Raw genomic sequence first — 487,587 nt, 5'->3', positions numbered from 1 at the left:
CAAAATCCTCAACAGAGGCGACTTGAGGCAAGAAAGATTCATTTCGGCTCATGGTTTGAGGGTGTAGCCTATGGTGGTGGGTAAGGCATGATAGCTGAGTATAGCCTATCATAGTGGGTAAGGCATGGTAGCCGAGTGCAGCTACCATCATGAGTAAGGCATGGCAGCTGGGCACAGTCTATCATCATGGGTAAGGAATGGCCTCTGGGTGCAGCCTATCATGGTGGGTAAGGCATGGCAGCTGGGCACAGCCTATCATCATGGGTAAGGCATGGCCACTAGGTGCAGCCTATCATGGCCGTTAAGGCATGGTAGTTGGGTCTTCTCATGGATGTGGTGGCAGGAGTCTGTGGTTGTTCAAAACTGCATCTTAGGAAACAGAGAAGGAGCCCTCTCCAGTGGGAAACAGGGCCAACCTACAAGCCATAAGAACAACCAATGCCCCACTTCCTCTAGAAAGGCCCCACTTTCTAAAAGTTCTACAATCTCTCAAAACAGCCCAAACAACTGGGGGCCAAATGTTCAGGCACAGGAGCCCACGCAGGACATGTCACACTCAAACCATAACATTCTGAGGTACTGTGACGAAGACTTTAATATATGAATTAGAAGACACAATTCAGTTCACAACAGAACCCATCCATTTTCTTTTTCACTGATATCACTTTAATATCATTATTAGTATTGGAGTGGCTGAGAGAGGTCTCTTACACCCTGGAGCCAGAGGATGTGGCAGGATATTGGAGAGCCTGAGGGGATGTATTTATCTCCCATAAAGGCTGACCCAGCTTTCAGCAACTGCAGCCCTTGCTGAGGAGGAGTACAGTGTCTTCACACTGTAACCACAGCCTTGATACTTTAGAACACAAGAAATGGGAGATTTCAGTCAGCAATGCCCCTGGTTTATTTAGCATCATTGCTTCTATACACCTGCTTTGATTTAAAATAACACGGATGTAAACAAGTGCCATTACATATCACATCAGCGATTGGAAATAATCTCAAAGGCCAACAAGAGGTTTTGGTATAATAGGATTTTATGTATACTTTGGAAACTGCTGTAGACAAATTGGTAATGTGAGAAAATACACATGATGGATGAAGTCAAAACAAAAGCACTTTACAAAGAAATATCTATTGTTTTGTCCTGAGCTTTTAGAAAGTTTATTATGTGTACATTTATCTTCACACTTATATATTCATCTAAATCATATACTCCAAAATATTTTAAGTTACTGATTTCTCAGTAAAACTACATACTTTGATTTTTTTCTTCTGTTTTTCTGGTTTCTAACTCTTGCAGTAAAGGGAAAAATTAAGATAAAAATCTGGGCACACAGTCTGTAGAGAATGTTCTTTACCTTAGTATCTGTCACAAGGAATTGCTTTACTCTCATGGTGATGGCAACTGTAAAATTCAATCTGGACTAGGGAGATAGCTCAGTGGGAGAACTGTTTGCCAAAGCCTGAAGACCTGAGTTCAAGTCCCTGAACACATGTGTCTTAGTTACTGTTTAGTTGCTGTGAAGAGACACCATGACCAAGGCAACTTATAAAAGAAAACATTTAATTGGGGACTTGCTTACAGTTTCAGAGGCTTAGTCCATGATAACCAGAGCAGGAAGCATGGTAACAGGCAGGCAGGCAGGCATGGTGCTGGAGTAGTAGCTGAGAGTTCACACCTTATCTGCAATTTGGAGGCAGAAAGAGCAAGGCTGGGCCTGGCATGAGCTTTTGAAACCTCAAAGCCTACCTGCAGTGACACACTTCCCCCAACAATGCCACACCCCCTCCAACAATCTTTCCTAAAAAGTCCAACAACTGGGAACCAAACATTCAAATATAGGAGCTTATGAGGGCCATTCTCATTCAAGCTACCACACCTTGTAAAGCCAGACACAATAGCATATGTCTGTAATCTAGCACTTCTATGGTGAGTTTGAAGACCAAGACAAGACAATCCCTTGAAACTTATAGATCAACCAGCGCAGTGCACACATTGGCAAGACCCTGTCACAAGCATTGTGGAAGGCAAAGACCAACTCATGAGGCTGTCCACCCATGTAGCTGGAGAGCTTCTCTCCAGGTCCCACTAAGCCCCCATAGTCCCACAACCCACGTATAAAATAATCACTCAGATGCTTATATTACTTATAAACTGTATGGCCATGGCAGGCTTCTTGTAATCTACATTTCTATCTTAAATTAACCCATTTCTATTAATCTATATGTTGCCATGTGGCTCATGGCTTACCGGTATCTTACATCTCTCTTGTCATGGTGGCAGCTCGCCAGTCTCTCTCTCTGTCTTTCTGTTTTCTCAATTCTCCTCTCTTAGTCCCACCTATACTTCCTGCCTGGCTACTGGCCAATCAGTATTTTATTTATTAACCAATCAGAGCAACACATTTGCCATACAGAACATCCCACAGCATACTCACACATTTGCAGTGGCATACATGCACACACAAACACACTCATAAAAGACACAATTTTAAAGAAGTTTAACTTATTGTTTCCCCAATAGAATTTCTAGCATCACTACCTGTATTCTAGAAGTTTCTTTGTGTAGTAGGTCTGAGAAGCACTTCTCTCCTTTTTCTTTTCCTGTGGTCCTCAAGTTTCCTTAAAGGGGTTATGGAGTTAACTTGGAGAAAAGGCCCTATCCCACAGATCTGGAAAAAGAGTAATAAAAATAAACAAATGGACTAGTTTAGTGTGTCCAAAATACCATCCAAGCTGACCTAAAAAGAGGAGGCAGGATGTTGCTTCTCTTTCTCTTTCTCCGAGGCCTCCTTTAGGCACACATCTTTTTAGAGAAGGCTTTGATTGGTTAAATGACTCTACAATGCATTATTCTACAAGGGAGGTTCATGAGGAGTGTGCTGTCAGGGCTGGTAGGGGCAGCTCCAGGCATCTTGGTTTATAGAACCTCAGCATCCCCTGCAGAGCTATTGTGAAGGTCAGGGCTCCGCAGCATCCCAGAACTAGAAGGGGTCTGGGTTGGGATCCTGTGTATGAAGAACTCTTTCTACACGGTTCATGCCCATTCCCCTTAATGTTCCACTAGGTGGTTACTGAATACGAGTCTCTCTCTCTGGTTTCCTCAGAGCTACCTTAAAGTTTTATTTATTTAGTTTATTAATGCGTATATGTGTGTGCCCAAATGTAAATGTGCAGGAACCCATGGAAATCCTAAGAGGGCAACATATCCCCAGGAACTGAAGTTCCAAGAGGTTGTAAGCTGCCTAGTATGGGTGCTGGGAACCCAGGTTCTCTGCATTAGTAAGCACTCTTAACTGCTGACCCATCTCTCCAGTCCATCTTTTTTTTTTTGTTTGTTTTGTTTTTGTTTTTGTTTTTGTTTTTGTTTTTTGTTTTTCGAGACAGGGTTTCTCTGCGTAGCTTTGCGCCTTTCCTGGAGCTCACTTGGTAGCCCAGGTTGGCCTTGAACTCACAGAGATCCACCTGGCTCTGCCTCCCGAGTGCTGGGATTAAAGGCGTGCACCACCACTGCCCGGCCCATCTTTTTTTTAAATGTAAGTTTTATTTGAGAATTTCATACATGAGTATTTACCTCATTTGCCCCCTCCCTCCACCAACACCTCCCATGTCCACCCTCATCTATCTCAAATCCATATCTTCTTCAGTTACTATTGTTATACACGCATACAACCTATTCTAAGCATAGGCATTATACACACATGCATATCTATCCTATTGAGTTCATTTAGTGTTGTTCCGATGTAGATGTGCTTGACCACTTGGGATTGATAATCTATCAGACAGCTTGTCCCTGAAGGAAATTCATGCTCCCTCTTTCAGTAGCCATTAACTGCCTGTAGCTCTTTGTCTAAGGGTGGTACCTTGTAAGAGTTCCTCCATCCACATTGGTACAACTGGTGGTATCATTACGCAGGTCTTGTTCAGACAACTATATGGTTGAGATTTTGTGGGTGCAGCATCCTTATTGTATCTAGATACACATCATCTAACATGTGATTCTGGTCCTCTGGCTCTTACAATCTTTCTGTACCCTCTACCAAAACTTCCTCTGAGTCTTAGGTGTAGAGGCTGGGTTGTAGATATAGCAACTGTGGCTGGGCATCTACAGTCATATAATCTCTGCATTTTGACTGGCTATGGATCTATATAGTAGTTCCCTGCCGCTGAAAAAAAATTCTTTGATGGGGGGTGAGATCTACACTTCTCTGTGGGTATAAGGAGAAGTATTTAGAATGCAGTTAGCAATTATATTGATATTGGAAAGTGACAGCAATAGGGTCTCCCCCAGTTTGTGGCCTTTCCTGATGGGGGTGACTGGCTAGGTTTGCAGTTCTAGGCATGGACTTCCATCTGTTGAGTCAGTCTGAGGTTCCATTAGACAGCTGTTGGCTACTCTCAAGATAAAAATGCCACAATTGCACCAATGGACATATCTTGTCAGGTCAGTCAGGGTTGTGGTTTGCAGGCTTTTCAGCTGGGTAGAAGTGCTTTTTCTTCTTAGCAACTTGCATAATACCTCATCAGGCAGGGGACTTCCAGGTCAGTTCCAGCTTGATTCCTCCTATGTCTAATGTGTGTGGTGTCTCAGCAATAGGGTCTTACCTTCAGTTCCTGGGAGGCAACCACGGGCAACAGTCTATATTGTTTCAGGAGTGTCTTGGAACTCCCTAGTCAACAACTCCAAGGAAAGTTTTCCATGTCTGGCACTGGCATTTTTGCTAGATAGTCTTTGGTTGGTGGGGGAAGCATTATCACTGCATGCAGGATAACTCCATTAAATATTATATATATTTATATTCTATATAATAAAAAATTATTTATACAGACAATGCCCACCTGCCCAAGGATGGTACCACCATGGTGGGCTGGACCAACCTATATTAATTAGCAATTAAGAAAATGTCTCATAGACATGACTATGGGCCAATCTGATCTAGACCATTTTTCACTTGGGATTCTCTCATCACAGGTGACTATGTCTGTGTCAAATTGACAGCTGAAGCTATGACACCTGTGTAGACATGGACAATTGCCTATTTCAGGAGCTATCCTGTTTTACTGTTAGAAAGCAATGACTATTGTAATTCTCTTCTTGTATATAATTTGGATTCCTTCACCAGTTGAAATGTTAGACATGGGGTCACTTTGCTCGCGTAACTCAAATAAATCCCAAGACCCCGTATGGTCAAATGTCTGTATTGAGTCATATCTTCTAGATTGCAATGGAAACTTGACATATAGCTTTGGAAGAATGATACGCAGCATCCAATTTGTAACCTTCATAGAATTTCTCAAGACCATTTTACATTTCCTTCCTGAGCCTTTCAGAGCATCTCACCCACTGCCCTCACCCCAGACCTCTCTAAGAACAGCCCACAGGGCTTTTTATTTCATTATCTCTCACCTGCATTCACTTTCAGCAACACGACTTTTTTTTCTCTCTCTCTCTTCCTGCCTGTTCTTCATTTGGGCTCCTTCTCTACCATCCCTATTACCCACACTTTCTACAACAGAGGAGAGCCCACGAGATGCTTAACAAACGAAATCTTGCCCCTGCTCTTCTGTTCTAACAGGGCTTGTTTCTCTGCATGCAACATCCTGACTTTGTGACATGTTTTAAAAGATGGGAAGCAAACAGAAATGAGGCTGGTGTCACAGACAAATTTCCCTTTTTATCAGACTAGGGAGGGATAAGAGTAGCTGCTGGCCAAATTAAGAAGCCTTGTGCTCATCCCAATATTGACTTCTCCGAGATCTGCCCCGACGGCCCACAGGCCTCTCCACAGTGTGTCTTCCTCAGGTGGTTTTAACACACAGGTATTTCAAACAAAACCCATCGACTCCCAGCCACTGTCTATATACTTTTTTATTCAGCCTCGGCTCTTGTTTCCACCCTCTGGGAATATCTCCAGCTGAGTTACTCCCTGATTACCATGCTGGGGAATATTAAACAATACTGTGTTGTACACCGGTGGCTTAGAGTGAAATACATACCACTGCACTCGAGATCCTGCTCTGCTCATGAACTAACGTTGGCTTTTGATCGCAGCTCTGTCTGCTGCGTGACACCGAGTCACTCAGCCTCACCTCAATGTCCCCCTTCTGTACGTGGAGAACCACAGAATCAGACTCCAAGTGTCATGAGAATTAAGTTTAATTAACTCACATAGAGTGGTTTTCACAGTGAAAAAAACTAATTCCATACATACTCCAATATTTCCATTTTTATTTTTACCACTCTTCTGTAGGGAATCAGAAGAGAAGGATGATTTTGCCAGGCGAGTGAATCAGCCAGGGTTTTCTAGAGGAACAGAACCTATAATAATATGTAAATATTTATTTATACATGTGTATGGGGGTTACTAAACTGGATTACATGACTGGAGGTTGGAGAGTCCTGTTACAATGGGGTGTGCACACTGGAGGGGCAGAGAACCCAGCAATTGCTTAGTCTAGGATGAAAGCCTCAGAAAAAGAGGACCAGTGAGGAGGTCCCAGTGCGAGGCTGACAGTCTGGATGCTTCATGGAGACTTTCTGGAATGCATCCCCATGGAAAGGATCCAGAAAGACCACAGGCTACGGCAGCAGCCATAGATGTTCTCTGGAGGAGCAGATCTCACAGGTGGGCTTTCTCTCCCTCTGCTTTACTCCATTCTGGTCACCACTGTATTGGACAGTGATGCCCATGTTCCAGGACGGTCTTTCCCCTCAGTTGCTAATCCATATGTCCGTCCTCTCTAGGAACACCCTCACAGACCCAGGCAGGAGTGCATTTCACTAATTCCCTAGACACCTCCTAATCCAGTCAAGTTGATGACCGAGATGAATCATCGCAGACAGGAAAGAGACCTGGGAAACAACTTAGAGCAGTTGTGCCCAGGAGCCAAATTCAGCCCACCACCTGTTTCTGTAAAGCTTCAATGAAGCATAGTCACACTTACTCAGTGATGGCTGCCTTTGCAGAGCTGAGTCGTGATTTAAAGAAAAAAAAATACCCAACTGTATGACCCACAGAGCCTAAAATATTTCTTCATCTGGCCCTTTACCAAAAAAAAAAAAAAAAAAAAAAAAAAAAAAGAAAGAAAGAAAGAAAGAAAGAAAGAAAAAAAAAAGAAAAGTCTTGTCATTGCTTGGCTTAGAATATAAAAACAAAATAAATTTTCTATAGACCCACAATGGTGAGAAGCCTAACCTTACTTTTCTCTCAAATAAAGTTGTTGACCATTGTGTAGGCATTCCTGTAACTAATGGCTAACCTCCATTAATGTTTGAAGTCTTTATTTTTCCAGCAAAAGGTAACATCCATGAGGCTCAATCAAGAATGAGGTTAAGAGGGCTTGGGATGCAGGTCTGTGGTACAGTACTTGCACAATATGTACAAAGCTTTATGGTCAGTTGGTTCCCAGCAATACGTGTATCAGCACACACTAGGATGAATTACTGTCCCTTAGAAGCTTGGCTAGTTCTATTAGGATTGTGGCAGGTGGAGTCTGAAACAACATCGCCCTTCTGCCCAGGCTACTGTGGTAGTGATGCCAAGCCTGTGCTTATATTGCCTAAGCACAGATTAAACATTTTTCCTCCAGTAATATAAGCCATGACTCAAGTTTTTGAAAATGACATTAATGGCTGAATACTTCTGACACTCTTCGCTAGCCCTCCCTAGTCTCTTCTTCCATGCCTATAGGTTAGTGTGGTGGTTTGAAAGAAAATGGCCCCCAAAGGGAGTGGCACTATTAGAAGGTGTGGCCTTGTTGGAGGAAGTGTATTACTGTGGGAGCGGGCTTTGAGATCTCTTTTGCTCAAACTTCCCTCAGTGTGACTGTCCGTCAACTTCCTGTTGCCTGTAAGGACTCTCAGCTACTCCAACACCACCTCTGCCTGCACGCTATAGTGCTCCCCAGCATGACGACAATGGACTGAACCTCTGAAACTGTAAGCGAGCCACCCCAATTGAATGTTTCCTTTGTAAGAATTGCTGTGGTTATGGTGTCTCTTCACAGCAATAAAACCTAACTAAAACAGAAGTTGGTACCAGGGACTAAGGTATAGCTGTGATAGGCATAATCATGTGTTTGTTTGGAGGAATTTGGACTTTGGTACTTTGGGTTAGGAAAGCTGTGGGATGCTTTAAACACTGCTTAATGGGGGCATACTAGTAGGAACATGGAAGACAATGGTGCTGGTAATTATTTGTAATGTCAGGAGCTGGCTCAAGAGGTTTCAGAGAAGAATTTTAGTATGTTGCCTAGCAGAAGAAATCTCAAAACAGGCTAGTATATAGACTCTGTCATGTGGTTTTTAGTGGTAACTCTAATGAAGATTTACAGTGAAAAGGAGCAAGCTGAGGAGGGCAAATTACAAAATATAAATTTTGAAGAGAAAAAGAGCACCAGGAAGTGGAATGGAGCTAACTAAATCCTATGTTCAAGGAGATAAAGAGATTAAGAAATGGAATAAAGACAGTGGTAACCTCAGGACAAGATCCCACCCTGCTAAGCTTCCTACTTGGGGAACGGAATTAAAGAAAAGTTTAGAGCCAGGTGTGATGGTACACACCTTTAATCCCAGCACTGGAAAGGCAGAGGCTGGGGGATCTCTGAGTTTGAGGCCAGCCTGGTCTAAAGAACAAGTCCAAGGACAGCCAAGCTTAGGCTGTAAAGGAAAACAGTAAGCTGGTGAGATGTAATTAAACAAGGGGGCCATGTTCCAGCCCCAGAAAGCAGCAGAACTTGGCAGCTTTGACCACGTGTTTCTAGCTTTAGAGTTAAGGATAGAAAAAAGGAGTTATGGAATAAAGCTGATGAGGCCAGGCATGTGTCAGGAGTGTGCCTGAATGGAGGCCTACTAGAGAGGCCATTGTGTGAAACTGTGAAGGTGAATCTTGGATCTCCTTGGAGAACCCAAGATGTTAGAGATGTCAGAGTTGTGGGATAACTGCTGAAGAGAGCTGCTAACAGGGAGTGGAATCAGCCCAAGAGAAAGAAGTGTGTTGCAGTCAACAAAGCTGAACAGAATTAGAGAGGTAGATGTGGAGTTTGGAGTTTGCCTGGCTAGTTTTCAGTCTTGCTTTGGTCCAGTATATCCTTGTTTTGCTCCCTTTCTTGTGTTTTGGAATGGTAATGTATATCCTGTGCCATTATATGTTGGAAATATGTAATCTGCTTTTTGATTTTGATTTTTACAGGTGATTACAGCTAAGAGATTACCATGAGTCTCAGAAGAAATTTTGGACTTTGAAACAAGTTTCAGACTGTTATACAGACTATAGGGACTTTTGAAGTTGGACTGAATGCATTTTTGCATTATGGTATGGCTATAAGCCTTTGGGGGCAGGGAGTAGAATGTGGTGGTTTGAAAGAAAACCGCCCCCAAAGGGAGTGGCACTATTAGGAGGTGTGGCCTTGTTGGAGGAAGTGTGCCACTCTGGGGGTGGGCTTTGAGGTCTTTTTTTGCAAGCTTCACTCAGTGTGACAGTCAGTTGATTTCCTGTTGCCTGCAAGATGTAGGACTCTCAGCTCCAGCACCATGTCTGCCTGCATGCTGCCATGTTCCTCACCATGATGATAATGGACTAAATAATGGAAACTGTAAGTGAGCCACCCCAATTAAATGTTTTCCTTATAAGAGTTGCTGTGGTTATGATGTCTCTTCACAGCAGTGAAAACCCTAAAACAGGTTCATACCATCCAGTGGAGAACTCTAGTGTTTAGAGCAAGCAGTCTAACAGAACTTTCTGGAATAATGGAAAGTTTCTATTTTGAGTTGTGTTGTCTAGTAACATTTAGTTACATGTAGCTAGTGTGATTGAGGAAGTGAATTTTTACTTTTAGTTCACGTAACTGAATAGTCACATGTGACCAGCGACTACCATATTGGACAGTGAAGTCCTGGGTGATGCACATGTAGCCACTAGAAAGTCACAGGCCTGACTGTCTGGGTAGAGCTGAGCACTACCTCCCACCTCCCCATTTCCTCCCACCCTCTCTTCCACTACCTCCTACCCCTCTCCACCTGCTTCATTGTTACAGACATAAAAACAAACCATTCTTTTGGTAGTTCTGTGGAATTTAGTTTTCTTGGAATAGCCAGCAGCCTGCCTTGCCCTAATACAGACCCAAATCCTTGCAACAGGTCAGCCTACTACTCATCCATTTCACCAGCCCAGGAGCCATTGTTTGGGTCTCATTTCCAACTTAGTCAATGGCACTTATTATCTTGATGAAAAGGCCAAGTGGACACTGAGCAATTGGCCTACTGACTCCGACTGTGAGCTATGAATGAAGGTTTTGTTTCTTTCAAAATCAAGTTCTATGATTTTTTTTTAAACAACCACTTTAAATTGCAGATGCCCCATCCATGATAGAGAGAGAACCATCTGGTTTGGTGATTTATGTACGGTGTGGAAGAAGAGCACATGAAAAACAAAAGCAGACACTTCATACCCAGAAGATGAGAGTCCGTGCTGGAAAGGAAGTGAGTTCATCTCCAGGAACCACTGAGCAGCCAGGCTGCACTCTCGGGGGCAGTTCCCAATGGGCCATGAACATTAGCATAACATTTTTCTTGGTCACTTCCAAAGTGTAACGTTTAGCTTGCCCCTGGAGCAAGACCTCTGGGGGCTCCTATTCATTTCCCTGCACTTCCCCTCTCTCGTAGCAACTCAGAAAAGTCCTTCAAGTTCCTGTCCAAAGCAACAAGAGTTGGTATCACCAAAAACAAAAACAAACAAACAAACAAAAAATCTTTGAATCAAAGAGATCTCCATCAAATCCTGAATCTGTCACATACTAACAGGAACAAAGTCACTTCACTTTTCTCAGCCTTACTTTCTTTCAATAGAGAATAAACCTCCCTCACAAAATCAGTAGTAAGGATGCAGAAACACTTAAGCAGGTCGATAGTGATAGTATACGACTTTAATCTCAGCACTTGGAAGGCAGAGGCAGGAAGATCTCTGTGAGTTTGAGGCCAGCCTGATCTACATAGAGAATTTTAGGACAGGCAATGATATACAGTGAGACTCTGTCTCAAATAAAACAAATACACGTGTGTGTGTGTGTGTGTGTGTGTGTGTGTGTGCTGATAATAAAAAAAAAAACATTTAAAGTACGATTTTGTAGAGTCCGTATCTTGGAAAAACTAAGTGTTTTCACCATGGCCTTCCAAGCCCCATGAATCATGGAGGTGCTTCTGGGTGTCCCTGCATTGAAGATGTGGGCTTACACCATTGTCAGAACAGTCCTTCTCAAACTGTAACATGTTCTCCTATTGCTGAGAGATCCTGTTACATGCAGATTCTGAGAGATTAGATTAAACAAGGTCAGGGAGCACTTGAATGACTCTAAACTAAGGTTGCTAGGTCTTTGATATCACAGTTGAGGGGCAAGGAATTAAAAGAACCTCATCTGATCTGCTTCTCTCTTCCGTCAGCTACATAAAGGGGAGGAGGGCACAGTCTGCTGTGAGTAGTGAAGGCAAGAAGACTTGTAAAAGGATAATGTGGAATAGAACAGCACACACAAGCGTAGTCTGGGCAGATGAGTCCAGAAAGCCTGGGAAAAAGAAAGATCTTTCAGCTGTGGCCAGACTTTCACTCACCTGGAGAACTTTAAAAATGATCATTGTCTGGTCCCAACTCAGGATGCTAGTTTAATTCATTTGGATGGGGCCAGCTGTGACATGTTAAATAAAACAGCTCCCCAGCTGATTCGAGTGTGTAGTTTGAGAACTGCTGGGCTAAAGAGGCAACTTTCCCAGCTGCAAAGAATCAGGGAAGGGTCTGGTCATAAACAGATACTATGTCAAAGTTGTATGGTTTTTTTGTTTGTTTTGTTTTATCGTTTTCTGCTTTTGTTTGTTTTTTTTTAGGGGGTGGGGGAGTTCTAGCTACATAAGAAAAAAAATCACAGTAATTGCAAGTAGGACAAGCCAATTGGTTGAAATCTTAAACAATCAGATTCATTTGGTCAGATTTTTAGAAAATACACTAAGTCTCCAATTCACCTGAAATCATAGAAACTTAGCTCTATACCTTTAAAACTGACTTGTCTGTTGAGAAGCCAAGAGTGAATAGGAGGGATGAAATCTATAATATTTATTAAAACTGGACTAGCTTCTTTCATTAGATTGTAGATTTGGTTATGCTCTGTGCCTGTTGAAACTGGGGAATGATTTTAATTAGGATATATAAGCTACTCTATTTTGGGAATCTTTGAGGGCAGTTCCCCCAGGGGCAGTGAACATTAGCGTGCCATTTCTCTCAGTCACTTCAAAAGTGAGACATTTCGATTGCCCCTGGAGCAAGACCTCCGGGGGCTCCTGCTTTCACTCCCACAGTAACTCAGGAAAAGTTCTTTAAGCTTCAGTTAAAGCAAGACAAGCTGCTGTCACACTAGATGCTGACCTACTGTCTGTGACTGCTTCTGGCTAAAGAGATCCAAAATCTGATTTCTCATAAAGGAAACCGACATTGGAAACAAACAGATCTCCATCAAAATCCTGAATCTGTCATGTACCAGTATGGACAAAATCACTTTATTTTTTCTCAGACTTTTATGTTTTAAGATAATACAATTCTGTCATTTTCCTCTTCCCTTTCCTACCCCCAAACCTTACCTGAGAAATTCTTAAAATGTGCATGGCTGGGTCATGACTCTCACCCCAAATTCAGGTTTAATTGACCTGGGGTATGGACTGGGCTTTATGATTTTTTTTTTAAACTTCTCTATGCTCTTCCAAGAGACACTGTTCTGAGCTGCTTAGGTGTACTGTTCAAAGGGAAAAAAGAACCACAGTTGATGTTTGTCTTAGTTAGGGTTCTATTGGTGTGAAGAGATACCATGACCATGCAATGCTTATAAAGGAAATCTGACTTACAGATTCAGAGGTTTAGTCCATTATCATCATGGCAAGAAGCATGACAGTGTGCAGCCAGACAGGGTGCTGGAGAAGGAGCTGAGAATTCTATATCTTGATCTGCAGGCAGCAGGAGACTGTGTACTGTTGTTTTTTTTTTTTTTCTCTTTTGGGGGTGCCACCACCCAGCTCCCAAATAAACTACATACGGAGGCTTATTCTTACTTATGAATGCCCGGCCTTAGCTTGGCTTAGTTTCTAGCCAGCTATCCTTAACTTGAATTATCCCATCTATCTTTGGCCTTGGGGCTTTTTTGGTTCTCTTACTTCTGTAAATCTTACTATTACTCAGTGGCTTGCTATGTAGTTGGGTGGCTGGCCCCTGAAGTCCTCCTCCTTCCTTGGCTGCTTCTCTTTTTCTTTTCCAGATTTCTCCTTCTATACAGTCTCTCTGCCTGCCAGCCTTTCCTCTCCTTTCTCCTGCTTTGTTATTGGCCGCTCAGCTCTTTATTAGACCATCGGGTGTTTTACACAGGCATAGCAACACAGCTTCACAGAGTTAAATAAATGTAACATAAACAAAAGCAACACCCCTTAAAATAATATTCTACTACAGTGTGCTACACTAAGCCTAGTTTAAGCACCTATGGTTTCAAAGCCCACCCCCACAGTGACACACATTCTCCAACAAAGCCACACCAACTCCAACAAGACCACACGGCCTAAAGTGCCATTCCCTATGGACCGAGCATTGAAACACATGAGTCTTTGGGGGCCATACCATTTCAAACCACCACAGTGCTCATGTTGTAATAGTCACGTCCCGATAGTTGACCTACATAGGTTTTGTTTGGAAGCTTTTAATCCATTAGCTGGGATTGAATTCAGTTAAATCCCCAATTCTACCATCAGAAGCACAGAAAGGTGGAGAACCACTCTGTAATTCTAAATTCTTTTTTAAGATTTATTTATTTTATTTTAATGTTTATGACTGTTTTTGCCTACATGTATGTATGTGTGTATCTATATCTATATCTATATCTCTATATCTATCTATCTATCTATATCTATCTATCTATCTATATCCATCTATCTATCTAACTATACACACACACACACACACACATATATATATATATATATATATATATCATGTGCATACCTGGTGCCCTCTGAGATCTGGGGAGGGCATTAGACCCTCCTGAAACTGGAATTATGGTTTGTTGTGAGCTGCCACAAACCTGTGTCCTGCAAAGAGCAACAAGTGTGCTTACCCATCTCTCCAGCCCCTAATTCTGAACCTTGTTGAGACAAAGAGTTCTGGTGTGTGTGTGTGTGTGTGTGTGTGTGTGTGTGTGTGTGTATGGGGGCAGGAAGTGTGAGATGGGGAGATTAACAGGGAGAACTAATTTTTAACTAGGATTAAGAAGACATACCAGCTTTCTGTGTCAAAACCCTAGCCTTCATTTCTTGGTGCCTCTCAAGGATGGATTAGGAAGGTTGTGGTAATGTGGTGTGTGAAAGCATTCTTCTTCCTTTTCATGGCTCCTTCCCATCTATCTGAAGCCATGACCAACCTGAGCACCACAGAGGACCAGTACAGCACTGGGGAAGAACTGGACAAAAGGTTAGGACTTACCAGGAAACAAACCTGGAGAGACAGTGAATGTCTACTCTCCCCACCACCCCCATAACATGCTGCCCTCCCTAGGGCATGCTGGCTCCTTTAGAACACTTCTGGGTGAATTAGAAGGCACTACCCTTTTCTGGATGCATCTGGATCTCATATCAGGAAGCTGAACAATCCTTGGGAGGAGGGTGAATGAGATTTTCATATGAAGTTAATCCCTGAGACACTAAAGGGTCAATCCACTTGAGTTTCATCCCTTCTGAAGCCACCTCTCACCCTAGGACTGGCTGCTGGGCAACTCACACTCTTACCTGCTTTTCCCCGATCTAATCTGAGGCTCTAATATGAACACCGAGGAATGTGCTCTACTGCAGTAGGCTGGGACATAAGTAAGAAGACATGACTGAAAAGTTAACTTTGGATCAGCATGATTTTAGAGAAATTTTAGCAAACACACACACACACACACACACACACACACACACACACACGTGCACACACACACACCTTGTAAAGTCTGACGAGAAGACGTCCAAGACATAGTTTTCTGTTATTACAAAAAACAAATAATATTCACAAGAATAATAACCCAAAAGTATAGAAAATTGCAAAGAGGAAAGATCTGAAATATCTTCATCAAAATCCCTAATATTTGTCTCATATGACAATTATCTGTGTGTATTTAAAATGTATATTTTCAGCTTAAAAGTGAACCTTAATTTTGGTATAAATTGAAAATAAACACATAAGTTTAAAAATCCACTGTTTTATAGCCAACGATACCGTGAGGGCTACAGCACTCAAAACTCAAAGGAACTAAGAATTAATTTAATATCTTCAGCTTTACCCATTACAAAAAGAAATGTAAGCTAATTGTATAAATTACGTCTCTCACTGCTGTGACAGAATACCCGAGGAAAGCCACTTAAGGCACAGGGTTAATAGTGGCTCAGAGTTTGAGAATATAGTTCATCACAGTGGCGAAGGCATGGCGAACAGAGCGTGAGACAGCTGGTCACACCATCTGCAGCTAGGAAGCCGAGAAGGATGAATGCTGGTGCTCAGCTCACTTTCTCCTTTTTATTTAGTCCATGACTCCAGCCTGTGGGATGGTTCCACTCACATTCAGGGTAGGTCTTCTCTGCGCTGTAAGTCTTTCTGGAAACATTCTCATAATCACCCTCATAGGTGTGTTTTCCATGGTGATTCTAAATCTAGCCAAGTAGACAGTGGTGGTTTGAATAGGAATGGCCCTCATAGACTCATGTGTTAGAATGCTTGGTCCATAGGGAGTGGCACTATTAGGAGGTGTGGCCTTGTTGGAGAAAATGTGTCACTGTGAGGCAGGCTTTGAGGTCTCAGAAGCTCAAGCTTGCCTTAGTGGCTCACAGTCTCCTTCTCCTGCCTGTGGATCAAGATACAGAACTCTCAGCTCCTTCTCCAGCGCCATGTCTGCCTACATGTCGCCATGCTTCTTGCCATGATGATAATGGACTAAATCTCTGAAACTGTAAGCTAGCTCCAATTAAATATTTTCCTTTGTGAAAATTGACATGGTCATGGTGTCTCTTCATAGCAATAAAACCCTAAGACATAGAATGTGAAGATTAATAATAATCATAAGAGTAAGCCATTCAATCATTTGAAAGTCAAACTTATTATCTAAACTAGTATACTGTTTATTGTCATTTCTGGGATTTTCTTTCTTTCTGTTATTTATTTACAAATGCATGTGTTTTATCTTTTATTATAGTGGGTACCCTAGATCTTTGATATGTGTGTTTTAATTACTATTTTGTAAACTGCTTTTCAAATGGAATAATACTCAGGAAAAATGTCCCATATTCCACATTTTCAATGAAAGAAGAGTGCCATTCAAAGGACAAGATGTTATATGCTTGGTTATTTAGTATTTTCTATTGTTTGGTAAGCCTTCTGAACTTAGATGTTCAGGTAACTGGGGACTTTTTTGTCTTAGAAACAACACTCTGGACTATTCGTTTAGCCACATATTTGTACTTCTTTCTATTTACCATTTAGGATGAGCTGGACCAGTGTTTCTACAGAGTTCTAAGGCTTTTCAAAGAGAAGTATGTATCAGTTAGTTCTTTTTTTTTACCTTTCAGAAATGTTTTCTTTAAATGCATTAGAATACATTTATAGGTTCCAGATTATTTAATGCTTTGCAAAGTACTTAGCCTAAGTTCTCTGTTCTCTATTTCAGTTCTTTCCTATTTAATTTGTTTACTGAATATATATATATATATATAGCCACATATATAAATGATCCATGTTATATATCTATATCTATACCTATATCTATCTATCTATCTATCTATCTATCTATCTATCTATATATCTATATATATCTTATATATAAAATGATGTGTGTGTGTGTGTGTGTGTGTGTGTGTGTGTGTGTGTGTGTGTGTGGTCTATGTTCAGGCTGGAAAATTTGTTGAGTACAGAAAAATGACTGGTTGGAAAGAAGAAGAAAAATCTGTATATTCTATCCCTAGGAGAGAATTCTAAGTCTCCCTGGTCCTCAATTTCCCCAGCACTCTAAGTCTAAAAACCTCTTTTGCAGAATACCACTTGTAGATTCTCGATTCCCAAGGACATCCTGATGGTACTTGTAAGTGCAGGCTGCTGTTCAGGGTTATTTTATCCCTTTTACAGCATCCACATTTGTCTCTAGTACATACCACAAATAAATGTACCCCTGGTGAGGCTGCACTTACACACTCTGTTCCTCATTCCTGTTATAGGAAGCTCTTTATGAACACATCTTTGAGGTTTTCTGCAGGTATGCTGGCACAGCAGGAGAGAAGCTTGGCTAAAAAAACCCACAGATTTATATAAGAGAAAAATAGAAAGCCAAACTAAATAATATAGGGACCTTTATATAGGTTAAGGTGAGGGGAGACACATAGAGTTTGCTATACCTGGTCCAGATTTGATGTTTAAAAAAAAACCCTCAAGCATCAAGGGCATATTTTTCTGATTATAGAATGAACATATGTTCATTACAGGAAATATAGTTCAGAAGCAGAAAGGAGAAAAATGTTATAATCTTACACCAACCCCTTCTAAGGTGTGGTGTGTGTCTCTCTTAACCAAAGCTACTCTGACTTGGTTTTGGTTTTCCACTATATGTTTCTGCAAAGACCCCCATGCTAACAAATGAAAAAAGAAAGATTTCTTCATGCTCCATTAGTAGTCACATTGCCTGAAGAGACTAGGAGGGAACACAGATCAAAGAATGCAAATGTAAAGATACAGCAAACAAAGTTGCCTGATATTTGCATACAGCTGATGGGAAGGGTCTTAGTTCTTTCCTCCCTTACTACACTTCATCTTCCTAAGCAATTGAAAGTGACTGATGAGTAGATGGGGAAGATCTTATAAGCCACAGGACACCTGCCTGGTGGAAACGCATCAGTAGGGACCTGGTCCATGAGAAGGAGCTCTTATAAAAATATGCCTGGAGAAAGGACTTCTTCAGCCTAACTTGTAGGGTGGGCTAAGGCCTTGTGCTGGTGTGTTGTGTGATACTATTCCTGGGGAGGTGTGGACAAATGTCTACTCACCTTAGATGGGGAACCAATGACAGACCAAAGCATGGATATCATCACAGTCCAATTTGGTGAACAAGTAAGTTCTATTGGGTTTACATTGAGGGATATGGGTGAGAGGTTACTTCCAGGAACAGAAATGACTCAAATACAGCTGCATCACCAAAAGCCCACCCACAGTGGGTGACAGCTCATGACTCCTGGAAATCTGGAGTGCACTCATAGCCTGCAGGCAACTTAACAGGTTAGAGTATCCTTGCTAGGTCTGAGCCTCTTTCAGGCAGCTCAGCTCTCTAAGTATGCTCCCCGCCCCAGCAGTCTTTACTGTTTATATATGCCTGGGGAGGGAGGAGCCTAGTGAATCTGGTCAGTTTCAGGGACTTCCTAAAGTTTTTGAGTTGTTTACTTCCTTAGCTTCCCTGCAAGATAGTGTGTGTCATCTCCATTTAGAACAGCCTATGTTTCATGTTTCGCCTCCTTGCTAACATCTTAATATTAATTCCCTCCAAGCTGGAAGGTTTTAATCTTGAAGAAACTACTACATAACAATGTGGTTTATTCTGATAACTCATGAACTTCACTCACATTGTTCTCGCATCTCCTCTTTGTCCAAACAACAAAAGTTTCATAGAATCATATTCCCAAGGATGCCATAATTGCCTTATTCTTTACCAGCCACACCTATCCAGGAGAAAGACCTGGGACTGGGCACCTGCCAGTAGCTCCCATATCTCCTTTTGTGGAACCAGAGGAAGGTTTAATTTCCTTAGGACACCTGCCATCCATCTCCTGGAAACTTACACAGCACTGATGTTCTTACTGTGCCGTCCTAAATAGTTTTGCAATTAAAATACATATAGATAGCATCCATAATTACAGTCCTAATGCTGCTCCTCATAACTTTTCCTACAGGGCAGAGATGGGTATGCAGTAACTCTGCCAAGGAGGTCCAGTGAGCGTCTTGCCCTGAGAAGTTTCCATTATTAACCTCTCCTGACTTCCCCCTGACAAAACACCGGAAGCTACTGCCTTATACTTGATCAACAAAATATATTTTTATTAATTCTTTGATAATTTGATATGTATTTTGACCCCATTTACCCTCACCCTCCCATTCTGTGTCCCCTATATACTCCTCAGTGTGGGACTATCCACTGGGTCCTGGTAGACCTACCAAAGGACATACCCTTAAAGAAAACTGACTTTCGCTCCCCTAGAAGCCATCCAATGCCAGTAGCTCACCAGAAAGGGGTGGGAGATCATGCAGCCCTCTCTTCTCCACATTGGTTATTGACTGGCTTGATCTTGTGACAATTTCACTCCATACGCCATGGCTTACTCTCTACAACTGCCACCAAATATGATGGTAGATAGTCACCACTTAGACTGACGAAATAGAAGACAGTCATTCTTCTGTGTCTGAATTTCAGAACATTATGCGTGAACATGTGTACATGTTCAAGTGTGTGCAGGTGCTCTGCCATCTTCTCTTAAACATGATCATCTTTGTTTTTTGAGGGCCTTTCGTTGGCTGGGAGCTCAGCAAATAGTCTAGGCTGGCTGGACATCGAACTCTAAAGTTCTTCCTGCCTCCACATCCCCGGCTGAGTTTACATGTGTGTTCCACCATGCCTAGTTTTGGTTTTGTTTTAGCTTTTAAATGTGTGTTCTGAGGATCGAACTCAGGTCCTTATACTTGCTGAACAAGCACTTTACCAACTCAGCTCTCGAGTGGTCCTCTAAGTTTCAAAGCATTTGTATCAGGACCAGGATGAGTGTCAGGTAGGTGAGGCAGAGCAAAATAAAGCAGTATTCTGTGGACATTTTTTGATATTGATTTTGATTCTTTGGTTATGGGACAGATATATTTGTCTCAATTACTGAATATGTTCTCTGTAAATTTTGCTCCCAAGGCAAAAAGACCTTACATGACTTCCCTTGGTTATGGCTCAGAAACCAAACTAAACTTTACTGTCTTGTTGGGGAAGATGGATGGCTAGTTCTGATGGAGGAGGGTGTCTGAGTGTTGTCCTGCTAGTCCTTTGACTTTGATCAATAGGTACACTGGTTTTGCCCCCCAGCCCCCACTTGCTGTGTTATCCCAGGCAGAGATGGCTTTTTTTCATTCAACATCCATGTCCCATATATAAAATGCTAAGCCAGACTCGTCTCTTTTTCAAAAATGACAAGATGTCTTCTTTCGACTTCCAGTAGTATCTAGAGTGTGCAAGCACTGAGTGAGTGCTAACGCAAAGAAGACAATGGCCCTTCTGCCATTTTGGTTTGGTTAAGAACAGATCGTTTCAGTGCATGCTTTGTATGACATGAATTTGTAAGGGATGGAATAGTAGGTGGTGGAAAGAGTTCAAGGGAAGTGTTATTTGAGCTGAAACATCAATGGCTAGTGGACACCATAGCTTATGCCTCTTAGAATGACATCCTTGTTTTTAATCCCTAATCTTCAAGGAGCCCTGAGTTTGTGTCTGTCACATGTCCTGTTACATTTTTTTTAAACAAGTATTGATAGAAGGGCAGAGCATAGTGGTACATGACTTTAATCCCATCTCTTGTGTCTGAGTTAGGGTTTCTATTGCTGTGAAGAGACACTATGACCATGGCAACTCTTATAAAGGAAAACATTTAATTGGGGTAGCTGACAGTTTCAGAGGTTCAGTCCATTATCATCATGACAGGACATGGTGGCATGCAGGCAGATGTGGTGTTGGAGAAGGATCTGAGAGTCCTGCATCTTGATCTGCAGGCAATAGGAGGAGAAGTGAGACATTTGGCATATCTCGAGCCTAGGAGACCTCAAAGCCCACCCTCACAGTGTGACACTTTCTCCAACAAGGCCACACCTACTCCAACAAAGCCACACCTGCTAGAATTGCCACTCCCAGTGAGCTTATGGGGGCCAGTTACGTTCAAACTACCACAACTCAGGAGGCAGAGGCAGGCCAACATTTGTGAGTTAAAAGCCAGTGTCTTCTACACAGGCCAGCCAGCACTATATGATACCTGTATAGAGATATACATAGATGCATTTTTATATATGCATTTATATTAGATACACATATATTGATAAGACATACAAGTCTAACAAATGTCAAGAGATCACCAATACACAGTGGAAGAGGAGGTGGAATTAAGGTATGTGGTGTGACACTCTACATAATACAATTGACAAGCTTCCAATGAACACTTACTATGTTCCAGGCTCTGTACATTTGGAGGCACAACCCATCCTCTCTCCATCTCTTCTTTCTCTAAGCCATCTACCAACCTTAATGAATGCTAATTAGATTTTGAGGAAAGCTTTAAGGGGACATGAGACTATTCTGTGTCACGATTGTGGTGATGGTTGCTGTGAATATGAATTTGTCAAAAAGGCCAGAGCTATGCCCTAAATAGGTTAACTTTTACTCCATGTCATTTAAATCTTAGCGCAAAAATCTCTCATCTTTGCATCTCCACCCGACATCTGTGAAGCGCCCCCTGCCCCCTAACTTCAGGGACCAGGGTGAGCGGAAGAGCTTTTAGGGGCTGGGCCAGCCAAAGAGTTCTCCCCAGAGGGCAAGGAAGCAGGAGAAAGGAGAAAGTGGCCTCAGCTGGTGCCAGAGAGGATGGGACTGGCTGGGGGAGGGCGGGGAACACGCGGAGAGGGGAGGGACCAGCAGGCGGGGAGCGAGCTGCAGAGGGAAGGGAGGAGGGGAGACGTGCTCTCCCGATCCAGCCGGGACAGCTAGGCGGAGACCGCCCGGCTGAAGACCGTGCCGGCCCAGGCCACCCGCCCTCCCGGCGGCTGCGGCGCGGACATATCCAACCGACAGCGCCGTGTGCGGGAAGCGTCCGGCCATGTTCAGCCGGAGCTCACGGAAAAGACTGTCCCGCCGCTCGGTGAGTGTCCTCCACCCGAGCGGGGCCGCCCTCCCGGTCCCCACCGCCGGCAGCCAGCGCCCGGGCCCAGCCCCTCTCCGCCCCGCGGCCGCGCACCTGTGGCCCCAGGTAAGCTGGCCCCGCGGGCGCGCGAGGGGCTGGGTCCTACTCCAGGCCAGGCGACAGTGCCACCAGGGACCTGGACCCTAAATGCCATAGTTCGGGGGCGCCGGGGGTGAACCTTCTTCTTTGCCCCTTCCCTTAAGGAAAATGGGAACCCCAACGCCCAGACCGGACCTAGGGTTGCCTTTTGGGGCGTCCCCGCTACCCTTTTCCTAGGAGCCCCAGCTTAGTCCAGGGCAGCCACCAGGTGGTCCCCGCAACTCCAGGGAACCGAAAGGTCTTGCTTTTGTTTCTTAGAAACCGGTGACCAAGGTGTCTGGGGGAGACAAAGCTCCAGCCAAGCCATTTCTTGGTTTGGTGCCCATGCTCTATAGACAGCCCACCTGGAACCACACACCCTTCTCCAGGTGGGAAAATCTGGCCCCAAGTCCCCAACATCAGAAAACAGTTGAGTCCAATCACTGAGGCAGGGTGGGAGGGGCAGGCCTCCCTGCCTAGGATACAAGTGGGGCTTTGAAGGAAGAAGCCCCGCTGGTGGACATGCTTGTGTTGTCTTTTTGTTTTGAAGTTGACCGGACTGGGTCGGATTGAGAGAGGCCAGCCATGTAACGCCTGTGGTGACCAGTGCCCTGGGTTCGCCTTGCATAAATGGAGGTAGGATGGTCTTAAAGTGCACTGCAGGGAGAGAAATAAATACACTTTCCCCTCCTTTTAAGTCTATCCTGCAAGTCACATGGAAAGAATGCAAACACTGTTCCTTTAAGAGCCCAGCTACATCTGCTACAAATATTGAAGGTGGAAGTGGTGGCCAGACACTGGAGGATGCAGGAGATGCATTTTCCTGATGCCAGAGCTTTAAGTGGGAAGTGTCTAGGTAACTCAGCCCCAAACAGTTCAAACCTGGAGCATGCCGGTGTTGCCAGGCACCATGGTACAGCTCGGGTGGGTGGAGGATTGCCTAGGCTAACTGGTGTTTTCCAATTGTGCTTTCAGTTCAGCTCTCGTAACTCTGGGTCCCAACCACAAATCCACCACTGCCTGCCTGTGCTCTGTCAACCCTCTTCCCGTGGCCAGATGTTTCTTATTAATGTGCCTTGAATGTTGATTTTCAGGCAGCCTCAGCTGGCTTGCAGTGATTTTTGTTTGGGAGTGGAGGGATCTGGGTACCTTCCCACTGCATCTGATGGGTAGGGTTGGGGTTGGGAAAAGTTGGGGTGTGGGTTTACAGACTCCACTTGGTGATAGCAAGGTGAGTCCTCTTCCCTGGCATCTTCATGAAAAGGAAAAAGTGGGGACAGTGGATGGTTGACTAGTGTCATTCTTGGGTTAAAGCGTCTTCCCACCACTCACAGGCTCCTGTGAAGAAGACTGTTTTGGATACAAAGGAGTAAAGTTATCTTGTGACCCTGGCTGCCTTCACACATTTCTACTTTCCTTCTTCAGCTATGGCACATGCTGGGCACCTGTGTTAAGGAAACTCCTGGCTGGTTTCTCAGGGATGAAATGCTTTTGTTCCCACCTCAGATGAGTCTGGCAGGCTCTCTGCCTTTGTTTCAGGGCACTGAGCACAGACTTGGGGCTTTCAAGCATTTAATGAGGAGCGTAGCACAGTCAGGCAGGCGATCTTATACAAAGGTGATTGGCGACATAGGCATCTGTCAATAGTGCCTGTGCTGTTCTCAATAGGTGTGGCACCTGTGGACTGGCCCTGTGGAGTCTCGGGTATGAAAGGGGGTTACACATGGGCAGGGGTATCGAAACCTTATTTCGTAAAATTCAGTATGACAGAGACTAGCTCGTGGCCTCTCTGGATCCACTGGCGATGTAATGGAAGTGATGAGCAGGGCAGGTGATTTGCAGCTTCCCTGTCTTCCTTTGCCTGCGGGTCACTTTCTGACCGGAGACCACTTGACAAATGGTTCTGGGAGTGTATATGGCTTGAACCTTGTTCTCCTCGGCCATGTGACCTCTGTATGTTCAGTCCCTACAGGTCCACCGTTCCCCATCTCTCTACCTGTTAAGATGGGAATGACAAGGATGCTCTCCAGGGATTGCATGAGACGTTGAAGATATTGTTTGTTTATTCCCAGAGTAAATGTGTACTAATGTCATTGTTTCCAGCTTCCTGCCGAGGGCTGCTCAGGGGGAGATGTAACTCATTTATTTGAGGATGTTGGATGACCGGGGTCACTCTGACCTTCATGATCACAGCTTCTTAGAACTTTACATCCTTTTAACCCAGCTGATTTTGTGATGGGAAAACAAGGGTTTTATTTTCAGCCCATGAAGGAAAAGAGACCTTTTCATCAAACTGAGGGATTTTCACATGGAAGCAATTTCCCCCTAGCACCAGTGAAAAGACGTCCCTTTGTGCCATGAATAGGGTTTTTATGGTGTTTCCTCCTGTCCTGGACAGGAAGCCGCTTAGCTGACCTTCTGCCTGATCAGTTTTGGGTTCTAGTAATCTTTGTAGTCTTCCCTTAAACGGTGTTGTTACCACCCTCTTTTACTGGGTAGCCCTAGGCCGATGGTGGACACTGAGGCCCATGTAGGAAGAAGGGCTGGAGAGTCAGGCACCGGGAACTTGCTTTTGTTCTGACACAAGAGCACACATCCCCTTTCCCCAGATCTACATCTTATTGCTATGACAGACTGCATGACAACAGTGACTTAAGGAAGGAACACTTTTTGGGTAGCCTAGCCTGATGGAAAGGACCTGAAAGCAGAAGCTTGAGTCAGCTAGTCACATTCTAGCCATAATCAGGAAGCGGAGAAAGGTGAATACTGGCACTCTGGCCCGTGGGATGGTGTCTTCCATAATTCAGCATGGATCCTTCCTCCTCAATTATGCTTCTCAGGGAACGGTCTTGTAGACATACTTAGAGATACATTGCCTAGGTGACTCTAAGTTCAACCAATTTGACAATGAGGATTATTAACCATTACAACTGGTCTGTGTGCATCCAGCTTGATCCTCCTCCATCCCATTGCCCACACAGGCATCTCTTCAGAATAAGATGGAAGGTATTGCCATCTTATTCTCAAACTCAAAGAGCCATGAGTTCTAGGAAGGAAGCACAGGGTGGGGAAAAAGCTGCTTTCTTCTGGCACCGTGCTCAGACCTGGAGCTTTGTAGTACACCCAAAACTTAGCTGGCATTTATTTATTCTGTGGTTAGCTCTGTGACCTTGGACAAAAGACTTGGACTCCCTTTCCTGTCACGCTGGAAGACTCTACAGAACAAATATTTGAATGGCTATCCTATGCCAGGTGCTCTGGTGGTGGTGGCCACTCAGCAAGAGACAGACAATTAGGATTCTAGCCCCATTCCACAAAGAATTAAACCCTAGATAGGGCGGCTCATGCAAAGATTCTTAGGAGATGACAGCTGGGAGGAGACTCCTGGCTGATTGGAGCTGGTCAGGAAACCAACATTCCAGCTCCTGGAAGCTTGTTAGGAATGTACACTCTGGATCCCATCCCTGGGTCCCCTGAGTCTATCTTGAACGGGAGCAGGGTACCTGGTTGACTTGCATGTACGTTAACGTTAAGAGACACTGAGCTAATATGCCTCGCCCAGTGAATGGCAAAATTGTTCTCACTGGGTTTGCCACAGAGGAGGAAAGATGACTGTAAAAGACTGTGGGTCTTGACAAAACTATTGTATTTTATTACAAGGACTTTGCTAAGCAATGCTACACTCCCATTTTTAGTGTTCCATTTTCCTTTGGGCAGCAAATGTGGCTTTTTTTTTAATTTCTAATAAAAATAGGTGGTTATGTGGGTTTTTGGGAAACAAGACCTACAATTCTTGCACTTTGCGTGGAGCAATTGGAAGCATCGGTGGCCACTGCTCCCTACAGGTGACCTAGTGAGGAGAAAGCATTGTCTCGCGGTAGCTTAGTGGAAACTCCCACAGCCTTCAGGCTGCAGAGAAGGGTGATCCTGAGGAGGAGGACGGAAGGCAGCTTCATGGACTATGGCTAGGGACTTAGTACTCTGCTCCAGGAGGGCTATTGGGAGCCAATTGTGTGTGCATGTGTGCATCTAGTCTTGGGGTGGGGCATGGGGATTTGCACGTGAAAGTTTGAGCTCTGCATGCCCAGATCCTAATGGATAACAGTCACAACAATGCCAGATCTCCATCGCGGAACACCTGCAATAACATGACAGGCTGACTGGTGGGTATCAGCTTCCCGCATATAACACATCTTTTTATACAAGCTTACCAAAGCTTGTGAGGTAGATGGAATTATTTTATTGGTAAGGAAATCAAAGCTCCCAGCTGTTATCACTTAGCTATGGCCACCGGGCCACCGAGAATCATGCTCATCCCCTGTGACTCACTTGCCTCTTGTGATTTAGTCTAAAGCAGTGGTCACATCCCAAAGGCTCAACTTATCTAGCAGTTAGTGGGTTCTGTTTGCTGGGATTGGCATAGTCAATGAATAGCCCCCCCCCCAATATTAAATTCAACTTTCTGGCTTTTCTAGAAAAGAAAAATCTAACTATTTGGTACTGTCAGGCCAGCTTTCCTACATGACATTAACTGGTGGCTCTTGAATAGTTTCCCTTTAGATGGGACTGGCGCTGATTTCCCTTAGTCGCCAATGTTCTGGCTAGTTCTAGAACCTCTTTGAAAATCCAGGTTGCCTGTCTAGTACTGGAAATCCCAAGGGACTGCTCTCATCTTTGCAGATAAGGTTTGGAAAAAAGCAACCTTCTCGAAAACTAGCCCCCTGGGGAAAACAGTAACACTGCCAGACAAATGCTCTTCGTCCTTTTCTCAGGCACGGTGAGTCTTGAATGTGGGTGGGACTATTCACCTCTCCTTGTGGGAGGGAAACTGAGTCTCAGAGAGGTTTAGGAGATGATCTTCCAAATCTGACTATGAACCTCTTTCTTCAGGAGCAAGGCATCTCAGATTTGACCTGCATATAAATTGCTTAGCGGTTTTGTTCAAGCTCAGGTTCCGTTCTCTTGGTTTAAGGGAGGACCCGATAGTCTGCCCTCCTGAGAAGTTCCAAAATGCTGCTTGTCTGCTTCAGGGTCCACAAATATCTAGGCCATGGCCTGCAAACTATGACCTTTTGGCCAAATCTAAGCCTTGGGTCTTTTGTATGGTCATGAATCAAAACTGGATTTTACAATTTTAAAGAGGGGGGGGGGATTAAGAGAATAATAATCCACAATTTAGGGAAATAATCTGAAATTCCAATTTCTATGTTTGTATATGAATTTAACTGAACAAAACCTAGCTCATCTGTTGACATTTCATCTTTTTTATTGTTTTGTGACAGCAGTGGGGTTGAGTAGTTGCGGATGAGACCATAGCCCACAGAACCCAAACTATTTAGTATCTGACAGCCTCCGGAGAATGGGTGCTGGCCTCTTGTCTGGATTACTAGTTGGAGTGCATGCATACTTCATTTAGAAACAAGGCGTCTGGGAATCTTTGGAGTCATGGCCATAAAGAAACATTTCCCTCCAAGCTGGCTGAGAAGAGAGGTGAAATGAAAGCAGCCAGAGAAGCAGGGCCCAGACCACAGCTCTTTCGAAAGGGCCGTGGCCAGGGTTTGCAAGGCCAAATCAATGACCCTCCAGGGGCTTCTAAGCCCCTTGTAATCTCTTTAACATTGCAACTTTATGGATACATGTAGGTTCAATTTGAGCAGGAAGAGGTAGACTTTTACAACAGCCTCCTGGAGTCCCATTTTCATGAGCCAGCTGACAGGGGCAGCCCACAGCGGGGCTGGCTTGGCGAGGCCATTATAATTATGTAGAGCAGTTAGTCTCTGGATAAGGGAGGCTTTTCCAGGCACATGCTTTGGCTGGACCATGGTTGCTCCAGAGGCATTGCCCTGGGGGGAGGAGGGGAGCCATGCCTGTGCCTTGAAAAGCATCCTTTCTTAGTTGCCTTGGCGACTCTGGGCTGCTAACTACAGCCATAATTTGGGGTGATGCTGGCCTGGTTTCCTTTAGTGGATTGTGATTTGGCTATGGAATAGTTTTCCACCTATTGTGCTGTCTCAGTCAATGAATTTGCCAAGAAAAGGGAATGTGTGTCTGGGTATGAGAGAGAGAGAGAAAAGGAGAGAGGGGAAGAGAGGGAGAGGGAGAGGGAGGCAGGCTGGCTTAGACACTTATGTCTGGGATCATCTAGGCAGGACTAAGAAAGTTGATAGTTGTATGATTTGCACTTGATAAATTATATGATAGAATTTGAGTCCTTTAATAGGGGTTTCTCATGAAAAAAATCCAGTCCATCTCAATATATTTGGTATATCTTCTTTGGAAATAGGTATTGATGTTATGAAAGGAAATAAAATCTCTCTTACACAAATGTACACATGTGCACCAGACCACAGAGGAAGAGGACCACAGTTGTGGAACAAAGCCTGCTACCTGTTTTGTGTCTACTAGCCTGGATGGTTTGCATACTTTTAAATGGTTGTGTTTTGAGATTACTTTAAAAAAATCAAAAGAAAACAAACATTTTGCGGCACATACAATTATATGAAAATCCTATTTTTGAAGCCTGTAAATATTGGCAGCCAGCCCCACCCATTCTTTTGGTGACATCAGAGGCTAATAGTGAGTTACACCAAGACAGGCCTTACATCCTATAGAATTGAAAGTGCTTACCTCCTGGATCTGTTCAGAAGTAGTTTCTCAACTGCTAAGCTAGAGATATATATTAATTAAGGTTTAGTATCTATTTCTCAGATTCAGTCATGTCATTTTTATTAACATTTATACAGAAAATAAACATTCTTCATATTATCATTTAGCACTTGCCTTTTTCATACTTAGAAATAATCTGTGGATATTTTCCATATTATTAGTCACTATGGGGCATAAAGGTCTAATGCATTTCTTACCTTCCAGTATCCATTGTATATGGGGCATATAGAGCACAGATTTCATGCTCATGTTTGTTTTCACGGTCTTACTGAATGCTCTCACACCATCACCGTTCCCGAGCCCGTGTTTGTCCAGTTCATTATTTCTGTCACATAACTGGAACTGCTAGGTCAGAGGACATGGACGTGAAAAAATTTAAAAACACTTGTCGACTTGTCCTGCCAATTTCCACCCTAACTCTTTTAAAAACCCAAGAGTGTTTGTGTGCTCTTTGGGCTGTGACGTTGAGACATCTCAGCTTGTACAGCAACTTGATAATTAATCCTTGCTTAATTGCCCCAAGTGACAGTGTGTGTCTGACGAACAGTGAGAAAACACAGGCCATCAATGTCAGTCATCTACTTTCCACAGTGTATTTTAATTTGTCTTTGATCTGGCATGGGATGCCCACATGCTGTTGAGCAGCCTCTCTTACCCCAGCGCCTCTGTGGTTTAAGTCAGCAGGAGGAAGGAGGACGGAATACATTCGCTATTTTATTGTCTTTTGGTTTTAAAGGCTCAGAGGTTAGCCTTTAACCTTGCCATGAATGAGTACCTCCGAGGGATGTCCCTGTGGAGAGAGGGAACGTTGCCTACTGGGAATCATTCCCACATCCCTCAGCTTCTTGAGATCAAAGGTTTTCTACCTACTGCACATGGGACAGGAATAGGTGCAGTCTCTGGGGGCAAACACCTGCTTCTGGCCACTGTCATAACTGTTTCTTGGAGGCTCGTAAAGACTTATCTGGGAGCATTAAAATGGAGTGGCTAAAGGGGTAGGCTTTAAAAGCTGGTTGGTGGAATGCTGTCTTCATGTGTGTGCATGTGTGTGGAGCCAGCCCTCAGACTCAGATGACATTTCACAGGAGCCATCCCTTTATTTTTTGAGACAATCTGTCACTCACTGGGACTTGGAGCTTCCTGCTTTCATTGGGCTGGGTGTGAATCCCAGGGGACTCCCCTGCTTCTGCCTTCCCAGAGCAGACTACAGACACTGTGTGTGTGTGTGTGTGTGTGCGCTTTTTCCTTGGGTTCTGTGGATGCCACTCAGGTTCTCATGCTTTTCCAGCGAGCACTTCCCAGCCCCTCTTTTGGCTCGGCTTCTGAGGCTGCCCAGCACTGAGCAAGTGGCGTAACCTTTCCGAGCCCAGTTTTCTCAGTGAAATGGAAATATTGTGGTTTGTCTGGCAAGGTGGTTGTAGGATTAATGGGATGAGACATACATACTTCCTCCTGTGCCTCTGATGGAGCCTGGGTTGCATGAATGCATTGGTTTTGAGAATATTCAGTGGCAACAGGGCTGTATGATGAGCGAGAAGATCTGGGTTCAAGGCTCGTGAAACTATAGGTTATAAACTAGATTAAAAAGCCACTTTCCCCAGGAACTGGAACCTGTCAATCTCAGTGGGAGTGCTGAATCTCCTCTTAAAATCAGAGAGACAGAGTAAGTGCTCCCTCTTACCTTAAATGAAATCTCACAGAATGGTAGATTTAGATCCTTACTGTATGTGGACTCTCAATGACAGATTTATACGCACCAGGTGTAGTGGCTTTTGTTAGAACTGTACTATACCCTCCTAACCTCCACCTGAGTGAAGTGTGCATAAGATGTTCATAAAAACAGTTTGCAAAGTCTAAGAGGAAGGTGACTTTCCAACTCGGCCTCTAGGGGCCCCTTGTGAGCATCTTACCTCACCAGCTGCACTATGGAAACTCAGGTTCTCGATGAGAACTACACATTGTGGAACACACAGTCGATTTCTCCTTGGCCTGCTTAATAACAGTCGAGGAGTCTGTGACTCTCCTGCCTTGCTAAGTGCTTCCATTTACATGGGCACTAGTCTTTAATCCAAAGATTCCTGTTACATGGCATGAAAAAGGAGAACATTTATTCAATATCTAAACGTGAGATCACATCCTGGAACCTCTTAAAACAAGATCTATATTTATATCTCTTTAGCACTATATAAGATTTAAATCTTGAGTTGGTTGACATTTGATAATGGGGACAAAAATACAATTTTGGTTTTTTTTTTGCTCTCTTAGGATAACTGAAAATATATGGCAACCCTTGTCTTACAGTTCTTTCCTTTTAGATGGAACGTGTGTGTCTGGTGGGCACCACTTCTACCCTTCCCTGTACTCTTATTATACTTGCTCTGCCTTGCTGATTCACACTGATGGCTAGTCCCAGTACACAGCTGGTTTTGTAGCTACAGATTTGAAAGAAACCATGACTAGAAGGATGCTAGGCATGTTAAGTCACTGCTTGGCAAGGACAGCCATGCAAAACAAGATGTCTAGGCAACAAAATCCTCCCTGCCTGGGAGGTGCTGTGGGGTAGAACTAATGTTATGGAGACCTTATGTGTGCCTGGTGTCTTACGTGCGTCATTTCACGTCCTATTTCAGTCTTCTGAGGTGTGCCTTTGACTTTTCATTTTTCACATATAAGGAAACAGGGAGGTGATGTGGCCAGATAGCAGAATCTAGTTCACACCGACAGCAATTCACAGGTCTTTGGGGCTCAAAATATCAAGCTGTTCAACTAAGACATGTTTTGATTTTCAGTATCAATATGAAACTGTACCATGGCGTAAGTGAGTCTTCTGCTTTCGATATCTTGGGGATGGAATCTGCTTCATGTCCATAGATAAACACAGCATCTGAAGAACTCTGGATTAGCTGCTGCATGTGAGACTGAGGCCATTCATGTAAAACTCCTATCAAATTCAGGGGATGGCAATTGCTTGATAGGGCTTCTGAAGGATGCCTCCTAGATTCCCTGCTCTGGAGAAGGGGAACTGTAGCTTGACCAGATCTGTGAGTATTAAAGGGGCTTCATCCAGGTTGTTAATAGCTTGGGGTTTAGTTGGGCAGACTAGAGAGTCGGAGGAGGAAGAGTCTTTAGGAAGATCCTCATAAGGGCTTGGGGAGATAGCTCAGTGAATAAAGGACTTGCCATATAAGCCTGAAGATCCCTAGAAACCGTATAAAAGTTGGAGGTAGTAGCTAGGACCCATAATCCCAGCACACCTACAGTGAGATAAGAGATTAGAGACTCAGGTTCCAGCTCAGGTTCCACAGATGTGAACAAGAGACCCTGCAAGCCCAAACCAGGGGGAAGACAGAGACCCGCAATCACAGGTTGTCCCTTTGACCACCACATGCATATGTGGCATGTGCTCACCCACATTTACACATGAACACACACACACATACACTACCAAAACTAGACACATGAAAACCAAGAAAGATCATGATCATTTGCATAATATGTTCCCTGATGAAATCCCCACCAAAAGGTCCAGTCAAGAGAGAGTTCCTGGTATGCTTTCGGCAACCAGTTTGAATCTAGCATAGCAATGTGTCATGTGACCATTTTTCAGTCTTTGGACTTGGGCCTTTGAATGTGTGTCTTGACACTTTGGAGATCTGGGTGTCTCGGTGGCAAAACAAATGCAATTACATGGTGGACCGTGAGAGGCTTTAATGTGGGCATTATGAGATGTTATGTTTATTAAAGTCTGGGGCGATACAGAAATGGCTTGCCCAGGCTTAGGCATTGACTCATGTGCACATATAACATGGGAATGCACGCTCCAACTTCAAATGCTAAGGAGTTAGGCCTCGAGGGAGCTTATTAAAAGAATGCAAGTGTTTTTTTTTTTTTCTCTCTCTTTCAGTGGCTCCATGACATTGCCTTGATGACATAATTTTCAAAACCGTCCACTTTACAATCAGGCACCCAGGATTTTATTTCTCATTTATCTTTGATGACTTGGCTTTTGAAGTTGACCCAGCAACCTGTTGAGCTGTTTACAAATCGCCATACCTGGCTTCTTTTAATCTTCATGAATCCCAAGGTTAGAGGCAGTGAATGAACTGGAGAATGCCCGGGCATGCTTTCTCTTGGGCTTGGAATATTAGTAGCCTTGGAAAGGAAATGATGGTTTTTCTTGGATTCTAGAGGTGGAAGAACAAAATGGATGTGTCCTGAGAGTTGGAGTTACTGTTACAGTCTAACTGTGAAAACATTCCCTAGTTAAGGTGCTACTTGGGGAGGTTGTAGAACCCTGGGATGTAGGGTCTAGGCATGGGCCTGGAGAAGCCTCAGCCCTATTTTTTTGGTCTGGTCTTTATCTATCAAGATATTAACAAGCACCACCATGAACTTCTCCAGCCACAGACAGACCCTTCCCTGACACGATAGATGCCCTGTGTAAATGGAGCAAACAAACTCCTCTCTTTAAATTGCTTCTGTTGGTTTTTGTCACAGTGACAAGAAAAGTAACTAATACAGTATTTAATTTTTAATATAGTAGATAACAGCATTTTAAGGTAGAGTCATCTCTTATTTTAATTATGGCCGCATTGCTGGATAGCTAGTGTGTAGTTCAGACAATTTTGAAGATTCAGCAAATTAAGTGAATTATGAATAAAAAAGAATTATTATAACTCTATCACCTAGAAATGCATAGTCTTAGCAGTAAGATGTGATTTTCTTCTGGTCTATTTCCTTTATGTATAGTTTCACTGTAAGGCTTCCCTAGAGCTACTGAAACACATTCCTAACTGACTGCCTGAAAGCAACAGAGACTCCTAAGTCTTTTGAAGTTAGAGAAGTCCAGAAGCAGGGTATCAGCAGAGTATGTTCTCCCTGGAAACCTGTGGGCAAATCTGGTTCATGCCTCTTCTAGTTTTTGGTGGCCCTCAATCACCCTTAGTGTTCTTGGTGTGTGAATTCTCCATTCCCAACTGCACTCCATTATCATATGGCTTTCTTCCTGCCTGATGTGTCCTCTAAGGATTTATCTTTGGATAGAGAACTACCTTAATCCAGAATGATCTCATCTCAATTCTTAATTATATCTGCAAAGACTATATATATATATATGTATACATACACACACACACACACACACACACACACACACACACACACATATATATATATATATATATATATATATATATATATATATGAGTAAAGGCACCCCATCAAGGTCATCCTGATAGGTGCATCTTTTAGGGACCTTGTATTGATGCCAATATAATAGCCATAGGGGGAAAAAGAAACCTTGTGATTCCCTTTTTTATATATAAAATTTTAATAAGCTATTTAAATAAATTTAGGAGTATAATTGCCTAGAATCAATAAAAGTGACAAAACAATTTTCAGCATTGTTGCATTATTTTTATTTTATTTTCACTCATATATTACATCCTGACAACTGCAGTTTCCCCTCCCTCTACTCCTCCCTTTCCCTCCTCTTACCTTCCCTCTCTCCCAAATCAACTCTCCTCTGTTACCCTTCAAAAATAAACGAAGAGGAAGCCTCCTAGGGATATTCACCTAACATGGCCTAACTAGTTACAATGGACTAGACACAAACCCTCATATCAAGGCAACCCAATAGGAGGAAAAGGGCCCTAAGCACAGGCAAAAGAGTAAGAGACACCCCCCACTCCCACTGTTGGAGTCCCATAAGAACATCAAGCTACACAACCGTAAGCTACATGCAGAGAACCTAAGTCAGACCCACGCAGGACCCCTGATTGTCGCTCCAGTCTCTGTGAGCCCCTATGAGCCCTACTTAGTTGATTCTGTGGGCTGTGTTCTCATGGTGTCCTCAACCCCTCTAGCTCCTACAGTCCTTCCTCCTCCTCTTCTGTGGGCTTCCCCTGGCTCCTCCTAATGTTTGGCTGTGGCTTTGCATCTGCTCCCATCAGTTGCCGGATGATGCCTCTCTGATGACAATTGGGCTAGGCACCAATATGAGCATAGCATAATATCTTTAGGGATCATTTCATTGGCTTTTTTTTTTTTTAACCAGTTGTGTTTGATTCTATCCTGGGTCTCTGGGCTGTCCAACCTCTGGTTCCTGACCATCCAGGCAGTGTCATGGGTGGGCTCCCTCTTGTGATGTGGGCCTCAAGCTGGAACAGTCATTGGTTGGCCACTCCCACAAGTTCTATACCACCATTACCCCAGCACATCTTGCAGGCAGGGCAGGACAAATGGTAGGTTGAAGATTTTGTGTCTAGGTTGATGCCCCAGTCCCACTGCTAAGAGCCTTGCCTGGTTATAGAAGATGGCTCTGTATCACCCACTATTAGGAGATTTCAGTGACATCAATTTGGGCTCCATATCCACCATTACTCAGAGATTCTATTGATTCCCTCCTTAAGTATCCTGTTCAATATTGGCTTTCTTAAAAATATATTTTACATATATGGGTCTTTTGCCTGAATGTATATATGCATACCACATATGTGCCTAATGCCGTTGTGGTGGTTTGAAAGAAAATGGCCCCCCAAAGGGAGTGGCACTATTAGGTATGGCATTGTTGGAGTAGGTGTGGCCTTGTTGGAGGAAGTTTGTCACTATGGAGGTGGGCTTTGAGGTCTCATATATGTTCAAGCCATGCCCAGTAAGATAGTTTACTTCCTGTTGCTTGTGCAGGATATAGAACTCTCAGCTACCTCTCCAGTACCATGTCTGCTTGCAGCCACCATGTCCCACCATGACTATAATGGACTGAACCTCTGAAACTGTAAGCCACAGAAACCCTAACTAAGAGAGCCATGGAACCAGAAGATGGTGTTGGAATCCCTGGAACTGGAGTTAAGGATAGTTATGAGCCACTGTGTGGATGCTGTGTACCAAACAAGGGTCCTCTGTAATGGTAACCAGTGCTCTTAACCATTGAGCCATCTCTCTGGTCTCCAGTAATGGCTTTCTAACTGTGTCATTTGTAAAACCATGTGGCTGCATATAAGAGCTGGGCCTTGACTTAGGGCAATTTTGTGAGGAACCCACTTGACCTTTTTTAAGGCACAATTGAAGGCTTGCAACAGGAAAGTATTGTTGAAGCCGCTACACCAGTGGATGGAATTCTGCGATGGAATTTACAGCCCATATTGATGAGGTCTGAATCATTTGACGCCCCCTGGGTCACCCTCCAGAGTCCATGCTGCTTCTTTTAATTTTCTCTTAAGCCTTGCCAGGAAAATGCATAGGAAATGAACTAGCAGTGTGTGGAGAGTTATTTGTGGAAAGAGCATTTGACCTTTTGGCCTTTTAATTAAGGTCATATAATGGATTCACATTCAAAGGGGAGAAAATAGTCTGTCTTAGAAAAAAAGGAAATTCTTAGTAATCCTAGAAATGAATACCATTCTTCCAAATCCTGCAGGAGCCAGATTAGTCCCCACAAACTGCACTTCATAAAGAGACCCAGCAGAGGTAGAGCATCATTGCTTCTTTCCATTTGTCTCATTTCAAGCCTGCTAAGGGATCGAGACTGACAGGAATAACTCAAGTAAAATGAAAACAGTGGTTTCTTCTTTGTTAGGATCATTATCTTATTGATGACATTAATTGAACATTTACAACATGCCAGCAGCACTATAGGAAGCCCATTCTTGAAGTCTCTTATATAGTTATAATAACTATTATTTTTATTCGAGACAGGTTTTCCCTTGTAGCCTAGGCTGACTTTGAACTCGAAGTCTTCCCAGTGGCTTCCCAAGTTCTGAGATTGGAGGTGTCACCACCAAGCCCAGCCTCTTAAATTATGCTTGAAACCACTTACAAGATGGACACCATGGTCACTGTTTCCCACAGAAACTGAAATGCTGCAGGCCTTGGTCATAGAGCAAGTTGATATCAACATTGATATTACATGTCTTTCGGCTCTGATTCAAGTCTTGGACCCTTGATCTGTATGCTCCCCTCAGGCTCTGGAGGGCTGGTGTAGACTTTAAAACACTAGACTATCCTAGGGGCTGCCCATCAATCTCAGTGTCCATTTACATGATTTCACGTGGGACTTTATTGGAAAGTTCTCAGGAACTGGTGGTCAGGAAATATGGTTGGAAATTTGTGGGTCTCAGATGTAGCCCAGCCTTCCAGGATATGATAGCCATGTCAAGGACACCAGAAAAACATATGAACACATGTGCATAGCTTAAATAATTTAAACATCAATTTAGTCCAGCTGCCCAATACCTTGTTTTTTCATAGACTTCAACTGTCTGTTAAAGGAATTGGGGGTGCGTGGCGAGGATATTAAACTAGGAGGAGTCCTTCCCTCCCTTCCTCCCCTCCCACCCCCACACCTTAGACAGGGTTTCCCTGTGTAGCCCAGCTGGCCTCCTGAGTGCAGGGATAACAGACATTACCATACCTGGCCCTGAGTTTTCTTGAACTGGAGTTTATTCTCATCATCATCTTTCCTATCATTTGCAATTTATGGAGTTTAACACAGTGCTCTTTAGGATCCTGGGTCAGATGCAGGCTTGAACAAACCTAGGTATGGTATCTCTGTGAAAATGGTCAAACATGAATGAGACAGTCCACTGCAGTGGTTCCCAACCTGGGGCTCACAGCCCCTTTGGGAGTCAAAGGGTCCCTTCACTGGGGTTGCCTAAGACCATCGGAAAACAAAGATATTAACGTTACAATTAATAACAGTAGCAAAATTACAGTTATGAAATAGCAACGAAAATAATCTTATGGTTGGGGGTCCCCACACATGAGGAAGGGTCCCTTGTATTAAAGGGTCCCAGCATTAGGAAGGAAGAGAACCACTGGCCTACTGGGTAGTAAAATGAACATCCTTAGAAATCAAAATATTATAGATCTGGGCAGGAACAGAGAGCCCTGTGACAGAGCAGAACATCTTGAAAACTAAATCCAAGTCACTGGGAACTATTGAAGTTAGGTGGGTTTTTCAAAGCAGTGGAGCGATGATTCAGTTGATTGGATCAATGTTACCAGGAAAAACACCCAGCTTTCCCTCTGGCTTGGCATAAAAAGAGATTAATCTAAAGCTTTTTTTTAAAAAAAAGCCACACTTTTAGTATGGTTAGCTCTTACAAACTTGGAAGCAAAAGGCACATCTAAATGTAGACATTTTATCTTCCTTCTTCCCTCCCTACCCTGGAGCCACACACACAAGGCAGTAGGTGCATTCGGGCCTCAGGAGTTTGCACATCCTGGCACTGCCTGGGTGTGTTTCTGTGGCTTGGTCCTCTCCTGCCCACCAGGTCATCTGCTTGTTCCTTCTCTAGAATAGTCTCCCAACGGATCTAATTTAAACTCCAGTCCCTAAGCCCCCCTTTCTCCTTCATGTTTCCATAGCGTGGGCCCCACCTGAAATTATATGTTAATGAAGTATGTGCTTTTCGTTTGTCCCCAGGAATAGTTTAGCTTATGTAAGCATGGCATGCCACACAGTTATTTTATTGCTTATTTCTTTTGTTCAATCCCTGACACCTGGAGCGGTACCTGGAGCCTAGCAAGAATTCACTTCCGATGCACTGACTGACTGAATAAGCAGGTGCATGGCGTGAAACTCAGAAGGCATAAAGGAAGATGGATTATTTTGACATTAATAATTTACAGATTTTTTAAAAGGCAGGAGAAAATTTGAAACAAATTACCTGATCACATTTAATATGCAGAGACAGTGCCTTTTTTTTTTTAATGAAAAAACATTTCTTACTAATGACAGAAATAAGTATGAAACAACTCATTTTGAAATTGGGCAATGGGTGGATATGTGAGAAAACCTTACTTGTTTTCTCAGTGGATATGTGACTGTTTCTGTTGTTTCTGTTAATTTGCAAATCCAATACAAGAACAACTCTGTGTTCCTGTCTCATGGTGAACTAGTGAATTCTACCACCTCTTTCTGTAGAAATTGTTAGAATAGTATGCATCATATGATGTGCTTGAGGTTAAGCTTGACTGATTTCTGTCAAGATTTTAAAACCTCTTCTGGTACTAAAGGATTTAGAATTGTCCATAAGTGTAACAAGATTAATAGTTATGATTTTGTGATCTAAGGTATAGCAAGAAAGTAATGATATTAGTTGAAATATTAAGGCAACTCCACGTAGTTAAAGGGGAGGTTTACTTTGTGGGGTAACTTACAAGTGAAGGGATAGGTTACAGGGTCCGGGAAAGGTGTAGCGCAGTCCAGCAGTGTTTTCTGGGAACTCTGCTCCGTCTACCTCCAGCATCCAGGACCCAGGAACCAAGCCTGCACATCCAGATCTCAGGTCTTCAGGACTCCTCTCTCAGCTCCGCCTTGTAGGCGTGACAGTTACCGAAGCCTCAATGAGGGTAGTACTTCCAGGTCAAAGCTGGAACAGCTACCCACTACAATAGAACTACATTTCCAGTCCTCAAAACATCACCTTTGCATTTAGAGACCCATAGATTTGTGTGTGTGTGTGTGTGTGTGCGCGCGCGCGCGCGCGCGCGCGCGCGCGCATGCATGTATGTGTCTGTCTTTTTCTTTTTTCCTCATCTTGATACTTAGAAATGGGGCACCTGGCATTTAGTAGACTGGGGCCAGGCATATTAAGCATCATGGAGTCAGTGAAAAAGCACCAATATAATGGAGGTGGTCCTGTTCCAAACGATGAAGGGTGGGACAGAGTTGGAATAAGCAGATGCCCATGGAAGAATACACACTACCTACACTTCTGAGGCTACCAAACCTGATCACTGCTCTGAGCCATGGTCGTCTGCATCTATAACTAGAAGAGATTGTAGAACTGGGAAGGGTCCTGTCATCATGAACACTCTGTAGAGCACCAAGTTCAGAAGTCCCTCTCCAGGGTTCTCTTTAAAGCTTCCTGTTGTATATTGTATGAGTGTGTTGTGTATTGTATGGGTGTGTTGTGTGTCTTCCTAAAGTCAAGTGTGCTCGGACTGCTTGCTGCTGTGTTCCCAGTCACCTTTGGAAACCCAGGAAACACAGGAATAATGGGAGCGAAACTAGCTATTCCTGGAGAAACTGAGCCAGTGCTTGGGAATAGCTAAAAAAAAAAAGGATGTTAAAAACAGTGAAGTTAACATTTTGGAAACATAAAAGATCGGTAATGAAGCAGACTGTGAAAGGATTTTTTTTTTGACTATGACTTTAAATTCAGACACTGTTCTTTAGAAAGAACTAAACAAACTCTGAACTGAAAATTAAAAGAATTTGTATTATAGGTATCCAAGAAATAGAAGCTATTTGAACCTGTAAAAGCCATGTGCAAAGTTCTTTCCCTGATTAAAATGAGTCCATAGTTGGGTATTTCAAGAAAAAGGTGAAGATTGAAGACTTATGTCCATGTGTTTTGTTTTATTTTGGGGGGTACAGGGAGGTGTGTGTGTGTGTGTGTGTGTGTGTGTGTGTGTGTGTGTGTGTGTGTGTGCATTCGTGTGTGTTCCTTAACATGACAATTATTGCTAGTTATCCCTACTTCCATAATTCCATCCTTTGAATTCTATTCTTCCAAAAGAAAAATAAACAAAACAAAAAACAAAGATAACCTCCCAAGAACCAAGACTACATTTCCTAGTCATCATTTCCCCTTGGACTTGCCCTTTAGTTAGGTTCTAGCCAAAGGGTTAGAAGTGAAAGTTCCAGATACAGCGTCTGGGACGCATGTGTCACAGAAGGCAAGCAGCCTTTTCTTTCCCTGCTCCCACCCACCAGAACTTGGGTGAGATCGCTGAAGCTTGAGTAGCTGCAAAGAGGTAGAAGCCCAGGGTTGAGAAAAGCAGAAAAAGATAGTGTTTGTGAGGACCAGAAAGATGCCGTACTAGCCTTGGGCTGCATAACTCTAGTCTATATTTACTTGGGGGAGAAATGAATTTCCATTTTGTTGAAGTCACTATGATTTTTGGTTTTACTTGTTTATAGCTAAATTTCATTCCAGCTGGATTCTTAAAAATTAACAAACCAACTGCAGATGCCGATTATGTTAGACAAAGACTCCCTTATAGCAGATACTGCCCCAGGGTTAAGAATTAAATTCGATTGCTTCAGCAGACTTGCCAGAACTGTCTCTCCTTAAAAAAAAAAAAAAAAAATTTACTTCTATTTTCCATGAGTGTTTTGCCTGCATGTGTTTCTGCAATATATGTGTGCAGTGCCCACCGAGGTCAGGAGGAGGCATCAGAGCTTCTTGAAACTTACATTACAGAGAGTTGCTAGCTGCCATGTAGGTGCTGGGAATTGAATCCAGGCCCTCTGGAAGAGCAGTAAGTGCTCTTCACCACTGAGCCATCTCTGCAGTCTAGAACTGTCTTTCTAACTATATCTTCTGTGTTCTTAGTGCTTGGAAATCTAAAGCCAACCTTTTATTTTATTTTTTAGACATTTAAATTTTTTTTTTTTTTTAAGCTGGGCGGTGGTGGCGCACGCCTTTAATCCCAGCACTTGGGAGGCAGAGCCAGGCGAATCTCTGTGAGTTCAAGGCCAGCCTGGTCTACAGAGAGAGATCCAGGACAGGCACCAAAACTACACAGAGTAACCCTGGCTTGAAAAAACCGGAAAAAATAAATAAAATATATTTTAACTAAAATAAAATTACATGCCCCCCCTTCCTTTCCCTCCTTCTGCCCCCCTCCCAGATAGTCACCTTACAGCCGCTCCCATGCCCCCCCCCCAAGTTGACAGCACCTTTTCCTTCGGTTATTATAGTAACGTTTTATAGTAACGTGTATGTGTTCTCATGAATATACATGCATAAATACATAACTTTTTACCTTGGCTGAGGACAAATGTGCTCTCACAGATAATGCTTAGGTTCAGATGACATCATCAGAAACCTCGGCTTTCATCAGTTGCTAGAGGATATTTAATGAATTTGGATGTAGTAGGTATTAAAAAAACGACTTATTCTCATACTCAGTTTCTCTGTGACTAAGTGCACTTATCGATCACAGAATAACCTGAACCATCTTAGGAATGTCATCCTGTTACACAGACTTCCATCATCTGAGGAAGTACATGTGCTGTCTTAGAAGGCATTTGGGACTGCTTATTTTAGGATTACAGGGTAGAGACTGAATGAGCACCATGAATGCCTCTGATCGCCCCTATTGAGTTACCAGCCAGCCAAGCAGAGGGATCAAGTTCAGGTTACATATTCGGAGAAGAATGCCGGAGAGCTACTGGGTGAGCGTGTGTGAGGGGTGAAACCCTATCGCCTTGTGTGTGTGCAACAGGGTGTGTGCTTTTTAACCTCTTAATTCAATAATCACCGCCCAGAAAATGTCCTTGCTGGGAAGTCAGCTTTCTTGCTTGTGACCCAAGATAATTTGGTGTGAAGTCTTTAAACTTTATCTTTCTGGTGGTCATTACCAGCCAGCTTCCTCTAAGAAGAGCATCAAATTGGTAATAAAAGCTTGAGAAAATGGGGCTAGAGAGACGGCTCAGGGTAAAAGCCCTCTCCCAGAGGGTTTGAGTCCTAGCACCCACATGGATACTCAAACAGTTTGTAACTCCGGTTCCCAGGGGTCCAGTACCTTCTTCTGACCTCCAAAAAGGTACCAGGTACATATATGGTACATGTACATACATGCAGTCGAAACACCCAAAAACATAAAATAAAAATTTAAAGCTAGAATATTGGCTTACAAGGAACTTGGTTAAAGAAATTTTTTGTGTGTTGCCCCTAGCCTCATATGCCATGAAATATGATGAAAATACTATAAATTTCTGTGTTTAAATGTAGTTGCATATCTTTCCTGTGTGTGTGTGTGTGTGTGTGTGTGTGTGTGTGTGTGTGTGTGTGTGTGTGTGTCTCCATACTAAGGTCAATGTGACTGTGTCTATGTTTATGTATGTGTATATGCTTTTTTTAAATAAAAATAATGTTAAATCATAGACTATTTAGCAGTAGGTCTTATAATCATTTTGACATCTGTAAACATAACAAAATATTAAAATTTCTAAAAGACTGTATAATACCATTACACCATATTTTTACCAGTTCTCCAATGATGATCATTGTGAATGTTTTCAATGTCTACTTATTCTGAATGGTGTTTCAGAAATCATTTTGCTCTGTATAACATCACTGCTCTGATAACTGAAAAGTGTCAACAGGATAAATTCCTACAAGGAAAGGGATTGGTTCAAGAAGCACATAACATTTTCACTGAGTGTCTATTACCAAAAGGAGAAAACAAAATCCTGTTATTCCAAACATGTATAGACCTGTCAAATTGTAGGAGGGAGAATGCTAGCCAACTCTAGATGCCTAAAAAGCCCCTGACCGCGAAACTTTGGAACTCCATTAGAAAAAGCTTATTAAATAGCTACTGTTGAATGTTATCCCGATAGTCTCTGTGAGAACACAATTTATGGTCCTAATGAAGACATGAGCCAATGTGTGAACAGTCATCTGTAGCTCATACACGTGGTTATGGAACTCAGATGGGTCAGAAGATGCCCTTGTTTCCTCATAACATTTGGGGGAGTGAAGCAGATGGCTAGGATCTGAGTCCATTCTGCCTCCCCCTTTTTATCCTTTTCAGCCCTGGATCTGGCTTTACACATATGTGAATGTCAAGGGGTTAAATGAATTAGAGAATAAGACCTTTTTCCTTCATCCTTTCCATCAGGCCTTCTAGAACTATTTCTTCACAGTAAATCTTGAACCTACTTTGAAAAGTCACAGGTTCAAAACCAGGTCTGGTTTACTCCCAGCACTCAGTAGATAGAGGCAGGATGAACTCTGAGTTTGAGGCTAGCCTGATCTACACAGTGAATCAGCCAGGCCTGTATAGTGGGACCCTGCCTCAAACACACAAACAAATAGCGCGCCCCCCCAATAACAGCAAAAACCAACTCCCACATACATCCCCAACAAAAAAAAACCAATCATAGGTTCTTGTGTCTGGTAGGGCGTCCTCTCCAGCCCCTGTGTATCCGTACCTGCATCCAGACAAGCATGGATTCTTGCCTGCAAACTTTTGTTCACCTTGTATCTGTCCTCTCCCTTCTCCCTTGAATCCATTTTCCACCCGATAGTCAAATACAAAGAAATAGTTCCATAAAATATTGAGCAGATGCAAAAATGTTGATAAAATATGTATAACACACAGACAGTAGACCTAAGTGAGCCTCCCACTTGGCTTCAGGGAAACGAGCCTTGTCATTCTGTTTTCTGTTTACACTATTGTCTCCCCATCAAGGTACCACTCTCTTCAATTAAGTTTTTATGATCTTTGCTTAATGCTTCTGTCAAAAATATGTTTCTCCGATCATCCGTTTCTTTGCGTTCTTCGGAGACTCAGACACAAGAGTGTCTCTGGAGTACATAGCCAGCAGCAGGCCTGTGAAGTCATGGGATATGAGCCTGTAGTTTTGCTAGATAAAGATGCATTCTTTTCCAAAGACATTTATTCGTTTGTGCTCCCCTTAGCAGCTAAGATCCTATTTGCTCCTTATCTTTCTCCGTGTTTAACCTTGTCCCATCTTTAGGTCCTCCTTTTACATGTAGTTTCCTCCTCCTCGAATGTCCTTCCCCCACTTTTTCTCTGTGGGCCTCTCATCTCAGCCTCCAGGTTTGGGGCATAGGGTTAAATATCACCTACTTTCCTTGCCCCAAGACTCTAAGCTGAGGGAGGGCTGTGCCCATGTCCACTTGGGTCTCCACTCTATTCTCCCAGCAGAGCGCTGCACCTAGACATGGCAGGTGCTTGGAATGTAGTTGGCAAAGCGAGAAGTCCTCTCCAATCCATAGCTCTCTCTTCAGTAACTGGATAAGGAGGTGAGAAAGTTAATGGAGACTTGCTTCATGGGGTCTCTGGCTTTGGGGCCATCCTATGATGAAGTCATCTGAAACCTGCTTCAAAGGACCATAGAAGCTAAAGTACGCTGGTGGAATAGAACATCCCAGCCCTGGACACTACAAGGGATGTCCAGATGAAATAAACAAGCACATAGAAGTCATTTGTCTCTAAAGATAAAGGAGGTCAGTGGGGAGGCTTTGGGTGTGTGTTAACCTATGAACTGACCAGTGAGACATTGAAAATACAAATAAAGTTAAGTGAGTTCAGATGGGCAGCCTGGAAAGGTTTTCTCGGAGTCCAGGTTCTCCTGGTAGCCGTCCAGATTTGTTTATGGGCAATTTTTGTTTTGCTGCATGTGCTTCTGGGGATTAGAGTCCTTCAGGCCTCACGGTTGCGAAGTGCCCGTGAGCTGCGTGTGCCAAGCTGTTCAGTGCAGCCGAGTGCCAGGCATCCAGGAAGGAGATGTCATGCTATCACTAAAAACAGGGGCAAGTAGCTCTGTACAAGGTGTAGGTCCTATTATAGAGTCCCTTACGATCAGAAGAGCTTCTCCATACATCAATTCATCAAACTGAAGGTGGGAAAACTGACAGGTGCTCAATATTCCTAGCAGGAGAGGTACCACCCATGAGGTCTGTAATAGGCTCAGTCAGGAGTCTCAGCTTGCTCATTGTGTAGCCTTTACACTCTCAGGCAGGTCACTTACCATGTGCTTCGGTTTCTTCATCCATTAAATGGAAATGTCAAACCTAGACAACTTACCACTAGGGAACAGTGATACAGGAAAGGTAAATGCTTTGCATAGTACTCGGCACATAGAAAGTTCTCAGATACCTTTTCTCTGTCATTGGATTGTAGTCCACATTTTAGATATCATGGAGTAGGTTGGCTAATTGGAGCGATAGAATTGAAACTGTGTCCAGAAGCCACAGCCCAGAGATTCTTACTCTACTATTCTTCTGGCAATTTCTACTGAGACAACAACTTGAAGCCCTCAAGCTTTCCAATTAACTCTGCAAAAGGGTGCTTTTAACTTTTTTTTTTTACTTTCTTGCATATAATTTAGTTCTACTCTCATATTTACAAACAATAAAAGTTTGTCGAGTCGGAGTTAGAAGACAGAGCTAAGCAATAAAGAAGGGATATACTTTTTAGTACTCAGTGATCATGAAAAAAAAAATCTCAGGATTCAGAGAAGCAGAATGAAACTACAATTCCTACTCTGTCCAGCTGTGGATCAGTAAATATGAAGTCACCATGAAGGTTCAAGAGGAAGACCTGACCCCAGAAGGCATACTCAAACTTCCTGAGAACTGTGTGTGAAGGCCCCAGCTGCAGAGATGACCCATTGCAAAGCTCCTGACAGAGGACTCTTGAACAATCTGGCTATATTCATCACGTGCATAAGGACATAAGATTTAAAGTGAATGATACATGGATAGTGTCATTTCTTTTCAGTGTTTTGGTACTGACTAAGCAAATATAGTGACCAGTCATCTGAAAATATCCTCCTGCTCTGGGATGGACTATACTCAACATAGTTCAGGAGACTTGAGGCTGGCTGGTTCCATAACTGTGGCAAGGGGAAGATAATAGTGCTGCCGAAGAAATCCTCTGCTGTCTAAGTTGTTAGGGAGCATGGGAGGGTAATGGGTCCTAGAAGCTGCTTTTGCTGGAGGGCATTGGCTTCTAGTGCAAATGGAAATTCTGAAAACTTCTGGAGGAATCGCCACATGTTACTGTGGAAATCATCAGAGTCCCCTCTGGGGGTTCTGTCTTAATTACTGTTCTGTTGCTGTGAAGAGACACCATGACCAAGGCAACTTATAAAGAAAGCATTTCATTGGGAGCTTGATTAAAGCTTCAGAGGGTTAGTCTATGGCCATGATGATGGAAAATAAAGTGGAAGGCAGGCATGATGCTGGAGCAATAGCTTAGCACTCACAGCTGATCTGTAAATTGCAGGCAGAGAGGGAGAATGGGCCTGGTCTGAGATTTTGAAACTCAAAACCCACTCCAAGTGACACACATCCTCCAGCAAGGGTCCAACAAGGCCACACCTCTTAATCTTTTCTAAACAGCCCATAAACTGAGAACAAAATATTCAGATATATGAGCATATGAGGGCTGTTCTCATTCAAGCTGCCACCGGTTCTTAATATCATTAATAAAAAAAGAAAAGACGCAAAAGGAAGCTTGGGACGATTTTATTAGTGTTTAGAAGAAAAACCCAAGGGTAGCAGGCTGTAAATCTCAGCAGCTACTCAGAGGAGGAAGTGGAGAAGAAAAAGAGAAAAAGCCTCCCATTTGAGTTAGGCTGGCATGGGAGGGAGGGAGAGGGAGGGAGTTTTAGAACCAGGAAAACCATATGTAGGCTCTGGCCAGCATCAGAAGGACAGATGAGAAGAAAAAGAAGTTAGCCTTTCAGAGTCAGGATTTCCCCCTCAATTCTCTTTCTAGGCACCAACCAAGGCTTTCTTTTCTCTTTACACCTGCTGTTAAACAAACAGAACTATCTATATACTTTTAGGGACATTAAATAACCCTATGGGAGGGGTATTCCCGCTGCTACACTTGATAGCTCCACTTCAGTCTCAGAAAGGCAGGTAGACCCAGCAGAGCCTCCAGATAACTCTGTAGCAATTGCACATAGGGCAGGAATTCTGAGAAGGGAAAAGTACATTATCTCATTAAAGGGATATTTATTCCTCCTGTCTCTGTAGCATGACGGAAGGGGGATACACTTTCCTGAAGGGTGGTGATTCCTTAGCCGGGTGATTGACCAACCTGGAAAACTTTTAAGGGTGGAGACAATGGGCATATCTCTATCCAGAGGTAGTTTCCACTTTTTACTATTAACATTTCCCCCTCTGAAAAGATAACCCTAAAGTCATACAGGAAATGGGCTGAAATTAGGTAATAGACACAACCCATTTTTTGCTATGAAAATCTAGAGACTAGGTGTCAAAACTCTTCACCAAAAGGGAGTTGTTTGGAGACCAGTCTCATTCTCACATTCAGCCTTTAGGCAGGGTGTTCATTAGGAGAAGGTAAGGAACCTCTGGCACCCCTGGAAGAACCAAGGAAGTTTCTGGAACTGCTTCTTTTTGGGCCTCTGCACTCAGCTGCCTGCCTAGTTTCTGTCTCCTGTTCCCATCATCCCCAGCTACCAGAGAAACTTCCATTTAGGGGATCGATCTCTTAGGCTGCTTTTGAGATGAGTGGAATTGGCATGTATAGCAATTGGGGGTACCCCTCCAATGTTATCTAGGGTCCCCCAAAAGTGTATCAAGAATTTCTTTTATGTAATAGCCACATATAGGGAGGAAAGGAAGTCCTTGTCTGGTGTAGGAAACAGACTTGAGAGAGAAAAGGCAGCGTTTCTAGCATCACAAGCCCTCGTCAAAGAGCCTGGAACAGGCAGGACAATGGACAATTTTTAAATGTCTGCATTAAAGTCCATTAGATCTCTTCATAGCTTCACAGAGACATCTGTTCGTTGGATCTTTTTCTGCTTTTGTTGTTTTTATTTGTTTTTGTCTCTAAGGCTGGACTTGGGTTCACTTTCAGAGACTCTGACAGCTTTTAAAAGGGCTAGAATCAGGGCTGGAGAGATGGCTCAGTAGTTAAGAGCAATGGCTGCTCTTGCAGAGGACCAAGGTTTGATTCCCAGGCACCCACATGGTGGCTCACAACCACCTGTGACTCCAGTTCCAGGGAATCTGATGCCCTCTTCTGACCTCCATGGGTACCAGGCACATATGTGGCAAACCAATATACACTCAGGCAAAACATTCATATACAAAAAAAAAATAATTAAAAATATTTAAAAAGGGCTAGGATCTCAGTGTAGGTTCTTCTTGGATGGCTTCTAGAGCGGGAACGAGGGAAGAAATTTAATCATCCTATGATTTTCAAGTTAGAATAATATTGGGCCTGTGCCTCTGCACTAGAGGTCCTTTGTAGGTGTGGGAGTGGTGTTAAAATTGAGTCGTCTCATAACTTGACAATATTTGTTCTTAGTAATAAAGTCATTAGTGATGAATAGTTGTCTGGATAACGTCTCATGGATACCAGCCTAATGTCCAGAGAGTGTTTTCTAGAAAGCACAACAATATTAGCTTTTGGTTATACTTTCCTAATGAGTGTTTAAGGCCATCCAGGCAGCCAAATTAACGATTTTTCTTTTTTATTGTCAAGACCAGTTGAGGATCTGGTTCTCTGGGGTTATTTGGGCTGGGGAGGTGACTCCTTTAGCTTTTTATTTTTTTAGCTAGTTTTTCCATCTGTTGCGAATGAGTCGGAGGTCTGGCTGGAATGTAGCCCCACTTGGCAGCACTGAAGATAGTTTCCTCTTTGCTGATTTCCCTCTTTGAAGAGTGCATACTGGTTAGAGTCTGCCTGGTGGACTCTCCATAGCCTCTCTGACCAAAAGGCCATGTGACTTGCCAGAGCTGTAGGCCATTTTGAGAGATGCCTCATAGTTCCCTGGGACCTGGTTGATCTCAGAAGGAAAGAGTCAAAATAGCATCCCTTTTAGTCCCTCTAATTATATTAGTACAGGTATTGAACATCCTGAAATTCAGTTATACCAGCCTGGTACTTTTAACTTTTGTATATAATTAGAGAAAACATGAGTAAAAGCCAAACAATTTTAAATAAACCCTAATTAGTCATACAGTTTGGATTTTTAAGGCACCACTAGTAAGTGTGACTGAGAGCAGGCTAATGACTTAAGAGAATGCCTTTGGTTAAGTAAAGGTTTGACATCTGTGGTTTTTGTTGACTTGACAGTAGAGTCATTTGGGAAGAGGGAATGTCAATGGAGAAGATGCCTCCATTAGATTGGCCTGTAACCAAGTCTTTGGTGCATTTTCTTGACTAATTATTGATGTGGGAGGGCCTAGCCCACTGTGAGTGGTACTACCCCTGGGCAGGTGGTCCTGGGTTGTATAAGAAAGGTAGCTAAACAAACCAGGAGTAGTAAGCCAGCAAGCAGTGGTCCTCAGGGCTTCTGCTTCAGCTCCTGTCTCCAGCTTTGGCTTCCCTTAACAATGGACTGTAATCTGTTTCTTCCCAAGTTGCTTTTATCTTTATCGCAGCAACAGAAAGCAGAGGAGAGCAGAAATTGGGACCAGGAACATGAGGCATTGCTCTGACAGATCTGACCACACTGTTTTAGGGAAGGATTGTGGAAAGATTTTGGAGTTTGAGGCTAGAAAAACCCATGAAATGCTCAGAGCTTAATGAACTGTTATGGGAAGTTGAAAGACAAGAAGGTTGAGAGGAATGCAAATAGTAGAAGGCCGGCTGCTGAAGTTTCAGAGGGAAGCAGGGCCTGAAGAGTCAGCTGTGATTACCAAGAGACCAGCAGCACTGAAAAAAAAAAAAAAAACCCAAAAACCTCTGTTTTACTGGGGACAATTGATGCTGGTTGCCTAGAGCTGAAAAATCATTGGTGATTCATAAGAATCCAAAGTCCTCAAGGCAAGTTCTTCTGAGAAGTGTTTCCTCGGGGGTCAACACGCAGAAGCTGTGATCCAGAGGGGACTGAGATTGCATTTCAAGCTGATAGCTGAACTTGGTAATAGCCTCCCATGTGGCACTGGCTTTGAAGGTACGAAGATGGTGTCAGAGAGAGAGCGGGAGCTTGGCACTGTGAGAAGCCATTGATGAAAATGCAGCCTCAGTTGCACTGGAGGCGCCAGTACAGCAGGAAGGCCATCGAAGACAGTGGCCAGTGTGGGGTCAGGCTGACCTGAGTCTAGGAGACGAGCTGGGTATCTTGTGACAGAGCCAGAGAAGTCGGAGTGCCTAAGTGAAGCCCAGGAGTTTGTGAGCGAGTCTCCAGATGCTGAACACTGAGTAGTTTGTATTATTAGATTTTGGCTTTGCTTTGATCTGATTGTAACTGGGTCATGGTTCTTTCCTTTGGAATAGAACTATGTGTTATATTTCAGATTTTTCCATGAGCCTACAGTTAAATGACTTTTGATTTTTAAGTTATCAAAATATTTTAAATGACTGTGGGACTTTTAAAAATTGGACTGGACCAAAGCACCTGCTCTAACCCCACAGCCTGGGGTGGCAGGTGCCACTACAATGAACAAGTATGTGGTGGAGAGATGGGGGCATTTTCTTGATCCATGATCAATAAGGGAGAACCTAGACCACTGTGCATGGTGCCACCCTGGGCAGGTAGTCCTGTTTTGTATTAAAAAAAGCAAGCAGAGTGGGCCATGGAGAGTATCCCAATAAGCAGCATTCCTCCATGGCCTCCACTCCAGTTCTTGCTTGCAGGCTTCTACCTCGAGCTCCTGCCTTGGCTTCCTTCAGGGATGTGGAAGTAAATAAACCCTTTCCACCTCAAGCTGTCTTTGGTCCAAGTGTTTTATCACAGCAACAGAGAAATGATACCGCAGAAGTGACATCAATATATTGAACGTTGACCTCTGGAAGTTTAATATCATTTGTAGACAATTTACTGTCTTCTTCAGTTTTACAGAGGAGCACATGCCTTTTGTGGATAATTAGGTTGGCAAACTGCCATGTGCTGTTTGAGCTCACTGAGAAGGTGGCTCTGAGGATGGGATTTTGACCTTTCTACTTTAGACCCAAGCATGTTTTTCTCAAAGTATCTTTCAAAACCACCTGTCCTGAGTCAGTCTGACTCCTTGACTGTAACAGAGCGAAAGGAGAACAACGGAACTGCCTAAGAGCACAGGCATTGCACCCTTACACGGGTCTCATGGTCAGGAGTGGTTGACCAACCTACAATGGACTCTGTGGGTTTTTTATGTGTGCTTCCATTTATTTATTTATTTATTTATTTATTTATTTATTTATTTATTTATTTATTTATTTTGTGGGGGCAGTATTTTGTTTTCTTGGTTTTGTTGTATTGGGTTTTTGTTTGTTTTTTGAGAAAGAACTTCAATTTGGGTGAGTAGGGATAGGGAGGGGATCTAGAAGGACTTGGGGAGGGGAAGAAGATGGTCAAAATATATTTAATTTTAAAAGTTGTTTTAAATAATAATAATATGTTTCTAGAAAGGACTGCTAAGGGGTAAGCTGCTCCTAACAGGGGTCACTGTTTATAAAGATGCTGCAGTAGAGACAGCTGATGAAATCTGCGGAGAGGACTCTCTGCCTAGAAAGCCTCAATCTGTAACCCCAGTGTTACAGTTTTAACAGGGTGGCTCTAGTTGATTTCTGTTGGATGTTGTAAACAACATCAATGTGATGATTTTGCTATTTATCAGCAGATTTAAAAAAAAAAAAACTTCAACTTACACTCACTCATTCAATAGCATAGCTATGGCAGCTCATTCTCTGACTGTACAGAACACACATAAAACTTTTGACTGTCATATGTTTTCTGTAAGATTTTCCTGGGAACTTATAAAGCCTAACAGTCTTATAGTGTATCTGCAGGTCATCTTAATTTATTGCATTATGCTGTGTATGTTGTTTGGATTCAGCTATCTTTTAATTAGATGGAAATTTTATTTGCTAGTGATACAATGCCTTATGGTATTAAACATGAAATAAAATAAGAAACCATTAAGTAGGAGAGAGAAATGTCAAAAGGATGTAAACATAAAATTTTGTAATAAAGAAATATTTCTGTGTGATAAGACATTGTCCAATGATGGCTGGATGTTTCCAAAATGAAAAGGGTAAAAAATAAAATTGTAAGGCCTAAATGCCATTAAAAGTCTGAGTAAATTACATAAGGTATGTAAAAGATGTTATTTAGGCTGATATATATATATATATATATATATATATACATATATATATATATCATATACATACACACATATGCTATTCGGTTTTTAAAAGTCTCACAGACCTCTTTGTCTCAATACATTCTTAGTTACCACAAAGTAAAGCTGGAAGGATTAAAACTGAACAATTGAGGGATGTAGGCTGGAGTGTGAGTAGCTTTGAAGACTTGTTAAGTTGAAGCAGGAAGTGTAAGGATGATGTGAGGAACTCCAGCCCCTCAGCTGTCTTTGGATGACCAGGAAGGGGAGAGACTTGGGAAATGCTCTATGGCCCTTGCTTGCTAATGAGTACAGGCTTCTTTGAAGCCTGCAGCTGAGAGGCAGTACTTTTGTCAGAAGTCACAGTGTGGCAAGAACTGGCATGCAGGTGTGATAAATAGCGACTCTGGAGTATACCCTCCAAGGTGACATGCACCTACCAGCCTCTAATCCTTCTTTTTCAGCCCTGAGATTTCTGGATTTATTTTTCCAGAATACTTACTAACTTCAAGCCTACTCCTAGGATTCAGAACACCCCCCCTCCCCAAAACTTGGGTGGGAAAATTTTGTCTTTGCTCCTAGTAACCCCTATTTGAACTGTAGCATTTCCCTCAATTAAGAGTTAATCATAGTCATTGTATTAGGAATACCTGTGGCTTTGTTGTCAGTAAAATTCCAGATGTTTTCAAATCACCTAACAGTTGTGGCAGTCATATTGAAATATGGCTGGCTTATGCTCACCACTGCCTAGAAATGATAGCAGCCATTAGACTTGCTGCTGGGCTTTGTGTATCATTTTAATAAACACATTAATACTGCATACACTAAATTATGAGATACATGTATGGTGTTGTATATGTATAGTGTTGTACAAGGTATATTGTATGTGTGTGTATTCCATGTATACATCTATATGACAGATATATGTGCTGTCTACCTAATAAATACTCTAAACTGTTATAAATATGTAATACATCTTATGTGTATATACATATGTTCTGTGTATTAACCTGAGAGAAATGTAAATTATGCCATCAAAGCTTAAAAAACATTTTAATAACAGTTTTAATGTAATTTCTTTCCTTTACATTTTGGCGCATTTTAGTTTGCTCATTTTTCTTTGATAGGGAGTGCATTAATGTCCCTGGAGACTGCCAGGGTGTGTGAGACACAGAGTTATAGCCCCTTGGCCTGCTGTGGGAGGCAGGAAGTGTTTGTTCTAGGAGGAGCATTTGCACCCAGCTGTTCATGGGGTATCCTGTGCCCCGAGTCTCTTAGGACAGAGACAGAAAGAATATTCAGGGAAGAATTGGAGCTTTTTGAAGGACCTTGGTGGCTCTGCCTTTCCACTCCCAGGTCTGCTCTTCATAGTCACTGACACCCCACAGAACATGCCATGACTCTCTCTCTTCCTCCCTCCTCGGTGGGTGATGAACCCTTTTCCCCTCCCTCTCCTGGCCTGAGCTTGGAGAGGAAGGGGAAACTACATTTGCTGAGATCCACTGGCGAAGGGACAAGACCTGGCAGCCCTGGCTTTTCCTCCAAGGCACTGCAACTGGCTTTTTCTCTGCCCCCTCCGTAACTTCTGTCACATCTTAGGACCTTCCCTGTCACTGAGAGATACTTCTGTGTCATGGTTCTGTTTGGGAGCCCTCGTATGTGAGCATGTGTCTGACTCTGCTTACTCACCACATGTTAAACTTCACAGATCTCGGCGACCATTTCCTGGTCTATGAATCTGCGACTGGAATAGTGCTTACTTGGGGGGTTGCTATGAGGGTAAAGTGAGTCGCCACATCTAGTGTTGAGAGCAGCAAGTGAATTAATAACAATCACTTCATCATTGGCTATCAAAACTAGTGATTATAACTTATCATGTTCCTTAAAATTGGCTTATGAAAATCAACATGGTATAACTTGGACAGGAAACAAGTAAAGAAGAGAGTAGCGTGTGTGTAATGGGGGAAGAACTTTAAGGAAGAAAAGGTAGAATTCTTGAGTGAGGTAGCCCAGGCTTGGGAGAGCAAGGAGGGGTGGGCATAGCATGGGCCTGGGAGAGGAGGGAGGTATGGGCACAGCACAGGCCTCAGGGAGCAAGAGTGTGATGGATACAGCATAGACTTGGGGGAACAAGTCAGGCGATGGGCACAGAATGGGCATCAGGGAGCAAGGGGATGGTAAGTGTAATAGAAGGCTGGCAGGGCTGACCTGGGCATGACTGCTCATCTGGATTTGAGTCAAGTTGGATTTGAGATAAGAATGGAGATAAGGGACAGAGCTGGCATCTGAACTGATGCCTGTTGCTAGGATGAAGGGTCATGGGATGTGTGAGCCTGTGGCAGGAAGGAGAAGGGGCAATATGGGGCACAAGGCCAGCTTGACAGACAAGGGCTAGAGCAATGGGAGGTTGGAAGGAGTAGGGGCTGACACTAAGGGGGCCTGTGGTAGAAGAAATGCTATTTGAACTGGGCTATGGGTGTCCAAAGGTTTGTGATGATCTTTCCAGAGATGTGCAAGCATAGGGTGCTCCACTTTAAAGCACCGTGTTGAAGTAGAACACATATAGATGTACACAAATCTTAAGTATGCAATTTGAACTTTCCCCCCTAAACAGAAGAGGGGGTGTTTGCGTTAAGAAACAAGAGGGGGGGTGGAGAGATGGTTCCCTCGGTCAAGTACTTGCCTCCCAAGTGTGGACCTGACTGTGTTTCCCCAGAGCTCCCATAAAAGCTGGGTACAGTAGTGCCGTTTGTTGTGGTAGCAATGGGGAAAGAGGGGGACCAGTTCATCTGCAGAGGTCACTGGCCAGCTAGCCTAGACTACTGGTGAAATTCCAGGTCAAGGAGGGACCCTGTCTGAAAAAACAGAGCACGCTTGTAGAAAGACATGGGAGGTTGTCCTCTGTCTTCCACACGCTCATGCCCTGTGCACACTTGTACCCATGCAAAAGAAACAATGTACATGCCTTCTTCTACAAGTGGAGCTCTCATGGTTGGTGTGTGCGTCAGTCCTCTGGAGGCTCTTGGAAGTGTAAGTCTGTGGCATGACTACCACAGCAGGACTTTGCTGCTTTAGCTGGACCCACAGGCTTGGGTTCACATCTCTCTCTCTGCTCAGCAGTGTATGAGGAAAACACCATATCCCAGCATTTGCCCACGAAGCAAAGCAATAAACATAGTTAACCAAAGAGAAGAAGATAACTAGCCGGGTGGTGGTGCCTTTAATCTCAACACTCAGGAGCCTAAGGCAGGGGGATCTCTTTGAGTTCGAGAACAGCCAGGGCTGTTACAAAGAGAAACCCTGTCTCGGGAAAACAAAAAACAAAACACACAAAAAAGAAGATAACTGTGTTGGCTAGGTTCCTACTTGAAAATGATGATATCATTCTCAAAATAATTTTGATTGGGTTTAGCCTTGGGGGAAGGATTTTGTGAAGTTCATGGTTTTGTGGGGATTAAATGAACTAATATATTACTATTTAGACAGTGTCTGATATGTATTAAGTTCTTTCTCAACTATGAATTACTATAGTGATACAGTAGAGGTATTTAATAAGTGTCGTCTTCTCCTGGTGTCAAGCGTGCTTGTTCGGCAGCGTTTGTTCAGTCTCATTATTGAACATGTGTCTTTAATGTTAGCCGGTAATGGCTAGTCCTTGGGGCTAGAGCATCTAATCACAGAGAGATTCCCCTTAATGGTGATGCCTAATGGGACCCAAACCTCTTTTATCCATTGACTCTTTCCCCTGAGGAAGCATTCAATTTCAATTTTTGTTTTCTGCCACAGTGGATACAGGCTCTGTGAAGAGGTCTGCGTGTTCTCTCTCTCTTAAAGGATGAGGATTTATTTTCTTGTCCTGGTCTTGACACCAGTCCTTACCATTAACAATTAAAAGAAAAAAGAAGGAGGTCTTTGAAAAAATACCACTTCCACTTAGAAAGAGGAGGGAAATTTTGTGCTAGGCTACCCACTTTCAAATATAATGAAAGATAGCCTCTGGAAAGTGAAATGTATTTGCATGCAAAGTTTAAAGGCATAGACCACTCACTGCTCTGAAATACCAGCAGAGATTTCTTATTCAGGGTTTTTTTGTTTTGGTTTGGTTTTGGTTTTGCTTTTGTTATTGTTGTTGTTGTTTTGTTTTTTGTTTTTTGTTTTTTGATCCTCAAACTTTCTCAGGCTACAGTGGAAAAGGTCAGAATAGTTCGTGAAGAAAAGTGATACAGGTTTGATTTTTCTCATTTTGTAATCATATTTCTTCTTCTTTTTTAATCTTTATCTCTTCCCAAGTACCAATCTTCTAAAAATAGCTTTGTGTTGGTTTGTGAGCTTCCTCAGTCTGGCCCAGGATGATTTCTTTTTTTAAAAGAGATGTTATCACAGTGTTTGGCTTCCACTGATAATTTACATGGCCACAGAATTCCCCAAGCAAACTCTTGTAAGGTCACCCTGGGCAAATGTTTAACATTTGGCCAAATTGTCTCCGTGTTTGTTTAGCATCTCTTGGCTTTTGAAGCTGCCCATAAATAGTTATGAAGTTATCATAGAGCAGACCAGCAGAGATGGATTGATGTTATTCCCAAATGCACATCGAGTACCAGAGGCTGGCTGGTATTTCTAGAGGGTGGCGGTGGGAGCGATGTTAACTGTGTCGTGGAAAGCCCTTCCTCATGGCCTCGCTGTGAGCTGCACCATTCACGGCCCTCTCTGTGGCCAACCCTGCGGGACCTTGGAGTTTTTACTGTATCCCAGTGGGATGTGAGTAAGAATTAGGAAATTAAAAAATCTGTATTTTTCAACCGCAGTTTGATGAATGTTTCCATTTGGGAGGAATTACGAGGTGACCCCCAACTACTGCCTCCAGCACAAATATACTGTCAAATCGGCCACCAAGTAGTTGAAGAGCCCACAATAGAAACATATACCAGGAAAGATAAATATATCAGCCTCAGTGACCTGGATAACGGGACTAATGACCTTTTTTATTGGATGGTGGAAGCCTTTTGTTGAGAAACGTGGCAGCCGTCTTCTACTGTCTGAAAGTCCTGCCTGAGGCACCAGCTCCAGAATATGATGATCTCAGAGCTCTTGATGGAACACAGAGTATGGGGACACACCTTTGCCGGAACCTGGACCCCCCTAACCTGATGTAAGTGCTTAATTCCACTGTTGCACTGCTCTTCCCTGTCACCCTTCCAGGCTGGCACTGAGAGAACCATTGTACAGGGAGGAAAGTTGAGGCACAGGAGGATGAAGTTGCCTGCCAAGTGCTCCAATGCTAATGGAGCCATATTCTGTATCCTCTGCTGATGGTTCGAACACAGCCTTCTATCTTCTGTGCAGTCCCCAACCTTGTTACATTGTTCTCTCATACCACTCCATTTTCTGAGTTGGGATCAATTCTTCCCCATTTATGGTAAAGTAGTACTTACATTTTTATATATTAAAAATTAACCTAGCATTTACAGTCCTAAGAATTTGCATTAGGGGGTATCTTCTTTTGTTTGTTCTTTAGTGCTGCTGCTGCTGCTGCTGCTAGGGTGTGTGTGTGTGTGTGTGTGTGTGTGTGTGTGTGTGTGTGTGTGTGCACGTGCGCGCGTGCACTTGTTTTATCAGTACTAGGATGGGGATTGAATCAAGGACATCATACTTGGGAGTTACAGCCCCAGTGCAGGAATCTGGATTTTAACAGGTTCCTTTCTTCTTCTTTTTTTTTTTTTTTTAATTTTTGAGATAATTTAATTACATTTTTCCTGTCTCTTTCCTGCCTCCAAACCTTCCCATTGGCCCCTCCCTGCAGCCCTTCAAATTTGGGGCCTCTTTTTTCACTAATTAACAGGTTCATTTTATATGAGAAATGACATGTCCAAATTGGTACGTCTCTAATAATGGAAGTAGGAAGCTTTTGAGGTAGAAGGAGAATTTTACTGTGAGAAAGTTGATCTTGCTCATGATATCATGGGGGTGCGGTTCTCTGGAAAGACAAAGGGAAGCTGTAGTGATATAACTAAGTGTGGCCATTGGTAGCTGCTCTACTCAAGGTATTTATCCCCAGTGCAAACACAGCAGGGCATCTTACACGGTGAGTTTCTTTGTTTTTTTTTTTGTTGTTTGTTTGTTTGTTTTGTTTTTGTTTTTTTTTCCCTTAATTTTGAGGCAAGATCTCCTAATGCTCATGGCAGCCCCACACTCACTTTGTAGCAAAAGATTACCTTGACGGTCTTACCCTTCCTCTGCCTCCCTCATGCTGGGGTTATAAGCATGCTTCACTACACCTGCTTTATGTGATACGGAGATCGAACCCAGAGCTTTGTGCGTGCTGGGCAAGCATTCCAACAACCAAACCCTATCCCGTTGCTCAGCTATCACTTGTGAGAAGTACATGAGGAAACAGATGTGAAGAAGGAGGAAAGATTTAATTAGCTTGGTATGGTCAGAGATTTCGGTTCATGATCGGCTGGCTGCATTGCTTTTCAGCCAGTGACAAGGGAGAACATCATGGCGGGACATGGGTGGTGGAGCCAGAGTCTCACTTCATGGTGGCTAGAAGCAGAAGGAGAAAGGAAGGACCAGGGACAAACTGTGCCCTTCAAGAGCACGCCTCCAATGACCTGCTTCCTCCTGGGCTCTCCTTTAGGACCCGCTTCGAAAAGTTTTCAGCGTCTCTCAAAAAAGCAATCCATTGATGAAGTCAGAGCCTTCATGATCTGGTCACCTCCCCCAAACCTCACCCTCAGACACTGCTGCATTGCAGACTGATCCTTGAACACATGAGCGTTAGCAACACTTAGGATCTGCATCATAGCAGGAGAAACAGATCCCCCGACTCTTGCTGGACTTGTTTCTGAAAGCCTCTGACAGTGCAGGCTGCCTATCACACTGTGTAAGAGGAGAACTCCTAACGACACGTGCCTTTTAATGCACTGTGTTCTTTTAACTCCAGCCAGTGACTCTGCAGTGTTTAGGAGCAGCAGTGTATCTGTACTATCATTGGAGGAAAACGGCCAGTGTGCGCTAGAAGAGGTGGTCATTGTCTAAGATGACTTGCGTTTTCACAAAACCCGTTTCTAAAGGACCACGATTCCTTGCAGCAGGGTTTCTGAACCTCAGTGCTATTAACAATTTAAAGCCAGATTTTCCTTTGCTGGGCGGCTTTCCTGGACATTGTAGGTCAGTTAGCAGCAGCATAGGTCTCTGTTGCTAGACATCCATCGTGACAATCAATAGTATATCTAGACATTGCTACATGTCCCCTGCAGAACAAATTTGCCCATGTGAAGAATTACTGCTGTCCTTGAGCTGACCTTGTATGCTGACTGGGAAACCTGAGTCCTACCTAACTTGAGGCTTCTGTTTATGAGACTCCTTGAAAGTGGCCATGAATGTGAATTCCTAGGCGTGTAGAGATGGGTGACTCTCCTCACCCTTAAATCATTTTCTGACCAATCATTTACTGAGCCCATATGCCGGGCACTGATCTGAAGACCTCAGAACTGCAGCTCGAAGCTCCAGCTGTCAGGAAGGTTAGCTGCTGCTGCTTTGGTGCTCACTAAGTATGAAACATCAAATAAAATAGCAGGTGCCCTGCGGGAAACACGTGGCTTGACAGAGCGAGGACACCCAGAAAAGATGTCACTGAGTTTGAAAATCGGAAGATGCCTGTGTAGAAGGCAAGTGGGGGGAATAGTGTCTCTGGTCCTTGTGGGAAGCCCCTAAACAGAATGCAGCTTCACACATTTTACGGGCTTCAGGCCAGACTACTTAATATGTAGGAAAGAAGGCAGATTCAGACAGATGCGCCAGACCAGGAATGCCCAGGCCAGACTGTCATGGAGATTAACGATTTTATCCTACGAACAGTGGGAAGCCACTGAACAATTTTATACAGGGGGTGACGGGACATGATTCGATTGGCACTTTGAAAAGATCAATCTGTTCCTGGCTGGGTCCAGAAAGTGTGAGTTCCCCTCTAGGCCATGAGGGTTCATCTTGCGCCCTGCTGGGCCACTTGGATATGGAGTCTTTTGACGTTGCTGCTGCCTTTGGTGCCCGGACCCATCCTCCAAGCACCCCGATTGGGAACCTCTTTAATCTTCAAATAAAAAAGCCATTCCTGTCCGTGTTCTACCTTTGTTCTCCTTTAAACTGGGATTGAAGTCAGGCTCCAGATCTTTTGAAAGCCCCAGAGAAGAAAATGATTTCCATGGTAGCTGTAACCATGGGAAACCTTCCGGCTAACTCCCACCCCTGTATTCCGCAGTGCCCCTTTCCCTCTCCATTGGTTGATGAGAAACAAGGGCTTGTGTTCGGGCCTTTTCATCCTAGTGCATGTAGATGAGAGGACCGCTCCTACCTCCAGCCTGTCATTATTTGGGGAGAAGGAAAAAGTGCTGCTCGAACACCTTCCTTTGTTCAGAGCTAAAGAAACTCGATTGATGTAGAGCATACCATACGGGTTTCTTTCCCTGCCCTGTGCCACTTCTCACGGGTGTGACAACTCCCGGACAACATGCATCTTCACTGAAGTACGTGAAGATGGAATTGTTTTTCTCATGAGACATTGAAAGTAGCTTTTATCAGTTTTTCTTCCATGGTGTTCTCTTAGTGATGAAACATCTCTTAGTCATCCAGTCTTTTGACAATGTGACTTGGTACTGTCATCCACAGATGTGTTTTGGGGCTAAATTCATAACTGTCTAAGATGCATGTGGACCACGGTCCACAGGTTGGAAACAGCTATAATTAAAAAGATCCTCAAAATACTTCTAGGAATATGTAATTCCCTTTTGGAAATCTTATGTCATCAAGATCAGGGCTTCAGGATGCAGTTTATAGTCCAGTGCCTCTACTGAGGATGGGATGGGTACAAGGCAGAAATGGGAGGGCCAGTCCCCCCCCCTCCCTCTCCCCCTTCTCCCTTTCCTTCCCTCTCCCTCCCTCCCCCTCTGTCTCTCTCTGTCTCTTGCTCAATTTTCTTGAGACAGTGTTTCTCTGTGTAACAACTCTGGCTGTCCTGGAACTCAGGCTGGCCTCAAACTCACAGAGCTCTGCCTGCCTCTGCCTCCTGAGTGCTGGGCTTAAAAGAGTGTGCCACCGCTGCCCGGCTCCAGTGTTTCTCTTGGTGACTGTATTCTAAGGACTGCATCAGAAGCTGCTGCAGAAGTGACTGAAGAGATAGGAAGAAAGGACAGTAGTGTGTGCCTTTGGAGAGACTTCAGAGGAGAGCTTGTAAAGAGTTCAAAAGAAGATGAAACATTCTCATTTCCAAAATGTTTGAAAAATACATTGTAAATGTATTGCCCAAGTTCAGCCAGCTGAGGGCAATTTTTATATTCAGCGCTTTTCTAGATTACTAGATAGCCAGATTACTTTTCCATCATCTCTCTGTATGATAGAAAGCAGGGACAATTTCGATTTCCTCATATGTAGCAGCCTCCTCCCGATATGGTGGTACCTCGTGGGCTCCAGGGCGCCCTTCTAAAAATAATGAGCAAGTATTGTTGAGCTGGACTTATCTTCTGTTATTGTTTGTTTGGGTTTATGTTCTCAAACAAGGTCCTCTGAGGCAATCAGTCAGAATCTCCATGCTGATAGTTAGAGGTTTGCACCGGAAGTTGGGCCTGCCCTTCCAGGGCTTTTTGTTGTTGTTGTTTGTTTTTTCCATTGCCATCTGTGTGTCTGATGGGAGTATGCTTGTAAAAGTTAAGTAAGATGACCCATGGTACAGCAACCCAGCCCAATAAATGTCAGCTCCTGGATCTTGTTAAGCTTTTGTGAAGCTGATCTGGAGGGACAACAGTGGAGTCTGGTTGGGAGAGCGCTGCTTGATGGGGCTGTGGTGAGAGATGCTCCCTCAGCTCTCTTCCAGGAGGCCTGTGACGTGAAGGCAGACCAAGAGACAAGGAGTGTTTCTCAATTTCTACTCTCAGTGAAGACAATTAGCTGGAAAGTAAGCCCTTCTCTAAAAGCAGTCCCCAAGAGTGTGGCATGGGACAGCTTGACTTGCTAGTGTGTGACAGCCACTCTGAACCCTTCCTTCAGTCTCCCACCCCGACACTGGCTACTCACAGCTTCTGTGGCTGGCACCCGACGCTCCCAATTTCTTTAAGTTGGCCTTGAGAAAAATGTTCTTCCTCTTAAATCATTAGCATTTAAATAACAACCACCTCTGAACCTTTACAGTGTAATTGGGCTCATTATTTTTTTCAGTGTGTGTCTGCCCTTAGTAGTTTGAGAAATTTCTCCATGGAAAACTTTGTCTTCACAGACCCTGTTTTTCAAATGCTTAAAGAATAGAAGCCTTTTTACTCAAGATTTTCCTTAATCTCAACATAAACTTCCTTCCCTTTATTTTCCCTAAAGTGTCTTAGACAAGGACAATGTGTGACATGGCTTACCTCTTGTATCCAATTGAGACAAGTGATGTATAAGTGAGTGACTCTAAGAGAATCTATTTGGTGGTAGAGCTGAGGCCAGATCCTGGGTGCTGTGTGGTAGTTTTCAAACTAAGTTCTGTAACTGTTAAAATTAAAACAGAAATAAAATAGTTACTCTTGAATATAAAACTCCAGTCTTGTCATGGCTGATTTATAACTGATAGATGTTTTAATTGCTTATGATTTAAGTTGGCTTAAGATTTTTTTCAACTAGGGTCCTAGTTCATGGAGCTTGGCAGGTGGGAGTGAGCATGCTGAGCTGGTGAAGGAACTGTTACACCTTCATAATCTACAGTTTCCTCTACAAAGGTGGGTTTTAGGTGTAAGGCATGTGAAGTGTCAGAAGATTCTGGAATTATTCTGGATAATATCTGGAGTGTTTTGTGTGGGTTTAGTTTCTCGTATTTCCAAATTTTGTTGCTTGTAATCAAGATATCTACTGAACTAAAGCCCCGTTCCTTCACACCATGATGAAGTTCATGATGCTTATTCACAAGGCTACTATAGAGATTAAATGATGGCTACCACAGTCTATGATTAGTATTCAAGGATTGTTCTTTCAAACACCATGTGGATTACAAATTCCGAGATGCTCAAGTCCTTTGCATCAATTAGCATAACATTTGCCTATAACCTGTACTGGAGCTCCTGTATACATTCAGGCATGTTCACCTACAGCCTGAGGGATACATGTGCTCCAAGATAGCTAACAATATGACCCAACACAAAATTGTAAAATTAAAAACATTATGAATTTTTTTGTGATTTTATTTTGTAACAATTATGCAGTCCTCAAGCATGAACTTTGTAGAATGTCATACCACAATGTCAATAGCTTAGGCATATCTACATCACTTATAAAACATAAATGGATAAACATGGTGATGCATGCGTTCTTAGTACTCAAGCCAGCTAGGTTATATAATAAGACCCTGTCTCAAAAACAAAAAACTCCGTAATATAATATAAATGCTATGTCTATAATCAGTGTTGTATTGCTTAGGGGATGACGACAAGGGACAAAACTCAGTGCAATAAAGATGGAATTTTTCTCCTGTGAATATGTTGTTTGAATCCAGGAACGTGGAACTCTCAGACATGGAAAGCTAACTGCATATAAAGTCTGTAGCACAGATCCTGACATTGGCTGAAAGCTGTTATTAGATGCTATGATCAATCCCTAATTTCCACTCTTGACCTTGAGTCCATGACAACAAGGAGGCCTCACCCAACTTTCCTGTAAGAAGTTTTTCTAACCAGCTGATTGCTTCTTTTTTGCTAGCTCCCTTAGCCTGACAGAATAACACTAAGTAAGAAAAGATGGTATTTGTCAATTGAATGTTAACCATTTTCCTTTTAAAAGTTTCCTATATCCATATTCAGATGCATCCTCTGATTTGAGGCTATTTATTACCAGGGTCCTGATAGACCCATTTTATCTACATATTTTGTTTCCAACCCTTTCACTTATCCTTGGGAATCTGGGTCCCCACAGCAGGGATACAAAGGTTCTATTTAAAACTACATAACAATAGAAAAAAAAACCCAGGAAATCTTTCAGGTCAATGCAGAAATGTATTATATATCACATTTTCTCACACATGGAACTAATTGTGACATCCTGGAGCCGGTTCCTGCACACAGATCCCAGGGCTCACTGTAAAGATGATTGGAATCCCACCTCTGCTGATACCCAGTTGGAGAGCCTGCAGGATCAGCCCAGAGCTGTGCAGGGATAATAAAGCCGAACCATTTGTTTGAAAGCTGACCCACATGTTTAATACATTTCAGTATGGGAACTGAAGTCAGGCTTGATCATAAGCCGTATAGTAACTTCAGTTAGACGGTGCTCTTGGTTCTTAGGGAAGAAGTCTTTTGAGCTGGGTTCTCTCCCTGGAAGCTGGATTCTTCATGCCTCTGTTTACCCCTTCTGTCCTAACACAATGTGAGGTTACTTTGAATCTTGCATTCCTACTCTCTGAGGTCCTAGGCTATGATTTCATGAACACTACTTCCTTAGACTAAAAACAACATGAGTCATCATATTAGAGATAATAGAACGTTATGCTTCCCACACTCTTGAAAAACTTCTTTAAATTGAAATTACATTTTTTGATTGCCTAGTTCTCAGTAAATGGATCCCGTTGAAGTTCATATGCTTTTTAACCTCTGGAGCATCAATCTTTATGACTGATCCGTTATTAAATACTGTTAAGTTCACTTTCTCTTGTTACACACCATTAAACAGGAGTGCCCTTGAATATATCACTCTGGTATCTTGAAGAGTCTCTTTATTTGCATGTTTTAAAAAGGTGTTTTGCCTCTTACTATTATCAGAGAGTGTTGTTGTTTACTGTTTTGTAGAGGGTGAAGGCTTCTGTTTTGTAGAAGGCGACAGGGCTTGTGATATAACCGAGTCAGGTGAAACTTGAGCCCTTGTCTGTGTCCCGTGAGGCATCCACAATCCTCAAATGAAGCTCATACTGGAGATAGCAGAACGCTGAGTTTCCCACCCTCTTGTAAAAATCCCTTTAGATAGAATACTGACCCACAGGCCAACACAGGCTCTATGAGCATCTTCCATAGCTGAGTGATATAGACACGAGTTCTAATCAGTACAACCCTCCGAGGTAAGTGGGTGGGAAGCCCATTTTACAGATGAGAAAACAGGCTCATAAAGTTGTGCCTTGTGCAAGTTTCAAAGTTATTAAGGTGTCAGCTGGGTGGGGCGTCAGTGGAGCACACCTTTAATCCCAGCACTCAGGAGGCAGAGGCAGGCGGATCTCTGTGAGTTTGAGGCCAGCAGAGGGAGATCCAGGACAGTCAGGGCTGTTACACAGAGAAACCCTGTCTTGAAAAAGAAAGGAAGGAAGGAAATAGGAAGGGAAAGGAATAGGAAGAGAGAGACAGAGAGAAAGGAAAGTAAAAAAGGAAGGAAGGAAGGAAGAAAAGGAAGAAAGGAAGGAAGGAAGGAAGGAAGGAAGGAAGGAAGGAAGGAAGGAAGGAAGGAAGGAAGGAAAGAAGGAATGGAAAGCTCTTAAGTTGCAGAGCTACAGAATGCGCATCACTAGTCTACCCTGACCACTGGAGTCTTCTCCCTTTTGCTGCTTCCTCAGGGTCAGCACCTGGTACTGGGTAACAATTCACTGTGCACTTGAGTCTTAGGATGCTCGAGAAGTTGCCTGGCCTTTGTTTCTGTGGGCCTTTCCCTGGCCTCAAGGCTGAGTCATCGGGGTGTGAGTAGTTCTGTTCTAACAGCATCCTCTGGTCAGGATGCTTCCCAAACGTCCCTTCCTTTGCTTACAAACACTGTGGGGTTCTTGTTCCATTTGGAGGGCAGAGGGCAGAGTTGAATAGGTCAGTGTCCTCTACTGGCACAAGTCCCAGGATTCCTGGGCTTGAAAAATCCAAACATCCAAACTTCCTGCAGTAATGAAAACCCACAGCAGAGGGCAGCCTCCCACACATGGCAAGGTGTCCTTGGCCCTGAGCTTATTTAATTGAAAAATCTACGGAAAAGTAATTAGCCTGGCTTCATAAGAGGGGCAATTCCCTTGCTGCCCCTCAGCCCATCTTTTGTTTGAAGAAGACCATTTGTTCTTGAAGTGGAGATGCTCCCCCCCTCACGCTCCTTCCCCTCTTGCCCCCCCCCCCCCCCCCGCCGCTGTTAGGTATCATTTCTATAACTCAAAGATAGGGGATAGTTTTAGAGAAGCAATCCCCCCATTTTGCTTTGTTCTCTATGCAGAATGGGAAGGTCATTAGAACATGGCACCGCCAGGCTTGAGGTCTGTCAGACTTTCTCGGTCCTCCTGTTGAGAAGACAAGCCTGGAAAGGGGGTATTGAATCCCAAGCATGCGTTTTGCTCTCTCCCGCCAGGCACTCCCCGAAGGCTGTCTCACCAACCTGAGCACAGGTTCCCCTGAAGCAGATCCGTGTACTGCAGCCACTTACACATTCGAGGAGATGGAGACCCTGAAATTGACAGGTGTGCTGAGTGTCTCTCTGAGCTTTTCCTTGCTCACAGGTTTTTAAAACAGGGAGGAGCACCTGATAGAAAAGCTTTTGAAAGCCCCCATTTCCTCTCCATTAGGGACAAGAGCCTGGGAGCCAGATTCACAGGGAAAACGGGTGTGTCCAAGGGTGGAGGTGCTGCGGTTGTTGACAAAGAGCTTTTGTTACTGTTTTCCTGAGCGAGCCTCTGCCTCATCAGCCGCTCCATGCTGGCTCGGCTTATCCATCAGTGCTAGGCTGAACCTGGTCCAATTTTAGCAGTAACCTGCTTCAGCTCTGTAGGAATGTTGCAATGGGAGCTGCAGCCCTGGTTCTGCAAGCCTGGCCAGCTCCAATAGGCTTCTGCTTATCCTCAGAATACAGAAATCAAACTCACATACCATTCCTTAGGAGTGGCCCAGCTTGGTTTTTTAAGTCACTCATTGGAACCTGGGGCTAACTGAGAAGGACAGGTGGACTGGCCAGTGAGCCCAAGGGATCGGCCTGCTTCCAACACTGGGATCACAAGTGCGTGTCACACACTCAGCTTTTTTTTTTTTAAACCAAATGGAAGTTTTCTTCTCTGAGGCATCAGTCAGCCATCAGATTTATTCTGAGTGTTTCCAGTCAATACTTCATATCAGGCCATATATCTCTAACCCAGCACCAGGAGCTGGGAGCTACTTAGCAGAAGTGAGGCAGATGCTGGAGTGGAAAAGCCACACTCTAAAAGCCTCTAAAGAAAATATAGGCATACCTTGGTCACTGGCCTGGTTAGCCTTAGTGGTCAACCTGACCTAGAGTTGCCTGAGAGGAAAGCTTCAGTTGAGGAATTGCCTAAATTAGATTGGCCCATGGGCTCTCTAGAGAGTGCCTTGATTATTAATTGGTGTAGGAAAGCCCACTGTGGGCAGAACCATCCCTAGCCAGGTGGCCTGGACTATATAAGAAAAAGAGGTAAATACCAAGCAGTGAGCCAACCAGCAGATAGTGTCCCTCCATGGCACCTGTCTCAAGCTACCATGTGAGTCCCTGCCTTGACGTCTCTTAATGATGGACAATGACCTGTGTAAGTCAGATGCATCCCTTCTTGCCCTGAGTTGCTCTTTGTCAGGATGTTTTGTCAAGACAACAGAAAGAAAAGCAGAACAGTCACCTTGCAGCTGGTTCACAAAGGTTATAAATGGCAATAGATACAGATTTAATGGGTTTTCTGGGTTTACACATCATGTGACCAGAAGGCATCTTTTTTTTTTTTTTAAAGAGAGAAAAAGCTGATGGTAGGAGTGAGAATTTTTTTCTTAAAAAAAATAAAACTGGTTGCTATATTAAGCTGTACCATATGAAATCGCTGTTTGCTAGGGAAGATCTGGGCTGGGAAACATCAATTTGGGAAGCACAGGCATATTGATGGTATTTAAATCTGTGAATGAGATCACTTAAGGAGAAAGTGGAGGTGGGACTGAGAGCCCACTGCAGCAGCCTGAGGCCCTGCAGCCTTCAGAAGATTCACAGAAGAACAACAAACCCTCTAAGGAGTTATGACAGAGGGAGACGTGTCCCGAGAAAAACATCCATCCTAGCCAGGAGCTTGACTGTACGTGTGTGTGTGTGTATGTGTGTGTGTGTGTGTGTGTGTGTGTGTGTGTGTGTGTGTGTGTGTGTGTGTGTGTGGTTGCACGAGGTTAGAAGTCCTGGTTCTGGGGTTGCTTTTCACATACAGCTTCCCTGCTGGATAACCTCGCTTGGGGAAGATGCGGATGCAGGCGAAGGAGTGCCAGGGGCTGAGGCTGAGCTGATGACTCATTATCTGTTAATGGTTTCTCCCCGTGGTTTCCCTCTATTCCTCCTAGCCCACACCTGCTTTTAGTGAAATTGTCTCCATGCTATCTAGAAAACCTGTCTGGGTAAAAATCTCCAAGATTTTTAAACCCGCTGGGCTGCTCACAACAAATCGTTTTGTGTATCAACTTGACTGTGGCATGAGACACACAGACGCTTGATCTTACAGTGTTCTAGGGGTTTCTGTGATGGTATTCTTGGAGGAAGAAAACATTTAAATATAAATGTTCTCCATTGACTTCAGTAAAGCAGGCTTTAGTAAAGGCTTCAGTAAAGCAGATTGTTCTTTAAAATATGGGTGAGTGTCACGCAGCCAGCTGAAGACCAACACAAAATGATATCAAGACTGAACCTCCTCCCACAGTGTGGGTGAGATCCCCAGCCTCCCCACTTCATGCTCAACAGCAGCTCTCTTAGCCTGGTGGTCTTTCAATGGGAACAGTGCATGTCTTAGTTAGGGTTCCTATTGCTGAGAAGAGACACCATGGTCACAGCAACTCTTAGAAGAAAAACACTTAATTGGGGTGGCTTACAGTTTCAGAGGTTTAGTTCATTATCATCATGGCAGGAAAGCATGGTGACATGCAGGCAGACATGGCGCTAGAGAGGGGCTGAGAGTACATCTTGATCCCCAGGCAGCAGGAAGTGAACTGAGACACACTTCCTTCACCAAAGCTGTGCCTACTCCAACAAGGCCACACCTCCTAATAATGCCACTCCTATGGGCCTATGGGGGCCATTTTCTTTCAAACCACCATAGTGCATCTTCCGGGATCTTTTGCACACCAGCCCACTCTAGGGTTTGGCTTTCTCAGCCTCTGTGGCTGTGGGAGCTGATTTCTTACCATCAGTTCCTGTGCTGCCCCACTTCCTCTGTCTGGCTGTGTGTCTATCTCTTGTTGGGTTTCTCTTTCGAAGAGAACCCTGACTAAGAGAGTCCTTGTTTGGAGTCTCTTTGTAACATAAGCTTCCAAGGCATTGGCTTGGGTAGGCTCCGGCTGTCACACGAGTGATGCTGTGGGGACATGCTCAACAGGGTGAGGGTCTTGGTGCTGTCACATCCAGTGAAAACCTTGACTGCACAGCCCTTCACGTTGGGGGTGCTGCTATTAGATGTTCCTAAGGCCTATGTGGACCATGAAGCACTGTTTTGGACCTTCTCCTGTAACTGCTTGATTCTGCCTAATCATAGTTATGTGCTGACAGAGTCGCCCTTTTTTAAATTTATTTTTTGCTTTTTTCAAACACTCTTTGCAGGCTGTTTTCTTGGAATTCGTGTGCAGAAAGCAAGAGAGAATGCAGGAACAACACTTCCGTTTTCTTTGCTATACCACGTACAATTCAGTGGCTCCAAAAGGTGTCCCCAAAACACATTTTAAGCAATATTTACTGTTTGTTTTGAAAGACATCTTCTCGTGAATTAATTAAACGGCACAGGAGTCCCTGGAGGGTATAAAAATAAGTATTTCTTAGGGATGGAATTTAGTCTCAGGGCCCCAGCACACCTAGCTGTGCTGTGTTTAAGGTGCTGATGGACAACAATACCGAAGCTGTGGGTGGGGACAGCGGTCTGAAAGAGCAGGTAGCAGCCTGAGGACGTGGCTAAGGCACAGCATTGTCTAGTCCATAGCACGGGGTGGGACTTTGGAAAAGGAGTAAGGGTAGGAGGTGTGCGTGACATGGATAGCTGAGGCCAAGGTTGGCTGCCTACATTTAGGTCACGTGGAAGGAACTGATAACTGCTCACTAGCCAATGACATCTGGATTCCTTCTCATTACAACAAGGTGCCTGAGGCTGGGACCCCGGTGCCTGTGATGGACCGTCTTTGGAATGACTGGATATGTTTCCCTGCGTCAACCATTATTTAGACAGGGACATCATTTGCTAGTAAGGACTTCACCACTCAGAAGATTATGCCAGCAAGTCCCCAAACCAACAAACGACTTGGGAAATGGTTTGATCCATAATATGTGGTGCAGTGGATATCACAAAGCAATGTTGTCAACAGCCTGCTTTTCTGCATAGATAAGTGTGCTCCAACCTTGTGACATGTGGTTTTTTTAGATCAATGTGCATTTAGTTTATTATTTTGAATATAACAGGTAATTGTTTCATTTTGTGGAAAAGTAAAGAAGATTGTCTGGCACCAAGTGCTGGGCTAATTTTCTCTCTTCAGTACTCCTTGGAGCCTGTGGTGGTTTGAACGAGAATGGCCCTGAGATGCCACCAGCTCTTGGTTCTAACTTCTATGTTAGTTACTTTTCTATTGCTGTGAAGAGACACCGTGGCAAAGGCAACTTCTAAAGGAGAACATTTAATTGGGGGCTTGTTTATTATTTCAGAGAGGGAGTCTATGGCCAACATGGCAGGGAGCATGGCCGCAGGCAGACAGGATGGATGGATGGATGGATGGATGGATGGGTGGGTGGGTGGGTGGATGGATGGATGGATGGATGGATGGATGGATGGATGGATGGATGGATGGATGGATGGATGGTGCTGGAGCAGTAGCTAACAGCTTACATCTTGTCTGAAAGTTGGAAGTACAAAGAGACTGATCCTGGCATGGCCTTTTGAAACTTGAAACCCCTAGTGACATGTCTTACTTCCTCCAACAAGGCTACCTTTCCTAGTCCTTCCTGAAACAGTTCCACTAACCAGGGATGATGATTTCAAATATATACTAAGGGTCATTCTCATTCAAACCACCACAGAACTTTGCTGATTTCCCCTGAGCGTGATTTTCATTAATCAGTTTACAGTAACCAATCAGACCTCCTATCCCATTTGCTCCCTGGAAACATTCTTAGTTAATGTACAAAAGGACAAAATGTTAAGTCGGACTAGAAAGCACTGAATGAAATATAAAATGAGTTTTCCAACTTTTTATAGAATAGGCTTTCTTCCTGTGACTGAGAGAGATTCTGAAGCTCTGAGGATTACTTGTAAATAATAGAGGGAAGCATGACAAGCCCAGTGAGGCTCAGGGAAAAGAGAGAGAGGTTACATCGTGAAACCAGACACACCCAGGTTCAAGTCCCGACTCTTCCTTTTGCTGTGGATTCTTTGTCCATTTGCCTCACTCTTGGCATCCGCTTCTCAGCTGTAAAATGGGCTTGCTCAGAGTATGTGTCTGCACGCAGGCTTCTGTGAAGCCTTAAAAGTGCTTTGCATGCAATGGTGCCTAGGACATGGTTGTTGTTAACTAAGGGCTTGAAGTTGTTGCTGTTTGGATTGTGAAGCCCTCTCGGGCAGCAAACATACTCTATTCCAGATGTGTCACCAGTGTCCCTGTTTTCATATTTCCCTTTGTTGGTAACAACCATCCTGGTTTCCAGGACAGTCCCAATCCATGAAATTTTCTTCCAGGTGATTGATATGATATGTTACATGTAATTCCACTAAAATTCTCTGAAATGTCTCAGTTTTGCCATCAGACTACTCTTCTCCGACAACTCTCTCTCCATTGGAAGAGAAAACAAAAGCAAAAACAAACAAAATCATGACCCAAATTGATACGGGATTCAGAAAATGATTACAGTCTCTGCAAGTGCCCTGGAGCACTGTGGTTTTGAATGACAAGTATGGATTGATTTCCGCCCCCCCCCCTTGTTTTTTCTATCTGTGGTGTCCCTTTATTCTGACTGTGAGCTCAGCCATGGGCCTGCTGGGCCAGTGAGCTGTCAGTCAACCTAAGGCAAACAGAGACTGGGAGAAGGTACATGTGGTCTGCCGCTGCCGTCTTCCACTTTGCCATTGCCACGAGAAAAAAAATTACCTGGCTCTTAGCTGTCAGAGAATGAACAGCATGGAAGGGAGCAGAGTAGATACCAGTGCCCCAAGACTGCCAGCCTAGCTGCAAAAGGAAGTCCTGTAGACAGACTTGAGAGCAATGACTCACAGATCTTAAAATTCAACATTGTTGTTGTAATAGGTAACTGATCTACCCAGGCTTGGAGGAAAGTGTATATTCTAGTAGTCAAGTTTTCCATAGGGAAAATGTTGCTTTTTTGCCGTTTAAAATTTTTATTTCCCAAATACGTTTGATACCTCAAAGGTATTGTAGCTTCAAGCTGACTTGTCCTCGGCAGTGCCAACCAGATTTTCAGCCCGTGGCAGGACATCGTTATTTAAAGTCTGTGGGGAAATAAAACCTGTGTACTCATTTGAAGCCGCTTGTAAGTGTCATGAACAATCATCTGTAAAAATAAGGAAAGGGACTGTATTTCTCTGCAGAATTCCACTGATAAGTGCTCAGGATAGTAAGAGTCTAGGTCCTCACATTGCTACCGAGCAAAATCTCTCAGATGCACTCATAATTGCCCTGGTCCATACTGATGCAGACTTCCTGTGTGTTCTGTTGCCAAGGGTGCAGGATTGTGATGAAGGACAAGTCACCTTTGCTTTGAGTGTTGTAAAGGCTGGGGTGTTTGTCAGAGGCTCTATAGCTAGGGACTTTGGCAATGAAACTGCTCATGAACCCGTGTATCTACCATCTTTTGGATACATGATCTGTTTAATGAGCATTTCATTTTCTTCTTAGTATCTGTCTGATGTGTGGGCATCTTACACTTGATTATGATTTCTCTATGGGCAGCAAGTGGGGCTTATTCTTTCACTTATGAAGTATTTATCGTACACTGGAAACTCACAGGGAGGGAGGGAAGAAAGTAAGGAAATAAGTCATTAAATATTGACAAGTTGCTGCTTTGTCTTACATGGACTGTGTACTTTGAAGACCATAGAAAGAGAAAGAGGTCTGTGTAATGCTAGACATGTTATGTAATCCCTCCCATCTTGTTTTCCCGTAAGAAGCAACATGAATAGGACTTGTTTCCCAGGCCTGGGATCCTCGAGGATTGTTGAATCAGGCCCAGGGGATTTAGTACAGTGCCTGGAGTACTTACATACAGAGCTGACACTAAACTGTTGGTGGAGCTGATGATGCCCATGGAATTTATAGCTTGATAATATTCAGTATACTTAAAGACATACACTCCTCCTCCAAGAGGATCCACATGGAAATACTTAAATAGAGCCAACACCATGAGAAAAATGGTCCCAATAGGAATCATGGCAAGGACACAGCTGCCAGGGGCATCCTACTGCATACAGGACAGGCTGAGGGGGCCACAGAAGCATGGATGGGACAGAGATCTGAGGATGGCTGACAATTGAAGGCTGGTGAGACCTAGCTTATGTGATGTAGACTAGGTCTTCATGGGATTCTGAGAAGGTTCGGGTCTGCCAGGGCTAGTGGATCTGGAGGAGCTTGGTGAGGAAACAGCACTTTGCACTGGGAGTGACGTAAGGGACAGCCTGGGCTGGCTTCTTGGACATTGTTTGATTTTACTCTCAGGTTCTGGATAGATAGACTGCAACTCAGAACACCATTAGTTGTGGCTACTGCTTTGTCTTTCCATTTCTTTTTTTCTATCTTCCATTCTTTCCATCAGTCCATAAAATATCATGAATGTGGATTTGGAGAGATCTGAGGTTTAGGTTCGGATACTGCTGCTTGCTTATTTATCTATTTACTTATTGATTTGCTTATTTATTCAAAAAGCATAATTTTGCTTTGTATGTGTTTGTTCCCCATAAGCTCATAGAGAGTGGCACTATTAGGAAGTGTGGTCTTGTTGGAGGAGGTTGGATGACACACACCTTTAATCCGGACCTTGCTCCTAGAGGGCACACCTTTAATCTGGGCCACACCTTCTGTTGGAAGTGTGTCACTGTGGGGGTGGGCTTTGAGGTTTCATATACTCAGGTTACTGCCCAGGGTGTCAGTTGACTTCCTGTGGCCTGCAAGATGTAGGACACTCGGCTCTTTCTCCAGCACCATGCCTGCTTGCATGCCCCCTGCTCATCTTCATGATCATAATGGACTGAACCTCTGAACTGTAAGCAAGCCACCACAATTAAAGGTTTCCTTTATAAGAGTTGTCACAGTCACAGTGTCTCTTCACAGCAATAGTAAACCCTAATTAAGACATGCTTTTTTTTTTCTGCAATCTTTTTTTCTCATCTGTGAAATGGAAAAAGAATTCCTACTTGAGAAAGTTCTTGGGAAGGCAACAAAGGGTGATGTGAAATCAGGGCTGGGTTCTGACTCGATAGGAGTCGATACCCCTCCCTTTTCATTCCTTCCACTATCCAGGTAAAGGGAGCCTTTACACCTGATTGAGGCCACTTTGACCGCCAGTTTAGATCCAAAAGTTCTAAGTGGCCTCTCCTTCCTCAGGAATGGACATGACTTGGTACTCACGGAGGCTATATGGAGAAATACCAAAAAGTTTCCTAAACATTTCTAGATATTTCCTAATGGGGGAGTGATCTTGGAGTGTGCATAGTGATGTCCTTGGTAGAGAATCCTGTGATTAGCCAAGGAAAACTATTGAGTAATTCATTCTCTCTCTCTCTCCCCCCTCTCTTTCTCCTTCTCTCTCTCTCTCTCTCTCTCTCTTTCTCTCTTTCTCCCCTTCTCTCCCTCTCCCCCCAGTGTGTGTGTGTGTGTGTGTGTGTGTGTGTGTGTAAATTTTACTACCAAGTACTACATAAGAAAAACAGCCCTTGAATACTTGCCACTCAGTTCTTTAGCCCATGCTTTGCAGAATTGGCAGGTTACAGGTCTCTGTTGCTCCAGTAGCCCCCCCCCACAAGCAATCCTATGGCTCTAGGGGTTGGCTTGGTGCTGGGGGCACTTTTGTGAATCAGATGTCTTCTTCCCCTGCAGGGGCTCACAGGCCCTGCAGGGTGTATTAATCCTTTTGCTCCTGGGTTAGGCAGCAGACACCTTGGAAGAGAAGGTCTGTTGACCTTCTGCAGTAGTTATTCCTCTCATCCGCATCACAAACTTGCAAAGGACAAGGAGGAACAGTGTTGACCTTGGCTCACAGTTTGAAGGTGCAGCCCGCTGTGGCTGGGAAGTCATGACAACTGGAGCCTGAGGCAGCTGGGCACCCTGCACCCAGATTCATGAAGCAGAGAGAAAGTCAATGCTGGTGGCCTCAGCTCACTTTCTCCTGATCCTGTCCAGGGCCCCAGCCCAAGGTTTAGTGCCACTGACAGCTAATCCAATGTAGAAACTTCCTCACATGGACATGCCCTGAGATTTGTCTCTGCGATGATTCTAGATCCTGCCAAGTTGAAGGTCGATATTAATCACTGTGCTTTCCTATTCCATTCTAGAAATAATGAAACTTTTATCTCATTTATCTGGGATTTCATAAAGCAATATGTATCCCTATGGGATCTCAGCTGATAGATTTATTCTCTTTTTACCTTTGGTATAAGATAAGTGGCATTTGTAGTCATTTCATGGTTGTATAAATATTCAAGATGTTTAATAACACTGGCATCGATGCCCAGTGCTGACAACCTGTGGGGCAGTGGCCCTGGAAGTGAGTCTTGGAGGACCCTCCTGAGTCACAGCTAATCTTTTTGTGTAGTGAGGGTGTCTTTTGGAAGGTACAGACAGATTGTGGCAACAGGTAGGGGTGTGAATGCTGACCACCAGAAAGTCATCCTTGCAAGTCAAGTATGGGTGGTGACCTCCTCTTCCACACATGGAAGGCTTCCCAGGTCACTAAGTGCTAAGTCCTGTGTGAAATCTCCTTGCCTCTGGGTAGCTAGTCATTTCACCCTGCAGCTGGGTTTCCTCAGTGAGTGACACTCAGATTCCTTTTTTGCTGCCTTTGTAAATGTGTCCAATTATTCAGGACAAACAATGGACAGAGTGATCAAGAATGTGATATGTTCTGAAGCCAGTGATGTCTCTCCCATTGCAAACCAGTTCTGCTCATCTTTTTTTTTTGGGGGGGTGGAGTATTAAGAATAACCTTTTATCAAAATTGAAATTCAAACTAATATCTGAAATATAAAAAAAAAAAAAACAACCACCGTGATGAACAGAGAACAATAAAGACATAGAGACCCAAGGAATACACTCATCTATTGTGTATATTATCTCTAATGCAAAATATACACATGATCAAATGTTTATTTTTTTAAAGTACAGATCAGAGATACTTGTTTACTGCAGTAACAGGTTACTTTATCAGAAATCTGTTCCGGATTAACTTGTTAGTAAAGATAAGAAGGCAAATAGGTACCTGCTAGGCTTTGCTTGTTTCTTTCTTAAGAGCATTCTGTAAAATTGAGATTATTTCACAATACACATATATACTTAAGGTTAACTCCTACAAAATGTTTCTCAACAGTATGAAGTTTCATAACCTGAAATAACTTCTAAGATATACTATGAAGCTGCTGTCTCCAGAGGTAGAGATGTGTTACTCCCAAGGGTTTGCAATTGCACTGCTACAGGCCTGACCTGGAGACACAGGTGTAGGCTCAGGAAGTTTCCCATGTATCCTAGGGGTTATCACCGATACTCGTTTGTGAAGAGGAAAAACACTGCAAATGAGGACTGTTTATGTCCTTTCGACCCCTCCTCCTACCCCCCAACACATTCCATCTCCTTTCTCCTTCTCAAATTTGTGACTTTATTGTTACACACACACACACACACACACACACACACACACCACCACCACCACCACCACCACCACCACCACCACCACTACCACCACCACCACACACCATGCTGAGTCCATTTAGTGTTGCTCGTATGTACATATGTTTAAGGCTGACCACTTAGGATTGGATAATCTATCAGGGAGTTCATCCCTAAAGAGGACTGCTTCTCCCTCTCTGGGCAGCCATTGGAGGCCTGGACCTCTTCAACTAGGGCTGGCGATTCGTGAGATTTCCCCATCCATGCTGGCATGTCAACCAGTGTTGTCATTGTGCCAGTCTCGTTTAGGTGACCGTGTTGTTAAGCTTCTGTAGATATAGCTCTCTGTAATATATGGAAGACACCATTCTGCATCAAGCCTACTAGTCCTCCAGCTCTTACACCCCCCCCACCTCTTTCTCAATGTTCCCCAAGCCTTGAAGGGGTTGTGTTGTGTATCTATCCGTTGGAGTCGGACATCCCACAGTCATGAATGCTCTGCATTTTGACCAGTTGTGAATCTCTGGGGGAGTCCCCAGCTGCTGAAAGAGAAGCCTCTTTGATGAGCGGTGAGGACTATATTTACAAGAGTAAGCATTTAGAATGCAATTAGAAATGACACTGATTTAGGAAACAGCAGTAGTGGGTTCTCCTCTAGGGTCCATGACCTCACCAGCCATGTGTAGTTTAGATGTCCAAGTTTACAGTACCGAGTATAAATTCCCTCCCACTTAGTAGACCCTAAGCCCAACTTGACAGCTGTTGTTGCCATTAAGATATAAGTGCCATTGTTACACCCTTAGGGGATAGTTTGCTGTATTGGTCATTGTTATGGTTTTGGGGATTTACAGGGGTAGGACTGTGGATTGCTTTTCTCCCTTGGCAGCTTGCATAGCCCCTTACAATACTATGAGAGATAGTCCTCTGGCATCCAGGTCAAAACATTTTTAAGAATGTTTTTTACAATTTATGTATATGTCTGTGCATGCATGTTGTGCATATATGGATGCCTACAGAGGTCAGAAGAAGGCATCAGATCTCCTGAGCTGGAGTTACATGTCTTTGTGAGCCTTTTCACATGGGTGCTGGGAACTGAACTTGGGTCTTCTGGAAGAGCAGTAAGAGCTTGAGTCATCTCTCCAGCCTTCATTTTCCACAAGCTCGGTTGGTCGTCTTTCTAAAGTGACCCTCCCTCCCTTCCTTCAGTCCCTTACAGTGTGGTGTGGGCTGCTCTATGCTCTATCTGCACCCAGCATCTGCACTTAGTGGTTACTTCAGTGGTTTCAAAACAGACCCTGCATTTGTCCAGTGTAGCATTTTGTGGTCACATACATGCTCGGACAGAACTTTCTGAAGTTAATTGACGTTCTTCTTTTACAAATTGCTACCTCTGGAGATCAGTTTTCTTTGGCAAATTCACTCTGTCCTGAGAATCTTGGCAGCATCAGATGTCTGTTTGACTTTTGTGTGTTTAATGTTATACTTCAGTGGTTCTCAACATGTGGGTTGAGACCCCTTTGACAAACTTCTATCTCTAAAAATATTTACATTAAGATTCATAACAGTAAAATTGTAGTTATGAAATAGCAATGAAAAAACTTTATGGTTGAGGGTCACCACAACATGAGGTCACAGCATCAGGAAGGTTGAGAACCACTGGACTCCATTTGATATCTGCTCTTCCAACTTGGTGGGACTATGTTTGCCCAGGGCCTTCTGTGTATACAAAGAATACTGTAAATCTATAATTGCCTTTGATTTCTGTTCACTAGCATATTTTAATAGGCTCTTTAGGACCTCAGGGCAGAATGGGTGCTGTTGAATCTAGTTGATAATCACCAACAGCCCAAGTGAGAACATGAAAAGTGATACTTATCGTAATCATAACTCAGAAATGTGAATTAGCATTTGAAAGAAAAATGTATATGAGTTGGTAGAACTTCACGGCAGACTGTTTAGCAAATACTCCTGAAGCTGTGAGTCATTACGTCATCCTTGTTGCTGGCTTTAGGTGAAAGGACTTAATTTGTCAACGACCTTACCAAAAAGAAACCTCTGCCTCAATAGAGGACTTAGTGATTTTAGGAAATTATTTCTTTATTTGCTTGTACTGTTGAAAATGTTCAGGGTTAATTTTTTTAATTTTAATTTTATTTTATGTATATGGATGTTTTGCCTAAATGCATGTCTATGTGCCCTGTGTGTTCTTAGTGCTCATGGTGGGGGTGGGGGGGCAGAGGAAGGCACTGGATCCCTTGGAGCTGGAGTTAAAGGTAGTTGTGGCCCCCCGTGTGGGTGCTGGCAGTCACACCTGGGTCCTCTGGATGAACAGTAAGTACTCTTAAACACTGAACCATCTCTATGGCCCAAACTTTTAAAACATTACATTTTAATTAATTCCTCAAGAATTTCATGGATTTACACAATGCCTTTTGATCTCATTTACCCCTAGATCTTCCACTCAACTCTTCCCAGATCTACCCCCTCATCCCCCTACTCTTTCCAAACTTCATGCATTCTTTTTGTTTTTGTTTTTGTTTTTTTGAGACAGGGTTTCTCTGTGTAGCTTTGTGCCTTTCCTGGAACTTACTTGGTAGGCCAGGCTGGCCTCGAACTCACAGAGATCCGCTTGGCTCTGCCTCCCGCGTGCTGGGATTAACGGCGTGCGCCACCACTGCCCAGTTCATTCTTTTTTAAAAATAAATTGATAACTTACTATGCTGGTTAGTTTTTTTGTCAATTTGCTATAAACTAGGGTCATCTGGGAAGAGGGACCATTAATTCAGAAAATGCCTGTGTCAGATTGACCAGGAGGAGCATCCATGGGAGCATTTTCTTGATGAGTGATTGATATGAGATAGCGCAGCAAACTGTGGGCAATGCCACACTTGAGCAAGTGGTCCTGGGAAGTATAAGAAAGATGACCAAGCATTAGACTGAGGAGCAACCCAGGAAACATCATTCCTGTCCAACCTCCGCATCATTTCCTGCCTTGAGTTCCCTACCCTAACTTTCCTCCAGGAGGAACTCTAGCTTGTAAGGTCAAACCCTTTCATTCCCAAGTTGCCTGTGGTCATGGTGTTTACCACAGAAGTAAAAGTACAACACTCATCCAGTCCAGTCCTTGTGCTGCTAAAATACTCATGCGTGTTGGACCATCCCCCGAAGCATGGTCAGCTTACTGGAGGCCATATTCTTTAAGAAAACTGACTTTCCTCGCCCAGAAGTCATCAGTTGTCAATATCTTCTCGGCTAGGGTTGGGGGTTTGTGAGCCCCTGCCCCCTCTGGGCTGGGAGTGTTTACTGGCTTGATCTTGTATAATCTTGTGGAGACAACCACAGCCACTGGGAGTTCAGGAGTGCAGTGGTCCGTAGTGTAAATGTAACACTGTTTCCCTTTCATCCTCCCTGGACTCTGATTCTTACAACCTTTCTGCCCCTCTAATGGTCCCTGAGCCTTGGGCTGAGGGGATACAATATAGACGTACCATTGGTGGCTGAGCTTGTGAGTTTCTGTGTTAAGTGTCATCCATGGCACAAAGAACATTCTCCAAGGAGGTCTTCAAGCCACACTACTCTATGAGTAGAAAGATGCATTTGAAAGGGATGCTTAGTACTGTGTCCATTTAGCAAAATCATAGTATGTTTACCCTCGGGGCCTATGAAACTATGGTTTCTTTGTCAGATTTACAGTATCAGACATGCATTCTTTCCCATGGATGGTGCCTTGAATCCAGTCAGAAACAAGGGATTAGTTTTAAGCAGATAACTCTTTGACTAAATCAACACTCTATGTAAGCTGTCACCGAGTGAAATAGGGAGCAGTCCCTGTGATGCCTGATGTGGCTTAGTGTGTTCCTCTGGAAGCACCAGAAATGCCCATGTTTGTCCCTTTCTCTTCCTTTTGTGGTCCCGCACCATCACTTGCTTTCTGTTTCCAAAGCCCCTGTGGGAAGCTCCAGAGGATGAGTGAGGCCAGCAGGGAGAGGCCACCAGAGGCCTGGGGAGAGGGCAACGGTAGTGGGTGGGAAAGAAGAAAGGACTAAGTGAGAGAATGGGGAAGTCATGAAGTTAGACCAGCCCTCTGCCTGGCTGGAGTTCTAGGGACAGCTCCAAGTGTAGCGTACCTGGTGCCTAGCACACACTTCTGAATTATGATGAAATGCGGTAGAAATTTACAAACCAGGAATAGGAGAAATGGCACTTAGCGGTGACTGGGGCAGCTCCTCGCCATTTAACGTGCTAAGAGCTTTGATTCCGTTGTCCCATAGCCTCAGGAGACTGAAATTTATGATCTTTATCTTCTTGTGGGAGAAACTCTAACAAATAATGTTAAATTGGAAAAGGGAGATTGTTAATCCAAATATTGGATATCCACAATAGTTCAGCATCTAAATTATCTTCAGCATCAGCATGAGGCTATGGATGGGAAATTCCAATACCTGACTTTGTGACATGTCAAAATGTAGAAAATTACTTCAGTTTATGTGTATAAGGTGTCTGAGAATCATACATGATGATTTCGTGTTTAGATGTGGATCTCATCACCCAAGTTCCTCATTATTTATATGTAAATATCCCCCACCCCATAGCACTGGGATTATAAACACATACTTCTATGCCTGGCTTTGTTTTGTTTTTTTTTTTTGAGACAAAGTTTCTCTGTGTAGCAGTCCTGGCTGTCCAGGAACTCACTCTTGTAGACTAGGCTGGCCTTGAACTCACAGAGATCCACCTGCCTCCTGAGTGCTGTGATTAAAGGCGTGCACCACCACTGCCTGGCTTATGCCTGGCTTTTTACCATGGGTTCTGGGGAAGAACTTCAGGGTCTCATGTTGGAAGGAAAGCCCTCTCCTGACTCTCTCTCCAGTCCCAGGATTTAGAGCTTTTAATATTAATATTTGCCACCGAGTTTTTAGAGGTGCAACTAGTTTATATTTTTCTAAATTAACTTGGATGCAGAACCTCCTACCACTGTGTGTGTGTGTGTGTGTGTGTGTGTGTGTGTGTGTGTGTGTGTGTTTTAAAAGAAATAGCTATTATCAAATTTAGGTAAAGCTTCTTTTGGGAATTCTGGATAAAAATGTTGGATGTGAGACCAGCATGCACGTGATACTAACAGAGATATGTTACCAGAAATGGTTAAACTAGATGAAAACCGTTCCATTGCCTTCATTAAACAGTTGTGACGACATTTGGGTGTGAAATCTTTTCATTTCAAAATAAATACATCTTACCATTCTATAGTTGTGGCCCCACAAAGGAGAGCATTTGAAGTTCCTTTATTTCCTACAAGTTCAATCATCCGAGCTATAGAGGGCAGTTGCTGCCACATTCACCGACAGAGACAGGGAGATCTCCATGAGTTTGAGGCCAACCAGATCTACATATTGAAAGATCCTGTGTCCAAAACAACAAAACAACAATAAAAATCTCTTGTTTTTCTTAGTGGCTGGAGATCTAGAAAGAACATTTTTTTTTTTTTTTAAAGAATGATTGAGTTGGTTGAATCCTGACACACAGTAGTGGATATTGACTCTTTTACCATCATTGGCTGGAAAGTACTCGGTCTGCTGGGACTGAGAACCTTAAATTTGGGGAGCTGGAAGATGACCCAATGGATAAGAGTGCTTGTGAGCCAGCATGAGGACTTAAGCTTGAATCCCCAGAACAACCATAAAAAGCCAGGCATGACTACATGTCTGTAACTCCATACTGTGTCAGGGGAGGCAGAGACAGGGAGGGACCCTGGGGCTTGCCGGCTGTAAGCCTAGCTCCAGATGCAGTGAAAGAACCTGTCTCAGGAGAAGGCTAGAGTAGAACACCTGATGAACACACACACACACACACACACACACACACACACACACACACACACACACACACACACCACAAAGGTCCCTAATTCAGAGGGGAGTCCTTCTAAGATGTGCTATTGTTCTTCTGATTTAGTGTTGGTGATGAGATACAACGAGAAGGCAAGCCACCAGATCAGTCCAATCTCTCATTTGTGTAGTTGAAGAAGAACAGACACCACCTCCCAAAATTCCATGGGCCAATAAATCACGAACTAAATAAGGCGTCCAACAGAGCAAGGCAGCATATGGCAGAAACCTGTCCTTGAAGGCTGTATGGGTTTGTCTTCCCTCTGTCCCTCTGTCCCTCTCTCCCTCCCTCCATCCCTCCCTCCCTGTCTCTCTTTCTCTTTCCCTTTGTTGTATCAGCACTTGAACTAGTAGAAAGATATTGTTTGACACCAAGAGGGAAAATGCAGTTGAGCCATAAAAGGTGGACTGTTGGGAGGAACGGATCTGCGGGGTACATGCTCTTTGCTTCGAGGATCCATATGCTGCAGCGCTTCGACCATGCCGAACCCCCCAAACACCAGAGAAACCTGGTTCCTCTGTCGGAACTTCGAACCGTGCAGAAGGCCACTGCAGCCCAACGTCTGCCCTGATGACAGCCTTCGGTGCAGTTCTAGCTAGAATATAAAACATCTCCCCTCCCAGAGTGCCATGGTGGTGGTGGGTTTTATTTTTACTTTTCCGTCTTTCAAACTTCATTGACAATTCTGCTCATGCTTTAAAATACTCTGGGCCCAGAGTGAGGCCTTCATGGTGCTGATTTTGATTGCGCGCACACACTGTATTTATTTACCGTTTTAAATCATCTTTGTCTGGAGCCGGTCCCTCGTCTGCGGCATCTGATTCCTGCTGTTGTTAATGAAGGAGAAGGGAAGGGAGGCAGGTCCCCTCAGAGCAGCCTATTGTGTCCGAGGACCCCACGGGGGAAGGGGAGAGAATATGAAATGTAGCAGGACCAAGAACGGGTTGGCTGTTGTTGGAGAGGCTTTGTCTGGGTTGGTGTCTCTCCCTGGTCCGAAGATTGATGGATGGATGAGCCTCCAGGACCGCTCTAATCATGAGAAATATACAACAACCATTGTTTGCCTCCCTCTTGGCCTTCCATTCAATTGTTCTGGTACTTTTCTTGGACTCTGGCCTCTTTTGTCATGCCTCAGGGTGATGTCAGGTGCTGGGTGACCAAGAGCTGCTGCCTGTTTCTCATAAGTATGAAGACCTGGAGTTGGGAATATCTTCCCACTCTCCCACTCCCCTCCCTCCTGCTCCCTCCCACCCCCGCCCCAGGCAGAAGAGTGAAAATCAGGTGCTTGAATAAACTAATCTTAAGTAATGACTGATTGAACAGAGGTGGGGCTTTAGAGGAAAATAAGGCTGGCAGCTTAACCCCATTTCTTAAGATTTTTTGCTATTTTCTTCATTATCAACTTCTTTTTGTATTAATTTACTAGGAATTAAACCTGAAGTCCCCTGGATGCCAGGAAAGTACTCTGCTGCTAACCTGCATGACCAGTCATTGCTCTTTTAACAATACCGTATGAAGTTATTTTCCTTAATCCTTGAACTCTTCAGTGCACCTAAAATTTTGTGTCTAAGATATCTCCCCTGCTTCCCCTGATCCCTGTAATCCCTAGTAATAAGTTTGATGTGAATGTTTTATAAATGATTGGGGGTGGGTGCTGGAGAGATGGTTGAGCTGTCAAAATTGTGCCCTGATCTTCTAAAGGATCTGAGTTCAATTCTCAGAACCTACACTGGGCAGCTCACAACTGCCTGTAACTCCAGCTCCAGGGGAATCTGATGCCTCTGGCCCTCTAACCTTCACAGGTACTTGCACTTAGGTGCAGGTACACACACAGGGAGGGGGGGTGGGGGGAGGGGGAAGAATTAAAAGTAAAATAAATCTTGAAGACTCTTTTTACATGTATTCAGGGGTGTGTCTGTGTGTGTGCGTGCATGTGCGTGTGTGCGTGTGTGCGTGCGTGCGTGCGTGCGTGTGTGTGTGTGTGTGTGTGTGTGTGTGTGTGTTAGTATGTGTCTCTCAGAGAACAACTTGCAGGAGGGTCTGTTCTCTCCTATTACCTGGGATCTGGGGATTGAACTCGGCTCATCAGGCTTGGCAGCAAGTGTCCTTGTGTACGGAGCCATCTTACCAGCTCCCATAAATACTTTCAATAACATTATTCTTGTAACATTGCTTATGCTATGTGCTGTCTTTTGAACTCCTGTTCTAGACATGTGGGGTATATTGGCAGCCCTGAGTCATTGACTCCTGCCAGAAAGAGATACAGTGACTAGGCCTATAGGAAGGAAACAGCAGAGGCACCAGGAATTGCTTGACTCGAGTTAGCACCCAAGCAAGGAAAGTGGAAGCAGGAGGCGAGACCTCCCCCGTGGGTCTGGTTCTAATTCTCTTCTGACCTAGTGTCTCAGGAGAGTGATTCCCACCCTGTCCTCTGGAGATGGATGTCCTGGTTTTCCCAGTTAGCAGCTGGAACTTGTCCACACAAGGCACTAGAGTGCCTTCATTTCAGTTCAGGTGATGCCCATCAAGTTCAAGCGGAGCCTGAATGCAAGATCTGAAGGGTGTATGTGGAAGTTCTCAGCTGTATCCATCCCTGCAGAGCGGCTAGAGGTGTGCCAGTCTGGAGTCTTCCCACTCATAAGGACAGTGACTGACAGAGTAATTGTTTATATAGGGTTCTTGCACAATGTAATATGGAAAAATTGTTTCTTCAATGACATTATATTTCTTTGCTTTTACTTGTTTTTCCTCCCTTGAACACATTCATCTTGAATTTTTAGAAACTGAAATATTATTACCCTCATTCCATGCATTGCCCACTGTGGTAGCTATCTACCACATTTGGCCAAAAAGCACTTGAAATATAGTTAATCCTAATTTAATGTGTTATCTATGCCAGTTCACATTGAAGTTTGATCTTTTGGTCTTTTAAAAAAAACACAGAACCATAAATGTCTTTATTTTATCAATGTATTTTTTAATTAAAATAATTCTTTTTTTTTTTTTTTTTTTTTTTTTTTGCTGGGCATGTTGCGTACACTTTTAATCCCAGCACTCAGGAAGCAGAGGCAGGTGGGCCTCTGTGAGTTCAAGGCCAACCTGGTTGGTCTACATAGAGAGGTCCAGGACAACTATGACTACATGGACTTTGTAAAATATCAAAGTCAAAACCAACCAAACAACAACAAAATTCCTGTTTTAAGATGAACATGGCGGGGTACACCTTTAACCCAGCACTCAGGAGGCAGAGGCAGGGGGATGTCTGAATTCGAGGCCAGCCTGGTCTACAGAGTGAGTTCTAGGACAGCCAGAGTTACACCAAGAAGCCCTATCTCAAAACACCAAAAGAAAAATATTGTTTTTCAATTTTTATTCAATTTCTTTTGTGCATTGTAGTTTGATTATATTCTTCCCCTCCCCCAGTTCCTCCAGGCTCCTCCCCACCTCTCCATCCACCCAACTTCCTGTTCTTTCTTTCTCACTAAAGAAGAAGAAGAAGAAGAAGAAGAAGAAGAAGAAGAAGAAGAAGAAGAAGAAGAAGAAGAAGAAGAAGCAGCAGCAGCAGCAGCAGCAGCAGCAGCAGCAGCAGCAGCAGCAGCAGCAGCATACACATACACACAAAACACAGGGTCTGTTCTGTGATGGTTGCCTGTTCCTGGGCATAGCACTGGCCCTGAAGCGTGGCTGGCATCCTCAGTGGTCCTCCATTAGAGAGAACTGATTTCTCTTTCCCAGCAGGCAGCAATTACAAATAGCTTCTGGGTTGGGGTGAGACCTTGTGTCCACTCCCCTTCTCAGTGCTGGGGTTTTGTCTGTTATGAAATGGTGCAGGTCTTGGCAGTCTCTGTGAGTTCGCAATTGTGTCCATTTTGAAGGGTCCAGAGACGCAAGTGCATCGCTCCGTGCCCTCTCCCTAGAGCCTCGTTATGTTTGTTTGTTTGTCTGTCTGTTTTATAGAACTTTTATTTCACATGCTTCAACGAGTGATTTTTTTTTGTTTTGCTTCTACAATGTCTACTAGATCACCTTATGTTTAATTAAAGGTTAGGACTCAATAAGCCTACACGGTTTGGCATAAGTCTCCTCAGAAAATTCTAGAGCAGGAGCTATGACTGGCCACCAGGGCAAGGTTAGGCTTCGCAGCGATGCAGGAGCCTCTGCATGGCCCTCTGAGATCCAGTGTCTCCTAGCAGTGGTTCTCAACCTGTGGGTCACAACCCCTTTGGGAGTCATATATCAGATTCCTGCATATCAGCTATTTACATGACAATTCATAGCAGTAACAAAATTACAGTTATCTTCACTGGGGGTCACCACACCGTGAGGAACTGTATTAAAGAGTCACAGCATTAGGAAGGTTGAGAACCACTGTGTGATAGCTCAGGGCATGCAGTTGTAAGAGTTTTTATGTCATAGCTCCCTAGTATACATCTGGAGCTTTCTCTTTTCAGAAGCAGCTTAGTTCTGAAGACGTTTTCTAACCCCAAACACAGCAAAGCTCTCTAACAATTCGGCAGATGCCCAACATCTTAGCTTTTACAAGGGCTGGGTGAGTAACTGAAGTCACCTGAGAAGATGTAGCACTTTTTCCTTGAACTGCTTAGGAAGTACCTAAAAATATACAAAGACCAAATGAAAAAACACTTAGTTTTCATTTCCCTGATAGTGACGCTGAACATTTTTCCTATGTTTATCAGACATTTGCGGTTCATCTTTTTGAGACCTGTGTGTTTGATTCCCCTCCCCTCAGGGTGAGAGATGAGAATCTAGTTTCAGTCTCTACGTTTGAATATCCAGATTTTTCAGCATCATGAAAAGGCTGTCATTATTTATTTATTTAGGCAAAAAGTCAAGTGGCTATAGCTACAAGGGTTTATATGAGCCCTGGTGTTCTATAGCTCTCTGCCTCTGTTTTTACTCCGGTGCCAGGCTGTTCTCGTTACTATGGCTCTGTAGTGTAACTTGAGATGCAGTGGTCTTCTTTTTATTCGGTGTTTTTGGCATTATTTGGTGTGGGTCATTCAGTGAAACTGCAGACCACTGTAGACCCAGGAATGTGTCTCAAAATCTGACTCTTTTTTTTGTAAAAAGAAAGTAATATCCATCTTCATTGGTAAACAGTGTATGCATATATCAGCCTTTATGTCTGTGATTTTCCTAGCTGCCTAGGAAAGGACTTTTCATGGGAAAAGAGATTGGAGTTGGGGGTGGGGAAGTCAGACACATGGCCCAGACAAGGGGCTTTTGGTGACCATTGCCCAGCAGACTTTTATTTATATAAAAAAAGGAAAGCTTTTGCCCATGCATTTTCTCCCTGTCTTCCTGTAATTTATGTTATCACCCCATTGTTCAGCCCCTATCTTTTCCTGTACATCCATATGGAATTTAAACTCTAATAGTTTAGCCCTTCTTTTGAGTATCCCATGTTCACCTCTATTCATGACTCCTGTGTTTCCTTGTGTTAATTATTGTATATTTTTTCCAATATCGATAATTTATCTATTGGCAGTTTATTTTCTAGGCCAAAAAAATGATGAGATTGTCTTAAGGAAAAGGTTATATTGAAAAATTTCTCCAAGCTGTGACATCTAAGTGAGATAAAATCCAGCAGATTCCTAGTCTGGTGAAGAGCTGCTCTCCACTTCAGAGGGACAGCCACTTTGCTGCAGATGGCTTGCCAGAGAGGGTACCCACTGCCCTTCAGTTCTCTTTCTTATAAAGGCAATCATCCCATTTGAGAGGGAAGAGTCCTCAGGACTTAATCAATTCTTCATAGACCCCACCTATTAGTACTTTAGCATTAGTGTTTAACGTATGGATTTTGAGAGGATCAACATAGATCCTACCAGCTCCCAAACATAAGTTGGGACTTTTTTTTTTTTTTTTTTTTTTTGGTGTACACAATGAAGGTGCAGATTGCTAGGGCCTTCACATGGAATAACTGTTTTAGCGTCTCTGGGTCAAGCGTATCCTCTGAGTTATTTGAAATGATACTTTCTACCACCTCCCCTCACCTGTGGGGTTTTCCCCCTCCCTCCCTTCCTCCCTCCCTCACTCCCTCTCTCCCTTTCTGTTTTGTTTTGGGTCATTTTGTTTTAGTTTTTGAGATAGGGTCTCATGTGGTCCCGGGTAGCTTTGAACTTGCTGTGTAGCTGAGGCTAACCTTGAGCTGATCCTTTAGTTTCTACCTCCAAGTACTAAGATGACAGGCATGCACCACCAAACCTGACTTCCCTGGGCCAAGGTACAAGCATAGATAGGTAAATAGCTCTGGATATAGTTATAGATATAAGTGTAGGCAAGGCCTATGAAAAGGACTCCAATTGCTCAGCAACTAATGTCAACAGCTGGCAAATGGGATCTTATGAAATTAAAAGTGTCCTGAACAGCAATGGAAATAGTCAAGTGAAGAGAGAGAAAGCCCACAGAATGGGAGAAAATTTTTGCTGTGTTAGGCTTTTCTTCACTGTCTTGGGAATATCTTTTTTGTTTCTTTGTTTTCGGTTTTTGGTTTGGTTGTTGTTTGTTTTGTTTTCTGGGAAGCATTTGCTAGTGATCTAATCAGTTTCCCTTTATCACTCCTTTACATATGTTGTGGGGTAGAATTTACTTCCAGCTAGATATTAGTCACTCTCAGCTATCAAAAATGTCCTTCAAGTATGTGGAGGTCAGGAGACAAGGGAGAAGAGGAGGTCCCTACTTTTTTCCTCTTACTTAGGGTTCAGAACAGAGCTTGAAAGATATCTGAACATTCCTCAGATGTACATGGGATTGATTTTTTTTCAGCATATGTTAGCCTCAATCCTTGGCACATATAGTTCTCACTCAATACCTATTGATGGAGTGAATATTTCCTGTTGGTATTCCTTGGAATTTTATTGCACTTTCCTAGTCCTTAGGAGACTTTACCCTTCAATGCATTCAGGCTGTATTTGCATTGTTTATTGTATATTGAATAGTTTATCTATATTTTGTAGATATTTATATATAATATAAATGCATATATTTATAAGCATTAATTTTAGATAAACTCAGAGAGGTTAAATGGAGTTTTTCTGCTATACCAGACTGTGAACTTCTAATTTATTGAAGGGAAAGGCCAGCCAAGAGTAACTGAATAGACTTTCCTCTCTCCCTATTTTTCTTCACTATTTTTAGCCCACTCTATGTGTTGGTAGTCCATTCTTTCTTATCATGGGACTATGTTTGTTTGGACTGTTGATAGCCAATGACAGAAGACAGGTATCTCAGGAGCTGAAGTAAGTGATGGAGAGATGAGAGAGATGGAGGAGGAGAAGGAGGAGGAGGAGGAGGAGGAGGAGGAGGAGGAGGAGGGAGAAAGAGGAAATGAATATGAGTTTAATTCCTTGTTGAGATTACTCAAGTGCATAGACACAGTGCATCCAAAAGCTCATGACTTGACAACTTAGCGCCACCAGGCCGCGGCTTTCTTTACTTTGCTCTTTCCACTTTCTCTTAGATGACTGGCCATTCATTGCTAAGCCTCTTGTCAGCATTCTCAAGGGTCAATTCAAGGTCAGCTGGAGGCTGACATATGGAATCAGCAAAATCCATGTTAAAGACCATGAAAGTGTACAAAGGAATCATTCTTATGTTTCTCCATGATATTGAATTTTACTAGAAAAATACAGGTCCTGTCCTCCCCACCTCCAAAGCATTTCTCTGTGAGCTCTCCACCTTCATGAAGCGGTTAGCACACCATATTGACTCGTAGATATAATATATATATACATCATGCAGAACAGGGTTTGGTTGTTGTTTGGGCGTTGTATGTACAGCGCCCAGAGGTCTACCCTGGATGTATGTCCTCAGGATGTTGCATACCTTGTTAGGACAGTCTCTCTCTTTTACTTGGAACTCACCAGTTTGGCTCTGCTGGTTGACCAGTAGCCCCAGGGAGCTTCCTGTCTCTACCTTCTCAGCACTATGATGACAAGCTCATGGCACCACATCCTGCCTTTGACACGGTTCCAGGATCAAATTGAGCTCCTCATGTTTGCACGGCCAGCACTGTACTGACTGAGTACCTCTCTGGCCCCAACACAACATTTAAAAAATAACTATTCTAATTAATATGTCATCATGTGCCCTGCATGCTGAGCGTTGAGACAATGAAAATGGAATTTCCAATCTGTCTCTCTTGTTTACTAATTCCTGTAGATTCTGGTAAGCTTCCAGGCCCTCTAGGTCTCAGTTTTCTCATTTATAAAATAAGGCTAGTGTGGCGCCTCCCATATTAAGCAAGTGTCAGGAATCGATGAGGTGCTGTGTATGGAGTGCTCAGCACAGCAGTGGGCTGATAGAACGGAACTAAGTAACCAATGGTTATGGACAAAAATGTGCTCATTCACTCAGTTCATATTTTACTTTGCTTCATGCTAGGCCCCTGACTCAGTTTTGGTTCTAAAGGACTTCCTTGCTTCTTGGTGGAGGTACCTTGTAAACAGATAATCCAAGGCTTGTAATCCATGGCTCATGTGGCTCAGTCCCAGAGTTGTGTGCATACAAATGGCATTTTGAACTAATTCAGACTTGTAAGAACTCTACCAGTGAACCCTAATTTAGAGTTCTAGAATACTATGGAAGAGAAGCGAACACTCCTCCAGGACTGGCTGTTTCCTTCTTTCTCTTTTATCAACATTCTTAGCCCACTGAGGCCTACAAGTCACTTCGTGTCATGGAACTCTTTAGAGTTTGCTGGCTGACCTCTACAATATCCTGCTGCCAAGACCCCCCAGGGGGGCTATTATTCCCTTGCCTCTAATTCTCCACATGGCATTCGCTCTGCTCCAAGTCCGTCTCCATTGCTGTTACCCAGGTTACACCTGGTTTTTCCTCCAAGCTTAGCTCACTTATCACCTTCCATGATGGCCTTGTGAATGGCCTCGCACTATGTCACTCTTCTCCAGCATCCAGGGCAGGCTACCCTGAGCTCTTTAACCCTTTGATGATCTAACTGTTGACAGCTTCCCTGCCTTCCTGACTGGCAACTATTCCTGTGACAGGTTGATCTCCTGAAGGGACACAGGACTCCTAGAATCCATTGGCATTCTGGTGCCTTGTAGGATGGAGGAATGAGAGGAGGAAAGTGACCCTTCTTATAAATAACTCATAACATTTAAGTGTGACAGTCTTCTTTGGAGAGGATTTCTAGCATGATCTCCATATGTAAATGACATTTTCAGGCATAGCTTATGAAATGAAAACAAAAGTAGGTTAGTGTACTCTACTATGGTTTCCAACTCATCGATCTCCTTATGGCGAAATGGACATGATAAGAGAGCTTGTCTTAAGGTTTCTGTGGGTTCAGGAGATGATGCAGGAAAAAACTTGACACCTGGAAAAGTCCCCAGTGACAGGAAATGCTATTACTGAAAGTGAAAAAGAATGTTTCAGAGATCTCCAATGTTGTTTCTAAGATGAACTACCACCAATAGTTTTCTTCAAGGAGCCAGCTTGATTTTTAAAAACAATAATAATTAGGAAGAGAAAAGCAAACACCATATTGGTTGCAAAGAGGGAAAGGTATTTTGTTTTGGTTGGTTTTTGCTTTTGTTTTTCACACCTGCTTTCTCAAAGGAGTGGAACTCTGTGTCTCCACAAAACTTGGCAACAAATAAAATACATGGTTTAAAGTCGTCAGCAGTCATAGCAAATGTGAAACCAAATCTCTCATTTGCTTTGGAGGGTCTGGACAGCAAGGACAGCTGGAGTGTTGCTATTTTTTATTTCAAATAAAAGAGTCAGCTATTCGTTACCATAGAAACCACCAACCTAATTATAAGGAGTTTTGCTCACTGGATAAAAGTCATCATTTCTCTTTCCTTCCCATGCTCACCCAGATCTCCAAAATATTGCCATGGATTCGGTCTTGGATGAAGGGATTTGCTCCCCTTTTCAAGGTGATTAGAATGTATTGACAGCTAATCCAGGAGAGAAAAGCAAGAGACTTGGAGAAAGTATATTCACATTCACAACTTGTCTTCTACTTTGAAGGAGAGAAAGAAAGAAAAAAAGACTAAATAAAATTCACAAGCAGCTACCAAGAACAAATTAATCTCCAAAATAAAATCCAAAGGAGCTGATCATTCCAAATCTGCCTCATCCCCCAACCCCACACACGTTAGACTTTCTCAGTCTTGGTAAGGGCAGAAGAGTGATTTCTATTCTAAGTCTAGTTCTGGGGTCTTTCTGCTCTGGAATCTTAGGTTAACACTGTATGATCAGTCATATTATACAACAGCGCAGTTTGGAGGAGTACTACCTATACCCGAGAATGGACAGGTTGATGGGAGCACATTTAGGGATAGTCATACTTACCATCCAGGACAGCAGTTCTCAACATGTGGGTCATGACCATCAGAAAACACATATTTTCTATCGTCTCAGGAACTGAGACACTGCTCAGTAGCAAAATTACATTTATGAAGTAGTTACGAAAATAATTTTATGGCTGGGGGTTACCACAACATGAGGAACTGTATTAAAAGGTCACAGCATTAGGAGGGTTGAGAACCATTGATCTAAGGTAACTCGGGGAACATGATGCCTTCTTTAATACACCTGTCTTTGAACTTTCTGTCTGTCTGTTTACTGATCCTTATATTAATCCATGTTGATATGGATTTTTTTTTTTGCCTGACCTTAAATAAATAGTCTCCCAATAGTCAGCAGACAGAAAATTAACTGGCATTGAGGAGCAAGCATCATGGATATATTTTGGATATAAGATTCCTCAGGGATTAGAGATTTGCATCTCCAGTTAGTGTATTTTGAGGGGATTCCATTTATAGAACATAGCAGCTGTAAGCTAATGCTAGTGTTGGGCACTTTGCTTACATTTTGTTGACCTAAAATGCTCAGTTGAGCTGTGACTGTTTCATACATTTTAGGAGTTCTGAGACATCCTTCAGGCTATTTGGGATTGGAGGAGGGATCATACTTCAAAGGACAGACAAACATCTGTGAAGACGAGGTCTTTGTGGAAACTGAAAGCACTACAGTAAACACATAAGTGTGTTGGAGGCAGTTGACAAAGCGTGTGTTAGAAATGGAATAGTTTTCACAATTTATGTAACATTCTGTGATGAGAGAGGCTTATTTTGTAATGCCCAGAGCAGATTGCTTGATCTGGTTGGAAATTGTCTTCCTTATACTCTTGGGTGGTTTTCCTCTGTTCTTCCTGCCCTTCCTCCTCCCCATCCCTCTTCTCCCTCTTCCTATGTGTATGGGAAAGTGCAGGTGTGTACATGTGGAGGCCAGAGTAAGGACATCAATTACCTTCATCTGTCATCTCCTGAGATTTTACTTTGAGATGGTCACTCACTGGACTGGAAGCTCACCCTCCCAGCTAGGCTGGCTGTCTAGAGGCCTCTTGGGATCTGCCTATCTCAATGCTGCATTTATAAGCACCCACAGCCATGCCCACGAGATCATTTAAGATGCTCTTTTTAGTTCTTCGAAAACACGGTATATGTTGTTCTTAGCCAGTCAACCTACTGGGCAGTAGAACACCAGAACATGTACCCATGTACCTGACACTGCCTCCAGGGAGTAGCATCTCTCCTCCCAGGCACCCTTCCTCCAGCTCTGTTATCCACCATTATATTCTCTCCTTCTCCATCCATGCCCCCCCCACTCTGCTATCAACTATTCTATTCTTCCTGAGCTCTACTTATGTGCATATAAGGGCCATCCTATGACTCTGACATTTGTGTCTCTACATCTGCTATTTTTCACTTAGGTAATATAATCTGAGCTTATCCATAGTGTTACAAATGACAGAATTTTCTGCCTTTTTTTTTTTAAGGATTAAAAGTGTTTACTTCGAATTTAAAATCCATTTTAAGTGGCCCAGTTGCATTTTCTTTTTGGCTGTTGCGAAGAATGCTGCAATGAACATTGAGTGTGGATATCTCTTGAGAATAGTGTTTTCAGTTCCTTTGTGTCTGTGCCTAATTGTGGGATCACTGGGATATGTGATAATTCTTTTCTAGTCTTCTGAGGATCCTGAGCACTATTTTCCAAAATGATTGTGCTAATTTACACAGTCTTACCAGGAGTGTCCAGGAATTCCTTTCTTTCCACATCCTTGTCAACACATATATTCTTCATCATCTAACAGGTGTAAGTTGATCTCTTACAGTGGTTTTAATGATGAACATTTTTCCCCCATGTGTCTCTTGGCCGTTTATACCACCAATCTATTCTGCTGTTCTTTGGGGAAATGTCTAGTCAGCGCTATTGAATTTTGTAATGAGATGATTTTTCAGTTGTTGGAAAGTTGGAGTTTCTTCTTCATTTTAGGTGTTAGTCCCTTGTGTGATGTGTGATTTTCAGCTACTCTGTCTTGCCCTGTAGGCTGTCTCTCTGTCCTTTCACTTCATTCTTTGTTGTAAATTTCCTTCTCATTTGATGCAGAAGCTATTCATCTACTTTGGCTTTTGTTGCCTATGATTTAAGAGTCATAACCATTAGATTAATATCATGTTGCTTTCCCAAGAAGTATTTCAGTTTCTAGTCTTACATTTGAATCTTTAAAATGTTTTTTTTTTTTTTAGTTTTGAGAATTTCATGCATGAGTACAATGAAATATGATTGTGCCCCATCCTATGCAACTCTACCCATATCCATACCTTCTCAAACATACCCTACTGGTTAAGAACCTCATAGCTTTAGAAAAAACTAACCCACTAAGTACAGCTAGAGCTGTCCACGTGTGCCTGTGTGTGATTCTCTTAAGAATCAATTAACTACCAGTGTTGTGGGTTTATTTGGGACTATCAATCTATTTCATTGATCAAGATGTTTTTATGGATACTATTGTGTTAGGTGATAGATCTTGATTTCCAGTGGTGTGACCCTCCCCCAGCCTTGTTCTTTTTGCTTCTGATTATTTGGGCTTTTCATAGTCTTTCGGGGTTCTATATGAAATTTGGGGTTTTGGGTTTTTTTTTCCATTTCTCTGAAGAATGACTTGGGAGTTTTGAGGATTATCTAGCTCTCTTGGCATTATGGATACTTTAACAATATTAATTTTTCTAATCCATAAAAATGGGATATACTTTTATTTGTGTCATTATCAATTTCTTTATTTGGTGTTTTATATAAATAGGTTATTTCAGTTCTATGGTTAGTTTCATTTAGATGGAATTTTCTTGATTTCTTTTTGGATAGTTTACTATTAATATATAGAAATGTAACCTAATTCTTATTCCATTTAATAGAATCAAAGTTTTCTACATACAAGATCATGTATCTACAAACAGACAATTTTACTTCCTCTAGTCCAATTTGAATGCCTTATATATCTTCCCCCTACCCTAATTACTGTGGGTGGTTTTTAATGTACGGATCTTTAACCTCCATGGTTTAATTTACACCTAAGTTTTTATTTTTGTTTTATTGTTTGTCTTGATGCCATTATAAACAGTATTATTTCCTTATTTAATTTCTTTTCAATATCTTCTGCCACTTAGATTTTTTAAAATGTGTATGGAGTTTTGCCTGCATATATTTCTGTGTTCCATGTATGTGCCTGGTGCCCTCAGAGGCCAGAAGAGAGCCTCAGATCCCCTGGGACTGGTGTTAAGGAGGGTTGTGAGCTGCCATGTGGGTGCTGGGAATGGAATCCGGGTGCTCTGGAAGAGCAGCCACTGATCTTCACTGATGATTCAACTCCTCAGCCTCTGCCTCTTACTAGCTCCTCAGCCATTGCCTCTCATCTTATTATGGGATCTTCATATGGATCTCTTCTCAAACTTGACTTTCTCAAAGAGAACTCCACTTTCTTGGCTATCTTGGTTTTTATAGCAGCCGTCAATTACCCATCCCTCACCTATCTATCCCATTTAGCTGTTCAGTTTTTCTTACAGAATTTCAGAACACTATTTAATCCTGTTATAAAGTCTGACAATATATGTGGCAGGGAAGCTTAGTTTTCTAGAATATAAACTCAAAAGGAATATCCTCTAAGTTATTTACTTCTATTTACTTATAATTTAGGATACTGCTTGCCTCATGCTAAGAATCCATAAACACAGGTTAAGACGATTAACCAGTGAGAAGTTGGTATAACAAAGTGAATCCTAAGAGTTATAGTGTCGTCTTCATTTTCAGACAAAGAAACTGAGCTTAATTTTGTAGAGATAATTGTGATGTCCTATGCATCCTTAGAGAAAAGGTAAGTACTTGACTTTCCTAAGAAACTGTATGCTTCTTGAATTCATAACTCCCTAAATTGTTATTCAATGATACAGCCCTGCCAAGCCTAATATATTTCCTCGATTATACAAACCTTATTGATTGTATTTGAGATGTTTTATTCATAAGACACTGTCTTAGTCTGTTTGTAACTCTCTCTTATAATACCTGAGACTGAATATAGTGAACAAAAATGTGCTGGCTCATAGTTCTGGAAGCTAGGAAGTCCAGTACTGGGGGCTGGTGTCTGACATCTACTGCCTTTATCGTCCCGTGACAGAAGATAAAAGTGGGAAAGAACATAAAAAGGAAGAGGAAGGGGATCTAAACTCTGCCTTTTATCATGGACACACTCCTGAGATGACGTCACCATCGCTCCCCTCCATCCTCATCACCACCTCCCATTCTCATCCATCCCAACTCTTTTGCATTGGAGATGGCTTTTTCAAAGTGTGGTGGGTTTTTTGGGGGGGGCAGAAGGGAACTTCAAGCCATAGCAATTTCTTCTAAGTCACTATGTGAATTCACTTTTGTTAAATTTTAGCAATGCTGTTACAGATTGTTCTATTAATATTCATATATAATTGACCAGCTTAAATGATATAAACTTTCGTGTTTAAATTTATCTGCAGAGTTGTTCAACTGACTCAACAGTTCACTTCAAAAGCTGAGTGTCACCACCCCTAATAATGTATACACATTATGGGTCACTTCCCATCATCCCCTAACGTCTTCTACCCTAATCTAGTCTAGATGCCTACTAATCAGCTTTGTTTTGTAGATGTGCTTTTGCTGGTCATTTTAATGGAGCCATAAAATATGTGGCCTTTTGAGTCTGACTTCTGTTACTTTGGCATTAATTATATTATTAAGATTGTTCTGTACTGCAAGGGGCATCAGTGCTCTATTCCTTGCCTCAATATACTGAATTTTGTTTATTGATTTATCCTTTGATGGACATTTGGGTTGTTTTTATTTTAAGGCTGTTATGAATCATGCTGCTGTATTTATGCATATGTTTTTATGTGGATAGGCATTTTCAATTGGGTGGGGGTAAGTCTTTTGAGGATTTCCACTAACTAATTTTACATTGAGAAGAAGACTTTCTATTAATTATGAAAGCTCAGCCGATAGCTTAGGCTTGTTCTAGCTAGCCTCTTATGACTTAAATTAACCTGTTTCTATTAATTGACATCTGCCATGAGGCTCGTGGCTTGTTACCTCATCTCCTACATGTCACGCTTCCTTGGCAGGTCCTCATGACTCCACCCTGCTTCTCCCAGTGTCCTCTCTGCCCCGAAAATCCTGCCTAGCTATTGGACATTCAGCTTTTTATTAAACCTGTCATAGTGACACATGTTCACAGTGTACAAAAAGACTATTCCACACCACGAAGTGACTGCCCTCCCACTAACAGTATTCGAGGCTCACCATTTCTTCACACTTGTTCATTGTCTTTTTAGTTTTTGTTTATAGACTCTTAAAATTTCTTAGTGTATACAAATGGGAATTCACTGTTGCCTTTTTTTGTTTCTGTCAGAGAAAGTAAACCCTGAGAACTGTCATCTGGAAAATGATATGGTCTGAGTAAAATTTTGCCTTTACATGTGGTTTTGTTAAAAATTAAACAACCACCTTCCTTTTATTTATCTTTAGTAGTGAAGTAATTATATTGACTCTTAAAAAAAATAGCTTCAGTGAGATGTAATTTACATCCCACACAATTCACCCTTCAGATAGTAGAATTTGGTGACTATTAGTAATGTTCAGAGAATTATGCATTTGCCCTGAAAATTTTCAAATATTTTATTACCTTAGGAGGGAACCTGATAATCCCAAGCTGTCATTCTTCTAGATACCTCTGCCCAACCCATCTGTAAGCACCACTAATACGCATTTTCTCGGGTAATTTACATTCTTCAAGCGTTTTCTATCTTTTTGAAACAGTGGTTACTTTCTACTTCAGAATTTATTGGGTTTTCTCAGGAATTTAAAGTTTCCTTTTAAATAAAATAGAAATAAAAACCCTAGTCAGCTTCGATGTCACATAACAATAGTAACAGTGATGTGTGCAGACAAGGTTGAGGTCGCCACAGAGACTGTGGTGTCCATTGAACAGGAGACATCTACCTGGTTGAATGGAAAGAGCCATTGTGTTAGAAATGGTGGCCAACACTTGTTTTTTTACTAGAATTGTCCAAAAGAATATGGCATCTTTGGAGTAAAACTTACAGGTGCACATATCCTCAAAGGGTGCCTGTGTGCCTCTAGGGAACTAAGTGACTCCAGCATTCTATTTTATTAATGGGTCATAAGAGCTTCATATTGTGATTTCAGTAAGGATAAGGAAATTGACAGAGGAAAAAGCATGACCCAAACTGCTAGCCACTTTCAACAACAGTGACAAGGGAGCTCTGATCGTCCCCATCCTCCATGCTCCTCCAGTTTTTGTTTTCCTTGAGACAAAGTCTTATGCAGCCCACGAGGGCCTTGAACTCACTAAGTAGCTGAGGATGACCTTGAACTTCTATGCTCCTGCTGCAACCTACCAAGTACTAGGATTACCTCTGAATTCTGAGTTGTGTGGTAGAACCCATGGCTTCATGCATGCTCCCTAAGTACTCTACTACACTCCTAAATTTCATCACTCAGCTGCCTCCTTACTGGCCATGTGCTCACCTCCCAGGCAGGTACAAAAGTATTCACTTCTAAGCAAAGAAAAGCTTTGCTCAGCTGAGGGTATTTGAGTAGCTGTGTTTTTCTGCTCAAACATCCCAGACTGCTTTCAAGTTTCAAGCACACTGCCCTTAACCATGTTGACAAAACCACAAGTTACCTCTTTATGTTTTTGCAAATTGTATCCAATCAAATCCTGCAAGCCACGTTCTGTGGTGGGCAGAATGCTTCCTTATGGGTTTATAAAGTGACCCTAAGGCATGTACACACATCCATACCTCAACATTTGGAATGCATCAGCAAACCAGAAACATGCTAAATGATTTCTTTTAAAAACATTTTACAAGTGAAGTGGGATTTTAAAAATGCGCTTAACATGTTTTGCTTTGGTTGGATCAACCATATGTTACAGCAAGCTTCACCTATGGCAACAGTTTTCATCTGAGGCTTATTATAGCATAATAAAACAGTGTGGGGGTGGAAAGCGGAACTTTGTGCAGATCTGTGAGGAGAAGTGAGACCAGTGCCTTTTGTCTTTTGGCCTCATTGACCTACAGATGGCTTGGTTTTTCACCTTGGTTGGGGATGGGTAAAGCTAAGTCACTGTTACTAAGGACCTTTCTTTAGTCAGCATGAGCCACACTTGGGGTCTCATTTCCCTAGCCCCAGTCCTGACGTGCCCACACACAGTATGATGGGAAGCCACAGTGAAGGCTACCAGCTGGATCTGGAGAAGCCCTGGGAAGCTCGCCAGCCCTTGCCCTCAGAAAGACTTCACATTGACGCTGGCAGCATCTTCTGTTCAGAAAGAGTTCTGGTTTTGGTGTTCATTTCCCTGGTTTATGGCTGGGCACTTTGGGGTTGTGAGAAACAAACCAAACTCAATATCAGGCCATGTGCCTAAACAGTGGCTGTAGCTGTGGAACATGGGATGTAATGATTTGTTCAGTGGTCTACCTGCCCCAGTCTGTCTGTCTCTTTGCTTTCTTTTGTTCCTTCTGTCTCTTTCCCTCTTCCCCTCTGTTCTGCTCCTTGGTGTGTTCTTTGAAAGACAGGCCTCTCCTTGTGATAGAAGGAGGCCCACACATCTGGGATAATATTCTGTTCAAATGGTACTCAGTGAAAGAGAGATCCTCTTTCCAGATTATCCCTGTAAGCCCCCTGACATATCCCTGCACTGGGGTGGGGGATATGCCCATCTCTGAGTTCTCTGACCAATCATGGCTTCTTAGCGTACTAGACTAGAGGGAGAGACGCCTCTTTGTCTAGCTCATGAACCAAAGGTGGTGGGTCCTGCACAAAACAAACTCAGGAGATGAAACCACAGTGGGGATGGATCTTGATGCAACTGGAGACTAAGAATCTGCTGGAACACATAGTTCCCTTTCAATGTGATATAATTGCTCTGATGAGAGTAAGCAAGATGACCTACGTGAGGTCATCATCAGAGCGATTATTAAGGCCTTTGCAGAGAGGGGAGGGGAGCAGAGAAGAGCTGCACAGCAGGAAGACAGATTGGCAGCAAGGCCTAGCCTTCACAGGTACCCGCCCCCTTAGTGTCTGTTTAAAAGTCTTCAGAAAAAAGAGAATTGATTGCATCTAATTGCTTATAAAAAATACTGCAGAGATATTTATCACAAAGCATAGAAAGGTAAACACCTACAAGATGAGTCCACTCACCCAGAGTCAGAAGCAGAAGGGGAAACTTGTCACTTTTGCATTTATTTAGGATTTAGCAGCAACACTGAAACTAAGAGGAGGTTCTTAACTCGGGACTGATAGCTCTCGAGACTGGCCACACATGGAGACTGGTGGTCCCCAGGTCCAGGGTCAAGCAGCACAGGCTTGCTTTGTATCTGTATAGGACTGGTACCACAAGATTCTAGGATGTTGTAACTTGGGACTGAAGCTGCAGAGTTATTTTTGACGAGGTAGATACTGTAGTCAATCCTGGTAATTCTGATAAGTTTTCATAGCAGGGCCCTGTCATTTCTCTCCTATTTTGAAGTGCATCTGTTCACTGTTACCCTCATAAGTCTCTGTGTGAGGGGGAAAATGTGTTTTAGCTGAGGGAAGGAGGACTCAGTGGGGGAGAGTGCTTGCTTGAGGACCCAAATTCAGATCACTAGCACCATGTCAAAGCTGGTCCTGGCTATAGACACCTCTCATGACAGTGTAAGGCAGTACAGAGACGAACGGATCCCAGGAGCTCACTGATTAGCCAGCCTAGCCCACTACTGGGTGAATTTCTATTAGAACCAACACTTCAGCATTGATACCCATCCCTTTGAAAGTCCAAGGATGTTTCTACCAGGCTTCATGGGGTGTCTTATAGGCTGTCATGAAGCCTTGCGCTTTTTTCATAGACCATCAGTGCAGGCATTAAAAGTAACCTGCCCCTTTATCTCTCCTTGGAGGTGCCAGGTGCCCTCCTCAGGTATCCTTGACCCAGTTCTTTCATCTCTAAAGCATACTGCACATTGACCTAATGTGGGAGTGAAGAAACTAGTAAAACTTGCCTTCATATTCATTAATCTGAAAAGCTTACAAAAGAATTTAGATGTATAGAAAGTTGTGCTGAGAGCTCTTGTCTGCCTTCTCTTAGCAAAAATCATTGTGCAATAAGCAAAATTAGGAAATTGACATTGCTATGGCGCTTCCAACTACAGACCCTCTGCATCATTTCATGGCTTCTCCAGCTGAGCTCCTTTTTCTGGTTCTGGATTCCATCCAGGACCTCCTGCCACATTGTTTGTCCCAGTTGTTAATGGTCTCCCCCTCCATCACTGATGTTTCCTTAGTCTCTCTCATGACTGACATGTGTAGAGAGAAGCGGTCAGTGGTTTAACAGGGTTTCCTGTGATTGGAGCTTTTCTGCTATGATTGAACTGAAGGATGCAGTCAATAAGCAAGCCATAGAAGCCACGCTGTGCCCTTCTCAGGGCAACAGCCAGGGGCGAGGGATGTGCCTGTGGCTTATTGTTGGTGATGTAAGTTTTGAGTACTTATTTAGATGGCTGGCTGCCAGCTTCCTCCAAAGTGAAAGTATGTTTTCTGCCTTGCCATTCATTGACAACTGTGGGGAGACACTTCTGAGATTCTGTAAGTACCCTGTTTTTTCAACATGCGTTCTCTCCCTGTTGTTTGCAATAATTATTACTGTGCCATCTCTGCAACAACCTTGATGAAAATTTAAGATACATCCATTCAGTTACTCAGATTCCATGTTATATATGTGGTCTTATGCCAGATATGATTTCCATTTTTTTCCTGTTTTTGTTAATTGCACATATATATTCACTCACTTATAATAATGTCTCACAAATAATTTTACAAATGCATATTTTAAAAGAACACATAGATAATTTTTTGAAAGCATGTCACTGTCATAATTAACAGACTGGAGGCTTGAGCTCCATGGGTGAAGGAAGACAGACCCATGGAAACAGAGTGAGCGCTCTTTTGTTCGGTGCCCTGTAGAGTCAGGATTAACACTCTCTTGTCACTCAGTACCATATCTCAAGCTTTTCCTCCTAGTTCCAGGATTCTTAGTGCTACTTTAAAAAAAGATTTAATTTATTTATTTATGAGTGTGTGTGTGTGTGTGTGTGTGTGTGTGTGTACATGTGCCACAGAGACCAGAAAGAGGCATTGGATCCCCCGAAGATAGAGTTAGAAGCAGTTGTGGGTTGCCTGATGTACTGGCAATCAAACCTGGTCCTCGGTAAAAACAAGTGCTGCAATGCCCTGAGCTCTCTCTCCAGTCCTATTTGCCACTTTACAAGTCTGCATAATATCTTGCGTGCTTTAGATGAATGCTTAAGGTCATAGCCCTTTCAGTAGATTGAGGATAGCTGCACACGGCGGTCATCTGAAGAGTTTTAAAGTTCTGGCCCTTGGACCCCATCCCCAGAGCTGTGACCTGGGCATGGAGAGTTTTAAAATGCCTCCAAAGATCCTGCTGCTGCCACTTTCCTAAAGCGAGTCGTTCCTGACTGTGTTCTAAACACTCATCCTTGTGTCCACAGATAAGCAGAGCTTTCACCCCTCAGCAAAAGGTGGAGACCATCACAGAAGCCCACGGCAGGTCAAAATGCAGGAAACAGCTGATCGGGGGTACCCAGCCTCAGTGGACACATCTACAACACAGCTCCTGCACTGACAGCTTAGGGAACGTCATGGAAGGTGGGGAAGGAGGACTGTATGAGCCAGAGGACCAGGAAATTGGATGTGAGAGTGTGTCTCCTAGGAATAACCGGGAAGCTTCATCCATAATACATCAATAATATGGCGAGGTAGACAAGACCCGCACAAGGACAGCGCCAAAAGACATGAAAAAAGGGAAGGGCGAAATCTCACGGGGCCTGCCACTAGACAAGAACTATAGGCAACTAAGGACTGCTAAAATAAGAGTTCGTCTTCCCCAGGACTGAGTTATCCAATATCAACTGGTCAACCCTGACACAGGCAACCCAAACAGACTCAGCTAATTGTATTTATGTATTTGTGTGTGTGTGTGTGTGTGTGTGTGTGTGTGTGTGTGTGTGTGTGTGTGTAATAAGAATGAAAGAAAAAGAGGTCATGAATTTGAGAGGGACCATAGAAAGGGTTAGAGGAGGAGAGGAAAGGACAAAACAATGTAATTATATTTTAGTTTTTAAATAATTGCAAAAATATTCATTAAAAAAACCCCGAGTATAAGTAACCTAGTTGAGAACTGGTCTAGAGACTTCTATCATATGAAAGCAAATGCATTCTGGTACATGGAGAATATGTGTATTCATTATTTTTTATTTGTTTTGTGTGTGTATGTGTGTGGTATGGGTGCATGAATGTGTTTGGCTGCTTATCGGCCCATGTACACTGAGGCAGAGGAAGGTGTTGATTGGCCTACTCTTAGTTTCATTTCCTGTTGCCATGGTAAAATAATTATCTGAAAAAGCAATTTAAGACAGAACGGGTTTATTTTAGCTTAAAATTCCAGATTACAGTTCAACATAGCAAGGAAGCCAAGTATTCCTGAATTTGAAGAAGCTAATCACTCATATCCACAGTCAAGAGCAGAGAGGAAAACATTATGTTTACTAGTGATCAGCTTGCTTTCTCAGGTTTTAGAGAGTTCCAAATCCTCTGGCTAGGGAATGATGCCACTCACAGTGGTCTTCCCACCTCAGTTATCACAATGATAATAATAAGCCCCCAAGGCAGACATGCTCACAGGCCAACCTGATTATATAATCCCTCAATGAGACTCCTGCCCTAGATACAATTCTAAATTGTATCAATATCAATTTAAACTAACTCTCAAGAGCTCTACCTTATTCTTTTGAGATAGAACCTCTCACTAAACTTGGCGATTGGCTGTTGGCCACAGCAAGCCTTTGGGATTCTCTTGTCTCTACCTCCTACAGCCCCAGAGTTACTGGCACCTGTGTAGCCACACCCAGCTTTTTACATGTGCACTAGGGTTTTGAAATCAGGTCCTAATGCTTGCACAGCAAGTGCTCTTACCTGCTGATCCAACTTCCCAGCCTTGGGATATTTCCTGTTGTCCATGGAAACTCCTGTCATTTTTCCATCATATAGACTCAAGAATCTAGACCTAGATAGACAAGCATTCTCATTCAGAGTTGGTCACAACATGGTCACATCCTAAGACTGTTTTATGGTACAAGATGAACAACCTTAAATGAAAATCCAAAATCCAGAATACTTTAAAACCAAGAAGGGTATGAGCACTAATATGATTCTATAAGGGGAAGATTCCACATCACAGTACTTTGTTTCATATATAAAATTAGTAATGGTATCACAAAAATCACATAAAATTACCTTCAACCTGTATTGCTAAAGAGGTATATGAAGTCTGGGTGTATTTCTTCTTGGATCATCCCCAGGATATCTCTGTGTATGTATCACTATTCTAAAATCTGAAATCCAGAACTTCCAGTCCCACATATTTTGGGTATGGGATAGTCAACCTATTTTTGCCACATTCTGATTATAAGGATACAGAAGAATGTTTTACTCCCAGTTTTTATCACCTATGAAGTATAGACATAGATTAGCTTCCCCCTCTGATCTTCATGCATGATTAAAACATTGAAATGGGGCCAGTGAGATGGCACAGCAGGTTCAGGCCCCGGCTGCCAAGCCTGCCAACCCAAATTCAATCCCCAAAATGCACACAGTGGAAGGAGACAGCCAGTTCCTCCCCATTGTCCTCTGACTTCCACATGTGTGCCACGCTGCATGCATACACAAAGAAACAAATGCGTAAATAAAACGTAGCAATAAAAATCTCGAAATGCTCTTCACACAAAGCTGTTTCCCGTGACAATTTTGGAGAAGGATCAGTCAATATCTGATTTAACAGAAGATGTCTCAGGTTGAGAAACCACCGTAGTAATTCTCTAGGGCTGGCTCTTAGAAGCTGTGGGGCCATTGTGGGGATGTCTCTGCAATGCCGGGCTTGCTAGAAACCACAGAAGAATATGAGCCTTCTCTTTTCCCTGGGAGCTGATCCCTTCTGCTGTGGCAATCCTAGCATGTTGTAGGTTAGTGTACTGATACTCTTTGAATTATATATGCAACATCCCATAGGCGCATGCTCACAAATGCCACATTGTCTAGTGGAAGTTGGAATGAGGTGATATTCCAGAGTTAGTGAGAGCCAGAGAGCCAGAAATAGAACTGAGTTATCCTAATAGTGTATGCATGGCTTTGTAAATTTCAAATCTCTTCATTAATTACAAACAATGGCTGTTCTTATTGAGAAGTCACTATTTACCGGGTATTATACTGAGATTTTTACAGGTCTTATTTAATTCTCATAATTTAGTCCTTGAATGGTAGCCTGGGTAGAAACAAATATTGATTTTACAGATGAGGTGTAGTGGTAACAGCAATTTATTCAATTCTTACCATGCTCCAGGTACTGTCAAAATAATCTATTTTATTTGAACTCATTTTCTGTTAATAGATTTGCTCAAAGTATTTTATTTTGCCCACTGTCTTACAACTTATAAACACAAAACTTAAGCCAGTTGGATGTGAAGGCTGTATGTCCATGTTGCGTTTAAGTGTTTTGGCTGAAAGCTGGTGTTTGGTCAGCCCTGCATCCATGTGTAGAAGCCAGGTGGTGGTTTGTGCCAGGTCAGGCTCCAGTGCCAATGTGCTTAGCATGTTGTTAGGCACAGCAGCACCTCAGTAGAAAGGGACAGTAGAGGCATTGGTGATACTCGTGGTCCTGATCTAATAGTTGTCTGTCCCTTTAGGCTGGATTGCCTGAAAAGCATGGTATGCTCAGTGTTGTGGGAAGTTGGGTTTATGAAGTAGAAGGCCAAACAGAACAGCCTCTCATTAGCTGTCTCTCAGGTTGGTCACATTAGGTCCTTGCAGTCAAGGTGACTTTGACTTGGTTGTCCCAGAGGTTCTGTACGTCAGTCACATTTGCCATTGTTGGAAAATGTTCACTGACTTCTGTCATTTACAGTGAGACCACTTCTTGCAGGGAGATGTGACTAGATAGCTTTTGTAAATGCTTCTCCAGGTCTCAAATTGAACTGCTCTTTTTAATGCTACAGTCTTTTTGCTTTGCCTCTGGAGCGCCCATCTTTCTGTAGCTTGGGGGAACCCAGGCGCTTGGTATATGCTGCCCTCATTTCCAGATGAGGCATGGGGTCAGCTCCCCCAAAACATGTGTCCTTCCAGAGTTAACGGTTTTCTGTATATCGCATATGTGTAAGAAACACATACAGAGAATTACAATATGAAGCAGAAGGTGGGAAGGCATGAGAGGGCTGCAGCCAACACGTCAGAGACAAAGCAGGAAGGTAAGCTGCCTCCCAGAAGAGAGAAGTGAAACAGATAATTATAGGATCAAACAGCGTAGTCTAATAAATCCTGTGTGGCTTTTATGGTCATAAAAAAAAGTTTTGAATGCTCAAATCTGCTGGGGGGGGAGGGGTCCTTTACTGAGCCGTTTCCTTGGCTTCTGGGTTCCTCTGAACTGGGTTTGCCTCCTGTTCCATGACAGCTCCCTGGGTATCCTGCATGGCGGGCCTGTCAGCATGGTGGAGGCAGCATCCTGTGGCCCAGTCTCCAGGCATCTCAGACAGATGAAGGCCACCATGAGCTTTGACAGATCTCCAATTTTCCTTCTAATTACAAGCTATCGTTGGAGGCGGTCCTCATGGGGGCTCTCTTGCGGGACTGGTGCCCCTCCCGCTCTGAGTCCAGCAGCTTTCTTCTCTGAGTGGTGCTTGTGAACTCTGGGTTAAAAATGATACAAAGAATGACATATGTAGGACACGGGTGCCAACAATCATTGCTCTGCCCTGGGGACATATAGGACAATCTCTTATCAGAATGGATTAGCTGACATTCATGACCTTTGCCAGCACCAGGCCAGCAATGAGAAGACAATTTAAAACAAGAAAGAGTAGAGCGCAGAGGCAGCACCCGTTCTGGGCTTTTATAAATGCTCACTGCTTTGAAAGTGCCTTCCAAGTGGGCAAAGCCCAGGAAGTGGGAAGTTCCGGAGAAGGCAAATTCACAAGGCAGGTGGAAATTTCAAAAGTTCTGTGTACCAGCACACAAACAGTACAAATGAAAATGAGGGGGGAAATGCCATTGTGCCTATTCGATTGCAAAGGTGTTTTTGGAGTATGGAGGGGATTGGTTGCATGTTCCTGGTGTTCAATGTGGATGAAGGGTTGGGTGATTGACACTCATATAGTGTTAGGGCACACATTGGTTCAAAATCTGACCCTGTGTTCCCAGAAAGCCAAGAAAAGTGTGCTCATTTTTGACTCAATAAATAATGTCATTTCCAGGAGTCTTGTTTAGGAAATAATCAGAAATGGGGAGAAAAAGAAGTGTTTATGCCAATGTTATTTTTATAGTTGCAAATTGGAAACAATGTAACTCCGTAGCCTTAAGGTATGAAACATTCTTGCAATAGGCATGGGAATATTAATGCTGAAATAATGTAGCTATTAAAGTGACACTCTCAGAACACTTTTCTGATGTAGGGAAAGCTTATTCAATTGCATTTATTTATTGTGTGTATGCACACGTGTGTGCTATGGCCCAGGTGTGGAAGTCAAAGGACATCTTGCAGGAGGAGCTGGCCCTCTCCTTCATCATGTGAAATCGAGGGATGGAGTTCGGGTCCTCCAGCTTGGGCGGGGCGAGGTGTACCCTTACCTGTCATCTTGCCACCCAGGAAGGCTAATTCCATATTAAAGATGAATGCCTTATAGTTTGCTCCCCAGTATATATTTTTTTTAATGTAGAAAGAAATGTATCAAAATGTTAATAATGATTGTTTCAGAGTGGAACATTTTCCTTTAAATTCTTCTCCTCCCCCTTTTAATAAAGTTTTTATGCCTGATTATTTTTGTTTAATTCTCTTCAGCATTTATTCAAAGAATGAATATCGACCAGTGGCTGATTACATATCGGCACTGATTGATGAGTGCCGGGGTTGTGGTGGAGCCTTTTGTGTTCCTGTGTGTCCATGCATGGAGGACGACCCTGCCAGTGGCTCTCTTCTGCCTGTCAGGTGGTGGTCAAGCCCTAGATGGTGAGGTGGCCTCCTTTGTTGGCCTCCTTTTGAAGATGCTGTCAATCTCCCCTCCATTCTCCGGTGCTGTGACTTCCTAGTTTCATAGATACTCACTCGATATCTGGAACACGGCCTTAAGAAATGGTGCCGGGGAGGTTAGAGTGATGGCTCAGTGTCTCAGAGCTCTTGCAGAAGGCCCAAGCTCAGCTCCCAGCACCCATGTCAGGTGGCTTACCACTGCCTGCTGTGAGCTCCAGCTCCAGGGGAATCTGAGGCAGCTGGCCTAAGTGGGAACCTGCAGGCACTCACACACCTTCCTCCCACCCCATAAATAAGGGAAAACAACTTTGAAGCTCTTTGGGAAAAGAATCAGTGCTAAAGGTGCCATGAAAATGTCAAATCCATATGTAATAGATGCTGAAAGCGCAGAATTTACAAGAAAATGCTCATAAGAACATAGTCAAGGAAACAAAACCCAAACCGGCAGATTCACCACCACCCCACCCCCACATCAGAAGGTGCCACAGGCATCACCAGGGCTGAAATGGATTTGCCACCACCCCACCTCCACGTCAGAAGGTACCGCAATCATCAATCATCACCAAGGCTGAAAGGATTAGGCAATAACTGTGTAGAAAAGTGGATGGTAGATGTGAAAAAAAAAATGTGTTGAAATGACATGATTTGAGGGCAATTTGAATGCATGTGGCAGGTTTGTAAGTATATTGAGGCAGGCTATGTCCAAAAACTCTAGGCTAGAATGATCTGTTTTAGCTAATCCTTTTGTTCCCAGGAATACATTGTCTTACATATGGTAAGAAAGAGAGCCGGATGCAGTGGTGTGCTTTTGTTTAATTGATTTCTATGTGTATGGGTGTGATGCTTGCAGGGATGGCTGTGAACCACATCCATGCAGTGCCACTGGAGTTAAGAGAGGGCATTGGATTCTCTAGGACTAGGACTGGAGTTACATCATGTGGGCTCTGGGAATGGAATCTAGGTCCTCTGGAAGAGCAGCCATTGCTCTTAATTACTCAGTCATCTCTCCAGCCCCGGTGGTACATATTTGTAATCGTTTCACTCCTGCCGGAAATGGGAGGCAGACGTGAGGGATGGACGGGAGGCAGACATGGGGGATGGGAGGCAGACATGGGAGAATCACCCAAAATCCTTGAGCCAGTTTGCTTGGATTACGCAGAGCAGCTGAAACTGAAAGGAGAGGCTTGGCTTCCACAAGGAGGGAGGAGAACCAGCTCCCAAAAGTCGTCGTCTATCCTCCGTACTTGGACATGGCACTCGTGGCCCCATGCTCACACATACATACACTAAGAAGTTAAAAATACATTGACTTCCCATCACTTCAGTCAAATCAAGTGTTGTCAGGGAAACTGAAAGTCAGCTGTTGTCCAGCATGTCAGGGAGTGGGGGGGGGGCGGGGCGGAGAACCCTTATGCATTGATGGTGGGTGTGTAAATTAGTCTGTCTTCTATGGAAATGATTGTGGAGGGTTTCCAAAACATTAAAAATAGAGCTGCCACTCTTGGGTATATGCTCCCATGGACCACCGTGTGCACACAATGGAGGTACCTGCCCAGCTACAGTTAACTGCAGTGCCATCCCAATTGCCAAGTTAAAGAGCTGGTCTAGGCTGGGGGGGGGGGGGGTGTCTGCGTGCTTATATTTAAACACAGAATGGAATTTTATTCAGCTCCTGGAAAGAATAAAAGTATGTCCTATACAAGAAAATGGATGGTACCAGAGATTAACATGTTGACTAAAATAAGCCAGTCTCAGAGACAAGCATGCTTTGTCTCATATGCTGAAGGTAATTGGGGGTGGGGGTATAAAATTAAAAAGGTAAATTTTAGGGATATAGAGAGAAGGGGGAGGAGATAAGAAAGTGCAATAGAGGGAAATTGTGATCAAAGTACAATATGTGGATGTGTAGACATGCCAGGAAACCCACTGACTTGTGCAATTAATATATACTGATAAAATGTTTTTTTAAAAACTAGGTGGTGACAAGTTAGGCACATAATACTTTGAGGTGGGTGACGCTTGACGACTGCTGCCCTTTTACAGGGAAATGTGTACGACTTGCTGTCTAACAGCCCCTTACATTAGTTCTCAGGTTGAAAGAAGAACTTCATCTTTCGGGTGTTGTAAAAATGGGACAGCCGGTTCCTGAATGATTGTGCTGCAGGCCCAGAGACGAGAGACTGGGAAACACTACAAATGTGCATGCCCACCCCCGCCCGCCCTCTTCTCCCTCCCAGAGTCACTGAATGCCACGTCTGAAAATGTACAAAACATTCTCAGGTACACACTGTGCAAGAGAAGCCTGATGTTTACAGAAGGCTTTATCAGAACATTGCCTAAGATGATGAGCTCACTCAAATTATGGTTCTTTTATGTAGGCTTTGAATTTAGAGCAACTTCTTAGAAATGCCTGACAGACTGAGTGGTCCTCCTGTGTTTAAGTAGTATTTGCTGTTCATGGTGCCTGCTCTGTTTAATGGGACAGTTGATTCTCAACTGTTGGCTCGTATATGGCTAGTGAGGCATATTTACAAATTTTTATGCTCTAAGACTGTTTCACTTTTTTAAAAAATAGAGTTATTTGAGGATTAAAGTGCCTGTGTGCATACAAAAAACTCATTATTGTATATAGAACTTAAACATGGTGCCAGGCATGTGGGAATGAATGACCTCCCTTATTACAGCTATTGCTTTTTTTCCCTGCGTGGTAATCCCCCAAAAACTTTTGTTGAAATTCCTCTCATTCCTGACCTCACTACTTTCCAATATTTCTTGGAAATCCTCATGTCATCTGAGAGGCGAGTGCCCCACTTCAGACAGCATTTTCCTTCTGATGTAAGCAAGGATAGGGGGTTTAGTCAAAGGCACTGTTTGTGAGCATTTCCTAATGGCTGTGTTCGGAAATCACACAACTCTGCGAGTGGCTTGAATGTGAAGCCCGTGCCTGAGGTGAACAGATGTTGGTTTAGGTCAGCATCTGGGCATTGGCTGCTCTGAGAGAGACCCTCCAGAAATGAGCACTCTCTCTGAGTGGTCATCCCAGGAACTCTTGAACCCCACTTCGGTGCCAGGCCTGGGGTAGATGCCAAGTGAGAGGACTGGCCAGGCCCTGGGGCCTCATTCTGTGTCCTCTCTTCCCCTCTCTGTTCCTCCACTCTTTGCATTTTGCTGCCCTGAGAGCAGAGGGTTCTGGCTGCTGACGGAGGAGTGCTTGTGGGGTCGGGAAGAAATGCCTGTGTTCTTCTGATTTCTCGGGACAGAACATGAAGATTTACTCCCCACCCTCTCAGACACACACAGCCTGGTCTGTTTTCCTCCAGTACCCCTTTTGCCTGTCTCTTATTTAGAAACTGAGGATGAAGAGGTACCACTGATGAGAGCAGTCTCCTTTGCAGCTGAGCGGATCATGCCCCTCCTTTAGGGCCAGCCCTTATGTGGAAATCCGGAGTCACAAAGCACTCCTCCTCTTTCTCCCTAGTGGATGGAATGTGACTGAGGTGGTTTGGATGAGAATGACCCTCATAGGCTCCTAGATTTGAAAACTTGGTGTCCCCAGTTGGTGGAACTGTTTGGGAAGAACTAAGAGGTATGGCCTTGTTGGAGATGTGTTACCGGGAGTGGGTTTTGAGGCTTCAGAACTCTTGAGTCATTTCCAGTGTGTTTTTCTCTGCCTCCTGCTTATGCATCAAGATGTGAATTCTCAGCTGTTCTGCCTCCATGCCTTCATCCCCCCATCATGCACGCAGAAGCCCAGTTAAACTCTTTCTTCTATAAACTGCCTTGGTCATGGAGTTTTATCACAGCAACAGAAAAGTAACCAAGATAGTGTCAGTGGGAAGGACAAGCCATCTCTGCCCTGTGATGATGCTTAACAGATAAGGGTGTCACCAGGAAGGAGTCTGGGCCCCTGGTACCATGCAGTCTCTGCATCAGCCCTGTACATACTCAGACTGTTGCACAGACAGAAAGTTATGTTCTCTTCAGAAGCACCACTGCCTTGAACTGTGATGACTGACCACATATACACACACACATGAGCACACACATGTCCTATGGCCCAGAGTTATGACTTGTGTACCCAGAAGTTTCTGTAGATGTGTTCTCGGGGCTTTGGGGTATCTGTGGCTTGCTTCCTAAGATACTTAGGAGATAGAATTTGGAGTTAGAGAAATCTGGATTTGAATTTTGGCTCTGCTACTCATCATCTGTGTGTCTTTGAGTAATCTAACCTCAGTGATGGGGGAATGAAGGCATGGAGGCAGAACAGCTGAGAATTCACATCTTGATGCAAAAACAGGAGGCAAAGGAAAACACTAGAAATGGCTCAAGAGTTCTGAAGCCTCAAAACCCACTTCCAGTAACACATCTCCTCCAAGAAGGCCGCACCTCCTAATCCTTCCCATACAGTTCCACCAACTGGGAACACTGAGCCTTGAGATCCTAATGCCTCCCTCAGAGAGTATTTCTGAAAAGCATTTTAACTAATTTTGAGCATATATCATCTAATGGGGAGCTGGTTTCTTTAGGGCCAAATCAACAGGTATTGGAAGGTGTTGGTTTGGTTAAAATAATAGTTCATTTTAGCTTGAGCCACACAGGTAAGGAGCTTTGGGGACTCTACAAGTGGCCTTCCCTCTTCTCTGTTCTTCCTCCTTTCATGGTCCAGTATCTGCTTCTTATAGCAAGAGTTCATCAAATTTCCAGTTGTTGTCCATATCCATTGGGTGATGTCAAAAGCCGTCTGTTGTACTGCAACTTCAGATGGAATGATTTGAGAACAAAATGAACACTAACATATTTAATATTTATCTCATTTGTCCCATGTCCTATTTGGTTAAATACCTGTACTTTCAGGGAGAAACATGTCTCCCAATGTGCTCCTCATTATCTCGTAAGTGGTGGTATGGACTTTGTCATGAGTTCTGACATGTTGGGATTACGGTACAATTGTTTGGATCAGCATGTACCTGCCGATATATGCTTTTCAGTTCTGTGTATCTGTCTTGTGTTGGCAGGAAAAGGGGGCTTTGAGTCTAATTTCTGAAGTTAGATTCTTTTTATTCACATCAGTGTGTGTGTGTGTGTGTGTGTGTGTGTGTGTGTGTGTGTGTGTGTGTATGTGTGTATTTAACTTCATGGCCACAGCAAGTTTCCTAGCTCTCTGGGTCTTGGTTTTTACGATTATAAAATGGAGGAACTAATTTATGTCTTCAGAGATTGTTGTGAGGTGAAAATCACGGTCACGCCTCTCTCTTACACCATTTCAGTCTCTGCAGTCCTTGACTGCCAGTGTGTACCAGGACCTGCAAATGTCACTGGCCTTAGCTGGTTTGTTCCTGAAGTTCAACAATTAAATGAAAGATACATTTTAGAAAAAATTAGATATACCAGCATTATTGGTAAGTATTCAGGACCCACTGGCCTAAGGGCACATCCTGATGATTTTTGTCAGTTCCACAAGGAAATGCTTTTATGTTTGTGATGGTTAGAATAAACCAGTACAATGCAGTGTGACATGGAGAATAATCTGAGCCTCGGATTTTAGTGTCAGCAAATGCACAGATGAGGTTCGCTCACACCATCCATTTCTCTTTGTTTCTCTCTTGCTGCAGCTGCAGTTGTACCACCAGTGACAGAAATAGTCGGGCCCACAGACCCTCAAACACTTTCCCTCTGGCTCTTCCCCGGGAAAGCTTGCTGACTCTGACTCTTGGTAAATTAAAGACAGGGTTTGGTACAGTAACATGAGTCTGTTCATCGCTTTACCACCAAACTAGCTTATTTCCTTAGCTGGGTTACTTTACCCCTTAATCCCAGTTTTCTAATCTATATATGTCATAGGATTGTTTTAAAGACTGAAAGAAACTATGTGGATGGCTGTATATGGAAAAGACTAAAAATACCTTCCATGATAAAAGCTGCTATCTGAAACCATTTTACCATGTTTCTGGAAAAATTATTGTGTGTATATCATACATAAATATGGGAATATATATGTGTGAACATATGTATGTCTGGGAATATATGTGGAGAATATATGGTGATATGCATGGTTATATACATATATGTTTCTAGTGTGTATACACACACACAAAGTGTATCCCTAGTAACATATATACAGAGGTTTATATTTAAACCATATGTATACATATACACACATATTTAAACTAGTATCTTAAAGGTGATTCTGAGTGGTAGAATTATAAATGATTTTTTTAATGTTATAAATCTGTGCCTTTGGGGATTTTTACATTTTTTATTTTTAATTTTATACACTAAGCAAATAATTTATGAGGTATTTTAAACAAATAAAATAGTAAGAGCATCAATAAGGTTGGAGGGAGCAGAAACAACCCAGTCTAATTGTGTTTAGGGCCAGTGTTGTGCTGAAAATAAAGAAGTTTACATGCCAGTGTGTTTCATGCAACCTCTTCCACTGCTTTGGGCGCCACCTGGAAACAAAGACAACCTGTTCTTTCCATACTGTTCTTGGCATCACCGAGAAGCCTGGCATCACCTGGATCCTCTGAAGATTACATGTAGGATTTGTGACTTTAGAGAACCCCACAGAACCTCCAGCTGCTGTGAGAGCTGCATGTTCAGGGGGAGCAGCTGACTCACTAGTGCCCCTGGTCAGATTGCCCACAGCCAGTTCAACTTTTTCAGATTGTACATCTAGGACTTGTAGGCAGGCTCCCCTGTCCACACCGCCTTTGGCTTGGAGCTTCAGATGCCCACCCTTGGATGACTTGTAGAGTAAGCTGCTTACAGGAGTTATCAAAAGAAGAAAGGTCTCTGCAAAGGGCTAGAGGTGGGTTTTTAGGACACAGCATACCAGATAGCGACCTCCTTATTCAGCCCTGGACTTGGCACTTGTGGACCAGGAGCACCTTGCCATCAGAAGCCACCCTTTATATGACCCTGTTATTGTAGAGCCTCTAAGATTATGATGATAATACAGGCCATCCTTTGTTCTCCAGAGCCTGGGCACACCAAATGGGCTCCAGAAGGCATCTCAACAGGTGTCCTTAAAAGCACATGCTTTATTTAGGTTTCCTCAAGCTATAGCACTCGGTGGAAAGACTAGATGGAAAATACAAGTCCCCACAAAAAAACAGAGATTAAAGAACTGTGTGTGTTCCATCAGAGGGAAACTAATTCATCATTGTTTTTCATGGGCATACACTGGGCTTTTGTTTCCAACGTGGAGGAGACAGAAGCAAGTTCACACCAATAACAGACAATAATAACACAAAAGAGGAGTGTCTAGTTCTTAATTCAAATTGGGCCATTTTATCTATTTGATCTCAGAAAATCCATGAAATTTAAACTTCCTATAACCATTTTATAGATTAGGTAAAAGAGGTCCCAGTGGGTCTAAGTTGCCCAAGGCTATCATGGTAGAGTTGGGATTTAAACTCAACCCATCTAGAGCTAGACCTCTGTCTGCCTCATCACCATGGGTATGAACGATTCAGACAGTGTTTCTGGTTGAACCCAGCTGCCCCTTTTTTTACTTGTTTGTTCTCTGGAGACAAAGTCTCACTATGTAGCCCAGGCTTACCTCCAGCTCAGGGTTCTCCTTGCTTTGGTCTCTCAAGTGCTGAGATCACAGTCGTGTGTCCCTTCTGGCAGCTGAGACCGCTCCTAGAAGGACTAGCGGGTACAAGAGAAGTACATTCAGAGCAAGGCTTCAGGCCGGCCTTGGAAGAAATGAATCCTCTAGGCTTTGAAATCTTTTAGTTTGGGATTTCACTAAATCTGGGAAATGCCAGATCCAAAAGAATCAACTATATCTTGTGAAAGTGTGAACTCTGCAGGTGGTTCAGTATAATAATTAGGCAGGTTATTGAGTTGAGAATACATTTCTCCACTTAAACCTTTTGCTTCTATTTCTCGGTGTGGCAAAAATGAAAGCATCCACTAGACTGTTTTCCAAGGCCAGGCTTCTCCACTTGGGTGTTTTGGACATTTGGAGGTCTACCCTGTGTGCTGTAGAGTGTCACACAGCATCATTTGAACTAGAGTTGACTCTAGGCATGCTTTTACCAACTTTCCTGATGCAATGACCAAAAATACCTCTGTAGTTCCCAAATGTCCCCTGGGATGGGAAATCACTCCCAGCTGAGAGGCGCCACCACTAGCCACTGTGCTTCTGAATGTGTCTTAGGGCCGAGGGCTGTCACTTCCATTGTCATAGACATAGTCTCTCAGCTCTAGTTTCTTCCTCTACCTTTAAAAGGAAAAGGGAATCCCCGACCCTGTGACCGCTTAGTGGATGGAGTGAGAAAAGCAAAGGATGTAAATGTGTGGCCCTACCATACTCTGCTGGCTAGTCTGTGACATGAACTAGAGTTGCCTGGGAAGGAGTCTTCCCAACTCTGCACACTCGAATCTCATCCATCACATGGGCCTACCGGCCAGTCTGGGGGACATGTTCCTGATTACTGATTGATGTGGGAGGACCCAGCCCTCCGTGAGTGGTACCACTTCTGGTCAGGTGATCCTGGACTGTATAGCAAAGCAGGCGGAGCCCCATGACGGACAAGCCAATAAACAGTGTTCCTGCATGGTCTCTGCTTCAGTTCCTACCTATACATCAAATACACTCTTTCCTCCCCATGTTGTTTCTGCCAGCATTGTATCCCAGCAACAGAAAGCAAGCTAAGGCAATACTGTGTCTGGTTTTTTGTTTGTTTGTTTGTTTGTTTGTTTGTTTGTTTAACCATTCTTTTCCTTCATCGTCCCAAATCCAACAAATCTAATCATAATTAGAATTCTGAGTTTTAGTCCATATATGTGCAATAAAACAATTATATGTCTGTGGAAAGCAACTCTTTGGAACGAGAATGTTGAGATTTCTCTTCATTATCTCCCTCCCTCCGCACTCCGAGTTGATATATTCCTTTTCTTTTTCAAAGGCCACAGGAAAGTCTTTGATGCTACTATTCAATGTGAAGGATTACTTCATAGTCAATCAAGGCCAACTCTTTTGAAAGCCTCTGAGAAGTTGAGAAGGAAATGAGCTTAAACAACAGCTCCTGGGACTTGTTAGATAAAAGGAGGAACTTTTGGGCAAAGCTAGCAAAGCTAGCAAACAGTGGGAGTTCACTGCCAGGCCAGGGGCAGAGTGGCCTTTCTTGGGGAATGGCAAACCTAGAAAGGCACTGATCTGGAACAGTCTGGAGTAAGGCTGCTTTGGGAAGCATTCCAGACCTTGTGCTTTCACCCTTGAATACCCCGCCTGCCTCCCTCTGAATCCGCACTCCTAAGAATGGTTCTGGGACGATCCGAGAGCTTTATCCTTCGCCTCCTGTTGGCTCTACCTGTGACCCTTTCTCCCTGTCATCAATCACATCCTACAGAAAGAACCTGAGAGTAGTTGCTGAATTTTGACCCTCAAGACCTTGGCAAGTGCAAAAAGAAAAGAGAAATCGCCCATTTTGCCAGCTTTGACATTGTACGCTTTCAATGTGACTTCATTACTGAAGACAGAACCAAGCTGGGGTCACGGGTCTGCAGCTGCTGGACCACACTGCATTGTATGGGGAGGCCTGGGGGCTTCCTAGAAATAATGAATGCTGGCCCAGGATCTTGCAAGTCTGAGAGGTGCCCAGAAAGCCTTATTTTACACACACACACACACACACACACACACACACACACACACACACACGCACACACGCACACACGCACACACGCACACACGCACACACATACACATACACACACACACACACACACACACACACACACACACACACGAGAGGGGGGAGGGAGAGGAGGAGAGAGACATAGAGAATGAATGAATGAATGAATGAATGAATGAATGAATGAATATGAATGGACAAAAACAACTCCTGATCCAATTCTGAGCGTGCATTCTCTCTTGATACCTCTCCTTCAATGGAAGGCAAGGATCCTAACATAATCCTTGAAATGACGGCCTGAGACCTTCCAAACTTGGGCTTAGCACAGTGCCCAACAGAGCTAGTCTGTTTGTAAGTTGGTGTTGACACTGTGACCACTGTCCTCCCTGCCACCTCGGACCTGGAAACCTCAGGCTCTCCTCTTTGTCCATTTCCAGCCTGCTCACTAATTCCGGATAACTCCAAGGGTTTTTAAAATTTATTTCTAACAGCTCCCTCCCCGTTTCTCGTTTTGGCCTTCCAGTTTGTTCCAGCCACAGCATCTTCAGTGATCTGGTTCCCCACTCTCTGCCCTTCCTCCAAGGTGCACCTGGAGCGAGCTATCTTCAGATGTGCCCCGTGTGCCATTTCCCCGTTTAAAACCCTTTCTTCACTCGGGATAAAAAGGACTCTCTGCCCTCGTGCACACAACCCTGCTCTGTCTACAATGACAGGCATTGTCCAGTGCCGCTTACTGCCCGCCTACTGTGTTTGAGTTGCAGGCATCCCTGGTCCCTCTGAGGCGGATTTTTCTCTTCCTTGGAACCTTTGCAAAAGGCTCCTTCTATTAATTTCAGGCTCTCCTGGGGTCTGCTGCTTCTCACTTTGGGCTTCAGCTAAGTGTCACTTCTTCAAGGAGGCCTGAGCTGTAGGGACCCATAGGAAGTCTTTATCTTCTTCTATGTCAAATTGATTGATAACGTGATGCATTTTGTGGTGGCTTTATTTGTTGGTTCCCTTGTGTTCTGTCATGTTCTCTTACTGTCACATGAGGAACCATCTTTGGTTCATTCACCAGCCTGTCCCATAGCTCCCGCTTCAGTGCTTTTTGTACCCTTGATGCTTAGGAAATATTCATGGCTTAAAAGGCTAGATAAAGGATACGTGAACAGGTATCCTTTCCTTTTCCTCTTGTCCACAGATTCTTAGTAAATAACTGCGATGGACAGGACCTAGCAGAGTCCCCAAAGAGGAGCAGGAACAGAGTGATAATTACCATACATAGAAGTATTTTAATTTTTCCAGAAATACTGGACGGATTTTACTTTTTAGACACAGTTCTGTAATTGTATAATTTTTTTTCCACGTTGACTGCTACAAAATTAGAGCCAAATTTGTGGCCCATACGTCTTTTGGGTAGGCAGTTCAGCCCCGTTCTTGGATCTGTTTCACGTTCCTGTCCTCATTTTTCCTCTCCTTTTGTTCCTGTTTTAAATTTATGCCATCTTATATTTCATATGTCCTCATAGCTGCCTTAAGTTCCCTCTAAAGCAAGACAAAGTGTCAATCAAGCAGTATGTGAAAATGTGAAGAGAAAAGCCCCTGGAGTGTAAAGCGAGTGTCTCCTGCCTCACAGAGGGACCTGTGCAGAGGGAGCAGTACCCACATGAGTTCTGGAGGCCCGGGGGAGCGGGGGGCGGGGGGGTAAGAGACATCTCCAGGGAGGCCAAGACTCCTCAGGCACAGGAAATGTGCCTTCCACTGAGATCATTTAGGAAGAGCTTAATTTTGGTAACTGGTTGTTTTGCTTGTTTGGGCTGCGTACTGGGGCTCCAGATGTCACGCTGGGTTTCCCTGTTATCTTCGTCCCCTAGAAGCACTGTGTAATTTTCGAACTAACCAGGAGTCACCCATTCTGCTGTCTGACATATACCCATACATTCTAACTGCAAGCCTTCATCCCCAGCACTAACTGGGAGGAGAAGAATCTTTGTTTTGTGTGGTGATGTAGCCCCCGGGGCCTAGAACACAAGTTCCCCGTTATCTTCGTTGAATTAATGAATGAGGCCATTTGTCTTCTCACAGGAGAATGACTTTCATTTCTTACCGTCATTTAGCCTGGTGTCCTGTCTGGTTTTATAAAATATTCTGTAAGGTGGTAATTACACTGATAAAACTGGGACCGGTTCCTCCAAAGTCAGTTGTTTGTGACTGCACAGTTTTCTCCGTCATAAACCCAGCACAGCTCTTGAGTAACCTCTCTCCTTGAGCCTCCTAGATCCATCTGGAAGTCATTCTAACAAACATCCCTTCTATAAAATAGATGACTATTTTCCTTTTCAATAGGACTCTGGGTCCCCAGAGCCCGCAGTCAGCATTGAGATGGATTCCTTATCTCTGTTGCTTCATTAAGAATGTGCACATATTTGGTTGCCAATGCTACAATCCTCCACAGTGCAGCTTGTTGCAACAAAAGAAAGTGTTTGCCAAATGACTTGTCAGCATATGTTCTAGAACTGCACAGGCATACTGTATGTAACTGGAAAATACTGATCCCAGTTAGTGAAAGATTAAAGACCGAGAAAGAAAGACTACAGCGTTATTTAAAGGCACTCAGAAGTCTCAGATAAAAATGCAAGGGTTGGGTGGGATGAAAAGAGAAAGGTGGGGGAGAGAATAGAAAATAAGCAGGTTGTAGGTAGCACAATAAAATTCTGGGACCAAGGGAGCAGGATTCAGCTCACAGGTGCTGATGATGCATCTTGCCCATTCCCAGCATCCTTCCACGTAATAACCTTTGCAAGCCCACTGGTGGTCTGTGCCATCTCTATGGAACAGAAGCATCCTTGGACTTTCTGAGGTGGTCATGGCTACAGCCAACAATCCTCCTGCCTGCTGAGCCCCCAGATAGGCTGGGGAGTCAGAGACACTGGTGCTTGGCAAGGAAGTCTGAGTCCTGAGGTTGTCAGCCACGTGTGCACTCAGCAGCTGGCCATTCCGGCAGCCTCTGGGGAGAGTGTGTTAGTAAGCCTGGCCCCTTCTCTGCAGCAGAGGAGCATCTGACTTCTTAATGTTCTCCAGACAGTTTCCTAATTAGGAAACTCTGGCAGATCTCAAAGAACAAACCAAACATGACTCTGTAGTACAGGCAGAGCTCTCGTCTTTATGTTCAGTGCTGAAGTCCACAGTGCCAAGGCAGTCAGTGACATGGGGATGGACACCTCTTAGACTCACCGCTAATGAAAACAAGGAATAGTGAGCGGCATGCAAGTTTGTGTTCATTAAAAGGGCAATTTCTCATAGTAAAACCATATACTGATCTAGTCAAAGGTTTGCTTCATCTTGCGTTCCTTGGGTGATGTCAACAAGTCAGTGTAAGCATTTACAGGACAGACAGGTGTATCTTCTCAGGAGAGGAGGTCTCTGACAACCACGATTCATGTGGCCCTGGCAAATGCATCTTACTGTGTGCTGCATTCCTATGGAGTACCCCAGACATAACCCCATATTTGCTCTTCTAAAGGTCCTTGGACTGTTTCTAATTGAGTAAACTCAAGAATTTGCAGTTGGGAGATCATGGCAGGGTTTTACAGTTTTATGGTTGTGGCTATGAGAATATCTGTCTGAGAATGGAGATGTGTGCATCCCAGAGAAAAGAGGGAACTAAAGCGCTTCTCCTGTCACATGGGAGGCTGCTGACTTCAGCTGTCTCTGCTTTACATTATGACTGAGCTAACAGTTTTCTCTGGATGGGAAGCAGCTTCTCCCCCGACCCTGCCCCCACTCATGTCAACAGGAAGAGATTTTACATTAAAAAGAGATTCCTCAGGAAATGAAGAGAATGTGGAGTTTGGATGAAAAATTCCAAATGCTTTTTTGAGTCAAGTGATTTTTGTCTTTCTGTCTGGTGGGCAAGGTGACCTCCCCTACAGCCCTATTCAAGCAGAGAGGAAGTCCATGCTGAGGACATGCAAGGCAGAAGGCAGCAACGGGGGCAGGAGAAAAGCCATGGGGAGTGTGAAATGTGGTTCGTTATCAACCCAGGTTACATCTCGGGCAATTGGCTGTGCAGTTCTAACAGATGAGGGATGAGAAGCAATCTCTTCGCCATGCTTAGTGTCACAGCTATCTTTGGCTAGCATTTGATTGCAGCACTGTATGTTCTTTTAAAGGGTCCTTAAAAAAACATAAGCTCGGAGGAAATGGAGTGCTAGTTCTCATGCTGTCTACAGATTATGTTTTAATCATGTTGCGTGGAAGGATGTGATGCTTTCTGAGAAAAAGCTGTGAAAACTAATAAGGCAATTTTCCAACCTGTAGCAACTTCTTCCCTTAGGGAATTCATGTAATTACTGGGGACAACTCAGATCTCCTCTGGGTTTTCATGTTTTCTTTCTCCATCCCCTTCAAGTCCTACTTGGCCTACATATGCCTGTGATCTCAGTATTCAAAAGGCTAATGCAAGAGGGATGCTTTGAATTTGAGGACAGCCTGGACTATATAGCGAGACACTGTCTCCATACAACAAACAAGCCTGCTCAGAATAAACTCCGGCACCAAGTTATCCTTTCCAGTGTAGTCCTGTGGGTATGTGAGTAAATGCGGCATCATCTCTTCCGGGGATGAAAACATTATTGTTTTGGTAGGTAGATGTGTTTCAATAGAAGAAGACTGGATACAATAGTCTACAGGGTGTCATGCACTAAGGATCTAGGAATCAGAGTTGGATGTGATGTAAATAAGACCTTCATGGGCTTCTTGGGGCTGTAAAGATGCTAAGCCTGGATTTAGAGGACTCTCAGGGACAAAAAACTCAGGTCCTACACAGACGACTATATAATATCACTCCAAAGCAAAGCAAGACTCATCAACCCATGGTATGGAGCTAACTCCAACCCATGCATGTGTGTGTGTGTGTGTGTGTGTGTGTGTGTGTGTGTGTGTGTGTGTGTGTGTGTAAGTAAATAACATCCACATGTGCATGTGTATAGAGGTCAAAGGTCAATTTCAGATGTTGTTTCTCAGGAACCATCTGCGCTGTTTTTTAAGGCTATGCTAGCTGGCCAATGAGTATCTGTTTCCACTGGGATTATAAGTGTGGACCACTAAGCCTGAATTTTTTTCACGTGGGTTCTGGCGAATCAAACGTTGGTCCTCATGTATACAATGCAAATGCTTTGTTGACTGAGCTATCTACCAAGTCCCTCACTGGTGCCTGTTTTTTTCTAAATAAAATTTTATTGGAATATTTCAAATGGTTCTGCTGCTTCTGTGTTGTAGCAGTAAAGTTGAGTAGTTATAACAAAGACCATATGACCTCCAAAGCCAAAAAAAAAAAACAAAAAACAAAAAACAAACAAACAAACAAAACTACTGCTAGGCCTTTTGTAGACTTTCCAAAGCTTGGTCTAAAGCAGTGGTTCTCAACCTGTGGTTCAAGACCACTTTGACAAACCTCTATCTCCAAAAATATTTACTTTATGATTCATAACAGTAGTTGCAAAATTACAGTTATAAAGTAGCAACGAAAATAATTGTATGATTGGCGTTCACCAAAACATGAGGAACTGTATTAAAGGGTCACAGCATTAAGAAGGTTGAGAACCACTGATCTAAAGGAATGATGTTCAACTTGCCACAGTTTTCCAGGAACATCCACTGATGGCCTTTAGTCATATGAGTTCACTGAAGTTACATGCAGACTATTTGTGTGTGTGTATGTGCATACATGCATGAGATTTTCTAGAGAGGATCGTGGATTGTAGAAGTCCTTGCAGGGTGTCTGTGATCCTAAGACAAAGACGGTTCCCTTGAAAAGATAAGCAGATTTTATTCCCAATTACACTCCTGATCCCTGCTTTCTGTTATTGTCTTTTTGTATCCTAAACATTTTTAGTATTCGGTTAAGTAATTGGTTGGAAAAATTGTATCTCAAGTCTACCATGAAAGTGTTTTGGTGAGCCATCAAATGGGGGTTAGGGTAGGGTGGGTGAGGCTGTGTGGCCAGGATGCTGTTGACTGAAGACACTTAGAGCTTTTGGATCCCACTTAAGAGACAGTGGTCTTTTTGACCGAAGACAAGACATAAAGCCATGACAACACTTTTCCTTCAGCAGTGTGATCAGGATGTTGTGTGAAGCATCCCAGAGAACAGATGTCTTTATTGTTGGAACAGTGGCTGGTGCGCAGTGCACACAGGATAATTTTGAGTGGTTGTCCTTGTTCCTTGGCCTCACCAGCTCCACCTGTCACTAGGGGAAATTGAAGATTTGTCTGAGCTACCCTAGCTCCTGACTAGCAGAGGAAGAACTCAGATTTCGGTCTGCCAGTTTCAGAAGCCAAGATTATTCACTTCTAAGACTTGGCTTAAAAAAAAAATTCTATTCTGGCCAACTTCACATTCCCTAGGATGTGGATTCTCTTTCCGAAAGTACTCAGAAAGAATCCTGTAATGGTGTCAAGCAATGTGTCACTCCCACACTTCCCCTTCTTCTCACTTCCTGCAATCCCTTCCGTTGCCAGTGGTCCTCAGTCCTGGCCATCACAGACGTCAATCATCTCGGACACATCTCTAAATGCAGATTTCCAGTGACCAAGCTAGGCCCTGCTGTATCCAGACTTCTTCGAGAGTGTACCCAGGGAATCTGTTTATTTTATTAATCTATGTAAGCAGCTGTGCCCTGGTCAGCCAAGCATGGGGACAGCTATTCCAGGTAGCAAGAACTCTAACCATGTAAGGTGGCCATTGTGAGTAAGGGCTATGTACTGTGGCTGGGAGAGCTGACTGCTTTAACTTAAGTGACCTGCCCATTTTCAGAAAACAGGCAACATGTTCTTTATGTGCTCCGGGTTTTCCTGTCCACAGGGAGCCAACTGTTTGTGGGTGGTCCCAGGCTCACAGGAGGGCTCCCTTCTGCCACAGCCCTGGGAACAGGCTGAGATGCATTTGGTTCTTAGGAAGAGCAGGGTGGGGGTGGTTAGCCCAGAAGCAGGGGAATTAGGAAGTCGTTTGAAACACCAAGCAGAGTGGGAGGAAGAATTACCTTTCCCCTGCCCCCAAGTAGGCCTCATTATAAAGTCTTTACTAATATTTTCATTTAACTCACAAAAGCCATGAAACTTTAGCATGATAAAAAAAAATATGACCTTTTGTTTCATAGTTTATGGACAGTGGCTCTGGTGTTCAAACAAATGACCTCCTCCAGATCCTGTGCTATTACACATTGTCAGCTGTAGTTTAGATCTTTGTGAGTCAAAACCACAAACCCGCTGTAGCTACAAGGGGATGGCTGCAGGGCTCGAGTGCTACAGAAGAAAGCATTTGCAGACACTTGATGAGAAAGCTATACACAACTGAAATGAGATCAAGGTGCTGTGTCTGTTTATGTGTGTACACATTTACTGGTCTGCCCTGGGACGTTTGCCTGAGGGAGGCGGTGGGTGTTGGAGCAACTGACCTGATTTTTTCTTTTAACTAGAAGTTTGGAAAGAACTTGCAACATTTAAAGTTTAGAAAGTGCACGAGGAACAGATGTATTTATGTTAAACTCGGTATTTGAAGGTTTTCTCCCCCACTACCCCCCGACTCCACCCAATGCAAACACAGCTAGCTCTCACCTTAAAGGGACTAAGAGAGTTTATTCTGGAGCCAAATATTAGTGGCCATGCCCTGGAACATAGATTCAAATGACCCCAAATACCATGTTCACTATGGAAGTGTTTACATGAGACTTTATTAATTACAGAAAAAAGAAAGTCATAAATCAAGACATTCACCAATTACATTCATGAAGACCACATGCTGTATGTTGACATTCTTAGCTTTGGAATTAATTCAGTTTAGAGCTGGAGAGATGGCTCAGTAATTAAAAGCACTTGCTGCTCTTCCAGAGGACCTGAGTTCAGCTCCTAGCACCCACATGGTAGCTCACAGCCTTCTGTAACTCTTGTTCCAGGGGATCCAATGCCCTCTTTCTGGCCTCTCTGGGCACTAGGCACCAATGTGATGCATACACACACACACACACACACACACACACACACACACACACACACACACACGAAGGCAAAACACCCATACACATAAAAAAAAGTCAAAGAATGCATTTTAAAGGATTTGATGTTTTAATAGTCACAAGGATATTAGGGTGGGCAATAACTGGCTTTCAGGGGGGCTAAAAAGAGCTCAAGGCAATTTGACTCTAGTTTCTAACATTTTAACTCTCCGTGATCATGAAGTTGAGTCATTTGTTGAGAATATTTAATACAGGCATGCATCCTCCCCACTCCCCACCGCCAGGAGAACTTCAGTTTATACTCCAAGGCAACATGAGTCCTACATGTAGTTTTCTGCCCGGCTTTTGCTGGTAAATTGTGATGCCCTCAAAATCTTCAGGGTACATGGAAATGTTATTTTTAGCATTTTGCTAAAGTACTTGACTCCTAGGTTAACTCATGCAGGAGGGGCGTAATAAATGAGATGTAAATTACCCATAGCATCTCAGCTAATTGAATTTTTAATTGGACAAGCCCCTCTCACATTCAAACTTCTCTGAATTCTTCACTGCTTGAACCCACCCGGCAAGTTTGGATCCTGATGCAATCGTGTGTTCTGTTAGTATGTGGATTTAAGAAGGTGGCAGATGGAGGTAGACTAATTAAAATGAAAGATCTAATTAGTTGTGGAGAAAGAGAACAATTCAGTGGTGTACTTGCACCCCACCAACAGTCATTTCTTTCTCCGCCATCTTCCTTTGACTAAGTTATTTTTTAAAGACTGAGACCCGAAATCGTTCCCCCTGTGAGTATTTCCATCTCCTCAGAGAGGACTCTCAAGGCAGACACTACTCCATGGAGAGTTTGGAAAAGACAAAGCAAAGCTCGTTTGTAAGCTGGTAGCTCTGTGCCTCATGAACTTCCTGGAGGGACATCACTGTCATGTGGCCATCAGCCTACTCATTCCTGCGAAACAAAGCAAACCCCGTATTTCACTCTGCAGTGGGAGACACATACAAGTGGGACGGGGACAAAAATGAACCCCCCAAACTTTGGCTTGAGTCACCATAACTGCCCTCAAAGTAGGGAGATTATGGGAGGGGGTCCTCAGCACCTTTATTGAGATGGAATTCACAGACTTTAAAAGTCATCATTGTACAGGGGACAGTTCATTGACTTTTAGCAGGATCATTTAAGTATCGTCACTGTTTGGGGGGCTTTCTCTTCATCTATAGAAAGGTGAAAAGGGATCCTTCATCCCTTGGTAACCACCATCTCCCTTCCCCTCCCGCCATCCTCTGGGCTCTTGGTGATCCCTGGTCTGTTTTCTGCCTTTGTGTATTTGACTGTCCTGGACATTTTGTATAAATGGAATAGTACTTGGTCGATTTCACTGGCTTCTTTCAAAATGTAGCATCGTTTTCAGGGTTCATTCATATGTGTGCTAGATAGTTTTTTGTAAGCTTGAGACAAAGTCCCCTAGGAAGAGGAACCTCAGCTAAGGAATTGCCTTCATCAGATTTGCCTGTGGGGGGTATATATTTTTGACCAATGATTGAGGTGTTTGCTTTCTTATATAACAGAAGACCAACTACACAGAGGTTGTGTGTGTGTGTGTGTGTGTGTGTGTGTGTGTGTGTGTGTGTGTGTGTGTGATCAGAGAACATCCTTACAAGGTCTCTTGATGTTCGGTGCTGTATATACCAGCTAGCAGGCCCTTAAGCTTCTGGAGCTCTCCTGTCCCTGCCTCCCATCCTGCCATGGGAACATGAGGATTACAGACATATGCTACTGTGTCTGGCTTTACATAGCAGGGCATCCAAACTCAGCCTCTGATGCTCCCCTGGTACAGTCCCTCCATACACTTTTTTTTTCTTAAAAATGAGTATTTATTTTATGTTCATGAGTGTTTTGCATGCATGTATGTGCTCTGTGTGAGTGCCTGGTGCACATGGAGATCAGAAGAGAGTATTACATTCCTGGAACTGAAGTTATAGGTGGTTGTGAGCCACCTTGTGGGTGTTGGGAACCAAACCCAGGAGCACTGCAAGAACCACAAATGCTCTTAACTGCTGAGCGGTCTCCCCAGCCCCTCCATACCTTTGTAATTGTACCCTCTCAGGAGAAAATATTTGAACATAGACTGCCAATCAGTGTGTATTTACTTATCAATAAATGATGCATGTATAGTATAATTATCTAAATCAAGTGGCACTTGCTTTGCACAGCAGGGTGAGACTGAGAACATAACCATGAAAGCCAGAATTTTACAGAGCAATCTTAATAAGCAGTGAGAGAAATTTTAATTGTAATGTGACCTTTAAAATATTTTGCAAACCATTAAAAACTCTTATTGTTGGTTATACTTGCATAGGGAAATAAGAATAATGGTAAAGCTAATATTTGCTTAGTGCTCTTCAAATTAAAATAAGAAACATGGAAAGGTAAAATACTGCATTTCCTTACAAAATCTTATCAAGAAGAGATTGTGCTAATCTCTTTCTGCCCTATGACTACAGCATAAAGTGTATTTTCTGTGGCTTAACCAGTTGCCTTATTCCACTTAAGTTAGCGCATCAGTGTCTAATATGTTACACTTAGGCTTTCGGTATCTCGAAATACCTCTGAGAGATTGCTTAATGTGGAGCTTTTCATTTGTCACTTCCGCTGGGACAAATTCATCCTTTCTGTCAAAACCACTTTCCTGTTTTATATGGACAAGGCAGTGTGTATTAAATTCCTCTGACAGTGTAACTGGGTTTTCTTGACTCTGTGGTCAGCTCTTTCTTCTGTAATTCCATTTGCATTCTATTTGAATTTCACTCCCACAGTTATTGCCTTTTGGTTTGGGACTGCATTTCCAATTTTGGTGGCCACTTCACTCAATTTTTGAAAAGGTCAAATATTGTTTCCGTGGCAGATGAGGAGGCAACACAGCTAACAGTTTGCTATCTGAAAGTGAAATGAGTACTGGCTGTGCATTGACCAATCACTGACAGACTTTGAACCTGGATGTGCTGGTCCTCGACTATCACGTGCATTGGTTATGTGCATGGTGGTTTGAGGCCTGAAGCAGCAAAGTTTGTCCTTTGTGTAAATGGTTCATAGTAAATGTAAAAATCCATACTTTAAATAGTCATCTTGATTTTTTATTTTTAAAATCAAATTATCATGACTACTTTTTACTGTTTTTACTTTATAGTACAATAGTCTAGAGTCTATTTCAGATGTAGGACATGCATCCACCTGATCTTTTTTTTTTCATAACTTGCATAATTACAGTTATACTCTTTGGTGGTTTGAAAGAAAATGACCCCCAAAGGGAGTGGCAATATTAGGAGGTGTGGCCTTGTGGGAGTAGGTGTAATCTTGCTGGAGGAAGTGTGTTACTGTGGAGGTAGGGTTTGAGGTCTCATATATGCTTAAACCACACTCAATGAGACAGACCACTTCCTGATGCCTGCAAGAGGTACAACCTCAGCTACCTCTCCAGCACCATGTCTGCCTGCATGCCACCATGTCCCACCATGATAATGGACTGAACCTCTGAAAAAGTAAGCCACCACCTCAATTAAATGGTTTTCCTTTATAAGAGTTGCTGTGGTCATGGTGTCTTTTCACAGCAATAGAAACCCAAAGATAGAAGTTGGTACAAGGGACTGGGGTATTACTGTGATAGGCCAGACCATGTTTTTGTTTGGAGGAATTTGGACTTTGGTACTTTGGGTTAGGAAAGCAGTGGAATGCTTTAAGCTCTGCTTAATGGGTAATACTAGTAGGAGCATGGAAGACAGTGTTGCTGAGTGTGATTTGATGAAATGTGGGGGTCTTGCTCAAGAGGTTACAGAGGAAAAGAATATTAATATGTGGCCTAGAGATCATTCTTGTGATATTTTGGTGAAGAATGTGACTGCTTTTTGCCCTTGTCTGAAGAGTCTGCCTGAGGCTAAAGTGAAGAGTTTTTGATTAATTCCACTGGAAGAGGGAATCTCAAAGCAGCCCAATATAGACTCTGTTGTGTGGTTATTAGTATTAACTCTGATGAAGATTTATAATGAGAAGAAGCAAGCTGAGCAAGGAAAAATATAAAATATATACAGATTGAGAAAAGGACAACAGGAAGTAGAACAGAGTTAAATCCTCTGTTCAAGGAGATAAATGAATTAACTGGAGTGGTGACCTCAGGGCAAGATCACACCCAGCTAAGTTTCCAACTTGTGAAAAGAAACTAAAGAAAAGCTTAGAGCCAGGTGTGGTGGGGCACACTGTTAATCCCAGCACTAGGAAGGCAAAGGCTGGTGGATCTCTGAGTTTGAGGCCAGCCTGATCTACAGAACAAGTTCAAGGACAGCAAACTTAGGCAGTGAAGGAAGTCATGGAAAACAGAAAGATGGTGAGGATGTTATTGAATGAGGGGTCATGTTCCCAGCCACAGCAAGCAGCATAACTTGGCAGCTTCAGCCACATGGTTCTGGAGTTAAGGATAGAAGAAAGGAGCTATAGATTTTGCCTCTGTGGCAAAGGAAAGCTGCTAAGTCCAGGCAGGTGTCAGGGGTGTCCCTGAATGAAGACCTAGAAAGGCCATTGTGCAAAGCTGTGAAGTTGAAACCTGGATTGCCTTGGACACCCCAAGATGTTGGAGATGCCAGAGACATGGAATACCTGCCAAGAAAAGCTGCTAACAGGGAGCTAAAGAGAAAGAAGTGTGTTGCAGTCGACAAAGCTAAAAGGAATTGAAGATCTGAAGATCATTTTGACATCAGACATAGAGATGCAGAGTTTGGAGTTTGCCCAGCTGGTTTTTAGTCTTACTTTGGTCCAATATTTCCTGACTATTCTCCCTTCCCTACATTTTGGAATGGTAATGTATATCCTGTGCCATAATATGTGGGAAGTATGTGATCTGCTTTTTTATTTTAATTTTACAGGGGATTACAGTTAAGAGATTGCATGAATCTCAAAAGAGACTTTGAACTTTGGAGTTTTAAACATTGTTGACATTGTTATAAACTATGAGGACTTTTGAAGTTGGACTGAATGCATTTTGTGTTACAATATTGTTATAAACTTTTGGGGGCCAGGGAGTAGAATTTGGTGGTTTGAAAGAAAATGGCCCCTAAAGGGAGTGGCACTGTTAGGAGGTGTGGTGTAGTATTACTTTTTCATTGGAACCGCCAGCCTGCAAATAAGGACATGGAGACTTATTATGAATTATGAAAGGATGGCCTTTAGCTTAGGCTTATCTCAACTAACTCTTATAAATTAAATAACCCATTTATATTAATCTATATTCTGTCACATTTCATTACCTCTCTTCCATCTTGGCATCTTCTATTTCCTCTCCAAGTCTGGCTGGCCACTTCACCTTTCTTCTTCTTGGAGTTCTCTCTCTGCCCAGAAATTACACCTATACCTCCTGCCCAGCTATTGGCCATTCAGCTTTTTATTACACCAATCACAGTAATACATCTTCACACAGTATACAAATATCCCACAACAGTATGACCTTGTTAGAGTAGGTTTGTTCCTGTTGGAAGAAGAGTATCAATCACTGTAGAGGCAGGCTTTGAAGTCTCATATATGCTTAAGCCACTCCCAGTGAGATAGTCCACTTTCTGTTGCCTCTAAGATGTAAAACGCTCAGCTACCTCTCCAGCACCATGTCTGCCTGCATGTCACCATGTCCCACCATGATGATAATGGACTGAACCTCTGAAATTGTAAGCCACATCCTCAACCACATTTTCCTTATAAGAGTTGTCGTGGTCATGATGTCTCTTTACAATAATAGAAACCCTAACTAAGACATACTCCATGGATTTTTTTTTTTGAGTAGCAATCTATTTAGGTCATTTGTAAAGATTCAGTGATATTATCTTCAAATCCATGAATCTCCTTTGCCTAATAAGTTCAGTAATATTCAGTCATGATACACGTCTTAGTTGGGGTTCCTGTTGCTGTGAAGAAACACCACAACCACGGCAACTCTTATAGGAAAAACATTTAATTGGGGTGGCTTACAGTCCAGAGGTTCAGTCCATTATCATCATGGTGGGACGTAGTAGCATGAAGGCAGACTTGCTGGAGAAGTGACTGAGAGTCCTACATCTTGAAGGCAACAGGAAGTAGACTAAGTATCACACTGAGCAAAGCTGGAGCATATACGAGACCTCATACCCTGCCTCCATGACAACACACTTCCTCCAACAAGGCCATAACTACTTCAACAAGGCCACACCTCCTAATAGTGCCACTCCCTTTGGGGGCCATTTTCTTTCAAACTACCACAGTACATTCAAATCTAATCTTGGATGTCAACAGTGCCACCTGTCCCACACCATGACACTTTTCTCTTTGGGGGCTGTCAGTGCCACCTAGGAGGTATGACCATGGCTATCCAACAGCATGAGGGCCCTATATTAAGCCATGCATTAAACAACTTCACAGTTTAACTTCTTAAGCTTCATGTAAAAGTTTAAGCTAAACTGTAATATTGTTACTTGCTCTTCTTTGGCTACTAATGCACTAGACTTCAGGTTGTACGTAAGTTGTTCTGGGGCTGGGAAGAATCTGTACTTTCCAATGCTAGCATAGTAAGCTTCATGGGAAGCTCCTTAGAGATGGCAGTTAGGGTTTGAATGTATGATGTAAAAGACATACCCAGTGATACTGAGCTTTGAGATCGTATATCCTGGCCCTGCTTTCTGTCTGCTATCTGCTTTCTGTTTATGAAGGCAACATGACAAGCCACATCATGCTCTTGCCACTATAATGGACTATGTCCATTCTAAAACTGGGAGACATAATGAACCCTTCATTCTGCAAGTTCCCTTTGTTGGGCATTTTGTCATAGCAGCAAGAAAAGCAAAACATACAGCAGTCATTACACTTCTGTCATGGATTTACCTAGGGAAAGTTCTGAAAAAGACTCATGCTGGAAGCCCCACCCTTGTCCCTTTTAATAGATAATAGAGTCCAAGGATTCAGCATATGTCTTTATTAAAGCCTACAGTTAGTTCTAATGCACACATGATGTTTGTAACTGTACCCTTAAAGGAAAGAAGGCAAAACTCTGGAAGATCTTCCCCAAGCCACCAGTGTGTGTGTGTGTGTGTGTGTGTGTGTGTGTGTGTGTGTGTGTGTGTCTCTGTGTGTATAGGCACTCTCCTCTGATAACCAGCCTTCACTTTGTACTGTCTTCTTAGAGACATACAGTGGCCAAGGAAAAAAACTAAACTCTGGTCATTTCCAGTGACTCTATCCTCCAGGGATAATTTGTGACCTTAACAGAGTCCTCCAAATTCTGTAATAGGCCTTGAAGTATTTGTCTGGTAATGTTCTCCAGTTCCTACCCTGCTAAGACAGTCTTGGTGTATAATAGTTGATATAGTAGCCCAACAGCTCAAGATAGTGTTGCTCATCCAGATGTTCTGAATATAAAGGAAGTGCAGTCAGTCTCAAAAGGATGCAGAGTGAGATATCCAAGGACAGTTCCTTTCCATACACAGAAATCCAGCAGGGTTGGAGGAGTTAATACTGGCTCACAATGTATAATACCAAAGTGCCAGATTCTTGGCTCCCCATTCCCTGGTCTCCAGGACCTGTTAAGTATAGAATTTTCTTGAGATCCACCCGTAGTTGAATAATGAGAGAATTAATTAGACTCGTGTTTCTGGGTACCACTAGAGCATCATGGAGGTGGAAGAAAGGCTGCATTTTAAGCAGAGTTCCTGGTGCCTGCTCCGTAAGGCAAGCTTAAGCTGGTGGATCACAGTTGTAGCTTAAAATGCCTCTCTGTGGTAATGTTCTGTTCCTGTATACCTCTCCCCAACCGAGTACTGGAATCTGAAGAACAAATGCAAAAGGTCTCTGATGTTCTTATTTTGAATACTGATCCAAAACAATTATTGAGCGTCTTTGATAAGAATATTTTGTAGCTGGGTAGTCGAGTCACATGCCTTTAATCCCAACATTTGGAAGGCAGAGGCAGGCAGATCTCTATGAGTTCTAAGACAGCCTGGTCTACATAGTGAGTTCCAGGATAGCCAGGGCTACATGGTAACACCCTTTTTGAAACAAAACAGAACAGAATTTTTTTAAACACTGTTGATAAAAAGCACTATGTTTTCCACAACACAAACAAAGATAGGTTTCTTAAACTGTTGTGAGCGTTTAGATCCGTGGCCCTAGGGAAGTGGAGGAGCTTGGAGATCAGACACAGAATCAGATCCCCACCTTCCCTCTTCTGTTTATTATTTGTTCAAAATTGAGCAAATTGTTTATATTTCCAGTTTTGGTTCCCTTGTCCAAAAATAAAGATAATTAAATCTACCTTGGTGTAACTAATCTACCTGCTATTGTGAATCTTCATTTGGAAAATAATGCTGAAGGCTAAATAAAAAGAATGCTTTTTCTTTTCTACAGCTCAAGTAGGATTTCTTTCTCTCTCTCTCTCTCTCTCTCTCTCTCTCTCTCTCTCTCTCTCTCTCCCCTCCCTCTCTTCCTCTCCTTCCCCCACTCCCTCCCTCCCTCTCTTCCTGTCTTCCTCTCCCCACCACCACCTCCCCCTCCCTCCCTCTCTCCCCTCTCTTCCCCTCCCTCCCTCTCTCACCTCTCTTTCTCCCTCCCTCTCTCTCTCCCTCCCTCCCTCCCCCTCCCTCCCTCCCTCCCTCCCCCTCCCTCCCTCCCTCCCTCCCTCCCTCCCTCCCTCTCCCCCTCTCTTTCTCCCTCCCTCTCTCTCTCCCTCCCTCTCTCCCCCTCCCTCCCTCCCTCTCTTTTCATTGCATGACATACCAAGTTTACAGAAGCACCTCCCGCTGGCTCCAGCTCACCCTTTTAATGTTGCCTTGAATGTAATTCAAATACATGTTAAAGTCAGCATAGCCATCTTCTAAGTATTTAAAAAGGAAAAAAAAATAACTCTTATTGAAGTTGAATTAATTAGCTGCTCAAATCAGTAACTATTTTAAGAAATGCACAGAATTTTTTTAGATCTGTTTTTGAAACATAAAATAGGGCTAAGGCTGCTTGCCTGCCTTAGACTAAAATACTATGGCTTAAGTAAGTGGATGTGTATAAGTGCAGGCTTGGCCATCATCATCGTTGTCATCTTCCTGGTCATCAGCATGCCTTTTCTTTTGGGGTGGTGGTGACACGACATCTCACTCTGTGGTTTAGGGTAGTATTGAACGTGAGACACTCCTCTTGCCTTGGTCTTTGAAATGCGAGGGCGACATCCAGCTTCATTTCTATTTTTCTTATCATCATTGAAATCTTCATTTTTCTCTTCATCATCATCATCATCATTTTCATTATCACCATCACATCCAGATTTTTTTTTTATGTAATGACTGTTTCAAGGACATGGAGACATTTGTCTTTAATGAATTTCAACCCTTTTTCTTCTCCTCCTCCCAACTACCTTTTCATTTTCATTTTTGTTGCTGTGGGATTTGGCAACCCAGTTTAATTTATGATAAGACACTCTGGAAAATTGAAATACGATAACACGAGTTGATTGGGGGAAGAAAATAACTTCATCTTAACTCTTGAAGCAGAAGACATCGGGCCCTCTAATTCCTTCCTTTCGTCCTTGAAAATAGAGCATCAGCCACGGAGCACACCTGTGCCGAGTTCTAAAATGAATCTGTAGCAGCCGTTGCCAGAGTAGCAATTAGACAATTAAAGCTAGATTTCCACCCACAGAGGCAGACTGAAAAATACTGGTGGTTTGGCCTTCCACACTTGGGGATGAAGTAACTAGTCCATGGGAGGTAGGGTGATGTCATGGAACTGGTTGGCGAGGAATCCAGTGGTGTCATTCTGCCTTCTATGGCCTGAGGGGTGTTAGATGGAGCCCTGCTGAACTCCTCCTCCTTCATGTATGTCTTTGTATGTGTTCAAATGTGTGCACATATGCATGCATGCATGCATGCACATGGAAGCTAGAGGTCAATGTCATGTGTCATCCTCAACCATTCTCCACTCATTTTTTTTTTTTTTGAGAGACAGGATCTCTCACTGAACATGAAGCTTACTAATTCAGCTAGAGCTAGATATATGGGCGGTGAACTCTATGTATCTGCCTGTCTTCCTCCCGCCTCACTCCCATCTCTGGGGTTAGATTGCCTAGCTTTTACGTGGGTGCTGGGATCTGACTATGGATCCTCATGCTTGTATAGCAAGTACCTTAGCAACTGATCCATCTCTGCAGCCTCCCCCTCCCCCACCCTGCTTTTACTATCTACTTTTCCTGTAAGAGTGGGGCCTATTACCCTTGCCCTTCCTCCTTACAGGGCATTTGACACTGAACCATCAAACCTTCCTCTCTGTGGCCTCCTCTTGAGAGCTGAGTGTAGCACAAGGTCTTTTCACCTGTCCATTCTCTCAGTGCAAATGTAACATCCATGATAGCCCTTCTCATATGTCTTGAACTCATTTTGTATGCCTGGCTCCCAGAATGGAGCCTGGCCATAACATGTGCCAAATAAACATAGTTATATAAATGTGTTAAAAATGTCCTGGATCCATAAAGCAAAGAAACACAAACCGAATGCCCAGGGGTTAGTTTTAGCTTGTTAACTTGCCTCTTCTTCGTTTGAATCGCACAAAAACATGGCAGAATAAAGAGAGTGAGTTAGTGACCAGCACATAAATCTGGAGCGCATCATGTGAAAGACCGTGCTTTGGGCTTCTATTAGGAGAGACGACTAGAAAATTCTAGACTAGAAAGAATGTAAATTCTTGGTCCTATGAAGCAAGTTTTAGGGAAACCTCCAAATAAATCTAATTCTCCCTAGAGTATGAGACCTGCTCCCTATCCCGACTGCTTACAGAGGTCTGACATTCTGTGAAGCGAGTTTTGTCACACTTGCTTACTACACAGTGTGCCCAGCCTCACAGTGACCCCATCTGTTCTTTTATAGCCAAGGAACGTTAGGGCCGCCTCCTGGGATTATGAGGCTTGAATGAGAGGGTGCTGTATAAAGAGCCAACCAGAGGGTGTGCGCTGGTGATGTCATTATCTGAACAAGCACAGCCTCTGTCGGATGGAAACGACACTGGGTCTCTGTTTGGACATTACACTCCTCCCTCCGTTAAGGGGCTGTCCTCCCCGGTGCGCACCAGTGCCTGTGTCCACACTCTCCCATTGAAGAGTGGTCACCTGTCATGTGCCAGCTGCACGCACAGCAGTGTTCAGCTGGGTCCAGAGCACACCGGATCCTCTTCTGGTTGCCAGGACCTCTGTCCTACTGTATTGTCATTGTGACAAGAGTCAAGGGTGGGGGGAAGAAGGTGGCCAGGCTCATGGTTTGAGAGCTCGAAACTGTTCGGCTTCACTACCTTTAGGCTAGACACAAGGCAGATACATCATAGTAGAGGATAGCTTCTCACATCGTGGAAACCAGAAAGAGGGGAGAGGGAGGGAGGGAGAGGCAGGAGCCATCCATCCACAAGAGAGACATTGAAAGACACACCCCCAGTAAGCTACTTCCTCCAATGTGCTCCCATCTCCTACTTTCTACCGCCTTCCAAAAATGCTACCAAGTTATGGATCCGTCGGTGCATTAATTCATTAGTTTAAAGCGCCGTTTCTCAGCCTATTGAGGGGTCGTGACCCCTCTGGCAAACCTCTGTCTCCAAAAATGTTTACATTGCAATTCAGAACTGTAGCAAAATTATAGTTATGAAGTAGCAACAAAAATAATTTTATGGTTGGGGGTCACCACACCACGAGGAACTGTATTAAAGGGTCTCACCATTAGGGAGGCTGAGAACCATGGCTTTAAAGGCTGGAGTTCATAGAATACAATCCATTTCCCAAAGCCCCACCTCTAGGCACTGCGTTCATGACCTAGCCTTCAACCAACGAGTTCAGGGGAACATTTCCTATCCAAACAATAACTACCTGAGCAAAGGTAATATCACTGTGTTCCCTTCATAGATGAGAGGACAGAGATTCAGAGAGGCTAAGTAATTTGTCTTCATCTACACACCTGGTAAAGAACAGACAATGGAAACAAAAACCAGTGTTAAACTTCAGAGTTTCCTGCTCATCTATGTTCTCAACACATGGACCATTTACCTTAGCAGTTTGCAAATGATTTCAAGTGGTATTGAGAAGGTTTTACATGGAAAGGAAGATGGTTTTAGTTGTTATAAAATTCTGCATTCAATTAAAATACACACCAAACAAGTTAATATGTTTTAAGTCTTTGACCAACTTAAGGAAAGTCCAAACCAATGCTAATAGGCTATTTATTGACTTATTTATTTATGTATGGTGTGGGTACATGCTCGCACGCATGCTCACGTATGCTTGCCTGGGTGTGTGCATGTCAAGTCCAGATGTTGACACTTGGTGACGACTTCTATCACTCCGCACTTTATTTTTTGAGACATAATCTCTCACTGGTTCTGAAGCTTGACATTTTGGCTAGCATGCTGGCCAGTGAGTCTCCAGGGTGTATCTATACTCATTCCAACCCCCACCCTTACCCCCAGCACCAGGGCTATAGATGCAGGCTGTGCCTGGCTTTTATATGGATGCTGGGGATCCAAACTAAGTCCATATGCTTACACAGCCAGCACTTAACCACTGAGCTGTCTCCCCTAACGGGCCTTTCAAAGAATTCCCACGGGATGATATTTAAGATGGTCTTGAGTAAAATTGAACGGTGTGTTAAATGTATTAATTCTACTTAAGATGAATAAAAGTGATTTTTCACATTTGGACATTCTATAAAACTTGTTTTCAGGTAGATTCTTTTCATAAAAGAGGAAGCGAATGAATTAAACATGGGATCAATTTGTGATCTTCCAGGAGCTCTGCTGATCTGGTGGAGGCAGCAGCCTCTCACTGTTCTCTAAAGGTCTGACAAGTTGAGAGTCTAGAATAAACTGAAAATAGATGAACACAAGAAAAGGCATGCAAATGGGGGACATGTATATGCATGAGAGTCTCTCGAACTACAAGACAAGGATGGATGATTGAAGCTTATATACTGACTTGAATGTAGAAAGAAATTGGTGGTTAGAGCTTCCTGGTGGAGGACCAAGTTAAGGGAAGTCAATGGTGGAAGGAAAATAGGTGGGTCTCTTATGCAGACAAATGCTCAATAGCTTAGTGGGACTACACGCTTGGCAACAGCTAACGGGGATTTGTGTGTTCCGGACGCAAAGAACCAATGAGTATTGAGGGTACGTGATATCCCTATAGATTATACTTCTGTATATTTGTTGAAATGTTACATGGTGACCCCAAAGTATGTACAGTCAAGTGTCCATTAAAAATTACATAAAATCTCCTAGTCTCAGCCCTCAGAAGAGCAGGTGACAAGTAGTGCTATACTCTCTGGACAGGATGCTACCTTTTAGTCTTTGGATAGGCTTCAGTCTTCAGTGCTGAAGGGATTCTGATGGACTAAATTCCTCCTAGGAGATGAGTCTTTAATCAGAGAAGAGAATTGTCCAAAGGCTTTCAGTTTAGAGTAATCACAGCAAAACGTCATGCCCTGTCATGAGCCCCAACATGGCATATGTAATAGAGGTGAAACTTAAATGTTAGACACAGAGGCTGGAGAGATGGCTCAGCAGTGAAGAGCACTGGCTGCTCTTCCAGAGGACCCAGGTTCAATTCCCAGCACCCACATGGCAGCTCACAACTGTCTGTAACTAGTTCCAGGGGCTCTGACACCATCACACCAATGCACATAAAATAAATTTTTAAAAAAATGTTAGACACAAGGATGGCTCCTACTGTCCTAAGAAGAAAGGATGTTGATGGCTACTATTCTGCCTAGACAATCCCGTGAAGTCTCTGTTTAGCCCTCCAAGGGGAATGGTAACCAGCAGCTTGGTCTGGACTGCACAGCAGAAGCCTGGTTGAAGGTCAGTTGAGAAGTTGTTTAAGAGGGGTAAACCTGTTAACTCAGAACCATCAGCTAGATCAGCTCCGGGGCATTGGGCTGAGAACCTGTTCTGCAGGTGCTGAAATGAATGTGGACCTATGACACAGCGACAAGCACCCCCTCCCAGCAGACACCTAAGTTATGGACGGATCCTGATTGGAGGTCGTGTTGTGAAAGGGGAGGAGGTGGAGACTCATATTTCTCTGGGTAACTAACTTTAAACTTACTGCTTTCACTTCTTTTAGAATAGAGCATCCCCAGCCATTTCCTTCCAGAAGATGGCTGTTTGAAGTCTTTGGGAAGGATGGGGAGACTTGTATCTCCCACTTACCAGCGTTTTGGGCCTTGGGCAAGTCACTTAACCTTTTGTTACCTGTAAGATATGAAGAGTGAAGAGTGTATTAGATGTGGGTTAAGCTATGGAAATAGAGGATTCACACAGAATCTGATAGGTAGTATGGTGGACTTTTGTTGAAGATAGAGGTAAAGTTGGGTGAAGGAATGCAAACACATGTATTCTTCCCACCTAAAGCTCTAAAGGCCAGTGGTTATTCTAGGATCATCATCCAGCTGTGTATTAGGGCTCTCAGAAACTACTAAGAGGCTGGAGCCATATTTATGGAAAGAGATGTGTTTTAAAGACACATCTGGTACAGTTGTGGAGGCTGACAAGTCTAAAATCTACAGTTAGTCAGGTGGCCTGTTAGTTGAACTATCGCTTCTTTGTGGGGAGGCCATTCTAGCAAAGTCTTCAAATAAGGGGGACAAGGCTTCCCCACTGAGGAAGGCAATGTGTTTTGTTCAAAGCCTGCTCTGTTAGAGCAGAGATCAGTCTCACCCGAGCCAAGTGGAAGGAGTACTTGCCCTGAGGAAATCAGAAAGCTATACCACTTTCAGGATACACCAGCATGCTGGACAAGCCAGAGTACCATGTGGATACTCCACCCTCATCTGTGCATGCCTTTTCTCCGCCCGCCTGCCTCATCCCTCCTCCTCCTCTACAGTGCACAATGCATTGTATGTCCCTTTGAATACATGGATGCTCTCTTCATTTTGCAATTCCCAATTTATCTAAGGAAGCAGATGCTCCTGAAACCAGCTTCCTCAGAGAGCAGCTTCCAGTCTGCTCCTGGAAGTGTGATCATTGCCCAGGGACAACTTGGTACCGGTTGATTAGTCAGAGCCTTGCGCTTATGTTCCCTGTGTGGGAGGAAGGAACTCAAAGTGTCTTGGTGCTGACTGATGCTGGGGGGAGGCAAATTGTTCTCTCTCTTTCTCCCTCTCTCCCTCCCTCCCACCCTGAGTGTGTGTGTGTCTTCTGTCTGTCTGTCTGTATGGATGGATGTGTCTGTGTATTAAGCCAGGGGTCAACAGCAGGGAACTGGAAGAAAAAAATTGCAACTTATCTCCAAGTTATAGTGGATAGGAAGAAAGTGCTTATTGTAAAAGGCAAAGATCAGAGCAAACATTGTAAATAGTTTTTGGTGTGTGCACAAGTGTACATATGTATGTGCGTGTATATTTAAGATGCCTTTATTGAGACAATGAATTCACATAGCATAAAATGGAGTATAAGTTCTATGTTTTAAACATATTTGCAAGGTTGTGAAACCCCAAAGCTTAATTTTAGAACATTCTCTTTGTCTCACAGAGATGCTGTGTACCTGTTAGCAGCTGCTGTCCATTCTCCTATTTCCTTACAGCCCACATCCACTGCTTTATTTTGGTCTCCATAGATTGTTAATGCACAGCTTGTAGCCTTTCATAATTGGCTACTTTCCCCCAGCATGTTCAATTTCACCTATGTGATTGCACAGATTAATACATCATTTCTTTTTGTGGCTGAAGCCAAATAATTTCCCCCTGTATGCATCCAACACAGCCGAGGGACCTTCTGCTGTTAGGCATCAATGCTGCTGTGAACATGGGCCTTCGAGGTTTTGTGTGGTCGTGGGTTTTCACTTCTGCAGACCGGGTTAGGAGTGGAATCAGTGAGTACTATGAGATAACTTTGCAGGAACTGTCCAGTTCCTTTCCAGGGTAGCTGCACCGTTTCCCATCCCCTGAACACTAGAGAAGGTTCTGAGTTTTCCTTATTTTCATAAACACTTGCTATCTTCTGTCCTTTGATTAGAGCTATTCTAACTGATGAAAAGTGGCATTTCGTGTGGTTTTGATTGACATTTCCCTACTGGCCAATCATACTGAGCATTTTCATATACTTATTGGCTATTTTTGTTTCTCCTTTGGAGAAACGCCTTTGTCAATGTATTGAGTTGTGTGTGGGCTTCACAGGTTCTAGTAGCAAACACTTTTGACTTAAGTACTTGGAGTTCTGTATGGTCTTGACTGAGAACAGCTTCTAAGTTAAGGAAACTATCCTTCATTTAAGCCGAAGGGGAGGAACTTAAGCCATGGAGGAACTTACCCTATTGGAGGAGGGGATGGGGAGGGAGTGGGAGGAGAGAGGAGAGGGGAATCTGTGGTTGGTATGTAAAATGAATTTTAAAAAAAACTGTTAGAATTAAGAAACAAATCGTTAATTTGAAGAAAAATGTGGATATCGAATTATATATTTTTGTGTATAAACTTTCATACTTCATTGTTTGAAAGTGCTCATTGGGTTTTGTGAGTGTGTTACGAAGGGTAATGAACTATGAGTGTTCTAATTTGGAGATTTTCTTTACTTTCTAAAGACGATGAATTATTTCAAGTGACAGCGCTCCATTAGGCAAAAGAATGCAGCTACTTTCCCTAGCCGGAAGCAAAGATGTAATAGGTTACTTGTAGGATTTTAATATTGGGGGGGTTGTTGTTGTTATTGCTGTTTTTATTTTGTTTTGCTTTTGTTTTTTATTTGGGTTTTTAAAATTTATTTTCTTGTTTTTAATAAATAGATATTCATTTAAGCAACTGAAAAAAAAGAGTGCAGCCTTCCCCCGGGTTCTCCCATGTGTGCTTTTCTGTCTGCCCCCACTCTGCTCATGTGTGTATACGTAGGTGGGGGTGAGGAATTCAGTGGCATTGTTTTTGTCAATGAAGGCGAAAGCTGCATCTTCAGGGTTTGAGACCTTGGGAAAATCTAACTGTAAGCATTTCATGACACCTCCAAGTGCTATCTAAACTGGTGGCATCTTCTGTAACCACAAGCAAGTCCCTGTGGTGGAGCCATGGCTTCCTACAGTCATAGGAAGTATGGCAGACCCTTCCAACTTACATTAAGTAAGACCTTGCTTCCCCAAATATAAACAATTCATAAGAGATGGTGAGCAACTCTGCCCATTCCATTCTTGAGGCATGTGCCCAGATAATGCATGAGGCAGGCATGTTCAACTTTTGGAATCCATGTGTCTCTTGCCATATTGATGCTTACACATGGTGCTGTCATGGGTTCCTGGTTTTTTCTTTTATAATTAACAATAGGAAATTGATTTCACGTATGCACTCTTGTTATGCACTGTGGTTGTCGGTTTATGTAGCGCTCTTATATTAGTGTGTTACTGTATGGGATCATCAGTGTTGTTGGTGATTTGAGAGCTCTTGTATGTTGATTTAGTCATTAATTTTCTGAAACTATCACATAAGGGAATTGGGTGCACTATGGTATTCCCATGCCTACTTTGTTTTTGCTGACACTCCTCCCTTGCTCTTGACCACCATCGCTTAGCCTGCCTTCTCTTGGTCCCGTTCCTTCCCACAACAGCCCTGCTTCTGAACTTCATGCCACAGGTATTACTCATTGTCACATGCATAGTTGGAAAAGATCTTTTCCTATTCTGTAGCTTGCTGCTCTGCCCAAATGATGATGTCCTTCGCTGTACAGAAGTTTTTAGTTTCATGAGGTCTCGTTTATTAATTATTGGTCTTAGTGCCTTTGCTGTCAGTGTCCTGTTTACAAAGTCTTTTCCTCTGCCAATGAGTTCAAGCTTATCCCTCACTTTCTCTTCTCAGGTTGGTCTTACATTGAGGCCTTTAATCCACTTGGAGTTGGATTTTGTGCAGGCTGATAGGTATGGATCTGTTTTCATTCTTCGACATGCCGCCATCTGGTTTGACCAGCACAGTTTGTTGGAGATACTGTTTTATCTCTAGTGTGTACTTTTGGCTTCTTTGTAAAAAATTAGGTGTCCATAGGTATGTGGAACTATGTTATGTCTGAGTCTTCAGTTAGATTCCATTGATCAACATGCCTATTTTTATGCCAGTCCCATGCTGTTTTTATTACTATAGCTCTGTGATACAACTTGAAATCTGGGGTGCCAATACCTCCAGCAATTCTTTTATTATTCAGCATTGTTTTAACTATCCTGTATTTTGTTTGTTTGTTTGTATTTCCATATAAAATTGAAGACTATTTTTGTTTTTCTTTGTTTTTCTGAGATCAGATAGGTCTTGTAAACTCTAACATTATTCTGCCTAAGGAACATAACAATAAAATGATTCCTAATGACACACTGCTATGCCCATAGATCAATGCCTTGCTCAACCCTCATCAGAGAAGTTTCTTCTTGTAGTAGGTGGGAATTAACACAGAGACACAAAATTGGACAACATGTGGAGAGTGGGAGACCCTGGACTACTCAGTTATAAATGGATGTCTTCATCAAAGCCCTCCCCTCAGGGCTTAGGTATCTATGTGGAAGAGGAGGCAAAGAGATTGTAAGAGTCAGAGGTGATGAATGACTTCAGGGAAACTGTCTTCCAGACACAACAGGACTGAAGCACGTATGAACTCACAGAGACTGTGGCAGCATGCACAGGGCCTGCATCGATTCGAGCCAGATGGGGTCCCATCACTGAGATGGGGAAGAGACACTGGCTCCCAACCCTAAGAAGAAGCTGTCTGCAGCTGAGGTCCACTGGCAAAGGGAAAAATCAGTTCCTCCAATGGGACTGGGTATGTCAACCACACTCCAGGGCAGGCCCCATGATCGGGAATAATTGGCCAACACAAAAAGAATGCAAGGTTATTTTTGTGGACTTTTTGTTTCATTTTGCTTTATTTTTGGCATTTTTAAAAATCTTACTGGTCTTTTGCCTGTCTGTTTTTGATTTTCACTTTTGTATTCTTATGGTTTTTTGTTTGTTTATTTTTTACTTGTTTTGTTTTTGTTTCTTGTTTTTTGTTTGTTTTTTAAAGAAAGAGGAGCTTAAAGTTTCATGGGTAGGGAGGTAGGGTGGATCTTAGAGGAGTTGGATGGGGAAATAGGAGCAAAGTGTACTGTCTAGAAAAAACTAATTAAAAAAGAAAGAGGAAACAAAGACAAAAATGGCTGAATATTGGCTGAAACGATTAAATATCTTCTGGAAATTTCTAGTCATTAAATATTTATCTCCAAAGACCAATGTCTTTCTCATTAGGAATTCGCCAGCTTGGTCACTGCTGCCTGGAGCTGTAGGTACGTAAATGTCAACGCTCTCCCTGGCAAGCTGGTGGAATTTGCTGATGACATATATCTGCATTAGCTTTGGAGAAGGCAGGCATTTGAAAAGCTATGAGTCACTTGGAGGGGTCAGTGGAGAGTCTGCTCATTAGGTGGTGGTGCGGGGTGGGGTGGGGGGTAAGCATATTCAGCACAGAAGAAGAAAGGTCAGGCTTAGGGCAGCCGTGTTGTGAAATGGCTGTCTGCAAAAACTGGCTTGTGTTCTCTACTGGATCTGTATATCAAAACTGGTGCAGGAACAGGGAGGGAGAACTAAGGAGGGGGGAAACAGACAAGAGAGAGAGAAGATGAGTAAAGGGGAGGAGTGAACAGCTCTGTGTGTCTGAGCATGGCTCAGAATGCAAGTCCTGCTTCCAGAAACCACTTTTATGAATAGGAATGTTGATCACAACCGTTAACCATTTATTCGTGACTTCGACACTGGGTCCTGTGTTCATTCTTTTCATAGTCAGTGTTTTTCATTTACTGTCCATGTGCTCAGCTGCTGCCTGAAGAAGCGCACCTGAGAAGACTGGTTCAGACTTAGCCTCCAGGGGCCACACCGCAGGAACTGGAGAGGAAAGGATGATATTGACAGTTGTGACGTGTGCTGCGTAAGTGGCAGCTATCCGGGTTCAATGCCTTCTGCTACCTGAACACCAGTACTTCTGTTGGAACCAGGCAGACTGTGATGAGGAGCCCATTTGAAAGCCTTGCAGCAGGCTTTACTAAGTACTTTTTAGTATTCATTCCATGGCCTAGGAGTTGGAATTCAGTGGTAGGGAGCATTTCTTTCTAAGTATATACAAGGTTCTGGTTTTGGTTCCCAGTGCAGACCCCCTCTTCCCAAAAGTTCATTTAACAGTTATTTATTGAGTTGGCTCTCAGTGCTGCATACACACTCTAACGGCTGAATGGGTGCCCCACTAAGAAAACCAACTTTGTAGTTTTTGTTTTTATATACTTTAGACAAAGGCTCTTAAGATATAGCTATTTGGGATTTTGTTGTGTTTCTTGCACCCTTATTTAACGTTTGACAAAAATCTAACATGTGACTTTCCATTCTATCTGTAAGTCTCATAATTGTGACAACAATCTGAGCTGGGTTTTACATATCAAGTTGGGACTAGGGATAGGGAAGAGGGAGAGAAAGGGTTCCAGAAGGAACTGAAGGGATTTGAGGCTGAATAACAAGAGTATGCAATAGAAGAGCTGGGAAGGAAATGCTGCTTTTGAGGGCTGCGAGATTCCAGAACATTTTATCATTCCTCTTTAATGACAAATACAGGTGAGTATTTTCGCTGTATTGATGAGGGCCCCTTTTCATTCTACTACTACTCAACACACTAAACATGGAAGCGTTCGATGGTTTTCCTCAAGACCCACAGCTTGCTGACTCTAAGGCCACAGTTTAAAATGGGCCTTCCTGACTCTCGACTCGGGTTTCATCTTCAATTCCCTTTTCAAAAGACCCCCAGAGTCTGAGCACCGTCTGTAGGGCAGCTCTTCTGCCACGCATCTTCACCCGAGCCACTGTGCCTTTCTAGCTGGGTTATTTTGGCCACTCCACCCGTGTGTCTCCGCTGCTACCTTTACTGTCCTGTCTACAGTCTGTGCTTATCGTCGGAGCCAGATGCTTCCAATTGGCCTGCTGGGGCTGTTAAAGGCCGAAGTCCTGACCCTAGCCTGCAGCCTGGAAGATTCAGAGCCCCGAACTGCGACTACAGAGACTTCATCTGCTGCACCATACCTAGGCACATCTGTCCAGACTCCATGCTGTTAGCACCTCTGCTAATCTCTCTCCCCAGGACTCAGTTCTTTCCGTGCTCTCTAGCTGCAATGTTTTCCCTCCACTCTTCCTTTATACTTGTTCTGGTCATTTCTCTTCTGTCACCTTCAGAGTAGCCCTTCTCTTAAGCAAATTGAGAAAAGCCCACTCAGTGATTCTACCCCATATGTACTGTTGACATGATTACTTTGCCGCAGGCCTGGGCAAAGGGTGGTATGATAAGAATAATTGTAAACTGGCTTCTGTGACTTGGGGCCCTGTTGTTAGTTCCATGGTTTGTTAACTATGTGGTAGAAGGTGGAAGGAGAGTGCCTACTTAGACTAAGCCAATCCTGTAACGAAGGAGTTACCCACGTAGTGACACAAGAGATGCTGATCCACTATTACTAGTTTGGAAGTTGCATATCACCTCCAAGAGCCAAAAACAGCTGAGGATTCCTGAAGAATACAAGCTTGCTTATGGAGCCCCAGAGAAGTAAATTTTAACAACAATACGCTGAAGGTTAGAAGCATATTGTTCTTCAAGGTTTCCTGGTAAGCTCCCAGCCTAGCAAAGCTGGATTTTAGTCTTGTGAGGCCCTAAGCAGAGTCTGAACAGGCCCTGTGGATTCTGGCTTGTTGAACATTGAGATGATGGATGAATGATGTTACAAGGGCTAAATATGCGGTCGTTTGTTAGAGAACAGCAGAAACCCTAATACAGAAGACAAACCGAATTGATCTCTCAGGGCCAGTTTGATCTTCCAGGAGTGCCTGTCTGCAGAACTGTAGAGAGGATTCTGCGCATCCAGGCTGCATGTTGGGAAAGCAGCATGTAGAAGTAGCTGTGTGTTTGCTCCAATTGATAGGCCCGTGCTGTTTGAGACTTTTTCTGCTGTTAGATACACACAGCCAAAATCAGACCATGGTCACGAGATTTGCATGGCAAATGTCAAACGTGTTTGCCCACCGAGCAATCGCAACGGTCCTTTTTCTAGAAGATTAAAATAGAGGTAATTCAAAAGAAATTCTCTCCTAATAGAGTAGCGCTCTCTCTCTCTCTCTCTCTCTCTCTCTCTCTCTCTCTCTCTCTCTCTCTCTCTCTCTCTCTCACACACACACACACACACACACACACACACACACACACACACACACACACACACACCAGATCACTAATCACTAAAGAAAATCAGTTAGGGAGGAAAAAAAACCCCCACAATTCAAGCCTAGCACTTGAACTGTGGATACTGGTAAGGCATGAATTCTGCTTGTTTTAATCTCCATTCTCTTCTCAACGCCTCTAAGAGTGTTTGGCATATTATGTGACAGATGCTTAATAGACTCTTCTGAGTTGAAGATTGGCAAGGGGGGGGGGGGCGGGGTAGAATAGCCTGCTAGTTATGGAAATGTATTACGGTAATAAAAAAAAAACCCAAAGCCAGTTTTTTCTACCACTTAACAGTTTTTTCATCTCAGATACAGATACAAGAATACATTTTTACAACATGGTTGTGAGGATTAATTGAGGTAGGATGCCTATATTACGGTCCGAATCTGATATGTCTTCTGTAGGTTCATCTTTTGAATGCTGCTTCTCCAGTTAGTGATGCTATTTTGAGGAACCTTTAGCAGACAGGGCTTAGCTGGTGGAAGTATGTCACCAGCAGTAGAGCTTTGAAGGCACCAGCTGTGCTCTGCCTCTAGGCCTGACTCTCCACTTCCTGGTCTGGGGTGAACAGCTGTCTTCTACATTTACTCCCATTACCTACACTGAGTGGCTCTGCCATGCCTTCCCCACAATCATAAGTTGTCACACTCTAAGACGGTGAGCCAAAATAAATCATTTTTCCTTTAAGTTGCTTTTGTCAGTGATTTTATCACAACAATGCAAAAATAATATCTATAAAATGAGATGACAAGTCCAGTGATTTGCTCTGATCAGCATTTACCGAATGGGGATGGTTTATAAGTTAAAAAACATGTAGGGTGTGTGTGTGTGTGCATATGAGTGTGCCCACAGAAATAAGAAGATGGATACTGCTCCCCTGAACCTAGAGTTGCAGATACTTATAAGCCACATGACATGGGTGTTGGGAACTGGGGGTCCTTTGCAAGAGCCATGTGTGCCCTTAACCACTGGACCATCTCTCCAGTTTCTGCTTTCCAATTTTTATATCAGCCTGGGTTCTTAATTGCAAGCAGTAGAACAGTCATGAACTTGAGGTGGTTTAAGCATGGAGATTGTTATTCACCAGCTATCATGACCCTCACAGAAGTTCCAGGGCTGGTCCATGTGAGTCCAGCCCTAGTGTACAATGAGGGCTTCGGCTCATGTACCTACCTACTACACCACCCCCTGGAAACTCGTGCTGTGCCCATCTGAAAGGTTCACATCATTGTCCCTTCCCTCCTCTCTGGTACTGTTACAGCTGTGTTCAAGATACTGGACAAATCCATGGCATTGTTCACACCCATGTTCCATCTACCTGGAGGCCTGGTGACAGATTTGTTGCCTTGCCACTCCTCTGGTACACGACCAGCTCTGTCTTCCACTTCTAAGACCAAATTTCTCACATATATGGAAGAATTTGTATGCCAGAGAACATACCTCTCCTCCCCCTAAAAGCATAAAATTGCTTGCATTCATCACTAGACTGCTAATCCAGGAGTTTAAAGAGGGCAAGGAGGCTGTGGGATTCAGTCTCAGGATGATTCAACTAGGAAAGTAGATTCATGGGAGCCTTAAGTATTCAGACTGGGAAAGATCTTGTCCTCTGTCAGACCCAGGCCTTTAGGCTCATCTCCTTCTGTTGGATCCTATACAGGGGTTAAGAATGACTGAAATGTCACATATCTACCTGCACAATGTGATCAGACCAGGAATTCACCTACAGGCCTGAGCCTTAATGTGATCCCCGAATGGTCTTCTGCCTCCTGATGAGCTCTGCAGACACCCGTAAACTCGCCAGCAGTAAACAGGTCTAAAGTATTACGGGTGAAAGGCTGCCAAGGGTGCTTCGTGGTTCTGTGTCTTCTAAAAATAATCATATGGTAATAGGCAGCATTTATCTAACGCTTATCATTTTGTGGCCACTGGCTGAGAGCTTTTTGTTGTACACTGTCTATTCATTCTTTAACTTAAGTATGGTATAATTATCCCCATTTAATAGATCAGAAGGTGGAGGCTTGGAAAGCAGATCATCAGGTTGCAGGTGTTGAAAATTGACCCTGACACCAGAGCTGTGGTCTTTTTCTTTTTCTTTTTCTTTTTTTTAAGACAGTGTTTCTCTGTGTCCTGTCCTGGATCTCACTCTGTAGACCATGCTGGTCTCGAACTCACAGAGATCAGCCTGGCTCTGCCTCCCGAGTGCTGGGACTAATGGTGTGCACCATTGCTGCCTGGCTAGAGCTGTGGTCTTATCTACATGTTTATGTAAAGCTGATAGAGTGTGAGAAGTTAGAGGTTTTATTTATTTATTTGTTGTTTATTTGTTTATTTACTTCTTCATCTTGGTTTCTGTCTTTCCTCCACAAGCCATGCACTTCATCATTAGGCATCTGGAGAGGTCAGTGTTCTGTGCAAGTTTAGCATGAAAATTATAAGAAAAGCTGCACACACTCATTTCTAATTTGGTGCGCAAATTCTGGAATACTTTGGATCTTGGAGCCTTTGGTCAAGGTTTCCCTTCCTGATGAGGTTCCTTTAAAGTAGTAGAAGCAGTGTGAGAGAACATACCTTTTTTTCCCCCAGTAATCAAGATAATGAAACTGAGTTGCCTATATTTATTCCCATTAACATAGTGATTACATGTAATTAAAACGAAGGCATCATCAGAAAAGGTCAGGCAACAACAACCACAAACACAGGATAGAAAAGATGAATTCTCGTCCACAGAACAGAGTCTGGGACCTACCCAGAAGAACTCCTGTATCCCCAGCCAGCGGAGCTAGGTCCCAGCGGTCTGCTTACCTTTTCCTTTGCGCCTTATGCTGTCCCCCTCTGCCCACCCATTACTCACGGCATTTGCTTCTTTACATCTGGTCCTTTTAAAACATGAACTCCTTCGGGGCTGGCCCTTTGGATTTTGTTTGGGTTTTTTTTTTTTTAAACTCTTTTTGTGTATGATATGTTTGTATGTTTATGTGTACATGTTATGGCACATGTGTAGAGCACAAAGCACAACATTGGTTGTCGGTATTTGCTTTCTGCTGTGTTTGGGACATTGTCTCATTCTTGTTTTGCCAATGCATGCTCCAGGCTAGCTGGTCCTGTGAGTCTCCGGAGTCTCCTGTCTCTGCCTCTCGATGGCTGTGGGAGCTCTGGGGTTATAGATGCACACTCTGCCATACCCAGCTCTACGTTGTTATGGAAATTCTGACTCAGGCCCCCAGCCTTGCACAGCAAACTTTTAACCTGCTCTGCTATTTTCTACCCTGGGGCTGGTCTTCTGTTTCAAGCTTGATAATTCTCAAATGGTGATAAGAGATGAGTTATTGAATGGGGAGTTGATAAACATTTATGGATTTATTGATATATTGAGCAGATATAGAATGAGATGAGAGGAAATCATCTAAGCCCAAGGCATATATTTACATGAATATTCCAGAAATTTGCTGTTATGAAAAAGTGTTCATAATAGAGTGACTTAGAAAAAAGTCTTTCTTTCTCTCTCTTTCTCTCTCTCTCTCTCTCTCCTTCCTTCCTTCCTTCCTTCCTTCCTTCCTTCCTTCCTTCCTTCCTTCCTTCAACTGTTCTGTGAGTCATGGATTTGGTCCTGTCTCAGGTGGATAACATGCCTCTCTTTCCCATGGTATTAGTTGAGATGGATCAGTTGGTTCTGGAGAATAAAAGCTGGGTAGGTTCTTGGTGGCGGCTGCTGGCTGGGGTGTTTTGGTTTTGCCACAAGTGGACTGTCTGCAATGGCCTCTCATCCTACCATGGTGTCTCCCTCATATGACCTCTCCCTCTAGCAGGTGGCCTGGACTTCCTCACCTGGTAGCTCAGTTCCCAGAGAGAAAGTGGAAGCTTTCCATGGCCTCTCAGGACTCCAGCTTCCACATTCCCAGGTTTACCTCCAGAAAATGCTATGGGTCAAAGCCACATTCAAAGAGCCAACTCGGCTGGCCAGTGAGATGGGCACCAGCTATTGGTGGGAAGGCCAGGAGTGATACATTGCAGAGAAGGTTCAAACATGGGCGGGGGTGGAAAGGTGGAGGGACATGGCTTTTTCAGGGGAAAAAAAAAACATTTACTTTTTATTGTGATTCAATATCAAAACATTGACCATCTTAGCCATTTTCGTGTATAGAACAGTGCTATAAATTGTCGTCAGCCCTTTGTGCCACCCTCACTATAGATGGAAAATATTTAGAATAAAACTGCTTCTGTGTTGAACATGTAGGGCTTTTTTAAAAATCATTATTTCTTGAACAGTGGGGTACAATATTTATTTACATAGCACTTACATTGTAGACTTGAACATTAACCTGAAAATCCAAAATGCTTTAAAAAAAGAATCCAGAAGTTTTTTTGGACACTGATGGTGACACAGATGGAGAATTCTATTACCGGGCCTTATGTGAGAACTCGACTGTTGTTATATGCGTATGAAGATGTGTATGATCAGAAATATTTTGCTTAGTCTTTGGTCCCATTCCCTAAATATCTAATTCTCCCTATATATAAATATGCCAAAGTTCAAAGCAACACAGAAATCTGAGCTATTTGGTCCTCAGCACTTGGGATACGTGATACTAAATCTGATGCTAAGTTTTAAAAGCACTCTAGTGTCTGAAGTGTTGGAGAAGATAGGCAAATGCTGTGCCATTTTGAATTAGGGACCTAGCATTAAGCACTGTGATACTTGCAGGCTCCTCAGAGTCCCCAGGGACTGAGTAATAATCCCTTCATTTTCCTGGTGTCGTCCTTAGCCTCTGGAAATCATCGTCAGCCTTTCTACCTCCATAAATTTGACTGTTTTAGGCTTAACCTAGCTATATCATCTCTCTCTCCTTCTCTCTCTCTCTCTGCGTGTACATGTACATGAGTGCATGTGTGTGCATGTGTGGTTGAGCAGGTATGTGCAGGTTCCTGTGTCCATGACTGATTGTAGAAACAGGAGATTGTCATCTGGTGCCTTCAATTCCTCTCCACCTCATTTTTTGAGAGCAGTTCCCTCTTGAAGCAGGAGTGTGTTGAGTCCTCTAGACTGGCTGGCTGATGAGCCCCAGGCATCCCCTTATCCCTACCTCTGGGTGTTGAGATTACAGGCACATGCTGTGCTTTTTTTTTTTTTTTTTTTTGTATAGGTGCTGGGGTTGGAACTCATGTCTTCATGCTTGAGCAATAAGTGTTTTCCCAACTGAGCCAACTCCTCAGCCCCCCGTTTTACATTAGTGAGTGGTCTAGACTTAGCATCATAATTTCGAAATCATTCATGCTGTAATTTGCCTTCCTTTTTAAGGGTGGATAGTATTTCTCAGTATGTGTGTATCTCAGGTTCTCCATTCATCCACCACTGTGCAGTAGGATTACTTCCACCTTTGGGCTATAGTGAGTTATGCATCTATGAACTTAAGTATCAAGTGTCTGCTTCCAGTTCTTCTAGATATTGACCCAAAAGTGGATCATCTTAATTCTGTTTTTAATATTTTGAGGGACTATTAATACCAACCCCATGGCAGCTGCTCCAGTGTTAGAGAAAGGAGGCTCTTTGTGCCTATCCAGAACACCACAGGAGAGATGGCATTGACTGCCTTTATAAGGAACTTTTTAAAGGTATTTTCTGCTGAAACATATTAGGAGACTCATTTTTCTCTTTAAAACACATTCTCATTTTCTGTTCCCACATGCATTTATGGCCTAGAGAATCATGTCAGGCCTTCCATCATTCCTGGGGAAACTTGTCCCTGTAGCGCAGAGACTGTCTGCCTCGTGTTGAGTTCAGTGGCAAGGTCAGTACTCAAGGTCCACTCTGCTTTGCTCGCACACCGCAATGCATGTGGATTTCTAGGCTCGCATGGCCTCATTTTCCCTGAAAAGCTTTGCAGCTTCACCCCAGAAGCTAACTCTGAAATACCTTCCACTTCCCAGCATCCTGCCAGCCCTCTATGACTAATCTGAAAATGAATCTTTTGAGAAAAAGAAGGGATAAAAACAGAGAATAAAGCACCCTTCCAAGACAAAACAATGAGAAATGGCTAAAAATAATGGAAGCTCTATTGCCTTTTTTCCTAAAGGCCATATTTTTGGCTGGCTCCAATGATTATTCATCCCCTGGGGCACATTTCATTTTCTCTGCAAGACCGTGTAAGGGGAATAACTTGTAATTTGGGCTACAAATTGTGTGTGACATTTCTGTATCTTATTTGGTGGTTATCTCTATTATTGTCTAAGAGGACCATTGGCTAGTTCATAGGCATTGTTTGAAAGCAGGTAGTGACCCCCAAACAAGCGTCCCTCTGCCTACTGTAAGGATGTATAGCATGGATTATTTCTGTGATTTTTTTAAAGAATAAGATGAACACTCCTTGGCAGTACTGTTCTGTACCCTAGACAGTAACAGGAATGGTTGTATCCTTAATATCCCTCCGGCATTTGGTACTGGGAAGAGAGCCATAAATATAACTCTATAGGTGTGGATCCAGGCCTTTGGGGCATGAGGAATAAGTACATGTCCTTTTGAAGGTCATCTTTGACTCAAAATTTTGTGTTCAGAACTTATCCATTGTCATGGTGTGGTAGTCATTGCTGATTTTCAACTTGAGAAGGCCTAGGGAATGTCTGTGAGGGATGGTCTCGATCAGATTTCCCTGTGGGGATGTCTCTGAAGGATTATATAGGTTAAGTCAATTGAGATGGGCTGGAGTCAGGACTAAATGATAAGGATGTAAACTGAGCATTAGAATTCATCTCCCTCTGCTATTTGACTGAAATGAATGCTTCCTGTTCCTGCTGCCATCCCTCCCCTGGCCACAGTGGAAGTGTCCCCTCAAACTGCAAGCCAGACTAAACCCTTTCCCCCTTAAACTGCCTCTCACCAGGTATTTGGTCACAGCAGGTAGAAAGGTAATTGAGAACACACAGGAAAATGCTGCAGGGTACCAGGGAAAAACTCAGAGCTTTATGGTCCAGCATGTTGAGTTGACAGTTAGAACTGCCCTGACTAACTGTATGACCTCGATCAAATTGTTCAATATTTGTCTGTTTTAGTTACTGTGGGTTCAAAATGCACAGTTCAGTAGTGTGTCCCTCAGCAGACTGAATTGAAAGTGAAGGAACATTGCCTGGTCCAAAGACTATTCCTTCTTAAGAGCTCCCTCCAGGCATAACCAGATTCTTTTCATGTGTGAATGCACAGAGAATGTAATGATGAATCTTAATTTTCAACTTGATTCGATTGAGTACCACCTAGAGAATTATTGAAACACACCTCTGGGTGTGTCTGCAAGAGCATTCCCATACAAAACCGGATGGTGAAGAGCACTCTGAGTTAATAGTGAGTGGGTTGACCCTTGATGGATTTATACCACGATGACATTATTGAGAGGTGATGAAAACTAGGATGCTGGTGCCTGTTTGGAGGAAGTGGTACAGCGAGGAAAGCCTGCGAAGGGGCTGTCCTTTGTTCTGGCGTCTTCTCTCTTCCATGCGTGCTTTCTGGCTGGATAATAGGAACTTTTCTGCCTACCGGCTCCACCATGATGCACTGACACCTCCAAACTGTGATCCAAAATAGGCCTCTCTTGTCTCAGGTTCTTTTCTTTTTGTCCCAGTGATGAGGAAAATAGCTGTTATAGAGAGGAAGAGCTCAGAATTGAGCTGCTGAAGGGAACTGCTAGAAAATAAGCAATATGAATACCATGCAGCTGTCTATAGTGTTTCCGTGCTATATTTTCATTATAACAATTACAGCAATTTGATTTATTGAGCATTTGCTACATGCTAGGCATTGAATTTTATTTTCTCTTCTATGTGCTTTTTAAAAAGGCTTTACATGTATTGACTATTCGCATCTTCACAATCACCTGCAGAGTGATGGGTGTCAAATCGATGCCCGTCTACACACAGGGAGATGGGGCAGAGATAAAGAGTTCAGTCAGCTCTCTTAGTAAAAAGCCAAAACCAAATCTAAACCTATCACTCATCCCGAATCTGTACACTTTGCAGGGTCTCAAAGTTTGTGTTCTCAGTGTCTCTTGCTGCACTAGAAAGAGGTGTAAGTTATAACTATCCATAGTTGCCATAATTTACACCAAGTTTAAAAATGTTTCTTAATTCATTTGTACATAACAGTAAGACGTTTGTTCCTCATGACCACATATACGATGTTTTCCAGCACAACAAGAAGCAATCAGTGTGAGCGGTGGCATTGTTTGGGAGACCTTAATGTCTATCTTAGAAGAAGACGGGAATAATCATGTCTGTTTCTGCATTTGGTCTATTATGATATAGATCTGAGAAGCAGCACTGTCCCTTCAAGGAAGAATGAGAGTGAAAATACCCAATGATGCACATTTGATATCTTCAGGGACCCCGTGGGAGGTATTTGGGGACCTGATAAGAATTTTATGATTGGGGCTGGAGAGATGGCTCAGTGGTTAAGACCATGTACTGCTCTTCCAGAGGTCCTGAGTTCGATTCCCAGCACCCACATCAGGTGACTGAGTCACCTGTAGCTCCACCCTCAGGGAATCGAACCCCTCTGGCCTCCTTAAACACCCCCACACATGCATATCCCTTGACACACGTATACATATACATAATTAAGTAAGTAAATAAATATTTAAAAAAAGAATTTTATGATCAAGTCAGAACAAGGAAGAGGCAATTTCTCTACATGGGCTCCAGAAAAGCACAGTTAGTAGCCAGATTTCACCTGCTGCTTCTATACTTAAGTGACATGAGTGAGCCCAAGGAAAATATTTTTATATCCATTTTGTAGTTAAGAACCTTGGGTTTTTTTTTTCCCTCTTCCTACCCCATCCTACCCACCCCCACCCCTGCACCATGTGTGTTGGGGGCGTAGCTGGGGTTTTGAACCCAGGGACACACAGGTTCTAGGCCTATACCACTGAGTTCCTACTTGATCCCTGTTAAGAATCTGAGACCTAAAGCCCAGTCACCCATGTGCCTTGGCCTACCTACTGTCCAGCAGCGTGGCGATGTTTTCATTCTTTCCAGGGAACGCTATGCTGAGGTTGGGTCAGGAGAAGCTGGATCCCTTCCGTCTTCTCTCCTCACGCTGTAGATCCCCTGTAGTCAGGGCTTTCCTCTCCAGACAGTTCTTCAGGAGCGGCTACCTCTTTCATTCAGCCTTGCCTTCAGTCACCCAACTGCTGTCCGGGGAACTAGCAGATGCTGCACCCAGATGGATGAGAAACAAGCGATTGTGGACAGTATGGTGGTGGCCGTGGCTGCGGCTAAGGCAGTGGCTTTAACTGGAAGGAGGGCCACATCAAAGAAGTACATGGCTGATGGGTGTCGGGATTGGATAACTCAGCGATACCGACACTGACGAGCTGCCACTTGCTCTAATGTGTGACTGATGCCGCTAAACTGCAAGAAAAACAATGTTTAAAAAACAAAACCAAACCCTGGGATTTAACCAAGGTGCTATTAGCAGCGTAGGGTCTCTGTTTCAAGGGTTTTTCAAAGACTCTTTCAGGCATTTTGTATGTTGTGACCTAGAATTATCATTAACTGCTGTGATCATTTGTTTAAAGAGAAAAGCGGAAATGTAGCTTGCACTTAGTGAAGCCTGCCTAGCCATTCACCAAGCTTTGGGAATTCAGATATTTTTCCATTTATTTCGAGAGTCAAAAACAGCTCACTCTGAATTATTCTTCCCGCGAAGATTTCACTTTGAAAATGCTGGGGGATTGTTTCCTTTGAGGCTCCCTCTTCCAACCCAAACATTCACAGATCAATTTCTTGGTCAGACATCGTAATGCTCACTTGTTAAGGCACAAAAATCAGAGGGAACTGGCTCTTCTACAGCCAGTTGGAAGCTTTTATCTCCAGGTTTTTGCATTCGATGCTGGAAACTGCATTACGTGCCCTGGCCTGTGTTCTGTTTTCACTTGGAGTCCTGAGTGGTCTTCAAAGAGAACAAAGTGACTAATCGATGTGGACTTTTTATTTACAATTCACCTTTTGGTACCAATGCTAAATACTTTTTTGTAAAAAAAAAAAAAGCTGTGCTTCACACTCCGATGCTGATTGAGAAAAAAAGAAAAAAAAAGAATCTGTCTGCTGTAGTTAATACCACTTGGTAATATGGAGACATGTTTGCCTTTATTGTGCAGAAGTCAACATTCAGTATTGTAGTATCAGTCAGTGTGTGCTACCACAACAAAATGCTACAGCCTGGGTGGCTTCAGCAATACATTTTTTCCCCCACATTGCTGTAGAGCATAAATTCAAGATCAAGGTACCAACAGAATTTGTTGTGGGTTTAGGCCTCTTGTCTTGGCTTGATGACAGCTACTTCTTCTCTAGGTCCTCGTGTGTGTGTGTGTGTGTGTGTGTGTGTGTGTGTGTGTGTGTGTAAGTCAGGATAACCTCGGGTGTCACATCTCAGGATGCAGTCTTTTGGTTTTTGAGACAGCGTCTCTCACTAGCCAGGATCTCACTAAGTAGACTAGGCTGAGTGCCCATGGATTCTCAGGGATTTGCCGGCCTCCACCTCCCCGTTGCTGGGATTTCAAGCATGTACTGTCACAGCTGGTATTTTATGTGGGCTGTGGGGATCTAACTTAGGCCTTCATGATTATAAGTAAAAGCCTTTACTACCTCCCCAGCCTGCGTGGCCTTCCTGCTCTATGCATATTGGAAAAGAAACAGCTGGTGTCTCCTCTCATAAAGCTTGAGGTCTGATTAAATTAAGATTCTACCCTTATGACCTAATTTGATCTTTATTACTTTCGTATATACATGGTCTCCAAATATAGTCACGTTGCAGCTTAAGGCTTTGACATATGAATTAGAAGGGAACACAGTGCTATAATAATCAGTATTTTTTTTTTCTTCCTTCAAGAAATCTAAGATGGAAGTCTTTTCTGTGCTTCCTATTCATGTGGTGCTCTTGTCTACTACAGTTTCTGCAGGAGAATGCAGCTAGCCGGCTGTGGGTGTAGAAAGGACACAGGAAACCATTTCAGCTGGTGAGAATGTCATGTGAGATGAAAAGCACTGAAAATGTCTAATCTTATCTCGCCTTCTCATTCTCCCATCCTCTGAATGCAGCCTGCCCTATTTGTAACTGCCTGCTTACTTCTCAGCCCTTTCCTGATGGATGCCTGTTATTAAAGTGGATCGGGCCCTGAAGTCATAATAACAGAGACCATTTCCCAGGGTGCTGAGGTTTGCTTAGTGTGGAGATTAGCCTTGTGTTCAGTAATCAAGTCTTTATCCAGACACTGGGGAGGAAAGACCAGGGCTGAGACTCCAAGCTTTCTTCATAATTTTACATGGAATGTAAATGCATCAAATCAGTTTCCCATATAACTTCCTTTGGCCTCAAATCTCTTCTGCTCACTTGCCTTGCCATATGCAATTGTGATGGCTGAGTATTAGGATCCTGGTGCAAGTCACTCTCTAGTATTCCAAAATTTTGGCTCAGCCCCAAAGTAGGGACAGAAAGTATAAATGCTCCTCAATTCTAAAATCAGAAGTCACTTGCATTCGAGGATGACCACAGAGTTCTACTGCAGAGGAGTGGGTTTGCCAGCATTACCCCAAATCCAAGCTAATATAAAAAAACAATTTAGGGAGAAACAAAGGGTCTTATTAGGGAGAGCTATTAGTCCCCGCTTTCCTCCCATAAAGCAGCTGAGTTTTTCCCTTTGTTGTGGGCAGAGCAGAGCCAATTTGATTCCTCTTAGATTCATGGCAAAGCTGCTAATTGGAGTTAAAGTTGGGGAGTGCTCGCTGTTCTGTAATCTCGCTTTTATTTTAATAAAAGCAGGCCTCAGACCAAGTTCACCCACACATACAGACATTTACCAAATGAATATGCATTAGTGTAGCAAGCTCAGAACAGTTCATAAATCCACTCTGCATGCCCGACGCAGTCCTGGCTTGCTGTCTGTCAGGTGGGAAAGCTCTTTCCTGCCCATGTGCTGTAACCATCAGGGAGCATTCAGAAGACGTTAGTGCTTGTCTACCTCCAGACATTTCTACACGATTTTCATCTGGATGAGGCCTGCTATTTATGTAAAAGCTCTGCCTGCCACGTTCATGTTAAGCCAAATTTGAAAACTAGATTTTGAGATGCCCCAGCCACACCCTCTGGTTCATTTAAGGCCAACCACAAGCGTCACAGAGGCATGGCTGTATTTTGTCAGCTTAGAGTTCTTTAGTCTGAAAACCTCCAAAACCAATGCCTTGGGAGTAAACGATGGGCATCATCGTACAGGTTATGGGGTACCAGGCCAAACAGGTTCTTATGCCTCACACTTGGAGGAGCGAGAAGTGTCTCCTGACTCCTAAAGCTACTGCACACACCCTAAATGACTTCTGTTTTCACCAATAAGAACATATTTCTAACTGCCGCATTCTTAGTGGTTAACAAGGCAGTGCTTTGATCATTAGGAACTTGTTTTGAGTCTTTCTGGAATGTGAATATTCCAAATTTATTTTCCATTGTGAGGTATTAAGAGGATAGAGAATTCCATGCTGTGTTTAGGGATAGAGTCTTTGGAAGAGCATATGGTTAAAGAGACACTAATCCAGCAGAACTGTGGCCATATAAGAAGAAGAGAGACCTGAGCTAGACAGTCTGTCTTACCACCTGATGCTCTGTGCTGACTTGAGATTCTGCAGAGAATCCCACCAACAAAAAGAGCCTCACTAGATATGATCCCCTCCAGGCTTCAGGTTCTTCTAGGCCTTCAGAACCATAAGACAAATGAACCTTTATTCTTTTTTAAAGAGTCCATCTGTACTATTCAACTATAGCAACAGAAAGTTGTCTAGACAGCCTTCTTGATGTTAATTAGCAACTGCTGGTTATTGACCAAGCTATGTTGAGAGATTTGTGCATAGATTAGCCATCCCTCAGTGATGACCTTTTCCAATGTGGTGCTGGCTGACCTCACTGAGTCTGTGTATTGTTAGGTACATTAGTAGCTCACAACCCATAAAGACTAACCTAGCTAGCACATTCATGAGATCATGATTATACTTATATATTTTAAAGTACCTGGTAGCCATAGTAGTGTTTCATTTCTCTAAAGCAAAAGAGATGGTAATTTTTGCTCCAAGAATGAGTTGCAAAGGCTGGACATGTCTCATTGGCTAATCATAGAGTCTGCACTGTGAAGCCAAGGCAAAGTCTGGTGATCTAGTCTGGTCCCCAGATTGTGATGTTTAATTTTATACCTAAAATGGAAAGGCAGCAACTACTTCAGGAAATACTTCCACAGGACATTGAATGAAGTAGAAGTAAGGAAGCCACAGTTTTTATGCATGTGCTAAGACTGATATAGAGTACCTGCTACAATCCCAAAGGCAAAATGGAGTTACATGACCAAACCCAAAGCCAACGAGTCAGCAGGTCCTCCTCTTAAGGAGATATATTATATGAGAAAGTAGATATTTTTGAACAGTTATCACATCTTCAGGAACAGAAATATCTTATTTTTTTTTATCATTGTCCTTATCCCAAATGCCACAGTACTAGCAAGTGAAGGAGTGTGTTTATGTGAAAGAAACCATTCTACTTCAAGCTTTTGAACCACATGTAATGAAGTGATTGGAACGATTTGATGCAAACACAAAAATGAAGTTTAGCAAAGTCTAGGAAGTAGTCTTGGAAAACAAGAGTGAGATGCTTCCTATAGTTTCAAAGTTGGCATGCTTCCAACAGTTCAAGGTTGGGATGCTTCCAACAGTTCAAGGTTGGGATGCTTCTGATAGTTCAAGGTTACTGACAAACTGTAGAGTTGGATTAAGACATTTGTTTAGAGAACCATCCACCCAACAGGGAAAGGGAGTTCGACACAGTTGGTAAGATTCTGAGACTGGCAAAAATTACTCCATTTTATTAATATGCCTCAGTGTCCCCAGACTTCTTGGTAATCTGTTACATATGCTTGCTTTGATGTCGCTGATTCTTTGTCTGGCGGCTAGCTAGAAGAGTACGCTTCATGTGAGCTGTGCTGGGGAAAACCACTTAGCTGGCAGAATGCGAAGGAACAGAGCCGAGTCTCTTTCTCCTGTCAAAAGATGCCTTCCCTCTTTTGGCTTCTGGTTGTTTGTTTGTCATGGGTAAGATTGCCTTTGCAGAGAATGATGTTGCTCGGGCTTCCAGTTCCAAATCCTGTTATCAAGGTTTTCTAAGAAGAGTAGATTGGGTTTTCTGGGAGTGGGGTCAAATGCGTTTAGAAACAATGTAATAGTTTTTCTCACTGAAGGAAGGTCCGTTAGAGTCTTTAACATACTAATGCTCAGTTCTAAATATCTAAAAAGGGGAATCTTTTATACTGATTTTTTAAAACTCATCTGACAGTGGAATTTTTTTTCTAGGAATTTGCATATAACAGTACCATAAATGCTGCCCTCAGGAACTTATTGTGCTAAGTTTATTAAATTACTTTTTATTTTGAAGGAAAATGTTAGACAAATCCATAGGTACTTTTTCTCCTCCTCTTGTTCTTCCTCTCTGTTCTCTTCTTCCTCCTCTTCTGTTGATTAAACACTTCCCTTTGGTGTGCTGTGTTCACTAACATATGCATCCTCTTTTGAGCATGACTGATAAAATCACTTTCAGCATGGACTCTGGCGGGGCTAAGGTCTGGGAGGAAAAAGAAAAGTTTAGAGAGAAAATGTTGAAAGAAAGGAAATCAAATAAGCATGCTTATTAGCAAATGGCCTTGTGGATTTTTCTCTCTCCTGGCTAAGGAATCATAGCTCTTGCCTTTCTGCTATGGAGCTGAATTTTGTTCTGGACTAAGCATCTCTTTTGAGAAATTAGTGTGATTGCTTCAGACTTGGCTCCTTCGCAACATGCTTCCTCTTCTCTCATCTGAAAATCCGTTGCCAGCCCTTCAGGGGGATGGTTCTGAGACTACTCATTTTCCTTTGGTCCTATTTGTCTTTCCCTACACAGCCTCAACCATGTAACAGTCCTGAGAAAGTCCTGTCATCATTTGTGTGTTACTGATTCTGGGCTGCTGCACTTATTCATGATGGGTGCAAAGCCATGTGGATGATGTGTCCACACGTATGTGATTTCCTATGTTGGCCAGTATTCTCCAGTGCTTATCATCTTCTCCATGAAGATACTTCAAAGGTTTCCTTCTTTCTCACCTCATTCCCTCCCGCAGCAACAAAAACTAGAGTTTTTTAAGAACTCCATCTCTAGCTATGTTCTCTTCCTATTTCATCTCCACAGCTCCTTTTTGTTTTGTGTTTTGAGATAAGGTCTCACCCAGACCGGCCTCCAAATCACAGCAGTCCTCCATCTCAGCCTCGCAAGTGGGCCCTTGCCACCATGTTCAGTTTCCACAGCTCCTGTGGTATTATCATCACATCAGTTTTGTAGATGGGGACCCGGAGACACACAGAAGTTAAGCAGTTCACAAGCATCACAAAGTGTTGTGGTTTAGACATGAAATGTCTCCAGAAGGCTTGTGTGCTGAAGGCTTGGTCTTCTTGTGGTGTTTAAATGGACAGTGACTGGATCATGAGGGCTCTGACCTAATCAGTGAATTAGATGGTAGAAACTGCTGGAGAGAGCATCTAATAGGAGAAAATAGGTTACTAGGGACATGGGTTTAAAGTGGCCCTGACCCCTCCCAGTCTCTCTCTACTTCTCAGCTGCCTTGAGATGAGTTTTCCTCCACCTTGCCCTTCAGCCATGGTAGACTCATTCAAACCCCATAGGCTCATAGGTTTGAATGCTTGGCCACCAGGAAGTGACACTATTAAGTGTCGTCTTGTTGCAGGAAGTATGTCACTGGGGGTGGGCCTTGAGGTTTCAAAAGCCCAAGCCAGGCCCAGTGTCTCTCTCTCTCTCTCTTACTGCTGCTTGTGAATCGAGATACAGAACTTTCAGGCTACTTCTCCAGCACCATGGCTGCCCATATGCCACCATGCTTCCTGCCATGTTGATAAAGGACTAAACCTCTGAAGCTGTAAACCAGTCCCCAGTTAATTGCTTTCCTTTATCAGAGTTGCCATGGTCATGGTATTTCCTCACAGCAATAGAACACTGACTGAGACAACCATGGTGTTTCAGCTTTGCCTCTATTTACAGCAATGGAGCCAACCAACCACTGGTTGAACACTTTGAATCCATGAGCCATAAGAAACATTACCTTCTTCCTCTCAGGTGTTTTGTCTCAGACAGCTGTAAGTTGCACAGCTGAGGTAAATTTAACCTCTGTAGTCTGGTTCCCAAACCCAGGCAATGTACCAAGACATTCTTGTCAATGCTTTGAAAAGTTGAACTACAATTAACATTTCATAAAATTTCCATTTAAAAATGTAAATTTTGCCAGGCGGTGGTGGTGCACGCCTTTAATCCCAGCACTCGGGAGGCAGAGCCAGGCGGATCTCTGTGAGTTCGAGGCCAGCCTGGGCTACCAAGTGAGTTCCAGGAAAGGTGCAAAGCTACACAGAGAAACCCTGTCTCGAAAAACAAAAACAAAACAAAACAAAAAAAAAAGTAAATTTTGATGGGTTCTAGTGTGTTCACCAAGTGTTATAGCCAATACCAGAGTCTAATTTCAAAATATTTTTATCATCAACAAAGCTTTTCATGTGTTACCAAAGTTCATTTGTGTTGTTGGCTGGATCAGTTTTATATTCCCTTTTAAATGTTCAATTGTACCCCATTTTGTTTGTCTGATTGTTGACTGATATAAATTAGATTTCTTCTACTTGTTTTCTTTTGTGGATGCATTGCTGTCAGTTCATATAAAAAGGACAATGAGCATATGTTTTTGTTTCTCTTGGTTGTATATTTACATGTAGCTTTGTTGAGTCACATAGCAAGGATATATGTTTAACATTTTGAGGAACTGACTAGCAGTTTGCAGAACCGATAGAATCTTGCAATTTCACCACTGATGTTTAAGGGACCTCTTGTTTCTACAACCTCAACAATATACCCATCCCATAAAGTGATATTTCATTGCTTTTATTTCTCTAATGACAAATGGCATTCAACATCTTTTTCCACAAACTAATGGGTTATTGTATGACCTCTTCATACATATATACCATTGTATCTGCATGTATCCCCCTCACTACCTTTCTGGGTAGTCAGAATTATTTCATGTGTTTATTGGCCATTTGCTTATCATCTTTGCAGAAATGCATATTTAAATCTTTTGTCATTTTTAGTTTTTTGTTCTTAGAAGAGTTCCTTACATCTTTAGAATGCAAGTCTCTTACCATATACATGATTTCTAAATACTTTGTCACATTCTATGGGTTATCTGTTCACTTTCTTGGTAGCATGCTCTGAAGCACACAGAATTTTGCTTTTATTTTTATGTCGTCTAATTCATTGTTTTCCTTTGTTGTTCTTAGTCAATCCTTCCTTGAGTTGACTTTCATATGTCTTGTGAGAAAGCCATCCCAGTTCATTCTTTTGGGTGTGAATACTATCCTTGGGAATCCTCTTGGTAGCTCTTCCTCTGCAGTTCTGCTGGCAGCAAAGCCTTTCATTTCCCTTTCTGGTGATGTCTTAAGAACATCTGCATCGAGGCACAGCTGTCTTTCTCTTGCTGCTTTACCCTTTTCTTTACCCTTGCCATGATTCTTCTGTGCCAAGATGCACATATCTTTTAGTCCATCATACTTGGATCTTATTGAGCTCATTGGATACATAGACGAATGTTGCTCTTCAAATTGGGGGGCTTTCTGCCCCTTCCTCCTTGTCTCTTCTGAGATTCCTGTTGGGAATATGTAGCACAGTACACTTGATGAGGTCTCACAGGTCTCTAAAGTGGTTTGTTTTTCTCAACTCTTGATCGTCATTTTCTTCTTCATCGGGCTGGACATAACTCTGAGGACCTGGTTTATATCTCAACTTTAGGATCGATTCTTCTGCCAACTCAAATGTGTTCTTCAACTTGGTAACAAATTTTTTATTCCTCTCACTACACTTTGCAAGTCAAGCATTTCCACGTTGGATTTTTATCTGTTCATCTTTTTATTGGTACTCTCTCTCTAGTCAGTATTGCTCTTGTCCTCTCTCCAGTTGTTTATATGGGATTTTCTTTCATTCTTTTAACATTGTTTTAATGTTAAGTCAAAATCTTTGTCTCATCATCACCACAGCATTTGGACTTCCTGGATACAGGTTACCTGGAATGCTTTTTTTTCTTTATATTGTTCACAGTTTCCTCATTTTTTTCACATCTTATAATATGAAATGGACTCTAGATATTTGAAATGACATGATGTTAACATCTGGAAATCCTATGTGTTCCACCCAAAAGTTTGTAGTTACTGTGTATTTAGTGACTTTCTTGGGTGTAGTCTCTTGTTATTTCTATTTCCTTTGTCATATACATCTAATAAAGATGTCTGTCCCATTACCCTAAGGTTTATCTAATATTGGACAGGGAGTTATTAAATATGTAGGACTAGAATTCCCCCTTTGCCAGTGTACCAGAGGATGCAAGCCTTTCATAGTTAGGCAGTTTATAACACATGTGAGTTTTCACTTCTCACGCGTCTTGGCATCAGCTGCTGGTGAGAAATGGGCATTATTCTGGGTCCCTTTATGGACACAGGTACACCTTTCCTCATATTTGCAAATTCCCAGGTCACCAGGAAATTGTTGGAACTTTAAATGATTTTTTTTCTCCTTTTCTCACAGCCTCTTTTTCTCTGTTAGCCCTGCCTCCCACTGAATGATTTTTGTTTCAGATATCTGCTGTGTTAAACAATTGTTGATAATAGTTCTAAATAATCATATGGGAATAACTCTTTCCCATTAAGTAGCTCTGATCCAGGGCAACCAACAAGCCCTGTTAATGGTGTTTTTCCAGGGAATCCTCAGCCTAGTTCAAAGGGGGCAATTCTCTGTTACTTTTCTGCCTTGTTCTGTCTCTTTCTAGGCCTTGCCAAGGTATGACCCCCACCTCCACCCCTAGTTATCTTTATTGCAAGACTGCACATTTCCAAGCCTGCACAGAACTGAGAAGGAGATGAGAATAGTCCTACTTCAAATGTCACAAAGTGTGACGTTTGCTGTGCTTGTGATGTTTGCAGAGATCCCACTGTTTTTCTGAAACAAGTGATCCTCTGCTTTGATCCAGTTTCTGTGTTTTTAAAGAAGTACGTATTGACATTTTTGCCAGTGCCTTGTGGTTTGGACTGTTTTTTGAGATATTTGCTCTGTCATTCTGGAATTGCTTCTCCAGGCAAAGTTAATTTCTGAATCTGTATTTTAGTAAGTTTATAGTAAGTCCTCTGAAGACTTAGTTAAGAATTAAAGGAAAGAGTTACAGGGTTGGAAGTCATATGTACATGATAATTCAAGAATGATTTATTCAAGATTTGTTCAAGATCATTTGAGGACATTGTAGCCAATCCTGCACAGGCCATGAACAGAAAAATCATTTTTCTTAGAATTCCCTTTGTAGTGATACATTGTGATTTATTACTGGAGACCATTGAGTTCATCTGTCATTCATGGCTACTCACTGTGGTCTAGATATATTATTAGACACATGTCTTTGTAAGTCAGATGATCAGACTGATCCACTCAGCAGACTTACTAGCTAAGAACTTGACATTTAAGGTAACATTTTTTGGTTTGTTTAATTCTTGAGGCCTTATATATTCTTTGTAATGTGAGTGTTGGGGATAATTTCCTTTATGGTTGATTCTTTGTCATCCTTTATTTTCAAAGGTCTTAAATATTTAGAGAGAGTCTGAGAAGTAGGAAACAGCATAATTTTAAAATAAATTTTCTGTACCTTCTTGACATCTTTTTAAATGTTTAGATTTATTGTGTTTCTGTCTGTCTGTCTGTCTGTGTAAATGTTTGTGTACACCTATGTGCAGGTGCCAGAAGAGGGCAACAGATCCCGTAGAACTGGAGTTACAAGCTACCCTACATAGGGGCTGGGAACTGAACTCAGATCCTTTGGAAGAACAGGAAGTGCTCTTAACTGCTGATCCATCTCTCCAGCTCTCTTGACATCTTTTTAGTTGAAATAGCTTTGTGTTTAAAGCACTGGAGGCTAATTGCAAGGCATGCACAGTTTCTGGACATGTTGTACATTAGATTATTGACCAGATGTGTTATTTTACTTAAACTTAAGATAGCTATACCAGTAAACAGCCTGGATGGCTAAAACATTCTTGGAATTGAAGGCCTGGAGTTTCAGCTGTTTCTTGTGACTACTGTTTTCTTTAAAATGGGCTTTAGAAGGACACAAGACTCTGTGAAGCAGTGTTACCCAAAGACTTAGCCTGTAGAATTCCACCTCCCATGCTCTGCTGGCTGTACTGGATGAAAGTTACACCGTTCTTTCATCACAAGCCATGAAATCCCAGACCTATGTGAGTATTAGGACTTTTTCATAATAGAATCTGACCTGCAGCCACACTTGGGAACAGGATGAACTTGAAAACTTGAGTGTTTCTAACACTTTAATTGATTATTATGGAAGGTAAGATTATTGAGTTCTTGCTATGTAGTCCAGGCTTGCCTGGAATACATGATCCTCCTGTCTCTGTTTCCAAGTACTGGGATTACTGGTATTGTGGACCATTCTACCTAGTCCTTTACAACAGTGCCCCTTCCACCCACCCCCAAATAGGGCTAGAGGTTTAGATCAGTCAATCATAGAGCACATTTAGAGTATATGTTTAACATGGGCCCTTGGGTTTAATTCCAAGCAGCAACTGCCCCTCCAAAAAAAGAAAAGCTTAAAAAAATAATAAAATAAAATAAAAAAATAAACAGTTTCCGGCTGGCCCAGTCAGTAGAATGCTTGCTGTCCACGCATGAGGACCCAAGTTCAGACCACAACAGTCATTTAAAAAACAAACAAACAAACAAACAAAAAAAAAAAAAAAAAAAAAAAAAAAAAAAAAAACGAAGTCGGACGTTGCAGTATGTTCCTGTAACTCCGGGGTTGGGAGGTAGAGACAGGAGGGTTCCTGGGCCTTGTTGACCACATGTTCTTGCCAAATTGGTGAGCTTCAGGGTCCGTGAGAGAACCTATCTGAAAAGACAAGTGTAGGGTATAAAGATGTCAGACATAGAGCTCTGGCCTACACACACACACATTTATTTACACACCCGCTCATGTATACACTTACACACAGACACAAAAGTTCCAGGTTTTTCATTGCATAAAAGTTGGCAGAAATGATCCTTTTTGGACAGCCTTTCTCCCCCTTACCTCAGTGTTTATCTGTCTGTCTTTTGATAGTTTATTATTCATCCTGCCTTCTGACACAGAGTGCAGAAAATGTGTTTTAGACAGACCATGTTGAGGCACTAATTGCCTCATTAGGAGAAAGCCAGTTCCTGTGCCAGTACCCTCTGGCAATAGGATTCAGGAAAGAAAACTGACCCTTTGGTAGTTCTCAGTTAACTTATGGCCAGCTCCTATAATACCAACATGGCAAAACCTTTGAGTTAAAATTGGACTTCCAGATCTCATACAAACAATGGCCTGCTCATCACAAGCCATGAAATCCCAGACCTATGTGAGTATTAGGACTTTTTTATAATAGAATCTGACCTGCAGTCACACTTGGGAACAGGATGAAGCTTTGGGAATGATTCTGTGCATGAAGGGGGAAGGAAAAGGCCTCATTTGTTTCTCTGAGACATGCTATCAGCAAACCAGAGCAGCCCTCTAATAGCATGATGAATCCTTGTACGCATCCAAGAGATTAATAAAAGCCATTCATTGTAATATAAGCAGCCGCTCAGGCTCCTAGAACAAACAGTGGCTGCTAATCTCTGCCACTGGCACCTGAGATGCTTTTAGAAACTGTCTGTTGAATGAAGAAGAGATTAAACGCAACTTCAACTTATATTTCCAAAGACTGTGAATGGAGAAGGTCCACAGGGTGAATTTGACTTTCCAGAGAGGCAGCTTTTAATTACCAATGCAGACAAGCCCAGTCTAGAGTCTACTGGCCAGAGTTCTGGTGTTTGCTATAGGTTTGCTTCCCTTGGGCTCTAGAGGTGTACAGTGGATGAAGGAAGCTGTGTTGTCACCAGGAACTTCGAAAGTGGATTTGTGGGACCTGACCAAAGTTTTCTGAAGAGGTCTTAGGAATTAGATAAAAATCTATAGAATAAAGAGTTGGATCCTTCAGCCACTACTGTGGCTATGGTAGGTCCTCTCAGTTGAGATTAGTGGAGGAGATGACCCTGGGCCCCCAGGTATGCTTTAAACAAAAATACCACCAGAATTGATGATGATGATGATGATGATGATGATGATGATGATGATGATGATAATGATAGCAGAAAATTCTTAAGGGTCTTTGGCACCAAACATAATGTCTGATGGAAAAGATAAGAGTTTGTAATTTAGCCCTAGCACCGAATTAAGTCTGTAAATCATATTTTCATATTCTTTATAGGTAAAGATTCCCTGAGAGTAGGTGTTTTTTTTTTCTCTTGATGTTGCAAGTGAGGAGATTAGAGTGAAGAAAGTCCAGGTACTTCATATAAACTCTCACAGCTTTTGAGCACCACTGGTAGGAGTCGAACAAAGTCAGTTTAGCTCCATAGATCACGCCTGTAGACTGGGGAGATGGCTCAGTCAGTTCAATGTTTGCCTTGTAAGCATGTAAAAATAAAATAAAACCAGAACCCATGTAAAAATAAAACATCAAGGATCCACAAATAAGAGAGACCCTGTAGCATTTGCCTCATTATGACCTCACTCATTATAGTATGTTCTAGTTCCACCCATTTACCTGTAAGTTTCATGATTTCATGTTTCTTTCTGGCTGAATTGAATTTCCTTGTGTGCCATGTTTTCACTATCCATCAATTGAGGGGCATATAGATCGTTTCCATTTCCTGGCTATTCTGGCTAGATTGGCAATGAATATGGCTGGTCAAGTGTCTTTCAGGAGGATGTTGAACCCCGTGGACATATGCCAAGGAGTGGTATAGCTGGCTTGTATGGTAGATCTACTTCTAGCTTTTGAGAATTCCCCAATATTGACTTCCATGAACAGACCTTAGCTCTGACCCTCTAGCTGTGAGTATATAACCTGGAGTACCTGTAGAAAGCAAAAAAGTGAAAGGGGGCCATGGGAAGGGCAGGGAGGGGGTAGAAATAGGTCTAGAGAGGTGAACAGTAGGACACAGGTGCTATAAAAGTGAAAGGAAAAATAGGAGGAGAGGGACTCTATCTGGGAAGCATAGAAAAGGGGGAGGAAGGATAAAAAATACAAGGGATGATTGGAAAGCCATAGGGAAATGTTATTTTATGTTAATATATATATATATATAAGTATATATGTATGCATATATAATTTAAATGACATACCACTTGGAGTGATAATGCTTCTCCACAAACTAGAATTTTCCACAAAAATCCAAGGGCCAGGCATGAAAAACCTCCCTTTGAGCTGTTGGTCAGCAGAGTCCAAGACACTTCCAAATCAATATAAGCTATTGAGATCACCTTTGAATGCCATCCAGGCTTGAAGCTATTGTGGAAGACACTACACACTTTAGATACAGGACTTGAGGAAACAAGCTAGAAGTGACCTGATAGCCTCCTCCCTTACACCAGCTCCCATACTGTCTGAAGGTGCTGTGTGAGCTGCCAAGAGAGAAGAACAGTCAACAATCTCACCAGCAGTAAAGCCTACAAACCACAATGACCAGCAAGACAAGCTATCCCCAATAATGCAATAGTGGTATTTATATCTTGGGGATAACCAACAGCTGTCTGATTTGACTTAAGGCCCACTTAATTTAAAGGAATTCATGCCTTCTTCCGTAAACTAGGACCCACTGTCCATGACTGGGAAGGTCATGGACCCTAAAGGAAACTCTACTACAGCCACTCTCCTACACCAGTATAATTTGCTAGTATGCCCACAGATAAGGGCAATACTCACCCCTCATCAAAGAAGTTTCTTTTTGCAACAGAGATCACTACAGAAATACACAACTAGTCAAAATACAGAGAATAACTGATGGTAGGATGTCCAGCCCCAGTTGACACCTACTGAACACAACCCCCACACCTCAGGCTCACAGAACATCATGGAAGAGGGGACAGAAAGACTGTAAGAGCCAGAGGACCAGGATGTCTGCTGTGAGGTATCTGTCTTCTTTATATGACAGCAAGCTGTACTCATGAAAGCTTAACAGTATGGTTGCCTAAACAAGACTGTCACAATGACAATACCAGTTAGCATCTTAGCATTCCAATGTGATTCAGGGAAATCTCACCAGACTCCACCCCTAAATGAAGAGCTACAGGCAATCAATGACTGCTCAGAGGGAGAATCAGTTCTTTTTAGAGATGAGCCCCTTGATAGGTTATCCAACACCAAGTAGTCATCCCTAAACACATATACATGTGGGCAACACTAAATGAACTCAGAAGTGTGTGTGTGTGTGTGTGTGTGTGTGTGTGTGTGTGTGTGTGTGTGTGTGTAAGTGTGTAAGTAACAATAATACAGAAGAGGTCATGAATTTGAGAGAGAGTGCAAGAGACAGAGGAGGATTAGAATTGGTAAGGGTAGTCTAGAAATGATGCAAACTCAGGACTCATATATGGAATTCTCAAAACATAATAAAATAAATGTAAAAATATCAAGATATAGTGACAAGAGCTTGTAATCTCAGTGCCAGGAAGACAGAGACACATGACTCTTTGGTGCTCATTGGCCAGCCAATATAGCCATTTGGTGAGCTCCAGGCTAGAGACCCTGTCTCAAAAAAACAAGGTGGATGGCACTTGAAGAATGTTATCTTGGGTTGGCCTCTGTCACAGGCTCATGCACCTGCACACACAAATGCATCAGCATACACAAACATGCATGTACATCCACAAAAATCATTCATGTAATCACCTTCCTTCTGTGTATGCCATCCATAGAACCTGTGTGTCTTTGAAGTGGCCATTCTTGGCTAAGTGATTATTCAGCTATATTAATCCAGCATTCACAGAGCACCCAGCATGGGCCAGACTTGGACTGCAATAGTGAACACAAGTAGATAATGTGACTTCCCTCTTGTGTTGTTAGTGGTCATGGTTCCATAGTGACCTTTCATGATGGAACCTGCTTCAGACCAGAGGAAACAATAAAAAGGCTCAGGGCCACAATGAGGACAGGCAAGGTGGGAGACATGTGGCATTCCATATAGTGAAAGAGCGTATGTCAAAACCAGGGGCAGGGGTGGGAACCATGGCCTTTTCATGGAGTGGCATGGGTGAGGCTGCAGCATTTGGCCTGGGCAGACCATGAGGGGCTCTGTAGATCACACAGAAGACTCATTTCACAAGGAACACAAATCTGCTGAGGGGCTGTAAATAATAACATGAGGTGGCCAGATCTGGGTTTTGAAAAGATCTCTTTGGTGTCTTTAGCAAATACAGGTGGAAGGGATGTTAGTCAACCACTCCCTGTGGTTCTGATGCTATCTCCAATTACTCTAGAATGTGGCCGTGGCAACAGAAAGAACAGTCATTTCTGAGCGACCGCTAGGGAATATCATTGATAAAGCACTGAGGAGTACAGTGTGCCAGACTTTGGTGTCCAGAGGTCCAGATCAAATCTATGGTCTATCTCTGTCTCCTGACCTTGCTGTACCTTCAACTCTTCATCCTATTTTGCTGCTTTCTTTATACCTTGTGGTGGAAGTAAGGGGGGAATAGTCCTTGTGAAGGCTTGAATGCATGCTATCTTATGCATTATGCTAATCACTCAGTGCATGCCCCTCAGAGACACTTTTTCCCTAAGTGCCCCCATTCTCTTCATTCTTCATTTCACCCATGTTTTCCTGAGTTCCCTCTCTCCTGCACCTTCTCAAGATCAGTTCCTCCACCTTCTTTCATAGATTAGCTCACCAAGTTTCAGCGGCCTCTCTCCTTGCTACAGGAAAGGATATTAGGAGGAAATAATACAGTAACTGTTTATTCTAAATGTAGTATTCAAATTTATGTGGTAATGTCTGATGGCAAGTGAGGTTTTGAAACCAACCTTTCCTCACAGTTGAGCAATAAACGAGGTGTTCCCTGGGCAAGACTGGGCTCGTCCCAAACCATGCTCTTCCAGGACTGCTGTCCAACGTGTTTAATCATTGTGTAGTAATGGGCCTAGGAATTCTTCAGCTTTTGAGGCATCCTGCTTTATTAATATAATAAAGTAGGGTACATTTATGTGATTTTATTGACTGAACAACATAGCCAAGTTTTTGACTTGAAGGAATTTAAGGAGCTTGAGCCCTTTGACTTGATTTCATGCATTTTTTCATAGTCTATTCATTGTATATGGTACTGTGTTACATAGGGGCGTTTTATACAAGTATATATTATTTTAAGCATAATCCCCCTATATCCTCCTGCACCCTTTCTTACCCACCCCTCCTCCTGTTCATTCCTTTGTTCCCCCTAGATATTTTTGCTTCTGCTCTCATGTCATACATGATATTTGTCTTTCTGAAACTGCCTTAGTTTGCTTAATCTGCCTTTCTCAAATTGTATCCAGTTGCAAACACCATAACTTCATTCCTCTTTGTGGCTGAAAAAGAGGCCATTGTGTATCTGTACTGTATTTTCTTTATCTATCCCTCTGTTGTTAGACAATACGTCAGTCCCGTGGGTTAGCTATTGTGAGGAGTGCTGCAATAAACACTGATGCGGAAGCATCTCTGTGATGGGGTGACTTGGGCTTCTTTGGGAAGATCCCCAGGAGTGGGATAGGTGGGTCATATGGTAAGTCTGTGTTGAGTTGTTTTTAAGGAACCTCCATCCTGATTTCCATAGTGACTGGACTAGTTGACATTGCCACCAGCAATGTCTGAGGATTCCATTTGTCCTTTCTTCTTTGATTCTCAGTGACTGCTGTCCTGACAAGATAACATGGAGTCTTGATGTAGTTTCAGTTTCCATTTCTCTGATGGTTAGTGAAATTGAACATTTTTTTCACCAGTTTGTTTGCTGCTCATGCCTTATTTTTAAGAACTGTTCACCACAGAGTGGTGATGCTATAGCCCTTAATCCCAACACTCAGGAGGCAGAAACAGGCATATCTCTATGAGTTCAAGACCAGCCTGGTCTTCAGAGCGAGTTCCAGGATAGCCAAGGCCATACACAGAGAAACCCTGTCTCTAAAAAACAACAATAACAAAAAACTGTCTGTTCACTTAATTACTTCATTAGTCATTTATTGTTTCCTGGGTTGCTTGATTTCATATTGTTTAGCTTTGAGTTGTTGGTATAGTCTATATATTGATCCTCTGTAAGAGACATAGTCGGCATAGATTTTCTCCCATCGTGTGGGGAGACAGTCCCGTTTCTTCACTTGATTTAATTTTACTGTACAAAACTTTTAACTTCGTGAAATCCCATTTGTCTGTTGTTGACATTATTTCCTGTGTAACTGGAGTCCTAGTGAGAAAGCCCTTGCCTGTGGTTTCCTCTCTTTAATTGACTTGTATATGAGGTAAGAGATACAGATCTAGTTTCATTTCCTTACACATAGATGTCCAATTTTTCCAGCACCATTTGTTGATGAGGCTGCCCTCTCTCTACTGTATGTTTTTGGCATCTTTGCCAAAAAAAAATCACTGGACTTTAGCTGAGTTGGTATGTCTACATTCTCTATTCCATCTGTTTTTGTGTCTATTTTTTTATGCCAGTATCATACTGTTACTATGGCTCTGCAGTATAACTTGCAATCAAGTATGATGAGACTTTCAGGACATTATTTTTGTTCAGCATCACTTTAATTATCTGGAGTCTTTTGTGTTTCCATATGAGGTTATTTTGGTTAATTAGTGTGAATGGAGTTAATTTCCTGATTCTTTATCAGTATGTCTGTTATTGGTATGACTTTTTTGTATGTTAAGTTTGTATCCTTCCATTTTGGTGAGCAGCCTAGTTTTGAAATATCTATAGAGCTCAGGAAATTAGTAAGAGGCCATGGAGAGGAGTAGTTTTGAAGGGGGGGGAACGACACAGTGGTATACAGCTGAAGGGGGATAAAGGAACAAAAGGAGATAAGCTGGAGTGGGATGGGGAGGAAAGACAAAGAGGAGGAGTAACAAACAGTAAAGGCCTTTTGAAAAAGCTGGATGGAACCCTGCTGCTATAGACACTCCCTACAACATACACTGTGTAAAAAGAGTTTGAATGGCTCTACCCTACAACAGGGTGGACAGTACCCCAACTAGACATCACATGCTAGCAAATGAAAATCCCAATACCTGAAATTGGTGAGTTATTTATTGGCCAATGGGATCCATAAAAATAGTGATTTCTTCCTCAAGTTCAGCATTAGGCTCTTACTGTTCTGTCATGTTTATAAATCTTTGATCCTCATTTAGAAATGGAAATTATTAAACACTTTATATTTTAATATATATTTATGAATCCAAAGTATTTTTTAAGGTCCTTTCTTTTGGTTTGTCAATGATACAAGCTAGAGCTGTCTGGGCAGAGGACTCTATTGAGAAAATACCTCGTAAGATTGGCATATAGGCAAGTCTGCCAGGAATCGTCTTGATAAATTATTGATGTAGGTGGGCCCAGCCCACTGTGGGTGGTCCCACCCCTGGGCAGGTGATCCTGGGCTGAATAAGAGAGCGGGCGGAGAGCGCTAGTCGCCATGTTTCATCATTGTCTCTGCTTCTACTCCCGCCTCCGGGTTCTTGCCTTGAGTTCCTCCCCTGACTTTCCTTCGTGGTGGACTAAACCATAAGCTGAAGTCAGCCCTTTTCCTCCCCTGGTTTGGTCATAATGTTTTATCGTAGCAACAGAAACCTAAGACTACCACCTAACTTTCTCCTCCTTTCCCAAGGAATTAGCTTTTCCTTCTCCCTTTAATAATTCTTGTGTTTTTTAAATAAATTAAGTATTTAACTAAAGTAAGTATTGTTGATTTAAAACATCCTAAAACTGTATGTAAGTTTCATAAAAATAAGTCTATACCAATTACCAGTTAAATGTTTTCAATTAGAATTACAAGAACAATGTGTTATTCAAACAGGATGGATTTTCTTAAACATGAAAACATTTACTCAATATTTGTATGTTTCAAAGCGCAAACAGTAAAGGGTTTTTTCTTTTTCTTTTTTTTTTTCTGGGTTTATTTCTTCTAAATGTCTCTGTAATTCACCGCAAATCTTACCAAAGTTGACATGTGCTGACCTGGTAAGGAGATGCTTGCCGTTCCAACGCCTTCAGAAGGTGCCTTGGCAACAGGCTGAGCTTTTGTGATTTCAGAATCTCTATGTGAGACATGGACTAAGCTGTTCCCTTTAATGCTTTTGGGTTGTCCTAACCATGTTCACGGTTACTATGCCATTGACATTGTAAATTTAAAAGTGGGCAGCCTATCGCTTATATTTCATAGATGTTAACTGTGGAGCAATTCTCCTAGCTACTCCGTGTTTACCACATGGGGTTTGTATTTGTTAATTTTTTATGGTATCTGAATGTCTTGCCTGATAACTGACCTTTTGGAGTTTTTGAAAAGCAGCATGTTTGTGAGGGGAAGGAGGGAACAAGATAGGAAAGAAGGGAGTTAGAGAAGGAAGAAAAGGGACAGGGGGTGTGTGGGGGGAAGTAGGAAGAAAGGTCGATACCTATTTCTTAGGGAAATAACTCTTATAGATGTTAAAATAAGGGCAGGTTTAATTTTAGATATCTTGATTGATATGCATTTATAACTTAAAGTCTTTTGTGACTGTGGTGTTATCCTAGGTTATTAACTGTTTGAGAAAGGGCTAAAGGTTATCATGGCAGTTAAATGTCATCTATGCAGAGTATTTGGTCAGCTCAGTCACGGGGGCGGGGGAGGGGGAACAGTACGATAGTTACAGTTGATTGAGACTGTCTGGATCACCGAGTTTGATACTTTTATTTGGAAGAGGAAGGATAGAGGTTCATGGTTCAGCTTCAGTGAGAAATCCCAAGACATGCCTTACTATGAACTAGGTTTGATGGTTGATTTCTTCTTGGTAGTTCAGTGCTATCCTTAGTACCAATCTTTCTGACCCAAAATTGTTCATAGATGCTTCTCATAACTACATGAAAGAAGGATACCAGATGTTTAGGTTTTTGCCTGAATTTTATTAATTGAAAAACATCAACATGTCTTGAACTGTATTGCTATAATTAATTTGAAAGATTTTTTTTATAAATAGTACCACTTCAGTTTGGATCATTTAATAAATGCATACCCTGAGCATCTGTGTTAGATGCTGTTCTGGGATTGGACTAAAGTTCATGTGCACACAAGCAGTACTTGTTTTCTTACAATACAAACTCATTTGGTTGACAGAGTTTTGTGAGATAAATATTTTCAAGACAATAATATCTGGTTGTATATTTCTACTCTGTTACCACCAAGACAATCAGGGTTTTGTGTAGGATTAACAATCAGGCACCTCCTACCAACAGGGCTTTCTCTACTGGACATGCATTTATTTTGTAGTTTATGATGAAAGAAAATGTTTAGTCATTTGTGATTTGGGCTTCAAGAAATAAAGCCTGTTAATGGTGTAGTAGGTACTAAACATGATCCTTGTCTCCAGAAGAATTTAAGAGATCAAGCTTTTACCTCTGCTCATGCTTAAGGTTAAAATTCCTATGGTTTTGCTCATCTCTGTATCTCCTCTTGAAATAAATTGATCGGTATTTTACAGTTTTGATTAAAATGGAAAATTATAAAAATTGAAATTTAAATACTGTTAAGTCAGTAAACCTAAAAACAGCACGTTAGTCTAATACTTCTCAACTTTCTGTCAGGGGATATAGAGATACAGGCTTTCCTCTTTTTTTTTTTTTTTTTTTTTTTTTTGGTTTTTCGAGAAGGGTTTCTCTGCGTAGCTTTGCGCCTTTCCTGGAGCTCACTTGGTAGCCCAGCCTGGCCTCGAACTCACAGAGATCTGCCTGGCTCTGCCTCCCGAGTGCTGGGATTAAAGGCGTGCGCCACCACCGCCCGGCAGGCTTTCCTCTTATTACTGCCACAGAATTAGTGTGACTTTCTCTGTGTGGCATAATCATACGTATGCAATTAGCACATATGTTTTCCAAGCTCCATAATTTTTCCTAAGGTGGTTTTAGGCATCACTTCACCACCAGCACCCCCTGCTTGTGTTTGTGTGTGTGTGTGTGTGTGTGTGTGTGTGTGTGTGTGTGTGTGTGTGTTTTTAAAATTTTCACTCGTTTTCATACTGCTGACTGAGAATACCAGGTTCTAGTCTCATAAGTCAGCAGTGACAGGTAAAGACAGATGTAAATTCCAGAAAGGCTCATAAAAATGGCCATATTAAAGAAAAGTAATGACCAGCAAGCTCTATGATGGCAGTCATAAACAGAAGGGGCCACGCCAGTTGCTCTTTTCTTCAGAAGCAATCATTCTAGTTTTACATCACTACCTGGTCACAGACAATCATTCTCAAAAGTAATAATGCATCTTTTGGGCCACAGAAAGTGACAGACAAATTGAGCATCAGAAGCAGACGTGATTTTCGTCAATTGATATTAAAATGTTTATCAGTCTGTTTTGCTCTATGTTGATCTTCAAGTGGCAAGAATGTATCATTGAAGGCTTTTGGCAATTCTAGAAACCTGAGCCATGAAATCAAACATTTCTATGTCATCCACACAGACAGACATCACCCACATGTAAAAATAGCTATGTGCCAGGGCACACAGTAATATTGCACGATGAAAAGATGTACGCTCTGTCTGCCTGTGCCCACGCACACATGTGCGGATGAACACATTCTGTCCAGGTGGAGCCCTCCCCCACTTCTGGCCAAGATCCTCATTTGAGAAGTGATTCCAGATGCTTTCAGGTGCTGACATCTGTCAGGGGAGGCGTGCTTCCTGGGCCGCACCGAGACTGGCGTTGAATGTCATGTGAGTGTGTCAACATGCCCTTGCTGCTTTGCACGGCCTTGCACAAGTGTCTTATCATTTCTTCTTCAGTGGGGGAGACTGGAATGCCACCTTGGAAGCTGTTTGGGCATTTATTAACCAAGGGAATTTGGCAGCAAAGATCAATGCTGTTTACCTGTGAGGCTGTAGGTTCTTTCTTGATACAAACAAATGCTACCAGTTCCTGTCAGATGAGTGGGCTCCCCTAGGGAAAATGTGGGGTGGTGGTGGGTTCTTAAGTTCTTAACTCTTTCAAGGTCTAGGTCCAAAGTAGCAGGCCTGGTTCTGAAGTGGAAGAGGGTGGACAGAGGGGAGAAGGGCTCAGCACTCCCAAGAGCAATGGCTGAAAGTGAAGATCACAGGCCTCCACCTGCCTCTGACTCACTGGACCTTCACAGAATTTAGGGCCTGGCTTGGCTGATTCTAAACTTCTCAACAGACCTCTAAGTTCAGGTGTGTGTGTGTGTGTGTGTGTGTGTGTGTGTGTGTGTGTGTGTGTGTGTATTGTATTGTGTTATCCTGGTTTTTCAAAGTTGCAGACTGGTAGAACTTCCGGGAACACAAGATGAGCCAAACACAACATAGCTGTTGTTAAGCAGAAGTATCCTGTGAGCTGAGAGCAGTCCATTCCAAATGTTCCCTGAGCAGCAGCCTCAGTATCATTTGGGATCTAGGTGGGAATTCAGACTCCCAGGCCCCACCCCATCTTTGCTCAAACATTTTAACAAGATTTGAATAATCACTTTCCATGCAAAAAACATTTGAATCATTGCTAGGATTATTATTTTTTTTTTTTGCATTATTGTTGTTGTTTGATACAGAGGTTTGTTATGTAGCCCAGGCTGGCCTTCAACCTCATGATCCTCCTAGCTTGCCTCCTCCCTGAGTCTTGTAATTACAGGTGTGCATCCCACCCAGTTCATTGTTGGAAAAGAAAACTATCTTTGGAAAGCCTCCTTTCTTAAGACACTCTTCTACCATATTATCACGCATGCGTGCCTCTTGGTTGGTGAGCTCATGGGGAAAGAGGTGTGTCCTGTCAGACATACAGTCCCTCTTGACTTCTAACACTGTGACAGTCCCTGCTACACAGGAGCATCTAAGGAAGGAGTGTATGCAGTGAAGTCTCATCACACAGGATCTAATCAGACTTGACAGAGGAGGAGACCTCAGCAACTGTGCAGTGTGTTTTAGCTTGTCTATTCTCTTGGCTTTATCGTCTACTCTGCTGTACCTTTCATTCACTTTGTGTCCCCAGGACCTGTCCCTTGACCTGTTATACAGTAGGCATGCGTTAACTGAGTAACTAGAAAAATCAAAAGGCCCTGTGCTGTCTCCTGCATCAGTGCTTCTTTTGCCATCATCCTTAGTTATTCAAATAAGAGACGCGGCCTCTCATAATGTATGTGTGACAGATATATGACTATCATATATGTATAAATGTACATGTGTGTATGTTTACATATAGCTCACCAGCAATACCATGTGTTGTGGTAGGGCTTTAATGGCCTTTCAGAAGTATAGAGTATTATATATAAGGGTCGGCGAGGATCGCCTGCCCTTCTAGTGTTGACATGTACATCAATCACATTCCTTAACCAGACTGTCTCCAGAATAGCATATAGACAAGAATGAGGAAAAGGAGACAGCAGATGGGAGAGAGATGTTTCCTTTACTGGTGTTTACCTTTTTTATAGTTTATGTACAAATTTTAAGTGTAGGAGACAAAATCTTTTGATTCTAGTAAGAATACTTGAAGTAAAAATAAAAAAATGGCAACTGGACATCTTTGCTTTTTTGTGAGACGTGTGGTGTTTCGCTATGATCTGGCCCTTCAAATGGAAGTTGGTGACCCGTGATCTTTATGTCATACATGTGTTAGCACCCACGCCTCCTAGGAGAGCCTGTCCCCCGCAACTGCATTAGCTGGCATCTCACCTTTGTGCAAGCGCTGGGCTTTCTGTTCTTGTTCTGTTTGCTTGTGGTTTACAGCTAGCACGGCTACTCTGAGCATTTGGGTTCAGTTTTGAAAAAAACACAGTAGAATTTTACTATAGATAAGAATTAGATAAATAAGGATAATTAGAATTCTATTTTAGGCCCTAAAGAGCTATAAAACTGGCTTCCGAAAATGTGCTGCATAACCTACCGCTTTTGTTCATTGTGAACAACTGAAGGAATAATTGTCACTTCTGAGAATTATAATTAGTATAGGTATTTGATTATAATGAACATAAAGGCTTTTATATCTTTTTTTATAATAAGGATGTTGGACTATGCTGTTAAGTTTAGTCAACTGATGTCTTTCTGACATTCAATTTTCAAGCAGGATATTTGAGTAGACCTTTAATAATGTCTGCATAATTAAAGGGCAATCATAAAAAGATGCACTTTAGACTGTTAATAGTTTGTTACATTGATAAACTAAAGATGATGGTTAGAAGGAGAGTGACTTTTACTTTATGTATATTATACTTGGAAATTTAAAGCTTTTATTGCTTTTGTGATTTAATTGAAATGAAATATACAATAAACAGAGGAATTTCATAACCCCTTTTTTAATTTAATAAAATCCATTTGAAGATTATTTTTCATCTTACATTTTCAAAGCTTATTCTAAAAGTGATATGTGATAGAATTTTTACATGGAACTTGGTATAGGAATGGTTGGGAATATTTTTATTTGCTTTTGGGGTGGTATTTTTATAAGATTTCTCTTGGCAAAAAATTTTTGTGGTCTTGGTAATTGAAATAGATGTTCATATTATATAAGGTTTTCATAACTTCATGGAAAATGAGTGTGTGTGTGTGTGTGTATGTGTGTGTGTGTGTTCACACACGTGTCATAGTGCACATGTGGAGGTAACAGGGCAAGCGCGGGTACCAGTTCTTGGAGGCAAAATCTCCTTGGTCTCCACCGTGTGTCCTGGGCTAGCTGGCCCGCGAGTTTCCAGGGATTCTCTGGTGCCACCTCCCATCTGGCCCTCAGAGCACCGGACTTAGACACATGCACTGCTCTGCCCTGCTTTACATACATATGTCCCGGGATCCAACCTAGAGTCCTCACACCTGCCTGGCAAGCACTTGACCCACAGAGCAGTCTCCTCACTCCTCAAAATAAATGTTCTCCGTTTTAAGACAAATGTAAATGCAGCTGAGAGTCAGGGTTGTCTAGCTTAAAATCAGAACTCTAGAACTCAAAGTCTGTTACATTGTAGCCATGCGACACTGGGCAAAATTACCAGATCTCTGTGTATTTACATTCCCTCATTTATGTGCTAAGTAACAGCATTCTCCCCAAAGAACTGCTGTACAAGAATAAATAGGTTAACTTACGTAAAATTCTTTGAAGGCTATCTGACACAATGTAAATACTGGATCAGTTAGCTGGTGCTGCATAACAAAACACCCTGCAATTTGATTTGATTTTGATTGTCTGAACAGCTCTGGGCTGCTTTTTCTAGAGATGGGTAGGGTGGCTTTGCTTATTTGTGTTATGTGATGACAGGTCAAATGTGGTTGTAATCACAACATTAGCCTCAGCACCAAGACAGCAAAGCTCAAATGCAGAATGTCCTCTCAAGCCTTCATTGCTGACACGTTTGCAAACACCCCATTGGTCAGAGCAAGTCATATAGTCAAATTCAGTCACCGTGAGAGGGGACCACTGAGGAACTTAGGTGCAAAAAGGGCACCTGTGCAAAGTGTTCTGCAGACCTTTTCCTTCAAACACTATGAAAGCATTAGCCACTATTGTTATTGTCATTATTATTGTTATCATCTCTCTAAACATAAAGCCACTGAAATTAACTGCTCTTGAGTATGCCTTTGGTTAGTCATTAGCGTTGCTGTTTCCAAATATTGTGGGAGCCTCAAAAATTAATACTTGCAACAAGAGAGTTTTTAAGAGGAGCTTATTCTGCAGTGCTGAAATTATTATTTTTGTTACAAACTGTAGCTGTCCCTGTTGGTCTCCCTGGGAGCATTTTGCAGGCTATAAAATACAGCGATTACTATGGTAATCATATTGCAAGTATAAAATGGCTTTGACCTACTTGTTAAAATGCAGTGTGTATTAAAATAAAGACTGTGATCTTAAAGCTAAATGAGCTCAGAATAAAACCGGAATGGCAAGTCCACAGTGCTGGGAGATCTGCACCGGAAAGGAAGGTGTTGGATCTAGAGGTGCACATAGCTTTAGCTCACCGTTTTTCTCCCTGAAGTATGCCCCCTGGGGAATGACACCCAGTCTCAGCATTCCCCACCCTAACTTGCAGAGTCACCACTGGCAGGGACACTTTTCCCATAACGCGATGTTTGCTCTTCCAATCCACTCTTGGTTCCTTATCATAACAACACCATGAAGCAGAACTCATCATTTTCCTTTTATCAGCCAGGAAACTGAGGCTCAGAGAGAATAAATGGTCTGCCCCAGGCACAGAAGTTCTGCCTTCAAAGCCTTAGCTCAGTGAAGGCACAGGACCAGGATTTTAAGACTTCAAAGATGAAATTGACCACAGTTTCGTAAATTGATTAGGATCCATAGATTCCATTCATTAGAAATTTTCGTTGCCTTTGTAAATGTGACACTCTTTATGCAAAAGATACTTATTGGATACTTCCTTTGTGCCAGGCATCATGCTGGCAATTGTGCTAGTTCATAGATAGGGCTCAATGGGTGTTTGAGAGTGAAGGAAGACTCCCTAGATGGCCCAGATAAGAGTGGAGGGTAAGTGGGCATTACTTAGGGGACTGTTGTGTTTCAGGTACCTGTAGGAAGTAGGGAAATAACCCAGAAGACCTGCACAAAGGCAGCTTAGCACAGATGTGGAGATGGGGAGCTGGGGACATTGGGAACCAGAAAAGGTTTTGAGTAGATAGTGATAGATATTCTCATGGGCCTCTTTCATGCAATCACCACAGCCACAGTGTACATGATCGGACAGGGATTGGTTGCAGGGGGAAGAGACAAGACTTTCTATGGGAATTCTGTTAGACTGGCTGGTACCAAAGTCCAGAAAAGAGGTGGGCGTGCTTGGAACAGGGCACAGCAGCAGGGACCAAGAAATGAACAGTATTTGGGGCATTGTGAAGCTATTCAGCTGTGGAGGGGAGTAAAAGGAGTTGAAAATGGAGTCTGATGTCTGCCTGGGGGGTCGGGGTAAATGGCTCCACTGAGGAAGGAAACATGGACCAGCATTGAATGGGAAGATTAAACTTGGGTCTGTACCATTTAAGGGTGGGCATACCCAGCAGGTCATTTGGTCACATGATAATGAAATTCAGGGCAACTTTGTGGGCTGGAACCAATCTCTGAGGTCAGCCATGTCCTCTCCATTCTTCCCCCTCCTCGTCCACTCCATTTTTCTTTTTGCCCTTCTGTACCACTGTAGAAACGAATGGCAGTACAGAGAAAGAATCTGTGTGTTTAATTTACAGAATGGACCTACATCTCGAACAGTGCCTGGCAGAGAGTAAAAGATGCCTTGGAGCGAGTGTGGTGGCGCAGGCCTTTAACCCCAACACTCAAAGGCAGAGGTAGGCAGGTCTCTGAGTTCAAGGCCAGTCTGATCCACAGAGTGAGCTCCAGAGCAGCCAGGGCTACACAGAGAAACCCTGTCTTGAAAACATGAGGGTCGCAGAGTGGAGGGAGAATGCAGTTGACCTTGCAAAGTAGAGGAGCAGAGGCCCCCAAGAGACTTGAGAGAGAACAGACCTGGGGGTCTGCCCCCGAGAAACCTGAACTGGCGCCTCTCCTGACTGCTCTGGGGCATCTTCAAAGGGAGCCTCCATGTTCACAAATGGCAGAGCATTGAAACTTCCAAAACTGCAGGCAGAGCAGGCCAGAAAACTGATGATCTCTGACAATGGCCAGCAAATAGACTTGAGTCAGCATTTCCTTTTCTCCCCTCTCCCCCTTCTCTTCCTCCCCGCTTCCTCCTCCTCTTCTTTTCTCCCTTCTTTGTCCTTTTACCTTTTCTGCATTTCAACACAATATTATTCCAAAGGCAAGCTGGCTGGAAGCATAGGTGAAGAAAGATGACTCAGTCTTTTGAGCTGAACTGGAAACAAGGATTTTCTTTTCAGGCCCTTGGGTTGGTCAGGGCTTCCTTCCAGAGAAGGGTGTATTGGGAACCATTCAGGGGCTTGTTCCAGGACCTGCTGGTGAGTGCTGTGATCATTAGTGTCCTCTGCTGTGGACCTGGACATGGATCCTATCACACTGATAGGCAGTCAGCACTTTATTCAAGAGAATCAATTACCCTGAGACATCATTATCCAGAACCCCACCTCCTGACACACACATGGAATATAGTCTCTAAGTGTGAATTCTGCTGCCCAAGTCTCTGGCCTTCTGCTTGGCAGCTTGTGGCCCTGCTGTTGGTCTCACTGCCATAATTTGCTAGGGAGTTAAATCATGCCAGGGTGGAGGCAGTCTTTTTTTGCAGCCTGATAATTTTCATGCTGCCTAAGAAAGTTGACCCTCCACAGCTTATAAGTTCAGGCTATCAGTGTTGCCCTCGATCATTTTTTCTTTTGATATAAATAATTTTGAGACATAACTCTCAACATTATAATTACCCAAGTCATATTAATTGACACGTGATAATTACAGGCGTGAAAGGAAACTGCTCAGGGACTGGCTAGTAAATTCAAGAGCATTAATTCTAGACTCAGTCCTAGAAAGAACCCTACAGGCAAAAGCTTCATACTAGAAATAGTGGTCCTTTCTAATGTGTTCTGTTATCAATAGTTTTCAGTTCCATGGTATAGAATCATCAGAATGCTGCTCTGTTTGCTTCATCTCTGACCCTTGTTCTGTTGTATAGCCCTGTTCTCTCTCCTCCCCCTTCCCTCTTCCTAAGATTGCCAAAGCAAGTCTCAGGTGTCATGCTGCTTTAGCCATTCGTGTCTCTGTATGTTTCTTTGAAAAGTTTGGATGCTTTCTAATAGAATTACATCTCACCTCGCAACAACTGGGTTGGCCAGAGATCTGAACCCATGTCCCATACGCAGTAGTTAATAGACCTAAACTGATAGAAGACAAAACTCGAGTCATGAACAGTGCTGAAGAGAGAAAGGATGAACTTGCACACCAGGCTCCATAACCAGGAGAGTGATGGCTGCCAGTTCTCGGCATGGAAGAGCTAAATGAAGGACCCAGCTGTCCTGGGATAAACGGAGCAGCCTCGGGAACTTTTGGCCTAGAGGATGATGTGAGTACACTATAGGGAGCTTCCGTTCATTTTATGGGTGCTGTTATGAAGTGCCTGCTGCGTTAAGTACTAGAAATGCAGTGAGTGCCATCTCTTCCCCTCAAGAGTTGCCATTATGTAGTACAGTTTCCCACAGTGTGAGGTGGTAAAGGTAGGTGGTCCAGTACCAAGCCATCCCTTAACTGACATTGGTATACATTGCTCAAGGACTTCCGAATCTTGTAATTATCTCAAAGATATATTTCACTGGAGACTAGGATTCCAAAACTTCATCTCCCTTTGAATTCGGAAGGAGCAACTTCATAGCCTTTGTCAATCTGTGGTTCCTAATTAACGATTTGGTTTTTTTTAAACATTTGCTTACAGCTTTGTCATCTTTTAAATGATCTTGGTAAAAAAATGAATGAAATAACAGAAAAATATTCAAAACAAGAAAAATGACAGTCAAAGTGATAACTGGAAATGGTTGTGTGTTTGGGTTTTTTTTTTAAGTTTTTGTTTGTATTTCACACAGCAAAAGTCACTCACAGATTTACAATTTATAATTTCATTAGCTTGAACAAATATAACTATCCCTACAATCAACATATAAATCAGTTCTATCTCCCTGTGCACCACCCGTGCCGCCCCCCCGCCACATTTTCATGTTACTTGCCTCTCATGCTCAGCTCTTGGAAACTACTGATCTGCTTTCTAAAATTCTGCCTTTTCTGGGATATCATATAATAGAACCATCTAGAATGTAGCTTCCTGGAGTCTGTCTGCTTTAGCTTTGCATGATGTATTTGAAATTTGCTTTTTGGTTGCATCTGAATTTCTGGGCAGTAATTAATGGTAGTAAGAAATATCTATATTATCACAATTTATTATGAATAATTTAAAGTAAACATAACATGTATGAACATGGTACTTAGTAAAATCATATTTTATAGAAATTTTTAGAGTATTATGCAAATGGCTTAGGGGTTGGTCTAGTCTTAAGCAATGTATGGATTGCAGAGTTGTTTACTATAAGCCATTAAAAAATTATTGATTTTGTGTGTATGTGTGTGTGTTTGTGTGTGTGTGTGTGTGTGTGTGTGTGTGTGTGGCATGCATAGCACAGGTGTGTGTTGAAGTCAGAAGACAACACATGGGAGACTCTGGGGATGAAACTCAGGTTGTCAGGCAAGTGCCTTTACCTACTGGGCCATCTCACTGGCTCGCACAGGCCGTCTATTAATTTATCGATGTCACCGACAGTAGATCCTATCAAAATATAAATATGTTCCACTCATGGCACCTTAAACCAGAACACAGCTTCTGAAGTGTCAAGTTGAACTCCAGAGTTTCCGAAGGCATCCTTTTCACACTCCCTTATTCATTCCTTTGAATCCACTTCCTCTTTGCCCCCCTTCACCCTTGCCTTCCTCTGTATACTCTTTTGCTCTCTGGCTCTTTCTACTCCCCCGCCCCATATTCCACTGGCGTTTATGTAACTGAATTAATTAGACCTGTTTCTCAAGGAGCTAGTTTTCCATAAAGTTCCTTTTGCAGTCGACATGACAGAAGAGCTGGCATATTAATCAAATGCTACAATTTGTTCTTTGTATCTGAATCAGTCTGGGGTCGGGCTCACTGCTTATCTGTTGTCATTTGTACCACTCTGTCCTTCACAGCAGTGGACCTGGCTTCTTTGTGGTTGGGTGGGTGGTGGTTGTGAGTGTTGATTGAGAGTGGAATGGCATAACGGGGACAGGCCCTATCTCTATAGATAGTGTTACAGAGGCCTGAGGATATAAAGTGTCTGTATGAAAATAAGTAATAGCTTTTCTTTTCCTTGTTTGGCTGATAACATCTATAGTGTTTAATGGAATAACGTGATGAAAACCTTTGTCCTCTCTTAAATACCATGCTATTTGCTGTTTTGTGTATTCAGTTTGTTTCTGAAACATATTCATTCAATAGGCATTCCTTCTCCCTGATGAATTTTAAATCCTCAAACATTCTCAGATTATATGTACTTAATATAGTGTGTGTGTGTGTGTGTGTGTGTGTGTGTGTGTGTGTGTGTGTAGGAGATGTTAATATGTAGCTCTCAGAGGGATCAGAATTGGTAGTTTTACCTTTAGTAATTTTGTCACAGAATATAAAGTTGGGTGAAGGTTTTGAGTTTATATCTTAAAAGTTCATCAGAAAAGTCCAAGCTGTATATTTCTCTCTGCCTCTCTCTCTGCCTCTGTCTCTGTCTCTGTCTGTCTCTGTCTCTGTCTCTCTGTCTCTGTCTCTGTCTCTCTCTCTCTCTCTCTCTCTCTCTCTCTCTCACACACACACACACACACACACACACACACACACACACACACACACACACATTTTAGATATGGAAGTTCTTGGTTGCCTCTGCTAGTGTTGAATTGAAAATGCTATGGGAAGAAAGATCAGTTCTGTTTTATCATCTGAGGGTGAGATGATTGGACTATCTGAGAGTTCTTAGAGGGGCTGTGTGACTCCTTATCCAGTAACATGACAGACATCACTAATCAATCATAGCATACATACTCGTCTGCCAGAGTGTACCCTCCAACTTCTTGTTAAGTCAGCATTCTAGGAAGCCACTACTAATCAATCAGCATTGTTCCCTAAGAGATGAAATCTGATTGCCAAGTATTGTTTCAATCCTAAAAATAGCTGGGATGGTTTACAAAAGTTGGAGAGCCATTGGGTAGTATGGAAAGAATGTAGGAGGGTGTGGGTAACTTAAAGATCTTGGATTTTAGCATGTTATGCTCTCTGAAGGCAGGCACGTGTTTATTCATGTTTCCCTTTTTACCCATCCTTTCGGGCAAATCCTTTGGCAATAGACATTGCCACATTGTCTGTATATCCATTGAATGCTGCCTGAAAGAATGGCTGGAAGAACGTGTCTTTGCCAGTCTTTTTTCTCTCTGTAAGCCTTCAGAGCGTCTTCTGAAGACCAGACATGAACTTCCTGCTTTAAATGTCATCAACACCAATTGAGTGCATCCCTCCAGACTGACTTTGTGTTCTTACCCGACAAGCCACATGGCACTGGTGGCTGCACTTGAGAGTTTCCTTTCTGCCCTTCATCATTCCAGAACTTCCAGGGCCAGTACTGTGGAGGATGCATTGACTCTTTCCCTGGCTTGATTCTGAACAACGCCACTTTGATCGGTAGTTGGCAATTAAAAGATTTAATGACCTAGAGAATTATCTTATGCATTCAGCTCCGGACAAAGCAGAAAACCACTTTTTTCAAATCACACACATGCAGACCTTGCTACCCATTTTGAGGGGTAGTTTATAGTTCCTTTATGTGTTGATCCATGATAACCTTGCTTCTGGAAGATTGCTATTCCGTAAGCATTTTCCACTTCTTCACATAGTTTTGTGAAAATAAGCTGAAGTTGCTTTCCTCTCTAGCTATTAGAAAAAAAAAAAAAAAAAAACCAAAAACCTTTGCCAACAGAAAACATTTTCTTTTCTACCTAGGCTTTGTGGTTTATGTAATAATAATATTAAGTGTCCATTTAATAAAAGCAAGTTGTACAGGCCAGGTACTCTGCTCAGTGCTTTATATATAGTCTCCTAAATTTCAAAACAACCTTGAGAAAAGTGCTACAACGTTCATTTTAACCATAAGTGGAGCTTAGAGAACTTACATGACTCAGCAAAACTCAGACAATAGTAAATGGTGATATTGGGGTCCCAAGCCAGGCATAACAATGAAGTGTTCCCCACCCAAAGATACCCGCTTGGCATTTCCTTTAAGAGGCCTCCGCAGAGCTGCCTTTTCTTGCGAGGCTTGCAGAGATGATCTTTCTGTGCAAAGTTTCCCTTATGACATGACGTGCTCTGTTCTCTTAATGGACCTCTGGTGAGTAACTTTCAGTGGCAGGGAGTTCTGGTTTCATAGTTCTTCGATTTCTTTCTGTGTCCTTCCACTGTTTTTCTTTAGTGGCTGAATATATTCATTTTTCCTAGGGTATCTCTGCCCTTTTGCCCTGATACCTGGATACCATATATGAAGCGCAGGTACAAGCATCTGTTGTCATTTGGTATTCATTATATTTGCAGATAAAAGAGCGGAGAAATGCCTTCCAGCTCTGTGTGTGTGTGTGTGTGTGTGCGTGTGTGTGTGTGTGTGTGTGTGTGTGTGTGTGTGTGTGTAACATGGCTCCTGACTGCTGAGTCCCCTCACCCACCTCTGACACTGCCTTATAAAACGGTTTCATTTTTCCCTACTTCAGTTTTTTAAATTTACTGTAGCTATATGAATAATTAATATATATGAATGTTTTATATGTTTATTTATCTTATTTGAGATACATCCTGACGCTTGAATGTGATGATTTGTGCATTTTCTAAATGCCTGAAAAGTCTTTGCCATTATGTCCTTAGTTCTCACTTTTCCTTAGTTTCTGATATTCTATTTATCAGTCTGTGAGCTGACATGTGGCTTTGTTAGGTCCTTGGATGTTGTAGAGTTTTCCAGTAGGAACTAATGCTTTCCTTATCTGCAAATAGCCTGGACTTGAGAATTAGATCTCTAAGGGCATTTTTAAAATTTTGCTTGTCTGGAACTTTCTTGGCATTTTTTCAACAAAACTAGATTTGATGTTTGTTTTCCTTCAGAAATCCCTGATTCAGCCTTTCATTTTTCACACTCCAAATGCCCGAATGTCACAGGCCCCAGGCTCCTAATCCTGGGGTTAATTTTCACTTTTTACCAAGAACCCATATGGAGTCATGGATTTCACTAGCCTAGTTAATAGTCTTCTCATGTCTACATTCGTTGTAGGTGAAGCCCTTAGTGAGTCTTCCTGGAAGGGCCTTGGTGATTTCGTGCATGCATTAAAATCCAGGCCTGTCTTAGTTGCTTTTTCTGTTTCTGGGATAAGGTGCCCTGGGGGATGGGGGAGGAAGCAACTTCAGGGGATAGGGTTTGTTTTGGTTTAGAGTGTGAGGATCCAGTCCATGATGATGGGGAGGTGGGGGGTCCTGGTGCCAGGAGCTGGTCACATTGTTTCTGCAGTCAGAAAGCAGACACTGATGGATATTGGTGCTCAGCTAGCTTTCTCCTCTTTACGAATTCCAGGACCTACACCCAGGGATAGACCCACCCTATTGAAGACGGGTCTTCTTACCTCAGTTAACCTAATCAAATACTCCCTCACAGACAAGGACAAAATCTATTAGTCTAGTTATTCTTTACAGATATGCGCAGAAGCTGATCTCCCAGTCTCCTAGTCTGTTCTAGATACTGTAAAGTGGATGGCATTGATCATCACAGCCTGCAAAGATGCAAGACAAACCTTGTCCCGGCAGACAGTTACCCCTCCATCGACCTCATAGCTGCAGGTTGAGTTAGCGTGTTTCTCACATACGTCTTTATGGTTGTTTTATCACATGGATGCTTCCCTGGCCTTATTATAAGTTAGCTAAGAATTGAAGAGAATTTTTGTTATCTAGTTGGCAGGGGTGTCTAACCCATGGCCCAGGGCCTGCACGCACCCCAGGAAAGCTATGATTGGACCCAACCCCAAAGTCATAAACATATCAAAGAGATGAAAATTTCAGGGGGGGGTTCTTTGTAATTTGATTGCAAGGTTCTTGAGCATGACTCTTGAAAGTGACAATGTTGTATCACAGTGTCAAAAGGCTGGGCATACCTGTAAGGTGTCTAGATATTTGAAAAGCTGGATTTTTCCAGCTGTCCTCCTTGTCATTCCATAGAAGAATATGTCCTAAAATATTCATCTTCTTTCCATCTGGATCCGTTCAGCCTCTGAACCACTTAGTGAGAAATACTAATTTTTGTCATTTTCTTAGGCATATTTCTAGAGTCATTTTGTGCATATATAATATGCATCTACATGCGTGAAATTTGAAGATTTGTTTATGCCAACAAGCATACCTGTCACTCTCTGAACGATACCCCTAACAGTTCATTTGAAGTTCGTGTCACATTGATGCTCTTAGCTCAGCTTCTTTCTTTTCTCATAGCTATCTAGTATCCCGATATAGGGATGTGCTATGATTCATGGACCAAGTTCCCCATTAGGGAGTCGTTGTTTTCAGTTACTTTCATAGTATAGCAAATTCACCCATCCCTCTGCCTTGCCTTGTCAACATTTCATGTAATCCTCTTTATTTATCTGTCTGTTTTTCATTCCTCCCACACGCCATCATTCTACTCCTCTGTGAGTTCCTTTAGGTCGAGGAGTCCATCTTTCATTGGTCATCCCGAGATGGCATGGGTGGCCTGCCAGCCACTGATCTTATGTCCTTTCTATCTTATGACTCACCATTTTCTAGGAAGTAAAACCAACACTCAGACCCGGACTCCTCCCCAGGAATGCTATTTAAGCCTCGTCACAAGGGCAGCCCTGGCCACTTGAGTCATGTCTGTGCATCTGCTGGTCTCCTCTGTAGCTGTGCTGTGAACTACTTCACACTCCCTGAAGAACCGAAAGTGGACCCCAGTTAACTGTGAGAGATGGGGGGGTGGGGGGTCAGATGTGAGCCCTGAAATACCTGGTTTTGTGACTACTGCTTCTTAGTTAACAGTTGTATCAGCATGCCCACTACAGACATGCTTCACTCTTATTCCTTGAATAAGTCAATCCTGTGATTTATTCAGTTGCTCGACAAATATTGCCTGGGAGTTCACTCTGTTACAAGCAAGGACTGAGACATCTTGTTGATGGATGTAAAACTTTCACGCTGGCACAACACGGTGGACAGGTTAAGAAAAAAAAAAGTGAAAGTGCGTAGAGGGTCAGAAAGCAGACTGACCAGAGACTTGGGGAGCACACCGCTTCCCCAAAGGAAGGCCTTCAGCATATGCAGTGTACCCCTGGGCCTGGAAGGACCTGCGTTCCTTGTGGAGTGAGGAACTTGGTCCACGGTGCCTGCCCCATTTCCTTCCCGCTTGCTCTGTCTGCTACCAACGGCTCCCATGCACACTGGGCTCCTGTTGCGGGTGTCCTGCTTCAATGAGGTGTCTGAGTGCTCATCGGCCCTTTCTAATTTTAAAGCCATAGCTCCCTAGATTTAAATCTCAATTTGGGAACAGACCTACGATTGGCCCGCGCCTGGGAAGTTTCGCCAATGAGCATCTGTAGGAGGTGGGGCAGTGTCCCTTTAAGCAGCCCACAAGCAGTCTGGAGAGCTTGGAGCTGCTCTCCCGGGCGCTGAAATTTTCCAGGACCCAGGGCTGCTCCAGGAGCAGCTCCTGCCCCGGGAATGTCCCTACTTTCGCCAGCAATTCCTGCAGGGCCCTCTCAGGCTCTGCACCCTTGGCGGCCAACATCCCGCGGGGACCCTTAGCCACTGCTCCTGTCGCTGGTCCCCAGCGGTTCTCCTGCCTCTCTGCAGTTTCCCAGGGACGGAGTCGTAGTGGTGACCCGGCAAGCGGAGCAAACGGAGACTGAGCCTGGTAAGTGGACCCCACCTAGCATAGGGGAGTAGGGACAGGATGCATGGACAGAGGCTCCAGACCCAGGGCCCTCCCCTGGACAGAAAGGCGTCTGGCAAAGCGAACGTGACACGGGGATGTGGAGGGGGGAAGAGGAGAGGTGCCCTGCCGTCCAGAAGCTAAGTGGTATGCTCTGCCCAGGGGACTCTGGGGCCCATTGTGCTTCCACTAGCTTTCTTATAGCCACTTTGTTATCCAACATTGGGATTCATTAGATCCCCAGAAAGGGTTAACATTACGGCGTTTAGGACTTAGTGGTGATGGTGGCAGTGGTAGGGTTAATCTTCTCAAAATTTTGTTTTTTAAATAGTATTTTATCTTCTCATATTTTCTTTCTTTTAAATACTTAAAATGCATATACTGCTAATGACTTGCTACTTGTTCCGTGAAGCTGGCAGAAGTACTCTTATGTTGCCTTGACAGTATTTTTTATGCCTTTCCACATACCTTTTACCTTGAGCGCAGAGTTCCTAAAAGTGAAAGTGTTGCTGGGACTTCAGAATTTCTTTTCTTGGCTCCTTGGTGTGGCTGTATAGCATTAATCACCTCTGAATTTGTACATGCATTCTCTCTGAATCTAGGTAGAAGGAGTCCCTTCTCCTCCTGCCCTCCTCCCCAGCTGTCTGCAAGAGGAGATGGGGGGAGGAGGAAGAGAGAGAGAGAGAGAGAGAGAGAGAGAGAGAGAGAGAGAGAGAGAGAGAGAGAGAGAGAGAGAGAGAGAGAGAGACAGTGTGTGTGTGTGTGTGTGTGTGTGTGTGTGTGTGTGTGTGTGTGTGTATGTGTGTGTGTGTTCGTTCTGTTTTGGAGACAGCTGGCAGGAATGTGGAGCCCAGTCCTGTTTGCCCAGAGCACCTCAGACACCCTGTTCGCTGATTCAGAGTCAGGGAATAGCAAAGCTTGCATTCTGCCAGCCTAGAGGGCTTGGGCAACTGCGCCCTGGAAAATGTAAAGCCAAATTAATAGAGAGAGATGGTGGTTCTCTGGGTGGGTTAGACTTAAAAGATGCATTCAGGCAGCTCCTCAACCTGGATCTATTCACTTGTTTGTACCTAAGCAATATGGTTGAAGGTAATGCAAAGGGTCAGAGTTTATTTATGTATTTTTATTTTTAAAGAGGAAGCAGCTGGAAGACATGCTTTCCAAAATTGGAGTAACGTCTGATGCATGGATTGCCAAACTCCATTTCCTCCTGTATTAAATTATTTTGGCTTCAGCAGCCTTCTTTTGCTGGACTGGCTTGTGTTTGCAATTGTTTAGGTGGTGTGAATCATTTGTATACTTTGGGTTCGCTGCCTTTTGCACACAGATGCTTTTATCTGGGCAGCTAGTTGAGTAATTAGACAGACATGGCCCAGTCTCTACAGACAGGAAGGAAAAAGAATCGCACTTGGGGAGGATTTGTGCCTTTCTTCTTTCAAATCAATTGCCAAATCATCCCAGCCACTGAGCAATCCAGATAAAGGTGTCGAATGGCCTGAGTAGTGAAGAATTTATGTGTAGCTAATTCTGCTCATCCTACCATAAAACATCTTCCTATGGGGCCAAGAAGGAGATAGGGGATATAAAAACAAGCTTGCGCTCTTCCTCCGTGACTGCCCAGCTCTCAACGGTTTTCTGAGGACTTGCCAGGAGAAACAGTTAACTGGAGGAAAGTTTCAAGAAACGCAGAGCAGAAAGCAGGATGGCCTTCCTGAGTGACTTATTTCTGTTTGAAGGAAAGGAACACTTTGTTAGAATAACAAATCATGGCTGCTTTTCAAGAGGGGAAAAAAAATTCTTGTTCCTGAAGCAGATAGATTTTAAAGTGTGAATCATTTGGTGTAGGCTATGTGTGTGTGTGTGTGTGTGTGTGTGTGTGTGTGTGTGAGAGAGAGAGAGAGAGAGAGAGAGAGAGAGAGAGAGAGAGAGAGAGAGAGAGAGATTTGGAGATGATGATGAAAGTCCTGTCTGCAGGAAATTACCAGGAGAGTTGAGCATTTCCCTGAATCAGCCTCAGATGGTACGCAGCTTTGCATGTAATACAAGAAAGCTCTGTTACTAGGCAGTCTTTCTCTGTTGATCTCTTTAGCCTCACTAGATCTTTTCAGCTTCTCCATCAATAAGCCTTTCATTTTATTTATTGTTACTTTTTGGAGTTGTACTTCCATTTGAGAAACTGAAATACCTCTCACTCTGACAAGTCTCCCCCATCCCCACCACCCCCACTATTAGCTCAAGCTACACTTGAACTCATGATGCTCCTCCCTCCCTCCCTTAGTCTATCAAGGGATAGGATTCCTCGCCTTGCTGTCTTGGATGGCTCCTTCCTGAGCTTTATCAGATGGAATTTATTTCTGAGACCATTGTAGCTAGCCTGTTTCCCCAATAGCCTTCTCCCACCATCCTCAGCAGGAAGGACTCTTGGCTCCTTTTAACATTTCCTTTCTGCAGCGATTGTTATCCCCGGGGACACAGATGTCTTCAGGAATGAGAGCAATGCAATGGTTTGACCCAGTGTTCAGTGGCTTGGTGGTGGTGGTGTTTACGGTCTCTGTAGGACTATTTGCAAAGCAACAAAGTGGTTCTGTGTTGGGTTTACCCTGAAGAGCATCAACCATGAGAAGAACCGGCAATTAAAAGACTCGCAGGGATACCTGAGAGGCACAACGCAAGGCTGTGTGGTTGTGTGTGCAGAGATCTGTGCTTTTTAATTTGGAAAAACAAATCTCAGAGTTTCTCTATTCCCCAAGATATCTTTCTTAATCATTCCTGAAAAATACCCAGGCACATTAAGCTCTTCCTAGCTCTGTTATAAAATAGGACAAGCTGGAGCTTATAAACACAGTGTGGTATTCGTATGTCAAAGCAGAGGGAACGGTGATTTTTGCCACCAAATCACAGACTGGCAATCCTTGTTAAATATGATGATACTTTGTAGACGCTCATATTTCAATGTAATGTTCTAAAGATTTCTTTGATATATTTTCCTTTTTCAAAATGTAGCTGGAAAGAAATTTTTTTTCTAAGATATTGAATATCTGGCTAGGATGCAGATCTTTTGAGTGGCTTTTGTGTTATTTTATATCCTGCTATGGGAAGGACAGGATTTTTTTTTCTTTTAGAAGTATAATCTAGATGACTTCCATAGGAATGAAAGGTGTAGGGGAAGTAAAGGGGACAGACAGACACATCAGTGTTAGGCAAAAGTCACAGTGATTCTGGGAGTTTAGCCTTAAACTTGGAGAAGCACTTTCCGCTTGACCTTAAGCTGTAAGACCTGTGTGTGGAAATCACTGTGACTGTCACCAGCCTTTGCTGTTGACAGAACAGTTTCCCAGTCTGGATGCCAATCCATCCTGAGTGTTATATAGGACACTGCTCATTATAACTTGCTTTACTTTGGTGGGGCGGGGGGCGGTTTCGAGACAGAGTTTCTCTGTGTAGCTTTGGAGCCTGTCCTGGGACTCGCTGTGTAGACCAGGCTTGCCTGGAACTCACAGAGACCCACCTGCCTCTGCCTCCCGAGTGCTGGGATTAAAGGTGTGCGCCACCACCACTGGCTTGCTTTACTGTTCTTAAAGACCACTTAAGTCTGTAGTTGTCTTGGAACAAGATTATTCTGCTTTCACCATTGTCCTTAGTCACTCAAATTTATTTTTATTTTATGTTTTGAAATGGGATGCTGCTCTGTACATCAGGGTAGTCTTGAACTCTTGTTCCTCCTAGCTGCCATCCTAATTCTTTATTTATTAGCAACTGCAACATTTTCAAGCTTCCAGGAATGAGCAAATGTCTGTTGTGTTGGATTTCACATAAATCCTATGTTTGAACTCTAGGAAATCCAGCCTAGGAAAACAGACCTCCCCGTGGCCTGTTATAAATGATAATAGTAATGCACGGGATGATAGCTATATATCTTATTGTGCTCCTTGACTCTCCTGTGTGTGAGAATGCCCTTTGATGTCTCTGCCTTCACGAGTCTATAGTATGGCCTGGAAGTCTGCCTTTTAAGACACATCCTGGGTAGAGCCTTGGACTGTATCTTTACAAGCATGTTGTCCATTACTATTTTAAAACCATCACAAGAACAAGAATTCCAAGAGCTCCATGGTATTCATATCTCATTTGTCAGAGAGGCCCAGTCTCTTCTCTAGGTTTACCAGTCTACTAAATGGCCTTCCAGAGCACCTGGGCCTGGGACTCTCTATACTCACAAGAATAGCTTCAGGTCTTTCATTCTTAGAAGCTCTCTAAAGCCACCCCATTGCTGAAGGATCCTCTCTAAGATGCCCACCTTCTGTAGTCAGCTGTCCTTGGGGACTCCATGTCTGCAATGAGCTATGGAATTTAGGGAGACTAAACAGAGGTAAATTGCTAATGCTTATACACAGCTGCCTTGTCTTGGAGCCTTCAAGTGGTGCATGGAAATAGCTCAAGATAGGATGGATGGCCATGTGCATATTTTCAATTTTCCAACTTTAGGAATCTTCTTAGCATTCTCTTTCCCTCGACAGGCCTTTCCACAATTGCCACTTCCTCCTCTCCACCAATCCGGGACAACTCCTTGAAGGTTTCTCACCAAGCCAGCAGGGCAGAACCTCTCTCGCTGCCCATGACATGGTCCCAGTACAGCCCCTTTCTCCTCCTCTATCTGCATGCTCTTCCATTCTGGGGAGAATCCTGCAGTCATAGAGGCTTATTGCCAAAAAGACACAGAGAGGTGAGGAGAAGCCTCACTCATTCAAGTCTGTTGGCTGATTTCTCTCTCGGCTTGCCCTCATTTCTCTTACTTTTAGGCTAGAGGACTGGTACTGGTTTTTGTTTTTGTTTGTTTTGTTTTGTTTTTCTTAATCACTGTTAAGATTTTGATACATAAAAACCTCTTCACCCCAAGAGCTTCGTTTTCACTGTCTGAGGAATAAAAGGCCCACATCACCCCTCTGTCCTGGGCGTAGAAGTGACAGAACCTCTGTGAAAGCACTTTGTTCCAACACAGTTTGAAGAGGTGCCCATGCTGCCTCCTGGCTGTGGTCTCCTTCCTGAGATCTAGAGGACATCTGCTTGGTGAATGGCGGCCTCTACAACAGAAAACAGAGAAGGGTTTATGGATTCCTGACACGTGTGGTCTTCCTTGCGTCTCTCATGAGGCCTCATTGTTTGTACCGACATCTGACACCTGAGAAGCCGTAGAGGAGAGAAATGTCTTTAACCTTGGCATTGCATGTTATAGGCTGGTATGGCCTTGGACCCCTTTTCAGTCTCCCCTTGGGACATGCTGCAGAGCACACTGAAGGGGAAGCTGCCAAGCTAAGTGACACTGTGAGTGGCCATGTTGTTGAACCTCAGTTTCCTCGTCTGTGATGGTGATATTTTCGGAGAGGGTGAAAGAGTTGAGGAATGTAAAAACAGGCCTCTGCCTGAGAGCAGCGCGTGTGCAGATGCATCTGCCTCTCCTGCTTCTGTGATGTCCCTGCCCCCCGCTTCTTTACCCTCCTTTAATCTGGGGTACCTTGCTGCTCTTGCCTCTCTTGAAGTTCTGCAGAGTTGGACTGCCCTGTCCTTTTCCTTCTGAAAAGAGGTGACTTCTACTTTCAATGTCCCTTTGCTGCTGTCATTCCCTCTGTGTCTTCTTGTTGTCATATAGTAATGTCCAGGAGGTTCATATCTTCAGCCTGGACCTTGGTCCCCTAAGCTCCAAATGTGTGCTATTGTCCCTTAGTCTCAGCAAGGAACTGTCTCTAGTACTCCCGTGGGTGCCAGAGGCAGAGAAGTCTCAGTCCCTTTAAACCAGGTGTTATGTTTGCATATAACCTGTTTGAATCCTCCTAGATGCTTTGAACCATCTCTAGATGACCTAAAACTTCTAAAGCAGCGTAAATACTAAATAAATGGCCATGGTGCTGTCATATTTAGATAATAATGGAAATTGGGGGGGGGGTGGAACGTGTGCCTGTTTGGAATGACACATTGAAGAAAATCCTTTTAATCTGTTTTTGGTTGTTGTTGTTTTGAATTTGTAGATACGGAACTTAAGAATTCAGAGGGCTGACTATAAGCACACATCTATTTTATATGTTTTCCATGGAGTATTCAGTAGTGTAGATGTAACCAACCATCTTATTAAATAAGAAACACAGAACCAATGTAAAAGAGAAAGCTAAGAGGTCAGAGCTCAGAGCTAAAATCTCACCCTTCCTCCTGTGGTGGTCCTAGCTCTCCGAAAGAGAGCTACTTCCTGTGTGTATGTCTTTAATTTAGTCTTTCTGTTCTGCCTTCTCATTGGTTGTAAACCCAAACACATGACTGCCTTGTCACTGTCTGTAAGTACAGCCCTCTAGGTCTTAAAGGCGTATGTCTCCAATGCTGGCTGTATCCCTGAACACACAGAGATCTATGGGATTAAAGGTGTGCGCCACCACCGCCACACTCTGTCTATGGCTCTAATAGCTCTGACCCCCGGGCAACTTTATTTATTAACATACAATTAAAATCACATTTCAGTACAATTAGAATACCACCACACAGTAGGCTTCTCAAACTTAGTTTACTATAGCCCTTGATAGACTCCTGTCTCCAGGTCCTCATCATGTCAGCCTATGGCATCTCCAGCTGCCCGGGTACTCAGCTGAAAACTTCTTTTCCAAAAATCTATGTCAAACTGGGGCAGACTGGGTGAGAGGGATATAGGGTGAAAACTGAGTGAAAAGGAGTTTGAGGTACCTTTCTGGGGTGCTAAGACTATATTATGTCTTAATAAGATCTGAGTTACATGGATTTGGGCATTTGTCAATACTTATCAAACGCTACACATATGAGCTGCACATTTTGCTGTATGCAGAGCCCATTGGAGTAGAAAGGATACTGGTCTCAATGGACACTGCTCACCACCTCCACACTTGATCATAGCCGCAAGGCCAGGAAGTGGTATTTATCTGTATGTCCAACCTTCGGCTGCTTCACCATCATATCTCACCCTGGTAACATGGTTACATTCCTTCACAGTAGTGTCAAAGTGTGACTCAGACCTTAACACTCCCCCTGTTTTATACCTCCAGGCAGCTCCCCATTGCACTAAGGACAAAATCCAAACTCTCTTCCATGATCTTACTCTTAGACTCCATCAAGATCAGGTCCTTGTCTACTAGAAGATCTACCCCCCGCCCCCCGGCCCAGCCACATGGGCTTGTGAGCACTCATTTCTTTCCCACAATGGGCATTCTGCCTTCTTGGAAAGATCGCTTGACTCACAGTTTATCACCTCTGAGGTCTTAAATTCCATTATGTCAGGAGAACCTCTTTCATGGTGCTAGTTCATTTCCACCTCTTCCAGCTCACATGTTTCTTGTCTGCCTTCTCCAATTAACCTTTCTCCAAGGTACTCCTCAGGATCTGAAACATCTGCTTCTGAGATCACGACCCTCTGCCCATCCTTCCTGGTCCTTTACATCCAATGGCTATGTCCTGAGAGTCTCATCACCGTTGACAGTACTTGTCACTTACTAGTCGCTCCCTAAATTGATTTTGACTGTTCCCTTGCCTAGTGCCCGACAGAGCCAACTGTAAGAAAATTGTTGGCTAATTAAAAATTTTATTATTGACTCCCTTCTCTTTCTCGTGTCTTTTCTCCACTTGCTGGGATATGGAAAAATGAATGTGCTTCTTGACCCTGCTGTTTCTATACTTAACATTGCTGAGCCTCAAAATTTTTTTAATTGCAAAATGAGGTCAGCGATCATCACCTTGGATGGACCCCTCAGAGGAAGGTGTCCTTGCAGGGGCTGTATATGTTTCATCACCTTTGAAAAAGTGCACTCTGGCTAATGGCTGTCTTTGAAGCCTTGGCTTTTGAGCCTTCTTGTCTAGGAAGTTTCATCAGATGCAGCTGTTCAGGGGAATTTGCTCAGAATTCCAAAGTTTTTAGCATCAACTACAACCCCCCCCCTCACATGCCTTGGGAAGTGAAGAGTGCAGTAAACATGTATTTATGTTTGGCTCTGTTAGACAAAGTCCTTCCCCAAGAACAAAGCTTGAACTGTACACATGGTGCTGCAGACGTCCTGGCCATACTGAACCCAGAATCTTGCTTCGATCTCTTACCCAGTATCACTGTTGGAGGACTTGTAGAGGATTGCAAGTCTAAGGATGAAAAAAATAAATAAAAGCCAACAGATACCGCTCTGACTATCCTTCCCTGGGAAAGAGGAAAATAATACAGTGTTTCTGGAAACCCACAAGCTTGGCTTACTTATTTTCACTGCTCCTTGTGTTACCAGGACAGGAATGGTCCAGAGGCTTTACTTGCTTAGACCTGTGGTTAGAAAAAGAGGGGTCCCTCTCATAATGCTGTGAAATTGGCAATGTCTGAACTAGTGGAAACCACTATTGTGCGTCTAAGAGAATGTGAGAGGGCTGGAGAGTTGGCTCAGCAGTGAAGAGCGCTTGCTGCTCTTACAGACCAGGTTCGATTCCTAGCACCCACATCACAACCATCTGTAACTGTAGTCTCAGGAATCGAACCTCCTTCTGACCTACATGGGCACCTATAGATGTAACAGTCTTATTAAATAAGAAACACAGAGCCAAATGCAGAGTTAAAAGCCCAAGAGGTCAGAGCAGTAGCTGAGAGCTGAGACTTAAAACCTCCTTCTTACCCTTCCTGCCGCTGTCGTCCTTCCCCTCAGAAAGAGGCCTACTTCCTGTGTATCTGTCTTTTTATTGACTTTCTGTTCTGCCTTCTCATTGGTTGTAAACCCAACCACATGACCTCCTCATCACTGCCTGTCTATACAGACCTCCAAGTCTTCTGTGGTTGGTATTGAGATTAAAGTCATGTGTCTCCATGCTGGCTGTATCCTTGAACACACAGAGATCTGTCTGTCATGTGATCAGTATTAAGGGTGTGCGCCACCACCACCCAGCTCTTGCTATGGCTTGCTATTAGCTTTGACCCCTGGGCAACTTTATTTTATTAACATACAAGTAAAATCACATTTCAGTGCAAATAAAATATCACCATAGGCACCAGACACATGTATGGTGCACAAACATACAGGCAGGTAAAACATTCATACATGGAAAGTCTTTTTTTTTTTTAAGAGAAGGAGTGTGAGAATTGGAAGGGTCCATGGACAGCATCCAGTCTGATTCTTGCTATAGAACTCCTGCACTATAAGAAGAAAAAACTTAGACGCTTGACAGATGGTAACTCTTAATCTTTTTCTTTTGATTGCTGATGATTAAACCTAGGGCTTTGCTTATGCTAATCCCATGCTCCATTAATGAGCTCCAACCCCAGACCCTCGACCTCATAGGCCATTGTTCCTCTTCGGTCACCTCATTGGCATGGCATGGTCTACTGCAACGCTGCCTCACAGTGCTTGTGGATCCTTATGAGGCAGTCCTGAGTCAGGTAACACTGAAGGTGTCTGCATTATTATACCCACTCTCAATGAAGAGGGAGGCCCAAATATATGGCAGAGGCCTAGTCCACCATAACAAAGCAACTTTGTGTGGCTTCTATAACCTCTGGGGTCCCTGAATCTATCTTTAGATGATGCTGGGTAAGGTGTAGTTAGTGGGGAGTATATTAGTTTCCTAAGGCTATTCTACCAAAGTGTCACAACCTGGTTAGCCAGGAAAAATCACCAATATATATTCTGTCATGATTTTAGGGGGCAGAACTTTGAAAGTCAAGGTGCTAGCAAGGATGCACCTCCCTTCAGAGGCTCAGGGAGAGACTTCTTCCTCTTCCGGGTCACTGCAGGCAGTCCTTGGCTTGTGGTCATATCACTCCCTTATGGGATTCAGTCTGCATGCTGACTTCTCTGTCCTGTGACCAACTTCCCTCTGCCTTCCTCATGTGAAGTTCTTGTGATGACAGGTAGGACCCATTTGGATAATTCATAATGATTTCTTCATTGTAATTCCTTTATTTAATTATCTCCAGACACTTTCCTCCCCAATAAGGTAATGTTTACAGGTTTTAGGGATTAAGACATAGACCTTTGAAAGATAATTTTGTCAGTCTACCACAGTGCTTCAAATCAGGAGCCCCGAGTCAAGTTCCCATTTGGCCATGAACTCCCCTTGCCACAGATAGAGTACATACATCACAGGTCAGTCCTGTTTCCTATCCCCTTGGAGCCCCTGGATCCTCAAATTTTAAAATGAGATATAATTACAGAAGCTTTAGTAATTCATGGGGGGGGGAGTGCACACGCGTGTGCATGCGCATGCCTTACGCACCATTCACCTTTTTCCCTTTGGAGACAAGATCTCTTTCTGTTGAGCTCCCTAGGCTGGATTGACTGACCAGGAACCTGCAGGGACCCACCTATCTCTGACTCCCCAACATGAGCATTATGAGCACACCACCATGTCTAGATTTTTCACATGTCTTTTAGAGCTTCAAGTCAGATCATCATGCTTGCAGGGAAAGTATCATGTGAGCTCTCTCCTCAGGCATAGAAAATACTAAACATAGTGCAGGTGGATACAGAATAAATACTGCTGTATTACAATTATGCAGTCAGTGGAATATGGTGACCCAGACCTGTAATCCCAGCAATTAGGGGGTGGAGACAATATGATTGACACAAGTTTTACTGCAGCCTGGGCTACCAGGTAAGCACTTATCTAAGAAACCACTATGTCAACCAGCTGTGCTGTTAACACTACCATCACGCTCCTTCTCTTAACCTCATTGTCAGGGGAGGTCATGTGGGCTTCTCTAGCCCAAGAATACCCAGGGTCCTTTTCAAAACCAGCACACCAGGCTTCTAGGTCTCTGAAAGACCACATTATACTCTTTAAATCATTGCACTGGTACGCAGCATGTACTTATAGAAGAGTAAACATATTGTCTTTGATACTTTTCTTGTTGCTGGCACAAACACATCTTCAAAGAAAAGGGGTTGGTTTGGGGTCCTGGTTCCAGGGTCCGGCCCATCGTGGTGGGGAAGCCCTGGTAGCAGGTGCTGGAAAGGCTGGTTGATCTCTTTGCATCCTCTGTCAGGAGAAAGAGGGTGGTGAATGGATGAATGCTTGTGCTTACCACGCTTTGCTCTTCTTACGAATCCTAGAATCCCACCCATGAAATGGAGCCACCCACCATTAGGGTGTGTGTCTTCCCACCCCAATTAACCTAATCTAGATAATCCTTTCCAGACATGACTAGAGGCTAACCTAATCTAGATAATGCCTCACAGATGTGCCTGGAGGCTGGTCGCCTGAGTGATTTTTAGATCCTGTTGACAGTCAGTATTAAACAGCATAAATATCATAGTTGCGTAGCTCACCAAATATTCATAGATATGCTGTTCTTGACCCACATATGAGTTAAGAAAATGTTTCAGTGCCTCGGATGTCCCCTTTTGACTTTCCTTCACATCCTTCACCACTATTATTTCTAACATAGATTTTTGCCTGTTTTGTATTTCATAAAAGTATTCTGTTGTACCCATTTTGATCAGTATTTTGCTTGAGAGTTTCCATTATTTTGTTGTATATACATACAAATCATTCATTTTAATTGGTATGTATGCTATTATAAAATATACCATCATTTCTCTATATGTGCATGCGTGCGTGTGTATGTGTGTGTGTGCGCGCGCGTGCGTGCGTGCGTGCGTGTGTGCGTGCGTGTGTGTGTGTGTGTGTGTGTGTGTGTGTGTGTGTGTGTGTGTGTTATACCACTTGAGATGATAATGCTACCCCAGCACCACCAAAACAAACTATTGACTTTGTACGAAAATTCCTTTTTTTGTTAGGTTCTAACAAACCTCCTTTTGAGTTATTGGTCAGGGAATTCAAGAGATTCCCCAAACAGTAGAGGTTATTGCCATTGTCCATGTTGCTTCCCAGAGGAATGTAATATCTGTTGCTGAAATCATCACATACTTTGGGCACAGGACTTGGAGGAATTGAGCTGAATCTGACCTGTAAGCCTCTTCCCCAAAGACTAGTGCTCACAGTACCAACTTGATAGGCAAGTTGCCAAGAGAGAAAAGCAATTAAAAGTCCTACCCAGTTGTAAAGCCACCAACTATAACAATAAGCAGAATGACAAGATATCCCAAAAGGTGCAATAGAGGCACTTATATCTTGGGTTAACCAACCACTGTTTAACTGTACGTAAGTCTTGCCCAGTAGGAAGGATTCATGTTTGGTATTATAAACCAAGCCCGTTACCCATGGTGAGGCCATGGACCCTAGAGAAGAAGCCATTACTCCCCCTTTCCTAACCCAGCATCATTTCTAACTACATCCTAAAATACTCATCCTTACACCCACAGAGAAGTGCAGATCTCATCCCTCATCAAAAAACCTTTGTGTAGCAGAAAGAGACCATCACAGAAATCCACAACTTGTCAAAATATAGAGAACAACTGACTATGGGGTGCCCAGCCATAGTTGATATAACTACAATATAGCCCCTACACCTAAGGCTCAGAGAACACCATGGAAGAAAGAGTGTAAGAACCAGAGGACCAGGAAGATGGTATAGTGTTTTCTGTATATGGCAGAGAAGCTGAACCCAAGAAATCTGAACAATATGTTGCCTAAACAACACCTGAAAAAAATGGCAACACTAGTTGACATGCCAGTGTGGGTGGAGGAAATCACACAAAGCCACACCCCTGGATGAAGGGCTCCAGGCAATTAAAGACTGCTGAGACAGGGAGATTCAGTCTTCTCTAGGGATGAGCCCCTGGTTATGCATCCATTCCCAAGTAGTTATCCCTAAAACACACACTCATAAGCACATACACACACACACACACACACACACACACACACAAAAAAAAAAAAAAAAAAAAACATTAAAGGGACTTAACAGATTGCGTTTATAAATCTCTGTGTACGTGTAACAATAATAATCAATGAAGAGGTTATGAATTTGTGAGGGAATGTGTGGCAGAGGGTATGGGAGAACTTGGAGGCAAGGGGAATAATGTAAATATATATGAATTCTCAAAATAAAAAATGATAAACAATAAGAAGAGAAAATGTACCACAATGTTATATTTTGTTGTGCATGAGAATTTGGTTAGTGTCTAAGCTAGAGGCCATTACAGATAGTGCTGGTGCCAGTTAATTTTAGCTGCCAACTTGATATGACCAAGAATCGTCAGAGACTCTTAAGGAGGAATTATCAGGTTGGCCTTGTCTTGCGTGTTAATTGAGGTGAAGACCACCCTGCATGTGGGCAACACCATCCCATGAACCATGCCCTGAGCTATGTAAGAGTAAAGCAAGCGAGCTCTCTAGCCAGCAAGCGAAGATGTGTTCATTCATACTCTCTCCACATTTGGCTGTAGGTGTGAGACTTTAAGTTCCTGACTTGCTTTACTGAAGTGATGGACTATGACCTGAAATTGTGAGCCAAATAAACCCACCCAGAGTTGCCTTTTGTCAGGGTGTTCATCACAGCTGCAGAAATGAAAGTCGGTGGCTGTTGTCACGGACCTTCTAGCACTTAGCTTCCAAGGGAATATATAATGTCGGCACACAACCCTCAGCTCTTTGAACCCGTAATTTCTCCCCATAATCGGTTGTTCCAGCTACTGCATCACATGGAGAACTTTTAAAACCAAAAGTATCTTAGCTGAATAATTTATAAAAACAGAATTCACAGTTCTGGAAGCTGGGAAGATCTGGCAGATTCACTGTCTGCTGTCGTAATACCTTCTGTCTGTCTATGTCTCACGTGATGGAACGGAAGAGCTAGCTAGGATCCTTCCCTCTCTCCCTCCCTCCCTCCCTCCCTCCCTTCCTCCCTCCCTCCCTCCCTCCCTCCTTCCCTCCTTTCCACTCCTCTTTTGTTCCTACCCTGTCTCCCTCCCCTTCTCTCTCTTTTATGAGTCAGGGTCTCACTCTGTAGCGTAGGCTTGCCTGAAATTGACTGTATAACCCAAGCTGTCCTTGAACTCAACAGAGATCTACAGCTTCAGCCTCTGGAGTGCTGAGGTTATAAATGTGAACCACCATGCCTGGCATTGGAGATCCCTTCTCATAGGGCACCCATTCAATCCCGAGAGCTCTGTCCTCAGGAACTGGTTACCATCTAAAAGCTTCTATCTCCTAGTACTGTCACCTCAGGTTAAGATTTCAATGTATGAATTTGGGAGTGTGGGAGCCTGGGTGGTTCAACAGATTAGCCATCTACCACCCTCCCAAGCTCTTGGTGACTTCTCCATGTTCCTGACATTCCAAAATCTTTTGGACAACCACTCTTTTCAGAATATGTCCTCTAGTTCTACCTTACAGCAGAATGAGGACTGGATACTGCCTCCCAGTATCCCACTCAGTGCTGTTCATTTACCCAACCCCGTCCTTCTCTGGCTGCTTTGAGGAAAGAGAAGGCGGCCATCGTGAACAGCTCCTACCCTCCCATTTCAAGTTCCAAAGACTGGATTTGGAGCAAGCTAGACTGTCGTGCAGATGATAGCTGAAGGATGGGCCAGAGGCAGAAGTTAGTGGGAGGAGCTGGCACAGGCTGCCAGAATGCTATGGACGTGAGCCAGAAACCTGGTGCCACTTTCCAAAAAGCTTGGGAGCTGCCAATTTAGCTCAACCATATGATTTTTCTTTTGCTGAGGAGGCCAAAACCCATCATGCTTCCTCAACTCACGTTCTCAGTTCAAGACAACTGGATCCTCCCATTGATTCTGGTCATAGACTAATAAATGAATCTTTGCTGTGATGTGCCAACTGGTTAATAACATATGTGAGTGACTCTGCCCAGGATTCCATTAATTTGTGTCAGGTTGGCAATTGTTGAATTAGTTGGAAAAACGTTACATGTTGGGCTCAGTTACCAAAACACTCCAAAGAGATCTAAATAATATTAGGCTCGCTGCCCCAAACTCCTTACTCCTTTCTCATTTTTTTTTAATTAGGTGGCCTTAAAAAGACATCTGTGATAGATGAAGGAGGAGGGAGGCACTGGGGGAAAATGTATTTTAAATGTCTGTTAAACTCCTGTGTCAGTTTTTCCTTGCACAATGACCAAGAAGTGAGGAAGAAAACAACAACAACAACAACAAAACAAAAACAAAAACAAAAAACAGGTGTTTAGGACAGGTAAAGATGAGACTCTGGGAGATTTGTTTTCTCTCCAAATCAATAAACATTTATGCCATGCTTTTCCGTGGGACTGTGATAGCTCACAAAAGTAAATCAATGATGAAATTATTCTGTCTTTTGGAAGTACGATTATAATAGTTGTAATTTACGAGCTTTTTCTTTATAACCAGCAGTGTGACAGGGACTTGTATATCATGGATCAATCGATGTTTTATAAAGATCCACATGGCAAATGTTTTTAAGTTTAGCCAATCATGGGGGGCAGGGGAAACAAGGGTGTACCTATTTAAAGAGAAAACAAATTCCCATAGGATCCTGTTGGTTAGGTTGAAAATACAAAGAGGTTAATGGTATTCTTTTGAGGGAGGGGAGGCAGAAATAAAGGGCTTGGAGTTACTGTCCTCTGTCATCAAGTTGATGGCAAATGTTCATCTATAAAAGTCTCTCTTGGCTCAAGAGGCACAGGTGGTGAGTCTGCCCTGCAAACCACGGTTTTATTGCCATGATTGTCTGTGAGCAGCTGTAAGGATCTGGTCCCACTGCTTCGCTGTCCCGGAGACCCAGATTTGTTTGGTCCTGCCCTGCCAGCTTAGCATATGGCTTCTTTCTTCAAAGTCACTTGACAGTCACAGTCTTCCCAACTGCTGCCACCACATCTGCAGTCCAGGCAAGCACAAAGAAAAACGGAGGAAGAGGAATTCCCATCTCCTACCTTTTAAGGAGATGTCTCAAAGTTCCATCTAATGCTAATCCACTTTCCTGGCTGGAACACCGGCCTAGGACCGTCTGTGTGTTAAATGATGCTGAGAACGCAGTTGTTTGCTGCAGCTGCTACTATATTCGGCTGAAAATCCAGTACTGAAGTAGAAGAGGAAATACTGGGCTAATCAAGCAGTCCACTCCTGTGTGGAGTTTCATTTTCCATGGTATAAGTTACCTTGGCCAACTGTGATCTAAAAATATTTAAGGGCAAATCCAGAACTAAATAGTTTAAGTGTTTTAAGCTGGGACTGCCCTGCCAACTCCTGTGCTGACTCATGACCTACTGTGTCTTACCAGGTACGAGAATTATTCCTTTGTCCTGTGTGTACACTCTGTATATGATACCTGCCTGCCACTCACCTAGTCACCGCTTTAGTTATTGGACTGCCGTCTGGATGTGTTTGGATTCAAGAAACACGTGGGTATCAGGGATGGGGAAGTGAGCAAGGTGCTTGCCTTGCTAGCCTGAGAGTTTCCTCTCCAGAATCCACCTGAAAAAACAAAACTCAAAACACATCTGGGCGAGGCGGGTGGTGGTGCCAAACGCCTTTAATTCCAGCACTCAGGAAGCAGAGGCCAGTGGATCTCTGTGAGTTCAAGGCCAGCCTGGTCTACAGAGTTCCAGGACAGACAGCCAGGACTGTTTCACAGAGAAACCCTGTCTCAAAAAACCAAAAACCAAACCAAAACCAAAACCAAACATCTGGGCATGATGGCACATCCTTGCAATCCTGGTGCTGGGGAGAGGAAGACAGATGTGACTCGAAGGTGCCCCAGACAGCCACCCTATCCTACTTGATGAATTCCAGGCCCCTGAGAGATTCTGTCTCAAAGGTGGATAGTGCTTAAAGAGAGACTCACACAAGTACACACATGAACATGAATACAACACATACACACAAGCATACATAAATAAACTATGATCAGTACTGTCTTAGTTAGGGTTTCTATTGCTGTGATAAAATACCATGACAAAAAGCAGTTTGGAGGTTTATTGCATCTTATAGCTTGGAGTCCCTGATCCAGGGAAGTTAGGGCAAGACCTCAAGGCAGAAGAAGCCTGAAGGCAGGAACTGATGAAGAGGCCATTGAGGAATGTTGCTTACTGACCTGATCCTCTTGGATTGCTTGGCTTGTTTTCTTATACACTCCAGGACCACAGCCCAGGGTTGACACAACCCTCAGTGGGCTGAGTCTTCCCACATCAATCACCTATCAAGAAAACACATGAAAGACATACCCACAGGCCAATCTTATGGAAGCATTTATTCAATTGAGAGTCCTCTTTCCAGGTAGCTCTAACTTGTATCAAGTTGACAAAAACAAAAACAAAAACAAAAAAAACCAACCAGCCAACACAAATATCACCCCTAGTCTCAGACATCCATTGGTGGTCCTGGAGCTTAGGCCCAGCACATAAGCAGGAAATGCTGTAACTAGAGTCTTCAGCCATGTACAATGCAGTTAGAACATGAAGCCCAGATAGATAACCATCTTCCCCAAGGTCTTACACTAACAGAGCAGTGTTTAATGAAAATCCCCCTGGCTCAACCTTCTCTCTCCCCCCCTCTCCTGCCCTCAAGCATAGTGGGCAAGTACCCATGCATATTATGAGGAATGAGGTGCTGGCTTGATGTGTACATACCCTGCTCCTTCCAAAGGCATTCCCAAGAAACTTGTGAGGGAGTTTAAGCCCCATTATCCTTCTGTGGACAGCCCTGGAAAAGCTAGAGCTGGGTGCAGCTAGAGCTGGCTGGAGGAAAACCTGAAATGGGCTCCCAGTTTCCCTAGACACAAAAGTACTTGAGATCAGACCAAACCTTTTCTCTATGCACAGGAAGCAGGAGACAAGTGCAGATAGCAGCAAGCTAGGGCATGCAAGTTGAGAAAGCTGGCAGATAACTTGTCTGCCCAGCTACCAAACTGCAGGGAAGGAAGGACTGGAGAGGGAGAAAACAGTGACCAGACATGTGACCTTTCTCAGTGACCCCACTTAACTCCTGTGCCTCAGAGTTTGTCCAGGAAAGTGCCCATCTCATCTGAAATGGAAAGCTGAGAGGGCTGTCCATGTTTTTCCTATATGCATACATATGCCTGTATTCCTGGCCCTTAGGCCGCTCGGTGCTTGCCAGGTAGCACCGGGTTCATCTTACACCATCTCACAACAGCCCTGTGGGGTACCATCATCATTCCATTAGACGATAAGTAAATAGAGTGTTGAGAACTTACGAAACTTGCCCAAGACCACACAGCACATAATTGGACTCAGGTTCAGGCAGCTGGAATCAAGTCTTTATTTTCAACTGTACAATTCATGGCTATAATACTTAAGTCACCCTGTAGAGATAAAAGCTATAATAGTATTATCTAGAAACATGGGATTATGGTGATTAATTTTTGGCTTGGTAAGAAGGATGGACGAAGATTCTAAGAGGTAGTAGCATTTGAGCTAGGCTCAGAGAATAATAAGGGCTGTGTGGGAGGGAAGAATAAAAGTCAGTTGAGATAAATCGTGGCTAGTCAAGTATTTCCTCTAACATACCATAATCATCAGGAAATAGGCACGGCAATTAAGACATGTGGGGTGGATCTCAGGACCCTGGTTTTTTTCTGGCCTTCCTGTGAGCATCACTATCAACACTGCTGTTTTCAGTCTCCTCATCTAGCTCTGCAGTGTCTGTCTGTCATGCCAAGATGCAGACGCAAAGCTCTAGTCAGAAGATGGCTTGCACTGAGTCCTAAAGGCCTTCCATGGAATTGTCTGCCTCCCTTCCCACCATATCCACGACTCCAGTTTGTCGAAGCCTGGCTATGTTTTTGTGTCAAGGAATAAAGCTCATAAATAAAAGAGGAGACCAAAGTAGGTTTTGGTAATGAGGCTCTTGCTCATTGGCACACCAGCAAACCAAGAAACGAGCTGTAAGACATTTACCAAACTGTTGCATTACCATTTCCGCCATGCCTGCTTCCAACACTGCAGCGCTCTAGAGAAGGCAGCTACCCACGACCAAGCAAGCGGAAGAGTCGTTTTGAGTCGAAGCATACACCTGTGTGGCCATGACCTTGCTTCCAGCTGAAGCACTTTCTGAGTCTGTACTAATGATCACCTGTCGCAGAAGAGAGGGCGTTGAGATTTAAGTGCAGCTCTTCACAGTCACCGATAGAGCCCCCATAGGCGTCTCACCTTGAGATGGCTCTCATGGGGTGGGCCGACAGGTCCTCTGCACATTCCAAGCGGCTCCGATTTTTCCCAAGGCCACCGTGTCTTGAGAGTTTTGTTTATGATTAGATTAAGGGTGACAAGCTGTGGTGATATACAAGTCCTTGATTTTTTTTTTCCTCTCTTAGTTTAAAGAATTTTTCAAATAGCTGGGTTTGCCCTCCCCAGAGACTCCAGATTACATCAGCAGATCTAACAGTTGTCCCATGGCCACCTCCAAATAAGGCATGCCATACATATTCCAGCTGCTGTGAGGTCTCAAGCTGGTCAAGAAATCAATTATTGTGTACTAAAAAGCAATTCCTCATCTGGAGTCATGAACTCCTGTGTTATTTTTAGGCCAACCTTTAATTTATGTGGTACACAGAACCAGGTTTTTCAAGTGAACTTCTGGAAGGTTCATGGGAGAGAAACAAGAGAGGAGGTAAGTTGGGGGGGGGGGGGCGGGGTAAAATGTCTGAACAACTCTGTGAGAGTTTGAACAAGGGCTCCAGACAGAGTGCAGCCAACAGTTGCTCCCAGCTCTACCATGCTGTCATATTGAGTGGGTGATTTATACTGCTGCTATCTCCTATCTCACTGCCTTTACCTAGAAGATGCTTTAATTATGGCATTATTTATCATAATGCCCTAAGGATTAAACGAGAGCATATACATAAAGCCATTAGTGTAGTATTTGGCATACAGTTATAATTTTAATAAACGATCACTCTTACTCCTATTTTGCAAACTTTTATTTTCAAACCAGAGGATTTTCCACATGGTTAGATATAAGGTGGCTGATAAAAAAAAAATGATCAAGTCGTAGACATTCAGAACTAGGGGGTCATATGCCAGAGGTCCCCACTAATCCCCACTAATATGTCCAGTCTTTTGAAAAGTAAAGTTTTATTGGAGCACATTCCTCACTCGTTTATACTGTCTTGGACTGTTGTTCTGCAATGGCAGAGCAGAATGTTCATGATGGGAACAACATGGCCCATCAAGCCTAATATTTTTAACTGCCTGGTCTGTATAGAAAAAGTCAATTGGTCTCTGTTCTAATCCAATGTAAATACCCTTGAGCAAAGCAAGACTGTGGACGAGGGAAATGACCTGCCAAGAAATCCAGAAAGACTTTAATAAATGCTTCCTTCCTGTCCTGTGATGATTCCCCACTGTTGGACCTGCTGTGTGCCGGTTCTCCTAGGAAGGGTTATGCTAAGCACAGGGGAAAGCCCAAGTCACTTGTGTGTAGGAAACCATAGCAACAGTGTTCTCAAGCCAACAGATGAGAAGGGTCAGTATCAGGGTAAGCAGCAATCATATCCACACCCGTTACTGCATCAACTCAAGTTCCGTCCTCTGCTCACTGTTTTCCCAGCCTGGCCTCCCACACATGGGGAGGCTGTATACTTCTAGCTGGCCCCTCAAGCATGTGATGAGTGTATTTGATGGTGACTGAGTTTAAATTCTCCTAAGACATAGGTTGTGTTAGAAAATAATTTGCAAAAAGCCCTTTTCCTTAACAACAGCTAGTCAAGCTGATTATCTCAACATTTTCATTTTGTTGTTTCCTATTTGAAACACCTCATTTAACTCTCCCAGCAGCCTTATTTGAGGTAGAAAACTAAGGGTGTGGGTTATTTCTGCTTTTTAATTGTTTTGGACTATTTTGGGTTGATTGAAATGCATCTTTAAACATATTGCTATAATACCTCCATTGTGTTTTATTAAACTGTGGAGTCACCCATAAAAGCATCTCATGAGACAAGCTATAAATCACATCTGCGTGCAAAGTGGCAAGAGACCCCTCCCCTTAGATGGTGAATTGGGGCAGAAGGCTGTGGATCTCATGCCCACATGCCTCCAATGCCAAGAAGAGACTATGACGCACAGTAGAGGCTTAGTGTATACAGAAATGGTGGCAGAGCACAAGCTGACAAGCTTTGGGGATTCCTTTTGGCTCTTCTGACTCAAAATGGTCCCTCAAAGGACTCTGTTAGCAAAGATAGTTTGTTCATTTTAAATGTTTGAAATTGCCACCACCTGCAAGTCTTCAAGTCAGGAACATGGAGATGACCAGCTGCTTTCAGATTGAGTCCCACATCCTGGATTGTTCATTCCTTCATCAAAAGATGGTGTGTGTGTGTGTGTGTGTGTGTGTGTGTGTGTGTGTGTGTGTGTGTGTGTGTGTGTGTGTGTGTGTGTTAGAGGCCTTAGGTACTATTCCTCAGGGGTCTTCCATCTTGGTGTTGGTTGGTTGGTTGGTTGTTTTTGTTGTTTGTTTTTAAAGACAAGATCTTTCTTTGGTCTGAAGTTTGTGGATTAGGCTAGTCTAGCTGGACAGTAAGCCCCAGGGATCTGCCTGTAGCTGTCTCCCTGGGATTACAAGCATGAACCACCACATTTGGCTTTTTTTTTTTTTTTTTTTTTTTGCATGTGTTGTAGGGATCAGATTCAACTACTACTAAAGTGATGTGTGTGTGACAATCCCTTGGTTTGTGTGGCTACATTCTCTCCAGTCATATTAAAGGATCTTTATTGTGTTTCTGTTGAATATGAACAATAGAGAGGAAGTGGCCTGTTTAGCATATCACAGAAAGTAAACGCAGAGCATGTCAGATGGTGACTTCTGGGGTGCTGTTAAGCAGAGAGTGACCACAAAGGCCGTACTGTATTAGCTATGGAGGTAACTCAGCAAGCTCTCACCACCTACCCCCAAAGCAACCCTCTGTTGGTGGGGTATTTGTACACTGTGGGAAAACGTATTGCTGTGATTGATAATAAAAAGCTGAACAACCAACAGCTAGCCAGGAGGTAGAGGTGGAATTTCCAGGGAGAGAAAAGAAGAGGCGGAGGAATCCAGGCACTGGAGAAAGATGTGAGGAGACATGGAGGAAGCAGGATGGGCGATGTATGACGGAATGTAAATTAATATAAATGGGTTAATTTAAATTATATGAACTAGTTAAAAACAAGCCTAAGCTGTAGGCCGAGCTTTCAAAATTAATAAAACGTCTCCCTGTCAATTATGTGGGAGCTGGCTGGCGGGACAGAAAAAGACCTGTTATAGCCCTCGGCAACTCTGGTTGGCAGAAGGCCATGATCTCTTATTTTCCCAATGCTCTTATCAAGTCCCCTTCCCAGTAATACTATATGACCTTACCTTGATATTGCTCACACTGGCAGACTAATAAAGGAGGAAGGAGCAGCGTGGGAGGCTCTGGTTTGTCCATTTCTGTCATGTGCCTCTTTCTAGGCAAGGTAGACTTGGTGTCTGTATGACTCAATACTCTGCCCTGACCCCAGGAACATTCAGAAATGTCTAGAGACATTTTTCATTGTTACAGCTTGGGGAAGGAATAGTTCTACTTGAATCAAGTGGGTGGAACCAAAGGTTCTGCAGAATGCCCTATAATGCACAGGCCCTTCCACTGAACAAACAGCTCCCCACCACGTCAGAGGTTGAGAATCTCTAATTCTATAGTTCTGGGAGGAGCACCATTGGTCAGACCCAGTATAAGAAGCTTCCTTTCCCAGTTTCCATAACATTGGCCAATTGGTGACACTATTGTAGAAAGCCAAACCAGGCCTTGGTAAGGGAGATAAGAGGTGTGGTGTTGGACGTCCCAGGTTTCATTCTACGTTTCATGCTCAAGAATTTTGAGATCTTGTGCAAACTTTTAGCCTTCTGTTCAAAGCACCAGAGCTGATGAGACGCTCCATGTGGAAGCAGTTATGAACTGGCACATGAAATAAGTATCCTTCCAGTGAACGGTCTGGTGTGTGGAAGGTGATAGATGGGGCACCATGTTTTCTGTGGGACAGTCTCCAGCCGCAGAGTATCTCCAGAGAGATTGGACACCCAAGATAGGAGACAAGCAGAAAACAATTCTCAGAAGGTAGAAGAAGGCCTACTGATGGCTTCATATAAGCATTTCTGCAAGCAACAGGCCAGAGTTGGAGTCCCCAGAATCCACATAAATGTTGAGTGTGTGTGATGTGTCGCTTGTAATTCCAGCCTTGGAAGGCAGAGGCCAGCTGGCTAGAGACTCTGTGTGTGTGTGTGTGTGTGTGTGTGTGTGTGTGTGTGTGTGTGTGTGTGTGTGTGTATCCAGTTTTCAATTTGATTAAATACCTTGCCTCATAAAAGTGTGACAGTAGAAAAAAATGGAAGAAGATTCCTGACATCAACTTTGGGCCCCCACACATGTGAACACAGAATATACATGTGTACATACATGCACATGAAAAGAAAAAGAAAAGATGGTGTAAGAGACTGAGAAGTGGATAGCAGAACACTCTAATTATGTGATAGAGCAGATGTAGGTTTCCAGATAGAAGCTTGTGTAGTGTATGATGCGTTCGCTTATGAGGTGATTTTCCTTTGTTGAGGATCGAGGCATACAGTGAGGAGGAGCTGTGTGTGTGTGATAATCCTTTACAGTGAACTTCTCTTGGACAAATTCATGAAGTAAAGGCTCCTATATTGAAAGTCTACTAGTTAACAGAGTTACTGTGCTTTCCATGGGTTGCTAGTATATTTTATTTTCTGGAAAGGTCAAAGATGTCAGTATTTTGGAGATAGTAAATCACAGTTAAAAAAGACTAAAAAAAAAAACCTGGTAAATTGTAGGGACTTACATTAAATCATAGTTTTAAATTATGACTTTCCATGAGGAATAAAAAAGATTTTCCCTTAAGAATTAAGTTTATCTCAGTTTTCAGCTTATTTAAGTTACCTTGCTAGCCAAGGTAATACATCACCCTGATTTCTGTAGAGTCTACTATTACGATTTGACTTGGTTTGCTGAAAGAATTCCGTTAGTTTGAAAGGTTTGCCACACTTCCCAGTGTGGGCTAGCAGAGAGGGGCAGGAATGTTTTTCAAAAAGAGGCACTGCCTCAGCATGGGAAGGGACCAGGTCTTCCAGCTGTGTGTGGCTTGCTGGCTTCACCCCTTTGATGGGACTGGTGATTGACCTGTGATTCTTTCTTGACAGCTCAAGAGGTTAACCTTTTTTCTGTTTGTGGTGGACTTTAATTATGAGCCTACAGTTTCATAAAGGAGCAGATGAATGTCTTGTGTACACAAGCTGGTTGCATGTTAATTAACTCCCTGGTTCTTTCTGATTGGATACTTACCAGGGAAAGGAGACAGTTTTGTTTTGCAGTTGACTTAACAAGTCTATATATACATATACATATATACATATACATCATATTCCATATACATGCTTGTGCATATGTGTGTATAGGTGTAAATATACCTATATTGTTTTGTTTCTTCCAATCAATTGCCGCCATTAAATGTTTTCCTTGAAATGCGGAAAGCTGGTAAAGAGGAGTTAGACGAAATCTAATCTGCTGAGGCAGATCATTAGCAGGCAGTTAGCGGGAATGACCCACAAAAATTGACTGTGTTAAATGAATTGTCTAATGTGGATGCAAGTTTCTTCTGCTGGGACAGGCTGCCTTTGGCGGGAAGAGATACTCTGTTCAGTTTTCACTGCAGGGGTCTCAGTGAGGACGGTGTCAGTTACGAAAGTCTGATAAAGTGGGCTTTTAGTTTTTCAGATTGGTACAGAGTGAGCTTGGGAAGACTGTCCATTTTCTTGAGCCATCTAAGGAATGACTGATTTCTTAGTTGGTGACAAGCTGGTGAAAACAAGGTCAAACTCAGTCACTTTGGTCTTTGAACGACTTATAGCCCCTTGTGTTGGGAGGACCCTTAATGAATGAAATTCCCTACTCCAATACCTATTTAAATGGGTTTTCTTCAGTAAGAATCATTTTGTCGGCCAAGTGATATTCTACATCAGAGAGGTTATTTTGCTGTTTAAAAAAACTCAAAGAAGAAACCAGGAGGAAAAGATTATTTTTTTCATGTCTTGATCACAGCCCAGGTTAAGTTCTGACCTCTATGGCTTGCATCTTTTCACTCCTTTTGAAAGGGTATCTTATTACAAAAAGAACTTCCTGCCTTGCTCTTAATTGCTGCAAATTTTTGCATAGTTAAACAATGGATTAAAAAGAATCCACCTACAATTAAAGCCTGATTCAGGATGATACAGGAGGGTTATGTGTGATGTAAGACAAAAGGATTGCAAAATCCAGTGCCTCTGGGAATAATAGTCACTTCAGAGAGTCACACCTTTCAGATCAGAATGCTTAAAAGGTAATCTGCAGTCTATAAATACATGGAAGGACATAAAAATAGAGCAATGTCCCTTAAAACAGCTCACGTGTATCTTTTGTGTACATTAAAATGCATGCATTGTAATAGCTACCAATATCAAACTGTGATCAGGCAGCCCAGCCTTATGGGGGAAGGGAAACCAAAGAATTGTAATCATAGATTCTGGACACCGCTCTGCTAGTAGCTGCTAGCACTGTGGCTTTGCATGGGTCACATGACTTATTTTGGTTTCAGGATCTGCATCTGCAAAACAAGACACTTAAATATGTGATTTCAGATATATTTAAAGTGAGTGCAGGTGTGGTGCATGCGTGCATGCATGTGTGTGTGTGTGTGTGTGTGTGTGTGTTTGTGTGTGCATGTGCTCACATACACGCCTGCCTGTGGAAGTCAGAGGTCAATCAGTCTTGGAAGCTTTCACTTAAGCACCACCCACCTTTTTTTGATAGTTTCTCCTTTTTCTGGAACTCTCCACGCAGGGTAAGCTGGCTGGTCAGAGCTGCAGGCAGCTGCCTGTCTCCACCTTCCCATTGCTGAGATTACAAACATCACATCTAACTTCTTTAATGTGCATTCTGGGGGTCTAACCCCGATCCTAATGCTTGCAAGGCAAGCACTTCACTCACTGAGATACTTCCTCAGCCCCAAAATAATGCAATTTTTTACAAAACTCACTTCAACTTGAATCATGATCCCCATATTTGCAAGTTTCCTCTGCCTACACAGTACTGAGTCTTTGACTGAGTCCAGTGGTTGGATCATGTGTCCTCCTGCTCTGGGATTCCTTGCTGTATTGGTCAGCAGGGATTTGGGAGCCAGAGAATCTATGAAGGGACCTTCTACCAGAAACGTGATCGTGATGAAGACAGGGATTAGGCCAGGAAAGCTGACCATGTGGCAGTGAAGAAATGCCTCCATCACGGGTGCTCCAACATCTAATGCAGTCATCCTCAGAGTAGAGCATCATGGGAGTTAGAAATGAAACTTCCCCAGCTCCTCCTACCTGAGACCCACTGCAAAGCAGCAGAACTCTCAGGTAGAGGCCCAGCCTTCTGTGTTTAACAAGCTGTGCACACGATTCTGTTGCACATTGAAATTTGTGTGTGTTTCTGCATGTGTGCACATATACATGTGTGCATATGAAAGCCAGAGAACAGCTTTAGATGTTATTCCTCAAGTGTGGTCAGTCCACTTTGTTTCTTAAGCCATGTCCTCCCATTGGCCCCGAAGTCAGCAGTAGGCAAGGCTGGCTGGCCAGGGAGCCTCAGACATCAACCTCTCTCCACCTCCACAAAGGTTACAAGCATATGTGCCACCATGCCTGGTTTATTTTGTAAGAGTTCTGGAGAATGACTTCAGGTCCTTGTGCTCCCAAGGCAAGCTCTTTATCTAGTGAGGCATCTCCCCAGGCCTTCCTCTTTACATTTTTAGAACCACCGATCTAATGAAACAGATCACAGATGTCATCTCATGGAGAAACTACAAGATCAAAAAGGACCAAAGAGAATTGTATTCTTATTTTAATGGTGGGATGAGAGGCATGAGGAGAGCTGTCGGTTGGGTCAGGATTATCTGAGGGGGGGGTCCCTGGAGTCCTTTCCAGTTCTAGAGCTGTTTTGATAGCGGCACCAAGATCTCTGAGGCGTGGTTTGAAATGACAACTTGCCAATGACGATTTCTAATGAAGAGGGGACTACACCAAAGGGATTTCATCCTGTGATATTGAGAAGAACCCCAACCAGTGAGAATTATTTCAAGGAACTATCGGTTACTAAGAGAGAACACTGTGTGTGCAGAAATGCCTGGGTCATTGGCAGTTGCGGGCTCAGACCTTTTCTGAGGGCTGGTTGTGTCATTCCTGCCTTCCTGTAGACTGGTAGCTCCAAGATCACGTACACGTTTCAAACCTGGGATCATCAGCTAAAGAATGCTCGGCTACTACTCATTCCTGAATTTGAATCTTTCTTAGGAATTAGCCATTAATAGCCAAAGGAAACTCTCTCCTAGGCCTCTTCATAAAAGAATGATTGGTCAGGATAGAATTAGTCCACAGCCTTGCTGGTCAATATGTGTGTGGACACATAGTATCTCTTCCAGGCTCCTTTCCTTTAAGGTCTTCTGATAGCAGGACAGACTGTTGTATAAGGGAGGAAGAGAGGCCTTGGTGGGTTTGAGCCAAGATGCCCCACAGGGGGTGAGGAAGATGATGTGCCATGCAGACACAGTGGGTGGCAGCCAAGGGCTTGGGCACGTTGGAAAGTCATTCACACCATGCAGATGTGGCACCCACGTGGAAAGTTTCACTGGAGAGAAGGGAGAAGGGAAGAGAGGAGGTGTGTGCTACCTCATGGAGGGGGGCGGGAGGAGATGGAGGGAGAGGGAAGGAGAGAGAGCGGGGAGGGGTTTTCTCTTAAAGGGGACTTGATCTAAGTTGTCAGGACACTGGGCTGGCCAGGGGCAGGTCTGAATGCTGACACAGGCTCCTAACAGGAGCATCAGTCTAGAATGTAAGTTTCTGAATATTCTGTCTTGAAGTAGGAGGAAGCAGCGCTTGGTGGTGCAGGATCACCATCCCAACTACTTGAAGATGCTGATGCAGGAGGATCATAAGCACAAAGCCAGCCTGAATAACCTACTACTAGACCCTATCTAAACAAATGAAGTGTACAGACAGGGCAGGGGCTGCAGCTCGGTGGTAGAATTTGCCTGGAGGGTGCAAAGTCCTACGTTTAGTGTCCAGGCCAATGGAAAAAAAATGAAATAAAAAAGTGGAAGTAGAAGGCTGACAGCAGGGCGTGAGGTCCATTGCTTGCCCTGACTTTAAAAATGTCTTTGACCCTAGAGTCTTTCTGTTTGTCCAGGTTTGAGAAACCCAGTAGGCCAGCAGAGATGGCTCTCTACCCATGCTCATGCTCATGTAATAGCCAATCTTTTGTTTTCTTCATCTTGAGATTCACAAAAAAAAAAAAAACCAAACAAACAAACCACTTCCACAATTTTGAGCCAAATTTGAAGCAAACTTTAATACCAGCCAGGAATATCGACTCTGGCCAGGTACACCCCTGAGTTCTCAGTGAGCAACCACAAGTCACATTTTGCAGAAGCATAAAAAGGCAAAACCCACCGGGCGGTGGTGTCGCACACCTTTAATCCCAGCACTCGGGAGGCAGAGCCAGGCGGATCTCTGTGAGTTCGAGGCCAGCCTGGGCTACCAAGTGAGTTCCAGGAAAGGCGCAAAGCTACACAGAGAAACCCTGTCTCGAAAAACCAAAAAAAAAAAAAAAAAAAAAAAAAAAAGGCAAAACCCATAACTGCATTTCCCATCAGGTCCAATCAGAGGCAAGCATGCGTCCTGATGTATTTCCCATCAGGTCCAATCAGAGGCAAGCATGCATCCTGATGTATTTCCCATCATGTCCAATCAGGGACAAGCATGCATCCTGGTGTATTTCCTGCCTACGTACCTCCCACCTACATGTGATCAAGCACATCTGCTGTAGTTGGTTCAAATGAACTTGTTTAGTGGAGTGAAAATGGGTGGCTTATTTCCCAAGAACTACCCAGGATTCCAGGAAGTTATCTTGACCTTGGGCAAGTGGGGCTTTACAGGTTAACTTTGGCTCTTACAGTGTGTGAGTCACAGTCACACACTAGAAAGTAGACTGTTCTTCATGTCTCTTACTACTATAAATCACCCCATTGAATTCATAAGACCAAATAACCTAACCCCGCCTTTGTCAGGGTAGATGTCAGCATTGGAGTGTATTTATTATATAAAATATTTAAGCACACCAATGAAGGCATAGCAGCCTAGGTTTAAAGGACTCACTGTATGTTCTTCTTTATTTGATACAGTGCACTGCTTAGAGTCACCAGTCTATGCACAACCTCTGTCCCATCGTCCTTGAGTATTATCTCCTCCGTTTTTAAGCTATGAACTACTTGATCCAGGAACTGTACCTTGTTCCTCCTGCATCCTGAAAATAAAATAAAGCCTAGATTATGCTAAATTTTACTTTGCTGAAGGCAAGAAACCAGTCAGGTCTAAATACCCCCACCCCCACCCTGACACACCCCATTCACCTTTTCTCCTCTAGGCCGATCACTGATCACTATTTTTCCTTTTATTGTCGTCACCTGGTAGCCACATGAGTAGACATCAGAATGTCCAGCGCATGTCTACTAAACCCAGCATAATTAAATGTCAACCCTAGTTAGGGAGAGTTCACTTCTCCATGTGGCTTGATAATTAATCCTGACATTTTCAAGCGGGAAACTAATTACTGCAGCAGTGACTACATGATTCCTTTCTGCCAGCCGGTGCCTCTCATCTCTCCCCAGAAAAAACGATGAAGCGAAAATAAGAACACGAATCGGAGCATCCTGGTATAGGGTTTTCCCGTGGGGACTGAGATCCCATGATTTCTAGCACTGATGACTCGTGGTGGCACAAATATTTTCACTGAATTAGTTCAGAATTCTACACCCACTGTCCAAACCCCACGCCCACTCCCGCCCCCACCCCTCCCAACCCCCCCGACCCTGGCCGCCTAGTCCTTTTATTGTCATCAGACAGAGGGTTCTGCCGGGCTCTCTGTGGCGGATGAAGGTGAACTATCAAGGCCAAAGCACTTGAGCTTTTGAAATGCGGAGTGTCATTCAGAGTCCCTGCTGTGGTGCTGTGCAAGTTAATGCTCCCCCGGGTCTCTGTCTCCTTTTGTCTGCAGTTTTGTGCCCACTAAACTGTCAGTAGGACTTCCCTTCGAGATGTCACTTTTCCTGTTCCATAATGTGGCTGGCACAGGTCAGAGTACTCCGATTGTGAGGGGAAGGACCGTGATGACACAGAAAGAGCACTTTAGGACACTCCGAGATGCTTTTGAGAGCAAAGTGATGGTGGTCGTTCAGAACAGAGGGCAAATGATGCGTAATTCTTAGAGGAATGGCCTGTGCCATTGTGCTGCCTAGTTTCATGTCAGCTTGCCAGGAGCTAGAGATATTTGGGAAGAAGGAACCTGGAAAAAAAATGCCCCTACCAGATTGGCCTGTGTGCAAGGCTATGGTGCATTTTCTTGATTCATGTTGGATATGGGAGGACTGTGGTGGTTTGAATGAGAAAGGTCTTCAAAGGCTGATATATTTGATTGAATGCTTGTTCCCTGCTTGGTGGAACTGCTTAGGAAGGATTTGGAAGTGCCGTGTTAGAGAAGGTGTGTCACCGGGAGTAAGGTTTGAGGGTTCAAAAGACTGGTACTATTCCCAGTGTGTTCTCAGTCTCTCTCTCTCTCTCTCTCTCTCTCTCTCTCTCTCTCTCTCTCTCTCTCTCTCTCTCTCTCTCTCTCTCTCTCTCTCTCTGCCTTTTGTTGGTGGACCAAGATGTGAACTCCCTGCTGTTTCTGTCACCATGCTTTTATTTTGCCATCATGGACTCTAACCCTCTGAAAGTGTAAGCCCAGTTGAACTCTTTCCTTTCTATGTTGTCTTGGTCATGGGATTTTAATCACAGCAGTAGTAAAGTAAATAATACAAGGGCCCAGATCACTTGGGTGGTGCCACCCCTGGGCTGATGATCCTGGGTGCTATAAGAAAGTAAACAAGCTAGTAACCAGCACTCTTCCATGGCCTCTGCAGCAGTTTCTGCCTTACATTCCTGTCCCAACTTCCCTCTGTGATAGACTGTTACCTGGAAGTATAAGATTAAATAAACGCTTTCCTCCCCAAGTTCCTTTTGGTCATGGTATTTTATCACAACAATAGAAAACTTAACTAAAACAGTTGTGTTCATGATCAATATCTTCACGTATAAGCCTCAGTTTACTTGTATATGGGTTGGCGTGATTAAGTTTAATATCTACCAGCGTCTCCTTTTCCCAGTTGTCCCAGTGGTAGCTGTTGCTGCTCCACATACTGTGTGCCAGGTACTTGGTTCAGAGCTCCATCTGAATTATGTCCTCCGTGTAGCAGGAATTTTAAGAGTTCTTATTAATAAAATCAAACCTGAGGCGAGTTATTGGGGTCCATGCTGGTAGATCAGAGAGAGAGAACAAGCCACAGCTATCTCACCTCACCAGTTCCTCAGCTGGTCCTGTTTCCTCAGACTGGAGGCCTCTGAGTCCTCATCCGGAATGAATCTCAGCTGAACTGTGTTGCTCCAATGCCTGAAAGCTTAACCAGCCAAATGCTTAACCAGCCACAATCTTAACCAGCCAAAACCTTCTAGTTTTTGGTCCTCACGCCTTATATATCTTTTTGCTTTCTACCACCACTCCCTGGGATTAAAGGCTGGCTTTCTGGGATTAAAGGCGTGTCACCATGCTTGGCTATTTCCAATGTGGCCTTGAACTCACAGAGATCCAGAGGGATTTCTATCTCTGGAATGCTAGGATTAAAGGTGTGAGTGCCACCATTTTCTAGCCTTTGTATCTAGTGGCTGTCTGTTCTCTGACCCCAGATAAATTTATTAGAGTACACAATATTTTGGAGAACACAATACCACCACATTTCCTCTCTTTTTGTCTAAAATTAAAAAAGCTTATAACTAATACAAGAAAAACTATCTTCAATAAGTATATGCAATATACAGTCAAGATTACATTAACAATGTCTAGTCCATTAACATTTGACAGATCCAGACAAAAAACTCCATTATATATATTAACAATGTCCAGTCCAGTAACATCTGATAAACTCAGACCAAAAAATTTTCATTACTTATCTTATTTAAAACAAGTAGTTCCCTTTTAAAAGTAGATTACATAATCTCCCTTTTTATCTTATCATATCCATATTTTCTCTTTTTTCATAATAGATTCAGTAGTCTACCTTTTGTTATTTTTATATCTTCCCCTTTTTCTTCAGTGTAGATTCAATGATCTACCTATTTATCCTATTATTTCTTTATCTTTTTTCTCAGAGTAGATTCGATGATCTATCTCATATCTATATTCTCTTTTTATCTTTTTTCTCAGAGTAGATTCAATGATCTATCTCATATCTATATTCTCTTTTTCTTTTTGCTTTCTAGGGGTGAAGATATCTTTAGGGAATCTTGAAAAGAAAATTTTTGGGTTAATCATCAAGTCCTGTATCATTTGTCCAGTCTCTGCATAATAGGAAAGTTCAGGGCTTGTTTCAAGTCCTTGTTCGAGTAGTCTGTCAGGCTGGATCATCTCAACTAGTCCTCTCGAAATTGTCCTGACCAGTTTGTAGTCCAAAGTCGATTTTTCCATGGTGTTAATTGTCTTAATGGCTTTATCATAGTCCATGTGGAATCATCGTTGTAGGATCCTGTCATCTTTTTGAAGATTTCAAAGTCACTGTTAGGCATGGTCATGGTTTCCTGCAGACTTTTTTTTTTTTTTTTTTTTGCCTCCTCTGTGGTTTGGAGCAATCATAGTCTGATAAATGTCTGTCTCTCGGAACCATGAACATTCTTCCCTAGAACAGGAAATCTTCACAGCAATTTCTCCCCACCATTTTTCTTGCCAAACTTTTCCAAACTGACCTTTGCCGATGCTTTCTTGTAACACGATGGTCCTGAACCAGCAGTATAAACCCTTCGTCCCAGGTAGCAGCATCACTGCAGTCACCAACATGATGAGAAGGAGCTGGCAACGTGGAGCAGTAGCCACTGCTTCCATGGTCCCACCACTGATTGTGGCTCCGTCCGGGCCAAAGCTTCTCCCAAGCCTCCTAGGCTGGCCTCAAACTTGGGATCCTCCTGCCCCTGTCTCCTTCAGCAAATCCTACCAGCGTGCGCCACCACAACTGACTGAGTGTAGTTTGGGCCTGAGCTGGGGTTCACAAGGCCTCAGGCAAACAGCTTTTTCATGAATTCGTAACATGAACGTTGGGCGTGAGGACCAAAAACTAGAAGATTTTGGCTGGTTAAGATTTTGGCTGGTTAAGATTTTGGCTGGTTAAGCATTTGGCTGGTTAAGCTTTCAGGCATTGGAGCAACACAGTTCAGCTGAGATTCATTCCGGATGAGGACTCAGAGGCCTCCAGTCTGAGGAAACAGGACCAACTGAGGAACTGGTGAGGTGAGATAGCTGTGGCTTGTTCTCTCTCTCTGATCTACCAGCATGGACCCCAATAACTCGCCTCAGGTTTGATTTTATTAATAAGAACTCTTAAAATTCCTGCTACACCTCCGCTTTTCAGATCTGTCCACATTTTATACTGAAAGGTTCAAAGAGGCTGAATAACTTTTTCTCCCAAAGGCCACACAGCCTATGAGGGACTGAACTGAGATTTCTACTGATACACTTCACACCACTTTTAGAACTCTTCTTAACCCCCTGTGTGGCCCTTAAAGAGGCTTAAGAAGGTCTGAGAGTAAGATTCTGGACAAATTCTAGACCAGTGGTTGCTAGTGTGGGTTATTCTGTTCCTGAAAGGACATCATCAGTCTCTGGAGACATCATTGGTTTTTGGGCTTGGGGAAAGACTGACTAGTAGCACCTGGTGGATGGAGGCCAGAGATGATACTGGACACTGCAACTCAGGCACATGCTGCTCAATAACTATCACATCATTAGGTGATTTTGTCATTGTGCAAAAATCAAAGCGTAGGGTTTCAAACTGAGATGACCTCAAGTCCCTAGATAATAGAATCTTATGGATCGCTATCATATATGTGATCTATCATTGACTAAAGCATCATTGTGCCATATTTGACCATATTTGGCACAGATGCCAACAACAATAAATCTTACACAAATTGTCTATAATGTCAAAGTAGGGATGCTCTAGGCCCCATCTAGCATTAGGCATTTAACTCATATCACCATGACCCACAGATAATAATTAAAAAGGGGGGGCATCCTTAGAAATGGCATTCCTGGTTTTACCCTTTTGTATTAAAGCTCATTGAGTCTAATCCTCTCCTTATATCTTGACATTTAAGCATCACAGACTTTGATACAAGACAGACCTACATTCAAACTTCCATACCACTTTCTGTTTTCTTTTGAGACATCCTTTATACCCCTAAGCCTTGTGCCTTTCATTCTGCCAGTAGAGATTCTCATTCCTGAGCTTGGGATGGTGAGTCTATGCTAGATGCTCGGTTCCTCATCACAGCCTTTGTTCTTTACTGTCTTTTTTCCCTTTATAAATCCATCAGTCCAACTGCATGTCTTTTATACAAGGTTGGTGTGCTCTTGTCTCTCTTGTCAATGCTGATGGGCAGTAGACTGTCTTGTGCAACCTTCTACTTGGTGACTTACACATGCAGAAGCTGGAGTTGATAAAATCTTGCCAAAGCAAAGAAGGGGTCTACAGGGCTGGGGAAATAGCTCAGTTGCTAAAGCATTTGCCACACCTGAATGGAAACTGAGTTCAACTCCTAGAACCTACTAAAAAAGCCAAGTATAGTGGCACAATCTTGTAATCCCAGCACCAGGAAGGTGGAGACAGGGGAGGCAGAGACAGGCAGATCCTTGATGGCTCATAGCCTACATGAATGGACAAGTTCCAGGTTAGGGAGAGACTCTGTCTCAAAAACCAAAGGGGATGATATCCTGGATAATGACAGCCAAGGTCGACCTCTAGCCTTCATGTGCATTCATACATACATACACATATCTATCTATCTCTCTCTCTCTCTCTCTCTCTCTCTCTCTCTCTCTCTCTCTCTCTCTCTCTCTCTCTCTCAGAGGGGAGAAAGAGATAGATAGATAGATAGATAGATAGATAGATAGATAGATAGATAGATAGATAGATAGATAGATAGATAGATAGATGGATGGATAGATGGATAGATACGTATGTACGTACATACATACATAGAAGAAGGCGGCAATAAAGTAAGTGTGGGAAGAGGGTGAAAGAGTCCAGGAATCTTGGCTCCTAGCCAAGGCATCTGCTGAAGTGGGCTCTCAAGGTTGGCTAGTTTTACTGTAGAATAAATTGTTACTCTATAATGTAAATGGAAAATTAAGTTGTGTAACCAATCAAAGAATCTTGGTAGATCTTTGTGAAGCATACCACCCAGATAAGCTGAAGAATTCTGCATTTCTTTTAAAAGACTGTTTCTGGGGTAAACAGGATGGGAAAGAGGGTGCACCTTGAAGGAAGGGAGCAGGGGGAGTCAGGTGGAGGACTCTGCATTATTCAAAGGGTCTTGAGCACAGGGAGGTGTTGGGTATTCCTCCACTAATTTCTGTTACTTCAGTTGAAAAGCAAGATGCTGGCTAGACTACTGAGAAAATTACATGGATATGGTGGTACACGTCTTTAATCCCAGCACTTTGGAAGCAGAAGTATGAGTTCGAAGCCAGCCTAGTCTACATAGCGAGTTTTAAGCCAGCCAGGGCTATATAAAGAGATGCTGCCTAGACAACACACACACACACACACACACACACACACACACACACACAACCCCAAAACAACAACAAAATGACATAAGATATGCCCTTTTCCTTCTTAAGAACAAGGTTATTATCATCGGATGCACATTATTTATTTGTCTGAGGCATCTGGAGATGGGGAGAGAAGAGGAGCAAGCAGAATCCTGGTAGAAAGCCTCAAGTAAGATCTGTGAGCATAGCCACTGCTTGGAGAAACGAGAAAAGATGATCAGAAACTGTGCTGGTTGGTTGCTTTTGTTTGTTTGGATGTCAGCTTGATACAAAGTAGAGTCATTTGGTACGAGGAACCCTCAACTAAGAAAATGCCACCATCAGATTGGCCTGTGAGCAGTGTACCTCTGTGGTTTCTGCTTCACTTCCTCCTCAGGTTCCTGCTTTGCTTGAGTTCCTGCCTTGGCTCCCCTCAGTGGTGGATTGTGATCAGACTGTGTAAGACAAATAAATCCTTTCATCCTGGAGTTGGTTTTAGACATGGTGTTTATCATGGAAATGGAAAGCAAGCTACAGTAGAAGACATAGTTGATTCTCAAGCTTTCCAAAGGCCCCCTCAGCTGATCTGATCCAAGGCACATGCATACAGGGATCCCTATGGCCTCTCTTTTGTAGGATGTGGTGTAAATACTGAAGGACCAGTGGATGGATTGTTATCTATTTAGATTTATGGAAGTAGTTAGACACCTACTATAAAAAAAAAAAAAAAGAAAGAAAACCTAAGCCTTTTTCCCTGCTTTGCCAGTGCTGACAGCCTCCTATTACAATTACTATTACACTGGTCCTATCAGAATCCCACAAAAGACATAAAAGAGGGATCAATGGTTTTTGCAGTTGAATACAAGAGGCAGCAGCTTCTAGGAGGATCAGTGTCTCAGCCAAATCACAACAGCAAGGACAGAGCAGGAGGTGGAGCCTGCATCCCTGAATTCCAAACCAGGCCATCTCCTCTTTCTAATCTGCAGGGTCAGTGTTTTAGTCTAAGAAATAAATATTCAGTAGACAGATTAGCAGACGAGCCAGACACATTTGTTACACACTCGGGGATGCATGGGAAAGAAAAGTGAGTGCCCAGGAGGTTTATTTACCCTTCTTCATAGGGGAAAGGGAGGTGAGCAAGTAAATGATTCTGGCTGAATGAAAGAGTCCTCAGGAAGGTAGGCAATCAATTATCTGGTTGAGGAGTCAACTTCCAGTCCCTCTCCTACAGTGTAGGTTAATGTTGCTATCATAGGGATGGATTTTAAAAAAAATATTGCCATGGATGTTTTTTATGACAAGTGGCTCCCTCTGGAGAACCTGGCTTAGGCAAGGAAAGCCCAGAGGCAGCCCTTTGTGCATCTGCAAGTTCCCAGGTACCCTCAGTGTGAAGCCAACATGTACCAAAGCAGCTGCACCAGAAAAGCTGGGGAGAATATTTCCTGGATTCCTTCCTGGTATTAAGTTGCTATGAGTTAGAGATGATTGAGGTGTCATGAGAGCTGGTGAAATGCTAAAATACGCAGATGGGAACACACAGCATATGCATGCTCTAAAACACGTGTATATGTGCACACATTTCTGTGGCTGAAATAAGTGCATAAGGGCAAGAAGAATTGCGTGAATCTCCTGTCTTCTCTAGTGTTTGCAAACAAATAAGTTGATGCTGTAGAAAATCAGGGACTGTGTCTCCAGCTGAAAGAAGATGATTCGATCCAGATGAGAGCTGCCTCTTAGGAACCTGATCACCTTGGGGCCAGATACTATGGCATCTCTCTATTTATTGCTCTTTAAAAATATTTAAGAGAAGCAATTGTTTAGGGGACCAGCAAAATGGCTTAATAGGTAAAGGCTCTTGCCACCAAACCTCGTGACCTCAGCTTGATCTCTGAAAGCCACGTGATTGGAAGGAGAGATGTGACTCCTGCAAGTTGCCTTCCTCCACACACCATCTGGAGCATGCCTCTCCTTAAATATAGGCATAAAAATTGAAAGATAATTATTTGGATATGAAATCCACAAATTATAATTTGTAGGCCAAATTCACCTCAGCCCCAGTCTGGTTTGATAAAAATGTTATTGGGATATAGTTGCCACACACCATGTGTGCTGGTAGACCCTTATTAACCACTTTGACTGGATGTAAAATTACCATGGAAATATACCTCTGTGTGGGAAGGTATTTCTGGGAAGTTTTATATTTTACCTAAATGTGATTAGAACCATTTCATGGGCATGGGTCCTGGCCTGAATAAAGGGAGAGAGAAGACTGAACATCTGCATTCATCTCTCTGCTTCCTCATGGGCTTACCGCTATTCCTTTCCTACCATGCTGGACTCGATCCCTCAAACTATAAGCTGAATCAACCCTTCTTGCCTTAAGTTGCTTTTGTGAGACAGTTTATCATAGCAATGAGAAAAGTAACCAATATCCCGTTCTTGTCTAGAACAGTTTTCACTCCATAGCAGCAGAGTTAAGTCTTTGTGACAACCTGAATGACCCAGGCCATATGGCTTTCAAAACCTCACCTACTTCTTGGCACTTGGATTAATTTCTTGATCTCTAATGTAAACCCAATAAAACCCAAATGTGGTTCAAATTTCATGTGGAAGACACCAGCTGGCCATCTTGAGCCCCTCAGAGACTCCTCTAGCCTCCCACCTTTTCTCATTCTCTCTCTCTCTCTCTCTCTGCTATGGTGGTTGTGTGAAGAATCCTTGAGGACACGTGCAGACTTCAGTGGCTTGGCTCCATACCTAGAGGGCAGATTCAGAAGGTCTAGGAGAGTGATTCTTAATCTCTGGGTCACCACCCCTTTGGGATCATGTATCAGATATCCTACATACCAGATATTTACATTACAATTCATAATAGTAGCAAAATTACAGTTATGAAGTAGCAATTAAATAATTTTATGGTTGGGGTCACTACAACATGAGGAATTCTATTAAAGGGCTGCAGCATTAGGAAGGTTGAGAACCACTGGACTATGAGCAAGAGAAGCCTGTGAATCTGAATTTTTCAGCAGGGGACCTGGTCATGGTGCTGAGCAAGATCAGACATCCCATGCTGTTGGGGAGAACTCCCAGCACCTGGCCAGTAAAGCAGATGACTTGGCCAGAAAAGACGAATTAAGTCTGCAGAACCCTTGGGACCAACTTATTGAGACATTTCAGCTCACATAGGGACTTTGGCAAAGAATTTATGGGTCCCCAAGGTCCTATAAAGTTCCTTTATTCCATCAGTATTAATTGTATTCCATGGGTTCCTTCCAAACCCAACTTCATTTGGCTTGCAAAAAGGCTCTCTATATGCAGTGTTTCCCATTATTGTAGCTATGAACATGAGTTATAGCTGTTAATCCTTCATTCACAATGAGCACGATGAACTTGACCATTAGTTCTTTGGGATTTGTTCTTCAAGAGTATGTCTTGGTTTGTTCAATCTCTTCGTGTTATGGTGGTCCACACCAGGTGTCCCTTACATCATGATCAACCCAAACCGAACAAGGAAAGAGAAGTTCTGATTCAACAGACTAACTGGATATTTTAAGAACAGAAATAAATAGAAGCAAGAGGAAATGGATTTAAAATTGAGATGAATGCTTACACTAACTACTCAGATGTTCATGACTTTAATTTCCTTATCTATGACAAATGAGATTGTAGGCACAACCCTGAAAGATTATTGAGAGGGTTGAATTAGATATTTTATATGCATGAATATCACCTACAAATCAGGCTCATAAATATTTTCTTCTTCAATGTCCCTGTGGCCTGAATTTGCTAGCAATCATCTTAGTTAGATGAAGATTCCTGAAGGACTGTGGGCTCAGGGGTGTCTGTGGATAATACTCAGTGGGCTAAGATTGAGTGGTTCTGTCCAGGTCACTCTTCTGTTTTCTCTGGGCTAAACTTTCATCCCTAGTGTACCCCATTACCACTGCATGTCTTCTCTTACCCCAGCTAGCTGAATTCCTCCTATGTATCCTTTTTTGGCCAGACTCCTAACGGCCCTTCCCACTGCAGTCTCTTTGTTGTGATGACCTGAGTGAGGAAAAATCTACCTAGCCCCCCCCCCCCCCAGCCCCACAGGGATTTGCTGTGTGCACCCTTTAAGGGAAGACAAATGTGGCTCTTGGTGATGAGTCACGGCCTGTTAACTTGCTCTATGTGGAGCTGTCTGTGAAGTTCACTCCAGGCCCCTTAGAGAAGGTGCTAAATAATTCACCAAAACAGCCTGCTCTTACATCTGTCCTAGCCTGTCCCCTGGTGACCTCCAGGATGTGTTAGTAGGTTCCCATTAGCAGTTATGGGGTGGAGGGGTGGCAGGAAGATGAACAGACAGCATGGAGCTTGCCCTTGTTGTCAGGAACTCTCTAGGTTCTGGAGTAGTGTGATTGGTGTGTACTGATAGCTTTTTGAATCCAGGGACACCAGATGCTGTGTTCATACTCAGGTAGTATAAACATTTATTAAGCAGCTACTGTGTGCTTGACAATTTACCCACCTTGTCTAGCAAATCCATAAGGCAGAGGCTACTGAATGGACTCAGGGGAGGAATCTGACCTGGCCAGCTCCACACTGCTGGTAAGGAGCAGAGTCAGCACGGACCCTAGACCACCTCCCACTTGACACAGTGCCTGTGATCAGAAGACCCTGGCAGTGGGGGTCACTTTTAGCTTTTATAGACTGTGGCTATCTTGATGATTTATGCTCCTGTACATTAGTCCTAATGCTACCAACGTCTCTAGATGAAGTCTAACTGTGGTGCATGTTAAGCCCCTCCTACTCCTCATTTCACTTGTTTGAAGGCAGATGGTTTCATTTTATCGTTACTCTTTCATGTTTTGACCTGGCCATTTGCTGATCAAAGTGTGAACGACCTTTGTCATTCAAAGTGAATGAATAACTAGATCTTTTAAAAATTATTTCCTGTTCCAGCAACTTCCTGAGTGGAGGGGAGATGCGTGTTAATAGACGGAATTCCAGGAATCTCCTGCAGGGCTCAATTTGGCCTGACATTGAACAGTGTGAAACACAGACCCACAGGAGGAGAGGGATAGACCAGGAAAGATGTACCAACAAGGAGCACTTAGTTTTGCAGTTTTAAGAGGACAACTTTGCATGCATAATGCATCATGAGAAGTCTACTCTCCCAGCCATTCTGATTAGATGCACTTGCCTATGACAGTTGGTGGGCAGGTCTAGATGGTAACTGCTTTGCAGGTAATTATAGTACCTAATACCTACTGCATGCTTCTGATGTATCTGATACTATACAAGGTGCTTTATAAACATACGATGGTTATCAACCATTGTTCATATGTTTAAAGAAAAGGTATCTTCAGAGCAAAAATAGTAATCAACTTACCTAGACACACAAACACACACACACACACACACACACACACACACACACACACACACACACAAACACACACACCCCACACTTCCCACAGTGGCGGGTAGGGGGATTGGAAGCAGGCAAGCCACAGACATATACTTCTTGATTTTAATAAGCTAGTTCCATTATAGCAGGACTTTGTTTCAAGCAAAAATAAATTATTTACCTTCTGCAGCAAGCTATTTATAGGTATAAAGGAATATCTAAGTTTAAAAAGAAAAAGGCAGAATCCAGAGCAGCAGGTTGGAAGCTACAGAAGCCACAGCTGTACGTCTCATTCTTTTGTCTCCATCAGAAACCAGCCTGATAACTCCACAGGTGTGACAGTCTCATTGAGTTATAATCAAGACAAAAATAAATGTTGTGGTCCCTATCCTCTGCTTCCACCAAGGTGCTCCATCCTTCCAGGGGAGCTAAGACTTCACTGCGGTCTGCACCATGGCCTCAGTCTCTTAGCTCCCTGCATTCCTGCACCCTTGTGCTATACAAGGTGATGGCCACCAAAGGTAAGATCAGTGCCCTCGTGAAAGCAGCTGGTGTCAGTGTGGAACCTCTGTGGCCTGGCCAGTGTCAAATTGGGGGCCTCATTTGCAGTTGGGGTAGTGGACATAGGCCTGGTCCAGCAGCTGGAGCCGTGCCTGCAGGCAGTCCTGAGGAAGAGAAAGCGGAAGAATCTAGTGTAGTGGATACCTTTCCACCTAACCTTGAAGTACAGTTATAATCTTCTCATATCTTAGTTTTAGGTGCTGAAGTTAGACTCTTCAGAATAGGACAGCTATTGGAGTAATCTCTGTAACATGCCATTTACCTATGGTCTGGACATTTCTAGATATTTCCTATGTGTCTCTTGTTTGATGTTGCTCTTGTTGGTTGTATTTCTATTTTGTTTATGTTATTACCTTTCCCATCTCCCGGACAGTACTTGGCCATTGTTCCTATTGTATATAGTTTTATATTAGATTAGAACTTTTATTTAGACAAAAGGGGGAGATGTAGTGGATACCTTTCCACCTATGACCTTGAAGTACCAGCCCCTGGGGTACTCACCTGAGAGGCCCAGATGCTGCTCTCTTCTCTCCTTTGGGGGCTTGGCTCAGGCAGCAAGAGCAGTGTGGGACAGGACCTCAGCCTTCCAGAACCCTGCGACAATTCGTCTATTCTGTTTAATGAGTTGCCTTTTCCAATTTATATCCTAATAAATTCCTGATAACTCTTAAGCAGACTCTCTTGGACTTCTCACTATAGTCTAGAGTCTGATAACATGGGCTTTGGTGGTTCTGACTAAACCTCTTTTGTTAATGTGTTCAATGAAAATCCAGAACTCTCACACTCTCTCTCTCTCTCTCTCTCTCTCTCTCTCTCTCTCTCTCTCTCTCTCTCTCTCTGTGTGTGTGTGTGTGTGTGTGTGTGTGTGTGTGTGTGTGTGTGTTAAGTGGAAATAAAGGGATGTGGTTGTCTATAATTTTCATCACCTTGAGTGTTACTGGGAAAACTGAGGTTCCATTTTGAAGTTCCTACTCTCATTAATAAAGGGATTTAGAAATAGACTCAGAAGGGAGGTCAGGACGATTTATTAGAGTATAAGAGCAAAGTAGTACAGGTTAGGTAAAAAATCCCAGCAGCCGCCAGGAAGAGCTATGGAGATAAGTTGTCTTTAGGAATGGAGGAGAAACAGAGACAGCCTGTTAAGAAAGGAAAACATACTTCCAAGAATAGGAGTGAGAAAGAGCTTAGGAAAGAGTCCTAAAGCGTCTTTTATACTGACGCCTCCCAACTTGAGTATCCGGGGCTGCTTGTTCCCATAGAGCACTTGGATGACGTCATCGTAAGGAAGACTCCAAACCTTCAAGCCTTCATCTGCACACTGCCTTCACTCATCTGTTCGTCTTGATATAGCCTTTGTTCAGTTCCTACTCTGTCAAAGGAAGACATCATCAGCTTTGGGATCTTATGGCCAGCCATAAACTAGGCTGTGGGTCACGGGCACTTACTCATCCATTCACCTAGCCAATCATTATCAAAGAACTGTTAATGGAGCAGATGTGAGTCTAGAGAACAGACACTCAATTTATGGGTTCTCGGGGCTCTTTACAATGAGTTGTATAGAAACATCTCCACAGTTGCAGGAAAGGAGATAGTTCATTGAGGGGAGAAACAATCTTGGAGGTGCACCATATCTCACCTGTGGCCTGGCTCCAAGAGGACAAGAATGAGATGAGGTCTGCGTGACATGTTCTGCATTGTTAACATAGTACCCACCTCCACTAAGTTGGTATCACACGGGCTTTTCCACACATGCTCCCTTGACTGAATGAAGCTCAGGTGGTAAGGGCTGCCCGTCCCATCCCCCTTTCTTCTGTTCATCTGGAGCTTCCTCCTGAGCTGTTTTCCTGCCCTGGGATGACTGTGTGTCCCAGCTCTGAGAAGAGAAGGCTGAGTGGAGCTGACAAGCATTCTAGTTCCATAGTGAGAGCATAAAGCTGCATACGTAAGTGAAACACATTAATGCTTAATGAGCATGGGTTTTAGCTTTCAGGATGGCAGTGTGAGGAACATGGTAGACCCTTTGGTTGACAAATTATTTGCTGAAAAGTATATTAATACATATTTTAAAAGCAATCATTTGCTGAAGCAATAATTTGCTGAAAAGCATATTACTACATATTTTAAAAGCAATCATCTAAGGCTTCTGGAAAATTTCCTAATGACATGAAGCCTGATGGTAAAACATCTAATCAAGAAAATCTACTAAATTTTGGAAGGCGAGGATAGGCTACGGCATTTGAAATAAAACTTGCTCAACTCCCTTTTCCCTTCTAACACAGATCAGTGTGATGGAAACTCTAGTTCAAGTATACAGCCATGATCCAGAAGTCTAGAACTATTGTTTTACTTTGGGCGGGGCAGGTTTAAAGATGGACAACACCCTACCCTGCCCTTGCAAAGGAGCCTCTCTTTCATCAGATCAAAGTTTTGTGACGTTTATTGCAAAAGGTGTTGTCAAGAACAAAAGAACAATCAGCTAGCCATAAGTACTAGCTAAAGATAAGTGTGATGCCAGTAAATACAGACTGGCCAAGTTGCTCAAGCAGACTGTGCTCCTGCCCTCTGCCAACCAATGCTGCAGGAGAAACAACCCCATTTAATGTGCCTAATCAGCTACTAAAATAAGTAAGCAAACTAACTATGTAAAGGAGGGAGGTGGGGTAGCAGTCAGAATTACCACAGTAGACTGTAAAATGTCCATCTCAACAAAATATTTTCAATTTTCAGTTCTCTGAGACTTTTCAACGTAAGTACTGTATTTGCATCATTCCACCCCCCCTCCTCCCACCAACTCCTATTTCCCTCCACTCACTCTCAAATTTATGGCTTCTTTAAGTATTATTGTTGTACACACCACACGCACACATACAGACAGACATATGCATACACACAGATAAATCCATTTATTGTTGCTCATATGTGTACATGATTAGGGTTGACCACCTTGGATTGAATAATCCATAGGAGGCTTGGCCCTGGAGGAAACTGATTCCCTATCACTCAGCAGCCATTAATTCCATAACTCTTCTTTGGGGATGGTGCCTTGTGAGATTTCCCTATCCATGCAGGCATGTCAACTGGTATTGTCATTGTGCAGGTCTTGTTTGGAAACTATATTGGTTACCTCCAAGATACAAGTGACACCATTGTACCATTGGGGATACATTGGCCTGCTAGTCACCACTGTGGTTTGTAACCTTTCCTGCTAGTGAAGATTATTGATTGCTTTTCTCCCTAGGCAGCTTGCTCAACACCTTTGGATACTATGAGAGCTAGTCCTCAGGGAGGAGGCATAAGTTCAGTTTCAGCGTGACTCCTCCAAATCCTGTGCTGGAAGTGTGCGGTGTCTTCAGCAGTCAGGTCTTGCCTTCAGTTTCTGTAAGGCAACCAAGGACTATGACAGTAGCTTCTATTGTTTGAGGAATCTCTTGGACCCTCTGACCAATGACTCACAGGGAGCTTTCCCCTCGCTAGCACTGGGGTTTTGTTAGACAGTCTGTGGCTCTTGGAGAAATATTGTCACCCCAAGTGCTGTAACTTTATTTAAACTCTCTCTCTATCCATCTAGTCACATATGTGTAGACATGCACTTTATATGTCATTTTAAGTAGATATAAAATACTGTGATTCTAAACTTCCTTAGTGTTCTTTCTCCCTCTTCCCTTCCCCAAAAGCATTGTTACCCCTAGTGTGTATTAATGTGTGTATATATACATATATATTAATATATACACATAGTTTATGTTTATATGCATATGAATAAATATATACACATATTAATATATACATAGGTTATATGTTTATATGCATATGAATAAATGTATAATGCATATTAATATATACATAATTTATAGGTATATGAATAAATATATGCATATATTAATATACATGTAGTTTGTATATTTATGTACATGTGAATAAATGTATACATATATGTTATATGTATTTTAAGTAAACATAAAATATGATTTCCCTTTTCAGTTATCCATAGAGTTCTTTATCCCCCTCTCTCACTTTCTTCCTGCATTACCCTCTTTCCTTTCTCTCCAGTTAAAGCCCCCCCCACCCCCATTTTTACCATTTCCCCTTCATAGCACCTATGTGTAATGAATTTTTCTTTGGGCCACCAGCTCACAAAAAAAATGACATGGAGACTTCTTATTAATTATGAAAGCTTGGCCTTAGCTTAGGCTTGTTCCTAACTAGTTCTTTTTAAAAAAAAAAAAAAAAAAAGAAAGATTTATTTATTACATATACAGTGTTCTGCCTGCATGTATCCCTGCAGGCCAGAAGAGGGTACAAGATCTCATTACAGATGGTTGTGAGCCACCATGTGATTGCTGGGATTTGAACTCAGGACCTCTGGAAGAATAGCCAATGTTCCTAACCTCTGAGCCATCTCTCCAGCCCCTTCTAACCAGTTCTTACAACTTAAATTAATCCATATTTTTTAATTTACATTCTTTTTATATGGCTTGGTTACCATTACTCTGTACCACCCATCCTGCTTCCTCATATCTGGCTGGAGACTCTGCCTTTCTTCCTCAGAAGCTCACCTAACCTCTTCCTGCCTAGCTATTGGCCATTCAGCTCTTTATTAAACCAATCACAGTGACACATCTTTACACAAGGAGTATCCCGAAACACCTGTGTCTTACCATCCCCCCTCTAGTGCTCCTTCCATCCCCACCCCTGTGCAGCCGCCCCCCCCCCAGTCCCTTTTTATTTTTCTGGTTTCAGAGATTAATTTGGTCCTATATTCACATCTAAAGTTTTAGCACGAGGATCCTCAAACAAGAAGGAACATGCAGAATTTGTCTTTCTGGGTCTGAATTGCCTTACTCAGTATAATAATTTCTAATTCCTTCCATTTACCTGGAAATTTCTTGATTTTATCTTTCTTACAGATAAGTTAAATTCTACTGTGTATATATACCGCATTTCCATTTCTCAGTTGAAGGTTATTTAGGTTTTTTCTATTGAATAGCTACTGTGAGTAGAGCTGCAATAATCATGGCTGAGAAAGGATATGTGGAGTAGGTTATTGAGTTTGGGGGGCATATACTAATGCAGAATCCTCAAAGAGCTAGATCCTCTAAATCTACCTTTAGCTCTTTGAGGATTCTGCATGCTGATTTGCAGTGATTGCACCAGTTTGCAGTCCCAACAGCAGTAAATGAAGGTTCCCCTTTCCCCATATCCTCACCAGCACTTGTTAGCAGTTATTTTCTTGATCTTTCCCATTCTAACTAGGATAAGATAAAAAAAATCTCAAAGTACTCTTAATTTTCATTTCCCTAATTGCTAATGATGTTGAACACTTTAAAAAGTATTTCTTAGGCATTATTACTCCTTTTGAAAATTCTCTATTTAGATACAAAGCCCATTTCCATAAATCTATACCTTGCCACGTGGCTGGTGGCTTACCAGCGTCTTCACATGCTGCTTGTCCTGGCGGTGGCTGTAGTGTCTCTCCTCCTTCTTCCTGTTTCCCCAATTCTCTTTTCTCTTTGTCCCGCCTATACTTCCTGTATGGTCACTGGCCATCAGTGTTTTATTTATGTAGAGTGGTATCCACAGCACCATTGGAGTTGATTTTTATGCTGGGTGATAGGTGTGGGTCTAATTTCATTCTTCTACATATGAACATCCACTTTTCCAAGTAACAATTTTTTGAAGATATCTTTTCTCCAGTGTGTCTTTTTTGTCTATTTGTCAACTATCAGATATGTATAGTTATGCACAATCATACTCACGTCTTCCATTTTGCTCCATTGATCTAAATATCTAGTTTTGTGCCAGTACCATGTTTTTATTACTTTGGCTTTGTAATGTAGCTTAAAATCTGGAATGATAGTACTTCTGGCATTGTTCTTTTTGCTCTGGATTACTCTAGCTATTTGCAGTCTTTTGAGAAGCCATATGAAGCTTAAGGAGTTCTTTTTATTTCTGTGAAAAATGTCATATGCATTTTGATAGGAGTTGCCTTGAATCTGTAAATTGCTTTTGGTGGAATGTTCGTTTTCACACAATTGATTCTTCCAGTTCATGGGCATGGGAGGTCCTTCCATCTTCTATCATCTTCCTCAACCTTTTCCTTCAGAAATTTGAAGTTTTTATTAAGAGGTCTTTGACCACTTTTTTTTGAGGTGGGGGTATTGTAATGGGAATTTTTCCATGATCTCTTCCTCGGCATATTTGTTATTGGTATACAGAAAAGCTACTGAGTTCTTCTTTGTTTTGTTTTTCAAGACAGAGCTTGTCTGTGTGGCCCCAGCTATGCAAGAACTCATTTGTAGACCAAGCTGGCCTTGAATCCAGAAATCCACCTGCCTGACTCCTGAGTGCTGGGTTAAAGGTGTGTTCCTCCACCATCCAGGCTTGGCTATGGATTTTTACAAGCTGGTTTTATATTCTGTCACTTTTATGAAAATATTGATCATTTCTAAAAATTTCCTTCTTGGGACTGCTTTTAATGTAATCCTAGAAGTGTATCATATTGTGTTTTCATTATTTAGTTCCAGGGTTTTCCTCCTCTTCCTCCTCCTCCTCCTTCTTCTTCTTGATTTCTTCTTTGACCCATTCATCATTCAGTAATGTGATGTTTAGTCTCCGTGAGTTTGTGTACTTTCTAAAGATTTGTTTGCTGTTGGTTTTAAGTTTGATTATGTGGTCAGATAGGATACATGGAGTTATTTTAATTTTTTCTGAATTTCTTAGGATTTGTTTTGTGTCCTAGGATGTCATCTGAGGAGAAGAATGTATGTTCCTGGGGTTTAGATGGAATACTCTATAGGTATCTGTTAGATCAATCTGTAATAAGATGCCATTTTATTCTGAAAAGGCTTATAACTAGTCACAGTGCTGCAAATAAATAGCTGCTTAATGCTGAGCCATAAATGGGACACTGAATCACCCCCTGCAAGACCCAGGGAACCTCGCAGTAGGGGGAACACACAGAATGGAAGGAGCAGGTGGAATGTTGCAGAATGCTATCTTCTGGGAACAACGTGGCAGCTGCACTCTTGAACTCACACAGCTGTGCTTACCTGCCCAAGGCCTGCATGAGACTGGGCGTGTTCATGTCACGCCATGGAGTGTGGTTGGGGGTTCAGAAAGATCTACCTTTCTCTGAAGAGTTCAAGGATGTTGATGGTTTCCTGGGAAGGGAGAAATGCTTTTTTTTTTTTTTCCAGTGGTGTAGTCATTGGTAAGGTGTCTATGAAAATAACCATAGTGAAAATCATTAGGTCATAGACAAGCAAGCAAGCAAACAAACAAAAACCCTAAAAATAGAAGGGGGACACGTTGGGGACCAACAGAAGTGGGAGAGTGCAGGGACAAAGGAGAGTCCTGGTGAGGAGGAAACCATGGAATGATCAAAACACATTATATTCAAATATGAAAATGTCATAATGGGAACTTTGGGGATGCCTCGGTGGGTAACACACTCACTGTGCAAGTGTGAGAACTAGACTTCAGATCCCCAGAACATGTGTAAAAGCTGAGTGGGTGTGACATCCCAGCTGTAATCCCAGCTGGTAGGAGGTAGAGACAAGGTACCTAGAGCAAGCCAAGCTAGGCAAATGAAATGGTGAGCTCTGGGTTCACAGAGACCCTCTCCAGTGTATAAGAGAGAACAATTGAGAAAGACACCTAACACAACCTTGGGCCTCCTCGTGCTTGTGCATCCAAATGTACCTCCACACTTGTGTGTCTACAAACAAGAACACATGCACTTTCCTACCACACAATATATAAAAGCAAAAAATATATGAATGTATAATAAAACCCATCAATATACAATTACATCTAATTAATATGGATTCATCCATTGTTGAAGTTAGTATCCTCATGTTCTTCTTCACCTCCCAGTAGTGCCACCAGCTGGAGAATAATGTCTTTTGTTGGGGGGATACTTCATCTCCAAACCATAACATTATACTATGCAATATTAACCTTAGCAATAAGAATGAATGAAGTTATGATATAAGCTACCACATAGGTAAATTAAAAATATTATACTAAAGAAAAACCATTCACAAATGTTTGCATATGATAAATTTTTATTTGTATGAAATGTGCAGAATAGGAATATTTGCATATACAAAGTACATTAGTGTTTGTCTAAGACCAGGATAGTGAGGCCACTAGGGAGCAACTTATTAGAGAGTTTCTTTGTAGGTCAGTTGAAGTTCTAAAATTAGACCATGGTAAGGGTTGTTAATATACCAGAACTATGTATTGGTTCACTTTAGATGTGCAAATTGTGTAGTATGTAAAGCATGTCTCAACAAAATGGCTTTAAGAGAATGTCAGAACAGTTTTGGTAGTATTAGGGAGGAGGAGGGGTAATTCTCACATAGAATTTAAAGGCCTCACAGGGTGATGTTGGATTTGAAAGGTTGACAGTGAGCCACGCTGCTATCTACAGGACAGACCATTTCAGAGGAAGAGCAAGTGCACAAGCATGGGAGGAGGCAGGAGCCTGGCATGTTCAAGACCCAGTGTGTGGGTTATAAAAAGGCAGAGAGCAGTGGGAGAAGATGCTAGGGAAGGATGTGGTGTAGATCTGCAAGGCCACCTTCAGACATGAGCAGAGCTGGCGGATTTTGTGCAGAAGTCTGGCACAATCCAGTCTCCCAAAGAGACTCACCAGAGGCACCATCTTGTGACTAGACTAAAGAGAGGCAATGACGGACCAAGAGGAAGACCGAGTTGATGTTAGCCTGGATCTCCATACAGGAGAGACACGGTGGTGGCTTGGACTGGAGTGGTAACAATACAGGCCGAAGAAAGATGTTGGGTGGAGCCAACATCTAACTCACTAGAGTTAGGTAAAGGCAGGAAAATAGTTAGCATTCAAGACAAGATTAGTAAATGTCTTAATTTTGGCAAGCCACAAGGTATTTGTTGGAAACTATCAAGTTCGCTGTAGCATGAATGTAGCTATAGTTACCTGATGTAGATACATACATGGATGGTATAGCTGTTTTCTAGTACTGTGAGAAGACATGAAACAAACTCTTGTTTGGCCTTTGAGATACAAATTTCCCCCATATGACTTACAAGTTCAAGGGTAACAGGAAGAAATATATAAAGGTGATCTTTTTTCATTGTGATGGTAGAGTTGCCATTAGCTAATATTTCAAAGACAGAAGCTCAAGCAGGTTTGTGGGAGATATGGTGCATATATGGTAGTTGAGAAGCCTTTGACATCTACATTTTGATTTGATGTAGGCAGGTAGACATCTAAGTCCAGATTTGATGGGAAGTTACAACCATAGACCAGATCTAAGTAGTGAATGAGGATAGAGAAAGAAGTAGTCCCACACCTGAGCCCAGCTGGGCGTTCTCCAGTATGGAGCTGTTAGTGAGACAAGGATGAGCTGGGGAAAGAGACCAAGAAGTTGGAGTCATAGGAGACTGTGGCATCCACCTTTTTCTTTCTCACTCCCCAAAATTTGTCAGAGTGCAGTAGTGAGGGAGGTGTTATTGCAGAAGTCATCCCAAATGTCCCCCAATTTTTAGAGAGGAAAAATTGTCAAACATTTACTCCTCAACAAGTATTCATTAGTTGTCAGAACACAAGGTCCCAGGTGCTTAGAACAGAGTAGTAAACAGCGACAGTGAAGACACAGCATCGGCTCCCAGGGAGCATTGAGTTTAGTCAGAGTGACTTTAATTAAATAATTACGGTTACTTTTCTATTGCTGTTAAGAGGCACCATGACCAAGGCAGCTTATAGAAGAGTTTATTGAGGCTTATAGTTCCAGAGGGTTAGAGTCCATGGCAGGGACAATGGCACCAGGCATGGTGCTGGAACAGTAACTGAGAGTTTATATCCTTATCCACAAGTAGGATGCAGAAAGAGAAAGCTAACTGGGAATAGCATGGCTTTTGAAACCTCAAAGCCCTCCCCCGGTGATACACCTCCTCCTACAAGGTCATACCTCCTAATCCTTCCCAAACAGTTCCACCACTTAGGGGCTAAGTATTCAAATATATAATCCTATGGGAGCTATTCTCATTCCAACCACCACAATTGGTATTAACCAAGGGAGTATCACTACCACTAAGAATGAAAGACTACAAAATAAAGAGTTCCTGCCTCCAAGGTAAGCCCTATGTGTTCTTTCTTTGTACAAAGCAGTCCACTGTTTAGCGGAACAGAGAACACTCGGTGCTCTGTTTTTCTTAAATTATTTTCAACCTATTATACTCTGTGTACTATCATAACACCTGGGCTTTGAAAAGTTGTGAAGCTCTGAATTAAAGGAAGGGCCGTGGGTGTTATAATGACCCAGGAATAGATCTCAGTTATGGATCCTTAATCCATTAGTATATCCTCTTTGAACCTCAGTATTTCTGTCTAGATGGTACATGATGATCAAAGTTACGTTTTTAGATGAGGACTAAGTGACATCATGTGCATAGAGCACCTGGTACTCGTTCCTTGTGAAGACCATGTCAGGTTGTCCATCTGTGATGTTTCCTCTACTGAGATAATTGTTCCAGGGACGATCTTTGCTGTCCATTTGCTACTTTGTGAGATAGATCGTTTTCCCAGTCTTTTTTCTTAAATACTTTGTATTTTACCACAGTTCTCTCAAGAGAAGTGTCTCTCTGTACCTGCCTTTGGGAAGAGCTCGAAAACCAAAGCAACCTCTACAGTGAGCAGCTGATTCTCCTCTGTAGAAATTCCAGTTTCTACTCAGCTTGTGGATGGAACCAGTAGTCCAAAAAGCTGCCAGAGTAAATGCAGCTACTTTTTTTCTTAATTAAAAACCCATTTATTAGCACATCATGCCACTTTAATGATATGTTAATGAAAATATGCAGGAGTAAAGCACTTTAAAGCACTGACACAAGTTTTAACTTTTTGGAGGGAGTAAGCATGGTCTTTAGTAGTCTTTTATTTTGATATGTACATATATATTGTCTCTATCCCATATTTTAATTAATATAATTAAAAGAGGATAAAAGGCAATGTTAAAATGTATGCATTTCATTATTGGGATCAAAGATAATTAAAGTATATGAAATGTGGCAATTCCTAAGATAAGAAAAATGCAGAATATTGTTTTTCTGAATTTAAAATGTGGCACATGGTTTTTCATAACATTTAGAAATGCCAGTGATCTATGGAGTATTCCTAATATGGGCTTTTCACACATGGACCAAGAAAGCCTGGGAAGAAAGGAGCTTATCCTGTGTCTATCACGAACCATTTTATCATGTGTTGTAGCAGCAATCCTTCTTGTGCCCTTCTTTGAAAACCAAGTGGAAAATGATGCAGTTTGACACATGAACTAGTTTACAAAATGTTTTATATATAGTGGTTCATCTAATCATTCTTCAGCTTGAATGATAGACGTCTCCATTTTGTAGGTGGAGAAACTGAGGCCAGGGTTGGCTGGCATCAACCATGAACATGCATCTGGGAGGCGAGAGATCCAGATGTCAGATCATGTTTTTAGGCTCTTTCATAAGGCATTCTTCTGTCATAAGACATAAGAATCTAAATTGGAAAAGTGGTCAGAAGCCAGTGAGGATGTGTCTCCTGAGTGAGCACTTCTTGTTGACAAGCTAGCCTCGTCTCTGGGGGTGCCCTCTGCCTCTGCCTCTGCAGTAGAAATGTCACACACTTCAAGCATATATTCCTTGTAAGGTAACTTAGTGTGGATACTGTTGCTTGAATGATAATAAAGACAGAATACATATTTTCATCGTCTCCCTGTTGGCCTGTAGCCCATGCTGCTTTGATCCCAAGTATTCTTTTGGAACTATCTGATGGCTACAGGTTTTTTCAGATGCTAAACATCCCACTGTTTTATGACATCCAGTTTTAATAGATTGTGCCTTTTAAACGTCTTTACACAGCAAAAAAAATGAAAGTTGATATGGGACATGCACTACACATGTTTTTATCATCTGTGTTCCCACTGCTCAGCCTCCTTGCCGTTGGATGAGGTCATAGAGCTGGTTTGATCAATCAAAGTGATATTATTCATCTCCAAGATGAATCATTTCTTGTGTTGTTGGAAAGTGGAAATTACAGGTTGAAATCAGAGACCCAACAGGGAACTGGGTTAGATCCTTGAGTCACAGCTTGGAATAGAGGTATCTACAAAGCCTATGTTTCCTGCCCTGCTCCACCCTGCCACCCCACCCCACTCCCGAGTCAGCCTTGCCTGAGTGAGAAATCAATGTTTCCTGTGTTAAACCATAGAAATCTGAGATGTTTGCTATGTTATCACCCGATCTGTCCCTATTAATATGACAATTCTTTGTTACCCTCCCCACCTTCATTTACTTTACTGGATTTTGATGTCTAGATGTCAGAAAACTTCCTGAACAGACTATTTAAAACCGTATATCCACATGAGTGCACATGTGCACAGAATACACACCTGTCAGAAAGGAAGTTCAATGACCCTTATTAGATGAGTGGTTTGAAGCCGTGGCAATGTCTCTTAGCAGTAATTAGCATTTCATGGAAGGTCCTGACTTTAACCAGCCATGATGGTCTTTAGCTCTTGATTTCTCCAAAAATGAAAGTACCATCTGTGGTGGTATTCTAATTTACTGAAATGTGATTTTGATTGTACGTTAATAAATAAAGTTGCCCGGGGGTCAGAGCTATTAGAGCCATAGACAGAGTGTGGTGGTGGTGGTGCACGCCTTTAATCCCAGCACTCGGGAGGCAAAGACGCTTCACGAACTTGCGTGTCATCCTTGCACAGGGGCCATGCTAATCTTCTCTGTATCGTTCCAATTTTAGTATATGTGCTGGGCGCCAGATGTAGATGTAACCAATCGTCTTATTAAATAAGAAACACAGAACCAATGTAAAAGAGAAAGCCGAGAGGTCAGAGCTCAGAGCTAAAATCTCACCCTTCCTCCTGCGGTGTCCCAGCTTCCCGAAAGAGAGCTATTTTCCTGTGTGTAAGTCGTTTCATAGTCATTCTGCCTTCTCATTGGTTGTAAACCCAAACATGTGACTGCCTCGTCACTGTCTGTATGTACAGCCCCCCAGGTCTTAAAGGCGTATGTCTCCAATGCTGGCTGTATTCCTGAACACACAGAGATCTATGGGATTAAAGGCGTGCACCACCACCGCCACACTCTGTCTATGGCTCTAATAGCTCTGACCCCTGGGCAACTTTATTTATTAACATATAATCAAAATCACATTTCAGTACAATTAGAATACCACCACAACCATCATCTCTTTAAGTGATCCATGCCCATTCTTATTTCAGTACTTAAAAGCCTTACTTAAGTCCAGTTCAAGTTCATCCCTTCATATTTGATACCTATGGAAATGGAAATTAAAAATCGCTCATTACACCCTTCCTCAAAAGGCCTCCCTCTAGGCTGTCATGGTCCATGTCACCACTTACCTTCTTTGCTCTAAGCTAACAGGCTAACCAGAAAGATTCACAAAGCCTTCCCTTGTAATTCTCTAGTAAGGTCCTGGCTAGTACCAGCTGGAGTTGAATGACGATTTGCTTTTCCAGTGCTTGGAGTGGTCTCTTTGTTACCTGACATTGTTAAACTGGTGCTGTACTGTATCCTACACCCATGTTGCCAAGGTTTTTAATTCTTCATTTGTTGTTAATTCTGTTCTTTCAAGCTACTGCTTTTTCCTCCTGTCTAGACACCCTCTCTAGCTACTAAAATTTGACCTTGGCAATTTCAGCAGGACTTTTTTTTTCTATTTATAGTTTCTAAATTTCATATCATGTTTAGGATAGGTCTTCCTCATAGAAAATTGTTTCTAAAAAAAGCAGAAATTGCTTTGACCTGAGGCATAACTCAAATCACAGTTTTCCTGGTCCTTTTTTTTTTTTTTTTTTTAAATCACATTCAACTGTTCCCTCTTCCTATGCAGTATTGTCACTTCTACAATTTTCCACTTTCCAAGCTAAATGCAAAGTTTGAAATGTCAGCATCTGCATTTGTTTCACTGGCCTCTAATGGATTCTTGATGGGTTTGCATGCCCAGTGCACACATTGCCTATTCTTCTCTACCTCTGTCCATGACATTTGCTTTCATCCATGTAGCATTTTCCTCTGTTTTTATAAGCACAATACACATAATACTTGTTTGTCAGGATGCTAGGCCTCTGCACTTTCCCAAGTAATTTTTGCATGATCTTGTTGAACACTTAAAAGCATATTTTCAAAAAACTCAACAGAATGGTTTCTGGAATGAAGAGCACCATCATAAGGAATTATCTATGTGTAGATCACTACTTTAATAGTCTGTGCAGTCCTGACTCATAGACACCCTGCTTCCTCCATACAGTGAGCTTTGGAATGCCCCCTCTGGACTTTAGCTAGATCTCCTAAGGGTCACACAGGCCCGCTCATAACACACATCATATTCTACTCTAATGGCTTATTTAATTGTCTTAACCTCCATTATGGAGCTCTTTTAAGGCTGGATCGAGGTCTGTCTTGGTCACCATAGCATCCCCCAGACCTGACCCAGTGACTGACAAATAAAAGGGGCTCATGTCATGTGTTTGCTCCCAGCACCACGAGATAATGAGTAGATGAAGCAAACATTCCAGAGATATCAGATAGACACTGGCATAAGAGAGAGTCGATGGTTGTTTCCAACTGTCTAATAATGCAAAAGCCTTAACTTTGAGTTTTGAATTTCAGTCTTTTCCCAAGACAATAATGATGGAGGTTTGGTACTCTTTGTGAAGCTGGCAATGGCGGTGAGCTCCAGTTCTGGGGCAGCCATGTGCTCACAAGAAGAAACACTGCTAGCTGGGGTACTTGGTAGACTGGGTGTTTCAGAATCATTTAAAACTTCTATTTCAACTCTCTGGTTTATTAAGATGACACCTCACTGTGTGCAAAGGAGTATCTTTGATTGTCTTGTCCCAGGATACAGTTTCAGAAAATGAAAGTCTCCCTCTTGATGTCCATCAGTTGTCTTTTAGACCTTCTCACCTCATATTTTAGGAGTCAAAGGTGTTTGGGTAAGAGCATCTAGAATAGGGCGTGTCAGAAGATTACCTACTTTAAGTGGCACTTGGAGGGTATGCCCTGGGGAGGGGGGATGACTTGAAAGTTTTCCTTTCAGCACATGAAGTCAGTCAGATAGATAGCTAGTGCCAACGTTAGTGATGGTAATGTTGTTTCTTCTATGAATAGCTTACATTGTCAAGTGTGTGCTGTGTAGACTCAGTGTGAAATAGTTCACATTCATTTCCCCAACAGCTCTATGTAGCTGGGTACTGTTAACATCCCGTGTTACAATTGGGGGCCCTAGGCTTAGGGACTGGCAATGTTATTCAGTGATGGAGGGCTTTCCTAGCACGTGCAAAGCCCACCTAGAGTTTTGTCACTTAGCACCAAGAGAGGCCCAGGCGTCCAATCATAGAACTATAATGGTTGCCAGATCATCCATTCTGAACTCCAGACTGTGCTGCCAATTCCATACTACACGGCTAATTCTATACTATTTTACCAATTCTTATGAATTCGGCAGCCTTGTGTCAAATCTGTACCAGCTGAAGACGAATCTCTTGTTGCTTCCTACATTCCCGTTTTCCTCTCCATTGTCCATCACTTGTGAATCTTGTCTTATTGTCCTCAGGTCAGGCAGTAATGGTGATAAGGTCAGATGGTGGACCCATCTTCATATGACAAAACAAGGTGACTTGTTCCTGGCCACCCTGCGGTGGGATGTCACCACTTGCACTGGGCTGTTATTTGGTTTGTGAACTGACATCTTGAAGGATATTAAGGGTTGGCATATCCATCATATGACCCGCCACATGTGCCCTGAGGACCTAAAACAGAGTGTGTCTCATATTCCATTTCTCTGGGTAAAAAGTTATTCCAGGTCCCATGTTGTTAATCATAAAGGCCTTCTGTGAACCAGAAAAAAAAAAAAAAACAAAAACAAAAAAACCCTTCTGGAAGAAATGATTAAGCATTATTAATACAATTATGTATAACAAAAGACATAATTTACCTTCTCAACATCCAACAAAGAAATTCATTTGAAGCTTCAGGAGCTCCAGCTGAAAGGGCAGGTCTCATCACAGTGGGCTCTCCAGCGGAGGTGGGGTGGGGGTGAGGAGCTGCCACTGGCTGCTTTGTCCTCGGGGGACCTCAGTGCACGATGGACTGGGCCTCTCTCAGCCTCTGCAGCTGATCCTCAAGCACGCGCGCGCGCACACACACATACACACGCACACACACACACACCCGCACCCACTTGCCCACAGTGTTTCCTTGCCTGAAGTTAGTTTGTACCTACTGTCCGCCTGATTTGGGAGAATGACAGGGAACATGGAAAGAAAATTAGTTTAGAGCAATGGGAGATAACAATGGAGAAAAAATGCTCAGAGAAATGTGGCCACCCTGGTAGACTAAACATCTAAGAAAATTTTTCTAGCTTCATTGAAGATATCAGAAATTATCATTATTTATTAGACTGAATGGCATTTTGTTCATTGACACCATAGTTGACCATTCTCTGTTGGTATTTCTGTTATTGAACTTCGGTACGTTAACTCAGTGCATGCAGAGACGGTGAAAATGCCCGGTCCCTATGGTATGTATGGTATAAAGTATATGTCTATTAACTATTTATTAGTGGGCTTGGGAGATGGTTCAGATGGTAAAGTGCTTGCCTTCTGGCATGGGGACCTGAGTGCCATCTCCAGAACCCATGAAAAAGTCGGGCATGGTGCCTCCTGCTTGCGATCCTAGCACTGGGAAGGCAGAGACAGATGGACCCCATAAAACAAGCCAGCCTTGTCTACTTGGTGAGCTCCAGGCCAGGGAGAGAGGCTGTTAAAAAACAAACAAACAAACAAACAAAACAGCTAAGGAATAATCTCCAAGTTATCTAAGGTGAGTGAAAGGTTGAACCCTGGAAGTTGAAGCTAACCCTTGCTGAAATCCAGGGGGACGTGGGGAAAAGCCTGGCTCCGTTCTGCCTGTTTTCTGACCTGTGGAATGGAAGCCATGGAGACAGTGTTCTCTGTGTGTGTCTGAGGGTCCTCGGGCACTCCTGCCAGGTTTGGGGTGATGTTGTCTTCTATGCTCACTTGAAATTGGAGCGAGGGGTCGGGGACTATACGTGACCAATTCACCTCCCAAACCAGTGGTGACAGCAGACTATCCCAGGATTTGCAAAATCTCAGAGGTGACCTGATCCCAGGGCAGCAAGCGTCTGACACCCTGGAGCCAAAGTTGAAGAGGAAAAGTACAGCATTTGAAGGTTCGGCATAGTGAGAGGTAGAGAGGGAAGGAGAGAAGGGAAAAGGAAGAGAGACAGACAGACAGACAGACAGACAGACAGACAGACACAGACAGACAGGCAGACTCATTCTGGTTGTACTGCTGCTGGGCTAGTACAGTTTCTGATCTCAACCAGATGCCCAGGCTATACCTGTGCCCAGCTAAGATCTCTGGCATGGTGCTTTAAAAAAAAAAAAAAAAGGTGGGGGCGAGCAGCCATGTGCCTTTCAAGCCTCTCTAAGATGTGATTTTTGTTCTTCCTTGCTCCTTTGGAGGCTGCATAGCTGGGCTTTTACATTAGGAAAGGTTTCCCCCTCCCCAACACGTTGGTTTAGGGATTATTGATTTGGAAGGCAAGGGTAATTTGCATGTAAATAAATCTCAACCCTGGGCGGCCAGACTGGGACGTCCAGATGCTGTGACTGACTTGCTGACATCACAGCCTCATTAGCATGCGGAGGATGCAGGCATTGGAACTGCGAACAGCGACTTCTCCAGCTCTGCCAGGCGCTCCGTGACAGTTATTATTATTTTTTGGATGAGCTGCACATTTCCTGGTTCGGTGGCCCGGGCTTTGCAAGCAGCTGACTGGTCTCCTAGGTCTGGCTCAGGATCAGCGGATGACGCAGAGACTGGGGTCTGTGACTTCCTTCAGATAATCGTGAAGTCGGCGAGTTTAGAGGAAACTGGGGGTTTTGAGAAGACAATTCCAGGGCTCGGGCAGGCCTAGACCAAGAGCACAAGTCACAGTCCCCAGCGTGGTGGATCGCCGGCAGGGTCCGCTTCTGTGGAGGGCGTTCTCTCTGAGGGAACGCAAAATCAGACCAGCTGGGGTTTGAGCCTGCTGCCTGCCTCAGGAAGGGCTCAGATTTGCAGACTCAGAAAAGGAGATGTTTGGGCTGCCTGGGGTCCTGCTTGCAATTTTTGATACCAGCTCCAGGGGGAAAGTGAACTGGGACCACTGACCAGACCAAGACTCAGACGGAGGCTTCCTCTGAAGCTTGGCAGCTCATCCTTTAGGAGGTAGGTAAGAAATTTGTTAATTCCCAAAGCAAGCAGGAATGTGTTTTGTAGGCAGGATGAGAAAGAATTTAGGGTCTTTGGATTGAGGAAGGTATTATCTCTAAGGTCGTGGTGGTTTTGGTGGTCTGGCACGTGTTGCCTTTTCTTTGCTTATTAGAAAGTTCAAATGCAAAGTGACATGGCGCAGGTATGCAGTATCCTTAAACCTTAGTGCTCAAAAAACAGTGTTTCTCTAAAAGTGACTCTTTCTTAAAACAACGGGGGGGGGGGGGCTTAAAAAGCAAATAGTGATAGGATCGCACTGATGTATCGGTGCTCTTATTTCACGTATCTGAAACATCAGAGATGCCGAGGCACACACACTTCACTAACACTTCCAGATAAAGAAATGGCTCTCAAATTATTGAGGTTTAATTTTAGCCAGTCCCTTTGGCTTCGAAACGGTGACAGAGCTTCAGAATCTGTCTGCATAGTCCTGCTGTAGGCACACATTTAGGTTTGTTCCCTACTGGCCTGTGTCCACAGTTTGTGCCTCTCAGTGGCTTTTGATTTCCCCAGAACCAATCACAGCACTGTTGACCTGCCATGGAGGTCTCGGGACAAAGTTCTGATTTTTAGCCTCACTGTTGTTTGCTGTGTGATCTTGTACTGTGCTGTGGTCTAGTGGGCTCGTAGGAACTAGAAGTGTATATGCCTGATGTGATGACACCCCCCAAAGGGGCTGGGGAGTTGCCTAGACTCATGGATTGCTCCCCCCCATCCCCCCGCATGATAGAGGTCTACTTCCACTGTGAGCATGTGTGGAATTATGGGTAAGGGAGGGCTCTAGTATGACATGAAGATAGACATGGGTGCCATGTATGAGGCCTGTGGTACAAGGCTTCAAGCGCTTTGCTTTGCCGAATATCTCTTCCTGAAGGCAATTTTTAACCCATCTCAGCAAGACTTTTAATACACGAAGCAGCCTTGTTTTCTTACTAGAGGCCACACAAAAAAAGCTCCCTAGAAGGCAGCCTGCCTGCTGGTGACTTTCACAGATGGATCAGGATGACCATCCCCAAGGGCTGAGGAGTAAGTCACAACTTTGGTAGAATCACCATATGCTGAAAGTTGGGGTTTTAGTGCCCCTTAGAGTGCTTGTAGAGGTTTTTCCTTTCTATCAAATGCTCCTTCCCCTTGGGAATGTTTTGGTTTTTGTTTGCTAATGTGAGAATGTAAACGCATTGACTTCATCAGGCACTGTGTTCTTTAACATGTTACAGAGCAGTCTGCGAAAGAGAGCAATTTTGAATGTACAGTTATTTTTGTAAAGACATCCCCCATGCAGTGTGTCTGGGTTGGGGTGAGGTGGGGAGAGATAGCAATGCAGGACAGACAGTGCTTTAGAGAAGAAGTCCGGTTAAATAATCAGAGATGATGCTCATGTAGGGCTTGGACCCTGGGAGCTGGAGAGGCTTGAGGATATCTCCTGGAGTAGCCATTTCTGTTTGTGAGATCCAAAGAGCAGTGAGATCTATATATAGGTAGGGTGATAGGTGTAGGGCTTCAGTGAGGTAGGACATAAAAAGTCTCCAGAACTGTGTCAGCCACCCTGTAAAGACTCAGCAAATGCTAGCTGTTAGTATTGTTCCTTTACCGGTGTGAGCATCATACACATTGTTGCTGAAAAAAAAATCAATCCATTGAAAAGGCCACACGGTCACTGTCGAGAGGTGAGGCTAGAGAAAAGATGTGACTTTGGTCACTGCTGATGCCAAACTCTGCCACTCAAAAGGATTTCACACGCTATTGATGGAGTTGATATAATACAGTATATTAGCTAGAGCCACTGTGTTGTGGGACCTACCGGATGGTTTAAGGAAAATCAGCCAGGGCCAGTTGGACTAGGCTCCCTTAAAGGCCTGGAAGCTGACAGGTTACAGCGAGGGACCTGTGGGGTCCACATTAGAATCAATGTCCTTTTGGATTTTTTTATCTCCTCCAGCTGGACCTGTGAATGGCAGGTCTTCTCCTTTCTTTCGTTCCTACACTATACTTGGTCTCTTCTTCTCTGCCCAGGCTGGCCCTTAACTCTGTATTTCACCTGCTGGATGACTCCTCAGGAGTCCCAGAGCTGAAACGATGCCGCCATTTGGGTGGTTTTGGCTGCTGGACTGTCTAAAAAGAGAAAGTAATAGGTTTGCCTACCTGTTTGGGGCCTGTCTTCTCTCTCTCTCTCTCTCTCTCTCTCTCTCTCTCTCTCTCTCTCTCTCTCTCTCTCTCTCTGTGTGTGTGTCTGTCTGTCTGTCTGTCCATCTGTCCATCTATTACCATGATACCTCTTTCCCAGTGATATGCAGCAGCCTGTTGTTTCTCCCTGTCCTCCAGGCATCTATTTTCTTCCCTCCATCCCTTTTTTCCTTCTTTTCTTCCTTCCAGAAATGGACCTCCAATGCCAGCTTCTTCAAGACAATTAAATTAGGGTTAGGGATGTAGTCAGTGACGAAGCACTTTCCTAGCAGGTGTTTGGTTGGTCCCTGTCACCACAAAAACATGGTGATGAGGTCGGGTAGGAATTAACAGAGCCAGAGATATCTGGTATAAAATCTGTCTTCCAGAAACTCTGGATTGAGAGTTTGGACTTCCTGGCTGATGTGATCTTTAGTACAAGCATCCTTTTCATGGAACATAGTATTAGTAAAATCCTTTGATAGCCTACCTCCATTATTACCCTCATACAGCATATTTGATCTTCGGAGAATCACATGACCTCTCTGAAGTCTGATTTTTTTTTTCCATAGGAATTTTGGAAATAAATCCCTCCAAATGTTGAAATGCTAGTGGCTTGTAGAGTCTAACCCCTGCCTCATCCTGGGTATTAGCTTTGGTGTGGATGATTTTATTATTTTCCAGTCAATCTCAAGCTGTGAACAGTAGGGGGCAGTAGACTTAAGATTTGTTCATCCGAAATACTGAAGTCCTAAGAGTTAAAGTAGCCTCCGTGACAGATGGTGACAACCTCTGGCTTCTAGGCCCACGTGCACCCAGAGTGAGAAAGGCTTTTGTCCATCCACTCACTGTCGGTCCTGAGGCCAGAAGGCTTCATTCTGAAACCCTCAAAGCCTGCCCCTTTCTTCTCCAGGCTCCCATTACACATAGAGAGTCAAATGCTCTGTCCCTCTGATAGGATTCTGAACAGCTTTTGGACGATGACTTTCGTTTGTGTGTGGTAGCCACCGAAGCCTTTCTTCCCTGAGTCTCTCTGTGATGTTGTTACTTGGGAAACTGCTGGGGCCTGTGAGCTATTGCAAACCAAGAAACACATACAAGACTTGGCAAAATCTGTTCTCCTTGCTGATGCAATTGATGAGCCCTGATACTTTGTTCTTGTCCCAACTTTTAAATACACTTTTTGGTTTAAATACCCTGACTCTGTGTGTGTGTGTGTGTGTGTGTGTGTGTGTGTGTGTGTGTGTGTGTGTGTACAATTATATGTTTGAATAAAGCAAAGGAAGCCACCTTTATTAGAAACTTAGCCACTTGAGTTTGGAGTCTCAGTTTTCTGTTCTCTTGGCATATTATTTAAGCAGTTCATTATCTAGGGTCTGAAGACCAAGCATTTGCTTGTTCTGTTATTCCAAAAGGAAGAAGCAGCCGGACCACTGCATCAGGGATGTGGTTCAGGGATAGCATTCTTGTCTGGCCTGCATGAGGCCCTGGTTTCACATCACTAATACCAGTCCCAAATGTGCTTTTAAAAAGGCAGTTGTGATGGGGAAGGAGGAAAAGAGAAAGGGGGGGCATAGAAAAAAAAGTCTCTCCCCATCTGTCCCCCTAGATCAGATTGAAACCATCTGAAATCTTGACACTCCTTTCACTGAGTCCAGCACAGGTTTTTGCATTAGAGCACCATGGGCCTTTTGAAGGAGGCATGTTGGCAAGCATGCTGTGAGCCTGTCTTTGTGTGATGGAGGACAGAGTGAACTTCCAACACAGGTTTTGTCCTGAAGTCTGTGAGAATCAAGTTGGCTGAACACTTCCTTTCCAGCAGGAGAGCTGACACTCATGATACCTTAACAACATGGATGCCTGGGTAAGACCTGAACCAAAGGCTATGCTAATGTGGAAGGGGGAAATCTCACCAGGTCCTACTCCTAGACCAAGTACTCCAGGCAATTAACAACTGCTGAGGAGGAGAATTGGTCTTTCCCAGGGAGGAGCCCCCTGATTGGTTACCCAGTGACAAGTGGACAACTCTGAAATCATAGACCTACAAGCAACACTAAATGGACTCAGCAGGTTATATTTATATATTTGTGTGTGCGCGCGCGCGCACACACACACACACACACACACACACACACACACACACACACACACACAAAACCTCTAATTATTCAGGAAAAGAGACCATGAATTTGAGAGGAAACCAGGGAGGCATACGAGAGGGGTAGGAAGAGGGAAATGGTATGATTGGTTTTTTAATTTAAAAATACCACAAAAAATAAAAATAATTTGGATGAGAAAAGCAAATATGAAGGCCAAGTTGGAAGATGAAATGTAAGTCTATAAAGAGGCATGGAATATAGACTGTGCTGGTTGGCAATGTGGACCTAAACAAAGTGAGGGGTGACCCGTTCCGGAATGTGTCATTGGAGTCCCGCTCTCTCTGAGGCACAGTATGAACTGATAGCAAGGAGGAATACTAGAGAGTTATTTTTTTTCTGTTTTGTTTTTGTTTTTTTAATTTCATGCAATATATTTTGATCATATACTTTCCCTTCCCCCAACTCCTCCTAAATCCTCCCCCACTTCCCTAGCCATCCAACTGTTTTTCTCCCCAAAACCAAAACCAAACCCACAAAACAGGGGCTGGAGAGATGGCTCAGCAGTTAAGAGCTCTGGCTGCTCTTCCAGAGGACCTGGGTGCAATTTCCAGCACCACCCACATGGCAGCTCATAACTGTCTGTAATTCCAGTTCCAGGGACTCTAGTACCCTCACACTGACATTGGTGCACATAAAAATAAACACAGAGTGGAGAGAGAGAGAGAGAGAGAGAGAGAGAGAGAGAGAGAGAGAGAGAGAGAGAGAGAGAGAGAGAGAGAACGAACAAAAACAAAAACAAAAACAAAAACAACCCACGACCATGAAGTCTGATTTCTGTTGGCTACTACTCCTGAGCATGGGGCCTGCCCTGGAAGGTGACTACAACCCTTGCAAATAGCAAGTCATTTGCAAGATACGCCCACTGGTGCAGCAGTGGCAGGAATGTTATGGGGGTACTGGGGACTTTTCCTTCTCTTCCTCCCACACTGCTATAGAAGCCATCTCGAGCAATTCAGGGGCTAGCGGAACCCTTTCTGTCTTAGGATGAGAGCTGAACTCTCTGTTGGACCTTTAACAGTCACTCAATCTATCTCAGATGACAGATGCCTGCCTTGTCACTGGCCTCAAGTCCTCCTCTCTTTTCCTCCTTAAAATCAAACTTTATAAATACTGCCCAGACCCATCTAGGATTAAGAGTAACTGGTGCAAAAATTCCTAGCATTTTATTTTACCTGGGCAGGGTGCCATTTTCCCAACTCTTTTCTTGGCATCTGTTCATTAGTTATGAGTCCTTGGAGATATCGATTCATGAAAGTTCCAGGACTCGACTGAGAGACATATATTTTCAGTTTCAGAGTAGTTGTAGTGTACATGGAAGTACATGTTTTGTGTGTCTGTATGTTAGTGTTTGGATGTATAGAGGCAGTAATAGCTATGACAATATGAGGACCTACTTGCTATTCAACATGAATCATGATTCACACAATTTACCTTATTCTTACAGCTCTCGTGTATCTAATTAATTGTGTGATGAACATACATTTTGGATTTGTTGTCTGAGATGGGTCATATAAGAGGACAGTCAGCATTCTGGTTAACTGAGTTTGGGGTTATTTGGAATGAAATCTGCATTCATTTTCAGTCTTGGGCTTCCAAATTTGAACATTGTGTTAGATCCACTCTTCCTCCTTGACAGGAAGAACGGGATTCATTCCACTGAATGCATCTTGTGAACAGAACGGAGCAGTCATGAAAACTGTTCTCCTGAAAATGAGTTTGCAGCAATCCTGCCTTGTAAGGGAGGTGAGACAAAGATATTACTAAACAATTGAGCAAACAAGACTTCTAGAGGTGAAGAAACTTTCTCCAGGTTTTACAAACAGGGAAGAACAAGGATGAGGTTCAAACCCAGCATAACCATAGTCCCAACACTGATTTATGTCTACCTCTTTAAAAGACTTCTTTGCAACTATATGGTACCATGTCTTGTGGATGGTTTCTTTTCTTCTAGATGTTCTCTATGGATCCCTCAACTGAAAATCATCTGGTTTTATAACTTTTGAGTGAAAACTCTTTTAATTTGGTGGGGGGATTGAAGCCATCCAAGAAGTTGGCACAAAAGAGACTAGAGTGGTTTGATTGGCACCCATTGCTTTAAATTGGCTCATAGGATTAGAGTGTGAGAATGGGTGGGAGATAAGCAAGACAGGAGAAGATGTGTTTCCTGAAAGCCAATGGAAGACATGTAGCTAGATGAGAGGGAACATGGGAAATTCTGCCAAGCTGTGCTTGGCCTGTGTCCATGCCCCCTTAGATTCTGAGGAGAGGGGCCAGGATTGTTGCTCTAGACCTTTTGTCTAATGTCAGGCTGTGTTTCCTTTTATTCTTCTCTCTTGAGACAAGGGATTCTGAGTCAGCTGATCGGTGAGTTCATTGCCAGCCCAGGTCTTAATGAGTGTGAACTTTCCAAGTAAATCTGATCTTGTGTGTGTGTGTGGGGGGGTGCTGTCGTTTTCACTGTTGGGTGTTCGTGACAGAGATATTAAAGGTCCAGTGTTGTGAGGATGTGCTGGGATGTAAGAAATCAGTCCTTCAGAGAATGACACAGAGGTTTCTGGAAGAACACCCAACCTTTGGATTTGTCACACATGTAGAGCAGGTAGCTCAGGCCATTGGTGAGGCCATGGAAACTATAGAACTGAGCTGTGCACTGAGCAGCCCTTAAGGTGCTGAGGACCAGGCTTCCATATTTACCTTCATGCACCTGGGGGGCATTGCAGGAATGCAGATTCTGCATTTCTAGAAAGCTCCCTGGTGCTGCTGCCCAATTGCCTTCATCATAGGCACCCAGGGCTCCACAGGAAGGAAAACTACTCAATTCAGAAGGCCTGGGTTTTCATTCTATATTTGAATTGGCTGTTCCAGGCCTTAGTTTATACCCCAATGTGTAATAGAAGCAGTGAAGAGTCCCATGCGTCCCACATCCCATTATTTCAGAAAGTGCAAGAAACTTGCCACATGTTGGAGTGATGGGCCATCCAGTGTCTTATTCAGGCTGGGTCCCTGAGAAATGCCTGTCTCGTTAGGAAGCAGGGTGAGAACAAAGCCCAGTAGGATCTGGGGAGCTGGTGGGCAGAGTCAGTAGAGTTCCGGCCACACAAGCATGAGGACCTGAGTTTGGAGCCTGAGCACCCATGTGAAAACCAGGAATGATAGCATATAACTATGACCCTGACTAGATGGCCTCCAGATTCCCTGAGAGATTCTGTCTCAAAATAGAAAAAGAGCTCAAACATTGACCTCTGTCCATCACTCACTTGTAACAGAAGTGTGTTTATCCACATTTACATATGTGCACAGTCATAGGAACACCTGCAGATACACACACACACACACACACACACACACACACACACACACACTCATACACACTCATACACTAAACACACAATAAAAGAAAATGCCACCCAAGCAATTCAGGTGTTGCTCCTCTCTGAACTTCAGACACTTGATTTGTTGGAAAGAATGTCTTCTAGGAGGTGAAGAGCTGGGAAGCAGTATAGTTGCTGGGCAGAGCCAATCAGGAAGCCTGAAGCTGTCTTGCTGTCCCTCTGTCCACTAGTTGCCTAGCCTGCCACCTCAGTGCCAGTGTGTCATGCCCTTAAAGCACTGTAGAACTGTTTTACGTCCTTCACTGATGAACTGCTTCCATGCAACATCCTCGGCTACTCACTGCGCTATCGTGTTAATCTGAATTTTTGAAAGAGCATGGCAGAGTGAAAAGTAGCATTTCAGCATCTTCAGGATGCAAGGCACTGTTGGAGGCCCTGTGGGAAGTCTCAAATAGAGAAGGTATTTTCTTTTTTTCTAAGGTTCGTTTATTATGTATTCAATATTATCCTGGCATGTATGCTTACATGCCGGAAGAGGGCACCAGATCTCATTATAGATGGTTGTGAGCCACCATGTGGTTGCTGGGAATTGAACCCAGGTCCTCTGGAAGAGCAGCCAATGATTTAACCACTGAGCCAACTCTCTAGGCCCCTTTATTTCTTTTTTTAATTTGTTTTGTAAAATAAGGACTGCTGATTGACTATCCAATGATGTGAACATGTGTAACACTATTAGACTTCACTCTGATAAATGGTTGTGAAGATAAGTCTTAAACATGTTTTGCTGCAATAAAAAAAATTTACGATTCGAAAATGTTTGCAGAATGGATATGCTTATGTTTTTCTATTTAAAAAGCCATGCAGATACAACAAAAACTGGCAAGTATCAAATAGTAATATTTGCTTGTCTCTGTCCCATCATGAAAGTGTTACCAAATTTGAAGGAAAAAATATCTTTTATTACTGAATTTTCTTTCTTTTTAATTGATTAATAATTATATAAAACAATAATTAAAAGATGACTTCAGTTTACCCATTAAAATGCTGAAAATATACTCTTCCATTGGGATATTCAGAAATGAACATGCAATATTATTGGGAATGTAAGATATATGATATTTCTTTTTTAAATATGTTCTTTGAGAATTTTATCCAGTGTATTTTTGTCACATTCTTTCCCATCCTCCAGCTCCTCCCAGATCCCCACCTCCCTACTCTCCCAACTTCATGTCCTTTCAGAGAAAGTATTTTTAGACATAAGCAATTCAAGAAATCAAGCGTTCTTAGGTACTCCACAATAGTGAGAGGACTGATGATGACCTTTCTAAAGTTAAATACAGGCTTTTCTCTAAATGTGTATGTGTTCATTTGAAAGGAAAAAAAATGCCAAGTACCCCAGCTTTCTCTATATCCCTGAAGGCATCAGGCCACCCAGTTAAGAACTACTAGAGTGAGTGGTACATGGCTGAAGAGCAATTCAGAGAACTCTCCTTGGCTAACGTAGCACTAGAAAACAAGCAGTGTTTGTCCCTTCAGGAACACGCCTCCTGTGCACATGACTGCCTGGAATCTAATGCCTCATCCTGTTGGGCTGGAAGGAGAGTCCAGGATTTCCTTCCACTTTAGAGATGGGTAGATTAAGAGCTGTGGTCTCTGCTGCAGCCAGGGTAGTCCTCCTCTTTGCCTTTCTCAGATGCTTTCTCTTGACCCTTCACAACTTCACAATGCTTCTGAACATTCACTTTGGGTAGGCCAGGGGTTTTCAGTCTATCTGTTGTTCTCCAAGTATTCTTTTAAAGATTGGACAGTCAACAGCACACATAGTCGATCAAATGATGCGGAAGTGAGTCACAGCGCTGTCTCAGCAGTAATGATGGGCCTCGCTTCTGTTATTCTTTCGTGTACTTCGTCAGTAGAGGCCACAGGTCATTTTCTTTGATGTGATCTTTGTGATATCCTTCTCATCGCATACTTGTGTGACACTACAATTTTGGCCTCATTGTAACAGTATACATTTTCAGGTATTGTAAAGTATAACTCTAAAACAAAATTTCTATGCCAATCACAATCCTGTTTTCTTGGCTATGAAGAGTATGTGGCTCATTGTGAACTATCAAGCCAGATTTGGGCAAGAATTAGAGATTCAAGTTATTTCATGAACTCCTTACTGGATGCTTATTGTTCTAGCTACAAGATCCTTGACCTTAAGGAATTGACATTCCATAAGAAAAATTATCAGAGACATACCAACAAGGAAAATAATTTCAAATAGTGACAACTGCTGAGGGAAAACTAAAAATACTGGCAAATGAGAAGAGGAGGTGAGCTTTAAAAAAGGAGTGATATGAGTAATGACAAGTAGACCCTTTGACAAGGCTCTGAAGGAAAGATTTTCTAGGCAGAACAGCAGCAGCAAATGTCCAAGAGTGCGCTGTCCTCGGCGAGTTCAAGGGACAAATAAAGGCCGATCTGGCTGCAGCATTGAAGGAGACTGGGAGCAGAGCTCAGCGAAGCTGAAGAAGGAAGACTGCGATGGGGATCTGGTTATGACCCCAGCTGAGGACCTTGTCCTTTGCTTTCTTGCCATTGGCCCACGGCAAGCTGGAGAGTTGAGTGTTACCAGCATCATTGTAAGAACAGTGGTAGAAAGGAGATTTTAAAAGGCCAAGTGTAGGAGAGGGAATAGACCAGGCTGTCACAGTGGCCCAGCCTGGAAGTGCATTAGATTCCGATAGTCAAGACAGAGAAGAGAGGAGGAAGGGGAGGGTAGGTACTGAGATTCATCTCACACCCCCAGCAAGCCCACAGTCTGGCCTGTTCATCTTACCTTCTGTGCTTAAAGAGTGTGGGTGTCACCATATCTGCCTGCTCTGGGCGGAGCGGGAGTCAGGAGCATCCATCCATCTCCCAGCACTTTGTCACATCCGAATGTAACACGTCTTCCAATGTTTTCAGAGTCTTCCTGCTGTGGACCATGTGAATCCAATCCACCTAAGGCTCCTTTCCAATAAAACATGAAACCAGGAAATGTTATTTTCATTCTACGTCCTTCACCCCTTCCTTTCTCTCCAGCAGAAAGAGGAAACAAGCTGTAGCCAAGAACAAAACCACAAAAACCCTGCTTGGAGCAGGGAAGTTACCATCTTGTCTTATTTTTTTTTCCTATACCTCCGATGGGAAACCCTGAAAATTTTGTTTTGTTTCTGTTTAAGGCCTACCCTAAAGAAAAAAAAAAAAAAAAAAAAAGTCATCTTTCCCTGTGTGTCTAATTCAATATGAATGACAGACTTTCCATCAGCATTGGTTTTTGGGGGTTTGTTTTTTGGTTTTTTTTTTTTTATAAACTCACAATTTCTTGATGCCTTTGTTTCGAAAGTCCACTGGGGTCATCTTGAGCCTTTGGCCTCAGTTACCAAGACACATGGATTTCTGGGAAGTCTTTGCCTTGAGCTCTTCAGTACAGATATTAAAGGGGCCCTGTCAAGTTCTGAAGGGTGTGACCAGTGCCAGAAACCCCCACAAGCCAAGCCCCTGAAGGCTGCTGCTGCCAGCTGGCCTCTATTCCCACCAGAGATGGTTGGCTTTCTGTGGTTCTCTGTGTATGGAGCTGGCCAAGTTCCCTTGGATGAAAGGCGGCCTAATATAAACTGAAAATGTTATTAATAAGCAGCCACTTAAGAATTTCCTATGACTTGCCAGTGATTTGGGGGCCTCTGTGTAAGCAGAGGGAAAAACACTGCTTGTTTTACATGGATTAAGGGATCGACGTCGTCTGTCTGCGGGGGCCTCACGGAGCCCTTGAGGTCCCGGTGAAGGCTTGGATAAGTTCCAGAAACTCTTTCAGTCTTGGTTGTCCCATCTCATGGTGTGGTTTGAGGATTAAACAATGACTGCAGGAGGAGGGCTTTTAGCCGAGTCTTTTAACACATCCTCACCAAATGTTTCCTTAAAAAGCAAAGTCGAGGTGAAGCCCCCAGACATGGAATCAAACTCACCCCCCTCCCTTTGGCTCAGGGAAAAAAAGAAATGTGTCATTCCAGACACCCCAACATTGAAGAGCAGTACACACAGCATTGGATTTCTCTGGGACTGCTATCCAAAGCTGCTATCTGTGGCAGCTTTGATCTTCTGACTGGCCTAGGAGAAAGCATGAGAAATTCACAAGTTACCTAAATTGAAAGCATTTGCTGAACTCTAAAGCACTTAATCAGCCCAAGAGATTATTAATATCCAACCTGTCTTCTTTATTATGTATTGAGAGATTGAAGAATATCGTTTGTATGATCTTGGAAACAATTAAAAAAAATCATGGTAAAGGTTGTGTGATCCCTTAACAAGGATAATGATCGGTATCTTGCTTAGTCCATATCTAAGTATATTAAATATCCAGTGAAGCAAAAAATATATACTGTAAAATTCCAGTTAGCACATATACAAAGTGAAGAGGAGGCATTCGTCCAGAAGACTAGCCTCTACTATCTGTCCTAGTTTATTCTTAGCAGAGCAGCAAGTCTGACAGCTGAAGAAATCAGAGCATCTCTGGATACCCACAGCCTTGCATAGGGATGCAGTGATGCAAGTAGCAGTGTTGCCATGGAGACACCATCCGTGGCCAAGCTCTTGTCCTCTGAGAGCTCACTCTGTCTACTCATAATGGTGCTGAATTAGCTATCTGTGAGCTTGGGAGGCAGATTCCACACTGGCTTGTGGATGCTTTTTCAACAAAGCCCAAACTCCTAACAGATTGTATGTGTCATTCACCACCTGCCACGTTGTCATCATCCGATCCGGAGTCTTCTCAGTATCTTGGTGGCACCGTGTTCTCGCCCACCTCCACTCCTTTGTTGAACTGTTAGGAATGTTCTTGCCTTTTCTTTTTGCCTAAAACTTTCCACTCTGCTTCCTCAAGGGAGGCCTCTGTGGCATCTCATTACTTAATCCCAACCCCCTTAAAGTGCAATGTGCCCATGAACCATGACTGAGGACCATAGTACCCCCCACTTTGCTTCGATTTTTTTTTTCCGTTTTGAAAAACGGCAGTGTTTTACCGTGTCTTCGACCCTTTTCTGTTGCCGTGATAGAACACCGCGACCAAGACACCTTGGAGAAGCAAGGGTTTCTTTTGGCATATGATTCCAGAGGCAGAGTCCATATGGTAGCGGAGGCATGGCAGCGGGCAGCCAGGGCAGGAAGCTGAGAGATCACCTCTTCAACTGCAAACACCAAGTCGGGAGAGCCAAGTGGAAGCAGGGCAAGGCTCTAAATCTGCCAGGCCCAACCCCAGTGCTGTAATTACTCCAGCAAGGCTCCACCTCCTGAGGTTCTAGAACATTCCCCAAACCGCAACGCCTGCTGGGGAGCAAAGTGGTCAAATCCCTGAGCCTGTGGGGGATACTTCTCATGTAAACTCCCACATCGGGAAGTTACAAGAAGAAGAGAGTGAGCTTTCCTAGACAGTTCTAGATCTTTCTGTTAACGCTTTGGCACATCCGTGCTACATGTTCTCTAGACATGCTTCCTCCTCCCTCTTTCTCCCTAGCCATGTCTTCTCTCTCTCATCTCTCTCTTTTTCCTTCCCTCCTCCTCCCTATCTCCTCCTCCTCTCTCTCCCTCTCCATGTGTCCTCCCTCATCCCTCCCCCCCTCACTCTGTACCTCACCTCCTCTTTCCCTTGCCTCTCTCTCCCAGCCCTATCCATAATCCCTGCTTCCTCCCTCCCTCTCTGGACCCCTACTCCTCCCCCTCTTCCCTCACTCCTCCTCCCCCTCCTATCTCCCACACATCTTAGTTCTGCTGATCCATCTGAGGCTAGCCACACACATCATCCTTTATCTGCATATACTTTAGGGAGCATCTCTTCAGAATCTGAACCTCTTAAATAACATAAGTGCTGACTTCCTAGAAATTATGGCCTGGCTCTCTCTCATCTTCTTCTTGTATCCCAAGAGGCAATACCTCGCAGCACTGACCATGACCCACAGGACAAAGCAGATGCTCAGTAGATGACCTTTCACATAGTGGAGCTGCCTTACCACAAACATTCTATCACTGCCCTGAATTCATTGACCCTCCCACTCCAGTGGACTCTAGCCCATGGCTCCCACTGCTACAGGAGATGCATTGTTCTGCCCCTGGCCGCTTATCTTTTCCTGTGCTGAGGGCCTAGCTATGGTCTTCTGCCAAAGATTGCTAAGAATTGGGAGATAGTAACCCTGTCTCTCCTTCAAGCAGCCTTATCTGAGGAGTATTCAAGATAGGCAGGCCCTCATTCCCAGGTCCTGCAGAGGACCCTGGTTGTCCAGTGCACCCGTCTACCTCATTATTATCCCAGCATCCGCTATGTCCTGGGGTCCTTTCCAAACATCATCTTCCTATTTGTGATTGTTCCTTCTTGGGATGATCTTTTGAAGATCTCATGCTAAGCGATGGCTCATCCATCACTGAGGGTGTCGTATCTGCCAAGCTGGATGCAGTGTGAGATCTTTAAGAGTGAGTTCTAAGCAAAGTCATCCAGAATGGGCTGTTTTGCAAGGGAAATGTGCTCCATGCCTCCTAAATTACAAATTAATCTGCAGTAGGACTCTGTTATGAATTGGCATATTAAGAGGAGACACCTGGCACTGGGAACTTCTCTTGCTGCCTTCGGCTACGCTGGGAGAGAGGGGCACCTCTGTGCAGATGGCGGGAGTCACCAGCCAGGCGAAGAAGGGAAGTGGGACAGAACCAGGCAGCAGGGTTCTGGCACTCAGCATGTACCAGCCAAGTACCCAGCTGGCCTTGTCACGGTCTCCACCCTTTAGCTCTGTATTTATTAGGAAACCTTTTTTCCTTTCTCACAGAGATAGAAATCTTTCTTCCAGACATGGCAAGTGTCAGGGTTCATGTCCTTCATTCAGTCTGAACGTTTGCCAAAAGAGGGATAAGCAAAGTATTGTGGCTGGAGGGGGGAGGTGAAGGAGCCAGAAAGGCTGCACATAACCGGATATGCTGACGTCTGGGTATATCAGGACAGAAACCCAGGAATTCCAGGGAGAAGTGGCCTGGAAGAAAGACGTTCCAGACGCCCACTGAAACGGGATGTCTCCTGAACTTCACATTTGTGCTTGGGCTCTAGGACAGGCTGTTGTCCAACCAGTTTGTCCACTGCCATGCATGCAGTTGCTGCTGAGGGAGGAGGGAGCCTATGGCCACACCTCCTGAGAACCCCTGCAGAAGTCACCCTCCACCTCAGCCCCTCCGGCACCTGCTTTCTCTGTGCTGGGAAAACTCCACCCCAGTTGTATTCTTCTAGCTGCCTGGCAGCCAGTAGGCTTTTAAAGGCAGCTCGGATGTCCCTTCCATGAGGAGGGCCTTCCTGACCCACCCCAGACCCTCTCTGATATAGCATTTATCACAATGTAAAAATGGGAGAGTTTATCCCAATTTACTTGATTTAGCTTGAAGTTCCATGAGGGTATAGGAATTTCTGCCTTTTAATTAAGGCGGACTATCCGTTAATGCCCAGAAACTTAAAACAATGCCTAGCAGTCAGTAGATTACCACTCCGTATTGTTAGATTGATGATGAGTAGGTGAACTGATGGATATATGTGGATTGATGAGTGAGTAGATGGATTGGTAGGAGGATGAGGGAAGAGGGGGCGGGAGAGTTTGGACACTTTACTGAGAACAGAATCGTGGGAAGCATTGGTCTTGGAGCTGGATAACACAGGTTCTAATCTATGTAAGCCTTAGCCAAGTTACTTCTGAGTTTGTGCCTACACTTCTGTATCTGACTTCCGGATCATATGATTGTCTCAGGGCCAGCAGACTTTGCTTCAGTTCTTACTGACTCAATCGAGCATAATAGGGTGTGTCTTTCTGCCTAGTATCGTTTACTTGCTTCTTTCCTCTAGGCATCCTACAGTCTAGTAAACATCTTTTTACTCAAAATACTGAATCACCTCCTGGGGATCTGGTAATGCCAAAGGTCTGTAAACTTGAATGAATGTTTGACCCATTGAAGACTGGTGGGATGTTTCATGTGAAGAGTTGATACTCTTGTTGGGCATGCAGGGAAGGTGAGTGGTGGAGCTAGTGAAGGAAGCCAAGCTCTTTTTCACGAAGCAGCTCCATTGGTGGTTTGAAATGATTAAGTTATCACAGCATCCGTGAGTGTGGGACTGATACACAAAGACGCAATTCACAACCAGATCTTAGTGGTCTTAGATTGCCCGTGCTTCATCTCTCTTCTTCTTGCACAGAAAATTGGATGGTGATAACTAATGAAGTCTGTTTTTCAGATGTATTTTATCTGAGACACCTGACTTTTGAGTCCGTGATACCTGTGGTTAGACACATAATTCCCACACTGGCAGTTATCTTCCATACTAAATAAAGTCTGAATCCTGGTCCAGGGTACTAACGACCAACTCTCTCTCTCTCTCTTTCTCTCTCTCTCTCTCTCTCTCTCTCTCTCTCTCTCTCTCTCTCTCTCTCTCTCTCTCTCTCTCTCTGTGTGTGTGTGTGTGTGTGTGAGATGTCTTGTTGTCCAGGCCAGAGTCTCATCGCTTGGCTCATGGGGAACACAGAGACTGAAGTCTGTTCTCTGCCTCTTAGTACTAAGAGATGGTCCAGCAGCTCTTTCTGTTTAACAGTGATTATCTTTGGGATTGTGAGTGTTTAGAGTGTTTTTCCTCCTTCTTACTTATCTTTAATTTGTGACTTCTTTCTACATTAATTGTATGTTAAGAAGAAGAAAAGAAAGCAGGAACTTTAAATTATGCTAAGTGTAATAAGCAGAAAAAAATTTCCCTCTTTCCTCTTTATTACTGTGAAGAAAGAGATGATTCTTTGTCTTTGGCATTATAGTCATGGGAGAATTTAAATACCTAGGGGCACATTTGTCAGTTGGGGAAAAGCTGTGGATACCTCTGGGTTATGTTAGCCTTTTGTCTTTAATAGAGGTTTACTTGCCAACCATTCCATTGGCTGCCTGAGGCATGGTCTTGGTGAATCCTCCTCTCAGTCTTTTGGTTTATAATGGGCCAAAGATGCTGTAAGCAGCTTGCTGTGATCCTAAACAAATGCAAGTAGCCTGAACCTGATCCTGCCTTGAACTCATGCCTGGAACCCATACCCCAGGGGAGGTGGGAGGCAGGAAAGCAGATGGCAGAGTTGCACACAGAGATGCTACTGTTGTGACTGATGTAGTCCTGCCTCTCAATGGGATGCTTCTACACACAAGATACCCAGATGAGTGACAGGTGGGCTGTAAGAGCTTCCAACGTGGCATTATTTTGGGTCGAAATAAATCCTCTTGGAAAAGTTCAAAAATGTTTATTGCCTAGATTTTTTGGACCATCATGCCTGTTGTTAGAACTCACAGTTTTTCAGACTGTGATCTAAGGGGCTTCTTTCCATCCAAGAGACTAGCTACAGAAGAGCATCCTCCAAGTGTGTTCAGAAGACTACTGCATGGTGAGCCACTGACATCTCTATGAAAATGCTCAGTCATGTGCCCTGATTGTCACAGGGATATGGCCGCTATTCCCCAAGTATCTCCTGTTACAATGTCTTGGCAACAAGATAAACAGTTTGCTATGACCACATTCATCATTTATGAGGCCTTTCATGATTAAGAGTTAACATGTGGGGACTGGAGAGATGACTCAGCAGTTAAGAACACTGACTGCTCTTCCAGAGGTCATGATTTCAATTCCCAGCACCCACATGACAGCTAACAACTGTCTGTAACTACAAGATCTGACACCCTCACACAGACATGCATACAGGCAGAACACCAATGCACATAAAATAAAAATTTAATAAAAAAAAAAAGTTTACGTGCGCACGTGCGTGCATGCGCATACTGTGAGTTATCTATCAGAAAAAATTGTTTTCTTTCTTTTCATCTTTCAAGTTATAAAGTACACAGTTACTATTTTGGCAGGTCTTAGGAATTACTTTAGAGGATCCAGGGAATATGATGATCTTCAGACTTGTGTCTTTGGAACCCCAGCATGAGAGAGAACCACAGACTTTCCTGGAGTTTAGAGAGGAGGTTGAGCATGAGAGAGGTTGGGCTTTCTGTCTCTTCCTGTAGCATCAATTTAGACAGCCCAATTTTATATATGAATATTCCCACATATAAGTTCTTTTACAAAAAAAAATCCCAATAAAAAGGAAAATGGGTAAAGGGGTGAGAAAAGGAGAACTTAATACTGCTTATAATCACTTCCAAGGCCAAACCTCTGCACCTGTCACAAATGTTGTCTAGAGAGGTAGAACCTTTGCCCTCACAAGTCACCCGCCAGTCCATTTATAATGAATTCCTCCGCTTCATGCTAGTCAGTTAATTGGCGTAAATCACCAGTCTTCATGCAGATGCTGTGGTTGCTGGTGGAAATGATTGAGATAGTTCAGGAAATGGCCTCCACCTAACAATATTGTATAACCTATAAAAGAGGAGGATGTGGATTCCATGCTACAGAACCAAATGAATCCGTCATCGCAGCTACGGTGAGGCATTTGCAGAGGTTATTTGGGGGCAAAGGCTGGGAAGGGAGGTGAACGCAGCATTTCCACTCTCTGAATCAGGGATGATTTCTTGGAAACCTGTCATTGACAAATCCAATTATGTAGAGGTAGAATGTCAACTCTGACAGAATGAAACCAATGCATTCTGTGTGTGTGTGTGTGTGTGTGTGTGTGTGTGTGTGTGTGTGTGTGTGTGCACTAAAGCATACACATATGTGTTTAATGAAATCCTGCTTTACTAGCTGGTTCTATGTTCATAAATGTGTGTTTTTAATAAAATCCAAATCTTATATTTTCATATCATATGTACATGCTTGCACATACACACTCCTGATTATGCTTCATTTCGATGAAATTATTTAATTAGTGTATTAAAAGAGAAAGCTGTTGACTGCCACTGTATTTTTCAAAAGTGACGAGAGAAACTGAGGAACCAGAGAGCCTCCTGGCTTTGCCTCTGTCTCACTGCTCCTTTCAAAGCACCTCAGACTTGGGTTTCCAACTTGTAAATGGAGATTATTAAATTAGCTTCTCCCGTGGTTGTCAGGGAATAGCTCAAAGGTTCCAGATTCTTTGCAAATAAAAATGCCTTGCCGTGGGAGCTCCAGTTAATTATAAATGAGGAGTAGAGGGCTGGCTCCTAGCAGAGAAGACAGATAAAACCCTTGTGGTTTTGATTTACTGGGTTTATTTGCTGTCCTTTTTCCTTTTTTTCTCCTTGACTTTGCTTTTTCTGAGTGATGTTGTTGTTGTTGTTGTGGAGTGAACAGCTAGTCCACGTGAAATCAAGTGTGTCTTCTGTAATATTTGTGTTTAGAGTTCACCAGGCCTTCTTTTGATTTCTCATTCCACCCTCCCTGTGGGGATTCCTTCCAAAAGGTTCCGAAGAAGGCATATAATAAACACTTAAAAAGATGAGCAATTCCCTAGCCTGGCCCTCAGGGAAATGAAAATCAAAGCCACAATTAGAGACCATGTCACATCCACTAGGGTGGCCACAGTCAGCAAGGTAGACCATTAATACATGTGGCAAAAGTTAGAGAATGTGTAACCTGCCTTCATTAGGAACTTCAAATTGTTTATATATTTTGGAATATAGTTTGACAGTTCCTCAAAATGATAAACATAAAATTACTGTGCAACGCAGTGATTCCATTGCTAAGTATATGCCCAAGAGAATTGATTGCATAGATCTATATTAAATCTTGAACCTCAACATTAAAATTAAAATTATTCAAAAAAATTGAGAGTTCAAATATCTATCAATCGATGAATGCAGAAATCGATACATCCCTACCCTGAAATATTCCTCAGTAATAAATAAAACCATTCAAGAGACTGATATATGCTACAGCATGGATGAACTATAACACGTGAAAGAAGCTAGTTTCAAAAGATTGTATTTTGCATGGTTCCTTTATATGAAATGTTCAAAACAGGCAAAACCAACAGAGACAGAAAGATTAGTGGTTGTCAGGGTATGTGAGCCTGGGCTATGAGAAGTTACTGTTCATGCTCATGGGTTCAGTGGGCATGTCTAAAATTAGTGGTGGTTGTGAAATTCTGACTATATTAAGAGCTAGTGAATTATATGCTTTAGAAGGGTAGGTTCTATGCTATGTGAATTATCTTAACAAAGCTGTTGTCACAAAATCCAGACACATGTGGCGATTAGAATTCCGGGTTCTTTCATTGCCTTTATAATGTGCTACAAAAAGATCAGCGTCCACGTGGACTAGCATGTTAAAGTTTGCCTCCTCCATTCTATTCTCTTTATTCTGTTGGTAAGAGAGAGAGAGAGATGTGTGTGTTGCCTGACTTTGTCATTCTCATTGCTACAATATTCAGAGAGGGATAAGTTAAAGAAGAGCTGGAAACCTTGAAGGAGATGCTCAGTTTGAGGAATCTGCATCCTTGACTGGCACTCCAGAATAACTGGGACACACAGCTGGAAGGAGGACCAAAGCCAGGCTTGGCAGCATACACTTGTAATTTCAGCGCTGGGGAGGTAGAGGGAGGCTGAGACAGGTGGATTCCTGGGGCTTGCTGGCCACTAGTCTAGCCTTTTTGGTGGACTCTAGGCCAACAAGAGACCCATCTCACAAACAAGCACCCAAAAGCACAAACCCCGCCCCCATCTCTCTCTGTCTCTCTAGGGGAAAAAAAAAAAGAATTCACATGTGAAGTTACACAAGATAACTACAAACAATGGTACATTTTGAGTTGAAGACTCTGAATCAGGGAGCTTCAATGGCATGAAATTATCTTCCTGTGAAGATCTTGGAGCCACGTTGGTTTTAGTGGAAAACTCTTCTTACTCCTAAAGAAAAAAAAATCAGCATCCAGGGTTTTTGTAACCTGGTTTGGTTTTATTATTGTTTTTCTGTTTTGCATGATTTAAGAACTTAAAAAAAAAAGGAACATGTCAGTGTTTGTTAAATCTGGTAATACTTCTGGTTAATATGTGGATTCTATATATTTAATGCTATAAATGTGGTCATGGTCCATATCTAGAGGTCTACATTATATATTATATATATATATATGCATATGTATGTGCGTCTGTTGGTCTGTGTGTGTGTGTGTGTGTGTGTGTGTGTGTGTGTGTGTGTGTGTGTGTGTGTGTGTATTTGAAAGTCGATTTGGAAGAAGAGGCTGGGTCTGTGCGTCAACATCATCAGCATGCTCATCTGGTAGTCCCTGATCCCCTAAGTGGTTTTCCTATGACTCGTGTGTTGTGTCCTTTATAAACCAGTGTTCTCTAGGTTGTAGCTGGTGAATGTGTTTATGGGTTGGAATCCAAAAGCTGGTGACTAGCAGCCTCTTGGAAAAAAACAAACAAACAAACAAAAAAAAAAAAAAACCGGCTTTTTAATTTTCCCTCTGACCGGCTGTGTTTGCTGCCCACAGGAAGATCTGCCTGCACTGCAAGTGTCCTCAGGAGGAGCACATGGTAACAGTGATGCCGCTGGAGATGGAGAAGACCATCAGCAAACTCATGTTTGACTTCCAGAGGAACTCGACCTCAGACGATGACTCGGGCTGTGCTTTGGAAGAGTACGCCTGGGTTCCCCCGGGGCTGAAGCCTGAGCAGGTAGCCGTCTTGCTGGGAGCCTTCCCATGCCTTTGGCTTTAAATGTTTGTCTTTTCGGTGCGTCCACACCCCAGCTTAGAAGGGAAGGATTGCTCTGCTAATTCAGGGTTGTTTGGCAGTCAATGAGTTAAAGCCATCCCCAGGCCTCAGTGGGGAATGGAGCTGAGCCTAGAATAATCCATCACTAATTCACTCTGGATTGTCCTTGTCAACTGTTTGTAGATTGTCTGGAAACATCTTAGAAATGTTAAATATTAGACTTTATGTTTGGGGGCGTGGGGAGAAGCTTCATAGTGTCAACATGAGTCGTCACATTCGGATTCTTTCTACAGGAAAATGAGGACTTGACTTCTCAGCAGTGTATGCTGTGTTTAAATATTAAACTTGACCTTACTTTATAAAGACATTGCTCTTCCCTAAGATATTCCTGGCACTGCACACAGGCTGTAAACATTACTGGCCTGGTGAGAGTATCTTTTGTCTTCGCTTCTTTCTGTTCTGCATTTTTCCCAGTGACACCCAGCCTTTGTCTTGCATTCCATGGTACTTGGTGCGTTTTCTCTTCCAGAAATCCGCAGTCGGCCTGGCAGCACATCTGTAAGCGGGACCCTCTTAGCATCTCCCTGATAATGACTTTCAGAGACAGCTAGAATCTGAAAAGTGCTAACTACTATTGTCTTCCCCTGAACCATTAAATTCTTGAGAGAGCTCTGTGTCTGGAGGAGTATTTAGAAGCTCAAACAGCATGACGTTGTGTGTCAGAAACTTAAAGTGTGATAATGCTTTCAGGAAAAGTACTTTGTAATTAAGACCCAAGAATCCACTAATATCCAGAGAAGTGGTTCTTCTACTGTCTCCCTGATTAGCCATTTTCCATTTCCTTTGTCCACTGCCCTACTTTCATTTCTGTTTCTGTGATAAAGTACTCGGAAGAAGAAAAAAAAGCAGCTCTGGCAAGTGAAGGTTTATTTTAGCTCACAATTCCTGCTCACATTGCAGAGACGTCTCTGAGGCAGAAGCTCGAGACAGCTAGTCATATCACATCGACAGTCAAGAGCAGAGAGAATGAATATGCACGTGCATGCTCAATTTCTCCACCCTTATGCAATTCAGGACTCTGCCTAGCAAGTGGTGCCTCCCTCGGTGGGTGGGCCGGGTGTTTCCACACCCATAAGCCTCCTTGAGGCATGCCCACTGGCCAACCCAATGCAGACAATTCCTCATTATGACTCTCTTCCCGGGTGATTCTAAATTGTATCAACTTGACAATTAATGCGATCCATCCATACTGATGTACCAAACTGGCATACAAAAACTGTCCTATAGGCATGGTTTGTCTAGCTAGAGAAATAGTGTATAAATGTGGGATTTTTTTTCATATATAAATTTATTTTTTTTTGCAATGCTAGAGGTAAAGCTAAGGGGCCTTGTATGCTCTAGGTAAATGCTATACCACTGAGATGTAACCCTAGCCCACAAGTTTATATTTCCAGGTGAAATATTTGAGGGTTTTAATTTGTATTCCTGTAGAAATACAATTGCATGGGGTTGAGCCCTGGCCATTCTCCAAAATCTGGCCTATGCAGGCCATCTCAGTTTCTACTATATCAACTTAATGTTCCTGTACTATTTCCCTATATGTTCTTCAACCTTGTGATCTCTCTTCTCATCACACATAGAAAAGAAAGTGTCTTGGATGAGAAGCAACCACAGAAATTTCCGTGAGAGTTGAAGGCTGGCCTTTCTTGGGATATTGGCAGAGCAACCAAAAAGCGCTTTCCCATAGCTTGTGGGCGAGATTCTTTTTTTTTATTCTGTCTAAAGATTGCACTGTTAAAGAATTAGTTTGAAAAGGAGGAGAGGATCAGAATTTACCTAGGTGCTTGGGTGGGGTGCTGCTGACGGAATGTCATCGACAGAGCTGTTACTCGGAGCAGTTAAGTTTGTACACCTGGGTAGATCTGGGAGCTTGTTTCGTTTTCCTGCTGACCTCATTTCCAGTAACTTCCTTGTAGCCCATCTTTGTTGTCCTTCACTTAAATGACATTGCTTGCTGTTGAATTAGGCCCCGAATGTTCCAATGTTCCCACTTAAGTAGGTTCTTCTCCAAGACCACTAACAATCTTCAGTGATGCTCAGATTCTAGGAGAACTTTATACTTGTGTTGATCCAAGAAAACAGACAGTTGCAGAAGTTAGGATCTTGATGACACGCAGCAATTCTCATTGCAGATGACTGTATTCTAATTGCGAGTGACTGTAGGTCACTTGACTCATTCAGCTGTCTTGTGGAAATACAAAATGGAAGTTTTTAAATATATTTTGAAAGAAAATGATGAACACTGTTAAACAAATGGTTGGAATTGTGTCAGTTGAAAGGGTGATTCCCATCTCTGGCAATGTTCTTCAGGTGGTTGTCTTTATTCCTGGCACTCATGAAACCTCTGGGATGCATATAACTAGAAAGGAAGATCGCTCCCCAGAGGCAGAATATCAGGGTATTTGAAGGGTTCTATATTTACCCAATAAAATATGAGTCTACTATTAAAAGTCTTTGAAGAAGTGATGTTGTATGATAGAAATGGGCTTCAGGTTTGCCATTTTGAGATCTTTTGAAGTTTATTATTTACAAAGATATTTATGGGTATAAAGGCTTTTAAAAAGCTGTCTGGTATGCACTTAGATTAGGAAAAATGTGATCCCTAAATGCCTTTCCTTACCAAAAGTTGTGCTGGTTAATATCATGATAGTTGTCTATGATTTGAGAGAAACTACTTTTCTATCAAGAGAAATTACAGTAAATATGAAAAATGCTTTGTGCTAGAGGCAAAATATTAAAGACTAATTAGGGTGGAGAGTAATGTACTTTAATTCTGGTTTGAAATCTTTCCTCTATGTGGTCATGAGGCTGATGGGATACCTTCAGGTAATGTTCTTTATTGCTCTTTCTCTTGAGTAATTCCTACAATTTAATAAAATGTGTGTGAAATTCACCTCACATTTAGAAAAGTATTCTTGAATATCGGCATTTAATTTTATAAAAATCCACTAGCTTCAAAATTGAACCTTCTTAAACTAGTGCAAAATTGGTAAATAGAAGGGCAGTCACATTGTGATTTCAAATGACTCAAAACTTGTTGGTGATAACTATTCAAATCCGCTGCTTCCACTCACACCATATTAAGGAGTCGTGGTCATTTGGAAAACCCTGGGGTAGCCAGCCGGGGAGCTGCCGTCTGCCCTTAGGACTGACTGCAGTCTGGTAGTCAGTTTCAAGGTTCCAGTTTTGGTTCAGACTCAGTTAATAATTGTAGCCATCTTCTATAAATGCTTCATGACAAGATTATAATTGATCGTTATAAGCGAGTTTAAATAAAGCAAATAGCAAGCAAGATTTCTCACTGTTGGAGTTTCTCGATGGGTAATTCTCATTTGAGGAAAAGTTCAATGTATTAAAGAACAGCTAGCATCATCCTTCACCTCTACCTACCAGATGCCAGGAGTGTCTCCCAGCTGTGACAACCAACTCCATCTTCAGCATTCCATTTCTAAAGAATGAAATAGCCACTGGGTGAAAGTGATGTTAAAAGTGTGGGGTCTGGACAGACGGCTCAGTGGCAAGGAGCGTTTGTTGCTCTTGCAGAGGTCCCAGATTCTATTCTCAGCATCCATCCACATCCCAGCTCATAACCATTCATAACTCCAGTGCCAGGGCATCTGATCTCCTCTTGTGACCGCTGCAGGCACCGGGCACACACATGGTACACACACACATACATATAGACAAAATACTCATACATACAAAATAAACATGTCATGTATCTATAGATAGACAGACAGATACTTGGAGTGTGTCTCACCAAGAATCTGGTCCAGTTAAGGCAAAAGAGGATGGCTCTAGTCAATACATATTCATTGAACACTCATGATACTTTGGCTCCTACATACCAACTGCTATCATGTAATATGGCCAGGTGCTGGGAGTGTACTAGGCCCACTTGGTAGAGTACTAAACCCACTGTGTTTGAGCCTGTCCCTGTCTTCTCCACTAAGTCCAATCCAGAACTGGAATCAGGGGAGCCTGCTGTGAGTGGCTCCCCAGTTTGGAAATAGCTTTCTTCCTCTTTTATGAAGGGAAGATTTATAGTCAAAAAAGAAAGAAAGAAGGAGGTGGAGAGGGGGCACAGTGGTGAAGAACTCTTGCTTCTCAATGATGAGGACCAGAGTCTGGGTCCCAGCACCCATGTCTGGTGGCTCAGGCACCTGCGACTCCAGCTCCAAGGGATCCAAAGTGGTCTCCTGTCCTCTGCAGTCCTCTGATTATAGTACATGTGTACCTGTACTCAGCATGTGCACACACACATAAGTAAACAGTAGAAGACAGACATTTTCTAAAAGAAAGTAGGAAACATCTAAAAACAGCCAATGAAAATCAGTTCCACCAAAGGGACAAAATTATATCCCAAACTTCTTAGTGTATTCAAGGATCTGTGTATAAAGAGAGGGGCTGCCCTTTTGTGTTGGTTTGGATAAAAATGTGTGATGATATTCTCTACCTTCCCTGATAGGACTTTTTCCTTCCTTGTATTGTGAACATTTTTTTTTTGTATCAATTTACTTCAAAGCAAATTCTCTTCTGTAGTAATTAGGTTTCCCATTGTCTAATCTGAAGTGTCACCCATCACTAGGAGGCTGAAACATTTGGAAGTTATATGGGGTCGGGGGAGCTTTAGAGTTAATTCTCTGAAGGACTGGCAGACTACCGGTACAAAGTCCCAAACAGCCTGAAAATAGCCAGATGACCCAGGACAAAGGAGAATGGCCACCCCTGACATCAGGAGCCCAGGGTTGATTGGACCACTGCTTTCTTGTTAGTTTACATCTGAATGGCTTACAACAGCAGTAACCAACTGCGTGGGTCTGGTAAACATCCCTGCTCCTCTCTAAGAACAACCCCTAAGAGGAGTGGCCCATACAAGCTTCTCTAAGGTGTTTGTTCACTGTGACAAACTGCCCTCCTGTGAGGTTGTAACTGTGTGTTCTCAGGTGAAGTCTTCCTTAGATAGGCATGGCGGTTTGTTTGTATTATTTCATCCTTCGGCTGCCCTTTGAAAATCTGAATGGACCCTCAGCTTCCTTCTATCTCCTGAATGTCTTTTTCATTGACATTTTGGATATCCCTTGTGTCCTTGACAGAGTCTCACCTATAAATATCCCAAATCCTTAGTCTCCAAAAGTTAGTAATCTTCCCTTGACCTTAACTTTGTCCTAGTGCATAGAGTAGAAAGTCGGTTATTTTTTCCAGCTCGTTCCACATTCTCTTTAGACTATCCGAGCAAGAATGAAAAACAGATGCCAGGAGTAATTGCCCATTTTTTGACTTTTGAAGCACTCTTCCAACAAAAAATAAAACACCAAGTACTTCCCAGAGATGAAGTGAGTGAGTTGGTTTTGACCTTCATGAAATTATCTCTATTGAAAGATTGTAAATCCTTTTTGTTCCCATTTTCATGCTCATTGCTTATGCATTAAGCATTGGATTAAATGAAGGCCCTCAGAGACATTTTTGACCAGTCTGTGATTCAAGATCTGGTCCCCAGTTATGAACTTGGTAACAAAATCTTGCAATTTTCATAATGTGTATCAAACTCATAGTTAGGTATTTATTAGTATCATGATTGGCTTAATATTTCGCTCCCCTCGCTTGGCTTCAACTCTTGGGTGAGCAGAGATCTTGCCTGCTTGGTTCTTTAGGGACCCACCCCAACACCAGCCTACAGCACGGTTCCTGATAGACCATAGGCACCAAGTGAGAAGTGAAGAGTCAGGCCACCAAGTGTTCCCCGCAGAAGGAAAATGATCATGGAGTCGTCACATCAAAAAGATGACATTTGTTTTGTTCTGTTTTCCCTAAATGAGAGATTGTTCCTTATCTCCGGCTTCCACCCCCTGTGCTTCCCATGAATCCGTGCACTCTAAGCGGATTTCCTAGCCATCTTCATCACATTAAGCGTTTGTTAGGCTACACAAAGGCAGGAGAGGAGAACACTCTGGGCGACCTCTACTCTAGTGCAGACCTGAATCAGCACTGCCGGCTCCAAGATCGGGGTCTGGAGCGGTGGGGGAGGAGCCAAGGGCTGGCAGCGGATCGCTGTTTCCCAACCAAGGCACCGTCTGTGTCTGAGTCAAAGTCTCTGGAGCTGCAAAGCCATGGCCTGCAAACCCAGCAGCCCATCCCAGGAGGGGGTCTAGCCTCTGAAGTCAGGCCCATCTGGACTACTGACAGGTCACTTTCTGACCTCAGAAAAGTAGTTCAGCTCCCAGGAGCCTCTGCCCCTCTTGAGGAGGACAGTGACAATGGCAATGCTATTTGGCTTTCAGTACAGGCTTGTGTGCTCACCACCATTCTTTGCGGGCCTGTGTACATGTGTGCATATGTTCATGTATGTGGGTGCACATGTGCGTGGAGGTCAAAGGACAACCTTGGGGGTCAGTCCTCAGATGTAATCCACTGTGTCTTTTGGGTTTGTTTCCTTTTGTTTTACAGTCTCTTGCTAGCCTGGAGCTTGTTAAGTAGGCTGGGCTGGCTGAGCAGCAACCCCTGGGGATCCACCTGTCTCTGCTTTCCCATTGCTCAGTTCTAAGCACCTGCCACCATACCGACCGACCACTATACGCCTTCTCACAGCGTGTTTTGGGATTTGAACTTGGGTCCTCATGCTTGCAAAACAAGCACTTCACTGATGGAGCTGTCTCTCTAGACTTTACCACCGTTTAAACAGTATTACATTTTGGGTTTTTGCACAAGTATCTATTAAATGTTGAGCATAGTCCCCAGCCATCCTCTCTTTTCTTGCCTTTCCCTCATCCTGATAGTTCTCTTTGTCTCCTGGACTGTTTTACTTCTGTTCTCCTGTCTTATGATTTTATGCACCTATATAAAACCTAGGAACCATAAATGAGAGAAAGCATAATAGTTGTCTTCTGGGGGCTGGTTTAATTTTATTATCTCTAGTTCCAACCATCTTCCTGCAAATGACATAACTTTATTGTTCTTTATGGCTAAAAGAATTCCATTTTGTATATATAATGTACCCCATTTTCTTTATCTGTTCCTCTGCTGTAGGATAAATAGGTTGACTCCATAACACAGTGATTACAAACAGTGCAAGGATCTCTGTGCTGTGCTGACCTGGAGTCCTTTGCAAGTCACCGCCATTTTTTAGCAACCTCATTTTGTCTCCATTGTAGAAGTGAGTAAACCAAGGCTCAGAAGTTAGATAACTTGCAGATAGCCAGACCCTGGAATGTAGCTAGAGTGGAACCAACCTGTTCAGACTTGCTGGTTCCAGGACTAGCCTGGCTCTGAATGCAGACTTCTGAACATAGACATTGCTCAATCAAATAGTTGCTTCTTTGCCGCCCTTCTTGGAAGATGGTATCGACTAAATGACTACTCCTGCTCTGAGTTGGAGGCAAAAGTAATGTTAGGCTGTCCAGGAAAGAGGAAAGTTAGATGGGGGTGTAGGAGAGGGAATAGCATGGATTTTATAGGAAGCCTGGGTTCCAGGTTCTTCTCAGCTTTCTCAGAAGCTGTGTAGCTCAGCGTCCCTCTGGAGTATACCACAAGCCTGACTCACAAGGGCTTTAATGGAAAACCTTCAAGTCCTCCCAGCACAGGACTCTCCTCAGATGCTCTGTCTGAGGTTAGGTTGAAAATACTGATGCCATCAGACTGAGGTCATCTAGCGCTGCAAGAATGGATTCTTTCTCTCTAGTCATTTAGAGAATAAAAGGGCAGGAAAAGCAAGGTCTCAGCACTCCGCCAGATTTTACTGAAAGCAGAAGTAAAAGCGTGTGTGCATGCACACACACACACACACACACACACACACACACACACACACACACACACAAGTTCACCAAGAGACATGCTCCCCAAGGTGAAGAGATGACCCAGAGCTGATGTCTGCATCTGCTTGAAGGGTCAGGATTGTTGTGTTTTGTTTTTGCTTTGTTTTGTTTTATGTTTGGGAATTAGATGAATTCTCTTTCTCCTTCGGAATAGGGAGCCCACCAAGTCTTTGTTCTGGAGGAGAAGAGTCAGAAAGCTGGCCATCTTATTAAATGTTTAAGTATATTAATCTACCTTAAAGCCTCTTTTCCCTGATTACCTGCCAGGGATCCATTTGTCTCCTGTGACTGTACAACTTAATGCTAATCACCTTTTCTGACCCCCACTCTGCCTCAGCTGCTTGGACAAGGACCCAAGCAGAGCCACCTGAGTCTGGATTATCTGGTGCCTCAAGCAATTTTTCAGGACCATCTACTTAAGAAATGGAAATTGCCATACACCTTTCTTGGTGCTTATGGTCTTGGCTTCACATCCTTGAAGCCTAGAGAAACCAGTCCCTGGAGCATTCCCAGAAGGCTACTAGGAAATCTTCCCATCAAGAAGAGTATTTACATACCTTTCTGGGTGGAGAGAAAATCAACAGGTCAGCGGGAGGCATCTGAACTGGTCCCATATTTACCGGTGACACCTGTGTCGCTAATGGCTGGGCAGTGAGCTCCTTGGGACCTTTTCACTCAGTTTTTCTCCCTACTGAATGTGTAAAGAATATGTGGAAGCATATGCTAGAAAATAATATAGAAAAGGAGTAGCTGTCAGGCTTTTTGCTTATTAATGTATTTCTTCAGCAGATATTTATTGTGTGTTAACTATATCTCAGCCATTGTTTAGTCACTGTGGATAAAACAGTTAAAAAGATAAAGTCCCTACCATACTATAGCTGTAAGGATGATGAAGGGAAATTAAGAAACACATATATGATCAAAATAACTCCAGATTATTCATTTTTGAGAAAGTGTGGTAATATTCATAATCATGAATATAGCGTTGGACAATGCCGCATGTTACACACCGTGTATCTCATTCAAACTATATAAGACTGGGTACTGATTCCACTGTTGTGAATATGACCCTGAAGAACAACTGTCACATGCTAGATTCGTAGCAGATGAATACTTACCCTATCGCCGCCCTGCTTTCTAAAATATGAACCTGCTATAAGGAGACCTACATTTTCTTCTTCACCACTAGAAGCTCAAAGCCCAATAATTTCAGGTGCATGTTTACCACCACCAACAACCTGATGTTGCATGAACAAACCGTGGTACTTAATCCCCCCCTTATAAATGTTGGGATTCAGAGATGATCAGCAAATAGATCAAGAAGCTGGCAGGCCCAGAGCAGGATCTGCAGTCTCTATCTGTCTCATTCCAGGGGCCACTGGCCTTCCCTCCTCCACTCTGCCTCTCCCTGGGTGCTACACCCAGGATATCAGATACAGTGAAAGAGTAGAGGGGTCTGTTTCCCTCAGCTGTGGGCCAGAAATTTCCCCTGGTGTTGCGTTGGCCTTGGTGACTAAAGAATTTCCCTGTCAGTACAGGAAGCAGCACTGCCCTGCCTTCCAAGACTCGTCCCTGCTGTCAACTTCTTGTTTATCTTTGGCTCTTCACTCATCCCATCCTTACTCCATTCCGGCTCTCCTGTTCCTGGTACAGTGTCATACATCTGGGCATCAGCAGTGATAACTCATTCATCTAGGGCACACATGCTGAGGGCCAGCCACCCTCCCAACACTTTGCTAGAGGAAGGCATGGGCAAAGACACAGTGTCTCTACCCTGATGCAGGGGACAGTCCACTAGACAGTACAGACGGATCGGACCTGTGTGAAAAACTGTCCTTAGACTTGCCATCTGTTTCCAGAATGGTGTTTTCTTCTCCTAATCCAGCAGCACGTTCTGAGCTCCAGATGAAATTCCATGGCTGCGGTGAGCTGCAGGCTTCTGCAGCTGAATGGGTAGATTCTGTATCCCCAAAGCTGGAGTTCCCTCTTAGGCTTCACTGCCATGCACCCTAATGTTTTCCATGCGATTCGAGAGGTGAGTGGGCAAGGGAGGCCTCCAAGCAATCTCCTCCGTGCTTCTCCGGAAATTAGTCACATGAACAGTGTGTGTTTATCTTGGCGCGAGAGAGGCCCTTGATGTCATTGGATGGAGATGGGAAATATGCATGTATGTGCAGCATTCAATACAACAGGCTGTTAATAAACTTGTTTTCAACAGAGTCGTCAGGGCTGGGGCTAGAACCTGGGTTTCCAGGCCTAGGAGCCTCTGCCAGATGAAGTCAGCAACGATGTGGCCAGATTCCGCCAGCAGGGACTTGTCAAGGCTCATGTAGAGAATGTGAGGCCCAGGGGATCCAAGAAGCATTTGCAAGGGCAGGATGGAGCCTGCTGTTAGAGTTCTCACTCTCAACACAAATAGCTCTAGCCTTCTCCCAGAATATGTCCTCAGGTGCTAAAGAGTGGGTGTGGGCCCCTGGAGTTGGACTTCCTATGTGAATTTACAGCGGCACACAGTCTTTGCTAACTGGGCAGTCTATCCTGTCTGCTTGGGTGAGAGTTGTCTTAGTCTCAAGGTGATCTGCTCAGTCTTAGGGCTTGTGGGATATTCTTAGTAACAGTGGGATGGCTAGATGAATTTACCATCAAATCATTAGATAGCTAACTTCCTTCCTCATCTTTCGGGGTCTTGCTGTTGTTGTTTTTTTGTTTGTTCGATTGGTTGGTTTTTTGGTTGTTTTGTTTTGTTTTGTTTTCAGACAGGATTTCTCTGCATAGCCCTGGCTGTCCTGGAACTTACTTTGTAGACCAGGCTGGCCTCAAACTCAGGAATCATCCTGCTTCTTCCTTTGGAGTGCTGGGATTAAAGACTTGCACCACCACTGCCCGACCCTTCCTCATCTTTCTAACTGTTTGCCTATCCATCTATTCATCCACTCTCGCATTTAACTATTTATTCCTCCAGTAGTTTATTAAGTACACATCATGTTCGAGCCATTAGCCTAGGCGGTTCCTTTCCAGATGCAGTGTTACGCTGCCGCCCCCCCCCCCCCCCGAGTCTTCTGATTTTACTTTATGTACCATAGTGAATTGCTACCTCACAGGGAGAGAGAGAGGGCTCCTGCTCATGGAAGATCCACACTGTCTTTAATCTTTGGTCTTATCTTCTGTGGTTTCTAACTTTGAAGTGCCTGTCCTTCCGGGCTGAGCTGGGATCCCTCTAGGCTCATAGCTTTGATGTTTGTTTGCTCTGTGTTCAAATCCTGACTCTGCTACTGTCTTACATTGGCTAATTTACCTTCATAGACTTTTAACTCATCTTTGGAAAGTAAGAATACCATCACCTAACTATAGCACAGTTATGAGGATTCAGAGAGACAATGTCTTACGGACTGATGCTTTTAAAATGACTGCTGTCTCCAACAGTAAAAAGTAGGAAATCACTTAGATGTCTGTCAACAAATGACCGGATAAACAAGTGTTACATTTGTAGAAGATACTACTGTTTGCAATAAGAGGGAGCAAAACTTTGATATATAAAGCAGTGTGAATGGATCTCTTATCATTATGCCAAAATAAAGAGACAAAAAGGTACATGCAGCGTGATCCTATACCTCTAAAACTCTGGATAATGTAAATTTACAGTGACAGCAGACAGTGGTCACTTGTGGGTCAGCTGGTTTGGGAAGTAGATGGAGAAAAGAAAGAAAACAAAAAGTCCAACCTTCTCGAGGTGACAGGTGGGTTTGCCGTCTTGGATATGCTAATACTAGTAGAGGGTGTACCTATGTCAATCAAATTGTATCTGTACTTTAAATGTGTATAGTTTGTTATATGTCAAATACCCTGCAAGTGAGGAGAAACTGCTTTTCAGCAAACAGGAAGGCATACCAGTGGAGTCTTCCTAAGGTTCAATAACTTGCCTTGGGAAGTAATTGAGCCTTCTGGCCAATGACTGTCAGATGACCCACTCAATATTAATTATGCACAATAAAAAGAGGAATCGAAGGCAGAGATTCAACAAAATCCAAATGAATGGGACCAGAAACTCAGTTCCACAACCTTGCTTATGTCATCATCTGTAAATTCCCAAGGGTAGCATGTAATATGTAGTTACCGCTCAGTTAACTAATGGTTCTAGCTGTTATGGGATGGAAGTTAGGGAGATTAAGACAGATCTGGCTCGGGAAAGCTGATTATTCTAGTAGTTTCTCAAGCAAAAGAGTGAATCCATAGCCTAGGCATCTGAGTGGGGTCGGGTCTGCCACACTATAGGTATTCAATCCGTGCATTGTACAAAGGTGCCTGGGTGAAGGAGCTATGGGAAACTGATACTCACTTGGGCTGTGGTGGCTTCGGGAAGAAGTGCATTATTTAACAGATGACACCTCACAGCTTTACCTAACTGTGATGCAGGGCTCCTTCTGCCTTCACTGGGCGTTTCCTTTTTCTCACTTGTAGTTGGGAGGCTCTATATCTCAACCTTACGTAAGAGCCTAGCAGGAGCTTAGAACATTGACTTCCCTACCACCTTGGGGTCCCTGGGAAACTCATTTTCAGCACTGGCCAAAGAATCCTACAGAGAGAGAGAGAGATATTGAGATATGAAGTCCCCATCCTTACTGGTATCTCTCAAGGAGTTCATGATTTCTTTCAGAATTGATAGCTTAGACTGAACACATAAGGCCATTTTTAGTCTCTGTCTCATGTTCCATCTTTCGGCAAAATGTTGTAGGCATCACAGCCCAGAACAGAGAGGCATTCAAGGAAGGACCTGAATGCCTACCAGTTAATTTCCCCAACCATCTAGCAGCTCTGTGGGGTTTTTTGTTTGGCTTTTTTTTTTTTTTTTTTTTTTGAGGGATCAAACAATGTGGGTCAATTTGGGGTTAGGCTACACAGGGCTTTGAAACCTCCATCTCCTCCTGGATGCCATTACTGTGTGTGTCCAGTCAAGAGTCCATCTTGATGATGGATGGGCTGTAAGAAACTGCTCTGCTGAGATCCAGCCATTGGGCAGTCCTTCTGAAACAGGTCGGCTGTAAAACACAGTTTCCGACTAGCCACACTGGGAGCCTCCCACAGTTCTGCCGCTCTTGCTCTGCACAGGATTTATGATTCAAGGAAGTTAGTTCTTCCTTTCTAATCTATAAAATGAAATGAGTAAGGAGTCTTGCTTAATGGAATAACTAACTGATAGCTGACATTTCAAGGACCACTAGAATTATTATTGCTTGGAAAGTCGTCAGCAGTTGATATGAAAACATTTTTCTAGACAAGGCCTAACTGAGGAAATAAAACTAAGATTAAACTCTCAAATTCTTGTCCAGAGGTAGCAGAGCAAGAACAATAGAATTCAAGGATGTAAGTAGGGCAGAAACTACGTAGCCCAAGCCTTGCATCTGACAGTCAAGATAGCCTCCAAGAAAGTACAAAACATGCTGTCTGGCCGTCAGAGGTAAGGGACAGATAACTCACGCTGCCACTCTTCTGGTGACATCAGGGGAAAGTCTCCCAGTTTTCAATGGCCACTTGCACTGGGAGGATATGAAATAGATTCCTCCTATTTGTTGTAAAGCAAGAATAAACAAGGCCGTGGTTCCCGTTCAGAACACAACAGTGGTAAGAGAGCATGAGAAATAATTACCGCTGTCACAGCATGTTCCATAACCGTGGTGACGTTTGTCCTTTTGACAAACCAGGGCCACAAAGAGACATCTTACAGTGGTTATAGATGTGTATCTCTGTGTATTCCAGCTTTTCCTCTGTGGAGCTATTTTTGGGATGCTTGAAAGTTTATGATTACATTACATATTAAACAGATTGTTACTCCTGTTTTGGAACAACTGTGCTTTTTTCTTTTTCTTTTTTGGCAGTAGTAAAGATTGAACCCAGGGCCTCAGGCATGCGAGGCAAACTCTCTTCCAATGAGCTACGGCCTTCATTATTATTATTATTATTATTATTATTATTATTATTATTATTATTAGTTTTTGCATTTAACTTATTTTAACATAATTTTTTTTTATTTTTTTATTTTTCAAGACAGGGTTTCTTTGTGTAGCTTTGGCTGTCCTGAAACTCACTTTGTAGACCAGGCTGGCTTTGAACTCACAGTGATCCACCTACCTCTGCCTCCCAAGTTCTAGGATTAAAAGTGTATACCACTGCTGCCCAGCCATAAAAATAATTTTTATAATTTAAAAAGTATTTATGGACACATTCATTAGGAATTCTTCCTGAATGCTGGCAGCTACTTCAAAGTAATTGGCAAGTTGATTACTTTTAGTTTTTTAATGGCCAAAGATCTCCTAATTAGTATGACATTCTTTTTTATGTACCCCAGTTATATTTGCTTCAATTCTCTTTTGCACAGTGCTAACACAGCAACCATCTTTCCTTTGGTGAAAATTATAAGACTACACTTCATTGATCCTTCATTTCCTATCTCTTAAATGAAACTCCATAGGTACTGCATTATGATTTCAAATGAAATCTGGATACTTATCATTCAAATGTTGATAGGCATTATATATTTTTATTTATTGTGATAATGTACATAATAAGTGCTTCCAGCTTATTTTGTCTTTTCCCACACCCCCACCCCTTTATTTTCTTGACTTTTTTTTTTTGAGGTCTTCCCATGTTTCTCATTTCCTTTGCCTGACACAGAACTGTAATATGTATTTGTATTCTTGACATGACTATCCCACGGTTGTTGATGTCCAGCCGTAATGGGTTCCTTGCTACTTGTTCTAGTCTGAGCTCCTGTGAAAGAATCCTGGCTGTGCAATATATAAAATGGAAGTTCATTCGCTTTCAGTTGATACCTCACGTATTGCTACCACGCCACAGTGGCGTGGTGTTCATTGCTACCACACCACAGTGCCGTGGTGTTCTGCACTTGATGACGAGTTCACCGTTTCCAGTGGGCTTTTGACTTCTGTCTGTTTTCTTGGAGCCTGGCAACTTCAGGATGTTGACACTGACTGGCATCCAGTGGGGGATTTTTTTTTTTTTTTTTTTTTTTTTGCTGCCTCCTCACATGACAGAAGGCAAGAGAAGGGATGAACACAGTAGTCCCGAGTGGCAAGAGAACAGAGGAGAGCGGTCTCTCTCCTCAGCCTGTCTTAAAGCAGCATTAATCAGGGCCTGAGCACCTCCCACCAGCTCTGCCGCCATCATTGTTCCCTTGGATACTATGTTTCCTATGCATCAATCTGGAGGCAACCCTGTTCTACAGTGTCGCCTTTGAAGTACTCAAACCCCTTCAACGCCCGCACCTTCGCACCTGCTGCACTTAGTGATGGCTGCGTCCTTACTTATTTTACCAGCTATCCTGCTATTCAGAATGCTTGTTTCCAGGTGTGATGGTGACCTTATGACCCTGACTGTGAAGACGTTTTTTCTCCCATCTTAAGTACCCCAAATCTCAATATGCCTCTGAACAGCCTCACTTGGTTTGAGTATGTATTTGCTCAAGCCTGTGCCTGATGCAGTTCTGGACAGTTTTTCTCTGCTCACCCACTCTCTAGCTCTTTCTCTGTTTTTTGAATCACAGTTTCAGTATGTAACCAAGACTGAATTCAATCTTGCAATCCTCCTGCCTCTGCTTCTCCAGTGTTGAGATTACAGGTGTGCACCACCAAACCCAGTGTTAGTTTCTCTTAACATTTGGAGGGAGAGGGGCAGGTAGACAGACAGACAGACAGACAGATAGACAGACAGACAGACAGACAGACAGACAGACAGACAGACAGACAGATAGATAGATAGATAGATAGATGGATGAGGGAGAGAAAGGGAGAAAGAACCTGTGTCCGTGTAACCAGTGTCTGTGGACATGTACCCCATGCATGTGTGGGTACCTGCAGAGGCCAGAAGAAGGCGTTAGATTCCCTGGATCTGGGATTACAAGTGGTTGTGAGCCGCCCAGTGTGGGTGCTAACAACCAAAGTCAGTCTTCCAAAAGAGCAGCAAGTGCTGTTAACCACCCAGCCATCTTTCCAACTCTTTGCTCCCCTTGTTGGACACAGATTAAAAACTGATTCTCAGACTTTCCCTTCATGGATCTCCTTCCTTTAAAAAAAAAAAAAAAATGAGAAGACATGAAAAGTGTGATTGAAGTTTTTTGTTTTCCTTTCTTACCTATTTCCTAACAGTGTCCAAACAGGGTTTAGGAGAACTTTCAGTGAAGTAGCTACGAAGTTAAAGAGTGCTGCAGGGAAGGAGCGGGGAGGGGGGAAGGGAGGGGTGTGGAGGGAGGGGGTAATGGTGAGGCAACACCAGAGGGCACTGCTTGTCCCATCAAGGGCCTAGTGGGCCACAGGGGGAGCAAGGTTTGAGGTGAGAAGTGGGGCCTGCTGGGGTGCTCAGAGCCTCCCTCCCCGAGAGCCACCCCTCCTGAGTGACCCTTGTTTATCTTGAGTGTCCTTTGCCTTGTTGACCTCAGCATCAGGTTGCTTCTCATGCATTCCTCGAGCAATAGGAAGAAGATCCTGAGCTGTAACGGGAATTCTGTGATAGTGAAATGTAGCATCCATGGCCCTAGAGTAGGATGTTCCAGAGAGAGAAGTGACCCAGTATCCACAGCAGCTCGTCTCCATGGAGACACAGCAGGCACCACTGAGTCCTCCCATCCTCTCGTTGCAGTTCTCCTGCCTGTGATAGTCCGTTGTCTTAGTGAAAACAGGAGGAAAGTTGTGTGTAGTGCTTAAATGTCAGTGGGGATGTATTGTCTGACTCATCTTTTTCCCCTACTGATTCTTCACCATAATTCCAGAGAAGTGTTACCGAAAGAGAACATTTGGTCCCAACCTGTAATGAAAACCACTCTCAAATTGTCAAATTTGTTGAGACACAGTGGAGAACAGTGGAATTGGGGGCTGGGGAGGGAGAAGGGAGTTATTCAGTGGGTGTGGGGTTTCTGTGTGGGAGATGAATGATTCTGGCGACGATGGCGTGGGAATGATTGGACAGCAGTATTGAGGTACTTCATACCATTGAACTGTGCACTTTAACATAGAAGCTGGTAACTTTTGTTATGTGCATTTTACCGCAAGATAAATAAATGTGAAATTGAAGTGAAATAACACAACAGATAAAATCACTGTGAAGAATTGAATCAGTCACCTCAAAGATCCCATGATTTCTGTTGGGAATGAACCAGGACACATAAACTTCTCTCCCTGTGATTCCAGTGGAGAACTTTTGTCAAGTCCAAGTTGGTATACATATTCTTCATAGCAAGATATATATGCACACTTCCAAAATATACATATAACCAAACCCACATACTTAATTTCCATCTTTGGAATTCAAGGTTTCACGATTAGGACTCTAAGCTGCTCTGTTTCCTATTCATGGTTTGAGCAAGAATTGTAAGCTCAAAGAATGAATGGTGACTACATTGCTTATAATCCATCAAATATACAGGGCAGAGTATAATCCTGACACACCCATGGAGATAATGAGAAGAATGAGCTTTGAAATCAGTGTAGATTTAAATCCTGGATCCACCTTTACTCTAGAACATGGCAGACAGCATGTGGTTTAATTGAGCCTTGTTATTTATGATCCCATAGTCACAAATTTGCCTCCTCACCAACATATCTTCGCAATCCTCAAATCAGCATACGTAGTATTTTCATGACCATTAACAGACATACATGGAGAGACAAAAACCAAGGTAATATTTGGCCTTCACACCATACTTGAGATCATACCACATAGTCTGATTAGTATTACATTTTCACATTTGGTGCTGTTTGCTGGTGCTTTCACTGTTCAAAGCAGTGTCAACAGTTGTGATGTACCTCTTTTTCCCAAGGGCAGGAGGGCCGCTGTTTATTTTATGGAGAAAATATATATATATATAGATACTCTAGTCATGTATGCCTTGAGTTCAGTGGGTTAGTGAATCCATGATACATATTTTTCAAGTGGTCTGAGGCAGAAATCCCCACGAACCAGGGTAATGGACCAATCAGGGGATGACACGTCAGCAGAAGGTTGTGGGATGCTGGCTTCTCCCGCTGCTCATTCATTCAGCATTTGCTACAGTGTTTTCAGAGCTCAGCTTCTGTGAAGGAACAGAATCCACTGCACTTTACGTTGCCAAAAATACCCTCTTACTTACAAGCACACTTGTCTGTCTTTGCTGTGGCAGGGTGCATGGATGTTTAATGATTGGTCCCCTATTTTCCATAGATGGGGAAGGAATGCATTTTACTATGGCCCCATTAAAGCCAGACATGTGCATGTGACATAATATAACTAGTGAAATGTGAACAGGAGCCATATACATCACGTACAGGTAGAAGCCTTTTGAGAAGGTTTATCTCAAACCCCCCTCTCCTCTCCTGCCAGCCCCAGGTAGGCACATAGCTCCTCCCTCACCTACCTTCCGGCCTGCCTAAGAGATGCTTTATGAATGAAGAATAAGACCGGGGTGTGTACAGTGTTTCAATATCCAGAATACATGAAGACCCTCTTCAGCCCCCAAAGAAAGAGACAGCTGAAGGGAAAATGGGGAAGGGAGCAAAATAAACACTTGTCCAGAGAAGACATATGGACTTTCCGTAACTGAAAAGATGATCATTGGTCATTAGAGTGGCACAAATCCAAACCTCAGAGTGATCCTACCATCCTACCTTACGCACTCGATGAACTAGCTATGATTTTTTTTTTTTTTTCCGAGACAGGGTTTCTCTATGTAGCTTTTGGAGCCTGTCCTGGAACTCACTCTGTAGACCAAGCTGGCCTCAAACTCACAGAGATTCACCTGCCTCTGCCTCCCGAATGCTGGGATTAAAGGCGTGCGTCACCACCGCCCGGCTAGGTATGATCTTTTGAAAGTGGACTCTATCGAGTGTTGGCCAAGCTGTGGAGGAATTGGAACCTTTGTGAGAAGGAAATTGGTGCAGCCGCTGTGGAGCAGTCTGGTTGCTCCTCAGACGGTTTAAGAGAAACGCCAGGTAGTCTAGAAAGTCCACCTCAAGGTCTATAGCTCAAAAAGCTGGATGCAGATATCCAAGCAGATACACAACAGAATGCACGGAAGTATTCAAAAAGTAAAAACAGCCCCGGTTCCCTCAGCAGGTGACCATGCGGCAAAATGAATGTCTGTGTATGTCTGTGTATTTATGTACCTAGAGTTCTTCCATAGACCCTGAATATGACTGCTACTCCAGCAGCCACTTTGCAGTTTTGAGAATAGATGCCAGAAGATCCCTAAACCACTCTCCTCAGGCCATCACTAACAACCCGGCACAATTATCATCTCCAGGGTGGTCACTTTCAATAAAAGCAACAGTGGATTGGACATTTACACAGCCTTGCAGTTCCCAGTGTCTTTTCATTCTCTATTAACCTTCAGTCAGCACGGTCACTTACTGTGGTTTTAGAGGAGGACACTGAAATGCAGAGGTGCGGGTAGCGCGGCCTTGAAGCTGAAGGCTTAGCCTCTGTCGTAATCAAGACTCGACATTAAACATCAATGCAGTTCCCTTCTCCCACACTCAAGTCGTGCATCAACCTTGACTGTTCTTGAGTAGCTTTCCCCAAAGTGGAGGCTGTTTTCCCCCTTCAAGGGAGAGCCACTGACCACCCCTAACACAGACTGATAATCACGTGCAGCTTAGAAACAGAACTTATATTAAGGCTTGGGGAGTTGTTCTTACTCATGAAGGCATATAATGTTCCACTTTACTTTTCTTCGACTTTGGGAGACCAAACAGCTGGCAGTACACAGTAATTTTAAGCATTCTTCTCTTCTCTATTTTGTCAGGGGATTTAGAAAGGAAACAGGAGAGGAGAAAAGAAAAAGACAGGAAGGGACACTTCTGGGGACATGGAACGTAGGTCCTGTGAGCCAGACTCAGAGACCAAAGATGCACATGTGGTCTAAGGTCCACATGGGGCCTTGTGCATGAGCTTGTCTGACCGTGTGATCTGTGGGGCCAATTAATGGGCCACTTGTTATCGTAGCCCTTGAAGGACTCGTTAGCAGTTCAGACCCTTTATCCTTCAGCTCACCCACTGTTTTTGTTTTCAAAAGTTTGCCAAGCTAACGGTCCACAGATGTTTCTTTTCATTTTCATTTAAAACTTTTCATACAGTATATTTTGGTCATATTCTTTCCTCTCCTACAAGTCCTCCCAGATCCTCTCCACCTCCCTTCCCACCCAACTTCTTGTTCACTCACAGCCCCTTCCCGTGAAAAAGACTCACAGGGAAAAGACAAACAAAAACAAGAATCAAAACAAACTATAACAGATAAAATTGATAAGACAAAATAAGTGCCAGGAAGTTGCTGGTGATGAAGTCCTAGAACCAGCCTCCTATACTGCCTGGCAAGTGCCTAGTGGTTAAATCTTAGGAACTGTGCAAATACTGGGTGAATCTGTTCAATCGAGTCGTTAGAAAACTTGAGTCTCATCAACTGATAGTTAAATGAGTCATATGAAGAGCAGGGAGACAAATGGTCCAAACTCCCTTCCTGGGTACTTTAGCAAGTTGCCCATGAGGGGAGCTTCACTGTGTGGGGTGGGCAGACATGGCCTGCACAGTGTATGCCTAAAGATTCCTCCTTCTTCCCTCAGCAGGGAGAGCACTGGGAGCTGGGAAGTGCTGCCCTGAGTTCTTATCTCCTTGAGACTTTGTAACATTTTAAAGATTTATTTTATTTCATGTGTATGAATGTTTGCTTATGCACCACATGGCCTGTGGAGGCCAGAAGAGGGAATCGGATCCCCTGGAACTGGATTTATAGACAGCTGTGGGCTGCCACATGGGTGCAAACCCATGTCTTCTTCAGGAGCAGCCCACACTCTTATCCACTGAGCCATCTCTCCAGCCCGCCCTGTGGTGTTTTAGTCAGCCCCTTTGGGGCTTTGGCTTTATTCTAGCTTTGTATTTGGATATTCATTTGCTTTTGTCAAATGCTCTCCCAGAGTGGAGCCTTCTCAGCTTTTGTTCATTACATGTCCTCCACCCCACTCCTCCGTCAGTTTCTCTCATAGAGCAGCACTTGTGTGTGTCTGCTTGGTTTCCATCACACAATATCACAGATTTGGTGGCTTAACCACCACCGCTCATTGGTTTTTCACAGTTCTGGATTTCAACAATGCGAGATCAGGTTCCAGGAGGGTCAGCTGGTCCTGGTAAGGCCTATTGCAAATGGGGTCACCCTCTCACAGTCCCATGAGTCATCTATCACATGACCTTTTCTATGTACATGCGTACCTGGGGTCTCTTTTATAAGGGCTCTGTTTTCTGTTACCCATCTTTATGACCTCAGGTAACATCAAATTCACCGTTAAAGATCCTGTCTCAAATGCACTCTCACAGGGACTTGGGGAGGCAGTGAATGAGTACTGAAGGAGATATTACTTTGCCCGTAATATAGACAGTTATGAGTCGGGCATGACATTGCCTCAAGCTAAAGCCTGATCCCTCCCCATGTTGGTTGCTGTGTTAATCACTTTTCTGTTACTGTGATAAGACACCATGACTAAGGCAACTTACAGAAGAAAGCCTTTATTTGGGTTTATAGCTTGTGCTATCTAGTTGTGTGTCAGCTTGACACAAGCTAGAGTCATCTGGGAAGAGGGAGCCTCAACTGAGAAAATGCTCCTACCAGATCGGCCTGTGGTGCAATTTTTATTTATTTATTTATTTATTTATTTATTTATTTATTTATTTATTTATTTATTTATTTATTTATTTGAGACAAGGTTTCTCTGTGTAGCTTTGGAACCTGTCCTGAAACTCACTCTGTAGACCAGGTTGGCCTTGAACTCACAGAGATCTACTTGCCTCTGTCTCCAGAGTCCTGGGATTAAAGGTGTGCACCACCACCACCACCCGGCCTGTGGTACACTTCCTTAATTAGTAATTGATGTGAGAGAGCCCAGATGACTGTGGCTGGTACCACCCTTGGGCTGGTGGACCTGGGTGCTATATGAAAGCAGACTAGACAAGCCATGAGAATAAGACAGGAAGCAGCCCCCCTCCATGGCCTCTGCATCAGTTCCTGCCTCCAGGTTCCTGCCTTGAGTTCCTGCCCTGATGATGGACTATTATGTGGAACTGTAAACTGAAATAAACCCTTTCCTCCTCAAGTTGCTTTTGGTCATGGTGTTTTATCACAGCAATAGAAACCCTAACTAAGACTCTGTTCCAGAAGGATATGAGCCTGTTGTGGGGAGAAGCAGTAGGCATGGCAATGTGAATAGGATGCTGAGAGCTCATCTCTTGAACCACAAGCAGAGGAGAGAGAGAGAGAGAGAGAGAGAGAGAGAGAGAGAGAGAGAGAGAGAGAGAGAGAGAGAGAAGAAAGAAAGAACGAGAACATGAGGGAGCACTGGGAATGACATGAGGCTTTTGAAATCTCAAAGCTCTCCCCAGGTGTTTCCTTTATCAAGGCCACACATCCTAAGCCTACCCAAAAGGTTCCCACCAGCCTGGAACCAAGTATTCAAATGCTCAACACTACGGGGTGTGGGGGAGGGGCATTTCTCATTCAAATCACTGCAGTTGCTCTGTGTGGTGATATTTTATTGTACTGAAATGTGATTTTATTTGTATGTTAATAAATAAAGTTGTCTGGGGGTCAGAGCTAATAGCAAGCCATAGCAGAGCTGGGTGTTCGTGGAGTACACCTTTAATCCCAGCACTTGGTAGGCAGAGCTAGGTAGATTTCTGTGTATTCAAGGATACAGGCAGCATTGGAGACACTCGCCTTTAATCTCAATACCAACCATAGAAGACCTGGAGGTCTGTATAGATGGGCAGTGATGAGGCAGTCATGTGTTTGGGTTTACAACCAATGAGAAGGCAGAACAGAAAGACTATATAAAGACAAATACACAGGAAGTAGGTCTCTTTCGGAGAGGTCTCTTGGCTGAAGAGGCTAGCTGCAGTAGGCAGTAAGGCTCTTAGCTCTGATCTCTTGGCTTTCTTCTTTGCATTGGTTCTGTGTTTCTTATTTAATAAGACGGCTGGTTACATCTACAGCTCTGTATCACCCTATAGCAATGCTTCAAGGAAAAAGGTTGTCCCTATCTTAACACGGATGTACTGATTCTCTAAGAGAGAAAGTAACTTCCCTGGCTATATACAGATGGTGTTGAGTCCAGCATCTGCATACAAACAAACCAACCTGAGCCCAGAAACTCAGCCATTGTCAGAAGCTGCCATATTGATTTTCCTATATGCATGAACGTGAATTTTGTCTGAAGACAGTATTGAAACTTTTGCCAAAAGCAGAGAGGCATGTACACATGTGTAAACATTCCCTAGACTATTTTATTTAAGAATCTCTTGATGGATAGAGGGAGCTTGCCTGGAAAGTAGTTAAGCCACTCTTCTGGGTCTTTGACCTCTTCTAGTCTCTTCTTTTCAGTAGTGGGATTCAAACAGGCTCTCTGCTATTGAACCACATCCCCATCTCATCTTTCTGCTTTGTATTTTCATGACAAGGTTTTACTGAGTTATCAGAATTGGCCTTAAACTCACTCTTTAGTTCAGGCAGCCCTTGAACTAGACATCTTCTGGCCTCAGCCTCTGAAGTAGTTGGGATTATGGGACTGTTTCACCAGACTTGGCCCTGGACCTTTCCATTAGGATAATAAATAACTGACAGATAATGGTCTTAGTGGACTGGAAAGTATTTTCTAACTAAACATTTAGTCTAATATTATACATTTTAAAATAGCAAGAGTTGAACTGAGAAGGAGAATAGAAGAGCTAACAAAAACAGAGTAACTTGAGGGGTCAGTCCCTGTGCAGATGGTGCCACTAAAAGACAGGGAACGTGAGAAGCGCCAACACCTCCTGTGGCTGTTTGAGCAGACCTGAGTCTCTGGAACACCAGCTGACTCATAATGGAGTCCCAGCTAACTGGAGACCCTCTAGTTTGGCACCAAAGCATTACCTGCTTCCTGCCCTTTGTCTGCAGACACACCGCCTGGACATACTGTCCCCCTCCCATACCCTCACATAACATAATTCAGACTCACTGGACAGTAACTTGATATGACCTTAGCTGACTGGGTAATGTGTGCATATGTGCCAGTGAACATACACATCAAACCAGATCTGCACCTCGATGCTGGTCTCTGGAGTCTGCTCCCAGGAAACTCGTCGTGACTCACTCCCCACTCCCCCACTGAGCCACCAATGAGAGGGAGAAAAACCACACAACAACTTGAGTGATTGGAGTTACCTGGAGTAACCCAATTATTTTCCTTAATTTCTTCAAACACTAGAGCTCAGCAGTTAAGAATACTTGTCTGCTCCTGTGGAGGACCCAAGTTCAGTTCCCAGCACCCATGTCAAGCAGCTTACAACTGCCTGTAACTTGGGCTTTAGGGGATCTGACACCCTCTTCTGGCCTCTACATGCACCTGCGCACGCACGCACGCGCACACACACACACACACACACACACACACACACACACACACACACACTATACATAAACTTACACATACACACCTAAATGAAAAAATAAATCTTTAAGATTTTTTCTTCAAATGCTATCTTAGAGTCTGGAGAGATGGCTCAGAGGCAAGAACACTAGTTTCTCTTCTAGTACACTTAGGTTCTGTTCCCTGAACCCACGTCATGGCTCATAATCATCTATACTTCTAGTTCCAGGAGATCCAATACCCTCTTCTGGCCTCTGTGGACATTGGGTACAATTTGATGCACAGATAGATATTCACGCAGGCAGAGCATTCATGCACATAAAATGAAAAAAAAAATTAAAGCTAGCAAAAATTTCTGGCTTCAAACACAAGCATTTTTGTCTCATTTGCTTGAAGCAGGATGTTGGTAGTTATCCTGTACATCCTTAATCTAGGATCCACCCACTTCAGCCATTAATCTTTGCAGAAAACACAACTGCTTGGATGAATGAAAGGGAAGCTTGCTGTCCTTTTCCAGATCCCCTTGGAGCCTCCTCAAGGTTTTCTCTCACTATACATGTCTGTCTGGAGCCATTGATCAGATAGCAAGACAAATGAGGTTTGAACACGATATGCATTTACTCAGCAATGTAAGGCAGCCAGACTTTCTTCCAGGGATGTAAACAGAGTCTTAGATGCTGGAGAAGAAACAATGGACAGGGGAGTCAGCTTCACTGTCAACTGTAAAATTTTTTTAAAGCAACACAGGCCAAGAGCTTACTGGTTTTGTGAGAGTTTTTGTTGTTGTTGTTGTTGTTGCTGTTGTAATATGCAAGTGTGTGCACCTGAATGTGTGAGTATACGTGCTGTACATGGATGCAGGCCAGAGGTCAGACTTCGATGTCTTCCTCCAGTCGTCTCTATTTTATTCTTTTGAGACAACCTCTCTTCATTGAACTGGAGCTTACCAATTGGCTAGACTGGGTGGCCAGGAAGTCATGTGGATCCTCCTGTCTCTGCCTTCCAGTGCTAAGAGTATAGGCATACAGAGCCATGCCCAGGTTTTTACAGGGGCACTAGAGATCCAAACTCAAGCCCATATATTTGTGCAGCTAGCAATGTACCTACGGAGTCATCTCCTCAGCCCCAGTGTTGATTTTTTTTTTCTTAGACTTACTTATTTTTTACTTGTGTTTTGTCTGTATGCCTGTCTGTGCACCACTTGCATGCACTACCTACAAAGGCCAGAAGATGGCACTGGATCTCCCGGAACTGGATTTATAAGTGGTTGTGAGATGCCAGAGGGTTCTGAGAGCGGAAGCTGGGTCCGCTTGGAGAGCAGCAAGTGCTCTTAAACACTGAGGCATCTCTCCAGCCCCCAAAATTGAGGTGTTGATGGAAGCAGTCTTTGTTGCAGGTGTGACCTCAACATTATAGGGAATGTAGCAGCATCCTTGGTCTCCACTCACTGAATGGCCCCCACTAGCCCCTCCCTGAGCTGTGACAGCCAAAAAGTGTCTATAGACATTGTGAGATATCTGGGGGGGGGAGTCCCAACTTAGAACCAGTGGACTAGACACTATAGAAAAGCATGGTACTGACTAATTAGGAAAGTGAAGGTAAGTGCCTCCTAGCATGTCCCATGTCCGAGCAAAGAGTAAAAGAAGGAAGGTTGTGCCCCATGGAGAGGAAAGGCCCTGAAATGGAAGGGAAAATGGCATCCTGAGCAGACTTGGACCTGAGGAGTCCAATAGGCGTGTGAGAGAAAGGACTGCGGAGCCACAGTGAGCACTGTGGCCTTGTATTTGCCGGGAGAGGGGCTTCTGATCGGCTCGGGAGCACAGGTACCTGCCCCAGTGTTTATGTAGACAACATGGTTCTTCCATTGAATAGGAATCCTGGACAGAGGCTCCAAGGCAAGAGAAAGGTCCAAAAGCAGTCGTACCCACCGCCGCCGAGGAGCCAAGCTGGCCTGGGAGGGGGGTGGCTGCTCAGGCGGGAGGGAACGTCCTGAAAGCATGTTCTCTGTCTTCAGAACCTACATGTAAGGGTTTGTTGTCGAACTTTAGCACCGGCACAGGCAATAAATGAGATTCCTGGTTGAAAATATCTCAGATGAGCTTTTCCTTCTAAATTTGACTCCAGTCCTGCAGGAGTCTGAGCATGATGGAGATGTTTGGGGATCGCTCCGCTGTTTCCCCAGTTGGGTTCTGAGCAAACCAATTAAAGTTGTAATGTGCACCTCCAGGGGAGAAGAGACAAGCAAGGATGGTGGCTTTCTCCTCAGACACCGCTTTGCAGCACTTTCTCTTACTGCTCGGTTGATGGAGATTGGGCAAATAGGAGCAAAATAAGCTGCTGGGCACCCAGAAGCACTTTGTCCCCATAGCTGTAAGGGAGTCCACTTGTCCTCTAAGTCCCCATCTGAGAACCAGTGTATACTTATCATGAATCCTGCTACATCCCCCAATGTCTGGCCACATCTTCCCTGTCTACCCAGCCTGCCTATCATGAGGCTCCTGTGGGTTACAGATCTCACCTCCCTAGGTCAAGGGTAAGCCAAGACTCTCTGCTTCTCAGAGAATGGGAAGCAAGAGCCCTGGGTCCTGGTGAGTTCTGGGTGAGGAGGAGCTTTCCCCAAGCCTTTGAAATGCTGGCTCACATCGGTGATTTCAGAGATTATGGTGATTTCAGAAATTACAATTTAGGAGTTTCTGCCTGTGCCTAGCAGAGTTGTTTTTACTTTCTTCTTAAACCTGTCTATTCCGTAGTGTAGTGTAAATTATTTGATCAGACTTACATGCTTCTTTTTCTAACTCAGAGGGACAAAAGTAGCCATGGTGGTCAGTAAAGGTGTCAGATGATCCTGAAATATGCTAATGTTGAAAAAATACTGCTATCTCAGGAAGGGTTTATACTCAATCCTATTATTAGACACCATAAAAAAAGGAAGCCATTTTTTTCATTGGCAGAAGAAATCCAACCAGTTCAAGGGTCAGTGTTATCATTTTATTATTTTTATTATCATTATCATTATTATTTGTTTTGTTTGTTTTTTTTTGAGACTGTGTTTCTCTATGTAGTCCTGGCTGTCCTGGAGCTCACTATGTAGACCAGGATGACCTTAAACTCACAGAGATTTGTTTGCCTCTGCCTCCTGAGTGCTGGGATAAAAGATGGGTACCACCTTGCCAGACTAGTATTATCATTCTTAAGGCATGGTTTTTAAAGATGTCAGTTCCTAGATTTCTGTACTATTCTTAATTTATTTTGTTGTACATTGTGGTCATTCTGTTTATTTATCTTTCATGTAGAAAACCAGATAAAAGAGGCAAGTGGCATCCCGGAAAGAGTTCACCGAAGTCACACCAGTGCGTGCTATTAGCTAGAGTGCAGTCAAATGGGCATGTGTAGTTCCTAGGGAAGGAGTGGACGGAAATACTGTTCTTAGGCCAGTGCATTGGTGGGTTCAGTAAAATTGTTGAAGAGACGGGAAATGGACGAGTGTGACCACTGCAGCATCCTGACATCATCAAGCTGTGGTGTGTGTGTTGGGGGCGGGGGCTTAATGTGAAGAACATTTGTACCTACCACAGTTCACTCTGAATTTATCGGAAAGCCCTGGGTTGCTATGTTATGGAGAACACCAAAAGAAAACATAGTCTTCGTTTTTATAGACAACAATACAAACACAACGAGAATGTGCTACATGAAGGACTTTTGATTTTTTTTTTTCTATCCATCTGCAAGTCTCTTTTGAATTCCCAAAGAACAGAATAAGGGGATGAGGAAGAAAAGTTTACAAGAAATGCTGTGTGTGTGTGTGTGTGTGTGTGTGTGTGTGTGTGTGTGTGTACAGGTTTGCATGCACCTGTGTGCATGTCCTTGTAGATGCTAGAGGTCAACCTTGAGGGTCTTTTTTCAGGTTCCATCCACTTTGTTTCTCCTAATTTTACCTGGAATTGGCCAGTTTGGTAGACTGGCTGGTCAGTGAGCCCCAGGGATCATCCTGTCTCAGACTCCTCCGTCCTAGGATTACCAACATTCTCCACAATACCCAGCTTTTATGTGAGTTTGGAGGGTCAAATGCAGGTCCTTGGACTTGCATCATCACAGGCACTTGCCCACCCAAGCTATCTTGCCAGCCCTGGACTTTTTAATGACACAATCTGGTGAGTATGAACCTCCCACCTCTTGGTGCTTGATATTTCATGGAATACTGCACATCCAAACACTTCAGATGCAAGACCCAGTCAGTAAGTGAAGAGGTCGTGGATGTGTTTCTCCAAATAGACAGTGAAGAACAATGATTCTGAGGCCAGGCAAGTGCATGTGGCTTGCTTTTGTAGGGTTCCTGCTATAAGCAGATCTGGATATAAAAGTGTTCCTATCTTAAATCATGAGCCCTTTGCCCTTAGAGTTTTCACTATGGCCTTAGAGTCTCCCTGATGAATCGTACGCCCAGAAAGAAGAGATTCCTAAAAAAACTGGATGGGATTAAACAAATTCTTCCTTCTTTAGAAACTTCTGGATCTCCTGGAGGAAATAGGAAGCCTGTTGTGATTGTTGAGAGGAAGCAGTGTAAGACTGTTGGAGCATGGACAGTGGGCCACCAGCATGCTCTGAATGGTTATAAGTGCACATGACAGGGCCCCACGCCTGCCGAGTTAGAAATCAGGGTCTTCACAAGCTTCCCAGGTGATTCCGATGCTGCAACCTGCTGCACTAAGCCAAGCATTTCACAGCAGCAATGGTGGCTGCAGTCGTGGCTGCTTCTGTCACAGCTACCTTTGCCAGCACTCTTTTAACAGTGCATGCTTTTTTCTCACATGCAGTCCTCGACACTAGCTGCCACCCCCGCCAAAGCAGAAATGCTGTCATATGTGCAGTTCCATCCAGTAAGCCCAGTCTTTGCAGCTGGGCGAGGCCTCGCTTTGTAGAATGAGTTGTACATCGGATCAAGTTCTTCCCATCCATCTGACACCTACTGAAGCTGTTGCCAAGCTGCCTAGACTGGGAGGGACACCTTAAATGAAAGTTTCCGGCAGCTTAATTTTCTAAGCCACTTTACTGTGTTCCCATTGCTTTTGTGCAGGGACAGTGAACCAAGTGTGACTTCACCCAAGGCAGAATCACAGGACACACTTCTCTGGGAGCACCTAAGCGGAACAAAGCTTCTAGCACATTCAGCAGGCTCACTTTTAAAGAACAACACAATTAGCAGCACTATCAACATGCTAATTGATTAATAGCCTGGTAATGATCATTACTGATAAAACTCTATTAGGTTTGTTTATTTACTTATAAAATGAGCAAGTGAACATGCTTGGGCTAAATTAATCCACGTGTGGGTTTTCATGAGGTGGTGCCAAGTTGAATTTTGGTAGTGTTGAAAAGTAGACGCCATAGTTTGTCATTTCCCTTGGTTTGGTTGATGTTTGTTTGGGAGCTGTCCTGTGATTTTATGACAGGGGATGCTAGGAGAGAAGGCATGCAGGCTCCGTTGACTGGGGACTCACAAGAGCTGTCCCTTGCCCTAGCTGAGGACCACCTTTGCCCTGCCCCTATCCTGTTAGAACTTCAGGCACCCAAACCTCAAGAGCTGGAGAATCCAATATGGCAGGCGCTCAACAGGCTTTGGCGACAATTAGAGGTCAATAAAGGACTAAATCATCTTCCTCCTCAGAGCACACCAGGTCACCTACTTCGGGGTAGGTGGTGACTTGCTTATTTGACTTGGTTATTGGTTATTACATATATTGGTGATTGTTATTGACATGAGCTGATTTGTTTTGAGAACAGTCAACTTGCTGAGTAAAGCATTAAGTTCACCTTCAAATTGTTGGTGACCTCGAAGAAAGTATTTTATTTAGAGTTTTGTGAGGACTTATTGGGATACTGGTAGAAAGGATGGATTTCGGTGGTGGTCATGAGGCGTGAATCATAACAGGTGATACTGTTTGTCCAAAAAAGAAAGAGCTGTTACCAGAAAGCATCCACTGCCTCTGTTGACTCGAGAATGCTGTCTTTAGGATGGACCTCAGCACTCTGATATGGTTTGCATCTGAAAATGTCCCTGCAAGACCATATGCTAAAGGTTTGGTCATCAGCGTGTGACCCTAATGTCAAGTGGTAGAATCCTGAGGAAGTGGAGCCTAGTGGAAGGAAGTGATGTCAGTGTGAGCATGCCCTGAAAGAGGGTATTGGAGCCCAGCCTCTTCTTTCTATTTCGCTTCCTGGCAGCTGTTACATCAATGGTTGCCAAATTCTTAGCCTTACCACAACCCAGAGTGACAAGGCCAAGAAACTATGAACCAAAAGTTCTGGAACCATCAGCTAAATCTGTCCTCCTTTCACGTAACTGGTCTCAAATGTTTTTGTCCCAACAACAGGAGGCTAATGTACACACCAAGACAAGTGTTTACTCCTAAATGTCTCCTGACCTCTCCATCGGTGCTGGCCCCACCTTCACCCAGTTTTGAGGTGAATTGTGGAAGTCCTTTGTCCTCCACTCTTCAGCTGTGTGGAGCTCCTCACATCCATCTCCCAGTGTAGACCCAGCCCAAGATGGGTACCCAGGACCTTTCTTTGAGGGATTTATAGTTGAGAAAAGCTAGTCAGTCTGGGGCAGACTGTTGAACTGAAGCAGTGCTGGGGGAACCTTCAGCTCTAAGGAAGTTCTACAAAGAATAGAGCAGAGGCCAGAGGAATCTGATAAGAGAGAGAGAAGCAGATGAGAAAGCATCATGTCTTTCTAATAATCCAGCATCTTTCTCTTTAGAAACCGAATTCATTTTAATAGTACTACATTCCTTACAATGTATTTTTCTTGCTTAGGCTAAAAGAGGAAGTTCCCAGATTTGGTCTCAATCTCTACACCACCAGTGTTGCTACAATTCCTAACGTGAAAGAAAGGCCATTGTATTAGTCAGGGTTCTCAAAATGAACAGAACTGATAGAATGAATGGTGTGTGTGAGAGAGTATGAGTGTGTGTGTGTATTTGTGTGTGTGTGTGTGTGTGTGTGTGGAGAGAGGGAGGATTTATTAGAATTATAGGCTGTGGTCCAAGTAGTCCAACCTTGACTGTCTGGTAATGGAAAGGCCAAGAGTCCAGTAGTTGTTCAGTCCATGAGACTGTATGTCTCAGCTGTCCCAGTCTGATGCTGGAGTCCTAGGGAATTTTTAGAGAGCTGCTGGTTTTCAGTCCACATTGGAATCCCAAAGAAGTAGGTCTGAATACCAGCTCAGCAAAGGGATGCCTCAGCAACAGAGTAGATGAACTTGTTAGTGAGAGTGAGGGCAAGCAGGCAAAAGCTTCCCTCTTCCATGTCCTTTTGTGTGAGGTGCCACAAGAAGGTGTAGCTGGAGAGCTTTCTCTCTGGGTCCCACCAAACCCCAGCCATCCAACTTATAAAATAAACACACAGATGCTTATATTATTTAGACTGTTTGGCCTAATGGTTCAGGCTTCTAGCTATCTAGTTCTTACATCTTAAATTAATCCATTTCTATAAATCTATACCTTGCCCCATGGCTCGTGGCTTACCGGCATCTTCACATGCTACTGGTCATGGCGGCGGCTGGCAGTGTCTCCTTCCGCCTTCCTGTTCTCTCAGTTCTCCTCTCTGTTAGTCCCGCCTATGCTTCCTGCCTGGCCACTGGCCAATCAGAGCAACACATTTGACATATAGACCATCCCACAGCAAGAAGGTGTGACCTAGATTTAGGATATGTCTTCCTACCTCAAATAATCCAATCAGGAAAATCTCTGATAGGCCTGCCAAGCTGCTTGGGTTTTAGTTGACTCCAAATATGGTCGAGTGGACAACCGAGATGAGCCATCATGGCTGTGAAGCATCTGTAGTGTTCCATCTTGATTAGGTCAGGCTGGGGGGCTCATCATTATGCATTTATGTTATATGTATCCTCTCTCATTTAGTTCTTGTGATCTTATGATGAATCTCACCACTATGTAACTTGCTTGGGACCCTTATAGAAGGGAAATGACAGAACCATCTCTAGAGGTTCATACCCATCTGCCATGTTGTGGAGTATACAGAAAGGATTCCACCCTGGGTGAATGTGGACAGCAGCACAGCAGTTTGGTTCAATGGACCACTAAAGAAGGGCGTTCAGGGATGACTGCTGTGAAAATAATGAGCAGGGATTGACAGGAGGGTCAGGTGATCTCCAGTTGTCTATATTATCAAGCGTGGCAGGGATTCATCTCATGTTAGCGATTTCTGCTGGTGTTGCACAATTATGAAAATATTAAGAATGGGTAGAGAGAGGCTGCCTTTTCCTCTTCATCTTCAAATCTCTCTCTTCCTTCCTCTTTTTCTTCTATTATTGTTGAAACAGGTTTTTACTATATCGCTGAGGCTAGTCAGGCTCACAATTATCCTGCCTCAGCCTCGAAAGTTCAAGGATTACAAGGATTACATTTTAGAAAACTTGCTTCAAGCAGTGTTACAACACAGGGGCAAAGTTCAAGTGCTAAACTACAGAGACTGGGCCCTTTTCCTTACACCTGGCCAATGTCCAGTGGGGCATATGGTTCTAGGACTCTCAGAAGACATTCCCAGAATAGTGTGGTAGTCAGATGGCCAGCTACTAATCTCAAGCTAATTTGTGATGAGGGGCCACTTCTCAGGAGTGCTGGCCGTCTGTGACCTGCCTACAAAACTCATAGCCATTCCTTCCATCCAGGACATGGCTTCCTGCCAGACACTTCTATGGAGGGATTATAGCAACGCAGACTTTCTTCCAAAAGCCAGCAACTTTGAACTTCCAAAAGTCAGCAACATGAAGTCTGTAGTTGCCTTCAGAACTAGATTCAGAGGGTGATAGGCACATCATGGTGAATGGTTCCCATTATTTTAAAAATAAGGATGGCTTTCACATTTCTTAAAGCCTTGTCATCTGCTTGTCCCTCTAATACTCATAACTTGGTTTCTAGAGATCAAAGTAGGCAGGGTTTTTACAACTCTTCACCCAGCATTCCCAGAACATTTGTTCATATCCACCACTCCTAATGCAAAGGATTTAGAGGGAGCATGTGGAGGACAATATGGAGTGGGAGCTTATGATGGCATTAGAGGCCCAGTCTCCACCTCCAGCCTATTGGATAAGTGTCTTGTTTCAGGAGAGCTGCTTATACTGCTCTGTGGGAGATCTTGAAAACCTCTTCCATAGTGTCTGAGCCTATGGGGATTTTTTTCTTTTTGCCTCTTCTATGAAATTAGCACACCTTTGCTTATTAGCACCCTGTCTGTCTGTTAGTCTTTGTTTGTCTTTATTAGCATCCTGTCTGTTTGTCTTGTCTGTTTGTCTTTATTAGCATCCTGTCTGACTGTTTCTTTGTGTGTCTTTTCATCTGTTCCTGTTTGTGTGGCTATGTACACATATGTGCATATGGAGGCCAGAGGTCAACATGGGTATCTTTTTCTCACTGAACCTGGAACTTGCAAATTGCTAGGCCAGCTGGTCAATGAGATCCAGATATCTACCTCCCTCCCTCCCCCTGCTCTGGGTTATAGACACGTGGGACTCCACCAGCTTTTTACACTGAGGCAGGGAATCCAAACTCAGTGCACAGTGAGTGTTTTGCTGGCTAAGCCGTCCTCCAAGCCCTTCCTGTCAGTTTTTACTTCTGTTACCTTTTCATGTGACCTGATAGTGGTGATACAGCTAGAGGATGGGTCCTTTCTCTCCAGCAGTTAAGGAATTGAAATACAGGAAAACAGTACTGTGCATAAGTATTTGTTGGCAAGCAAGCATGACAGACGTCTCAGGTAGCCAAGGGTTCGCACCTGGCGATTGTCCTGTTTCTATTGGACTAAAGGTGTCTGTGTGTCACTTCTGTAGTAAGGACTGGGTCTTTGTCTCTGTCCGTGAGCAACAACCGAGGGTCAGGGAGTTTGCTGTGAGATTGTCTCCTAGGATGGCAGAAGCTACGTCATAAAGCCTCACCAGCATGACTGCCCTCTGCCCTCTGTGGGCACCTGTAAGCACTGATACACATAAACTCACAGGAGCACACGCACATACACATAAATAGATAACAAATACATATTTTAATTAAAATATAATTACACCATTTTCTTCCTTCCCTTTTCTTCCATATATATATATATATATATATATATATATATATATATATATATGCCACACAAACAGGAACAGATGAAAAGACACACAAACAGTCAGACAGGATGCTAATAAAGACAAACAGACAAGACAAACAGACAGGATGCTAATAATATGTATACACATACTTATGCACATATATATATGTATATGGAAGAAAAGGGAAGGAAGAAAATGGTGTAATTATATTTTAATTAAAATATATATATGTATATGTATGTATGTATATTCTTTTAAGTCCACAAAGAATTATAAACTTACTGCTACTGGGAGAAACAAACTTCTTAAACTGGGTCTGTTATGTTCCTCCCCCTATATCCTAAGGGGTCCATAGCCTCAGAAGAATGGCTGCCTTCTTTTCTTAGGCAAAATTGGACATTTGGTACTTTCCCTGGCGTTTAAAATTGAGTGAGCCTCAGAAACTGCAGAAATGCATCAGTTATAAAGAGCAGCGCTGCAGGAGATGCAAAGGTCATTGCACTGTTGCTGCTGTTGAGTTAACATGTTCCGCAACCAGCATCGAGTCTCCTGTCAGTGTCTGTTGGTGCCGCCTGCCTTGCAAATGGCTCAAAACCTGGAGGGCTTTTGACGTAGGTGGAGGCTGAGACACTCGGGAACCTACAGAGTGCCAGAGAAAGGTTTGAGAGCAGTATTTAGGCAGGCACCGACACATCCCTTGGCTGGAGAGGTGCCTCCCATGGGACATGAGCACAGAAAATGGTAAAGCAACACTGCGGGGAGTCGGCTGGGAGAGCCCGGCCCTCTGGCTTTACCTGTGCATTTGCTGAATTCTCCTCTGACAGGGAATTTCTTAGACTTGTCCCCTTCCAGAGACGGACCGCCCCCAAGTGAGGGGCAATTCACTCGGCTCTGTCTTTTTGGGTGCTCCTCTGTGTGGACAGTAGAAAAGGCAGCAGCTGACTGTCCTGAGGGGCGGCGGGAGCAATGGAAGCAGCCGTTGTCCCACTGGGCACCTTCCTCGGGGTGGTGAGGGGTGGTGACACCTGTGTGGTGAGTAACGGGCGAGTGTCCTGCGTTCTGTCCCTCAGGTGCACCAGTACTACAGCTGCCTTCCGGAAGAGAAAGTCCCCTACGTCAACAGTCCTGGAGAGAAATTGCGGATCAAGCAGCTACTGCACCAGCTCCCTCCCCATGACAATGAGGTAAGGTGTTTGGAGGGAGCTTCTGGTGGGCTGCCCCTTTTCCTAATCATTGTGGTCAGTAAGATTGCTGAAGAAAAAAAACCTTCTGGCAATTAATATCAAATTTTAGCTTCCTTAATTAGAATCTTAAGACACTGGCTGGTACTTTTGGAGAGCATTTCTCACCCTACCCCCCAAAAGAAAACCAGTCGCACCCTGGACTGGGTTAGAGTCCAAGCCTGGCACGACTGACTAGTACAGAAAACAGGGAGCCACTGTTGGAAAGCGCGGGCCAGGGTTTTCTGACCGGAATGTGTTCTCCCAGTTGTTGTGGGAGTTGGGAGCATGACTAAGGGCCACTTCCTCCCCAGAAGAAGCACGGTGAGTCTCTCAGGTTTTCAGGATTGTTTCCTAAGAAGTGAGTGTGCAGGTTCTTCAGGTCGAGGGCAGCCAAAGGTCCAGGTCTAGACTGGCAGCTTTCACCAGGATGTTTATCAAGTCAGAGTCCACCTTGTTAGTCAGCCATCTGTATTTTGAAAGTAGTGTGGATGTGGACATTCCTTTTTGTTTTTTTCTAATTCCAGAAACACAGCTCGGTAAGCAAGCATTTATTTATTTGATTCTGAGTTTGAGTTTTTGAGACTGGCTTTCACGTCAGCCAGGATAACTTGAAATGCTCTCAGCAGCAGCTCAGTGAACTCTCAGACCTCCTCTTCCCAAGTGCTGGGTGTAGCTGACTGTTACATCTACAGCTGGGCTACAGACGAGCTACCATGCCTGACCAGCATTACTTATTATTGAAATCACATTGATCCTAAAGAAGAAATCTGTGAGCAAGCTTTTAAAAGATCGTGTGGGAGGAAAATAGGTTTCTAAGCTGGAAATTAATTTGGAGGTATCTGGTTTCAAAACCAAGAATCCTACAGATTTGCACTATTTAGCTCCATATTTAAAACAAAAGCATAATTTTTAAGTTGAAAGAAAAAAAATTATCCCTACAGAGAGCTGGACACTAGTTCCTACCAACTCATCACATACATGGGCTGAGTCTCAGATGACATATTTACATAAAAGGGATTTTTTTTAATATATTTTATGGTGTGTGTGTGTGTGTGTGTGTGTGTGTGTGTGTGTGTGTGTGTGTGTAAAACGCTCAGATACCACCACATGTATGTGAAGGTCAGAGAACAACTTGTGGGAATTGGTTTTCTCTTTCCTCCATGCGGGTTCTGAGGATGAAAGTCAAGTTCAGAATATCATGTTTTGCAGCAAGCACCTCTACCTCCTGAGCCGTTTTGCTGGCCCAAATGGAGACAATTTGAGCTGCTGATGCTGAGAAACTGAGAGTGTAGATCCTGGTCCAGCCCTAATCTAGCCTGTGCCAAGCCCTGGGGTTAATCCTCAGTACTGCAAAGCTAAACATATGAATCTGAATAAGTGAGACAACGTCTCAAAAACTGAAGCAGCTACCTAGAAAGCTGCTCTCCTCTCTCCCACTGCTTATTTCAGAGTTCATAAAACAAATACAAAAGTTGACTCCTTTAAAGATGAAAGCAAGCATTGTAACCAGATGCCTGGATAACTAATCTGGGGGTGAAAATGCAAGTTTTTACAAGCAGGAGGGGTGTGCCTGTTTTTAAAAGCATGCCCATAAAATGTCATCGGTACAACCATGTTTTCTGGGCTGTTAGATTTCTAGAACATTGCCCTGAAGACTTTTTTTAAAACTATCACTTGAGGGAGGGAAATGATCTGCCCTATGCTTGTAGTGGTTCACTTTGTTTATCGTTAACTGTGCTTTCATTAAATAGATACCATTTGGATTATGATTCCATGTTGGTAGAATGTGATACATGAAAGCCAGTGGGTAAGATTTGCCCATGTGATGTGGTGACGTGGCCTCTTTTGAAGGCAGAGGTTGACTCTAAAGCAGATACTTAATGTTCTCTTTTCATTGAGATAGCACAATTTGAATCGACATAGTTACTCTGACTTTCAGATTAGCACAAACAGCCCAAGCTGAAAGCTTTTCTTGTTATTTTCTTTATGGAAAGTTGTCTGAGCAATGCAGTCAACAGTTCTGATCTCTGGATCACTCCAGAAGAAATCATGAGCTGCAAGGAGCCACATTTCCCAAAGAAAGATATAAGTATGGCTTGGGGTGGGATGTGAACATGGCAATAAATGAAATGGACTCGGTAACAAGAGCTTATTTTCTTTTAAGTCACATTTCGTCTTTGTGCTGGGACAAGGAGGAAGTCTCAGCCTGGTCCTGGAGGGTATCCTAACACCACTGCAGGCCATTCTGTTCTCCCATTGACAGTAAGCACATCAGTTTTAGCATCTCCTGAAGATGCAGTGGTCGGCTGGGTTCTAACAGTATGGTTTTGCTCTGTTTGAGAGTTACCTTCCCATCTTTGCGGGTGACTGACTCTTCTTTATGTAGTCATAACCTGTTTTCCTTTTAAATAAATGCGTCCAAGTTTCTTAAAGTGAGTCACATTTAAAACTAGCGTTAATAAATAATAGTTCAGGATCATGGCACAATCACCAAAGTGCAGAAACAATGGAACAGAGTGGCAGATCCTGGATGCAGATGCCTTTCCTGTCCCTCCCTTTATTCTTTGACACTTGTGTTTTAAAGAGAAGGAAGTCTCCTTCTCATATTGTCACATTAGCAGGAGTCCAGACGAATATCTGCCTATTCTCCCTTCCCAAAGCAGGATGGAGGCCAGATGACGTGTACATGCTGACTGACAGATTGGGGCCATTTCTTGGTACAGGGCTCATTCACATAGACATGGACACATGAAACCTGCAGCTCCTTACAGTTTGTAAGGAGAACGTTCCCGGAAGTTGCCAGCTCTGAGCCACTCTTGGTGACTTAGATCTGAGTGTGGGAACAGTGTGAAGGGTGAAGAGCAGCTCTAGAATGTCTCTCCCTGAGGCGTGGACTCCAGAGTTCACAACCTGTAGCAATCCCCGTTGCTTATCACCCGTCTTGGTGCTGGCTCGCCTTAAGTACCTCCAGGCTGTGAGTGGGAACTTCAGTATTTCCCCCTGGAGTAACGGAGCCTCCTCCCTGCTTTCCTCTGTGTGCTCAGGTTCGATACTGCAACTCCCTGGATGAGGAAGAGAAGAGGGAGCTGAAGCTATTCAGCAACCAGAGGAAACGTGAGAACTTGGGCCGAGGAAATGTCAGGCCCTTCCCTGTTACCATGACAGGGGCGATTTGTGAACAGGTGAGGATGGACTGGGGCAGGGAAGAAGTTCATTCTACAGTTATTGTATTAAATGCCTGTTAGGTGCTCAGCCCTCTTTGGAGCCTCGAAGATGCAGCAGTGAGCAAAAGACATGAAAACTTAGTCATTTTCATGTAAACAACTGCACCAGGAGAAGTCATACAATAAATCCAATCAGTAAAACAGCAGAGAGGGGCTAGGAAAGACTAAGAAGATGTGATGGCTGTGGTCTTAAGGGTCATAGAAGACCCCACTGAGAAGGTGGCATCTGGAGCAAAGGCATGTAGAGATGTGCAGAAGAGGCATGCAGATCTTGAACATGAGGAACAGCTAGCATGGAGGCCTTAAGGCAGAGAGGTAGCTCCTGGGGACAAAAGAAAAACAGCGGCCTGTGACTGCATCAGGAGGATTAAAGGGTAGAGATGTGCAGATGTGCAGAGTTCATGGAGAGCTACATAAATGATTGGAAGGACCAGACAGTGTCACGGCATCATCCTTTGGAAGGCTCCCTTTGAAAATAGAGTTATCTGGACCATGAATCAGTCTCTCATCCGGGATCATCCCAACATGGATGACCTTTAAAGGGATGGTGTGAGGGATGACACCTGAATTTATTTTGAGTTTGAGGGTTCTTTTGCAAAGTCTGAGAGACCCCATGCTACCGCCTTGGGACCTCATTGAGTTGAAGGATCTAGATTTACCTTTTGCCTGCTCTGCTGTAGCCTGCTTAGGGTGTGGTAGAGGAAGGTACCTAAGCAGGACAGGTATGGCACCTGCCTGGGCCAACATCACCTCATTCCTGCTCTCCGGAGAAGGCCACCACGTCTCACCCTTCTCTAAATCTTCCCAGGTTTTGTGCAGCTCCGTCTAACTAAAGCTCTGCATGGCAGGCCAGCTGGGTCGGGAAGAGGAAGCTGGAGACTAGTTGAGAGGGGCAGGTAGTTTTTAAACCCTCATTTTGAGATTCCAACAGGAACAACTGGCAGAATCTGGTAGATGGGAAGCGAAGTGACTTGACCCAAGAGGGGGCAGTGGGTCATCATTCCTGGAAAGAATCCTGGAGACTGAGTCCTGAGATGCGAGTGATTGGTGTTTGTGGTCTGAAATTGACCGCTCAATTCAGGGCTCACCCACTCTCAGAGCAGCCCCCTCATGAATAGGGGTTGCCTAAAGGGGAAGAAAAGCTGGGCCCACATCTGTGCAGAACAATGTCAGGAGTGTTGAAGCAGAAAGGCGTTCTATAACAAACCTTGTAACACCATTGGGAGGGGGATTAAATATGATTATGTGTGTGGATACTTTAGCCGTTCTTTCATAATCATGGAGGGTGGGTTGGTGCCTTCTATATTGGGATGTCACACACACAAGCTACCAGAAACCTTTCCTCAAGTCTGGGCCTTTATTCTGTGGATCATATTAATTCCCACAAAATCCACACCGGGAGAAGGGTTTGCAGACCCTTTGTTATTCCTTAGTCATTGTCTGTGGAGCTCATCCACCTGTGAGGGCCATTCTGCTAGACACAGGTCATGACCTCATGGCCAATGCCATGGTGAACAGAGAGCATCTCTGTAAACTCACTTCCCCTTCCTCCAAGACCCTCAGAACATAACTCTGTTTTCTAACCCCAGTTGTAAGCGCGAGTCGTCTGTGACTTCGGCCTTGTATATCCTGGGCTTAAAAAGTGGTACCCTTTAATCAAGATTACATGAAGAGGTGTTGTAGAGAGCTAAAAAGCATGCCTGACAGGCACAGGGAAGAGGAAGAAGCTATTTAAGACTGAGTTGATTTTATGTGCCCACTCTCCTCCCACTCAGTAGTGCAGGCCCCCACCCCAGCCAAGCCCTGCTGGTGTTAATGTGATACCTCTGCGTGAACTTTGGGATATGTAGGAGATGCTTAGGCCTTTTTCCCTGCATGCTCTGCATGTTGGTTTGGTGCCTGTAGACGCCCCCCTGTATATCCCATATAAGAAACCATCCCACACCTTTATGTTTCTCATCTTCTGCTGCTTAAGTTGTCTTGCTTAGGCCCTGGGGTGGGGGCTCCTGGGAAGAATGAAATGTATCTGCCCTACCAGGTATGCAAAGCGGGAGACACAGTAACTAGTGTGCATATAATGCCCTAGTAGCTAGCTGTTGGTAGTAGCTGGATGTCATCCTTTTACAGCTGTGAGAGCTACAGCTGATGTTGGCGCTGTTTCTGTTTGCCTCACAGTGCGGAGGACAGATTAAGGGCGGGGACATCGCTGTGTTCGCATCACGTGCTGGCCATGGCATCTGCTGGCATCCACCCTGCTTTATATGCACTGTCTGCAATGAGCTTTTGGTTGACTTGATCTACTTTTACCAAGATGGGAAGATCTACTGTGGTAGGCACCATGCTGAGTGCCTGAAGCCGCGCTGTGCAGCTTGTGACGAGGTCAGAGCCCCATTCATGTGTGAATACTTTTTTTTCTGGTATATTCATGGAAGGTAGGGTGGCGCTCTCTCTCTCTCTCTCTCTCTCTCTCTCTCTCTCTCTCTCTCTCTCTCTCTCTCTTCAATTGTCTGTATCTCTCTGTCTCTGTCTGTCTGTCTGTCTGTCTGTCTGTCTGTCTCTCTCTCTCTCTCTCTCTCTCACACACACACACACACACACACACAGAGTCTCCCATAGACTATTCCCAGTATCCGTACCCTGCCCCACCATCCCTCTGTTGCACCAAAACATGACATATGCACATGGCCTTTAGCTTCCCATATGGGGAAACAACCATATGTGACAACCAAACTCTACCCTCTTATGCTAACCCTTTCCAGAGAGAAACATCACCCATGTCCCAATCATGGTGGATCTGGCAAGTGGCACATGACCTACCATACTCAGCATGGTGAATTCGGAGTCTCCTGTGTAGGAATAGGGTGAGGAACCACACACTACAACCACAGAAATTCTCTGGAAAGTCCACATCAGAAATAGAACTCCACTTCTAGAAGATTCTCTGGAACAATTGGTTAGAGAGGAGAAAAATGGGTAGTAGTGTTTGGGGTTCCCCCCCCCCCCGACAAGTTTTAGAGGTCAGGGGATGGCTATCTGGATGTTTCCACCCCTGACGTAACAGGTGTTTGAAAGCATTGTGGTAAGAAATCAGAACAGCATAAAGGCCCCTGCTTGCCATTCCCCCCCCCCCACCAGAAGCATACCCAAGCTATATGTGACCATTTCACCGCAGAGTAGAAAGCTTGCCTTCAGTATGGAAGCTGAGATCAGAAAGAAGTATGTTCTAAACCTGGCCCCTTATAGGAATCATTTAGGGCAGTGGTTCTCAACCTTCCTAATGCTGCAACCCTTTAATACAGTTCTTCATGTTGTGGTGACCTCCCTCCCCCCACAACCATAAAATTATTTTGCTGTAATTTTGTTACTGTTAGGAATCAAAATAATCTGATATGTGACCCCTAAGGGGCTGTGACCCACAGGTTGAAAACCACTGATTTAGGGGACAGTTTTAGAAGGCATTCACAGAGTAGCTCTGTGCTTCTGTCTAAACTTATAGACAGCAGTCTGGAGGCAGCACTCTATCTGCCAAGTCCACTAGGACAAGGCCGTTTGTCCCTTCAAACTGCCTGAGGGTTCCACTTTTTATAGAGACTGGGTGAGCCTTCACTAATGTGGATTCTGATAGTAACGTTGAGATGTTTGACCCTCTGGCCCTTGCTAACAGACTGAATACGAGTCAAACTCTGGGACTCTAGGCAGCCCCTTCACCTTCTGCCTCAGGTACACAAGTGTACATTTACAAAGTTGAACAAGCGCCACTACTCCCTGATCCCAAGTCATGTTCAGCAGCCAAAAACCAGTACCCTACTCCACTAGATGCTCTTCTCTTCCGTTAAGCCCTCCTCCCAGCCCTGTCCCTGTCTCTGGATCCATGAGGGCTGGCATCTCGCATAAATGAAGTCATATAATGTTTCCTTTTGTCTCTGGTGTCTTCCACCAGAATGATGGCTTCAAAGTCAATTTCTGTTGACGTAAATATTAGCACTTCATTCCTTTTAATGGCTGAGCATGAATTATATAATTCTCTATGAACAGTTTTATGTGTGTATCACATTTGGCTTTGCCATTTACCAATTGATAGGCATTTGTTTCTACTTTTAACTGTGATGAACAATGCTACTTATGAACATTGATATATAAGTTTCTAGATACACATAAATTTTAAATTTTGAATGTTTTTTATGGTAATTCTAAACCTAACTTTTGAAGGAAGGCCAAAGTATCTTCTAAAACAGCTGCCCCACTTTCCATTCTTATTGTCAAGGTAAGACAATTCCAGCTCTTACACATTCTCTTTAATTCTTACAATTGTATTCTTTTTTATTATAGCCAACCTAATAGGTATAAAATAATACCACAGTGATATTTTAATTCATAATTTTCTAGGCACTAATAATAATGAGTGCCTTTTAAATACTTTTGTCTACTTGTTTATTAATTTTGGGGGGAGAACTGTGGGTTGAAAGCCTTTGCTCATTTTTCACACTTGGACTAGTTTTTTTCTACTTGTGAGGGTCACTCATATGATCTGGACATGAGTCCATTGTCAGATACATGGTTCACATATATGGTCTCCCATTCTCTGTTTGTATTTTTACTTTCTTCTTGATATCCTTCAAAGCATAAACATTTTTAATTTTTACGTCCTTATGATCGATTATTTACATGTTGTTATATACATTTGTCTTGCCATGTCTTCGAAACCATTGCATAGACCAAGGTCAAGAAGATTGACAACTATAGTTTCTTTTAAGAACTTCATCACTTTTTTCCCATTAGGTCATTGATCCCCTTTCAGTTCATTCTTGTTTATAGTGAGAGGTAGGTATTCAACATAGTTTTACATGAGACTTCCAATTGTCCCAGCCCTATTTGTTAGAGACTATTCTTGTACCATAGTATAGTCTTAGCACTACCTTTGACAAGCAAATGCCATACATACACACAGTCTCAGTCTCTCTCTCTCTCTCTCTCCCTCTCTCCCTCTCTCTCTCTCTCTTTCTCTCTCTCTCTCTCTTCCTCTCCCTGGACTCTCAATTCAGAGGATTCGTCTATATGTTAATTTTTATGGCAGTATCACACTAAACTGATTATTATAGCATCATAATAATTTTTGGAGTCTGTGCTTTGAAGTTTAGAACAGCACTTGTGGGTCAGAACATAAAACACTTCCCAGGGCCAGGAAGGCCTTAGACGTGAAGATGACCAATTCTGCACATTGAGAAGTGTTAAAGAGCATGGCCAGCTGGCCACTCATCTGGAGGCAGCAGTCACTTTTCTTAGCTGAAGCTTATTATCATACATCCATGCATTTCCAAGCATTGCCCAATTTTATGTTTTCAAGAAGAAAAAGAGGAGAGTGCCAAGGATTCAGACGACATTCCCCATTTTAGGAAACGCAGTGCCTCAGTCAAATGAAGCTGCTGTGTGGAAACTGTTCCTTATCTTGCTTTAAGTTCCCCAAGGTAGGACATTCGCTCTCCACCGAAATGTGGCACCCGTATTTTAACTGTGCTTCAGGCAGATGACGTGGCGGAGCCTTGTGACATGTGGGATAAGTCTACATATAGATGCAGAGTTGTTTGGCAGTTTGGGGGTCACGCCTGCCTTCTTACCTGTGTAGTCCGGGGCTCTCGCTTTCTCCAGCGCGTCATCACAGTGCGTCCTGGACACTAACCCCGCGGCTTCCCTGTCTCCAGATCATCTTTGCGGACGAGTGCACGGAAGCTGAGGGGCGGCACTGGCACATGCGGCACTTCTGCTGCTTCGAGTGTGAGACCGTGCTGGGCGGCCAGCGCTACATCATGAAGGAAGGCAGACCCTACTGCTGCCACTGCTTCGAGTCCCTGTACGCGGAGTATTGCGACACCTGTGCCCAACATATAGGTAAGGCCGTGCGCGGCCCTCCGCTTGATCCGCCCGAGATGGGCTCCGCCCTGTGTCTGGCATAGCTGGAATCCCTTTGGCTACAGCTAACAAACGAACTCCTACCAGCTTCAGCGAAAAGACATTTCTTGGCTCATTTTATTAGAAAAGCCAAAGAGTATTTGGCTTCAGGTAGAGGTAGATGAAGGGCTAAAAAAAAAAAAAAAAAAAAGCCTGTTGTTTTGTTTTTCTCTGTGTCAGCTCAGTTTGCCTTCTGTTGGCATCTTTTTGGGAGCAAAAGAGCTTCACGTGGTGGTTGAAATGTCCCTCCAGTCACACCTAGTCTTGACATGTGCGTTCTCAGAAGGAGGAGGAAGGAACGGATACACCAATTTCCAAGTCAGTTCCTCCGGATAAACTCTTATCAGTTCTGAGTTGGCTGTGGATCTGCCTTCAAGTGGGACTTTGTGGTATGGTTTTCCACCACCAGGGAAAAGTGTGAAGCCCCAAAAAGAAAATATGGGGGAAATGAACATATCCCTAGACATTTTAGACAAAATCAGGAATGGGCAAGGGGAAGAATGGGGGCGGGGCCCTTTGGTAATGAGGGATAGTCACTGGCTTCAGCGAGTGTGTCTTCTAGAAACTCAACAGCCGTGAGCCTAGCCAAAGGCAGAGCAAAACAGTCTGTGAGCTGTGTGCTCCCAGTTTGTAGCAGGTTGGAGGCGAAGAGAATCATCCCCTTTCGTTCAGCCCTTCTGCTTCAGTGGACCGGCTTTTGCCTCCCTTTCCTCTTGGTGCCTTGAGAATGAGCAACACTGTTTGAGAAACGGTGACAATGGACAAATATCTATGGCCTTTCTGGGGTCACAAAACTCCAAGACACCTGTTTAGAAGCTGCCAATGTGGCACCTGCAGTGAGATGTGGAGACCCTCCATTCATGACTCCATTTCGCTCCATGGAGCTTGTGTAAGGATGCAAAAGAAGCAGTCTTTTCCCTGGGCTTCATCAGAAATGAAAGATTTAACATTGCCTTCTGGACTTAGGTGATGGCAAAACCCTTTCCCCAAAGTGCCCTTCCCTCTCACCAAATGCCACCTTGACCAGGAGCCCAGAAACCTTTCTGTTTACCGGATTGTCCCATTCAGACATGCTGATGTTCTTTGGCGCGTTGAATTAGGAAATAGGGAACTGAATTATAACTGGGCGTGCCAGGCGGGGAAGTGGGTGGGACCATAGCAGAGACAGTGGTGCATTGTATTGACTCCAGGCTGTGACTGGGTAGGTTTAAGACTGCTCGTCAGTGCTTACTCAGGTGGGAGAGACTGAGCGTTAGAAACTTAACCCACAGCAGCAACACCACCTTCCGATAGCTTTTCTGTGCCCTTTCCCTTTCCACAGAGGCCACAAGCCTAGCCACAAATGACTACTTAGAGTTTTCTCCCAGAAGCCTGGGAGAGAAAACTCTGTTTGTGACTAGCTCATGTGTACCTCAAACGGCTCCTCCGTCCTCTGTCTTCTTCCAGCTGTCCACAGCTTTTATTGGCATCCTCCTCTCCTCTTGAATCCATAAAAGGCATCCATCCATATTTTACTAGAAAAGGTGACTGCTGTGGTCTGCAGTCTGTCTGCTGCTATAGTTAAGTTGCTGTCCCTGGTTTATTTTTTTTTAAAGTCTACTTCTCTGCAAAATGTAATTTCCCTAGGACCAAGAGATCCTGCTGTGTGTATCATGTATACCCCAGCCATCAGTGCCACACCTCTGCCCATACTGTACAAATATTCCATATTTATGCAGCTGCTCAGAGCAGATCCTACATCAGGCAACTGTTACCAAGGCAACAGGACTCTTGCTTATGCATAGCAGAGTAAACAGTCTTATAAACAGATGAGGCTGTGGTGGCAGCAGATGCATGCTCCTTTAGAGAAGAGCTTAAAGGCCTTAGAGGGGGGATTTTTTTTTTAAAGGCGTGCTTAGCTGTTGAACACAGAGCCCTTCTCCAGATGTTTGGAGTTCAGGAGCAGTTCAGAGGGCCATCTGACATCGATGATGTTTATCAGAGGCAGTGCTCAGCGGCCTGCCTGGCTGCTTTGTGACTTGCCTCCCCTTCACCACCCCCCTCTTCCCCACTCTGTCCTCTGAGGCCCCGTTCCAGAGAGCTTGGCCTTCCTCTGACACCTCTGAGCACATTCCCTGGAGGCACGGTGGTGGACAGGGCAGAGGACCCCCCCTTCCAAGTTCTCTGGTGGAGAGTGGGCAGAGATACAGCTGTGGGATACCACACCAAATAACTGTGTGTCATCAATGATCCTGGGCAGCTGAAGATACCAAAATGAGCTCTAGAGACTCTTGACAGAGAGAAGAAAAGCTGCAGAGGAGGAAAGAGAAGCCGTATGGTCTCAGGGGTTGCTTTTGGGCAGCATCTAGGCAGTGGCCTTCTGTAAAGAGAAAACTAGGATTTCAGACCTAGTAAAACTGAAGGAAAGACAGTTTCAATAGCTAGCAGGCTGGGACTAAGCCCTCTCCATAGTCCCTCATGACAGCCTAGTTTCATCTCTGTGCTTGTGCTGGGGAAAGCAAGGCCTAGAGCTGAAGCCACTTACCTGGACCCACACTGATAGAACGCACAGAACGAAGATTCACACCCAGCAGAGGGGCCCTAGCGACTGTACAGCCCCCTGGAAGTGGCGCAGCTGGATGGGCATCACTGCATCCCTCCCTATACAGCCCATTGCTTCCCCTCCCCCCCCCCAGGGGCCTGGGCAGAAGTGCTAGCTGGAGCCCCAGCTTAGAGATGTCTGTTTCCAGCCTCACCCCAGCTTCCCATCCTCAGTCTCCCTGGGGATGCTGGTGGTCATGGGGGTAGAGCTGAGTCACACAGTGGCCTTCTCAAATGCGGTGGCCAGGTAACAGCTCTTGTCCTCGTGAAGTTTCCCTCCTGTTGTCCCTGGGGATTCGTGCCTAAGTGGAGAGATGCTTCCTGCCCCAGTTTGGAGAACATCCAGTAAGAGAAGAATTTGCCTCCTCCCTTCCTGTCCTTGGGCTCTAGGAACATAAAAGCCACCTAGCTGGCTAGGAACAAGCCACTTCCTACAGCACTTCGGTCCCAGCAATCATGGCCTTCTCAGTTCTTGACTTACCCGTCTCTAGACACAGGTGTCTGGAAGTCACACCTTGAAAATCCAGGCTGTGGAACTCTGGCTACTAAAAGTGGAGGTTCATTTTAGTGCTGTTTTCCTGGGGAGACCTTTATCATCATGCACTGGCAGTCTTATGAGATCTGTTCCTGCTCATGGGAATCCTGAGGATCTATATTCTAATAGGCTGTCCCCAGGGCAGGGACTCCAACTGCGTGCTTATCGCCTATTATATCACTCTTCGAAGCCTCAGGTAACCCTGTCATTGCCCTGTTACTGGTTATAAGCCATCCCTAGACCAGACCCCAGGACTAGAAGACACTGTGAACTACTTAGCCAAGATTCGTGCCAAGGGTGGTTTCAGTGTCCCAAGTTAATGACTTGGCATAGAGATGGCATCCTCAAGGATAGTACTCTCCTTCCATCAAAAGAGGGCAGAGGAACTAGTAAGAAGCAAGAGCATAATGAAGGGATGTTCCCTAGCACACAGGACCGTGACAGCAGAGTCCTACCATGGAGGAACTGTGCCTCCTCCTTTCCTGATGACATTGGGTGCAGGTTGTGTGCAATGGAATGACAATGTGTTTTACAAACATACCCATGGTTTTTCCTTACCAACAGCAAGCAGGGTTCCCCCCACTGAGAGTTGAAGTCCCCTTCTTGCCTTTCCACTGACTTAGTCTATTCAGAGCCATAGGCGGGGCAGTTTCTAAACAGTACATACGTTTCTCACAGTTCTGGAGGATATGAAGGCCATGGTCAAGGACCTGACAGATTTGGTGTCTGGGAAGATCCACTTTCGGGCTCAGAGCTGACATCTTTCTATGTCCCCACATGGCAGAGGGGATGAGCAAACTCCCTTGGGTCTCTTTTGCAAGGATATTGATTCATTCATGTGGACAGAACCTTCATGATCTAACTAGATCCTACTTCCTAATACTAGTGTGGTGGGTATTAGGAATTGAGCACAGAGTTTGAGGGAGAAACAGATACTCACACTGTGGCATCCAACTAGCAGCTGCTGTAACTGCCCTGTGATTGACGATGAGTGGTTATACAGGTCTTCTGTCCGTCTATCCAAGTAAGAAGAACTATCACCTAGGTCCTAGAGACACCATGAAAACTTCTGACCCTGTCTCCATAAAGCACCACTTTCTGTGAAACCTGTAAGTGCAGATGACGGCATGATGGAGAGTATTGATACTATAATTAAAGTGGAGAAGCAACCAAGGCTACCCTTGGCAGTGGACAAGAAGGCTCTTGAGACAGCCCAGCAGGTTCCTGGATAGAGTAAAGAGGACAGGACTGTTAGGATAGTTCAGAGCAAGACTTCTGAGTACAGCTCGGGTCTCTGATGCCTAATTATATTACTTTAGGCAAGTCATTAGCCTTCTGTGTCTGCATTTCCTCATCTGGAAAACGAAACACTGGTAGGAACTCACCTCAGACAGTCAAGTGCTTTATCAGGCTAGTACTATCACAGACTGAAGATCCCTTAGCTGACGTGTCTGGGAGCAGAATTAGTTCAGCCTTTAGAACCATGCCTGTCTATAATGAGATACTTGAGGGATAGGATACAATTCTAAACATGGAACTCATTTATATTTCCTATAGAGCTTATGCATATAATCTCAAGATGCTTTTATATGACACCTTAAATACTTTTATGTATGAAGCAATTTTATTATACAAAATTTTCTGCTTGCAGCATTTTGTTGACATCAAAATTTTGGCTTTTGAAGCATTTTGAGTTTGGATTTTTCGATTAAGGATGCTCAACTTCTGTTGCTATTTGGGGAAAGTGTGTCTCTGGCAGAATTCATAGCTAAGCTGTTCTGATCTACATCCTCCATGCTGCTAGCAAGGGAAGTTGAGAAGTCCGCTGACTGGTAGAATAAGTTGTAACAGGGTGTGGGCACTGACTACACAGCGCCTGATCATGGAGCGACTGATACAGTTTTGTTTTTGCTTTTGCCGTAATGTTTCATGTAGTGGTGTAGGGCTCGGTACAGCTCCTCAGCTTCCTTTCTGTCTCTTGCTTCCCAGGGATCGACCAAGGTCAGATGACCTATGACGGCCAACACTGGCATGCTACAGAGACCTGTTTCTGCTGCGCTCATTGTAAGAAGTCCCTCTTGGGGCGACCGTTCCTCCCAAAGCAGGGCCAGATATTCTGCTCACGGGCCTGCAGTGCCGGGGAGGACCCCAATGGCTCTGACTCATCTGATTCGGCCTTCCAGAACGCCAGAGCCAAAGAGTCTCGCCGCAGTGCCAAAATCGGCAAGAACAAAGGCAAAACAGAGGAGGCCATGCTGAGCCCACACAACCAGCTGCAGGTGAGTTCTAACCGGCTCTCAGCTGATGTGGACCCCCTGTCAGTGCAGATGGATCTCCTCAGCCTATCTAGCCAGACGCCCAGCCTCAACCGGGACCCCATTTGGAGGAGCCGGGATGAGCCCTTCCATTATGGAAACAAGATGGAGCAGACCCAATCCCAGAGTCCTTTGCAACTCCTCAGCCAGTGCAACATCAGAACTTCCTACGGTCCAGGAGGGCAGGGAGCAGGAGCCCAGCCTGACGTGTGGGCCAAGCACTTCAGCAACCCCAAGAGAAGCTCATCAATGGCCATGAAGGGGCACGGTGGCAGCTTTATCCAGGAATGCCGTGAGGACTATTACCCAGGGAGGCTGATGTCCCAGGAGAGCTACAGCGATATGTCCAGCCAAAGCTTTAGTGAAACCCGAGGCAGCATCCCAGTTCCCAAGTATGAGGAGGAGGAGGAAGAAGAAGAAGAAGGTGGCATATCTACGCAGCAGTGCCGGCCCCGACGTCCACTCAGTTCCCTGAAATACACAGAGGACATGACACCCACAGAACAGACTCCTCGTGGCTCTATGGAATCACTGGCCCTGTCAAATGCAACAGGTAGGTTGGTCCTTGGTAATACAGTGTTTTTCTATACAATGCCCTCCTCCAGCCGGCTGCTGAGGAAAGCTAACCCAAGTGTCAGATAGCTTCTCTCTTTGATGGAATATAGAGAAAGCCTGAGTCCAAAGTCTGGATGCCTGTGATACATGTGAAGTTTAGGGGTGGGCAGATACTTGCAGTAAAAGGGGAGGAGTCAATGGTGTCTTTTCTGGGGTTTGGCTTCAGCTTGTTCCATGGGGGCTCTGGAGATTCTGTTGCAGGTCCATTCCTTCTGGTGACATTCAGACTGATGTGTCAGCCTACCATGCCCACCTATCATTGCCTTTGGCTGCTAAAGAGCAGGATTGTGTGTATTTGTGGGGGAGTATGACAAAGTTGGAGGGCTGGCCACGGCTAAGGCATCATATAGGCCAAGAGCATTCATGAGAGAGAACAGCTGTAAGGTGGTGGTATTTACCACACACCTGGGATGCAAGTGCCCCAGCCTAGTGTTGCTTGAGGAACCCAGTTTCTAGGGGTTTTCTGAAACCCAGTGTCTCAAAATATACAAATAAACATGAAAGATAGATTATATATATCTACATACACAGAGAGATGAGGAGGAAAGCTGACTAAAATGGACGGGATGTAGGTAGACCATCTCAGGGTACTGTCTCTAACAGCTTTCCAGCTGGCTGTAGAGATAAGATAGTTGCCTAAGGTGAGCATGGCTTTAACATCCACGTGCACGTTCTATGTGCTTGTCTTACTGATCAGGCTGTGTAAACCAGCCAGAGTGCTGCTTAAGACTCAACCGGTGAGTCATTTCTTAGGAGTGTTTCAGTCAAGCTCAGCAGAGCCATGTGTTAGTCTATCCCTTGGTAAGAATGCTCCAGGATGTACTCAGTGTCTGTCTCTAGTAGCAGAGAATCAGCGTCACAGGTGAACCTTCATCGCAGGTCCCACAGTCAAAGATGTGTCTGGGATCTACACCGTTTTGACAGTGGGTTAAGCATGCTCGGACTGTGAATAGCGGTGGTAAACTCTGTTAGTCCCATCTGATGGGCTCAGCTGCCGCTCAGCCCCAGCCACCCGCTATCATAAACATGAATACTTTAGCTAATGCATACGGTTCTTACCACATGCCAACCCTACCACATGTCAACCATTGTTCTGGGCACAACACAAATATTAGCTATTAATTAAGTTGTCACAACACTGCAAGGGAAACATATCATTATTCTTATTTCTGAGTAGGAAAATCAGAACCAGAAAGTTTGGGAATTACCCAGCTTTTTAAAATTAATTAAATTTGCCCTTTGACGATTTCATAAATGTGCATAGTGTATTCTGATTACTCTCCTGCCCCAGCCTCTCTTCTCCCTCCCCTACCTGTTCACTTCCCCTCCTCCCAGTAGGCCCCTTTTCCATATTTGTGTCTTTTTGTTTTGTTGTGAGACCCACTGAGTTTTAACCAGGACTGTCTGAGTGACCATGAGCACGGGACCATCCAAAGGAGCTTGGGGGGCACACATGCAAAGATAATGACTCCCCATCCTTCCAAAGCCATCAGGAGCTAATAGCTCAGCAGGGAGGGGTAGGGTCTGCATGACCCCTCCCACCCAAGCATGGCTATTGACCCGAGCGTTTCAGGGATGAACAAGGAGGTGCCTTATTGACTCCAGTGCCATGCTTGTTCTTAATCCAGCAGCTGCTGCCATCATACGAGCCCCCCACTTGATTAGATCCTTCATAGCAGTTAAAAACACAAGTCTTTAAAGATGTGGAATCCACTTAAACTCTCTCCTCAACAAACAAAAGCCTGAGTCATAGGGTGTCTGTTACAATGAGTTTTTACCTTTCATCTCTCCTCAAATGCTTTTTACTGTGTTCCCACTTGTCCCAGAAGACAAAGCTCAGCTATTCTTACCCCCATGTTTCAGATGGGAAAAAAAAATGAGACTTTGGTGAATAAGCGCCTTCCCTGACACTGTAGAAGTAAGCAGTCGGCGCAGTGAGAACTGCCTGGGAGCATTCATGTGCTGTAATTATTTAAGAGGACAACAGATAAATATGTACTTCAGCCTGTGAAGCTGGTTTCTTAGGCAAGACCACGTGCCCTTGGGACCTGTGATAGATGTGAGCTCCTCAGCCTCCTTCCCAGGCCTCTGAGCACAGCTCAACACAGGCGGAGCCCAGGAGTCTAGCTCCGTGCTGTTCTGATGTGTGTCATTGTCTTAAAACAGATGTTCTGGCTTTGTCTGCTATGACAATAACATTAGGAGGCCTTATGGGGAAATCAGGGGCCTCAAGCAGGAGTCTGGGAAAGGCCAGGAAAGAACACACAGCCTCCACTTCTAAGGAAGAGATGGGGGCGGGTGTTTACCCCCAGTCTCCCAGAGAATCGCTAGTGGACAGTGTCCCTCTGCCTCTGATTTCTGAAAGGAAACCCAGAGCCATGTGTGATGAGGCTGAGAGAAAAAAGATTCCAAAGATCAGCACTGTTCAATATGGTAGCTAGTAGCCATGTGTAACCAACTATGAAAATTATATTAAATGTAATGGACATCACAGGCCATTGGTCTACAAGTAAGATATGAGTCAGGGTTCTCTAAAGGAACAGAACTGATACACACACACACACACGCACGCACGCACGCACGCACGCACGCACGCACGCACACGTGCACACAGGGCGGGGGTGCCTGGAGGTATTAGCCTAGCTTACGGGATGTGGTTGAGTTAGTCCAACAATGGTTGTCTCACAGTGGAGAGGCCGAGAATCCAGTTCAGTCCATAAGGCTGGATGTCTGAACGGTCCCAATCTGGTGCTGAAGGCCTGAAGGACTCCTGGAGAGCTGCTGGTCTTCAGTCTGTGTTGGAACCCCAAAGAAACTGGTCCGAACACTGTCCAAGGAATGGCACAGCGACAGGCTAGAAGAACTGGCCAGCAAGAGTAAGGGCAAGCAGGCAGAATAGCAAAGCTTCCTTCTTCCATGTCCTTTTACCTGGGCCTCTGCCAAAAGATGCCACCCAGATTTAGAGTGAGCCTTCCTGCTTCAAATAGCCTGATCAAGAACTCTGTCACTGGAGTGCCCAGCAGCTCGAGTGTCAGCTACTTCCAGGTGCAGCCAAGTGACAGTCCCAATGGGCTGTCACAAGTGCCGCAGCAATGGGCTGGAATTTAAATTTCCTTTTCATTCATTTAAATTGCGTTAGCCCCATGAAGCTAATGGCAGCCCCACCAGACGGGAGGACAGGGTAAGTGTGTGGTGTGTGTGCAGGGTTAATGCCACCGTCAGTCCTAGGAGCTCTAATACAAGCCTTGGTTTTATGGACTTTCAGCCACTGGTTTAAAAAAAATAAATAAATAATAGGCTGGGAGTTATGGTTCCGACGTTAATTTACTTAAAATAGTTGTTTATTTATTTATTTTAGACAGGGTCTAAAACTCATTATATAGCTAGAATGACCTTCAACTTCTGATTCTCTTGTCCCCCAGTGCTGTGATTCCAGGAGCATGTTCCCATGCCCAGTTTATGAGCTGCTGGGGACTGAACCTAGGGCTTTGGGGAAAGCGCTCTACCCAGCTACGTCTCTTATGGTCTCTGGGTTCAGATCTTCCCTTTTTCTGCTTTTTAACTTGTGACTAGGGATTAAACCCAGAGCCTCATGCCTGCACAGCCGATGCTCTGCCACTGAGCGGTACCCCCTTTTCCTCTTCCTTTCATGGTTTGTTTTGAAGCTAAGTCTCACTCATTTACCCAGGCAGGCCTTGATTCGTGATCCTTCTTATTCGGCCTCCTGAGCAGCTGGGATTGCAGGCCTCTGCTACCAGGCCCAGCTCCACTTCGTTGCTAAGGACTCCTGTGGCTTTAAACAAGTCACCAAGTTCTCAAAGACTCAGTTTTCTGGAAATCGGGATTTAATGACTATTAATACTTCATTCGTAGGCGTTTTGTGAAAATTCAATGATAGGTGCAATTAACTTCAAAAGATACATCTGACCCTCGGTAATGGTTTCTGGACACTGTATTGTGTCAGTTCCTTTTCCCCCAAAACACACTGTAGGATGACTGAGCTGCACCCCTCTCCTGGTGCTCACCAATGTGTGGCTTTGCTGTGTGTAGAAATGCCCCGGTGGCCTCCTCTTTCCCCCAGCAGCAAAGGGCCGGGCTGTACCGAAAGCAGGAAAGTGAAGAAAGTAGTTTTGTGCCCTTGATTTTCCATGGGATGACCAGACAGGACAGCAAGGTAGAAAAAATGATGGCTACAAGCACAGCTTCTGGTCGTCCTTGTAGCACGACATAAGTGACTTTTTACATTCTACTTCACATAGCCCTGCACTGAAGATCTAGCTTTGAAAGATGTAGAAAGCTGGTCTTCTCGTTTCTGATCCTCAGGGATGCATTTGAAGTCTGCCAGAACATTTAGTAGCCTTTTGAGGAGACAATAATCTGAACCATCCATGCATTTTTAAGCCTTAGAATCATAGACTGAGTTACAGATCTAATTTACTAACCCCTTGATCATGCCTCTAAAGCTTAGTGCAAGAAAATGGATTTATTTTTCCTTCTGAGGTAGGTAACTTAGGTTATTGGGTAAGTTTAGTGTTTAATCTGGCAGACAGCAAGGTCCTTTGTGGACAGCATTGTTCTTTTGAACAGATCTTTAAAAGCACAACTCAGCCACTTGCCAGCGTCTGATCTGGGCCCTGGCACTGCCCAGATTGTTTAGAACTGGGAGTGTGCAAGCTCTTCTCCATGGAAAACACGGCCATGCCTTCTGCTAGCGCTGAGTGACTCAGGAAGGCACAGTTACCACTGTGTAAACGTCAATGGGAGAGCGTTGTGAAGCTCCTTAACCCTGCTCTTCCCAAATGTCGCGTGAAGCTGCATGATAGTGGTGATCATAGCAGACCACTGGTCATGTGCCAACATGCTGACACCTTTACATGCATCGCATTTAGTACTTATCACAGCCTTCAGAGATAAGTCACTATCACAGCCGTTTCACAGATGAGAACACTAATGTTCATAGCAGTTGGCCATGCTGACATCATGCTGCAGATAAATAGAAGTTTCTACTTTTTAATCTAGGTTCTAACAAATAGCAAAGACTTGAACCCAGGTGTGGCAGACTGCAAAGCCCATGCTCTTAACTGTCCCGATACATGTCCTTACAAGAAGGGCCATGATCGGGGCTGGAGAGATGGCTCAGTGGTTAAGAGCACTTCCTGATCTTCCAGAGGTCCTGAGTTCAGTTCCTGGTGACCACATGGTGGCTCACAACCACCGATAATGGGATCTGATGCCCTCTTCTGTCATGCAGACATACATGCAAATAAAGTACTCAGATACACAAAGAAGGGCCGTGATCGTGGCCAGGGGATTGTGCAGTGATTTTATATGAAGAAACGAGGTCTCCCTTCCCTGCAGTAGCTGGTTTGTGTGTGTCAGTCTGACTCTGGTGGTGAAGCAGATGAGCACAAGTATGCGGTAAAGCCAAGGGCAGGAAGGAGGCAGAGGGGCAGTCAGGTATGCTAGGCCAAGACTGGCCAGCTGTAGAAAGACAAGGGCGACTAGGACACATGCTCCAGGGGTGGTACCCAAGCAAATGAGATAATGGAATGAGGCTGTCGCTGCAAGTTAGGCATCAAGGGTTAAGTTCTACATTTGGCCCCGGTGTGTAGCAGAGATGGGACTGGAGGCCTCTGGCAGAAGCCATTACCGCTGGAAAGCTATAGACTATGAGATGGTCCCAACTGAAGAACTGAGGATCGTCCTCCTCCAGGAACAGCTGCTTTCTGTAGGAGGGAGGTAGAGCAGCAAGAGCCGAGACCAGTAGGATGGGACTTGAGCACCTGCTCAGTGAATTGCAGCTGGCTGAATGAGGGTGCAGGCTGTAAACAGCCTGCTGAAGTCATAGGCTGGCTGACCTATTCCTGCCTCGGTGTCCTCATCTTTAAACTGTAATGTCAAGGTTGCTATGAGAATTGAGTTAATTCCTATAAAGAAGTTAGAACAGTGCCCAGCACCCTGCAAGGACCCATAGGACATCAGTGGCTGCTGGCATTAGTAGGGACAACTGCCTATGCATGCTGCTGAGGATGTGCTACTGAGCTAAAGTGAGCCTGGACCTTCTCTGCTTGTATCTATAATCTAGTGGAGCTGACAGTAACCATTCAAATGAGCCGTATAAAATTGCAGATGGTAAGAATGGTATACTGGCTGGGCGGTGGTGGCGCACGCCTTTAATCCCAGCACTCGGGAGGCAGAGGCAGGTGGATCTCTGTGAGTTCGAGGCCAGCCTGGGCTACCAAGTGAGCTCCAGGAAAGGCGCAAAGCTACAGAGAAACCCTGTCTCGAAAAACCAAAAAAAAAAAGAAAAAAAAAAAAAAAAAAAAAAGAATGGTATACTGAGGAGGTATACAGAGGAGGAACGTTGGTGCAGGTGGGCAATCAGTGAGGGCATCCTGAAAAAGAGAAACAAGAATGGAAGGACTATAAGAAATATGAACAATAGCAAGTGCAAAGACCCTGTGGTGGAAGGATATGGAAAGAATGAACTGAAGGAAATCCTCATGGCTGGATGGAGAATAGCCATAAGCCTGGTGAAGGAGGAAAGACCTCCAAGGGCTGTGGAAAACCTTTAAAATGTCATACCAAGAAGGGAGCAAGGTGACATCATCTGATCTACATTTCGATGAGATGGCCAGAGCAGGTTTATGGGCATGTAACTAGCCAAGGGCCAGTGTGGCCTCATAGGAAGTCCTAGGGGGCAGTCCAGAGTACAGTGCCCAGGATATAAACAGGGTAGTTCAAAAATAAGAGGAAGGCCAAGACAACATATTAGGAGAAGAAATGGGCAGAGGTCTGCAATGACGCAGGGAATGGGTCCTAGGAGCCAGAGGAAGATTGACTTGTGAAATACTAGCACTGGGTGGGATTTCCAGTTTCATCACTGCTGACTTATGCCAGCCGTCAGCAGAAACCAACCCCATGGTTGGCCTGGCTCCAAGGAGAGATCTGAAGGGTTCCCACCTTTCATCACATCCATGGTACATTTGTCATTTGTACCTTTGGACAGGCCTCTTCTCCCTACTTGGAGAAGGGGCAGCTCAGTTGTTCAATGTGAAGCCATTGGTAGCTGCGGGGTGGGAGGTGGGGCCGTTTTTTCAGCATTTCTGGCAAACTGTTGCAAACAACAGAGTCAGTCTGAAAGCAGCCACTGGCCTGGCTCCCTCTCCCAGGAATGTCTGAAATGCTTTTTAATCCTTATAATGCAAACTAGTTCCATAAGCACTTGGGTGGAACGGGTCTTCTGTTCTGTGTAACTGGGCTATCCATTCTCTAGCCCGGTTCCTTTAGTTAAACAGTTAGGCAAAACCTCCTTAACCACTTGGCACCGTTTGAGGGGCCACGCCTCAGACATGCTCAGGAAGTGTCTGGCCCTGATCTTTTAGTTGATTTCTGTGTTGATGACTTGTCTTGTCATCATGACAGAAGCAACTTAAGGAAGGAAGGTGTCCCCTTGACTCACAGTGGCAGAGAATTATCCAGCGTGGCTGGGACATCATGGCAACAGGACCATGGTCTGGCCCATGGGAGCTGACCACATTGCATCCACAGGCAGGAAGCAGAGAAAGATGAATATCGGTGTTTGGTTTGCTTTCTCCTTTTTGTTCAGTCTAGGACCCAAGCCTGGGTGATGGTGTTTGGAGCTGTGCATTTGAAAGCCTAGAACCCACCTGAGTCCTACCCATTGACCCCCGTCCAGGGACTTGGGAAATGCTTCGGGACTGTCATTGCACTGGCATACAGACTCTTGTTGGCAAGTGTAACCAGTGGTCAAGGTCTGTGCCATGTGTTTCCAAGTTCTTGGCCTCCTACTCAAGAATGGAATATCAGTCCATACAGATTATAAAGCAAAGATTGAAAAACAAAGCCGTAGTGCGGATTAGAAGGGAAGAAATACACTGTCAAGACTGACAGTGGGCCACATGAGTGAGGGGACTCAAGGTGCCTGATTATTGTCTGGGGCTTTTCTCTTTGGGGTTCGAGAGATAGAGGTATTAGGTTACTAGCGATATAATTTGGGTGGTTCTCTATTTTGAGTAAGAGCTTGGACTATATAATTTTGCTCACTCCTCATATCCTTTCCCATAATGCATCTGATTTTAATCATATGCATGCTAGTTATGCCGAGGCATAAGATGGTAATTAGGAGACCCTCCACTCGAAGACCTCATTGCCCTTATTGTCGTGCACCCAGACCTGATCAGGCTGGATGGGTCCCTTGCCCATAGTTCCCAGATTGTGTTCCAGGATGTGTTTGAATAGAAACAGAATGTTATCAAGGCATTTGCTATGGGAGTAACTTGTTTCTGTTGTTTAAAGTGGGCATGAGACTATGCAGGTGGGGCCCAGGTTGCCAACAAGTTGCTAGGTGCTTTGGAGAGGGGTGTGGGCACAGCCCAAGCCAGGTTGCTAAGTTACATAAGATGCTATTACGTAAGGTAGCTGTCAGCAGCCCTATCCCTTAGTAGCCAATAAAGAAGAAAGAGATGGCTTCTTTTCAGTAGTCCATCCCCAAAGTCCAGAATTCAATCTCATTGGCCTAGCTAGAATTACTTCACAGTTCTTAAATTAACCTCCATGGCCAGAAGGAATGAATCACATGCCCAGCCCAGGACTAGGCAGTGAAGTCAACCTTTCATTGCTGTGGGGGGGGGGTGGAGGGTTATACTAGCTACTTTTCTCTTTATATGACATACTCCCATGGCCAAAGCATCTTCTAGAAGAGGATTTATCTGGGCTTACAGTTCCAGAGAGATAGAGTCCATCATGGTGGGGAGGTGTGATAATGTAGCAGAAGAAGCAGGAATCTGCCTCAGCACATTTTTATCCACGTACTGGAAGCAGAGCCGCAGAGTGGGGGGACAGGAAGTGAAACAGGGCTAAACCCTCAAAGCCCGCCCCCAGTGACATTATTCCTCCTCCTAAAGGTTCCATAACCTCCCCCAAATAGCGCCACTAACTGAGAATGAAGTGTTCAAATACTAGGGGAGACATTTCTTATTCACACTACCTCAAGGCTTCTCAGGAGGAAATCAGGTCATGTATTTAAAGGAAAAGGTGACACCAGAGGTTTCTAACCTGTTGTATGTATCCCTCCCATCTGCGGTGCCCTTTTAACCTGATCCCACCCTCTGGGAGCCCTACAATCTGAATTTGACACCAAACGCGTACTTTGTATGATAGTGTTTTTTCTAGAGAGAGGGAGGGGGAAAAAAGTCCTGGTTTGAGAAAGATGATAGACAGTGACAGTTGGGTAGCATGGATTGGAGGAGCCCGACCTTCTCAGATTCAGTGTTTGGGGCATGCCTTCCTCTGAGGTTCCTTCTTGTCAGTCCTTAAAGAGGCTGAGTTGTCTTGCGGCCGTCTCAGGCTCTGAACTCACCCCTGCTCACAGACATTGCCAGGTGACAACGAACAGAATGAAAACCATGGGAGGATCTGTTGACTTTCCTTTCCAGGTCAATTTCCGGGTACCAGGGGGAAGTAGAGGACATTCTCAGAGAGAGGAAGGCAGCAAGAGGTAGATGGGATAGACCCCAGCCCAGAGTGGTCAGTACACCTCTGCCACATGTCATGCATGGTCTTGCTAATATTCTTCAGGTCCAGGGAAGTTTTTCCAGGGCTTCAGTGTTTGTTTAAATTGTTTGGGAGGCATATCTATATCTATAACTTCTTTGGGGTCTAGACAGTCAAAGGAGCGACACTGGAAAATTGATTCAACAAAACTGTATCTTGGCACCTTCCCTTTTCTTGTAAAAATGAGCCAGCCTTAAAGAGAAGCCAGCAACAGTCTCAAGGCCTGCACAGTGCCGAAACTTCCCATGATCACCTGCCGTATCCGTTGCGTTCATTCTGGTGTTTGCACAAGCCCTTCCAGTGGGTCTGTACAAAGCTTCACCTATCTGCGCTCCCCTCCTTCACTTTATAGGGTGTTCCTCCCAGAACAATGGGATTCTGATGTGATTCAAACCGAGATCCAGCTTTAAAGACTATATTTCTTTTTCTGTGTGTGTGGAGAGGTGTTTATATGGGTATTCATGTGAGTGTGTGCTAGAGACTGACATAGTGTCTTCTTCCATTACTCTACCTTATTGTTGGAGACAGAGCCACTCCCTGAACCTGGAACTCATCCATCCAATGAGGCTAGCTGGCTATGGTCTCCAGAGACCATCCTGTCTCCAACGCCTGCCCGCCTGCCTGCCCACCTACCCAATGCTGAGGTTACAGATGTGCACTGCCTTACCTGGCTCTTATGTTGGTGGTGGGGATCTGAATTCAGATCCACAGGCCTGCATGGCAAGTGCTTGACTGGTTAGACCATTTCCCAGACCTTTGGAGAATGTGTTTCTCCACGTTAATAACCAGTCATTTATTTCATCCTTCAGAGTAGTCCAGGAATCCATTTGCATTGTATTTATCTGGATGTTTGTCTGTCATGAGAACTCTGGGCATCACCTAAAATCTCACAAACAGAATCTCTCAGGGATCCAATGAGGAAATAGCATCGTAGCTCATGTCCCAGAGAACCCCTAGGGCCACTGAGTTAATGGCCCATCAAGTTGTAGAAACTCAAACATCATTTCCATCCAGGTGAATGGCCCTACTTGCTGGTTGATCTGGGATTAGAACTTCCGTCTTTGCTACAGTGCCTCCTTTGCCCAGAGTCCAGCAGCCTGTTGAGACAAAAGAAAAATTAAAGTATGTCTCATCTCAGAACTTCTAACGTTGGCTGGGGCTCAGTTAACGAAGTACTGACCACCACAAGCATGAAGACCTGATTGTGGTCTATGAGCCATGTGCCAGCAGAGTGTGGTAGCATGCAGCTGTGATCCCAGCAGTAGGAAAAGTGGGGACAGGAGCCTGGACCTTGCTGACCAATTAGTCTAACCAATCAAGAAGCCCCAGATTCAGTGAGAGGCACTGGGTAAACAAATTGGAGAAAGAAGCTAGACATTGATTGCCTTCACGTGGATGTTCATGCACATACAAACACATAAACACAGACACACCAAAATAAAAACCTTCTACATGTGTCCAACTTCAATTCACTCTTGGTATAGTAAATAGTGCCTCAATAAGTAAAGGAAACATTCATTGTCTATCATAAATGAGTGACATGTTTCTTAAATACAATATATAGATAATTATAAAAAGAGAATAGTAACATGCCAGGAAACATCTGATAATGTTGATATTCCCAAACGAACACAGCAGAAAAAGTGGACAGCACTTATAACGGGGTCTGCTTTGGTCCTAGAGTCAAAGTGAAGAGTATACAAGACGAGAGGTTCAGAAGAATTGAAAGATGATTAGTATGGGGCGGATTGATGGGTAGAAAGGGTTTGGGGAGATCTCTCAGCCGGTAAAGTGCTCGAAAGCATAGGTTTGGTCCCCAAAGCCCACATTAAAAGGGGAGGGCAGTCATGGTGGCACGTACTTGTAATTCCAGTGAGGAAGAGACATAGGGGATCCCCGAGGTTCATGGGCTACCTAACATAGCCCATAGCCAACTGGTGAGATCCAGACCACCTGAAGAATGAAACCTGAGCTTGTCCTCTCACCTCCCCATGCATGTTCACATGTGTACATGCACACCTACAGACACACACACACCACCACCACCACACATACACACCACACACCAGGATGGAGGGGTAAATTCCCTTTACTGGAGATACACCCTCTTCCACACGCACTGGCCTGGTAGGAGCACTATGGCCTACATTGGAGGATGTCAGAAGGAAGGCAGGTTTAGAGACACAATGGGTATCACTCCTGGGTGCTTCTGACTTCTAGTGGAGGATGGAGAGACTTCCGAGCATCTTACAGTGCCCAGAACAGCAGCCAGCCTCCACCTGCTGCTCAAAATCATTTCCTGGCACCATAAGAAATGCCAAGACACAGAGACTAGACTAGCTATAAAGAATTCCAGTGAACATCCTCAGCCTTCCTCTAAGTCATTCTGGACCAACTCAGAGGATGGCATGATGGCCAATGGCAAGAGCTGCATCTCCTTCATCTGCTCCAGCAGGAGCACACTTTAGCTTAGCTTAGCAAAGTGAGACTGACCTCCTTGGTATCTCCTCCTCTCCAGCTCTTTGTTCAGTGCCTTCAGGCCTGCAGCTCACTGGCCAAGGATATATTCTCACACATAAAGGTACAGGGAGGCATGAGGTGATCCGTCTGAAGCTTTTCATTGCTCATCTGGCACCTGAAAACTTCAGTTACTTTGGTTGTTAGGCACCAAGGTGTCCATCTTCCGCCCCCTTCCCTTCATATGTTTAAGAAGAGAAGGGAACTTGAATGGAATTTAGGAATCAACTGTAACAGAAAGGCTAGAAGGTAAGTGTCAGAATTAGTGAGTGAGTGTGAGGCTTGGCTATCTGGAGCTGTCAGTTACCCAGACCTGTGTGGGCTCTCATACAAGGCAGCCCTGCTATTTGGGGGGTGGGGGTGGAATGATCTTTAGCTCAAGAGATGAGCCTTTTCTTACTGGATCCGTTTTCCTATCTTTCCTGCGCTAGAAAAGGTTACCAGAACCTATGACTTAATTATGCCCCACCAGCCTCCCGGTGAGAGTGGCTGTTACCTCAAAGCTCTGGTTTCCTTACCACGACCACCACCACCACCACTACACCACCCCCACCCCCCACCAATATCAATTAACTTTTCAGAGAATTCTCATTTGGTACAGCTTAGAGAAATTAGTTTGTTCTCTGAGTCTGTGGATGGAAAACTGGCCTGGCTAAGGGCTGGGAACTAGGAAGGCAATGGAGACATCCCAGCAGTAGAGATTTTCCTTGGAGACCATTTTCAGCTCTAGAAATGAGCCTAGCATGGCCCCGGGCAATGGATCCGGTTCAGTCACTGCACCATCTGTAGGGAGACAAAGGCACAACATCTTGCCTAGGCTACCCTCCAGCTCCCTTTACAGAACTCTGGTTTCGCCATGCCTAAGTCACTCAGCACCTGGGATAAGCAGGACTTCTGCCCCAGGAGCATCACTGAGTCTGGTGCTTTTTCTCTTCTCTGGAGTTAGGACTTCCCAAGAAGCAAGTGTCTTCTTCCACTGTCTTTACTGTTTTCTGAAGCTGTTTGTTGTAGGGGTCATTTGATGGCTAGGCATCTGTGTGGCACACTTCTATCTGGCTATCTTGGATGAAGCATATGAGGGAAGGGAACATATTTTATCCCATAATTTATTCTTCTGAACCCTAGAACTTGTAGAAAAGAATTGTCAACCCCTGTAGTGGACTCAAAGAATGCCAGCACCAGCCATCCCCATTGTCTTCCTCAGCTAAGCTCAGGGGCCTCTTTTTCATTTGTAGATATTATTTGTTCTCAACCCGGTCCCTAATATCATGTATCTATCATGTGGCCTAAGATGCCACGCCCTCCCACACAACACCCTCCCTCCTCAAACCTATTCTAAGGGGCTAGATTTCTAGAGTGCTTTGCTGGTGAATCTGCCCACTAAACTGTATCCTTAGCGGCCCTGCTTTATCTATTTTCCAAACCAAAATTTTGTCCAAGATGCTTTTAGAAGGAGAAAAATTAAGAGAGAGTGAAAAGGTATCTTCGGGAATTATGATGTTGATTTGTTTTATTTTCATTCATTCGACAAGTATTTATTGAGTGCCTACCATGTGTCAGGCACCCTGCTAGTTGCCAAGAGCACATTGATGAATAAGTCTGATATTCTCCCTGTATGGGTCAGGGCCCCAGCAGGAAACAGCTGCTAGACTCAAGAGGTAATTAAAGAAAACCAAATGAAGAAGCAGCCTCTGGATTACAAAGCCAGTCTTGGGTAGAGAATGACAGCCACCCTGTAGCCTAGCAGGAAGGAGCTGGACCAGCAGGTCCCGCATTGATCAAACTTACCTGGGAGCCAGAGAGCACAGGGCACCACCATGCTGCTCTCAGGGCAGAGTGCAGCCGAGAACTGGTCTGGAATCTAACAGGGATGCGCAAGCTCAGAGAGAAGCAGCTTGTGCAAAGAAAGAGGTGAGGCAGACCGGAGAAGAAAACGGTCAGGTTCAGCTACACACCACACACAGAATGGTCAGGGAAGAGGGAAATGGTCTTGCAAGGGAGGAGGGAAAGAAGAAATGGTTACAGATAACATGGGCAAAGGCCCTGGGCAAGAGAGCACTTGCCTGGTTCCAGGAGCTCCCAGGAGCCCAGTGTGATAAGAGAGCATTGGGAAAGACAGCTTAAAACACATCTCAGCCTCCTGGTTCACACTCAGCCTCCCGGGGTGCCTCTGGCAGCGCTGCCCTGCATTAAAGTGGAAAAAGTCAGATGACTTTCATGGAAGGCTGAGAAAGCATATTTAGGACCATAAGGAAGCGAGGATCAAAAATAGCACTTTTGCTGGGTGAGGGAGAAGTTGCTATTTAAAGTGGAAACAAGAATTTAAAAAAAAAAATCTATGCACTCCTTCTGTGGGTGTTTGTATTGAATTGATCAAGTTTACCTTTTTTTTTTTTTTTTTTTTTTAAGAACTACTTTCTGCCCTGGGTTAGATCTGGATTTCATACACAGTTTATTCTCATCTTATCCCAGATACCACCTTAACCAAACAACTGGTTTATAAATCTGATGAGAGCAAAAGCCTCCCTTCAGATGAGCTGTAAGCTTTGAAAGCATAGCTAAACAGAAGTATGATTCACACAGGCCCGCTATTTATCTTCTTCTCTTGTACAAACAGGCCAGCATCAGCGATGGACAGCCAGCTCCAAGTGCCTTGGACCTGTCTGTTTGTCTTTAAGAAGAAGGATGAAAGAGTTGGCATTTTCCCTGTATATGAGCGTTGCCGTGGTTACAAGGCTTTCATCCATCTTTCAGAGTTCTGCATCGTTCTGCTTGTCTTGGTTTCTTTTCTTGTTGCTATGATTTAAAAAAAAAAAAAAAATTACCCTGACAAAAGCAACTTAAGGGAGGAAGACTTTGTTTTGGTTGAAGGTACAGCCTGTCCGTGGGGAGGCCACGCCAGCAGGAGTTTGAAGGGACCGATTTCATGGAATCCGTGATCAGGAAGGAAGGGGGCGGTGTACACGGATGCGAGCATTCAGCTTGCTTTCGCCACTCCTCAAGTCTCATTTTTTAACAGCTAAGCCTGAGATTCTCACATCCCCATCCTTCCTGGGTTTCTGATTCTTTCCACTCCCACTCCCTTGTCCACAGTCTCGCTTCTGTACATTCCCAAGGCAACCGAGATCTACTGTCATAAATGGAGCTAACAGCTGGCAAGCCTTCTAAGTAGGACGCAGTGTTAACTCCTACTGAGTAATTATCCCAGTTCATTTTTGTAGTGATGCCATGCAGTGCATGTACACAGAACAGTCCCACCAGAACTGTCCAGCCCCAAATGTCAATAGAGATGAGGTTAAGAACCCTGCCATAGGCTAGATGAGGTAGTGCACCCCTTTAATCCCAGCATTCAGGAGACAGAGATAGGCGCGTCTCTGTGAGCATGAAGCCAGCTTGGTTTGCACAGCACATTCCAGGATAGCAAGGGTTATATAATAAGACTCTTCTCACAAAACAAAAACCTGCCACAAAAACTGTCCTTTGTGGGGAGGTTGTCTTGTGAAAGCAGTCATTTTTCCTGTAAAAGGTAATATGGCATTATAATATCAGGTAGGCTTTTTGGAGTAGCCCTGGCTTGCCCTTCACTTGGCAGTTCTCTGGTTTCATATGGAGAAGGATCCACAAACACCAAAGTAGCCATCTTTTGGGTTTATTTAGAAAACATCAAATAGAAATAAAAAAAGACAAGAGCAAGCAGCGGAAAGACAGGAGAGCTCCAGGTCAGACACTTACTCCGTCACAGAGCTGAGTGGGGAAGTCCCAGGGACCAAAGGTGCCAGCTGGAGCAGAACCTCTCGCCCGTGAGGTTCCCGATTAGCCATTCCCACCAAGGACATCTGCATCCCATGGCAAACTGGAGCTGAGTCTTTTGCTTTGAGAAGGTGCCTGAGATGATTTACCTCCCAGCCATGTTCAAGGACACAATGCTTTCAGGCTAACAGTTCACTCTCAAGGGTATGGCGTATTCACTCTTGGACTGTTTCTCTGGTCTCCTTTTCCTTCTCATAGTCTGGAGCGCGGCACGTCCTGGACAAGGGATCTCAGAGACCACTCTAAACATGCTTGGGTCCGAAGTGTGTCAACCCCACTTCCAGAACCAGCGTCTCAGTGAACTTAAGCAGCACACAACATTTTGCTAACATGATGTATTAGACCCACCTCTGGTGGGAGACGGCTTGGTCATTCCACACCTCACTTAGTGAATCCTGACATTTGGCTTCCCTATATCAACAGCAGAGATGGACCCTGGCTTCAGAAGTGTCTCTTTGCCAGCATAGATGTCCCAGGTCTGCTTTGTACCAGCAGCAACTGTGGGTGTGGATCAGGCAAGCGTGGGCTCAAGCCGCTGTTAAATCTATCGCAAGTGCTCTCAGATCAGGCTAGCCCTTTCTACAGCTCAAGGGCCACTTTTCTCTTCCTCCACCACCTCCAACACCTGCTGTTAGCAGACTGTGAGCTCTTCTCCCTATGGTAGCAAACCTGCTGCTGTGAAAAAGAGAAAAGTGAACGTTCACAATCCTCGGAAACTGTCGAGGATTATCCCCCTGCTTGGCCTTGGCTGTTTATTCCGTCCTACCATCCCCCGAGCTCTTTCTGTTTAATCAGTGCACGCTGCCCTCCTCCGAAAGGGGACCTCAACTAAGAGAGGCAGCTGAACAGGATGTGGTGGCACAACTTATAGTCCTGGCACTCAGGAGGCTGAAACAGGAGGATTATGTTTGAGGTTGTCCTGGGCTATATGATGAGATCCTGTCTCAATTTAAAAGGAGGAGGAAGAGGAGCAGCAGCAGCTGAGGCTGTTTGATTTGGAGAGCTAAAATCATAAACTAGGACCAAGAGAGAAAAGATGTTAAGATGTCCTGAATTATGGCCTAGAATAGCTTACCAAGCAGAGAGGATTGATAGAGGATACCACAGGCTGACCACTGAGGTCTCAGGAAGAGCTCCACATTGGGCACTTGGTAGCATCATGCCTGGAGGTTAGGAAGCTTTCTTTTTTAGCTAGGGTTTGAATACGCCCTGTTGCTCTCCCTGGGTTGCTTTCAGACTCTCCGTAGACTCAAGGTGCTCTTTTGAAAACTGAGAATAGCAGGATCTACTACTCAAGATTCAGAATAGGTTAGAAGTGGGAAGTCGCCTGACCCATAAAAATATAAACAGTGGTAGGTCTTGTCAAATGCCACGGGAGGCTGCTGGACTGCTGGACTGCTGGACTGCTGCAGGTGGGCATGGAAGTAGTGAGAGGGATTGGTCCTAGTCCCTCTGAGAGGGGTGGTATCTGTCAGGACACTGGGCATCCTCTGCAGACAGGTAAACTCTTACTTCCTGAGTGCAGCTCCTGGAACCTATTTCCTCTCTCTTCTGCCCTGATATGTTGTTTTCTCTAGAATGTCAGTACAATTTGACTTCACGGATTTTACTTGTGATGCATTATTGTTGTTTAAATATGAAGTGTCATGTTGTTCCCTCCCCCACTCCATGGAATCAGGTGTTTGAACCCTTGGTCCCTAGCAGGTAGCGCTATTTGGGAAGGTCGTGGAACATTTAGGAGGTAGAGACTTCCTGGAGAGCAAGCCTGGAGGCTGTGTAGCTAGCCTGACTTCTGTGCACTGTCTGCTTCATGAGCGTGGATGCCAGCCTCCTCCTGTTCTGCCACCATGCCGTCCTTGCCTGTGGCCATGTCCTCTCCACCATGACAGACTTTGTCTCCCTGAAACTGGGAACCAAAATACACCCCGCCTCCCTTAAGCTGCCTTTTCTGTATATTTTATCATAACAATGACAAAGTAAGAGAACAGGAATTACATCTGTATTTATTTATTTATTTATTTATTTATTTATTTATTTTATTTGCTTCTGCTGCCCCAGTGGCTTGGAGCTGTGACACACAGTGGACACTTGATGAAACTGGCCCTTGTTGGTGTTCATCAACTGTGTTAAATTAACCGTCTCTTTTTTACAGAGATATAAATGGGCTTAGAGAGGCTGAGAGATCTGCCTATGATCACATGACTAAGAAAAGGAGCCTTTAGTCGCTACAGTAAACTCAGCTTGCATTGTTTCACCAATAGCAATGACCCCATGACTCCTTCAAACTAGCTGCAGAGACACTGGGTCCCTTCTTAGAGTTCAGAGCGATGAAGTTGAAGTGTAGATGCAGTTAGAATGGCTTGAGATGCCGACAAGATCTGAAACCACCGGGCCTCTCCTAACTCCCCATGAATCCAGATATGTTTAGTTGCAAAAAAAAAAATTAAAAATTAAAAAACTAAAAATAAATAAATAAATAAATGGTCCTAATATCATTACCCAAGGCCCGGAGAATGAGTGAGTTGGGAGGGGGATTTACTTTTGCCGAACCTTGCAGCTATCTTGGAAGTGACAGACCTGGTCCCAAACAAATATGCTCGTCCTCTATTCAGGGTCAACCCCAGAGAGAGAGCTCCTGTTCTCTTAGGAGGTAGGTCAAGGTGAAAGGGATAGGCTTCCCAACTGTTTTACATTCCATTTTATTGTTTTCCCAAATAACAAAAAACGTTGTTTGTAAACATATGTTTTATAAATTAAAATGGTCCCATAATCACCCTTCCCCGACCTACTGTTCCTTTGGCATCTGTTTCTAGGCATACACTCACAGATGTATAACCAGAAACAATAAAAAGGTCTTAACACTTTACAATTTGTGGGTTTCTTTTAAGTAGCCTGTACTTTGTCTGTCAATGCACAGGCTCTAAATCATTTTAGACTGTTCAGTATTTCATTGCTCCTAGCTCTTTTCTTTACATTGGATTTAGTGTTTGGGCGGCACTTATGTCTGTGTTCAATGTGTATGCAGTATGCAAAGATTCCAGAAGTGGGAGTCAGATCCCCTGGAACTGGAGTCTAGATGAAGCTGTGAGCCACCATGTGGATGCTAAGAATAGAACCCAGGTAGGTCCTCTGGAAGAACAGCCATTGGTCTTAGCCTCTGAGCCATCTCTCCAGTCCCTGTCCCTAGTTCTTTTAACCCATCCCATATTGCTGGACTTTTAGATTTTTTTCCCCAGCTTTTCACTGCCTCAATTTGTGTTGAAATATACTTCTGACTTGTATTTACATGCTTGCAAAAAATGTTTCCATACTATAAATTCCTAGAGGTGGGTTTGCTGAACTAAGGCACATATACATCATAAATTTGTATGAATATAAGATAACCAAGCCATCCTTCTAGATACTGTATCCATTGCTTATACATTGAAACAGTAGGAGCTCAAAGTTGGGTGCTTGGTGGAACCAATCCTTGCTTTAGGATTGGAGTGGCACTAGCTGAGTGGACTAGTATTTTCAGATCCTAAGCACTCATCAGGGAAGAGCCCTGACAGCCCATGCTGGAGGCAGATCAACTCAAATCCCTTTCTTTGCCAGATCTCTAAAACCCTAGTGGGGCACCAGCCATCTGAATGTTTTCCAGGAAACTGGGTTGCCATCTACTCTGCTGAGCCCATTCTTGGTAGGTTGGTGCACAGACCACATTTAGGGATGGGAGCAGGAAATTAAGTCATCAGTCCTCACCAGCCAAGATCTGGCAGGAGAGGAAGCACAAACTGTCCTGGAAATCCTGCCTCCCATAGCAGCCCTTGGGTTTGCCAGTTACAGAATTGTCATACCTTGATTAGTGCCAGCAAGCCAGAGTGACCTAACAGGCAGCTTTCCCAGCTCTGAAACCCAAAGTTGCCCACAAGTACAGCACCTGGTTCTGAAACCCTGGATATTTCTTGATATCCACATGGTATGGAAGCAGTAGTTTTTATGGTTAAGAGCCTAAGAATCAACTGGAGAACTTGTAGAAGCTACAAATGCTTAAGTGGCACTCCCAGAAATTCCGACTATGGATTTGGGCCCCAGAACCCATCTGAGGATGCACCCCTGTGCTCCTGACACTGACCGTGGAGTATGTATGTATACATTGTAGAAGCAAAGTATAGGCACCACACCCACATGTGACTTGGTGATAGGCTTGGACTGATGAAAAAAATGAAGTAATTAAATTCTCCCTCACACACCCCATTATTCCCTCTCCCCTTAAACTTACAAACAGCTCACCCAAACATTTTCTAGCTGTCTGGGCACCTCCTAAAGGTTTTTTGTGCCTTCCTTCCCTGATGGCTGCCATATTCACCTTTCTCTCTTGTCAAGACAGACTCTTCCATCTGCCTTTTGCTCTGGCAGGGTGGGGGAGGGGTAACACCTTGCAAAGCTCCTTCAGTAGTAATCCACACTGGCCTGGAGGAGGGCAGGATCCTCAGTTTAGAAACATCATCTAATAGAAATCCCTTGCTGTCAGTGAGGAGAAGCCATGAGTAACTCTGATAAAAAATTCAGGAGAGCAAGCCAGGCTTGGTGGGGGAGGAATTCATTTGGGGACTCATTCATGGGTATCTGCAGCAGAGTAACCTGCTTTCCAAGCCAGGTGCCTTTCCACTACCCTAGGGAGCCCAGCAAACAGTAAACAGACAACACAGGAAAGTGTACAAATGCAAAGCAAAGACCTAGGTAGAGTATAATCAACTAAGTGGGTGAGTGGACAGGGAGTCCATGTGACAGAGACATGCAAAACTCTCAGCAATCATGTAAAAGAGCATTCAAAGGCAAACTTGTAACCATCAAGATTTGTGACCAAAAGAAAAAAAATCCATGATTTAATGAAGTAGGTAATGAGGTTTGGGTTGTGAGCCTAACCTTTGACAGCTGAGCCATTTTTCTAGTGCTGGAAGGAGGCTGTAGAGATGGGGCCCTACTTCCTGTTCTGTGTCCAGCCCCCAGATGCAGGCCGACCAGCCTGCCCCTGCTTCTCCTCACCTGTTGCCCTGTCTTCATTTCCGTCATGGATGGTAGTCCCTTGAATTGTAAATGGAAATAAACCTTTAATCGCTGAAGTTGCCTCTCGTCACAGACAAGAAAAGTAACAAATACACCAGTGTTGGAGAGGTCCTTTGAAAACTCCACAACGTCCTTGCTGTCACAAAAACTCTGTTCAACGTGATCCAGAGAAGATGCGTGGATAGGTTTCCTTAACTCACAAGCTGTGTCCATGGGAAGGTTTCCAAGGAGGGAGACGGAGGATTTGAGGGTCTGGGGAACTCTGTGGGTACACAGCTCCTACCAGTGAGAAGCTGCTGACTCCATCTGTGCAGCAGGTGAACCCAGCCAAGCCAGGCAAACGGTACAGGCCACTGTTAGGGAGCTGGAGAATGAGAGTGGGGGAGACGTTCCTGTGACCCAGCTTGACATCTTTGCGCCGTTCTAGGAACCCAGTCCTGGCTTCCTTGTGTCTCAGCAGAAATGGGGTGCTGGGTGGGCAACAGGTCCACATTCATCAGTGAGAAGAGGGGAACAGGGCAGAGCAAAGCCCTGCTCTAGAGCTCCATTTATATGGCTCCCTGGCTCCCTAACCAGAAGCCCAGAGAAAGAGCACGCAGCTTCTTAGAAGTGATACTTGACTTGTTTTATACTCATACTCTTGCGTTTCCAAATGTGGTCCATGGGGCTATCAAGATGGCTGAGCAGACAAAGGTACTTGCTGCTAACCTTAGTTTAATCTTTAGAACCCATGTGGTAGAAGGAGAGAATAAGCTCTTGCAAGTTGTCCTCTGACCTCCACATTCTAATACACACACACACACACACACACACACACACACACACCCTGATACATACATACATACATACATACATACATACATACATACATGTAAAAAAATAAAAAAATAAAACCCACTCTGGTCCATGGAACAACTCTATTAGCATCTTCTAGGAGATTGTTAGAAATTCAGAATCTTGGATCCAACTTAGACTTAGTGAACCTGGATCATGTTTTTAAGATGGTCCTTGGATGATTAGCATGTCTGCTGAAGCTAGAAAATGGGCTGTCTTAGAAAACCAGTCCCTGCCGCTATCACTGGCTCCCATCCTCACCCATGACCTTGGATAGCCTACTTATCTTTCTCTATTTTCAGTTCCCAGCCTGTCAAGGGGAAATACCACTCTTGGTATCTCCTGAATCACAGTATGCTATATGCCCTCAGAAAGGATGAGCTCTGAAAGCTTAATCCTTTTCCTGTAATGATATGCTATAGCTTGTATTTTAGAAAAGGTTGACATGTCTGAAGAAAACTCAGCCATGATTCTCCTGTACCTGCTTCCCTTCTACATCCATTCACCGATTAACTCATCCAGACTTTTTGTAATTGGCTCATCTCCTTCATTCAAGAATACCTATCTATTCTTTACACCATCCAGACCTGCACATTGCATCCCAGAGTCTGTCCTTCAGCCAGTCCAGTAAAATAGCTTCATCATGAGTGACACTCTGTCAGTCTGTGACTCTGGAGAAGTAGGATCGTGGAAGCAAAGATCCAAAGCTTACCTTACATGCTGTCTCTTAAGTCTCTAAACTGCTCTCATCCAAACATCTTCCCTCCTTTGTCCAACTGGCATTACACAAGAAAGAAAGGCATGCGCCCAGGGGAGAAGGAAATAGGGTACGCAGGCATGTACGAATGTGAGTTTGACCAGGCATCGGACCGTTGATGCTGATGGCCCCTGGGCATGCCAACTTAAAACAAAAAGAGAATGTCATGTAGTTTGGTGGATGAGAAGTTCTTAGTTGGTATGAAACCCTGGCTTTTATTTCCAGCACTGCAAGAAGTGTATTGGCCACCAATTTGAGTCATGTGACAGAAAGATACCCTTGAAAAAGTGTGTTGGGAGGGGAGAGTTCTCCAATTTACATTTAACATTGTCATAACTAAATCCCCATCTTTTGGGGGGGGCAGGTGATATTTAATAATTATAGATATATGCGAACAGAAACATGCAGGCTGCATGCGAAACTCAGTGAATTATTAGCTCCTGCTGCTGTGTCCACAGTCAAGAGCAGATGAGCATCCAAAGCTGTTGTGCGCCTCACCCCGATGCACCCCTTCCCCACACCTGAGCACAGACCCCTTTGAAGTTACAGTTCTCCAGAAATGGAACCAGACTGTGTGTTCTTTTATATCTGGCCACACTGGCTTCATCGTATTTGTGAGATTTCCCCACGTCACGAGGAGCAGCAGTTTGTATTTATACATAAAATGTACATTAATGAAAAGGATTATTTTCATCACTGCTGCTACTGAGTTACTGGGGGATTAGCAAATGTCCACTACTCTCTTTGCCGTCTGTCCATCCTGTTGCTGAATGCTGGTGTCCAGGCCACATCTCTTTCGTGTTCTCAATACTGAAAAGCAGGCACGCAGAAAACTTTGTGGAGTAGCTGCTGAGCAGATTTTCCCAGTTCTTCATTACCCACTTGGAAAAAAAAAATGGAGATATGATGACACCTGTAAAAATTCCTTCACATCACAAACACGGGGGTTGGGCAATAAGAGACTTAGAATGTGTATGATCTTAGTGCACCAGCAGTGTTTGGAGTCCTCTGCATTAACCCTGCGGGTGCCTTTACCCTTAGGTTGTATAGTTACTCCCATTTTACAGAGGTATCTGGATTGTTTTTCTTTACATTTACTTAGTGCATGTGTGCGTGCGTGTGTGCGTGCATGCGTGTACACACACATACCTTAACACACGTAGAGGTCAGAGGATGACTTATGGGAGTTAGTTCTCTCCTTGCACCATGCTGGTCTCAGGGATTAGGCTCAACCACAAGTACCTTCACCAGAAGAGACATTCCACCAGTCCCCAAATCTTAACTGAGGTGCCATGAAAGGTAAAATCCAAAGTCAGTTCCCTTCACCACACCCCTTGCTGTCCCTCAGAGGTCTTTATTGATCCTACCGGCAGGCACACAGGACCTCTTCCTCAGGCTCCTGTTTACGTCCTCAACCTCATCTTGTCACTCTCTTCCTTGTACAGAATCCTCCAGGTACATGGCCCTTCTACCACTTCTTAGAACACAAGCTGTCCCCGTCACAGAATGTTCTTTTCCCTCTGCCTGGAAAACTTTCCTCAGCCCTTGGCTTGGCTGTCACCTCATCCTGTAGGTCTCGCCCTAATTAGCACTAACATGGAGTTCTTGGCCAACACGGTCAGGATTAATACAGCATGTCTTCTACCCAAGTCTCCCTTCTGTTTCCGTGTGGGCTCGTTCCCTGTGCATTGCTCTGTTGTCTTGGTTATGGCTTTTCCTATGCAGTATAATACACTGGTAGGGTGTCATCCCAGTGCATCCTGCTCACAGTTGTGCGTACAATGCCTGGCAGTATCAGGGTTTGGTTGACATCTTGGAGGAAACTACATGACCTCCAAGCCCTTGGCTGCCCACTCTCCATCACTGGAAGCCAGTGCGCTACTACTGTCTCCCGATATCTGTTGTTGCCTGAGCCAACATTCCAGTGTGGTCTGCTTGTTGGCTACCCATGTCTGGAAAGCAGTATGGTGTCACTGTGAGCCCGGAGCATATTCTTGGACACTCTTCAGTGGGTTGGAAGGTTTTATACACTCTTTCAGTTAGCAGTAGGCACTATGATGAGAGAACCAGAATCCCCCAAGCAGTCCTCCCTAAAACTGGCTCCTTGTGACTAAAATTAGCACTACTTATTAGCAAGAGATGTCCCTTTTTAAGCTCCACCTCCATTCTTAAAAGACTATTTTTTAATTGAGTATTTCTTCTTAAATGCTTTATTTTGTGTTTAATTGTTTTATATAATATATTTTGATCATATTCTTTCCCTTCCCCTAATTCTTCCCAGAGTCTCCCCAACTCCCCTCACTCAAGTTCATGCTAGCTCTTGTAGTCCCTCTCTCTCAAACAAAACAAAAAGTAGAAAACAAGAATTAAAACAAAAAGACAAACAAGAACCACAAAACACACACACACACACACACACACACACACACACACACGGATTTATGTTGACCAACTACTCCTGGGCATGGGGTCTGCCGAGGACTGTGGTTGATACAGAACTACCTTTATTGGGACAGACAACTGGTTTATTAGAAAATTAAAGGAATGAACAAGTCAAGGGTTAAAAGGTAGGAGATCTGACCGGGGGTAGCTTGGTGATATACTGGCTCTGTTCCATTCTGGTGGCTCGGCAGCTGGCAGGCTCAGACCTCATGCCTGTCTTTGGTACCAGCCGGCCATGAAGAAGCCAGCCAATTTGTTTTAGTCTTCCAGAGTGTGCCAAAGATGCTCAGACGGCCTTTCCCAAGTGAGGGGGGCAGGGAAAGACTGGAGAAGGGTGAGCTAGGAAGTCAGGAGGGCACGGCTCCTAATGTGCTGCCTTGGTGGTCACTGACAACGTAAGTGTTCTGAGATGTGCCAGCACTTTTCGCCACAGGAGCAGGTGACAGTGTATACCATCACCTGCCAGGACCTGCTGGTCCCTGGGAACCCGAACATGGGCTGATGACCACAGTTAGGAGTTGAGAAAGATTCCCTAAGGGCTGGGAACCTGGAAAATACAACAGATGGAACCCTTCGCCACAAGGAGCTCTTGAAAGCCACACAGAGATATGCGCGTTTACCAGCAGTTACACAGATAACAACCTGGCTGTTCCACACCGAGCCTAGTGGAACATGAGGGCTGGTGTCCCTGTGCCTTATAAAGACCGGGTTTCCTTATGGATACATCCTGCTGCCACTCCTGGAGAGACTCCCTGTAGACTCTGGTCAGACGGCAACTGCCAAACTGTATTCTTTAGAGCTGTGGTTCTTCTCGTGGTGAGTTTTGCCCTCTTTCGGCATCTGGGGGCATTTTGAGCCATCATCGTCAGAAGGGAAGGCTGCTGGGATAGGCTAGAAATGTGGCCACACATCCTAAGTGCACAGGGCTGCCCCCATAAGGCCTATGTAATCTGAGATGTGGGTACTATTCCTCATGAGAAACCTTGAATTGGGGTGTGTGAGGGCCTGAAGGCAGGCTTCCTAGGACAGGGGTCTCTTCTGGCAAAGAAATTCTCTTGAATTATTCTTTTCCAGGGTGGGCCTGAGAGTCACCAGGAGGTCTTATTTGAACATAGATTGGGGTTCAGCAATTCTGGGTAGATTCTGAGAGGCTCCTGGACATGGCCCTGTCTACAGATCCCATCTGAGTACCAAGGACTGCATGTGTGCACCTCCCACCGGCCTTCTCTTTATCTCCAGCCCCTCCCCCAGCCTTCCCCGGCACACTCATTTTGAACCATTCCAGGGCTTGTCATCGACAAACATGTGCTGGTATTTAAACCCCACTGCCTAGATGACAGCGTCTCAGCAGCCGTTGCTTGTGTGAAGTTCATGGAGTTGATGAAATCAATGGACACACACACACACACCAATCTTGAACCTCAAGATCTTTCTCACATGGTCTGAGACACACTGATGCAAGCAAATTGCTATAACACAGTCATTTCTATAAATGTCAACAGAAAGTAAGTATTTTGAGATTTATAGGTCATGTAGTCTTTATAAACACTAGAAAACAATTGGATTCTGGGAAATAGTCATAGGTAATGTGCAAATAAATGTGATTGTATTCTAATAAAGTCTCATTGACAAAAACAGGCAGGGAGGTGGCTTAGGCCCCAGACAGTAGTTTGCAAATCCCTGTTGTAAGTATTGTAATTTTTTCATGTCTCCAGCTCTTGCACGTAGTCTGTGGATTTTTATCTAAAATAATTCCCATGTCAACATCAACAGAGACAAAAATCACGTAGAGAGAGCCTTGCTGAAAGGGAGCCAACTTATCCCTTTGAGAAGCAAATGTCTAGAGGACAAAGGGAGCCTCTTCCATCTCTTTTACTGCGCAACAATGTGAAATGCAAGCGCATCTTTTAAGTTGGCACAGTCATAATTCTCTGTCTTCTCAGGCCAGTGTTTTTCAAGGAGTAGGACAAGACAGGGTGACAAATAAGGAACAGAACATTGTGCCCACAGGCTGCCTTTAAATTTAAGTCTGTTTTCTTCTTGAGCATGCATCTTCTGCTCTTAAGACCCACGGGGCAGAGGAACACAGCAAAGATTGCATTTCTCTGCCTTCTGACCGGGAACATTCCTTGAAACATCAATTTGTTTTCTCACCGATGCCAGTTTCTGCAGAAGCCTTCTCTTCGCAGAGGGTGAGGGTATTGCTCACATGAGAATGCTGGTGTCACGGCATCCAAGCTGTACTAACGGGTGAGACTGTAGAGATCCACAAGCTCAATTCCATCCTGACCTCCTTTTGGCGGAGCAAGGCCTAAGGGTATTGAGAGAATCCCATATATGGCCCTGTGAGACACAGACTTTTGTGTCTCTTGAGGCACAGACCCCTGGAGAAAAGATAAATCAAAGCCCTTCAACCCCACCGTCCCTGTCTTAGTTAGGGTTTTTATTGCTGTGAAGAGACACCATGACTATAGCAACTCTTACAAAGAGAACATTTAATTGGGGTGGCTCTCTTACGGTTTCAGAGGTTCTGTCCATTATCATCATGATGAGGAGCATGGAGGTGTGCAGGAAGACATGGGTGGTGCTGGAGCTGAGAGTCCTGCATCTTGCAGGCAACAGGAAGCCAACTGAGACACTGGGTGGTATCCTGAGCATAGGAAACCTCAAAGCCCGCCCCCACAGGGACACACTTCCTCCAGCAAGGCCACACCTACTCCAACAAAGCCACACCTCCTAATAATGCCACTCCCTATGAGATTATGAGCCAATTACATTCAAATCACCACAGTCCCCATCAGATGCCTCTCACAAAGCCTGTGTCATTTGAAGAAGAAAAACACTGTCTACTGATAAAACAGTTCTACTTGAGAGGAAAGGGCCTGGCATCTTTGTCTCTGTGATGGTGGATTCTCTACCCATGTCCTCCAGCACCAGAACACCCTATCATGCCGGCTCTAAATGTGGGGTCAGACTTCTCTGATACATTTTTTCTACAATATATATCACTCTTCCCATATATGTGCTTGTACATAGGTATGCATATGTACATATACAGAAATAGATATGCACACTTACACACACACAATCACACACACACACAATCACACACACACACACACACACACACACACCAGTGCTCTAGTGGCAAGAAAAGTACATGAGTTTCAAGAATGTGGCGGGACATCAGAGGAACCTCATTATTTGATCCACTATATTGATTTTCCATATTTTGACAATGAGTCTTTCTGCACAAAGGAAAGAATTGGACATCAACAATATAAGGAAGAAGTCCCAGATATCACCAGAGAGTCAAATTATTCTTAATAGTTACCAGTAGTCTAGGGAGCATTACAGTGTGTCAGACCGAACACGGGTTGGAGTTCACAGTCTCATTCATTCACATAAAAACCACATTTGACCCATGTGGGTTTTTTTGTTTGTTTGTTCGTTTGTTTTCTGGATATCAAATTCTTGGGGCATAATTTCTTTCACTGGGGACCTTCAGGCCTTGCTTTCTCTATTGCTCCCTGTCCTGATGACAGGTGAGGTGAAGTAGCTAACAGGAATACATAGTCCTACCCTCTTGGGACTAAGCGGAACCAGAAAGATTGCTGAGACAAAAACTCACAGATGTATTAATGTTGTGATATATTTTAAACAGAAAATTCACTCTTCCTCCCTTAGTATCACTGCCCTTTCATACCCAGATATTACTGTGCCCATTTTCATTATGCAGCTCATTGGGTTTTAAAAGTGGCACAGCCGGAAGGTAGCTATCTTGATATACGTAGTTTAAGAAGGGGAAATGTTTATCAATGAGAATATGAGCTATGAGGGTATAATTCTGTCTTGGGGACTTGAGAACTGCTAACTTGAACCAACCTCCAAAGCTATGATCAACAAGGTAAAAGCATTTTCTCAGTTCAGGGAGCTAATCATAAATCATATGTTCCTCAGCCTTAAAATCAGGAATGCCCTGATGCTGAGCATCGTGGTTTGCCAGAGACTGATAAGCCTGATTGCAGTATTTTGTTCCAGGTGTTTACAACTCTGCACATTGGAATTGCATCCTGGCCCATATCAGGTCAAAGGTGATCACTTTACTTGAGCTGTGGGCTGCATGGAGATTCACTTGCCTTTATTCTGAACTTTTGTATGGAGGGCCCACAAGGCTCTGGATCCTGTTAGTTCTGTGTGAATACAGGAAACAGAGAACAGGATTGCTGCTCCCTTGCAGAGACATTTCAGCTACAAATTTATGCACAGATTTTTAAAAACTGAACATGGTGGGCAGCTTAAATAATAGTCAAGTGAAAGAGTGGTTGACTGCTCATGGGCAAAACCACCTTTAAAGGAGTGGCCCCCAACACGGGGCAGTTGCCATCTGTGTGTAGAATTGAATGAATAGAAATCAGCCACACAAAGGAGAGAGTTTCTCCCAGGACAGCATGAGCAGGTTGGTGCGCTGAAGGAGGAAGGGGCCTGGAGCCACAGCCGGGGTAGAGTACTGGAGAAGTGTTGATTTGATGACATTCGTATAGAGAGGTGGGGAGCCAAGTAGAGCAGGACATTGAAGTTTGCATAAAAACTCTGGATTCCCCAATAAAGAAATTAACCACAGAACCACCCTCTTCAGAGACAAGGACACATGCATTGCTCCGCTCTGAGCTGCCCTTGCATGTAAGGAGACCCTAAAAGGGAAATGTTGATTCTGTGAGTCACAGGAGAAGCTTCTCATCTCAGGTCCCCCAGTGCAGTAACTTCTGTTTGGCAGGATTACTAATGGACCCCAGGCCTGAACATGGATAATCTCTGCTCTCAGCAGAGTACTTTTATTCCCAAGGGCGTGGTACCGGGGAGCCACAGGACACCTTGGACATGTGAGCTTGAAGAAGTCCAACTCTTCCCTGCTTCTCCACTAGAGCAGAGTAGAAACTACTTTGCCCTCAGCATGGAACTAGGAACCTGTCCACATTGCATCTTAGAAAAATGTTTTACTGCCAGGCTAGTTGGTGAGAAGCTTTCATGAGAATTTATGGTATCTGCTAGGTTGTTGAAGCTGACCTTCATCCCACTAAATAACTTACCCAGAAAGTTCTGCAAAGATAATGGTGCCCCCTGGGTAACTTTTGGAGGCTTCTCTTTTCTTCCTTGGGAGAATTCATCTGCTCAGATCACTCATTCATCATCTTGGCATGTCAGGGTCCCCTCTCCATCTTCAGGTAGACAAGGCTCTGAAATTGACTTAATGGTTGTGGGTCAGTTTTTGTGATTTATATACCAGTGATAAGCAGCAAGAAAAGTGGTTAGTGGAGCACCCCGCTCCTCTTTCTCTGGCAGCTATCAGTGATGAAGTTATTTTTAAAATTACTGGAGAGTATAATACAGAACACAATCGGCACTCTGTATGGATTCCACACCTGTGGGTTCAGCCAGCCCCTGGTGGGAATTCAGGTAGCTTTAATGGCTGCATCTCTATGAAACTGTAGACAGCTTATTATTGTGTTCCCTACACAGTACAGAACAGCAACTACTTACATGGAATATATGTTGTATTCAGGATTGTAAGTAATGTAGAGGCATTTTGAAGTGTATCCTACATCCTGTTCCATAGAGACTTGAGTACCCTTGGTGCATGCAGGAGGAAACATGAGATGAAGGATGCCATATTGAGAATAATAAGGACAACATTCTTGAGGGGAAAATACAGTATAGAAGACAAAACCAAACACAAGCTGAGAGAATATTCTACATGGCTCACTGAAATGTTTGCCAAAGGCTCATGTGTTACTCTACTCTCTCACCAGGTGTTTACTCCCTAAATGTGGTCACTTTAAGTACCTTTAAATACCAATGATTGCAAAGTGACTTTAAACATCTGGCTAGCTAGCCCCTCCCACTTTGTAGACTCACTTCACTGACAATGAACAGCACTCTGCTGTGCACAAGTATCCCACGCAGCCCCCTAGTTATTGACTCACTGATGTTCCTCTTGTCATAGTATGAAATTAAAAACTCCCATTTGTTTCAGTGGCTTATAAGTAACTACTTTCCATGCGTATTTTAATGTTCAAAATGTCCAAAATGGCCATTGGGAACCTCTTTCAAGTGGGACCGTGGTCTTCCAACAAACTCTCATCACATTTTATTTTTAACGTCTTCTTTTTTGGTACAAGATGCTCTGGACTCATCTTTTTGCTTTCCTACTCTATCCTGAAATCCATTTCTTCAACAAGCCCAGGTAACTTTTAGTGAGTAATAGCAAACAGAATCACAATGTATCTATCCACTTTTGCATTGGGTGGCACTTAAATGATTTCCAGTTCCAAGTTTTTATAAGAAAGTTCCACTGTCTAAATATGTCTGCATATTTTGGAAGGTATTTACTAACTTATGCTGGGTATATAACTAGGAGTGGCAATGTAAAATTGATCCCACTCCACTTGGGGTTATATGCATAGGAAAAATGATACCAGAAGCCCCCCCCAAAATAGTTTTATTCATAATTCATGTATGTTTATATATGTGTACTTAGCTTTAGATATTGCCACATTCTCAAAGGCTTCAACATTGATTTAGGTCTATCAGAGAGAGGATATCTCAGATCCCACTGGGAGGCCAAGATAATCAGTGGCAGGGATAATGGTAGCTTATTGCTGTCAGTGACCAGAAATGGCAAAATGGCCAAACTACGGAAATGAGCATCTCTGTAGAGTACTATTTTAAGATATGCAAAAGCAAATTCCCAAAGTACACATTTCCCACTACCTTTGGGATTGTTTCTGTCTCAGCCCTGACAATGTGGAAACACTTCAGGAATGGAGACTCATTTCTTGGGTACCAGCTCTTCCATAGTGATTAAGGCCACTGCTTCATTTTTAAAGGCACCTCCCTAGGGGATAGAGGAATAACGTAGGCACAATTCATATCTTCTGGCTGCTAGAGATTCATTTATAATCCTAGGGCAATCAATCCCTGACCAAGCCAAGAGAATAAATATCTCTTTTTCTTCATCTTGGGAGTCACTTAGTGTCCAAGCCATTTGAGATGGATGGCTACCTACCATTTAGGGAATCAGGCCAAGCAGGAAACTGCTTTGGGCCAGCAAAGTAAACTAGTCCAGGACTTTAGAATTAGATTCTAAGCTTACTGTGACAAGTAAGAAACAGCTTAGGCCTGGCCAGTCACTGACCAGATGGCTATCATCTGTCCTACAAAACTAATTTCTATTGAAGTTAGAATTGAAGCTGCAACAGAAATATTTGGGGATGTGAAATTCTAAATAGAGGAAAAGTACATAGGACATACATACAGCGAGCCTTGGTGTATTTCACAGCCACAGTTATGCCACACCCTGAAGAGCCCCCAGACTGAGAGTAACGGTGACACCCCCATCCCATTGGTGTACTGGTGTATTAACTGCAGTGGTGCTCTTCTCTCCTGTCCCCGCCCCCAGGTCTGTCTGCCGAAGGTGGTGCCAAGCGCCAGGAGCACCTATCTCGGTTTTCCATGCCTGACCTCAGCAAAGACTCTGGAATGAATGTCTCAGAAAAGCTGAGCAACATGGGCACTCTCAACTCCTCCATGCAATTCAGGAGCGCCGAGTCTGTCCGCAGCCTGCTGTCCGCACAACAGTACCAGGAGATGGAGGGGAACCTTCACCAGCTCAGCAACCCCCTGGGGTACAGGGACCTGCAGTCCCATGGAAGGATGCACCAGAGCTTTGATTTTGATGGTGGCATAGCCAGCAGCAAGCTGCCAGGGCAGGAAGGTGTGCGCATCCAGCCCATGAGTGAGCGCACCCGGAGGAGAACTACTTCCAGGGATGACAACCGCCGCTTCCGCCCTCACAGGTCCCGAAGGTCCCGACGCTCACGCTCAGACAACGCCCTGCACCTAGCCAGCGAGCGGGAGGTCATCGCTCGGTTGAAGGAAAGGCCCCCTCTGAGAGCCAGGGAGGACTATGACCAGTTCATGCGTCAACGGAGCTTCCAGGAGAGCCTGGGGCAGGGGTCCCGGCGGGATCTGTACAGCCAGTGTCCCAGGACTGTGTCAGACCTGGCTTTGCAGAATGCCTTTGGGGATCGATGGGGACCCTACTTCACGGAGTATGATTGGTGCTCCACCTGCTCCTCCTCTTCAGAGTCCGACAATGAGGGCTACTTCCTAGGAGAACCCATCCCCCAGCCAGCCCGCCTGCGATATGTCACAAGTGATGAGCTGTTGCACAAGTACAGCTCTTACGGTGTGCCCAAATCCTCCACCTTAAGTGGCAGAGGACAGTTGCACAGCAGGAAAAGACAGAAGAGCAAAAACTGTATCATTTCATAATGTGATTGGGAGCGGGGAATGGGGGAAGTTGGAAGCGAAGAATGTAGACGCAGAAGCGTGCACTGGTGGGAATTCTCAAGTGCTCTTGGGGACGGTTCATAGGGGAAAGATGGAGAATGCTCTCAGTTGAGGGAGGCAAGGCTGCAGGTTGACTTGGTGGATACACTTGATGTCACAGTTTTGGGCATGTTAAATATGATTTGCACCTTCCACTTTGGAAAACACGGGCAGTGGAGGCCAGGGTAGGCCATGTCCTTCCAAGGTGGAGTGGCCATTTACCAGATGACACATTGTAACCTGCTTACTTAGATTCTTTCTGGTTCTCTTCCTTTTAGGACCCCTTTTCCAGTAAATACTTTATTAGCCAGGACCCCAAACTAAGTTATTTACATGTCCATTGTAAATGCAATGTAAATGAGAGTTCTGATAAAATATTTTTGTATTTTGTAATAACAAAAGAATTTCTATATCGTAGGATCAGTGGGGACTTGCATGCATGTCCACCATTATCTTTGAGTGATAGTACCTGGTGGCCCAGGAACACCTGGCTTTTGTTGTTGGTTTTGGTTTGGTTTGGTTTTCTTTCTATACAAATCTGTTACATGTCAGTGAGACTATTTTCAGAGAAATACATTCAATTTGGCTTTTTGTGGCTGAAAAAAAAAATTAACTATTCTACCCAAAGCGTTTTATGCTCTAGTCCATTGAAAGGAGCCGTCCTTAAGTCTGTTCCCACTCTCAGTAGAATTTATTCTCTACAAAGTAAGTAGGTTTTTTTTTTTAAATTGCAAATGTCGCTTTTGCTGATTAGAGATAACAACCAGTGTCAGTCCAGTTCTGTGAGAAATGCCATCCCTGTTTGGAACCTTGAAGTTGCTTAATGTCGATCTGTCCCTTGGGGGGAATCAAAGTGACTGTGAGTGGTGCCAATGTGTGCTGTCAGCATGGCGTTGTTTTGAATGTGGAATTATTGTTTGGTGCTCATGTGTCCTGGATTGTATTTTCTGCTTTCTACTTCCCAGGCAGACAAAGCTGCTGCCTTAGCCTGACAACTGTTAGTCCTCATAGCAAGTGAGCTGCGGCGTTTGGCACTGAAGGACAGAAGGATGCTGCAGAAGGGCTCTGGGTACGGCAGTGTGGCGCACATTACACTTGGGTAGGGAACAAGGAGATTTGAAAACACAAAGCAGGTAGATGCTGAAAGCGAGGGATATGAAGGAAAGCCGAGGGAAAAGAACTTGTAGGGAGAAAGAAGAGAGGTGACAGCCACCTTAACTAGTGGTGCCCCACTGCCTTAGAGAGAATCCACTTTGACAAGCTTGGTCACCACAGGGGCTGGCTTGTTACCCAGGAGGGCCGAGCTGCTGAGTGATGGGGTAAGAACATGGGAAACAGGCCTTGTGGCAAGAGGGATTTCCATTTTGAACTTTGAGGACTGTTGGTCAGACAGAAAGGCTCAAGAGTGAGTTTGCTTAAAGAAGACATTTCACTGCCAGTGGAGTCAATATAGAGTGAAATAAAACTTCTTGCCTCGCTTCAGTTTAAAACAAAAAAACAAAAACGAAGCACTTGCTCTTGGTCCATTCTCTTCCTCTCCTCAGTGGATTGTGGCAAAAATCCACTGGAGGACCCACCTTTTGTGAGATGTGCTGTCCCCGTAATGCACAGTGTGTCTCCGTGGCCATTTGCCATGATAAGGCGAGCATGGTCTCTCTTCAGTATAGTACTTAACATTTTCTAGGGTTTTTTGGTTTTTTTTTTAATGGAGAGAATGTGAAAAGGGGCTTCTCAGACGCCATCCTAAATGGGTCTGGGGAAACAAAGACTGAAAGGGATGTGATGATGATACTCCAGGATGTATTGAAATGATTTGCTTTTTAGGTATTAATATGACATTTGTCATTGTCACTGATTTTTTTAAAAGAGCAATGCAAATGTTGGTTGTGGCTGTTTTCCGCATGCTATCTTCATATCTAAATGTTTCATTAATTATCCAAGCCTCTGGAGAATTAACTCTATTACGTTTGTATAGTAAGTTAATAAACTGCTTGGCAAACTGTTTAGGAGACAAATAGGCAGCAGGGAGCCACTGAAGTGGCTGGTTTCTGGTAGACATTGGGGGAGTCCAGTTTGGAGCTTTAAGTTTGTTGATTGGTGAGAACTCAAAGGTATGATTGGGCAAGAAGAGAGGGAAGTAGTTCACCTAGCCAATGGCTGAAACCCTGTGTCCTCTCTGGCCCCAAATCCAATGAAAGAAATTCCCCCGTTGAAAGTGATTCCCTTCCTCTGTCCTTGGCAGAGCACCTCTTACATTTCCCAGAGACACTTTGAGTCACCCTCAGCCCAAAGAAGAAAGCAGCCTAGAAACTGCTTCAGTAACATCAAGATCATTCTGGTCAAAACTGAGCATATAATGAGATACAGGCTTCAGGGTCCAACTGTTCACCAACAAGACCACCTCCTTCGGTTTCTTCCCATTCTAAATGCAGCCAGGCGCCTTACAGAGAAGGCCATTTGAAGAAGGCCAATTCCTCACAATGGTAGTGGGCCCCTCAAGAGACTGCCCAGTGATAGGCAGAATGTCACTGAACTAGAATTTCTTTAGCTTTAGGTAATAACTTTGCTTAGAGCTATATAGCTCTGCAGTTGAGTTCATCTCATCCTGCTGCCGCCAGATCCAACACCAGCTAAACCAGTGCTCTTCTCCAGTCCAAGAAGTGTGTAAGTCATGGTAAGCTTCCTGAGTGGTCCTGCTACGGCATCCCACCTTTGGTACTGTGAAAGGGTTCCATGCTGACACAGTAGCATTGAGTGTGGCATTGGGGGGCCCTTCCTTCTGTCCTATACAGTTCTGGACACTCTACCGTGTGTGACGGTGAATGAGGTGAGGAAAATCAGACCTCACTTCCTGGCTTTTAACATGTACAAAGGAGAATTGCTGGTGTTGGTTGTTTGAGACCCTCTTTCCACATTCTGTACTCCATCCTTCACTCTCCCAGCAGCTGTGTGAGCAGTCTGGATTTTCCTAATATGGAAAGTTTTTTCCCTATAGAAGGCTCCTCCTACAGAGCTGTAACAAGATGGCCTTTCCTGCTCCTCTTCTGAAAGTTTCTGCTCCTTATGGCCTATTAGCCATTTTTACCTGCAGGTGGAGCCAGTGGTGGTGTGAATATAGCACTTGCTCTGCTCTCCTTGCCACCTATGCAGATGATAGGCAATGGATTAGTGCAGACTTTCCAAGGAAAGGAGATTCTCGCTGGTCCCAGGCATCTTTACAACTAGTCCGACAGGCCTAGCTGACTGGAGCTGGTCTTCTCTGTCTTATAACACATCTTATTCATGAGCTGATTCCTCCCTGGGTCCCTGGGAAAGAAGCAGTACACCAGAACATCTAGGAAGCATCCATCACTAAGAATGGGGAGACTCCATTTCCCTCTTCCTCCCACACTGTGGAAGCTAAAGGAAGCTGACCTCTTAGGCCAAACAAGGCACTCTCTGGCCCACTTTTTCATGCTCAGGGTCTTTGCCAGTTTCGTGGGCAGCTGCTGCTCACTTTGCTGAGGTCAGATACGAATCCCTCTGTTTCCTCATCTGACCCCTCCATATAGGGACTTAGGACACTTACATTCCAAAGGGCAGTGTCCTTTGCACACTCCTAAAGAGACCAGACGCTGTGCTCCACAAAGATCCACCTATGACCAGGGAAAGAGGAAAACTGAACCAGTGGCCCAAATGTCACACGCAAGCAGAGTCGTGACTGGCCCCTGTGTGGTCTCTCCAGGCTCTGCACGTCAAGTTCCACAGGTTTCCACTACTGATCTTGAAGGCAGCTGCACATTAGCACCTTTTGAAAAGTTCATCTCTTTGAGCAAAAGGGAAGTGGGAATGAACCCACTGCCTTCGTTCTCATCAGTGGCTTGCCCCCAGAGTTTGTCTGTATGACCGTCTAGAAGCCATGAAGGTCAGACTGGAGGAAGGATTGGTTTCTTTTTCTATTTTCTCCTGTTAGGAGTCCAGTCATCACAAGCCCCCTATGGAGCATGACTCACCGTTGGAAGCTATTGCTGTTATATAAATTCATTTCCTGCTTCCAGAACCAGCCTCCCTCGGGGGAATGAAAAGGAGACTGGAAAGGTCACGTGCTGTTAGCAGACATTTCTGTGGTTCAAATGTGATGAACTCACGAGACAGATGTCTAGTTCTATCTTGCACATTTTCTAAGGAAACCTTTATGGTCTGGGCATTTGGCCATGGCATGTTCAATAGGTCACCGATCAAACATTTCTAAATTTTGGGAGGTTGCTTGCCAATAAGACCTCTTCTTGAGTCTATCTACCTGATTTCCATAGTTTTCAATAAAGTATTCGGGTTTAATCCTGACCCTGAGTTAACAACCTAAGACCTATGACTCCTCTGTATTCTTCAGCAAACTAGGCCAGCATCTATTCTCTTAAACTCATTCCTTCCTGCACAGAGTTGCTTTGCCCAGATCCTATTTAATTCCACATGCATAAACAAAACCTCAGCGGGCCCGAGAAGGTAAAGCAGGCTGGAGTCTGTGTTATCTGTAAGTGTCAAGCTGTTTGTTAGGAAGGCCTGTCACAGGCCTTTGGCGTGGGCTCTGCCAGAGACTGTTCTGAACACTTTGCTTGAGATCCGTGCCCTGTAAAGTGGATATGATGTTTTACTGATTCTGTAATACATTTGTAAACTTCCAATAAAATTTGAATAAAAGAAATGATGTCATTCTTCTCAATTCTTGCTCACTTTCCAGATTCCAAGAGTGGTCTTGGCCTTTGGGAATCTTAAAGAAGAGGAAAAGCATGTGTGTCAGAGAGTGATATTTACAGCAGGAACTTGAGCCTAATTTAACAACACGATCATCCAGAAAAATATCAATAACAGGTTCTACCCTAGGATCTAGGACCTCCCCAGTCATGGGCTTTTGACCAGGATTACAGTAGCAGGCATAAAATTGCTTCCAATGAGACTCAAATCCAATTAGAAATTGGTTGGTTACTCCATAACAAGCACTATTGCATCGCTGGGCAAATCTTGCCTGGCAGGTTGGTATTGCAGCATGCTGGGTAAGCATGCTGGCCCAGCACTGGGTGAGCAAGACCACTGGTGTCTTCTCTCCCTTGTACTCTGGGGAGCACCTCCTGGCACTCTGAAAGCCAGCCAGCAGAGGGGACATTCCCTGGCTGGTTTGAGATTGACTTCTCTGTCTCCTTTATCCAAAACATGTTGTGTCTTCAGCAACGGGATCTTATCATGTAGTTATTGTGGGTAACCAAGGGCGATGGAAATAGCCTGACTTGCTTTGAAACCCTCTCAGACACTTTTTTAGGTTGTGTTTTGCAATTAGCTTTCTAGGTAATTTCCATGTGACTTTTTCAGAGATCCCTTTTTTTAAATAACCCACCCACTCTCTTCCATATCCCTCCTTCTTTATTTTCATAAGTGTTCTACCCCTCCACTTACACTTGTTAAGTTGGGGTGTGAGATGGTAGACTCTATATGGCTTTTCATACTCGGTTCTTTGGGTTATTCCCTCCTCTTCACCCCATGATTTCCTCATTCTCCCATACCCTACTTAAATCCTTTTCACCATCAACATTCTACCTACTTTCATTTTACCTAAAACTTACTACCCCTCCCCCTTAACATGCTCCCCAAAAGGTACCTTTCTTGTTTCTTGGATTCCACTTGTATTTCAAATTAAACACCAAATAAAATATTTGAAGCTAGGATCTATATGAGAGAAGACATACGATGTTTATCTTTCTGGGTCTGAGTTACATCACTCAGTATACTTTGTCCAGTTCCATCTATTTACCTATGAATTTCATGATTTCATTTTTCTTTAGCTGAGTAGTATTCCACTGTGCATACGTACCACATGTTTCTTATCCATTCATCTGCAGTGTATATCTAAATTGATTCCATTTTCTGGCTATTATAAATAGAGCAACAGTGAACATGGATGTGTGAGTGTCTCTGCAGTAGGATATGAAGTCGTTAGGTAGATGCCCTGGGGTGGCAGGTCTATTTCTAATTTTTTTGAGAACGCTCCAGACTGATGCCCAGAGTAGCTACACTAGTGGTTGGCACTCCCACCAACAGTGCCCAGGAGTTCCCCTTTGCCACATCCCCAGGAGCGTGTGTTGTCCTTTGTATTCCTGATGGTGGCCATTGTGACTGGAATGAGACGGGATCTTAAAGGAGATTTATTTTTTATTTCCATGATGGCTAAGGATGCCAAGTATTTTTTAAAAGCGTTTCCTAGCCATTTTTCATTTCTTCTTTAGAAAATGTTCAGTTGTTAAGTCCATTTTAATTGGGTTTTTATTCCTTAAGCTTTAGTGTTTTCTGACTTCTAATTCCAGTGACCATCTGATAGAGATTCCCTTCCGTTATGTCCACTGCCTATTCACAGTTTCCTTGGCTCTGCAGCAACTTTAGTTTCATGAGGTCCTGCTGTTGATCCATGGCCTTATTTCCTGTGCTACTGGAGTCTTATTTGGGAAGTCCTTACCTGTGCTTATAAGGTGAGGCGTGCTACCTGCTTTCAGCTCTAGAAGTTCCAGGGTCTTATTTGGAGGTCCCTGTTCTATTTAGAGTTGAGTTTTGTGCATGGTAAGAGATAAAGATCTAGCTTTATTTTCCCACATGTTAAAATCCAGTTTCTCCAGCATTTTTAAAGATGCTATTTTTCCCAGTATAAAATTTTGTGTATCTTTCTCCAAAATCAGGTAAATGTAGTTGTATGGACTTACAACTAGGTCCTCAACTCTCTTCCATCGAACCCTGTGTCTGTTTCTGTACTAATGCCATGCTGTTATTGTTACTATGGCTCTGTAGTATAATCTGAAATCAGTCATGGTGACACAACCCACAATGTTCTTTTTCTTTGGGACTGTCCTTGCTTTTGATGACTCCATGTAAATTCTTGGAGTGTTTTTCCCAAGTCTGTAAAAAAAAAAAAAAAAAAAAAAAATGGCTCTGGAATTTCAGTGGAATCTGTAGATTGCTTTTAGAAGGATGGTCGTATTCACATGTTAAATCTTCCAATCCATGAACATAGGAAGCTTTTCCATCTTCTAGTCTCTTCTTCAATTTCTTTCTTCATTGTCTTAAAATTGTCATTGTACAAGTTTTTCTTTTTTCTCATTAAGTTTATTCCTGGTGGGGTGGATGGAGGAGGGACTTTAGTGTTTGTTTGATAGGACAACTGATTGTTTTTTTCTTTTATTTTGTGTATGTGTACCCCCCATTGTGTGTGTGTGTGTGTGTGTGTGTGTGTGTGTGTGTGTGTGTGTGTGTGTATTGTAAATGATACTGTTTCCCTGATTTCTTTTTCAGCCTGTTCGTTATTGGTCCATAGGAAGTCTGGCTAGATAACAGTGTTTTCCAATTTAAAGGAGTAATAGTGCCTTAGACTCCTTAATGAAGCCATTGGCATTTCAAGTGCTATCAACTGCACATGCAGAAAGCAAAAATCAAGAGTTCATGGCCCTGAATTATAATCAGATGATTTATAATATAATGAAAGAACCATCATTAAGGAAGTGGAGATTTAAGAATAATAAAATCCAAAAAAAAAAAAAAAAAAAAAAGAATAATAAAATCCATATGGATTGGGAAAATGTTACTGAGAAATAAGTTTATATTAGCAAATGGAATAAATTATCATATTTTAACATACTTCCTTCATGGGCCTAGTGCTAATTACAGTGTCATTGTTTATTGGAAAATGTGCCTAAGCAAGCAAGGACAAAATCAGGGCACACTTAGTGAGTAATAGGACTCTGTACTGAATTGGAAGTAGACTGCATGCTACACACAGTTAATAAAGCTCCAATGGCAGAAAGCACAGAGTCGGGGAATAATAACAATGCTTTCTATCCAATAACAAAAATATTCTAGAAAAGAGCAAATGGTATTCTGGAAAATGCTGCCACCCAAAGTTCTGAAGACAGTAAGGCTGTCCATTTGTCCTGACATCTAGAATCTTTTGTCTCTCTTATCAAGTGGAAAACAGATCTTTTTACCTGAAAATAAACACTGTAAGATTGCCTTGGGGGAGGGGGGAGGATGTCAAAGAAATATGGATACACACCTAGTAAATTTCCCTGGTGCAAAAAGAAAAGGAATTATTGTCCTTTTCTTTCAAAGTTATTGCCAAAGACCCAGAAACTAAATTTGTCCATTTATTTATAAGTCCTACCTACCAACTTTTCTAGGTTGTTTCTCTGTTCTTGAAAAAATGAGGATTTGAAGAATTTTGTATACTGAACATGTTTTTGCCCACCAAATACCCATGTGTCCCAACTCTCATACCCAAGTTTTGCCCCCTTGCAGTCTGGCAGGATTGTGTGATTGGTAATGTAAGGCAGTGTTCAGCTTCCCCCCCCCCACCTCTCTCTCTCTCTCTCTATCTGTCTCTCTCTCTCTCTCTCTCTCTCTCTCTCTCTCTGTCTCTCTCTCTATCTGTCTCTCTCTCTCTCTCTCTCTCTCTCTCTCTCTCTCTCTCTCTCTCTCTCTCTCTCTCTCTCTCTCTCTCACACACACACACACACACACACAACACACCTCCGGCCATACTGAGCTAAACGTCCATGTCGAGATGGTTGATCATTGCATAGAAGCAGATGGATCCCTGAGTCACATAAAAGAATTGCTTTAAAAAAACAAATCATCATGTTAAACTGAAAAAAGATTCCAGAGGAAACTTTGTGTTCTAGCATAGTCCAGCCTGCTGTGGCTAATTCATGGAGATCAGTACCTAATGGTCTCCCAGGTTTCTTTCAAATCTAGAAGATATGGCTAGGAGTATCATCTAATGATCAGAAGTTCTGAATGCTGATGGAACCAGCATTTTGGATACTTTTTTTTTTTTGGGGGGGGGGGTGCTTAGTTGCTTTGATTTGGATTAAAATTACCCTTTAATTAGAGCCTGCAGCTGTGCTGTTGGCCCTGCAAAAATACAACCTGGGGACTAGAAGCTGCAAGGAGGTGCTCACCATTGTACTCACAAGTAAGTGCTCAATAAACATTTGATGAATCCAAGGTGTGAACGAACTAAACAATTAGGATGCAAAGATTATAAGAAGTGTGTTGAGTCCTTAAGTCACCCTTAGGCTAGTCTTGAAAGATGAAGGGAGACCTCCCCCTCCATAGAATGGCAGAGGCTATGGAAGAAAATCTCCGAGCTGAGTTCAGTAGGCGGCATGCTCACTACTCGGGAAATTATCGAGTCCACCGCTGTGGACTTTATTCTAAGGCTATGGATAGCAAAAAACAGCAAATCGGATGAATTACCAGTCTCACTGGGGGAGGGGGGCTGTGCTGCTCTGCTTATGCTAGATCTTATTCCCAAATCTAGAATTTGCTTCATGACAATAATAATAATGAAAAAAACTCCACTTATGTGATTATTTGAGTTATCTGATTTAAAAAAATTAAGTCATAGAAGAAGAGCAATATGCCCACTTAACAAACCTCTCCTGTCTGGAACCATGACTCCTAACCTGCCTGCCTTGCTTTCCTGTTCTGTGGATCTCTTAGGAAACCCTCTCCTCCCTAGGTGTTCTGTAATTAAGTCCGTGGCTCCTATCCTCCAGCCTTATCCTAAGAACCTCCAACCACATGCTAATGAAGGGTGCTTCCTTCTTCAATTGCTTGGCCAATGCCTGGGTCTATTTCTTGTTGTTTCTGTAACCATGCCCCCAGCCAGGAGTCCAGAAGAATGAATGTTTTCAAGAGAGTGTCTGTCCCCAGAGAAATGCTCCAGTCATGCTAACTGAAATTTTCACTGCACCAGCCAAAAGACCCTAGAAGATCTGGGGATTCCTCCCAGGGCAGCTCCTGATGGTGTCATCTGAGATCACTCAGAGCAGCAAAGCTCCTTGGAGCTGTCTTACTCACGTGAAGTTTCTCCTCTTCCCCTCACTGCAGGGTCTCCACACAGCTGTAAACGAGCTGTAAATGTGAGCTGGCTACCCTTGAAGAGCTGGGATGGAGGGGGACTTCCCAGAAGTCACTGAGTATTTTGAAAGAACTCAGCTTTGCCCAGAAGACATGCCTGCAAAGCATGTTTTTGTAACAACAGGCTTCATCCTCCTCCTCCTCTTCCTGCTCTTTATTCTAAAAAAATTAATGCCATGCAAAGTATTTTATAAATAATTTGTTTTTAATGTTGAGGCCAAGTGTGGGACATAATAGCTCCGAGCAGCAACAGGTTTCAACCTCACATGCTGACATCTGCACATAAAGTCCTTTGAGTGGGCAGTGAGCTGCTTTGAAGAGGACAAACTGTAGAGGAAGCCTGAAAAGAAATAGGACCCTGGGGAGCAGCAGCACCAGGGATCACTGGGTCTTACTCTGCCTCCTTCATGGAGTCTACTTCTGCTCCTTGCTTCCATCCCACCTCTGAATGTGTGCCTATGGCCCATGGTGGTATTGAAAGCTTCTTGCTTCAGGTAAAGAACAAGCACAATATGAGAGCAGCCACATCCAAGATGATAACCAGTACAAAGGAGCCTTTGTGCATCTTTACCCAGAGTTCCCCTGCTGAGCCAGGAAGCTCTGAACCTGGGGGGGGGGTGCATATAGGCTCCTCCACTTTCTAACTTCGTGGTTCTCCAAATTCAAAATCAGAGCAGAGCACTATTGTGAAATGTTATTTTAAGGTGTATTACATTTGTGGAGCATTTGTTTTAATGATGAAAAAAAAGTGTTGCATTCTTTTATGTTGCATTTGTTTAACTCTGTGAAGCTGTGTTACTTTGCCTGACTAAAACACCTGATTGGTCTAATAAAGAGCTGAACTGAAAGGACAATAATAGCAAGGCAGGAGAAAGGGTAGGTAGGGCTGGTGGCAGAGAGAATAAATAGGAGAAAGAGAGAGAAAAGGAAGAAGGAATGAGAAAAAAAGGAGAGGAGGACTCCAGGAGCCAGCCACACAGTCACACAGCCACACAGCAAGCCATGGAGTAAGAAACAATGAAAGTATACAGAAATAGAGAAAGGTAAAAGATAGACAGGCTGATTTAAGTTAAGAAAAGCTGGCAAGAAACAAGCCAAGCTGAGGTCAGGCATTTATAGTTAAAGAAGAAGCCTCCGTGTGAAATTTATTTGGGAGTTGGATGGTGGGCCCTCCAAAGAGCTAAGAACAAAGGAGTAAAGAAAACAACCAACAACAGCACACACCTCTCTGATTCTCCCTGATGGGTTTTTGTCCACAACGATAGCAGCAGCAGAGAAAACCCCATCCCAAGAATAGACGGAAAATATTTGATAAGCTTCTCAGGTGAATATTATTTAAACTTCAAATCAGTAAGCATTGCAAATTTGTCTAGGGATTTTGCTAGTGAAGTAACTCAGTGAATTATCTATATTTTGTGCCAACTAACCAATTCTATCTCAGGATATTTTTATTGTTTTAACTATGGGGAGGGGGCAGTGCATGTGAGTACATATGCCCACAGAGGCTAGAGAGGGCATTGAGTTTATAGGACCTTCTGGGCTTCACAGCATGGGTGCTAGGAATCCAACTCGGGTCCTTTGCAAGAGTAGTATTCACTTCTAACTGCAGGGTTATCTCTCCAGCCATTGTGACATGCTGACTACTATTTCGTGATTCCCTTCCTCCTCTCTCTGAGACTACACCATGAAGCACTGGTTATATGAACTGACCTTCTTTCCTTCCTATCTATCATCTGCTGTCATAAAGGAAAGTGATTCATCACACCTGTGTTCCAGTGGCTTCACATTCAGCAGCACCTGGATCCTGGGAATTTAACCCAGGGCCTGACTCCATGTAAGTAAAGAGTGGTATAGCATTTTTCATACAGGTGTGCATACACGCTATGGGTTCATAGAGATCTGCTTTTCCAGCAATTATTCTGTCTGGCAAAGCAGGCCTGAGTTCGTGTATTAAGTCTACCAAAGATATTTCAGTCATAAGTGCTGGTGACAAAGTTTTATGGAAATTCCATCCATTTATTATTTCTTAGAAGCCTGCTGATGGAATGAGAGTATGTGGGAAGCAAAGCCCAAAGATCAATGAGAAAAGGTAAGTGTGGTGAGACTCTGAGATGAACAGTGCAAGATCAGTCGGGATGTGCCCAGCACTGGAGTAATTCATAGCCACTGACAATTGTGCATGGAACGTTTTGTCATTTCCTACTTATCTGTTTGTCTCCCTTATGACACTCTGAGCTTTCTTTCTTCCCCGTATTTATCTATTGGTTTAGGATAGGGTGTCATGTCTACAAGGCTGGTCTTGAACCTGCTATGTTGTCACGGATGATCCCAAGCTTCTCATTCTCCTGTCTCCACCTCCCAAGTCCTGGATTCCAGGCATACATCGCCATGCCCTGTTTTATGTGGTACTGAGTATTATTAGTCAGCACTCTATCACTGTGACAAAGTACCTGAAATGAACAACTTATTATATGATGAGGAAATATTTTAGTTAGTGGTTTCAGGAGTTTCTGTCAATCCTTGCTTAACCCTACTGTTTTGACTCAGTGATAACACAGTCTGTCATGGCAGAAACACATGGTGAAGATCTGTTCACTTCCTGGTGGCTGGGAAGCAAAGAGAGACAGGAAAAGGCTAGAGTCCCAGTATCCTAGCTGCTTCTCACAAGCCACACAAATTCTCAAAGTTTCTACCACCTCCCAATAGTACTGGTGACTGATGATCAGACCTTCAGCATTTGGGGACACTTATAAAACCACAGCATGGTGTTTGTTGCTCTGGGCTGAGCACAAAGAGAACTTTGGGGTGTCCTTCAGCATGTGATAATTTTAGTTGTTAAGATTAGAAGTTCTTGGGGCTGGAGAAATGGCTCAGCAGTTAAGAGCACTGGCTGCTCTTTCAAAAGATCCGGGTTCAATTCCCAGCACCCACGTGGCAGCTCACAACTGTCCATAACTCCTATTCCAGGGGATCCAACACCCTCACACAGACATGCAAAACACCAATGTGCATAAAATACAGATAGATAGATAGATAGATAGATAGATAGATAGATAGATAGATAGATAGATATAGATAGAGACTAGAAGTCCTCAACAAACAGACATGAAAGTGAACTTGACCGAATCTGGATGGTCTTCACAGCAGGTGACTTTTACAGCGTTAAGAAAGAGCATCTGTGGGAACAGGCAGGCAGAGAGGCTGCTGATCCCATCCTCTCCTATTGTTCACTTCTTACAAGCACACACAATAGTTGTTCAACCTGGACTTTGTGCTCAAGAAAACTACAATACCTTATCCAAACAGGGACAGACTGATCCCTGCACTTGTGCATTTTACAGAGGGCACTGGGGAGAGTGGTCTTGTCTTGTTCTAATTAGGGTAGGGCTTTCAACAGCGGTCACATGTTTATAAGGCGTCTGGATATAAACTGATTAGCCTCAGGTGTGAGGCTGCAAAATGCTGTCTCCTTAGTAACCCAAGGAGAAGGAAGAGCATAATGTGCATGCTTGGTCCATCCTGGGGTTGACATCTGCCACTGGGCCCCAGTACCTGGGCCTCCTACTCATTTTGTTAAAGTTCAACAGGACAGACAGCATCCTCTAAACTCTAGGATCCCACTCTGGTTAGAAGGAGGAGGAGGAGGAGGGAGAAGAGGAGGAGAAGAAGAAGAAACAACAACAACAACAACAAAAAAACCACCAGTGTCTGCAATATAGCCAGTGATAGAATCCTCCAGTCTTCTCTGTCTCCCTGTACACACACCAGAGCCGACCTGAAATGCCACATGCACATCTCAGGAAGCGAAAGCCCAGTAACTGATAAGCCTCTTGTTGCATCCTCTGCCAGTGGCTCTGGCTCTTCAATGTGCATGGACCACACTCAGCTTCAGTTTGCACCTTCAGGATTACACACTACAACCCCAAGAGTGACTTCCTCATCTTGAGATTTGATTCTTGCCCAGGAAGGAGGAGTTTGAGCTTTTTATTTCCATATTCGAGACAGAGGTTTAAAAGAAAATATTTTATGATTGTATTTGGTTTTGTTTTACAACACAAGAGCTAGCTTCCCATATTCTCCCCCTGTGCCATTAAATGCTTCATTTTTCATGTTTGATTTATGAACCTGACTCACTGAATGTTGAAGAAACAGTCACTTGACATTTATTTCCCAGCATAGAACAGCTGAGCTTAGAAGACTTGGAAAGGCTTTTCTATATAAGAAAGAAAATGTGTACCATTGTGCATGGCTAAATGACTCCTGGCGTGATATAACAGAATCCTAGGTTCATGACTCTGTACTAGGTTGGGATAGAGAGAGTTATACACATTGAGTGAGTTTCAAATTCTTTAGACTTATTCAAGTTCAAATCTCTTAGGACCAAATGAAAGCATTCAGTTTAGAGACTCAGGCAATGACAACTTAGAGTGCCTGCCATCTCTTGAGGATTGAGTTGATTGTCCAGCATAGAAAAGAGTCTGTCCTGGCCAAAGGTATATATGGGAAGACTAGCCATCTGGAATTCTGGGCCACACACATCAGCATGGTGTCCTATCCTATGGAGAAGTCAGAAATGAGAATGGAGTGCCTAAGAGGGGTGGAATTGGGAAGGTTCTGGTTGAGATGTCAGGTGACGTCATTCTGGAGATGTAATATGACAGCTGACACAGAGAAATCGGTCTGTTAGGGACAGAGTTCAAAGTGAAAGAGCTGTATGAGGAAGAGCACTCACGGCATCCTAGTAGGGGAAAGGATGCCAACGTGGGTAGAGCAAGGATAGCATAGTGTGGGTTAGTCTAGGAGCCCGCCAGGTAGGGAGAGCCCAGGAGGGCAGCACCAGTGTGAGTAGAGCAGAAGAGAACACGGTGGGTGGGTAGAACAAGGAGAGTGGTGGGAGAGCTGAGAAGAGCACCAGTGTGGTACTAAGAGGAGCACTCCATTGTGAGCAAGGTGGAGCTCTGTAGTATGGGTAGAGTGAGAAGGGGGAATGCCAGTGTGGGCACAGTGAGGATGGGAGCACCAGTGTGGGTACACTGAGGATGGGAGCACCAGTGTGGGTCCGGTGAGGACGGGAGCACCAGTGTATGTACGGTGAGGACGGGAGCACCAATGTGTGTACAGTGAGGACGGGAGCACCAGTGTGTGTACAGTGAGGACGGGAGCACCAGTGTGGGTACAGTGAGGACGGGAGCACCAGTGTGTGTACGGTGAGGACAGGAGCACCAGTGTGTGTACAGTGAGGACGGGAGCACCAGTGTGGGTACAGTGAGGACGGGAGCACCAGTGTGTGTACAGTGAGGACGGGAGCACCAGTGTGTGTACGGTGAGGACGGGAGCACCAGTGTGGGCACAGTGAGGACGGGAGCACCAGTGTGTGTACAGTGAGGACAGGAGCACCAGTGTGTGTACAGTGAGGACGGGAGCACCAGTGTGTGTACAGTGAGGACGGGAGCACCAGTGTGTGTACAGTGAGGATGGGAGCACCAGTGTGTGTACGGTGAGGACGGGAGCACCAGTGTGTGTACGGTGAGGACGGGAGCACCAATGTGGGTACAGTGAGGATGGGAGCACCAGTGTGTGTACAGTGAGGATGGGAGCACCAATGTGGGTACAGTCAGTGAGGATGGGAGCACCAGTGTGGGTACAGTGAGGATGGGAGCACCAGTGTGGGTACAGTCAGTGAGGACGGGAGCACCAGTGTGGGTACAGTGAGGACAGGAGCACCAGGAATGATTATAGAAAAACAGAACTGTAAGGATGAATTTTTTTGTTGGGTTTGATGGTATCTGGAGCTTTTTCTCCAACTGGATGGAACCTATGGTCACTAGAGACTGTTCTTGTAGCATGGAGGACACTGAAAACCCACAGTGTTCACTATTTAAAGAAATTACCAAGCATATGGTGCTCCTGATTCACTTCTTGGGAGCTATGAGGAATTTAGTGACTCTGTGTATAAAACCTTTGAACATTTGTGGAAAAATAAGGGAAACGGTGATGCTGGCTGGTTCCTTTTAGCATCTTTGGACAAAATTACATAAGAAAAAAATGAGCTAAGTGATAAAATTGACTGACCCCAGATGCACATAAACACTCTGTAAGTTTCTAAGTGTGCCCTGGAAGAGATTCTTCTCTCCAGCAGCCCAGGAGCTCAAGGTGCAGAAAACCAAACCCAGGCCTTCATCATAGGATTACTTAGTTAAATGCGAATTTAATTCCCAGCCTCAAAGAGTGTCAACAGTTAAAGACAGGGCACTGCTGTGCACCTCACTAGCACCCACTAGGGAATGGGTGCTCTAACTGGGAAGGGGGAGGGATGTCAATACAGAAGACGAAGGAAGGAAAGAGGGGGGAACAAATAACACCAATGAGGTTTGATAAAGTCTCAAGAAACTATATTGTTATGTTAAATATATGTATTATATAATATGCATAGCAGTTATGCCACTTGAGGGACAGTCTATGGCTCCCCACAAGAGCCATAGACTATCTAACAAAAACCCCAGTAGTAGGCATCAGAAACCAACTAAGAGTTGTTAGTCAGAGTAGTCCAAGTGGCTCTCAAAACAGTATAGGCACTTACCGTTGCCCTTGGTTGCCTCTCAGAGGTTGAAGGTAGTCCTTATTTCTGAAGACACACACCTCAGACACAGTACTCAGAAGATTCACGTTGGCTCTAACCTAAAAGCCTTCCTCCTGCAGTGTAGTTCATTGTACCAGGTACCAGAATGTACTATGTAAGCTGCCAAGGGAGGAAAGCAATCGATAGTCTTATCTGGTTGTGATGTTACTATAACAAAGGCCAGAATGGCAAGATATCCCTAAAGGTGCAATAGTGGCATTCATATCTTGGTGGCAACCAACAGATGTCTAATTGAACATAAAGCCCACTCAAGAGAAGAGAAATTGAGCCTGGTACTAGAATTCCAGCTAATTACCTAGGGCAAGTGAGGTCATTGTCTTAGACCACAATAACTAACTAACTGCATTCTAAAACTCATACCCACTAGTAAGTGAAGCTTTTCATTACAGAAAATGGAGATCATAACAGAAACCCACACCATGTCATAATGCAGAGGCCAGTGGATCTGTGAAACCCCAACAAATACAGCTACAACACAACTCCTGTCCTAAGGCTCAGGGAACATTGTGGATGAAGGAGTGGAAAGATTGTAAGAACCAGAGGACTAGGAAGTCTTCTGTGAGATTGAGTCTCATCTTCACCCATGTTTCCTCAACATTATGGCTGCCTCAAAAGACCTGAACAATGATACTATCAACAGACAGGCTAACACAAAAGGAGGAAATACCATGGAGTCTCACCCCTAGACAAAAGAACTATAGGCAACTAATGGCTACTGAGAGAGACTGAAATAGCCCCGCCCAAGAATGAACCTTCTAGTTGGTTATTCAGTACAAAGAATGTAGAATTCCCAACAAGACACACTAAATGGACTCAGCAGATTGTATTTATGTATTTGTGCATATGCATGTAACAGTAATAAAAACAGGCCATTGATTTGAGGAGTGAGGGGAACATGGGGAGTATTTGCACAAACAAATGTTTAAAACAGTGTCACTCATATAGACCTTTGGGATTGGCTGATCAGTTATGACGTTTCCTGAGGGGGCGGGGATGGATAAGAAGCCTACTTGGTTTTGTTTGATCTACATATACAGGAAACCTCTAGAACAAAATTTTTAAAAGCCTGGGTTGTGTTGCAATAACAGGGAATCACAGCCCATCAACCAATTTCCACATTTGAGTCAATTCCCAGATTAAAAACCCTTTGAATGAAGGGAAAGCCAAGTTCTCCTGAGGAAAGACCGTGTTACAGAATAAAAGAGTTACTGTTAACCTTTCTCCTATTTTCCCCCATAAGGATCTGTGGCCTTTTACTAGGGACACCGTGCATTGGAGAAAAGGAGATAATATTTGGGGAGGGATCTTTTGGATACTTGTTCTTAACTGGCAGTGATCTGGGAGATCACAGAAAGCATTGTGACTCTCCAGGTAAAGTAGGGGCTTATGGAGTTCCGTTGGTTGGTGGAGTTTTGGCTAGCATCTCACTCATAGTGGAGCCAATGGGACCTTGAACTCATGGGGTTATTTCCCTAGTTCTAGAATGTACAATTGGGATAGATGCACTTAGAAGTTGACAGAATCCCCACATTGGTTCCATGACCTGTTAAAGGCTTATTATGGTTAGAAAAGCCAAATAGACGCCTTTGGTGTTACCTTTAATGGGTAAAATCATGAACCAAAAACACTACGTCATCCCTGAAGGGATTAGAGAAATTAGCACCACCATTAAGGACTTGGGGGTGATAGTTCTCACCACATCTCCCTTTACTTCTCCTATTTGCCCTGTGTAGAAGACAGATGGATCAAGGAGAATGATAGCTGACTATCCACAAACTTAACAAAGTAGCGATTCTGGTTGCAGCTGCTGTGCCAGATGTGGTTTCTTGAGCAGATGAATACTTCTCCTGGTATTGGTATGTGACCATTGTTCTGGCAAATGCTCTTTTTTCCCCTATACTTTTTCATAAGGACCACCAGAAGCAATTTGCTTTCAGCTGGCAGGGCCCGCAGTATAACTTACAGTTTTACCTCAAGGGTATATTAATTCTTCAGCCCTGTGTCATAACTTAGTTTGAAGGGATCTTGATCACTTGTCTCCTCCACAAGGTATTACACTGGCCCACTATATTGATGGGAAATAAATCCAACCCAAATTCAAGGACCTTCTAGCTCAGTGACATTCTCAGGAATCTAGTGGTGTGGGGCATGCAGAGATATTCTTTCTAAGGTGAAGGATAAATTACTGTACCTGGCCCCTCCCACCATCAAGAAAGAAGCACATTGTTTGGTGGGACTATTTGGATTCTGTAGGCAGCACATTCCTCACTTGCGTATGTTACCCCAACCCATATATTAAGGGGCCTGGAACAGGAGAAGGATCTTCAACAGGTCTAGGTTGCCGTGCAGACTGCTCTGACACTTGGGCCATATGATCCAGCAGGCCCAATGGTACCAATGATACTTGAGGTGGCAGTGGCAGACAAGGATGCTGTTTGCAGCATGGGTGGGTCCCCACAGATAGACCACAGCAGAGGCCCTTAGAATTTGGAGCAAAACCTTACTGTCATCTACAGGCAATTATTTTCATTTTGAGAGATAGCTCTTGTGCATTAGTGGAAACAAAATTTTTGGCAATGGGCTACCAGGTTATCATTTGACCTGACCTCCCTTTATGAGCTGTATTATCTGACACACCAACCCATCAAGTTGAACATGCACAGCAGCAATCTATGATCCAGGATTATTTCCATGAATCTGCATGGGAAGGGAGAAGGCAGAGAAAATATCACGTTCCTTTCTTGCCCAGAAAAGAATGCTGACATCAGCTCTGCTCTCACTGGTAATAACATTTGGTTTCTTTTCTGAAATGCGAAGTCTAAATTGGGCTTTTCAGTGGCAAACTAAAAGACCCAGGAGGGCAGTCATGTTCTCAATGCTAACATTTGCTGCAGGCTGGCACAGGGATGGAGCCAGCTGGTCATACCTCTGGGGAGGTCCGTGAGGTCAAGAAGATACCAAACATGTCTATAGACCATTAATTAAGATACAGTGCCCTTTTTTCTGGACATTATCCCCCTACTAAAGTCATTCACACAGCAAAGACTTGAGGTTACTAATTAACCCAAGTAAAACACCATCAGGGTGGTAAATCCAGAAGGAGCAGTCTGGCTGGCCTCTTTTATGACAGTTAATAAAAACCAGTGTCTGATCATACTGTCCACAAGAATCTCATACAATGCCAGTCAACATTCCAATGTCACCCTTCATTGACATGGAAAACAAAACTCTAAAGTTTATACGAAAGCCCAAAACACTCTAGCACCTATCTACCTAGAGTCTAGGTAAACAAAGCAATCTGGAGCAATAAGAACAATAGTGGAGGTTTTACCAGTCCTGATTTCAAGTTACACTACAAAGTGACAGAGGGGGGAGCAAACACATAGACCCAGGGAATAGGATGGAGGACCCAGAATGAACCTGCACAGCAACTGTCTCCTGGTTCTGCTGTTGTTGTTGCTGTTGTTGGCTTTTTTGGTTTTTGGTTTGTTTGCTTTGTTTTTTATGAAAATGCCAGAAATATACACTGGAGAAAAGACAGCCCCTAAAACAAATGGTATTGGGTAAATTGTATTATCCACACACTAAAGAATGAAACTAGATTCCTGTCTCTCACTCTGTCGACAAGTCAACTCAACATGGGTTAAAGACCCTGATGTCAGACCTGAAACAGGGACACTTACAGGAAAACATAGAGAAAACATTTCAGCACGTGGGCATGTTCAAGGAATTCCTGAAAAAGACTGGTGGCTCAGGAAATAGAACTCAATTGACAAATGGTATTGCATGAAATTAACAAGCTTTGGCATAGCAAAGGAAAAAAGGGAGTGAAGAAAAGGCCTGGAGGAGAAAAATCTTTGCTCTCTCTACATCTGGTAGAGGATAGATGCATAGAATATATAAACAACTTTCAAAACCAAACAGCTCAATCAATAAATAAGCTAATGAAATAGATAGATGGTTCTCAAAGGGTAAAATACTAATGATGAATAAAGGAAAAAATGTTCAGCACCTTACCTATCTGTAGTTGAAAGTTTTCCTGTGTCCAGCCCAGCCCTGAGGTCCCACAGTTGCTTATAAAATAATCATTCAGAGGCTTAATATTAATTGCAAATTACATGGCCTATAGCTCAGGCTTCTTACTAGCTAGCTCATATAACTTAAGTCAGCCCGTAACTATTAATCTGTCCATTGCCACATGTTCTGTGGCTTTACCTGCGTCCCATTACATGTTGCTCCCTGGACAGCAGGTTGGTGTCTCCCCCACTCTCCTTTCTCCTCTCACTCTCTCTCTCTTGGATTTTCCTGCCTGGCTCCATCCTGCCCTGCCATAGGTCAATACAGCTTTATTTATTAGCCAATGGGAGTAACACATATTCACAGAGTACCAAAAGACATCTCATAGCACTATCATTAAAGGAAAAAAAAAACACAAATGCTGGAGAGGATTGAGATAAAAAATAGCAAAATGCAGTAAATACAATATGGGCATACAAACTATCTAGGTAAATATCAGTTCTAATAATAGCTGTGTATTGATTAGAAAGTATTTATATCGTGTGTGTGTTAGCTTTTCCACCTTGGCCTTTAAAAGCAGAGTTAAATATTATTCTCTCTCTGGTTCAAAGAAATGATCGATTATTTGGTCCCTAGAAACATCAGTCCTGTTTAAAGGGCCCTCGGTACTAAGAAGAATAGAAGGGAAACTTGTGTGTCATTTGATCATACCATGGTGAAGGAGAAGAATTTTGGAGACAAATGATGAGAGCAAGAAAAGAGGGTGTTAATTCACCAATTCATCTTGCTCTGCTTCTGATAAATTTAGGGATACCACAAAATATTAATACCTGGCAGGCCCCATTATTCATAGTCCTCCCTTCTGCCCTGTCTCTACCTGTCTTGGTCATATTTTCTCTGTAGAACAAGATCAGGACTCTCCCTTGTGGGAACCAATATGTCTAAACCCAGACATATTGCTTTAAAAAAAAATGGTTAAGAGATTCTTGTGTCCCAAATCAGAAGAGCCCTCTGGTTTGGGACAGAAAAAAACCAATATTTTTATTTAAAACAGGTTGATTATAAATGTGATCTCTTTCTAAAAAAAATGGGGGATATGATATAGATATATAGGAGGATATGGAGATGATAAGATAAAAGGGTAGATTAATGAACCTACTTTTAAAGAACAACTTGTTTAAAATGTTTTACATTGGTATAGATTTTAGTTTATGTTTAAAATGTTTTACATTGATATAAATTTTAGTTTATTGATACAATCTTAAAGTTAATTTTGTTATACTGTATATATATATATATATATATATATTTCTATTCTTGTTTGAGGTATTATGTTTATGTAACTCATTTAAAATTGTAATGGATAATTAAAAAATAGATTAATAATTAGTCATCTATGATAATCATATCTGTAGCCATGTTAGTTAAGTCTTCTAGGTATACATAGATATATTTCAGATAGATAGGTAATCTTCAAACACTTCATAGACCTAGAGAATATGGCATTTAAATAACTTAAAATTCTGTTGACGTGAGACACAATTGCTCCTGGCTGCACCAATTGATCCCGAGAGAATGTTGGGCTTCTAAGACATTTCCATTTGGAAGTTTGTCTTTTTGGCACAAAATGGCCTACTGGGCAAAGAACTGCCCTTGCCTTGATGGCTGACAGTACGAATATAATGCTGTCCTTTCTGGACAAGCGGGACACAAGGAAAGCCACCACTGTACTCTGCCAAGACAGGGTAAGATGGTCTTTCAGAATTCCTGCTTCTAAAAATGGTCTGTCAGATATTCTAGGCCTGTAGCCAATTTAAATGCACCAACAATGCTGAAAAACATTAGGTGACTGTCCAGGCTGCCAGCTGTCTTGGTCTACTCTTGCAAGATTCCTGAAAGTTGCTTGCATCCATCTACCATTTCTCAGGTACCATTATGTTCCTTCTCAGGTCTTTGATGTCGTTGAAAACTAGATAGTTGTAATTTCCTCAGTTATGATAAAAGATATGTTAGATATAAAACCTTAAACTCACAAATATAAGATAGATAGGACATCTTCTTTAATATTGTATCTGTAATTCTTGCTCAATAATTGTTTTGTTATATGTAATTTTACCATGTTAAAGCTAAAACGTTCCTTTTTAAAAAAAAGAAGAAAAGGGGAAGTGTTGTGGATATCACTCTATATAAATAAAACACTGATGGCCAGTGACCAGGCAGGAAGTATAGGCGGGACAAAGAGAGAGGAGAATTGGGGAAACAGGAAGAAGGAAGAGACACTACAGTCACCGCCAGGACAAGCCGCATGTGAAGATGCGGGTAAGCCACCAGCCATGTGGCAAGGTATAGATTTATAAAAATGGGTTATTTTAAGATGTAAGAACAGTTAGCAAGAAGCCTGCCACGGCCACACAGTTTGTAAGCAATATAAGTCTCTGTGTTTACTTGGTTGGGTCTGAGCGGCTGTGGGACTGGCGGGTGACAAAGATTTGTCCTGACTGTGGGCAAGGCAGGAAAACTCTAGCTACACCTAGGGACAGAAAATTCCCTAAGCCTTTTTCTTTCACCAGTTGCCGGATTAGCTCGAGGGGGGTCTTGCCTGAGGGTACCCCTCCCTTCATCCCAAGGCCGATCAGATCTTCTTAGCTCTTTCAGCACAAGTCTCGCTCCAACATTAACTTCCCCGCTGTTTTTTCCCTCTTGAGACCGTACCTTTTGTACTTCTTTATGCCCCACTTGCTCTTTTTCATTGTAGACCTGCATAAGACTGATTACTAATAATCAAGTGACAGAGTCAATATTAGGCTATCTTCAGATCTCCTCTAGCAAAGGATCAATCCATTACTTTTCAATTTAGCCTCAGGCAAATTCTCAGGACAAGGACAGAAAGCAGCCACATTCTTGGCCAAAATATCACAAGCATTGTCTCCACCAATCTGAGCTGGGCCTCCACCATCCACTGCTCTCAACACTAACACCTTCCCAGCTCCTCTAGGATGGCCCATTAATCTCAGCTTATCTTCAGTGTTTAACTGCTTTTCTGGTCCGAAGTTTTCTACATTCATCCAAAAAACATGATCAGGTCTGTCAAAGCAATAACCCACTTCTTGGTACCAACTTCTGTCTTAATTACTTTGTAATTTCAGTGACAAAATACTATGGCCAAGGCAACTTGTAGCCATAAGTTTCTCTGGTCCAGCCCGGCTCTGCAGGCTGAACAAGTCTCTCCCACCCACGGTTCTGCAGCCGCTTATAAAATGATTACTCAAGGCAGCCAGAGGTGGCACGTGTCTTTAATCCCAGCACTCGGGACGCAGAGCCAGGTGGATCTCTGTGAGTTTGAGGCCAGCCTGGGCTACAGAGTGAGTTCCAGGAAAGGTGCAAAGTTATACAGAGTTATACAGAGAAACCCTGTCTCAAAAAAACATATATATATATATATATATATATATATATATATATATATATATATATATATATATGCTCAAAGTCCTAATATTAATTACAAATTGTATGTGATGGTAAACAGTGCTGGAGGCAGCGCTGATGGTGGTGCTGGTTACCACGTGAAAAGGTCATGGTCACAACAGAACCCAAAGTTAGTTTTAGAGCTTTATTAGGAGGGAAAGGCAGGGGAAAGAAAGAGAAGAGAGCCAGGCCTGAGGGGAAGGTGCAGAGCAGAGAGCAGGGATCGGAGAGGGAACAGAGAGAGCGAGCAGAGAGAGGGGATGGGGGTCCATGTCTGGCTTTTTAAAGCAGGTACATAGTCATCAACGCCTGATGATGATGTAAGACGCAAGAACCCAAGCTGCACATGTATGGCAATGAGGGCAGGATCCTAACAGTATGGCCTATGGCTCAGGCTCATTATTAACTAGCTCTTATAACTTAATTCAATCCATTTCTATTAATCTATGTTTTGGCACGTGGCTTCGCGGCTTAACAGTACTTTCACATCTTGCTTCTTGTGGCAGCTGCTCACAGCATCTCTCCCTCGCCCTCCTTTCTTCTCCCGTATCTTCAGTTCGACTGTCCCACTTAAGCTTATTCTGCCTCGCCATTGGCCAAACAGCTTGCTTAATCAACCAATCAGAGCAACACCTATTCACAGCACACAAAAAGACATCCCACAGTAGCAACTTATGTAGAAGAAAGAATTTAAGTGGGCTTACAGTTTCAGAGAGTTAGAGTCCAGGATGGCAAAGCAAAGACATGGCCACTGAGAGCCCACATCTTGATCCATAACCATGGTGCAGAGAGAGACACTGGCAATGGAAGAAGGCTTCTGAAGCTTCAAAGTCTCCCTTGAAGACATTCCTCCTCTAACAAGGCCACACCTTTCCAAACAGTTCCACCAATGGGGATCAAGTGTTTAAACATATGAGCCCATGGAGACCAATCATATTCAAACCACCACAGATTCCTTTGGGTAACTGGGAAATGATACTTTGTGCAGCCTGTCACTAGATAAGCCAATGAAGAGATATAGGAATTGAACCTTTTAACATGTGTTGGCTCTCTAGGAAATCAGAGGACTGTCCTTTCAAATTTGCCTTCCCCTGGGACAGTTCCAGCTAGTTTATTTTATGGAGAGTCAGAGCAAAGGCAATTAGTAATTCCGAAGTTTACAGCTGTCCCTCCGGTCAAATGGGCATCCTTGTTTCTGAGATTCATTGTGTTTGTTCTTCTCTTGCTGTCGCCTCCAGCATTTACCCTCATTATCATCTGTGTATAGTAGGAGGATTTGTGTCACCAAAGTCCACTGAGTCTCTCTTCCTTCTGAGTTTCTTTTTCAGCTACATCTAGGTTAAAGGTTAATTCAGAACAAACCATTATCAATATCTACTTGCTAGGATATTTACAACATGTATGTGCAGGTTTATAATTTGACATATGAATGTGTTCTTATAGAATATAGCATGACCGTATCTGTGCCCCATCATTTGCTTAAGAACACTTGTCCCACTTTACTGCCTTCTCTCCTGTGTCCTGCATACCCTAATCAACCACTGCTATAAACTCAGAGAGACCATCATACTCTCCTCTGGCCTCCCATTTCTGTTGCTGCCTGCTACTCTTCATGATTTGCACGTTTTTCACAACACAAATCCTGCACACTAACTTCTCATCTCCTCTTCAATCTGAACTGTGTGCCTCACTAAAACCAAAGAAATCTAATTCCAGCAAAGCTGCAAACTGGCCCTCTTGCATATTCTTCTGCCTTTCTTCTTCCACTTTGAGTCTTGTACAGATGTTCTCATTTTAGCTGTCCCTGTTCTTCCCTCCCTTCTCTTTAAGGTTCATCGGCTTCTTCCCCATCCTACCCTCAGATTCTCCCAACTGTCCAAAAGCTATGATTTTTCCACTTTCATCTTTAAAATCCTCTGTTGTTGTATTGTCCACACATCTGTTCTATTTTCATGCTGTTTCCTAAAAAATAGAGCCCCTTTCTCTTTTTAAGATGCTCTTTGTGCCCAAGATAGTGTGATGGGTGCATCTGGCACTGGGTAAGCGTTGGTCGATGTTTTTGATTCTGTAATGGTCACAATCAGAAGAACCAAAATTGCAGCAAGTAACCATGAAGCAAAATAAAGTGTAAGTATTGTGTTCGCTTAGCCTCTGCAGTAACACTGCCTCCGAGTCTGCTGCATACCAGCTGAGTCATCAAAGGCGTCTAATCAACCTCAGAACCTTGGGAATAATGACTGTGCCTGCCTCATAGAGCTGGAGTGGAGATAAAATGTGTTTGGTCACGTGAGATTCTTCATGTTTGCAAATGGTCAAACCATATTAGCTGTTACCATTGGCTGGGTCATGAATTTGAAATCCCAGGGTGTATGTGGTGCAAAGACACACATGCAGACAAAACACCCATACACATAAAAATAAAAGAAACATTTTTGAAAAATTAAAACCACATGGGATGATCAGTGTGTCTGAAGACCATTGCTCCTGCAAACACAATTTAGCAGTGTCCACACTGTTGAGGATCCTGAAGGATTTTATGTAGCTGTTTTAAGATGTACTTGAGGTTTATTGTAGTCAGATGTGGTAAGATGACAGACATGGAGCTTTTGAAAAAAGAATTTGTTCAACTCCCAAGAGGAGAACACGGTACTAGGTAGCAGCTGAAGGAGCAGGGGAAGTATGGACCTTGATAATTATAGTGGTAAAGGATGCTTAGGTGGGGATGTTCCTACTTCACAGGAAGTGAGCTGATGTTGGGATTTATAGTCATAGACTCTGTAACATGATTTCTATGTGCACTGGGAATGCAATGCATGTAATTGACCTTGGCTATTAGTTTGGTCCAGGATTTCAAGATGTCAAGTAACCAATTACAGAATATCAAGAATGATATATTAGTATTCCAAGAAAATTCCTCACTGTGGAGTCAGAAGAACAGGTAAGAGGCCCGACTGCACTCAGAACCTTCCCACACATCCGATCCCAAAGACCCACCCTGCTGCCCGCCACCCCACTGCCCGCCTCCCCACTACCCTGCCACCTTGCCGACTTCAGGCAAATATCTGCTTCTCAGGTGCAGACCACACCAGTCTGAAGAACAGGTGCAGTCCATGCCAGCCAGAAAAACAGACTACACCAGCCAGAAGAACAGACAGGTGAACTTAAGCAGAGACCAGAGACCACACCAGCTGCTAGAACTCCAGACAGGCCGCCAACCCATGGACCTCCTCCAACCATCGCTAACCCCCACTTCCCTACTCATGGCCACGTCCCACCCCCTAACTCAGGCGGAGACCCCATGCCGGGCCAAAGGCTAGCTGCCAGAAATCCTGCCCCCAACTTGGATGGAGACTCCCTGCTGGACCACAGGTCACACCAGCCACCAGAAATCCAGGCCACAAAGACCAGAAACCAAAGAGGAAACAAACCAAGGAACAAAACACTCATCCAACAAAGACAAACTCAGAAATCGACACACCTAGATCTATAATCACTCTGAACCCAGATGCCTAGGCACCAGTGTAAGAACACAATCAACAATAGGCAGGGCAGTGTGGCACCACCAGAGCCCAGCTATCCTACTACAGAAATCCCTGAATATTCCAACACAGCTGAAGCACAAGGAAACAACCTTAAAACCAACTTTATGAAGATGACAGACGTCCTTAAAGAAGAAATTAAAAAAATCACTTAAAGAAAGCTAAGAAAAAAACAAACAAGTGAAAGAAATGAATAAAATTGTTCAAGACTTGAAAATGGAAATAGAAGCAATAAAGAGAACACAAACTGAGGGAATTTTGGGGATGAAAAATCTAGGTAATTGAAGGAACTAGAGATGCAAGCATCACCATCAGAATACAAGAAATGGAAGAGAGAATCTCTGTAGCTAAAGTCTTGCTGTGTCCTACCTGGCCTGTGGTCAGGACAAATCTTTCCCACTTGCGTCCCCCAAGTAAACACACAGAGGCTTATATTAATTAAAACTGCTCGGCCATTAGCTCAGGCTTACTACTGACCAGCTCTTACACTTAAACTCAGCCCATTTCTGTTAATCTGTATGTCACCACATGTTCCATGGCTTTACCTGTTGTGCCATTACATGCTGCTCCCTGGATGGCGGTCTGATGTTTCCTGACTCAGCCTTCTTCTTCCCAGAATTCTCCTTATCTGCTTATCCCGCCTATACTTCCTGCCTGGCTACTAGCCAGTCAGTATTTTATTTATCAACCAATCAGAGCAACACATACTCATAGCATACAGAAAAACATCCACAGCAAATCTCAGGCATTGAAGATATGATAGAAGATATAAATGCATAAGTCAAAAAAATGTTAAGTCTAAAAAATTCCTAACACAAAGCATCCAGAAAATCTGGGACATTATGAAAATACCAAACTAAGAATAATAGAAATAGAAGGAGATGAATCCAAGCTCAAAGACCCAGAAAACATTTTAACAAAATCATAGAAGAAAAATTTCCTAACCTAAAGAAAGTTATTCCTAGGTATATCCTTGTACTGTAAGGTATAAGAAGCTTACAGAATACCAAATGGATTGGACCAGAAAAGAGAGTCCCCTCATCACATAATAATCAAAACACCAAACATACAGAACAAAGAAAAATATTAAAAGCTTCAAAGGAAAAAGACACAGTAACATATAAAGGCACACCTACTAGAATTACACTCAGCTTCCCAACAGACACTAAAAGCCAAAAGGTCCTGAACAGATGTCTTGCAGACTCTAAGAGACTGGATATCAGCCTAGACTACTATAGCCAGAAAAACTTTCAATCAGCATAGATGGAGAAAGCAAGCTTTTCTGTGGAAAGTCAAATTTAGACAATATCTATCCACAAATCCAGCCCTACAGAAGATACTAGAAGGAAAACTCTAACTCAAGAATGTTAACTACACCCATGAAAACACAAGAAATAAATAATCTCATTCCAGAAAAGCCAAAAGAAGGGAAACACACACAAACATACTACCACCATCACCGCCACCACCAACAACAAAATAACAGGAATTAACAGTCATTGGTCATTAATATCTGTCAATATTAATGAACTCAATTCCCCAATAAAAAGACACGGTATAAGAGGATGAATGAGAAAACAGGACCCATCCTTCTGCTGAATACAAGAAATATACCTCAACATCAAAGATAGGTATTACCTCAGAGTAGAGGGTTAGAAAAAGATTTTCCAAGTATCTTAGGGCTTCTATTGCTGTGAAGAGACAGCATGACTATGGCATCTCTTATAAAGGAAAACATTTAATTGGGCCTGGCTTACAGTTTCCGAGGTTGAGTCCATTATTATTGCAGGACATGGCAGCATGCAGGCAGCCATGGTACTGGAGAAGGAGCTGAGAGTTCTGCACCTTGATCCACAAGCAGTAGAAGGAGATTGTGTGCCACACTGGGCATACCTTGAGCATATGAGACCTCAAAACCCACCCCCACAATGACATACTTCCTCCAACAAGGTCACACCTACTCCAATAAGGCCACACCTCCTAATAGTGCCACTCCCTATGGGCCAAGCATTCAAACATATAAGTCTATGGGGGTCATTCCTATTCAAACCACCACACCAAGCAAATGGACTCAAGAAGCAAGCCGGTATAGCTATTCTAATATCTAACAAACTAGATTTCAAACCAAAATTAATCAAAAGAGATGGGGAAGGACATTTCGTATTAATCAAAGGAAATATCCACCAAGATGACATTTCAATTCTTAACATCTATGCCCCAAACACCCATTTCAAAGATAAACATTACTAAAGTTTAAATAACACATCAAACCCTACACACTAATAGTGGGAGACTTCATTACCCCACACTCACCAATGAACAGGTCAGACAAAAACTAAATAGAGAAATAATGGAGCTAACAGAAGTTATGAACCAAATGATCCTAATAGATATCTACAGAATACACAAGCACAAAAGAATATACCTTCTTCTTCTCAGCACCTCATGGAATATTATCCAAAACTGACCATATACTTAGTCACAAAGCAAATCTCAACAGATAAAAGAAAATAAAATAATCCCTGTACCTATCAGACCACCATGGATTAAAGTTGTATTTCAGAAACAACAGAAAGCCTACAAACTTATGGAAAGTGAACTCTACTGAATGACTACTGGGCCAAGGCAGAAATAAAAAAAGAAATTAACGACCTCCTAGAATTCAATGGCAATGAATACACAACATACCCAAACTTATGGGACACAATGAAAGTGGTACTAAGAGGAGAAAGTTCATAGCACTAAGTGCCTACATAAAGAAATTGCAGAGATCTCATACTAGCAACTTAACAACACACACCTAAAAGCTCTAGAACAAAAAGAAGCAAACACACCCAAGAGGAGTAGACAACAGGAAATAATCAAACTCTAGCTGAAATCAATAAAATAGAAACAAAGAGAACAATACAAAGACTCAATGAAACAAAGAGATACTTCTTTAAGAAAATCAATAAGATAGACAAACCCTCATCCAAACTAACTAAAAGACAGAGAGAAAATATCCAAATTAACAAAATCATAAATGAAAAGGAGGACATAAAACAGACACCGAGGAAATCCAAAGAATCATTAGGTCATACTCCAAAAACCTGTAGTCCACAAAATTGGAAAATCTAAAAGAAATGGACAATTTTCTCAGTAGATGTCATTTACCAAAGTTAAATCAAGACGTAAACAACTTAAATAGACCTATAACCCCTAAGGAAATAGAAGCAGTCATTAAAATCTCCAAACCAAAAAAAAAAAAAAAAAAAAAAAAAAGCCCAGGGTTAGATAGTTTTAGCACAAAATTCTACCAGACTTTCAAAGAAGAACTAATGCCAGTAGTCCTCAAATTATTCCACAAAATAGAAACAAAAAGAACATTGCCAAATTCATTTTATGAGGACACAGTCACCCTAATACCCAAACCACACAAAAATTCAACGAAGAGAATTACAGACCAGTTTTCCTCATGAACATTGATGTAAAATATTCAACAAAATACTCCCAAACCTAATCCAAGAACACATAAAAAAACATCACCCACCATGGACAAGTAGGCTACATCCCAGAGATGCAGGGATGGTTCAACATATGAAACATAATCTGCGAACATAATCCACCATATAAACAAACTGAAAGATAAAAAAACATATGATCATTTCATTAGATACTAGACAAGCCTTTGACAAAATCTACCAAGATTAAAGTCTTGGAGAGATAGGGATATAAGGGACATATCTAAACATTATAAGGCAATTTATAATCTAAAATTATAAGGCAATTTACAGTAAGCCTATAGCCAACATTTGTAGATGTAACCAACCGTCTTATTAAATAAGAAACACAGAAACAATGTAAAAGAGAAAGCCAAGAGGTCAGAGCTCAGAGTTAAAATCTCACCCTTCCTCCTGCTGTCCCAGCTTCGCGAAAAGAGACCTACTTCCTGTCGGTTCGTTTTTTTATAGTATGTTGTTCTGCCTTCTCATTGGTTGTAAACCCAAACACATGACTGCCTCGTCACTGTCTGAATGTACAGCCTCCTAGGTCTTAAAGGCATATGTCTCCAATGCTGGCTAGATCCCTGAACACACAGAGATCTTATGGGATTAAAGGCGTGTGCCACCACCGCCACACTCTTGCTATGGCTCTAATAGCTCTGACCCCCGGACAACTTTATTTATTAACATACAATCAAAATAATAATTCAGTACAATTAGATTACCACCACATTTCCCCTTTTCTATTTTAATAAAAAGAAAAAGAAAGCAAAAGGTTATAACTAACAAAAGAAAAACTATATACAAAAGTACAATAACTATATACAATATATACAAGTAATAAATACCTAAACAGGTATTTGACAAATCAGAGAAAATAATTCCATTATCTATCCTATTTTGGTAATTCCAAGATGTATCTAATGTACTTTCTATCCTAATTAATTTTCAACTATAACTAACTAATCTTCAACCATAACTAACTAATCTTCAACTCCCTCAGAGACCCAAGAAGGGAATAATTAGCTAACAAAAATAAAAAACAGGAAGTGCATGCAAGCAACTTCCAAAAAATTTGTGAGTTGACAGAAACAGCCAGCTGCCTGGGCAGTCACCTGAGGTTTCTCCGTAGTGTTGGGGCATCATCTTCAGCCTATAGGCTTAGTGTATCTGACAGACTCATTTGTGAAGTAGGATGTACACAAGGTCAACAGTTCAACCTCACATTGGGTGAGAGCAGTCCACGTACCAGAAACACCTGAATTCCACTAGTGTCCTGTCATGATTCAGGATTTTAAATTCTGGAAATTGTTGACAGTTTTTAAGTTCAGCTGTCCATTCTTCTTGGCTGTGTATATATGGCTTCATCTCAGCATCCCCTTCTTCTCCACATCCCTCTATTAAATGCCAGTCTACTTTTGAGAGGCATGAGCTTTCAGCTGCTGTTCCATTGTACAACAGAATCCATTGGCCCTCTGCCTGTTAAGCTGCCTTCGAAGAAAAGGGCACCGTACCTTTACCGGATGCAAAGGCCACTTCAGGGATGGGGCCATATTGTCCTGGCCTCAGAAGATGCCTTTTGATAAAGCCATAACCACACTTGTTTTGGCAAGAATCAGTAGTCCCTTGTTTCGTGATCTGTCTGTCCATTTTGTCCTGTTGATTCGAGGATACTTTGTTGTCCAGTGGCTAACTTTTGCCAAAATGAAAGTTGACTCCATATGCAGTTTCTTCAATGCCCATATTTTCTCTAAAGTAGATTGGTACTGCCAGGAGCCGACATGTCTCAAAAAAGAAAAATTTTCTAAGTTATTAAAACATTTTAAATGCCATATTCTGTAGATCTCTGAAGGGTTTGAAGATGACCTGTCTAAAACATCTCTGCTCAATTTTTAAAACATATCTAATATGACTAAAAGTTCTATTGTAATGTCTAACTACTAACTTTCATTTCTTTATATCCTAGTAGTTGGTAATAATAACATTCAAGGATCAGAAGTTTGCATTACATTTTTAAATGAATGGTATAAATGCAATTAGAAATATACATATAGCATTTTCTAACAATATCAGTTTCAAATTTGTATACAATATAAAACAATCCAATCCAATGTAAAGTATTTAAAATTAGTAATTGTCTTTTTCTTTTCTTTCTTTCTCTTTTTTTTTTTAAACAAGAACCTTAAAGCTAATCTCCTTTGCTTAATCTTTTTCCTAACCCTTGACAATAACCTGTAACCAACCCCCCTAAATACTGAAAATTATCCCAGACCCAAAACCCATTAAAAAGACCAAAAAACCACCCGCCCCACACCACCTCTTTGGGAATGTGGGCGTCGTATTCTTAAAATTGCTTCCTGCTGGGTATGGGCGAAGTTTTCTTTATCCTGAAAGAAAAATTTTAGGTTAATTGTCAAATTCTAGGAGAGGTAACTATATCCTTCATTATCCAGTCTGTGTATAATGCCAAAGTTCAGGGTTTATCTCAAGTCCTTATTCAAGTAGTCTTTGAGACTGAATCATCTCAGCTAGTCATCTCAAAATTGCTCTGAGCACCTTGTAGTTCAAAGCTGATCTGTGGATTATGTTTGTCAGCTTAATGATATTATTATTGTCCACGTGGAATTGTTGTTGTTTTGGGGCCCCATCTTCTTTCTGGAGACTTCAGTTGATGTTAGGCCTGGCCGTGATTTCCTGCAGAAAACTGATAAGAGACTCGAACACAAAAACATATATATGCAGCTAGCCTTTTTTCTAGAATTAGTTAGTACTCTATGTGACCATTCATATCTTAACAAAGTTTAAAATGCATATATATATATTAATCTTGTAAATTTTGATATAAAATTTATACTTTGAGAAAAGTTTAAAGAATCAGAATAGAATCAAAGAGTTGAGATTAGTAATAGAATAGTCCCTTAATTAATTTTGCTTTTGTCCTGTAAAATAGCAGAAGATGGCTCTTATTCTGGCATGATACAGGGAGTTTGCATTTTCCTTTTAACAACATGCTTGAGTTTAAAGAAGGAGAGAGCCATTCTCCAACTCCAAAGTCAGCTTTAAATTTTAATTGAACTGGGACTATTAGAAAACCAATAGTGTTAAATCTTTAGAGAAAAGCAGAAACAAACATTTAGGAAGACATAAAATTTTTTAGATAATATATACCCATACACCGTTTCATTCTGTTTCTTGGGATAGATGATTTGTCCCTTTTCTTCAGTTGTCTCATTTGTCCAGTGTTCTTCAGATTCCTTAACCTTCATTCTCCTAAAAGATAAAAGCAAAAACCTTTCCCCAAGACTAATTTTGGGGATGTTTCCTTTTGACAAGTTATTATCTGATTAAATGAAAAGGCATGTGTTATTGATACAAGTTAGTTTAAATTGGATGTTCATGCTGGTTGATGAACTACACCTCCTCTAATTAAGAGGTCTCTCTTGTTCAAATCGAACCTTTATCAATTTTGATGGTACCCACAGCTTATCTTCTCCTGTAGAAACAAAAGCAAAACCTCGTCCCCAATGTAATACATACCTTGGTTTCCATTCTGAGGTCAGCACATCTTTAAAGTATATAGGCTGATTTAATTCTGTAGTTTTTTCTATTATCCAATGTCTCTCTGCAGCTGTTGTTCCTTTCTCATTGGCATTCAGAAAATTCAAAGTTAGAAGAGCATTATGCAGTCTATTTCTGGGGGTTTTTGTTACCCATTTCTGTTTATTTAGCATATCCTTTAGAGTTCTGTTTGATCTTTCTATAACTGCTTGACCTGTAGGATTATGTGGTATGCCTGTAATATGCTTTACATTGTAATAAGCAAAAAACTGTTTCATTTTAACAGAGACATATGATGGAGCATTGTCAGTTTTGATTTGTGCAGGTATACCCATGATGGCCATAACTTCTAGCAAATGAGTGATTACAGAATCAGCTTTTTCAGAATTCAAAGCAGTTGCCCATTGAAATCCTGAAAAAGTATCAATGGTGTGGTGTACATATTTCAGTTTTCCAAATTCTGCAAAGTGAAACACGTCCATCTGCCAGATTTCATTTCTCTGAGTACCCTTTGGGTTACATCCTGCTGGTAATGGCGTCTGATTGTAGAAGGAACAAGTAGGACATTTCTTTACTATTTCTTTGGCTTGTTGCCAGGTTATGGAAAAATCCTTTTTTAAACCTTTACTATTGACGTGATGTTTTTTATGAAATTCTGAGGCCTCCAGCACATTTCCTATCAATAATTTATCAATCTCATCATTGCCTTGTGCTAGAGGGCCTGGCAGACCAGTATGGGATCGAATGTGAGTTATATATAAAGGATGATTCCTTTTCCTGATTGTATCTTGTAATTGAATAAATAGTGAAGTTAATTCTAAAGCATCAGGGATAAATTCTGCAGTCTCAATATGTAACACCACTCTTTCAGCATACTGAGAGTCAGTTACTATGTTGAGAGGTTCTGAAAAATCCATTAATACCAACAGAATAGCATACAATTCTGATTTTTGAACTGAATTATACGGACTTTGAACCACTTTACTTAAATTTTCTGATTTGTAACCTGCCTTTCCTTCTTTGTTGGCATCTGTATAAAATGTACGAACTCCAGATATGGGTTTTTGCCGTACAATTCGAGGCAAGATCCAATCAGCTCTCTTTATAAGATCAATTCTATTGCTTTTGGGATATTTGCTGTTAATTTCTCCCAAAAAATTACTGCAAGCTCTTTGCCAAGGTTCACTTTCTGTCCATAATTTTTCAATGTCCTCCTTAGTTAATGGTACGACAATTTCTGCTGGGTCTATGCCTGCTAATTGACGAAGTCTCAATTTTCCTTTGTAAATCAAGTCAGAGATTTTTTCCACATAAGTTTTTAATTTTTTATTTGGTTTATTTGGTAAAAATATCCATTCCAATATAATATCTTCCCTCTGCATTAATATTCCAGTAGGAGAACGCCTAGAAGGTAAGATAACCAAAATGCAATCCAGCTTTGGATCAATACGATTCACGTGTCCTTCATGCACTTTCTTTTCTACCAAGGCTAATTCTTTCTCAGCTTCAGGTGATAATTCTCTTGGACTATTTAAGTCCTTGTCACCTTCTAAGGTTTTGAACAAATTAGTCAGTTCATCATTTTTTACCCCAACAATAGTTCGTAGATGAGAAATATCTCCAAATAATCTTTGAAAGTCATTAAGAGTCTGTAGTCTATCTCTCCGAATTTGCACCTTTTGGGGTCTAATTTTTTGTAGCTCTATTTTATATCCTAAATAATTAATAGAATCTCCTCTTTGTATCTTTTCAGGAGCAATTTGTAATCCCCAGCAAGGCAAAATTTTCTTTACTTCTTCAAACATTATTTCTAAAGTATCTGCATTTGAGTCAGCTAGTAAAATATCGTCCATATAATGATAAATTATAGATTTAGGAAATTTTTTACGTATCACTTCCAATGGCTGTTGTACAAAATATTGGCACAGAGTTGGGCTATTCAACATTCCCTGTGGGAGGACCCTCCATTGAAATCTTTTAACCGGTTGAGAATTATTATAAGTAGGCACTGTAAAAGCAAATCTTTCTTTGTCTTTTTCTTGTAAGGGTATTGAAAAGAAACAGTCTTTTAAATCAATAACTATGAGAGGCCATCCTTTTGGTAACAGAGTAGGCAAAGGCATCCCAGATTGTAGAAAGCCCACTGGCTGAATTATTTTGTTAATTGCTCTAAGGTCTGTTACCATTCTCCATTTACCAGATTTCTTTTTAATAACAAATACAGGAGAATTCCAAGGGCTGGTTGATTCTTCAATATGCTGTGCATTTAACTGTTCTTCTACCAGCTCTTCTAAAGCCTGGAGTTTCTCTGTTGTTAAAGGCCATTGCTGGACCCATACAGGCTTGTCTGTTAACCATTTTAAAGGTAGAGCTGTTGGTGTCTTTGGAAGATCATCAGTTATTGTGCCCTGTTCTTGTATAATATGGATGGCTGGTGACCACTCATTAGAACAATATCTTCTAATATTTCTCTCAGTAACATGTGCTAGTTTATGATTTGTTTCTGAGATTGGAGGGATGTTAATCTGAGTATTCCATTGTTGCAACAAGTCTCGACCCCACAGGTTCATAGTTATGTTAGCCACATATGGTTTTAATTTTCCTCTCTGTCCTTCTGGACCTATACATTCGAGCCATCTTGCACTCTGTTTCACCTGAGATAATGTCCCAATTCCTAACAGTTGAACGTTTACCTCCTGAAGAGGCCAAGTTGGATGCCAAAATTCTGGTGCAATTATGGTAACGTCCGCACCTGTGTCTACCAGACCAGACAACAAAACACCATTTATTTTTATTGTTAATTTTGGTCTTTGTTCATTAATAGAAGTTTGCCAAAAAATTTTCTTTATGTTTTCTCCTGAATTTTCTATTCTCTCTGTTTCATCATCCTGACCAGCATGATTTATTCCAATAGGCATTTGGTTATTTAATCGCTCTCCAGAGCAGGCATTTCCTCTATGGTTGCAGGAAAGGTTTGAACTGGATTTGCACTGGGGGCCTGCGCGAGGCCCCTCTGGGAGTTTCCGGAAGACTGAGGCAAAGGATTACCCTGTCTGTCCTTTGTTGATCTACATTCGTTGGTCCAGTGTTTTCCCTTACCACACCTTCTGCATACTCCAGAAGGAAGGGGCATTCTGTTGCCATTGTTCCTTGAAGAAACATTGTTTCTGGGAATGACCTGTCTACAGTCCCTTTTCAAATGTCCTTGCTTTCCACATCCAAAACATCTAACACTCCTCAAACCTTTTGAAATTACTTCTCCTACCCATGTATCATCATGCTCATCAGCTTCAACATTAATTGTTTCTCTAATCCAATCTTCCATAGGTGCAGATCTTGCCCTTAATGGCCTGATTATTCTTTTGCATGCTGCATTCGCATTCTCAAAGGCCAAAGATTCAATTATTGCCTTACTAGCTTCTGAATCCGAGACCATTCTCTTTACTGCTAAAGCCAGTCTTTGTAGAAAATCAGTAAAAGACTCTTTTGGGCCTTGCATCACCTTTGTAAATGACTCAGATTTTTTTCCTGGTTCCTCAACTCTGTCCCATGCATTCAAGGCTGCCGTTCGACATAAAATTAGGGTTTGGACATCATATAAACATTGTGTTTGTGCTGAAGCATATTGGCCTTCGCCCATAAGCTGATCCTGGCAAACTTGTATTCCTTTATCCCTCCATTGTTTTTCTATGTTTTTAGCCTCCTCCTTAAACCAAATCAGAAATTGAAGTCTCTGGCTGGGTTCCAGAACACCTTGTGCAAAGTCCCGCCAGTCCTGTGGTACTATCCTATTATATGTTGACCAAGAGTTTAACATTTGCTTTACATATGGGGAATGCATGCCATAAGATACTATTGCCTCCTTAAACCTTTTTAAATCCAACATTTCAATTGGAGCCCAATTATTTTGTGTAGCCATTTGATCAGGCATCTGCTGTACGGTTACAGGATAAATTAAGGGTGACTGTGTAAAAACAGGCTTTCTTTCTGCAACCTTATGATCCCGACTTGAAACAACTTCACTGTTAATTTCTTCTGTCTGAATTTTTACAGGTTTAACAAGTTCTTCTAAAGCTGTTATCCTGGCACTTAAATTGACTATCTTTTTAAATATTAAAATGTGGATTATTATAGTGATAAGGTGCATAATTCCACCAATACTAATATTATATAGTTATTCCATTGCCAGACTGCCTAAAATTTCGAACAAAAACCAATTTTCTTCCAATGTACACATAAAACCCATTTGTTTTTTAATGTGGAAAAAAATTCTCTTTTAGTTTCCTTTAAAATATCTGATATATTATGACTTACCAAATCTGCGTAGAACAGTAGAAATCCGAGGGGATTTTCAAAGCAGCCACCTAGTGTCCCAGGTGTAAATCCAAAGAGAAAGAGAGCAAGAAGAGAGAGAGAGAGAGAGAGAGAGAGAGAGAGAGAGAGAGAGAGAGAGAGAGAACAAGAGAGCGTAGCTGGCTAAAGTTTAAATGCAGCCACGTGTTCCCTCTTGTGCCGAGTCAAGGCTTGGGTCTGACTTCCTTAAGCTCCGACCACATGCGTTGGCTTTACAGGCAGGGCCCTGTTCGGCAGGGCAGGTCTGAGTTGTTTGTAGCACCGGCTTTAAGCAAGCAGGATTTAAGCAAGCAGCTCACCGATAGTCCAGCCTGAGGTCAAGCAGAACTAGACCCAGGCTAAGAAGCCGCTGCTCGGACTAAGAAGCCGATCGCCGCCGCCGCCGCGGGCCGCCGCCGCCGCGGGCCGCCTGCCGCCCTTGCGGGAAAGCAGACCTGCCGCCAAGCCAAGCAGTTTTTAATGGATTCTTGTCACGTTGGGCGCCAGATGTAGATGTAACCAACCGTCTTATTAAATAAGAAACACAGAAACAATGTAAAAGAGAAAGCCGAGAGGTCAGAGCTCAGAGTTAAAATCTCACCCTTCCTCCTGCTATCCCAGCTTCGCGAAAAGAGACCTACTTCCTGTCGGTTCGTTTTTTTATAGTATGTTGTTCTGCCTTCTCATTGGTTGTAAACCCAAACACATGACTGCCTCGTCACTGTCTGAATGTACAGCCTCCTAGGTCTTAAAGGCATATGTCTCCAATGCTGGCTAGATCCCTGAACACACAGAGATCTTATGGGATTAAAGGCGTGTGCCACCACCGCCACACTCTTGCTATGGCTCTAATAGCTCTGACCCCCGGACAACTTTATTTATTAACATACAATCAAAATAATAATTCAGTACAATTAGATTACCACCACAAACATTAAATTAAATGAAGAGAAATTCACAGCAGTTCCACTAAAATCAGGACCAAGACAGCCTTGGCTGTCTGATTTTAGTGGAACTGCTGTGAATTTCATACCTATTCAATATAATACTTGAAGTTCTAGCTAGAGAAATGAAACAACTAACAGAAATCAAGGGGATACAAATTGGAAAGGAAGAAGTAAAAGTATCATTACTTTCAGATGATAGGTTAGTATACATAAGCGTCCCTAAAATTCAGTAGCCCTCCTACATACAAATGACAAATGGCCTGAGAAAGAAATCAGAGAAACAACACCTTTCACAATAGTCACAAATAAGATAAAATGTCTTGGGGTGATTCTAACCAAACAAGTGAAACACTTATGTGACAATAACTTCAAGTCTTTAAAGAAAGAAATTGAGGAAGCTATCAGAAGATGGAAAGATCTCCCATGCTCATGCATCAGTAGGATTAACATAATAAAAAAATCATCATCTTACCTAAAGCAATCTACAGATTCAATGCAATCCTCATCAAAATTCCAACACAGTTCTTTACAGACCTTAAAAAAACAATGCTCAACTTCATATGAAAAACAAAAAATCCAGGAGCTAAAACAATCCCGAACCATAATAGATCTTTCAGAGGTATTACCATCCCTATTTCAAGCTGTACTACAGAGCAATAGTAATAAAAAACACATGGTATTGCCATAAAACCAGACAGATTGATCAAGACCCAGACGTAAAACCACACACCAATGGACACCTGATTTTTTTTTATAAAGAAACTAGAAATATACAATGAAAAAAGAAAGCATCTTCAATGAATGGTGCTGGTCTAATTGGATATTGACATGTAGAAGAATGCAAATAGATCCATATCTATCACCCTTTACAAAACTCAAGTCCAACTATATAGACTTGGGCTCAACATAAAACCAGGTACACTGAATCTGATAGAAAAGAAAGTGGGGAATACCCTTGAATGTATTGGCATGGGGACCACTTCCTAAAAAGAACACCAATATTGAAGGCACTAAGATGAACTACTAAAAAACAGGACCTCATGAAACTGAAAAGCTTCTGTAAGGCAAGGATGCCATCAATAGGACAAAGCAGCAGCCTACAGAATGGGAAAAGATCTTCACTAACCCCACATCTGGCAAAGGGCTAATATCCAAAATTTATAAAGAACTCAAGAAACTAGATATCAACAAACCAAATAATCCAGTTTAAAAATGAGATACAGTTCTAAACAGAGAATGAATTCTCAACAGAGGAAATTTCAAATAACCAAGAAACAAAGAAATGTTCATCTTTCTTAGCCATCAGGGAAGTGCAAATCAAAATGACTTTGAGATTCCATCTTACACCTGTCAGAATGGCTAAGATCAAAAACACAAGTAATAGCTTGTGCTGGTGAGGACTTAGAGCAAGAAGAACACTCTTCCATTGCTGGTGGGAGTGTAAACTTGTACAGTCACTCTGGAAATCAATATGGCAATTTCTCAGATAATTGGAGATAGATCTACCTCAAGACCCAGCTATACCATTCCTGGGCATACATCCAAAGGACACTCCATCCTACCACAAGGACATTTACTTGCTCAACTATGTTCACAGCAGATTTATTCATAATAGCCATAACCTGGAAACAACCTAGACATTCCTCAACTGAAGAATGGATAAAGAAAACGTGGTACATTTATACATGCGGTATTACCCAGCTGTTAAAAAAAAAAAAAGTTACATCATGAAATTTGCCAGCAAATGGATGGAACTAGAAAAAAAATCATCCTGAGTTAGGTAACTCAGACCTAGAAAGACAAACATGGTATGCATTCACTTATAGGAGGATATTAGCTGTCAAGTCTGTGAAGTAAATGTTAATCATGCTACAATCCACAGACCCAGAGAAGCAAAGTAACAAGGAGGGCTGAAGGAGGGGCACATGGATCTCCTGGGAAGGAGAAATAGATTTTGTGGCTTGACTGGGGGCAGGCAGGGATGGGAACAGGGGGCATCAGGTGGGGTGGGAATGGAGGGAAAGATGACTGGAATTAGGGGGCATTGCAGGGAGAGGTAGAAACCTAATGTAATGGAAACTCCCTGAAATCTATGGGGGTGATCCTAGCAAAGTAATGGGGGATACACAGTCTGAACTGGCCATCTTCTATAACCAGGCAAGGCTTTCAGCAGTGGCACTGAGACACCAACCCATCCACAAAACCTTCAACCTACAATTTGTCCTGCCTGCAAGATGTGCTAGGGTAAAGGTGGTACAGAACTTGTGGGAGTGGCCAACCAATGACTGGTCCAACTTGAGATCCATACCACTATAGGGAGCCCATGCCTGACACTTCCTGGATGGCCAGGAACCAGATCTTGGACAGCCCAGAGAAACAGGATAGAACCAAACATGACTGGTTAAAAAAAAATCATTGAAATGATTTCTAATGATACTCTGCTATACTCGTAGACCAGAGCCTAACATAATCGTCATCAGAGAGGCTTCATCCAGTAACTGATGGGAGCAGATGTCAAGACCCATAGCCAAACATTAGGTGGAGCTTAGGGAATCTTTCAGAAGAGGGGGAAGAAGGATTGTAGGAGCCAGAGGGGTCCACAAGAAAATGGCCAACAGAATCAACTAACCAGGGTTTATAGAGTCTCACAGAGACTGAACCGACAATCAGGGAGCCTGTGTGGGGTTGAGCTATGTCCTCTGCATATATGTTATGGGTGTGTAGCTTGGTCTTCTTGTGGGGCCCCTAACAGTGTGAGTGGGGGTATCTCTGACTCTTTTGCCTGCTTTGGGGACTCTTTTCCTCCTACTGGGTTGCCTTTTCCAACATTGAAATGAGAGTATGTGCCTAGTCTCATTGTAATTTGTTTATGTCATGTTTAGATGATATCCCTGCTCTCCTCTGAAAGAAAATAGAGGAGGAGTGGATCTGATGGAGGAGGGAGGTGGGGAGGAGGAACTGGAAGGAGAGGAGGGAGAAGAAAACATGGTCGGGATGTAATATATGAGGGAAGAATAAACTAATAAATAGATGATAGATAGATAGATAGATAGATAGATAGATAGATAGATAGATAGATAGATAGATAGATAGATAGATAGATAGATAGATAGATGATAGATAGATAAAAATTCCTCACTGTGTGATGGTTCTTTGGTCTTCAGTGGCTCTTACTGCCAGTGATGTTGTGTGTCTTGCTGCCTTGGTGTGGCCTTGCTGGGTCCTGGTTTTCTTTGGATCTCCAACTCTTCAGCCCATTTTGCTCTCTTCCCAGTCTCTGAGTCTGTGTTCGCCATTCCTGAAGACGGGTGTGCTCAGCTTTGCACTATTCCTCTGCCTATGTGGGCTGTTCCATTTCCCAGACATCCTTGGAAAACAAGGAAGTTAAAGTTGTGTCATCATGACAACCCAAGGCAGAGCTGACTTCTCCACGTCCCACACTGAACGCTGTCACTTGTAGATACACGGGATCCTCGAAAATTTTCCAACTTAAAAAACACCATCGTGAAACACAGCTCTAGTATAGGAGGGAATCTTCTTCTGAGCCAGGTCTTGGTGACCACAGCCTGGGAACAGATTCAGAGTGCCCTCTGTCGTCTGCTATGGAAGTGATCGCTGTCACTTTTGTAGTCACAGAAAGAAACAATGACAGTCTAAATGAAAGCGCTTATCAAATACATTGCCAGAGACAATAGGTAGCTGGGTTCCATCTAAATGAAGAAATCTCCTTGTTCAGATGCTGATGGTGTTTTTAACTTTGGGCTGGTATATTCCAAAGGTTTTAATATGATAGTTGAACAGGAGTCAGGTCAGACATAGACGTGAGCAATATGGGTATTTAGGAAACTAAAGGTAGCCCAAAATAATTCAACTCCTGATCTGCAACATTTCAACCATGAAGTTCTAATCCAGCGGTTCTCAACCTGTGGGTCGTAACCCCTTCAGGGGAGGGGTGTCACATATCAAATATCCTGCATATCAGATATTTACATTACGATTCATAGCAGTACCAAAATTACAATTATGAAGTAGCAACAAAATTTGTGGTTGGGGTCACCACAGCATGAGGAACTGTGGTAAAGGGTCACAGCATTAGGAAGGTTGAGAACCACTGTTCTAACCAATCAGCATTGTAGAATCTTCAGCATGGGTGTGGTTTTAGAGGAAGATTTCAGTTCATAAAAGCTTGTGGGAATTTTCTGAGGCTGCCTAAACCTTGTGCTCCAAGACTCATTGTGTGCCCTGGTTCTGCTACTTGTTCTTAAGACAAGACCCAACTACAGTCAATATCCATGTCCCTCTCCCAAGGGGATATCCATTTATATTCACACCCTGTTACTGCAGAATTGCAAGCAGCCCTGGGTTTTGAAGATGTACGTCCTCCCTTTTTCACTATTTGTAGGCTGGCCTTGTATCCTGGCATGGCTTTTCATATTGTTCTTGGGGTGCTTCCTCCCCCGCCCTCCTGCTTGAATGAATGTGAGGACCCTGATATACAGCCTCCTGTTCTGAATTTGGGGAGCTTTTTAAAAATAATTTTATTTTGTGTGTACACACTCACATGTTTGCAGGTGCCCATGTTTATTCATGCATGTGGCCGCTAGAGGACAGCCTGGAGTGTCCCTCGGGCACCATCCATCTTAGTTTTGGAGACGGACTTCTCTCACTAGAAAGGAGTCATGAGGAAGGCAAGGCTGGATGCTTAGAGAGCCCCGAGGAGAGCTGACTAAGCCTTTCCAGCCCAGAGATTATATACTTGTACCACCATGCCTGGTTTTCCTTAATGTGGGTTCTGGGGATCAGACTCAGGTCCTTATGCTAATGTAGCAAACACTTTATTGACTGAACTCCAGTCCACATCGATCTCTTTAACCAGAAAAATATAGTTCTGGATTTGTAAGTTTTGCTTTATTATTTTATTTTGAACCTTTTTTTTTTTTTTTTTTTAATTAGGAACAAAAGTCTCTTAGTAAGAACAATCCTTCCGGCTTTGATTGCTACTCCCTTTCACAGAGTTCTCTACCTGTTAAATACTTTAACATTTGTAGCCCTGGGGGTGGGAGGGGGGGAGACTCCTTCTCTCCATAGGAACAGAGGATGCCCAGCACAAAATGGTCAGATATGGGAATTCTGTGCTTTTGCTTTGGGGATTTTATGATGCAACAAAAGCATTAGAAATCATTCTTCAGGCTTTTTCATTGTGACTTTTTTCTGGACCCACAGTGACATGCAGTTGACCATTGTTTCCAGTGCTAGGTTGTGGCAGGCTTCAGCTGTGGCTACCAGTAAAACTGTGAGAGGTAAACAGACAGTGCTCTGTGATGTGCTGTGTGAATTAACTAAGAAGGTCTATGTGTTTAGAGCATGAAGTGCATTTTGGGGCTTGCTGATTTTTGCAATTTACAATGAGTCTATCAGGATATAGACCCATCATTAATTCAAGAAGCACTGTGTGTTTAGGAAAATAGAATCATAAGCAGTGACAGCCCCAGAATATGCATGATAGTAATTGTCTCCCTTTCACTCCCACTTTCCCTTTCCAAATTGGACATCCTATTATCCGCTTGGAAAACCACGCTGTTGGTCTTAGTGAAAAGGACAGAACAATGGCACAAGTGCTCACAACGTGCTCAGAAGGGTGGAACAAAACCCACCCAGGTTCCAGTGACAGTATCGATCCTAGACTAAAATGCAGCTGTATCTGGCTTCATTTGCCAGAAGGGAACGTGATCAGTTTCATTTCTCTGTGACATTTATCAGTTTAGGGAGGGCCTGACAGAGGAAAGAGTCTGAGCTACAGAGATGACAAGGTTAAGAAGCCAGGGGTCTGTTCTGAAGCCTTGTGTTCAGTCGGTTGACACGCTTGGTGCAGCAATCAATCTTGACCTGGTTAGGCTCCAAGTGGGAGTGATTTCTGGGAGATTTAGCCTGCACCTCAAAACAAGATAGGAGAATAAAGTGTCTGAAGCCAGTCTTCATATTTTGAGAAAAGATTCATAATTTAAAAATAGAATCCCAAGTGTCTTCAGCCAGGAAGTCGTTTGATTAGATTCACACAGAAGAAAGTATCATGGAGCCCAGACCCTTCTAGCCCTGTAGAGAGGAAATTGTCCCCACTGTGTATACCAAGGCCAAGAGACCCTTCAGCTAAAGGCCCTCCATCCTGAGAAGCCAGGCTTGACATTTACACCTTATTTTTTCCTCTTATTGTCTTGCTCTGTTCTCGATGCCCAGCAAGTCCTCAGTCTCAGGAATAGAGTGTCCACCAAGGAACCTGCCACAGGCAGGGCCCTGCAGTTAGTGCCTGACCAACCACATCCGTCTCTGCTCATCCTGTGCTTCATCCCTGCACACTCTGACAGGTCGAGCTGCCTTTGCCATTCCTAGACTGGTGATTCTGGGTTCTATAAGAAAGCAGGCTGAGCAAGCCATGAGGAACAAGCCAGTAAGCAGCACCCCTCCATGGCCTCTGCATCAGCTCCTGCCTCCAGGTTCCTGCCCCGTTTGACTTGTGCCCTGACTTCCTACGATGATAAATAGTAATTTGGAAGCATAAGTCAAATAAGCCCTTTCCTCCCCAAGTTGCTTTGGTCATGGTGTTTCATCACAGAACTGGAAACCCTAACTTGGACAGAATTTGGTACCAGGAGTGGAGTATTGATGTGACAGACTTGATAATGTCTTTTGGGGAGGACTGTGGAAGGACTTTGGAACTTGGGCTGGGAAAGGCATTCAGTGTTCAAAGCTTACTGAGCTGCTCTGTGGAAGCTTGGAGTGCTCAAGGCTTGGTGAGCTGTTTTGTGGGAGCCTGGAAGATAAGAATACCGAGAGCAGTGCGGATGACAGAAGTCTGGCTTGTGAAGTTCCAGAGGGACGTTTGAGAGTCCATTAATGACTGTTATCAGGGCCATGTGTTATTTTATGTGAAGGATCTGTGGTTCTGGTCAGCTGGGACTGAAGAATCAGCTGTGATTAACAAGAGACTAGAACCACTAAAGTAAAAATGTTGTTTTTCTGGAACAATTGATGCTGGTTCTGGTGGTGATTAAGAAAAGACCAGCCCTGTTGAGGTGAAATCTTCTGGGAGGTATTTTCTCAGGGTCAACAAACAGAAGCTGTGTTCCATGGGGCAGCAGAGATTGTACCTCACGCTGGCAGCTCAACTTGGTAACGTAAAGGTCACCCAGGCGGTGCTGGTTTTGAAGGTATAAAGGGGTCATGAGGAGCACCTGAGGCTCAGCAGTTGTGAGAGGCCAGGAGAGGCCATTGGTGAAGATGCAGCCTCGGCAGTGGTTGAAAGCCCAGCATTAAAGAAAGAGGTTATACAGAGAAGTTGAGGCTTGGCGTCATGAAGAGAGCCCAGGAGAAACTATCGGTGAAAGCTGCTGATGCAGCCAGCTGTAGCAGGAGACCCCGCAGTTTTGGAGATGCCAGTACCCTGGGACGACTACCAAACCAGCAGCAGCCATGGAGTGAAACCAGCTGGAACCTAGAAGACAAGCCGTGTGTGCTGCAGAGGAGAGAGCCAGCGACGACGTGACCTAAGCTCCTAGGAAGGACACGGACGATCGTTGAGTCAATCCCAGACATTGGACATGGAGTGGTTACACTTTTGAATTTTGGTTTTGCTTTGTTCAGGTTGTGACTGTGTCCTGGTTCTTCTCTCTTGAAGAAAGAATGTATTTAACTTTTTATTATTATTATTATTATTTTACAAGAGCCCACAGTTGAGTTTGAGCTTTTAAAGAGATTTTTGGAATTTTTTTACAAAGACTTTGGATTTTAAATGAGACAATATTTTAAAGAGACTGAATTTTTAAAGTGTTTGGAATTTTTAAAACTGTGGGGCTTTTAAATTTTGCAATGTTTATATTTTAATGTTGATCTGTGCTCGGGTGAGAGGTGAAGTGGAGGGCACAGTACCGGACCCAAAGCCACCGCTCCTTAAGAGCCCTTGGGTGGGTATCCTCGGCCTCCTTAAAACCCCTTTAAAGGGCCTCCTCAGCCCACCTAGACAGCACCTTCTTCAAAATCTTTGATGACTTCCTGTATCGGGAGTCTCTTGGACTGCCCTGACCAACCTCTGAAATGAGGTTTCTCATGCCTGGTACTGGTGTTTTTGTTGAATAGTCTTTGGCTCTAAGGATTATGGCTAATTTTGTGCTATTAACTAGCCATTTTTATTTCTCCTTTTAGAACATGCTGTTCAAAAACAAAACCCATTTAAAATTGGGTAAGGTGTTTTTTGACTGTGTTTTGACTTCTTATATATTCTGGATATATATTTGTACATTCTGGATATTAATCCTCTGTCAGATATATAGCTGGCAAAGATGCTCTCCCACTCTGTGGATTCTCTCCACTTTATTGTTTCCTTTACTGTACAGAAGCCTTTTAGTTTTTTGAAGTCTCCCTTGTCAACTGTTGGTCTTAATTCCTGGACAACAGAAGTCTTATTCACAAAGTCTGTTTCTACACCTATATCATGTAGAGTGCTGCCTATATTTTCTTCTAGCACTTTCAACATTTCACATCAGGATTTCAAACCATTGGGAATCAATCCCACGCTAGGTGATGGACATGTGTCTGAATTCTTTCTTCTGCATGTGGACATCCAGTGCCCCCAGCATCATTTGTTGTAGATGGTCTCTTGTCTCCAGCGTATGTTTGTAGCATCTTTGTCAAATAGCAAGTGGCTATAATTGCATGTTCTCATTTAGGAGTTTTTTGTTTTGTTCCATTGATCAACATGTCTGGTTTTGTGCTAGGACACTATTTTTATTTTTATTACTATGGCTCTGTCATATGTCATGAAACCTAGAATGGTAATCCCTTCAGTATTTCTTTCTTTTCACAGGATTACATTTAGCTATCCAAGGTCTTTTGTGGGTCCATATAAATTTTATGATGTTGTTTTTGATTCCTATGAAAAAAATGTTGTGGGGTTTTGTTTGAGATTTTGTTGACTCTCTAAATGGCTTTGGTATAATGATAATTTTCACAGTATTAATCCTACCAATTCAAAAGCATGGGAAGGTCTTTCCATTTCCGAGTGTCTACCTCAATCTCTTTCTTCAGATATTGAAATTATTCCATGTATAAGTTAGTGAGCTGCTTCTTTGTTCCTTCTCTAAACTCCTTGGATTCTTTGGTGAAATTTGTGATTCTTTTAAATTTTGTATCTTAGGTTTCATCTAGGTAATTCTAATGGAGGAGCACTTCTGTATGACTTGAAGGTTTGGGAGCACATGCCATCTTGATCTTTCATAGTGTTAGTGTTTTTGCAATGAGACATGGGTATGCATACTTGTTTTTGTTCTGCATCTTATGTGAACATGGCAAGTTTGGATGGAGCACTGAATATGCAGACTAGGTTAAGCCTGGATGTTGGGCATGGTGTGGATGGCATGAAGTCAGATGAACATAGGACTGTGCTGGCATTCAGGATTTGCATCCTGGCCCAAGCCTAGATGTTGGAGATGTGAGCAAGACTCACCAGTCTAGGCCTAGATACTCAATATGGGACTTGGGCTACATCTGAATATAGGGCACATGGAGGATAGAATTAGGCAGACTCACCAAGCTAGGGTGTCAACACAAGATGTATGGAGCCAGGCTGAGTCTGGAGATTAGATTCAGAGTGGGAAAGATGAAGTCAAAGGTCATAGTGGGGCCTAGGCTGGCACACAGGATCTAAGTCCTGGCTCATGCCTAGAGATTGGGGATAGCACAAATGGAGTTCACCAGGTGAAGCTGAGGCACTGGATGTGGGACTCAGGCTAGAACTGAGGATGTGGAGCATGCACAGAAGGTAGAATCAAATAATTTCACCTGCCTAGGTCCAAGATGTTTGAGTTCCTGCTGGGCTAGGAGGTTGAAGGTGGCATGGAAGGAGCGAGGTCAGGTGATCACAGGGGGCGTTAGGCTGGCCCATACATAGAATTTTTAAAAGTTGCTCTCAGATTAGAATGGTGGTTACCAGAGGCTGGGGAGGGTGAAGAGCAAGGAAGGATATGAAATGGCTGGTCATTGGATAGGTACCAAGTTATACTTCCATAAGGAATTGAGAAGTTCTGCTATGATATTTCACAGTTTAATGGCTATAGATAGGATTGTTTATTATAGACATTAGAAGATAAATTTTTTGTGAGGGTTTTTTTGCCATAAGTAACTTTTTGATAATATAGATATCTTTAATCTGATTGCAGAAAGTATACACATATCGAACAACAATATGATGCCCCGCTAATGCTTATAGTTATCATTTTTATACATTAATTAAAAATTAAGTTTAAAATAGGAAACAGAAGGGGTAAGAAGAGGGAGGGCAGTGAGATGCAGGGATATGCTCTAAGTATATTTATATGCTTGCAATAATGGACTTATGTAACTGTATAATAAAAAAGAAAAAATGTAAAATTTAAAAATAACCTTGTTAATGGGAGAAAGAAACAAAGAAGTGGGTGAGGTACTTGATTTGTATAATAAGGTAATAAGGCAGGACATTAAGACGGAGTCACCATGGAAGAACAGTTTGGTTTGAAATGCAGTGCCAGGGCTTTGAGGAAGCACAGACATAGTTTAAGCAGAAATCGTTGTCAGAGCATGGCAAGGTTTGAAGTCGAGTCATCCAGAAAGGTTTTGTAAAGAAAAATTGCTTTGCACAAAAAGTGATCTCTCCTGTTTGATGTTCTCTTATGTAAGGATTTAAGTGTCTTTTGATGTTGACACCTGTAAAACTGTATTTCTTTGAATAAATGTGGCAGTGCCTATAGCCCCAGGTGTGTGAAATCCTACTTGTGTATCAATGATTATATGCAGGGTGGCTGGCTGCGTGCAAAAATCCATGTCCCCTAGGGGAATGTAATTGCATGTCACGAAAGCTCATTGTGTATATGAATAATCCAGCATGAATTAAGTTCAAAGTGATCCATAGGCCTCTCTAAGTTGTGTGTGTGTGTAAACACAGGCTGTTTCTGCTAGTGTCGTGTGTGTGTGTAAACATGGGCTATTTCTGCTAGTGTCATGTGTGTGTGTAAACACGGGCTGTTTCTGCTAGTGTCCTCCCCTGTAGCCACACTCTTCACCCAGATAGTGGCTCAAAGAGCAAATTAATGACTGGGAGTAAGACCAGAGGGATACTATTCCTTGTCTTTATTTTTTTTCTATAAACCAATGGTGGAAATGTTCTTTAGAATATAATGTTAATATAAAGGACCAAAATGATTCTATATACTGGGTTGCTGACTTCTACCACATAAATCCCAAGGGTATCTTTCACTGGTTGGATCTCTTGAAGTCGGAATTCTGAGCAGCTCTGCCTAACATGGGTGCTAGGAACCAAACTCGGGTCCTCAGCAAGAACAATATATGCTTTCAACCCCTGAGCCATCTCTCCAACACTGAATTTATTGTTTGACTACTCAAACTTTGGCAGTTTCGTAGAAAATAATTGATTTTGCTTTACCATTAAATTTGACTTCCAAAGTTTATTAAAAAAAAACATTTATGATCTTCTCTGATTATAAGAGATTAGATGGTCATGTTGGTTACTTTTATGGTAATGAGACAAGTGAGTCATTTGGGAAGAGGAGCTCTCTATTGAAAACATGCCTCTATAAGACTGGTCTGTAGGCAATTCTGTCAAGCATTTTCTTGATGAATGATTGATGGGAGGATGGGCTAGCCCTCTGTGGGTACCAACCCTGGGCAGGTGGTCCTGAGTTGTACAGGAAAGTAAACTGAGCAAGTCATGGAAAGCAAGCCAATAAGCAGCATTTTGCCATGACCTCTGCTTCAGTTCCTGCCTCCAGGTTCCTGCGTACCTGGGCTTCCCTCAATGGACTAGGACCCAGGATGTGTAAGTCAAATAAACCCTTTCCTCCCCGAGTTTCTTTTGGTCACAATATTTTATTACAGCAATAGAAACCCTAACTAAGACAATGGCCATCAAGTATGTCATAGTGATTACCTTAGAGAGAGAATTACAGGCTATTTTAATTTTTTTTCTCTTGGGTAACAGCAAGAAATCTAGCAAGAAAACAAAACATTGTATTTTAAAATATTTCTTTAATAAGGAGTAAGAAGAAACATATTTGTCTTCCAGGGCTTGCAGAGAAAGTTAACATATATTCTTCTGGCATTTCTCACATATGTTCTAGATTGTTTATGAAAATTCCACACTAAGAGAGAGGAAAGATAAAAAGAAGCTGTGTGGAGATGTACAAAATGTTTTATCTTAGAGTACGAAAGGCCTGAATTTGTCTTAAGTTGGGCTGGATAACGATTTGACCAACTAAGGTCAAAAGCCATGTACTACCAAGACAAGACAATTTAAGGTATTTTATTAAATCAACTTCCACTCCATGTCAGTGTAAGATTGGCCCACAGTCTTGGGGTCAGAAACAGAAGATGACCTATTTCCTCTCTATCTTGGGGAAACTTAAGTGATTCGGATAACACTGCTGGTGTTCAGTTGGCATTATCTTGTGAAATTGAGGAAGGCTCACGGGGTGATATGTGAACAGATATTAAAAATCTTTCTTCTTCCTGGTTGTATAGCTCATGTGTGTAATGGCTCTGAACCTCTGCTCAGCTTTGACAGGGAAGTGGTGTTCTGGTTTGGCTCTGTGATGTTTACGTGCCTCAAAGCTGTGAGACACAGCAGGCAAAATGTCACAGTCCAAGCACAGTCTGTCACAAGGCAATGGACCATGGCCATCTGAGGTGCTGTCTGGTGGATTAGTGATTCATCGGAACAAATACTGAGTTTATTGATCTAAGGATAGGGAACACCAGACAGCAGCTATATTTTGAGCAAGAACGAGGAATTACAGCATCCACAGACCACAGAGAGAATTCAGGTTGTTGTCTCGGTGTAAGCAAGGGAGGTGCATCGGCAGCATTATTCTGCTAATGGCCTGCCGTTGTTAATAAAGGATGCTCCATGAAACAACCAGGATGAGCAGATACATAAATGAAACCCACTACTATCCTTACTAAAAGGGTTTTTTAGCTAAATAGCAATTTGCTTCTAAGCAGTCAAAAGGTTCCATTTAAGGTTCATAATTGGAAAACATTTTATCAACCTAATGATGGGGAGGGGAGGGGAGGCTGCTGATTATGAGGAATGCCTGCACTTCCAACACAGCCTAATTGCATTCCATTTGGGTGTATGTAGAAGGGAAACTCAGAAGGGCGCCCTGGAGTTGTTGACGGCGGCATTTGTGTGAATGGCTCTCCTGGAGTTCAGCCTCAGATAAAGTGGATGGAGACAAACACGGAGATGGGAGTGTAGATGCTGCACCCTACCACATCGGCTCCACCCGTCAATGAGTGTCGTGGAGCTTTGCATTCCCAGCAAGTCAGCACACACACCTGGCACCGAACATTGTAAACACCCCAGCCTCAGAACTCCAGTGCTTTGGGAAAGCTTTGCAAAGCAGGAGAAAAGGAACAAAAGATGGTCCCTGGAGAGATTTGATGTATGTGCAAAAATAAAAAAAACCCAAACCGAAATGAACATGAACGTTTCATCAAGTTCATGGTAATGTACAAACAGAATAATGAGATACGCCAAAAGGAAAAGGGAAAACCGGCCCTTGTTTCCTGGATGTAAACCATCCCAAACACCTTAGGACTCTCAGATGATGTGTCCACAGCTGAGGGAAGAAATGCTAAGAAGGAATTGAAGTGGTGTTTAGGATCCGAATAACCGAGCTGATGAATATCTCAATCTTCAGCTCCACCCACACACATGAGAGAAAGGGAGCGGGGCAGGACCTCTGCTTTTAAATAGAAATGGATACATTTAGTGTTATTTTTCCATCTTTTCAAAAACGTATTTTTAATTGAAATAGAATTAAAACCCTTTGTCCCTCCCTTTCCTCCTCCTAACCCCACCCCAACGACCCTCCCTTGAACCTCTCCCAGGTCCCACTCCACTCTCAAGTCGAAAGCCTCTTTTTCTTTGATTGTGTGACATACATGTGTGTGCGCTCAAATATATATCAATACAGCCTGCCAAGTCCGTATTTGTTAGTGGTGAGTATATAGTTTCAGAGCTGACCTCTCTGCATCAGACAGACAATAAGGGGGCTCATCCCTGTGACAGGCTGTTATCCTCCCAGCAGTCATTAGTTGCCTATCATTCTTTGTGTAGGAATGGGACCCTGTGAACTATTCCCTGTCCCGTGTTAACATCCCATTGATACCTCCGTTGTTCTGGTCTTGTTCATGCAGCCGTTTCTGGGTGAGACTGCTTCATATCATACATCCTGGTCGAACAATCTTTCCATCATCTCTCTTCTGTGAAGTGCCCTGAGCCGCAGATGCAGAAGAAGATACAGATGTTTCTCTCGAGGCTGGGCTCCCCCAGGATCTGTGGATCTCCAGTTGTGGTTTTCTGTGACTGTCTTTATTTGCTGTACAGACAGGTTTCTTTGAGGAGGTGTGGTAGCTGCATTCACCTGTGGGTTGTAAGCATAAGATTTAGAATGTAGTCAGGAATGAGGGTGGTCTAGCAAAGAGACAATAGGTAGTTTCTTTTCTAAGGTCCACGACCTCACTGACCCCTGGAGGCTGGCTACATTTCTAGTCCCAGGGGTGATTTCTTTCCTATTGTGTGGGACTTGCAGCCAGTTAGAAGACTGTCACCACTGACATGTGAGTACCACTTATTGCACCTTGCCATTCTGGTCATTGTTATGGTTCATAGGTGTTGCAGCTGAGTAGGACTGTTAATTACTTCCCTCCCTTGGCAGCCGGCATAGTATTTTCTGGAACCATGGAAACTAGACCACAGAGGGAAAGGCTTTCAGATCAGACCCAGCTTGTATCATCCTACTCCTGTGTCCTAAGTGCCCAGCATCTACTGTGATAGGAGCAACCCTCCAGCCCTGAGAGGCAACCAGGGCTACATCTATAATCTGTATTGTTTGGGGAGTCATTTGGACTACCCTGAAGAACTCTTCCTTTCTCCTGCATGGTACTGGGGATTTTATTGGTCTATGGTTCTTGTAGGGAGCCTGTCAGCCTAAGTGGCTTAACTTCTTATACTATATATCAATAAGTAATATATAGTATATAATTTTAAATAAACATAAATACTATGATTCCTTAAGGCTTTACCAAACAATGTTGGTGTTATTTGTTCCCTCATCCATCTTCCTCCTTCTGTATTGGCCTCCTTCCTTCCCACAGTTGGAGCCCCCTCCTCATTATTCCATTACCCACTTCACATCACCTTGTCCTGCTATTTCCCTCCCAAGCCCCTCCCCACCTATGATCCCTTTATACTTTCCTGGTTTCTATAGTTACTCCATGTTGTATACTCACATCTGCGGATTTGGAGCTAGGGATGACAGATGAGAGAGAACATGCAGTGTTTGTCTTCCTAGGTCTGGGTTCTCTCATTCAATGTAATCTTTTCAAGATCCATCCACTCACCTGCAAATTTCATTTTTCCGTACAGCTGAATAGTATCCCATTGTGTATATGTATCCCATTTTCATTATCCATTCATTTATTGAAGGACATTTATGTTGTTTCCACTTCATGGCTATTATGAAAGAGGTTGCTATGAATATTGCAGAGAAATATCCATGGAGTAGGGTGTTGTCTTGTTACTTTTCTATTACTGTGATAAAACATTATGACCAAGGAAACTTATAAAAAGAAAACATTTAATTGGGCTTATGGTTTCAGAGGTCAGAGTCCATGATGACAATGCAAAGGTCTGATGGCATGAACAGCTGAGAGCACACATCTTAATCCAAAAGTACAAGGCAGAGAGAGACACACCAGGATTGAATCCAGTCTTTTGAAGCCTCAAAGCCCAGCCCCAGTGACACACCTCTTCAAACAAGGCTACATCTCCTATTCCTTTTCAAAAATTTGAGCCTATGGGGTCCATTCTCTTTCAAACCACCAAATTCCACTTCCTGGTCCCAGTAGGCTTTTAGCCATATCATAATGGAAAAAAATGCTTAACCCAACTTCAAAAGTCTGCATAGTCTTTCACTGTCTTGACACCATTTTAGAGTTCAATGTCTCTTCTGAGACTCAAGACAATCTCTTAACTATAAGTTAACTATAACTGTAAAAATCAAAAGGCAGATCACGTAATCCCAACACACAGTGGCACAGACTGTATGCTACCTTTCCAAAAGAGAGAATGAGGAGCACAGTTAGGAATCACTGGACCAAGCAAAACTGAAAACCAGCAGGGCAAACCCCAAAACCTGTAGATCCATGTCTGACGCCAAAGGGCTTAGACAGCTCAGCCCTTTAGCTACATGAGATATCTCTCTCTCTCTCTCTCTCTCTCTCTCTCTCTCTCTCTCTCTCTCTCTCTCTCTCTCCTCTCTCTCTGTCTCTCTGCTTGTTGCAGTCCCTATGTGAGGTTCTCCTTACAGATATTGTGAGGGCTAAAGTTATGCTTTAAGTTTAAATTATTGTGCTTAAGAGATCTATGTCTTAGTTAGGGTTTCCATTGCTGTGAAAAGACACCATTGACCACAGCAACTCTTATAAAGGAAAATATTTAAAGGGATGGCTTACAGTTCGGAGGTTTAGTCCATTGCCATTATGGTGCAACATGGCAGCATTACAGCAGACATGGTGCTGGAGCTGACAGTCCTACCTCTTGATCAACAGGCATCAGAAAGTGAACTGAGACACTGGGGATGGCTTAAGCATATATGAGACCTCAAAACACGCCTGCACAGGGACACACTTCCTCCACAAGGCCACACCTACTCCAACAAAGCCACAGCGCTCAACAGTGTCACTCCCTATAAGCTTATGGGGGTTAATTACATTCAAACTGCCACAATCTACAAAACAAAAATGCCTCTACCCTGTAAGTCCCACTTGCTCAAGGACAAATAACTTCCTGGAATCTAGGAGCTGTTATTCATTTAAGATAACAAACCATGTGTTTTCACATCTGTACACAAGGTTGGTTGCTCCATCTGCACAGGGCATGTTTTGATCACACATGGACAGGAGGTGCATAGGCAGGAGGTATGTAAGCAGGAAATACATCAGAATGTATGCTTGCCCCCAAATGGACAAAGACAGGAAGTATGCAGCCTTGTGGGTTTTACCTTTATAAGTACCTGACTAAACTTATGCCATTCTCTGGGAATCCCAGTTGTGAACCTGGGCAGTGTCCATTATCCTAGACAGTATGATTGAACACTAAGACAGGATGCCAGGCAGTGGTGGTGCACATCCAAGAGAGACAGAGAAGAAAGGTAGAGTGGGAGGAGATACCAACTTGCTATCAAAAGAGCAACATGTAATGGGACACAGGTAAAGCCATGGAACACATGGCAATACATAGATTAATAGTAATGTGTAGCCGGAGGGCTTCTCTCCCGGTTCCACCAAGCCCCACAGTCCCACAATCCACATATAAAAAAATCACTCAGATGCTTATATTACTTACAAACTGTATGGCCGTGGCAGGCTTCTTGCTAACTGTTCTTATATCTTAAATTAACCCATTTCTATAAATCTATACCATGCCACATGGCTGGTGGCTTACCGGCATCTTTACATGTTGCTTGTCCTGGCGGTGGCTGCAGTGTCTCTCCCTCCTTCTTCCTGTTTTCCCAATTCTCCTCTCTCTTTGTCCCACCTATACTTCCTGTCTGGTCACTGGCCATCAGTGTTTTATTTATATACAGCAATATCCACAGCAGTAATGGGTTGAGTTAGGTTATATGAGCTAGCTAGCAAGAAGCCTGAGCCATAGGCCATACAGTTTGTAATTAATATTAAGCCTCTGAGTAATTATTTTATAAGCAGCTGCAGGACCATGGGGCCGGGTGGAACCGGAGAAACTTCTGGCTACCCTGGTGCCCCTTTTCTCCTCAAGATGTACGATTGTATTTTTTTTCCTTGCTCAGCTTGCTCTTTTTCATTCCTTTTCATTATTTTCTCCTTTCCATTATAGATCTGCATAATAGTGAACACTAATAACTACATGACAGTCAATACTAGGCTGTTTTGAGATTTCCTCTGCAAAAGCTATTAAGCCACAACTCTTCAATTTAGCTGCAGGCAGGTTTTCAGACAAGGGCAAAAAACAGCCACATTCCTGGCCAAAATATGACAAGAATGGTCTCTAGACCACATACAAATATTCTTCTCCTCTGAAACCTCTTGAGCCAGGCCCCCACAGTTCAAATCACCCTTGGCACCACTGTCTTCCATGCTCCTACTGATATGGCCCATTAAGCCCCACTTAAAGCATTCAACAGCTTTTCTGATACAAAATCCCAAAATCTACATTCTTACAAACAAAAGCATGGTTAGACCTATGACAGCAATATCCCAGTCCCTGGTACCAACTTCTGCCTTACTTGAGGTTTATTTTTTAAATGGGATATATACTATAATTTATTTTATTTTCCTCCTTCCCATAGTATTAAATATCAAGAAGCTTTGTTTTGTTTTGTTTATATAACATTTTTATTTATTCTCTGGGAATTTGACATCATGCATACCAATTATACTTCTCAGTCCTTCCATGTCCATCCCCCCACACTTGTGACCTGCCCCCACCCCCCAAAAAAGTAAAAATAAAAATAAGAATAAAAAAAGAAGAAAAGTCCAATTTGTGTTGTCCACATACTCACTGGAACATGGCCAGACTCTCAGTGGTTGCCCCTTAAATAGAGCTGAGTCCTTCCCCTCCTGCACTCCTACCAGAGGCACACTTCAGCATCACCACCTCACTTCTTAAGAGTTCTCTTTGGTGGCTTCCTATCTAGGTTGTTACTTTTGGGGGAAAGGAGTTGGTAGGGGTAGGGATTGTCACAGAAGCCTTCCATGTCATTGATATCACAGCGAAAGCAGCCTCCTTGCTCTTCTTCACAGTCAGCAGGAGCATAGATCACGGGCCTCCAGTTGGTTTCAATGACAGCTGAGATCTCAAACACAGCTCCTGGCTGCAGTGGGACCACAGACCCAGACAATGCCCTCAGAGGCAGCCTGGACCATGGATATTAATGTAAACCATGGCTACAACAGGACCACAGACCTAGACATGGCCCTCAGTGGCATCACAGGCCTGGGTATCATCATGGCCTCAGATAGCAGTACAGGCCACTCAGATCAGTATGGACCCCAGCAACAACATGGCCCATGGACTTCAATATGGGTTCAGGCTACATTATAGTCCACGGACATCCACATGGCCTTTGGAGGTAACAGGGGCCATGGATATCAACAAAAACCCCAGCTGCAGTAGGACCACAGACCTGGTTATGGCCTTCAGCAGCAGTGTGAGCCCAGACATCACCATGGTCTCAAATGGTGACACAGACCCACAGACATCAGTATGACTTCAGGCTGCAGCATGGACCATGGACATCCACATAGCCTTCAGTGGTAGCACTGGTCATGGACATCAACACAGACCCAGGCTTCAATAAGACCATAGGCCCAGGCATGGACATCTGTTTGGCCCTCAATGGTAACATGGACCACAAATATCAATATGGCCCTCAGTGAGGGGTTTGGCAGTTCCACTGTGCCAGACCCTTAGTGTTTCTATTGCTGTGAAGAGAAGACACCATGACTCTTATTAAAGAAAACATTTAATTGGGGCTGGCTTACAGTTCAGAGATTTAATCCATTGTCATCTTGAATCATGGCAGCATGCCCACAGACATGGTGCTGGAGAGGTCACTGAAAGTTCTACATCCAAGCTCTGAAGGCAGCAGGAAGAGATTGTGAGACACTGGGCCTAGCTCAAGCATCTGCAACCTCAAAGCCTGCCCCAGTAACACACTTCCTCCAACAAGGCCACAACTCTTAATACTGTCATTCCCTATGAGTCTATGGGGGCCATTTTCTTTTAAACCACTACACCAAATAGATACCAAAACTCCAGTAAATGCTATCATTTCTTAAATTGTCACCAAAGATGGAAAATTCTACTTGTGTGGTGAGGTGTGGTGATGGGATCAAACCCAGGGTCTTGTGCATACTAAGTAAGCACTCTACCACAGAGTTACATTTCCAGCCAAATCCCTCTGTAGAAGAAATTCTAAATGGTCTTATTAAATAAGAAACACAGAGCCAGATACAGAGTTAAAAGCCCAAGAGATCAGAGCACTAGTGAAGCCTTTAGCTTACCACTGGCTGCCATCCTTCCCCTGAGAGAGAGAGACCCTCTTCCTGTGTTCTTTTTATTGCCTTTCAGTTGTGCCTTATCATTGGCTCTAAAACCAACCACATGACTTCCTCATCACTGCCTGTCTATACAGACCTCCAGGTCTCTATGGTTAGTACTAGAATTAAAGGCGTGTGTCACCATGCTTGGCTGTGTCCTTGGACACACAGAGACTCTGCCTGCCATGTGATCGAATTAAGGGCATGTTCTACCATTGCCAGACTTCTGCTTAATGGCTATGACCTCTGATCTCCAGGCAGCTCTATTTATTAACATACAAATAAAATCACATTTCAGCACAAATAAAATATCACCATATCCCTCCCTTAAAATTTCAGTACCTGCCATGCAGCATGAATATCTGAGTTTGGACCCCCAACATTCATGTAAAAATCAAGACACAAAGGCCTGCATCTGTAATCCTGGTGGTTGGGAAGGGGAGACAGGGAGATCTCAGGAGCTTGCTGACCTGGCAGTCTAGACAAACCAGTGGGTTCAAGGTTTAGTGAGAGTCACTGTCTCAAAAAATAAGATGGAGAACAATTGAAGATACTGATGTTGACTTCTGACCTCCCTATACAATACAGACATGTACACATGTGATATGCACACACATACACATGAACATGTACACACTACTAGAAAATTAAATTCAGAGTAACTAGATAGCTAGAAAAACTATGTTGGTTCCAAACTGATATTACAGATAGCAACAAGAACCTCGATAGTTAGCTGAGTGCCATGACTTAAAAGACCTAACCCATCTAAATGTACAGTAGACACTGCAATCACGAAGCCCCATTCCTTATAACAAGCAACATTTCCTAGACCAGTGCATGGTCACCATAGACTTTTGCTTCATGTCTATTCCAAACAACCTCACCTCTAGAGGTTGCTCCCTAGAAGCTAAAAATTAGAAAGTAAAGGGAAAAAGAAAATGCTTAGAAGCAAGCACATTGACAGCAAGAAGCCACAGCTGATGCCTTGTCAGCTGAGGGAGAGGAACGAAAATTTAAAAGCAGAGTCAAGAATCCCATATAGCCCAGGAACTCCCAAAGGCTTCCCTGCCCATTTTAGTGACTGATGTTGAAAAAGATGATCCAGGGACCCTTACTTTCTACTACTAATGGCTCCTCTACTACCTTGGAAGCCCAGCTTTAGAAAGCCAGACAGTCATTGCTTCCTTTTCTCCCGCATGTCACTGATGTCCATGTCACATCACTTCACTAAGATAGGCATCTGGAGGCTCTGATACCTGGCCACAGGGAACATTTCCCTAAATGCTTAGCAGATAGTTTCTGACACTCCACTTTAACCACTTTTTTTTCTTGGTTTTTCAAGACAGGGCTTCTCTGTGCAGCCTTGGCTTTCCTGGAACTCTGTAGTCCAGGCTAGCCTCAAACGCACAGATCTGCCTGCCTCTGCCTCCCCAGGATTAAAGACATGTACCACCACTGCCCAGCTTACTTTTACCACTTTATTGAACAGCTGTACAAAAGACATCCACTTAGTCTGTCTGCTGGCAACACATGGTAAGGGTTGTCTGGTATCAACCACATGTCAAATAATACAGGATCACCATTCTTTTTGAATTAAATTTTTAAAAGTCACATCAGTGTCATTATGAAAGTTTCCTATTTTACTTGAATGAAATAATGAAGGTAATTTAGAATTTGAACACTGAATTCAATAAAGAGATATCAATATTGGAGAGAGCACAAGCTGAGATGAAGGTGTAATATCAGCATACCAATTAGAAAACTCGGGGGGGGGGGTCTTATATGTAGAATGAATCAAGCAGAAGAAAGAGTTTCATGACTCAAAGATAAAGTAGAGGGTTAGACAAAATAAGCAAAGAAAATTTTTTAAAAATTAAGAGCAGAGTATAAGAACATACTGGAAATGTGGGATACAATCAAAAGGCAAAATCTCCAAATTATAGACAAAAAATGAGAATACCAGGTCAATGGCATAGACCAGATCTTTAACAAGATCATAGACCAAAACTTCCCCAAACTAAGGAAAAGAATACCCATACAGATACAAGAAGCATAGACAAGACATTAAAAAAAAGTAAAGAAAAGAAAAAAAAACCTCATGGCATATCATAGACAAAACACTAACTATCCAGAAGCTGCAAAAGAAAAAAACACACGAGTCACATATAAAATTCATTAGAACAACACCTGATTTCTCTGAAAGCTAGAGGAGCCTGGAACAATGCACTCTAAGTTCTAAAAGTTCACAACCGTAAACCTAGACTATTACAACCAGCAAAACTATGGGCCATGGTTGAAGGAGAAAGAAAAACTTTCCATGATCAAAACAGCCTAAAAAAAATTCATATACAACAACAAACAAAACAAAACAAAAACAACAAAACAAAAATACTAAACAGAATGAAACCAATACTTCAAATTGAAGAGAGCTAAATAACTCTGGGAAGAAAACAAATGAAACTGTAATTTAATGAAAAACAAACCACAACTAAGAACACAGACCAGCAGAAAACATCAAAATGACTGCAACATATACACATTTTTCAATAATAACTCTAAGTACTAATGCTCTCAAATCTCCAATCAAAAGACACAGGCTAGTTAAATGAATTAAGAAATAATATCCTTCTATTTGATGTGTAAAAGAACACATTTAGCTTTTAAGACAAGCACTACCTTAAAGTGAAAGGATGGAAAAAAGTATTCCAAGCAAATGAAATTAAGAAGCAAACAGTCGGGAGGCCCCCAGGCAGTGGAGCCAGGACCTGTCCATGGGCTAGCTTTTTGGAGCCTGGGGCCTATGCTAGGACATTTTGCTCAGCCTTGGTGTAGGGAGGAGGGGATTGGACCTGCCTGGACTGAGTCTACCAGGCTGGGCTGACTCCCCAGGGGGGAGACCTTGCCTTGGAGGGTGTGGGAATGGGGGGTGATTTGGGGGGGAGGGCTGGACATTGGGAGGAGGGAGGACAGGGGAATCCATGGCTGATATGTGAAATTAAGTTAATTATAAAATAAAAATCTAAAGTGGGAATGTATAAGTTCAGCTACTTGATATTTAACAAAGAAGCAAATACCATACACTGGGGAGAAAAAAAAACAGCATCTACAACAAAATATTGCAGAGAAAATTACATATACACATGCAGAAGAATGAAATTAGAACTGTATCTGTCACCCTGCATAAAAATTAGATCCAAGTGGATCAAAGATCCTAATTTGTAATCTGAAACATTAAAACTGCTAAGAGAAAAAATAGGCAATACCTTAAAGGATATAGGTATAGGAAAGGACTTTCTGAACACAACTCTATTTGCCAAGGAATTAAGGCCAACAGTTAAAAGCTGGGATCTCATATAACTAAAAAGCTTCTGTACAGCTAAGGAAATAGTCGATCGAGTGAAGAAGAAGCCTACAGAATGTTAAGGAATCTTTGCCGGCAATGATGGCTATTCTTGATTATCAATTTGACTACATCTGGAATCAACTAAAAAATAAAAAATAAACATAAAAAATAAATAAATAAAAACAAATAGAGGAGCACACCTGTGAGAGATTTTTGCTTAATCTGAAGCAGAAAGATCCACTTTTATTCTGGCTCTTTAGGGTAGGAAGACACACCTTTAATCCAGACCTTTTGAGGTGGGAAGACCCATCTCTAATCTGGACCACGCCTTCTGTCGGAAGCCTATATAAGGACATGGGAGAAGGAAGCTTTTACTCTTTGCCTGCTTGTCCTTGCCTTGCTAGCAAGTCCATCCCTTCACTGGCATTCGAGCCTGCTGCTTCAGGATTCCAGTGTCTACTGAAGACCAGCTGAGACATCCAGCCTCATCAACTGAGCAACTGCTGGATTCTTGGAACTTGTATTCATAGGCAGCTATTGTTGGATTAGTTGGGTCACAGCCTGCAGGTGATTCTAATAAATCCCCTTTCTATATATTTATAAGTAGAGATTCTTTCTATAAGTTCTGTTACTCTGGAGAACCCTGACTAATACACTAGCTATACATCTGGCAGAGGATTAAAATCCAAATTATAGCAAGAACTCAAAAAACAAACAGTAAAGAAAATGAGTGATCCAATATGTGGTAGTTTGAAAGAAAATGACACCCATAGGCTCATAGGGAGTGACCCTATTGGGCAGTGTGGCCTTGTTTGTGGAAGTGTGACACTGGGGTTGAACTTTGAGATTTCAGATGCTCAAGCTAGACCCAGTGTCTCACAGTCTCTTCCTGCGGCCTTCCGATCCAGGACATAGAACTTTCAGTGACCTCTCCAGTACCATGTTTGCCTGTGTGCTGCCATGCTTCCCTTCATGATGACAATGAACTAAACCTCTGAACTGTAAGCCGATCTCTATTAAACACTTTCCTTTGTAAGAGTTGCTGTGGTCATGGTGTCTCTTCACAGCAATAGAAACCCTAACTAAGACATTTGGCCTTGTTGTAAGCACTTCATTTATTACTTGGTCCTAATACAGTAGCTCTGTAGAATGGGTAAGTACCCATTTTATAGATAGAAAATCAGAGACACAGAAGAGCTGATGTTCCCAAGACCACACAAAGATTAAAACATAGCCTGCCCCTAAGCCTCTGTTGGTAACACTCTCTACTTATTGGAAGCATAAGTGAAGGGTAGGTAAGGCAAAGGTGCTCTATTCTGTCTGATTAAAGAACAGAATGAGACTCAGTGCCTGTTCACTAGTTGTTTCTATGAGTCTTTAGAACATGAAGTCTGGCCTTGGGTAGCAACACATCTTGTTACCTACCTACCTTCCTCAAGTTCATAGCATACATCCAATGACTGTGTCAGGCCTGTCTATCATCTTCTAGCTTGACTCATGCAGAACGTCACATAGACAGAGAAGAATTCAAGGGTTGAGGATGGAGGGATGGTCTGCATACTGCTACTGTCTCTATTTCAAAGTTAACCCAAAATAATCCACCAAGGATAGCATTTTCTGTTGTTGCTTTTCTTCCTTCCCATCTATGTGTGTTTTCATTGTGATATGGGCAAAAATTGGGTACCCTCCAAACTCATGCATCAAAGCCCCACTCTCCAAATACCTCCAAATGTGACTGTACTTGTAGATTGTATAAAATTAAGATAAAATAAGCATGAAAGAGTGAGCCTGGACCCTATTTTATTTGTGTCAATATAAGAAAAATCAGGATAACAACCTATGCACAGAGAAGACCCCATGAAAACCCAGGGACAGGATGGCTAGCCATCTATAAGCCAAGAATGTCAGAACTGAACATTATTAATACCTCTGTCTTGACTCTTAGCCTCCAATTTCTGTGATTTGAGATGAACCATAGATGATACTCTATTATGGCTGCCTCGGCAGCCTCACACGTTGATGAAGGGATTTTCAATTCAGAGCCTTCAGTAAGAACTACCTGTAAAAGTCTATTGCTTAAGTTCATTGAGGAGATTACCTCAGAGATAGGGAGCAACTTGAGTTTCCTGTTAGGGAAGGCAGAAGTAGGAAAGACAGGACATGACCCTCTGACATCTGAGAAGTGAGAAGGTTCACTCCAACAAAGACTTCATCCTTATCACCTGTAAATTTCATGTCCAAAGATTATACTTGAATTGTCCCAGATCACTGACATACAGATTCAGAGAAAGGAATTGTTTTATAGTCTGGCTACTATTATGAATTCACAATACTTTATGTTACTGTCATGCCCAGTAGGACTAGAGTGGCACTTGAAGAAGGCCACACCCATAAAAGCAGCAATCCTCTAGCCTTGGAAAGACTCGAAGCACAGCAGAGAAGTCAAGGTGGTTCCTGCCCAGTATCTATCACCCTGTTTCTCCTGAGTACACACCCTGGTGCACTTTGGAAGAACTCATCTCCCCCATACATACCAAGTCCTGGATGAGTGGCAGAGTTTGACTTAACAAAAGCAAGCATTACACTTGTCTACTCAAAGTGCAAGGTGGCGTGTGTCCTGTCATCCCAGCTTTGGCTTCCTGATGCAGCTTACCAGACCATGGAGGTATCCTGGACAGTCCTAACAAGAACATTGCTGCAGGCTTCCCACATGGCCTGTAGATGCTACCTCTTCCCTGAATACATTCTATTTTTGTTTATATTGACTAAAGTCCTTTTCTGTAGTTAACATCTACAGAGGCCTTGTTAGTGAAATGATTATAGTAGAATCAGATGCTAAAAGGTGAGATAGGAACAGCAAATGTATTACATGCAACACCATTCTTCTCAGGATGTCATAATGATGTATTGAGATTTTTGAGCTATCTATTTCCTCACAGAATGGTTCATTATGCAAAGTTAAATTTATGCCTATTGATGAAAGTTAATGAATGAATTCATTCTTTTATGGATTTTAGTATTGCATCTAATACATCTTTGCCTAGCTAAGGTCATAAAGATTTTCTCATCCTATTTTCTTCTATAAAATATAATTCTATAAATTGTGTTTATAGCATTGGGTTGTGATGATTAGAGACATCCCTATTTGCATATACAAATCTAATTGTACCAGCATCATTCAGTGAAAAGTGACTTACCATTCTTGCATTGCCTTTGTACCTTTGTCAAATTCTGTTATGTGTGTGTGTGTGGATTGGGTCTTGGCTCTCTAGTCTGTTCTACAAAACACTTTGTCCATCTTTGCACCAGTCCCAGATTATTTTGATCACTGTGATTTTACCACGAGAACAACACAGACAGCATGAATGTATGGGTACTTAAAGCATCATATTTGATCCCTGAATGCTTTAGTGTGAAAGTTTTAGCTTGCCATAGCAAAAAGAGTTGTTAGCAACCCTAGAATATCATTTACCATACAGTCCTTATCTAAATATTGCTAATGTCTCTTAAACACCTATGGCTATTTTAAAAGTGTGATAGAGCTCTTTCAATATCACCGGCTTCCCTTTCAGAATGTGTTCCTGATTTTACTTCTAGCGATCTATCCTTCTAAGTATTAGAAGCTGTCACTGGAGCTGCTTGCCACACTCTGAGGTTATTTGAGTCAGGCCTGGAGCTGTGTTCTCTTTGCCTTCCATTGTCCTAATCTTACTTGGTTTTGGTCACACTCCTCTTATCGCTCTTGTTCATCTTAATTAGAATGTTGAGGGTCCTGTCTTTTGTGTTGGTCTTTGCCAGGAATCAGGGTTTGGATAGAGCCTTCCTTCCAACTACTATGCTATTTTATTACTTTTGATTTTGTCTTCTTTCATCCCTCTTCTTGATGCTTTTGGATTTATTTTGTTGATCTTTTTTAAAAATGAGTCAAGTACATCCTTGGACCCTTTCTGGTCTATTTGGCAGTAAGGCACTCACAGCTATAAATTTTGCTCCAAGCTGATATTTGTGTTTTACTCCTTGAAAACTGGTCATTTTTCTTTTGATTTCCTCTTTAATCCAAAGATTAGTAGCAGCTGGCTTTTTAATGTCCAAGTAGGTAGGATTTGGGTCATTTTAAGATAATTTATGTTTAATTGTATTTATTATTTATTGAAAAATTTTGGATTATGCTTATGAACTTGTATCACTTCCTTAGGGTCACTTTTTATGGGTATTCTTGGACCTTTGGAAAGGATATATTTTTCTCTTATTCAGTGGATGTAAGATTCTTCAAGTATAAATGACATCACATTTGTTGAACATGTTTTTTATTCCTTTATATTCTTTTTCTCTCTCTGCTGAATAAGCTAATTGAAATATCAAGAAAGGCATGGTTATAACAGTAATTTCACCAAATTTCCCTTGGCTTTGTAATGGTTTTTGCTGTATCCATTCAGCTTCTGGAGTCTGGTGTGCAAAGGCAGTTTGTTCTGTTGCTTTAATAAATACCAGTTTTGTGGGTACAGCATGGCTGTCTGCATCCTGTTGGGTGCTTTTCACCCCTCCATTTCATTTTCTATCTTGGGGTCTTCGTTCCATTTGTCTGTGGTTAGTTTTGAACCTCAATTATTTCTTTGAGAGGGGTATTATTCCCTTTTTAACATTTGCTCTCTCTTGTTGATCTGAACATAGGGTTCTTGGGTCCCTGTTCTTTGCCTCTACTAGGTTTTAACTGCCAGTGTTACACATATGAGGCCTTGGGCCACTCTGATAACTGTGTCTTGCTCCCCCTCTATTTTCCCATGAGAGCATGCCTGTTTGTGCATGTGTGTGTGCATGTGTATGTGCATGTGTTTATGTGTGTGCCTGTGTGTGTGTGCATGTGTGTGTATGTATGTGTGTGTGTGTGTGTGTGTGTGTGTGTGTGTGTGTGTGTTCTATAGGAGAATGGTTAGAAGACAAGAAGAACCACATCAAATAAGGGTTTTCACCATACATAGTTCTAGGACACTCCATAATTACCAAGTTTCATCATAAGCATCACAAGTGACTGTGACTCAGAGCCTTTCCATTCTCTCCCAGTCTTGTCATTATCACTGACAACCTAAAGTGGGTATCTAGGTGTTTTCTCCAGCCCCTGTATGGAAAATTATTCCACTGGTTTTCTCTTCAAGAGCTTCAATGATTCTGATAGCCTTGGGATACATAGTAAGTTCAGGACCAGCATATGATCTAGAAAACCCAGTCTCAAAAGATAAGAATTAAACAGATTAGCTGCTAAGTTATTGTCTTTGTAGCTATTGTCTTTGTATCTACTTTGCTTCAGAAAGTAGCCATTAGGAGACACAAGTCAGAGTGACCAGGGAAACACAAGAGTTTCCCTAAAATGTCTCCTGTTCCTCCTCCCTTGGAGAGAACTTTTTAGTAAGACCTGCTTAGAATGTTGCCTTTGGAGGTGTGAGGCCTTCAAATGTAGAGATCTAAATGGAAATATAGCAGTTTTACAATAAGTTTAGCACCATTTAAAACAGATTAGGAGATTTGGGTGTGCCTCAGTGAGTGGCAGGCCTGCTTAGTACGCCTGAAGTCCTGAGTTGGATCTCCAGTATAATATGAATTAGGTATGCTTGTGGATGTCATCCCAGCATTCAGGCAGTGGAGGCAGGGGGATTAGACATTCGAGATCATCTTTAGGTACACAGTAAGTGCAGGGCCAGCACGAGATACACAAGACCCTGTCTCAAAAAAACAAGAAACAAAACAGATTTGCTAAGTTATTTTTCCCTGGAATTCAACGAGGTGTGTAGACACCAGTGTCTCCATTTTTAAAAAAGAAGAATGTTAATTTCCAGGCTATAGTTTGGTTTTGTACACAGTCTATTTTCAAAATGAGTTGAAAAGGCTGCTGGGAGCACTATGGTTTGGCAGACTGAGCACTTACACATCCCCTGGGAAATATTCCTATTCTGTGAGATGCCATCTGATTAAAAACATGGGAGCTGTGAAATCGACGGGTTTGCCTGTTTCTATGTGCTTTCAGAAGGTGTGTGCTTATTGAGAAGGAAGACAAAATACAATCCTAAAAATGTGACAAGAAGGCCATAAAAGCCACCCGAAGCATTTGAAGATTTAAGGTCTAAATATTTCATTGATTGTGTAAAAGCAAGAAGCCTTGCTAAGTTGAGAAGTAATTGTCAACAATATGAGAAAATATTTTTTCTACCTTGTATAAAACCAAAAAGAAGATAAATAGGAGGAGAGGAGAGTCAAAGATGAAGGAAAATTTATATGAGTGGGCTAGAATAAAGTAGACTTTTCTGAAAGTTTTTTGTGTTGAAATATATGTATGTGGTGTTTAAAACCATTTCTTACCTCCTTAGAGACACAGTCTCACTATGTTTCCAGATTCCAGACTCAAATAATCCTCCTGTCTCAATGTTGTGCGGCTATTTTCTCTAAATTAAACCATCTCTCTTTAAGACAAAGTAGCCAGGGGTGTGGTGGCACAGACCTTCAATCCCAGCACTCAGGAGGCAGAGGCTGTGAGTTTGAGGCCAGCCTGGTCTACATAGTGAGTTCCAGGACAGCCAGAGCTACACAGAGAGACCCTGTCAAAGCACAAAAATTCTGAGTGAGTAAATGAAACCTGGAGGAGTTAGGAAGTAAAGAAGGGTCAGGACACACTCCTGAAGCTTCCGAGTGCCCAGGCCCCTCCCCCAAGGTTGTAGAAGAACAGCTAACAACTCCTGGGAGATAGCGTCTCCAAGCAGCTGAATTTCCTACAGCTCAGGCAGGGCTCCAGCATGCAGCTTCTGTACGTGGTCACCTATGTTAGGGTGGGGTTTTGGTGACGCGGCTGCCTTTGAGTCATCCATGGTCCTGAAAGTAGTGCCTCGCCTATACCCCTAAGGTTCTATCCCAGTAACCTCAGTAAACTCATCAGCTCCCTAACCTAGACTTGGCTAGAATTCCCTCTTTGGTATATCATTAGTTCCCTCTTATTTGGGAATGAAGAGATGTTTTCTCAACTCTCCTCAAGAAAAGTTACACACCTAGTTTCCTGAGAACCTACAGCCACGCCTGGCTAAACGTTTTTTCAAGTGTGTTACTGTTACTGGTTTCAGTGGCCATGTTATGTGACCATCACTGCTATTTCCAAGTTGCTGCAGCACCACCACCAGGGAGGGACTTTGTACCTATCAAGCACTAACTTCTCAGTCTCCTCCTGCCATCCCTAGGAACCTCTATGCTACTCTGACTCTGTGAATTCACCTATATACGGAAGTATTTCTGTGAACCAGAAACTAGTAAGGTGAGGTGGAGCCTGGTGAAAAGATGCTCTTAACTGATGTACTGAGTTCTGTAAGCGGCAAAGTTTCAGAGCAAGAAATGATACAGCCCGGAGCAGTATGCTAGGTTGCCTCGTCTGGTGGTGCCCTAGAAGAGTCAAAGGAACTTGGACCAATCTGGTGTGTACTTCCATCTCTGGGGCCCCTCCCACCCCCTTGATGAGAGCGGTTTATCTGTGGTGGTTTGAATAAGAATGGCTCCCTTAGTGTCATATGTTTGATTCTTACTCACCAGAGAATGGCACTATTTGAAAGGATTAGAAGGATTCAGAGGTACGGCCTTGTTGGAGGAAATGTGTCACTGTGAGTGGGCTCTGAGGTTTCAAAAATCCATACCGAGCCCAGTCTCTCTCTCTCTCTCTCTCTCTCTCTCTCTCTCTCTCTCTCTCTCTCTCTCTCTCTCTCTCTCTTTCTCTCCTCTCTCTCTTTGCTCATGGATCATGATGTAGCTTTCAGCTACTTCTCCAGCCAACTCTTGCCTGCTTTTATCTTCCCTGCCCTGATGATAATGATCTAAGCCTCTGACACGGTAAGCAAGACTCCCACTACATGCTTTCTTTTATAAGAGTTGACTTGGTCATGGTGTCCCTTCTCAGCAATAGAACAGTGACTAAGACACTGTTCTATAAACTTTGTCATTTTTTTATAGGTCCCTCCTTCTGTAGCTAGTTCTGTCTCTGCCTCCTCTCTTCACCTGTCTTTCTACTTGCCTGTTGCCTTTATTTCCTGTGTGGTCCTTCTTTTCTCTCCAGGACATACAATTCTTTGTCCAGCCCACGGAATGAACTTCATGGTACCAATGGCCACGCTTCACCCAAGAATACCCATACTATTTGTGGGGACTGGTCCAGGATTTAAAGCTCTCCCCACCGGGATCTGAAAGCTTCTACCTAAGGTCAATATAACAACTGAAAATCAAGATGGAGGACTCAGAGATGGCTATGATGGTAGTTCATGTAACCTTGTAGAGCTAGCGAACCCCCAAGACACAACTAGGGAACCCCCAGGACACAATTAGGGAACCCCCAGGACACAATTAGGGAGCCCCCAGGACACAATTAGCATGGCCAACTCCCTCAGTCAGAACCACGCCCCATTTGGGGGGTGGGATTGGGGGGTGGGACTAGGAGGAGTAGGGTACCTAATCTTTGAATAACAAAGGGCTTTGTCCTCATACATCTAAATAGATTTCCTGCCTGTAACAGGGGGAAACCATGGTGGGGTTATGCTGCCACTCCTAAAATAACCGGCAGGGCAACCCACCTTCCTCTAGGAAGCAGCCATACCTGCCAGGTAGGAGAGTTCCGATCCCAGCTCGAAAATATCTAGTTGATCTCTTTGTGTACACAATGCTTGGGCAGCTTTCCTTGCAGAAGCTGAAGCAAGTCCATGAAAGAAAGACACACTCTTTGTTGACTGACTCTCCCACTGCCCTTTCTGTGACCCTTTTCTAGTGGCTCACTCCTCACTACCTGTCTCCCCCTTTCCCGATGCTTCTTTTTCACCTCAGCCATCACATGCTTTCCCAGCCTTACTCCTTTTCAACTTGACCGAGAGAATTCAGACGCAAGGGATGATGTCATTCTAGTAGTTCAGCATTCTCACAGTCGCTGGGGACATTTTCCATGTGACGGCCTTTCAGAATACGAACATTTATGTTTCCTAAATGAACACTTAGGGAGCCAGAAGAGATACATTTCAGTCTTTCTCCAAGCAAACAACTATTAACTTAGGGTTAATCCGACTGTTATTTCATGAAGACTCTTCCTCAAGATATCAGATGTCCAACCTCTCATTTTCATGAAAGGTGCTTCCATAGATGTTGGGGCTTTAAGAGGAACTATGGAGGACCAGGGACCAAGGTCCTGTAGGCAGAGGCCTCATGGGCAGAAATGGGAGGAAACTGGAAGATGCTGGGAGCTGATCCAGGGGTAAGAACCAAAGCTCTGCTATTAGGCCCCACACTTCCCTGGGACAGACGAGTCTGCACTAGTTGCTCCCTGCTGTAGGCTGGACCTACCCCTCTAGATGTCTAGAGAATGTGTATGGAGAAGGGCAGTCCCCACTCAAGAGTTCTGTCTTAGGGTTTCTATTGCTGTGATGAAACACCATGACCAAAGCAACTTACAGAGGAAAGGGTTTATTAGATTTACACTTCCACATCACTGTTCATCATTGAAGGAAGTCAGGACAGGAACTCAACAAAGCAGGAACCTGATGTGGGAGACAGGAGCTGATGCAGAGACCATGGAAGGGCACTGCTTATGGGCTTATTCCCCATGACTTACTTGGCCTGTTTTCTTATAGAACCCAAAACCACCAGTGCAGGGATGGTCCCACCCACCATGGACTGGGCCCTCCCCCATCAATCACTAATGAAGAAAATGACTTAAAGCCAGATCTTATGGAGGCCTTTTCTCAATTGAGGTTCCCTCCTGTCTTAAGGTTTCTATTGCTGCAATGAAATAACATGACCAAAAAGCAAGTTGGGGAGGAAAGAGCTTATTTGGCTTACACTTCAGCATTGTTGTTCATCACTGAAGGAAGTCAGGACAGGAACTCAAACAGGGCTGGATCCCAGAGGCAGAAGCTGATGCAGAGGTCATGGAGGATGCTGCTTACTGGCTTGCATCCCATAGCTTGCTCCAAGATGACCACTCAGCTGCCCCCTTAAACACTGGGCAGCATTAGATCCCCAAAATCTTAAACAAAAGAGCATCATTTTTTTTATGCCAGGAAGCCTGGCTACAATACACTCTGGGGGATAATGAGAAATAAACCCTCCTCTAAGGGATCTAAATTATAATGCCATCCTTCAACTGCAAAGGGTGTCTTACATGCACTCTACCTCTGGGATTACCCTCAATTAGAATTGCCAGTTAGATCCTGTTGTGCTAGCTGCTGTCTGAAAGATGAGTCTTGTTTGTTTGTTTGTTTGTTTGTTTGTTTGTTTGTTTGTTTGTTTTTTCGAGACAGGGTTTCTCTGTATAGCTTTGCGCCTTTCCTGGATCTCGCTCTGTAGACCAGGCTGGCCTCGAACTCACAGAGATCCGCCTGGCTCTGCCTCCCGAGTGCTGGGATTAAAGGCGAGTCAGTTTTTTTTTTTTTTTTAATAGTGATCCCTCCCTATCACATTCCCCATTTCTGCCTTTGATTATCTCTCTTACTCTAGATGCTCCCGGGTCTCTGTATCCCATCTTAGCTCCTCTAGGACTGTGTTTTCCCTATCTTGGGAGCCCATTGTAGACCTGTTTTTATGACTAGTTTTATGACAACTTGACACAAGCTAGAGTTATCAGAGTAGAGAAGCCTCAATTAAGAAAATGCCTCCATAAGATTGAGCTAGCTATAGGCAAGCCTTTAGGACAATTTCTTAATTAGTGATTGATGGAGAAGGGCCTATAAGGAAGCAGGCTAAGCAAGCCATGAGAAGTAAGTCATGATGAACAAGCCAGTGACTAGCACCCCTCCATGGCCTTGTATTAGCTCCTGCCTCCAGATTCCTACTCTGTTTGAGTTCCTGTCCTGACTTCTTTCAATAATGGACTATGAATATGAAAGCATATACCAAATAAACCCTTTCCTCCCCAACTTACTTTTGGCCATGATGTTTGATCATAGTAATAGTAATCTAAACTAAGATAGGGCCCAACAAGGTTCTCCTAACCTCCTTCCTAAGGTAGTAGGATACTCCCTCTGCATGAGGAGAACAAACTTCCCATACAACTCAATCTCTTTGTAGGAGAGAGAAGACTTCTAAGTTTTCTCAGGTTGCCTGCCTTAATTTGCAGACACACACACAAATTGATTGTGGATACAGGTTTTTAAACAGTTCCTCATTGCAAGGCTAGGCGGGAAGGATCTCAAGTTAGACACTGGTAAAGCATTGACCCCTGTCTGCTTCATACAGCTCAATCATAGGTGCAGACTGCCATCCGTCATCACCTTAGGAAGTTTGGAGAGATCAGAAGGTGACCTGTTAAGGTTAGCATTCTGTCTCACAGCGCTCTAGAAGGGAGGAAAGTGCTTTCTGACTCTTGTTAGTCCCCATTCCCAATCGTGGCCCAGCAGATAAGAGTCACTGCAACCACTCTAAGCAGGTGGAAAGGAAGGCTGCTGCTTTGTGTCCAGCTAGTTGGCTCTGAACTCAAAAGCAAGTTCCCTGTGCAGTGTAAGCCACTGAGCTTATCTGTCTAGAGAAGCGAGTGTCTTTTGGCTATGGATACTATGGTGAATTGTCATGTGCTATCTAATCTATTGGGAAGCTGGTTCTAGAAATGGAATATGGTCCTCCCACTTCAGACCGAATATGTTTGTCCTGGCTTAGGCTGACCCTCTGATTCTCACACACACACAAAAGAGGACAACAAAACAACACAAGAATAAAGTCACCGTGCCCTTAATGACAGCTAAAGAGTAAATTACTTCCAACAGAAGCTACTCTTGTTCATCCCATGACATAAAGATGTTCACAGTAAAAGCAGGTGATGAGATGTTCATTCACAGAGGAAACAGGGAGGGCTTTCCACGCAGCAGTCTCTCAACCAGAGACTCTAGTAGTTTTAAGTGAGGTTTCTTTTCTGATTTGTGGAGGAGGTTGCAAGGATAGATTTGAGGACTTTTGTTGTTTCTGACCCTTCTTTTTGGCATTTTCACTCATTCAAAACCGAGAGCATGGCGAGGATGAACCAGCCTCTGCTGTACAGACTATAGAACAAAAGGCAGAAAGGTCTGGAACATCAGTGCTGGAAACGAATTATCAAAAGCCATGGAGTAAAGAGGAGGCAAGTAGCTGGGCACAATGGTGCACACCTTTAGTCCTAACATGTGAGAGGCAGAGTCAGGAAGATCTCTGTGAGTTCAAGGGCAGCCTGATCTACATAGTAAGTTCCAGGCTAGTCAAGGCTACACAGAGAGAAGCAAGCCTAATAGCCCCTCTAAGTCTCTCTCTGGTCTCAGGGAGAAAACATAAACAATTTAAAAGGGACACACAGAACCCTATGAGAAGACATAAGGAGGAGGAGTTTGAATGAGAGTGTCCCCCATAGTCTGGGGTATTGGAACACTTGGTCCCCAGTTGGTGGTGCGGCTGGGAGGTTTAGGTGGTGCAGCCTTGCTAAAGAAGTGCGTCACTGGGGACAGGCTTTGAGAGTAAAAAGCCCCACCTACTTCCAGTTTGCCCTCTTGGTTTCAAGCTTGCATTTGAAGATGTGACCTGAACTTCCTGCTCCTGCCACCATGCCTGTCACTGCGGCTGTGCCCATCCCCCAACCCAAGATGGAATCTTAACCTCAGGGACCATAAGCCAAATAAACCCTTCCTTCTGTGAATTGCCTTGCTCATGGTGTTTTAGTACAGTAACAGAAAAGTAACTAATGTAAGGTCTCTCTGGAAAAGGACCAACCATACAAGTCTTGGTTTCCATAGTTGGAAATGATATTAGAATGGGTAAAATAGCTTGAGTTCTGAGAGAATCCAGCCTTCTCTAACTCATTCCCTCCAGACTTCCAGAGGAAAATTGGAAGGCAGATTTTACCAAGTTTCAGGGATGTCCTAAAACCCATCTGCTACTGGTATAGGCAGATACATTTACCCAAGGGCCGAAGCCCTTCCTTAACAAACTGAAAGGGCAAATCGCTCCCAGATTCAGAATAACTAGAAGCATATGGAGTACAATGGACCAGCCTTCAAAGCAGAAGTCACTCAAGGAGTCTCTCATGCCCTGGGAATATAATTTGACCTCCCGTGTAACCTGACATCCCCAGTCTTCTTGGAAGAGAGCGACAAGAAATAGATTCCCCAGAGCCAGAAGAGTCAAGGGCATGACAAGAAAACCCAGAGTCAACTAACAGGGGCTTAGAGAGAATGACCAACAACCAGGGAGCCTCCATGGGACTGACCTAGGCCCTCTGCATATATGTTACAGCTGTGTAGCTTGGTCTTCTTGAAGGGGTCCTGCTGTGGGATGGTCTGTATATCAAATTGCTCTGATTGGTCAATAAATAAAACACTGATTGGCTAGTGGCCAGGCAGGAAATAGGTGGGACAAGGAGAGAGGAGAATTCTGGGAAGCGGAAGGCTGAGGCAGAGGAGACACTGCCAGCTGCCGCCATGACCAGCAGCATGGGAAGCCGCCGGTAAGCCACCAGCCACGTGGCAAGGTATAGATTTATGGAATTGGATTAATTTAAGCTATAAGAACAGTTAGCAAGAAGCCTGCCACGGCCATACAGTTTGTAAGCAATATAAGTCTCTGTGTTTACTTGGTTGGGTCTGAGTGGCTGTGGGACTGGCGGGTGACAAAGATTTGTCCTGACTGTGGGCAAGGCAGGAAAACTCAAGCAACAAATGGCGCCCGACGAGAGGGCAAGAGTTTCCACCTAAAACCTGAGAAAAGATTCTAAAATGGAGCTAAAAACAGCTTCCTAATTGTCTCTCTTAAATGAGCAGCAGCTGCCGGTTTGAGTTACTGGCGGGTTCCTGGCGTGTGTGTTTGACCTGCAGTATGGCGGGATTGAGGCCTCTGGAAGTGGCACATTAAGCTGCATGGTGGATTTAGCCTTTGCTAGTACAAAACAAAAAGAGGTTTCTGGGCTACATGCTGCTTTGATAAGAAGCATAGACCCACTATTTCTGAGAATTGATGGCTCCCAAAGCTGGCAGAAAATGTACCACCGACATGTTGGGAAGCTGAAGTGGGCGGAGCCAGCACCCACAGCGCCTTTTCAGTCTTAGAAGGCTGCAGTTTAAAGCAATAGGCTCAAGGTAATATAAAAAACATAAGCCATGTAAAGATGGCTACCACACAGAGAATCTGGATTATGTTCTCTTTGATATTCGTAACTGAAGAAAAACATTTGATTGCAAAAGCTGTTGAGTTATGCCAAAATGTGTATTTTAAAGGTACCTTGACTTTAAAATTTGGCTATAAGGATATGTTGCTTTGGAAAAGAGGCTCTGCTTTTGTTTCTACAGAAAGCCAGAGGCTATGGATTTGTTCCAGATTAAGATACATCAGGTTTGACCAGCCAACACCACCTGAAAGGTCTCCGATGACACAATGGCCCAGATGATCCAATATCCAGAATCATTTCAAGGCAACTGGCTCAGACGATACAGCCTCATGGACTATTCCATGATCCTAAAATTTTCTTTGTTTCCCATAAGATACAGTGCCCCCCTCCAGCAGGAAGTAGTAAGAGAAGCTACGCCCAAATTCCCAAATATACCAAGCTGGCTTTGGAGATGTGTAAAAGTTAAAACCTTCCTTTTTAAAAAAAGAAAAGGGGAAGTGCTGTGGGATGGTCTGTATGTCAAATTGCTCTGATTGGTCAATAAATAAAACACTGATTGGCTAGTGGCCAGGCAGGAAATAGGTGGGACAAGGAGAGAGGAGAATTCTGGGAAGCGGAAGGCTGAGGCAGAGGAGACACTGCCAGCCACCGCCATGACCAGCAGCATGTGAAGACGCTGGTAAGCCACCAGCCATGTGGCAAGGTATAGATTTATGGAAATGGATTAATTTAAGCTATAAGAACAGTTAGCAAGAAGCCTGCCATGGCCATACAGTTTGTATGCAATATAAGTCTCTGTGTTTACTTGGTTGGGTCTGAGTGGCTGTGGGACTGGCGGGTGACAAAGACTTGTCCTGACTGTGGGCCAGGCAGGAAAACTCTAGCTACAGGATCCTAACAGTGGGAGCAAGGACTGGCTCTGACTCTTTACCTGCCTTTAGGGCCCTTTTCTTCATATGGGGTTGCCTCTTCCAACCTTAATATGAGGGGAGGTATCTAGTCTTACTGCAACTTGATATGCCATGTTTGGTTGATAACCATGGGAGGCCTGCACTTTTCTGAAGGGAAACAGAGGAAGAGTGGATGGAGGGGGCAGAGGAGAGAAGGAGAGGAGGGTCTGCAAGGAGAAGAAGTGGGGGAAATTGTGGTCAGGATGTAAAAAAAAAAAAATAACAATAAAAAGAAAAGAAATAGACTACTCGAAAGTCTCACTAAACTGATGCTGGAGCTCTAAGCCCCAGACAAAGTTACTGCAAATAGTTTTGGTGCAGTTAAGGAGTACCCCAGGGCCGTGGAGGTTTTTATATGGCATGCCTTTCCTTTTGAGAGACCTGCTGAATGACCCTAAGACTATCCAGCTAGCATGGAAGAATGCCGAGGCCTCTCCTCTTCTGTATAGAGATCTGGTCCTGATTGAAGCCCTTGAGGATATCCCCTTTCTGTGTCTACACTGGAAGGTCATTACCCTGTCGTTCTATCCAGCCCTACAGCCTTCAAGGTAGCTGTCATGATCCCTGGAGCAACCCAGTGGGCCAACTCACCTCTCACAATTTCTTTACTTTTTTGGCTAGATTGAGTCAAACCCAGGAGATCCATAAGCCTTCTAGGACTGATCTCACCTTGTAAGCTGGGAGTCGTTTTTTGGCACACCCAGACTTTTTCTTGCCTTGGAGAAATTCCTACTACCCTTACACTCCAATGGGATATTTCCAGATTGTGGATCTATCACTTTTACCCTGACTAAACTCAGGCCATTGTCTTCTAGAAGACCATTTTCCTGGTGGCTACCTCAGACATGGCCCAGAGGAGTGGCATGCCAAGTGTCCCCAACAACTGTAGTGTCTCCTTACAATAGGATCAGTTCAGGTCTAGGGATTGCAGGGAGAACAGAATGAACCACTTCAGAAAAGAGAGAGAGATTCATTAGAAAAGGCCTCCGCGTCTGGAGTAGAACATTTATGGTTGGTGGTTTCGTTTGTTTGTTTGTTTGTTTGTCTTGTTTTGTTTTTTAGGAGGAGGGAAAGGGCTTAAATGTTTTAGTGAAATAAAATTCAGGGTTGGAAGAATAAATAAGGAACACAGAATGGATTTTCCAAGAATATGACTCCACCACCACTTGGGAGAGAGCTTGCACTCAGGCTCAACAAGGTCTGTTAATTATCTTAAACGGGATCAGAGTTGTCCTGAATGTGAAGGCAAGGTCTGACAGCATCTTTGGGCATTATTTTACCATTGAAAATAGCCTCTCATAATATGTAATATGACATGCTGTGTTCTACCTGCCCAGGTTACCCAGTTGAGTGAGGAGATTAAGTTCCCAGTCATCAAACTCACAGGGTACACTTGTGTCCATGGACTATCTCTGGGCCATTCTATAAAACAAACCCCAAGGAAATTATATTTCCCTCTTAGATTCTAAGTTAGAGAATGGCATCCATCTCTTCCCCCGGTGAGACGGAACCCTGACTTAGCTCAGACTTGGCCTCCAGTGCCCACCACTATCAAAGGGCGTGCCTGGTACATGGGAGGTGGCATTTGCTGCTGAGAGAAAATGACTAAAGATGCTTACACTCGCTGATCTCTGGTGTGAAATTTTTTAAACATTCCCTCTACACCACAGGGTTCTGGTGTATGGTTCAGCCTGTTGCATGATGCCATTCATCTCACTAAACAAGACATGCTCATTATGACATTGAAGAGTTCTCTTTATTAGCCTCGTCTCTTAATGTTTCCCATGAGGTGGTGATAGAAGACACACGGTGGCTGACCTCTGAACTTGAATTGGCTGGTGGGAGGTTTCTTAAGGTCTTGGATCAAACCCGTGACCTTCCCCACGCTGCATGCCTTACAGGGACAAGGGCAGCAGAGAAATCGTCAGCCTTGCTGCCTGGGGAGGAGGTTTGCCATGGCTTTATTGCCTGTTCTCCTTCTCTAATAAGGGCACATCTTCCCCAGCTGATTGTCAACCATTGTCTCAACAGGAGTTATCGTTATTCTTACGGTTTCGCTCTTTATGTCACTGATGTTACCACCACCACTTAACATACTGTCACCAAATGGCTGTCCTGCACCCCAGATCTACACAGGCAACTAAGCTCTATCATAGCTCTCTGGGTTGTCCCTAGGGACACAGCCTTAAGGGTCCTCCTTTCTCTGGACAACACCCTAAAACACTGCCCTCTCTCGTCAGTAAGTAACCAGAACAGTCATTGTTCCCATCCCTGACCACAGTTAGTGTTGATCTCTGAGAGGGGGAATGAAGGATGGTCAAGGGAAGGTGGGCTGATCTAGAAAGACGTGCCCCTGGAAGAGGGGCTTCTCCTTGCTTTTGGGATTGTTTCCTCACACACATACACTCCCAGGACATTGTATCCTTTACAGGTTGCAAGCAGTACAAGTTGCTATTGGCCACCAGGTGAGACCAATGAGGGACAAAGGGAGGCCAGAAAGAAGAAGTCCCAGGGAACCTATATAAAGGCTAATCCAGGGCCCTGGGGTGTTCTATACCTCTGGGACCCCTCCCATTCCCTTCATGGGAGCTGTTTGTCTATCCTAACGACTTTTGTCATTTTTATCACAACACACACACACACACACACACACACATACACACACACATGTGCACACACATGCACATGCACACAGGCATGCATGCACACATCTGCCTATGGCTGGCACTTTCTCTATTCTCGGCATCTGCAGGTCACTTGATCTCGGTCACTTTCACTTGTGGATGGCAGCCACTTTCACAGTCAACACCTGTGGCCTCTTCTCCTCTTTGCCTGTCATTCCAGTTTCCTCCCGGCTTTTCCCTTCCCTGCATGAGTCTTATTTCCAGGACACACGATCCTTTGTCTATCCTGTGGAATGAACTCAGTGGTACCCCTAGATAATCATCCTCATCCAAGACCCCCAGAGTAGTGGTTTAATGGGATGGATGGAGGTCTTGAGACCCATTGAGAAGTAGTTTTTCAAAAGCTCTGGCTAGGGTAAGGAGTGCTTCAGGTTTTACTAAAATGGAAACAAAGATTTAGGAGCCATTTAGAGAACACACAGGGGGAATCTAGAAAGAGGCCACATGACCCAGCAAAACTACCTTGAGGATGGGATGTGGGGTGGGGCAATGATAAATGTTTACAGTCTCCGTAACGTGGGTGATTAAGTTTTAAAAGGCAACTTTAACACCATTTAAATTAAGTTTCTATTAAAAGTCACAGAAATAGTCATTTAAGATATCAGCAAAGAGTATTAACAACAACAACAATAAAGGCAGAATAGGATTGAAGTTCTGTTAGAAAAAAAAATCCCCAATGGTTCAGAAGAAGAGGAAGCAAAGACTGCTTAAGAAGTCAATATGGAATAACTGATGGTACAGACACAGGGGGTGGAGAATAAGTTGATGAACGTTCATGATGGAGGAGTGTGTGGTTATTTGTGATGACAGGAAACAAGTCATCATGGTTCGACTCGTGGAACTTAGATCCAGATGTTGTAGTTGCTGCTCTACTGTGTCCTACTCAGGACAGAGATTGACCTGTAGCTGATCAACAGTCACAAAGGACCTAGGACCTGAGGACAGAACACACCGTGTGCTGTGAACACAGTACCCAGGAGGATAGGGAGACCTTTCCCTGCCTCTGGGTGCAGGTCTCTATGAACATCTACACTTATGATCAGAACTGCTGGACACGAGACTTGGAAAACACTTGAGCCTTTCACAAGCTGTAAAAGAAAGAAACAGGCTGTCCACTGACATGATTTCTAAAGCTTTGTCATCTGAGAAGCTTCTCAGAACGTGGGGAAGCTTGACTCTTGGGAAGATTCCCCACTCCATCTCGGTTCCCATTCTTGGCTTTTAGGATATCTCCATTCCTAACTAATGTCTCCTCATAGAGAAGTCTACCCTTGATTAAGGACCTCCTCAGCTTATCTAATGACACCTAAGTCAGAAACTTGGCTACAGGTTTGGGGCCTCGTGTAGGGCGATGAGCAAGGGACTCATCGTGGGTCAGTTTCTTTCTATACTTCCCCGGTTTCTTGCTCCCTGCTAACCAACCCAGCATTCAGGACTATTGCTGCATTTTTGTGTCTTGTTTACCTAGCCAAACTCCAACATGTTCTGCCTAGCTGGCCGCTTCTGTGTGCTCCACCAGGATGGTAGAGAAGTCAAGACAGTGTGTGCAGGGACACCTACCTCGGATACCACTGCTCACTCCATGCCGAGAGCACCATGTTCCCTCTTCTCTTTGAAGGGAACTACTGACAGAGAGTCTTTGCTGGATCATATAGAGTCATGCTCCTGTCTTAGGCCCGTCGGGGCATTTCCTCATCAATTTAGACTTCACCTGGATCTGTTCCTCAGCCTCTAGCCTTCCTTGGGTGCTGTCTGATAACTCGGGACAACCTTCAGTAAAGATGGTGTTTGTCAATTAAACCCTTCCATCCACCCCTAATAGCTTCTCTTATTTACTTTTTATCCAGTACCCCAACCTGCCCCTTGGTCATCCATTTGCTCTTGGCTGTGCTACGTCAGTGATGAACCCTCTCTCTCTCCTTCCTCAAAGTGGACACCCATGCCTATGGTAACAACCAGACAGCAATAATCTTCCTTAGGACATTAATGAGAATCACAGGATTTCCTTGTTTGTTTGTTTTAACACTACTAATCTTTCCTGCCTACCCTTCCCCACCACGTGGACTTCCCCACCATTTCCTAGACTCTCCAGCAGCCCCTCAGCACCCAATGTTCAACCCAAATGTCTTCTCTCTGTGGCTCTGGTCCCTCCTGAATGCCAAGATGCAGTGAGGTTCATCGTCGCTACATCTCAGCCTTACTTCTCTGCTTCCTGAATGAAAAAATGATCCCAACTGCACTAGGTTTTTTTCTGGGGAGCCACCAACCAGCTCCCAGATCATGACATGCAGACTTATTAGTTTTGAATGCTTGGCCTAGCTTAGGCTTGTTTCCGGCTAGCTCTTTTAACTTAAATTAATGTTTCTCTTTATCTACCTTTTGCCTCAGGGCTCCTTACCTTTCTTACCTCAGTTTATCTCACTTTCGCTGCTTCTGTGTCTGGCTGGCTGGAGGCTGCCTGGCTGGCTCTAGACATCTCCCTTTCTTTCTCCCTCATTCTCTCCTCCTTCTCCTCTCTTCTCTTGAGCCTAGATTCTTCCTCCTAATTATTCTCTGCCTGCCAGCCCTGTCTATCCCTCTTTTGCCTAGTTATTGGCCATTCGGCTCTTTATTAGACCAATCAGGTGCCTTAGGCAGGCAAGGTGAAACAAATGCAACACATCTTTACATAATTAAACACACATCCCTACATTGATAAACAAATGCAGCATAAACAAGCAACACACATTTACACAGTTTAAGTAGTATTCCGCAGCATAAACAAATGTAACACATCTTTGCCCAGTTAAAATAATATTCCACAACATCCAACATTTATCTTCATGGGCTGATCCTCTCCTGACCCTGAAACTGTCAATATATCTGCCCCTCAAGGATACTGATCTCAGTCTCGTCCAGGCTGAGGGCTCCATGATTTCCCTCCCTGGACCTGTGCTCACCTTATACGACCTTCACCCATTCAGCCCTTTTCTATGTGGAGTGGGTCCTTCTCACTGGCTGTTCTCTTCTGCATTTGTATGACTTCCTCTTCCCAATTTCTCCCATCAAAGGCCTGACCCTGCTTATTTTCTAAGGTCAGACAAACTTCCGGGAGGTACGGCTATAGACTCGTCCCCCACTTCTTTTTTTTGTTTTGTTTTGTTTGTTTGTTTGTTTTGTTTTGTTTTGTTTTGTTTTGTTTGAGACAGGGTTTCTCTGTGCAGCTTTGTGCCTTTCCTGGGACTCACTTGGTAGCCCAGGCTGGCCTCGAACTCACAGAGATCCGCCTGGCTCTGCCTCCCGAGTGCTGGGATTAAAGGCGTGTACCACCACTGCCCGGCCCTCTTCCCCCACTTCTAAGCACGAAGGCCTCCCTGAAGATTCTCACCCTCGCCTCTCAGCACTGACTGTAGCCACGCCTTGCTCTCACTGAGACCTCAGCCTGCTTTCCCTGTCAGCCTCCCTCCCCCCCCTCCTCCTGAGACACTCTGATGCCAGATAGACATACCAACAGGTCCACCAGCATCAGGACATGTGAAAAAAAATCTTCATTTCCACCATTCCTGTCAGTTTCTCTCATCCATTTGCCAGTTTCAGAGGACAAACATCTGAGCCGGGTTGCTGTCTTCTTCAGTCCAGGCTTGGTCCAAGGTCCAACAGTACCCTCTGCTGGCTCGCCTCAGAATTTCATTCTCACGGGTTAGTTCAGGTTGTCCCTGTGCCCAAATTCCACTTCTCACCCACCTGTTCATTTGTCCTCCCCAGAGCAACATCTAAAATAAGGGTCCTGTGTTATTGAAGGTGCCAGGGCTGGTACCTCCTTACGTAAGCCAGTTTGCCTAACCTGTATGGGAGGCTCGAGGCAGTGGGTAGTGAAATCTACTCTAAAGGACAGTGCCTTACTGCACGGACCGTTGAAGTGTGCTGTGCATGCCATCTGGACCACAAAGCACCATAGGATCTGTTTCACGAAGCTCAGCCCATTCCTCCTCCACTCTGGCCACAATGTCCTTCTGCACTCTTTCTTGAATACAACAAGCCTTTTCTTAAATTAGAAGGAAAAAAAGTTGTTGTTGTTTTACATCTCGACTGCAGTTTCCCCTCCCTCCTCTCCTCCCAGCCCCTCCCCCCACCTCCCCTCTGCCCTACCCCCATCCCCTCTTCCTCCGCTCCTATTCAGAAAAGGGCAAGCTTCCCATCAACCCAAAAATGGCATATCAAGTTGCATTCTGGCTCCTGCAATCCTTCCTCCCCCTCTACTGCAGGGTTCCCGAGCTCCTCCTGTTTGGCAGTGGGTCTCTGCATCTGCCTCCATCCATTTTGGGCAAAGCCTCTCTGATGATAATTGGGCTAGGCAATAATCTATGAGCAGAGCAGAATATCGTTAGGAATCATTCCATTGACTTCGTGTGGGTGCCAGTCCTGTGTGGTTCTATCCTAGGTCTTTGGGATATCCCACCTCTGGGTCCTGCTGCTCCAGACAGACAAAAGCCTTTCTATCCTGGGCTTCTGCTGTCCCTGGGTGTCCCCTCTGTGTGCGGTCTGAAGAGCTTACCTGCATAAGTGTGCTTGTCCACATGCTCACTTGGATGTTTTTCAGGGATCGGGGCATTTAACTTTTCTCCCTCCCTGTAGCCTAGAACAGTATGTGGAGTATAGTAAATATTCAAATCTGTACCAGTGGAAGCAATGACCTAAGGACATGGGCATATCAGGTGACAGAGTCCTGCCTTTGGCTCATCTATCACTCTACAGCAGTGGTTCTCAACCTTCCTAATTTTATACAGTTCCTCATGTAGTAGGGACCCCTCCACCATAAAATTATTTTCGTTGCCACTTCATAACTGTAATTTTGCTACTGTTATGAATCCTAATGTAAATATCTGATAGGCAGGATGGTCTTACTTAGGTGACCCCTCTGAAAGGATCATTTGACCCAAATAGGTCACAACCCATGGGTTGAGAACCACCGCTCTACAGTAATCTACCTATGATTACGCCAGTTTACCTACGCCTCCTTTGAGGACATTTGGCTTTCCCATTTGTTCACTCCTATAAACAAATTAGACCACACAACCTGGGAGCCTCGTGTCCACATTCACATGTAAGAAATTGGTAAGACCGGGTTCTGGAATCAAGATCTATGCGCATTTAAATTCTGGTAGAGAACATCAGATTGCTACCCCCGACAGTACCTTCAACTTCTTGTGATTTTTAGACTACGGGAAATGCATATAGTGACTACATGGAAGGGCATGAGCGGCTCTCAGCAGTGGGGAGTTCCTGCAGAGGACCAGAATTTGGTTCTTAGTTCCCATACTGGGCGGCTCACAACTGCCTGTAATTGTGACTCCAGGGAATCCAACCCCCTCTTCTAGCCTCATGGGCACCTTCACACACACACACACACACACACACACACACACACACACACACGCGCGCGCACACACTTTTTTTTTAAATAAATACATTGAGTTCCACCCCTCTGACTGGGACCTGAGCCTATGAAGCATTCTGGGATCTCACTAACATCTCAGGCGTGAAGGTGGGCCAGAGAAGAGGGAAGAACGCAAGAGAAATGATGTTCCAAGCAGGAAGCCTGGCGCCACTGAGACTTTCCCACCCAGGCCAAGCAGAGTTTAACCATGTGGGTGCAATGATCAAAAAGATAGTGTCGAGGATTCAAAGAGGCCACAGAAAGCATGAGGGGAAGCCAGACAGGCCCCCAGATCGGATGGGCTTTGTCAGTGGGAGGGAAGCAGTGGGGTGGCAGTTACCGGCAGAGTGAGCGAGCCAGGCTCTGCTCAGGCAAAGGGCAGTTTTGGAATTGGAGGTTCCTCCTCCTGAGAATGGAAAGAGCAAAATTGGTTTCTGTCGATGTGCCAGCTGCTCTAAGGATCAGAGGGGCCATAAGTGGAGCCTCGCAGGCTGTGTGTGACGACAAGGAGGGTCGGGGTGTTTGTTACCAGTTAGCCGGAAGGGTCCTTTGTCCTGCCCGATTAGAAATAACGGGCCGGGAAGGAGAAGCCCTCAAGTCTGGTTAAGGTTCCATCCTCTCTGTTTGGGGCAGCTGTACCAGTGATAATAAGGGTGTGGTCGGCAGCACAACAGATGGAGCCCTTCAGTCCGTGCCCTTCAGGTAGCAGGACCTTACTTAGCCTTACAGATGTCACAGCTCTTGTGTGGCCTAGGAAGTTGGGATCCCTCCACCCTCAACTGTGGCTGATGCTGCCTCCTCCAGCAGGCTAAGGTGACAGGAATCCTCAGCCTTGGAAGCAGCCAGCTCTATAGCAGGTGTAGGCCTAGGAAGCTGGTACTCCTTTGCCTTTAACAACAGTCATGATTGTATGTTACTACACACACTCAAGCTCGTGTGCACCATATTTGATCACATACCTTTCCATTTTCACACACCTCTACACACTCATACATATTCTCTCATCACATACATAAGTACTCAGTTCACACTTGCACACTCATAGAAACACACAAAATCATGCACTAACATATACCAACACACTCTTGACGCTTAAATACTCATACATCCACATCCTCACACAGTTGCACACACATAGCAACACAAACTTTTGCACATATTCTCTCACATATTCACTCACATATTTACAATCACAATCCAATACCAACACACACAAGCACACTCACTTCTGTATAGTATTGCAGTTCCAAGCACCTAAACACACTCGTGCACTTGGATCCATTCACATATCCATATTCAATCACACATTCACAAAATCACAGGCCCATACAAAACACTCCAATACCACACACTATTACATACTCAATGCACATTAATGCCCATACACACTCATGCTCACTCACCATCTTATACACTCACACATGATAACACACACATGATAACACTCACACATGATAACACACAGAACCACAAGCTCACAGCACTCTCAAAAACATAATTACATTCACACTTACTAACTCAGATATCTATACGCTCATACTTACCCATGCTGAAACGGTCACGTTAATTCACACAATTATACACACATGTTGTCATGATCTCACACCTTCACACACTTTTAAATACCTTGCACACTCATACAGCTACACATTCACATGTGCTAACACTCAGAGTCAAAAACTTGGACTCCTATTCACACAGATTCACATTCATACACTCTTCCTCCCATTATACACTTTTGCACACTCACCCAAGCATACTCTTGAACATTTTCATACTCATACACACACAGAGAGAAACACACACACATTGGCATTGACTCAGCCACACACAATCTCAATAACAGGCTCATTCGACCTCACAATTCCTCACACAATCATATAATTTTTCACACAGTTGTGCACTCTTGTACATTCACATGCACTTTCATACTTACACTTTTGCACACACACAAGCAAATCTACAAATGCACACTAGTACAAAGTAATACCTGAATGTGACACACACAAACACACTGACTCAATCACACGAGTTCATACATGTCCAGACACTCATGTACACTAGCAAACACTATCTTTAACGCTAACCTAGCTCTAACACTAATACTAGACTAGGCCAAACCCTACAGCTAACTGAAAAGCAATCCCTAACTCTAACTCTAAAGCTAAACCTTATTATATCCCTAGCCATGACAATACCTTAGCTCTAATGAAAACATAAACCAAACAGATACCGAACTCTAACCCTAAATCTTTTTCCCCAGATCCAACCATAATCATAATGCTAACTTTAACTCTAACTCCTTAAACCTAACTCCATTTCTAACCATAATACTAATACTAGCACAAACACCTGCTAAACTAATCCCAAGCCTCCTCCTAACTCTAACCCTAAACCTAAAACTAGCTTGATGCTAAACTAGCCCTAACTTAATTCCTCGCCCTGGCCCTGGTCCTCACCCTGACCCTGACACTGCTGAGGCCCTAACACTAAACCTATGCCTAGTACTGAACATTCTCCTAGCCTAACCTGTCCTATCCTAACGCTTACCACAGTCCTAACCCTTACCATGTTAACCTAAATCATAACCCTCTCTCTAACCCTCGCCCAAACAGTAGACTAGCCTGAACCCAAACCCAAACCCAGATTTCATGTGTAGGTGGTAATCAATATGAAGTTAAAAGAATTTTTTAAGTTTTATTTATTTATTATGTATAATGTATACAGTGTTCTGCCTGCCCGCCAGAAGAGGGCACCAGATCTCATTATAGATGGTTGTGAGCCACCAGGTGGTTGCTGGGAATTGAACTCAGGACCTCTGGAAGAGCAGTCAGTGTTCTTAACTGCTGAGCCATCTCTCCAGCCTTGAAGTTAAAAGATTTTGAGACCAAGGCCCCATGCTCATTGTGAGACAGGGCCAAGAAGCTCAGTGCTCACACATACAGGAAGCAGGAGGGCGGTGTGCTCCCCTGGCAAAACGGAAATGTTTGCTCCTGGGGTTTAAGATGGGACATAGAACCAAATGCATGCTAGATAATAAACACTGCCCATGAACTGTACCCCAGAGCCTTTGTGAGCTCTTTCTAATGAGCCATCAATCTTAGGGGAGGATGTTTAATATTCCAGTTTTCAAAACACACATGTAGATGAGGAGGGGCAAAGGGGCTTTGGTTAGCCCTTTTATATTTGTGGTGCTGAGAACGGAATTCAAGACCACATGAACTGGCCCCATACCTACTATGTTACACCCCAGTACTAGAGTATCATGGATTTAAACATATGCAATAAAATTAAGACAGACTTAAAAGACATTATCTCCAAATAGATATGCACACACATGTACATGTATGTACAGATAAGCACACATAGAAGCTCACACATGCATATGTATACTTATTGCTTACAGAGTGAAATAGACATACATGTGCTCTCGCGTGAACATGTGTGCATTTGTATACACACAGATACACATGCACACATATACATATTTTCGCATGCTTACAAGCATTTGTAAACATATGAACCTAGGCACTCACTTACAAGCTCACATGTGCACACATGTACATATGTATAGATATACACGTGGATATATGTGCACATACACACTCACATGCACCTATGTATATACTTATACATAAATGCATACTTAGGTTCCAAGGCATATATATGTGTATGAAATGCACCTAGACACACAGTATCTATAGGTAAACACATAAGGCCACACACATATACACATACATACATTCAAATATAGGCACACATATTCACATATATACACATGGACATACTTTTATGCAGTGGCACACATATGAACATGCAAATACATATGCATTCACCAGCATGGAGTACACAGAGACACATTTATATACACATATGTGCTCTTGTACTTCCAAGTTCATATGTACAAATGCACTGTGCATAAGCACTCATTCACACAGTGTATATAAATGTGTGTGTGTGTGTATTTGTGTGGGCTAACAAAAAGCCTCTTTACCCCTCATCATCTACATGTGTGTTTTGAAAATTGAAATATAAAACATCCTCCCCTAAGGTAAATGTGTGTGTGTGTGTGTGTGTGTGTGTGTGTGTGTGTGTGTATATACACACATAGTTCACATATCAGCCCACATGGCTACACACACAGGTTCACACTCACACATACACACATGTTCATGTGTGCATGTGTAAAGACACGGAAACTTACATGCATCCAAATCTTACTCTGTATACCTATGAACACATATATCCATAGTGATAGGCACAAACCTATGTACATTGGCATGTACACATATAAATGTCCACGCTGGCAAACACAGAGATCCATATAGCCACTAACACCCATATACACCCATGTGCACACACATCCATGTGCCCTAAACAAATACACATGCATGAGCAACATTGTAGTGCTGCTACCATGCACTTCTGGGTGGTGCCTGCAGAGCACAGAGAAACACCTATAAACAGGCCCTCGGTTCTATTCCCTAATTAACCAATCATAAAGCACCCGCATGAGGCCGGGGCTTCAGGCTTCAAGTCAGACACCGTCATTGTAGCAGGAACCACAGGCATCAGGGGAGATTCCTCCTGGACCTGGTTTTTGCCTCCAGGACTTGCCCAATCCCTGTCACACGTGTCACACTTCTATTTGTTGTGTGCATCCGACTCTGCAGCTTGGGTGGTCAGATGACGCCCTGATGGGCAGCTTAGGCCACGTAGTAACATGGTTTTCCATGGTCAAATGTTCCATGTTCCAGCAAGGCCTAACAGCAGGCGGGCCAGGGCTGTCTCCCAGAGGGGAAATAGTCCGCCTGACAGGGGGGTCTGACTCCATTAGCCCCACGTGCCTCCGCTGTGGTGCCGAAGCTCCAGCAGAATCTCAATCTACTGACACCTTAAGCGCCATCAACTTTGCCTGATTTACGGCCCAAGCGACGCAGACGGCTGCACAAGAGCGTGGGCTGGTGATCTGGGCCCCACTCAAAGCTGGCCGCTTTCCAGGTTGTTTGCTATGTGGGCTGGAGTAACTAACACACCCAGTGGGGTGCGTGCTGCTTGCGGGCCCACTAAACGCTGTGCTTCTGTCTGAGTGGGAGGCCCTGGGTGCAACTCCACTATCGGCAGGCCCCACACCACTGGACTGCTAGAAATTCCACTGATATAGAAGGACCCTGAATCTTGTTTGCATTTTTCTCTCATCCTCTCAGATTGGTTGTTTCCTGCTGTTCTCTTGGTCCAGTCAGAAAGTGTACATTAGGCTAATGGACCAGTGTGGTAACTTATGGGTCAAGTTGTCTCCTGTATCAGCCAGGGTTCCCCCAGAGTTCTCTAAGTGAACAGAGCTGATAGGATGAATCTACATTAAGGGGATTAGACTGGCTTACAGGATGCTGTCCAGACAGTTCAACAAAGGTTGTCTCACACTGGAAAGGCCAAGAATCTGGTATTGCTCAGTCCACAAGTCATCTCATGTGCACATACCCACTGTAGGTGGAGTCTTCCGTCTAGACCGCAGACCACCTCTGTCCCTCCAGCTGCTCCCCCAAATAACCACAGAGACTCAATATTAATTGTTAATGTTCAGCCGATAGCTTAGGCTTGTTTTCAGCCAGCTCTTATAACTTAAATGAACCCATTTCTATTCATCCATGTGCCGCCCTGAGACTTGTTTACCTCATGTACACACTTCCCATCCTGCTCGCTCTGAGTCTCATGGAGTCTCCTCCCACTCCACCCTTCTTCTTCTTCCCAGCGTTCTCTCTGCCTTAAAACTCCTGTCTAGCTCCTGGCCATTTAGCTTTCTTAGTAAATCAGTCACAGTGACATATATTCACACAGGGTAAAGGAATATTCCACAACCCCCTAACACACACACATACACACACACACACAGAGAGAGAGAGAGAGAGAGAGAGAGAGAGAGAGAGAGAGAGTGAGAGAAACATTTCCCTTCTGGAGGGCTGGGGCCTTTAAGTGTTCTTGCTGGCCTAGAGTGAGCCCCCTTCCCTTCATTGTGGATCGGTTTAAACAGAGCAAGGGGAGCTGCTGAGCCTGGGCTTCCGATAAGCTCGCGTTCGTGGTGGTACAGGGCAGGTCTCCTTCCCCTAATCTCGGATCAGTCAACTTAGACAAAGAAAGGGAGTTGATGGGCCCACATCTTCAGCCCAGCATGCTCAGGACTGGCTTGAGCGTATCTTTTTAGCCGGGACCAGTTATCCAAAGAGGAGGGTCCTCCTGGTGAGAGAGCCTGCCCGGTCTTTGTCTTGGGTCAGGATGATGAGGAGGAAGTTGGCCGTTTCTGTTTTCTGTCTGTGGCACTTTCCCCATCTCCCTGCACCTGGGGGTCTTCATACCTAGTCTTCCATTGCCCCTCTCAGAAGTCACCCTGACTGCCACTGGGGCCTTGGAGCTCAGACCACTCTGACTGCTTCAAGCTGACAAAGCGGGTGATGTAGGAAGGGAGAACCTAAGGGGTCATGATGAAAAGAGTTGATGACAGAGCACTTGGCAACAGTGTGCATCCTCGGAGCATGCTCTGGAGGGAGATGACATCTGTAATGGGTAACTCGTTAGTATGGAACATTCTCTCTCCAGAAGGTTACTTCTCACAGCTGTAACATGTTCTTCCAGAGAGAGAATGCTCCATGGTTGGTATATATTTAGATATGACCTAGGCACTAAAGACCTAGCCACTGCTTTCCTTGGCTGTGGGTGAATGCTGCAGTATTGAGTTGAGACAAGGCCATAGACTGGACACTAGCTAAAGTCTACCCAGTGGGATCGCCTTGGGCTCCCTGAGCAATAGAACCTTAGTAGAGATAAAGGGCATCTTGAGAGATGCCTCACAGTCCCCTGAGTCCCCTTAGATGGCAAGGAGCAACATATTGTCCCTTTTCATCCCTCTGTCCACATGAGCATAGGCCTCAAAGTATGGTTACTGAACACTCAGGTCAGTTGCATCAGGACGGTACTTTGAACTGCTCTGTAGTATTTAGATAAAGCTTAAGTAAAAATTCAATTGTAAGTAATTGTAAGCCTTGACTATATACATTTTGCTTTTTAAAAGTCAGTATTTATGCCAGGCGGTGGTGGCGCATGCCTTTAATCCTAGCACTCAGGAGGCAGAGCCCGGCGGATCTCTGTGAGCTCGAGGCCAGCCTGGGCTACCCAGTGAGCTCCAGGAAAGGCACAAAGCTATGCAGAGAAACCCTGTCTCAAAAAACAAAAACAAAACAAAAAAAGTCAGTATTTATAACCAAGAGTAGATTAATAACTGATGAGACGTCCACTGATTTAAGTAGACGTTTGACATCAATGTATTCAACTTGGAACATAGAAATTTTAGTATCACATACATGATCTCCAAGTCTCACCTTTTACACACCTTAAATAACTTTCTCACACTGTCATAACTTGTAAAAGCTTTTTAGTTTTCTTTCCCATCCCAGAAACATTTAGCCATCTTAATCTTCACACACAAATCCATCTTTCCTAAAAAATATTCCATGTTTACATTCTTTCAACATCTTCTTGTACTAACTGTTTTAATGGCATGAACAAAAGAATTTGTCATCTGTTGTGAGAATTTTCTCTCTGGGGGATACTATGCAATGTCTACCTCTCCCCATAAGGTCCCAATGACAATCCAAAGCTCAGGTTCACTGCAGTTCACCCTGTGGGACCAATGGGTTTCCTGGATTTACGTACAGAGCATGGTGACCTGAGAGCAGCTGGGCTGGAAAGTCTTCCCCAGCCTGGATGACAGCTGTCCCATCTCCACACAGGTCCCATCCCTTCCTGCTCTTCCCCAAACTCCATACTCTAGTTCCTCCCCAAAGACCATGGGACAAATGGGGTTAGAGCAGGATTCCATAGACCTGGCTGGACTGAGCGGCTGGTTACTCAGGCGAAGGTTTGATCACACTGCCCACCCGCCTCTTTCTGTGAAGGAATGGCCAACAACAAGCCCGGCTGTTGCTGAAGCAAACACTGATGAAGTCAGGAAGATGGAAGCTGTTTGGCCCCTGAAATAGGGCTGTTGAACACCAACTGCATACATAGGATGAGATAATGGATCCATCTTACCTGTGTACAAACTACTATGCCATGGAGCTTTCTAAGCCCCCAGGTAAACCATGTATAAAACCTAGGACGTTAGACATCTTATCTGTGTGGACTTTGCACTGGGTAGTTTCATGTCATCTGAGAGAAGGGAACTTTAATTGGGAAAATGCCTCCATAAAATCAAGCTGTAAGCAAGCAAGGCTATAGGGCAGTGATTCTCAACCTGTGGATCATGACCCCAAGGTGGAGGGGGGGGGGATGGGACGGACACAGGACAAGCAACCCTTTTTGCAGGGGTCACCTAAGGACATTGGAAAACACAGATGTTTACAATTACAGCCCATAACAGTTATGAAGTAGCAAAGAAAATAATTTTATGGTTGGGAGTCACCATAAAATGAGGAACTGTATTAAAGGGTCGCAGCATTAGGAAGGTTGAGAACCATTGCTATAGGGCATCTTCTTCATTAGTAATCAGTGTGGGAGGATCCACACTGTACATTGTGGTTGGGGCCGCCTTGGACTGGGGGCCCTGGGTTCTATAAGAAAGCAAACTGAGGAAACCATGAGGAGCCAGCTTTGTGAATAAGCAGCACCGCCCATGGCCTCTGCATCAGCTCCTGCCTCCGGGTCCCTGCCTATCCAGATTCCCACTTTGGCTTTCCTCAGTGGACTCTGACTCTGGATATGTAAGTTATATAAACCCTTCCCTCCCAGAGTTGCTTTTGGTCATGGTGTTTCGTCTCAGCAACAGAAGCCCTGACTAAGACAGGCTTTGTGCGGTCCAGAGAAGGACAGGCCCCAGCCATGTGGCTCTGCATGAGTGTAAGTAGCAGATAGGGATGAGCAGCGTGTGCATGGCAACACACCTTCAAATCTGTGTGTGATGACTGAGCTTGGTTGCCAACTTGGCTATATCTGGAATCAGCTAAAACCCACGCAGCTGGGCATGGCCGGTGAGGTCTTTACTTGGATCATTTGAAGTAGAAGGACGTACCCAAAATCTGGGCCACACCCTGTGGTATCAGCCCACATCAGTGGGCATGGAAGCACGTACCCGCTCCCCCTTCTACTCCAGACAGCCAGGCTCAGTGGCAGAGAATTCTCTGCCCCTGCGTTTTGGGGGGTGTTCAGGCCTCTCCCCATCCTGGTCATGCTGTAAGGACATATCCTCTGAGGGTTGGATTCCATGAGCCAAAGCAGGGTAAGGGAGCTGCAGGCTGGGGGAGTGTATGAGGCCCCTCCCTGGGCAGTGTAGGCTAGGCCAGGAGTCATGGCAGGAAAGCCCGAGGTGACAAGCAAGAGCGGACTCTCCCTGCACAAGTTCTGATGGAGGGCTTGAACACCCCCCCCCCCCCCCGCCCCAGTCCTTGACGCTTAGCCTTCCAGCCTTACTTCCGCTCAGGCCACCGAAGCAAAGGACCAGGAACTGCATGGTTTAAACTCTGACCCATTGCCTCCCAGTTCCAGGCAGAAGCCCAGAATCAAACCCTGGGCGGGGCTTCTTTCCAGACACTGAGGGAAGGGTCTGTCAGGACTGCAAAGGTCACCCGCCACTAGAACCCAGAAGAGGTCTGATTTCAGCCCTGCCACGTTACTTACCAGGCAGTGGGTCTAAGCAGGCCGTTTCCTCTTCTGGGCCTCAGTTTCTCAGTTGGAACAAATGGAGGCATCAACCCCAGAATCCCAATCCTGGGTGCTGTCGTCTTGCAGAATGCCCCATCAACATCCTATCTTGCTTAGAAGTCGTATGTAAACTCAGAAACTTCATCTAGATTTCTGTCCCTTTCTGAGCAAGGACGCTCTTTTCCCTCAGAACAAAGATATGCTGGGACCCTTGAGCAGTATCAAATGTCTGTCTTGAAAAAATCTAAGTCTTGGATACAGCAGGTGTAGCTCTGGCAAGGTACCACACTTACCATGTGTGAGGTCCTAGATTCCAAGCTCAGCACCAACTGAGCAAGCAATCAAAACAAAAACAAACCGAGGTCTATGGGAAATATCCCTAGAGATGAGGCAGAATTCCTGAGCAAGCAAAGAAAAAACGCAGGGTGGCCATTGCCTGAACCTTCGGGACGCGGTTTGGTGTGTTTCTGATGCTGGCCACCAGAGGGCAGAAGAGCTACATCTTGTTGAGGCAGGTTATGGGATCCAGCACAGGATCATGGGAACCACAGGCACCAGAAAAGCCAAGAGAGAAGCTAGTGGCCATACAAGGATCAAGGAAGGTTTCTAGGAGTTGTTGAGTCGTGTTTTGAGGCAAGATTTGAGGTCTGAAGAGGACCTCCAGAGGGAGGGACAGCTGATGCAGAGAGACAGGCAAGGTTGCACCAGAGGCAAAGCCTGGCTTGAGGCAACATAGCAAGCAGGGCCTGAGATTCTGACAGTCCTCAACCCGTATTCCAGACAAGTGTTAGAAGTTCACTTTGAACGGCCTTAAGAAAAAAAAAAAAAAAAAAAAAAAAACCTCCTTTGTAATTCAAAAGCCCAGGAGACACTTCAGGCCTGGCTACATCCAAGGCGTCCAGCTGCGACACTGTGACCCTGCCTTTCGGCTCTGACTCTGGCCCCATTCTCAGGCAATCTTCCTTCTTGTGACAGCATAGCCATCCGCAGGCAGCTGTAAGCAGATGCCCAAACTGCCCCGCAGCCACCAGGGAGATAGCCTCACTCTCAAGAATTCTACCAAACGTCCTGGGGGTTCCTCTGAGGTGCGGGGACTGTTACCCAGACCTCCAGAAACTCTTGGCTACTCTTGATGATCTGTTCTGTGTCCCAGCTGCCTATGAGAGGCGGACTCAGTCCCTAACTGAACCTGGAGGGGCAACAGTCCCCAAAAGAAACACAAGAGGGTGTCAGAAGGCCCCACCTGGGGCTGAAACCTGGTCCTCTCTTGTCCTAACTCTGTAGTTCTGAGCTGGCCTGTCATTACCTGCCTCAGTTTCCCTGGCTGGAAAACTGACAGCAAAGAGGCACTAGGGTACATACAGAGGGCCCACACAAAGGCCTCTGGACGGTGAGAATCTCCTTCCCACAGTTCCCTTCCGCAGGAAGTGCAGGAGCTCACGGCCCTTCACCGAGGGCAGCGCAGCTTTGAGAAGACACCCTCAGCACTTCTTCACCCTCAATTTGGGTGATTTGTTTGTTTGTTTTGTTTTGTTTTGTTTTGTTTTTCAAGACAAGGTGTCTCTGTGTAGACCTGGCTGTCCTGGAACTCACTCTCTAGACCAGACTGGCTTCAAACTCGGAGATCCACCTGCCTCTGCCTCCCAAGTGCTGGGATTAAAGTGTGCCACCACAGCCCAGCAAGGATTTGAGTGATTTTTTAGAAAGGAGTATAGATTTGCAAGGTGGGCAGAGACCCCACTATCCCTCATATTCAAAAAAAAACAAAAAAAAAATCTCTTTACTGCATAGCCTGGGAGGCATTTTTAACATGACCACAACTACATCTCCCACTCCACCTGCCCTTTGCCGCATGATGGCAAATGGCAATAGTATTCCACCGAGCAGCAGGGCTTGGGTTCTCGGTCAGGGTGGCCCTGTGACCACAGCACAAAGGATGTACCTTTCCAGCCTAGGTTATATGTAAGGACACACAGCTCCCACCTGGCTCTCTCACGACACTTACCAAGAGAGACTCATCTTCTAACACAGGAGTCAGGGGCGGGAGGTGTATCTCAGTTGGTAGATCACTTACCTAGCATGCATGAAGTCCTGGAGTCAATTCCCAGCACCACAATAAAAATAATTAATAAAAAAAAAAGTACGTATTAACTAGGCTTGGTGGCACACTTGGGGTGCAGAGTCAGGCAGATCTCTGAGTTCTGGGTCAGCCTGGTCTACAAAGAGAGTTCCACTACAATCAGGGCTACATAGTGAGATCCTGTCTCAAAATTAAAAAAAAAAGAAAGAAAGAAAGAAACCATCCTCAAGACCAGCCTGGGCTACATGAGACCTTGCCAAAGAAAAAAAAAGATGGTGTGTGTGTGTGTGTGTGTGTGTGTGTGTGTGTGTGTGTGTGTGAAGGAAATTCAGATCTAGGACTTCCAGAACATTCCAGAGCCTACGCAGCCCACTTCTCTAGCAGGTCATGTGTCTTCTGTTTTATTTTTTTTAAGCAGCCAAAACTCAAGGATCTCTGAGGAGGAAGGCCTTCACTCCAGCAACATCAAGCCTCATGTTCAGGAGAGCACAGAGACGCCCACACTGGATTCCAGGGGCCATGTCAGCGATCTAGGGACGCTAGCACTGTGATTCTGACTAGACCCCCTTCCCCAGCTCCCAGCAGGGCTTTGCACTCAGTACATGCCCAATGTCTGCACGTTATTCAGGATGAAATGACAACTTAGTCCCCAGCTGTCCTCCTCTGCTTTCTGTTTCTGTGACAAACACCACTACCAGAAACAACTTGGGGAGGAAAGGGCTTATTTCATGTTACAGCGTATTGTCCATCACTGAAGGAAATCAGAACAGCAACTCAAGGCAGGAACCTGGAGACAGGAGCCGATGCAGAGGCCATGATGGAGGGCTGCTGCTTACTGGCTTGCTCCCCATGGCTTGCTCAGCCTGCTTTCTTATAGAACCCAAGACCACAGCCCAGGGATGGCACCACCCACAATGGACTGGGCCCTCCCACATCAAACATTAATCAGAAAAATGCCCCCACAGACTTGTCAACAGGCCCAAATGTTGAGGTTTCCTCTTTCCAGATGACCTGAGCTTGTCAAGTGGACAAAAAACAAAAACAAAAACCCCAACAGGCTAGCATTCAGAAGTGTCCGTAAGGATGGGTGCAGGGGAAAATAACTAAATAATTAAACCTGCCCTTGGCAGCGACTGCAGAGGGGAGACTGTAAAGGGGGAGGAAGTAAGCCTCTCTAGAGCGGGAAAGTCGTCCTGGAAAAGAGGGGGGAGGGGGAAGAGGAAGGTCGGAGTCACCAGTGGTCTGCGGGTGGAACAGGAGGGTCTTTGAAAGGAGACAGAGCCGGTGTGGCATCAGGTTCAAAATGGCCCTGTGGACCCGACCAGGAGAGCGGCATTCCGCCTTCTCTCCTGCCGTGCATGGCGGCCGCTCCCTCCTGCAGGCTCTCTGGGGCTGTGGAGGTGCCACTGAGTCAGGAAGGAGCCTCCTACCAACAGTTCCAGCAGTAGCGCGGCGGCTGCAGCTCCTAAGATGCGGATCATGAGCCAATCACTGTGTGTGAGAAGATACGGGGTATTCCAGTTGGCCAAGCTTGGGTCACGTGCCTACTCAGTGGTGCCAGGAACTCGCGTCAGGTCTCTGGAAGGGCTCCCACTGGCCCAGGGTCCTTTTCTGGAAGCAAGGGGAGGTCTGAGGCAAAACACCGGAGTTGAGCTACCTGTGGCAAGGGACTCTGCATCAGGCAGAATCCAGGGACTGTAAAGGAGGGTGCTAGGACAGCCATAATGAAGTAACATTGACTGGAGGCTTGACCAACACACATAGACTGTCTTAAAGCCCCGGAGGCTAGAGGTCAGTGGATCCCCACTTTCTCTGAACCTGCAGGCCACTCTTTCTGCCTCCCCTAGCTTCGTTCCTAGTCTGTGACCCTGGCATGCTTTGGTTTGCGGATACATGCCTTCCTGCCTCTGTTCCTGATGACATGGCCATCCCCTGGTTTGCCTCCGTGTCTCTTACAAGAGCACACTGAATTAAGGATACCACTGGATGACTCCTTTTGACTTCCGTCACATATTCTACAACGACCATGCCTCCAACTGAGATCACCTTCTATGATGCCAAGGCTTAGAGCTCCATCAGCTGCCTGCCACAGACTCCTTTTGGCAATGACCAGCACTGCCCCTGTGGGAAGGGCACCTGGGGCTGGGGTGAGGTGGTCCCTGTTGGCCAGGCACAGTTCTGAGACAGGACTCTAAATCATGTTCAGGCTAGTCTCAAACTCGTAACCCTCCTGCTTCAGCCTCCAGAATGTTAAGATCACAAGCAAGTGGGCACGTTAGCTGTCATTACCTACTGTTTGGGCCACAGTAGACTTGGGAGTCCTTGTAAGACGTAGCAGGACTCATCCCCAGTTCACAGACTGCCCATCCTTAACGGCTGCAAATATACCCAAAAGAGTTAACACCCCGCAAAAAAAAAAAAAAAAAAAAAGAAGATCCTGCCCAGCCATCCATGACCACCTCACCGTAGGAGAAGTTGAGGTCCAGCAAGGAAATTGCTCCAGTGTTAAATGGGAAAGAATAAGGTGGTACTGGGGAGAAATATTTTGGAGTCTGACATACCTGGACTTGAACTCTGAATGACTCTGTGTCCATAGCTTCTTCCTCTCGGAGACTTAGTCTCCGGTCTGTGAAGAGAGCCCTACCAGGCACGGTAGGGCACCTGCATAATTCCAACATGAGGATGGATGGGGCTATGGCTCAGTGGGTAGGCTGCTCGCCTAGCATACACAGGGCGCTGATTCAGTCCTCAGCACTGCGCAAACTCAGCATGGTGGCATATATCTGTAATCCCAGCACTCAGGAGGTGGAGACAGGAGGGTCAGAAGTTCAAGGTCTTAGGTAATTGAAGGCCAGCCTGAGCTACATGAGACCTTCATGTATAAAAATAAAATGCTAGTTGGTTGTTCTGGCACTCGCTTTTCATCCCAACACTTGGGAGGGAGAGGCAGGCATAGTTCTGTGAGTTCAAGACCAGCCAGGCCTATATAGCAAGCTCTGGGACAAACAGAGTTATAAAGTAAGATCCTGCCTCAAAAATACATAAATTAAATAAACAAATAAAACGCCAGCCAGGGCTCCATAGGGAAGCCCTGTTTCAAGAATAATAAATAATTAAAATTAATTTGTAAGCAAAAGAAAATCCCAGCATTCAGGAGGTGGAGGCAGGAGGGTCGGGGTTTAAAATCATCCTTGGCTACATAGTGAGTTCAAGACTAGCCAGAGATACTTGAAACCTTGTCTCAAAATACAACACAAAAACAAAACTCGTGGTCTCTGTAGCTGTCTGGATGCTGATGTTGCTCTGTAAGTGCTTACAATGCTAGTCCTGTGTCGTACCAACATCATGGAACATGGGTACACATTCTGGAGGGCCTGGAAGCCCCAGCCCTGCTCCTTTCTGAGGCTCTGACCCTGCCCAGCCATCTTCCATCTCAGCAGAGCCCCCAGAGTCCCCACCTGGCCCTGGGCTGTGGTCCCAGCAGGAAATCAATGCCAGCGGCTGTGGTCCTCTTCCCCAGCACACAGAACTGTCTCACTGTAGAGATGTGCAACAGCCAGGACCTTGCCTGGGAGAGCCATGTGGTGGCAGCCGTGCTTGGCTGAGAGGCACATTCATTAGGGAGGCGGCTTCTATCGGGACTTCCAGAAGGACTAGGGAGCGGAAGGGAGCACGCTCCATCCTGGTACAGCCAGCCTCGAGTGATGACAGCCAGCCTTCTCCTGGGCTCCCCGAGTGCCTCATGCCACCCCCTCACAGACCTAATGACAAATGCCAGCTCAGCCAGCCTGGGAGGTGGGTGTCATACACCACCCTCACACTGTGTGGGTGGGCCGAGAGGCGAAGGGAGGGAGTGCCTTGGTCAAGTGTGCCAGGCAGTAGACGGAGTCAGGGGCTCTCTAGCCCAGTCATTTACCCCTTTCCTGTGCACCTGTGGGTGGCATTGTGTGTTCACAGGATGAGTATGGTGGAAGGGCCCTCTACACCCATTACTTCGTTTCCTCCCAGCTCTGTGCCATAGGACTATCTATGCCCATGCTGCCAGTGTGGGATGCCTGCTCAGGGCCACTCAGCTGATCAAGGAACATTTTCTTTCTTTCTTTCTTTTAATTTATGTGCATGTGTGTGTGTGTGTGTGTGTGTGTGTGTGTGTGTTTGTGTGTGTGTGTGTGTGTGTGTGTGTGAGTGCATGCACAAGCACATGCATGTGTGTATGTACACATGTGTGCAGGTGCCTTAGGAGGCCAGAAAAGGATACTGGATCCTTCAGAACTGAAAGCCTGTGAGCCACCCGTTACTGATACTGGAAGCGGAACTTGGGTCCACAGCAAGAACTCTGTAACCACTAGGCCGATGGACTAGCCCGAAAGCAGCCATTTTCTATTTGGTGGTGGTGGTGGTGGTGTGTGCTTAAATTTTTTTTTAAGTTTTATAATTTATTTTTATTTTATGTACATTGGTGTTTTCCCTGTGCATTTGAGTGTGTGAGGGTGTTGGATCCCCTGAAACTAGAGTTACAGACAGGTGTAAGCATCCATGTGAGCGCTGGGAACTGAACCCAGGACCTCTGAAAGAGCAGCCAATGTTCTTAACCACTGAGCCATCTGTCCAGCCATTAAAAAAAATTAATATGCACTTGTGTTTACGTGTGTGTGTGTGTGTGTGTGTGTGTGTGTGTGTGTGTGTGTTATAGCTGCTTGTGAAGGTTTGCCTGGAGCCACGCAGCTCTTGAGTGTTCTCTCCCTGAGTATATACATGTGCACTTCATGTGCAAGTGCCTGAATAGGCCAGAGGGGGGCGCCAGACCCTATGGACCGGGCATTACAGGCCGTTGTGAGCTGCCTAATGAGGTCGGAGCCAAACAGGAAAAGTAGCAAGAGCTCTTGAGCGCTGAGGCACCTCACCAGACCCATTTTGGTTTTTGAATTCCAAAACCTGACTCCAGGCCTGAGTGTCTGTGCCAGGATGGAATTCGAACTCAGGCAGGCTAGGCACGTGAACTTCAACGGAGTAGCGCCCGGTCCACCTCCTCTGCTGCCCCCATGGCGGACGGTGTGGCCTCTTTGGGTCTCTGACTTGTCTCTTGGGCCCATGAGGGAGTCTGTTTCATTCTCCAAGTCTAGAGTGGAGAGGAGGCTGGGACAGGCGCAGGGAGGAAGAGGAGGAGGCTGTGGCCACTGCTGTCAGCCTTGCTTCCTGGTAGGCTCCGACCACCTGCAGCACCCAGGTGTATCCTGAGAGCTCTCATGTGTTAAAGAGGCAATCCAGGGAGATGGGAGATGGCGCCATTGGTAATACAATTGGCTATACAAGTATAAAGGCTGGAGTCCAATTCCCCAGAACCCACGTTAAAGCAAACAAAACCCCTGGTCCCTGTAATCCCAGCACTGGAGAAGTAGAGACCTGGGCTGTGGGGCCACCAGCCTCGCCTACACAATAAGGCCCAGGTCAATGAGAGACTCTTGTCTCAAAACCAAAAGGCTTGCGGGGAAAACGGCTGTGGAGGTTTGGAAGAAAAGGGCCCCCAAAGCTGCTATCATCATGGTATCTCTTCACAGCAACAGAAACCTAACAAAGAATGACTCATCACTTAAGAGCACTTCCTGGGGCTGGAGAGATGGCTCAATGGTTAAGAGCATTGACTGCTCTTCCAGAGAACTTGGATTTAATTTCCAGCACTCACATGACAGCTCACAACTGTCTATAACTCTGACACCTTCTTCTGGCCTCTGTGGGCACCCAAACACACATGCCCCCACACACACACTCACACAGACAGGCACACATGACAACACAATAACAAGCAAGCTGGGGCGCCTGGGGCGTAGCCAGTGAACCACACAGGATTCAGTTGTGCTCTATTCCGACCCTCTTTGAGACAGGGTCCCATGTAGCTCAAGGTGGCCTGCAACTCCTGAGTCTCCTATTTCCACTTCAGTGCTTTACTGGGTATCAGAGATAAGACCCAGGTTTTGAGCACGACAGAGCAGCATTCCACCAACACTCCCAGCCTCTCTACTCTGTTCTTAATTAACAAATCTTGTGAAGAGAACTCACCAGATCCAAAAGCTTAAGGATATTTTAGTCCTTTAATTAATTGATATCAAATTAAATAAGTTTTAAAAATTATAAAGATAATATGTGTTCCTGTGAAGACATGAAGGAGGGGGGTGGCATTTAATACTCTAATAACTTTCAGCTTCTCTCTCCCTCCCACTCCACTCCCTAGGGCTTCCCAGAGAAAAATACTCTCCTTGGGCGCCAACTCAGCTACTAGGGAGATGAAGGCAGGAGGAGTATTTGAGCCTAGACGTCCTGGGACAGCCTGGGCAACATGGCAAGACCCCTATCTCAAAAAGAAAAAAGTGAAAAGAAAACGGTAGACAGGTAGATAGATATAGATAGATAGATGATAGATAGATAGATAGATAGATAGATAGATAGATAGATAGATAGATAGATAGATAGATAGATAGGACAGACAGGCAGACAGATATAAAAATAAATAAATCAGTAAAGCAGGGATCAGTGTACCCATCTGTCATGCCAGCATTGAGGAGGCTGAGGCTGGCAGAGTGCTTGCCTAGCACACATAAGGCCCTGAGTTCAATCCCCAGCACTGGCTAAAACAGGCATGGTATTATATACCTGCCATCCTATTACTAAGGGGGTGGAGGCAGGAGAATTGGAAGTTCAGGGTCATCTGCTGCTACATAGTCCAGGTTAGCCTGGAGTACACGAGACCCTGTCTCCAAAACTTAGAGCCAAGTGTGTAGGCATACACCTTTAACTTCAGACTTGAGAGGCGGCAGCAGGCAGATCTCTGTGAGCTTAAGGTCAACCTGGTCGTCATAGCAAGTTCCAGGTCAGCCAGGACCACATAATGAGGTCCTGTCTCAAAAATAAAGCAAAACCACTCTCTGGGTGTCAATCGATTGCTCGCTTTGAGCCTGGACACAGCAGGGTAGCAGACAAATGAATCCCTGCAGAATCAACTCTGGCCTTGACTGTGGCAGAAATGCTTCCAAGGCTAGGCCACACTCTCCCCTGGTGCTCTCCCAGTCCCTTCCAATGGTGTTTTGGGGACACAGGTGACAGTTGAGAATGGAGTTCATTGTCTCAGTCATGGCCACCCAGGTCCAGCCTCTATTAGCGACCATGCAGAAATGCTGGTTCCTAGGCTCTGATGTCCCCTACCCCTGCTTCTTGGAGAAGAGCCTGGAGCCTGGGGTTTCACACACCCACATACTCGAGTGCTTTTGAGAAGCGTTGCTCAAAGTGTCCTGAGTGTGGGAGAATGAGGAGTCCAGGGGGAAGGTGAGACTTGGGGTGGTGAAAAAGCAGCCCCTGGAAGTTTCAAGAGACCAAGATGAAGCCTACCTTTCCCCCTAGGGTGGAGCGAGCCCAGATGCCTCATCTAGCCTATTCCATGCCAGAATCTCCCCAAGGCTGGAGCCCCCAGGACCTCCCCCTTCTTCTCAAGGTGTGCAATTAGCCCAGCCCAGCTTCCAGGTGAGCCCAGTGGCTTCCGTCAAAAGCTTCTTCCTCAAGTAGAACATGAATTAAATGTGAGAATAATAGTCCCAGAAGCCAAAGAAAATACAGTGATAAAGCCCATGGAAGAGAAGGACTCTGCAGAGGCTGAAAGCCTTAACTGTAGGACAACGAGAAAAGCTGTCGCTCAGGCTGGAAAGATGGCTCAGCTGCTCTTGAAGAGGACCTGAGTTTGGTCCCCAACATCCAGGTGTGGATCACAGCTGCCTGTACAACTCCAGCTCTAGAGGACTCAACACCCTCTTCTGACCTCTGCAATTATCTGTGTATACACACATACACACACACACACACACACACACACACACACACACACACACACACACACCATTGAAAATAAAAAATAAATCTTTTTTTTTTCCCTTGGTTTTTCAAGACAGGGTTTCTCTGTGTAGCTTTGGAGCCTGTCCTGGATCTTGCTCTGTAGACCAGGCTGGCCTCGAACTCACAGAGATCCTCCTGTCTCTGCCTCCCAAGTGCTGGGATTAAAGGTGTGTGCCACCACTGCCTGGGAAAAGAAATCATAAGAACATAAAGAAAGCACTTTGGGGGCAGAAGAAGGTGAAGCTCTGTGAGCTCCAGGCCAGCTGGCCACATAGAGCGACCCTGACGACATCATGAAACCCTGTCTAGAAAGGAAGAAAAAGACTGTGGCTCTGACATTGTCACTAGGACAAGTGACTCAAAACAGCTCACCTTGGCTGGGAAGGATGGATGTAGGGATGATTTGGGGATGTTGAGTCCAGGATTCTGGGAGAAGCCAGGCCATCATAGCAGTCTGTGAGAAGGCCCACCAGAGCAGCATAACCCAGGCCCTGTGGGAAAAGAAAGTCCAGACTACCTGCCTATCCAGCCCCATCCTTCCCCACTCCACTTTAATTCCCCTGGTGAGCACCTATTTATTCCCCAAGGCCCATCCCCAAAGTCTCCACTTTTGAAAAGAAAATAGCTAACCCTAATTTCTTCACTCCATCTTCATGACCTCAGCCTGAGCTCAGTCCTCTGCCCGCCTCAACCAGACTTCTGGGAATGGTCCTGTGGCCCCTTTAACACAACTACTGGGGTCTCCCCAGACCTGTCGGATGGAAATCCGAGTCTCCGTACAGAGCTGAGGACAGGGTGAGGACATGAGGCTCAGAGGAAAGCTGGGTATGCCCCCTCCTCCACCCTGCAAGGCTGCAGCTTTCTCCTCTGCCCAGCAGCGAAGTTATCTAAATTAAACACAGCATTGTCGCTAACAAAGCAGCGGGAGTCATTACACACTCGGCTGCTTCCTGCTCGAGCCAAGAACTGAACCTGTTGCCAGGAGCAGGAGAGAGAGAACAACCAGTTTGATCCAGCCTCACCTTTGGGACAGGAAGAAGCTGCGCCTCTGGGGAGAGTCTGGCTACTTCGTTCCTCCGCCCTCCTGGAGCTGGGAGAGCTGCCTGCTTCCCAAGCACTTACACCCCCATGGCCTGGCCTGGGCTCTCTCACTCCAGCTCCAGGCTCCACACCCTTAGTCCCTGCTTGCACGGTGTCCCATCCCACTCTCTACACTTTAGTATTCCTCCTGGTGACCTCTGGTCACCAGAAGTAGGGTGGCCTCTCTCCCTACACACAGATACTGAGCCCTTACAGAAGTCTAGACTCCGTGTTCCTCTGGACCCTTACTGCCCTTGTCTCAAAAAAATAAATAGGGGACATGGGGGCCTAGATAGATGGTTGAATGGTTAGAAGCACTGACTGAGGCTGGGCATGGTGGGACACGCCTTTAATCCTGGCACTCAGGAGGCAGAGGTGGGCAGATCTCTGTGATTTTGAGGCCAGCCTGGTCTACACAGTAAGTTCTGGGATAGCCAGAGCTGTTACAGAGAAACCTTGTCTCAAAAACAAAACAAAACAAAGCAAACAAACAAAAAACAAACAAAAAGCACTGGCTGCTCTTCCAGAGGACCCAGGTTCAAATCCCAGTACCACATGGTAGCTCACAACTGTCTACAACTCCATTTCCAAGGGATCTGACATTTTCTGGCCTCTAGAGACACTACACACATGTGGTATACAGAAATACATGCAGTTAAAACATCCATACACACCAGGCGGTGGTGGCGCACGCCTTTGATCCCAGCACTCAGGAGGCAGAGCCAGGTGGATCTTTGTGAGTTCGAGTCCAGCCTGGTCTACAGAGCGAGTTCCAGGAAAGGAGCAAAGCTACACAGAGAAACCCTGTCTCGGGAAGAAAAAACAAAAACAAAAACAAAAAACCACTCATACACGTATACCTGATACCCTAATTGAAATATTCCTCCCAACAGGGAGGGAGAGAGAGGCTCACGACTCCCTGAAGGTAAACAAAACATCACACGTCTAGGAAAGCAGGAAGATTCTAGAAGGTCCCTGCCCAGCTCTTCGGCTGCTCAGGGAGGAGACAGCAGCAGAGCTGTGAGGAGATCCCAGCCTGTGGGGCTGCCTGCCAGTGTGCAGAGAGCTGTTCATAGCCCTTGCAGGTTGTCACCCGTGCTGGGGTGGGCTCTTCGAGGACACAGCTCCTTTTGACACATCCCTGCTCCTTTGAAGAAACCCCTCACACATACTCCTGTTAGTGACGTCAACAAAGTCGTCATCGGCTCACCAAGTTGTACTTTGGTGTGATCATTGCCTTCATCTGTGGTGGGTTCCCTTTCTGGGGTGAACAGATATACGTGTTATGTCTCCCGGGAAAATTCTGTTACACAACGCCCTCATTTCAGATCCTGGCCTATAATGTATACGTGTGATGTGTGTGCGCCCATGTTGGGCAGCTTAGACCTGCTGTAACTCAAGCTCCAGGGGAGTTAACACCCTCTTCTGGCCTCCTTGGGCATCTACACACATGGAGCATATATTCACACAGACACACCTAAATAATAATAACATTTAAAAAAATCTATCAACTTCTGCCCTCCGGGGTTCTCCCATTGTGCTGTAAGCCTGTATTTAAGACCTCTTCACTCCTTCAATAAACAGCATTCGGCATTAAATAAATAAATAAATAAATAAATAAATAAATAAATAAATAAATAAATACCAAAATGTAAAAAATAAAAAACAAAAAAAAAATCAAATCATTCGATTATAGTGTTGTTTCTTTATCTTAATATATGTGTGTACACATGCACAAGTGTGTGGAGCCTTGGAGTCCAGAAGAGGGCATTGGATCCTGTGGAGTTGGAGTTACAGGCAGTTGTGAGCTACGTGATTGGTAAGAACTGAACTCAGGACCTCTGGAAAAGCATCAGGTGCTCTTACCCACTTAGCCATCTCTCCAGCCCCGTTCTATCATAATGCTATTTAGTATGCAAATTGTATTGTTATACATAAAATGATTATTTTGAGACAGGTCTCACTGTGTAGTCTGGCTGGCATAGAACTCACTATATTGACCAAGATGGCCTCAAGTTCACAGATTTCAACTGCCTCTGTCTCCTGAATGCTGGGCTTAAAGGTGTTCACCACAAAACTCAACTAAAATATTTTGTGTTGTAGAATATTATTTTAAGATGTGTTACATTTGTTTATGCTGTGGAACATTTGCTTAATAATGCAAAGATGTGTTGCATTCTTTTATGTTGCATTTGTTTAGTTCTGTGAAGCTGTGTTACTTTGCCTGTCTAAAAAGCTGATTGGTCTAATAAGGAGCTGAACAGCCAATAGTTGGGCAGAGGAAGGATAGGCAGGATGTCAGGCAAAGAGAATAAATAGAAGGAGAAAAAGAGCAAAGAGGAAGAAGGAACTAGAAAAGGAGGATTCCAGGGGCCAGTCACTCAGCCACACAGCCAGACACGGTATAAGAAAAAAAGAAAAGATACAGAAATAGAGAAAGGTAAAAGCCCAGAGGCAAAAGATAGACAGGATAATGTAAGTTAAGAAAAGCTGGCTAGAAACAAGCCAAGCATTCATAAGTAAGAATGAGACTCCGTGTGTGATTTCTTTGGGAGCTGGGTGGTGGGCTCCCCAAAGAGTAAAAAAGAGCAAAGAGACAAAAGAGTATAAAACAACCAACAACAATTTTTTTAAGTAAATTTTTGAGACAGGTTTTCTCTGTATAGTGAGGGTTGTTGTGGAACTCACTCTATAGACCAGGCTGGCCTCGAACTCAGGGACCCACCTGTCTCTGCCTCCCGGGTGCTGGGATTAAAAGCATGCTTCACCACACCCTGCTAAATATAATTTTTTTAATAAAATAACTTTTATTTGTTTTTGCAGTACTAGAACTCAAACCTAGCACGTATTAGACAAGTACTCCATCATGGAATCCACACCCACAGAGCAAGGGAGTGTCTTTATTTGGGGCTGTCTAGGGTCCTCTGTGCATAAGTGATTATCTGTCTCTATCGAGTGTTCTTCTGGGTCTGTGGGTGTCACTGAGTCCTCACATATGTCCTGCACATGTTTGGACCCCCATGTGCAATTCCAGATGTGTTTGCCTTGATATTTATGTTTGTGTGGATCCTTGTTTGTTCTTGCCCCTCTGGCTTGTGCCTCTGTGTCCTCAGTGTCTAAGTTTTCACATGTGGATGCCCTTGACTGTCAACTAGACAGGGTTTAGAGTCACCCCCTGCATGTGTCTACGAGGATGCTTCCAGAAAGACTTGACTGAGGGGGGAAGATCTAGGCTGAATGTGAGCAGCACTATTCTGCAGGCTGGGGTCTTCGACAGACTAGAGAGGAGGAAGAGTGTCACCCTCATTGTCCCTCTGCTTCCCATGGACACAATGTGACCAGTGGCCTCATGCTCCCGACACCACGCCTTCCCACCATGGCGGACCACATCCCTCAAGTGGTAAGCAAAATAAACCCTCCCTCCCTTCAGAAGTTTTGGTCACAGCACCGAGGAAAGTGGTTAATGCGGTGCGTTCGTCTCTGCAATACCGCTTCACCCACCACCACACCTCGGGCGAGCATTCCATCCCATCCAGAGACACCAGCCTTTGTCTCTGGCACAGAACAGGCTGATGATGGCTGGGGCTTGGCAGGCTGCTCCCCAGGCCCAGGAGGAAAAACGTGACTCATTTGCAAAGGTCTCTGTAAATCTCGTCACGCCATTCCCCCCTACCCCCACCCCGCCCTGCCCCATGGCAATAGTGAATCTATTTGTGACTTACCGGGATAGGAACTAAAAAATGACTCTTAGTAATTGCGTGGATAGGGTGGGTCTGTCTGCATGAGGCCAGCCAGCGGTTATTAAACTTTCTTTTTTTAATTTCTTTTAATTTCCCCCACCTATTGGGCTCCAGAGGCTCATCAATCACAGGTGGGCCGTGTGTACACCGCGTCCTTAACTTAATCTTGCTGCTTGCTTAACATCCAGCCACTCCCATCCCTACCAAGAACAGACACCTTGCTAGCCCCACCCTCTGTGCCCAGGAAAAGGCCAAGCTGATCCTCCTTCCCTGTCACAATTACATTCCCTCGCTGCAATCTAGGGGAGGGTCCAGGGCACATTTCTGGAGAGGGGTCTTCAAGTTCATTACCAGCGGGGCACCCAGAATGCCCTTGTGCCTGTCCTGTCTGTCCCTTTGGCTTTCAAAGGCCACTCTCCAGCCTTTGATAATCTGGGAAGCTGACCTTGCCAACGCTCCCTTCTCCTCACCACTACCATGTTTTTTGTTTGTTTGTTTGTTTGTTTGTTTGTTTGTTGTTTTTGTTTTGTTTTAAGCCAGGGTCTGTATCCCAGGTTGGTTTCTACGTCCTGTTGCTATGGCAAAAGCAATGAAGGAGGAAAGATTTCTCTCGGCTGCAATTCCAGGGTACAGTCCACCATTGCAGCTAGAGTTGTCCTGCCTGGCCCACGGTCAGGACAAATCTCTCTCACCCACCAGTCCCACAGCCGCTCAGACCCAACCAAGCAAACACAGAGACTTATATTGCTTACAACCTGTATGGCCGTGGCAGGCTTCTTGCTAACGGTTCTTATATCTTAAATTAATCCATTTCTATAAATCTATACCTTGTCACGTGGCTGGTGCTTACCAGTATCTTACATGTTGGCACTCATGGCAGCGGCTGGCAGCGGCTCTCGACTCATCCTTCCTGTTCCCAGAATTCTCTTCTCTGCTTGTCCCGCCTATACTTCCTGCCTGGCTACTGGCCAATCAGCATTTTATTTATACAGAGCAATATCCACAGCGTACCATGGCAGGAAATCATGGTGGATGGAGCCAGAGGCGGTGGTTCGCTCAGCTGGTTTCTTCTTTTTAGGTAGTCTACAACCTCAGCCTTTGGAATGGTTCCACCCATGTTCCGGGTGGGTCTTCCCATTTGATCTCATCTGTGTATAATCTGCATAACCTCTCATAGGCATGCCCAGATGCTTGTCTCATAGGTGATTCTAGACCTTGTCAAGTTGGAAAAAAAAAATTTTTTTTTTTTTTTTTGAGACAAAGTCTCACTATGTCCTCTGGCTGGCCTGAAACTCAGTATGTAGACCAGGCTGGCCTTGAACTCACAGAAATTTACTTGGCCTCTGCCTCTCAGGTGCTGGAATTAGAGGCATGCACCACCACACGAGGCTCAAATGGGCAATATCAACCATTGCCATAGCTAAACTGGCCTTCAATTTCTGAGCCTCCTCTCCCCAACTCTTGAGTGTTGGGATTGCAGGCATGAGGCCCCCAGGCCCAGTTTCTGTGCTGCTGGGGACCACCCAGGGCCTTGTACATGCGAGGCTAACAGTCTACCCACTAGGCTACATCCCAGCCCCTGGTTTCCCTGCAGGTTCTGTCAAGGGAAGACTGGAGAAGAAAGAGAAGTATTAATGTCCTAGCTTCCTCTTGGAGAAGTCTCTCCACTGGAGGCTGTGGTTCCTGCCAAGACCCTTTCAAGCAGCCCTCCTTTCTCTGGCTCTGAAAACTGCAGCCTACCCTTGTCCTTGTAAGCTTAGGGCTTCAGCAATAATGGCTCGCTTCCTTGCCTCCTTGAGGTCATGCTCTGTCCATATTTTTCTTTCTCGGTGCTAGGAATTAAGAACCTCTCTCACACTGAGACAGCAGCCTCTCACTCACTCAGCAGCCCAGTAATTTTCTAAGCAGTCCTTTTATGAAACGATCCTCCAACTCTCCATTTGAGGTACCTTCTATCCCCTGGAAGGATTTTGACTTTGAAGAGATGCCTTCTCTCTAGACCATAAACGGACACACTGTCATTGTTTTAATTAAAAAAAAAAAAAATACTTCCAACTATAATTGTTTCTCATGTCCAATGGAAGTAAATTAGGAAGGCAAGTGCCATGCCAGGTACAGTCCACATTCCCTCTCTGCACTCAAGCAAGGTGCAATTTACTATGCTCTTGGATCCAGGAGGAGTCCAAGGCCCAGCAAGGTGCTATTGCTTCCCCGAAATCTTAAAGCAAAGTAGTGGCCAACCAGGGAAACGGAGTCAGTGAGGTCCTGCTCTCTCCTGCAGCCCTGCCCTCTCTGTAGAGCCAGCCCTTCCTTCTCTGAGCATCCATCATGGCTGTCCTGAATTCATCTCTGGCTTCAAAAACCAATAAAGGAAGATCCATTTGCTGTAACTAGATGGGCACCTGGAGTACAGCACTCAGAAGTGCCCTGCCTTGGTCTTTAGCACAGCCAGACCCAAGGTGCCCAGGTTGGGTGGTTCTGGCCCTCACCCATTGTGGAATATTAATTTAAGATGTGTTATAGTCATTGATGCTGTGAAATATTTGAATATTTGTTTAATGATGTAAAGACATGTTACATTTGTTTGATTAAATAAAATTAACCCGGGGTCAGGAGGCTGAGTCAGCAACTAGCTGACAGGAAGTGGTAGGGAGGAACCATTTGTAGCTAGGGTTCTTAAGTAGGGGCGGAGCAGAAGGATGCCTTGTTTTTGGAGAGACACGTGAGCTAGGAAAGGAGGTCAGCTACTTGCTATTCAGCCTCTCTGAGCGAGCAGAATTTCACCTCAACCTTTGCCTCCTGCATTCTAATGAGAGGCAGAGATCTAGGGAAAGTTCCCTTTAGTGGCTGTGATAGAGCTGGTGCCTGAGGGGACAGAATTATTCCCACCTGGCTCCTGGTAGCTGCGGAGTTGCGACTGCCCATTTCGGGACAGCGGTTGCTTAAGGGGCAGCTACTGCATTTAATGAAAAACAACACTCACCTCTCTGTCCACCTGTGGGTCAGAGTTATGAGCAGCCATTCTTCCCGATTTCGGATTTCTCCCCTGGTATCTACGCCCTAGATTACAGGTGACTCTTGGCCACATGCTAATGAAAGTGCCAGAAATAGTGAGGGCGAGGCAGACCTGCAGGGAGAGGATGAGTCTTCTGCCCAGGACTGGCTTCCGCGACCTCCCACCTGCACACGGGACCCCTTTCTCTGGCTTTCCAATGCTGACCACCCCTCAGGTGTCCAGGCAGTCTCACCTTATACTTCAGCTGGACTGGATATTTCCTGTCTGTGGAGACATCTGCCCACACAGTAAGTCATCAGCCGTGCGTCTTGGCATGGAATTGTCCCCTGGTTGTTTCTGCTGGTGGTGTCTCCTCTCTCGGCTGCCTTGTGAGTGTCTTATGGGCTGGGGCTGTCTCCCTTCCTCCTCATACTTCCGTGCATTCCTTCACTCAGCCAGGAAAGCATTATCCTTCAAAGCTCTCTAGCCTCCCTTTGAACACACGTAGATGAGGCCAGAGAAGACCTTTTGCAGTCACAGGCCTCAGGGGTAGGATGAGTCTTGGGACCACTCACCTTCATCTTCATTTCTCTGCAGAGACCTAGCAGAGTACACTTCTCAAGCAGGACTCAGCTTTTGCTACGGTGTAGAGAGATCCAAATGTGACTTATCTTGGTGTTCCTGTAACCAGGACAGAGAGCTCTGGAACCCATGCCTGCCTCCTGACGGCCTGTTCTCTCAATATCGGGGAAGGGGTGTGAAAAGAAACATGTAGCATGGTGAAGAAGCGAAGACTTGGTCTCCACCCAATGACCTTGAGCGGTTATCTGAACTCTAGATTTCAGAGTTTTCATCTGTTGAATAGGAATAACTGTAATATTTACATCATTCGATTTTTGCGAAAAACACATAGAAATAACGGTAGGCATCAGGATGGCTCAGTGAGTAGAGATGCTTGTCACTGAGCAGAACAAGCTGAGTGCTATCTCTGGAACCCACATGGTAGGCAGAGAGAACCAGCTCCCTCCAGTTGTCCTCTAACTTCCACATACATGCCGTGTCACACGCATGCCCACCTCCCTCCCCTGACACACATATTAAATGTAATTTAAAAATTGCCTTAAAGAATTCGAATGTAACAACAAATTAGTTGGTTGGAAAAATGTATTATTACCAGTATGTGTTATCAAAATCCTCGTGGGATAAAACAAGTCTGGGATGTGAAGTGACACAAGAGGTCCCAGGGACTCAGAGGCAGAGCTGCTGCTGAGCTAGGGTCCTCAGAGGGCCAGGAACTTCCTTGTTGACATGCACCTTTCCCCTGCCTTCCCTGCTATGGCTCAGCTCTGGGATCCCTTCAGTTCTTTAAGTTTCACCTGTTTGTCGTTGGGTTGTATATTAGTTACTTTTCTGTTGCTGTGATGAAACACAATTGTAGGCAGAGTTTCTCTGTGTCCCACAGTCGCTCCCAAATAACCACACAGAGACTTACTATTCATTATAAATGCTCTGCTGATAGCTTAGGCTTCATTTTTAGCTAGCTCTTATAAATTAGCCCGTTCCTATTAATCTATGTGTTGCCCCAAGGCTCCTTTACCTCATGTAATACTTCCCATCCTGTTCACTCTGCATCTCATGGCATCTCCTCAGACTCTGCCCTTCTTCTACCCAGCATTCTCTCTGCCCCCAAAATCCTACCTAGCCATCAGCCAATCAGCTTTGTATTAACAATGAGAGCAACAGGTCTTCCTTGTAAAGGGATTATTCTACAGTACACCATGACCAACGCAACTTGCAGAAGAGTTTGTTTCAGCTTACAGTTGCAGAGGGCTAGGAGTCCATCGCATGGCAGCAGGCAGGAAGTAGAGTGCAGGAGAAGGAAGCTGAGAGTTTATGTCCGCAAATGAAAGTGCAAAGCAGAGAGAACAAGCTGGAAATATGGCGAGACTATGTACCCTCAAAGCCCATCATCCCCGGTGATGCACTTCAAAGCTGCACCCCTTAAACCTTCCCAAGCAGCACCCTCACTGGGGACCAAGTGTTCACATGCCTTAGCCTATAGGGGACATTTCTCATTCAAACCACCACAGGTTGCAAGTCGCAGAAATGGCAACTCAAACTGACTTGGGCAATAAGGCGTTAATTTACTGCTCATATATCCCCAGAGTCTAACAGTACAGTCATACAAGGTTGTAGAAACACTTCTTGGTTCAATTAACTTCACAGTGATATTAGCCACACCTAAAATCTTCTCATGAGATGGAAATAAATATACAAATAAAATAACTGTAAAAATAACCATTGGTATTCTGTCCTGATTTTATTTATTTTATTTTATTAGTATTATTATTTGTCAATTTGAGATAAACCAGGGTCATCTAGTATGGTGGTATTCTATTTGTACTGAAATGTGATTTTAATTGTATGTTAATAAATAAAGTTGCCCGGGGGTCAGAGCTATTAGAGCCATAGCAAGAGTGTGGCAGTGGTGGTGCACGCCTTTAATCCCATAGATCTCTGTGTGTTCAGGGATACAGCCAGCATTGGAGACATATGCCTTTAAGACCTAGGGGGCTGTACATTCAGACAGTGACGAGGCAGTCACGTGTTTGGGTTTACAACCAATGAGAAGGCAGAACAGAAAGATTATTTAAAGACATACACACAGGAAGTAGGTCTCTTTTGGAGAGCTAGGAGCACCGCAGGAAGGGTAAGATTTTAGCTCTGAGCTCTGACCTCTCGGCTTTCTCTTTTACATTGGTTCTGTGTTTCTTATTTAATAAGACGGTTGGTTACATCTACAATCTAGTTTAATTTAAATTTTTTAAAAAAGGGACTTTGGAGGGCTGGAGAGATGGTTCAGAGGTTAAGAGTACTTCCAGAGGTCCTGAGTTCAGTTCCCAGCAACCACATGGTGGCTCATGACTATAATAAGATCTGGTGCCCTCTTCTGGTGGGCAGGCATATATGCAGGCAGAACACTGTATATATAATAAATAAATCTTTAAAATAAAAAAAAATTAAAAAACTTTTCTAGACTAGCCTGTAGGCAAATCTCTGGGGAATTTTCTTACTTAGTAATTGATGTGGAAGAGCCCAGCCCTCTGGGGGTGGGAAGATGTCCTCCAACATATGGTCTTGGGAGATATAAGAAAGTAGGCTGGGCTGGAGAGATGACTCAGGTTGAGAGCATTGGCTCCTCTTCCAGAGGTCCTGAGTTCGATTCCCAGCAACCACATGGTGGATCACAACCATCTGTAATGAGATCTGATGTTCTCTTCTGGCCCACAGGTATACATGCAGGTAGAACACTGTATACATTATACATAATAAATAAATAAATCTTAAAAAAAAAAAAAAGTAGACTGAACAAGGCATAGAGAACAAGCCAGTAAGCATCATTCCTTCACAATTTATGCTTCAGTTTCTGCCTCCAAGTTCCTGGCCTGTGATTTGAATAAGCCAAATAGACCCTTTGCTACCCAAGTTCCTTTTGGTCATAGTATCTTAATCATAGCAATAGAAACCCTAACTTAGGACATCCCATAAGACCAGAGTGTGTAAAATACATAATTTCAGCAAAGATCTCAAGTGTGAGGCCAGTGAGATAGTTCCACAGATAAAGGTACTTACTATTAAGCCTAACTACCTGGGTTTGATTCAGTAACCCACGTGGTGATAGGAGAGAGCCAACTCTGGGTGGTCCTCTGACCTTCACACATACATCACACATACATAAATATGTTTTAAAAAATTTACCTGGGTATGGGGTCATACACCTCTAATCCTAGCACTCAGGTGACAGAGGCAGGTAGATCCCTATGAATTTGAGGCTAGCCTGGTCTACAGAGTGAGTTGAAGGCCATGTATGGCTATCTAGAAAGATCTTATCTTAAAAAAAATTAAATATTAGCCAGGCCGGGTGGCACACACCTTTAATTCCAGCACTAGGGAGGCAGAGGCAGGTGGATCTCTGTGAGTTCAAGGCTAGCCTGGTCTGCAAAGTGAGTTACAGAACAGCCAGGGCTGTTAACACAGAGAAACCCTGTCACAAAAAAAAAAAAACAAAAAGAAGGAAAAAAATAGATAAATCTTAAGTATAAGCATCTCATTGGCCCAGCTTAACCACAAATCTGACCTTGAACCAATCCTTGTAGCCAGAAAATTTGACACTCCCTGGTCAAGCCTTGGTCACAGGGCCTCCCCCAGGGTCAGGCCAGCCCCATCTCAAGACAGGCCCCATAGGAGGACAGGGCAATGTTCCTTCTTAAGCAGGATCCATTAATAAGAGAAGTGAAGGCCAAGAGTTAGGCCAGACAAACATAAAATCGTTGATAGAGGTTCAAGCTTCTAAGAACTATTTGTGGATAAACAGAGAACATTTCCAACACCTTAGGCACTTCCAAGTGAAGCTGGTTTTTCCTGTTGCCCTTGGTGTTTTTTCCTGCAGTTGTCTGGATCCTTGGCACCTGCTTCCCTGGGACCGGAAACTCTGACTCTGCAGAGGTCCCAGTGCAGAGGAAGAGGCCTGTCCAGTCAGGATGCAAACAGAGCCCAGCTCTGGCTGACTGTATTCGCCACATTTCCGTCACTGTGAGCACAATCCCCACCAGAATCAACTTCAGAGAGGAAAGAATGATCGTGGCTCATGGCTTCAGAGGGCTTCTAGTCATGGTAGAAAGGGAAGAACTTGGTGGTCACATCGCAGTGGACAAGAAAGGAAAGAGAGGGGGAGGAAGGACAGAGGAAAGGAGAAGTAGAAAGAGGAAGGAAGAGAGAGAGTTGAAAGGAGAGGGAGGGAGAGAGGGAGGAGAAGAGACGAAAGGAGAGGGAGGGAAGGAAGGAAGTGAAAGGGAGAAAGCAGGAAGATCTGGGTCCAAATATAACTTTCTTGCCTCTAGGGACCCACTTCTGCCAGCTTGGGCCCCACCAAGGATCCACAGCTCACCAAAATAATGCCATTGTCGGGAGGACGAGCCATCAAAACTTGAACTGGCAGAGGATACTTTACTCTCAAACCAGAACGTGGCGTACCTTAAGAAGGGATCTACATGCCGGGCGGTGGTGGCGCACGCCTTTAATCCCAGCACTCGGGAGGCAGAGCAGGCGAATCGCTGTGAGTTCGAGGCCAGCCTGGGCTACCAAGTGAGCTCCAGGAAAGGCGCAAAACTACGCAGAGAAACCCTGTCTCGAAAAACCAAAAAAAAAAAAAAAAAAAAAAAAGAAGGGATCTACTGGCCAGCCTTGGTGGCATGTGCCTTTATTCTCAGCACTTGGTGTAAGGATTCTGTATATGCGTAGCTCAGGGTCTCATCTGGCCAGCCTGAAAGCCGGACATGCACCCCCACGCTCTCTCTCTGCGGCTCTCTCTCTCTCTCTCTCTCTCTCTCTCTCTCTCTCTCTCTCTCTCTCTCTCTCTGCATCTCTCTCTGTCTCTGTCTCTCTCTCTGTCTCTGTCTCTCTCTCTCTCTCTCTCTCTCTCTCTCTCTCTCTCTCTCTCTCTGCATCTCTCTCTGTCCTATCCCCTCCTCTCTCTAATAAAGCCCATTCTAACTCTGGTAACCATGGTTCATAACTCTTCTGCTCCTGACTATTCCGCTGCCACAGTAACCAGCGCCGATCCAGCCCCAGCCACCAGCACCTTATACCCTTTCACTTGGTAGGCAGAGGCAGGAGGTTCCCTGTGAGGTCTACACAGAGAATCCCAGGCTTGGCAAGAAGACATAGTGAGGCTGTGTCTTAAACAGACAAAAAACAGGGACAGATTTATTGCTTAATGGGAAGACCAGGGGCCAGCCTTAATACCAACTGGAAAGGCTAGCAGAGGTCCAGCTGGGCAGCAAGGTTCTGGTGCTATTGATTGCTGCACATATTGCCTTCAAGAGCTCTGCCCAACAAAGCTGGCATCTCACCCTCAAGACACTAGGAAGAGTGGGCTCTAAGACAAGGCACATGATCAGGAGGGCAGGTGCTTTCAAAATCAGGAGCAAGATACTGGCCATTGAGACAGCACAGCATCTACCCCAGATGCCCACGTGGACTCTCACGGGGTGACAGAAAGGAGTGTTGGTTCTGGGGTGTGGCGTGTGGACGGCACTGAAGGTCTCATCAGCTTCCTCCTCCATCTCCTGTCACCATGACTCATGGCTCAGTGTTAGCACACTCGTCCCTGCTCCCCCATTTCCAATATCCAGGATGCCGATGCCACTTATGTGAGGGCAAGCTCTAATTAGCTCGGAACATCAGGATCGAGCCCGCCACGGCTGACAGCAAGATAAATACACCTAAATAGCTGAGTGATTGCAAGTTAGTTTTTTTTTAATTTTGTTCTAATAATAAGAAGCTACAGCATGGGTGGGGGGCTTGTTATCTCTGGCAGGCTTGATGGATGATGGGGTGTCTGGTTCACCAAGCAAGTGTAACTTCCCGGTAGCAAGACGTCTCGCACCACCCCCGCCCCACTTCCGCCCTCATCAGAATTAGCATATGCCTTCTGGAGATTATCCAGCCTCAATTGTACACTTCAGACACAAGCCAGAGCTTCACCCTTCTCCACCATGAACCTGTAAGATTGTAGATTCTGGGTTAAAGAAACTGTTACAAGACTTTCTGTTAAAAAGGTTTCTTTAGGGGCCAAGACTGGTGGTGTATACCTCTGATCTCAGCATTCGAGAAGCAGAGTCCCATGGATTCCTGTGAGTTTTAAGGCAACTCCTGTGAGTTTGAAGGCAACTTGGTCTACTTAAGAGTTCCAGGCCAGCCAGGGCTGCATAGTGTGACTTACATCTGGACAGGGTCTCTCGGGGTAGGGTCCTCCTTTGAGATGACTGGAGTTTTCCGTGGATGAGCAGGTTCTCAGGACACCAGCTTGTGGCAGGAGCCCCTGGGGAAGGTGCTTAGGGCAAGGGCAGAGGCAGGCTGGACCTGGCAGAGCATGGGCAGCTCAGAAGTGGACAGAAGACAGAACAAGGGGGAAACTGAGGCAGGACAGTTTCAAGAAGGAGCAGCTGTGCACTCATAACTCACCAGGCAGACCAGCTGAAGGGTACATCAGATCAGATCTCTCCCTGCTTTAAACTGTTCCGCTGACATGGCCACCATGGCCACCAAGGCCCAGTGAGATCTGCCCCTCCTATCTTCCCTTTCTCTTGTACCTGCTGATACCCCCATGGGGACCCCAGGTACAGAACCCTGCCCGAGGCTGTGCAATGATGTGAACACTTGCTAATAAAGGGATACAATGGCAAACGAAAGGAGACTGAAAAGTGTTTCTGGTAGGGTATTTTCAGCATCAGGGAGCTACAGCGCACCTCGTCATGGCTTTCCAAAGAAAGGGGAGGGGCCTGGAAGAGAGAGAGAGGCATCTGGGTGGTGGGGTTACTATGGAAGCTGACTACTCTTTTTGGGGTTTTGTATTTGGTTGGTTGGTTGGTTGGTTGGTTGGTTGGTTGGTTGGTTGGGCTTTTTTTGTTTGTTTGGTTGGTTGGTTGGTTGGTTTGGCTTGGTTTTGGTTTTTGACACAGAGTTTCTTTATGTAGCCCTGGTTGTCAAGGAACTCGCTATGTAGAAAAGGCTAGCCTCAAACTCAGAGATTTTCCTGCCTCTGCTTCCCTAGTGCTGGAATTCAAGACCTGCACCACCACGTCTGGCTGAAATTGACTGCTCTTGGCAGAATTCCTGAGATAGTTTTTATGATCTTGGGCAGAAAGTATCTTCATTATTTTTATAGTAAAAGCAATTATAAAGAAAAGAACTGGCCGGGCCGTGGTGGCACATGCCTTGAATCCCAGCACTTGGGAGGCAGAGCCAGGTGGATCTCTGTGAGTTCGAGGCCAGCCTGGTCTACATGAGCGAGATCCAGGACAGGCACCAAAACTACACAGAAGAGACCCTGTCTCAAAAAAACAAGAAAGAAAGAAAGAAAAGAAAGAAAGAAAGAAAGAAAGAAAGAAAGAAAGAAAGAAAGAAAGAAAGAAAGAAAGAAAGAGAAAGAAAGAAAGGAAGGAAGGAAGGAAGGAAGGAAGGAAGGAAGGAAGAAAGAAAGAAAGAAAGAAAGAAAGAAAGAAAGAAAGAAAGAAAGAAAGAAAGAAAGAAAGAAAGAAAGAAAGAGAAGAAAAGAACTGAGTATGTGTCCATGATGTTTTGATTTTTAAGACAAGGTTTTATTATGTAGCTCTGGTTGTCATGGAACTCACTATGTAGGGGCGAGGCTGACCTTGAACTGTGGAACCAAAATAAGACCAAAATGCTCTCACCCCAAAACTAAAGGCCTAAGACTGCTCCTTTTAGCTACAGGCCATAAGTTACTGGAACAGGCCAGAAGTTACTGAGACCAGTCAGTTCAGGTTCCAGAAACCAGGAAGTGTAAAAGTACAGAGCCACAAGATAGTCACGAGGTAATGCCTGCCAGACTATGGAATGTCCTCTCCCTGGTTTCCAGGGTAACTGACCACAGAAATGCCCCCACCTGAGGGCAGCCAATGAGAAATGGTGGTGGGCTACCACTCCCTTAGAAGTAATTTCTAGAAGTCCCTAGAAGCGAGCCAATCAGAATTGTACCTGTACTAGCACCCCTAAATGATGTAACCTTGTGACTTTTCCCTTTAAAAACTGAGCTTGCAGACAGGTGGGAGCTTCCTCCAGCCTCCACTGCGTTGGGTGTATTGGACGAAGTCCCTGCCTAGGCTTGTATTGCTTTTGGATATCCAGAATTAAACCTTGCTTTTGCATTCCGGCATGCTCGTCTTTGGTGGTCTCTCTGGGGGTCACGATCTGGGCACAACATTTGGGGGCTCTTCCGGGATCCCCAGAGACCCCCCGCCGGGACCCCTAAGAGCTCCGGAGGTCCATCTGCACCGATCGGTAAGAGCGCTCCATTTTCTTGTCTTTGTTTTACTTTCATTCTCTTATCCGAAGCCGGCGGTTGAATCTGACAGGCTCACCTTGGCGGACGCGCCTGTAAGGTGATGCTGGAGGAGTTGGAAGACGTTCCAACCCCTCATCAGGACGCGGGGGTCCTTACAGGTCCCCCCGTCATAGGACGCCCAAGAGGGGTCCGTCTGTTAGGATGCCCGTGAGGGGTCCATCTGTTTGGATCCATCTGGGGATCGGGAGACTGTTGAATTGTCCCTGTCCCATCTGTAGGTCTTTGGCATTATCGAGGCTCCCTCTCCGGACTCTCATCTGCCTGGACCATCTGTAGGGCCCTTGTTCTTCCTTTTTGTCTGCCTATCTTGTTCGTCAGTGTGATTTGTTAAATGTGTGAGAACTGTGGCCACATGTGTGAGTGTTTTATGCCTGAGCTTGTGTGTGCATTGGGATTTGTAGGCCGATTGCCAGCCGAAGGGATGGAGACCCCTTCGGTGGTTGAACTGGCACAGACTAACCTAACATTGCTTCCTTGCTCTCTCTGACCAGAGCACAGGCAGCAGGCAGCAGAAAGCTTGCGGCTGCACAGCTGCTACTTCGGGGACCCAGGGCGCCGCTGAGAGGGCTAGGCGGCCCGTGAGCATCATGGGGCCTAGATGCAGCAGGTTCGGGCCCCAGCTCGCTCAAAAAGCTGTGGAGTAGAGGCTTGGCTGCATGGGAACTAGGCATGGCTTTGTGACCGGTCTGTGGGCCTAGCCAGGGCGTGGAGTCACTTTCAGTCTGTCATTCTCGTGTTCTTGAAAATCTGAGGTTAACAGCAATCTTTTGTCTCCATGGTGCATGCTTTCCCTGTTCTCTTCCATGCTGTTGGGTGGGGCTCCCAAGACCTGCCCTGAGGCTAAAACCTGATCAAGGTCTGGCTCCAAGAATGGAATGTCACCAACAGTTTCTTGTCTGCGGTACAGTGCTGATGCAAATTGAGAGTTATTCTTGTTATGGTATGTGCATGTATTTCTGTTCTTGTTTAAAATATTGTAACTTTACAATATATTCTAGAGTACTGAGGGAAATCACAAGAAAGACTTTGGTAAGAGTTTCTGTTTTGAAGGAAAAGAAAAGGTGGAATAAATGTCTGAGGGATCAAAGGAACGGACTGAGGGTACATGGAAGGTTGTAGAAGGTCAGAGGGGATGTGATGTAAACTGTTTGTTATGGTTTCTTATACCTGCAAATACTAAATTTAAAAGTTGATTCTGGTTGGTTTTCATCTTAAAAATGGCTAATGATTCTGCAAACTGCTTATGTGTGTATGTATACAGGCATGTGACTTGAAAATGAAAGCAAGCTTTAACTGTATGTATGTATGTGTGTAACTTGGATCCAACTGTGTGTATGTGTGCAAGTAATTATTGTTTAGAAAAACAAGCTTTAAACAGCAACCACGTGGCTCCCTCCATCTTGGCTGGTGACCTCATGGGCAGCCATGTGGCTGGTAGCCATCTTTTACTAAGGTTATAAAGATCTACTCGGGTTAACACCTAATACTTATGTCTTTACCAAGTGTTCAACAGCAAGTTTCTAGAGAATTTAAATAGATGGCAACATATGTTTAATAATTAAGGTATTTGATTAATATTAAAGCTGCACATCAATGCTTTTATACACAGGAATATACCTTGCTCTGGCAGCCAAACTTTGCAACATAAAGGAATCATAGGAAACAGCTGAGGTTGGCAAATGTATGGCAGGACTAGAGTTCCAAAAAGAGTCTAGTTGCAGTGGTGGAAGACATTTGAGAGATCTCAGTCTTTTAAGAACAGTTTTTATAGTTAAAAACCAATAGCCTAAAAAAATGTTTCTTCTTACCCAAGGTACGTTCAGGCTTAAGAATGTTGTATAATGATATTTTGTTTTGGTTTCCTCACTGAACCTGTATTTGATGCTAGAAGAGCTTCAACTTAAAAGCATTGTTTTTAGGCTACTTTTGTAGACTGTTAGAGAACATAAATAATCAGTCATAAGTAATCAAGTTTTTTAATTGTAGTCAGGGTAAGTAAGTACTGATGTAAGTTTACTCATTTACTCAGTCTCTTGCATATGTTTTTAGGGTTGAGCTTGGAACAAGTAGTTAGAAACAAAGTTTGTCTATTCAGATATGCCTGGACAGCCCTCATACTTCAGAGATCTGCAGAATATGGCATTTAAATGTTGATCTAAAAGCTGACTATATCAGACAGGCTTCCAGATCCTAGCAGTGACCCAAGGTCTCCAAAGAAGATTACGTACGAGGCACCACATCGTCTCTGCCTGAAATATGACAACGCTGACCACAGGGCAAGATGCCCCAGTGAAACGCCTGCCGCCAGGACCCAGCCCAGACTGTGGATGAGCAGTAGGACACTGGAATTGATTGCACCCTTTTGCGTGATCAAGGTCAGTCTTCCATGTCCCTATTCCACAGGAAAAATACTCTGCCTTATGGACCTGATGGTGGAAGAAGATTGATGCTGTTCTGACGGGTGCCTCCAACGGTATGGAGACCTGGGTAGGGATTGGTCCCTGTAATTTATAGGATTGGAAGCTTCTTGGTCTGCACTCAGATATAGTTTATCCTTCTCAGATCTCTGACAGTACTGATGGCCAGGCTAGCTCTAACTTTGTCAGCATGGCAGCATCAACCAGATCCTCATGCAAGGCTATAGCTTTCTTGTTAGCTCACTTTTAGGAAAATGTTCTAAGATATAAAAGTTTAAGTAAGTCATAAAGGTTCAGATATGAGTCCAAAATGAGATAAGTTTCAGATTACTCTCCTGTTCTATGGTTCAGAGCTTAACATTTAGGAGTCCTGATGAGCTGGTAGAGCAATGACTACTTACTGTTCAGTCACAAGCTCAATATTTTGGATTTGTTTTAGATGTCATCTAAATATGTATAAATGTAAACCTAAAAGTGCCTCTCACCAGGCCAAAAATCTCTGTCCAATTTATACCTGGCTTTCTGGACAGAAGGAAAATGCACAAGCTTTTAACCCAAATCTGTAGTTCTTGTTGGGACTCAAAGGCATGAGTCCACTTCTGCTGTTTTACAGACAATATGGATTTCAGTATAGTTTGGTAATACTAATGTATCTAAAACTTTTATGTCATTTTGTAAGTAGGCCTCAAGGGATCAAAAGAGTCATAAAAACCTAGACCCACTTCGCA

At 43.7% G+C, this 487,587-nt stretch overlaps 1 protein-coding gene and 1 pseudogene across 5 annotated transcripts; one reads left to right on the top strand and one right to left on the bottom strand.

Moving 5' to 3' along the window:
* The first annotated feature begins 21,761 nt into the window (after positions 1 to 21,761).
* Positions 21,762 to 366,116, top strand: Prickle2 (prickle planar cell polarity protein 2). Of its 5 annotated transcripts, none has more exons than XM_006972556.4 (9): positions 21,762 to 21,967; positions 22,638 to 22,723; positions 276,987 to 277,170; positions 312,692 to 312,805; positions 315,889 to 316,026; positions 318,244 to 318,447; positions 321,768 to 321,954; positions 327,119 to 327,997; positions 360,504 to 366,116. In XM_006972556.4, the coding sequence occupies exons 1-9, from the start codon at positions 21,926 to 21,928 to the stop codon at positions 361,376 to 361,378; spliced, it is 2,709 nt and encodes a 902-aa protein (XP_006972618.1). In that variant the 5' UTR covers positions 21,762 to 21,925; the 3' UTR covers positions 361,379 to 366,116. The 5 variants fall into 5 exon arrangements, with proteins under 5 accessions (XP_006972618.1, XP_015844584.1, XP_015844594.1 ...); XM_015989098.3 differs by having other exon boundaries at positions 21,762 to 22,075; XM_015989108.3 differs by lacking the exons at positions 21,762 to 21,967; positions 22,638 to 22,723 and adding an exon at positions 195,856 to 195,991.
* On the bottom strand, positions 250,266 to 250,357 carry LOC121828382 (U6 spliceosomal RNA; annotated as a pseudogene).
* Positions 366,117 to 487,587: the final 121,471 nt, after the last annotated feature.

This window comes from Peromyscus maniculatus, chromosome 3 (genome assembly GCF_049852395.1).
Source record: "Peromyscus maniculatus bairdii isolate BWxNUB_F1_BW_parent chromosome 3, HU_Pman_BW_mat_3.1, whole genome shotgun sequence".
In the NCBI taxonomy this organism is placed as follows: domain Eukaryota; kingdom Metazoa; phylum Chordata; class Mammalia; order Rodentia; family Cricetidae; genus Peromyscus; species Peromyscus maniculatus.
Note: the sequence above shows the minus strand (reverse complement) of the source record. Positions and strands in the feature narration are given on the sequence as shown.

Coding starts and splice junctions, on each gene's coding strand:
- Prickle2 (XM_015989098.3), top strand. CDS start 21,926: ATGTTCAGCCGGAGCTCACGGAAAAGACTGTCCCGCCGCTCGGTGAGT. Junction 316,027..318,243: donor CAGGGGCGATTTGTGAACAG/GTGAGGATGGAC, acceptor TTTGCCTCACAG/TGCGGAGGACAGATTAAGGG. Junction 318,448..321,767: donor GCTGTGCAGCTTGTGACGAG/GTCAGAGCCCCA, acceptor CCCTGTCTCCAG/ATCATCTTTGCGGACGAGTG.